Genomic DNA, 576,716 nt, shown 5'->3' on the forward strand with positions numbered 1-576,716 from the left:
CATAAAAGTTATTTTAATTTCAGAAATTGCTTTGGTACACTGATCACAGGGCTCTCATTTAATGCAGTCTATTTGTAAAGAAAAGTCAAACCTGCTTTTTAAAATGATGCTATGGCTGCATCGCTTTATGAAGCTGAATAGCTGCTATCAGTGGTCTTAGCGATAATTCTGGAAGTAAAGCATCCAACATCCAATGTATTAGATCTACAATTTATTTATTTGCTGGTACAGTTTAGCAGAAGTGACCAGAATGATTCATAATATTTGGAAAGTGGCTTCTAACTTAAATCTAACAAACTTCATAAAATTTGTTGTGTTTCAGTTGATAGTGAAGAACTTGAACATTGTACAGCTCATGTTTTAAGCTTCCAAATTTCTTTAGAATTATTAGTGAGTTGCATTATAATTCTCAAGAAGCTCCTTGGGATTAAGGCAGCAAACACTTGGTTCTTTACTATTCTGCACATATTTACGTGCTTGCTAAGATTTGACTGCATTCGGACAGTAATCCACATTACGTACTGCAAATACATTCAATTACATCATCAATATAAAACTTCTTTTCATCCGAATAAACCAGGTTCTGTCCACAGTTTTGTATGAGCACTCAGAGAGAAATTCAGTACAATTAATTGTACAACTTATACCATCAACGTATCTCTCAGGCAAATTTCTGTCTTTACAGAACTACCTCAAAACTTATGTGCTACTTCAATCTTAATTAAATGATCAGAATAAAGCTTAGAAGGGATTTGCATGGTACATAGAACTTGAGTGCTTCGCAGCTGAAGAAATAGTGAAATTTCAACTATTTGTCATAATCACATAAGATTCAAAGATACAGCTTAGAATGAAAAGTAGTTTGACATAATAGTCTTTCAAGCATCAATGATAATTGAAAAAATTCTAATAATATGAAGCAATAAAAGCAGAGTTTAAAGCTACAAGAAAATTAGAACCTACTATTCAACAGGTTGCACATGTGTGCGTGTATACACATATTTACTTCTAAAATATTCATATGCATCTTTCAGTATTTTTTGTTTAAACTACTTTCCTGCACCTTCTAGAAATGTTTCTGTTTCTGTAATATAAATATTCCTAAAAAGAAAATATTTACCTAAAATTATTTAGAAAATGACTATTGAAGAGGATGATTTTTTTTTTTTCCCCTTCGACCTTTTAGTCACAGATCATGAAAAAAATAATAGGCAAATTTGTAATTTGGCCTTCAGCAACTTTGGAAAATAAACACAGAAAACACAGTCAAAAACCTATTCAGAATTTCACTGTACAATAATTAGCGAAAATTTTTAACATGTTTCACTAATGCTAGCCTAAAATCTAAATTAAAGCCCCAATCCTGTCTGCTTTTGAGAAAATATAAGTTTCACTTTTACTTTACTAGAAACAATATTAGAACCAAAATAAATTCAAAATTAATAAAAATCATGATACATTAGTAGTATGTTAACTAACAATAGAGGCTCAGTAAAAAGAATACAAGGCAAAGAATAGAATAGTGCACTGTGGTTTTATTGATGGCAGCAATGACAATTTGCCTCTTTCATATGTAAAAAGTATTCAGCTTCATATAACTAAGAACTTTAAAAAAGTCTTTTGTGGTGTCAGGTCCAAATTCCTTCTGCTCACACGAGCTTTCTTTGTTCCATCCTGTTGCTTGGAAAAAGCCAGAATTTCTTCTAGAAGTCTTCAGCAAGTTGGAGCTGCCAGTGAATTTACCCCCACCCCGAGAAGGTTTCTAAACGAAAAAAATAAAATACAATAGATAAGCATAAAAACTCTGCTCTGTGCAACATAAGCTTTGCTATTTCATAGAATGATAGAATGGTTTGGGTTGAAAGAGACCTCAAAGATCATCTAGTTCCAACCCCCCTGCTGCGGGCAGGGACACCCTCCACTAGACCACGTTGCCCAAAGCCCCATCCAACCTGGCCTTGAACACTTCTAGGGATGGGGCATCCACAACCTCTCTGGGCAACCTGTGCCAGTGCCTCACCACCCTCACAGTAAAGAATTTCTTTCTAACATCTAATCTAAGTCTACCCTCCTTCAGCTTGAACCCATTACCCCTTGTCCTGTCACTACACTCCCTGATAAACAGTCCCTCACCATCTTTCCTGTAAGCTCCCTTCAGAAACTGGTAAGCCGCAATTAGATGTCCCCGGAGCCGCCTTTTCTCCAGTCTGAACAACCCCAACTCTCTCAGCCTGTCCTCATAGGAGAGGTGCTCCAGCCCTCCAGTCAGCTTCATGGCCCTCCTCTGGACTCGCTCCAACATTTCATTTTCTTCCTCCAAGAGCGAGTATCTGCTTTTCAGTACTTACAAAGATTGAAGTCTTTTAAAGACTAAGTCAGAAGGTTGCACTTCAATGCAATAAATATGATTGGTATAATACAAGGAAAGAATGCTTTCTGGAAATGACTTCTCACAAAAATGCAGTTTCTCCATTGGTAAGGACTTCAATACAGACTTTCTAGCAAGTTTGACAAGGTGTAGATTAATTCTGTCATAGAGCAAAGGAAGAGCCAAGAAACAGATAATGACCAATCACTCATAGGTTCACACTCTTAGGTTCTTTCAAGCTCCTCCAAAAGATATAATCCTTCAAAACACTCATTTCTGATTACTTGTTCCCCTTTTTCATACCATCATGACATTCTATACAGGAAGTGTAAGCTCAGGATGTATTTTTATTATTGTTAGATTCCAATTCTTACATCTTGATTCTCTAGGAGGATTATCTTATGTTACAGACTTATTAAAGCTAGTATTTGACTTACACCCTAAACAACCAAGAACGGGTTCAAGGGTTCTGGAATACAGCACTCTGACAAAATTCCAAGTTAGTGTTCTCTGCCTCACATCGCTGGATATTAATAAATGATCATTTCTAGATCAACTGTAACCACAGTGAGGTACTGACTACCCTATACTTCTGTTACTTCACCTTAACATGACTAGTCTATCATTCTGTCTTCATAATAAACAGCAAATCAAGACTTCCGGCGAGTCTACAGCAATTGTTCTTAATATCCAAAGCACAGAACAGTGTGGCACGAATGCCTCCAGAAGGATAGAATCATAGAATGGTTTAGGTTGGAAGGTACCTTTAAGAGTCATCTAGTCCAAACTTTAAAAACTTAAGCCTCCTCACACTTAAGACCCCATTACACTGTAGCTATAGATTATGAACTGATATTTGTCAATACTAATTTCAGATTCGCAGTGGAAACTTCAACACCTAAATGAAAACTAATCCAGGAAGCAGTATAGCTTCATTTCTGCATTGTTGTTCTGTGAAATCCTCAGGGTCAAGTGATGCAACATTATGCAGGTAGGTCTAAAAGCTTTTGGGTCTGAGGTGACATGTCTACTGTATGGACCTAGTGTTTCATGTCTGATACATTCCTACCATATTCCATACAAATATGGCTAGCAAACTTTACTTCTAGGATTGTCTAAGTTGCCTTTGGAAAAAAAAGGCACCTTGGCATTTTCAATGTTAAATACAACAATATTAAAATTCTATAGAATTTACCAATTTATAATATAAAATAATCATCAACCAGGGCTCCGACATTCAATATTCCTGAATTTTTACATGTCAAGACATTAAAGCTACATAGTTGTACAAGTCTGTGTAAGCTGAAAACAATTTAGAAAAGGACTATGTTTGACTTTCTGCCTACATTTAAAATCAGAGAACTGGTTACATCTACCACTTATTTTTAGAAAGGCTTAACAGATTTTCATTACTGGTTTCTCTCTAATTCCACTGTCTTCAACCAGTACCTCATTAGGTCAAGTGTAATGCATTTCGAAATGCAACTTAACTGTAAGACATATGGTAGAATGAGATGTACTATGGGGAGCTATAAGCCATACCTGATATATACATCCACCACAGTACCACAATAAACACCACCTCACATCGCTTTACCTATCAAACAAGGCAAACAAAGGCATCTACACTGGACTCTACATAAGCTTCGGAAAGCAAATCTAGCAGGCGAAAGCTGGTCTGCACCACAGAGCAAAAGCTTCTGGATACAGCAGTACGGTATTTTTATCCTCAAAAAGATTGGCAATAGACTGATCTGAAACTGATGAAGATTTTCCAATTTTTGACACTATTCAGAGATCACCGCAAATGCCACACACTTGAAGAGGAAGGAAACAGGATTTTTTCCAAATATTCACTAGAACACAATGGTAGAGGAAAAAAATCCGTATTACAAAATCTAGACAAAAGAGAGTTCCTGTATTAGTTCCAGTCAAAACAGTCCTAACTATGCCTAAGTAGCATCACCCAACCTCTATATAGAAGGCATCTCTTGCCTATTTTCTTTTTCTACCTTAGTGATCCTAGTGTTCAAGAATCTAAGACAAATTTCATATCTTGACAACTTCTTATTGGTGTTAACATCCAATAGCTGTTACATTATTTTGTACTGAAATGTAGTTAAGCTTAATACTGGAAATTTTCCAAATACAAACCTAAATCTGATAAAGCAGCTTATTAAAATAGCTAGATTTAGCAAATCATTTTATATTAAAAATACACAAATATTCTAATTGACTACATTTTAGCCATTTAGAGAAAGTTTCCACTTGATTAAATTTCAAGTCAATTCAGTTAGGGCAGCCAAAGAAGATGGCATTGAATGTTTTGATCTAGAAGGAATGAATCTTCCTATCAACCGTAAGTCGTATTTTCTCATAATGAATTGCTGTTTACAGTGATGACTATTTATAACTGTATGTATAACTCCTACAATATTGGCTATTTGTATGTAGAAAATAAAGTGGATAATATTTCAACAGAGTTAGACTTACAAAAGTAGCCAAAATTTACCAGGTTTAAGTTGCCACTGACTGTACATTGCACTAGGTTAATAAGTCCAGTTTGGGATGACAAATTGGCATTATCTAACTTGAGCAGATAGTGAAGTAAACAATCCTAGGTCAAAAGAGGACACGGGAAATACCTCATTTCATCAACTTAGGAAGAGAGTTTTAAAGTACGATGAAGGAAAAGAAGGATATATCTGGAAATTTTGTCAATAAAAGATGTACTTTTTAAAGCAAAGTAAGTAGTTGCTGAAAAATTATATACAGCTTCATGACACATTTTTCCAAGATATATCTTGATTTTTCTTTTCCTGGATGAGAAGAGTCCATTGCTACTTGTTGACAAATGCTTTTAGGTTTATTTAACTGACACTATTTACCACCTGAATCTAATCCCTTTATTTAGAGATATCTAACAAAAACCAACAGTGTTTGAACTGGGGCAGGGGAAGGGCTGTAACTGTTTATTTTTTATGGCAGGTAGGTTTTGATACTGAGTCTGCTGTCCATTTCACTTAGGATCCTGCTAGAATCTTCAAAGTAAGGTATACGAAAACCTGCAAGGAACAACCACCTGTGCCTTAAAAAGGTTGTTCCTTACTTGCCAACAATTCATTCGCTCTTCTTGAAATACAAGAGTTACTATCGTGCTCTCTGAATGTCTCTTTCCTCCCACTCTCTCAGCTGACTAAAGCCAAACAGTTTTCCAGCTTTACGCTGTAAAATTAAGTACCAAAAAAGTATTACCTAAAGACACAAAAAAACCTCCCTGGTTTTGACTGCTGCCTACACCGAGCACATTTCATTCGGCTTATCACACCGACACTCCTCTGAGCCAACTGAGCTGGTTTTGAACTCAGCTTGGTGCATATGCCAGAATTATTTCTGCATAAATTTTCTCATGACATGTTTATTGATAGTGATTGATACACTTACTTAAAATAGAAAATCAAATTATATGGGCAAAAATAGAATAATTATCACCTTGGCAAGAGTCAGGAATAAATTTTGCTCTTATACTGCCAGTACTCCCCCAAATGAAAAAGGTATTTTAGCATATGATCACAACAGTAAAATCATATTTTATTGCATCAAAAACTGCAGAGATCAGCAGCACCTACTAAGCCAAGTGAAGGTGAAGGACTGGAGCAAGGAAAGGAACAAAAAGAGCTTGGTAAAAATAAACTGGCTAGTACGGAAAATAAAAAAAATCAGATTCATGACAAAGACACACTGTAGATGTACACCAAATAGCATGTGGCTTTACAAAGATTTCTTTATTCAGGACAGACTTTTAATCAACATTTGAAAATTAAGAATTTGCAAGATCCGCAAGTAAAATGAAAGTAGTACAGCATACTTGATTTGTTTAGTAAAAGAATTATAATTACTTTATCTGGCTGGCCTTTTTAGATTTCTGAATGTATATATCAGGTGTATTTTCTGAGGATGATATATAAAACTTTAATTTCTGCTAATTAATAAAGTACGGGTGCAAGCATATCCTCAAGACTCAAATATTCTTAGGCCTTGTACCTCCCCATTCGACGGTGGTCTCATAGATTTTAAGATTTTAGTGTTGCAGATTCTCCTTCGCATGCTAAGCAAAACAATAGAAAAAGTATTTATTCACATAAATGGCTCATAAAAAGCAGAATACGGGATCTTGGCCAGAGACAGACAATACTGAGTTCAGCAGGGACTGCAGCTGCTTGCTTCAGAGAAGCTGGTCCAATGTGTCTGAATGAAGGAAACTTGCTGCTGCTCTCAGGTGAAAAACTATCAAGTAAAAGCTCTCTCAGATGACATGAATCCTTATATAAAGCAAAGTTAAAAAGCTACTTGGCAAAATGTTTTTATTGCCTTCCGTCTTCCTACAGGTATATTAAGTGTCTTCCTACAGCCACAAAAATCCAGAGAAACAGATATCCAAATTCCATCATAAATATACCAATATCCCTAAAAAAATTTAGAAGTAATATGCCAAACATATATTCCATGTAGGTGATCGCAACAAGTGGTTTCTAAACTAAAAAGACACAACCATAAAACTTTCACTTAAATCATAAGACACTGCTTTAATATTAATAGTTCTCTGTAGGTGTAGCAATCACTGCCCTGTGCTTGCTCCTTATAAACATATTACCACTATTAAACAAAGGAGGTCATACACAGGCTGTTGCTTAATCCTTTTTTTAATAAAAAACAAGGTTTTTCTAGGAATTTTAAGTTGTTTATTTGCTTGTAAAATGGTGATTACAATAATCTATTTGTTCAAAATATTCACCATCTGCAACCCAATACTGAGGGCTCTTATACAACCAATTACTGGTGAAGTTTTAGAAAGTTCTCTCAAAAACTTCACAAAGACTGAAGAACACTGAAGAACAGAACAATCCAGATCTACTTTTCTTGAAATCTACACCCATAAATAAAATGTCAACATCATATATTTACCTTTTATTTCTTATTAATCAATTTCTAGCTCTTGGGGGTTGATAAAATTGTTGAGTAGGTCGTGTGGACCGTCTTGGCTGACCATCACCTCCTCTGCGGAATTCTAGAGTTTGCTCATATGTTTCTTCCTCCTCCTCCTGCAGGTAAATAGCATTGTTTTAAATGGAAGAGTAGGTAAATGCATTATATATGAGTAGGTGTATGCATACCTACATACACAACACATATACACACTTACATGTATGAATGAATTCAGGCACACATAGCAACTGGCGTTTATGTGTTGATGACCACTTAATAAAGTGAGATAATGGGAGTGAGTTTTTCAAACCTGGGAAAGCTAACAAAAACAAGATGGAGAATCTCTAAACTCAATTCCCAGGGCAGCAGCAGAAGTTATCACATATTTGTGGGGAAAAAAAGTATATCTATTAAAGCAAAATTATTTTCCAAGAACCATATAGAAAACAAACTGAAGAAGTAAGATAACCTCAACAACCTGTCAGAGCAAGAGAAATATCAGCTTTTGGGAGTTTAGAAGTGTTTGTGGAATGAAAAAGAAGAATCAGGAAATGGAAATGCAAGGAACAGCATCTGATAATATGCATACTAGTAACACAGACAGATAAAAATCTGTGACGAAGTAATAATGAAAAAAGCCTATAAGTATAGTGGACAGCAATTTAGATATGAATTTGCTATGCACAGCAATAATAAATATAACCTCTGAATAATGAGAGGAGAGGCAATTACATATTTGCAATATTGCATTCACTCCTAGACATCTCAATACCAGAAAGATATTGACAAATAATATGGAATTGGGGGGGGGAGGGGAACAACCAAAACCAACAAAAATAATCAAGAGGCTGGAGAATGATTTAGAAAGGAAGATTAAAATAGCTACATATTTACTTTGGTCAAGAAATACTGAAAGGAAAAACATTCATCTGATAGCATATTTGAAGGTGGTACACATTAAAGTTAAAGAAGAATTTTAAAAGCATTAGAGTTGATAACAGACAAATAGAAGAAAAAATTATAGGCTGAAAAATATTTAAAAGTTTCTGAACATGAGTATGATTGAAAAATGGTGTCTCAGGGAAACAGTTATAATTTTGTTTCTTTAATATCTAACACTACACTGTAACACACACCAGGTCTAGAGGGAACATGCTGTAAGAAATCCACTTTTGGGAAAAAGTAGTAAGTATGTAACTCTTAATTCCCTTTCATTCACAACATAGGAACACACAGGAACACAGACCAAGAACACTGAATGATTCATTAAAAGTTCGTCAACAATTCCAACACCCAGGAACTGTCTTGCATACAACAAAGAGTAAGCAAGTCACAGCAGTAAAATATTTCGCTATAGGAGACAGAGAGGAAAATCTACAGCCTAAGTTTCTTTCCTTGGGAAAAGTCAGATCTTACTCAAGAAAATGTCTCTTTCTGAATCAGCCTGAATATCAATAAACTTGCATTTTTAAAATAACAGTTACAGACAACCACATTGCTCATGGTAAGGTCTTCTATTTACAGGGCACATCTGTGGTTATAGCTGTATTTCCAGAACAACAGATTAAGCCCTACCACAGAGAGTCTGCAATAACTCTAAAAGAAAACAGATTTTCAACACAATTGAATACAGCATAACTGATTTATATGTTGTAGTTTCACTGTAGCCAAAGGCTGAGAACCATGATATTCTGCCATAAAACTTACTTTTCTTAGTGTACCTTTTTTACTGCTTGCAGCACTATTGATTCCCCCATATAAAGAGGTTCAGAGACACTGACTATCCAAAAGAAAAAAAAAAAGAAAAAAGCAGATATCTAACCAAAAAAAATCCACACAGTTTGCCCTAGTACAAAGCCTCAACTTAGGATATGAAGTAATCTCCTATCCCTGCAACGCAAGCTGCATTAGCATCACAACGTTTAAGATAAGCTATATGCCCGAAGTGGTCTAAATACCTTTAGCTCTTTCAGTATACTGCAAGAAACCTGAATAGCTGAAAATAGTTCCATGTTATTTGCCAAAAGAGTAAAGACAGACACAATTGCAAGTTTTCTTAAAATTCTTTGCCAAAGCTTCAATCTAACAGAAAGAGCTCACTCTTCAAGAACTGGTGAGCTTTCACGTGCTTGATACTTGGATTTCTCCCAAACTGGAAAACTAAACGGCATATATGCATGACTGAAAATTTAGTCATGCATACTGGTGTTTTCCAGAGACTGTAGTGAATTAGACATGAATATTTTCTTTGTAACCTTGGTAGACTTTGCTCAAAAAGAACAGATATTGAACAGTTCAGTGTATCGCATCTCACCTGTAATAGCCAACCTCTTTCTGAGGGTAAGTATATCAGTAAATTTCTAGAGCAGCAAATCTTCATCAAATCTCAAAGCTAATGTTGTTGATACATTAAATTCAGTAAAATCAAATTAAAACTAGAATTTGTCCTACACATTTCTATTTTGGCATAATTGTATTTACACATAGAATGAAAAGCTTCAGATGCATGCACTTCAAGTATTTTTATTACAATAGGCAAGAATGAAATGTGAAATCACATTCATTTTGAGGCTCTAAATGAAAGCAAGCAATGCAGCAAATGATAACAAGAATGAATGAGCATCAAAACACCTTTCAACTGGTCCCTCATTCTTCTCTATGCGCAGTGGCTCTCCACAGTTACTGATTGTCTTGTTGAAGTCTGCCATCTTCATGTCAGATGACTCATTGTCATTTGTTTCTTGGGTCTTACCTATTCACATTTAATCCCAATTGGACCTAACATTCTCGAAAATAACAATTTGCCAAGCCATATCTTTATTAAACATTGTTTCTTGTTTTGCAAGTAATTGCAATTATTTTTTTCCACCATTTCTTGATCACTGACCTGCAATCCACCCTGCTGATCTTTCACCCTTTTTCTATTGCCATTTTATTTCCATCTTTTTTTTTTTCCTGCGTTCATTTTTAGCTCAATTTAAAATCTCTCCAACCTATGCTCAAAACTGCTTCTGGAACAGCATCCACCCTTTGTAGGCAAAACTTAATATATCTCTAATGTTCACTACCTTGTTTTTTCTGTTCTTCAGCAGAAGTTTTTAGCTTCAGCTGTCTACACTTGTTCCATTGTAACTCTGCAGTCAATTAGGTCACATATCTTGCCACCAACTCTATTTTCCAGTCTTTCTCGCTGCTTGCTTTCAATTTACCAGTTGCTTGTGACCCATTCTAAACCATTCCATTTCCTACTTCCTTATCTAGGATCTAGATTACATTTTATAAAGTGAAGGCGGCCACAAATCTCTGTCAGAGCATCTTCATTCTCCTCCTGTTACCAGTAGAGGTTTCATATTACTATACTACTCCAAAAACTTATGTATTTTATTATCTCCATCTTATTATTCATTATTTATCTAATATTTCAGGATCCAGGATTGAGTTTTATAGTACTTGCACAATGCCTACCTAGGGCTATGTACCCCGAGATTAAATGATACTACTCAGCACAACTGAAAAGATTGCAAAAAACCTGACAGATGCATAGGAAAAAGCAAGGAAAGGTTTACAATGCAAAAAATGAAACGCACAAAGAAACTATTGCAGCAACAGGTTTGAACGACATGAGAGACTGTGGAGGATGTCAGCATTCTTTAGGTATTTAAAACAAGGTGGTGAACAGGGAAGCATAAACCATTGGGAATTTCAGCTTCTATTCAACACGTTGCCATCAAAATCTGCTGTTACTTTTGATATTTTTGTTCCATCGCATAAGACAGACAAGATTGAAACAAGTGTAAAATGGGAATATATGCACACTCAGTGTTTTTATTTTGGACCCATATATTCTGAAGAGCTTTTATCACCACCATACTATACCAGCTGAGTGCAGTGAATTGGCAAGTAACTTCAGGCCAGCCAGTGACTACCAGCATGCTTTTACATAAAAAATTCAATGGATTTCATAGCTGCAGAATAAAGTTATAAATCCAGCATTTAAACTACTTTAACAACCAATTTACTCTTAAAATTAACAATATTAGAGTAAATTTGTATTTCATTAAAAGCTTTCTCATTGAACTTCAATTGCAAGACTTCTTTCAGTGCATTCAAAAGAACTGTTCAGAAACCAGGGGAGGTTTAGATTGGATATTAGGAAAAATGTCTTCACTGAAAGGCTTGTTAATCATTGGAACAGGCTGCCCAGGGAAGTGGTTGAGTCACCATCCCTGGAGGTATTTAAAAGACGTGTAGATGTGGTGCTTAGGGACATGGTTTAGTGGTGGACTTGGCAGTGTTAGGTTAACAGTTGGACTTGATGGTCTTAAAGGTCTTTTCCAACCAAAACAATTCTATGAAAGGTTGTTTTTGTTTTTTTTAAATAGAGTCCTTCAAGTGTATACTTACTGTGTAACTTCTGAAAAAAATGAATAGGTGGATAACAGTAAAGAGCAGGACACATGTTACGAATTACACAAAAGCTTTGCTGAATGTTCTGCTCACATATATTTAAGATGCAGGTGCAAGTCACAGCTGAGCAGCTCCAACAGTTCACCACCTATTAAGTAGTTACCTCTATCCCTGCTTATGAACAGAAAATTCTGCTCTATTCACTGAGCCCCTCAGCTATACCTTGTATCAATCAAAAATACTGTAAGATTTTCCAGATGTATTTTAAAAACAAAACAAAACAAAAAACCAAAATCACCAAACAGAAAACCCAACCATGTTATGGCCATAATGAAAAAATTCACAAGTTTCCTAGAAAAAGCTAAACTTAAATAATTAAATTGCAATATGGAACACATCCTCTATTTGTAAAGATAAGAATCATTGGCTAAAGTGTCTACAGTATTCACTTAAACTTTTACGTTATCTGAATACTTAAATGGATTCTTAGAACTCCATAAAACTAAGAATGAAAACAGTATTTTATGAAAAAATAGGTTTTGTCATTTAATAAAAGCACAAGTTATGCAATCTTAGACCGGCTTTAGGGCATAATTTCAAAAATTACTATCAAATTAGGTGTGAAAACTCCAAGTAAAAGTTACCACTAATGTAGAGTTTTCAAGGATCTTAACGAAGGCTTTGTGACAAGAGCAGTTTTTAAAGCGTCTACTACAGAATAATTCAACATATTTGCTCTTGATCAATTTTCTTTGCAAGTTATGCTTGTTACTTAAAATATCAGTTCCTCTCACAAAGTAATCTTTGTGTGCTTGTAGATGCTCACAATTGTTTCCACAGTACACAACACATGTATATTAGACTGGGCCTACGGCCATATGAATTTCTGAGCTAAAGTGAGAAGGACAAGTGAGATTCAAGGTAGAATCTAGACCTGCTAGACCTGCATAGAGCTGACCCCTCACTCCTGTCAGGTAATTAATATAAACTCTTAGACCTAGTAATGTGCCTTCAAAGGAGTCAGGATAGCATTATGTTTTTAGAAAAATATACTTTTAGTATGCTCACACATATCATGTAAGACATTGCAGTAATGTATCACTGATGACTATATATATTTAAACACATATGGCTGGGTTTAAATAAAAAATGTTATTTTTAAAAAAAGTTATCATGTAGCAAATACATGCTAAAGTTTTTTAAATTAACTTTTTAATATACCATTTAGAATGTTAATGATAAGATCTACAATTATTATTGTTACTTAGCTCTTGCCTGGATATTTTTAAGTGTATCATCACACTACAATTAAATCTTTTATAAGCAAAATAACTAAGTCAAGGAATCAACTATAAGACATCCTTAAATTTACAACCTAATTCTGATGTGTAGACTGTAGTGCCAAGGACAGTTGCACCTGAGTAAGTTCTGGCTACTGCTGAAATTGTTTTCCTCTCCCTTCTCCTGCACATTTTTCATCACTCTGCTTTCCACTTCTCCTTTCTTGCTCAGGTGTACAGTTGCAACCTTTAACTAATGCAGATTCAAAAGGTAGGATGGTCATGATTAAGGAGGAAGAACTGCTTCCTTCCTTCAGAGCTGATAGCTGGTCATCAGCCCAGTCCATGAAATCACACTCCTAGCCACTCTTCATAAATCCTTTTTCCATTAAAATAATCTTATGGAATGTGCAATTAGCCTGCCCTTATTCAGATGTTATGGGGGTGTGAAGCAGATTTTGACATAAGAAGCAATTAATTAAGAACAATTAAAAGTATCTCTGAGGAGGATAATGACTTAGGAGCTGAAGTGGAACTTCTATCAGCTCACCTTCTATCAGTGTGTGTGAGCATTTGTGTGCACGCATGTCAGAGAGAACCATCAAGTTACTATTTAAACACAAAGAATTGAAACAAAACCTACACAGGACTTTTTAAAGTTAATCCTCAGTATCATCCGTGTCCTTCCAATGCAGAATCATTTTTATAGTACAGTTCATCGGTTCTATGTTTTACGGTTTTACTTCCCTTAGTAAACATGAGCTGCTCCAATTTGTTAAACAGCAAGACAGTTTTCAAAATTTAAAATAGTTGCAATGGATGGTAAGCAAATTCAGAACTTAAAACAGATTGTCCAGATGTCTAATTAACTTTAAATTATCCTAAAGACCAAATCCATTAACTTCTAATAAAACTGGCAACTTTACATGGCACTTGTGAAAATAAAATGAAAGGCAAAGACAATTCAAAAATAAAGAATCACATATTTCTTCATTCTTGAATCACGAATGAAGGAAAAAAATTCACAAGACATACGAAAGGCTATATGAATTTTCTAATTTGCAAAAACAGAACAATAACATTCAAGCTACATTGTTTCTTTCATTGTTCCCCAGTGTCTCTATCTTTCTCCATGCACATATTTCTAGGTATCCAGATAAATTTTATTCAGGTAACAAAAAAAGAGCTAAAATAAGCACTTTATCTTCTGTATCAAATGAGAAAATGTTTGCTATTTAGACTGGTTTTAGAAAAGCGTATAGAAAACCTACACAACACTAAGACTACATCTTTATTCAAATAAAGGCAAAACAAAAATCCCAAAATATAAAGAAAATGTTTACATGTGCTTTTTCAAATTTTTCTCTTTCACATTGAGAGTTGTGTTAGTGTTGACTTCTGGATACAACCATCAAGTTGGTGAACTACAGGATATTTAATCAATAGACTAACCAGGATCTACTGTAGTATATGGAATCAGTTGCATTGTTCTGAAATAACAACAAACAAAACAGGAAGAAAATGAAAGGATCACATGCACTGGAAATGTTTGGCTTTATTGACTAAATGTATTTGTATTATCTAAATGGATTTTTAAAAGCAATAGACTTTTATCCCATATTGGCAAGAATCTGTAAGGTCTGCTCAGAAAGAAAATATTTTCAAGTAAATTTTATCAAGAACTTTGAATTCAATCTAATTTTAAATTTCTTCTAATACTACATGCCTGAGGAAATTTGACTTCGGCCACTTCCATTAAGGAAGCTCATCTCCATCAGCAGTAGGGACTACATAGGACTTCAAAGATATTTCTTATCAACTCCATTGATACACTGACATTATTTTCTGTCTGTAAAGGATATGCAGGATAAACAACTGTAAAGGATTTATAGAGTATACATGTTCTCCCTCTTCAAAGTCATGACCCCATAAGCATCAAGCTACATGAGACATTATAAGCATTAGATAATTAGTACAAATGACATACAAGCGTATAACTGAGCACACACTACAGGTATAGTACTCCATATGTAATTCTGATTTGACTTTTACATCAAAACCATCAATAGCTTTGTTGAAGCGTTTAGCTCTGGCTTCAGTACAGTAAAATATTGTATTTTACTATGCAAGACAGTGATGACAGAAATAGCAATGTTACAGAAACTACTGAGAGATTTACTGCAAAATCTTAACATCATTTTAATTGTCATTAAAGGAATAATTGACTTGCTGTATGGTATTGTACGATTTACTAAAAACCTCCTGAGACTTTGAACTGCAACTACACAATTATTGTTTGTTGCCATTCTATATATAGCCAGAATAATTCCTACCCACTTATATAATGTTTTAACCTACTATACTAGTGCCAGCTTTCTCTCTTCTCCTGTTTCTCAAATTGTATGAGATTTTGATGTACTATACAAACAAAACACCATATTCTAACTTCAAGCTCTGTACAAAGCCTTTTATGCAACAGAGAAATTCAGTTAATGGTTTCCCTAATGCAGGAATACTCAAATTCAAACATTACTGACAGTTCATTAAAACAAACTTGCTGTAATGTCATTAAACAAAAAACAACAATAAAATCCCCTTCACCAATAAAACAACCTTGTTTCCATTATTTACACTTAGAAAAATAAATTGATCTTATGAGGGTATGGCTTTGTCTCCACTGAACACACATGGGCCATAAGTAAGAATGTTCCTACTCACGGTAGGGAAAACTAGGTGGCATGGAGCTACACCATAAAATCTGTTGCTTTTTCTGTCTTAAAAAAAAAAAAAAATTCAAAATGACCCTTCCCTGAACAGTCTTTTCTTTAGCATCAGAAATAAATTAATGATAATAAATCTTTTCTGTTGACTTTCACTAACCAAACATCAGAAGTCAAATAATTTTATATTTTCTTGGCCAGGTTTTGTAAAATTCTACAGATCATTCTTCAGGGCCAGTAGTTTATCAACTAAAGCCTTAATACACATTAATTTAAGATACTAAATTTACAATAAATGATTCAGTAATCCTGAAAAAAATGGATACACACTATTAATATTTTTAATTAGATTTATCTCATTTTTCCTCTGCAGAAAATATAAGCTGTGACAAAAGCAGCTGAGCTTTAAACACAGCTAATTTTAAAATGATTCTGTTAAGACAATATACATCTTAAGTTTTGAGCGAAGCGTTAACCATTAAATACCAAGTATTTGGTATTTAATTTAAAAAAAAATTGTAGATTCTTCAGAAAAATCCAGAAATGGAAAATTGGATGGATGGACAAGAATGACAGAGTTAAATGTGAGACCGTTAAAAGCGGCACAACAGTTAACATGGAATCAGACATTCATTGCTTTTTTTCAACTCTGAAAACAAAGCACTCATTTGTTTTCTAAACAGACTATATTCCAATTACCTTTCCATAAAACTAGGATAATGTAAGTCTGGGGCATGATTATCCCACAGACATTTTGCTAGCTTATCTGTTCCCCTTAAGGGTATTGCACAGGTTATTCATACTTCCAGTTGTTCCCTCTAGCATGTATCAAAATAAATGTGCAACTCCTCTTGTGAGGTTTGTGCATGAAACAAACATTCCCTCCTGCAAGTTGTCACCATGTTCTTAGTACAGAAAAAAGTAATGAATTTCAAAAGTTCCTTAGAAACACATATTTAAGCCATTCACAGCACATTCCCAAAACAAAATAGAAATGCCAACTATTGCTAAAAGCTTCTTCACATTGAGTAGTGTCAATATCAAACTACGAATATCTAAAGGTTTATCTTTAATAATTTCTACAAGAAAAGTAGATATATTTAAGTGAGATCTGCTATACAAATAACAGGCAACAAGCAGACATTGAGTTTTCTCAATTCAGCAAGAAGAAAGCCACAAACTGAAAGCAGAAATGTTTTCAATAAAACACATAGATTTAACAACATGAAATCATTAACAGTAACCACTACAAGGATTCATGCGCCATAAGGAGTAATGCTACTGTAACAAGTAATTGTGCCAGTTTGTGGAAAACAGCATGGAATTAAGGGTCCACCACCATCCCTCCCCTCCATATATAACTCTTAGCCCTCCCCTCTCCCCAACCTCCCCTCCACTTTTTTTTTTTTTTTTTACATAAAGTATTCATACAGTTTTTCAGAACAGCAAGTTGAATGAAGACCTCTGGAAAGGTCTGGTTTTTGTTGGTAATACATATATAGTCCTAAACATAGGCAAAAGGAATACTTGCATAGTGTTGCAGAAAAATTTGAGCATTCCATTTCCTTGCACTAAGTGTACCTGTAAGCAAAACCATAAACGTGCATATAGGGGGAAAAAAAGTATTTGCTGTATTATTTTAGTATGTAATCAGAAAATTCTGCCAACAAAAAAATTCAAAAAGAAAACACTAAGTGATAGTATGAAAAATTACTTAATGCTTTGCTGTTAGGGCACAAAACCATTATCAAAACCTAAACAGGGAAGCAGTGAGTTTTGGTGACATTTTAGGTGAAACAGAATGCTGTGTGCATACGCTCACCCACGATAAAATCTGGCATACAAATCACCGTCAAACACACGTGTATATCCAGTAAACAAGCACCTATGTGATTTTACTTGTGAATGACCAACTGCACAAAAAAATTTAGAAAGTAAACCATGGGAAAAAAGTAAACAAATACATCCCAACTCCTAATTACAGAAAAACAAACCAAAACTGCTTACAGGTGGTGCAGAGACACAGCAATTTAAGAAAGTCTTAAAAGTAAAACTGCCCATGAAGCTACTCAGAATAGCCCCATTAAAAAAGAGTATCTTAACTTGAAAGTCAGGACCTCTACACTACATACATGCTGTATGCTTACATTGTAAAATAAAATATGCTGAATTGGACCAATTTTTAAATTGTTAACCACTACTTTAAAAAACTTAATACACCATGTCATCCCACAAGTTCTACAAAAGGATCAAAAAATTATGACGGGCAAAATATGCCTATAAAAATTCAGAACTGTTTAAACTGCTACAGGCTAGAATAAAGCTCTAAAATCTAATCTTCAACAAATTTTTACATCTATACATAATTAGTCAATAAGTTAGGACCAAAGTAAAAAAAAAAAAAAAATCAAAACCAAAAAACCTTTTCCATGTGTAAGAAAAGCAAAAGCACTACATAATAACACACACACCCACACACACCCCCAGTTCACTCATGTTCGCAGTACTTCCCTTCCCTCCTTGACATGGAGGGAAGTCCTTTTCCAGGCTGAGAGATCAACCTTTGTTGAGTAGATACCCCCTTTAACTGGCCTAGAACTCGTGGGAGACTCAACTCTCTCACTGGGGACTCAACTTCTCTCCTCTCCCTGGACAGCGGTGATGAAACTCTATGACTTATGATGCAATTTCCAATGGCTAGGCCTCACAACGCCCAGCAATAAGGATTGCTGATGTAAGCTAATGGGTGTCAGACATCAAAAGGAGGTTGATTACATGAACAGGGAAAACAAGCAAGACTGGAATGGGCCAAGGAAACCAAGCAAGAAGAGAAACCCTATCAAGTCTGCATCCAGTATCTTGTAAAATTTTACTTTCAGCTTTAGCACTAAAGACCATCACTGGTCTAGAGTGAAAAGGTACACTGAAGGAGCTCCGTCAGGAAAGGAACAAAAATTACTGCAATAGCTAAACACTACTGTTCTAATTTTCTCCTACATGCCATTTAACCCACAGTGGAAGTCCTATATGAGCAAATCTAATGTAGAGGAAGAACAAAAATGCCCAGGAGATCAGAAAACTGATCAACACAAGGCACAAATTAAAAAAGGAAACAAAATACTATGGCATAACTACATAACTCTTTTCAGTAAAATAAATAGTATGTACTGAAATGAACCTACATGAAATAAGCTCTCAAGATTTCCACTAAGAAGTCAGAAATAACATTTCCAACTAGGTACTAGGGTAATGAAAGAACAAAACCAAAAAAAATACCACCGATAAATATGCTTCCCAAGCATAGGAGAATCTGAAACAATCTTTCTGAGCAATGAAGATATTTCCTGATATCGTCCTGCATGATAGCATGCCAAGTTAGAAGACCCTATGATGTTTGATGTTCAGTGTGTGGGATGTACAAAACAAATGTGCAAAATATGGAAAAAAACCCTCTATATAGCCCTCACATATTTATTGCTTTGTTGTTAACCAACTCTTGCTATCATTAGACAAACAGGTATTCTACTTTGGCAAAGAGCTCTTCAACACCACACTTATTTTTTAAAAGGAGTATGTAATTAATTTCAAATTCTTTGACATTCTACCCCTCCCAGTAACTTAGAACAATTAATCAGTTTTATATTTAGAAAAAATGCATCTTGACTAACTTAGCAAAGATATTAAATGCTTTGTGTAAGGTTGAAGCAAATACTACTTCTCCAAAACTCTGAAAATCTAGATATACCAACCAAGTACTGAGAAGGCAAGCAAATCTTGTAGGAAAGATGTCAAACCAAAATATTTCCTCTTCTGTTTATGGTCTCTAAAGATATTCTGAGAAGATCTGATTAATTGATGCTATTTCTTTGACAATGTGAACAATTATGTCTGGCTCAGACATCCACACGCACTCAAAAATAGTCTGTAAATGTCTCTCTTGGGACATGAAAGAAACCTGCAAATGACATTATTAATATGAAGAAAATAAAACATGAGTAGAGCCCTTGTCATTGTTACAAACCTTATAAAACTTACTCTAAGTAAGCCAACAGAAGTAGAAAAACACATCTCACCCTCCTCAACCCAAAAAACCCCAACCAATCAACAAAAAAAACCTCCAAAAGGATTAATTTCATGTGCTTTAACATTTATCGCCTTTCTGCAAAAAATTGTTTTCACAGCCAACTTTTTTTTAGTTCTTACATTATGGAAAATTTCTTGTTTACAGATATTCCTACCGATAACACTTGCAAGTCATCAAACAAGGAAAAAAAAACCCCAAGCATTCCTGACATTAACCATGCCTGTACAAGGAAACTTCAGTACGTTAAATAATGTGTCTATTCAACATGTACTATATACACTAAGAGGGAGTAAGGTCTAGAATCACATACCCCACTACAAATTAGGTTTGTCATAGCTTCTCTTTTGTGATACCAAGCCAACAGTATCATGTGTCTCTTCCCTAGAAAGCAATCAGTCAGGAATACTACATCTATTCCTCCAGTTTCCTCTTTAATTAAAATAGTTTGAATTAATCTATTAAACATAGACAAACTCAGAACATTGAAATAAGAAGAGAAATGGTGATGCCAGTAATAGTCCAGACATTTTTATCCATCTAACTTCTTTTACATGCTCAACATGTTCAATTTCTTCACACGCCATACAGAGAAATCCAAGCATAAAATCTGTCAGAAGTCTCACAACAAGAATATGAAAAACTTTCATCACATGACAACGGGATCAAACATAATACATAAAACAGGTTAAGCTATGCGATCTCAAAACAAAATTGCAAGTCACTTTAGAAGAAGGTGTTTAGTGAGGAACAGTCGCTCTCAAAATTAACAAGTTAAGGAGCCCATATGCAGTCTCCAAATAATAAATTGTCATCGTATGCAATTACATGTACTAACAAGGCGCAGGGGGGAAGGAGGAGGGGAAGAAAAAGAACAGTGTAATACTCCAAGTATCCTACTTTAACTGTCACAAGTTTTTTCATCACTACAAACTCTGAGAAGAACATGTCCTTAATCTGATTTGTACAGCTGGCAATACTTTGCAATGATATTTCATAGTCTGATAAATATGAAATGCTCAAGTGGAAGACTCAAACATATTTTGCAATGCCTAATGCAGCAGACAGAAAATTGAAAGCCATTGTTTTATGCCCATTTAGTATAAATTACCTCCTCTCAACTGAAATTTGCCTGCTTTTAGTTTATTAAAAAGTAAAATGCAGTTCCTTAAGCACCCTTAAATGTCAGTTATTACATTTCAAATAAGGGCCAGTAACTTTCAGAGGAATAGTTAAGTTGTGATCATCTGTCTATATTCCAACATGGATACACCAAGCTGAAGTCTGAAAAACCATGTAGTTTCTCAGAGGATAGAGGTGCTAAAGAAAAATACTTAGTAGTAGTTCATCAGGATAAATGCTTTCCACAAACTTGTCTCTAAACACTGCCTCTTAAAAGAAGGCTAGGGAAATAAGTGAATTAAATAATTATCCTGACAGAACCTGAAGGTTAATTCCATGTAAAGGCATGTATGACGACATTCTGCTAAAGACATGATGGAATTTAAGGCAACATTTCCAGTAAGTAAGAAAGTCTCTGGTAAGAAAATTTAAAAAAAAAAAGTTTCAGATAGACTGTGAAAAGTAATTTTTCAGCCTGGCAGGACAGAGGCAACTGAAATCACTGCATACTGGTGAGATGGAAAATGAGGCATATCCCAACAACATAACTGCCTAAATCTAAAGTGTTTTAATAAAAAAGAAATCCAGACTAGTAACTTTTTAGATTAAAATTAATTAATAAATATGCACTACCACTCAGGAAGAAGGGTAGTCCAAAATACTCAGCCTTCATTTAATTCATTTAGTCAATGGGTAATTATGAACTGTAAAATTATTGTAGGAATTTTCCTAACAGTACAGAAGCCAAAGAACAAAAGACATCAAAATCTTGTCTGATGCAACTATTTAGGGACATTTTTTCTACAGTAATCTTAGAACTGGTTGACTGCATAATTCTCTTAACAGCCTTGTTTTAGCATAGTCAATGAGGACAGAAGCTATGTAAGAAATCCAACCAAGACATATTTATCTACTGCACCTACTCAATTATTCAATAGGAAAGACTTCCTGCTTGGCACACAACACAAGAAGATGATAGTGTGATGCCAAGGCCGTCCAGGCCAAAGAGCCATAAAGAAATGGTACCCTATCCTTCAAGTAAGTATTTGCCTGTCATAAATCAAGGCACTGGAATGGGCTCAAAATCTCCCTAAAACAGATTGGCAAAAGCCTTCTCTAGCTTAAAGAAGCAGCTGTAAGCCTTTACCATTTAGTGGTTTTCAGTGTTGCTCTTCACATTGCTGAAGAGAGGTTCGAACGACTTCAGAAAACTCACAGTTTACTACCTTACTTACCTGAAATAGAGGACAGGTATAAGAAAGCCTTGAATGATAGTTTCATTTAAGATAATTCAACACCTGTAGAAGCTCTTAGAGTTCTGTGAGGTACAAGACACAACATTACCAAATTTCAACTCCCAAATGTCTGTTGGCATAAATTAACTGTAGTCCACGACCCTTTGCTATTTTCTTTCCTCAGCTCATTCCTTACTGGAGGAATGAATTGAGGAAAGCTGCAAAGTGGTTTTTCAGTTGCCACAGAACAAAAAAGATTACAGAAGAACTACGATTATACATACCTTAACAATAATTTTTGTCTTCTTACCTCTTTAGGCAGAAATACAGTGCAAGATACAGGAAAGGGAAACTAAGCTAAACTACAGACTTCACTTCATAATTAGTATTTTTAAGTGAATTACTGTAGGCAAAGTTCATAGGAATTCTAGCTTGTTTTAAAAGCAATCAGAACAAGGCCATAACATATATAGGTGGGAAAACTACAATCTTTATTTCCTTCATATAATAACAGAAAACTAAAAAGAAGGGTAATTGTAGTGTAAATGGTGGAACGCCTGTCACGTGACTAAGGAAACGCAAGATGGAAAAGGGAAAGCAAGGACTTGGCTTTGGGGAAAAATGCCACAAGATAAGCACTTAACCTACACATTTTCATAATTTATTAAGGAAAAAAAAAAATCCTACAAGTTAGAAAATAAAATTAAGACTTAAAGTTTAAAGTATTATCTTGACTTTATTTAATTTTTTTTCCACAGAACAAACTACTAAGTGAGTCAGGAAAGCCCTTAATGTTCCATGCTTTTCAGTTGTTAGTATAATCTTACATGTTTTACAAGAAAAACAAGCAGTTTTATTTCTAACAATGGCTTTGCAATTAATTTTTTCATTGGGATAATGATATTTTCATTAAGTGATCCCTGCTACATTGAGGGAAATAGAAGGATACAGTATTGTAGTGTTACATACAAGATACTCAGAAGCACTCTAAAACAGTGGAATCCAAATATAATTTTATTATTAAAAATATTTATTAATTGCATACTTAAGACATATTTTGCAAGCACTAAGAAAAAAACAGTTTTAGTGTTCTTACATATATTTATATGGGTATTGTACGTGATTATGAAAAAAACCCCACTAGCTTTTTGATTTATCTTATTTAAAACACAGGTTTATCTTCTATCCTTCTAGCCATCAGAAAGATAAATAGCAGCATGTTAGGTGTCAGAGGGACTGAAAACAAACTCAGGGCAAACTGGGTGATGGACAATATACAATCAATTATCAAGAAGTCTATAGATCATCTAGTAACACTTTTTCCACTGAAGTGGAAAGCACAATGTACCCTGAGAATATCAGGCATATTCCATCTACAGTCAAGGGAAAAAAAAAAAAAACACAAGAAAACAAACAAACAAACAAAAAATCCAAAAAACCCCCAAACAAAAAACACCAAACCCACAAAACTTGTACCAATGCAGTGCAGTTCGGTATTAAAGAGTCAGCAGGAATAGAGAGCAGAATGTTAAACAGCAGGGGGCAAAGAGAAAATGGAATTACATTAAACCTATTAATAATGTAAAGAATTTTCATTAATTTACTATTTTTGATAATTATAAAGGTTGCCAAAAGTAGACCAGAAGCTCAGGTGCTTCAACAATAGGTCATGTCATCAATATAAGTTACTGTGATAATTTTGGCTGTTTTTTCAAGTGACTAGTTGAACAACTTTTTGGGTTTTTTTTCTTCCTTTCCTCCCAGTGGTATACTGTCACCAGTTTATATTTGTTGGGAAAAAAAGTTAAATTCAACACACGAGTACCAAAAAGTGTGCTGGAGAAAACAGTACAGAATAATCAATTCTAACATATAGACTCAATTTCTGCCTTTAAGTCAATTCATTAAATCTTTTTTAAATAGCAACAACTCTTTCAAAAAGGAGTTTGAAAAACTAGCAATATTAGGACAACAGAACTCACATACAGTGTATTTCCACATTAGTAACAAGTCTTCAGTACAGACAGCTAAGAAAGACTTTGCTATCTGGAAGTTACCTGGAAGGACTGAAATAAATCTCAGCATAACACTTCTAATAAAACAAATTCATAGTTGCTGATAACATCAATCAGTTAAAGGAAAGTAATTATTAAAGTCGGTTTAAAATCTGTTTTGTTCTCTTGTAAAGAGGAAATATCACAAAGTTACTTAAATCTTATGACAAAGAATTAAGTATTAAGCAGCATGAGAACTTCATTTTGCATTTGCATGTGGTATCTAGATTTATATATTAATATGAACACTGAGACAAAGAAAAGCGTCCAACAGTGTTCAGCTTAAAAGACAAACCTGAGTATCAGAGCACGACTCCAGTGGGTGATTAAGAACTACAAATACAGAGAGAACTAAAGTTCGCATCCAAACACAAAAAAGTCAAGAGCAAGATGCTAATCAACGTTCTCCTGCAAAAATCCTATAGCTGCAAGGACCTTTCAGCAACAAAACAGTAAATCCTCAGAAAGAAACCATAAAAAAATTGTTTACTGTGGAGATGTTGGTTGGCATTTATCTTATATAACCATAACGATCTAAACTTAGTTTGAATTTACACTATTCACCTAGGCTCCTTTAAGAGGAAAAAACAAGCTTGTGAAAGATACCTTTCATTTCTGAATGGACTGAAAGGTTCTTGGAAAATCCTTATTTCTCCATAGTAACATCTAAGGAAGCCTCAATGACTATCAGGATCCAGCATGCTGTTAGGACTATGCTACTTGAGCTACAGAATTGCCTCTCCATCTTTGTTTAACAAACTAATTCTGAAATAAAACAAATGAAATTGGGTGGGGGAAAAAGCGGTCCATCTCATTCGACTCATCTTGTGGCTACATGACTGATGATCCAACATAGGAGGAGAGGGAACGGGAGAAACACGTGGTCGGAGATAGGCAGAAGAGGCAGGAAGAAGAACCGCTGCTTCAGGTTGGCACCTCACTACTAGATCAACTTCATCTTAACACCAGCCCAGGTTCTTAGACTGCGAAAGCTAACTTTCAGAGGGTTAAAGTAAAATAAAAGCCACTCCTCAAGACTGTAATCAAAAGTGTGAAGAAAAGGCTGATTATTAACCCACAAAAAAGGGTTAAAGTACATTCATACAGTAAGAAACTAGCACCTTACAGCTCAGCTATTGGGATAAAAAGAAAAAAATTAAAAAGGTAAATTTTCATAGAAACATCAATGCATCAGCTGGGAAGAGCTTCAGATATCTGTTTAAGTACAAAAAGGCCATCTCAGAGGCTGTAAGGGCATCTGAGAGCTACAGCAAGAACACAAGTTAAAAGACCACTGGCAGGAAACAGTAGTTGACTGTTCAGCCTCTGCAGCAGTAGTAATATGGCTAAATGACCCAGAGGTAAGAAACAAAAATAAGCACAGTCAACTAACCATTAAAGAATCAATATACAAATACTTTTTGTGTAGCTTTTTATATTAAGAGTAAACAGCAAAGAATTGTGCACTCCTGATTAAAAAAAAAAAAAAAAAAAAAAACCAAACCAAAATGCACTTCTATTTCCATGACATTCACAAAAAAAGCCTTTTGAAGTTTCCAACTTCCATAAGGTTAATACATTCTAAACCTCATAAAACAGATTTCGAGGCATACACCTCCACCACAATATTTGGCAAAGAAGAAACCACTAAAACAAGAATAAAATCATGATACAAAATCAAGTGATACAGATGTCTATTTTTAGCCATACATACACATGTAGTAAAAACCTTCAGAATATATATTTTAAAAGGCTGTTTCCTAACCTTTACAGAACAACATACAATGTACACAAAATGAAACAGAAAACTGTGTTTAATAGAGTAAGCAACAAGTCTTAGAGATAAAATATGCATAAAACTGTTTGGCTGACAGGTCAATTATTCATTTTCAAACAATACAATTAAAATTTATTATACAGGAAGAATACTACACAATAATACACTTTTATGAAGTTTCATATAGACAACTAAAAGTTGAGATTTTGTTAGTGCATTCGTTTAACTATTTTCCTACACATGCAATTAGCACTCTTTGCATGGGTGGGCACTAATTTCTGAAGGGTTACATATTTTGTACAGGCTATGTAGTTTATATTTTTAATACAATTTTTTATCACGTACCCATGTGTCTGCATGAACAGGTCTGATGTTGCTGAGAAGCACCTCTTCGTAATTTCCATAATCACAGAATTTAACAACTGCAGTTGTCCCAGAAGAATGGAGAGCTTCAATTTCTGCCCGGTAGAACTTAAAAAAGAAATTTTCAAAGGTCATAAAATACTACCTGAAATACCCCAAACAGCTTAACAACTACCTTTTTGCATAAATATATATATATATATATTTTATATATATATACTTTTTTAGTCTTACTCGGTATTAAATTTTGAATAAGATTTGTACCAGATATTAAACCAGATGTATTAAACTTCCACATGGTAGACTGAAAGGATGCAGTAGAAAGTGTTCAGAATACTCATTGAGAAAATATGCAGCTTACAAAATTAGACTGAACATTGAAAAGACTTGTTTTCACTTCACTGAAAGCAGAACAAATTCATCACTAACACAAATGCTGTTGTATACAGAGAAGTGTTACTGTAAGACTTTTTCTGAAAATACATGTATCGGTAATTGCCTCAGCCATACACACTGTACATACTTTAACACATAATAAAATATGATAAAAACATGTTAAAATTTCCACTTCAAAGAGTCCTTTCTCTAAACAAAAAAACTGGATTTTTTGACACATATGTAAACACAGATCATCTTTCTTGAAGATATGAAATCACTTCCATCTTACTGAATGCAAAGAAATCACTGCCTCCTAACATGGTTAAGCTCAGTACTGTATTTTATCATCACATTTCAAAGTTGTCCTAGATGTGAGCAGCAGCATTTATTATAACTATCAAAAAACCAACAACCCTCAAAATGTGAGGAATACTTTTCAAATAACAGTCTGCGATTACATCGTATCTACTTGTTTTGCAAGTTTCATACTTTCCAGAATTTCAAAACCTCATCTCATAGTAATGCAACTATGCTTCTCAAAAATAGGAAAGAATTTCATAATATGCCATATATTTCACACTAATCCATCCATTCAAGCTACATATTCCTATTTCCAAGAGTCAAATTACTGTATGTTGCCACTACCAAAAATTTTGCATGCCTTAACATACTTTAGTCATACATACAAAAGAGAGAAAAATAAAGTCATGCTGCTGAGCTAATACTACCCGTTTCCTGTAAAAAATAAGAAAAAGTAGTAAAAAACCCTAAATAATTAACATAAAATAAACAACAAAAAAGACAGAAACTGGTGGGAATAAAATCTGTTCAAAGAACAGTAATATTTAAGGTAGTTCTAAGATTACCAGAAAGGGTCAAAACCTGAAGAAATTAGCCAAGAAGAGTGACAGAGAACTCCTGAACAGATAATAACAAATCAAAGAAAATGACCTACAACTTTCCTAGCAAAGGAGGAGAAGATGAAAGTATCTTGCCGCAAGAAAAATATTATTAATAGAAAAAACAGCTGAAAAGGAAGTATTTAAACTTTTAAAAATCAGTAAACCAAAACTATAATGCGGCATAACTCATTTGTTCCACAAGTTCTTCAGCTAACAGTCTACTAGTGATAATAAAAAAAAACCCACTTTTTGCTTTTTTCTTTCTGTGATGATTTAAAAAAAAATAAAACCTCGCTTTTTATTTTAACAGCCCTGTTCCTGCAGACTATGATCTTCCCTTGTGCTACTCAAGGTTGTACACCGACTTCTTCTAGAATAAGGCATTACACGTCTACCATGACAGACTATTCTAGATAGCACAGCATCCTGTTTCTTGATCCTTGGAAAACAATATGGGCATCTAGATCCGTATTCATCCCGTCAAATTTTTGGCATTAAAATGAGGGAGCTGGCATACTGAGGGATCTGGTGGAAGTGCTCACCAAACCACTTTCCATCATTTATCAACAGTCTTGGATGACTGGGGAGGTCCCAGTTGACTGGAGGGTAGCTGGTATGATGTTCATGTACTAGAAGGGCCAGAAGGAGGATCCAGAGAACCACAGGCTTGTCAGTCTGACCTCGGTGCCGGAGAAGGTTATGGAGCAAATCATCTTAAGCGCCATCATACGGCACATACAGGACAACTAGGTGGATCGGGCCCAGTCAGCATGGGTTTATGAAAGGCAAGGTCTGCTTGACTAACCTGAACTCCTTCTATGACAAGATGATCCAGTTAGTGGATGAGGGAAAGGCTGTGGATGTTGTCTACCTAGACTTTAGTAAAGCCTTTGACACCATTTCCCACAGCATTCTCCTAGAGAAACTGGCTGCTCATGGCTTTGGAAGAATGTACTCTTTGCTGGGTAAAGAACTGGCTGGATGGCTGGGCCCAAAGAGTTGTGGTGAGTGGAGTTAAATCTGGTTGGTGGCCAGTCACAAGTGGTGTTCCCCAGGGCTCAGCAGTGGGGCCAGCTCTCTTTAATATCTTTATCAGTGATCTGGAAGAGGGGATCAAGTGCGCCCTCAGTAAGTTTGCAGATGACACCAAGTTGTGTGGGAGTGTTGATCTGCTTGAGGGTAGGAAGGCTCTACTGAGGGATCTGGACAGGCTGGAGGGATGGGCCAAGGCCAACTGTATGAGGTTCAACAAGGCTCAGTGCAGGTCCTGCACTTGGGTCACATGCAATGCTGCAGGCTTGGGGATGAGTGGCTGGAAAGTTGCCAAGGGTTGAAGGAGTAGTTTGAAAAGGGCCTGGGGGTGTTGGTTGACATCCTGCACTTCGGTCACAACAACCCCATGCAATGCTACAGGCTTGGGGAAGAGTGGCTGGAAAGCTGCCTGGCAGAAAAGGACCTGGGGGTGTTGGTTGACAATCGGCTGAATATGAGCCAGCAGTGTGCCCAGGTGGCCAAGAAGGCCAACAGCATCCTGGCTTGTATCAGCAATAGTGTGGCCAGCAGGATTAGGGAAGTGATTGTCCCCCTGTACTCGGCACTGGTGAGGCTGCACCTCAAGTCCTGTGTTCAGTTTTGGGCCCCTCACTACAAGAAAGACATTGAGGTGCTGGAGCATGTCCAGAGAAGGGTAATGAGGCTGGTGAAGGGTCTAGAGCACAAGTCTTATGAGGAGTGGCGGAGGGAACTGGGGTTGTTTAGCCTGGAGAAAAGGAGGCTGAGGGGAGACCTTATTGCTCTCTACAGCTACCTGAAAAGGAGGTTGTAGTCAGGTGAGTGTTGGTCTCTTCTCCAAGTAACTAGTGATAGGACAAGAGGAAATGGTCTCAAGTTGTGCCAGGGGAGGTCTGAATTGCATATTAGGAAAAGTGTCTTCCCTGAAAGGGTTGTCAGTCATTAGAACAGGCTGCCCAGGGAAGTGGTTGAGTCACCATCCCTGGAGGTATGTGTAGAGGTGATGCTTAGGGAAATGGTTTAGTGGTGGACTTGGCAGTGTTAGGCTTACAGTTGGACTTGATGGTCTTAAAGGTCTTTTCCAGCCAAAATGATTCTATGGTTCTATGATTCTGTAAGTCAAATGCTTCAGTTAGGAGCTTAGTCATCCTAAACCCCACCTAAATAAGAGAAACAATCACCTTCAAGATGACTGAATTTAAGTGCTTAAAGTTTCATGCAATGAACACAAGCAACATAGCTCATAAATAAAATAAAAAAATAGAACAAGTAGCTAGACAAGTGGCACACTACACACCTATGAACAAAGCTCCGTGACTGTGCTGGCATGGCTAAATCTCCCAACATGTACATAAGAAAACATTAAATGTACAATTTGTGGTACTTCTCATTTAGCAAAGGCATACCTTGTTGTCCTCCCAATAAAGAGCAAAACATTCATCCCCTGGTCTCCAACTTTTCCCATACTCCACGTGAATCGATGGTTCTAATATTTTCTCTGGTTTGATGGGCCCAGATCTCCTTTTGGGACCAGTGTTGTAATATAACATTTTATCATCAAAAGATGGAATCGTAGTGGGTCCTGATGATTTGATAGGTCCTATTCGTCTTCCTTTCTGATGATGTTCAGTATCTCCATTTGGTACAGCATTAAAATTATCAGTTCTACCAGGATTTTGGTAATCACTATTAACATCAAAATGTCGCTCACTTTTTACCATAAAGGCTTCACTACTTATTGTCCGTGCCTTCCTATCACAAAAATTTTCAGAATTATGTATTTGGTTTTCCCTTTTCCCGCGTTTCTGGTTATTGTTGTCTGTAGTATCTTGAGCAGAGTTCTCCTTGAATTCTGTGAAAGACACCCCTTTTCCTACTCTGTTTTGCATATTGTTATCCCTTTTTTTGAAAGTAATATCACTCTGGTGAGTAGCTACGGGATAACCCATATCCTTTGGTCTGTCATTCCTAGGATAATGTCTGTCACTCTTATTTTTTTCATCTGTCCAATGTTCTAAAGAGTTGTGCCTTTCAGGACCTCTGTTTCTTGGTAACCCACCACTTTCCAAAGCCTGCCTTGAATTTTGAATATCCCTTTGAAAACGAGGGGGTTTCTCATTCCTTGGTTGTCTCATGTCATTGCGAGAAACATGTCTTGAATGATTCTCTTTGACGCCATTCTGTTCTGTATTCATAACTTTGTGCTGTACTTGATGTGGTGGCTGAAATTGCAATTTTGGTTCTACAAAGGAAAAAATTATTTCAATTACTAACATATTTCACACAAACATATTTTAGAAATACTGTTTCAGATCCTAACTGATAAAGCAACATTACTATTTAGACAAGTATGCAGTATTTACCTTTGTGATGCAGAAATGGAGTGGTACACGGAAAATTTAGCAAAAGACATTTGAACTGTAATTCCTAGTTACTGGAAAACATATGTTACTCTGGGCTGTACTTAGAAACAAACCACCTACCAGTATGAGGAAAGCTGGGTATAAATTTCCAAGAGGTTACTCATTTCTCCCTATGGACATCAATAACTCATTTGAGTCACAGCAATTTAAGACAGAAAAATAGAATTCCAACATGGAGAAAGGAAGAGGGAGAAAAATGAGGAGAAAAAAGGAATACTTTTAATCTGAATTGAAACTTTCTGTAAAAATAACCTGTTAATAACTATTCAGCATAAAAGACAAAGGCAAGAAATAGAAGTGATAAAATAAACACAGCTGACAAACTGTAGATAACGAGAATAGTAACAAAGCCCAGAACTCTGGAGACTCTGATCAATGAGCCATAACAGGAGCCGCTCAAGCACTACCTTCCAGAGATTCAACCAGAACTCTAACTGATGCAAAGAAAAACAAGATTATCATGGATCTCATGAGAAAGAGCAAACTTGCTATGGGATGCTGGGGAGGAGGGGAATTGTGAGGATCTGTGAAACTTTTTATGGAATTTTATTTTTTTAGGCAAACATAGAATTTTTAATGGGATGTTTAGATGAAGAGCCAAAGGACAGGAAAGATCAAGATGAATCCAGGAGGAATAAGCATGAGAAAATAAAGAAGGAATGAGATTAAACAGGATAGTTGCAGGTAAGCAGGCTCCTGGTCAATACACTTGCTGGGCCAACTCCTGCACATGATCACTGCAGCCTGTCATCTCCTTATTAAACTTTTAAGTTTAAATGCACCTCTTCATATCTCCTTTACAAACGGAACATGAAAACACTGGTTTTCTTTGGTTTATATCTGTAGCTTTTCTGTAAGTATCTTCATTACACTTTTCTTCTTCTATATAATACATACCTGTCTTCTAAATTTCCTTTCATCTAGAAAGGTTTATCTTCCTAATTAAGTCTTCCTTCATTACATTCTTAATTTATACCTCTACTCCTCTGGCAGTAAAATCCTTGGACTTCCACTCTTCCTATTCCCAAACTAAACTCTCATGTGTATTCCTAATGTTAACTACACATGAAATGATTGAATTGTTTGATGACCTCTCAATGTTTACTGCCTTGTATACACCACTGAACAAATATGTGTATAATATGTATAAAATTGTAAAATACTTCATTGTAAATCATCTTATTTAATATTTTGTAACATGAAATTCATTAAACAAAGTCACTCACACCGGGGTAAAAGTAGAAATGGGGTAAAGACTAGATTGGGCATATTAATATTTTGCTAGTTGGCAGGATTTTGGGATTGACTTAGAATTTAAATGTTTCCTCTCACTGGCTGTCGTTTGACCTTTTTCTAAATGAAGAAATATTTTCTGAGCTGAGATAGGGAATCACCTCAGACAGCGTATAGTACATACGAGGATTCTGTACAACTGCAAGACTTATCTCCAAAGCATGCAAAGCAGTTAGAATACTTTAGTTAAAGCCTTGAGGAAAAAAATGGAAATATATACATATTCTTCTATAATTGGAAAAAAATTTACTGAAATCTCTACTCGATTTCATAGCATGTAATAAGTAATTTTAGCTATTGTCTAGGCGCCTTACTGAAAATAGCTAGTTTTACTAGACACCAAAAAATGCAGGTGTAATAGATCTCTGAGCAACCTACTCCTGTCACACAGCTAAAGAGATCTTCTCTTTCTACTCTTCTTCCACCTCTGTGACCTGCCTTCCAATAAAAAGTTACAAGCATTCTCACGTGAGAGAATATTTTCTGTCTTTAGAAAGGCAGGATTGTCTTGTCTTCCCCTCTCCCTTTGCAATCCAAAACGTATCCCCACACTAGCTACTATGAAGAAAAAACAATCCTCTCAGCTGAAACCAGGACACAATATTAATCTTCAAAATTTAGAAAGAAAGAAAGAATTCAGAACTCAAATGCTATTCATCTACTTCATAAGAATTATCTGTAAAATAGGACTTTAAGAAATCTCATTTAGGGTTATAACCCACTATTCCACAAAGAAGCATGAAGACTTAAAAGAATGTAACTGCTAACAATAAATGTGTTGCTGTTTTTAACACTGGCATGACTAGCTCCACCTAGAACTAAGCAGGTAGGAAGAACTTCTATTAGCTCCTTTTTTTTCAAGCAACAGAAATTTTAATAGTAAGTTAATAAAAAAAGTCATCTGCTACAGATCGATTAAACAACAAATTTATAATATATCAGCTGCAGAAGTAGGACTATTGGATGATCAAATAAGTTATTTCTACCCAACATAATGTGATCATGATACAAAAGCAACAAGCTTGACTTTAAAGTGCATTGGAACTTCTGGTTACAGAATTTTTTTAAATAGTATGGGAAAATTAAAATAATCATAGAATGGGTTGGGTTGGAAGGGACCTCAAAGATCACCTCATTCCAACCCCCCTGCCATGGGCAGTGACACCGTCCACTAGACCAGGTTGCCCAAAGCCTAAACTAAATGTTAGCATGGAAAGAGACTAGAGAATTTCAAAACAGTGAACAAGCACCTTTTTTTTCTAGGTCTATTTACTGTGACATGCAAAAGCTGCTCACAACACACCTGAAATTTTCCCACTCTAACCTTAAGATACGTAAAATCTGGCAAAGTGATGTCTTCTACGAAGATGTAGTTATTGTGCTAAAAGCTTCCCAGGGGACTACATCATACACAGCAGCCTTGAACGAGCAGGACTTGTTAACCAATTGTTTAACATTCAAGCATAATCCATTCACAAATGGGAACTGTCAAATAACAGAAAGTGTTATTTTGTCAACAGTAGCCAAAGAAAAAAGCCTAGAGATGAGCATATTACAGGTTCTTCATGAATTTGTGCTGTCTGGCCTAATCAATAAAAAAAATGAAGGGAATCTAAAGCTTCTTTAATAGAAAAAGTTAAGCGATGAAGGACATTACTCAGAGATTGCCTATTGCAGCTGCTGTTCCTTACTTCTGCTTCTTCTTGCCCCATCTCCAACGAACCATTAGCTAATGTTCCCAAAAAGTAATAGCTCCAACAGGGCAGTAACAAACAAATATTAATTTGGCATTTAACAAGAAGATTTGGAACACTATTCTGTCAAGTAGCGAGATACATCAGCCCATCATCATCATTGTAACCAGACATTTGGGAATGTGATCTGGAAAAAGTCCATTACAAAATTAATGACAAGGCTTTTGTCACCTGCTAGGTAGTTTTAAGATGACAACTAGTATTTCTCAGTTTGAAACCATCGGTTAGTTATTTTACTCATTTTATTTTTTGTATGTGATGACCCAAGATGACTGTACAGAACCAATCACATTCCCTTGCTTAGAAGAAACCAGCAGGACCTGCTGCAGTTGGAAATCCCGGCCAAGGCAATTTAGAAAGCACTGCTCCATGCACAATGGAATTTAAGTAGTATGTTTTCTGCAGCTCTCTCCCATGGATTTTATCATGTTTAATAATGTGGTTAAACTCAAAAGACAGCGGCCCTTCCCATACCAGTGGCAATGAGTTGGCTTTCTCCTTCCAACCCGAATTATATTTTTCTCTAACTTTATGAAAGCATGCCTTTGAGACAGCTACGCCCAGGGCATGTTCTATCTCATACCGGCCAAAAGATTAAAAAATTAGAAGGAAATTAATAATACATTTGCACATACTTCATGTCATGGAGTAAAATTCCAGTTACTCAAAAGCTTTGTCAAGTTACTTAAATATCAATATAATTCTTTCTAAAAAGTAGTAACACTGAGGAACTGGAACCTGAGTTCATGTTTCTGTTCAAATACAGTAAATACAAGCTGAGGATGATGATAATAATAAAGAAGTGACAAAAAAACAAAAACATTCTGCCATTGTGTTCACTACAAATTTGAATTTACAGGATTAAAGGACTGAAACAATTTTTTTTTTATTACTCCTTAAATGTATGAAATTTGCTATATTTTTCTCTCATGCATCTAAAGAGATGTTACTGACAAAATAAAAATACAAGTCTCCTAAGATATGTGACCAATGCCAACATAATACCACAACAAAAATAAGTTTGATTTTCTTGATATTCACAATCAATAGTGAATTAAGTTCAATTTTTAGAAGTAAAGCTGCATAATAAACATGACTATTTCGCAATTTGGATCTCTTACTGTCAATAGGGCATCATGTTTGTTGAAAATACAGTTACTAAATGGTAAACTTGAAATGCTACAAATTCCCTTTAACTCCAAAAGACAGACTCTTCTTTCCTCTCAAGTTCCCTCTCCCCAGATATTCAAATAAATTCTGCGAGAAAGAAAGGAAACAGTTTTTAATTAGATTCTAGTCTATTGCCATCTTATTTCAAACCTTTAACTTATTTTGGCAATATATAAAGCATAATGGACTAAAACAAGAAAAAGACTGTTAAAATTAGACAAGATATACTAGCCTCAAATTGTCCAAACAAGATGTTACCACATAAAACCAAAACAAAAAACTCTACACATCACACATCCCATATATCTGAAGCATAAACAGTTAAGTAACCGAAGGACAGAAATTCAAATCTGAAAGCCTTGTCCTTTTGGAGATCTCTGGGGCTGGACGCCTAAAAATTTCAGTGTGTGCCCTGCTTGCAATAAATGCTCACTCTCCACTAAAGTCCTATTTCTTCTGAGGGAAATTTGGGTGAAGAATTAATATGAGATAGTAAGAAAACCCCTGCCAAAGGCAATTGTTTGCAAACCCTCCTACAAGGTCAGTACCTTTTTTGTCATTTATCTGCTGCAGACAACACTGGCGGTGGAGAACATATGAGTAACCACAGCCAAATTAGGTGGGATGCTCAAGATGCAGAGTGAGCTGAGGCAAGAGTCAACATGATACTGGTGTTATACAGCATCATTCAAACCAATACAAGAATATGGTCTGTACTTATGGGATGCATATTTGATGAGTTTGGTGAGAAAAGAGAGAAAGCAGTCTGGAAAAAAGTCTTTGACAAGAGGCTAGAAAAGCTCAATCCACACAGCTAACACAGCTGATGGATAAAATAGAGGTCAATTATATCTTACAAATAGCTACAAGGAAAGCCAATTTTGATAGCTCTCTGTATGACAAGAAAGGCATAATATTATACAGCAATTAGAAGCTGAGTATGGAAAATTCAGATTAGAAGTGACGGTTGGACTTGATCTTAGAGGTCTTTTCCAACCTTAAGTTTCTATGATTCTATGAAATGAAAAACTTAAACGCTGATCTTTAATTACTGAAACAATTAACCTTGGCATAGAATTAATTCATCACATTTAAATCATAACTGCATGTCTAAATTTGTATTTCAGTCAAAGTCTAATTGTTGGAGCAAGAAACAGAGACTATAGCCCATGACTTTCTCCCTTCTCCTGAAGTGACCCCTGTTAACACACTAGACAGACATGCTACCTCTCACTTGCTTTTTCTGTGATCCCATTAATGTTGCAGTTTGTTCCACAGGAGGTTCATTTTAACAGGAAGATCATGAAATGTCCACCCCAAGCACAGCCTGTCTCTTGGGAGAACTGAAGAGGCAATTCTGCACAATCTGAAACTGAAATGGTTGTGGCCGCCTACGTCCTGCGTTAATGCTCTAACCAAAACCACTATTATGTTTCTCACTGCCTACCCCATTTAATAACAAATAAATAAATTATTATTAAAAAGTTGATCTTTGCTTGAGTCTCTCAAAGACGCAGATGTCTGCCAAAAGCTTTTATGGTTTTGGATCCTGAGCAGATGGAAGCACCAGCCTGTTCTCAGTCCCTAAGAACCAAAGAGAGAGAAAGTATCTGAAACACGTCTGGTTCTCAGCATTTTGTCCATGATTCCTTAATTCTATAGTCAGAGCTCTTGGCACTGTTTTCTTCTCCCTGATAATCCTTGTGTTTACTTATTTAAGCTGGCAAAGATGGAGGAATTGTTCCTCATAACAAAAGAAAAATAAGAAGATTAATGGCAAAAATCTTTTGTGTTTAGTAGCAGAAATAATCCAAGTGCAAGTAAAGGCAGATAGCTGACAGCAATTTTGCCTACTATTTTTGTTATCTCTCTCAGTCAGTAGCTTTCTCTCTGCAACCAGAATTCAAACTACTTAATTTAAACACAGAAATATTTTCATAGGTGTCACCAACCACAAACAGTTAAAATAAATAAAGCTGCAGTATAAAACTATGGGTTTGTTTTAATTCTTTGCATTTCATTTAATTATGTTTACTGTATGCTATGTTTTACAATTAAAGAACTAGCAGATCATGGAGTAAGGCACTGAATACTTTCAACAGCTGTAATTACTTAAAACCAGTATTTCATTAACTCTGAAATAAAGAGACTACATGTAAAAAAAACCTCACAAGACACCACATACAGGGCAAAGGACTAACACCTTACTTTCTTATAACCAATTCACACTTCTTTAAAAAGAATAAACAACAAAGAGCTTAATGTGCTGTCTTATCTCTAAAAAGGAATACAAGTACCTCCTAAACAAAATACAAAGCTATTTTAATTCATAAATATTCTTCTACTTGGTCTAAATCCAACTATGAAAAGGTACTAAATCAAAGACAACAAATAAAACAACTGGTCTGCAGTTCCTGTTCACAAATGGAACCACATAGCCTGATTACCGCAAATCCAGAAATGAATTTAGAAATTCTCAACAGTACTGAGGTTTCAGGTGCAATTGGAATCACTAGATAAGAAAAACAAGGAGGGATGCACAGAGAAAAGCAAATTTATCCTCTACATGCTTGAAAGAAACAATTCTTTTCAGACACTTTCTCCCCAAATCACATAAACAGTTTTTGAAGAAAATGTGGCACAACACAGAATTAAAAAAGATTTATCTCAGTTAAGCAAAACTGTCTTTTGTTTTTGCTTCTACATAGACTCTCAGTCATTTAGAAGAAATTAGAATCTGTCTGAAGGGTACAGAAGCCTAATGCTTGAGATAATGATAAATATGACGATTTCAGGTAATCATATGCGCCTGATCATATGCATTAGTGCAGTATTAGGGGTATGCTCATTTATTCAAAACCACTATCCCTATACAAAGGCCATCTCTAAATATCTGAAAAACAAACTTGGATTTTACACACCATACAGGACAGCAAGGGGCCAGAAATACTGCAGAACAATCAATCTTCTTTTATATTCAGTGGAGGCTATACTATGCTACATACAAAAGCAGAAAAACTTGCCTGCCTGGGCCCTCCTTAGTACAGTTACTATGCAGAAAAATAAATGAAGAGACCTTATTCTTGGCTATCTAACATTACATATTTGAGTGGTTTCCAGAAGGTTCCCCGATAAGCCTTTCATTTCTGATCACTATTTTTTTAATACTAAGAGAGAACTACATGTCTCTACTGCTAACAACTGACAGAATCAAATGAAATAAAAAAGGTGCTAGTAATATGTATCCTGTTTTCTGCAAACACTTGGATGCAGACTTCATGACAAAAAAGCTCGCTGTGGTAAGTATAATCACTGCGGATACATCATCACTGTGCAAATACTGTTAACATTCACATCATCTCAGTTTGCACAGAACTTAACTAATAATTAAGAATTTGAATGAGATTATTTTCAACCGCAGAGGCATACAAATGGTGGAAAAATAACACTTTGAATAATTTATTTTTAAGATGTGTTTGAATTCATAACACTGCACAAGTTTTCTCAAACTTGGCAAGGAAAAAAAAGCACTTTTACGAGACAAAACCCCTGCAATTCAGCATATACCTGTGTATTTCTTGAAGAATCCATTTGAAGTAGACTGCAGGATAAAAATAAAACCTGGCACAGAAACAGAGGCACAATCCTATGGGCTAGACACATTCCATAAGGAAAATAAGAACTAACAAATTGAAACTGAGCAAACACTGTAAAGCCCATTGACTTCCAAATAACAGGAAGTACAAGAACATGAACTATTATTTCTTCAGAAAGATAAAAGGCAGAAATATGTTTTAAAAATCTCAAAAAATAATCAGAACACTGTCTGAACTCAAGACTGCTAACAAGTGGGGGTTTTGTTTGGTTGCTTTGGTGGGTTTTTTGTGGGGTGGTTTTTTTTTCCAGAAAAGCATGACTTAGGAATAGTACACCAGATTGTATAGTGGTCATTCAAAGAATGCTAAAACACCCCACCATAGTGATAAAAAAAAAAAATTACAAAACCAAAAACCCGGTGTGTCATGTAGGAAATATGTCAGAACTTTTGGCAACTGAAGGAGTACAGGGCCTTTACAAAGCTTTCATAGAATTATCTTTTTCTTATGACATTTATGGAATCTTTTTCTTTTTATTTAAGAGGAAAAAAATACACAAAAGCAAAGTTTATTTCTCTTTAAAACACAATACTGAAGATTATAAACTGAAATATATATGCTAATATAATCATTATTTTTACTCACATAACACTATGCTTTATTACACTAAAGTATGTTGGCTACATACATGTACTAAATCCAAAGAATCATAAAACTTCCCCTAAGCAAACACTATCAGCCATCAATATCATTTTAAAAGAAGCAATTCACTCATATCACAATTCTCAGTAAATTACTATTACTTACTTACTCTAAAATTACTGACAATAAGAAAGGCATATAATCCCATAGGGATTACTTCTATTTTTCCTTTGAATGTCTTTCAGTCACACATAAAAGTGTTCTCTAATCTGGCAATATAAGCACAAAAATTATCCAAATAAAAATAATTTTTAAAAACCCCACATTTGTAATGCAAGAGAAAAACACTACCAATGTTTTCATTTCTGTTCACTGTAAAAATCTAACTCATCTTTGGTGCACAAAATGAGTTGCCAAAAGATACATCTGAAGCATAATTGCCTATGCATGCTTTTTAAAATGTGATTATATTAATTCTCTAAACAGTTTACAAAATTGTATCAGCTAGTGCAGAATGCTTGTGTATTTGAAAGGTATTTTAAATATTTTTAATTATTTTAAATTTTTGACAAAACCAGTGAAGACTCAATATAAACGTTCGATCTACAACTAGGTGTGCTTCATAAAGCAAGCCATAAATTTGTGACTACTCCCCACAAACAAACTACAAATAACTTTCATAAGAAAAGGAACTCCATTATGTTTTTTACGTCCTACAAACTGTTTAGTAAGACCTAGATCCAACTAAAATATAAAACAATATTTACCTCTTTGAAATCGCTTGTTTTGCAAGCCAAAAATACACTGTTGCAATGAAACTCAACCCAGGTATAGCAACAATATAGTATTTGCTATCAAAAGAACTATGAGCTATAATATTTATAAGCAAATGCCTTTCTGTTCATAGTTAAACCTTAGCACGTCATAAAAATGTTCAGTGAACCCTAAAATGGCTCTCAGTACATCTAATTCTACCAGCAGCAGCAAGAGATGCCTGGGTTTGCTAGCAGGTTCACTAATTCCTGGGCCCATCTGCTGAGGCAAGTTTTCTATGACGTAACACATGTCTTGTCTTTGCTACCACTTCCTCTTTTTTTGGATAATATCATCCTCTGTACAGCTCCAAGAACTGAATTTCTAGACTGCTGTGTCTCCTTCCCCCTGAATATGCTTTTAGTTGTTAGAGGCTGCAAAAAATATTCAAACACGTTAATGCAAAACGCTACACTGCTTATGCAAGTAACAACTGTACATGTGCAGCTTCAAAGCTCCAAAAGATCTAAAAAAATAACTCTTGAAAAAAATATGCCATACATTTAATGGAAAGCAGATAGTCCTAATAATTCTCACACAAAACTGGGGTTTTGATGCGCTGACAGAGTCAGCATGGCTTCCTGTTTTCATTTCTAATTCAATAACGACTCTCAAACACAACTAAACCTAAATTTACTGCTGTAGCAAAAAGACAAGTATTGGCACATTTTTAATACATGTAAGCTACAAACAAAAATAATACATTCAACAAAAAAATCTCTCGACTAACCACAGCGATGGGGATGTTCTACTTGTATTTTTAGATGCCAGTGCCTACTGACATTATAGCCATTCGTACCTTTCTCACCAAGGCAACCTGTTGACTTTCATTTACTACAAGCTCGTTTTCTACTTTTTCCATATTACTTTCTTCTTTTTAAATCCTAAATCCAGTGAAAATACACAAAGCAAGAGTCCATTATTAACAGTCAACAAAGACTATTTCGGAACTTAAGTTAAAAAAATAATTACATATCAATGCAGTGACTCCTTAAATGCACTCGTTCCTTAGGAAACTCCAAAATATCAAATAGTTCATATAAACTAGTATAACCTTTTTTCCATCCTTTATGAAAAGTGTCATTTTATAGGGAGAAAGAAAATCAGAACTCCATCTCAAAGCAATGTTAAATAATGGAAGCAAATACTTTCATTTCATGTTGGCTGCTGAAACACCTCCAAGGCCGTACCCAAAACAAAAAACCACCTCCATTTATTACTCAGCTTACCACAAGATTTGCTTTAATATTACAACAGCCTCTAGAGACCTCAGGAGGTATGGAGTTTTCTCTTCTTTCTTTTAATGCATCTGTCAAAGTTTACAAAGTACTGAATGACTTAGACCTAAACAGACATCCTGATTTATATATTACACTGAGAAAGAAAAGTAACTAAAAGGACATTAAATAAAAAGCCCAGATCTTTTGCATTAAATCTGAGGGATTATTTGGCTTCCCTTTTTCTAAAATCCTACCTTTCCCTCAGTCCTTACAGATATTAAACAGGAAAATCAGAAGAAAATAGTTGTTTAATATTTTACAGCAGTCAAAAAGATTCCCCCCCACACATAGAGGGAATACACAAACAATTAAGCTTGCCTCAATTACTAAACTCTTAACTGGGCAGCACACAAAACATGCTGTTTATAAACTGAGGCAGGAGGACTGCAGTTATGGCGTTTTTATTTACTTACTTCTGAACAACATGGAAGTGCATTAAAGTTGCAAGAGCCTTCATCAAATTAGATTAACAAAGTGGGATTTATGTTACTTTGTTTCAAAATTACTGAGTTTTAGACATCTAAGCCTGAAACAAACACCTTAAGCTCTTCTATAATCAAAACAGAAGTACAAGCCACCACAGTGCAATTTATTTGACCTTTCTTCAAAGCAGAGGAATAGCTCTCTAGCACTCCTTGGTTTTTTTACGGCTGACTGTGGAGGAAGTTCTGGGAACCACCTTTTAGATTACGAAGTTAGGAAAAAGAATTCTACCAACCATATTCTGTCCAATATTGGTTCCAGATACATTAATTTCAGTAACTTACCCTCTACTGTTAGAGTACCCATTTTGGATTCCAAGAAATCAAACAGCGTGCTTGGTGCAGACGGTCTGGCGTTTCCTAGCTCTTCTTCATCTTCAGCTCTTATTCGGCCTCGGCCCTTCCCTTTACCTGTAAACATCAAGAGTTATTTTTAAGTGGAAATAAATAAAAAAAAGTGTACACACTTTTTGTTTTAAAGTTATATTTGATTTATAAAATGTTTGTATTTTCTATATTTAAAAAATTCTATCACAGACAATATAGATCCATTTACGGATATTCAAATCTGAGTTCAAATTCAAAAATTTTTACAAAAATACATAGAGGTCTTTTCTAAGTATTTGCTTTCAAGTTTGCAATGCATTCTAACTTACAGGAAAAAAACACATGTAGATATGCTCTTCTATAACTACATTAGTAATCCACCATACACAAAGTCTTGTAAACACTGTTTTAAAGCATTTCTTTGCAAGTTATACCTCTCGGTGGTGGTCCCTGAATGGGTTTCTGTTTACTGCTGTTCAGAAGAAAATTTAATGCCGCCTCTAGGCTGTTGTTATCCATAAGTGCCTGTCTTGCTGCTTCTTTGCTGAAACCCATCTCTGTTATGTGTTTTAGAGCCTTTTCATCAACCTGAAATAAAAGGTACACACAGAACTAATTGTAAGATACAACAGAGACCCTACAAAAATACGAGATTTTACTTTATTTTTTCATTAATTTTCAACTGAAACACCATTTCATATTTCATTGATGGTAAGTATTTCAGTTTTATATAATATCTTCACAAAGAAACTCTCTTAGGTCTGAACAATTGGCTAGTAGAGGGGTTTTTTAATATAATTATGATGATTTTTAATTCATCAAATTTCAGTTCTAATATTATGCAGTTTCAAGTACAAATTCCTGTAGTCTACCTCTTCCTTCGCCATACACTGGAATAGGATGACAGACTGTAATATACTTTCTCTGAGATGAAAACTAAAAGGAATTTCTCAAAGTAATAACTGGTATAAAACCTAGCCATTTGTTCCTGTTTGAATCCTTTCACAACTTTTACAGACAACACAAAACCTAGTTATACACTTATTAAAACACAGAGAAAATATAACTGCTAAACATTCTGTAGAAGAAAACAAAGACATACAAACAATTTACTTACAAAGAAATACAAGCTTTCTTATTCTAAACTGTATTGAGCACGATGACAAAAAGGCAAAGCAGAAATCACAGAGCATTAAATACAGAATATAACCTTTAACATTGTGCATTAAAGCACTCAAGTGAGAACTGACTCTTCCAGTGCGGACAGACCTACATGCATTAAACATGAAGTGGGACTAGACCCTCTGGCCTTTCTCATCCCATACCCAATCAAAATGACACCTCTTATCCATCTACTGCAACAGCTGTAACCAAATATATTCTTAACCCGAGTCCCATGACTACAACATTTTGTCTACAGCTTCCAAAATAGTCATACCATGACCCTCAAAAAAACCAAACCAAACAAAACAACCCAAAACCAAAACCCCCAAACCCAACCAAACCTAACCTCTTAGATACATACAATCCTTCTTTCTCATTCTGCTTAAAAGAACATGAACTTTTATTACTAGAATGATTTAAATTGCAACTGTATGAGAGTTGTATGAAAGGTAACATTTAACCCTCCCCCCTCCCCTATTTTCCACAGTCTTATGATGCAATTTCTCCACTCCTCATTTCTCCTCATGTTTTAATGCATTCACTTTGTATCTTAATTCCAGCTACACACTGTGCTCTGGGACAACAGATATAAGCAGGTCTCCTTTTTAGGGGCAGAGACACGAAATCAGTGTTCGTGGTTGCTATCTCAATATAGAGATTTCTCAATATGGCAAGCCTGAAGATGCAACAACTCAAATAACTTTCATAACTATGCTTAGCTATGCAAAAGTTACTGTAACGAGCAAGACATGACTTTGCAGTGCTTGGCTACAACTCCCACATGCTCAGCAATGTTAACTCAAATGCCTTCATGTAGTTTTCTTCATTCCCAAACTCAACAATACTCTTTAAATTAACTGTCCAAAGACTGACCGAGTAAAGGAATAGCAATTTCAAAGGTCTCTGAAGACCAATGGGGCAGTAACATGACCTCAGTGTCTACAGGGAACCATCATCCCACCTGAGTTTGACTTCCAGTTGCCTAAATAATGTCTTATTTTTAATGAAAGAATACAATAGTTCCTCCTCTGGGCCATTCTCATAGATTCTTCTGCATGGCAACAAGGGTACAACAGAGATAAATGCTTCCTCAGCAAATCTGCTTTACTCTTCTCCCCTTTATAGCTAAGTAGCTAGTTTGGATGAGAAGAGAACTTCTAGCCATTACTGCTGCATCATCTCCTTTCAACGGTGGAAATTCTGTGCACGACAGCTATGTTCAAAGACCAGCAGGAAATGAAGACTCATATATACATTACCCATTCTCTCAGCTATGGATTAAAAAAAAAAAAAAAAAAAAAAAAAATCTTGCATGGGTCAGAATTTGAGACTCAAGGGAAAGGGAATTTCCCAGATACAAAGACTGTTTGAGAGAGGAGGCAGCATGTTAAGTATCTTCAGATGTCAAAAAAACTCCCTTCAACTTCATTTAAACAGCACAAATCTTGCTTCTCGTATACAAAACTGGAAAGACAAGTAGAATTGTAGGACATATCCTATAAGGACTATTAAGAGAGGAGGATGATTGACCTCCACAATCTATTGTCTGTCTAAAAAGAAACAGAAAAAACTACCTCTTTGTTTCTTGTTTTGTAGGTAAAGATACAATGCTCCAGGTTTCTTGGAAGGTAACACACCAGATGGACTAAAACCCTTTAGTTGTTTCTAAATATACATACAAGTCAACAATATACATGAAAGTCAACAATCAAACCTACTTGAAATCACAAATTCATTATCCATTGCTTTAAGATCTAAACCCCATTATTTATAATCAAATAAGGCTTTCTATATAATCTTAGTGGGTTCATATTTCCTTCTTAACAGCACCTAGATATCTTAAATGACATATTAGGTTTTGGTAAGTTCGAAGTACTGCCATTTTACAGTGCAATGTAAGATAAGTTTCTTGCAGTTCATAGAAAAAAACCCAGAAAACAGAATATTTTAAACAGCTACCCAATTTAAAATTTGTGGCCTTTTTTTTTTTCTGTCAGGGTTTTCGTCTGTCTGGGATTTTTTTACGTCTATTTAGGTCAACACACAATTGTCAAGAATGACAAGGTGCACCACCTACACTGGACAAAGGGATGACTAAAAGACGTCTTGAGGTGCATTCAGCCCATGTTTCTACAACTCTATATTGACATTTCTGAGCACAGTGCTGAACACAGCACTGCCAGAGGTTCTCCTTGCTGCAAGATGATGACACATACTAAACAAACAAAATTTTAACAGGCAGTTACTGTTCCTAAACGTCTTTTCTTCTGATTGCTAAACCTTTGGTAAAAGTAAATAAGGTGGAAAATATTCAACAATAAATAAGTTATAATCAATATTGTAATACTGGTTTACTGAGCTACTATGTTGTTGCAATGCCTTTTTCAGTCTGCTTTCATCACTCAAACCAGAATCATTAAATTCCTTTCCATAGTCGTTCTTGATGACAAATACTTCCTCTATCAGAAACTTTTAGATTTCTAAGGTAATCAACACAGAAACTTCAATGACTGCTCATCTTATATCCACTTAATTCAATGCAGTGATCCCAAAGGACACTTATCAGTAAGTATAAAGTTATGAAATATATTGGAAGGTGATATTTTGGATTAAGTGGCACAGTTCAGATTCTCCAATGGTAACCCCCCCGTACTCAAAATGTAACATTACTTATGACTAAGCATATTTCCATGTCACAATAAAAGTACTTCTACTTCGTTATCTTAAATATCAGAATAATAATAGTCTTCTCAATGTCAAGTAAATGGATTAAAACAGATTCTTAAAATAAATATTAAATTAATTCAGAAAAATGCTACATTAAAATATTATTTGATATGTTGAAATTGAAGGATGAAAGTCTTCCTGCCTAAAATGAATTAAGAAATGTTAATATGCAAAACTGTTAGGCTTACTTAAACAAGAAAATAAAACCATAGTGTCCTATACCACATATACTACTATTATTGTTTTCTGAGGACTTGGGTTTAAATTTTACTGGATAAAGCAACTTTTTTTTTTTTTTTTTTTTTTAACAAAAATCACATTGAAACTCATAACTATCCCAGTAAGGTACAAAAGCAACTTAAGTATTCTAAACAGACTTCAAAATAAATTGGAAAAGAAAGCCCCTATTCCTCAGGGTATTTTGGGTTAAATTTTGTTATATTTGTTTTTTATTTTTTAGTAGTACACAGTTAAGGTTCCATTTAAGTCTTCCACCTTACCAGTTCTCGGTAGACACCTTCATTTTTTCCCTCAGGTTTTGTTATCTTCTCTTTCTGGAACAGTTCCCTGTTTCGATTCCCTCCAGCACTCACACTGAGATTACTTCTGCTACTACCACCACCTCCTCCAAACGTCTTGGTCTTTAGATAAGCACAAAAATAACATTTCAGTAAACAAAACTTATGAAAATAAGCCTTCATATTTAGCTAGTGCAGAAAAGTGCAGTAGACTTTTTAGAAAAAGTGCAGTAAATTTGATGCAGCTGTATTTTTTAGGATTGTGCTTTGCATCAACAAATAAAGTACTAATTTACACACAGAAAAAAAGATGAATTTATTAGGTAGGACTTCTATTTTTTTCCCCTATGCCCTAATGAGGCTGTAAAAAGTGTATATAATTCTAGTTTTTATGAATTACCAAGCAAATTGGAAAAATAAACTAAAAAGGAAAACCAAAGGAGGACATAAAAACTTGACACGTTAGAACTAAACTTCCTAGCTATTCTTTCAGACTGAATCATGGGGTTTTAAGAATTGAAAAAAAGCAGATGACAATTGATAACTGGTATTTATTACTTAAATCTCATTAGCTAAATTGTAAATCCCACATTTTTTAACAGAGGTATCAAATCAAAATCATATCTACAATAAAACATTATGATACATTTATTAGCTTTATTAAAATAAGAACACTCTCATCAATCCAAAAGGAGATTCTATTTTGCATTCATCCTTTTAAAGATACATGAGTAGAATTATAAGGAGGCAAGCATCAGGAAGCATTTGTCATTTTAGCGAAAAATACTTAAAATAACAAGAAAAGATCAATCACAGTAAGTAAAACGCTACAACACATGCATTCTAACCTCCTTGCTCTTTGCTACTTCTGCGATAGCAGCTGTTCTCTGCTTTTCAAATTCATCATTATCCGCAACAGTTTTTACAATATTTGTCATTTGCAGAGTCTTTCTGCGATCAAGCTCTCTGCTATCCACTTGCACGTGAGATGCACATTTCTGAAAATGCAAAAGAAAGTTTTAGTTAACTGCCTATGCTCATTTGAAAAGAAAAAACGAAAAGTATTATACTATTACAGTAGCACAACTTTAAATAAAGAATATAATTGCAAAAATGTACACCTAGGACATCTAGATAAGTTTGCTGTGAGCACACTTCTTTGGTCCACTAGAAAGGCCAAAAAGAAGGAGTTTTACATTTTAAGCTTAGTTCATGATGTAGCCAATGTGATTATTGTAAATACCTTTGTTGTTTAAGAAGGGAGTATGTTACGTCTACAAGATCTGAGAGGAAGAATCAAAGGCTCAAAAACTAAGTAAAATCTTAACTTTGAAATTGAAAGGAAAAGTGCTAAATATAAATTGGCACAACAAAGTGACAGGATAACTTTTTTTAAACTGGGCAAATTTTTTAGATCCAAGTCATCATGATCTAAAGTGTTTTGATAGCTTTTATCTAATTGGAACCAGGTCCCCTAGATATCATGATATAGGGTCTTTTTAATGAACTGACAAAGAGAAGTATACTATACCTGCCCAAAAGGTACAAAAGGGGGAGGGCCACCTTCTGTTCCAATGTTACTCCTATTGTGTTTTGCTAAACTCTGTAAAAGAAAATTGTTGATTAATAAATTGCAAACAAAACCCAGATTATATGATAAACGTCTCTATTTCAGAGAGTACATGAAACTTGCAAGATAAACATTTTAAGTATAAAAAAATAAAATCTATGATATAGTTAAAATTCTGGGGCACTTAAGTAAGGAGAAGGCTGGATGAGGGGCAGGGAGACTAAGAAAATTATGAAAATTTGCAGAATCACGAAGGCAACACATACAGCAAATGGAAAAAATTCAGTTATACACCAAAATCTACAGTAACAGAACAAAGCAGCACACAAATAGGCAGATGTTTCTTTACATAGCACCCAGAGACCTTGCTGCCACTAGAGATTGTAAAGGCGTACAGTTTCAGCACATCTAAGAAAAGATCAGACAAATTCAGCCTAGAGAAGGTAAGGTTCAGGGGGATCTGATCAATTTATACAAATACCTGAGGGAAGACTGTAAAGAAGATGGAGTCAGGCTCTTTTCAGTGGTGCCCAGTGACAGGACCAGAAGCAATGGGCACAAACTGAAACACTGGAGGTTCCCTCTGAACATCAGAAAACACTTTTTTACTGAGAGGGTGACCAAGCACTGGCACGGCTTGTCCAGAGAGCATGTGGAGTCTCCACGCTTGGAGATATTCAAAAGCTGCCTGGACATGGTCCTGGGCAACTGGCTCTAGGTGGCCCTGCTTGAGCAGGGAGGCTGGACCAGATGACCTCTAGAGGTCCCTTCCAGCCTCAACCACTCTGTTAAATTCATGAACCCATGTGTAAGCAAATACTGAAAGGATTATTCAGGATTGTATTTTCTGATAAAGATAAATCAACAATTCTGGATGCCAAGGCTGTATAAGAGCTCAGGTTGTGTGCTCTTCCTAAAAACCATCTCTTTGCCACTGTTGGAAACAAAATACTGTGCCACTAGAACATTTCCTCTATGGCTTTATGAAAAATACAGTACATATGCTAAATTCATCAGCAGATCTTTGGATCACAAAGACCATAACAATAAACATAACAATTATTGATAATTAATATTTATAGAAGCACTCTGAACTCTTAGCCACAATCAGGCAATCAGTGGCCTAGGCCTGAAGACAAAGCATTCTCAAATAATACAAATTACTAGTGGCCATGAACAGTAAAAAGATGGATTGTTAAACATCGCATTAAAATATCTGTTCATAGCTGATATACTTTTTCTCTTTCTTTACAAATTGTGACAACAGCAGCAATCTGCAAGAGAATGAAATTCTCTGGAATCGACATTTGGTTATGTGTTAATTATTTTGTACTACACAGAAATATTTGACTTTAGAAGTAGAAAAAGGAAGAACAGGTCCTTAATACTGTTAAAATTATTCAAAATTCCATTTCCTATAATGCATCTGTTTTATCATCTTCATTTGTTACAGTCCCTTTATTCCCACTGGGACAGTCATGCATGATTACATACATCATTTACTACTACTCATTGGCAGAGAAAGTTTTAATTACTTAAGGCTATATAGGAAATTTACCTATATATTTATTACCCTGATATAAGTTGATTTAATTTCATCATGTGAGAACTGTAGTATAAACATGAACATGCTTTAAGCCATTATACTATCAAATAATTTCTTAAAATATTAATGTGGCTAGTAACCAAATCAAAACTTTTGGTCCACTCTTTTAAAGTTAACTGCTTTTATTCAGGAACCAAAGACCATTTTCTAAATCATTTATGATTATTAATTCCTTTCAAGGGTGAGAAAAAAAATGTAAAAATCCTTTTCCTCATGCCTTAAGAGCAAAAAACACTGATAAAGGATTCAATAAATTATTCAAAACAAAGCACTTCGAAGTTCAGAAATCATAAAATTTTTCTGCTTTAGTTTCAATCAGTTCACTTAAAGCACTGCCTTAGAATTACAAGCTAGCCAGGGGCTGATTGCTGTAGCGTGCTCATACCTTCCCATGTCTATTAACTGAAGCAGCACAGTACAAGTCATTTCATGGCCAAGTCACTTCACTTCCCCAGGGTAGGCACTCTAGGTCCAATAAACCCTACACATTATTTTTTTTTGTTTGTACCTAGAGAGATGTAGGCAATTCTGGAATGAACTTCAGCACTGAATCAAATTATAATAAAAATATTTATATGATAGCCTAAGAACTCGAGTATTTGATCATAGTTAATTCCTCATGTCCTATAATCAGGAAGATTAAAGTTAAGGTCACACTTTTTTTTTTCTTTCCCAAACTAGAACCAAGGAAAAACATACAAGAAAAAGACTACTCCAAACTATTGCTCAAACATGTAATCTGGTAAATAGCAAAAAAGCACTTAAAAATTGACTTCATATTTACTAACATTTAGCTACATGAAATTTGAATCTTAACAATTTATTGCATAAAATTGTTATCCAGAATGAAAGAACTCTGTCTAATGGTAAGTAACGGCCTTGACACTTTCTTTTCAGGTAGCACTGTCTGCTGAGAACAACTGCTTTGGAAATTAAGTTTCACTTTGCACCGAATAAAAAGCAAACTGGCAACAAGAACACTATTTTTAAACTTAGAATTAAATTTGCTTGTAGCACAGCAGTAACTATCACTTACCATAAACTTTGTGATAAATACATTTAGTATGCCTCTTTTACCCTTTCTGCTATATTTGGATTGTGACATTAAAAAATATTTCCTAGGGAATCTCTTCAGAAACAAAGGCTTACAATACAAGACTGGATTATCCTCTCACACTTCTTTCTAATACCAATTTTGAACTATACATAAAACTACTCCCTTTTGCTATCAGGTAACCTCAATACTTAACCTCACCTTCACCAAAAATGTAAGAATCATCAAGTATACTACATAACTTTACTTTTAGATAACCCATAATTTGTCAGATTCTATGTTTTAAAAATATAAGGGCCTACCACACAGTCTCACCAATCATCTCAGCAAAGTTTGCTTCAGCCTTCACTTACAGATTGTCTGATATTTTGATTAATAACAGCAGACGGTACTCCCCCTTCATAAGAAGTGTACCAACAATATCGTGCAGATACTGATCCTCACTGATTGAAACACTAGTCACCACCAGAACACTGGGAACACTATCAAGCAATAATTATTTGGAATTGTATTCTCCGCTGAGTCCATGACACACTACTTTATATTTCCAAATAGTCTAGAAAAAGATCACATAGTAACATTCTCATTTACTCCTTATTTATTTTCTGTCACTTAAACAGTGACACTTTAAAAAAAATATTGAAATTTCTAGGCAAGAATTACCTTACAATAAAATTGAATGCTACAACAAATACCACGTTTATTCCGCATGAACTATATTTGCAGTGTGATAATATTGCATTCATTCCACATGCACTATATTTCTAGTGTGAGTCTTTCATTACTAAAACTTGATTCCTTCTGAAAGCAATTTCAAACATCATTCTGAATGGAACAAAACAGTAATGCAACTATGCAACTAGAAGCTGACAGGTGCAAGGGCAATAATTTCAGACTGGATAAACAACTTAAATTCTAAAGTTTTATAATATTATTTGACTTAATAGCACTTTTTAAATAAGTGTAAGAGAAACTTATTTCATCATCTATGCAAGAAGCTCAATTAACACCTCAGACATTGCAGTAGACAGAAAAAAACTGGCTTCAAAACAAGTAATTTCAAATAGTCACACAAATAAAAATTTTCTGTCTTTTTATGCAAACACAATGCAGCATTTCATTTAAGCTTCAGCTGCAAGATTAGACAAGGAATGGCAATGTCCTCGCTCAGATATCTTTGAGTTGACAATCTCGCTTATTTGTCAACTGTTCTGTTCTGTAAAGATTTCTGAACAGGACAGACACATCGAGTTCATGCAGGAACTGCTATCAAAGTAGCATCTGGCTTCTATAGACTTGTTTGAGCCCTATCCGTCTAGCTGTCATTCCAGATATAGAACTGGAACTACGATTTCCAGTGATCACTGTTCACCTGTCCAAACTGATTTCTTGTCACCCACAGCTCTTCTGACATGGCCACATTCATGCTGGGAACCCAATCATATACTGTGAGCTAGTCAATGAGAAAAAGAAAATTATAATCTGGCAAACTGCAAGATGGAGCCAGAGAATTGAGGACACAGCAATACGCAATAGTTAACTTTCTACACTTTAGCTTATCAGAGTGTATCAGTGAAAACTTAGTTACCTCTCTTTTAAACATATCACATGTTTTTTTTATAACAAAAACTGTTTAAACAGAACTGGCTAACAAGAAGTGCTGAAAGTTGCAGTCAGCAGCACACCTATGGTTATTAAACGGTTTGCTTTCTTGTAAACAGAATGTGTCCCAAGTTATTTCTTGACACTTACCTCAAGAACAAATTAATATTTATAAAGCAACATGTATTTGTTAAAAGTCCACATAGAAGAAACACGAAAACAAACTGTACAAAATATCACCAATAAAGCTAACCAATTCTATTGACCCTTCTGTTACCAATTAGATAGCATCCTTAAGAATGCATTAGATCTATGTGTGTCTCTCCCATCCCCAACAATCTTAAAACTTTTTGAACTGGAGAGAACTCACAAGACTTTATACTAAATATGAATAAAAATGATAAAAATGAGATGTTTCTGCTGTTGGCCCCAGAACCTTCTTTTTAATCAAAAGGCAGCTTCATTTAAAAACAGGAACATTTTTAAAAAACTATTTTCAACTATAAAAGCAAAAAAAGGATGCCAAACTGAATCTACTAGTGTGGACACTGTGTAACTCAAATGTTCAAATAAATTTTGGCCCAGTTTGCTCAAAGAAATAAAAAGCAAACCAACATCAAAAAAGGCTACCCATAACAAAAACGGCTATGCCAAACTTAGCATCAGTAACAATAAAAGAAGTACTTTACACAGAAATGACCACCATGTTCATAAGCCACTACTCTGTTTCAGAGATGTAGATGTAAAAGTAGAGAGATGTATGCGTAGTAGTAGTAGTGATAGTTGATCTGGAAAGTATTTGGGACTGTTTGTAACAGGGTCACAACTTCCTGCCCTGGGAAGTTCCACTGGTTTGTGAGAAAATGAATGAAAAAAGTCTTTCTGTGGCAGCTTTTGCTCTATTGGGACAGAAACCAGGCTAAAATGGAGGAAAGGGGCTTACAAGCAATTATGGTTTGTTGAAAGATTTTAAAACCTCCAATTTGTTTTTCTAATCACAAATTTACCTAAGCACTGATGAAATCTGCAATATAGAATTCATACTTAAGGTTACCAAACTCAATGCTTTCTATGCACTTACTGTATTTTTTTTGCCTCAAAAATATAGTCTGCAGATGGTAATTGTAAAAGGCATAATTCTATAATATTTTGGTACTAAACACACTGTTTAGGAAAGCAACCACCCATAACTGCAGTGAAATAAACTTAACACATTTGATTAACATTTTCAAACACTGCAGACTAAAAAAGGAATCAGTTCCCATGCAAAGATCACTTATGATATCTTCATTTGCACCAGGGTGGGTACCCTGGTGACGGAGGATACACAGAAGGCGGAGTTACTGAATGCCTACTTTGCTTCAGTCTTTAATAGTAAGGCCAGCCCTCAGGAATCCCAGACCCTGGAGGTAGGAGAGAGTCTGGAGAAAGACTACCTTCCCTCAGTCGAGGAGAATTCGGTTAGAGATCATTCAGGCAAACTCAACATCCACAAACCCATGGGCGCTGATGGGATGCACCCATGAGTGCTGAGGGAGCTGGCAAATGTTATTGCCACAATCCATCATTTTTGAAAGGTCATGGAGAACAGGAGAGGTGCCTACGGACTGCAGGAAAGCCAGTGTCACTCCAGTCTTCAAAAAGGGCAAGAAGGAGGATGCAGGAAACTACAGGCCAGTCAGCCGCACCTCCTTCCCTGGAAAGGTGATGGAACAGCTCATTCCATGGGTCATCAATAAGCATGCGGAAGAGAACAAGGTTATTGGGAGTGGTCAACATGGATTCACCAAGGGGAAATCATGCCTGACCAGTCTGATAGCCTTCTATGATGGCATGACTGGCTGGGTGGATGAGGGGAGAGCAGTGGATGTTGTCTACCTTGACTTCAGTAAGGCTTTTGACACCATCTCTCATAACATCCTCACAGGTAAGCTTAGGAAGTGTGGTTGGATGAGTGGACAGTGAGGTGGGTTGAGAACTGGCTGAATGGCAGGGCCCAGAGCGTTGTGATAAGCGGTGCGGAGTCTAGTTGGAGGCTTGTATCTAGTGGCGTGCCCCAAGGGTCAGTACTGGGTCCAGTCTTATTCAACATATTCATCAATGACTTGGACGAGGGGACAGAGTGCACCCCAAAACAAGTTTGCTGACGATACAAAACTGGGAGGAGTGACCGACACACCAGAAGGCTGCACTGCCATTCAGCGAGACCTGGACAGGCTAGAGAGTTGAGCTGAGAGAAATCAAATGAAATTCAATAAGGGCAAGTGTAAGGTCCTGCACCTAGGGAGAAATAACCCCACACACCAGTATAGGTTAGGGGTTGAGCTGCTGGGAAGCAGCACTGTGGAGAAGGACCTAGGAGTCCTGGTGGACAACAAGCTCTCCACGAGCCAACAACACGCCCTTGTGTCCAAGAAGGCCAACGGTATCCTAGGATGTATTAAGAAGAGTGTGGCCAGCAGGTCGAGGGAGGTTATCCTCCCCCTCTAACTCTGCCCTGGTGAGGCCACACCTGGAGAGTATATTGTGTCCAGTTCTGGGCTCCCCAGTTCAAGAAAGACAGGGAACTACTCGAGAGTGTCCAGTGGAGGGCTACAAAGATGATGAGAGGACTTGAGCATCTCTCATATGAGGAAAGGCTGAGAGAGCTGGGTCTGTTTAGCCTGGAGAAGAGAAGACTGAGAGGGGATCTCATCAATGCTTATAAATATCTAAAGGGTGGATGTCAAGAGGATGGGGCCAGACTCTTTTCAGTGGTGCCCAGTGGCAGGACAAGGGGTAAAGGTCACACACTAGAACATAGGTAGTTCCATCTCAATATAAGGAAAAACTTCTTCACTGTGAGGGTGACCGAGCACTGGAACAGGTTGCCCAAAGAGGTTGTGGAGTCTCCTTCTCTGGAGGTATTCAAAACCCACCTGGACCCCATCCTGTGCAACCTGTTCTAGGTGATCCTGCTTTAGCAGGGGGGTTGGACTAGACAACCTCCAGAAGTCCCTTCCAACCCCTACCATTCTGTGATTAGATGTAATATTTACATATATCCGGCTGCATGCCTGAAAATATTGGGACAGTAAAGTTCTAAAAGCTTATCATAGGAAAGTTTACTTTCAACATATTAAACTTGATGTCATTAAATGTAATATGCATCCTTTAAGACAAGTATTTCAAGTGGTGTTACCTCACCCTTTGTAATTCCCACTTTTCTATAAGATGCTCCACTTCACCTCCAAGAACTGCTGTGTTACTGTCATCCAACAGCAAGAATCCATTTCTCACTTCAACAATTCCTGAAAGCTTAATTTTTGTTCCAGGTGGAGTGTTCAGGCTAGAAATAGAAACAAAGCCAAATATTTCAAATACCTTTATTAATATTCTGCCACCAAAACCATATAAAATTCTACTCTTATTATACTTTTACTATTGTCATATTTCAAAATAAAAATTAGCATCAAAAACCTCTGCAATAATTCCTTCAGTATGCACAGAACTTTTCAATAGTTTTATTGGAATGCTTCCCATTCATTACACAAAAATGCCATATTGCAAATTAGATTCTAACAGAGATGAATGTTTGCAAATTGTCTGTTTGGTTAAAATCCAATTTAACAATACCAAACTAAGGATATGATTTGTTTAGACTAACAGAAGATGTCTCAAAGTCAGTTATCTAACTTCCTCATCCTAGGATGCATTTACAGTTAATAGAGGATCTCCAGATGGTTAATCATCTGTTTTAGACATTTAACTTAGGAAAAAACAAAGAGCTGTTAAAAAAGAAGCTTTCTATACATTACTAACAGCCAGGACTGTACCAGAATAAATACAAAAACCATACATCTTGTACTGCTTTTTCTCTCATTACTCTACCATTTAAAAACACATGGATGCTCTCTGCGGTCAACTCCCACAAGCAGGTACCTCACCTTCTTTTCATGTGAATCTACTCTATGAAAAACAACAGATGCATAAAAGAATCATGCATCTTCAAGCCGTAACTGAAAGATATGACAAGCAGCACAATCTGGAAACTATGATTTTTCTTGTGAGAAACAGGACACAGTCAGTTATAACCTTTCAAATGAGTGACAATAATCTCTTTAAAATATGCTGAAGTTATTGTTGCAATCATAGGACCATACCACACAGTGAGGGACATTCACAGTGGAGTCAGCAAATTTCAGCACTAGTGGCATTAACCTTAGTAATATTAATGGATTTTCAGTATTGTTCTGATAAAAGCAAAAAAAATGACATCAGAAAAAAATCAAGACATGAAAGAAATATGGCAAAAAATTAAAGTTATGAAAAAGGGGGGAGGGGTAAATGGAAATCCAAGTCATGAAGAACTTAGAATTTAAAAGAAAACTGTGGAGGGGGGTCATTTATTAAAGAAATGGTATGTACTGAAATAGCATGTTATTCCAGGTTAATAATCCAACTTCAAACCTGAAACAACTACATACAACACAAATTAAATTTTCATACAATGTTACTTGAACGGAAGAGCTCACTTCATTACTACAGAGTGATGAGTTCACTGACAGTTTTGAGATTTTATCATCTAAAAGTTTCAAATTATGTTGTCTGTTGGGTGTTGTTCTTCAAGTATTTTGTGATCTAGAAACTACTTACGCAGGAGCCTGTTTGCCTTCCTTTTCTGTTCTCTTTATATTCATGTTGGAATATGATATTCCAAGTTCTGCTGGCTCAAGCTAAAATTAAAATATCATTAAGTGTTCTACCTTTTAAGACAGCATCACTTTAATCTGCAAGGTGGCTCCTGCTCAGAAGGAGCAGTTTAACGGTAAAATATGACATTTAAAAATGGAAGTATATATCTATATTTAACTGTTGCAACTAACAGAGAAAGAGAGAGGAAGATTTTTTTAAAATCAAAGTACTCTGAACTGGAGTGAAGAGCAAAGCATAGCATGACTCCAGATACTGAACACTAGAGATGATTTTCAGTATCTTCATAACCAAACACACAAAAAATCACCACATTCCACAGTAATTAGCTCTCCTACCCTTCATTTTTAACTGAAGAAACATTTACTAATTCAATCCAAGTTAAAGCCTTGCCCGTGGTAAAGCAGCACTAGTTGCGTCAGACCTGTGACATTCCTGCTACCAAAGTCAAGTGAAAGATCTGCTACTATTAAAAATCGGGAATTTGACTCTAGATTGCACACACCTGAAGTGCTGTGTGCCATGTCAACTCCAACTAAGCAGATGGCTGCAAAATTCCATAAATGGTATTGTAAATTACATTCATATATCCCTTTGCGTACTGAATTTAAGGTTCTCTTTTATGTACAAAATCTGAGAGGGAAACCTGTTTTGTCAAGACATTTTTTCCATATATTACTAAAGATACTTCCATTATTTTAAGGACATTTAAGTATCAAAGCAAAACTTTGAAAAGAAAGTTGTTCACCTTATTTTTGACATGTTACTGTATTCTATAGCTGTGCAGCTTGTGTGTCCATCAGTCATCTGTAAACGTAACATTCTAGGAGCAGCCTGAGATTCTTCATTATCCTTTGGTGCAGCAACATTGCGTATTTTCTGTATTTGCAGAACACATGGCCCTTCCAGCTATATATGCAAAACAGAAAAAGACAAAACTGTTAACACCATGAAGCAAACACATTGCAATATACAGACACACTAACAGATGCCTCCAGGCAAAGGAAAGTGTAATTTGATCAGGCAATCATGTTCAATTTCTATCACTCATGTACTATACCTTCTAAAGCACACTAAAAATGGCTTTTTCAGAGAAACAGTTGTGATGCTTCATACATCTCTGCAATACCAATTATGCAAAAGAAATTAATTAAAAGAGTTGGTGGGGGCGGTGTCAAACAAAACCACAAATATTTGTCACTGCCAACATACTATGAAGTCCAGATAAGATTTCACATGCTGTATCGCAGGGTCTCATTGACAAAGTGTTCTAAAGAAACAAACAACCAGCTTTGAAGACTATCTAGTTGTATCAAGAGTACATTTCAAGTACAACCACTTCATAAACTAGAAACTTCGTAACTAGAAACCCAGCTTCTTCAAACAGAGGTGCAATTGGAACCTAACGACCTCAAGGGACACTACTGTTTGTTGGTTACTGTGTCGGGTTTGCGTGGCAAGGTTTTGGTAGCGGGGTGGGGGGGGTGGGCTACAAGGGTGGCTTCTGTGAGAAGCTGCTAGAAGCTTCCCCTGTGTCTGATAGAGCCAATGCCAGCCGGCTACAAGACGGACCCGCCGCTGGCCAAGGCCAAGCCAATCAGCGCCTCTGTGATAACATATTTAAGAAAGAGAAAAACAGTTAGAGAGAGCTTTTGCAGCCAGAGAGAGGAGTGAGAAGATGTAAGAACATCTGCAGACACCAAGGTCAGTGAAGAAGGAGGGGGAGGAGGTGCTCCAGGCGCCGGAGCAAGATTCCCCTGCAGCCCGTGGTGAAGACCATGGTGAAGCAGGCTGTCCTCCTGCAGCCCATGGAGGAAGGATGAGGGGGTGTAGAGATTCCACCTGCAGCCCGTGGAGGACCCCACGCCGGAGCAGGTGGAGACACCTGAAGGAGGCTGTGACCCCGTGGGAAGCCCACGCTGGAGCAAGCTCCTGGCAGGACCTGTGGCCCTGTGGAGAGAGGAGCCCACGCCAGAGCAGGTTTGCTGACAGGACTTGTGACCCCGTGGGGGACCCAACGCTGGAGCAGTTTGCTCCTGAAGGTCTGCACCCCGTGGGAGACACTCACGTTGGAGAAGTTGGTGAAGGACTGTCTCCCGTGAGAGGGACTCCATGCTGGAGCAGGGGAACGATGAGAGGAGTCCTCCCCCTGAGGAGGAAGAAGCGGCAGAAACACCGCGTGATGAAAATGTAACCCCCATTCCCCATCCCCCTGTGCCGCTGAGGGGGAAGGAGGTTGAAGCCAGGAGTGAAGTTGAGCCTGGGAAGATGGGAGGGGTGGGGGGAGGTGTTTTCAGAGTTGATTTTATTTCTCATTGCTCTACTCTGTTTTGCTTAGTAATAAATTAGATTAATTCCCTCTGTAAGTTTGGTCTGTTTTTACTTGTGACGATAATTAGTGAGTGATCTCTCCCTGTCCTTATCTCGACCCACAAGCTTTTCGTTGCACCTTTTCTCCCATCTAGTGAATGAGGGGAGTGATACAGCGGCTCTGGCGGGCATCTGGCCCCCAGCCAGGGTCAATCCACCACAGTTACCTAAAAATGCAACATATCCTGCTATACACATCACAGTTCATGTTAAAAAAAAACCACCACACAAAAAACCCAAAACCAACCAACCAAACCACTTCATCACATTTCAGTGATGAAGTACACAGTCATCCTGATCCCTCTGAGAAATAAAAATTAATAATCTGTTGCTGCTCAACTGATCTCTAGCACCTAAGAGACAGCAGAAAGCATGAAAAAGTGCACATTTCATCAGCTTCTTCCTTTTGAGAAACAGAACGGGTAGCCCAGAAGAACACAAAATGAGAGCAGATAACAGGAGGTAAATTTTATATATATATATATATATAAAAAAAGAAAAGATAAATGAATAAACAAAAGAATAGAAGCAGTGAAACTAGATAAATTAGAAAATTAATAAACAGGAACTTTATTTAGGGTGAAAACAAAAAAAGAAAGGAAAATTCTTTGGAATACCAAAAAAGCACAAAATTGTATTAAGAGAAAGAAAACAGTCACTAAAAGAAGCAAAAGCAGCACCCTACAGATTTCACTTCTTCAACGGTTTTGTGATCAGAGAATCATAGAATGGTTTGGGTTGGAAGGGACCTCAAAGATCATCTAGCTCCAACCCCTCTGCCACGGTAGGGACACCCTCCACTAGACCACGTTGCCCAAAGCTCCATCCAACCTGGCCTTGAACACTTCCAGGGAGGGGGCATTCACAACTTCTCTGGGCAACCTGTTCCAGTGCCTCACCACCCTCACAGTAAAGAATTTCTTCCTAGTATCTAATCTAAATCTACCCTCTTTTAGTTTAAAACCATTACCCTTTGTCCTATCACTAGATGCTCTTGTAAAAAGTCTCTCTCCAGCTTTCAATCTTGAGACAATAGCAAGTAATATAAATTTTCTATGTAATTTTCCTATTATTGACACTTTCAAATAAGTTTTACATTTGAAGGCACCTGCATTGTTCGTGACTTCAAATCAAACCATGGAAAAATACAGTATTTAGGATGGAGGATTTCTCAAAAGCTCAAGTTGTTTTCTATTTGGAATCTACTGAAACTTAAAGCTTTCTATCTTTTTTTCTTCAATACTGAATATTTGAATAAAAGAGCATAAATAAGAACCACAGTATTTTTATTAAATGCTGACTGAACCTTGTTTCTTTCAGTAACAATTAAAAGACCAATTCTGTTTCTCATACAAATGGAAATTTTTTTCCCTTTATATCCAGTTTTGCTTCTGTTGAAAATCTAATGTATAGTATGAAAACAAGTTCCCCTCCTCTATCTGTTAACTACAGCAAAACACAAACAAAAAAAGATTCCTTCTATAGTAGTCAATGAATCACAGTGCCACATTCATGGGTTACTTCAACACAAGTCTATACCTGTCATAAATTAACACTAACAGTTTTTAACATTATACAATGTTTTTGAAGTAAAGATGAAGAATCACTAGGCAACTGAGAAGCATTTCTAGTTAACCACAACTGGGTTTGTCACTCAGCTGAACAGTAGCTTTACTATGATGGCAATTTCTTTCACAAATGAACAAATTCTAGTTCTAGGTAGTTGCCTTTGGTTTTAAACAACTGTTCAGTCGATACCTTAAAAATCTGGAGTGCAAAGAAACGAGGGCTAGACTAACTATGAATATATATGCCAATATGCTCAGGGTTTTGTATCTCAGTGTCAAGCATGCACTACAATAAAGCAAAGCTGTTCATCTGTTGAGCTAGGACAATAGCGTCTGCTTCTTTAACAAACTTAGTTACATGTCACTTCAAAAACAGGTGCAAACAAGGAATGGAAGTGTGTAGTTTTCTCAACTATACACCACATTAACACCACAAATTACTTTCATTGACTTCATCAGGACCTTAGAGCATCCACGCCTCCCAGTCTCAGTTCAGCTCATTTCCCCTCTCATCACATACAACAAGCACATAGTGACAGGAGAAAATAAAGTCTTCCCATAGAACAAGGACAACCATCACAGGATTCCAGGTGAATCCAGAAGACCTACACCAGTACTCGAGTGGACTATTTTAAAGTGCCATCGTGAGAACCAAGACAGGAAAAAAATACTACAATAAATAAATAAAAATCAAATCAATTTGGGTCAACAGGTACACTTACATACTTAATCAAAGAGTCAGCCAATCTGAAACCTCTTCAGCACTCAGGTGCTGAATGTCACATACCAAAAGGTGAGACAATTTTTGTCTCAGCAAAAATTTCTAGTAAATTATCAAGTATCCTAAGTAGTAGGACTGGTTATATCCCCACTGTTAACGTTGCGAGTTGCTCTCCATTATAAAAACACAGCTTTCAGTTCCCTTACTAATGCACTTCATACAGTAATGTTGAGTGTATCAGACAATTTCTACATCACACAGGAGTCCCCCCCCAGGAAGAGGAAGAAAGAGAAAACATTTCAAAACCTCAGCTAGATCAATTTGTTTCTAAAAATGGACAATACGTTTGGCTTGTGATTAAAGCAAGTTCGTTCTTTCAAGACTTCTACAACCTACACCCTTTGAAAAAAAGGGACTGCAATTTGACAAAACTGTAACAATATCTGGAATGAAAGGATATGTATTTTGTAAAGACATCTGGTAAATGGCTATTGAGCATACAAGACAGACGAGAGGAGGAAAAAGTAATAACTTAAATATACAGATACAGAAACCCTAAAAACAGCCCATAATGGAGACAGTAGCCAAGTCCAGAACTCTTCAAACACTGACTGATGGGCCACTGTAGTGTAACTCAATGGCCCATCAAGTCTAACCTTTCCATAGATCTCATGGAAAAGACCAAACTTATTACAGGATAAACACCAAGAGTGGGCAGAAACGGCCACAGAGGTGATTAAGAGACTGCAACATCTCTCCTATAAGGAATGGCTGAGAGAACTCTTGACTGTTCAGCCTGGAGAATGACAGTGGGTACAAAGTGAAACATAGGAGGCTCTATCTGAACATCAGGAAACACTTTTCTACTTTGCGGGTGACTGAGCACTGGAACAGGCCACCCAGGGAGGTTGTAGAATCTCCATCTTATAAGACACTGAAAAGAGATCTGGACATGGTCCTGGGCACCCGGCTCTAGGTGGTCTTGCTTGAGTACGGGCATTGAACTGGATGACCTCATCAGGACTCTTCCAATCACATCCACTCTGTGATCCTGTGACTATTTTCTTGTATAAAATCCCATATTATTATTTAGGTACTGCCTTCATTCTAAAGTTTCAAACAGCACAGTTGTAGCTTGCTCTCTCCAGAAGTACTTACAAACTGGACAAGCAACTGCACACATGTTAAGGCTAGAATGCTATGAAAAGCAGCTCAGATGACATTAATTAAAAAAAAAACTAAAAGAAGAGAAACAAGTAGAAAAATAAAGAAATTGCATTTTATGTGCCGTAGTAGTAGTATAAACAGCTTTCAGTAATTACGTTAAGGATGCAAATAAAAGTACTAGACTAAATGAGTCGTGGAATGAAGACAAGCTTAATCACATAATTAATGGTCTGTTTACTTTTTCAAGGTAAAAAATATAATAATAATATCTTATATAATGGCATATAATATCTAGACTGTAGGTTTTGCATTAACTTATGATAAAACTACTGGATAAGTCAGCATCTGAAATTTGTAACAGCAGAGAGGAGTAAGAGGACTGACTGGAAATGTAAGCTTAATAAAAAGTCATTCATACACACCACATCCACTCCTTCCTCTTACAAAAACATATCAGTGCTAATTCAAGAACACACATGACTCTTGGAAAGGAAAAAAAAAACAAACACACAAAAAAAAAAACCCAAAGTAAACAAATATCCACACTATCCTATGATATATATACTCGGGTCTTTCCAAACACAGTTTAAATTAATTAAAATGTCATTCAATCGTGTAGTTAGCTTATAGGCTTCTTCAATATGAAGAAGTGAATCTAAGTACTTACATCACACCATGTTGAGAAAAAAAAAAAAAATAGTTCTGAAATATTTACACCCACTGACTGGAGGGGAATAACAGGTCAACAGTTGGAAATACTATCTCCATCTCCAACAAATAAGAGCCTTTCCAGCAAATCCCGAAAGTCAGTAAAAATATTTTGTATCAGTGCACTTCAAACAGCGCTTATACCTGCCTCGATGTCTGCCAATTAAGACATTACTGCTCACAAATAGGGATTAAACCATCACTGCCATCCTTAGAATGAAAGGAGATGCTCCAGATCAAGCTAGGGTGACAAAATATCTAGAAGCATACCTACCAATATGATCAAGACAGAAAATGTTGTAATACATTAATCTCTTCAGATCCTTAAGTTTCAGAGATAAAATTTCAAACACTGAACAACAGCTGGCTAATAACCATAGAACGATACAATGTTTGGGTCAGAAGGGATCTTAAAGATCATCTAGTTCCAACCCCCCTGCTGTGGGCAGGGACACCCTCCACTAGACCAGATTGCCCAAAGCCCCATCCAACCTGGTCTTGAACACTTCCAGGGAGGGGGCATCCACAACCTCTCTGGGCAACCTGTTCCAGTGCCTCACCACCCTCGTAGTGAAGAATTTATTCCTTATATCTAATTTAAATCTACCCTCCTTCAGTTTATAATGGTCATCCCCTGTCCTGTCACTCCATGCCCTTGTAAACAGTCCCTCTCCAGATTTCTTGCAGGCCCCCTTCAGGTACTGAAAGGCTGCAATAAGGTCTCCACGGAGCCTTCTCCTCTCCAGGCTGAACAATCCCAACTCTCTCAGCCTGTCCTCACAGGAGAGGTGCTCCAGCCCTCCAGTCAGCTTCGTGGCCCTCCTCTGGACTTGCTCCAGCAGGTCCATGTCCTTCTTATGTTGGGGGCCCCAGAGCTGGACACAGTACTCCAGGTGGGGTCTCACAAGAGTAGAGGGGCAGGATCACCTCCCTGGACCTGCTGGTCACACCTCTTTTGATGCAGCCCAGGACAGGGTTGGCTTTCTGGGCTGCAAGCGCACACTGCCGGCTCATGTGGAGCTTTTCATCAATCAATACCCCCAAGTCCTTCTCCTCAGGGCTGCTCTCAAACCGTTCCTCACCCAGCCTATAGTCGTGCTTGGGATTGTGCTGACCCACGTGCAGGACCTTGCACTTGGCCTTGTTGAACTTCATGCGGTTTGCCTACCTCTCCCTCCTGTCAAGGTCCCTCTGGATGGCATCCCTTCCCTCCAGCGTGTTGACTGCACCACACAGCTTGGTTTTGTTGGTAAATGTGCTGTGGGTGCACTTGATCCCGCTGTCCATGTCGCTGACAAAGATGTTAAACAGCGCTGGTCAGAGTACCGACCCCTGAGGAATGCTACTCGTCCCTGTTCTTCACTTGGACATTGAGCCGTTGACGGCAACTCTTTAAGTGCGACCATCCAGACAATTCCTTATCCAGCGAGTAGTCCATCCGTCAAACCCATGTCTCTCCAATTTAGAGACAAGGATGTCGTACGGGACAGCGTCAAATGTTTTGCACAAGTCCCGCTTGATGACATCAGTTGTTCTTCCCTTATCCACCAATAATTTTCAAGAAGTTTTAGCAACTAGACTATATTTTACTCTTTTCCAAACTGTTACTGCACTGTCTTCCTAGAGGCATTGCATGGACACAAACTGGTCTGAAATCAAAAACTAGTCAGCCTCTCACAAAGTTTTAGCTTATCATATCTACCGTTATATACTTTTTCTTAAAAATATGGAAGTAACCATGTCTTTTTAAGAGCTCCTGAAATAGGCATTAGGAACTAAGAACACAATCAAACCACTGATCAAGGTGAAGAGCTCAAGGCCCACAGCTTACCTAAGGCTGCCAAAGAGTTATTTCTAAAAACACCAGGATGCAGTTTGATTTGCCAGCATTACCGCACACATAGTCTCATCCAAATCATCTCAATTGGAAAAAACAAACAAACAAACAACTAAAAATGTGTGGGATTACTTTTGACACATACAGTTTCAAATGCCGTAACATCAGGAGATCTGATGTAGCAATCCCTCTCACTGGACAGTAAAGACAAGCACCTCAGGACTGAAGGAGGTTTTTTTAAAATGCAGATTAGTTGTAACTGGAAGAGCAAATCTGAACATCTCTTTTTTTAAGGAGAAAAAAAACCAAAGAAAAACCTGTAGGAAACCAAAATCCACAATCAAAGAGACATTAAAAGGCAACAAAGCACAGTTAGTTGTATTAACCTAATGAGAGAGAAATTGAGATGCATATGAGTAACCTTAACCAGGAATTAGAATCACTGGCCACTTATGTTTTAACTGCTTACCATAAATCTGTTGGTATTCAGAAAGCATCTCAGCTCAGAAGTGAAATCCTGAAATCCTTTCTGAATGCTTCTTCTGGACTGAATGTTTCCATTGCAATGGAACATAAATACTCAAAACCAGTTATGCCTTAAACATTACTACATTATACATTATAAAACTTCATAGTCATCCTTGCATTTTTACTCTATTAAAAATACTTAACAGATATTTATGGTGTAGAGTCATGTAGATGGAAATGGGAGGGTTCAGCTTTTTCAAATCCTATGCAAATATGGCCATCTTGTGGTGAATGCTGGTAATATTATTTTTTTTTTAAATCCATAGAAAACACAGATATAAATGAGTGAATAAAACATTTTTATGTATTAATGACTGACGTTGATAACCACCTATAATAGCTGAATACCCGTGCTTCACACCAGGACTCTGACAGCTTTTATGCAAATATTTGCCTGTTGCACTAATAATACAAAATAAAGTTATTTTCTATGCAAGATGGAAATACATCATATGCTCTCAAGATACAGATAAATAATACTGATCCTACTCTTGGATGAGAGGAACAATAGTAGCATATAATTTGTTTTCTGAAGCACGTGACTTCATGCTTCAGAAAACAAATGACTACTTTCTACTGAGAGATTATATTAAGAAGTCACACCTGTCTCAACTGTATCCTTTACTTGCATAAAGCAAATACTCTCCTTTATAAGCATATAGTTCTGTAACATAAAATATCTGTATACAATGCAAGCTAAACAGCAGCACTTATTAAGTAGTCAGATTTGCTTTATGTCACTCAAAAAAAAGGGAACACTACAGTTAAAGCAGAGTATACTAACTAATAGTCTGGGCTAAAAACTATGAATAGAAGTCATTTCTCAAACACAGACTTCTGTGCAATCATGACTTCTTTTCAAAACCTGAAGGATTATCTTCCTCCAGCAAACAGTTTGCAGGTGTTTGGTTTAGGCTTTTTTAGAAGAATTTTCTAAGATCTATGATCCAAATAAAAGAGAGTTGATTAAAGTAAGATCAAACTAAATTTTACTCTAAGTTCACATGTAAAAACTCTTGGCTCCTTAACAATACTACTATCAGTATCTAAGTCCCTGATATTTAACAAATTTAACCATTTGTTAAACAAACATTTGTCTTTAACAAAGACCATTAGGGGCCATAGTTTTCTTCTGTCTTGCCTGTTTCCTCCAGCTTCTCGAAATTCCTGCTGCTGTTGTCAAGAGTCATTACCTAAGACAAAAAATACCATTTTGCTCGGTATTTTCACTCTTTAACCATTAAAAATTGAAGGAGTCTGTAAGCACAGATCTCTCTCAACTATCTGACAATCTGGGAAACATAAATACCTTGAATCAAACAAACTTTCATAAAGAAAGTTTTGATTTTACTGAATTCCTGCAGCATTCAATCCTATTACCCAGTCACCCATCTTCGTCAACTGTAAGACAATCCCATGCAGAACTTTATCAAGATCCATTCAGTAACAGTTTCTTTTTTTTTTTTTTTTTTAATTTAGGATCCTATATGTATACTGGTTTGTACAGCCAGTAACAAAAATGAGAACCCTCAAAATGACACAGTAACACAAAGCAGAACGTACATTGAGGGGAGAGCAGCAAGTTTAACAGGGATCCTTGAAAATTAAACTAGATTTCTCTCACCTTTTCCACCTTTTCATTTTCTGAGATGTTCAGTTTTACAAAATATAGATGTATTTGTGTGTGCAGAAGGTTTTTCCTGTGAAAGGGAAGCTGTTATCTCACAGGTATTCCACAGCACCAACCACTGCAGTTTTCAAACACATATCCCTCGTTTTTGTGCAGAGGTTTTGTATTTTGTGGAAACAAATGGCACAATTGCACCTTCTCTAGTTTCAGCTCAGAAACAAGAAAAAGCCAAATGGTGACTTGAGCAGCTAAACTGGAAGCAAATATTTTAAAGCATGTAAGTAGATTCTCATATTTAACATCCATCAAATTGACAAAATTAATGACAATTTTACCTTAAATTGACCATTTGAACTATGTAATGACAACGGAAATTTAGAAGACATTCTCTCTAAAGGAAATGGACAAGTTACTAGGTATAGCCTTACTGATGAATGAAAACTGAACAACTACCTCTAAATAAATCCTACCATAAAGCCACAAAACTCTGAAAAAACAGTACTACTAAAGTCAGTTTGAACTGAAATCATGTTTCAACAGAAAAACTAAGTAAGGCAAGCATTACCACACATACAACCTTAATACTCTGGAGAATTATATTTAACCAAATACATTTGGACCTTGTGAATATTACTCCAATTAAGCAACCGAGAAATGAACAGTGCAAAAACAGATGCCATAAAAAGCAATTATTTTGCTTGTTTTCAATATTTTAAAAACAGGATACTGAAGAGGAAGAAAAATATTAAATTCATAGACATAAGAAAGAGCTAGATCAAATTCTTTTAGGTGGTGAAGAGTTATTTAAGCACTGAAGTGTCTTGAAGAGCATGTTATCCAGAAACCTAAACAGGTAAACAATCAGTTTCATAAAATATCATCTTGATTTTTTTAAGTAATACCTGCAAAAAACATAGCTCCACATAATAAGAAATAAAGTTAATACTTTTCCTAGAAAGTTAGTTTAATAAGTAACATATTGCATTCACAGACTGCTGCCTGGTTAAAAACTATGATCCTGCAATACACTCTCTCTCTCAAGTGGGCTTTTCCTATCTGACAAAAATGCTCCTGCTGTTGTTCTAGTAGAAACCAGTGTTTGCAGCAGTCACCAGTCCATTTAGACAATGGCATCAGCAGAAAAAAAACAATCTGAACAGCTCTTAACAGCCTCTCTCATCAATCTTGCTTTCTTACAATAAAGCACCTTGATTTATCACTATTTGAATTTCAACAGTAATGAAAAATGTTTCTTAGAACTTTCACATCAGTGATATAGACTGTCACTACTTGGAAGTGAGGGATAATGATCTGAATTGAGAACTACTACTAGGTTTAAAATAAAATTCCTTCATTTATCCACTCAACTGCATGTAAGGAAGAAAACAGGAAGGGAGGACTGAAGGGGCAAAATTTAACTTTTATCTAAACATACAACACGTGTTAAAAATCTAGCACATCCAAGTTTTGAATGTAATACTATTCTGTAGCATATATAGTGTTATACCATCTAACATGGTTTATCCACATAACCTACAGGATACAAAGTAACAGGAAAATTACATAAAGTGTATAGCTATAATCACATGTACCAGTAAGTCAAGTAATACAGCATCAACATGTATCACTATGTATCGTAATCATACAGCTGCTTTGCTTTATTCCTAACCTGCTTTGTTGCCCTAGTAAGAATAGAGGGGGAAAAATGAACTTCTGATACAATGTCAAGATCAAACAAGTTAAATGATTTTTGAGTAATAAATTAAGTTGCCAGGATAGTTCATATTCATTTAAGCATTTTGAGGTTGAGAAATAAAAGACTCCTCTCTTTATGAAATCTAGTGGATTAACTAATATGTTCATATATTTATCCTATAATATACTCAAATATTGGGTTATTTTGTATGTGAAATAATGACACAACCACGGTAATGCAGCATAGAAGGCTGTCATCACACAGAAGTCACAAAACACAGAAAAAGTGAAGTAAAAATATTGTATACCTTTTCCACTTTTCCACCATTGATGTCACTGGGGAGGAATTTCTTGCCAATCGTTCTTAAATCTGTCTGAAATGAATACAGAAGACAGGAGAATATTAACCTAAAATATCCTGTATTGAAAAAAAAAATAATCATAAAATAGGAAAAAGGGTATTTCTTCCATAATGCCAATTATTTATAAACTATTAAAAAGAAATCCTCTGCCTGCATATGATAAAAAAATTCAACAACTACAAGAGTTTACAAAAGAAATCCTTTTGTTTATTAAGTTATAGTCTTGTTTTACGTACATTTTCAAAGATGATTAAAATGCTTTTAATACTCAAAACAAAATGACTAAGTAATGTTTAATTATTAGACATAACTGAGGCTTAATAGAGGTAAACTTCTTTCTTCGCTCTCCATCTGGCACTTAGAGAAAAGCAGTTTTAGTTTGTGTGTTTTTACACGCATAAATCCTTCATAAAAGGCTGGGATCTTTTTTGCAATTATACCTGGAGTAAAAGCTTACATCGTATTTCCATTCAATGCTTTTTAACTTAAATGTCTGATTACTTCTTTTGAAAGTGAAGTAGACAACTGCATAACGTTATTCAGCAACTCTGCAACATGGCCACTGACAACATTAAACTAAGGAATTCCTATGATCAAAGGAACAAATCTCCACAAAAGCACTTTCCTCACTCACCTAACGCTGTTCAGACAAGCATATCAGTCAGGGTGATGCATGACAAAAGGATGCACCAGATGGCTAAAAGGTGCAGCACGTGAAAATAGGAAATGAAATAAAAACTCATTAAACTTCACACATTAGGTTTTTAGTACATTTACCTGTGTTAAGGAAGAAGAAGAAAAAAAAAAAAAGCACAGCAGTGCAGCCTGAAACACCTGTTTTCTCAACTGCACTGCTTGAAATAAGCCTGTTGTTTTAAACAGAACATGCTGGTGCAGATTACTGTACTGAAGCTGAAAACCCTCCTTATTTCTTGTGTTCATTAACACTTCCAAAAGAAGAAGGGCTAAATGTAATTACTACTAGAACTTGTACACTAACTTGCCATTAATATATGCCAAGGGACTATTGTTTCAGCATCCTAATCTAGAACTGAGCAGCACTATATTTTAGTATCTACAACACTGAAAACAAGTGGTTTATTCCGGGTTTCAGTGAGAAACATTAGTACCCTACAAAGAAAACTAATTGTAGGGATGCTCTTTTAGTGTATTTACTCTGAGTATCTATAAATGCTCAACCCACTTTCTGTTACACAAGATATCCATAGACAGTGATAAGAAAGCACATTTGGTTTTCAATCTGAGCCCACTTGAGGGAACTGATCTGTCATCTGTCAGTTATTTATCTCTGAATAGCACACAGGCTCCTATAAACTGTTCCCGCATGTTCTATATCCATATAATTGACAAGTCCCCAGCAAGGTGCTTTGCAATCACACCAGCAGGAAGGGGACACAACTTTTACAAACTCTTATCCAAAACAAAAACATTTGAAGGACTGAAGGTACATTTATGTCTATTTCATACTTATTTTAGTAATTCACAAAAAAAGAAAAGGTCGGTTGACTTTTTAAGTTTCTTTTGCCTGAAACGTGTCTCTAGCAGTCAAGAAAAGAATTTGTGAATTTGTAAGAAGGGGAATCTAAATTCACTGTTTTCCTGTCATTCAAGCCACGCTGCTATGCCCTACTTACTCAACAGGCAGCTTAATCTTCTGGGCAACCAAACAACTGATTTCATGACAAAAATATCAATAAGCAATTAAAACTAGATTTGCAGTACTTGCATAACATTTCTGGTTTATTTTATTTTTTATTATCTATCAAACAAACTGCAAATACAACACATACATGTACAAATGATCGTGCTAGTATTTGCTCTAGCATATAATTACGTGCAGGGTAATACCTAGCAACTCGGAAGTATTTAAATTGTTTTCTAATAAAGCAGTTATGCATTCTCAAATATATATAGGCATGCTACTAAAGTCCCAGAAACCAAATGCTTACACTCTGCACGTTTTGCATTACGTTCTTTGCATTTTTGTATTATAATTTTGCTTTACTACTTTTCACATTCATTCTATGAATTGGTGCATGCATACATACAAGTGATCGAACACATACTTCAAAGAATAAATGAAAGGAGCACAGGTGATACTCTTTTCAGAGTATTATCCTAAAACAACAGTGGTTGAATCTACAAAGATGCAAAAAATAATCCCTAACAATTGTCACTTACAATTTCATTAAGAAAGAATACTTTTCTGTTAAGCACTCTATTACATTGTTTTTCCCCTTGGAACTACATATAGTTATTACAAAGGACAAAGTTTACATAAATCCCTATGCTGTGCATACAAGCTATAAAACTGTTCAGTATAGATGACTGAGAAGTTTTAAACAATACATAAAATTCTCAAAACTCTCCCTCGTGATTTTGACAGAATAACTTAAAAACAAGTAAAAAAATACATGGATTAAATAGCTGCCCTATTGTCATTGTTACTGAACGCAGACCTACTAATGTTTACCGACAATGTATATACTAGAATTCTGAAAAACAGGAATTCACAGGCACACTTTTCTCAAGTCCCTAAAAGTATTAAGGTTTATTGCTTCCATGTTGTTTCCCTATCTTGTATATTTTTGTATTTATTGTTGGCAGGAATAACGACTACTAATCCAGATTTCTACAGTAAATCAAAAAACCCGTTTGTAGTTACATAAATATGTACACATCACAGGAAAATTCACCATTAGTTTGAATAGAATCATAGAATGGTTTGGGTTGGAAGGGACCTCAAAGATCATCTAGTTCCAACCCCCCTGCTGTGGGCAGGGACACCCTCCACTAGACCACGTTGCCCAAAGCCCCATCCAACCTGGTCTTAAACACTTCCAGGGAGGGGGCATCCACAACCTCTCTGGGCAACCTGTTCCAGTGCCTCACCACCCTCACAGTAAAGAATTTATTCCTTGTATCTAATTTAAATCTACCCTCCTTCAGTTTATAATGGTCATCCCCTGTCCTGTCACTCCATGCCCTTGTAAACAGTCCCTCTCCAGATTTCCTGTAGGCCCCCTTCAGAAACTGGAAGGATGCAATTAGATCTCCCAGGAGCCTTTTCTTCTCCAGGCTGAACAATCCCAACTCTCTCAGCCTGTCCTCACAGGAGAGGTGCTCCATCCTTCCAGTCAGCTTCGTGGCCCTCCTCTGGACTCACTCCAACAGCTCCATGTCCTTCTTATGTTGGGGGCCCCAGAGCTGGACGCAGTACTCCAGGTGAGGTCTCACAAGAGTGGAGTAGAGGGGCAGGATCACCTACCTCGACCTGCTGGTCACACCTCTTTTGATGCAGCCCAGGACACGGTTGGCTTTCTGGGATGCAGGCACACACTGCCAGCTCATGTGGAGCTTCTCATCAATCAATACCCCCAAGTCCTTCTCCTCAGGGCTGCTTTCAATCCATTCTCCGCCCAGCCTATAGTCGTGCTTGGGATTGTGCTGACCCACGTGCAGGACCTTGCACTTGGCCTTAATGAACTTCATGTGGTTCACACGGGCCCACCTCTCCAGCCTGTCAAGGTCCCTCTGGATGGCATCCCTTACCTCCAGCGTGTTGACACCACCACAGAGTTTGGTGTCATTGGCAACTTGCTGAGGGTGCACTCAATCCCGCTGTCCATGTCGCTGAGAAAGACGTTAAACAGCACCGGTCTGAATACCGACCCCTGAGGAATGCTTTCCCTGAGGAATATGCTTTAAGGAGCCTGATGTCCAGAAGTCAAACTAAGTAAGGGTGTTTTATTCATCCCAACAAACTAATATTTTGTTCTACAATTTCATACCCATGTCAGTATACAGCACTGACTGATTTTATTACTGTTTGTACTTTGACTTTAGATTTACATTTCATAAAGAATATTTTCCGACTACAAATTATGCCCTTTTATCTCCTCCAGGTTTCACAGGTTGGAATAAGTGTTATTTCCAAATAAAATTCACAACTCATACAAAAGGAGAGAGACAGATACTCTGTCCTTTATGTAAATCCGACAAACAACGGTACACTTAGCCACACAAACCTCCACTTGAGCCATGAGGTATATCATTTTTAGCATGATTTGTCAGAAAAAAGTTTTCACAATCATAACTTACATTAAGAGCAACTAGGATAATGTCATTTGTATTAACTTTTTCAGAGGAACTTATGCAAGCTTCAATTCCTTCATCTGAAAGATACCTGTTAAAGAAAAAAAATAATATTAGAATATCACATGATGTATCTATTAGGAAAACATTTTTTCTGTATATAAGATTATTGTATTTAGTTTGTATCTTTTGCCCTGGTGAAGCATAGATTTAAAAATACTTGGAAAATTACTTCAGGTAATCAGTTTCCTTACACTGATATGAGATTGAGTAAAAGATTTCTTCTTCCATAATTTCTAAACAAAACAAAAAAACCCTCTACTTATTAAGCGACAGCCATCATCCCAATTATGTCAAATAGGCTAATACTACAGTCCTCACACCTGCTCCCTCAAACGACAGGAACCTGGTTTCAAAATCAACCATGTGGGCTTTACTTGATGGAAGTGGCATACTTTCACTCATGCACTTGCAAGGAAAAAACAGGAAACACCAAAACAAACAAAACAAGCCCCATCCCACACACAACACAAACCAACCACATCTGTTTCTAAAGAGTAAGACTGTAAGCCCTCAAAGGCTGGGGCACATAACACTGCCATCCTATAAAACGTATTCTTGCTTGCCTGAGCTACAAAGAAACTGATAATAATGGAAGCACATTACAGTGTATCAATAGTGAAACATGGTGGAAAAAGTTTAAGTAAGAATAGAAAACCTTCTCCACAACCACATTTGGAAACAGCATTTGTTACCTTCATGGTGGTAGTCCAAGATCACTATCTTTCCACAAAAATTCTGTGAACATACAATAAATCTGTTCATCTGAAAACTAAGTTTTAAATGGATTCAGGTAATCAATTCAAAAGGGCTGATCTATTCTAACCTTCAAAGACACTTTAAAGATAGATAATTTTAACTTAAGTGGTCAGAAATTGTGACATTTGGCATTCTTTTTGCCTAATATTTCCTATTCAAAACCCCAGTTTTCATTTTTACGTAGCTGGCAATCTGTCTTCTCTGCACAGCTCTTCACTTTGTTTAAATACATCACAGCAACCATTAAATAATTGATATTTTCTAGATACTCAGTCTGAAACACAGTACTCACACAAATAACTTAAATAACTACCTACCAAGAAATCACCATCCCCCAAGGTATAAAGAATGATTTAGGAAAAAAAGCTTAATATACATTAAGAAATATTAAAAATAAATATTCCCGAGTGCTTAAAAAATTACTTCTTTTTAAAGAGAATAACATCCACAACATAACATATAAAGAAGGCAAAGCATTTGAAGGAAAGTAGACATGATAAGCCTCTTTGATTCGAGCTCAGGTAACACGAACATCACCCTTTCCAGCCCTGACAGTGCTGCCAGACTAATTAATGATCCCACATGTGCTCTAACCCAAGCACTTGATGGGATCTAACTGTTCAAGTTGGATACTGACATTTAGAAAATCCTGAGGGACCAGAAAAAAAAAAAAATACCCAAACCTGGATGCACTGAATGGGAAAAAATGCACATATAACAACACAAGGAAAAAAAAGCAAACTATTTTTTATACAGAAGGCACACACTTGAGGAGAATAATGTGGCAGGATTTGGTGGCCTGCATGGGAATGCACGATTTCCCAGCTGAGTGACTCTGAGCTCCAGTACTACAACCTGTGAAGATTCAGGTAACTACTGTGAATTAGCAGATGGATCTCATTAGCTGGAGTCAGAAGGTAAAGTAGAACAGCATTCCAGTCTGTGCCAGAGGAAACCAGAACACATACATCCTACACACACTATCGTACTCTCGAGGCTTCAGCTGTGGTTTAATTACACCAATAGACTTCCTAGAAAGAGCAGTATCATAAACTCTACAAACATACCTTCTGTTACCTTCAGTGTAAAATTGAACATAAATTCAATACCAGGGGTTGGGGGGGGAGCACAAAATCCATAAGCTGAGTTTTAGACTGTTCGGCAAGTCTTGGAAAGATTCCTCCTCTTCTGCTCCTGACGTAAATGAAGTCATTCTTCAATTCTACTGAAGCTAGCCAGACTGTAATTCTTTTATGGAGTTTCTAAGCCTAGTAATTAGATGTAAGCACTACTTTTTCCCAGCAAGAAAAAAAATATTTTTAGAGAATGAACAAATAAGAATCTGACCTAGAATTAAATCTTCCCTAGATAGGATAAAATTGATTAATTCTGCTATCATGAAATTCACTGTTGAGTCATGTTTTACTTTCTTACGTCAAAGTGAAGATTGAATCATAGCTGTCAAAATCCCACTCTGCTTTACTCAAAAATTTCAGTTTATAACTTTTTGTATATCAATTTATATACAAATTTTCGGCTTGTCTCATTACCTTGGAGGTTTTTTGAGACAGAAGGATAAAGAGAAACCTACTGGAAAAGACTATTCATTTTTGACTTGTGCTAATTTAAGCAATGGCACTTAGCAGAAACATTGCCCACCTGATTGAAATCTCTGCCAATGTAACAGAGGCACCAATCATGAAATGCCATTGGGGACATCTGTTAGCTTGATTTAAGCAAACACTAAAGCTTTTCAGCAAAAGATTAATTCAAAAAAGCATAATCTGTGCACATCAAAGTGGGGAGGATATTTTATTGTTTGGAGTTGGTTGGTTTGGTTTTTATAGATATTTATTACATGAAAGCATAAATTAATTATGAATTTAAGAACAATTAAAAAACAATTCTCAGGGTCAAAATTACTTTCAAGAAGATAGATCAAATCAGCAACTCAATCTTAGCAAAACTACGCTGAAGAACTTCAACAGAGGAAAAAAAAATAGCAGAATGTGTCAGGTGTTGCTTCTGTGCAACAGGATGTAAAAGTGCAGATTTCATCAGAAATGGTGAGGAATTGGTCAGGGAACAAACCACAACCAGGAAACACTGTACACCAGAAGTAGACAAAACACAGATTTCTCCTTCTTTAATAGAAGTCTGGAACTAGCATCTATCAAGTCAGTCTTTTCTATTTTGCCCTAACACAGACTATACAGCAACAAGTACTCCAAATACATGTTCAGATTTTCTTTATAATCTTACAGAAAGTTCTTATTTAAAATAACTGTTTTATTTTAAAATAAATGCATTTATATTGAAAAGCATACATCATCTCTCAAGTATGAAAAAGGAGTTACAATAGGCAAAATTAACTATTCAACTGGCATAGTGTTTCCCCTCACAATATACAGATTATAAAGTCTGAAATTCTTTTTCCAAGCTCCGAACAGTCCCCTTTTCTATCCACTCTTCGTAAGGGTATGTGATATGCTGATGGTAGGACCTTTAGAACATAAGGCGACTCAATCATTTTGTTCTCCGTATTAAATGAAGGAAAAGAAAATCTGACCCCAAACGAAACCAAAGACAGCAAAAAGCTCCTCTAGGGTCAAAAAGAACAGCCCTGAAGCTCTGTGTCTCTCTTATATTCAAGTGCCTCACAACATCTACAGTAGCTATTCTGCACATTTTGTAAAATACTACAACCTATCACAACCTGAGATAATGAAAGGTGAACTACAGTGTGATCCTATTACATTAACGCAACATATTTCCTATTGCCAAGGTGTAGGAAGCAATCCTAAACCACCCAAGAACCAGACCACACTGCTGGAAGCAGCTCATGAGCTCCCCATCCACAAGAGGTACCTGACATTGCCATACAAGCTCACTAATTCTTCTGCTCCATACCATCTAATCGTTAAAAGGCAAGGGGGCACAGGGAATAGCCTGGCATAGAAACACTGCTGCCACAATGAACAAACTTCATGGAATAGTTTGGGTTGGAAGGGACCTTTAAGAGTCATCTAGTCCAACCTCTCTGCAATGACCAGGGACATTTCTACTAGATCAAGTTGCTCAGAGCCCCATCCAATCTGACCTTGAGTGTTTGCAGGGATGGGGCATCCACCACCTTTCTGGGCAACCTGTTCCAGTGTTTCACCACTGTCATTGTAAAAAATGTCTTCCTTCTCTCTAGTCTGAATCTCTCGTCTTTTACTTTAAAACCATTACCCCTTGTCCTATCCCTACAGGCCCTACAAAAAAGCCTCTCCCCATCTTTCTTACAAGCCCCCTTTCAATATTGAAAGTCTGCTACAAAGTCTCCCTGAAGCCTTCTTTTCTCCAGGCTGAATAACCCCAACTCTCTCAGACTTTCTTCAAAGGACAAGTGTTCCATCCCTCTGATCATTTTTGTGGCCCTCTTCTAACTCGCTCCAACAGCTCCATGTCTTTCCTGTGCTGGGGACCCCAGAGTCGGATGCAGTACTCCAGGTGGGGTCTCATGAAGAGCAGAGTAGAGGGGCAGGATCACCTCCCTCAACCTGCTGGTCACACCTCTTTTGATGCAGCCCAGGGTACGGTTGGCTTTCTTGGTTGCAAGTGCACACTACCAGCTCATGTCGAGCTTTTCATCCACCAGTACTCCCAAGTCCTTCCCTGCAGGGCTACTCTCAGTCCCTTCATCCCCCAGCCTGTACTGTTACCAGGGGTTGCCCTAACCCTGCACTTGGCCTTGTTGAACCTCATGAGGTTCACATGGGCCCACTTCTCAAGCTTGTCCAGGATGGCATCCCATCCCTCAGGCATGTTAACCGTACCACTCAGCTTGGTATCACTGGCAAACTTGCTGAGGATTCACTCAATCCCACAATCTATACCCTTGATGAAGATACTAAACAGTACTGGTCCCAATACAGACCCATGAGGGCCACAACAACAAACATTTCCCAATTACACACTTTTGCTTAAGGTGAAGGAGCAAATAAATAAATAATAAAATAAATGGGTGAGAAGCAGCCCAGCTGCACAAAGATCTCTAAGAAGTCAAAGGCTAGCCGGTAGCTGACCACTGACATCATCTTACACTGACAGCAACGAGACAAATTATTTCCTTAACACACAATGCAGATAACACTACCCTGGAAGATGAGCCTGAAAGACTTCAAAGGAGGCAACTATGTTTCAAATGGCAGCTTAATTTTTGCTTTATCCATCAAAGTCTTACGCATCCTAAAGAGATACTTATATTTTCAAGGAAATTTAAAAAAAAATAAATAAATAAAACAGCAGAAAAAAATCAAACACAACACACACAAAACCACACTGAAGTTTTCTCTATGAGGATTGGTAACCAGCATAACATACATTGCATCTACCTTTGGTTTCCAAGAAAAAAAAAGTACTCACTAGTCTTCTTTCTTGCACATTTTAAAACAATCTCAGAAAGTTATAAATTGAAGTAATGCAGACAATTCAATTTATTTCAAAGGAATTACAGCACATAATGCTGCATGAGTCACACAGGGATTTTGTGGCCTTGGAACATTAATATAAATTAAAAAAAAAAAAAGAAATAAAAACTGTTTACAAACAAATGGGCACAAAGCTGCCGCAAATGGTTGAGATGGTTATTTGTGGAGCATTCTCTTGGGAGAGGAGACCAGAAGAGAGAGGAAAATAAATGCTTCTGCTGCAATTCTTCCACATTATGCTTGCTAAAATCTGAGGGATATGTAGTACCTATTCCTCCCCGTGCCCCAGCTCCGCTCACCTGAGACGTGTAGCAGTACAATTCTCTTAGCAACAGCTTTTGTCAGAAGAACATGTCCTAGAAAGTACCTAGATTCTTACCTTACCTTCAAATGAAACATTAAAACAAAGCCATTAGTAATGAATCAGCTTTTTCTATGTGAACCATTCACATATAAATCCAAATCTGCAATTTTTCTGTCAAAATGTTCTCAATAAGCTTCTATGAAAAACAGATTTTGGTAATTCTTCCTTTGTAATACACAGAAAAACATATTACATCAGTGACAGGCAGAGCTGTTTTCCCACTGTTCCTTCATATCAAGTATGATGTCAATTTAATAACCCACTTTTGCACATTATAGGCGTGCACATTCTCCTTTTCACTATTTCCCATTGCTAAAGGCTGTAACTCTGTAGTACCAATCTCACCTGCGCCTCTACTTATCTCATTTTATCTTCCGCTTTACTTCATCAAGAACAGATTAAACCTGACGTGGCCTAAATAGACAGATTTCTGTACTGCTACACTATTACCACTTATGTCTGAAACACTGAAGAAATCAGCACTATCAAAGGAAGATGCATCTTTGCTTGTCTACTCTATACTGCTGGATCAAATACTTGATCTGTAGACAAACATGCATGTGTATACACACACTTTAAAACATTTAAAGAGCTTTATTCTAGAATTAAATCCACCAGGTAAACAACTTTCCTGATGACAATTTTTTTCACAGGCAGCTGTCTTGAAAAGCATGTTTTCTCCATTTGTAAGTAACAGGTCATGCACAAACACAAATCTTCAATCTTTAATCCTTTTCCTATCCCATATTACATTTTTCTAGAATTCCTCTAATTTTCTCCTATCATCTCTACAATTAACATTTTATTAAGGAGAAGCTTTAAGTAAAGAAGTAAATAAAGGAAATTAATATTAATAAACATGCTCTATAAAAATTACATATTTCAGACCCACAACTCTTCACAGGATCACTGTGATATTAGCAGACAACATGAACTGCGCAAACATTATTTCTTTTAATTCAGTGCTAGCCACATGAAACAATGTTGAAGTTTCATAGTAGATTTTCTATAGCTATTTTTAATGTGTATGCAGAAATCAGAACGTTCCTTCCATTGCTTTGCTAAGAAAGCAGATTTATACAATCGTGACAGAAAAGATAAAGTTTTAAAGGGGAAAAAATAAATAAATTTGCAGAAATCTTTCAAATTTCTCATACTTGGTAACACCACAAAAGAGGAGAGAACAATTTTAACAGTGCAGCAAAGTGCAACTTCAAAGAATGCACTAGTACGAAACCACCACTGGGTGCCAGTATTGTTCCATAACAGAAGAACCATTTCTGCTATATTAGCTATTTAAAAAACTTGGGAGTCCTCTTAATAGGGTTTCAAAACATTCTGCTGAATTTCAGTAGTATAAAGGAATTATACTGCAATGTTACAAATTTTATTGAGGGGCTATCATTAGACTTCTTAAAAAAAACCCCCCAACACTACACATTTTAAAACATTATTTTGCTAAACATGAAAATCAGATTTTAAAGAAGGTTTCTTCATACCCTACAACCTGCCTAAAAATGCTGGGAAGGCAACTGACACTGTTCTTCCCTTCAACTTCCGAGCTTTACATTTAAAGAATAATATAGAATTATACAAACTACCACACAAAATAAAATGGAACTTAACGGTGAAAAAGAATAGAGAAGATTTTAGAAAGATTCAAAAGTCTCGCTAAAATTAGGGTCAATTGCTCCTTTATCCACATCACAAACGTCTGTAAGGAATGACAAATGTAGATTCAGTGGCATTCTTGGCAATTTTACTATTAATATTCCCACATCCAGAAAAGTAATGTTTTTCCTAACGTCTAACCTCGCTGCATTGCTTTTTGTTGCCTCTTGTTTTCTGCACATCTACGGAGAAGAGACCATGCGCCTTTCCTTTTTGCAGTCACATTGAAAGACTTATTTCCTACATCTTGTAGATCTTGCTCTGTATCTTGTACATCTGGTATATCTTCCTCTATATCTTGTACTTACACTGATGATTATTGCTATCCAAGTGTGGTTTTGTTCTTCTATCACTTTTCCAATTTGTTAACATCACTTTGAACTCTGACCCTGAGCACTCACAGCTTCGCATTCCTAAGGAGCTTTATCTTGTGTTTAAGCTTAGAACTTCATGCTCCATAATCCAGGTGTTTAATGACAGTAACAAATAAAACTTGACCTAGAAGATGCCTTAATGCAGCCTCAGATTTTGACAGCAAACCATCCGTAGCCATTCTTTTTAGTACAGTCAAACCAGTTTTATAACTGCCTTATAGGAACTTAATCTAAACTGTTTCCCTATTTCACTCCTTAAAGATGCAAAGCCAAAATGTTAAAATAACAGAATGTACTGTATTATATCACTATTAAGAATTCACTAAGTTTGAAGTGGAATTACACTAGCAAAAAATTTGCACCATCCAGAAAGCACACTGAGAATTACAGAATTTTGGTTGCAACTAGGTAAGCATTTAGATATCTTTAAAATATTACTGACATTCTAAAACTGGTGCACAGCCACTACAGCACCTCAGTTACTCGGGCAGTTAAACTTGCATCCCAGCTACCTAACTTTTCACTCCTGGGAATACACCACTTCCTTAAGTGCAGTCTCCAACCCAGGTCAAGCTGAAACCCCAGAAAGAAGTTCATAAAATATGCATTCCCAAGCTCAAGTTCTCGCACATTTAGCTGACAAAAATTAAGGCCTAAACCTCTCTCAGATGTCTATGACACTTGACTTTCAGTAAAAAAAAAAAACAGCTAACAAAGCCCATGTATTTTTAGAACAAAACAAATAAAAAAGGGAGACTTTTTTTTACATGACATAGTAAAAGCAAAATGCCTGTCATTACTGCCTCCCCACACCTTTTTTTAAATGTGGAGAAGCAAACACAAGGTAATTATCTAGCAGTAAAATCTATTTTGTCAGTGAAATCATGACCTAAGGAAAGCACAGCAAACTCAGAGCCAGTAAAAATTATAAAGAAAAAAAAAAAAAAAAAGGAAAAAGGAGAAAGAAAAAAAAAAAAAGGAAAAATAAAGAAGTGCAGTGCTTTAAGCAAAACCAATGCATTAGATTCTACCTAGGTTACTTCTATCTGAAGCTTTCAGTCGGAATGGGATAAAGACCACTCAGTCCTAAACATATGCAACAGCAAACACTACAAAAATTATCTCATGGCATAAGCAATACCAGCCTGGCATCTGACAGTGAGGCCCAAGGCAAGCACTCATTGTGCTGCTCCTTCAGGCACCTCCTGCTCCCCACCCAGCCTCTCTGATCTTGCTGCACAGCCAGTCCCTTCCCCTCCTACGAACACCAGAGAGGCAAAGGGTTTGGATCAAACTGCTCTCCCGAGCTAGCAGCATTTTTTCCCCTTTCCTACAACGACACAGGACAGAAGAAGAGAACTACCTTATACCTGGGTCAGTGGGTCCTAAGACGGGACTTGGCAGTAAGGAGGTTTCTGCTAGGGGTCATCAAAGGCAGAGGGCACTCCAGCACTCCCTGCAATACTTCAAGTGCTTCAAAGTCTGTATTTATGGCATGATTTTTAGTCACCTTTACTAACCCAGCTTCTCATCCATTTCCAAAAGACAAGGACTATTTTTATAGGAAAGCTTGAGTAACCAGTGATAGTTTTAGAATTATTCTTTAATACATTTGACATGCAAACAGAAGTACTAGTCTATTATTAGGTTAGCCTGACAGTCCATCATTCTCTCTCACACCTCCCCAGACCCACACACCACTCTTCTCTTTTTAATTACTGGCACCATGTATTGTGCAGGATTTTCTTCCCCTCCAGCCTCCCTGAAATTACTTTGTTCCAAAAAATGAGTATCAAAAGCAAGTTTTCAGTATACTCTTTATCAAGTTCTTACACAGAGAACATGCATTTTAAGATATTTTAACACTTGCATTAGTGAGGTGTTCATAGTAGTACCTCCCACCATGTGATATGTAGCGTGACGTATGCTTTTTGCAAGTCTATTTTCTGCTATAAAATTCCTACTGCTGGAAACACAAACAAGTTTAAAACTATGTTATGAGACTGGCAGCACATCTTTCACAAGCATTTCACAATACAAAAGTTAAGAAAAACTTTATGCTTGAACCAAACACAAAACTTAACACCTTTACAGCCACATCACCCATGTCCAACAATGCAACCATCAAAAACCTCAGACTCTATGCTTGCTCTTTCCCAAATGTAATATATTTCACTCATCAAATGCTTTATCTAAGCTATGTAAGCAAACTGAAAAACCAGAATCAACTTGTCTTTATAATCTCGGTTCCCAACAGAAGAACATAAAATAATCACTTGTAAAGCCCTGAACAAGAGTCAGAAATCCTAGAAAGTAGATAATGTCTCATTACACAGTTCTACAAGAGGCTGGTTTTGGGACACCCACCGTTCTTCTCCAGGCAAGCGACTGGGAAAAAGAGAAATGCATGTGGAAAAGCCTCACTTGAATAGAGAAGAAACTATTAAGCAGGGTACTCTGTGAAAGGGCTGCGCAGCTGTTGGATTTACTTCCTTATGCTTTCAAAAGCCTCAAATTAGATGGCCTTCACTGCATGCTGTAATGCTCATCTCTTTTCATGGGCATCTGTAAACAGGGTAAGAAATCACTGAAGGACAAGATAAAAGCTACAAATTAAGTTGTCAGATCTGCATGTGGTAGGTTTTAATAAATTGTACAGCTGCACTTTTAGGGTGTTATTTGTGATATACTTTTAAATTGCATTAACAGCACTGTCAGTATATGCAAAGGTAACTACCCTCAAGGCTTATATAAAAAAAAGTAAACAGCCATTTTATTTTCAGCTTTAAAACAATTGCAAAAGCTGCTGATAAATACTTGGACAGGTGGTTTGCATTCAAAAAATTATCTAACATAATTTTTTATATTAAAGATGTCAAAAACTGAAGCACTTGTTAGGAAGTATGGAATTAAGTGGATTGAAAGGATGAAAGAGAACAGAATTTTCCCCAAATATAAGATTGCAATCACCAGCTGCTTAGCATCAGTCTAGAAGGAACTTTTGCCCATCTCACCCATGACTGTATTTCCACTTCTTCGGTCCTTCACGAACACAGGAGACAGAGCATAACTTTGTCTACCGAAGTAACTAACCCAGTTCCACAACCCAGAGGTAATCATCGATAACATCAAAATGCAGACACAGAAATCACTTACATACTCCTAGTCTTATTTCACCACCACATATCTGAGTCAACCTAGGAACTATATTTTGCTTCAGTGGCTGCTTACTATCTTTTTGTTGTGAAGATTATAAACGTATATAGCTCTCACTTCACCATGTATTTAGTTACATACAGAATCTTATAGAGAGAGAAAGCGAGTTGCCATCAAATCCAAGAAAACAGCCAAAAGCTCAGGAAAAAATTAGATACTTAAGATACTATAAAATTATTTAAACTGTGAGGAATTATTATTTAATGATTAAAGAAATAAAAAATGTTTTGTGTTCTTGTGATTTCCCAGAGAACCTTATTCCAAGGCCCTTATTACTGATGGCTTAGACAAAATGGTAAAGGGGTAGTGAATTTTGTATTTTAAACCCCAAAACTACGGGACACGCTTCAAAGGAAAAAAAAGAAGTTGAATTATACCAACCACACAAACAAGAAGTCAAAAGAAAGACTAATCAAAAATATTCCGGAGGATTAATTTGATAAAAGCTAATAATAAAGAATTTTCAAAGCAGATGCGAGAAACTTGGCAGATAACAAGGCTGATAAATGACTGAGATGCAAAAGCACTGATAAAGAAAGAAAAAGCTGTAATATGCAAGCTTTTTTATTTTAAAATTTATTTCTAAACAACATCTCTACAACAGAGATTTGGAAGGTTTCCAAACTAAAGTTATTGTTGAAATATGTATCTAAGCAATTTTCTCAAACTGATATTATAATATAAAATGTCTTAGAATAAATACAGCAATAACAACAAAACCCACGAGGATCAGCAAGTATTCACCCAAGAGCTCTACAAGAGCCAAAATACAAAACTGCTGACATGCTTTAAATCAACACCTGTACCAGAAGAATGAGAAACAGTAAAACATCACACAGTATTTTTAAAAGGAGCAATCACATGAAATCCTAGGAGCTATATAGAGCCTTATGAGCAAAGTCATATAAGCTATAACACTGACTAGAATTTGTAGGCTTGTGAGAACCCTGTGAACTTTCAGGTGAAGACTATAGTTCTGTCAGATAGAAGATGTCCCACCCACAGCTTTAAGACTTCTCTGAAAGATGAAGAAAAAGAGTGGGGGGAAAGGGGCAGGGAGGAGGGGATGGAAAGACTGTTGTTGAAATAGGTCTGGTAAGATCATTCACCAAAGTTTCTTAAAGAAACTGAATTGTTAAGGCACAAGAGGAAAGAAGAATCCTTTCTCGCATACTAAAAGACAGGAAAGGAAGGGTATGGATACAACGGGCCTTCTTCTAGGGGATTAGTTAACAGTGGAAATATTCCAGGTCTGCACTGTGTACTACAAATGTTAAGAGAAAGGACTGGATAGCAAGGTGACAAGTGGTGATGCTTATACATAGTTCTAGATTACACTAAAATCTAAAGCTCCCTGCCCTCTGTGACCATAGGGTAAGACAGGAGGTGAATTGCAACATTAATAATACACGAAGTACTGCACAAGGAGAGGAAAACAACAGTAATGCAACATGCACAGTACTAAGCTCTTAGTTATCATTCATGAAAAACATACAGGCACACGGTTATTTTCCTGACACTAACTCACAGCTCAGTAGCAGTCCAAAATACACAAAGAATACTAGGACCTGTTTACAAAACAACATAAGACACATTGCAAAACCATGCAAATCAAATCAGAATTACTAAACAACAGAGCTGCTGTACGTAACTTTCAGTTATAAAAGCTGAAAATTACAAGTTATTTAATTCTCAACATGGACTTCCACCACAGGTCAGAGTGCAGCAGAAGAACACGTTCCTCTGAGCAGTTGCAGAACCTCCATTCTTGGACTTCTTCACATCACAGCTAGGCAAAGCTACAGCTGACCTGATCTACAGTCCTTCTGGGAGAAAAAGCATGAATTAAGATGACTTTCAGAAATGTCTTCCAATCAACCTTTGTGTTATTTCAAGAACTCAATCCTATTTGCGTCTGTATCTGAGCATTATATTTTAATATGCAAGCATATAGGCTTAAATAACCTAAAATTATGCTGCCTTCAGTTAAGGCATTTTACTCATATTTCCATGTTAGTTTTACATACATATTGACTTTTATATCCATGATTTTAAATTCAACTGGAATTATGGCACAATTTCACAGATGTTATATATAGTCAGCCATTTAGGTCAATGTTTTGTTTGTTTTTTTGTTTCCTTTCATATCTTGGAGCAAAAGCTATTTAGCATCTATAGATTGATTTGGTAATCCTTTAGCAAATAATTTAATTAACATGTACATTTTATGTTTAAGTACAACAGAAATTTAAAGCCAATTGCTGATATTGGTAAAGAGAGATAAAGATACCAAATCCCAGTTCAGAATACATCTAATATTTCTACGTGGTAGGTTTTCCATCTTTCTGAGAGCATGAAGTGCTCTACTTGGTACTGCTGCTTCAGCATAGGTTCAGGGCATATGCCTTCAAAAATTACAAGAGAATTGTACCATAATGTCCTAATTTACTAACATTTATAAGACATACAGCAAATAGTTGATACATATATGTGACCTCTGCGTAACCAAGCTGATTACATGACAGATTACAGAGCTCAGCTTTCTAAAAGCCAGACAGGAATTAACAGAGACCAGCTCTGAGTGTATACAACACAACTAATGAAGCGGTAATTTACTGTACAGGAACTTAGCACGTATTTTCATCAACTAATGACTTGGGAAGGAGTTGAGAATCAATAATGCCTCCAATACTGAAAGAGATCTGTAAGAAACTATCACATAGATAAATGTAGGCAATTGAGTCTTTGTGTTACTGATATTGATTTGGTTTCCCCCACACACCCCACCCCAAATCAATCACAAGTTCTAAGTGTATATAACCACTTTTAAGAATCTGAATGCAATTTTGCAATTGCTATTTAGAGATTTTATTTGGCTGGGGTTTTTTTAAGGTCACTTTGCTCAATACCCGGCAGCTACACAGCAATTCACTCCAGTTTACCAACACCATCAGTCATCCAAAAGTTAAGATACCACCACTTCTTAGTTGACTAAATGATAGAAGTCTGCAGTTTGGTGACACAGAGCACCCCCAAAAATCGCCATCTCTGATGGCTCTCATTGGAAGTCAGCACTGACAAACTTGACCAGACACAAACGCTTCATCCACAGAACTGAGTCTTTTATTCAAAATAGGCACAAAAGAAAGGTAAGATTAGACTAGGATGTGGATAAAGATGATAGTAAGGCTCTCGAGTAACTATTACCAGCAGTGACCTGATGAAATAAAAATTACAGAAAAAAGACTTGATTTCGGTGTAAAATAGTATGAATTTTAAATCATTATCTTGCTGTCAAATTTTGTGTTGCATTTTCATATGCATTTGTCAATATGCAGTTCCAGAACCACCTTGGTTATTTTATTTTTTAATCAATTTAGTATTGTTCCTCTTTTCCTCCTGCACTTAAACTGATGTTACTGCCTTCTGAATTTATGTAATTTATAACTATGTTTTTCCAGATTTTAAAATGAAGGTAAATACAGCAATTATAGTGTTTATGCTAAATTATTATTGCAAGGTACAAAGTGAGGCTGCGAAGCTTCTGGCATTCCACTGCATAGAAAAGCAAAGTCTATCATCAGACAACCACTAGTTCTCTGCCAAAACAAAAGGAAACATTTAAAAACTTGAAACATGAAGCATGGCAACAAGAAGTAAATTCCATTAAACATACCAAAATTCAGACAAAGGAAAAGTAGCTCCAACAAATACAAACATGAGTTAATCATCAATTTTCCTCATAAAATAATCATTAAAGCATTTGTTATTCCTGAAGTCCATGAATTGTTTTCAGAAATACTTCCTAATCATCAAAATCGAAATTTTTACTTCAGTCTTCTGAAACTCAGAACTAATACTGGGAAAGTGATTGAGTTGAACACCAACACTGGAAAAAAGCTTCTGCAAAACTTTATTATATGTTTTGAGATTTCACCTTACCAATGACAGCTACAAAGGCAAGGATCTCCGTAAATGCTCTCCTTTCTAGCCTGCCTCTCCATTTTGTTCATTTGTCTTCAAATAGTGTTGTTATAAGTATAGCCGATATTTGTTGACATTTTTAATTAACCCAGAAGGATGACGTGTTTCCTCATTTATCTAAAATACCTGAAGCCATAAACTAAGCATACATATCACTTTTAATGGGGGAAGGGTTCATTTCTATTTCTTCCCCTTCCCTCTCTTCCTCCTCCCCACGGATCTAAACAGTTCTTACTCTCAAACTGAAGGACTGCAGAAAAAAATAAGGTGATCTCACACAATAATATGCGAGAAGGCATGTAAGGTAACAGGGCTTTACGACCGAGATATGACAAGATAGCTTTCAAATGGGCAGTTCACAATATTCTCAGAGAAAAGATCCACAATATAAATACACTTCCTTGAAAGCACACCATTCTCCATGTTACTGCAGTTATTATTACACTTGCATATACAGGATTTATGTGCTAGCCTATAAATCACGGAGTGATTTAGGTAGTCAGCGCTAGTTTTATTTTCAGTATTGGTCACACATTAATCCTACAAGCAAAATAAATTAACCTAAATATACTTTGTAGAGGTAAGTGCAGAAGTAGGTATAGAAGTCAGGTGTACGTTCCTTGACCATACCTTGATCATTACTGCCCTTAAAGTATTATAGGCAGCTATGAGAGAAGAGCATAGTTTTAAAATATTTGAAGACTTGAATTTCCTAGGCTTCTCTTTGTAAACTAAAACCCCCCAACTCTTTTAGCCTTTCCCTACAAGGTCATACTGTTTTCTAGTTCTCTACTTAAGACTTCTTTTTCTCTCATCCCTTCTCCCCACCCACAGACCTTTCATACAGTGCTGTACCCAAACTGGACACTAACTCCAGCTAATGCCTTACAGTGCTGACCAAAGTGAAGGAACATTGTCATGTATCTTACAAACACCATACCTGATTAACAACCAGAACAGTTGCTTTCTATACTCTATTCAACAGCATGATACTGCATCATACTCTGTATAGTCTATAAAAAAAACAGAAAAAAAACCTTAAAATATTTTTCTGCAGAACTGGTGCTTATAAACCCTATGATATGCAGGTGACTAATCCTACCTACACCCACAAAATAATCTGCATTAAACTTATTGAAATACATTGCCTTCGTTTCCCTTCCATTCCACACCCTTTTCAAAGTTCATTTTAAATTCTAAAGACTTGCTACTGAAGTGCTTGCAACCCTTCATGTTTGATATTGTCTCATATTGTAATTCCCCATCTTACAAGCAACTCTGTCTGCTGTATATAAACTACATTTTCCCTTAAATATCTAAAAAACCCCACAAGCTTCATTAAAGATACAAGACAGTACTGCTTTTTCCTTGTCAAAACCTGTCATGCCTTGTTTCTTAAATTTCTGTTTGTGGTTGCTTGTCATCCTATTATGTTAGTTTATAAAAACACTGGAAAAATTATCAAACTGTTTACAGAACATAATGTTAGCTTGAGTGTTTTAAGATTCTCACTTTTACATGAAAAAAAAAAATCTAAAGAAGCAGTAACAATGGCTAAAGCCCATAAATATTTTCTACCAGCGTTCTTCTGCTGCCACATTTACAAAAGTGTGAAGTGTGAATCATTCGATTTTACAAATAGCGAAACGCAGACATTTTGGAGGTAATCTTGTTACTCAACTATAGGTCAAGAATTTTAATCTAATCCTGGATGAAGATAATCCAGATGACTAGACCGAAGACATAAAATGAGAAAGAAGTACTTCATACAATACCACTACTTTAGCCTGTTTCTTGTGATACTTCTTTATTATAGGAGGAGATAAAGAACTATCTTCTGGAAAGAAAAGTCTACTTCTCATTTCTAATTTAAAGTGAGTTTAGAGAAAGAAACAAAAAAACCATAAAAAACCCCACAAAACATTTACCAACCTTTCTCTCAAAAGACTGGTCCTACTGTTCAGATTTTGGAGAAGACCTGGTCATTTAAACTTTCCCTCTATGCTAATTGCTAGGGGTTGGACCATTACACTAAGTGGTAGCATTCAAGTATGGCATCAGAAATTTAACTGATGTCAGCTTACAGCATGCTTTGCAGTGTTTGTCCTCACATGACAACCCGGATCACAGGTCACAACAGCTTTCACTTCAATATTGCTAGTTACCACTCATGTCATATGCCAGATGAAAGTGAACAGACATGAACAGTAACTTGTTCCTGCACATGACACTATTTCAGCAATAGACACCTTACTGATACTTCCATATTCAATGACTCAGTCATGTGGAATCTTAAGGTGAAAAGAGGATTTACTTTCTGCAGGGTAGTTTCTCACAGACATTGCCTCACAGTAGGGAAGCTTCTCAGCAACAACTGCTAGAGGCATTAATTGCATAGTTTGCATGCAAGCTATCCAATACAGGCAGAGTATTCCTATAAATAGGCCAGATTCGTTCCCCAGAGACAGCGCGCACTGATTTGAGATGGGTTACAAAGGTTAACCTACACATGCTTTGACTTCAGAACTTGGGTGTGGGCTATTCTTCTTGCAAGATGGCAGCCAAGTAGTTGCTGGCAGCATCTTACAGCAGATTTTTTGCTATGACGAATTCAGGTGGCTGCATCAGTACAATAGAGAAGAATTAATATATCTTCCCGGGGGAAGGAAGCTATGCATATCTGTAGTAGGGAAAGATTATCTGGAACCTCTCAGTGGCAGTCCCAATCCTTTTTATGGATATATGGCATGCTTTGCCATCAAAAGAGTAGCTTGCAGTTGGTTGAAGCAGCTACAACGACCTGTAGCTAAAAAAGGTAAATCTATTCCCTTCCTTCATTTAACAAAGCAGTGTATTTGTGCCATAAAATATCTTAGCTTGTAAAAAACACTTTTGTAAGCTTGTTAGGCAACTTAGCACATTACACCAATTGCAGTCCCTACAAAATTCCAGGAGGTGACCGTTTTCTACCAGAAGTACAGGGGCTTCACAACCTTCTTAAAGTACATTTGTCAAGCTTTTTATCAAGATGTATGAAATATGCTGGTTCTAACCTGCCCTTTTACAGCCCATCAAGAAAAATGCTCGCTTGTTAGCCCAAGCTGTGGTAGAACAGAGAGCTATTCCTATTCTCATCCTACTAAAACAGGAAGGGAATAAACTAAAAGCAAGTTAATTTTCAGCACACTGCAACAGTTTTGCATTGCTTGAGATATGCACCTGTATACTGATGTTTACCTCCTCCTGCTAAGTACAAGATAACATCATGCCATACCAAACGTCTCAGAGCACAACTTCCCAATTTTACACACAGATGCAGCATTCATGAAGATTTATCCAATTCCTAAAGCCAAGACACAATAAGCAGAGGAGTATTCAAATTGGAGAGGCTCAACGTATAGAGAAAAACTTCTCAGACAAAACTAAGCTACTGCACCACAGAAGGAATTCAAATAATCAATAAGAAAAACTCCCAGACCCCAAGGAAAACCTTTTATCAAGAATCAAATAATCCTCCACAAAGACTCAGGCATGATCTTCAAGGATAGAGTGTCCCTGTTCTCATCTTTTCCTCCATCTACTGGGTACTCAATTCCCTTTTTTCCTCCCAAGAGATCTGAAGTATAAAAGTTTAGCTTCTGATACAGAAAAACTGTATCTACTTTATGTTTACCTTACATTTTACTCATTGTTAAAAACACAAAGGATTCTGAGCCCAAAATGTTGTTCACTTTTTACAAATTTATTACCTCTTCCCATAAACCTTGCTTCCTTTATCCTTGGCCCAACGGCTACAGTAACATCACCACTGTAGATTTAAAAAAAATAATTTAAAAAAAAAAATCACTTTCAAAGAGTCCACTTGACAGTGATGCATACAGCATAGCATTTGTTTTTACACAGATCACCTGTTTCCAAAAAAGATTCTCACAGTACTGTTAAAGGTATCTTACCTTTATCCTCCTATAATGTTTCGCATATACTAGATGCAGACTACAAATGACCAATGAAACAACAGTTAATGGCTACTGCAAATAAAGTCACTATGAGCAATGAAACTAAGCAGCTACTAGGTTCCTTCATAATTTGCAAGAACATCTTTGGGTTGACAGTAACATGCTGATCCCTGAACTGGAAGCCAACACTACGAACAGCTGATCCCCTCTAACCATTTACAGGTTACTGTAACTGTCGTTGAAAAAAATTTCATTTCTCTCTACAGTTCATTCCTTTTGACGAGAAAACACATGCATGATGGCTACCATTATTACAGATAAAATAGTAAAATTAAAAAAAAATATGTAGATTATAATAAAATATAAGGTTTCAGAGCATTAAAAAAAGTAAAAAATTATACAGGATGAAAAACAAAAAAAAACAGAGCTCCTTTCTTCTCAGAACTTGCACTGGAATGGATCCCAAATCAGGAGAAACGATTAGATAGCAAAACGCCCTTACTGCTACTGACAGCCAGGAATAAGAGTTTTTAATGACAGTACATAAGAAATTGTCTTCTCTTTAGGAAGGGATGTATAGTATACAACAAACCTGAATCCTCAAAATGCAGATACTGTAAAACCTTAGATATTTCTTTGCAAGAAAACAAATTTTTTTTGGAAATTTAATTACAGTAAACTCTTATCTTCACCTGTGTTACCCTGGAAATATTCTAGGGTACGGGGAGAAGAAACAAACAGGTATCCCAGCACCACAGCAGTTTTCAAAAGCCCCTGACAACTATATTTCTTACATTCTAATGCTTCTCTGATATTTTAATACAGCTAACTAGAACTTTTAGCTTCACATCCAGTATTCAGTATGAAATCCAATTCATTTTTATACAATTACAGCTGAGATAATTCAGAGCACTGGTTGAAAAGTATTACATAATTGACAAAAAACCATCTTTGCTGGTTGTTGTGACCCTGCTCCTACCTGTCCCCCCAGTTCAGGTAACAACCCTAAGTTCTGGAATTGCTGTTTTATATTTCCCGATATAGAGGTTAAAGTAGGAACTACACTGTCAAAGTATTTGCCACGATATAATACAGATGACTTACAATTCCTCAGGATTTATGAATTTAAAGTTTTATAGCATCATTCCTGGCATCATTAGCATTTTCTGAGGTAGTCACAACCACAGCATACCTTTCCTCTACAAATTCTGAGAGTGTAAAACACATCCAGAAGGTTTACCAATACAATTATGCATGCTTAATTAGAAGTGAAACTTTTGCAGTTTATCTTACATTGTTTTCTGAAATTACAAGAGAGCAACAAAAAATATGAAAATCTAAGCAGTGAAAATGAATTGCAATACACTAACACAAGTACTTATTTAATTTACAATTAAATATTCCTACATATTTGGTAATATATTAACAGCATAACACCACTCATGACAACCCATAGCATAGTGAGCTACAAAAACTGTGTCACCAAGCTGTCATACTTTAAGTAGAAATACACAAGAATTGTAACAGGGCATGATGTGTGGTTTTTACAAATGACAAAAGCCTATGTTTGCAAAAAAAAAAAAAAAAAAAAAGTTGTATTTTCTTTCTATAAATAGCTTTAGTTTTAGAAGTTTCTTACTTTAAAAAGAAATTCATTTACCAGCTAATGATAATGAAGAAATCATGCAAAAATTTTCAGTTCAAACTGAAGAATTTATTTTCCCCCAGGAACTGAAACATTCAAATGCTACAAGAATATGCCATTAAGGTATTCCAGCAGAGATCCTGAGATCTTCATATGGTCAATTTAGAGCTCTCTATTAAGATACCTCCTAGTACTGAGACACCACCAGCTTCCAGCTCTGACCCATACCCGACTCCTGTAAGTTGTGTCGTACGTGCCAGCCCTCAGTCTCACCCAGCATTAGACACCTGCCTGTTGGGGTAACGTAACGGAGCCCTTGCGCCTACAGCACCTGGCACCTGGCTTGCACAGGCACGCTGCCCTCTTCGCTTACAATGAAAAAGCAGAGCCCCTGCCACAGCTGCCACCCATAAAAGACCAATAACAACATTTCTCTACCTCACAAAAGCACTGAAGGGAAAATTGAATTTGAGGTAGGAAGCATTCAGAGGCAAAAAGTGGGTATTTTGATGAGCAAATTTGGAGTCTCTTTAATCAACAACTAAACATTTGAAGCGACACCGTTATTATACCTCATGTTCAGAAATACTGCAAAGATCACACACATAAAAACACACTCCTTCCTCTGCTATCTTCCTCCACATTCTCCAAGAAAAAGGCACAAGAAAAAGCACATTTATTTTATATACAGTGATTTATTACATCTGTTGCTATAATTAAAAACATAATTAAAAAGCAAAACCAATTAATATTGTCTACCATGGTAAAACAAATAAAAAATAAAAATCACTGGACTGTATTACACATCCATCTTAACTATGGCTAAACAACCCAGAAAACAAATACTCCTTTAAAAATGGCTCAAGTGAAAAGGAACTTTTTATGAACTACCACTGACCCTCTGAACCAAAAAGTGAAGCAAACAGCAGTATCTCGTCCAAACCTCCAGAGCCTCAAAAGCATGCAGGAGGGCCAGCTTGCATTTTATGTAAATATATCTCTCTCCACAGCTAGAAACAGGAAGAAGGAATCTGCAACTGAACTAGTGCTATCTGAGCAGTTCTGATGAGATGCAGTGACCCTCACTGCAGAGGGTAAGCTAAATACTTGAATCTGAATGAGTCACTCTCTGCTCCATTTGTAATCACCACAGCAATTTATCTTTCTTATCTTGGACACCTAGCTTAGAAAGAGATGAATGGCCTTCTGGAGGTAATTATTTCTGTAAATTTAATGGAGACTTAAGAGTAAACTAGCACAACACAAGCATCTAAATTTTAGACAACTAAATTTGGAGAGAGAATTAAATGTGTGTCTACTGTTGGAGCATACCTCCTAGACTACAGATTCTTGACACCAGGCATCAAGACAAGAGCTATAATTTCCAAAACACTGGCTAAGATTTACCTAACATTTGAATGCAACTGCAAGATAGCCTTTCAGTATGTCAGAAAACAAGATAAAGCCTCCACAAAATAGGCAGAATCATAACACTAGGACAAAGGAAATTCTCTCCTCAGAAATAACAATTAAAAATATGTGTGTACATAATCAAAGTCTCCTGAGAATCCCAAGCAATGCCCTGGTTTCCTGAACACTGAAGACAAAGTCCTTCTTAGGAGGAACTACACTTGTGCTTCCCACTTTTTTCTGTAATAGGAAGAAAGAAATAGCTACTACACAGACAATCTTGTAGAGGACTTGCCCAAGAAGTTAACTGATCATTTTACCGCCCTCCACTGATGACTGAACTTGTCTCACAAAAATTAGATTGATCCGGCTGATTTCAAGGAAACTGCTGCTTCAAACACTAAGTTACTTTTAGACCTACAGCACCAATGGCTGCAACAGATTCCAGAAGCACGCAGAAGGGAGACAGCATTAAGTCAGGATGACTGAATAACGTCCCTTCTGGAAATCACCGTCTCCAAGCACACACAGCACTGCAACTCTCACAGCCACCAGCACAGCTATAGCCATAAACTGTTTGCATAGTCCCATCTAGAATGTTTTACCATCAGGAAGTATATGGCTGCTTCAACATTAAAGAAAGAAACCCATGACAAGCAAATAAGGCGCACAATCGTAATGCCTCTGAAGGTCTTTTAATGCAGGTGTCAGTTTTCAGAAAAAATTGCTTTTTTTTTTTCTTCACTGAAGAGACCTCAGCCTAAATTTCTACTTTGCGTAACTCAAATTTGTAGCAAGTGGTATGCAGCCAGTTAACAGTAGCAATAATGCAAAAATCTTACAATCTCTACTCTGTTTCATCCCATCAGCACCACAAAAAAAATTCTTCCATCTTGCCTCTCACAATGTTCTCAAGTTGATCTTATGCTCATACTTTCACATGTAGGTAGAAAATTCATGAATAGAAAAATAAAGCTTTTGATAATTTATCCAACAGGATATATAGAAAATCTACAAGTTGCTTTCAAAACCTATGTATTACTACACAAAAATTATATTAAAGACACACTAAGGTTTCAAAGACAGTAACAGGAGAGAGAGAAAATACAAACATTAAAGGTCAAACTGAGGTTTCATAAACAGTCTTTTTATGTGTATTTACACACACTGCTTCAGGCATAGGCAAGACCATAATAGGCAGTCACTCTTACTTTCAATAGCTACTATTTGCAGTCCACGCTAAATACAAAATTATGCCACTCTTTTTTGTTATTGCTGTTAGGATATTGTCATCAGAGAGTCCCAATGAACAATACAAAATAATTAAACCTGCCCTCAAGGGCTTCTGTAAGGTGAAATAACATTATCTTCCTTTCACAATAGGGAATTAAGCACAGCTAGATTTTAGTTAAAAGCACCAGCAAGACAAGCATTAACTTGCCCTGCTTGAAACTACACTTTCTATTGCCCAAGCAGTTAGCATTTTCATATGCATCTAGAAGTATGCACTGAAAGTACAATAGTCAAACTCTGCACTTCTGAAAAACTTGACTCCAGCTTTCCTCATCACTCTGCTTCCATCCCTAGTCAGAATTCCCACCCTTTCATTTTTCAGCCTTCTGTAACTGATGCAAAGCAGTCTTCTCTCAATCACCATCCAAAAATAAGGAGACAGCAAAGAATTACAGGGAGACTTAGTAGTATCTACAGGGAGGCAAGTGAAAAGTATTTTGGTAAGTGTGCTCAGACAAAGCAACTCGGCACCTGGCTTGCCATTTTTCTATTCTGGCAATACGTATTTTATTAATGTCATGATGTCAGATACACATACTACAAAATTTCCTCATGACCTGAAAGGTTCAGAAATATTTTTTGATGCACCAGAGCTCTTTAATTCACACTGAACACAGGAAGATATTTTTGGTATAATCAACTAAGAGATTAAACAGAAGGCATTTCCCTTTTCCCCCTCTCTGTATTCCACTGGCAAGCTGTAAATGCCTACCTAAACAACTCAGCAAGGGCTTCTGTCTTCCTGTACACTCAGACTGTGCTTACCCTTTATGGCCAACTATTTATTTTGTCTTTACAGATTTAAGGATCTAGCCAATGTCTGCTCAAAAATAAAATAAAATAAATATGTTCCTCATGAGACCATTTTCACATCCCTCTCCACAAACATGACTGCCCTCATCTCTCTGACATTACTGATAACCCTCTGAAAGACCAAGAGTCACTGCCTGCACTTGGCAAGACTATTATGCTATTTACTACCTAGAAGTTAAGAGAAGTTAGTGGTTTGACAACAGAAAATTTGGCTTTCAGGAAGACTGGTCAAATAGCCCTATGACTGTCAGTGCTGATCTCATAAAGTTGCTTTGTCCGTATAAAATTTGTTGAGAGAACTCCCTTTTTACTCACAGACTTTTCCCTGAACCAGCCATCATCTCATTCTTCCACAGCCAGCACAAACCCTTTACTACGTGTTTTGCCTAACGTTACATGTGTCATCATACACGCATACCTGCTCTGAAGTTTGATTGATGGATATATATCAATTCCTTATCTCCATGCTAACAGCTGCAGTCACAAACTTCAGTGTGAGGTCTCACCTCACAATAAACTGTATAGTAACACACACAGCACAAAATATTCTTGATATGAATTAAATTGATGCACACTGCTCATAAGCCTGAAAATTTTAAAGTATCTGACATAACTGAACGCCAGCTCCATCTTCTAGAGGCAACATGACAATATAACATCAAAATTCACACAACACTAATACAAGTGTATTCAACAGCTCCACCTACGGTTACTGGTGAGCTGCTCTAATTTGCGAGCAAGCCACAGGGTGGTAGAGTGCTGTAAGGGGACTAAGACTTGAGGTGTTCAGCTCCAGCCATCAGCAGCATTTATGTACGTTAGCTTTCCCTTGACTAAAAAAAATAAAAAAGTCTTTCAACTGCTTATATGACTGAAAACTGCAAGCTTCAGTGCAAAGAAATGCAAAGGACTTAGACCAAAAAAACCAGTGACAGAAGGGATATATAAGGATGAAGAACAAAGCTAGAAAAAACAAAAAAAAAAACCCACTCCCGAAATAAACTTGTATCTGCTTTTTTTTTTGTATTGCTCCAACCAAGACCACTCAGTTTTGTGCAGTCTGATAGTCCTTCAGCAGTGTTCAGAAAGGATATCCAGAAAGAATGGAGCAACATGAAGTCTGTCTTTATTGTTGTAAACATTACGACAGTCATTTTGTCAGATAACTTGTTGCTTTCTTTAAATGCTTTTCTCTCCTTTTTCTCTTCTTGCTTTAGTTATTTTACTGGAGTTAATATGTTAGCAAATATGGGAGCATGGGTCCATGTTCTTGTTATCTTTTCAGTGTATTGCAGATTAATTGAAACTTAGAATTAACCGCAATTCTGTCATCCTTCATTAATCCCTCCCTCCCCAGCCACTTCAGGTTCTGCTTTCCTTACAAGTTTCACAGACAGTTAAATTCAAGTCTACTTCCAACTCAAGTATTAAAAGCTGAACACCTTAGTGTGCACCTGCTCTTGATCTCTGCCAGGAGGTGGCAGTGACCAAAACTAATGTGTCAGGATAAGTAGAGAAGTTAAATTCACAATTTCTGCTTTCTGATTCCCAGGGAGAAGAGAACAACATGACTAACTTCAGAGTTAGGAGAAGTCCTGGTGCCTCATCATAGAGTGGGGAAAAATTAAAATTTGCAAAGCAATGTTTACTACCATCACCTTCCTTATTTTGAACACATTGCCTCAAATCAAGACAAGACACACTGAAACTTCCATTTTCTATGAAGAGAATCACCTTCAAAAATTATTCTCTAACGCTTTGCAGGATAATTATCTGTCAATAACTGCATAAGCCCTATAAAATAAATTCTAAGACAAGAACATCCCTCTCAACCATTTTTGTTTTGGACAAATTCTGATAAAATCCTTTCTGCACCTGTTGAAATTTTATCTACCTCAAGTCTTTCAGGAAATGGTTGCTTCCAACCTGCCTTGAATGATGAGCTTAGTTTCTGCTTTTGAAAACATGGAGGGATTAAAAACACTTTACCACAGCTGCACATTTTTCTAGCAAAGAATAACTGCACTGGATAATTGTACAACAAATAACATTGTGCACAAAAATTAGAATTCAAATCATAGTACTGCATTAACATTAGCATCTCTCCACAGTTTCAGTGCTACGTATCTGAGCCTTTGTCAATTCCTTCTGTTGAAGTTGCCCCAAATGTTAAAATAAACAAAAAAAGGGGGGGGGGGGGGAAGACTGATTCACTAAGCCTAAGGGGTAATTTGCCTGAGATGCTGAGGCGACTCTAAAGGAAGTTTGACTATTTATGAAGTGTGGAATGGCATCAAAGAAGAAAGAACACTTCACCCCAGCACATTTTACGGATTCACGGGCAAAATACATGGTTCAAATCCCCAGGACCTAAGCTGGTATCCACTTCACCTACGCTGAAATTCTCGCTGCTGAACTAAAAAGCATAAGGAAGAGAGACATTTTTGCCAAATCTCCCCTCCCTCCTTTTGTATTCAATACTTCGAAAAAACCAAACACTTCACGTGAAATGGCTTATCTATTTAATCTGTGAAGTCTAGTTTCTTCATTTTTGTTTTAGTGAACAAATCCAAAAGTTTTTAAAATGCAGTTGAATTCAATTACCCTCAGAAAACAATTATTATATATTATGCAGTCTGTCCAGCAGCTCTGTCACACCAATGAATCCTAATCATGCAGGCCAATTTCAGCCCAATTTGACAGAGAAACAGAGGTCTCAAAGACACTGAGTTCCCCTAAGTTTCACAGAAATCAGCTGCTAAGTAGAAGCAAGACATACAAATTAGCAGTTGCATTGTGGAAGAGGGAAACAGAACTTGGCTCTCATCCATTTCAAGCAGCAGCAATCAACTGGTCAATTGAAGCACTCTCCTAGCTGCAAACCAGCCATAACACATGCTGGTGCTTGCCAAACAGAGAGGGATGTGAGAGGAAGCCAAATGTGTTTGGGGTAGGAGAGACCACAAGAAGAAAATGATGGCGTAAGAGTACACAGGCGCTACAGAGCACCAACGGCACTGCAGAAGGCAGTCGTGGGAGTCAAAGGAGAAAGTTTACAACGAGTTTAGTTTTAGGAACAATGGGCAAAAGTCAGAAGACAACTACACTTACAGACTTCCGTATCTCTCAAAAGCTTATTTTCAGCTTGTTTTTCATTCCATAAATAGAGTCAAGTAATCATACAATGCTATGACTCAAAACCAGACTACTTACTTACTTTAATGCAAGTTACTTAAAGTTTATGCCCTGATATTCCAATTAAGAAATAGTGAAATCAAGTGTGTGTCACAACATTTAGGAAGTAATATTAAGCTAAACAGTATACAGGGAAATACACATCAGCATTCTGTAGAAAAATATAATTCACAGTATATGATGGGGTCAGGACTCCAGTGGATGCAGGCAGACAAGCAAGACATCTCAAGAAATAACCACCTCTCAGCTGAGAAGTAGCAGCTGATGGCACTCTTCATCTGCCAACTATGTCATCAACAGGTATATCATCTTCACAGAGAGAGATGGCATGATAAAGCTAAACGTTTTTGTTCTGCATGTTTAACGACATACGAACACCCCCACATCCAGTCACCAAGTCTCAGAGAAGCCCATGCAAGCCAAGCCCTACCTCCTCTAACTGCAAATGACTGTTCACACTCTTACAGTCAGTCACTCTTGTGTCCAAACTCACAGCTACACAACAGGCTAAAAGGCACCATCCAAAGGCCACACACTTGCAATTTTGAAACTTGCATGTAATTTATCATGCATTATATTTAGCTTAATAAGCTGTTAATTAACTTTTTTGGGTAGTAGGGGGTTGAATACTACTACATTGCACCACAAGACATTTTCTCAGTCATTTGGTACATTCCTCTATAATGACAAAGACTGAATGACAACATATCCGCAAGGTATCTCCCTTCGTTTTCCTCCTCCTCCCTGTCTTTGTCAGATCACTTCTTTTCCTGAAGTCTCCCTCCTTTTAGGATCCTCTGTCTTCTGTCTGCCCTTCTTTATTTGACAGTAACAAAGCGGATCAAACACACAGAACACCTTTCTTTTGAAGATTAACTACACAGAATAGGCTTCTTCACCATGAAAAAGACTGAAGTTGGATTTAACATATCTATATGGTTGCAAGTGACATTAAAAAGACAAAAAGGGCTTGGTTATTCACTGTCTTTAAATTAGCAAATGGGAAATTCAGCAAACAGGAAAAGGGTGCTTCATACAGCATACAAAGTTGTTATTCACTAGTCTGCGGCTGCTAAAATTTTACATAGGTTCAAAAAACAACCGCACAGATCCACGCAGAAGAAATTCATCAAAACTCTAATGGAAAAGAATCATCCAGCTGAGGAAATTGCTGAAAAAACAATAGTTAAAAGCTGGACGACCATTCTGAGACATCATCTCTGCATATGTCTCACGCTTTCAGGCTTCTCTACAGATACCACTAATTGGCCTTGATTAGAGACACAGTACTGGGACATAAACTTTGATCCACACAGCAAAGGACAGGGCAGCATCATCCACCATAGAGACTGAGCAAGGAAAGATGTGTATGGGGAACGGAACGATTTAAGTTTCTTGGATCTGTAGCAAAGTTAACTCAAAGTACCACTTCCACATAAAATGAAGAGATCTTTCGTCTTTCATGTTAGTCTCCAGTTCATAAATTTGAGAAATCAGAAGTTTAAGTAGCTGCCAGATGAAAAAAGGCATTCTAGTAATAGTTCTTATTAAGTACTTACTTGCTATGTATCCCATTTTCTGTAATCAAGTAGTACATTACAGTTTTTTCACTACACATCAGCATAGTTTGTGCTAGCATAAGCACATCAAAATTATATTGACGTAACCACTTTACTGTTTGAAAGAGATGCACAACTTTTCATCAAGAAAAATGTAACAGAACTAATTTTCTTTTTTTTTTTTTTTTGGGGGGGGGGCGCTGCAGGGGATGACATGCTAGTAAAAAACTGAACTAAGTAAGAAGCACCACCATAGCAGTTCCTTGGCCAAAAGGAACATCAGAGCTCAAAAGATAAGCACCAAGCCATACCCCTTGCAACCGCTGAGGTTGGGAAGCGGCCAGACAGAAAGCAGCTCTGTGGGTTCATGGTGAAGAACAACTTGAACACAAACCATTGTGCCCGTACAGTGGTAGAGACTAACGACATACTGGGCTGCATTAGCAAGACTGTAGCCAGCTCCCCTTTGGAGTTAGCCCTGCTTTCAGCAAGGGACGGGACTAGGATGGCCTCTCCAGAGGTTGTCCAAGCTAATTATTTTTTTAAATAAATTATATTTTGCGTATCTCAAAGCAAAACCTGGCATCTTTCTAAGAAGTAATTCCCAAAAATGCTTTCTCAAAAGAACAATTTGTGGGGTTTTTTCCCCAGTAAGGATACTTACAAGTTGGCTTATTGAGACTGGAATACATAACATACAATATTCACATATAAGTAACAAAAGGCTATATTTTTAGTAGATCAAGTATAATTTTGATCATTTTTGATCACCCTAATTTAGCTTATCAACTCTACTCATGAGAGACTATTAATAGTTCTCAATTCAAGCTGTAAAATCTCACTTTATTACCACAAAGAAACAGCACTGAACCATAAAACTACCAAATGAAACTTGGAAACATTATTAATTGGTATTTTGTTATTAAAGCATGTCTTCCATATCAGTGTCAAAGACCTGGACTACTACTGCTTCAAGACACTTTGTATTAATTTCGGAAATAATAGAAGCTTAACATCCACAGTGTCTGCTGACTCACAAAGCAAGATGCTAAGCAAATGCCTTCATTTTTATTTTTAATATTCAAACCAGAATTTTATCATCAACACAACATCCGCAAGAATAGCTGCTGTAGTTGGTACTCTTCTTACAGAATTGGTTCTAGTGCTCTAACTGAAAAAAAGCATAACTTTTGGACACCCCACGCACATCCCTCCCTCCTACATCTCAACATTGACAAAAACAAACAAGTTACAACCTGCTCAGAAGACAAGGGTGAAAGATGAGTAGTCATTACTGAAACAAATAAGTATAACCGCAAATGCCAAGCAGAAAATAATTTCTTTTACAGCTGTTGTCATCAATGCTTAAAATACACACATCCCTATTACTATGATTGCGTAATTTTAAATCAGCATAGCAATTTTTTCTGCGTAGGGATGTTATTTTCAAACCTGCAGAAGTGGAAGGTTTCTTTTTATTCCACTTTATGCTAAAAACAGCCATTTCTACAGACCTTTAGAACTAGATTTATAGCATATTTACAAAGAAAAAAAAAACAACTCAAAATAAGAAGCGTAAAGGCATGCATACTCGTGCAATCTAAGAGACGACACACTAAGACATGTTTACTATTAATTATTTGGAAAGCTCTACAGCTACAAAGATTCCTGTATTTCTAAAACTGAAAAATACTACTGCATCTGTTGAAGGGCTTCCAAGAATTATTTCCAAGCTGCAGTTCATCAGCTGCACATGAGCTACAGAAGCCTTATTCAACCACTGACCTACAGACAAGTATAGGTCTGTAAAAAGTATGAAGGTGATCAGCCAAATTACTGCAAATCTGAGTCAGATATCCACAAGTGCAGTTTGAACATGAAATCAAGAGCATACTTTTCCTAACTGGTACCAATTTTCATTAAAATGCTTGCAGCTATAGCAGCAAAGTTTTACTAGAGCAAACACTTTTTCAAAGTTTGTAAGAATTAAAAGACAAGTTCGCACAAGAGGAAACCTGTGTTGCACTTCACTGCTACTGCTATAAACAAAGCACAAAAAAATAACACGGTAAAACACCAAATGATGTTCCCTTTCATATGGTTTACTTAAACATTCTTTGAAATAATAGGTAAAAATCAGGTGCTCTAGTGGTTCCTTCACTACTAGGCTTTATTTTCATATTCTCTGGTGTAATTAATAATAACTAATATTTTAGCATTTATCATTGCAGGCTCAGAAAAGGGAAGGATTTAAATTAAGGGCTCTAACACTCAAGAGATTCATCTAACTTCCCAGCCAGCCGATGCGTAACAGGAGACCAACACCTACGGTCTTTACTCTCCCTGCTTTCTTTGAATGATGCTGTAAGTCAAGCTTTCATTTCCTCTCCTTCCTAAGTCAGTCACAGAAACATTTCATCTGACAGAAAAATTACTTTTTTCTGGTCAGCCAATAACTGGGGGGAACTCAGTTATTACTAACTGCTATTGGAAGATAAAATTATGATATTAGTTTAAGAAGCAAACAACAATGGAACATAGTAATAATTATGCACAGAAGAGCAAAAAAACCCCTACAAACTCAAACTAAAGAAGAAACTGGAAAACATTTAAGAGTGGAATTCTGCAGTTACAAAGAACTAAGTTAATCTCTCTAGTGCAACAGCATGAAGAAAATATGTTCATAGCTAGAACATAACGATTACTATTCTAGACTAAATTAAGCCTTTTCCATTTCTGCTTTATTATTGTAAAGCAACATGGTTAGGTTAGGAACTGAAATGTAAACTAAGAAAACAGAAGAGACAGTGAGTAATGAAATGATTAGAAAGATGTTTCCTCTTCCCTTCTCTACCCCATTCTCAAATTTAGAGAAAATTACATGCTAGTAAACCCTTAGCAGCATTGTCTGACGAAATCTTTTTCCATCTCAAAAATAATGCAATAGAGAAACTTTTTGCCTAAGCGTCCAAGATGATAACAAGCATCAATCATGAATTTCTGTAAGAGGTATCAATCAAGGTTGAAAACTTGGTGGAGTAACAAAATTCAATGTCTCAAGCATAAAAAACCCCACTTCAAATTCTTGTTTCCTCGTTTGCTTATTCCCCAGGAACTTTCTCCCGTTTAGAAAATCCTTCAAAAGGAAATTCCAAAATGTATGCAAGAAAAGTTTCAGGCCAATCTGACAGTGAGAGACAGCATTAGCCATTAAAAAATAATAAATTAAAAATTGTTACATACTTTACTTAATGACACAAAAATTGTTTGAAATCATTACACGCTACATATTCAAAACCAATTGTAACTATTAAACAACCCAAACTGGTTTAGCTTAAGCTTAGCTAAGCTTTAGCTTAGCTAAGTATACACTGATGCATCCACTTCCTTAATTTATTCTGATTTTCATAGTTACAAATTTGATATTATTTTTTATGAAAACTAGATAAAACATTGCAGATAGCACTCAAGTGAAAAGTTGCAGAGGAATTTGGCAAGTACTTGCCACAAGGCAGAACTCCAAGATGTTTCTTAGACCAGCTGAAAGGCAACTCTCAAGTCTATCAATAATTACGTGTATTACACAGATGCATATGTACGATACATATGTTAGATCTGAATGAAAAAAAACAACCCCGAATAAGCTTTTAAAACCAAGACTCATGACTGCGCTCATTATACATTCCATTTTGAAAGAAAAGCAGCTTGATGGATCATATTTTTTATATAAGGATCCTCAGCATTCCTGAGTAGCTCATTGCTTCAACACAAAATATGCCTGATTCAGAAATCACTACTCTGCAGTCAGAACCAGACCCTTGAAAATCACCCACCTTCTCTTCAGATCCTTCACTGACTTTTTTCCCCTTGCACTCTCCTCCAAGTAACAGTTAAATGAAAACCTTCGCACTTGCAAGTACTTTCAACTGTAAAACAGAACTGTTCTAAGAAGTTGAAAAATTTAATGCTTCATTAGTGTTACCATTCTAAAAAGTAATTTAGAATTCAACATCACTGCTTTGTATTTAAAACTGCCTTGGATACAGGACCACAGTTTTACAAATAAAAGAAATATGTACTTGGAATCTCCTAGTAAACTTAAGTGCCCTGATGCCTTTTAAAGTCTCCTCCATTCCTACTGTACAATGACCCTAACAGTAATTACAGTAACATCAACCAAAAGAAAGAAGTGTACATGTGCTTCCATAATAAATGGTAATTTCTAATTCTATTGTTCTATCAAGCTATACTACATAACAAGATGATCTTGCTGTTGAAAGTTGTATCTACCCCATTCAGTACACTGCCATCAATATCAGAGTTAAATAAGTGATTTCACGTCTTCATAGAATGGGAAAATAATGTTATTAATGCACCCGGTAAAGGTCTTGTATAGCATGTACTTCTAGCCTGTGTTTTAGTGGTATATCCTGATTTACATCTATGTAAGTATTTACATATTGAGATAACAACAAACTGTATTTTACAACAGTAAAAGAATATAACAGAGCAAAACTTCAGCAGATTGCAAGAAAATGTTAACATGAGTCTCTACAACTACTTAATGGAAGAGATTCAGTGATAAGTACACACACTGTTATCCAGCAGAAATAGCTGCAATGCAAAAATGTCAAACTTTTCCAAGTAACACACAGAGAGATGTGCCCAAGATAACCTCACTAACTCCAAACTTTGACAAGATAAGCTTTCAGCAAGGGGCACTGCTATAATACAGCAGATGCTAGGAACAGCCCCTGCAGTCAGAAAGCACCGGACAAGAGCTCCTGCGTGCTCTGTGCCCTGAGAAGATTTGCTGCTCCAGGATTCATAACAGGCCACAGCAATTCAACATACAAAAGTCACAACAATGAGGACGGTTTTCTTTCTTCATCTAATGAAATTCTTTGGTTTTTTTGCTCAGATACAAGCTGTGAATACTGTTTCTCACTCACATTTCCCCAGGAAAACGTTGGCAGCCACCCTAAAGCATTAAACCAAACACAAATATTCTAAGGCTGGGGCCGTGCCAAAGACACAGCTGCCACACCACTGAGAGTATCTTGAACCTGTCCGAACAGACATGGCTTTTTCTCCTCTGGCCTTCCTCAACAGCTTTTTTAGACATGACACAGCACAAGAAGCTCCTAGCCGTTCCTGGAGCACTGAGACAAACAGGAAAGAAAAAGCCAGTCTTGAACACGCTCCCCAGAGAGCGTGCTCTGACAAAGAAGTGATTTCGGCAGTCTGTTCTCTAACTCAAAGTAAGCCCTCGCTTGCTGTCAGTTAATACCATCACTCCCATTTCTAGTACCTATGTTACATGAAGGTGAAGGACTCAAAATGATGCCAATGTAAGAATGCCCATCATGCTTCAATTACTTACCAGTGTTACAAAGATTATTTAAATCAGTAGCTTTCTTTTGTCTTAAACCTGCAAAGCAGCTCAAAGGTTCCATCAGTCCTAGAGCTGTCCAATCTTCCTAAACTGACACCTCACAACTACGCATTACATTAAGTACATAAAATGTGATTAGAAACATTCACATATCATTCATCCCCAAAGAGCCTTTCCTTCTTTCTGTCAGCTGTATTAGAATTATTGTTATTGGAATTAAGTATCCTCCTTTTGCTCTAAAAAAAGTAAAAAATTTATTACTCCTGAAAATATGAATATGCATAGCTTGGAGAATCAGTCTTACGTTTATTTTAATTATATTGTTATGACTATCACAGAATAAACAATCTATAAAAAATTAACCACTGTATAGGATGTTTAAAATCCAATGTTTCCAAGTGTAATTCTGTCTTAAGTTAAGGTTCAGGACAGCATCATACTTCTACATACTCCTACGTGTATTATTAACATTAAGCTGTATTTTATCCATCAGTAACATTTATGTAAAATATGCACATAACAAACTGATATTCAGTAGGTTTTTATATGAGTATGAATGACAAGAGCACCTCACTCCAAAATCACCAGCTCATTGCTCAAGGATTCAGGGTCCGGGGAGCGTGGGCATGCAGAGACTGAAGCGAGAAAAAAAAAAAAAAAAAAATCATCTGTCTCAAGAGTCTCATAACATGATTTCAGAATGTAAAATCTTTGCAAAGGGCTTTCTGCTGAGACCTGGTTCCTCTATATCCAACATCTACTCCAAATGCCTCAAATTTCCACTTTCTAGAAGGTACGGTCTTTCTGACTAATAATTTAAATTTCCAGGATCACACAAGTTTAGAACACACCTACTTTTACTTTTGCTCAAATTGTAAGAGATGCTGAACATAAGGAAAAAGCAGACTTCCTAAACACACTGCTGCTTTTAACTCACTCTTCCATTGGGAAGTTCATTTGGATTTGTTAGAAAAGACAAATAACAATCAAGCATGCTGCTATTCCATCCAGCCCAAGTCCTTCTCTCAAATCCCTACCAAAATCACCTTTTTACATGCTCTGCTTACAGTACACTTAGAAGTAAAATTTGGGGGAGGGAAGAGGTAAATCACCTCAAAACAAGCAATCACAACGATGTAATAAGCTTCACCCAATCGCCTTGTTTAGGTGATGATATCAATTAGTTTAACAATAGACAAATTGATAGAAAATATTATGAAACTCAGTAGACATCTCCATCTCAGAGATAATGTGCACAGTTCAATATGAGGTCAAAGAACATGGGGAAAAGAGGCAGAAAGGAGGACCTACATCACTGAGTCAAACTCATCAACTGACACTTGTCCTAATAAAGTATTTGCATCTCAAAGAGACAGCAAAGCCTATCAATTATGAGGCTAAGTAAAAAACTTCTGAAACAAGACTCAATACACTCAAAATCTCCAAGGACCCAAAAAGAAGACTAGCTATTGAAAGTCTACACTCTCCTACAGAACTCATTGATTGAAGAGAATCAACCTGAGACAGACTGTAACAAGAAAAGTAAGGCCACTTAAAAGGTGGGCGTTAAAAAAAGGTCTGTAACAATTTAAAGGACTTTCAGCTTTAGATGTGTTGCAAGTACACTAAGCTTTTTTTCTTTCCTCTTTTTATTTTTTCTTTTGTTAAATAAAGTGTTCATAGTAGCAACATCTTCACTCTAAGTTGGAACAATTCTATAAATCACAGACATCTTGTGCTTCACCTTCCTAGCAGATTATTCAGAGAAAACAGCAGGTCAAGTCTGTGTCCCAAAGATGATGCATAAATCAATTTGAGATCTAGCATAACAAGATGAGAGAAGGAGTCTCTCCCAGAGACTACTGGAGGCTGAGTTGCAGTAAGGCAGTGGAAATCAGAGCTGAGACTTAGTGCACAGGGAACTGTCACACTTGGTTTGTCTTTTCTCTCTGTCCTGTTTGTTTCTCTCAATTCCCACACTCTCTTCCCTCACCTCCAGTCAAGAAGAGAAAATCCTGGCAGCCTGTTCCAATGACTGACAACCCTTTTGGTGAAGAAATTTCTCCTAATCTCCAATCTAAACCTCCCCTGGCACAACTTGAGGCCATTTCCTCTTGTCCTATCGCTTGTTACTTGGGAGAAGAGACTGATCTTCATCTTCCCAGCACAGAGGATCTTCCACACCTCTCACCCACTGTTTCTATGAAACATTTTAAAGTACAGTGTTAATGATTTGGACACACCATTGATACACATAATGACCTAACAATTATTTAATTCTTTAAAAACAATTCCCAAGAGCTTTCTGACCACTGCCCTTCTCTGAGTACGTAACATTAGCGAATTTAGAGTTCACCACTGTGTAGATAGGTTTCCATTACATTCCCCTGCACGATCATCATTTGGCATTCACCAAAACCGAACTAAACATTTGTATGTGAAAGCACCAGGCAATGATATCATAAGATATTGCTGCAACTACCCAATCAGTTTAGATTTTACTAGTCCCCGTATATCAAAAAACTGCTATGGTGCCACAGCACTCTCACTCCTTAAAACTATTTTTTAATATGAGGAATCCCTAGATCCCAGCAGAAATCTACTGGGTTTTTCCATCATGAAGCAATCATTTATTTATCTAGTTTCTCATCTTTTAACCAACTATATTAATCCACAGGATAACCTTTGTGGTGCATTCACCCTGGCTGGAGGCCAGATGCCCACCAAAGCTGCTCTATCACTCCCCCTCCTCAGCTAGACGGAGGAGAGAAAATATAACAAAAGGCCCGTGGGTCGAGATAAGGACATGGAGAGATCACTCACCAGTTACCCTCCTGGGCAAAACAGACTCGACACAGGAAAAGTAATCTAATTTATTACAAAACAGAGTAATGCGAAATAAAACTAAGTCTTAAAACACCTCCCTTCTTCCTGGGCTTCACTTGGCCCCCAGTTTTCTCTCCCTCCTACCCCCGCAGCAGCACGGGGGACAGGGAACGGAGGCTGTAGTCAGTTCATCACACCTTGTCTCTGCAGTTCCTTCCTCCTCAAGGGGAGGACTCCTCACACCCTTCTTCTGCTCCAGTGTGGGGTCCCTCTCATGGGAGACAGTCCTCCACAAACTTCTCCAATGTGAGTCCTTCCCACGGGCTGCAGTTCTTCACAAACTTCCACAGGGCACAGACCTTCAGGAGCAAACTGCTCCAGCATGGGTCCCCCACGGGGTCACAAGTCCTGCCAGCAAACCTGCTCTGGCGTGGGCTCCTCTCTCCACGGGGCCACAGGTCCTGTCAGGAGCCTGCTCCAGCGCAGGCTTCCCACAGGGTCACAGCCCTCTTTGGGCACATCCACCTGCTCTGGTGGGGGGTCTTCCATGGGCTGCAGGTGGAATCTCTGCTACCCCATCATCCACCATGGGCTGCAGAGGGACAGCCTGCCTCACCATGGTCTTCTCCATGGGCTGCAGGGGAATCTCTGCTCTGGTGCCTGGAGCATCTCCTCCCTCTCCTTCTTCACTGACCTGAGTTTCTGCAGAGCTGTTTCTTCTCACTCCTCTCTCTGGTGGTAAAAACTGCTGAGTTTGGGGTTTTTTTCTCCTTCTTAACTCTGTTATCCCAGAGGCACTACCACCATGGCTGATCAGCTCGGCCTCGGCCAGCAGTGGCTCCATCTTGGAGCCGGCTGGAATTGGCTCGTCAGACACAGGGGAAGCTTCTAGCAGCTTCTTGCAGAAGCCACCCCTGTAGCCTCTCCACTACCAAAACCTTGCGATGCAAACCCAATGCAATTTTTATCCTTGGCAAATAAGGATTTGTTTGGAGATCTAACATTTTACTCATTCTCAAACCAGTCTGCTACTAGCTTTGGTCAGTGCTCTCTAATTCTAGTGTTGCAGCATTGAGTGAGCAGTAATCTTACAGGATTTGGTGAGTAAGAGTTCTACTTTCATCTTATGAGCTGCCTGCAGATTACATAAACCTCACTAAATTCTCCCCTTCAGTTTCCTCTTCTGCAAATTGAGGGGTTTCAGACATGTTAGTCCCCTACGGCCTTCCATCTCCTTATTTTAGCTATCCTTCTTTGCACCATTTTAACTATTAATTATAGCCCTAAATTAGTTTCTTGTAAAAGTTGGAACAATTCCATTTGATACGAGGTTTTTGTTACCACCTATCTTCTTTACAAAAAGTAAAAAAACCCCTGTAAAAAATAGTATCTGTGTTAGTTTCCTGAGCTTGTTTCCCTTCACAGAAGGTAAAACACTGGACCTTTTCTGCTCCTTCAGAGTGAAAAATGACATAAAGAATTCAGGTTCTAACTACCCATTATTTGTGATTCAACAAGAATGCAAACCAATCAGACCAGCCAGTAAGAGGTACACCTGAAAACACAAAAAATGGAATTATAGGGCATTTTGTTTTGTACTGGCACTTTGAGATTTCACAGTACCAACCAAACTTTGCACAATGTATATGTACATCACAGAAGGACTGTCAAGAAGCCCAAAACAGATGCATCTCTCCTGTGAATCACTGTGTTATCCCGGTGTCTAAGAACATCTTGTATCCAGCCTGGGCTTGCTTGGTATGCAGGGACCAATTTCAGCTGAGCTTTTCAAAGACGTTTCAGTGGAACAGCAAATGAACACATAGGAAAAGCAGATCGTCTTGCAAGATCCTGGAACTGACTACTTTGCCAAATTACTGCTGCACTCTGAGAAAGAGGTGTTAGATTCACCCCTGTAAGCACTTCCCTGAGATTCCAGGCATGCACCTGCTTTTGCTTTAGATCTTGAATCACAACACATGATCCTCCTACAAAGAACAAGTTTGAACAGACCAATCTTACATCTAAAGTTATCCAGTATGCAGCACATTACTTGCTGAAATACCAAAAATTCAGTTTGAAACAGTTTGGTATACACCAACTATATAGTTTTCACTTATAAATTACATAAGACAAAAATTACATTGATATAAGGGTTTTCTCATGTATTACTAAGCACTATTCTTTTGTTTCCAAACAACCAGTACAACTGCAATTCCTCTTCATCTCTGGGAAGAACTTTTCACAGTTGAAACACTGTTCACATAATCTTCAAAATATGTGAAGTTTTATAATACTATGTACTTTTGCCCATAGACTTACAAATTTTTATGGCATCACACACTCCAATTAAAAAATCTGTACTACTTGACAAGGAATTCACACGTACATTTAGTTGTACTAAAAAATTCTTTACTTATCCAGTTTGCCTATCTTGCTTTCCCACATTCAGATATCAATCAGTCACCAGACCCCAGATCTGTGGACAGACAGGTTAAACCTGCTGTAGGACATGGCATGTTGTTCGTTTTTGACAACGTGTAGGCATTTCCATGTAACAAATTCCCAAGTTCTGCAGAGATCTAGGACACTGAAGAGGTCCTGGCTTGTCATATTCTCTTGTGAAATGCCACCTGGGAGACTTAAAAAAAATTTTAAAAAAAAAATCTGTCGCAAGCCAGTGAGAAGTGTTCTGCGATTCATTCTTTACATAAGGATATATTCTGCAGTCCTTCTGGACTTTAAGAAAACTAGATTTAATAACTCAGGTTCCGTTAAGGTCTATATTTTAATGGGAACACTAGAGAATTGGTTCCAAAATTCATGACTGTAAGTATAACAATACAAAAAGGTAATTCTCTCTGACCCTTAGCCTTCCTCCTCATAAGTGTCTGGTAATTAAATAAAAAGTTAACACAGAACTTCTGTTCCAAGACAGAATATCTTTTTCACCACAGCATAATACAAACATACCTTATCTCATCTCTACAGTCGGAGCCAATATCTCATTCCAAGGTACAGCACAGTGCATAATGAAAAGAACTAGCTTTAAAAAATTGCATACTTTTGAAGACAGCTGCAAGGACATCTCTTCAGAAAAACGACAATTCTGCACACAAACTACAAGGATCTATCATCTATATTCATGAAACACAACCATCAAATCAAAAAATAAAAAGTTCTCAGCTTAGCTACTACTACTGTATTTACTAGGTAGGGCTACTTCATCTTTCAAAAACTAATAAAAAAGTAACTGATATACTGAAACAAGCTTAAAAGGCAAACATTACAAATTTACAATTTTACAATGGATGACTCTCTTATAATACCTAGTTGGAAAAGAAATATATATATTATTATTATACTATATTAACTACACAGTGCTACTGCTTTACTTGAAAAATAACGTTACTGTGTATTCAGAATCATAAAAAGTAAAAACTAATTGCAGAAATTCACGTAAACAAGTGTCTACATTAACTATTATTTTTTAAATATTTAAGAAAGTTATAGTAAATTCCAATAAGTACAGGCAGTATCTTACAAGCTAGCAGATTTGCAACTATGGAAGAACAATAGTTTCTTACTTGGTCTGAAACACCAGTACTTCTGCAGTTTAAGAGGGGACAGACTGTAACATATAAGTTGAGCTTAGTTTCTATACTAGAAAACATACTATTTCACAGAATCATAGTGGTTTGGGTCGGAAGGGACCTCAAAGACCATCTAGTTCCAACCCCCCTGCCCAGGCAGGGACACCCTCCACTAGACCACGTTGCCCAAAGCCCCATCCAACCTGGTCCTGAACACTTCCAGGGATGGGGCATTCACAACTTCTCCGCGCAACCTGTTCCAGTGTCTCACCACTGGTGAAGAATTTCTTCCTAATATCTAATCTAAATCTACCTTTCTTCAGTTTAAAGTCATCACCCCTTGTCCAGTCACTACATGCCCCTTTATACAGTTCCTCTCCAGCCTTCTTGTGGGTCCCCTTTAGGTACTGGAAGGCTGCTATAAGGTCTCCTCAGAGCCTTCTCCTCTCCAGGCTGCACAATCCCAACTCTCTCAGCCTGTCCTCATACGAGAAGTGCTCCATCCCTCCAGTCAGCTTCGTGGCCCTCCTCTGGACCCACTCGAGCAGGTCCATGCCTTTCTTGTAATGGGCCCCCCGAGCTGGACGCAGTACTCCAGGTGGGGTCTCACCAAAGTGGAGTAGAGGGGCAGGATCACCTCCCTCGACCTGCTGGTCACACCTCTTTTGATGCAGCCCAGGACACGGTTGGCTTTCTGGGCTGCAAGCGCGCACACTGCTGGCTCATGTGGAGCTTCTCATCCACCAACACCCCCAAGTCCTTTTCCTCATGGCTGCTCTCAATCTATTCTCCGCTCAGCCTGTAGTTGTGCTTGGGATTGCACTGACCCATGTGCAGGACCTTGCACTTGGCTTTGTTGAACTTCATGTGGTTTGCACGGGCCCACCTCTCCAGCCTGTCAAGGTGCTTCTGAACAGCATCCCTTACCTCCAGCGTGTCGACAACACCACAGAGCTCGGTGTCGTTGGCAAACTTGCTGAGGGTGCACTCAATCGCACTGTCCATGTCACTGACGAAGATGTTGAACAGCACCAGTCTGAATACTGACCCCTGAGGAATTCCATTCGTCACTGGTCTCTACCTGGACATCAAGCCACTGATAGCAACTCTTTAAGTGCGACCATCCAGCCAATTCCTGATCCACCGAGTCGTCCGTCCATCAAATCCACATCTCTCCAATTTAGAGACAAGGATGTCGTGTGGGACAGTGTCAAATGCTTTGCACAAGTCCAGGTAGGTGACGTCAGTTGCTCTTCCCTTATCTACCAACACTGTAACCCTGTCGTTGTAGGCCACCAGATTTGTCAGGCACGATTTGCCCATGTTGGCTGTCACCAGTCACCTCCTTATTTCCCATGTGCCTCAGCATAGTTTCCAGAAGGATTTGCTCCATGATCTTACCGGGCACAGAGATGAGACTGACTTGCCTGTAGTTCCCCGGGTCTTCCTTTTTTCCCTTTTTAAAAGCAGGGGTCATGCTTCCCCTTTTCCAGTCAGTGGGAACTTGACTGAACTGCCACGACTTCTCAAATATGATGGAGAGTGGCTTAGCAACTTCATCCGCCAGTTCCCTCAGTACCTGTGGATGCATCTCATCAAGTCCCATGGACTTGTGCACCTTCAGGTTCCTTAGATGGTTTGAACCTGATCTTCTCCTACAGTGGGTGGTTCTACATTCTCCCAGTCCCTGCCTTTGCCTTCTGTGACCTGGGCAGTGAGGCTGAGGACTTGCCTGTGAAGACTGAGGCAAAGAAGTCATTGAGTACCTCAGCCTTCTCCATATCCTGGGTAACCAGGTATCTTGTTTCCTTCCAGAGAGGATCCACATTTCCCCTAGTCTTCCTTTTATCACTAAAATTCTTCTATAGAGAAGCTTTTCTTGCTGCCCTTGACATCCCTGGCCAGATTTAATTCCATCAGGGCTTTAGTTTTCCTAATCTGATCCCTGGTTGCTTGGACAATTTCTCTGTATTCCTCCCAGGCTCCCTGCCCTTGCTTCGACTCTCGGTAGGCTCCCTTTTTGTGTTTCACTTTGCCCAGGAGCTCCTTGTTCATCCATGCAGGCCTCCGGGCATTTTTGCCTGACTTCCCCTTTGCTGGGATGCAGCGCTCCAGACCCTGGAGGAGGTGATCCTTGAATGCTAACCAGCTTTCTTGGGCCCCTCTTCCTTCCAGGGCTTTGTCTCATGGTATTCCACCATGCAGATCCCTGAGGAGCCCAAAGTCTGCTCTCCTGAAGTCCGGGTGGTGAGCTTGTTGCGCACCCTCCTCGCTGCCCTGAGGATCCTGAATTCCACCGTTTCATGGTCACTGCAGCCAAGGCTGCCCTTGAGCTTGACATCCCCTCCCAGGCCCTCCTTGTTGGTGAGAACAAGGTCCAGCATGACACATCTCCTCGTTGGCTCCTCTATCACTTGGAGAAGGAAGTTATCATCAATGCATTCCAGGAACCTCCTGGATTGGTTATGCCCTGCTGTGTTGTCCCTCCAACAGATATTGGGGTGGTCGAAGTCTCCCATAAGGACCAGGGCTTGTGAACGTGAGGCTACTCCTATCTATCTATAGAGGGCCTCATCCACTTGGTCTTCCTGGTGGAGTGACCCGTACCAGACCTCAACTATAGTGTCCTCTGTCCCTGCCCTCCCTTTAATCCTGACCCATAAGCTCTTGCTTGGCTTCTCATCCAACCCCAGGCGGAGCTCCATGCACTCCAGCTGGTCATTGACATAGAGGGTGACACTGCCTACTTGTCTCCCCTGCCTGTCCTTCCATCCCAACGCTCCAGTCATAGGAGCCATGCCACCACATCTCCGTGATGCCAAGAAGATCACAGCCCTGCAGGCATGCCCACATCTCTAACTCCTCTTGTTTATTCCCCATGGTACGTATGTTTGCATAGAGGCATGTCAGTTGGGCTCCCAATGAAGATGACTTACTGGCTGGAATTCCTTTGTGCTGCACTTCACGTGCTCTCCTGCTGACCTGTGATCCTTCTCCTGACTCTGGGCATCTATTGCTGGCACTGGCATCAAACTGGTAGGAGTGGCATGGATTGAGGTTCCCTTCCCCCAGCAACGTTAGTTTAAAGCCCTCTTCACCAGCTTGGCAAGCCTATGACAAAAAATGCTCTTTCCCTTCTCTGACAGATGCACCCCATCAGCGCCCAGCAGACCAGGTTTCTCAAAGCCAGTCCCATGGTCTAAGTACCCAAACCCCTGGCTGTGGCACCAGTCCATTTGTTGACTCAGCAGATTCAACTGGCCCTTTCATATCCCTTCCCTTTGACTGGGAGGATTGATGAAAAAAACACCTCTCCTCCAGAGTCCCCTACTGCTGGTCCCAGGGCTCTGTAATGCTTCTTGATGCTCCTCAGCCCGCTCCTGGCTGTATCACTGGTGCCCATGCGAAACAGCAGCAGCAGATAATAGTGGACTGTACGAGGCTTAGTAATCTCTCCGTGACATCCCTGATCCAAGCCCCCAGTAAGCAGCACGTCTCTCTAGAGAGTGCATTAAGGTCAGCAAATGGATGCCTCAGTACCTCTCAGAAAAGAGTCACTTACTACTGTCACCCATCACCTTTTCTTAGTTGTGCTGGCTGTTATACAGGGAGCAGGTTGGGCTACCCTGCTCAGCTCCAGCATCTCCTAATGTGGCGGGGCTTTCCTCTTCAGTCTGCAGAGCAGCAACATGAAATGACAGCAACAGTGGCAACCAATTTGGTACAGAACACAATTTAACCACCAGTGTAGTCAAGCATAGTCAGAAGTATACTACATTAAATACCACTAAAGGCTTACTCATAAATGCATTAAATAAAGTCAAGATCTACTAATAATATGAAAAAAGTCATAAGCAAAAGAGCAACAGTAGAACAGTTAGAAGTATGGAAGTCTAGGTTATTAGATTTTAAAAGTGCATGAACACTTAGCGAAGGAAGATTTCTGAAGCATTATTTCTTTTTCCACTCCACCTCACACTCCTCAGAAGTATATGCATTCATTCCCCCCCTTCCATACTACCCTTCCCAAATGCAACTAGGTCAAGGCATAATTCCAGTGGACCTGATAATCAGCATTACTTGCCTGATCATCTTTCAGTCTTTGTCTCTGGCTCACACCCTGCAGTATTGCAAGAATAAGAAGTGTTTATAGCCATTCAAGAGTATATGCCCCCAAGGAGAGAGGCAAACACTGCAGAATAACAGATCGTTTCAGAGGCACCTCGTATTTGTACTGCCAAAACCTGAAAGTCATTTACCAATGGTGCTCATTCAACTGACAAAGTAGTAAAACAACTAAGAAGTGAAAACTGTGTGATAAAATTTTGAATATTCAATAGAAAGCAATAAAAATATGAAAACAAAAATCACTTCTATGGAAAGCTTTCTCCTTTTAGAGAAGAACAAGTACGGAAGAGATGGGGGGGTCGGTTTCAAGTTACAGTTAAAAATTCCATTTAAATAAGCTAATGTTATGAAAATTAGCACAAGTAGTTATGATTCTTTTAATTTACAAATAGCCAGGAATCACAGGACAGTGCACTCTAGAACCACTTAGAACAGTATTTTTAAAACACGATACGCTTATCTAAGAAGCAGCCCTAAAGACACTAATTTTCTTAATTTGGTTAGTATTATCACAAAGAAATGCTGTAAAAGCTAGGTAAACAAAGATAACATAACCAGCCAGTCAAAAGAGGTGATTATCCCAGTGTATTTAGCATTGGTGCAGCTTCACCTTGAACACTGTGGGCAGTTCTGGGCCCCACAATTTAAGAAGGATGTGAAGGTTTCTGAATGCATCCAGACAAGGGAAACAAAGCTGGTGAAAGGGCTGGAATGTCCTGTGAGGAGCAGCCAAGCACTTTGGGCTTGTCTGGTTTGGAGAGAAGGAGGCTGAGGGGCAACCTCATGGCTCTCTGCAGCTTCCTGAGGAGGGGAAGTGGAGAGGGATGCGCTGAGCTCTTCTACCTGGGATCCAGTGATAGGACGCATGGGAATGGTTCAAAGCTGGGCCAGGGGAGGTTTAGACTGGACATTAGGAAGCATTTCTTTACCGAGAGGGTGGTCAAACACTGGAACAGACTTCCTAGAAAGATGGTCGATGTCCCAGGCCTGTCAGTGTTTAAGGGACAATACCCTTAATAACAGGCTTTAGCTTTTGGTCAGCCCTGAATTGGTCAGACAGTTGGACTAGATGATCCTTGTAGGTCCCTTCCAATCAAAATATTCAAATTTATTCCAAACCATATAACTCCTGTTTTAATGTTTTACAACTTAGCCATACATGAAATCACAATCCAGGAGAACCACTAAGGTAAACAGCAGAATAGAAATATTCCTAAAATGTCATTGGAAATAACAATGCTTCTCATAATTTGAGCAGTTTTTTCTCAATTACAGCCAAAGTAAGTTGCTTTGTGTTTTGCCAGGAGGCAGTGAGTTTTGGTGAAAGACTGGTAAGGTGTCAATGAAAAAAGACAAAGTGTTGACTAATAAGAAAATTACTTTGATCAATAAAAGTAAATAAATAAATAAATAAATCAACTTCAAACAGTGCCAAAACACCTCTAGGCTAGCAAATAAGAGTTTGTTCTAGGTATTGAAAAGCACAACTCATGGAAACATATTGTTCCAAAACAGACATGGTGTGCCCAATAGCTAGGACTGACTAGAAAATACAAATACCGGGGTTCAAGCCTCACGTGTGTATCTACCCTACTTTAACTCCACTTCTTCCATCTTACCTCTCTTGCTGAAAGGCAGCACAATGTAATTAAAACCAATAAAACTATCGCCAAGCACCAGCCCTCCTGGCATTTGCTATCGCCGACACCCAGCCGAGGCAGGCCTCGGGGAAAGGCAGCCACTCCGTCAGTCAGCAGAGGGGGAGCCAGGCCGCAGCCGGCCCCGCCGCCCCTCAGGCCCACGGGACCCGCAGGCCCCTGGCCAGGCTCACGGCCCCGCCGGCGGGCGACTTGCCCGGGAAGAGGCCGGGGGGCGCCTCTCTCCGCAGGGCCACCAAGGGGGGCCGACAGCTGCTCCCCGCAACGAGCACAAGCGGCTCCAGCGACAGGCCCCAAGCGCTCGTAGGGCGGGGGCAGCACCCCCTTCCCATGGACACCGCGACTGGCTCCAAGCTCAGGCGGGGATGTCCCCTCGCCGCTTCACGGCCAGGAGAATTCCCAAAACCCCACGCCGCTGCTCGGAGTTACCCGCAAAAAACGCACTTGCCCCCGGCCGTGGCCCGCTCCTCAGTAGGGGGACGGTTACGCTACGGCGAGGACTGGCGGCCCGGCCCCGGGGACAGGGAAGGCCGCGGTGCAGCCGAGGACGCCCCCACTTACCAGCCCGACTCGGAGAGCGCCGCCCTCGTCCTGTCGGCCATGGCGCCTCCTGCCGCCGCTCACCCCCAGAACTTGGGACCGGCGGGGCCGGGCCGAAGCGGGGCCGCCGGGCGCTGCGGGGAGCCCCGGCACTCGGAGGAGGGACGCGAGGGCTTCTTGTTCCCCCGCCCCTCGGCCCTCTCCGGGCGCTCGGCCCGGCCAGCTCTCCGGCGGGGGAGGGAGAGGAACGGAGCGCAGGGAAGGAAGGGGCGGAGGCGGCGCAGGGAGAGACGAACAAAGCCCGCGACCGGCTGCTACGGAGATGAGGGAGGTGGCGGCGGAGGAGGCGGGCGTCCAGCTGCCTCCCTGGAAGCCGCAGCCGCCATGGTGGAGAAGGGAAGGAGTGAGGGCAAAGGAGGAGGCGAAGGCGCCGCGGGGCTGGGAGGCGGGGGAGAGCGGGCCCCACCGGCCCCCACCGGCCCCCCGCACGTCTCCGGGCTCTGCAGGTCGGGCTCGCCCCGCAGGGCCTCACACAGCCCGCCGATGGGCCTCTGCCGTCCGGGAGCGTTGGCCAGTGGCCTGCCTCCTTGTAGTAGCGAGAAAAGTCTATCTTAAGCGCATTTCATCTACAGATAATATTATTGCTGATAACATCATGTAGGAAAAGAGTCTCCTCCAGGAGTCCCTGTTTTTTCTTCTGCTGTGCTGATCACCACTAGCCACTTCTTTCTTTTTTTTTTACTTTTTTTTTTTTTTTTTTTTACTATGTCCTGTTCATTCATCACATTCTCTTTTGTATAGTATGGGTTATATACTCTAGGACTCTAGGATAAAGGTTTTGTCACCAGTGTGTATGGTGTCCTGCATGGCTGTTGTTTTTCAAGAAGTTACTTTTTTTTTTTTTTTTTAAATCAGTAATTATAAAAAGCTTGACACTGAAGAAGGAAACAAACCCTATATTGTTCAGATTAATCTGAGCAATCTCTTACATTGCACATACAATAATCCTTGAAACTTTTCTGATCTGGAGTCTTAACAGAAAGAATAAGCTCTAGCCTTAAAATAATAAATTTTCATTTAAAATAGAAGACTGACATATGCAATCTTTGCCAGCAAAATCTCAAAACAATGAGTGTCGCACTCAGGGAAGTTTTAATCCCTGTGCTGGTCGTTAATAAAAAAAAATAGTAGCAGAGGGAGCATTATTAACTGGGAAAGTGCAACCGCATTTTTGATGCAAGCTCATAGAGAGCAATCACCAGAGCCAGCTACACAGAGTTCAGTAAACTGAGCCAGCCGTATCGTTCATGGATTGAATAACCATATCACTTGTTTGGATTTTCGAAGGTGGTGCAGTCCCCATATCATGAAAAGACTCCAGATGAATATGAGCTTCCAAAGGAATAATTGCAAGGAGAACTAACATAAAAGCCCTGAAATAGGCGTACTTTGTACTTTCTTAAATTAGTGCTGAGGAATACCCTAAAGGGAAGCAGAAGAGCCATGCTGAAATGATAGTGGCCGAGTCGCATCCTTGTTGCACATTTAACATGCTGACATGGAAAAGCACCAGCAGATAGCTGGAAGTGTAGCACCAGTTCAGCCACTTATGCAAAAGAAATGGGAATAAAAGCACTTTGCATTTGGAGTCTGACCTGGCTGCACATTAGATTATCAAGAAAAGGTTGTAAATGTTATTATAATTCAAAAAGAGGTATTCGTAGCACCAATTAGTAAGGGATGGAATATGACCTAGGAGAAGATAATGAGAATTACAGACTTTATGCATTACCTCATGTTAGTTTAGACATGGAAACTTTTGCTCACCTAAATCTTCATCGAAATCACCAGGCAATTACACCAGCAATTTACCTCAGCATATGGCTAGCTGTTGCACCTCATGGCACAAAACACCATCTATAAAGAAAATGTAGTACCCAGCGCTGTCCTTAAAGGTCTTCAGGCATCTGTTCTAACAAAGTCATTACATGCAAGCTGAGAGATAGATAGATAGATAGATAATAGATAGATAGATAGATAGATAGATAGATAGATAGATATGCGCACACATAAGTGCATGTTTCTCTGCTCAAAGAGGGTACTGCCCGATCTTTGCTGTTTCTAGCTGCTGTGAGCTGTGCTGCAGTGAGGTAAATCATTAGCTCCTCTGTAAAACTGAAGGTGATAACAATGTCTGCCAAGCAGTCAGAAAACTGCAGATTGGAGGGATAAGACCCTCTGTACCAACTGTTGATATCATAGAATCACAGAATGGTTTGGGTTGGAAGGGACCTTAAAGATCATCTAGTTCCAAGCCCCCTGCCCAGGTGGGGACACCCTCCACTAGACCAGGTTGCCCAAAGCCCCATCCAACCTGGCCTTGAACACTTCCAGGGAGGGGGCACCCACAACCGCTCTGGGCAACCTGTTCCAATGCCTCACCACCCTCGCAGTGAAGAATTTCTTCGTAATACCTAATCTAAATCGACCCTCCTTCAGCTTAAGGCCATTACCCCTTGTCCTATCACTCCATGCCCTTGTAAACAGTCCCTCTCCAGACTTCTTGTAGGCCTCTTCAGTTACTGTAAGGCTGCTAAAGGGAGCCTCGTGATAAAACATTCTTAGAGCATATCTCCATATCCATTGCCTTTAGAATAAATGACATTGCTGAAGCTAATGATCATCAGAGTACCTGGGGTTATACAGGGACCAAGCCCAGGCTCCAGGACACCTGTAAGGGGCTCTGTGTGTCCATAGCTTTCTCTGAAAAATGCTTGTTACTCAAGATGAATCAGTGCATCACTGTTCACAAAATTCACGTGGACTCCTTCTGTCCAGACCATAATATACTTTGATATACTTCACTGAAGTTGAAAGGCTCATTCCAACTTCTCTTTCCAAGCGTCTGTTACAAAGTCTTAGCCATGGAAAAGTGTGAGGTTAAAAAACAAGGTCTGTGAGGGACAACTAACACAGCTAAGTTTCATATATAGCTTCAGGATAATTTGTGATATAAAATAAATTTTTGTAGTACCTTTGAAAGATGTCAATACCAGAAAAAAAAAAAAAAAAAGAGCAGTAATTTTTAGTCATTGTGATAGTTTGCACAAATGCATCTCCATGTGTGACTAGTTGATGGTCCTACTTAAAAATGCTAAATTATTAAATCAGCTATGTTAAATTTAAGGAATGCCTCAACCAGTTATTCCACAAATGGCACAGAGAAGTGTCACGGAGCAGCGAGGGCCGGCTGCATCGCCAGGAGTGGGGCGCAGCAACGTGGCAGGCAGGAGCAGTAACCTCATCACAAGGAGCCAGGGTGTGGAGCGGCAAGTCCAGGGCAGGATCAGGGCCAGAGATGGTGGCCAGGGTCAGACACAGCCCGGTGATCACTCAGCAGAGCCCCCGGGACAGGACAGGTCCAAGCACAGCCAGGAAGCCAGGTCTGAGTCCAGGTCAGGGTGGAGGAGGTACAAGCCCGAGCAGACGTAGCTGTGACATAGCCCAGGTGGGGGCTGGCGCTACGGCCACAGCTTAAAAGTAAGTCCCATGGGAAAGGAGAGGCAGGGTCTTGCTTTTACCTTCTTCACAACAGCTCTTGCTGGCGACAATATTAACCATGAACTCGGCCACAATTTTTCTCTGGAGATGGGTTTCTCAGTGTTTTAAGCAGAACAGGCGTAATAATAGTAACATCAGTCCGAATCATCCAAAACCAGGTCATGAGACTTAACAGCTTACTCTGGTACATCTTTTACAAAGGATTTCAGCTTTCAAGGAAAACCGGAGAATTACCTGTATTGATTTTCTCCTTCAAAGAAATAAAATGCATCTAGTACTTTATATCTTCAAAGTGCTATGCATAAAGCTATTTACATTTTAATAAGATCTTCTTAAATCAATGTGATTGTTTCATTAAGTTTTAGATCTATTAAATTTACCTTTTAGATATTATACATATTCAAAGTATGACATGGCTATTTAACAAGGTAGAGGGGGTTAATGGGGAAAGATTGCTTAATATGTCATCTTAAACATGCTAACTGCAAGTATGCAACAATGTCCCATAATGTAATGTAAGACCAAGGTAAGTAGTAAGGACCCCTTATGTGTGCTGTGCTCTGCTTCTAAGCTGTATTTAATTATGCAGTACATCTTGTTTTTCTATTACATTCAGATTATTAACCAATAAAGTTTCAAGTATTACTATTCAATGCTGTATGACTATCACTTTGCTTGCATATCCTATATTTATCTGCCTTATTTATTGGAAATGCAAGAGGCTAAAAGCAGAAATTGAATTTAGGCAGCAGCTAGCTCCTGTTTTTTATTTTAGCAAAGAATAACTAGATCCTGTGATTTCTTCACAAAATCCAAACCATGTACACTATGTCATCCAGTGACTGAGAGAGGCAGCCCCTCCTCTGGAGTATCAGGTAATGACAGGCATGTAAAGATGTGCCTAAACCATAGTTGTTCTTAACCGCCCTGGGACAATTTAATCTACAACAAAGAATATTTCCACAATGCTCTGTAACTGTAAGTACCTAAAATGTTTGGTCTACTTGAGCACCTCCGTTAGGGCACTGGTGAGTCAGAGAACAGACAGAACTAGCACACGGGGCAAGGCAGCCAAAGCCAGTTCTTGCAGCAGCCCTAAAGGTTCCTACCTGTGGCTTGATTTGTCCTTGTTGCCTTGATCTCCTGCCAACTCCAGCCCCGATCATCTTGGTTCAGCAGTGGGCTCACAGAACTGGGGAGCTGAAACTGATGACTGCACCTGCCAGAAACGGGCAAGAGCAGAAACCCATAATGCTCATTGTGAGTTATGGCATCATGCATCTCCACACGGTCCCCACAATGACAAGAATGCTGCTTTTGTCTCAATTTTTATTTAATCTTCTGTAGAATACACTTCATTACATTATCTGAAGGTAACGGGTCCTCTTACTGGATGCAAGAGCAGATGATCCTCACCGTGGATCTGTAGCCAAAAGTAACCAGGCACTGAAGGTAAAGGGCCTTCACTTCTGGTCACTGTACTTCTAGCAGAGTGCTGTGCTTTCAACAAAAGTGGGTATCTCTCGGTGTCCTCTGATGAGCCAGGTCCTGATCTGATTTACTGCATGTCGTGTTGCACTTCAACTAAAATACTGTGAATGTTTTCTCTGTTTCATCTGAAGGGGGAGGACAGTAGTCAGCACTTTGTCTTCCTCCTTGTCCTTCTTCTATCATAAACTTCCCTAAATTGTAGACAAAGAGCAAAGAGGGCTGGCTGCTACAAGTGTTTCACACTGGGGAGGTGTTTGCTGGGGGTGAGGGACCAAGCCTGACCTGTTGTGTCTCAAGGCAATCAAACATCTGTCATCTGTTATGGCAGCTGGAGAAGGAATTGACTTTTCACAGAGTAAAAAAAAGAAGGGAAAATTACAGAAGTAATGATTTTTTTTTTTTTTAATGGGGGAAAGAAGGAGAGCGGCTTGAAAAAGAGCAGGATGAAGAAAAGAGACAAACGGGAAGCCTGGAAATTGTTAAGAATTATGAAGCCTTGGACGTAATATCACCACCTATAGCCACGGAATGTAGTTAAGCTGCTGTTTCAAGGAGAGAGAACTTGCGCTAAGGCCAAGGCTAACATTTTTGTTAGGCTGCTCTAATTGATTTTGTCATCTGACTTTCCACATCTGGAACCCTTCAGTTTGAACACGCTCCCCACTTTCTCCTGTGGATCACTAAGTGCACGGCAGGCCACGGTGATCTTGAAGATATAGTCCACACTGGCGTTACGTCAGTCACAAAGACAGCATTGCTGCTGTTAAGACAGTAGTGGGTGGCAGGATAAGACCATATTTAGATGGCATGATGATGCTATTGCCAGGCCTGTGCATGGCTCCTTATCAAAATGTGGACAGTTCAGATCTGAAAGTTAACGCAGATGAGCCACTGCAATGATCACTAGGGTACGATGGATCACAAACTACAGCGGAATGTAATCTCGTATAATTATGACTCTGGTGGGCCCCCGCGAGGGCCAGCAGAAGGGCTTGTGTTTGTCAGTGATTTTGGCACAGCTCAACATACTGGTCCTCTGGACACTGAATTGGTAAATAGCCAGGGAGCAGAGGATCAAACGGCATATGGCTTTGCAGACTTTCACCAGGCTGCAGTAAACATCCCAGCCCTGAACAGCTGTGCCTTGTCTCTAATAAGATTACTTTTAAGAGACTGATACTTTCTCGACTGGATGGAAATCTGGAAATAAGCATGCTGCTGTCAGGGCTCTGAGTATACCAAGAGGCTCTGCAGCCTTTTCCTCCCTCCTTGGCGTTTGGCTGCCTGTGCTCCAGTCCAGCTCGGATACCGTGCAGCTGTAGCCTTGGATCAGGCTGCTGGAGTAGGAGCTGTGTGAGAAGGAGCTGTGAGAAGCCTCATGGGGGCCTCTTGCCCTTTGCTTGGGAACTGCGCTGAAGCTCGGTCCTCCATCCTTGACACTTGCCTGAGGTATGCCTGTGCCTGGCCTTGTGCCTTGCTGATCCTGAACCACTGATTTGACATGCTGGCTTGACCTTGCACCTGTTTCATCATTGCAAACATGTCTAGTAATCTTGAATATTGGCTGACCCAGCTCACCAGCATGGTACCTGCTCAGGTACTGCGGGATTGAGACCGCCTGGGTGGGATCGTTGCCCTACCTGCCTTGCTGTTGCCCTCAGCTCCTGGCTTGCATCCCTTGTGGGGCAGCCGGTGCTTGCTGCTTCCTGAGAGCTCCTTCCCCAGAGCTACGAGCATGGTCTGTTACGTCGAGAAATTAGTGTCCCACTGGCAGTCAGTTCATGTCCAAGATTGATACACATGATGTAACTGAGCAAAACTCGGTAACAGTGGAGACACTGCTGAAGGCCAACAGCTATCCATCATATCAATGTATGAGACAGCATCAGTGCCCTCAAATAGAAGGAGAGCAGGTGAGGAATGTCTGGTGCTCTCTGCAGACTTCTGCTTCCCTTATGCTTCCCCTGCCTTTCAAGTTGAATTTGTCATAGTTTGTCTCAGTGAAATTAAGGTGGATACTAATGGGCACTGGAGCAAATAAATTAGGGAAAGCACTTGGAGGATCTTCCCAGACATGCTGAAGGCCTTGTGGAATAGGTGTCATGCAAGAGGGTGCCTCACACAGTGTCAGGTAGCACTCAGGGTGACATAAAATACCTGCCATGTGGGCATGGATAGAACACCTTTGAGTTGCCTGTGCAGCCCCACAGATGTCCCTGTGAAAGCTGAGCCCATACCTCTAGAGCAGGGCAGCAACATCCAAAACACTGCAGATGATGGAAGCCTGTAGATCAACCCATCAGAGCAATACAGGCATAGACACCGTCATCGTGCATGGTACACAAGCAGAATATGACCTTAACTATAAACATAGATTAGATTGGAGACCACAGCTGCACAACAAAACAGTGACTACCTATTATGCAGCAATATACATGGCTGTGTATTAACTCTGTATATTGGTTTCACTATTATTACTATTAAAAGCCATAAAGTTTTAATTTTGTATATCCACAATACCAGAAAACATCATGTCTATATAAGCAGTTTGAGCATAAATGATCCAGCAATCTGTGTCAGCATTTGACTTAACTGCAAGGTGGGAGAAAAAGACCAAATAATTAAATACTGTTTTCTCATGGAAATCTAAAAAGATTATTTTGAGATCGTAAAAGATTCACTCTGTGGTTTTCTTCAAGTGCTGTCATATGTTTGCGCTTGAGGAAAAACAAGTTATTGGAAATCTATGCCAGGCTCCAGCTAAGCAGTTGACTTTCTGTCCATGATTGAATACACACTAAACAGGCAAGAATGTTTCTGTGTTATCTCCTGGCAGTGAAAATATACTGTGTCATGCATCTTTCCTATTCAGAGGTGGAAGCTTTTGCCTGCCGCTGCTTTTCCCCTGTAGTCTGCAGGCCCAAACCAGTGCAGCTTGGAAAAATAGCTAAAAATGCTAAGAACTTTCAGGAAGCAGCAAAATCAACACTGCTAACAATCAAACGCAATAACTGGGTGTGCTATTTACTCACTTTCACTTATGAATGATTCAATTCCTTTCTCTTCTGATTCTGCTTTTATTTATGTATCTTTTCTGTCTTTGCTGATTTTAGTTATCATTCTGTCCTCAGTGCTCCTTGTTTCCTGCCTGTTAGCAAGAAACCAAAAGAATGTGAAAGAATCAGCTTATCTTCATAGTAGGTTTTTAATCTCCTTTCAATAGAGAATCAGGCCCTATATTCTGAATAACTGCAGAATTATGAAGGTAATTATAGAATTATAGGATCATCCTTAAAGCAGTCCTACATATTTTAAGTTATTAAAAGCAAAATATTCTTTTTCCAACTGTATGTTTCAGCTAACTTCCACGTTAAATTCTGCTGTTCTCAAAGATGAAGAATGAAAAGAAACAGAAATGCTAGAGCCCTGAGCAACCTCTCGTTAGTCGCAAGTATACATTTTGAACTTCCTTGGCTTGGATATTTATCCTGAGTGCCTAAGATATTTCCAATGGAGTCAATACAACATATGGCATAAGAGCGAAGGGAAGAGCTTCAGAGACCGAAAAAGCTGTATAGCCCCAAATCCACAAGTGGGTTCCTGTTGCTGCAGATGTTTTAAAAGCTGTAACTCCCTTAATTCAGTACAAAAGCATAAGCCTACTTTTTCCACAGCCTACAAAAAAATCCTGATTCAGTTCAGAAGCAAATACATGTGCTAATTCAGCAACTACTCTACGCAGAATCCAACAGTTGACAGCCTGGGGGACACAAATACGCTCCAGAAAGCACAGTGCTGTCTGGCAAATTAGTGAACCATTGAGAACTGGCACTGACCATGAAAAATGAGCAAAAGGGGAAAAAAAGATAAATGAGAGTTCAGAAGAAAAAGTTCTAGAGGAAGACAACAAAAAATTGAGAGACAAAAGTTGGCAACAACTGGGGCACAGCCTAGAGCAACAGTTTGGGCTACCTGTGTCAGACCAGTAAAATAAGATGCAATGAATAAAAATAATTTCTTAATATGAAACAATAATATGTCAAGTAACACTGCTAGTAAGCAAAACAAAGTAGACATGACATATAAATGTACAGAGAGGTCATTAAGGACTCCCTTTTTTCTTCTCAAACAAATTGCCTTTTGGCACGGAAGGTGAAAACAGACTTTATAAGTTTATATTTTTCCCTTGTCTGGCCACAAAATCAGAAATAATCATGACTCTGTTCTACCCTCTATAAAATTCACTAAGGCATTCCTTTAATTATGCTTACATATGCTTAAGCTTGTGGGGCTACCATGTGAACCAAGCGAAACAGGGAAGCTGAGGATTTTACTTTAAAGTGGATCTCTTTTCTGATCTGAGTCACACTACGGTCCTGCACCACTTGTGTTGGCACAGGGGTAGAAATTAATTAAGTCAGCACTGATGCTAGAGACAGTATATCATCAGATCATTGCCTCTTTGGAAAAAAACAAACCCATTATTTGTGGAGCAGTGTAGCTGCAAATTAGAGGTGTGAGGAGAACACATAACTGAGGGGCGTATGAAAGGCAAATGTGAGAGGGACAGGAAATGCGTGTGTGGGAAAAGCATATGGAAAACAAAAGAGGGATGGGGAGAAGGAGGATAAAATATGGTCACAACACCTTGACCAACTCGCTGACCATTTTTATAGACCCTAATTAAAGCTTCCAAGTTTTGCTGGGTTTGTCTGTTTTCAGATTTTCTGCGATTACTGCTGTAAGTCTCAAGTTTACATCAGCAGATACACAGGCATGGGCTAACACACTTTTATTGCTGAAAATGAAACAGTTGTTTCCCATCAAAGCACAAAAAGCAAAGCAGCAGAACAGAATCTACCAGCAGTTTGTTATCTATTTCAGTGCTCGCAACCACATTCGCATAGCCCTATAAACAGGGTGGCCTGCTGTTAACAAATATTGCCCAAAGCAAAACACTAAACAATCTAAAAGAACCTTTTATACCTATTTTACATATGCATTTCCAAACATTTCCTAACAGCTCCAGTTAATGCATTAAGGTGCCCAATCCTTACAGGCTGCACAAATCAGTCTTTCACGCTGACGCCAGCGGTATTACCATGGTTACGTTATTAGAGTGGCTTAACCTGGCAGGTGGCTTAGCAAAATGCCTGGTGCCAAAACAATCCTAGCACACAATCTATACTTTTCCATCAAACAAATTAGTATATCACATGTTTTGGTGTCCAGATCATGGTGGGGTTTTTATTTGCTGGTTTGTTGTTTTTTTTTTTCCCCTGGGTAAAAATGCTATGCTTGTAATTTTGCCACTTATCAACTGCAAAACTGCTAAAAAACCAGTTCCCTCTACCCACATTTGTTTTAGATTTAAAAATCTCAGTTAAGATAACAACAACAAAGCTTTCCATAAACCACAAAAAGACTATGTAAGGTTTATATTTATAACTGCGTTTAAGGCTGAACTTTAAATCTGGAGAGAACCCATAGCAGCTGGAGGCTGGCCAGCTTTTACTTGTTTGAGAGGTTTCTTTGGAAGATGCAAAGCCCTGTATTTTTTAACTGATGGTTTCAAAGCTAAGATCCTGAAGCTTTGCAGATAGTGTCAGCTGTAAATAGTTGTGATTGACAATCCCAGAATTACTCCATCATGGAATGATAATCTTTGGCTACTAGGTATCCAGACCAAGTCATTCACATACAAATAGCGGAATGTTCCATAGGACTTAAAGCAACGTGCCTTCATGGGAGGACAAAGAATGGGAGGACAAAGAATAGGAGGAATATAGAAATAAAAGTGAAAACATAATGGACAGATCAAACTTTGGCATTTGAGCAAGTACTGCTAGCAGGTTTTTGGATGGAAGGTACCAGCCATTGCAAATCACAAACTAATACAAAGCCTCAGTACCTCAGCTGGTATTATTTTAGCTTTAATTCTAAAGATATTGTAATTGTTATATATGTGCTACATGCAAAACCCCTTTTTTGTTCCCTCCTGTTTAGTGGGGTACAATGCTAAAGAGCAAAGAGGGAATTTTCATTCTTAACGCTTTCACATTGCTTGCCAAGATGCATTTTCTGACCTCAATATACAACAAAGTAGTAGCTTAGATATTAAATACTTAAGGTATAAAAACACCCAGGAGTGTGTAGAAGTTTCGTAGATGTTTTGTAGATTCATTTATACGCTTGCCCCGTACATTTTCTGTTTCACTTCCAAAAACACTGATGTGTTGTTCTTCTCGGCTTGCATGCGTCTCTCCTTTCTCATGCTGATTCCACTGCTACATCGATGAAGCTCCAGTCCTCCGGGCTTTATACTGGAGCACTCAAGTTTAGAGACTCTGCAGCCTTGCTTAGAAGTGACTCGGATAACTTTTCGCAATGGAGGAGAAAGCGGAAAAGCCTTCAATATTTAAATAGAAACATAAGTTTAGTTTCAAGTGTAGTATAAAGTCTTCAGATCTCTTAACCTTATTCAACGATTAACATATTTGCAACAGCTGGGTTTTGATCCATATTTTCAGAGAACAGTAATGCTGCTGATACAGCATTTCCAGTTCAGTCACAGGAATACTGAAGTGGTTTTCAGAAGATAATTTAAAAAGTACTCAGTTGACAGGATGTTTCTTCAGGGAACCATTGATCGCATTCTCAAATTGCACCAGAACCAGAGATAGTCTTCATTTTAATTTCAATATCAGGAATGCCTTAAGTGACGATCACAGCTAACCCATTTTAATGACAACCCTGAACATTTAGAAACTCTATCTATTCAATATACTTCTGTGCAGAGAAACAAGAACAGATGGATACTTCCTTAACACCTGCTGCTGTGGGAGTCTTTTGAAACACTTGCAAGTAAGAAATTATTACTGCTATAAAATGTCTCTCAGTTTTATTTGTTTAGAGAATTTCTATAGAACACGCATACAATTTATTTTAGGTTTCTCAAGTTAGGTTGTGCTTTCGGAAAGCTGAGAAAGTATCACTTACTGAAGGAAAGCTTATTTCTATGCCTCATAAAAAAGGGGTTTAGGATATTAAATTGAAGATTTACTGCAATCTGTTGTGTAAGGAGGCTGAGGGATGCACACAGTATGCTACTACAGAAGTGCTGGAATAGCTCCAGGGATGAAGAACCCAGGCCTGCAAAGCAGGAGGAGTCCAGGTGAAAAAGAGAGGGCTTTCTAGAGGAAATCACAGAAAATTGAAGCCTAATGCTTTTCTGACTAGGAACATCATAGAAAGATGAAGTGCAGAGATTTAAGCTCATAATTATCTTAATAGCGTTCCTTAGGTGATTTAAATGTTTCTCTGCTTCCACATGTAGGCAAAAGGAGAGAGAGAAATTATTTCCTAGGTTTGGAACGCTCTTCTCTGTTTTCTTCTGAAGTTATATGCCTTGGTTTTGTTTTGGTTTTGTTTGTTTTATAGAATTTCATACGCACTAGATTCAAGAAATAAAATGTAAGTTCAAGGGATCTGAAAGTGAAATGTTATTAGGGATTTTAATCCACCTAGATTATTTTATGGGTTTCATTTACATTATGCTGAGTAGTCAGAAATTACCCTATAGAATCGAGTTATTTGCAATAGGAAATACCACCTGAGTTACTTTAAAAATCGAAAGAAAACAATCTAATTTATGTCAAAAAAAAAAAGAGAACATATTTTCCTCCTCCCATATTTTGGCACAAGTGTTGCAAAAATAAATGCAGGTGAATAGAAATTTGGAAAATGGAGAGCATGGTAGTATCTGACAGAGAAGTAAGGTATTTCTTCCAGTCCAGGCAGCCATGTATCACATCATTCTGGTTCTACTTTATAGATCCAGAGAGTTCAAACCTGAAATAACTATGCAGACAATTTACTCTGAACTTTTGCATAATAGAGGTCACAGTTAGTTCCTGACCTATAATTTCTGACTGGGCTGGAGGACATCTCTTAGAAAGACACACAATCGTAATGTAAAGCCTTCACATAGTCATAAATTCATTAATTCCCGAGGTAAGTTGTTTTGATTGTAAATTGCCATCATGCTAAAATGATGTACACTATTTTAGCTTGAATTGATAAGTTTGTCTTCCAACTACAGAACTTGTGTATGTTGTCTTACTGATTCCATGAGTTCTCTGATCTAAGTCTCTATCCCAGTGTACATACTGATAGATCTTGATCAAATAACCACTGGCTTTCCTGTTGGCTAAACTTATTAAATGAAAGTCATTAACTTATCTTCTGGCTTTAAGGTATGATTTCCAAACTTCATCAAATTAAGAAAGATTCGGAAGAAAGCTACAAGTATTTGCTGTATATTTTTAAAGACTAGACAGAAGAAAATAACATTTCTACATGCACTAATGCCATGTATAAGCATACAAATAGACCTTTCAGATTTCTTGTTAATTTATCTAAGGATCACAGCAATTAATTCAGACACTTTAGATATTAGGTTATCCTGCCAATTTACATGCATCTAGGATAAATCTTGTAATTTGTTTTGGCTCCTCTGTCTCCTGAAAACAAAGATAAGTTTGCTGCATGTCTAGGACTTGAATTCCAAGAGCTGAACACTATTCGGTGTTTGATGTACAAGTTTAGATAAACTGTTTATCTGCTCTGGGTGATTAGGACCCGAAGCACATGACTTATGAGAAGCTTAAAAGAACTGAGTTTGTTTAGCCTTGAGAAGGCTGAGGGGAGTTGTTGTGTACAAATGCCTGTTGAGGGGTGTAGGGAAGATGAAGCTGGACCCTCCTTGAGGGTGCGGAGTGAAATCGTGAGATGCAGTGAGCACAAACTGCTACAAAGGAAATTCTGATAAAATATTAAGAGAAAGAAAAGGACTCCTCTTGAGGGTAGGCAGCCATAGGTTGCCCAAGGAGACTGAGGAATCTCCACCCTTAGAAATATTCACAACTCAACCGGACGACCTGAGCAACCTGCCAGACCTACTCTGAATGGTGTATTGGACCAGATTCCTTCCAGAGAGAGGTTCCCTCCAGTCTAAATGACTCTGGCTCTGACTAATGAATTAGTTCTGCTGGCCTTATTCAGTGGTGGAACTGAAGGGATGCTGTAATTGAGGCTCGAAATGCAGACCTTTCCCCATAGACCTGACAGTAGGAACAGGGATTTTTGTCAGGGTGCTAATTCATACAAACAAAAGGTTATTCCGGGGACAAGAGCTGAATGTCCATCTCATCCATCCATCCATCGTACTTCTCATGGGCCTCCCTGTCTTTCCTGTATGAACCAAACCACTTTACAGCACAACCTGGTACGGTAAACTAGCATCAATTTCAGTTCTTCACAACAGACCAGTTTCAGTTCCTCATACTAGGCCATGCTGTAATTTCCAGCAGTGTAGTAGTGGCTGCTGCGTAGAACGCTGACTTCTCCCCACAGCAGGTGGAGGGCAGATGGTTGAGAGGAAAGGAAGCACGGACAAAACTGATTTCTGAATCAAAAGCCTTCTTTTTTGCTTTCATTGCCACTAAAAAATGGTATGAAAAGTTATGTTCTTGACACAACTACAAGATGTGTCAAAGCTAAATGTTATTGAGCTTGCTTATCAGACATGATAAGCAATGCAATGTATATAATACAGTTAACAACTTAATTTGTACCTGTTGTGTTCAAACGAATCATCTTATTATCTTTTCTTAACATTCTTTTACACCTAGTTAAACTAATCCAGTGAAATACACGTACATAAGAATTAGGCCTTTGATATGATCAGTAAATTAAATTAACTTGACTCCAGGAAGAAAAAGATAAGAAAATGCCTGTCCTTACAAGAAAGGTCACAAACAAAGAATGGGAAGAGTGCACATTTAAAAATTCCAGAGCATAAGGAAATAATGGCTAGAGGGATAAGGGACCTGCATATTCTATAAATTTCTGTCTTTCTGACAGATCTTTTTATTTCATACTTTACTGTATTACAGATTAAGGTCACTTTCCGGTTATATATTCTGACTTGATATACCTAAAATGCTGCACTTTTATTGCAGATAGATAAACCAAATGCACTGTATTGCAGCAAAAAGTCAGAAATAAACACGTTAATGGATTAAACCCCAGCACCATTGGCCACTGTGTTGTAAATATACACATCTTCCTCCTCCTCATTTTCCTCTCTAGTTTGAGGCTCACATCAAAGTCACGTCCCTATATTGACAGGAGAAAAAGACTTTAGAAGTCAATAGGTAAAACATTGGGAGAAACAGAAGATGAAACCACGAAGGTATGAGCACTGTGGGTTACTCAGCTGAGGCTGTGGATATGGAAGAAGTGTCTTGCACTGGGGTGACAGCCTGGGAAGCGGTTGTTTTCTGTAATATACCTTTTGCCTTAAAGAGTACATCTCCTGCTAATTACTCCAAGTCAAATAGAATTGAGGAGATGGATGTGCAAAATTCATCTCAGAGCTTTTTACACCTTCTCTTTCCAAAAGCAAGTGTTTTAGCTTAGCTTTCAAAAATTCCAGTCTGTAACATGATATGCTCACGCAACCAGGGAGATTTAAATGGTGTGGATATGTCCTGGAAAGGATACGGTTAAGTCAAAGTCAGGCAACTCGACTGGAAAAACAAACATTTTCTGCAGAGGAAGAAATATCCACTAACCTTAAAGACTGTCAGCAGTAACTACAATGAGGTTTGTCAAGTTAATTCCTTTGAAATATATCTGCTTCAAAAATAAAACAAACAAAGAAATCTTTCTTCCACTTTTTGAGTGGATGTGTGATTCACCTGCCAGCATCCAGCTTGAGCAAAAGAAGACATAAACTTACTTAAACTCCATCTTTTCAAGTGTTTCTGTAGACTGTCTCAAGTGTTTCAGATTGCAAGCTTGTTTTTCTTTAACTGCATACAATAATTTGTTTTTCAGTCGCAGCAGATAATAAAGTGATCACGCCCAAACAGCATTACCAGAAACCTTCTTTTGCTACCACACCTCACTCACACCTTCTAACTGCCTCGTTCAGTGACTCACTCGCCGTATTGCCACACAAATTTCTCCTGTGCTCCTGAGAGCAGGAAACAGCCGTAGTTTCATCTTTGGTTATTCATCAGAGAGCCCTTTGCAAGTCTATTGCTACTTGTCTCGTTCATCTCCATCTTCTTAATCGAAAACCGAGAGGTTTGTTCATACAATGCGTAACAGTCTATGGGCTTGCCTTTCAACTGTATTTGTCTGATAAAAAAAGTATTTGCAAGTAGCTATATCAAAAATTCTGCAGTCATAAAAAGATTTGTAACTGCAGCAGTACTGAAGGTGTGAAATGTGTGTGTGTGTGAATACTTGTCCCTGTCTTCTCACACAATAATTTAATGTAAAACTTTGAGTGTTATTTATATATCTATTTAAAGCTCTAGAGTAATTACTGTAGAGTAAAAGAAGAAAAAAAAAAAAGACGCAAATGTTATAAATCTTGCTTAATGTTTGGGGGCTGTACTAAGCATAATTTGCCAGAAAGCTGCATCTTGTGTTTGCATAGTGTTTATCAGCCTTCACTATTTATAACAGATGGAACTAGGGCATTCTGAATGTTTCTATTAAACAGTAAATGACACTGCAACATAAACACAATATTGCAGAAGTTTGGTCTTGCAAATTAAATTCTACAACCTGGCAGATAGCTTACAAATTTAAAATCATCTTATCTTCTGTTCTGTAGAGTATAGCTATAGCAGATATCCATTGCCACATGTTAAGTGAGGGCAACATTATTGCTGCGTACTCTGAAACACGGGAAAGCGAGGATAATGCTGATAATTCTGCAAGGGCCAATGTATGGATTTCATGAGGCACTATCACTTAAGAAATGAATGATCAACCACAAAGAAGCAACAAAGACAATCTGTCCTGACAGGTAAAGAAACCGGTCTGATTCTGACTGTTAGTCCCTTGTGCACCACCACATTTCTGGTTAAAATAATTTTCCAGACTGATTTTGTTTTAAGTCAATAGACAAAATAACAGTGTGATCGCAACCATCCCATATTGAGCAAGTGGCCATTGGTGATCTGACAGAAATATCCTCTTCCAATGAACAACATACACTTCCAAACCTCTGACTTTGGCCATCTTCGAAGGCCATCAATAATTGTTTACTCATGGCCATTTATGCAAGTTCTTCAGCTGGTAATCATGTCCTTATCCAATTTCCAACATCATCATTTTTTTCTCACAGGCTGAGGTGTCTTTCCTCCTGGGTCTTCACAGTACCCATCCTTGTAACAAGTCCACTCAAGACTAGAGGCAGACACTCGCTCATTGTCTATAATTTCTGTCTTCATTTATTTTTAAAAAAATCAGCAACCAAACCTCACGTGTGTGAATAAAACCATAGTACCATAGTATAAGAAGTGCCAACTACCAGTGAGTCAAAGTGTTCAAATCCCCCCACCCCCGTTAGTTTATACCCTTTTTGACAACTGGAACCACACAGATGGCCACAAAATGGCACTATCATCTCGTAGCTTCACTCGCATAAAAAGTTATATCAGAGTTTTCATATTAAACTGAGATCCTATTCCCTATAGAGTCCAGGCTTTTAATTACTGGGTTTACATAGGATTATGCTTTATCTTCTCTAGCCCATGTGTGTAGAATGGTGACCCACGTGGACCAGGTGGTATTTGGTGCAGGTGTCAAGGTTTTGGTAGACAGAAGATGCAGGGGTGGCCTCACCTCCATGAAAGCGTATTCAAGAAAGGCCAGAAAGTGCCAGACAAGGAGAGAAGGAGGGTACAAAAGAGAGAAACAGCCTTGCAGACACCAAGGTAAGAGAAGGAGTGAGAAAAGGTGCTCTAGGTGCTGGAGCAGAGATTCCCCTGCAGCTCCTGGAGGAGACCATGGTGGAGCAGGCTCCTGACAGGAACTGCAGCCCCTGGAGAGCCCATGCAGAAGCAGGTTTGCCCTGAAGGACTGCAGGCTGTGGAAGGATCCACACTGGAGCAAGGAGAAAGCAAGGAGGAAGGAGCAGCAGAGTGGGGCTGTTACGGACTGACCACAACCTCCATTCTTCCTGCACCACTCAGGTGTAGGGGCAGGAGGTAGAGGAATTCGGAATGAAAGAATGATGTAGAGCCTAGGAAAAAGGAGGGTGAGGGTGGGGGAAGGTGGTTTAGTTTTTGTCTGTTTTCTTATCATCCAACTCTATTTTAATTGTCAATATTAATTAATTTTCCCCAAGTCAAGTCTGTTTTGCCCATGACAGTCACTGGTGAGTGATCTCCATGTCCTCATCTTGACCCATGAGGTTTTTTATCTTATTTTTTCTTCTTGTCCTACTGGGGAGGGGCAGTGAGAGGGCAGCTGGGTGGGAGTTTGACTGTTAGCCACAGCTAACCCACCATACCAGTGTATCATCTCTGTATCGTCTCTAATTTGGTCTCTATCACATGAGTCTATTCAAAAAGTCACAATTATAAAAAAATATGTGCATGCAACTTTGTGTTCTCTAGCTAAGCCCATGAAAGATTTCACTTGCCATTTTGTGGGACACTCCAGCAAGACACATCTATAACCTTTATAATTTTTTAATTTCTCAAAGGTTATCCTCAGTGGTTTTCCTCATTTCTCATATTTCATTATAGGGATGAGGTGGAAATGAATCCCATTACCCTGAATAACTTTTGCAAAATAGTTCTTGTTCTTCGTATATGTTCAATCCATAAGATGTATGCATGAGGTAGTATTTATCAAGATGTGAATACATAACCACAATGACATTAATATCTTGTCCACGAGTCCCTGAAACATTGCTGGAGCTTCACATTTGCCAAGCAGAGCTAAGGCAGCCTTCTGTACCTTCCTGTAGCTTTCTGCAGCTCAGGCTCTCTGCCATTATCTCCTCCAGTCGAGCATGATTACATACACGGCTTCACCTGGCATCCTGACAATTCAAGACATCAGATAGTGATAAATTTAAACAGTGCTCTTAGATTCGGAAATCAAAATGTAAAAGGTAATATGGTTGAACTTTGGAGCTAATATAAGCTATACCACTATAAGATAACACAAGGAATACCACAAGTGGTATTAGACATTTCAACAACATCTAGCTTAAGTATCTTTAAACCTTCCAAAAATACTTACAGTATCTGGAAGTGATTCTAATGGATCTGAGGCACTTGCAGTGTTCAGTCAAGTGGATTGCCCACATAGTAGTTCTGAATGCATCTGATCCATAAAACTCAGATTCCTAACTGACCTTATATGTAACCTGTGTTTTGCCTAGTGACACATAATTATTTCGGCTATAAGATCTATAAAGCAGCTTAATAGATTTTTAATTTTATTTTGAGTGAAGAATCAGCTCCATCAAACTTTTATCCAATTTCAGAATAGCATTAAACAAATCTGGCAACTGAAAATCTGCCAAGATGTTTTTATTGAAACAGTTGGGGTTTATACTTTTGAAATTGCCTGTGGCTGTTGATAAGATTTTTTTGAAAAATAGTTCTTCTGTATTTATGATAGTGGCTCATCTATTGATATCAACCAAAGCCAAAAGGTTCAACAAGATGCTAAAAATGAAGTTACGGTTTGTAGCTGATCTTCTTCAAAAAGGTTCTGATTTTTGGATTAGAACACTCCCCATGTCTTTATATTTCAGCTTTAAGAATTCATTTTTGCCTGTGAGTCCTTTATGAAACTTGGCATGACATAACTATGATATTATTATTAATCTGCATTGTACACGCTCAAGTCTCTATCTTTTACATTGCCACAAGTACCATAAAAACATAGGGGAGGTAAAGATCTCAACTGAAAAGCTAAAATTTAATGTTTTGTTCACAATTCAGCTATTGTGCAGGAAGCTGAATAGCTTATAGCTGTTTGGTCTTTAACTGATATAGGATCACAGATTTTCAAAAGCTGATGTGGTTAGAAAGGCCAGCTATTTCATTCAAGCCAAACAAGAAAACAGTTAAATTTCTGATTTTTTTTTTTTATTTTTTTTAATTTTATTTTTTTTATTATGGCAGGCAGCAATGGAAACTTAGAATAGACTACTTCAGTTGGGAGGGACCTACAAGGATCATCTAGTCCAACTGTCTGACCAATTCAGGGCTGACCAAAAGCTGAAGCCTGTTAAGGGCATTGTCCAAATGCCTCTTAAACACTGACAGGCTTGGGGCATCAACCACCTCTCTAGGAAGCCTATTCCAGTGTTTGACCACCCTCTTGGTAAAGAAATGCTTCCTAATGTCCAGTCTAAACCTTCCCTGATGCAGCTTTGAACCATTCCCAGGCATCCTGGCACTGGATCCCAGGGAGAAGAGCTCAGCGCGTCCCTCTCCACTTCCCCTCCTCAGGAAGCTGCAGAGAGCCATGAGGTCGCCCCTCAGCCTCCTTCTCTCCAAATCAGACAAGCCCAAAGCCCTCAGCCGCTCCTCACAGGGCATGTGTTCAAAGTTTAGATTAAGTGGCAATAGATGACCTGAGTTGAAATTACTGTATATGCATGTGCGTATATCAGAAGGAAAACACAGGAAACAGCAAGAGAATTAATTGTTGTATATGTCAGAGAGCAATCCAAACCAGTGAACTCAAAGTAAAATGTTATCAAGTGAAAGATATGTCTCCTGTTTCTTGTTTTCCACTGTATTCAGGAAAACAGGATTTCATGTACATTTTTCTAAAATAAACAAGATTACAGCAAAGACATACCTGATTGCAAAATCAATTTCAGGGGAAAATAAAGCAATCTGAAAAGTATCAAACTGCTTAACTTCTCAAGCTATATGGAATTGTGTCTTGCTATTTTTCTTGTTATAGACCCGTAAGAAAAAAAGAGTGTCATTTCCAAAATGTTATAGTTTGTGTGTTACAAACTGAAGGGAAAAATATATACATATGTGAGGGATTATTTCACATTTCATTCAAAGCCAAAACATACATTTTATAACTTAAGAGTAAATTGTTCTATACTTAAATGTTATATTTTTCTTATGGAGTAATTTACCCCAAGCAAAACAGCAATGCTGATTTTTCATAAGGAAGCCATTTTGCTATGCAGAAAAGGAATATTTTTCATTTAGTATTATCTTGATTATTCTATGATATAAGTATTCCTTCTTACATGATTAATTTTTAATTGTTAAAATTACTCCTGTCAGAGGTAAAGGAATAGAATAACTTTTCAAAGTTTTACATGTCCCTTTGTTTCGAGTGAACACGTTAAAAAAGAAAAAACCACAAACTGCCCAAGCTCCTAATGATAAAGCATGAAGTGCCCAGGGCACTCTGCTAAAATATGGAGGGGAAGCCTTGGTCCTTGCTTTCAAGGTTGCTGGTATTTTTAATCAAAGATGGTGTAATATAAAGTGCAGGTGTTTGATAAGCCTGGTCTGGAAATCAGAGATTGCAATGAAAATAAAACCCAGGGATCTTCTTTCTGAAGATAGACAAATTTCAAAGAATGCAAAATACAAACATTCCAAACATGCAATTACATAAACTATTTCATTTTGCAATAAAACTCAGTAAAATATTAAATTTTTAATGCTACTTTACCGTAGAATATGCAAATTAACATTTATGAGTCTACATTTTCCAACAATAGATGGCACTAGTAATTCCTGCATTCACCACAGCATTAAATAATGTTATAGTGTTTTAACATATGCAAAACTAATCATAACTGCCTAAGTAATATATGATGATCAACTCTGCTCTAAAACATTTATACAGATTTTTTTTTTCTCATAGCAAAACAGACAGTTATGATAGCAGGAGCAACATCTCAAAAATATTTTACTACTTACAATGATTTATCTGAACTGGGAAGTAGGAAAATATTCTGCTCTGAATTACATTGGTGTAAATCACAGTGTTCAATGACAAAGAATAAGAAGAGGATTCTGTTTATTAGCACCCACAAAGCCTGTTGTGTACTTACATAGGAGCAGCAGGATTATTTTTATCTTTCATTTAAAAATTAGCGAAGTAATTTTAGAGATAGATATCCCTTAGAACAGTGCAAAAGTCACTTTTAGATAGAGACAAAGCTTGCTGATTTCTTTTTTTTTTTTTTTTTTTTTTTTTGTGCAACAGGAACATGCCTGCTCCTTCAGGAGAATCCAGCCTCAAGAGCTAGCTAGCATGAGGAGTACTGCAAAAACACCACACTGTCTAAGTATGCTGCTATAGCGGATGAGGGATCTGGGCTAAGACATGCACACCTTAACAAAGCCCTGGGTTAGACAACCAGGCTGTTATTTAGCAACCACGGAAGGCTATTAATCTTTGTATAAGATGATATATACACTACATTCCCTACGTTCTTCAGCAAGGTGAAGGTAGGATTGAAATCAGCTGACTAGCAGCTGGTGAGAGAAGAGTAGGCACAAGATTTATAGGTCTGAAGTAGTGAACAGAGCACAGAGGACAATTTACTTATGGCATATAAGGATTCATGTATTAGCAAATCAGTCTTCTTGTGTCTGTGGTTTCCACGACAGAACAATTCTTTATTAGCATGTGGGTTGTTGCAGTGTCTTCGGCAGACAGAAAGAAAAGGAGTAGTAGTACAGGAATGTGGACCTCACATCAGAGTGGGTATTCATGCTGATATAACAGAGGTGTAAGAACAACATGGGGATGACTGACCTCTGTCTAAACTGGAATAGCCCACTCCACAGTCTACTTGCCATCAAATGTCTTACATACTACAGACCACCATGAACTTAGATCTTCACAGTCATTACAGGGCATTGTAATGAAAACTGGTTTCTAAGTCTTCAGGTGATGAAAAACATGACTTCAGAAATGGGAAAAGGTGCGAGGTAGCAGTGTCTGCTTTGGCATTTGCGGTAACTACAGTTTCAAGTCACTTTTGCCATTATCCCCCCCACTCACCCATTATCAGAATACACTGTTGTGCATCACTACTTAATAATTGTTGAATCTCAGTGACAGTCCCTGGGAGGGAAGCATCATCAGGTGAGTCAGGGAGTCCTGCATGCACCTCTGGAATATAGTCTTCCTTCTCCAAATAATATGGAGAGTTCATTGCATGTGCTATGGCAAATATCCAAGCGTCACGCAGGGTTGAACTTTAGATGAAGTAGGCATGTTTGTAACAGCCAGGCTTAATCAGTCCCATTGTTTGGAAAAATCAGCTCTAAATAGACCTTAGAAATAACCATTCAATTTCTCATTTAATATCTTCATTTTTAATTGGCTTGTTGTGTTCTTTATATGCATTGAAATCCTAGTACGCTAGCTCCTGTGGGAAAACAGTACTCAGCAATTTGAAGTTGTTAGCTGCTCTGAACATAGGGGATCTGATTCTCATTTATGTTACAGTCGCTTTATATTGCTCAGGCAGTAAATTGCATTTACACCCAGTAAATGAGCAACCGGAGTAGTGTAAAGTAACTTTAGCATGAATGAGAATTAGGCCCAAAGCCTTCCTAAGTTTTTATAGCAACGCTGTTATTCATCTCAATTGGTGAGACAGGGATTGATTGACAAGCAAATAGCAACACGGTATTACCTAGTTTGGAAGGAGAATTGAGCCAGGGATTAGAAAACCCCAATTCAGTGAAGGAAATCAGACTGGCTATTAAAAGTCTGAAGTCCAACAAAACACTAAGGCCAGATGGTTTCAGCATACATTTTTACAATCGGCTAAGTATAAAAGATGAAATAGCTCCCCTGCTAGTTAAAGTATTTCAAAATTATTTACAGATGGGAATTAATGTTAATGAGTCGTGTAGCTAACTCCCTACATACCATACTGAAAATTTACCGCCCTTGAGTTTAGTCCCAGCCAACGCACCAGAAAGTTTCATCTTTTGGAAATGGAAATAGATTTTCCTTGTTTTACCATGTACAACTAACCATTTCAATTTTACATCTAAGAGGCTTAAACAGAAGTAGGATAATAAGGGACAGAGCTAATACCAGAAATGTCATCAACGTGAAGGTTATTTTAATTGTAAATTCCCATGGCTGGAAGATTTACTCATAAAACATAACATACAATGGAAGTGTATTATAGAAAGGAATGATATTAAAGATATATGCAAGAGTGATTCAGGGGAATACAGAGCTCTCTCTCTAGGTGAGTGGCTCAAAGCCATGTTAGGTCAAAATACAGATTTCACCATTTGATGATTGTTCATTTACTTTGATTAAATGAGTTGGGTTAATCCATTCAGTACCCATGAGGCAGCCACCCACATGACAAAAGTACTAATGGGCCACCTAGCTGCATGTATATGCAAAAGGCTGAGAATATTCTATTCTTTCTATCTGAAAATATTAATCGTTCATTTGCCCAGATGTAATGGAGTAGATCTAACCCAATCAGGAATGTATAATAAACAATAAAGCAAACAGAAAATTGCCCCACTGTGGACTTTTAGCTAGCTTAGCCAACACAGTTGCTAGAACCATGATCTTATAAGGATATTTTCTTGCCTATGTCTCCTAAAGGTATATTGTGCCTGACCTTTCCATTGCATGCATGCAAAGGAAGGAAAAATACAATGCATTCTGTCGCTATTTATTGAAGAATGGATAATATTCCTGACCCTTCAAAAAACCTATTGATTTGGAGTTGGAGGTGGCAGAAGATTAATAATTTTTCCGACAGTCAATGAAAACAAGAAACTTGACTAACCAATCAGTAATTTTGGTGTTCTATCACACAAAGAAAAGGTGAGATAATTAATTTTAAAAGCATATGTAGAGTGGGATATCTGATGAGTTAAATGAACAGCCTTGAGTGAAACGGTTCTTGACACATATCCTAACCCAGATCCAGGTTATAAGCAAGTGATGGTATTTCAAGACTTTCCATTTGTTTCCATGGTACAGGAGAAATATTCACCCCAATCCTGGACTTCTCTCCAGATACTCAAATAGTGCAGTGACCTAAGTCAATGGAAGGGGGTTTTGGAGTGGAATAGTCACCATAACTGCCTTATCTCAACTTTCTCCACATGGCCCATAGAAGAGTTGGGTTTGGAATTAAGGTTTTGGATACAAGGCATATTGAATATGTCACATCCTCTCACCCAACACATTTGGATCAAATGACCAAATCCCTTTATTTCATCCTGGAAAGCTAAGTCAGTAAACTGCAGTTTCAAAGTAAACAGTATTTTTCTCCCATTTCACTGTTCCAGCTGCTTTTTAGCTACTGCTGCTTATTTGTTTCAGTCAACAGAGGCTCAGAAACCCAAATTTTTACTTAAGTTTGAGCTATAGATACCTGGTGGAAAAGGACCTGGGGGTGTTGGTCAATAGCCGTCTGAATATGAGCCAGCAGTGTGCCCAGGTGGCCAAGAAGGCCAACAGCATCCTGGCTTGTATCAGAAATAGTGTGGCCAGCAGGACTAGGGAAGTGATTGTCCCCCTGTACTCGGCACTAGTGAGGCCGCACCTCAAGTCCTGTGTTCAGTTTTGGGCTCCTGACTACAAGAAAGACATTGCGGTGCTGAGGCGCGTCCAGAGAAGGGCAACAAAGCTGGTGAAGGGTCTAGAGAATAGGTCTGAGGCTGAGGGAACTGGGGTTGTTTAGCCTGGAGAAAAGGAGGCTGAGGGGAGACCTTATTGATCTCTACAACTACCTGAAAGGAGGTTGTAGCCAGGTGGGTGTTGGTCTCTTCTCCAAAGTAACAAACGATAGGATGAGAGGAAATGCCCTCAAGTTGCACCAGGGGAGGTTTACATTGGATGTTAGGAAAAATGTCTTCCCTGAAAGGGTTGTCAATCATTGGAACAGGCTGCCCGGGGAAATGGTTGAGTCACCATCCCTGGAGGTATTCAAAAGATGTGTAGATGTGGTGCTTTAGGCACATGGTTTAGTAGTTGGACGTGGCAGTGCTAGGTTAATGGTTGGACTTGGTGATCTTAAAGGTCTTTTCCAACCAAATTGGTTCTATGGTTCTATGATTCTAAATGAGTAAGACTGTTTGGCACACACAATGTGGCCTCAAAATGCCACATTGACTTGATTAATTTTTCAAATGTAACAGCAATGAACTTACCACCAGTCTGAGTATTTTTGAGAGTTTTTGATGTTCGTTTGGTTTGGTTCTACTACTACCTTCTAAATCACTACAGTGCCTTTATTGGAAAAAATAAACTATGGTTATTGGAGTGAATTCGAGCAAGTGGCAAAGGGTATCTACAAAACCAATTGTGTTGAAATGTCATCAGGTGCAACAGGCGAATGCAGGAATGCGACATGTTTATTCTTGTCATCACAGAAGTGTTTAAATGTAAATACAAACTGTGTGTGTATAAACTTATATCTTTTTTTATATATATGTATGGAAAAACTTTACACTAACTTTGCTTCCAAGCTGGTTTGTTCAAAAAAATGTTGAACAAGTCTTACTGGTTTGTTCAGAAAAAATATTGAACAAATAATACATTCAGGATTTTTTCTGCTGTCACTCACAAGGAGGTTATTACTTCTGTGAATGTACTAGCCCTGCCATTCCCATCTCCAGCTAAAGATTGCTGTGAACATGCTGCCCAATAGAGGGACTTGGGTTTGCATTTGGAAATGTGGCCTGTGCTAAATTAATGCAGATTTTTCTCCCATATACAAATTTAAAATTAAGCTTTTGTCTCACTAAGTGGTACAGGTAAAGTAAAGTAGACTGGAATCTGAATGAACAGGTTTAGATTTCTCTCCTGTCCACAGATAAAAATCTCACTAATCATTGCACTCCCTTAACTGATTCATTTCTCTTAGGTACAACTGGTTTATCATTTGATCTCTGTTCTCTCTTCCATTAAACAGCAAACAATTTAAATATATTCCTTGACCAAGGTCCTTCCAATTGCTAATCTTACAAATAGGGATAATCCAAAATGAATGAGACCTAGAATAAATTTCTGCTATTAGTCATATATAATTACAGCCAGACAAATGCTTTTTTTAATTTTTTTTTTAAATTTTTTTTTAAGATTGAATAGTGGATCTGGGCTAGCAAGGCAGGTTAATGTATCACTCTCAACTTTCTGCTTTTCCTTTGTTTCAACTTGACTTTAATTACAATTCTTTGGTGTATAATAAACAACTGGCCAAACCACTTATATATACATAGAAATTATTATCAGATACATCATTTTAATAGTCTGGGTTTAGCAGAAAGTGAAGGCAGATAAAGCTTCAGCAGAGATCATTGAATGATTGACCTTTAGCCTAGATGAGAGAAAACAAACAAAAAACTTCAGTTGTACAGAGAAACAGGTTTTTAAAATACATCTTCAGAAAAGTTAAGAGATTTCCTTCTGGTCATTTCTTGAACAACGCTCTCCTAACTTTCCCTTCATTCAGTTATTTTCCCTGGCTTTTCAAACCCTTCTTCAACCTACTCAGATCTCCAATTTTGAAATAAGTCTGATGTTCTCTAATATCAGACGCTGTGGATTTTATTTCTTTTAGCACCAGCAGTGCCTAAAGTTAAAAAAAAAAAAACAAAAACAAAACCAAACAAAACTAAAAGGCCATTGCTGAAGGAAACTGAAGTTATTTTTGGAGGGGACTCCTCATCATGAAAACTGATGGCAGCTATGCTCAGTAATAGGTTTCTACCATTTCCATGACTTATGCATGGGCTGCTAAATGACCGAAGGCAGAACTGCAGGAGGTGCCAGTAAGTACTGAGCAGCACTGTTGTACCAATTATCGGTCCAAATTAGCAAAGCTCGGCTACCAGCTGATTCACTTGTGTTAGTAATAAGGAGAGTCACTGAAAAGCCTGGGGGTAATTCTCTAAAACCCAGTTTATAATCCAAAACATGAGATGTAATTCCTGACAGCAGCAGCGTGCACAGAGCTGGCAATCAGCTGGCACTAACTGCAAGGAACCATGCATGTGCAATTCTTTGCAAACAATAAATAAAGGTGCATTCCTCGGAGATATCCACCAAGAACTGTCATTAATACTTACTGCCCAAGCTAATGAAAACAAACTCTTGCTAACTATTAGGGAAAGTCTGTTTCCACTTCAATGTTTTCAGTGCACCTCAGCTTAAATCTCTTAACTGCACGCAGCATTGAAACCTGTCAGATGCTGGTACATCTTCTGAGACCTGGTTAATCAGAATCTTCCTTTGTATAAAACCACAGTAAACTGGAAAGCAGCTGTTCAAGAAAATGAAAGATTCAGTATAGGTTGCTTCCTGAATCATGGAGAAGAGGAAGAGGGGAGGAAAAGGCAGTAATAGTCTTGACTGCTGGAGCAGTCACACTGAGGGCTGTGAGTGATCGGGGGCTGATTCTGTTCATGGCAATATTTCAGGGTCTGCAGAGATAGAAGAATGAAGCCACCAGAGCAGTAGCATTTCAAAACTAAGACCTGAGAGTTGTGTGGTGAATTCACTCTTCATTCTGCACCGTGGCAAATCACGTACTGTCATCCCACCAGCCCCTTTTCCATGAGAGGGAATTTCCCCCAAAGCCATCTGTATTAACTATTTCTCTCTGCTGATCTCTTAATTTTCACTGCAAACTTTTTCTTAACAGACAGAGGTTTTCTTCCTCTCAGTTCCTTTCTTTTTGAACATTTTCATTGGAAAGATGAGAAATAACTGGTACACAAATACTGTAGCTGATTACTTTCACTCTTGACATGCTGAAACATATACAGTTTGAAAGAACAAATTAGTCTGTCCAGTTTTCCTTATTGCATATTCAAATGAATTTAGTTGGCAAGTATAAAGATTTAATGAACACATTAAGACTGAAAGACCATTACTTATAAAAATAAAACTGAGATAATGCAACAATCAAATTAAAAATACTGTTTCAAATAAAATCAGCAAGTCGATGGTGGTATGATTTAGATTATCAAATTAATCCAACTAGGAGCCAAACACAGTTATGAGGCTGAGACAAGAAAAAACTTTTTTCTTGTCCTGTATTGTGAAAGAATTTGTTGTTGTATCTCAGTTTAACACAACTGTTTTGTTCCTATTTTTTTCCATGGCAATAGGGATTTTCTGACAGTGATTCAACTGTCATGACTGCTTTCACAGAGTTATGCATAGGCTGGATATTCTCAAGGAAGTACAGAGACCAAATAGGCTTCCTTAACTACAGTTGTTTCACTGCTGTTTTCCTTTTTCCTTAAATGTCATAATTGTTCTAGTAGCTATTCTTTTGCTATTCTTATTACCTTCCCTATTGCACATAACAACATAAAAGCTAAGCAACAGAAGTAAAACAGAAGAGTGTTTACTGCAACAGGTTTCTACACACAATAGTTCCTCCAAAAAGCACTTCTGTAACTTTGGCAGCACTTACAAACATAAAAGACCAATTTGGGAACTCATTTTAAGGTTTCAGGAACTATTATCAGAACTGTTTTTTCACAAGCATATAAATTCATTCTTTGCGCTTTCATGCACTGGCAGAACAAGAAAGCAGTATTCCTTAACACGAAGCAGGAAAAAAAGAAATAGAAGGATACACTTTCACTTCTTGGTCTTGAGATCTTTGATTTATGCAGGTGCTGCATAGAATAGCTGATACGGTAGCTTGCTTAAATTTTTTGACACCTGCATGCATGTAATAGAAAGCAGCAGATTTGTCTTGCTGGCATAGCCAGGTCAGCCAGTTCTCACCTCCTCTTGCAGAGGATACAAGAGCCAAGAGGAGAGAGGGACACTTCTTTTATCTGTTTCAGTTAACCAGCTACATATCCATCTGATGTGTGCCTTTGATCGCTTCTGGAAGTGGTTCTCTTGTATGCAGTCTTTGATAAAAGCGCTGGGCTTCTTAAATATTGGATTAAATATCTCAACCTTAATACTGGGTTGTATGCCCTACATACAGTTAACATAATCCAGTCGTTTCCCAGTTGATAGGCTTTAGGGCTGAGATCACTGTGGGGTCACTAAGCCACGGAGGAACCACCCTTGGAAAAATTCACTCTTCCTTCTGCCAATGAGGTAAGCTCCAAAAATGCTACAGATAAATTCTCCATTATCTGGGGTATTACAAGCCAAACTAATGTCGATCCCTAAAACAGGACTAGCAGGGAATACAGGGCAGAGGTACTGAAGAGCACCAGGAGTCAGCCAGCCTTCGGCGTGAGGTGGAGCCGAGAACAGAACAGATTCAGTCTCCTCACGGTGCTCTCTAGCACCCTCTGATCAACGGTTTCTGGCACGCAGCCCCAGATCCGAGCTGGCTCTGTCTGCTCCCGAAGTGCTGCTGGGGAAGTTAATAAACCTCCTGGAATTCACGGCCCTGGGAGGAATAATGCGAAGCCGTGAGGGTAGCTCTGTGGTGCTCAGCGGGGCGCTGGGACCGAGCCAGAGCAAATGAGCCCAGCTGATTCTGCTGAGGGACAGTTAATTGCCTCTGAAACATGCACCCCAGGACTCACGGTTCACTGTAAGGAGCAGGCTCAGGCTTGTAGGAGTCATTAATTGATCAATCAGCCATGGAGAAGTAGCTAAAACTGCTTCTGACTTACTAGTGCTGACCCTGGAAGCAGTGCCGTTGTGATCATGCAAAGCTGTGCCTGACCCAATGGGCTCTGCGGATCTGACTGAGCCCTGCACAGAATCAGCTACCGTGCCCCTCTGTCCCTCCCAGGGTAACCCACCAGCTGGATGCTCACCCATAATAATCAAGGGTTAAATATATGGGTTGCATGCAAACCGCAGGCAGAAGAGGTGGCATAAGTCTTTCTACCTTCTTTTTACAAATAAGCTATATTTGAATCATTCTTTAAAAATGACTAATGACCTTGTGAACACCCTACACTCACACTCATTCATCTTTTTACCAGCAGATGCCAGGTCATATATCCTTGCATGAAGGGAAATTAGGGAAATGTGTTGTAAGATCTTATCAAGGGGTATTTTCATGATCTGCTCAGTAATTTTTAATCTAAGCAGAAATTGTTTCTACACCTTCTTACACTAAATTCTATTTAACATCAAATAATTCTACTTAAATATGTAAGGTATTTCTTTAACATACAGATTTTCCCTCATTCCTTGTGGTGTCTCTAGCACTTGCATTTACTGCAACTACTCGTAGCAAGTTTAACAGAAATGCTGGCAGCAGTTTTTCAACAGAAAAATACTTGCTTGCATGATACCTTTTCCCCATTTCCTTTCTTTTTTTTCTTATTTAAGAGGATGGGAATTTAGTAGCTTCCTCCATGCCTTGCAGTTCCTTCTCTAGACCACCTGCTGGAGGTTATTACCACTCCACCATTACATTTAAGACATTTATTTCTGATGAATCTTCCTTAAAAACTGTGACTACAGTTCTATTAGATGGGAGTTGTTCCATATTTGCACTTACTGACATGAAATTCCATTAATTTTGTATTGTGATCAGAAACATGGAATAGATTTGATTTTGCAGCAAGTTGACACTTCAGCCAAGAGAGATGTCTGTTATACTGATTTATCTGATTAGAGCAAAATACTGTGAAACATTTTTCTATTATGGTACTCATCTGCAAGAGAGAGATTCCTTATTTATGTATGAGCAGAGGGAAAGTGCTTTGACCTAAGAACAAAGAAACTTGATTGTCCTCTCATCACACTGCCATGTTGTATGTCTGTGTATCTCGGCAAGCTTATTGCGTAGCAAGACCTCAGACTTTTCCTTAGAAAGCTGGCAACTACCACTCCCCCCCAATTCATCATGACGTGGCACCGCACACTAACTCTTAGCTAACATTTTGACAGAGCTGGACAAAGTTCCTTTATCTCTTATGGCAAACTGGAGCTTCACCTGCTCAGGCAGAGTCCTCCTGGAATGAACATGGCAAACAGGAACTTGGATATTCACTAGGAGGGCTGAAGAGAATGCAAACTCTGCAAATTCAAACTCTGCTGATGGCCTGAGAAAATTAACACTGTGGTCGTATTTTTTCCCCCTCTAGTTTTCTTTTAGAAAATGTGTTGTTTAATTTATATATGTCTTGGTATATGACTTCTAATTTAAAAAGTATAATCTGTCAATGATGGCATCACATACTAAGCATAGACACTTTTCTGTCATTGGGGGCCATATTTTCGGATCTCATTTCTAAAATCTCTCCCTTTTATCATTTTAGTAGCATTTCACACTTTATTGATAAGTCTTATCACATAGTGGCAATATCAGAAGTTGAGGAACATGTATAGTGTATTGGTATTTGAATAACAAAGCAAACATTGTGAATGTCTGCCTTTTATGCCACCTTCCATTCAAAGATTATCTGATTTTGTTACGACACTTCCGCGAGTTTCCATGGGAATACATGAGTATCACAGGGAAACGTGATCTTTCATTATTTTCTGTTTTGGTTTGGTCAGTTTGGTCATTCGGGGTCAGCTGTCCCAGCTGTGTCCCCTCCCAGCCCTTTGCCCACCCTCAGCCTACTGGCCTTTGGGGGAATGGGGAGGAGGTGAGACTCAAGGGACAAGAGACAACCTTGATGCTGTGGGAGCAATTTTTCCCCAAGCCAGGATTGTTTGCAAAGATCATAGAAGGATACTTTGGATCTAGAGCTCTTCGTGCATTTTAGGAATTCAGTTTTTACAATCACCTGCCAAAGACAACCATTAAAAACTATAACATATTAAAAAAGAAAACTTTGGAGACAAATTTCTGTGATATGGCAAATAGTTAATGGCAGTGAAAGAAAGAAGCTGTGATGTGAGGAGTCCTCTTATTTTGCTTGTTATAATAAATGCCATCCTACAGATGGAATTCAAGCAGTAATTCCGAAAGTATTAAATGATCTACTTTAAAAAATGAGTCAAGTGAGTCCTCCCTTTTTAAAGGCTGTGAAAAAGAAATCGTCTTTTTTCAGGCTTGCCTGTAGAGAAGGGGATAAGCAGGAAGTACAATTGATCTCATCTAAAATCTTACAGTCAAGAACATTTATTATGGCATAAGGCAGAAAGTGAGAAATGCTTATAAATGAGATCCAACTGTCTCTCCAGATGCATTTTGCTGAAATACTATTCAGAGTGAACCTTTAAAACCTGAGTTTGGAAAGCATAAGCCATGCTAAAATAAATCTAAGCTGATATATTCATTTGTAACAAAATGAATGTGACACATCATGGCTATGAAGATATGTAATTTCACCCTAGGAATTCAGTTTTCAAAGGTGATTTAATTTTCTTTAAAACATTATTGAAAACCACAAGGCACAGAGTAGAATAAATATCCTTGTCTCATATGGATATTAATTTTGACAATGTTCACCCTACAACTGAAATACAATAGTCAAATCCACTATTTGCTAAGTCATCTATGATGGAAGGGGTTGATACATAATTATTTAAATGCTCAGTAGGATTATCACTCTAATGTTTAAAGACTCTAAGCAGGAGATAGGATAAAGGGTAGGAAAATTAGATGATTTATACATGCTTCATTAAATATTTTTTCAGGCATTAACACAATCCAGAAGAAGGACGCTAACTCAACCTATTGCTCTCTGTAAAGTTTGTACCTAAGGTATAAGATATGATAAAGTTGAACTGCAGTGAGAGATGTGTCCATGGTATGGAGCTGTTTGATAAATGCTGTTGCAGTATTTGTCTTAGTCCCCAAACCGCGCCTGTTAAAGTCAATGAGAATTTCTTATTGCATCTACTGGCAACGAATAAGGTGTAGATTCTTTACATTTGCTTTTACAATCTGCTGGATATTCTCAAATATTGTGCTGTCCTCCCTACAATTGTGTGTGTGTATGCAAATGCACGCAGACACACACGCTATTAAGACCTAGATGTGGGATTGAATTCTCTGCCTTCACACTTGAATGTCTACCAGAATGAGTTACTGTGCACCTTTCATATCACAGGGATGTATAGTCTTCATTAACCAAGCTGCATTAAAATCACAGCTCTGGTATTTTGATTTAGCAAAGCGTTTAATCCTGTGCCAACTTTAAGCATGTAAGTAGTCCTGTTGAGTTAACGGTGCTCCTCACATGATTGAACTTAAGCATGTACTTAATTGCTTGATTTGGGGCCAGAGCGCTGAGAACGCTGCGGGAAGGAGCTGCGGGTGGGGGAATGTACTCTGCTAAGCCAGACATCGTTCAGGTCGTAATGGCTTAGTTCAAAACTCTCTCTTTCCGACAGGCCAAAACTTTGAAGAAGCCAAAAGTTTTTGCGGTTGTTTGAAAGGATCATCATGGCTCAAAATTCGAGACAATAGCGGGGAGCGAGGTAGTAGTACGGACTGGATATAAACCAGAAAAAATAGGATCAGAAAGAACAAGAAGATTATGAGATATAGCAAAATGTCAAAACTAATAAGAGAAGATTTCAGCAACCCAGACACACAGGAACAGGGACACAATGAGAGAAATAAATCAAGCAACAGTCATGTACTATATCCTCAATGTATTAAAAGGTGGCAAGAAAGATGAAGTTCTGACTTTCGGTGCAGCTGTTAGGAGATAGAGGTGGAGGATTCACTAATGACCATAATCCAGTTGGATTCATTACTGCAGTCTGAACCTGCGAGAGGAATAAAAAAACCCCAAGGACTCTGAACTTTAGAAGAATGGGGAAGTGCTGGAGAAGATCCAGTGGGTTAAGCGTCTAATGGGAGGAGTGGGAGGAGGGAAGGAAACAGAGGAAATGGAAACTGTTCAGAAAGCAATTACTGTATATCCAAGGGTGATGCGTATTATCCAACAATATGTACTCTAGGAGGAGAAAAAGAGCATAGCAAATAAACACAGAATTGAAAAAGACATTAAGAGATAAATAAAAAAGATACCTAAAAGTAGGGTAAAATTTCAGGTGCAGAGGAAGAACAGAAAATGCATACAATTAATTTAAGATAAAAGAAAGCAAAGATATAAAAAGTGCAAGCAGATAACGAAATTAAGATGGCAGAAGATGACAGAAATAGACTAATATCAGAGTATATCCCTAGCATATGTAAGAAAAACTCTGAAAAGAAAGCAGCAGGTTTTCAAGGTGAAAGCACGGCAGCATGATATTATGAGCGGGTTCAAGCCTGATTTTACTATTAGTGAAAGGTTTAAAACAATAACGCAATTAGCAATGCTTCTTTTTAGACAAAGTTTTCTCCAGGTGACCCAGGTGAATGAAAAATAACTACATATCATCCTTAGAAATAACTACATATCATTCTTAGCAGACACTGCAAGATGCTCAGGCAGCTGCCTCTTCCACTGCCATTCTACCTCCATTTTGCACAAGCTGGAAATTGGAAAATGTAGGAAGTAATGGATTTGAAGAAGTATTTACAGTTCTAGACAGGATACATTTGCACTTTCAGGCCAGTTCAGGCATTACAATCATCAGTAAGAAGGGAAACATACTTTGGGTGTAATTATGCTTAGTTTGTTGTGGATCTCAAGTCATTGCATTGGTGCCATTGAAATTGTATTTCCACTGGGTTTGTTTCTTTACTATGGCTGACATTTTACTACCTTACTTCCATTGGTGGATCTGTCCTATCAACTTACAGCCTTCATCACTCCTAAAATTCACATTGTTGGCTTCTACTCATGAGCTCTCAAACAACTTGACAGAAATCCTGGGATGAAAGCGACTCTAGACACTTGTTCTTGCCCTGTGCCACCATCACCATAGTTAAGCAGTATTATTTATGTGATTTAACACTTCTGCTTTCAGATGCCTTTTATTTTGTCCAGGAGGCAACTTAGGCAACATCTATGGGAATATATAACTTACCCTTGGGAACACTTTTTGACACTGAGACCTAGTGCAGAAGGGCCTACCTCCATGCTGTTAAACTCTTTGACCCTCAAAAACAGGACAGCTGCATGCAAACTCTCTATTTAAAATGGTCTCATAGCTTCTGAACTGTGCCTGGGAATTTTTGGAGAGACAGACAGTTTGCCTAAAACATTCCAAGAAGCATCCTGAAAAATGATAAATATTTAGAGTTAAGCTGCCATGCCAGGAAGTGGTCCTCAATATTACTTGAGACTGTTGACATGAGCCCTTGTGAAGAACTTCCTTCTAAAGACACTTCTTTTTCTGCCTTTCCACTAACAACTGAGGAAATCTATGGAGACCTTCCTCCCCAAACCAGTCTTTGGCCTCTTCCCTTTTCCACCTCCCAGCTAACAATCTAAGCTCATACTACCAAAACAAGGCAAGGCAGGATGGTTCAGGTCAGAGGACCTGTCATTTCTTGAAAGTATTACAGCTTACAGCATTAGGATCTACAGTCTTGCACATCCACTTGGTAGAGTCTTATAGGACTTTATTAACTCACTTCCTAGGAGCAGAGCAATTGGCTTTTGAGCTGCCCAAAGTGATGTTCCTAGAGCCAACCTTTCATATGTAAACATGTTTTCTCCATGGCAACATATTTCTGCCCCAAAACTGCAGCTGTAATTTAAAAACAATGGGAAGAAGCATCAAAACAATAGACAAATAGCCAGCGAAATCACACTACCCCTATCTTAATCAGTGAAGTCAACAAGAGAAAATCTTTGGCTAAGAGCAGAAGGCTACATCTCCTAATTTGCTCCTGTATTTGAACCACAGTAATAAACTGCGTAGGACAGTGTTGTTACTTTAATGACTTCTGTTTAGATGTCTCATTTTGGTGAGCAGATTTTCTCTGAGCTTTTTTCATTCAAGATTCTGTACTGATTTGGAAAGCAAAATACAACATAGCCAAAGCCATAGCAACAACAATGTTAAATTACAGGTGGCAAAAGCAGCAAGGTTGGATAATTTGAGAAACTGTTCCACTCAATCAAATGCTGCATTTGGAAACAACAGATAGGAGGGCAGGTACCTGCTTATCACCATTCGTAACGGAAGTACAACTGCAGCACCAGTTCTGTTTGAGATGGTGCAGCACACAGTGGGAGACAGAAAAATTATAGTCAGAGATGCCGCTTAAAGCCACAAGAGAAATCATGGATTGATTTAACAAACAAAGAGACAAAAAGCCCTTGATATTCATGAGATTCAGTAAGCGCTGATAAAAAAACCCTTCTTCTGATGCTTAACCCTTTATAACTTAGAGTGGTTTTTATTCTTGTTGTAGTATATGCACACACTCATGTGGAACAGAGCTAGTGGAAACATCCACTGGGGGAAAAGATGAGAACCATATACACCAGCTATTATAATGTAACACTTCCCCTGTACAGCATAATGCAATTAATTCCCTCATGACAGTTTCTGAAATGAGGAAATATGTAAAATATGTATAAAATATTTGGATATATTTTATTAGCTTTGTTTAGTATTTGTCACACCGGTCAAAGTTGCAACAACAGAATTCCTGTGCTTAGACATCTCCAAGTTCACCCTGTTCTTTCAGAAAAATGTTTGTCTCAGATTGCAGTTTTCTTTAAGACAAAACAAAACCTGAAAACCACCCAAATATCTTCCTTTCAAATTGCAATGTTAAGAAGAAATCCAAACTTGTACTTTTTTGATAGTTACACTAAATGACTTTATTAATTTGCTTACACATAAAACATGTTCACTGCAGTTTAACACGAGGGCTATCTAATGTACAGAGAAGCTGTTGCCCTGTATACTACTCCAACCTGAAAAAATATAGATTTAAAAGTATAACTTAAATCTATTGCTCTCACTTAATCAGCACAAGATACACTTGACTAAAGATATCTCTGTCCCTTCTGATGTCAGGCTATAAACCAATGTATGTATGTATGGTCCTTTATAATTCCAGTCAGCAGCACACATATTGTATATAAATGTGTCTTGATTTTATTTGCTGTTTTTTCAAGTTCTGCATCAGTAAGAATCTTCAATAACAGAAGTAAAGCACTTAAAGCCTTCTGGTCCCCTCTGCACCTTTCAGCAATATATAAATAAGACCCCAATCGTGAAGGTAAGGCTAAACCTTTGCTCTTGCAAGGAGATCCTCTGATAAATCAAGTTAAAGGATAAAGGTTTAAATCTCTAATTGCGATAACTTGTCCATTTTATTTGCATAACTCTCTTTTTTTCTACAAAGTATGCTGAATTTCAGGATACGGAAACCCAAGATATTTTGCATAAACTTTTCATTTGAGTTTTTTTTAACAGCTGAAAATATACTTTATTTCTTGAGAACAAAGTTAAATGCATTTGAAAAAAACAAAACCAAAACCAACTTTGCTAAAAATGTAATTAAAAAAAAAAAAATCTTTTTCCTGAAAGGTTTTTTTAGGTGAACTAAATTATACTGGACATATATAAATAAAAAAGAAAAGAGCAAAGAAGAACATGAACATATATTACTAGTGTAATTCATCAAAAACAGTTGACACTTCAATCTAATCCAGAAAATGAAAACACAGAACTTTATAGAGTTATAGGAAGTAGGCAATTTAAACGTACCGTGGCACAAGGTCATCTAACAATGAAGCCAGGAAGATGTTCTCTTCTTATTCGCTCTCCTTCACTCCTTTAATCCTTCTGAATCTATCAAGTACAGATTAATATAAATCTTTTTAACAGCCAGAGGTGATCTTCAAATAAGATAATTAATAGTAGTGGTCCAAGTGTTCTATAACAGGCCCATCTTTCCATTTTAATATAAAATGAAAGGGCACTTTATGTAGCTAAGTTACCACTCTGGGAAAGGTTTCTTTTACATAATAAAGTAATATATGTCTTAACTAATTAGTTCATTATTTTAAAATGCAATTTTTTTGTAAAAGTCACTGAGATACTTCATCTTCCTTAAAAGGGTGCTGATGTGGAAAAAAACAATTCTCAGAGTATACTCACTGCTGCTCATTCAAAACACTCACTTGCCGAATCATTCCCCACGTAGTCAGAGCTAAATGTATGAGGCAGAGGAAATATACTCAATTTGTTTTGAAAGTAAATCTCCAAGGCCATTTCATAAGCAAAAATCATATTCATGTCATACAGATACTGTGGTTAAGTTTATGATTCCAATTAGGCCTGGAGAGCTTTCAATACTCTAGAAAAAATTACTTCACTAATCTATATGTAAATACTTCAGTAAAACCACTGAACAGTGATCAAGTTCAGTATTAATATCACAAATTAAAGATGGCATCTGAAAACGTACTCTCTAGAAGAATGATCAGAATTCATGCAGAAGAATAATCTGTGATTTCAGCAGCCTATAAGCACCATGGAGACGACTGCAAAGTTATATTCATTAAATCGCAGTGTTATATATAAGAAAACCACTAAATATTGAAATACAGCTAGTGGTCTGGCAGCAGCAGGGTGGGTAGTAGACAGTCACCTGGAAACGGCAGCCTGAAGAAACTCATGGTAGGACTAGAAGGCGCTGTATTGTACAGTTCAAATTGGCAATTAAAGATACTATCTATACTTGCATTTCCATTATACACTGTTAAACAAGAAGAAAAAAACCAACCCAAACAACCCTTCTATTTCTAATTATTTCTTACTGAAAGTGTGTTTATTTAAGTAGGTGCAACAGCACATTTGCTTGCTCCGGTGGAGAGTGGGAAGAATTAGCCAAATATAGCATTGAAATCCTATCAAGAGGCAAAAATAGTTGGATAGGAGAAAGGCACAACCATCCTCACACTTTCCAAAGTGTTTTTGTAGCTCCAGGACACATGGACTGTCACCTGTTTACACCCCTGCCTGCCTCTATGTAGACCAGCATTGCTCTGCCCCGGGACTCAGGTTTTGCACAGCAGCATGGAGACAAGCCGCCTGGAATGGGCATGTCCGTAGTAAGACCTCATGACTTGTTTTGCTCCTGCTTCTCTCCCTTCTGGATGTGCAACAGAGATTTAGACAGTATAATTTTTAAAGGCAATCACTCAATTGACATGTAAGTTAGCTACGAGACGTATGGGGCAGGATTCAGGTCCGGACCATAGATACTTAAATACAGGTGACTACCTATGCACTAGATACACAGTCTCACTTCAGCCAACAAAGTTTAACTTGGTGCCCACACATAGATACTTAATTTCATTTTAGATGGATGCCCTAAGGTCTCAAAGACACCAGCCGAAAGTTAGCAGATGTAATAACTTACAGAAGATCTTCAGCTGCAACTGGTATTAGGAATGGCAACTGGTATTAGAGCAGTACCCTATAGTGTCTCAAATGACTCGGTATGCCTACGTGTAAGCAAATGAATGAATCGATCCAGTCAGTGATGGCTGATCTATTTAACTCATCCTGTGGCAGGCACCTAAGCTTGACAACCTCCCATCTACTTGCTCCTACTGCAAATTAATTAGAATATATTTTTGATGCTGTCTTATGTGCAGCTAACATGGGAATATTACTGCCTCTTCCACTGCTGATTTCCAGCAGATGAACATTGTTTAAAGCCTCCTCAGCTTAAAATAAAGTTAATTCTGGTAGCAGGTCCATAGTAATGTCACATTTCCCTGCTGCTCATAAACCTTGTCACTTTACAACCTATTACCTAAACTCTACTGCAGAAATAGCGTAAACACAAAAAGAAGTGGCTCACCCACCCACAATTCATGATTGTTGGACCTTGTTGGACCATGCACAGCATAAAGAGCAGGAAGCACCCAAGTTCAATAAGTGTACTGCCTGACAAGGCAATTTTCACATAGAGACCTAGAAGGGAAAGGAGGATGCTCCACTGCTCAGTGCAAGCTAATTCTAAACCAGCTTTAAATTGCAAGGTACTAAGAGCCAGGGACACTCTACCCAAGAGCTGAGCTGCCACATCTCTTACGCTGTGTCAGTGTGGAGGTAGGCACGCAGGGAAGAACTCCGGGCAGCTCTGCCATTTGGATGGTCACAAGAGATCTCAACGTGCAGTAGGCACCAAACAGAGGCCAGGCCATATCTCTGCAGTGAAGATGAAGAACCAAAAATTAACAGACAAAAGTGAGCGGTGGGAAAAGAATATTCCCTGTCACTTTTCTTAGCTTAAATAAATGAATAAGGTATTTGTCTTAACTGCTGTTGTGTCTAGGTGTTAGATATCTGCTAATTTTTGCTATGACTCGTGAGAGAACTGAGCAGGAGGAAGAGAAGGTCATCATAGCCTTCTGACACATTTCCAAAAAGGGTTATTCTGTATACTGTGAATGACATGGGATTTGGTGTGAAGTTAGGCTGAGGGAAGTAAGAAAATGGATACCGCAAGTAGCAAAGCCAGAGGGGAAAAAAGTAACGTAAGAGCCAATAAATATATGCATAGAAAGGTATGAAGGTCCCTGAATGTGTAGAAGGGAAATCTAAACTTGATGCCAAAGTCTAGTGCAGTCAAGTGTCAGTTATCATGATAATTAAGCAAACCCTAAGAGACTGGAGATCAGCAAGAGCCAATTTACCTCGGTTAAATACTAACACTATATATATATGACGATCCCATTTGGAGGAGGACCAATCAGCTGCAATCTCTTCTGTTTTCTCCCCGTTTCCCAAGAGGCACAGGAAAGGTAACAAAACACAGCTCTGAAGGTAAAACAATTTTCACCCACAGAAACAAGGAGACAGGAAGACCTATCCTGTGATGTGGGAAAAGAGGTCTCTGTCTTCCCATAATTTGTATCTGATAAACAGAGACAGGAGAGATGGCAGCCAGAGAGCACACAAAAAATATTTACCACAAAGTAAAAATTCTATTTGCAATTATATTGTAACTGCTTTCAGCTGACTTCAGTCTTTTCCAACTGGAATTCACCCAAACAATACATTACAGTGCAAAGTATTTTATAGACATCATCTAGAAGTGGAAATTGTGGCACCTACCCATGGCCAGTATGAAAGGGTCTCCCTCACATGTGTTATGGGGATGACCATTCATCTTCATGAAAACCATTTGACCTTAACATGTTACAACAGGCTATGAAACTGCAGGTTTTTAACACTTTACATAATTGCCCAGATTTGCTTGTGATTCCAGATCTTCATTTTGAACTCACTATTTTATAACAGCACAAAGGGAATTTAACTTCTCAAGTGGCTGGTAAAGCTGAAAATGAAATATCATAAGAAAAAATATCTGGGGTAGACCTTTCTGACCCAAACGTCTCTTTTGCCAGTAGAACAATTTGTTTCACCAGTCACTGTATGGGCTCCATCAATTCTACAGCTGATGTTTTTTTCTGGACTTGCATCAAACAACCTCAACACATTGATCAGGACGTTCTTAAACCTTTGTCCTTTGACGCTAAATCCAAAAGTTCCCTTTTCATGTGCACTCAACAAATAAACCTTGATAACCTCAGAACATAACAATATGATGGATTTTATCTTGAAGGACCTAGAATAATTAAATGTGACCATCTTGTTTCTGAAAGGTTTCCTTCAGCTCTGCCTCAAGGATGTGACATATTTGCTAGGTTTTTTCTCAGTTTTCGATTTCTTTTGCTTTGTCATAGAAAGCAATGCTGTTATATATCACACAAAATAGTGATGCAGTGAGGAGTGATGAGTGACAGAATCCAGCAGAGGAATACAGTTCAAATAAAAATGTTTTATATCTTAAGCCATACAGCATTTTACCAATAATGTAAAAACTTTAAGACTTGGCAGATGCCATTAACCAGGATTTGCTTTCCTAAGAGACTAGAAAGAAATTTTCTTTCCTCAGAAAAGCAGGAACAGTCAACAAACTCCCTCATAAATCGCCAGGAATGCAAATACAGGGTACATTTATCCAATGACCTTACTGAAGAAAAACTGTGAAAGTTGAAGTCTGGAACCAAAAGACCCAAAAATTCATACAGTTGTCCATTGCCCATTTTTTAAATTAGTTTTGCCTTGCGCATCTGTATAATTATGTGGCTTCTGCCATCACTGTATCCAACAATGTCCTAAACACTTAAATTTTTTTTTTTTTATTTCCCAGCTTGCAGATATAGCTTGACTCTCATACGCCTACATGTAAAAAAGATTGTGACAGAAAAATTATGTAAAGGACTTTTTAAAAAAATGTTCTGCTCTAAATGCAGTAATCTCCATGGTCAGTCTCAGCCTAGGCATGCATCCCATTGATGATCACATAAATGTTTTGCCTCCTCACGTATCTTGAAGTCTCATTGCACTGGATGCAAGCTGTCATGGAAAGCATTGTTCCAAGGAAAGAAATAATTTCTTAGGTAGATAAGGGGACTTTGGGGGCTTGTGGGGAGAGGAGCAGCTCAGGGCACGGCTGTGGGAAAGGCAGGGCTGGGCAGTGGTGCTGGGCACAGCTGAAGGCTGAAGGGCTGAGGAGGGATGGAGAGGACAGGCGGGGGTGGGCAGCTCACACAGCAATGTAAGGTTGGCTGAGAGCAGCTGGTGAGGAAAAAGTGGCACGTACAGGGTGCTAGCAGCTAGCCTTGGCAGCACCAGGCAAGTGTGGCTAGCAAGCGCCTGGCAGCATGAGGCACAGCTTGCAGAGAGGAGGCTAGCTAACACAAACAGCATGTGCCACCGTATCGGCTCATTCTGAATCAGTGCTACCCGGTAATCCCTAATAATTTCAAACTGTGAATGCAAATAATTGTAGGAGGGGGAGCATTTTACCCCCTCTTGCCGCCAGGGAAAAAGACTACAAATTGTTATTGTTGTTCTCCAGGAATTAATTACGGCTACTCTGTTTTTCTTATCTCCCTCAAATAGGAATATTATTTCTTATGTCATTTGATTCATGTTTGTGCTTGTCAAGTCCAGGCAGATGTCAAAGCTAGTAAAAAGTCTGAATAACAAGTAGAATATATGCAATATCAGTTTCTAAAAGCTAAACTCCCTTTTTTCATAATAATTGCTCTATTCATCATCTCATTTTGATACACTATAATAGCTGAATAAACTAAATAGATTAAAATTTGATCGTGCAGACACCACTAGATCATGAGCACATTGTTTTGCAAAGAAAGGACTATTTTAAAGAAAAATATGAAGACTTATCAGATACAAAACCTCGAAGTCCATACTAAGTAAACACTATCTGTAAATACAAAGTAAATATTTTTACAAAACAGCAGAGAGATCCATTTAATCATTGGCATATAGTGGCCTCTGTAAATCCTGGGTAAATTAAGATCATAAAATCAATTAAATTATATTACCACTAATCTCCCAATTCACATAGTTATTTCTGATATTCCAATTTCTAACTGTCAGCGACACTGAAATTCAGAGGATATATAGATGGCACCCACACTTAGTTCTTATCGTTGAATGGTGGCATTTGAAGCCAGGTCTTTTTTGTTACCGAAGATGGAAAAGTCTATGGAGACCAAAGATAAAGAGATACTGCTAAGAAGATGGAGCCTCCAGATGGCAGAATGACAGGACAAAAGCAGTGTTAGGATTATGCTGATAATAGATCCCAACCAGAGGTTCACTGATTTTTTCCACCTTTTCAAAACAGTGAAGCTTGCCTAAGTGAGACACTTTCAACAGTGCTACTGTACCTTAAGGACTCTGAATAAAATTGCTGCTTGCAAATGTTGTGTACTTGATTTTTTTTTTTTTTTTTGTAAGAATGACAAATTTATTAGTTAGTTACTTTTATTTCTAGCCTGCATTTCATGTTTGGTTAGGTTTCTTATAGCTACCTTCCATCTACTACAGCACTCTCCATGTGCAACAAGCTCTCCCTGACCAGGAGGCAAATGAAGTATTTCCTACCCTAGTAGGAGTCACTGGAATTTAGAGAGACTATCATTACTCAAACTCAAGAAGTGGGCCCATGTGAACTTCATTAGGTTCAACAAGGCCAAGTGCAGGGTCCTGCAAATGGGTCAGAGCAACTCCCGGCATCAATACAGGCTGGGGGATGAAGGGATAGAGAACAGCGCTGCAGAGAAGGATTTGGGGGTACTGGTGGATGAGAAGCTCAACATGAGCCGGCAGTGTGCGCTTGCAGCCCAGAAAGCCAACCGTGTCCTGGGCTGCATCAAAAGAGGTGTGACCAGCAGGTCGAGGGAGGTGATCCTGCCCCTCTACTCCACTCTCGTGAGACCCCACCTGCAGTACTGCGTCCAGCTCGGGGGGCCCCAGTAAAGGAGAGACATCGAGCTGTCCCATGGAGATGACAAAAGGGCTTGGAGCACCTCTCCTATGAGGACAGGCTGAGAGAGTTGGGGTTGTTCAGCCTGGAGAAAAGAAGGCTCCAGGGAGACTTTGTAGCAGACTTTCAATATTGAAAGGGGGCTTATAAGAAAGATGGAGAGAGGCTTTTTTGTAGGGCCTGTAGGGATAGGACAAGGGGTAATGGTTTTAAAGTAAAAGACGAGAGATTCAGACTAGAGAGAAGGAAGACATTTTTTACAATGACAGTGGTGAAACACTGGAACAGTGTTGCCCAGAAAGGTGGTAGATGCCCCATCCCTGCAAACATTCAAGGCCAGGTTGGATGGGGCTCTGAGCAACCTGATCTAGTTGAAGATGTCCCTGCTCACTGCAGGGGGGTTGGACTAGATGACTTTTAAAGGTCCCTTCCAACCCAAACAATTCTGTGATTCTATGATTCTATGACTCCATGCAGCTATCCTGATGGAAAGCACTGAGTTGACCTTCAAGAGAAGGTCTCAAAATTATAAAGAACATCTGTGGGATTTTTTAATGTTAACAAGGCACATATAGAAAAAATAATTTAGGTAGAATGCAATGTTCACAGAGCTCTGAGTGGGGAATGGAGCAGAAACCATGCTATTGAAAGAACAGACTGTCTTCTACAGTGTCAATGCTTACCTGAAGATACATGCTGTGGCACATCACACATCCTGTTTTTACTGATCAGCTAGACTGACAAAATTTCTTTCTTTGTGTGGAAGCCAGGGCATGGAAGCAGGAAGACCTCCACAGAATCTTTGTTTGCCACTCATTTCCCTCCCTTGTGTGGTCATGTTCAGCCTGTTTTGTTCCATTGGTTTTTTGATGTGTGCTGCTTCTACTTCTTCAAAGCAGGAACTTTCTTCTCCCAAAGCAAGAGCTTTTACAGTGCATATGCTTCCATAGTTCCGATTCCTCCTCTTCCTCTCCTCCGCCTGCCAGAAGTTAGTTTGTTTCCCATTGTGCCACTTATATCCACCACTGAGTTTGTGTGTTGGCCCTTCAGTCCTTCCTCCCTCCTCTCAGTATCAGTGTCTTTTTCCATTGCACAATGCCTCTGACAGTTTTATGGTGCAGTTCTTTAGCAACTCCATGCTCCCTCATTATTAACCTTTTTATCATCTTGGAAACAAATATCTGAAGGCATCAAGATATTAAACACTTTGGGGAGAATGAACAACAGATAGGTTGGAAGGCATCAGTGAAAGTCATTAACCACTTCCTTCCTTTACAGACAGTTACAGAATACACATTTTAAAGAAATGTATCATTCTTTTCCTTTCAGTATTCAGATTTCCTCTCAAATCAAGGATGTTGTCCCCAGTTATCTGCAACCTCTCTGAATTCCTGAGATGAATCTGCTGTACCTGCTACACAACAGTGGTGAGGCCACATCTGGAGTATTGAGTCCTCCTCTGGTATCCCCAGTGCAAGATAAGGATTTGCTGGAGCAAGTCCAGCAAAGGTCCACAAATATGATTAAGGGACTGGAGCATCTTTTGTGTGAGAGGATGCTAGGAGAGGTGGGACTGTTCAGCCCAGAGAAGAGAAGGATCAGAGGGGTCTTATCAATATATATAAATACTTAATGGGAGGGAATGAAAAAGAGACAGATTCTTCTCAGTAGTGACCAGGACAAGAGGCAATGGGCACAAATTGAAACACATGAAATTCCATCTGGACACAAGACAACACTTTTTTTACTGTGAGGGTGATCAAACACAGGCACAGGTGGCCCAGAGAAGTTGTGATGTCTCCATCTATGGAGATATTTACACTGTGACTGGACATGGACCTGGGCCACCTGCTGTAGCTGCCCCTGCCCAGAGCCAAGGGTTGGACTAGATGATCTCCAGAGGTCCTGTCCTACCCAAACAACCCTGTGACTCTGTGAATCATAACAGAAGTGTAACTTTTGTAGGTAAAGGTCTCTCACAGAACCATAGAATGACAGATAAAACCAACTAAACTTATGGTGAGAACCCTTTTCTTATGCAGGAGTCAATTTTTTGCCAGATATCCTAAATCTTTTTTTAAAAAAATTGGCTATTATCAAATAGAAGCAACTTATCTCTTTTGTAAGGTTAGGCAAATATTCCATTCAGAATTAACATGCAGCTTCTATCCCCAAGAATATTTTGTAGGAAATTATTTTAAAATAAGATTCAAATCTTTATAATTAAGAAGGGCAAATATATTAATAAGGATAAAGGGATACATTTCTAATCTCCAAGTTATGCAAATTACTCTGTGATTTTTGTCACTTACTTCAGAACCAGCAGAACAATGGAGTTTTTCACATGCACGACAATCCTTCTCATTTATGTGCTTGACACATTGCAACTGAATATTTATTCTTACATGGCAATCTTTAATGGCATTGAGACTATAAGTGCATATATTTAAATAAATTCATACTTTTAAAACCACAATGTTTATAAATATTTTTCTGTACAAATAACCTTTACACAGCTCTCAGATCTCAGCCTATTATTGTTTGAATTATTTGCTAGGTACATAATTACAGGTGATTGAGAGGACAACTTTGCTTCAAACAAAATTTCATGTTTTCTTTTTGCCTTTGCTTTTTTTGTCCACATGCCAAATACTGGACTAGCTAAATATCAAATAGGTTTGAACCCTGTTGTTAATGGACACGTCAACTACCTTTTATGCCTAGAAGAGAGCTATACAAATTCAAACACTCTGCTGTTGCCTCTCTTTCTTTTCCCTCAGCTAACTATAACAAGGAAGAACCACTTGATAATACCAGGTTTGGGCTAATCATCACTGCTGCACAGCGTGTATACGGCACACCGAGACTCTCCCTGTGCTCAGCTGAGGGATCAGAGTATGCCTAGATAATACAGTGCAGCAGCACAGGGAGATTCTCAAGCTAGCTCTAAACAAGATGAGGGCAAGTAACTTGCTAATACAACTGCACTGCTTTAAATAAGCAGCTCCTTTATAGTAGATCAGGGAGCTCTGTATGCTCCCTGTTTTACGACTCAGAGTATGTTCTGGCACCTCTCATGCCACCTACCTGGTAGTTCTCATGCTGAGAAGCACATCCTGGAAAATGCTTCATGGGTTAAAAGACAGGGAAAGGGTGCTCTGTCAGGGAGCTGCAAGCGTCAGAGCAAGGACTTCTGTAGGGCTGTGCATGGTGGAATGGGGCAGCAGTAAGGAGGGCTAAGTTGTGCAAGCGGGTGATGCAGAAGAAACACACGGGTGCTAGGAATCCTTGTAGCCTTTCTGGAGAACCCTTAGATATTAAACTGTCACGGTGGTGAGCCACGGGCTGCTTCTGCATTTTCTTCTCATGCCATGTAGTTAAACTATTTGCTACTAGACACTGTAGTCTTCTCCTTACCTTCAACCACTGTCTTCTCAGCACCACATTAGTCCCCATCCTTGTCTTTTGCGTTTTGGGTGCTGTCAGTGTGCTGCTTTTACAGGCTCCCCAATAACATGTCCTCCTAAGATGTATTCTATATTTCCAGAAAAAAGGGAGTACATTTCCTATGCTGGTATTTCCTGTACTTACCAAAACCCCACATCAATAAGCTCATATCCATTTCCATATTTGATGTCCAAAATTCCTTTGGCTTTAATAAGTCTCCATTTTACATACCCAAACCCACACCTATGTCCTGGAGCAGCTGACAAGTTTACACTGTTCTAGGGAAACATGATGGCTCTTCGAATGTAATTGATCTTGTGTAAAGATCAATTTAAAGAAATATTGGAAAGCTTGATCCCAGGAGGACTCCCAAATTTGAAGACTGCATTCTGTCAGCAATACCACTTTCATGTAGTCAGAGTCAGAAACCTTCATTACAGTCATGCTTAATAGGCAATATTTCTTCGCACTGAAGGAGTACACAGTTCTGCTTGTGAAGGTATAGGGTGCAAGGGATGGTGGAAAGACAGAAAGAATCCCAAGTAAAGGAATATTTTCTATTCTTTGTCACAGAACTTCAAAGAATTACAGACAGATATTGAAAAAAGGTCTCACACAAGAAACTTTGCTCTTAGTCATTTATTGCCCTTTGGTTTAAATCTCAGTAAAAGAAAAAAATTCTCGAGTATTTGTACAGAAGAATGAAGGCAGGTTTGTAACAAAGGTACTCTTAATGATTGTTCTGTTAGTGCTGCTGGTGTTAGTGCCAGTGTCCCAAGTTTCAAGATAGACTAGCAAACTTAGTAGGTCATCAAGGCACACACTTCTACGTACGGCACACTAAAATTGTATAGTTCAACCGATGTTGTCTTCGGAGCAGATGCTCCTTTGTGAAAGAGAGTTAATGAAGCAAAAACATATTATTGTCTTAAAGGGAGACATTTTCCTTTGTCATGTATTCAGCCACCTGAAAGCCCTTCAGGGTGGAACCTTTGACTATTCTGCATGAAGATACAGACAAGATCATAAGGCCCTAGTTGTATAAAAAGTTCACATAAATAACTGTAATGATATGAACAGGCCCCCTGAAATATATGGGAATTTTTCATGTGCAAACCCCCTTACTTTTATAAGTAAATAAATACTTGATGTGCAAATAATGTAACTATGTACTTAGATCAAATGATGAGAAGCATTTGACAAACAGATCTGAAAGCTTTCCTTTTTTTTTCCACAGGTTTTCTGGAGAACAGAGGAGTTCTTTACTTAAGGTAAATCACCCTAGTCAGCAATTTCCAGTAAAATCATGAAATCCATCGTTTCAGGCATAACCACCTACCTAGATTGCCATATTCATCAGAACTTGGCTAACTAGCTGACACAACTTTAAAAAGCTACAGGGATTTCTGGATGGCTTGCTTCTCAGCTCCCTTTTGCAGATCTGTTTGGGTCCATGCAGTTAACAAATTTCAAGATGTAAGCAGAGCTGCTGAATAACTGACTTGAAACCAGGAGGTTTTCTATGTATCTGGGAGAAAAAAGACTCTCAGGTGTTGAACAAGAGTTTACAGGAGACACAGAAATCACAGCACCACATGCAGAACCATAAAGCTACATGTAATATCCTCTGCAAACTTGCAACACATTTGAATTCAAAAGTCAGAAAATGAAAAAATCAAGTATTTGTTACTTAAAGAAGAGAGAAAGTCAGAACTCATTGTACATGAAAAAATATTCCAAATTATTTTTTTTGTACCAGGATATTTTGAGATAGATGTCTTCAGAAAAAAATATTAAAAAATTAAGTAATTTTGAAAATATATAATTTATTATTCTTTTTAATTTTTAATCTATTGTGGGGGTTTTTTAGAAGTATAACTTGGAGGAATTTTACAGTTGAGCAAGCCTCAGAGTAAAAAAGAAAGAAAAAAATCTATCAATTGTGCAGACGCATTGGTTCCATGTAGTACATCATACATATTAGTGACTATGTAAGAGTGGCTTTTACCCTGGGGACAAGGATCCATCTCCATTAGAACACTAAAACCTGTAAAATCTGAGGCTTATTTCCTTGCTGCACTAAGTGCAGATAGCACATGTACCAGAACCAAGACCCACATCAGAACAGGGCGCACTGTATATACCAAGACCAGAAATACATACTGGAAGAGGAAATACGTTGCCCTGGCATAGCAGCCCTCATCTGCCTATGCTTTTTTTCCAATGGCATGAATAAAAAGGACTAAAGCAGCTGCTGACTCCATTATTAAGCTATGCCCACTCTTTTTTTTTTCAGAAAACGTCAATCAAAAAGGTTAACCTGATACTGATCAAGTAGTGGGTTAGTACTGTGTTCAAAGTAGACTGAGCTTTCCCCTTTCGTTTCACAGAGGCTAATAACAGAACACTGGCTGGTAACTGCCTGTGTCTAATTCTGACTGCATAAAGCAAAGTAGCAAAGGTGAAGATATTTACGTCCCTCAAGATATCGCTGTTTGTGGACTTTACTCATCTTCTCCAAATCCCCATTGATCTCATGCCATCATCTCAAAAAGTCAATAGGCCATTACTACCCAGAACAAACAGGCAATTGCACCTAAACACAATTAATCTTGTGTCTTAAAATGCTTTGGAAATAATGGCTCAGCTGATCATTAAAAAGGAAGTGGGATGGTCAGAATTGTATTGGCTTCATTAATTAGTATTAATATCTGGTATTAATCCTTATTAATAAAATAATCATTCTGCTCTTAAGTGACTGATAATTTTGTCAATATTAAAATAAAAGATACTAACCAAGGGACACATCCCAGCACATTTTTACTTGAAATATTTTCTTCATGAAGTCTGTATTTGTCATATTCCTGATTGTTTAACAAAATACATTAAACTCACTATTATATTCACTACACACTATTTACTCACTGCATAATTATTAAGAGTAACAAGGAAGTATCACTTTATAAGCAATAGCTAATTAATGCCTGTGGTCCTACTGCAAAAGAAGTATCATTGTGTCCCTTTTACTCAGAGGAAAAAGTAACAGACAGTCAGTCAGTGACAGAACTAGAGACCACGTATAGTTCTGTGTTGTGGGTTTGGTTAACAGCCAAACTCCCAGCCAGCTGCTCACTCATGCCCCCTCTTCAGTGGGATGGGACAGTGAGATTGCTCACCAATACCATCATGGGCAAGACAGACTCGACTTGGGGAAAATTAATTTAATTTATTGACAATTAAAACAGAGTAAGATGGTGAAATACAAAAACAAAAAGTAAAACCTCCTGCCCCCCCTCCACCCCCACTTTTTCCCAGGCTCCACATCACTCCTTCATTCCCAACTCCTTACCTCCTCCCGCCACGAGTGGTGCAGGGGGATGGGGAATAGAGGCTGGGGTCAGTCCATAATAGCTCCTTTCTGTTGCTCCTTCCTCCTCACACCTTTCCCCTGTCCCACCACAGTCTTCACCACCGGCTGCAGTGGAACGTCTGCTCTGGCGCCTGGAGCACCTCCTCCCCCTCTTCCTTCTCTCACCTTGGTGTCCATAGGGATGTTTCTCACAGTTGTACTCCTCGCTGCCTATGCGGGGCTTTTTGTGCTTTCTTAAACACGTTTTCCCCGAGATGCCCCCACCTTGGCTGGGGGCTGAGCCGTGCCCTGTGGTGGGTGGGTTGGAGTCGGCTGGAACCAGCTGTGTCCGGCACGGGGCAGCCCCGGCCTCTCCTCACAGAGGGCCCTGCAGCCCCCACTGCTGCCAGCGCCGGGGCACCTGCACGACATTTCTCCCGTGTGTACACCCTCTTCCAGTGTGATGCTTTGCCAGGGCTGGTGCTAGCCTGCTTGCTGTCACGCTTACTGTGGGAGAAAAGTAAGACTAAGAAAGTTTTTCCTAGTAGTTATAAAGTTCCGGTGAAGATGGACCCTAGTACCCCGAAGGTAAGATGGAGACAACCTTACCAAAAAGCCCACCTCAGCTACTGAATCTGAAACACTTCTATACCCTGGGGCTACAAGAAATAGTTTTTTAATCTGTGTGGCTCAGGTCTTTCTTCAGGTTCCTCTTCCTTCAAGTAATTCTCCACATTCAGAATTTCCCGATCTCCATTCTGCCCCACGCCTGATGCTTGCCAACTATTCTATTAGCGAACTGCTGTAATTAATTTTACAGAGAGAAAAACTGCAGAAAACACTTCAGAATTAGGAGATCTGCAGCAACTGTCTATGCTTATTACCTATGGAAATATAAATGCCCAAAGAAGATAAAATGCTCATCATAATAATGAAAAAATGTGAGAGAACATGAATTTAAAATTCCAGTACTTATTAACTAAACAATGCAAGTGGGGGAATCAAAATTCACATGAAATAATTAGAGATAATAAGTATTCTTGAAACTCTCAAAATACATTTTAAGAGTGAAAAGTTCATGCTTTCCCATACACTATTATGAAAAATTGATTTCAATATTAAAATCCTATCAGTGCAATGCATATGTCATTTTTTTGTTGCTGTAATACAGCTTTTTACAATGATCATTTCCCAATTATTAGCCTGAAAAGCATCTCAACAGACAGAAATAGAGATGAATACCTCATTGCTATACAGCCAACATCAAGTACTTTCATCATTTTTTCCTTTTTCTTTCAAAGGAGGAAATTAAACCTCTGCTTATAAGATTTAGTGGTCCTTCAAAAAACAAAGCCATTAGAATGAGTGGCACATGATCAGAAAAAGTGTATTCTGAGTGTCTGAGCAGTTAATAAGCTGTTGGACTTTGAGATATTAAAACAATAAATTTAAGATACAAATTCATGAACAAGAAAAGTTGTAAAGTGTGTAGGCAAGTGCTCTACAGGATTCCATTTATTTGCTTCATGACAGTGAGTCCCTGTATATTATAGTTCAAATCAAAATCCATAATGGAGACAGAGAGAAAAAGAAGCTGGGGGAGCAGGACACTGCTTTAGAGGACAGGCTGTAAGAGGGACCAGAAAAAAGAAACAAATGGAATTAAGGTGTTGGGCTTCACCTTGGTCATTTTGCTTGTATGTCTCCCCTCATCCTATTGACTTGTATATAGCTGTTGGATAAGGATGAATCTTTGAACTATACATAAAATCCACCAATTATTTTTATTATGTATCCTTGCATGCAAAAAGCATATATACGAAGCAAGACTAGTCAATCATGTTGCTTACATTATAATAAGTCAGCTACCTGGCATTGTGTTTTTCTAATTTACTATTATTACACAGAGTCACATATTATAATGGTATCATACTGGGAAAGGCACTAATATTTAATTGATATTAAACAAACAAACAAAAAAACCTGAAGAAAATGTCATCGAAAGCTTTAAAAAAATAGACATGGGTGGATATGGACAGTCTGTTGCATTCCAACTTTGTCACTAATGAAACAACATTTGTCAACCAAACCAGTGGGGTTCTAAAATACAAGCTGTCCAACAATTTTCAAAAATGTGTAGACTTCACAGTAAAAGAAATGTGTCTTTGGAGGAATTAAGGAATGATAATTAGCTGAATTTGCAAGTGCTACTCAGAAGATATCCCTAGATGAAATGAGAGCATGAGGAAAAACACAAACGAGATTGTTTGAAAACTTTTAAAGTAAATAATGAATACAGATATAACTAAAGATTAGAACGAAACTCTGAGGATAACCAAGGTGATGGAAAAAAAGATGCAATAACAAGTTAAATACATTTTATGAAAAAGAAAAAAAAAAAAAAGAGTAGTCAATTCCAAACTCGTGCTTTTTTATGCAGCTACATCCTTAATGCCAGAAATCCTTCCAGCAACACAGTAAGGGGAAGGAGGCTCCAAGATCTATATTTACCATGTGAAGTTACCACTGCTTTAAAACTTGGGCTAGGAGGATGATTAACGAATTGGTGACAACTGTGCCTCAGCAATGCACATCAGAGTACTCAACTGCACAACATTGCCTCAGAAAAGGGCTTTGAATTTTCTTCTTCATCCATGGGAATACAATTGCAGACTACGAACAGTCCTTACTCTCTAATGAACAGAACACAGTGAAAAATAAATGGGGCAATTGCTGTGTGAGGTCAAAAAACCTGCTTTACCCTTTGACTTTAATAGTATTGCACTGGGTGCAAATTAGGATTAGTATTTGAATAATTCTGTACCAGACAGTCAATTTGTATGATGAAAATAGAACTTGCCTACTCAATACTCTATTTACAATTGCAAATGAAGGACGAGATTGATAAATCATCCAATTTCTGCCAACTTCTACACAAATAAGTTACCTATAGGCCAGAATTAATTTGTTGCAATGACATCGCAAGGTCAGGTGTTCTGAGGAAGCATTATGCTAACCCCTCCATAAAGGAATGATGGCAGAGTCATCTATTTGTCCTCTTTGGGTTTAGAACTGATGTCTTTAGCAACATTTTTTGACATGAAAAGGTGATGGCAGGCCAGAGGAGGAGCTTCTGAACCAGCAACATTGCAGTGACCTGCATACCGAATGGGGAAGAGCAGTAGTTGCATTCCCAGTATTACTACTGGTTCAAAGACTGTGAAAATGGAATTTAGTGAACAAATTTGCATCCCCACATAATCTCACATGCCAGGCTGTTGTGGGGAATAGGTGAATAAAAAATTCCTATCTGCATTCTTCATATGTAATTTTAACATAAACTTTTCACCTGGGAAGTCTGGCCCACTGAATCACTTGTCTTACCTAGACTCTTCTGCCTTAAAGGTTTGATGAAGAAGTATGAAAAACTACAAAATCTCTCTGCATGAAGAAGAAAAACAAAACAAAATAAAAAGTTAAAGAAGAAAGAAATTTTTCCTTAGCTACTGCCAAGTATCAAATTAGTTTCTGTTCATTTGAAGACTCATTTTGTATTAACTTTTCTTCTGCCATTACAAGAAACAGAACTTGCCTGAGGCTTCATCCTTTAAAGACTATTTCTGAGATGTTTTGCCTGTAATTGTTAGTTGTCATGAGGTCGCCTTGCTCTTGGATCACATTTTGAGAAAAGAGAAATCTGAACAAACATATTATTTTTAAAACCATGATGATACACGATAGCAAAATGTCACTCATGTTCCATTTCTGCGTAGTGATCTTTTCTCTGCATACATGAGATATATACATAATGCTATGCTTAAAGGGAAAAATATGTATTTGAAAGAAAAAAAACCCTGTTCAACAGTGTAAAATGCAAAACAAATCTTATTTACCCAAAAAAGAAATCCATATCAATCCCTATGATTCTCCTCGCTCCAGATTGTGATGGAAAAATGAAGCAATTAAAACAAAACCAGGAAGTCTTTTAAGCTTGCTTGGAGCACTGCGACCGAAGGGCACTGGGGAGGTAAGACTTACCAATTAATCCTGATTCTGTTCATTACTGGACACACTGGCAAGTCAGTGAGGATCTGTACACACAGCTCTTAACTGAATTTATGACTAGGTAATGAAATTGTTGACCCTGAATGCAGCTTCTAAATACCGCTGAGGTGCAACTGTTAGTAACCATGAATAGTAATTTTAGAAAACCATAGATCACATTGTGAAAAAACCTTAAGTATGAGATTTACTTTGCACCAGTCATAACCTTAAAGTTAGAAGGAAACAATCCTAAAGCGCATGCTCAGTTTCCTTCTACATTCAGTGGAGAGAAGTGTGGGCTTCAGAACACCTCTGAAGGGAAATTTCAGGCACCTAATTTTGGTGTCTAAAACTAAGTGCTTAGGCGTATTTCCTTACTACGTGTGGATCACATTATTATTGAAGGTAGGACTTTGCAACTCATTTTGCATAGTTTGAGAGATGGAAGGCTGGCTTTCTTTCATGTCTTTTTCTGCAGAAGGACATCCCAAGGCAAACTGACTCATACGCAACTCACCATCCTTCTAGGAACATTTTCTCCAGAAACACATTCTCTGGTCAGCACCTATGGAACTGAATGAAAGAACATTAATACAAACACAACCAAATAGTTGTAGTTGCAAATACACTCTCGAATGAAACCTTTATCTTCTTCCCACTGGAACAATCAACTAACCAGTCGTGCAGGTACCAGATGAGCCATGTCACTCTCCGGGCTTCAAACCACAGCAAATCACAGCTGTGTTATTGTTTAGGCAATTAACGAACAATACTCATTAGTTTCTGACAAGTGCCAGAGATTCCTCTCTTAGAAGATGGGTATAATATTATGCTTTCTTATCTGACGTAACTGATGAAATATTTAGCTATGGCTTTAGTTATGCTGCACAATTAAAGGAATTACTTTCAGCTATTGGTCTTATGAAGGCTGTTAGGCCAGTGAAGATTATTAAATATACGATTTGTTTCTATAAAAAGCAGACCTCTATGAGTGGAAAAAATAGCTCTAAGTCTTGTATTTTTAAATCTTAAATAAGGTATCTGGGAAAGAACACTTGAAAATGCTAGGACTTGTGAAATATCATGTAACTTTTCAAATTACAAGTTATGAATTTATACTGCAAGGTTAAACATTTTTTGTAGCTTTTCAGCCTGACAGTACAAAGTGCTAGTTATACATGACATAATGAAGTCATACAAGACAGAAATGAATTATTCATGAAACTGGTCATACTTATTCTGAAAAATTTTGCATGTATTATTTTTCACATATTATTCTACATAACTGGAGAGAAAAACTGGGAACAAAATGGGTGGGAGATCTTCACAGACAAATAACCCAAACCACATGAACTTTTCTAACTGTCACCGTTTCTCAAATTGGTGCGGCTCAGTCTCACCCTGTCAAATTCAGGATGAATAATGTGCTGTTGTGTGAGATGGATATAATGACAAAGTAGTCTTTTAGCATGTTTGAGATGGATATAATAGCAAAATAAACTCTTAGCATGCTGCAAGAACTTGAAGGGACACAACAGATCTTTTTCTCAGAGCTACTGTATTGTAGAATATAGAGCATCTACTGAATCTAATCTACACACTTGAATCTTATCATGACACTTTCTTCCCCTTACAATGCTACCTTAATTAGGTGTGTCTCTATTTTTAAATTATTATAGAAGAAAAAGAATATGAAATAAAATATTCCTAAATTACTTTGCTTGGTGAAACTTGGTGTTTTTAAGGTGAGCAAACAATAAATTTATCTTTTTCATTTAATGTCATCATTTATTAAATCTACATATTTCAATATTGACAGTAAGAGGGGTATTTTTCCAATAGAGGTGACTCTTCAGTGATTTCTGTGCACATGTTCTTGCTCTGTTCCTGAAGAATGTTCCATTTATGAGACAAAAAAAACCCCAAAAAAACCCTGTTCTATGAATTCAATTATAACAATGGAGAAAAGAATGAGCAAAGCAGAACGTTAGAGTAGAAAAATTTCCTTGCAATGGGCAAGGCACTACAAATACACCTAGTGCACTTGAAAGTATGTTTTTTGTTCTCTGTGACGAACAAAAAATGCATAAGGCAATTCAGTCCTTTAGAGGTCTGAATTTTGTCTGCTTTGATATGAATACTGAGACAACTGTTTGGAGTGCTGTTCCTGATAAGAAATAAAGTGAAGTAGAAGGCATTTGAACAGTATAGGGATAGTCACACTTGTAACGATTAAACATAGTTTCATGCAGAGTAATTTCAAAAGCAAAATTGTTACAAAGGAAACAAAATGTACTTTTACAAGAGCTTTATCTGACATGACATTCTAATGTAAGTAACATATGCTAGTTTCATAGTCTCTGTTTGGATTGTTTATACAATCTACTATCTGTGCCACAATCCTAATAATTGCAAAACACAATATTGCATATTTCTGCATTATTATCCTTTTCCTTTCTCGTCTATATTCTTAATTTTTAAAGGGTTTGCTGTTAACTATGTTTACTCTTAAGTTTCGAAGAAAAGGTTCACGGATGGGTAGAAAGCAAGGGTGGGAAGGTGAACCTTAGTAGACTGAGAGGGAGGAATGGAAAGATGATAAACTGCAGATTTCCAAGGACCCTAAAAGGCTAAGAAACCACTCTGGGAAATAGTTTCAACATGGGCTTGTTTCAAAGTGTTCTGAATCACTTTGCTGTTTCATCTCACACAATCACACGCCAGTGATCTGCAAGGTAGGAGGAAAAAAATCCATGCAACAGTACAGGCAGGGCTAGAAGACAGCTTTGCTGAAACAGACCAGCGAGGAAGCTTTCTTGATGGCCCAGAAGTTCAACATGAGTCAGCAATGTATCCTGTTGTGATAAAGGTTAACCACATACCGGGCTGCATTAGCAAAAGCTTAGCCAGCAGGTCAAAAAAGTCGATTATTTTCCTTTATTCAGCATTATGGAGGCTGCATTTAAAATACAGTGGTCAGGTCAGGGCTCCCCAAGATGAGAGCTGTTGTCAAGCTGGACAGAGGACAGCAGAGAGCCACTCAGATGCTCAGGGAGCTGGAGCACAAGACATAGGAATAGAGGCTGAGAGGAGCTGGATTTGTTCAGCCTGCAGAAGGCTGTTGGGAGGTTTACGTTATGTCTTTCACTTTAGTCTTTTTATTTCATTATTTAAAGAGGGGTTATAGAGAAGACAGAGACAGTTTCTTAGACCTGCACAGGAAAAAAGACAAGAGACAACTGTCACTAGCTTCAACAAAATAAACTCCAGTTGGACATAAGGAAAAAATTATTTCCCAAGAGGGGTTAAGAGCAGGCTGCCCAAAGGGGTTGTGTCATCTCCACGATGGAAACATTCAAAACCCAACTGAGAAAGGCCCTGAGCAACGTCAACTATGGTTAAAGCAAGCTCTGTTCTGACCAGGAGTTGGGACTACGTAAACTTCAGAGGTCTTTTCCAACCTGAATTATGATATGAACTATAAGGAAATCCATTTTCCTACTTATCCACAGAGCAATTACAATGCCATAATTCTGCAGTCATTTTTATGCAGCATAGACCAGCTGAATAAAGAGATCCCTTCCTATTCCCTTGCTCAGCCATTCATTCCCATCCTTATATTAACTCCTCACTTGTGCCAACACAAAAGCTTGTGCTTCCAGGTGGTAAACTAGGCAGAGAAACTGGTCCAAGTTAAAAATGGAATATTTATTTTGCCTGCCCCTCTGCTGTCACCTCCCATTGTCCAGCACAACTGTGCTGTGAGCACAACAGCAGGAAAAGTAATCTGGGGAAGGCTGAAATGCCTCTTTTGGCAGCTTCAGGAGTTTAAAGTGATGGTTAAACTACAGCATAAATTTCTCTAGCTTATTCACAGCCAATGCCCTTCAGCTCTCTTGTAATAAACTGTTTCTGTTCTAAACTGTATAATCTCTCCTTGTGATTTCTGCTCAGTTAGCTCACCTCAGCTGGTGAGCTGTGGCCTCTGTGGCATGTTACATCTGCTGTGTGATATTAACCATGTCACAAGCCAAATTTCCAAAAATGTCAAACAATTTTTCATCCCTCATTTTTTTTAATTCCTTATTTACAGGGTGCTAAGGGCCTCATGTGCCCTAGAGGGGCTCTGGCTTTATTATCTACAACATTATGACAAGATTCAAACCCACTGAAAGTGATTTAAGGTGAACTTTTTTTTCCATGAAGTGGAGGAACCTAAAAGGACTCATCACTGAAAGTACTGCTCTTAATCACTGTGGTCCATGTCTCCATAACCATAATACCTTTGTAACTTTAAAAGTATGAGAAAAAAAATATTGCTAGTTTTGGGAAGTACCCAGATGACACAGTCATACAAAACCAGAATGTTAAGAGCTGTTGCAAGCACCTGCCACTGCCAGCAGTTCCAGGCCTGGGGATTTCTCCTGCCCGGCTGCTGGAGCCCACCCTGGTGCCTGGGGACTCAGGGTCTCTGCCCAGGCTGAGGGATGCGGCTGCTGCTGTCCCCTTTGCAGGTTCAACCAGCAGCAAAGCTGAGCACATATCCCAGACACATACAGACAAACATGGGGGGCACAGACACACATGGGGGGCACAGACACAGCTGGTCACACAGATGGCCACAGACAAGGCGCTGCCCCAGCAGCTCCCACACCCAGGACTCAGACCAGACACAGGCACAGACAGCCACGTCCCCTCCTCCTCTCGGGCTGGCAGAGGCAGAAGGTCACTAGTGCAGCACGCACACCACACTCTCCAGGTTCACAAGCACATGTACATTCCACATCTCCCGAGCATCAGCATGGCCCTTCCACCCAGCCGGCACCCCTGCCTGGATCCTGGCCCCCCTTACCTACCTCCATGGGTCCCCAACTCACTGGTCCAGCTGGGTGCTCACTGCAAACATGCAGCACTCACACACTCATCCCACAGGGACCTCACACTCATGGGTCCCCCAGAATACGAGCACAGACCCTCTGCCTGCCTGATGCCTCTGCCCGGACCCAGGGCCTCCTGCTCACCAGCTGGTCCAGCTTGCAGATTGCCAGCGAATCCACCCCCCCTGCCCCCAAGCACACCTGGTCTGGGGAACGTGTGGCATTTAGGAACGGAGCTTTTGCTCAGCCACAGATTCAGTGTGCAGCAGCCAAGAAGCCATTGAACCACTCTAGTCCTCAGTTCCTTTTTCTCTGAGATGGCGGTGAGCCTGCCCACTTCACAGCACTGTTCTAAAGATCAGCACACTCGAGTTTTGAGGAGGTAAGACATTCGAGTCGTAAGGCCTAAAAAAAGAAAAAAAAAGAGAATACCTTGATGAAGACACTAAATAAAAGCTCCCTTCAAAGCAAAAGGAAGGCATAGGGAAGATTAAAAAAGGCACCTCGCCTAAGAGGTTGAAACACAAAAGAGAAGGCGGGAATTCCTTTTACCCAGCCTCAGTCAGGGGCCCACATTAGCAGACTACCACAGAGGTAAAAGAGAATCAACCTACATAACGTTCAGAAAGCAATTTATGTTACATGTCATTACTCGTTAGAGGCACTTCTTTTGCCACATCTGTGATAAGAAGCCTTCCCTGGCCCAAGCATACACTGACTATCAGGGCTAGACCTAACGCACATACCAAGCGCTCATCTACTCCTGGGCACTCACAGAAAAGGAATGTACATCTAGGGAGGACAGCCACAGAGCATTTCAGTCGTTCCCTTATCTAGAAGGCTGGGAATTATATTAAAATGAACCACATTAGAGAAATGTAAACGCAGTCTTCATGACTGGTTTTTACAGCCTCCATTTGCTTTTTTGTAGTCACCATGGATCTGTATCTGAGCAAAAATTGAACTTGGGTCATAAATCCCATTCCAGTAATATATTCGTATCCTTCACACCATGAAAAACTAAGAAACCTAGAAACTTCTAAGAACTTCTGTGCTTAGCGTAGGTTGCCTTGGTCTGTGCACAAAAATAAGCCTAAGTTAGGATCAGCAAGAAAAGCATGCAGGCTACCCGCTTCTGAAGAATGAGAAACTCTATTATCACCCCCCCCCCCCCCCCCGGCTCCTAACCCTTCTCTAGTTCCCTTCTCACATGATTGCTGTTGGGTGACTGTTCAGTCTGGTCTGTTTTTCAGTTTGTGAGTCGTCTAGGATTCCTCTACCTCTTGAAAGAGATTTAAGGACTGCCTCAGGAGGAAATGGGGCCTTGGTGATTAGCCTCCTAACCTAGGCAGTATGAAACTCCAAGTAGAAAGACAACTGACAAGATGTATAACACTATAGGACTTCCTACTGTGGCTGCTACATAATAACTACCTGTCATAGCTTTTAATAACACAGAGAAAATTGTTTGCATTGGTTGGTGCCTCAGAAGGCACAATCAGTTTTGTAAAGAATTTTTGCAGACATTGGACACCTTGGTGTTCATACAACACTCAGATATATTCTCATTGATTTTGGTTAATTTCCATTAAATCTACCCCTTTACTAAGAAAAAAAAAACACAACTATTTTTTATTTGAGGAATAAAATATACAGAAACTTCACATTCCCTTACCACACAAGATAATTAGATACTCTTTGTTTCTTTATTAAGATTGTTAAGGTTGGACAAGTGCTCCCAGTAGGTATCTCTATTAAGATTATTTACCTACACCCAACACTTATCAGCTCCACAGACTTTTAAAATGTGTCACTTGGCTAAAATTGAAGGTTTTAAAGAACATAACAACTCAAAGAAACATTTTATATTCTCAACCACTTAGTAATGCATAGGTGTAAAGTCAGGTTTGAACTTTTAAAGAATTTTTTTAGACTTTTTAAACTGCATTGCTAGTCTTCAGTTCCTCTTTTATTGCTTTCAGTTAATTTTCTGGTGAACGCTAAGTGTAAGCGGGTGCAATGAGAAGAAACAGAAGAGGGCTCATAAAACATATGGACTACATTTTTCAAAATTAGGTATAATCTAGTGTGTATTTCTAAATTACACATATAGAAAATAATAGTAGGTAACTGACCATGTGCAACACCAATACCTGATTTGTACTGCACAGCAGTATTGGATCCATGAATTAACTGCATATTTCAAGTTGTGAGTATCTAGTTTTTAAATTCTAGCCCATATATCCATTTACTACAACAAGTAACAGTAACAAGTAAACCACTTTTGCTCTTGTTTATTGAAATGGTACTTACCCAAGGAAAATGGACAGACATTTTTAAATGGCTGTTTTAGCTCCTTTCCTCTCCATCTACAGACATGTATTCCATAAATGCAAGAACAGAGGCTACAAAAAACAGTTAACATACTGAGTATGAAATGTTCTCTGTAGGAAAAAAAAAAAAGAAAACTCACAGACAGCTTGTTTATGACTGGAAGAGTGTAAACACGCATCTATTTTATTTAACTCAGTAATCCTCTGACACAACTTGTGATGTGTTTGATCAGCAGGCTTCTTGTTCCTCTTCCATCATAGAAGTCTCTCTGCTTTCCTCAGGGGTATTGACAGCTGGCAGCAATCAAAGCCATCTAGCTGCCAGTACCTCATTTAAAGGGAATGACATTCAGCTACAAAACTCCAAAATGCCTTTAATTCACTGTACTGTACTGTGCATCTCAATGAAAAAATACATCCTCACTCAGAAAAAGAGACATTTAGACCCTTTTTTCTAGGAAGAGTTTTGTTCATTAATCAGTAGCACATGGCATCACTTGTTCTTGAGCAGACCTCAGGCATAAGGCAGCCTTGTCTATCATAATCCACTTTGGATGTGTTGTCTTTGAGTTAAACAATATGAAGTCATCTCCTTTGGAATTAGTGTAATTGGTTTATCTATCTGTGGCCTTTCAAAAAGATGAAGCCTATCTCAGGAAATCACACTTTAAAAACAAATCACTCCACCTGTCTGGCTTTTCAGCCTGTTTATGGCAAGTCAAATGCAAGTTATCCCCTAATGTGCTGGAGTAGAGTCCCGTGTAATTTTCCTTCTTCTATCTCGTTTTGTAGGATTCTCAAATCCTACAAAAAAAAGTCAAGAAAGTCAAACCAACAAAGTTTTTAATGACAGAGATAGAAGGTGGAAGAACTTTTTCTGAAAATTGCAAACAGTATCAAGCCCTGTCAGCATCGTGTCCCAACTTTGGAAAATGTGAGAGTTTAGTCTCCTAACTTGGTTAAATGGGCTGGAACCACAAAGTGGCTTTCCAGCAACTCCCAGCCTGTCCCAGTGTCAGGTTTTGATATAATGCGACTCTCTGGAAAAGCAAAAAGGCCAACCTGAATGTCCCAGTACTCTAGAAAATTTTATATATTGCTGTACCGAGGGACTAACCAGGATCAGTGATGGAGCTGGCACAACCTTTTTCTGTGATGTACACCCACTGTTACCACTTGTAACTTCTGCATAGTAGTGGGGTCAGTTTTGTTTTCTACTTAACATGCTGAAAATTGCCTTGGTTACCAGAGCATGAACAGATCTGTACCCAAATTTGAACCCACGTGTCTCTCAATCATGTGCCTATCATCTTTTTTGTCCTTCAAGTCTGTCATGTCAGAGCACTGTCGACCCTCCTTAAGCCTATTTTGGTCCTCCTGAAGTCAGTTCCCAGGCAACTGCTAGCTACATCATGCTTTTATGTGTTAATTCTGTATCTTCAGTTGTGTACTTCAGTTTGCAATTTCAATCTGGACTTTTATCAGATGTCATTTCTTTCCTGGCATATACATTTGGCTCCTGAATCACTTACAGACTCATGTATTTTCAGATCTTTTTTTTTAAAGCATCCTTCCTGCATTTCAAAATTGTGTGGAAGGCCCCATTCTCAGTCAGGCTTCATAGTGTAGTATTGTGACAAAGTTATTTAACAATTAGCTTGACTTAATTAAACATAAACATGAAACATAACAAGTGACACAGAACGAGATATAGTTAGAAATAAGTGACCTTCTGATTGTCTTCCTGCTCATATGGTGCTTAGATGGCAAATGTAAGTGTTCCTTATTTTTTTTGTTTTCCTTTCACAATCCAGGTGAAAGTTCTAGTGATCTTTTACACGTCCTATTTTTCAACTCAGAGTATTTCCTCTACTATTTACTCATTGTACTTGTGTTCAGCAGTTACAGTAGGGCAAAGTGCTTAAATGAGATCTTGTTTATTCAGTGACCAGTTCTAAATGCTTCTGCATAATGGAATACAAGTTATTATAGTTCCTTCTTTGGCTCCTCAATTCAAAACCACCCATTTATAACAACAGCTCCTAATTCCTCACATTTTTCTCTCTCTTTTAACATGACATATTTGATATACTCTGAAACAATTGATAAAAAAAAACCCCAACAAACAAAAATGAAAAAAACAACCTGAATTTACAGGTCAGTTCAAAAAGCTGAATATGTTCTCTATTTCATATTCATTGTATAACCTACTGGTCAGACTCACTCAGCTGATGAAGTGTAAATTATGGGGTTTTTTTGTGCTAAAAGTCCACACACAACACCATGAAACATCTGAAGCTATGAGTTGTCCAATATCAAAATGTACAGAAGACCAGTTCCAGGGACTGTGATCGAGGGCTACAGAAGTCCCATTGACTCAAGTTGTTTCCAAGGAATATGTTATGAAAGAATTTATCCAGCAAAGCCTTGGAGTACGGGGGTGCTGGTACCGCTATCTACTCACTCCTAGAATAACTAACTCCATTGATCCAGAGAACTGACTACATTTCTTGCAGCTACAAAAATTAATCAAAATCTTATCTGTACACTTTTACAATTCTCATTTTAAAATTAGGATTCCTTTGCCATTTTTTTCTTATATCTGTATGCTTTTCCAAACCTATTTTGCAACAAGTCAAATTTTGCACATAGGATTAGAAGGTATGCATAAGGAAGTTAAATAATAGTGACTCATTTTTTTCCAGTTCCATTTCTGATCACCTTGTGCATTTTTGTATGTTGGTATTGTAGAAGGTCTGTGCCTTTCTACAGTTACCCTAAGCTGACTATTGCATCAGTCAAAGCCTAGGTAAATCAAAAGTAGAGAGATTAAAAAATGTCATTAGTGCAGCTGTTTATTATTTTTCCCTTGAGGTCACATCAGATATCAAACCCTTGCAGCTTAAAACTGAGCCAAGGTATATACTGCAGCAGATTGCCCATCTGGTGTGATTTCAGAATATTAAAATCTCCTGCAGGCTATCAGCACAAGGACCAGTCAAAATCTTTACAATCATCCAGACATCTTATTTCACACTACATAGAGTTCTGTGATCTCCAATTAAGATGTTCAAAATCATCATTATTAGCTTGTGATGAATGTTGATCGTACCACCCAACCACAACAATTCTGCATTTCATCTGTAACTGTCCAGCTAATGTGTAGTTACTGAAACAAGGTTTTGTCTGTGGTCCAAAATATTACAGGAAATCAAGAACTGCCATTTACAAAGTGTAAAATCAAACAACTTCCTAGACTCTGTTGAACACTGTCACTGTAGATTAATGTGATACAACTCCTAACTGATTGCAAAGCCATGATTTACATAAGACTGAATCTGAATGAGTATAGCTTGCATAATCTCCCAATTTAAAAGAAAGGGTTGTACAATGACAAGCTTCAGTTCTAGATACAGAGGCCAAGTTTTCCTCTGTTTCCACTTAAAACATAGATGGGTAATTATATCCATCCCCAACTCCTCTCACAAGCCATACTAATAGGCATGGAGATAAACCAGTCAATTCTGAGATTGTGCACATGTATAGTTCAGAGCTATAAAACACCACAAGTCTGAAAGCTTTATTGAACCATGCCAACTGTAAAATACAGAATATTTAGTAAATATGGTGAACATTGACAAATTACAATGAGTACTTACTGACTTTTTGTCTTATTTGAAAAGTGGAACATTAAGTTTGGAAAGCAAGTATTTTTTATTCTGATCTATCTGTTCCGGTGAATTTTCCCACATAAATGCAGGCAGAAACTCAAAGTTTAGAAATCAAATGCAGTTTAAGTGTTCTAGTTTTTGCATGTAACCCAAATATCATGCTCTGTGCATTAATCAAGAAGTTTACTATTGCAAAATGCCAGGGTCCTAGAGCTGTGTTTTGAAGGAAAACAAGGCAATGCCTGAAAAGCTTGCTGTCTGTTTGTAGAAGAGACAGGAGATAGAGACCAAATCAGAAGCAACACCCAACAGTGAGAGAGGCCATAATTAAAATCTGCATTTCTGTGGGCATACTGGCAAAGGAGAATTTTAAAGAAAGATTCAAAAAGGAATAATTAAGTTGCTTGTGCATGCTTACAGATGAATTCTTCATAGAGTGAATGCCATCTGGGGCAAATGCACAAAGGTACCTGTTTAGAAATGTAACAAATTTGTGAAGGGACTGATGTCATGCACTGATTAGAGATGAGAGTTAATTTATTCATATTCTGAAAGGTCCCAAGGTTGAAGGGGAAGTTTTGAAAGTGAGAAAAAACAATGTATTGTAACAGAAAAGGCGGGGGGGGGGGGGGGGGAGAACGAAAGATGAAACAGAAAGATGGAATAGATTTTGTCAAGAAAATATGCTAGAACATTTAGGTTGGTAGCAGCATCAATTCTTTTAATCACCATCCGAGTAAGTCCATACAACAGGAGAGTATATTTGCAACTTAATGCTTCCCACATCTTTTGAAGTAGTTTAATATCCATAATGATAATAGACTGCAGTAAAAGGAGTAAGGGAAGTAGTCATTAATCCTTTTGGGGGAAAAAAATCTGTCTTCAATTTTCAGACTATCAAAAACTATTGTTAGAGATGTGCAGTTTATCTTGGAAGTATGATTATTCAAAGTTTTATTCTCTGAGGATCACAAGAGAATCTTCTTGTTAATTCCAAGGAGTTATTAACATTTCTATTTAAATATTTCTATGTTTTCTGAATTAATATGAATATGTCTAATAAAATCTAGTGAAAGGGAGTGAATTTATTGAGTGCAAATTGCTGAAATCCCCAGAATAGTTTGAGAAAATGAGATTTACCTCACTTACCTTCAGCACATAAAAGGTACTCATCTGGTCTAAGCCAGGTATTGAAGCATCTTCTGTAGACAGTCAGGACGGAGAAGAATCTCTAGGGGTTCTTCTTTCCATTGGTTTTAGATTCATATTTTAAGAGTGGATGAAATGCCTTTTGTAGGTGCTAGCTAAAGTGAGAGCTTCAGTTCAGTGTTACTTCATTAATCACAGAAAGAGCTTAGCTTAGTTCTTTACCTTTTAGATTGCCCTAAGCTTAAGAATATGAATCTCCCCTATGTATAAATGCTACAAACCCCATACATAGTTTATGTTTTATGGAACCATAGTACTTTCTCATTTCAGGTATATCAACACTCATCCCCAGTATCATTACTGATTTGTGACGTGCAGGGCCACAGACCTTCACTCTGCCAGATGTGAATCCTGTTGATCCAAATCTGCAGTGTGACTTCCAAGATTCACCTCTCTCATCACTGTGGACATATCAACTCATCACTAGACTGTGTCTGACCCTCGTTACCTTTAGTGGACCTGATCCTGACCCTGACCTTTGGCCTGACTTTCTGGCTTGACCTCAGATGTGACTCATTACCACCTATTTGCCTGATGGTCTGGACTATTGTTTGAACCCGGCTATCATCCCTGTGCTGGTCTTGTCTTGCTTGGGAGTGGTGGGATGGGCCCTGGCTAGTGAGGCCCCTTCACCTGTTGGCCATGGCATCTTGTAGAATCATAGAATTGTTTGGGTTGGAAGGGACCTTTAAAAGTCATCTAGTCCAACCCCCCTGCAGTGAGCAGGGACATCTTCAACTAGATCAGGTTGCTCAGAGCCCCATCCAACCTGGCCTTGAATGTTTGCAGGGATGGGGCATCTACCACCTTTCTGGGCAACCTGTTCCAGTGTTTCACCACTGTCATTGTAAAAAATGTCTTCCTTCTCTCTAGTCTGAATCTCTCGTCTTTTACTTTAAAACCATTACCCCTTGTCCTATCCCTACAGGCCCTACAAAAAAGCCTCTCCCCATCTTTCTTACAAGCCCCCTTTCAATATTGAAAGTCTGCTACAAAGTCTCCCTGGAGCCTTCTCTTCTCCAGGCTGAATAACCCCAACTCTCTCAGACTTTCTTCAAAGGACAAGTGTTCCATCCCTCTGATCATTTTTGTGGCCCTCTTCTGACTCGCTCCAACAGCTCCATGTCTTTCCTGTGCTGGGGACCCCAGAGTCGGATGCAGTACTCCAGATGAGGTCTCATGAAGAGCAGAGTAGAGGGGCAGGATCACCTCCCTCGACCTGCTGGTCATCCTTCTTTTGATGCAGCCCAGGATACGGTTGGCTTTCTTGGTTGCAAGTGCACACTGCCAGCTCACGTTGAGCTTCTCATCCACCAACACTTGCAAGTCCTTCTCCTCAGGGCTGCTCTCAATTCCTTTGTTCCCCAGGTGTACTGATACCAGAGGTTGCTCCAACCCATTAGCAGGACCCTGCCCTTGGCCTTGCTGAACCTCATGAGGTTCACATGGGCCCACTTCTCAAGCTTGTCCTGGTCCTGCTGGATGGCATCCTGTCCCTCTGGTGTGTTGACTGCACCACTCAGCTTGGTGTTGTCTACAAACTTGCTGAGTGTGCACTCAATCCCACGATGTCACTGATGATGATATTAAACAGTACTGGTCCTGATATGGAGCCCTGAGGGACACCACTTGTCACTTATCTCCATCCAGACACTGAGCCAATGGCCACTACTCTCTGGATGCAATCATCCAGCCAATTGTTCATCCACCAAACAGTCCATCCATCAAATCCATATCTCTCCAATTTAGAGAGAAGGATCTCCCTCAGGTCCCCATCCCTTAGGGAGAGCTGTCTCTCACCATGCCCTGACACTTACACAGAGGTTGACATTTTGGTCTCTCTAAATTTTCCATTTATAGAGTAACAGAAACCTTGTAAACTGGCTTGTTTTCTTCCTGGAAAATATATTTTGGTTTCAAAAGTCTTCATGCTGTCAGGTTGTGGTACAATAAACCAAAAACATACTGAGAAGCCATTGTCAACTACTGCCAGCTGAAAGGCACTCCTGTAATGATTACAATACATATTCTCTTGTCTGCTGTTCCCCGTAAATACCTGAGAGTTAGTTGTATCTCTAGGTCCTATAGGATAACCTCTATATCACAATTCAACAAAATTGTCTCCCTCATTTCTGCAGAAATATTTTGTAAAAATAAGTGAAAGCATTCATTTTTCTTAACCAACAGCTTTCATTTATTATAACATAGGTGAAGGAAAATGGAAACTTGTGAAGTTTATTCTGATTCACACCTGCCATAAAACTGCCACTTAAGAAACTTCATAGAAGAAACTTAGCTTAGTAGCTATGCTGTACTGGAGGAGTACTTGTGATATAAAATACACCCTCCAAGTACCTTCTTCATCTTCCTATGACAAGAGAGGAAGTGTCTATATACATAAACGCAAGAAAGGTAACACATTGCACTCTGTAGAAGCACAGGATTACGTGTGCTAAAGAGCCATTAAAAATCAGGTTGTTCACTGAAACATGCCAAGGAGCAGAGGATCAAAAAGTAATACACAGATTGGATAGCAACAGAGTGATTTGCTCTGATTGCTGATTACATTTCATATAGAATATATTTCAGGAATTTCCCCAAATGATTTTTTTTTTTTCTTTAAATGAGAGGAAGCATTTTTCTTAATGTACATGTACAGTACTTACCGTAGCTGAACATTAAGTTGCAGTAACCATGATATGATTATATCCATTATTCTTGTGAGAGGAAAAACTAGAATGAGAGACTTAAAGATGGATTAGACCAAGAAAATCAAAGAGAAATAAAAGCTATATAAACAAATTATAGTCAATTTTGAGACTTCCTCAATACATAACTATCTCATAAAAAGCATTATATATGCACATACATATATGTGTTTCTCTCTCAAAATGATACATCTGTCAAAAGAAAATAAGGGATTTTTGAAAGCAGACAGTATCACGCCCTAGTAGAAAGTAATATAAATTATCACAAGTAAAAATGAAAGACAGACTCTTAGAAAGAAATTTGGGAAGTGAATCATAAAAAAAGACAGAAGTATATTAAAAAAGGAAAGCTATGAGGAATTCAGAGAGTTATCAAGAAGTAATGGAAGATAATTACATCCCAGCATTCTGAAATAAGCCTTAAAAACTTTATAGTAAATGCCCTGAAAAATCTCTATGCTAGATCACACTACTACAGACCCTTACATTCACAAAAAACTTCATTAGAATTTTCTCCTCTGGAAACATATTTATTTTCTTCTGGGAAAAAATTAACTATTTGCAATAATTTTACTAGGAACATTTAATAGCATAATGGTAGAATAGACAAGGTTTGAGCAGCTCATTTAATTCTTTAGGTGGCTCTGAAAATCCCACACGAAGTATAAAATTATGTAACACAGCCTTTATTGCGGCCCGTGACTCTTGGACCACTTACAGTTTATAATTTATACCAGCTGTCAGGCTTGGCCTAGTCACTTTGACTGGAGTTAGAACTGAAGATAATTTGGCCCATGATTAAATTACAAACCTGAACTTTATAATAATGTAGTATGCAATGTATCCTAAATAGTGCCACAAATCACATCTCCAATATCCTCATAAAGATCCATTTGATGAACTGTATAATAGACTTCTTTACTGATTTTTTCCCATCTAGGCAGTATCTTGAAGGAGGTATATTAAATTTCCTCAGCTGAATGAGAGGCTAGCCTAAAATATTTTGTGAGAAATTATTAGCAACATGTAATCCACAATAAATTGACGAAGCAAACTACTTCCCTACTTCTTATATCCTCATCTTTAAACAGGGTGACTTTGAAAGCTTCAAAAAGGAGAATGGTGCTATTGAGACTACAACTACTTCTGAAAGTCCTTAATTTAAATTCTAGCTAGAAAAGAGAGAGAATAAATCCATTGCATATAAAATTTTGTTTGACATTTCAAAAAGCTATGACTGATATAAAATCAATAACAGGATTGTGACATATCCTGTCTTCAGGGATGCCTTTCTCATCTGTACGTTCTTGAGTAAAGACAGCTATACAGATATACCTTTACAATCTGCTAAAACCATTTGCTTGTTATTTTCTTCAGTAGCAACTCCAATGTAATATTTACAAATGTACAAAAATATTTTAAAGACAAATCTCAGTGGAAGCTTCATTTCCTTTAATTACATTCTAGTGCCTGGAAAAAGAGCCCTCATATCCTTTGTGTTGCTCCAAAACTTGAATATTTTTTATAACTGGTGCAAGACAGATATTGCATTGCTACTTCACACTGATACTTACCATTGTGCAGGTGTGACTGACCAAGACGCCTAGCAATAAAGAATCGGGATCAAAGTTAACAAGCTTCTGGTTTCCAAAAGATTTCTGTTAGTAGCAGAAATGAATTGCAATAAATACGACCATGATATTCTCTTTGGTTTTAATGAGAAAGGGAAGAAAACAACTGTTTTCAGAATATATTAGTTCAGAGATTTTTAAGACACAAGAAATGCATGTGCCAAGAGGTCTGACTAGTTCAACTTTACCATGTCTGTGATCCAAATGGCGCAAAGCTGCTTGTCTCTACAGGCAATTCAACATACCAGATAAGACAGCATTTTCTTTAATTATCTGTCCTGTCATAAAGCCCTACTTCCACCTAAAATATTCAAAAGTATTAGACAAAGAGTAACTAGCACACACATACTTGTCTGCCAGGGTGCCAGTGAATGATGGTAAACAAGCGTTTTGAGTACTTCCAAGTGTACGTAGCAGACTGGGCAGTCAGACAGATGAGACTAAGAGCAGGATTTTAAAAAAGCATCATCATAAGACAAGTAACTCCATACATTATTAAGCATCGCATGAGTAAAACAATCTTGTTACCAAAAAAGAACCCAAGGAATCTCAAAGAAAATTACTTGTTTTTTTAGGGTTTAGCCTAAACTCAGTCCTCAGATTCCCTTTAAGCAGATTCATAACAAACAGAAGTTTTCTTGATGATAAGCTTAAGCAAAGGAAAACTTCAATCCTTTATGAAAAGACTATTAAACCCCAAAATCATTTTTGTCACATTTTAGTAGACTCATAACTAGGTAGCTGTTCATAACTAAGTTCATAACTATAACTGTATATCAGGAAATGTCTAATAGCTTTTTCCCTTGTAAGAATTTCAGGCTAGTGTCTTATTAGGCTGCAACTTTCTATTTGCTTCCTTTTTCTGATTGATAACCATGATCTTCCAGCATAGAGTTCTAGCTATGGATTCTCATTTTTCTATGGATTCTCATTTGGAGCAGTCTATGCTCCAAACAGAGAGCAGAGATGACATATAGTAATACAGTGGCAGTGACACTGACTAAATGACAATCAAATGATGTCCAAAAAGCTGCAAGAATTCTAGCTGTTTGTTTTACAGGAAAAAACATAGTCAATTTTCTTCAATAAAACTTTATTATTTGAAGAAAGTATGAATTTTCTCATAACTGTAACATAAATTTGTTCATTTATTAATGTGATAAACTTGTTAACAGCCAGGTTCCTTAGTAAATTTAATAGACTAGGCTAGATGAACAATTTGAGGTTTTACCTACCCATTGTCTTAACAATGGAATAAAATAGGCTTCGTGAACCACCCAAGCTGTGAAAATTAACTAACATCTTATCCATAGGTTACATTTAAGAATATCATATTGTAATAAATTTAAATGATTAATGATTGCTGTTGCAGTATGAAAATGTAACTGTTAAAGAGTTCCTTAGATAACAAACAGCATCTCTATAAGACATGTGTTTTTCCAACGTAATTTATAACTTGGTGTAACTACCTTATTAACTGAGTAAGATGTTAGGAAGGGTATAAGATATATATTCAGTTGGTTTGACTTACAAATAGCTATGCAAGTTTAGGGGATTTGGGATAGAATGGCCTGTTTGGTGTTTTTCATGATAGAAAGAAGAAACCATTTTCCTGAAAAGACACATCTATCTGCTTGTTAGAACACTTAAACAGTGTTAGTAATAAAGACAGTTAAACTAGCATGCTTGCTGTATAAAAACAACAACACTGCTCACAAAATCCTTCATAATTTTTATGTGACAGTTTGAGAGGATGAACCTAATTAAAGAACAGTTAATTAACTGTTTTATCTTCTCATAGGCAAGAACTAGGCATCTCCAAATGAAATATGGAGAATTACCTAAACTCAGTCAAAAGCCAGCTTGCAAATGCTGTGTATGGGGATTTATTTGAAAAACTGCCTCCCTGGAACAATGAATATTAGGAAGGTATTATTTTTTTTTGTTTGTTTGTTTGTTTAAGACCTGAGTCACAGTATATTAAAAGACCAGAGATGGAACAGAATATGAATAGTCTAATTAAATCCATCAATCCAAAAGACCAGTTTTGCAAATATCTGTATGTTTAACTTTACGTACTTGCTTTGTCTCCCAGTTTTATAATTGAAAAATTCTCATTCTAGAACAAAAATAATGCAAAATTGCCTAGCTATATGCATGTCCCAGACAATATGCATGCTAAGTATAATCTCTGCACAATTACAGTATTACTGATTAACTTCTTTCTCACAATTTTTTCCTCAGTCATGATTAATCTTGGCCAACTAAGCTGTTGGAAGAGTGTATTTGTTCTGTGAAGCACCTAACAAGCACAAGAGGGGTAGTATAAAATAATAATAATTGATCAAAAGTACTAACATTTACTTTTGGCTTAGTAAAACTGCCTGATAAATTATTCCCTTTAGTGTTTCTCTATTATTGCAACACAGTACCTTGAAAGTGATATATTGGTACAAGCCATTGTGTTCTATCCTAGTGCAATTAGGAGGTCCATTTAAACAGCTTTATCATATGCATACATAGGCTGATTAATTTTCTAATCAAATGTTCCAGGAAATCATTAAGCATGACATTAAACAGTGTTGTGCTAATTATACTCTCCACAAAGAATTCCAATATAAATTTACAAAACATCTATAGAAATATGCCAAAGGACAAACAGTTTAATGTATATAAATAATTCTAGTATCTACTCTTCATAGCCCCACAGCTCCCTAGTGTTAAAGCCAAGTCCTGCAAAGGTCCAGTTTGGGGCTGAATTCTGCTGCATTTCACCAGAGCTCCATGGCTAGTGGTAGTCATTACGTTTTGTAGGTCACTGGCTGTGTAAATCATGCTGAAAGATTGAGATCCTTATTCTTTTGATGTCATTGCATTGGAATGAGAGCCCCTCGAATTATGTGGAAGAAGTGAATGCAACTGTTGGAGGGAGCGTTTTATTTTCACCACATTCAAGACAACACAAACTGATAAAAACAATAAGGAAACCTGAGCAGCTTCCTTACTGAATGACAGAAGAAAAAGGAAACTTGTTCTGTTTTAGAAAATGTTCTAGAAATATGAATGCTGAGTGTTAGCCTTCTTTTTCTTAATGATATCTGAGTTTTGGAAATAGATTTTCCCCTATATAAGTCTCCAGTTTGCATCATTATTCTAACTACTAGTAATTTAAGATAAAGATAAATGCAAGGTATTGATTGTAGTAATGAGAATTCAATTCCTTTCTAAAGCATATACAACTTGCTAGTCTAAAGAGTAATGAAATCTCTATTTATTTGTGTATTTCCCCATAAACCACAGTGTCTTGGAGGTCTTTGTTAAAAAAAAAAAAAACAACACCACAAGAAACCCAGAATGCATTAAACAAATAGAGAATGTAGGTGTGCCTGTTCTTTTGGCCTTCCTAGTATAGCTAACAGCTCCTCCACAAAGACCATGTCAGTCACAAAACAAAATCCTGGCCTGAAGAGGTCGATAGAAATACTGCCATGGTTTTGAATAGGGCCTCTGTCTCACCTGTTATTCTGCTGTCTTAAGCTGCTCACATATTATAAAAATACTAAAGATATAAAAATATAAACTGTATGTTTATATATATTTTTAAAAATCAGGTCTCTAAATATATTAAAAAGTTACATAGACATAGACGAACCAGTTTTCACCTATCCAATAGTGGCTCTACATAGGAAATTGGAATTTTTAACAAAACCAGGCTTTGCCAATCGACATCCTAGGCCAAATCAGTGAGGGGCCCATCCTGTCCTTCAGCTGCGGGTTATCAGACCCTTTAGAAGGCAAGGCAGGACCTGGGAAGCAACACAATAAAACCTTCCTGAGAGGGTGGAGGTGTATCATAACCCCTTAGATGGAGGCACTCGTGCCTCAGAACATGGGGATTTACCCCCTCTTCTGCTGGTGTTTCCACAGAACCTTTCTACCTCAGCAGAGCTGGTTGGGGGGGGACAGGACAGTTCACTCTCTGTGACAGGGGACTGACATCCACCTCCCCAACGGACGTTAATTTGGTTGCGCACCCGCTGGTCTCTGAGGGGAACCGCCCTGTGAGGGCGGACCGTGGCCGCCGCGGTTACGTGGCAGCAGAAAACTTGCTGAAGTCCGAAACAAACCAAGACAAGACGCCCCAAACCCTGCAGAACGCCTGTGTGCGCCCACAAACCCCGCGCACAGACTGACCCCAGCCGCCCCCGTCACCCCATCCGCTCGGGACTACAACTCCCTCCGCCCAAATGACCGCGCCGCTCCGTGTCTCTCTGCGGGCGCGGGCCGCGTTGCCCTCTGGGACATGTAGTCCGGGAGGGATGGGGGGGCGAGCGAATAGGTGGGGTCACTGGGGCACCTCGCCGGCGCTTAGCTGGGAACAGCTGATTCACCGGAGATTGGCAGAAGGCCAGCCAACCGGAAAACGACATTTCTAAACTGCCGGCGTGGATTGGCCAGCGCAGGGAGGCCGGGGGGCGGGATCGGCAGTGGCGGGACGATTCGGACGGCGGGACATTCCTGTGCTCTGACAGGCGCTGGGGAGCGGCCGTTGGGAGCGCGCGCCCCTGCCCCTCGTTCCGGCGTGGCGGTGCCGCGGCTGGGGGCAGTCGCCGGGCGCGCACGTTGGCCGCCGCTGCCGGGATTAGAGGCTCCTCGTTAATCCTTTGCCGCATTGAGGCGGCGGCTTTAGCCCTGAGCCCCCCTCCCTCCCCCGCGGCGCCCTGCCCGGCCGAGCCGAGCTAAGTCGCGCTAATCGCAGGCGCCCAGCTCGGCCAGGGCCGCCGGGCCTGGGCCCGATCACGGGCAGCGGTCTCCTCTCATCTCCCCTCCGCTCCTCTCTCCGGCGCGGCCATGGAGCCGCGGCGGCCGCGACCGCGTTACTGCGCCCCCTCCTCGCCGCCGGGTCGCGGCGGGCAGGAGAACAAGGGGCTCCGTCGAAAAGGCCCGGCGGGGGCCGGGAGCGCCGGGGGCCCCGAGGAGACGGCGGACGGCAGGAAGCCCAAGTTCGTAAGTACGAGTCGATCCTTAGCTGCCCTCTATCCCCGCTGGGGCTGGCCGCGGCGGGGCTGCCCGAGGCGTGGGCCTGTCTGCGGCCCTGCTTGTCCCAGCGCGGCGCCTGCCTGCCGGGCCTGGTGCCGAGGGTGCCCGACCGTGCGGCGGCCCTGTTCTGCCCCCGCGGGGGGGGGGGTCAGTGACCTGGAGCCCCCTGAGAAACCCTGGGGGGGGGCGGGGGGGCTGGTAGGAACAGACGGGCCACGAAACGGCACCGTCGACTTCCACAGGGCTTCAAATCGTGATCCTGCCCGCTCCAGCTTTCCTCTTCCTTGCCAGCCTCAAAGGACCTGGCTTTATTTTGCCAGCATGTTTTCAGGTTGCCCCTCTTCATCATAAAGCTTTATTTTCTTTCTTGCTGTTTGACAGCTATAGGTGTAAGGGGAACAGAACAGACTTTCAGGTCTTAAATGATACTGCTTTTATTAGAACTTGATTTATTTATTTATTTGCTTTAGTGATGTAAACTGTATAGTGAAAATCTGAGTCTTTAAGGGACATACTAAAATTCTCCCTAGCCTGCTTTTACAACATTTTGGCTACCACACCAAGAAATGGGGAAATTTGAAAGGGCTAATAACTGTCCAGAAGATAATGTGTCTGTAAGATGTGTCCTAACTGAAAAGCATCCAGGAATAGCCAGTTTTTTGACTGGATGCTATGAGATTTGCAAGTATTAAAGCTGTGACAAACGTATATTCTACAGGTCTTGTATCTACCGCATGCAGAGCAGATGCATACCATGCTCATATTTAGGTGATACATATGTATTAGTCTTTGTTTAGCTGGCTCTGAGCGCACCTGCTCCAAGTTGTATTATATGCTTACAGAATAGATACTATAATAAATAACATACTGTAGATCTTGATTCTAAGGCTTCTTTGTGCTATATTCAGTAGTTGAGCGTCTGGCACTTGAGCACAGGTTCAAAAAGGTGTACCATACTTAATATGCAGCTAGTTGAAGTCAGCCAATAAGCGATATCAAACTGGAAGTGGCCAAACCTGTTCTGGAAGGTCACAACTTGTTCCTGGCATTCCTGTTTCCTGGAATCCTTTGCATATTGTAGTTGTACAGATTGTTGTCTGAACCAAGTCCTTGTGCCTAGTTTTGCATGTTAGAATGGGCGTGTATGAAACAGTTTGACCAAGAGCTGTTTGCTTGTTTTCATAATTGGCTATGTATCTCCTGAAGGTGCATGCGTGTTAGTCACGGAGGTGACATGACTGGATATGCTTTAGCATAGGATGTCTAAGTAAAAACCTATACAATCTGCTAAGTCTAAAAGGTTATATACGGTTGCTGGTATATGACTTGATGGCTGGATTATTCCTGCGGTGAGTGGGAGATGTGGATTTGTGTGCGTTTGAGACTGACAAGAGCATTGAGTCAACAGTTTTTACTTCTGATTGATACTTTAACGGCAATGTACTTATGCAATATTGCAATCATTTTCCACTTTTTTCCCTAACCATTTGTTAAAACAGGAATCGGGTGTTGCCATGATATTCACTTTTTTTCTAGCCATGTGTTAAAATAGAATTAATAATTTATAGGGAGCATAACCCTGCCACATATGTGATACAAGTAATAGATTTTTTTTCTTAGATGAAGTCTGATTGGCTTTCTAGTGAAAGAAGGCCTTCTCTTTGCTGCAGATGAGCTTGTTTGATACATGTCTAGACTTCCTAGGCTAGGCAAGGGTGGTTTTGAGTATGTGCAGATATGGGCATCAGCTGACTGGCTTTTTGAGGTCACAGTGTTGACTTTTGATCCAGCTACAGAAGATAAACGGGGTTGAATTTGAGTGTCTGACTTAACTTGGTAGGGTATATGACTGTCATGTGGATGGTTTTTTATTTTGTCCTGTCCCTGTTCCCCTGCCTCATTTCTGAAACTTTTAAGGATATTCTCAGTCATCCCTGCTTAAATTTATGAGAATGTCTTGTCAAACTGCAACTTTCAGGAACATTTGAAAATTTGTCAAAAGATGTGATCATCCAGCTGTATTTAGTTTTGGTGAGACTTCACCGTGAGCACTGTGGGCAGTTCTGGGCCCCACAATTTAAGAAGGATGTGAAGGTTCTTGAATGCCTCCAGAGGAGGGAAACAAAGCTGGTGAAAGGGCTGGAAGGAATGTCCTGTGAGGAGTGGTTGAGGACTTTGGGCTTGGCTACCTTGGAGAGCAGGAGGCTGAGGGGCGACCTCATGGCTCTCTGCAGCTTCCTGAGGAGGGGAAGTGGAGAGGGACGCGCTGAGCTCTTCTGCCTGGGATCCAGTGACAGAACGCATGGGAATGGTTCAAAGCTGGGCCAGGGGAGGTTTAGACTGGACATTAGGAAGCATTTCTTTACCGAGAGGGTGGTCAAACACTGGAACAGACTTCCTAGAGAGGTGGTCGATGTCCCAGGCCTGTCAGTGTTTAAGGGACAATGCCCTTAATAACAGGCTTTAGCTTTTGGTCAGCCCTGAATTGGTCAGACAGTTGGACTAGATGATCATTGTAGGTTCCTTCCAACTGAAATATTCTATTCTACCCTGAGGTGTTGATAGGGGACTGAAGAATGATAGTTCTCTGAACCAGGATTGTGGTCTAGGTATGCCATTAGCTCACTGGGTCAGCTTCAGAAGACCCTCTAGTCCCTGGCTTGTCCTGGCTAATAATTTCTGGTGAAGAAACATATACAGTGGCACAGTTAGAATTACTGTAATACTGTCATAGTTGTAGACATCAACCAGGTTCTTTAATTGGGATAGTTCACTTAAAAGGTACTATGATATGCTTTTCTTTCTACTGCTTCATAAATTTCTGCCCTGAGATATTGCAATACACGATATTTATCACTCTCCTTCCTATCTACCTCCTGTTGTCTTACAAGACTGGTTTGTTTTTTTTGGGGTGGGAGATGGTATATCTATGTTTACATCTACCTTGTTCTGTAATACATCTTCAATATACTTTTGTTAGTTAAATTAGTTTTGTGTCAGAATACATAATACTTCTCTCACCCCTTTGAATTCTCTGTAATCCAGCCTTAGATATAGGCTGTAGCCTTTTCTGTGTTTGGGATATTTACAGTGCCATACTTCTTTATGTCACCTGAATTATGTTTCTGATCTCTTATATGTTTGTCAAATGTGGATGAAATTGGCTGATAGATTCAGTGAACTGAAGTAATCCAAATTGTATTAGTCTAATTTTCCTCACTGCAAAAGGCTTGAAAATAAGTTCCAGGTTGGACCCTTCCAATCAATGCAACATATTGATCTGTCACAGCAGATATGCTAATCTGAAAAAGAATTTGATTCCTGACAAACCTTGAGGTGAAATTAGATTGCTGGTTGACAAAGCTGACATCGTTAACATATACCTCCAAGAATTTTCTTGTTTAGCAGGAGGAAAATCCCTCTTATTAAAAAACAATTCATTTGGAGGGGAGAAGAGAGAGTTTTTGGGCTAAACAGTTATAGTGGTTGATTCTAATCAAATGTCTTCTTGAGGTACTGCATTTCTGAATAAACTAGCTTCTCAGAAGCGAGTAAGTTAAGTCCTCAATTCTCTGTTCTTTTACAGAATTGTTTAAAAGATAATCTACAGTACTGTGATGCTTGATATTGAAAGCTGTTACTTTCACCTTTGAGGTCTAGGGCTTGGTAAAAAGAGGAAAGTAATTAAAAGATGACAGAGATTATATCCATTTTCTTTGTATACATTGACTGAGCTGGAAACTTTTGCAATCTGTTGTAGGGATAGGGTAAAAAAGCAGTTGCTTGTCACTTCCTCTCTTTGACTTTTTTTTTTCCTTTGAAATGTTTGGAAATCATAAAAGCGAGTGCTAGATTATGTGACTTCCAATTGCAGTTTACTGGGGCTACATCTCATCTTGTAGACACTAGTCCTCAAAAGATCAAGTTCAATTTCTAGCTCTGGTTAGAGGTATTACTATTAATTTCAGTATACCATTGAACGATCTTCAGTGACTTTAAGGTTATGTTTTTGATTAAGTTCTTTATGAAATATATACGAGTCAAGAAGGCTTTCTTTTCTTGTTTGCACCAATCTGTTAAAAATGTCAAATTAACACTTGCATTTAACAGTGTCTGTAAATCAAAGAAAGATGTAGTTTAGAGCAAAAGCACTTCCATTTCTCTGGCATAGTGAAGAAAGGTAAGACCGATCTGTGTCAATATCTTTAATTACGAAGTGACTGAATTATTGCTGCAGTTATGCTGCAGTGTAAGACCTTGAATCTAAATTAGTCTGTTAAAGAAATGATTGCTGAACAGATGTTACCTAAAGCACTTTATTGCAGCTTTGTAAAATTGTAAATTCCTCATGCTGTTATTTTTGTTGGCATGAATTAACACTGTGGGTTATGATATTAAATTTTAGTGCTGTGTTCTAGCACTTTGTTATATAATCTTACCTGTAAGCACCAATTTTGAGTTTAACTCCTCAATGTCTAAAGAATATCACTGTGTAGAAACTGTCATGTTAAGATAATTTTGCCCCTGATTGCTTTTCAGACTTCTTTCCAAGCAACAGGGAGAGAGCGTGATAAAGCCATTAAATAAATGCTGAAGTAGTATATTGGAAATTAGAAGTAGGAAGTGCTGTGGGGTTATACAGCAGTTTCTAAATTGTGCTTACAGACTGAGGTATCAAAATTACTGAGGGAATATTGTGACAAAGGAGATCCTAAAGTAATAGCATCCACTGTAATCATCCAATTTACATCTCTCTAACTGAATCTACAGGTTTCCATGCAATCCATGCTTCAGTCTTCTGCTGTTTCTGCTGGAGAATAGCCTTTGGGGAAAAAACAGCTAGTGTTCAATCTTTTTGGTGATAGAATTAATGGCAATATGTGAAGAGTTCTTTCTCACTTTCTGATTTAAAAAGGTACAGAGGAGATTGTGCAATTTATATGTACATCCTTAGTCTTCATTTATCTAGTTTCAGCATTCAGGCTTAAGTTGGCCAGTTCATAGAATCACAGAATGGTTTGGGTTGGAAGGGACCTCAAAGATCATCTAGTTCCAACCCCCCTGCCATGGGCAGAGACACCCACCACTAGACCAGGTAACCCAAAGCCTCATCCAACCTGGCCTTAAACACCTCCAGGGAGGGGGGCATCCACAACCTCCCTGGGCAACCTGTTCCAGTGCCTCACCACCCTCACAGGGAAGAATTTCTTCCTAACATCTAATCTAAATCAACCCTCCTTCAGCTTAAGGCCATTACCCCTTGTCCTGTCACTACACTCCCTGATAAACAGTCCCTCACCATCTTTCCTGTAGGCCCCTTCAGGTACTGGAAGGCCGCAATTAGATCTCCCCGGAGCCTTCTCTTCTCCAGGCTGAACAATCCCAACTCTCTCAGCATGTCCTCATAGGAGAGGTGCTCCATCAGTCAGCTTTGTGGCCCTCCTCTGGACTCTCTCCAACAGCTCCATGTCTCTCCTGTACTGGGACCCCCACAGCTGGATGCAGTACTCCAGGTGGGGTGTCACAAGAGCAGAGTTAGAGGGGCAGGATCACCTCCCTCGACCTGCTGGCCACACTTCGTTTGATGCAGCCCAGGACACGGTTGGCTTTCTGGGCTGCAAGCGCACACTGCCGGCTCACGTTGAGCTTCTCATCAATCAACACCCCCAAGTCCTTCTCCTCAGGGCTGCTCTCAATCCTTTCTCCGCTCAGCCTGTAGTTGTGCTTGGGATTGCCCTGACCCATGTGCAGGACCTTGCACTTGGCCTTGTTGAACTTCATGCGGTTCACACGGGCCCACCTCTCTCTCCTGTCAAGGTACCTCTGGATGGCATCCCTTCCCTCCAGCGTGTCGACCACACTACACAGCTTGGTTTTGTTGTTAAACATGCTGAGGGTGCACTCGATCCCATTGTCCATGTCACTGACAAAGATGTTAAACAGTGCTGGTCAGAGTACCAGCCCTTGAGGAACATCACTCGTCACTGTTCTTCACTTGGATGTTGAGCAGTTCTTCTAAAACTCATCGTATCTTCCTTAAATCCTCCTTTTTTTTTCCTCCTGTTTTTTTTTCCCCTCCCCCTTATAGCTACATATAGGCTCTAAGTTCTTGAACTGTAGGTGTGTGGTGGTTTGAGGGGGTTTTCTGGGTTGGTTCGTTTGTCGTCTTCTTCAAGGAAGGAAGAATCCAAATGAAGATCCAGAAATGATTTTGATATCAGGCTGTGGGTTTTTTTTTTATTTTTTGTAAACTGAAAATTTACAAATTTTTACCACATTGTGTGGTGGAAGGCATACATGTTGAAATTCTTGTTTAGCTGCCTGAGATTCTGTTACTTTGCATGCATACTCCTCTCATAATGGCAGGGATGTATAGCTTGGTGCTTGTCTATCTTCTAATTCCATTTATGATCAACAAATTGGACTTTGCCTCTCCGATGGCATACTAACAATGTCCATCCCTGCCAGGCATGATCTGACTTCAGGTACCAACATACTGCTTTTAAACATGCTGCTTTCTTTCAGAAAGTCAGATCAGCAATGTCACTCTGCACTAATGTGATGGTGAAAAGAGCACTTGTGGAGAATGGAGATGCTACCCCTTTTGGTGGAGTGCCAAAACTTTTAGATGATACAGACTATACCCTATATTGTACTAGGATCTTCTTCATTGTTTCCAGGCCATACTGAGCTGTAGAGCTGGTAGAAAAAATGCTACCGGCATGAGACTGGAGTCTTGTGTGAGAAGATGGCATTCTCCTGCATTCTGGTCCTGTTTGCCTGGACTGGTTGTACCACATTTAGATAGAATTTTGTTTAAAAATATGCATGTGCAAAGATAGAGAAATGAATCTAATGACAGAAAAGATCAAACTAGTACTTCTAATCCAATTAAGTGGCATTTCTCATTTCTTTGTTTCACTTCATTGCCTACCCGGAGTTGACTGGGGTAATTACATAGACAATGGCTCAACTTGTTAAATTGTGTCTTGCAGATTAACTTTCAGTATGTGCTACTGTTTGGATATGCAACATAAGATCATCCTCTTCTGTATGACAATAAGATTCTTTACTGTGAATATATATGAAGCCAAATAGTATTTGGCTTACTTTCCTTAGCTGGGTGGTACAGAAGTTGCATCACAAATGGCTTTATCATGTATGACCTTTTCAAGCGACACAGTGCTCTTTCTGTTCTGTGAGTAGTTGTCTTGTTGCTATGCATGTGTTGTGAACCTCAGCAGCTGTGTCCTATTGTACCTTTTGGTTTCTGCCTAAGGCTCTCACTGTCCTCGATGTTTTTGAGATTGGGCCTTGTGACAGCTTATCAAGACCACTGTACCATACACTGAATGTATGTGTATATCCAGTGTCCAATGAAATCAGTTATTTACCAGTACGCCTGAGGGACATAATCTTCAATAAGGGGTAATTCTGTGTCACATTGTTTGCTTGCTTCAAAAATGATACATCTATATGCTTCTTTTTAACTATGACTTAGCTTTAACTAAACTGCTTCTGCTCAATTGCAAACCAAAATGACCTCTTCTTCCATGTCTCAGACTAAAAACCAGGTTACCATGGAAAATGTAATTTCAAAATGTTAGTTGTTTATAAATGTGTTTGTATAGATGAAGACTAAGCAATTGTGATACTTCTGCTTTTCCAACTGTAGGTGCTACTGATAAATCTGGACTTCTAAAGTATCCTAATTAACTCCTTAATCTTTTCATGGTTTTGTATCTCTTCGTCTAGAAAACAGGATGTCAAGGCACTTAAAATACCATTAATTTGTTTTTCAATTTTGCATATCTATTTTCTACATGATAAATAGACTAGAAGAGTACTCGTACATAGCTCCTATGTTCTCAAAGGCAATAATTTTGTTATTCTGGAGTAGTTCATGGAAGACATAAAATAGCATATTAGTATTTTCATCCATTGCAAAGCAGTATTCTGCAATCTTATATCATGTTTTTAGCAGTAACTGAATATTATAGAAATATTATCTAAGTCAGATTTATTTGCTTGTAGGCCTATGTTTAAGGCAACCTGTTTCACTTGAGCAGAATATGTTTTACTTCTGTGAACTGACATATCCAGGCCTGAAAATAAAAATATGTTCCTGTGGTAGTAAAGCACTCCAACCTCTACCTCAGTAGTTATTTTTTTCCCTTATTATAAATGTGTTTGTTTTGTTTGTTTGGCTTGGCAAGAATAAAAATATACTTCTGTTCTTGAGTCATAGCACTCCTCTAAGCTTAATGCCATTAAAAGATTTGGTGTGGTAAGATTTTGTCGTTAAGAGCACATGTAGTGTACCACATCTCTGTACCCTTGAATGCTACAGAAGACCAATAAAGTTGGCAAATGCTTTTACTTTGTACAGCCTTGCCAGAAGAGAATTACTTGATGAGGGAGAAAGGAAGAATATCACCTGAGTTCCCGTGTTTTAACCAGCTCCTCTGACTGAGAAGTGCTATAACATAAAATTCACAGAATAAGCCTTTTGAGATGTCTTACTGCAAGTTGTTCAGCCGTTTAATATTAGAGTGCTAAAAGATTTGAACATTAGGTTGTAGTTCATATGGGTTTTCTCCTACTTTATAAAGAAATCTCCAAATACAATGTCATCAATGTTGATAAATGAGTGCTGGTTAAGTAGGTTCACTTCCTTGTAGCAGTTACTTTTGAACCAGACCCCACAACATTGTCTGAAAGAGGTCTTGTGCTGGTATTTTTAGGCTCAGGTACTTTAGGCAGCCAGTAAACTGAAGAGTTAGGAGACTCAGATTTGTATATTGAGTTTCTTATACCATTATGGTGTCCTTAATTGGTTGCACAGTAGTCTTTTTTCACTGATTATTCAGATGACCTGGGTCATTCAGGTGTGCTGATGTATAAAATGGGGAACTTTTCACCCTTTACTACAGTAAATTCCATTGCTGAATTTCACAGCTTAATTGAAAGGTACAACTCTGGCTTGAATCCCATTAACTGTTTCTTTTTCAAAGAACAAAAACCGAATCTGAAAAATATTGCCTTGATTCCATGGATGATGATGGTGTCTGTACAGAGCGGTTGCAGAACATCCAACATCTGATCCTAAGTGGAAATGAAGTTGATCATGTACTTACTGTGTCTGTTTAGTGGAATACACGTGTTCGATGTGAATTTCAAAATTCCACCTCAAACCATATCATAGAATGGTTTGGGTTGAAAGAGACCTCAAAGATCATCTAGTTCCACTCCCCCTGCCACGGGCAGTGACACTCTCCACTAGACCATGTTGCCCAAAGCCCCATCCAACCTGGCCTTGAACATTTCCAGGGAAGGGGCAGCCGCAGCTTCTCTGGGCAACCTGTTCCAGTGCCTCACCACCCTCACAGTAAAGAATTTCCTTCTAACATCTAATCTAAATCGACCCTCCTTCAGCTTAAACCCATTACCCCTTGTCCTGTCACTACACTCCCTCATAAACAGTCCCTCACCAGCTTTCCTATAGACCCCTTCAGGTACTGGTAAGCCACAATTAGATCTCCCTGGAGCCTTCTCTTCTCCAGGCTGAACAATCCCAACTCTCTCAGCATGTCCTCATAGGAGAGGTGCTCCAGCCCTCTGATCAACTTCGTGGCCCTCCTCTGGACTCTCTCCAACAGCTCCATGTCTCTCCTGTACTGGGGCCCCCAGAGCTGGACGCAGTACTCCAGGTGGGGTCTCACAAGAGCCAAGTAGAGGGGCAGGATCACCTCCCTTGACCTGCTGGTCACGCCTCTTTTGATGCAGCCCAGGACACGGTTGGCTTTCTGGGCTGCAAGCGCACACTGCCGGCTCATGTGGAGCTTCTCATCCACCAACCCCCCCAAGTCCTTCTCCTCAGGGCTGCTCTCAATCCATTCTCTGCTCAGCCTGTAGTTGTGTTTGGGATTGCCCTGACCCATGTGCAGGACCTTGCACTTGGCCTTGTTGAACTTCATGTGGTTCACATGGGCCCACCTCTCTCTCCTGTCAAGGTCCCTCTGGATGGCATCCCTTCCCTCCAGCGTGTCGACCACACCACACAGCTTGGTTTTGTTAAACTTGCTGAGGGTGCACTCGATCACATTGTCCATGTCGCCGACAAAGATGTTAAACAGTGCCAGTCCCAGTACCGCCCACTGAGAAATGCCACTTGTCATTGTTCTCCACTTGGACATTGAGCTGTTGACCACAACTCTTTGAGTGTGACCATCCAGGCAATTCCTTATCCACTGAGTGGTCCATCCATTGAATCCATGTCTCTCCAATTTAGAGACAAGGATGTCATGCAGGACAGCATGAAGTGTTTTGCACAAGTCCAGCTTGATGACATCAGTTGCTCTTCCCTTGTCTAGTGCCAGAACCCCATCATACAAGGCCACCAGATTTGTCAGGCATGATAATATAATGCACCATAATATCATGCAGAAGGCTTTCTTTCTAAGCAGATTACTCAGTCTCCTACCATGTTAGAGGAGCTTCATAATGGTATTTGTGCATTGCTTAAGGCTTAGTTATTTAAGTTGTGTGTATGAAAAAGGAATACATTTTATGTTCTTTGCCACCAAGTTGCAATGTAAGACCATATGTTAGTGTTTTCTCCTGCAGCTTTGATAACTTAAGGATAGGGGTAATATACCAGCAACTTGCTAATGTCGTGAGCTTTTGCAAATGACAGAAATTAACGCTCATGCTGTCTTTGTAGCTATTTAGCAGAATGGGAAGAACAAGTCATAACCCCCAGCTACATAGTAGTGTGTGTGGCAATAGTCTGATCTACCCCTGCAGTATGAGAACACCTATGGGATACGGATCTTCAGTCTCTTGACTGGATTAAAATACTTTGTTGTTGTTTTCATTTATTAAAAATCCTCGTCCCTTAGAACACAGAAAGGGATTGCCATAGAAGTTCAGTAATGACCTAGCTCCATTTTTTATAATGGTAGAACTTAGGTTATGTTACTGAGTACTGAGTGTTTCCTCACACTTCATTGCTTTTTAACTTCATAGCCATTCATCAGATGCTTCTTCCTCAGTATCTTGACAATACTCAGAGTAGAGCTATCATAGGATAATATTTGACTTAACACAAATTCTTCTTCAATTCTGAGGGAGGAGCCAGAGAAGACGTCATAACTAATGATGCCTAAGTATTGTTGACTTGGTGAAGACAAAGCATGAGTTTCCAAATTTGATTAATTTGGATATAGCCATTGACAATTGCTGTAGCTGCTGCCAAGCTTTGTACACCAGGCAGTGAGAGGAGTGTAAGAATACAGTAAGAGTCTATCTCACTAAGTATGCAACTTCACATTCTTCCCATTTCCCTGCCAAGTCTGTTCTCAGTCTCTTCATAAAACCTGTAAATGGAATCCCTGCAACACTGACTCATCAGTCACTGGTGTTCTTCAATGCTGCTCTTCAGTCTTGCGCTAGAGCGATGTGTCCTAGCACTTGCTGTGTTAGTCAGTGTGCAGTGGAGAGCAAAAGAGTTGATTCAGGAACTGTTGTCTGACACAGCAGCAAGTAATTTTGTATACATTTTTGGATGTTACTACTAATAAATATGTATGTCAGTTTGTACTCGTAACTTCATGCTCCGCTTAGCCACATAGACCTCACTTGAGCGTGGTCAAGAGTCTTAGTTTGAGTGTTGCAGCTTAGCAGATAGTTTTGAACTGTTAGGGAACTCCATGTTCTTCTGTTGAGTTTAAAATCTTAGAACTGATTCCTTGGTGGTGTCCCCACAGCTGTTTTGAGAAGACACAAGTCTAGTAGCTGAAGTATAAGTAAGTCTTCTGTTCTAGTATATTTAGGTATAAAATATAATAAAACACAACTTGTTTCAAGCTGTGCTTGGTTTATATTCTTTTGGTATTATCTGTTATCAGATTACAGATTTTTTTTTTAATCTACATTGTATTTCTTGTATAACTTCCTATGCACTGTAAGCCACCAAAGTACAACTTGCCAAGAAATTATTACTTCAAGTGCTATGATTCAGTACTGTTTAACTTGCATCTTATTTTGAATAACAGTAACTGTAACAGACACTTGCTTTTTTATTTGAGGTTTTTTTGTTGTGGGGTGTTTTTTTTTTTTTACTGCACAATTGTGACATGACTGGTTTCCTATTTGATTTACAGCACTTAAATATCAAGACACTGACAGATGATGTGGTAAGACAACTTAAGTTTTGTTTTGGCTTTGCCAAGCTAATAACCTTATTGCTAATGCAATAACAATAACCTTATTGATACAAGAACTTGTCCTAATTGTGAAGTTAATTTAGTTAATTGGCAAAGTCTCACTAAGCTGTTAATTATCTGTAACATACTCAGTGCAAGTAGCAAAAATCTATGCATGGCTTTGAAGTATGCTCTAATCATGGCTAAATGAGCTTGACACAAGTAATTGTTCCAGTTTATATGTGGTATAGTTAAGAAATCTGTGATTGCATATTTTAATATTAAAGTTACTTAGGCTGCATGGCTAGTTTAAAATACCATGTTTAACAAACTAACAGTTGCTTGTAAAACTCATTAGCGCTTGCTTCAAACAATGTTAAGTATATTCAGCGTCATGCTAACACTTGTTTCTCAAAATTCATCTGTCTCTTCAATGGCTGATGAGGTTCTGTATCACAAAGCAGATTTTTTTTTTTCTTGCTATTGAAGTTACCTATTTCATTAACTGTACTATTCTTCTGTAGGTAAGAATAGCTTTTCTTAAAGTGGATCATTCTACAAAGTCTTTGAATTTACCTAGGAAGTAATGTTCTGTGGGCATCTACAGATCAACTGTTGGGACTTCGGTGTTAGAGTTCTTGCTGAAGTATTCCTGTGCATACCTGAGAGCTTAAGCGTAGAGAATTTTGTGCTGGAGAACGTGCTACACACTGAGAAGCTGAGAAGCACTGCTGTTTCCTAGCTTAGGAAGCTAGTCTAGTTATTGTTGATTAGGTGTGCAAAGTTAGTAGTGTTGAGCATATTGCCTCCACCTAGACTTAAATCACCTGTTGCTATTTCTTTAGCAGACTTTTGTAGACTGGAAATGGTTATTAAGAAATTTGAGCTGTCTGGGTTGATAATACAACCTTGTTTCTAGAACTGATGAACTGTTCACAATTCTCTCAAAGCAACTTTTTTGGGTGTTTTGTTTTTTTTTTTTTTTTTGTAACCAGAACTTAATTTTGTGTCATGTAGGGGTTATAATCTGGATGCACAAGATCTTGCTGTTTGTTTTTGTGGTTGTGTTGGGGCTTTTTGAGTGTTTTTTGTTGTTGTTGTTTAGGTTTTTTTTATGAAGAGGCTAGCTTGCTGCCTTATGGTACTTGTCCTTTCCTTAGCCTATTGCACTTGTCTAACTTGTAATGGTAGCCAGCATAAGTCATCAAGTTTATTGTGTTTTTTGGAGTAAGGACAAAGAGCCTGATAGCTCTGTAGTAAGCAGTCTTCTCCCCCACTCCTTAAATTTCTCAGAGCATACTGAACTGGCCTCTGTGTGTGACTCTTCACAGACTAAAGAAAAATCACTTGCAAAGTAATATCAAATTGTCCATATATATATATATATTTAAAGGGGAAGGACAGCTGTTTAATAAAAGGCTAACATTAAAAAACTATAATCTCAAATGTTACAGTGGTGTATGCTTTTAAAGGTATTTTGTGCAACTTCATCTTGGAACAAGGGTATGCTTTCCAACTGACACTTTCTGTGCCTCTGTCTGAGTTTTCTGTTGGTTTAGTCTTTCTGTGTCTGATTTTGGGAAATAGCTAATAATGCTAAGTATCTGAGTCCTAGGCAACTTAAACATGGCTCAGAGCAGAGTGGTTTTGGTATTTCATACCAAGCACAAAAACTGACAAAGGTATTTTCTCCAAATTCCTTTTGCCACAAGGTGGGAAATTGTAGTCAGAGAAGATTAAGAAACTGAAGGTTTAAGATTACTTGATTGTGTAGCTCTCAATGAAATAATATATTTGCTTTCTGCTCACGGGGAATTATTTGCATGTTAACTTGCTCTCTGCTGCATTATGCTTCATAAAATATTTATGTTTTATTACTCCCAGTCTGTTTCTTACAAATACAGTGTTGTATAATGGTGACCAGGAACTTTTTTTTTTAATTGAGGGAAGTTAACAACATTTTGAGAGTCTAAAATACAGACTACTTTTCAATATTTGAATTGTCTACTTGCAGTTACAAATCCCGGCTAAGTTCAGAAACACCTTGGTTTTTAGACAATCAACAAATGCTTCTTCTAGCTGATTTGTTTACAAAGACAGGAATTTTACTCTTATTCCACAGAGGAGTGGCAAGTAGGTATCTGAGACATTATCCACCTGCAAGGTCACTGTGGAAGAAGCAAGCCTGTTTTCTATCTCAAGTGCTCCACATTCCAACAAATGGTTTGTAAGGCTCATAAAGAGTAAAAATCCCTGCATATTAACAGAATTCTATTAAAAAGATATCTTACACGGACAAAAATGAAATGTATACTAAAATTCCTTGTAACATAGATTTGTTGACTGATTTCATAGCAACTGCTGTACAGGTAAGAAAGGCTGTATAATTTCCAGTAGATAAATAAGTTTGAGAGTGAAATGTTATACGCATTTGACGTGGTTTAGGCCCAGCTGGCAGCTGAGCGCCATGTGCCGCTCGCTCACCCCTCCCCCGGCAGGCTGGGGAGGAGAACGGAAAAACAACGGCAAAGCCTCGAGGGTTGGGATAAGGGCAGTTTACTGGGACAGCAAGGGAGAGGGAAACAATCAACAACAGTGCTGATAACAGATAGTAACAATGGGTGATAACAGAGAATGATTTACTGATCCGACGACCGACTGACCGACCAACGCTCGACCCGTCCCGGAGCCACGCCAACACGCCGAACCCGCCCCTGCCCGACTGGCCCCCTTTTATGGTGAGCATGATGTCACATGGTATGGAATAGCCCCCGGCCAGCTTGGCTCACCTGTCCTGGCTCCTTGGGAAATTAACTCTGTCCTTGCCAGAACCAGGACAGCATTCAAGGTATGCATGTGCACAGGCCTAAACTCTGTAACTTTTAATTTTCCACCATTAGTTAAATGATTTTCTCTCAAGAAAGGTAAAAACATCTCTGGGAGATCGAGTGTATTGGGAGTAAGAAGTCATCTAGTGAAAGGGATTCTTGGTTTATGCAAGTCTTTCTCTTACTAAAAGCTCTACTGCTACCAGTGGAATTTCTCATACAGTAAGAAGTTAATCTTGTAGAGCAATTTGACTGTCAAAGAAAGAATACACTTTTTTTTTTTTTTTAATCTTCTGGAGCTTTGAGGAGGAAAAAGATGTTAAGAGGTCTTTGATTCACCATCATTGGAAATAACTTATTTGATCTTATGTGAAGTATTTTTGCTGGTAAGGGAAAATAGTGGCTTGCTTTTACTTCCAAAGATACTGAAACAAATTGATGCAACCCATATTCTCCTGTGTGTTCCCCATCCACTAAGAATAACAATTATTTTCAATGAAGACATAGGATTTGTTCAACTTTGTCTCCTTCTTTCCTATGTTGTTAATGTTCTACTAATTCTTTGTCATGTGTCTACATCAGGGTGTTATAGCAGACTTCCATGATTCAGCTGTTGGCTTCTGTGACTAAAATGACTGGCAAAATGTCTGGCAGATTGAGCTATTCTGTAGTACTTGAGCAGATTTTATAGTATAGAAATTGGCAGTCAAAAACAAAAATGTGAACTTGAAAATTGAGGGTGGCAGTATTTTTTTGTCCTAGAGATCTGTAAGGCAGAGTGTGAAGGACACCTAGAGAAAGAGCAAAGCTATAAGCAATATTCTTGTCTTCATGTCTTCGGCTAGGCAATGAAGATTTCATACCTGCGTATCTCATGTCAGAACTCTCCTAATAAATTGTGCTTAGTGATTGTCATCAGTGTCTTGATGGTCCGTATGTGTGTTTCTTCATGAGAGTGGGAGTACGTAGTGGAAGAAAGAAGATTGTTCAGTACTTCTAGTAACACAGTTTAGGCTGAAACAGAACAATTTTGTAATCCTTTCTCTTCATAATGAGGTATCAGAAGTAGTGATACCTCATTTGTGGCAAACAACGCATTTCACGTAGTCAGGGCTCTTCTTTGATACTGGGTTGCCTACTCTCTTAGAATAAAGATTTTTCCAATAGTCTAGTGACACCCTGTACCCTACAAGCTTGTCTTGGGTGGAAGGTTTGCTGTTCATGTGGTGAAGAAAACAAAGATCCAAGCTGATTGTAACTCTATAGCGTTTTGGCCTAGACCCTTTAGGTTAATTTTCTTCTCCAGGAACATCCCAGGCTTTGCACAGGCATTTGGGATGGTAACAGAGGATTATATTTTACTAGTTCTGTCTTGCAAAATCTGTGTAGATTGATTTGCTTTCTATAGCTGGAGAAATGGAATGTGAAGAGATACGGTAGTGGTTCTTATTTTTGTTTCAAGGGCATCAAATCTGTTGTCCTCAACCTTAATGTGAGAGGATTTTGCATGACTTTGTTTACATGCTTTACCTGTTCCAGGCATCACTGTTCTTTGCTAAACCAAAGTGCAGATATCACAGAGCCAGTGCCAGAAACCTCAAATCCACATGGTGCTGTGCAGCTGTTGAGTCAGTATGTTAGCTTGCATCCAGACCGACGCACTTCATGTCTAAGCTCATAAACCCTGTCTCCAAGAACGAAAAAGAAATGAAAAGTCAAGGAATCAAAGGCTTAGGTGGACGAAGGAACTCCAGTCCTTTATTTCTTTTTCAGTATATTATGAGGTGTATGTTCCAGGACAAAGCTACTGTACTGTGCTACTTCTTACCTTGAAAAAGGATTGCTTTTTTGTGAATTCTTCTAATATTTTTTTTCATTACTTCAGATAATGTTTCAGCTGTTAACTCCTTTTGCTGTCAGTTATGACAGGCCCACTTTTCATAACTTTAATATCCTGCATAAACCTAACTAATTCTTCCATCTGCTACCTGCTAATTTGGTACAGCTGCTTTTTTTCCTAAATGCTGGGAACCAATCACTGCAGTAAATACAGTCTAAACAGTGTTTATAAAGAAATATAGCTTATGTTCATAGTGTTTGTGTATTTAACAAAATCTAGGTTGCTCAGCTAGTAATGAGATACTGGATTAAGTCTACCACTTTAAGTATGGCTAGCATCCCTTTTTAGATAAAATCCTTCTTGCTAGATATGTAGACAGTGTATAAGGTAACTTTTAACTTTGGAGACCTACAAGATGTTGCTGCAAATATGAGCAATAGGAAACGCACTTTATATGCAAAGTCAAAAATAAATTTTTAGTCTCATTTTCTGAATCTAATCTGTGTACAATAAACAGCTGTTGTTAGTTAAGTTGCATTGATACCAGCATTCATAGTCCAAATTATCTCAGTAAAAATCTCATTAAACACTGTTGGAAGTTGTTCTACAAAACCTCCCTAGTATTTATTATTTGTTTCTGGCATCGTGTTTATTGTGCCTGTTTGGGACTGAGGGCTTCAGTCTGGATATGGAGAAGAAAGGTTAGACCCAGATGATGTAATGTTCTGTTCTTGATGTAGGTAACCTCTGCTGCTAAATCATTTCCCTTATTCCCTACCCACTTCTCTGTGATCGTAAATAAGACCAGCCATGCCAGTTAACTCAGCTTCATTTGTTCGTTCCCAGAACATTCACAGCAGAGGTGTTAGTAGCATTCCTCACAAAATATCAGTTTTCTCGTGTTTGGGTTATTCTAGGAGTTATTGTCTGCAAATGGTTAATCCCTTTCAACCTAAATTGTTCAGTTAACTGGAAACTGCATGTAAGCACCACAGTTTGAGAGTTACAACAATAACTTGAAGTAAAATATGATTGATAATCTGCTGTGGTGAATTTAATTTAAATTCAACAATATAAAGGCATTAAAACTCTGCTTTTAAGTAGAGCATTTGTGTTTATAAGAATGATACTGAATTTATTGGCTGACAAGACATCCTACATTAGTCAGTTTTGTGTTAAGCGTGACCTCCAGTTGTTAACCTCAAAGATGGATAGTCTTATGAGAATTCCCTTAGTAAGTCTTATTCCCTCAATAGTAGCTGATACCGTCGGGTTTTTTCCACAGATGCCCCATTTTCATCTCACTGGTTGTCCTCTGTTCCTGAGAAAGGCATCGAATCAAGGCTGGAGTCAAGCATTGGCAGAACTAGGGAATTCTTTCAGTGATCATGAATGTGGCTACACATGCACGTGTTGGACTTTATTTTTGAGGAATTTCTTAATATAGCAATAGATAAGCTGATGTGTTAATTAAGGGTGGGGGGAGGAAGATGAGGGAGGCAGGATGGCAGGGAAGTAATAGTTTTCATTCCTGTATGCGTAGCAGCTCTATTAGTAGGTGATGGCTTGACAAGGCCCCACAAATCAACACAAACAGCACCATGGGTGTTGTCCTGTTACCCTCTTTGGCTGATGAGGCTGAAGATCTGTTAGTAGGAAACCTGTACACTGTGCGTCCCTCCAGTAGCTGGGCTCACAAGCTCAATACCTGGTTGCTGGCCCCCAGATCCCTGATTTCCTGTGGCTGGCACCTGGGTCGTGTGAGCCTGAGGCTGCAGACGCTCCAATTGCTGATACAGACCTCCTCGTTCACGGGGAGACACACAAGTGTGAGAGGCGCATGCACAAACACACACACACACATGTACATCTTTGGCAGCTGGTGGGGCTCCCCTGGTCCCTCTGATAGGCAACTCCCCATGTGGCTTTGTCTTTAGAAACACAGAGGTGCATACAGTTCCTCCTGTCCTCCTGCCCTTACAGATACACATTCCTCTGCTCCCAGGTCACTTCACCTTCTCACTGGCTAGTCCAGCTTGATAGTTGCTAATGATCATTCACTCACCACCCTCACTCATTCTGATTGCTGGCACTGTGGACACAACTGAGGTCTTACTCAAGTTTTTGGTACTTGAGTTCATGCACTCTGGTCTCTCCAGTTACTGGTCTGTGGTCCCTTTGACTCATGGTCTGATCCTGTTGCTGACATGTGGGCCTCCATACGCACATGTGCACACAAAGTAGAGCATCTCTCCCAGGAAAATAATTGAAAATAGAGTTTAGTAAGGTAAGACAGACTGTGCTGGTTGGGTACAGAGCGTGGCCAGACAAATGTACCAACGAGCAAACTGTTTACATACAATTGGCCCTATTATCTTATCTATGCTTGTTTCACTCCAAATCACTGAGATCCATCCTTTTCCCTGCATTTGGTTCTTCCCTTAAACATAAGGAAGAATCTTACACAACCCCAAAATGTTTTTCCCTTTCATCCCATAATGTGTCTTACACCCCTAAGCAGTATTACTCCTCAGTCTGAAAGGTGCTAGGGAGAGCTGATCATGTTGACTCATGGGGTGGGTGTCAGACCTGGACAATAGGGCAGAGGCTTTGCTGGGATAGCCTTGGGAGGAGCCTGGACAGCATGTCCTTTCCTCTGAATCAATAATTTGGGTTCCTCCCACCTGCTATGGTGCCTCTGTGTTCACCTGGGCTTGTGGAGGTAAGTCTTTGGTGGGCTAATGGTTCCTATGATGAGTTTGGGAAGAGACAGATGAGAGTATTATTTAGGTTCCACTACCCACCATTGTGCTGTTTTGTTTGTGTGCAGAGGGGCTTTTTAAGGGACAGCCCTTTCCTTTGTTCTTGATCCTACTGTATGCATCTCCTTTTCTCCTGCCCATACAGATTATGGGCACTGAGGAAAACTTTTGCTATGTTCTACTGTGTCAGTTGCTCGCTTTCAAATAATTTCTGTAATGTGGGTGTGTTTAAAAATATTCATTAGAAATTAAATCCCTATGGGATTTGAATATTGCTCTGACAATGCCACCTTTGAAATAAGTGATCACGTTTTCTTGTACTACTGGTAATAAAAAAGCGCAGCTCAGACCTTTTTGGCACTGTGTGCACAATTTTTTATGTTTAAAGTCATGTGAAAACTTCATCATTCACTCAGATATCTTGTCTACCGAGTGATTATTGAGACAACTTTTCCTTGTACAGATGCTGTCAGCACTGTTACTGTGTACATAGAGTAACTTGCTCTCATATACTGCTAGAGCTTGTCAGTAGGGTTTGGCTGCTGTACTTCTGAAGCTGTAGTTTTGCAGAGCTTTGTGATGGAGTGGAGCTGTGGAAGAAACACTACTGTAAGACAGTTTTAAACTCTATTATAGTATAAAGGGGGCATAGTAGAGTTTCTACCAAAAATCTTCAGGCTGGTAGATGTGAAGTGCTACTGAAAAGCAGTCTCATGGTAACTCATGTTTGCATGTTGACCATGGTTTACTTTTCACTGTGTTCTGATGCTAAGATTTTGTTTCATTTGCCTTGCCACTTTTGTCTTGCGGAGAATGTGAACTGGCAGAATAAAGTACATGGCTTTATAGATGTTCCAGCCTCTGGCGGTAGGAGGCTTAAAAGCATAAAAGCTAAAATATATGCAAACAACTCATTGCTTCAAATTCAAGTTTATGAGAAAAGACTCCTCATGCCTTTCATGTTGGGGAAAGTCTAGTTTTAGCAATGAGAACTGTGTGAATGGTATCTTTAATACTTTCTCTGCTGTCCTAGTTTAAATTTTGTTTATCTTTTCCCTCCTTTTCTCTCCCACCTTAAAAAAAAACCCAACCAACCAACCAAAAAAAAGCCAACAACCCCCCCCCAAAAAAAAAAACCAAACCCAAACAAAAAACCACAACAAACCCAACCAGACCAAACCCCCTGCCTTTTGACCAAAAAAGACTTAGGACTATCTGGGTTAGTTTTTGCTAACAAAATAGTTATGTATCTGTGTTATTTCTAGAATTATGCTTACCTTTGGATAGGAAACTCTTCCTACCTTTAATATTTTTTTTCTTTCCTTTCCAGAGTTAACTTTTCTTTTTAGTTACCTTCACTTCTCCTTTCAACATCACATGATTTTTAAACATAAGACCACTATGCAACCTATATTGTGGTTACATGGGCAGGGTTTATTTTTTTTTTTTTTATAATTTAGAAGATAATAGTTTTTAATTAATATTTCTGCAGTATTTTTGTACTCAGTATTTAATTATTTTACTATTGATTCTTTTTAGATTATGTATCTGAAATACAGTTTTCTTCATCTCCAGTAACACTGTGCTATGATGATAGGAATGGATTGTCATTTGAATTAACGAGCTGGTTAGAGATTCCCTGTTATGTTTTTGTGTAGTGTATTAAAAAAAAAATCTAGCTTTCTCCTTTGAGTGCCCAGAAGTATTTAATTGCATTCTTATTTTCTTCTCGCTCCCTGTTGCCTTTGAACTCTTAACTCTGGATAATCTACTCTGAGTTCCATCAGTGCATCAAAACAGATATTAGTGTTGAGAATTTTGAAGAGATTTTACTGTGGAAGTCCTTTGTATCAAGACCATATGAAGCACTGTTTATTCTTTGGTTAATTTTAATGTTGGCCCTACGAAGACCCTAAGGGAAAAGTTTGTCCCTTTCAGAAACTTACTGTCCTACAGCACTGTTCCTGTATGGGTCTGTATGTATTTATTGGTAAAATAAATACAAAAAGAGGGCAGACATCCTCAGAAAAGATAGAAGGCCAAACCTGCTTTAAACTGTAGTGATGCTTTGTATCAAAGCTAGCTTTAGCTATTCCCTATTGGTTAGCCTGACTTAAAATGTGTTTGATGTAACATGGAAGATTATTGAACTATATTTTCGCTGTTTCCTCCTCTATGCACTTGGATCGCCAGCAGCATCAGCGGTAGATTTCATTGCAACTAAGCAATAAAATTTCTATTCTTTCTGTATAGTGCTTTCCATGGACCATGAAATTATTCACATGTATGGAATATTGAGAGGTATTAACTTTTTTGAAGCACTGTCAATGTATAATTCAGAAGAGAAGTATACGTGGAATATCCACACTGTATTGCTGTGCAGGGCTTGTTGTGAATTTCCTTTTTTTTAATCTATGGGAATCTTATTTTTACGCTGCATTGTTCTAAATTATTTAAAGTAATTTGTTTGACACATATTTAAATGTGCTTATAATCCTAGTATATCACTTTGTCTTACATGTTCTGCCTGATCAAATGTATTCCAAGAGCATGCTTCCCTCCTCTATGACAAGTGATACAGGATTTTGTGAATATGGGGAGTAGGAGTGTTATGGCCTTAACCTGTAATGTTGCAAAACATCTACTATACACATTCAAGAGGAACTTAAACAAGGCATAAACTAAAAATGTGAACAAGTGAAAGGAAGTGAAATACCCATTTTCAAGGATGAACTGGCTCTGATCCCTGAACAGGTACTGGCTGTTCCTAGAGGAGCAAGAGTAGCTCCGGGACTGCATGGGGTATTTTGTGGCAGAGACTAGGGTGGTTCAGCCTGGCCAGAACTGCTATTACTGCTGCTGTGTGGAGCAGGGGAAGGAAGAGGGGACACTTGGGGAGCTTGGACTATAAGGAAGGGGCTGAGATATTTTTCAGGAGAGATGGGTAAGGGTGTAGGTCACACCTCTCTTAAACCTAATATAGTCAATTGTCTGCTGACTGAACCATGGGCTGAAATCTGTTATTTCAGGCAAAGTGTCTTCCCTCTACTGGTGTGTGAAGAATCTTGAAATATCATGATTTGTTTCTTAGGTTACATGCTTGATAGTGAACAGTGGGGCACGGAGAAGCTACTGGCTAACTCGTTTTTTGGAGCAGGCGTGCTGTCTTTCATCAGTGTTCTGTGAAAGCCATTGTTTGAGGAGAAAAATCTCATGTCATATAATTTTTTTAAGATTCCAGTCTAGTCATTGCAGTTTGCAATCTGGCTTCATTTCCCCATGCTTGCCATAGGCTTCTGATTTTAAAGACGCGAAGGGAAATTGCTGTCTGGTCAAGATTCAAGATGGTTTTTGCTACTTATTCTTCTACACTTCACTTCCAATGATGTTAACCCTCGCTTTTGTTGCATTCTCTTTCTTCCTGGGTCTTGCCTATATAATTATGCCTGTGGAGTGTGCTTTCCTCATTGCCTGCTGGTTTGATGTGACACTGAAGGGCCCCATCATCCATGCTGAGCTCTTTTGTGTTTATGCTATATTAATTTTCTGCTTTTGCATGTACTACAACCATCTGTATGTGAGTGGCTTACAATTTATTTCTATGTTCCAAAACCTGTTCCTTTTCAATTTTGAGCAGGAAGAATTAAAGTCCTTTTGTTTTTCCTCCAAGCCTCTCTTCATGGATGTCTAATAGTCAATTCTTGCTCTGACTAGAGTGGAACACTTGTATCCAATTTTTGCTACTAATTTTCTTTGCTCTCTCCGATCTTAATTGCACAGATATTATAATAACTTTACTTGTCATTTAGTTTGGTAACTTTGATGTACTTATTGAGTAATATCTCAAGATACTTATCTTCAAGATATATTAAAGCTTCAGAATATTTTTGCGTAGCATTTCAAAGATGTAAGTCTATTGATATGGTTGAAATCTTGTCCAAAATCTCTTATGCATCAAATGCTACCGTAACTTTCTTCTGTGTTGACAAGTGTAATATTGCTGTTCACATCTGTTCAAAAGGCTGCTACAAAGATGATTAAGATTTAGCGCATCTCACTGAGTATGTCAACTGCTTTTGTGTTGTTGGTCCTTGCCCATATGTATTAAAACACACAAGCTCTAACAATGAAATGTTTAAAATTTCACTTACTAAGTCTTTATTGAAAAGTTGATAAATAGCTAACCAGTAAAAAAACCCACAACCCAAACCACTTTTCCAAAGAAGTTTTTTTTTGCTTTTGAAAAGTTAAAGTCAGAGCGATTGTCTTGTGTTGGTGGTAAGTCCTAAGAATTATTCATGAAACGATTAATGTATCCCACTTGCCTTTAATAAAGGAGCTGAAGGTTTTTATGCTTCTCCTAAATGAATTTCTAAATAATTGGAGCATAGAAAGGCACGAAGTTTTGGATAAGATAATCCAAATAAAAAATAAATAGAACAATGTCTTAGTTATGCTAACTTGTCTTTTAATTAAGAGTAGTTTCTTTGCGTATCCGTGTATTCTATTACAATGTTAGGAGTACAGATGTTTCAGAGTAGCAAAAAACATTTTAAAACTATGCTTTCGGTAAATTAGCCTGCTTTTTCCTACTCTATATGTAATAATTGGGAAAAACTCTTCATAAATTGGTTTAGTAGTTAGCTTTTGCTCCAAACTTTCCATAAAATTGTCATGTTCTGCATGACTTCTGCATAACATAGTGGGATTCTGGTCTGTTAACTCAAGAGCTAAGGCAACTGACCGCTATATATATTTTGAGGAAAATGTTTTAAAATAAGATGGTTAAATAACAGGCAAGTTACCAGAGAAAAAAATAAGGATGTTTAGCTTCCAAGAACACCCATCGTAATTAGGGTTACATAGAATGAAAACAGTATGTAATAAGTTATACCTTTTCTGTTTTCAGTTGGATAGATTTGCCAGTATAAGAATTCCAGGAAGTAAAAAGGAAAGACCTCCTCTGCCACATATGAAGCAGTCACATTCTACAGACTGGTCATCCACACCTATGGATGCGGAGGATTTTGCTCCAAAACCCCTGTCAGAAAGAGAAATCATAGCACTATTTGAAAAAATGATGGTAAGATGCTGATTTCTTTTATAGAATGACAACATGGCTACCTGATAAGTGGAGCTTTCTTATGTGCATATGTTCTGATCATTACGTGAATTATTAATATTTTTGTTGTTGTGAGTTGCAATTACGTGTTTTTAGGGTGTTTCTCAGAGAATGAGGTCTTTGAATTATTTTGACAAGATTTTGCTCCAAATACATTTAAAATGGAAGCTAATGGTTTCTGATTATTACAAGTATGGTTATGCAACGGATTTTGAGGAAGAACCAGAAGTGGGGAATCCTGCTTGCTTTCAAGATGACATGAAACTTTTACAAAGGGATTTTATGCCTTTGAATGTCACGGCAGGGTTTTGTTCTGAGCTTATATTCCATGTCACGTGCACAAAAAAGACTTTAAGTTCTTGCTTCTAAAACATTTGTCTGCACGTGCAGTCTCAAATTTGCTTCCTTCCTTAGCTGTCATCGTTACTGTGCTACAAAAGAGAGGTCACTTGCTGGAAAGATCATGTGGCATTGGTACCATCTCAATAGGTTGAGGATTTTTTGTCGTGATGATGATGACAACATTTTGGGCTATTGAAAACTAAACATGGAATGGCCATAAGAGAACAGTGTGACTGCAGTCTGAAGAGAACAAGAGAACATTAGCAAGGAGAGTGATGCCAAGGTTGTTATTTCTTCCTCTGCCTCTCAGCAAGTATCCCTTGAAACACAAAGGGTCTACCAGGGGCTGGGATGTGGAGGAAATTAAAGAACCACCTTTTATGGAATTTGTAATTACTGGTATTCAATAATGTTAGTTTAGTTTTGAAGATGCTTTTGTAGAACTGTTGAGAGCTATGTCTGAGAGACAAGGCTCAGGATTTTCACAGTTAAGCTGATGAAGGGGAGGACTAATTTATTGTATTATCAACTTTTGTCTTTGTACTTGTTCTCCCATGGTACATCTTTTTTTTTTTTAATAGCCCAATGGTGAGGATATTTTACTTCTGTTAAGAAATTTTACTGTGAATGGTAGTTGTTCCAATGTTAGGAAACGGGAGACTTTTTTTAATAAAACTTTACGGTATGCCTCCCTGTGCACACCCCTTGCTACATAAGTGTAGGTTCTATTTTTCTACCATCCCACAGAAATTCTGGCATAGGATATGTGTGATGTTGAGACTATGCCATAAAAAAAGGAAACTTTCAATAAATCCTCAGAAACCTACTACTGTGTGTCTAGGTAAACAGAAATGCTTATATCCATGGATCCTGAAGCAATTAATTCCAATTTTATAACCACTTTGCAAAAATATTTTAAAGTAATGATGACATTCTGGATGATTTGAATGCTTTCCTAGTTTCATTGAATAACAAAGCACTTAAAGCAGTTTTATCAAAGACAGTTTATCAGTGTTATGTTAGCTATAACATGTAATACAGAAAGGGTTCTTCAGATTATCCATACTTGAATGGACTGGAATAAAGCTAGTTTAGTCACAGTAGATTACATAGCTAATTATATATTGTAGCCTCTAGTTTACTGTACTGATCAAATTAAGTGATTTGGGGAAGTGGAGTGGTGAATAATTTGAATGTTGTAGCCAGGCTTTTAGAGCTAATTTTGCACAAAACAAAAATAGTCAATTGGTTAGTGCTGAAGGGAGCAGTTTCTAAATTCTGAGGTTTCACTGAATGGGTTACATGATACTTTGGGTTCTTCTGGATGCATACTGCTTCCTTCTCCCAATCTTTTATGCAGAGGTGTCGTGTGGTTTTGATAGCAAGAATTATGAAAGAGCTCATAAAACCAGACAGTTAAAGCTAATAATTAACTGTCATTTAACTCCTTTCATTTCTGTTAGTGCTATTAGGAAAATATTCATGTGAAATAACTTATTCTTATTTTCCAAAGAGGTATTGCTCACCTGTAGGATAAGTTTAAATGGGTTAAGAAGAAATTAAAGAATGGAGTTGAAGTATTTTATAAACTGTCACATCTGATGTTCCCCTCGTATCACTGAATACTTCTAATCTGTATGAATAATTTGCTTTAATGATGTTTCATTTGTTAAAAACAACAAATAAATTACTTTTTACTGCACACACAGATGGAGTATTTCCTATAAATAAATCTACTGTTACATCTAGGATTATGGAATATAGTTTTTACTGGCAGGTTTCTTACTTCAGCCTCCCCCCCTTCTTCCCCAGAAAAAACAAGCCCTTTGTTTTCTCTTTGTTATTTAAGTTTAGAAGTTATTTTTCAGAAAACTTAAAAGAGCATGTCTGAAAGAACTGCGAAACTGCTTTAAACAGAAGAATGAACTACGGGCTAATGTGAAAAGCTTTGTTTGTTTTCCTTACCCCTTAGCTAGGATATACATGCATTTCAATGTTGTTATGAGAAAAAACAAACCTGTGGCATGTTGCAGGCAAGGTACTGAAGATGTGATAACTCTCAGAAAACACTGAGAAAGACCTAGCCATACATTTTTGTGAAACTTAAAATGGAATACTTTGGTTTTAGTGTTCTTACATTTCTGTTTATATAGGTTTTAAAAATACAATTTAAGTATTAAATAAAATACAGCTACCCTTATTAAATATACATGTAAAATGTATTTTCATTTGAAGCCAGTATTGCTGTACAATTGTATCCCTGTGGAAAGGAATCCTGAGGCACAGCATTCCAAAGACACTTATTGGAGCTTGCAGAAAAAAACAAATTTATCTGGTAATGTCAAGCTGGACTTGATTTTTAGTAATTTCTAGTAAAGATTATCATGTGTGTATCTCAGCAGATATGTTGCCTGGTAATAAGAGTAGTCATAAATATGGTGTTGTGCATTAGATAAGTCTTAAAGATTTTTGAGCAGTTGTTGAGAATTTAAAGTTGTAGTATTTTTCTGGCTTTGAAAGAATTTGTTATTGAAAAAATATTTCAAGAAGTAACTTGAAAAGAACTTTCTTATCTGTTCTTGTTTTAAATGCCTTTTAGCAGTCCCCAAATCTTTATGTCCAAAACTATATATCAATGTCGGAATTCATTGATGAATTGTAAAAGTTAATTACTTAACTGCAAAATGCTTGACCAGTAAATTAAAATATTTAGATTGATTTGTTATGTAACTGGTTTAAATTTTTAGGCTTCCACTTGACTCTTTAACAGCATGCTTAACAGCCTTCATGTACCCTTCTTTTAAGCAGATGATTACTCCAAGTTCTTGATTTTGAAATACTAAAGATGCTATTTTTTTGTGGTTGATTGTGTTCTTTCTCATCTCAAAAAAGATGACTTTTGTAAGCTTTGATAGAGGCAGGTAACTTTGAATATCTTTCACATTTTTCCCCAACGGTGTATACACACAAAAAAGATTTCCACTTTTTTGTGTGTCTTGGAAGAAAATTATCTCTTTCCATACAATATATGATCCCAACAGTGTTTTTAATGTATGTGTATTTAAAACTGATGATTTTATTTTTTTTATTTTAGTATGGATATTTGAGTCTGTACACCATTTTTGGATCACATCATTAAGTAAATCATAGTAGTTTCTTGTTTTGCTCTCATCCAAGAAAGCTAGAAAATGCAGCATGCTCTTTCAAGATAATGTCCTCAACATTTGAGTTAGTATGAGGCAACTTGCAAGATATTCAGGAATATGTATGTCCTTATGCACTGTTAGAATTTTGGTTTGAGCATAAGCTAATAGTTTATGAATTTTTGGATCAAAGGAATGCAAAATTTTGAAGAACAGAACTATGAGAAAAGGTTGAACTATGTGTGGCCTCCTTTCTTCCAGCTTGTTTAGACAAAGTTGTTTTGCATTTACTTTCAGATGCAGGAAGTAACACCAATATACAAGCTAGGTGCCAAGGAGGCAAAACATTATATTATTATTGCTGGGATGAAACAACTTTTTACAATATGCACCTTCTACTTATTTGATACTAAAAGAATCAAATAATAATGTAGTGTATATATAGTATCAAATCTACAAATCTGATACTATAAATATGCTATATAGTATCAAAACAATAACAATACTAATGTAATAAATAATAAGTAATAATTTAAATGCATGCTAGACTGAAGTGAGGGAACTTCTTCTAGCCCTTAAGGAAAGAAAACAAAAATATTTGTGGGATGAAAAATCCAGAATCTACACAGAATTGCCCTAATTGTACTTTGAAGAGGTTCAACTTCATGGGTCAAGCATTTTCTGCAATGTCTTCTCACAGCTTGGAGTTAAACAAAACTCTAGATGTTTCTAGGAACTGTGCTTGATTCTGTCCTGTTCAATATGAAAACTAGCAAAAGACAAGAAAACTTAAGTTTCAATGTAGTATAAAATTTTGGTCTTTTGATTTTTTTTTTTTTTTTTTTTTTTTTTTTTAAATATAAGGTTATGAGTTTGCTTGCTGTTTGTCTTTGATTTCTGACTAGGTGAAATAGCTTTGATATCAAGATGGTTACCCACTGATTGTATAGCATTGTTCCTGCCAAAACTGATGGGGATTCACCTTGTGAGTCTCAGCTGAAAATAACTGCAGTAATTCTTGCTAAGCTTGGGTGACCATAGTAATGATGTATGTGCTCGTATGTGTGTGTGCCTCAATTCTTTCATACAGCTTTTTTTTTGTTTGGCATGGGTGGTTTGTTTTTTTGTTTGTGGTTGGTTGGGGGGGTGTGTTTGTGTGTGGGGTTTTTTTTGTTTGTTTGTTTTTTGTTTTTTTTTTTCCTCCAGCATGATAGGAAATGTCATTTCTCACAGATGTGGAACTGATTACAATGATCAGAGCTTTGCTAGGCTGGAACAGTAGAAGTTGTGTCAGAAGCGTTAATGAATGGCTGCTGTGTGGCTTTGAATATGTTTCTGCATCTGCTCTTTTTGACCTCCGGGTTTATGTTGGAAGGAATGAAGAGTGATAGGGATTTTGATAACAGTTGAAGTTGTTGATTTAAGGATCAAATCATCAAGAATTTGGGCCTTACCTATTGCGAAGGTGAATATTATTTTGTGAACTACTCTCACGACAAAGCAGATTTCGCTGTGCAGGATTAAGTATTTGGGAACTGAAGGACAGAATTACAGAACAAACAGATACATCACTAAAAGATCTTTCTAAGAGACTGGTTTGAATAAATTTATAATTGTTTTAGGAAGCATTAAATAATGCTTTTCTGTAGTTTAGTGTGTGTGAAACAGTAGGTGTTTGCTAAGAAAAGATTATGCTAGTAACAGTTGCAATGAACGTGTTTATCCTGGCATAGTTGACTTTTTTTTTAGTCTGAGTTGTTAGGGAAGACGGATAAAGATTTTTATGGTTTTGAGTAACATCTAACTTATGAAAAGCTGTTTATATAACAGCTTTCAGTTGCTCAAGTTCTTTTTTTTTTGTCTATTTTTTTTAAAATCAGTCTCTTGTAATTCAACAACTGTGTTGTTGGATGACATTTAAAACTTTTTTTTTCCCCTCCCATTGTAGGAAGATATGAATTTAAATGAAGACAAGAAGATGCCATTGAGAGAAAAGGATTTTAATACCAAAAAAGAAATGGTGATGCAATATATTAGCACTGCTTCAAAGTCTGTAAGTACCTGTGTACCAAAAATTACTTAATGTGTACATTATTTCCTATTGCAGAGAAACAGTGATGCATGCATGTTACATTCTTTTGACTAACTTTTGTTTCTTATAAACACAAACATTTTTAAAGGACACTATCTTATTATTTTACAAACTGCAATGAAATATATTCACTTGTACTTATATTCACTTCTGTACACAGAACAGCATTTCTTTTTGGTAAAGATATGGCTATTAGTGGAGATGGAAAGATTCTGCAGAAAACTTCTTGGAAAAGTTTCATGTGAACTTTTTTTCTTTTTTTAGCACTGTTTAAAAACAATTCCTTAACTGATTAGCCTTTTTCATACTTGACTTCAGTACAGAATTCAGTACAGAATTGCAATGCTATGTAATAGTTGATAATGAAAGTGTTGCACATGAACAGTGCTTGTTTTTTACTTATTGTGATAATTACTGATTGTTTTAGAGAAGTGCAAGAAGTTGTTTACTAGGCAGTTTAAGCATTAAGTTGATAAAGAAAAACTCTCTGGTTTTTGCAAAGTGGGGACTGACTCAAGTGCTAAATGCTGCAGTGCTAATATTGTCCTCAGACTTTTGATTGTTTTAGAATTCATATATTTGATTCTTTGACTCTCACTGCTCTATCCATGTAGCGATATCAGTAAAAATAGCCCATATGTAATTGTAACTAAATACTGAGAAAAGAAGATATTAAATATAGTAATTTATCTTATCGTGTAATTTAAATTATGTACCTTATTAGTGTATTGCTGTAGCACTTTTAAGAAGGTAGATGCCTAGTGCAGAACTGAACTGTCTGGAGGTTGTTTTATTCAAGAGGAGCTTGTCAAAGCTACTAGTCCTTCTATAGCATAAAAGTTCCTTAGTAGAAGATGAAGAGGTCTAGCCTGTTCTTCTTTCTTAGAGATATTTAATGGGAAATAAGGAAACATTAGGCTAGTAAATCTCACAACATTCTTGAAGTTTCTCAGCCCAAAACAGCATGTTGAGGTTTACATGTCACTGACACCCCTAACCTCCACACATTCTAAGATTTCAGTTGGTTGATCTAAAAAATAATGTGATAATAGGACATGGCTGGCTGTGTGGAGTTGCTGCATTCGCATTTGTTGCTGGAATCTTAGCATCACGATGATGAGGGTGTTAAGACTTGCAACAGAAAAATTTTTCATGTTAGCTTTTAACTTCCTGAAACATAATATTTGCAAAGAATTGAAGCTTATAGTGGGGTTGGTTTCATTGATCCTTCTTTGAGTGCCATTTGCAATATTTTTTTTTTTTCCTTTGGTTGTCGTTACACTTGCTTTTTGGCAATGGAGCTTCTTGCACTATGCCCAAAGCAGCCATACAAGGTACTCAGTTGAAAAGGAGAGATCTGTTTCCTCCTTCAAGGTAGTGATTAGTTCCCACACGCTGTTCTCTTCTCTAGGCTGAACAGCCTCAACTCTCTCAGCCTGTCTTCATAGGAGAGGTGCTCCAGCCTTCTGATCATCTTCGTGGCCCTCCTCTGGACTCACTCCAACAGCTCAATCTCTCCTGTACTGGGGCCCCCAGAGATGGAAGCAGTACTCCGGGTGGGGTCTCATGTGAGTGGAGTTAGAGGGGCAGGATCACCTCCCTCGACCTGCTGGTCACACTGCTTTTGATGCAGCCCAGGACACGGTTGGCTTTCTGGGCTGCAGGCACACACTGCCGGCTCATGTGGAGCTTTTCATCAGTCAATACCCCCAAGTCCTTCTCCTCGGGGCTGCTCTCCATCCATTCTTCACCCAGCCTGTAGCTGTGCTTGGGATTGCCCTGACCCACGTGCAGGACCTTGCACTTGGCCTTGATGAACTTCATGCGGTTCACACGGGCCCACCTCTCCAGCCTGTCAAGGTCCCTCTGGACAGCCTCCCTTCCCTCAGGTATGTTGATCACACTACATAACTTGCTGAGGGTGCACTTGATCCCGCTGTCCATGCCGCCGACAAAGACCTTAAACAGTGCCAGTCCCAGTACCGACCCCTGAGGAGCGCCACTCGTCACTGTTCTCCACTTGGACATCGAGCCATTGACCACAGCTCTCTGAGTGCGACCTTCCAGCCAGTTCCTTATCCACTGAGTGGTCCATCCATTGAATCCACGTCTCTCCAATTTAGACACAAGGATGTCATGCAGGACAGTGTCAAATGCTTTGCGCAAATCCAGGTAGATGACATCAGTTAGTCTTCCCTTATCTACCAACGCTGTAACCCCGTTGTTGAAGGAGACACCAAATTTGTCAGGCACGATTTGCCCTTAGTGAAGCCATGTTGGCTGTCACCAGTCACCTCCTTATTTCCCATGTGCCTGAGCATAGTCTCCAGGAGGATTTGCTCCACAGTCTTGCCAGGCAGAGAGATGAGACTGACTGGCCTCTAGTTCCCCAGGTCTTTCTTTTTTTCCCTTTTTAAAAATGGGGGTTATGTTTTCCCTTTTCCAGTCAGTGGGAACTTGACTGAACTACCACTTGACTGAACTCAAATATGATGGAGAGTGCCTTAGCAACTTCATCTGCCAGTTCCCTTGGGACCCATGAATGCACCTCATCAAGTCCCATGGACCTGTGCATCTTCATGTTCCTTAGATGATCTCGAATCTGATCTTCTACAGTGGACGGTTCTTCATTCTCAAAGTCCCTGCCTTTGCCTTCTGTGACTTGGGCGGTGTGGCTTGAGCACTTTCTGGTGAAGACTGAAGCAAAAACGTCATTGAGTACCTCAGCTTTCTCCATATCCCGGGTAACCAGGTCTCTTGTTTCCTTCCAGAGAGGGCCCACATATTCACTAGTCTTCCTTTTATCACTGACATACCTACCTGTAGAAGCTTGTCTTGTTGCCCTTGATGTCCTTGGCCAGATGTAATTCTGTCAGGGCCTTAGCTTTCCTAACTTGCTTGAATGGTTTCTCTGTATTCCTCCCAGGCTCCCTGCCCTTGCTTCCACCCTCTGTAGGCTTCCTTTTTTTTGTTTGGGTTTGTCCAGGAGCTCCTTGTTCATCCATGCAGGCCTCCGGGCGTTTTTGCCTGACTTCCTCTTTGTTGGGATGCAGCGCTCCAGAGCTTGGAGGAGGTGATCCTTGTATACTGGCCAGTTTTCATCGATACAGAGAGCCACACCCTCTCCTTGTCTCCCCTACCTGTCCTTCCTGCAGAGCCTGTATCCTTCCATTCCAACATTCGAGTCATAGGAGCCATCCCACCACATCTCCGTGATGCCAAGAAGTTCATAGCCCTGCAGGCATGCCCACGTCTCTAACTCCTCTTGTTTATTCCCCATGCTACTTGCGTTTGCATAAAGGCATGTCAGTTGGGCCCCTGATGAAGCTGACTTACTGGCTGGAGTGGTTGGAATTCCTTTGAGGTACTTCACCATCGTTTCCCTGTTGGTTCCTATTACCTCAGGAGCCCCTGGCTCATTTCTGCTAGTCTTCCAAGTGCGCTGCAGTGTAGCCAGCGCATTTGTGAGCAACAGGCTGAGGGCCCTCACTGGCACTCTGTCCCTCTAATCTTGGTATATCATCCTACAGCTTGTTGCAGGCAAGCCTGATATTATCCCCCTCCCCCTTCAAGCCTAGTTCAAAGCTCTGTCAATGAGCTCTGCAAGCTCCTGGGCAAAGACCCTCTTCCCCCTTTGAGAAAGATGAATCCCATCTGATGCCAGCAAGCCTGATGCTGTGTAGGCCATCCCATTATCAAAAACCACAAAACTGTGATGATGACACCAGCCATGGAGCCGTGTATTGATATATTTCCTCCAATGTCACTACCTGCAACTGGAGGGAGAGAGGAAAAAATAACCTGTTCACCAGATTCCCTCAGCAACCATTCCAAGGCCCTGAAGTCTCTTTTGATTGCTCTTGGACTACACGTTGTGCCTTCATCACCACCCACATGGAAAAGTAGTAGTGGGTAATAGTTGAGGGCTGTACCAGGCTAGGAAGTTTCTTAGTAATGTCCTTAACCCAGGCCCCAGGGAGGCAGCAGACTTCCCTAAAAGGAGGGTCTGTCCAGCATTTCAGACCCTCTGTACCCCTTAGAAGGGAGTCGCCTACAACTATAACCCTCCTTTTCTTCCTCGTGGAAGCAGCCGTGATAGGAGGAGACACTGATACTGACAGAGCACTGGAACAGGTTGCCCAGAGAGGTTGTGGAGTTGTCTTCTCTGGAGATATACTCAAAACCTGCCTGGACGTGATCCTGTGCAACCTGCTGTAGGTGATCCTGCTTTAGCAGAGGGGTTGGACTAGATGATCTCCAGAGGTCCCTTCCAACCCCTACCGTTCTGTGATTCTGTGAGGGGTGGGCCTTTCTGACCTTGGTGACACCTCTGGTGTAGATGGACCATCATCCACATTATCTGTTGACTGGCCTTCCTCATCCAGACCCTCATACCTGTTGTACAGAGGCACCTGGGGAGGGTGAGGTGGGCAAGGAGGAGGTTCGCCTGCTGCACTAAGTGTGGACTTGCCTCCATTCACTCCTTTCCTTTAAGCTACTGTCTTCAGCCTGGTGGGGGGAGGATACAGGATCCCCTTGATCTTGTGTTTTTTTTTTTTTTCTGGCGGCCGTTCCTGTTTCTGTTTCAGGGAGGGCAGAGCATGGTCTGTCTGGTCTGTCTCTTTCTCAGCCTCCCTGATGCTCCTTAACCTTTCTACTTTCCTCTCTTAGCTCTGCCACCAGGCTGAGCAGATTGTTCACCTGGTCACACCTCACACAGCTGTTCTCACTACTGCCAAAATCAATTTCCATGTTAGGGAGTTATACCCAAGTGGAAATAAAAGCAACATTGCTATAATGTTACTCTACCATAAGTTTTACTGTTCTGTATGTTGAACACACACAAACTGTTTTTTAAAGTGAGTTTTCTTCACAAGATTTTGTTTTTGTTGTGCAGTTTACTCCGTTGTAATGTTTTAACTGAATTAATTAATGCTGACTTCATACTGCATCTGCTCACAGACCAGTTGTTCTTCAGTTGAGCAATTAAATTTCTAGAGGCACTGATGCCTCAAGATATTTCCTGTTTCTCGGTTAACTCGAGCATTTTGAACTTAAGCAGCTTTTCCCATGCAGAAATATAGCTAATATAGTCAGTTTCACAATTGATACCTAATGCAGCTCTCATTTTATTTAAGGACTGGCAGATGTATCATATTCTTATTATGTTGCAGAACCTTTGTGTAATGACAAATAAGTGGCACTTGGTACTGTGGGTATGTTGTACAGACGTTCGCAGTTCATTGGCATCTTTTGCAAAATGTAACGTTCAGGTGGGGAACTGAGTCTGCAACGGGATGGCTGGTTACTGTCTGGATGTTGATTTGAGTCTCCATTGCTTGTGAGACTGTCTTCGGATATGTCAGATGAAACACCGAAATACCATTCTAGTGGATTCTTATAGTCTGGCTGGGCTCTTATCCCATGTGACCTTTCACACTGCACACATTGCTATTGTTTATGTTAAATTATTTTCAAAATATCTTCTAACCATCTTAACTGTATGGCCTGTCCATATGACTTTCTTATATGACTGTTTCTGCATCAAAAGCAAGCAATTTTACTAACTGCTTATAAGTATCTTAGTTATATACAGCTTGGTCAATTTTGCAGCAGGAGCTGCTGGGGGAAGTCACTGGAAATGACAGATTTTCCACACAGGATATTAATCCATATGCTTAGGCATACAAGTAGTGCTTATCAACTAGTCTATGCACAGCAGGAGCTGCCAGGAGAATTTCTGGGACTTTTTGAAATTTCCGACTAGAGATCTTCTGTAACTTTTAGTTAAATACTTTGTCGTGAAGGCTGCTAGGTATTAGTTTGGTCATCTTGTCTCTAGTCAGTCCCTTATCTCATCTATAGAGATACTAGCTGGCAAGATCCAGGATCACATGGGAATTGTATGTGCTGCACATGCATATAGGCATGGCTCTGATTATCTGTTAAACCACAGTTGTAACAATTTTCTCCTTATATCACAGCCATAACTCAAATTCCCCTGATTGTCTAGTCTTAAAATGTTTGGGAGTTATTGTGACAGGATGGATGTGCTCAGTATATAAGCTCTTGAACAACCATACAGAAACCTTTGTCACCAGTTAGCCTTATCCAGTGAATTTGTAGTGTTTTGGGCAGCTCACGGTATACTAGCTTTCATGTTTTATCAAGCCTGATATTTAGTTCTTAATGCTATATATGCTTTTTTTGTTTTGCTTAGGATCTTCTGCATTTGGCTTGGAGATTGTCTCCAGTTGTGTTTTTCATTCCTTTTTAGGTACAGCTGTGTCAAAGCTGTAGGGGGGGCTGAGCTTTCTTGCCTTATGGAAGTGCAAGCAAATACCATCTTGGTCAAGAGTGTAAATTGTTTATGGAATAAGTTTGCCAACTAGATGTTTTTTGAGGTGGAGCCCAGAACTGGACACAGTACTACAGATGTGTCTCACCACTGCTGAGCTGAGGGGAGGGAGCATCCCTTTAACCAGCTGGTGATGCACTTCCTTTTGGTCAACTTGTCATCAACCAGAACCCCCATTTTTTTACCTACAAACCTACTTTCCAGCTCGGTGGCCCCAACACGTGTCGGTGCATGGGATTATTCCTCCCCAGGCTCAGGATTTAGTGTTTCCTGTTCTGGACCTCCCTGCAATTCCTCTGCCCATTTCTGTTGTCTGTGGAGGTCCCTCTGAATGGCAACACAACAGTCTGGTTTGTCAGCCACTCTTCCTGGTTTTTAACTTCACCTCTCTGCTAGAAACTATTTCATCATCTACTTCAGGAGGAGAAAAGTTTATTTTTCAACACTTCCTGAGAATCTAACAAAGTGAGAAAACATCTTCTGTATGAAGCTCTGTATAATAACATAATGAGACTGCCTCACCATTTACAGTGGATAATTTCAAGTTGTTATTGCACTGCAAGTCTAATACTCTTCAACTCCTGACTTAAGCCACTAGATAAGCAAGTATTAGTTACTAACTCTCCTTAGTGCTACATGACAGAATAGTTGTGCTTCTGCTCTCAAAAAGAGTCTTTCCAGTGAATTGTCACATATAGGGTGTATACTCCATTGTATGCCTCTCTTTTTAAATTTAGATATTTTTGTAGAAATATATCTATACTTCTTCATGTCATAAATGGATATTAGATGGAATAGACTTAGTTTCCACCATCTACAAATTTTGTCTTTGCCCCTACTTAAAAAAAAAAAAAAAAAAAGACCCTTAAGAATAGGGTCAACGCCTTAGATTTGCCATTTTAATTGCAAATTGTAGAGCTTCGTTAGTTCAGTATAACCATTGCTTTGTTTAAAACAATGGATACTATATATCCTTGAGAAGAGTCATTAATATCTTGAATTTATTTTAAGCGACATTTGACACCACAGATACAATGATGAGTCACATTCAGTGTCTTTCAACCTATATTAGTTGGAACAGAAAATATTTTGTTTGCACAGAACTACTTTTGCAGTGTTGCATTTTGCATTCTATCTCCCTGTTCTCCATGTCCCCATTTGCTTCCCCACCTGCCAAAAAGAGCAAAACCCAGAAAGCAGGGCAAAGTCCAAACCCAAAGGTTGAGTAAGTGTCCTTATGTTACTGCATGTATAGTCATATGTGTGTTGCACTGGATTCTTACAGATGGCAAATACAACAAATGAGGAGCCGGGATTTATCTTTAGAACTTCAATGGTTTTAAAGAAGTCTTTTTCTTTTTCCTCTCTTTTCCCTCCTCTTTTTCTCTTTTCGTCTTTCTCTACGTTTTTCGTATTTTTAGTTCTTTTGCTTTAGCCCTTAAAGCCAAAGCTAGTCTATTTTTATAATCCCAGTTTCATTTATTCATCATCTGAAGAATCTTTAAGGGAAAAATGTTTTACAACATTATCTGCAAGAATTCAAGTTACTGAAATAACATCTTGGGTACTCTTCTGGTGCACTGGTTCTTCCCTCTGTATTCTCATATGACTGCAGTCACCCTTCTGGACATGTGCCCTGTGATCTCTTCAGAGCACCCCACAATTGGTTCTTTCCTTCTGTTGAGTATTGAAAATTAAGACTTTTCAGTGAATAAACAGTATCCATTCATTACATCAATTGTATTTCACTGAGTGTGCGTGATACATTTCTACATTTGATGCTTGCTGCTTTTGACTATTGATTATAAATTTGTTCATAAATTGACAAAAAATATAGTAAACATTTAGCATATATAATAGATGAACAACAAACAGTTACAAGTTTAGGACTAAATTGTGGGGTTTTTTTTTCCCCCTCTTTTTTCGAGGAACAGAAATGAAGGTTAGTCATTAATAATCTATCCAAGTCCTATATGTGTCAAATAAAAAATGAATGTATTTTCTGTATTTCAGGGAAGTCTCAAGAACAGACGGAAGATTTCACCCCAAGAGTTTATTCAGGAATTAAAATCTGGGTCAACAGATGAAAGACTAGTCACTTGCTTAGAATCTCTCCGTGTGTCCTTGACTAGTAATCCTGTCAGGTAACATCATTAACACATATTGCAAAGATTAATCATATTCTTATTTCTTAATGGATTAAAATTAATGGATCTGTAGATGTGCATGTTTCAAGGTTTTCCATTTAATGAATGTGCATGCATTAGTGAATGATTGTACCTTTTTTCTTCTTTTTTTTTTCATTGATTATGTATCTTATGTAGTTCTGTTTTTCAGTAGAGTTCACTGATCTGTACAAGATAATGCTAAGAGAATGCAGAACAACTGTAGTGCGGAACAGTTTGCTTTATTTTCTAGTGCTAAATTGTCAAAAGAGATTTTTTTAGTAGTATTTTTTAAATGTTCTCTTAACTCTTTAATCTTTTAACTTTGTGAGGATGCTCTGTAATGGGAGATAGACACCCTGGTGTAAGTTTGTTAGCCAGAAGATGTATGTATTTTTAATTGTTTGCACCTCCTTCTGTCCAGTGTGCTTTAGGCTTTCTTCCTTGCTGCCTTCTAGTAATTTTTGCTGTATCAATGGAGTTTATCTGTACAGAAAAGAGCATGTTAGTTTACCTGTGCTTTTTTAAAAAAAGGCTAACTCTTCAGGAATTCTAACTGTAACATTGATATCAATCTTTATGTTTAATTTTGATTTGATCCATGCAGCTTGATTTGTGGATGCTGGCTTTAAGTTTTTAAATTATCTTTTTTTTCTATTCTACTCTATTTACAACCTTTTGTTTTAGAGTTCCTATGGTTGAACATATGATTTTGGGAAACTGTTTTAGGTTTCATTCAAAATAATGGAAGTGAAATGTTGGGGATGCTTGTGATGGAATGTGATTAAAAAAGGATTAGACAACTTTCTGCATCTAGCTTGGCATGTTGTTGATGTGGTTCTTCTCAATGGGTGTTTCCTTCTTCTATTAATTTGTTTTTGAATTGGATTGTCTTACTTAGAATATGTAATGGTTCACATGGGAAGAAACATTCTGTATATTAACTTGAGTTCTTCTGATGAGGGGTTTTACGGAAGATATGCTTCCTCCATAAATGTGAAGCTACTTTTTGATACAGTATTGCTTCCCCTTCTTTATTTAAAAAAACCAACAAAACAAAACCAGCAACCCACAACCCCAGAGATTTTTTAAATTTACACTTATGTTGATTTAACAAAGAAAACTTTCCTTGTTATTATGTGTCTGGAAATAGAAGCACAAATGTATGACTACCTAAGTTGAGAGCAATCTCTCCTCTTTGTTCTTGGTATGACTAGATAGTTTCGTCTTTTTGTATGTGATCCTCTTTCCTGCCCCTTTCCCACACACCAAGAGAAAAGTTAATCCCTCTCACCCCCCCAAAAAAACCCCCCCAAACCATACCAAACCCCATGATCTTGGTGAGGTGTTAGTTCTGCCTGACAGCACCGTGCAATGTGATAGGACATGAAGGGCTGAGGAAGATGGAGAAATGGTATCAGAATAAGGAATGTGGAGGCCAGCTATGAGAGAAGGCCATTGGTCTATACTTGGGACATTTGATAAAGAATGCAAATTGAATTGGACTGTGATGTTCTAATGGAGCATCTGATCAGTACCAAAAGTCTGGTGATGAATATTATCTGGAAGAACAAAGTACAGAAACTTAAAAGTTTTACAGCAACTAAATATTACGAAATTTTGGACTAAGCAGGATTTCCACAAATGTTTCACTTTTGAGTAAGGAAAGGATTAGAAATCTGTAGATATGAGGGGAAAAAAGCAAGTGCTTTTTTTCATGGAGAAATGGAAAAATGAATTTCATTTTCATAAGCTTAGTGTATTTTATGTCAATCCTTCAAAGCATGCTAGAAGGGTATGAAGCAGTGTTGATATCGAAGTATTGCACTGATATTTTTGAGAGATTAGTTTCTTTAACTTATTGGTACAAGTAGTTCTAGATTGCAACTTTAACTTTGGTCAAATATAAACTATGGTAGGTAGAAAATTAGACAGTTGAATGTAAGTCCTAACTTGACTGTAATTTATTAAAATTTAACTTCAATTTGAAACTTTAGGCAGAGTGTAAGAGACAACATAAAAGAACTGTAATGCTTGGATTGGAGCGAAACTCATTATTAAGTTAATGAATGTGTGGCTTAAAAATAGGTCTGGATTTGAGAGGTTTGAATTAGAAGGAGAGTGACTGTGGCTTGCAAAAACACAAGAGAAGATGTATTTAAGTAGGCAGCAGTTTGATAAATCTCTACTACTTGTCCATGAATGCATTTTAGTCTACAAATCAAAAGAAGAATCACAACCAATAGAACGTATGGATTCTGAAACAGTCTTCTGATGTATTGAGTGGTGCTGAAAAAGACTGTTAAGATACACTTCACTAGACTTAAACAGAACATTTTAAAATAGCCTTAGTAAAAAACTAAGTTCTTCCATAGGGCTTATATACAATACCAGCAAAAATGTGACAGCCTCATACTGTTCTTCATACTAAAAAATTTGCAGAGTAAACATTTTTAAACCACATCCCCTTCTTTCTAATGAGTAAGGACAGTTGATATTCATTGGATGCAGGTATTGATGACCTTGATTTTCATATCTGCAGCCAGATCTTTGAGTAAGAACTTGCTTTGACATGTAAATACTGAACTCCAGTCCAGCTGCTATAAATCCATGGTTATTTTTAACTTCAGCTTCATATGATATGGACAATGAGAGATAACTGATAAAACTTTGGGATTTTATTTTTGTGCATGTATAATAACAAAGAATAAATTTATGCTTTTTTAACAGGATGAGAATTAAATTTAGATTGGATCTAGCCTGACAATCTTCACATTTGTGGGATGTGATCTTTCTGACAATATATAATTTAGAGTTTTTTGCTGTTTTTCCCATTACTATACTTTAATCAACTTAACTTTTTAATCTTGTTGACGTTTTATTTTCTAATGCAAGAAGTGGTTCTACAACATTGTTTTCAGTTAGTCATTTTTGTAAAATGTATTTTCAGTTCACAGAGGAAAAATCAAGTAATATAGAGTAGTTTGATCCTGGTACTTAAAAAATTGTATTGAAATCTATGGCTTACTGTAAAAAGTAGTATTTATTTTCCATCAGTATAAAAAGAAAGCTTCAAAAGGAAAATGTATCCACTGATCTTGGTCACTATTCTTCAGGTAAATAAATGGGGTGTTATACCTCACAGTTACCAACACAATTCATCAAAAGTGGTTCCGTGATCTAGTTGTACGTAGTATTACAGATAACTAATTATCTACAACTATTTCTTCTCCTTTTGTATAATAGTTGCAGCAGATTTAGGTCTTTTCATTAAGAGGATATTTTTAATAAATTTCAGTTAGGGACACTAATAGCTTGAAATTGTGTCAGACTGACAAAAAGCTGTTTGCTCTGGATACTGTAAGTAATCTTTGTTCTTTTGTGGAAGCAGAAAGGTCAGTAATAATGCAACAGTATTTTAGGCACTTGGTCATTCACAGCATCCTCAGCTGCTGGATGTAGGACAAAGTGGCTGCGCACAACTCTGTCTAATACAAAATGTGCTAAAAAATGTCTAGAAGGATCATCTTTAGGTCAGATATGGGCAGTTATACCAAAACCAATTGACAGTTATTTGCGTAACCTGTTTCAGAACGAAACACCCATTCAGGAAGGAGAAAATCTATTTTCATATATATTTACTTTTATGGGAAAAACATATAGAAGCATCTGATCCGGTTCTCTCTCCGTATGATTTTAAGTCCATTACAGTTCTGTATCTAGCAGATACAAAGAACGGTTTAATCCCATCCTATGATGCGATTGGAAGTATTATGTATTTCAAAAGAGTTATTGTGTCTCCCTTGGGTTATTTCTAACAGAATCGCTTGTTATTTGTCACTGGTAAGGTCCCACCATTACAGGAACCAATATTCTGGTTACTAGTCAAAAGTGGTGATAAATAAATTTTACCCAATGTGTACAAAGGCATGTAAATAGACAAAATGGAGAAAACAGTGGAGAGGCTATGATGCAAATAAAGTGAACGCTGTAATTATTTTACTAATTCTGGTCAGTGTCTTGATGTTGAATTTCTGATCTTGCAGAATGGATGCTTCCTTTTCACATAAGAGACTTTATTTTGTTAATACATGGTCCTGGTTTTCAGCTGGGATAGAGTTAATTTTCAAAAGAAGCTTGGAGGGGACACAGCCAGGATAGTTGACCTGAACTAGCCAAAGGGATATTTGCTATCATATGACATCATGCTCAGTATATAAGGGGGAAGGGGCTGGCTAGGGAAAAGGAGTCAGTGCTCAGCGACAGGCTGGGCATTGGGTTCCAGGTGGTGAGGAAATTTCATTGTGTATCACCTGTTTTGTATATTCTTTTATTAGTATTATTCTCATTATTTTCCTCTTCCTTTGCTGTCCTAGTAAACTGTCTTTATCCCAACCCATCAGTTTTACCCCCCCCCCCCCCCCCAATTCTCCTCCCTATCCCACAAGGGGGATGGGGATGAGTGAGTGAGCAGCTGCATGGTGCTCAGCTGCCAGTTGGGGCTAAACCATGACATACATGACAAGAGATTTCTTCAGCTTAAGCTTTTTTTAAACTAATAATTCAAAGAGTGCACAGAAAGTATTTGATGATGAAGATGATGAAAGTATTACATGTTCATCATGCTAAGTATATTTGTTCTAAATAGAGATGATTTCTAATCAGTTAATACATAAAAGCAATGTGCTAATTTAAAAGGGGAAAAAGTTTGGAAGAGATACCCATTCTGAAATAATTTTCTGTTTATTTGGCCAAGGACGATAATCATAGAATAATAAGAGATCCAAGGACTTGTCTTATGGTAGTACTATGGAAAGTTGACTAAAGGTGTCAGGAAATATTCCTGCCTCTTATGGAAAGAGAAGAGTATTCAAGTACTTGAAAATTCAGTTATGGGATGAATTTACATAACTTCACCCTTTATGAAAGGAATTTCGTGACGAAATAAACTCTACAGTCTCTTTGCTTGTATATGGATATTTGTTGCCTTTGCAGCCAACTTCTCCTTCCTCCAGTGGTATTTTTTTAGAAGTTTGAAGTTTAAAATATCTGTGCCTTACACAGATGATGAAGTTAAAGAGCAAAAGAATGTCATTAGGCTATGCAGGGAGAAAATTAGAAAGGCCAAAGCCCAGCTAGAACTTAATCTGACTACTGCAGTTAAAGATAATAAAAAATGGTTCTATAAATACATTAACAACAAAGGAGAGCTATGGAGAATCTCCATCCTTTATTGGATGTGGGGGGAAACATAGTGACAAAGGATGAGGAAAAGACTGAGGTACTTAATGCCTTCTTTGCCTCAGTCTTTAATGGTGAGACCAGTTGTTCTCTGGGTACCCAGCCCCTGAGCTGGAAGACAGGGACCGGAATGAAACCCCCATAATCCAAGAGGAAATGGTTAGCAACCTGCAGCGCCACTTGGACAGACACAGGCCTATAGGGCCAGATGGGATCCCCCTAAGGGTACTGAGGGAGCTGGCAGAAGTGCTCACCAAGCCATTTTCCATCATTTATCAAGTAGTCCTGGCTAAGCGGGGAGGTCCCAGTTGACTGGAGGGTAGCTGGTATGATGTTCATGTACTAGAAGGGCCAGAAGGAGGATCTGGGGAGCTAGAGGCCTATCAGTCTGACCTCAGTGCCAGGGAAGGTTATGGAGCAAATCATCTTGTATGTGCCATGTGATGGCACTCAGGACAACCAGGTGATCAGGCCCAGTCAGCGTGGGTTTATGAAAGGCAGGTCCAGCTTGATGAACTGATCTCCTCCTATGACGAGGTGACCCACTTAGTGGATGAGGGAGAGGCTGTGGATGTTGCCTACCTAAACTTTAGTAAAGCCTTTGACACAGTTTCCCACAGCGTTCTCCTGAAGAAACTGGCTGCCCATGGCTTGGAAGAATGTAGTCTTTGCTGGGTAAAAAACTGGCTGGATGGCTGGGCCCAAAGAGTTGTGGTGAGTGGAGTTACATCTGGTTGGTGGCCAGTCACAAGTGGTGTTCCCCAGGGCTCAGCAGTGGTGCCAGTTCTCTTTAATATCTTTATCAGTGATCTGGAAGAGGGGATCAAGTGCGCCCTCAATAAGTTTGCAGATGACACCAAGTTGTGTGGGAGTGTTGATCTGCTTGAGGGTAGGAAGGCTCTGCAGAGGGGTCTGGACAGGCTGGAGGGATGGGGCAAGGCCAACTGTATGAGGTTCAACAGGGCTCAGTACCATGTCCTGTACTTGGGTCACTGCAACCCCATGCAATGCTACAGGCTTGGGGAAGAGGGGCTGGAAAGCTGCCTGGCAGAAAAGGACCTGGGGGTGTTGGTCAACAGCTGTCTGAATAGGAGCCAGCAGTGTGCCCAGGTGGCCAAGAAGGCCAACAGCATCCTGGCTTGTATCAGCAATAGTGTGGCCAGCAGGACTAGGGAAGTGATTGTCCCCCATGTACTTGGCACTGGTGAGGCCACACCTCGAGTCCTGTGTTCAGTTTTGGGCCCCTCACTACAAGAAAGACATTGAGGTGCTGGAGCATGTCCAAAGAAGGGCAATGAAGCTGGTGAAGGGTCTAGAGCACAAGTCTTATGAGGAATGGCTGAGGGAACTGGGGTTGTTTAGCCTGGAGAAAAGGAGGCTGAGGAGAGACCTTATTGCTCTCTACAGCTACCTGAAAGGAGGTTGTAGCCAGGTGGGTGTTGGTCTCTTCTCCCAAGTAACAAGTGATAGGACAAGAGCAAATGTCCTCACGTTGCTCCAGGAGAGGTTTAGGAAAAAAGTCTTTGCTGAAAGGCTTGTCAAGCTGCCCGTGGAAGTGGTTGAGTCACTATCCCTGGAGGTACGTGTAGACGTGGTGCTTAGGGACATGGTTTAGTGGTGGACTTGGCAGTGCTAGGTTAATGGTTACGCTTGATGATCTTGAAGGTCTTTTCTAACCAAAATGATTCTATGACTCTATGAAAATATTCTTTCTGTTATGACTATGAATGATAGTGTTGTCCATCAACTTTAGGGTTAGGCAATTGATCAAACATCATAGTTTCAGCAAGACCAACAGCTATAATGAAGGGATTGGCTGCAGTACTGCTGTCAGTCACACAGTTACTTTTATTTGATATCAAGGGGTTTTGAGCAATAGTTAACAGGACTGTGAAGGAGCTGTCTCATTTAGAAAGAGGTGTCCAGGTTTAACCTCACCAAAAGATTTGCTTTGGCAATAGCTGAAACTTGAAATTTTTGTCGTGTGCACTTGGAGGTATTCCTATGGATTAATATCTCAAGCAGCCCCTTCTGCAATTCCTTTAGGCTTTTCCTTCTTTTTTTGCCATTTATGGTTGGATCCTGACCTTTTCAGGAGAGCCTAGAACAGTAGAAATTTGTTGGTTTTCTTCTCTTCCTTTGCAAGGGTTTTTCTATGACAGTTCTGTGCTAAAGAATGTGTAGTTGCTAATTTTTAAAATAAAATTACTAAATTTAATGACTATTTAAATTTTTTAATCTTTTTTAATTTAAGGTTATCTAATTGCGTCAATGAGTGAATGCGATCTTCTGTTGAGTAAAGAGTTAATTTTGGGTGATGATCCAGTTATGCTCCTTGTATTTATGCTGACAAATTTCATTCATTGTAATTAGTCTTTGAAATGTCTGGGTTTTTTTTTTAATGTGTGTTTTTTTGTTTGTTTTTTTTTTTTTTTTTTTTTTGTCCCTAGCTGGGTTGAGAACTTTGGCCGAGAAGGTCTGGGGCTGCTGTTGGATGTTTTGGAAAGATTGGTTGAGACAAAACAGTAAGGATGATTTACTATAAAATTGCCAGCTTTTCTTCATATATAAACAGTGTTTAATTACAGTAAATTTTTTATTTATTCAGCCAGGACAAAGTTGTGAAGAGGAGTCAGCATAAGGTTATACAGTGTTTGAGAGCCTTCATGAATAATAAGGTATGGGATTTTATTTGATCTGGAAATCTAAATTACTGTAGTTCAGTCAGATAATGTACATCAGTGGGTATAAGCCTGTGTAGTTTGGAGAAGTGGTATGTTGGTCAGCTGTGGTTTAAAGATATTTCTGCTGCCACTTCCTCTCTGCAGAAATATACGCAAAGAATAGTGTAAACTTTTGATGCTGATATATAGTCTTATTACAGAGTAAGTGACCTGTTTTGGACTTTTTTCTCATTTATCTTTTTTATTAAGTATTTGATGGACCTAAATTTCATTTCATAGAATGATAGAATGGTTTGGGTTGGAAGGGACTTAAAGATGATCTAGTTCCAACCCACTGTCATGGGCAGGGACACCCTCCACTAGATCAGGCTGCCCAAAGCCCCATCCAGCCTGGCCTTGAACATTTCCAGGGAGGGGCCATCCACTTCTCCTCTGGGCAATGTGTTTCAGTGCCTCGCCACCCTCATACAGAGGAATTTCTTCCTTAAATCTAATCTAAATCTACCCTTCTTTAGCTTAAGGTCATTGCCACTTCTCCTATCACTCCATGCCCTTGTAAACAGTCCCTCTCCAGATTTTTTGTAGGCCCCTTCAGGTACTGGAAGGCTGCTATAAGATCTCCTCACAGCCTTCTCCTCTCCAGGCTGAACAACCCCAACTCTCTCACCCTGTCTTCATAGGAGAGGTGCTCCAGCCCTCTGATCAGCTTCATGGCCCTCCTCTGGACCCACTCGAGCAGGTCCATGCCTTTCTTGTAATGGGCCCCCAGAGCTGGATGCAGTACTCCAGGTGGGGTCTCATGAGAGCAGAGTAGAGGGGCAGGATCACCTCCCTCGACCTGCTGGTCACACCTCTTTTGATGCAGCCCAGGACATGGTTGGCTTTCTGGGCTGCAAGCGCACACTGCTGGCTCATGTGGAGCTTCTTGTCCCCCAACACCCCTAAGTCCTCCTCGGCAGGGCTGTTCTCAATCCGTTCTCTGCCCAGCTTGTGGTTTTGCTGGGGATTGCGCCAACCCATGTGCAGGACCCTGCACTTGGCTTTGTTGAACATCATGTGGTTCACATGGGCCCACCTCTCAAGCCGTCAGCTGCATCCCTTCCCTCCAGCATGTTGACCACACAACACAGCATTTGAAATACGGGAACTGTTGCTGTCTTTTACTAGGTATTTGATACAGTCACTTGGATTCCCTCCAACTCTCCTTACAACTGTTTTTCTGTTGTTTAGTATGGATTGGAAAGAATTTTGGGAGAAGAGAGAAGCCTTTTGTTGCTGATCAAAGCAATTGATCCCAAGCAAACTAACATGATGACGGATATAGTTAAACTCCTTTCTGCAATGTGCATTGTTGGAGAAGAAAACATGTAAGTGCTGTGTTTAGCCAGAAATAGTTAGGTAATTTTACATTATACAAAATTATAGTTATACCTGAATGAAATGCTTAAATTTTAAATTTCATTTTAAAGTAATATCTGTACTAAATTGTCACTTTTCAGAATACCTTTGTCTAAGATTTTTATTATGGTCATATGAATAAGACTTTTCTTTTTGACATGTGGACATACTGGTTAGATGGAAGTAGTTATGTAGCCATTCTTTTGCTTAAATTTTTTTGGCATTACTTTACATTATCTTGACCATTGTAATCCAGTAAGTCTGTCTTTGGCTACAAAAGTCTCTAAAAGCAAGAAGTTGTGCTTAAACCTCCTGAACTTGTACACAAGAAATTGAGGCAGGTGAATACTTTGGCAGCATGGCTCTTCAGATAACAAATGAACAGCAAGGTTAAATATCTGTCCTAAGTGAAATATTTTTCCTTTCTTACAGCCTTGAAAAAATTTTGGAAGCTGTAACAGCAGCAGCAGAGGAAAGGAATGTTGATAGATTCTCTCCTATTGTAGAAGGTCTTCAGGATAACTCAGTTCAGCTGCAAGTAAGCAATTTTTTTTCATAAGCCTCTACAACAAGTAAAAATAAAATTACTTATTTTTCTGTATTGAACAAATCATTTCAATAAAAAGGGAGTGGGCTACTGTTTCATATAAGGGTCAAATTTTGGAATGTTGTTTATAATGTTATCTTTTAAACTGTATCATGGGAAGATTTGGTGTTGAGAAACACAAGGATGTTGTAGGTTAATTTGATTTCTATTCACCCAAATCTTGCAGACTTTAGGAGTTAAATTTATACTGCCTTTTAAAATAAAGCACGAGTCATATATTCAGATGAAAAATATTATCTCACTTCTGGTGATATTTGCTGAAACTTAAAGATTAATAATAGTAAAAAAACCAAGGTTTTAGGCAACTGCTTTTTGTAATTAATGTTTAAATCAGCAGGAAATCTGTCCCTCATGCTCACTTTATTATTTCATAAAATTGCAGCCAGAAAGTCTGAGGAAAGAAATCTTTCACCTTATTTTCAATTTGCTTCAGTTGGATATAGAGTTTATCACAGAAAGACACAGTGTTGTAGTGCATTTGAATGATCATTATAAATCATTGGGCTAAGAGTGTAAATATTAACTCATATTGATTTTTATGTAATTCAGTGTAACTGAACACTTCGTAATTGTCATTCTTTATGAATATTACAAAAATGGTAAAAGATGAATCTCAAGTTCGAAAGAAATTATTGTGTTATTCCATTGTCACCTTTTGTATTAAATAGTCCATGTGTGACAGTAAAGATTGCTGTTTGTTTCGTCTCTCACAGAAAAGCTAACCATAAAGGTTATCATTAGTTATCATTAGACTATCATTAGTAGTTGAATTATGCCAGTAACAACAGGATTCTCTTTTGAAAAAATGTCCTTCCTTTCTTACTCTTTCTAGCTTATAGTCATAAAAAGATTTGGATTGGAAGTGACCTTAAAGGTCATCTCGTTCCAACCCTCCTGCCATGGAGCGGCATCTTTCACTAGACCAGGCTGCTCAAAGCCCCATCCAGCCTGGCCTTGAACACTTCTGGGGTGGGGGGGGCCATCCACAACTTCTGAGGATATGATTGGCTCTCTGGGCTGTAAGCGCACATTTCTGGCTCATCTAATTTTTCATCTATGAATATCCTGAAATCCTTCTCTGAAGGGCTGTTCTCAATCCATCCATCACTCAGCCTACACTGATACTGGTGATTGCCCCGGCCAGATGCAGGATATTGCCCGTGGCCTTGTTGAACTTGTGGGCCCATGTGAACCTCATTTTCTCCAGCTTGTCAAGGTTCCTCTGGATAGCATCCCTTGATGCCCCCATCTTTGACTTCCTATTATGTGTTTTTTTGTCTCTTCATTCTAGAATAGAGCTTTTTACAGTTACAATTACATATTTGACTTTTTTTATTTGTAGTCTCTAAGTTGCTTTCTAACCCTTTTTAGTAATCTATATGTTAATTTGTTGTATAACTTGTTGAGTAAACAAACTGTATTTCTTTTTTACCCAGTATTGTGAAAAACCTACCAAAATATTTTGTTTTCTGAAGAGTATTCTGGAATACACAGTCTAAGAGTGCTAATCATATAAAAGATGGAGACAGAAAATTACTATCCAGCATAAAGTCCGTTAATCTGTTACTTTGCTTTGACAAAGAAATGGTTGCTTGCCTTTTGTTTTGTTTGTTTGTTTTATGTGGTAGGTATCACCCTGTTCTCTGTCCTGAGCAAGAGATCTGATAGCAAGATTAATTTTTTTATTTTCTTTAAATCTTCCTATTATAGCCATAGTGGGGTCAGTTACTGATAGGAGTACTGTGATAGGAGAAATTCAGCTTTTAATTATTGCTCAGTTTTCTGTCAGTATGAATACATGGTGTAATTTGCCAGGCAGGGTGATAACTGAGGGAAGGATGATCCTTTAATTTGAACCTTTTTTTTAATCTTGTAATTGTTTGTTTATCTCAGTATGCATTTATTACAGTGAATTCAAATGTTTTGAATGAAAACTAAATTTATGGATTCTGTAGTTCCTTCCTTTGCTTCGACCTTAAAGATTTCGAAATGCCTGTAATGCATATTGCACTCCATTACTAATGATGATAGTCAAAGTTGCTTAGTAACCTCAGTCAGTCAACTTCAGGGTCAAGAAGTGTCTACCCCCCCAGCACTAACTTTTATTGGCTGGAAATGTAGGATATTTTGTTTGTTCTTATATTTCATTTGTTGTTTGTTTTTAAAAGTGTATCGAGTTGATACTGGTTTCCTATAGAAGAGGTTGATTCTGGCTTAGTGCAGTAAGATTTGTCTTTTTTCCTTCCCCCTGCCCGCCCCCCGCCCCCCCCCCCCCCCCCCCCCCCCATTTGTCTGTTTTGTTCATGTATTGAAAATAGTAGTAATTGCCTTTAAGGGTCAAAAAGGAGACCTTATATTGGCAAGGCTGGAGTGATGCTGGAAAGGGGCTGTAAGGAGAACTGTAGAATAACAAATTTTTTCTTCGAGCAGTAGCTGGGAGGCTTTGTGTAAGGCTCAGCCTACAGTTAAGATTAGCAGGGAGAGGGAGAAAAAGGCTTTGAGCTCCAGTTGTAGTGGGACTGGAAAGGGATCGCAGAAGGAAAGTATAGACTGCAAGACAACAAATTTCCTGTTTTCCAAGGCTTTTGTGTCTGCATTTTCCATATTAGACATAGATTTCTTGTAGTAGCAGATCCTTACCTTAGGTATTTTTGCAAGAATCATTGCAATCCTCAGTTATAAATTTAAATATATGATCTCATATATTTCTATTCTCCTCTGGGGTCTCTGTTTCATTTAGATTTCAAGATGAATGATGTTTGGTTAACAAGTTCCTATTCAATATGATTTTTTTTGCTCCATATTTTGGTATCCTTGAGTCAGTATGAATTTGGGCCAGGCGTGCAAGCTTGGGCATGTAAGACTTTCAGGACAATATAACATTTGGCTTACTTCATCTGGGGCTTTTTTTGTTTGTATGTTTTCTAGTCCTTCTTGGTTTGCTTGTTTTACTTGCTTGGTTTATTTTGATATTGGGTCATGATATAAGTAAAAAATTTTGTTCTTATTTCATCAACCTGAAAAGCAAAAATATGAAAAGTTTGATGATTTTGTTATGCTTATTTCTATTTTTTATTATAATCAGTAAGGTATAAATGTATAGATAATATATATTAAGAAAATCTTATTCATAAATATAATAAGTCAAATAGTAATAATAAAAAAAAGTCCAAATGCAGAAATTACTTTCAATATTGAATAATGGTAGTTCAGTGTCTCTCTGTATTGTTTAAGCAGGTTTCTTCTTTCTTTGGCTTGAAAATGGATATAAATAAAAATTTAAAAAATATTTTTATTAGAGAGAAATGCTTTAGATAATGGAAATAATATTTTCCAATTTCAGAATATTATATCTAACTTAAGAGAACTTAAAAGCTTCTATTCTCTATAGAGCATATAAGGGTTTGAGAACTTCTAGGTCCATCACAGCACTTATGAGATGCCTAAAATTTAATAGTGTGAAGAGCAGCACTTCTCTGACTATTGTTTACTATCTTACAGGGATTCAGAATCCTGAGATTAACAGCATTTTGTTTTGAGTGTTAGGCTTCCAAATGTGATCCTGAATTTTTAGGAGTTGCATATATTTACATGTGTGTAGATTTAATAAGGGGGAAAAAAAAAATCTATGTATAACTCCCTTTTCTATACAGTTCAAAAATCACATGAAAACTGCGTTAAAAGTACCCCCTTTATTTGAAGCAGCAGATAAATTAAATTAATCCTATATACTTTTCACTTTACCCATGCTGGATACCTAAATGGGCGTTTCACCCATTTTCCCGTTTTTAAAAATTAAATAAATTTATAAGGGCCTCTCTAAATCTATAAATATGCATAGCAGATTAAACTGAAGCTGAACAGATAGTGGCTCTTTTAGATCAACATTTGGGAATTGGCTTCAGAAATTATAATCCCTTATGAACATTTGTTGGTAAGTTGATATGCAGCGAAAAAAGGTCATAGCTGATTATCTCTCACTAGTTATATCTTTCTCATAAACCTAAGTACTTTAATACTCACTGTTTCCATTGATGCTCAACTCTAGTGAGACACCACAGATGAGATAGCTGAAGTTTTCTGCACTGATTCGATTGAGTTGTTAACTGTGCAGTAACAACTCTTATTTTTCTAGGACTGCTCTTCAGATATTAAACAAGTACTTTTCTACTAGTGATACCTTCTCATGACTGTGCTATACCTCTATTTGGTATTTTGTTATCCTCTCATGTAGAATAGGAGCATTTTTAAAACTGAGAATTTACTCTAAATGTTGCAATTGCAGTACTTAAGCTAGAGGTATTAATTTGGCTTTACTGAGAGTGTTACTCTGAAGTTTCTGAAAATAGGTAACATTTTCCTATTATTTCATTTGCTGTATCTTATGTAGACATGGAAACTTTTATTGAAAGTTCTTTTTTTTTTTTTTTTTTTGAGTTAAACTTCCATTTGAACACGTTCTTTCCACTAAAAGGCTTTTTTCCTTTTTCAGGCTCCAGAAATGGTTGCTAGATTTTATCTATTTTTTTCAAGACCAGAAAAATCAAGGCTCCTCATATGAATCAATTTTAAACTTCTATAACAATGACAGTGACCTGGTGGTTAATTTGACAGTGTTTTAATGAGACAAAAGTTTACAGTTGTCAGTTACTTGGCATACTTGCCTTGATTATCTGCTTGATATATGTAGGCTTGTTTTGTGGCAGTTCAATTTGACACTAACAACTGACCTTTTCAATTTTGAATTGATTAATGTTTCTGTTACTTGAAGGCTGAATATATAAAGCGCCTCAGTATGCTGATTTTTGTATTTTTAGTGAAAGCTCTATGTATCTACTTTTTGTGTTTGTCAAAAGAAAGGATATTCTCCTTTTTATCTTTCATAAAATCCAAAATTAAGGAAAGCATATTTAAATAGTTTTTGGTTCAAGTCGAGATTGGTGATCTTAGTTTGAGAATATAAGTACAGCCAGGAGTAATATTGAATTTCTGGTTTTGTTAAAGTACATGTAGTTTAAAATTTTAAGCCTGTGCTGAAGAAAATGTATACAAGGCAATCTGGTACCTTGCAGACTTGTGACGACAGCTGAAAAAGTCTAATAGTTTGGTTGTTTAAGTCATGGAGACAGGAAATACAGGTCTTCTGACACAACCCATTCTGATGTACGTAAGACAATGATAACAACAAATTGTGTGTTGCCCATTTCTTCTCATTTTTCTTGTAGAGTCAAATGAATGCTTCTACTCTCTAGTTATCATTTTTCATCACTGTCAAGCAGGCATTTTAACCAATGGAAGAGTGCTTTTCTTCTGTACAGTTCTAGTTGGAAATGCCACCTGCTTCTAATTTTTCAGTTAGAACTGAAAAGAGGTACAATGTTGAAGCAAAGGTACAATTCTTCCTTTTCCAATTAAGTTCCTGAAAAATGAGCACTGATCATCCCTGTGGAAACCTGCAGGTGCTTCATGCCTGTCCTAGGAGAAGTGTTTTTGTGACAAAGTAAAAGGTCTTATTAATTCATGAGTAGCATTACCCTCTCAATATTTTTAGTTGTCAGGGAATACCATTTCATCTTTATTTTTCATCTAATAATATGAGAATGTCAGATGGTATGGTCTGTGATATTTTGGTTAGCCGAATCACTTGGTGGTACTTGGTTGTTCTGTGCTAATGAGATCCTTTCCATAACTGTGTATGAAGTAGGGTGAATCAGAGCAAAGCTCACTTTATCTAAATGTAGAGACTGATAATATTTATTTAATACTTATGGAAATGCACATGCATGTAGATGGTACATCTCAAAGTCATTACTAAGAATTTTTTGTCTTTAGCAAGGGTAAATAATTATTGAACATCAATATAGAATTTGTGCCAAAGTTGAATCTACAGCCAGCTTAATACTGGCAAGCAGATTTTAACTAAATTTGCATCATCCTTACAGACTTTTCTACAAATGCATACTTGCAGTAAGAGTGAGAAAAGTGAAGCAGAACATCTTACTTCAGTTCCCCTTATTCAAATGGGCAAGATATAAGATAATAGTTACCACACAGTTAGTATTGATTGCCTTGTCTATGCAAGGAAAAATCTGCTCTGAGCTACTGAGATGTACCTGACATTTTCCATCAGACAGAATATACCTGGTCCTTTTCTGGTCTTCAGCTGGGGAAAATGCAAGTTCAAAGTACAGACTGTGGAACTGTCAGAAAATGCACCCTGTAACTTGATAGACATCACCAGTTAGAATTGCAGAGGATTAGAATTTCAAGCTGTAACATTTCACTTTAGCAGGATATATCTGATCTCATTGGTCTAGTTTCTCATGGAGGAAAGCATTCAAAATTTTGACATTCCAGGTGAACTGTATCATCATCCATGCAGAGTTCTTCCCTACCAAAAATAATGTGTGTGTATCCATCAATATATGTCCATCTCTTAGTTAAACATGCAGAGTCGAGTACTGTAGATTTCCCTACCACGTGGCAGCTCAGCATTAAAAACATTCCAGAAGGATTATACTCGCAGACCCAAAAGCTCTCTGAAAGCTAACGTGGTGGACTATACTTAGCTGCAGTTCTTTAGAGATGAGGAAGGGAAGGAAGCATCTAACCAGACTGCCAGGTGAAGTGAAAAATTTGCTCTTGGCTTTTCACTGAAGAATGTGCCTCTACACGCTTTCACTGCATGCCTGTTATAAACAGCAGGATACTCTCAAGAAGTAATTACTGTTTGGGTTAGAGGTGCCTTTCAGGAAAGAGTGCTTAGAAATTGCAGTCCTCAGCACCACAACAAAATTTTAGAAGGTACACCAGAGAGCTGTATATTGCCATATGCCTTTCGCTGTTAGAGCCTAAAATAATTTAACTTCTTCAGGCATCTTCTCAAGGGCAGACTGACAAACTACCTCCAGCTACAGAATCTACAGCTGTTCATGAGTTGATTTTAGATATAGACCATTTGCCCAGAATGTTTTGCTCACAATGATTTCTGCCTTCCTGGGAAGCTAATTTACATATCTTCACTAAACCTTATACCACCTCAGCAGAAATACCTCTTCATTTATTGAAGATGAAACATCTTTTTTGATATGGACGTGGCTTTCCCACATTGTGTCCATGGCCAAAAATTCAAAAGGCTGTCAGTCTGTTTACAGAATCTTATCCAAGGTAACTGACTGGGCCCTAACTGCATTCTTTGACACTCATCTGGAGTGCAGGCAGTGACCAATTGTTCTAATGACATTTATAGAGCTGTTGACTGGAGCATCACAGGCGTTTTCCTTAAGTGTTACGTACTTTGAGAATTGTCAAGGAATGATGTTACGTTTGAGAAAAATTTTCTTTGATATTTTTTTTTCTCTTAATTCACAACATTGGAGACATAATTGAGTGGATATTCCTTGGAATTGTGTGTAGTATGAAAGCACATAGAAACGAGCACTTGAAGAAAAGAATAATCTGTAGTTTCCTTTGTGCCTTAAAAAGTTCTTTCAACTCTTTGGACTCTGTTTTCTCTTTGGTCTGACCTTTTATTAGCAGCATTAGTGACTGGATGGTCTCCTTTGGTGGAAGAAATTACCAATTATTTGTTATTACTACTGCATTTCTTTGATTAGTAGCCACACTCTAGAAGTAGGAAACAAACTCATTGTTTGACTGTTGGTAGATCCGAAGTTAGTAGTGTATTCTTGTAATTGAATAATTCCAAATACCAAACCATATTTGAATATTCAGAATTTTTTAAACATGTTGTTCTTGCTGTTGTTTTTATTAGTAATTTAACTTCTTAAATTTTTTTTTAATTTTTCATGAAGCAAATTACTGAAAGGTAAATGTCTAAGCAATGCCTCACTTAGACTTGTGTTTACTTCCTCTTGTATAATCTTTTCTCATTCTGGTTTTTTGTAGACTTCTTTTTGGAACTTTCACTATTACTTTGTCTTCATATTCCTATAGAAATAGTTTGCTAACATTAATCCAGCAGATTTTTCTCTTGTTTATTCCAGGAAAGCTGAAGTATGTTCTGGTTAGGAACTGCAATCAAATTTCCACTAGATCAAATTTGACTAATGTCCTAGAATAACAGTACTTTTTACTGATGTTTCTTACTTTTCATTGTCGTATCTTGTCTCTGCTCTATTTGAGTAGCACATATGCACATGTATGTTGTTGATTTGGCAAATTTGAAGAAAATACTTTTTTTTTTTTGGGGAGCAATTACATCTGTAGACATCCTTTCATCTAAATTGCATTGCTATCTCAAAGATAAAATTGTAGTTTAGTCTTCATCAGGATTTTCACAGTAGCATACTTTGTTCAGTCTTTGATTGCCTCTTCATTGATAGTTTAAATCAAGTGTGATAAATGCTGATTCCTTGCTTAGCAGTTCATTCACATAAAGTCATGAAAATATACTGTGTTTTAAACTGCTGATAGTAATGACAAAGGTTCCAATTCTGATGTAATCAAACAACATGGAGTTTGACTCTATTTGAAATGTAAATGCAACCTTGCAGTATTGTACTTTATTACTGACTGTGTGATGGTGTTGTCCAATGAAGTCTACAGTCACTGAAACGCCTCACTGATGTTAACAGGAGTACAGGTGTTGCTGGCGTCTGTCAATGTACTGAATTACTGGTTTTGAATGGCAGAGCTAATTGAATCAAGAAAATGCAATTGAATGAAAGGCTGAGTACTTCAGAGAGATAAGTCAGTGATGGTATAACAGGTTTCAACTACATAAGCTCAAAATTAGAGGAAGTAAAAATTTTCATCACGGCTACTGAAGAAAAATACAAATGCTGATGAAGTGGATGATTTGGTAAAATGGACCTACACCAAAACAAATAGAAAACAGTTTAAGAATAAAGAATACAGCCCATACAGAATACATTCTCTTATTATGTAAGTAAGGTATTGTTGCACTAAATTTTAACTGGTTTGGTTGCCTGCATTTTCTACCATTTGTTGTGTCCAAGTTACAGATCAGGCTGATGAGATTCTCCACCACATTTTGACACTGCAACTTGTGCAGTTTGTGGGCTTAAGGAATACACTTTACATTCAAAGCCAAGAACTTGTTGTTAGTTTAAATGGTATAATGAAATTACTCTCAGTAGTGCTAACACACGTCTCTGATCACATCTCATGCCTCTACTTTTCTATGCTGCATTTTATTTACTGTAATATTGCTATCTGCTAGTTGCAGAAATGTATTTAACAGTAAACTCTGTGCCATAGACTTGTACAAGGCTAAGCAAAATCTAAAACTAGTGGGGTGGTAGTCAATTCATTACTACATGATTCCTTTTGCAGCTAAATAAGCCAAAAGAGAGCTCCAGGCAGGGCTGCCAAGTCTCGATAAAAGCCTGGCAAGTCTTGGAAGCATGTGGTGTTAGCTTAATAGAAAGCCTGTAGCCTGTTACTAGCAAAAATAACTAGGCTACAAGGCCACATGTTCTGAACAAGATTTTAAAGGATATGACAGACAAATATTGTATATTAGCTTTTTCAATGTCCAGAAATACTTGGTTGTGCAACAGGAGAGTCCTAATTTCTACTCTGTTCGGTGCTGCTAAGACAATTACTGGAAGGTTTTATTCAGTCCACCTTTGAAAAGTGAACAGGGCACCTTAGGTGGCTTTTTTTTATTGTTGTTGTGTGGGATTTGGATGCAGGTAAGTCTAAGGATTTTATTTATCTTTTGGTATTTGTAGTTTCCTTTTGGGGGGTTAACACCATTTTTTGCTACCTAGTGTAGAGTGATACTTTGACAGTAACAAACAAAGATACTAGAAATACTAGAATAACTCTTAGAAACAGTACATGCACAGAAGCAGGCTTCAGGAGTAATACAAAGGTTTTGTTTGGATTTATTTGAAGAAAATAAATAAGTTAACTATCTTTTCATTTAGGTTTCTAAAATACTGTAAACATGCGTACAGAATCGAATTGTATAAAATTAGGGAAATTACATATTTCAGGGAAAAGTGTTGTAAGAATAGGTCTCAGGCACTACAAAGATGAAGAATCCACTGTGACAGTTAAAGCCCCAAATTGTTACCAATTTAACAGCTTTCCAAGTGGATTGTCCAGAGACTAATAACTGAGGATTGTTTCTTATTTATCATTTCAAAGAAGCCCCAAATCTGAAAGATATTTCTCAAGGGAACATATTATATTTAAGAAAAAATGATCAAGGTTATGGTCCTGTCACCTATATTCCTATTTAACTGAGTTCTTTTAGAATTGACTGCTAGTAATATATTGCCAGTACCTTTCTGCAAGAAAACACACTGTAGGTATATTCCTCTGTAATATGTGTAGGTTTTTTATTGTTACTCATTAGGTGATGCTGTAATTGATCTCTTTGTAAAGCATATGGAGAAAAGACATGAACAAGCTTTCATTACCTTGCAGTTTCTAGCCTTATATATGTCTTATTTTTAATTTTATTAATATTTTCAATAATTTTTTGTGTTACATGCTTTATTAGCGTAAAGTAAAAAATGGACTTACAGCGAGGAGAAAAAGTAGCAAGGAAACATTGCTTCAATAAACCATAATACAGCCAAATACATTTTTTTTGTTTTTAAAGAAACTTCTACACATAAAATTTAGTGCTATTTTGTAGTATTTTGGAATATGGCTGCTTAACATACTGTTGTCTAAATTTTTCTAGATGGTTTTGACATTTTAAAAAGTTTTTTTTACTTTTTTGAAGTCCAGACTTAGGCCAATCAGAGCATTCTTGCGTGCTCCTTGAGCCTTTCAAACAGCTTTCATGGGTTTGTGAAATAGGACTTTGCTTTACAAAGCCATGTTGCATTTATTCATGCTGTTCATTTATTCATGTTGCATTTTTCTCATGTTACTCATTAATTTTGTTCTCTATTATACTTTCAGTATATTTGCTCTATAGAAAAGTCAAGCTTTATCAGTCTGTAGTTGTCCAGATCTCCCAAAAATGTCCAATTACAATTATATTGTAAATATCAATATAATTTCTGCTGTCTTCCTTTTCTTGAGTGTCAACATGCTTTTCAGTAAGAACTTAAATGCAATAGCAAGTACTTAAGTTATTTTGTCTTCAATTTTCTTCAAAATTTTGGGCAAATGCTCACGCTTTTGGGTGACTTCTCATTGTTGGCTTTCTTTTGTAAGTTCTTCTGCCAACACCTGCACCTGTTTGTGTGTCTGTTCTACTTTGGGAACTCCTTTCACACTCCAGTAGAACATTTGATGAAGTGTTGATGTGGCCTTCCTTTTCTTTGGGTACTTCTTTTTATCGTTATCTTTTACTGACCATACAGGTTCTCTGGTTGCCTGCCTTCTTTTGTTATCTTCAAAGAAAAAGATGTGTTAATGATCGTTGCTTTTTGCAAGTTATCCGTCAAGCTGGGTTTTTTTTTGTCTGCTTTAATACAGCTTCCTGTTCAATCACTAAAATTTTGATTTTTTTTCCTTGTGTTTTTTTTTTAGTTTGGTTAGATGTCATAACTTGAATAATTATTGTCTAAGACTGGAATAAGTTAGGCAAGTCTATCTTAACATTTTTATATGGTTGATATAAATAATTGAATTTAGTGTGCTTTTTTCTTTGTTGATGTCAATAAAGTAAAAGCAATAGTTTTCTTTTTATTAGTATGCAAATCTAGGTATTTGCATGTACTGGGTTTCATAGAAGTTCTGAGGGAATAGAACTTAATTTCAGTTCTTCATTCAAGTAAGGGGAAGGAGCAAAGCTTATTCCCTCCTCCTATTACTGTTCTGAAGTTGTTATTGATGCAAAGTATGTTGTATGATGGAGCAATATAACAATAGATGCTGTCATGGTAGCTTTTCTCCGGAAGACGTGTCAGATGGGTTAGTCCAGTGGTTGCAACCATCTTTCCTTGAGCGTCCTTGTTCTCTCCAGGACACTTGGTCCCTATCCACCTGCTGGAGCTCATTCTGCTTAACTCGATTTTTTTTCAACAGCTTCATAGTTCTCATGCTGATTAACAGGTTGTTTATACTTGCTACATCTCTGTTCTTAGAGCTAAGCTACTCCTTTCTCCTGTAGTATTAACTAAAGTTCATCTATGTATGCTAACACTGCTGTCAAGTAGGCCTAGGTTATGCTGGCTGCCGTGCACCTTCATAACAGTTTAGTTACAGTAATATATGAAACTACTTTCATGCTTATAATCCTTGCAGTAGGATAAATATCTGATCATGGGTGTAGACTGTTTTATCATTTAATCTTACCATGTTCCTCTTGTAAACCTAATGAGTACTGTTGTGTTTTGGCCATTCAGTTCTTCTGGTGACCATATGTAAAGTCATTATTTGGCATTATATGTACTTTGAAGAGGATTGATACGGTATGTTCCCAATATCACCTTTTGCCTGACCATGGCATAATACATCATCATTTTCTAGATGAGAAAAGGCTTTAAAACAGAGAAAGTATATAAACTGGTTTGCTTTACTTGTTTACATAGTATATTAGGCCAGAAGACATAGTCTAATTGACTTGTGATTTAAGAAAAACCCTTAAAATGCTGGAAACACCTTTCCTGTGCATTGAAGCAAGATGTGCAAACAATAATAACTGGGGGGAAGAGAGGGGAAAAAAAAGGAAATAATGACTTTTGTTACCTTTATTTATGATTAATAATAACTTGCCATTGTTCTAAAGGCTTGTGAATCTGGACGGTGAATTCCTGCTGTTCCTGGCTATGGGTTTTCCAGATAAACCTCTAGACTGATACTGGCATCTTAGTTGACCTGATGTTTGCTTTTGAGCTGAAGTACTGATCCCCATCAAGTATTCTGTGACACTCAGTGTATTGAAAAAGGGAAGATTTTTAAAAGAAGGGGGAAAAGCCCATTCTGTTCTTCAGGCTCAGTTTAGTTTAATCCACATTTTGTCTTATATTTTCTACTGTTCACACAGTCTTTACCATTTCTATTATGTCACTAACTTTTTTATATATGTATTGTAAATATATATTTACATTGATTTTTATATGTTAAGAATTATGCTGATTAAGGTATTTACTCTGTGCTAAAGTTAATTTACTAAAGGAACTTGCTATTTATATAAAACATCAAAATTCAATGGTGTGAGAAAATACTTCATTTTTATGGACATTTGTGAAGTAGTGTTTGGTGTCTGTAGCTTATGTGGTTGATAAGAAATTTCAGTGTCTTAATTGTCAGATTACAGTAGATTGATTAGATATGATGTAAAGTCTAATTCATAGTTTGTCATGTCTTTTTGACTGTGATGCATATTGAAATCTAAGAAATAAAATAGTTTAATATTTCCTCTATTATAGGTAGCTTGCATGCAGCTCATCAATGCTCTTGTTACATCTCCTGATGACTTGGATTTTAGGCTTCACATCAGAAACGAATTTATGCGCAGTGGATTGAAAGAGATATTGCCAGTAAGCATCTTGTAGTCTCTCTTTGCATTACTATTTAAATTATTGGATTATTTGAGCTTCAGAGGGGGAATGGGAGAACAAGTTCTAATAAAATATTCTCACAGGCATTGTATTAAGTCTGGGCATGAGCAGTTTGATATGAGAATCAGTCTTAAAATAAGAATAAAAAAGCGTGCTCTCTGAACTTTATGCTGATTCTTCAGCATTTTAGGACTTGGATTTAGAACATGTGACAGACTGTTGTGCGCACACTTTGTGAAGCCAGGCTGAAGTCATGTTTGTTTTGAATATTTAACATATGTGTTCTTGCAATTTTAAACTTGAAAATAACGTAGATTTATGGCAGTTATTAAAAAGATAATGTTTATCTACATATGGAAATCGTAATTTTGCAAGCCTTTCTACTGTTTCTTCTTTGCAGCAATTGAAATGTATAAAGAATGAAGCACTAGACATTCAGCTGAAAGTGTTCAATGAGCATAAGGAAGAAGACATGATCGAGTTCTCTCATCGTTTAGAAGACATTAGATCTGAACTAGAATATCCTTTTGATACCAGCAAGAGAAATGCAAACAAATTAAAGTGTATAATGGACATTTTTCTGGTATAACTTCTGTTTAAAAAAAGTTATCAGTCAACATTTGACTGAAATATTTTTTCCCTGCTATTATTCTCCTTAAGTCTTTTACTGAAGTAAATGATGTTTACAACATGGTGTGGAATACAGTTAAGGACACTAGTGCTGAAGGATATTTTCTTTCTATTCTCCAACATCTTCTGTTGATAAGAAACGATTATTTTATACGGTATGTTTAATGCTATGTTAAACGATAATTATGGATTTTTGTTGTCATTTAGTCATTAATAGGCTATTTCTTCCATAAATTTAATGATAAATACAGTTTAGTATTTTTCTGTGTGAATTGCAGTTCATAAGTATTCCTTTGTGAACTCATGTTTAAAAGTATCAGCTTTGAATAAGAATGCTGTCCACATGTTTTTTGTCTCTTCTGCTTAGGATACAATTTTCTATATAAAAATAGAAAATTATTTTTGTTAAGATCTGAATCTCACTGACTGCAAGTATAAGTGATCAGGTCTCTTTTTTTTGCTATAAATCATGGTAGTAGCATTGTAATTTTGTGGTGTGTTTGAGGTAAAGGACAAAACTAAGTACACCAGAAGTGCACTTTATACAGAAATCTGAACATGTGCTTAATTTAGAGTAACTTTTGGTTGTGAATTTAGTATTCTCAATATACATTATAGGTCATTGTGAACACGTTAGTATCTCTTGGAAAATTTGTCTGATAAATTACAGGGAAATAGTTAATAAAATCCTAGATGTTTGAAGCTGCCAAATCCTCTCCTTTCTAAAATCTGCTTGTGGTGTTGTTGAGGAAGCACTTGAGGAACCAGATGTGAACTGAACAGGGATGCAAAGCCGTCTGTTTTCTGCATAGTGTTCTGCATAACTTTGCATTTCAGGCAAGGTCTAGCATAAATGTACCCTTAAAGGTTAAAAATGTTTGTCTGACATGGGTACACCTGTGCCTAGACCTCTTCCACCGGAAGGGGCTTGAATTCACAGCTTGCATGTTCTGGGCAAGTGACCCAGCTGTCATAGCCCCTGGCATTTTAGAACAATGTGCTTTTCATTCCTCTTATTGAAGCAGGGCTGCAATGTATCCATAGTTACAGAAGTCACAAAACCAGGAGGGATCAAGTTGATCCTCCTTACTAGGAGGAAATAGGAAGGAGTCCTTCCTTCCTGTATGTCCACAGGGGGAGAGATGCAGAGTTTATAATACAAGAATGGTTTACCTTTAGGTCCTCTGTTTTTTCAGGCTTTATGTAAACCATTCTTGTGTAATAAGCTGCCAGGTATATTTGTCCTTTGAGACTTCTGGGCTTTGCACCTATCCTTCTATGGAAATAAGTCAGTCCAAATCTTACTGTGTTCATAGACATGATTTTAAGTATACAGTAATAAATAAATATGCTGCAAAAGAACTCATCTCTATCTTTAGTCCACAGTATTTCAAATTAATTGAAGAGTGTGTGTCCCAAATAGTGTTACATCGAAATGGAACAGACCCAGATTTCACGTACCGTAAAAGATTAGATATAAACTTCAGCCACTTAGTAGGTAAGTACTATGCTTAGAAATGAACACAGTATCATACTTCTTTGTATGTTCCAAAACCCAGGTTAAAGTTGTATATCTGATTGAGAATCTTGTGTTCCCTCTATATGTGTAATTGTGTTTGTTAATTTTTTCAAGATATTTGTGTAGATAAAGCAAGATTAGAAGAATGTGAAGAGAGAGCTTCTGAACTTTCCAGAAAAGTAAGTTATTTTTAAGTTATGTGATCGTAAGATGGACACAAGGGATTGCATAATAGCTTTGTGAATAGTGTAACTGAAAGTTGCAAGGTTTTTAACTTCAAATTACTTTTTGTTCTTATGTTTAAGCAGGAATTTAGATGTTTCTTATGGACTGAGAAGCAGAGCAAAGTGGTATAAAGTAGTTAACCTTAACGGAGAGTCATTCTGCTATTTATTTTAATGTTTCATTTACAAAAGTCCCCAAAATCAACTGGATATTTTATTTGAACAGCTATCAGTTTCTTCAACAAGATAAACAGTGGGAGAATAAGAACTGACTCACTCCTATCTACGGACTCTGTATTACTGTACATAATTTTTTCAAGCTTCTCTGCCTAAGTCCAACTTAAAACACATTAAGTACTTTATGCTATTTCATATAGTAAAGGCTTGTAGTGGTAACAGAGATGGTACTTCCACTCAGTGCATACACGGAGGTTAGAACAGCAGATATGTTGTACGTGTCCTTAGTATTGTTAACACAAGAGTTTTAAGAAACACAAAAAGAAAAAATTGGAATCTAGGGAAACTATGCAGAGTGACTTGTATCAACAATTTTATTTTTTTTACTTTTTTTCTTAGTTTGAAAAAGATTTTGTAGTTCATCAGGAGACCCAGGCCCTGCTGCAAAAAAAAGAAGAAAGAATCAATGAACTTGAAGCAGAATTACAAGCTTTTAAATCACAGGTATAGGACAGCTTAAATGAATGTATGAAGTATTGCTTTTGAAATGGACTTCATTTTGCATCTTTTGCAGACTCAGTGCAGTTGAGGGTTTTCTCAAAGAATCCTGTTATTGATTATTATTGACTGTTAGTTTCCCTTATATCTATTTTATACAAAGAATTGTAGTGTGACATTAATTAGGTATTTCAGTTCCCACATCATCCTTTTTGTGCCCGAGCTCTGTTAATTAAACTAGTTTCTTATGTTTCATTTGGGTTTTACTTTCAGTATCATATATTTCTGAAGTAATTAACCACATAGGGTAATAAGTCTTATGCTTTTAGATTAGCATTCATCACTGTGATCTGTATCCCTCCTCAGGAAATTATTCATTACTCAGTTTGCTTTGCTGAAGCCTTACCATGGATATCCAGCAGTGGAAGAAATAACCTGTGGCTGGATAAGAACATTTCCTGATAATTTTTCAATTTTCAAGCATAAATAGATATTTTAAAAAGTGATGGAGAGGAGTAGTTGAGATTTTTGAGAGTAATACTTGAGTTAACTTGTAACTGCTTCAGCTCTAAAATCTGTATAAGGAGGCTGTGTGACCAAGCGATTTTTCCTGTGTCTTACTTCCTGGAATAAGAGGCACAATCTAAAAATGGCTAATGAAAGACAGAACTGGGAAGACATGCATATAGGAAGGTGATAAAATATATGTTTCGATCATAGAGGAATTTTTTCTAATTTTGAGCTTGTTTAATTTTCTTAGTGAAGAAAATTTAGCACTGCTTTCGTCTGTTTGAAAATGTCATTCTAATTCAGGTTTCTAGTCAGAATTAACTGTTAATGTCAAAGTCAAACAGGCTTTATAAAAAAGCAATTACAAAAATTGTTGCTTTTTAAAAACATAATTTTAGTGAGACCTGTATCTCATCCATTAAGAAAGTAATTTTATGTGTGTATCTTGAAAACATGCTTAAGTACTTTTTTTTTGTGAGCAAAATAGGTTTTCTCTTAGATATTTTTTTTCTCTTGTTTGCTGTATTAAATATAGCTTTTTTAATGTGCAGTGAGCATAACATATGATTATACTCACGAATTATCATACTATGAATTATCCCACTGTTAATGTTACTTGAAATGTTTTGTAAATATCAAGTAATTAATTACTGCAAATTATTACTCTTGGTCTTAAATCCATCTTAAGAGGAGTCTTTGGTTTCCATATGGCATCAGTTGCTACTTAGCATGGCTACTTCTGCCTGTTACGACTATCTTTCTCCTGGTCTGGTTCCTTTATTCTTTTATTGTAGTTGGTATTTGTTCTTGTATTTCTTTTGTTATTAGATCCTAGTTGTTCAGTGTCTACTTGTTAGTGTAAACAATACATATGTTCAGAAGTTCAAAACAATAATACTCTTGTGCATTTATTTATTTGTATGTATTGATATTCAGCTATTTCCTTTTAAAAAATGAAATCCTTTGCTTACTGTATTCCCTTCTGTTTTTTAAAAATAAAATGGACTGTTTCAGCTCATAATTATCAGTTGCAAAGTTGATTAATACTATCAGCAGTATTAATCAGTATCACCAGTAGGCAAATATTGCTTTATTCTTTTGGTTTTTTTGTCAGGTACATATTTATTAACGTTTGAAGACCTATGACAGAAGTTCTTCAAATAGTAGAAATAAATGTATTTCTTTAGACTTAATGAAGTGCTAATAAGCCCATCTCAATACAATATAGATGTCCTTAATATATATAATAAGAAATCAGTGCGGTATCTTATGAATTGTTAATATAGTTTTCAAAACCGCTTAAGTACTATAAAATATTGTGTTACTACTTTTCCTATCCACGTAGTTATAATAGGGTAATGTTTCCTATTTTAACAAATACAATGGCCACTAGTTTTATATGTCTGCATTTTTAATGAAGCACTGTAAGAGACCTGTATCTTTTGGAAGGTTTTTTTAATAATGACTTTGTGCATTCAGTTCTGTAGAACGACAATGCTTCTATATTGGAAAATGTGTATTTTTCAACAGAATTATTAGTGTTGTCAGATTCTGCTGTTATGTTCCTTGGAATATTTCTCTGTAATCTCTAGGATAAGAAAGAACACTAGGGACTTGGATGTTATTTTTTTTTTAATTTGAGCTAAACTGTGGTAGTCTAGATAAAATTGCATCAAGGTACCTATCAGACACTTCTTAGATCATGATCAGTGAAATAGAAGAAATGGGATATAGTATTTCAGTTTTTCATTTCTGGTGTGCGCCCCCTAGTCTGAACGTTCGCTTCAAATATTGAGGCTTCTAATTATGAAATCAGAAGAACGTTATATTATAATATATTATAATACATATTTGATTGTCCTGTACAAGAAAAATAACACGTTCAGTTGGCTTGCTGGATTTAATCTATAAACTATGATGCTCTGGAATTTTGTCAATAAAAAAATGTAAAACTGACTAAGAATGTTTTCCTTATCAGTATGGCTCCTTGCCACCTGGTTTTCTACCATCAACACATGGAGATGCATCTGTTGTTCCACTGGAAGCTGCAGGACCACATCAAGTGCTGCCGCCTCCTCCTCCTCCACCACTGCCTTCTAACGGAGCAATCCCACCACCACCGCCTCCCCCTCCTCCTCCACCACTTCTGAATGGCTTGGGAATTCCTCTGGCTTTTGGTGGTGCTCCTCCACCACCACCTCTACCAGGCTTGCTTGGAGCACAGTGGTCTCCACCTTCGTGTACTTTGCCGTTTGGAATGAAACCTAAAAAAGAATTCAGACCTGAGGTTACCATGAAAAGACTCAACTGGTCCAAGGTAGTAGTGATTAATGGCAAACAATTGATGTAAAATCTTACATAGAGCTTAGAGTAAATAGCATTGTCAGGAGTAAGACTATATAGAGCAATTATAACATTAGTTAAAATTATGTAAGATATAAATACTTTCTGCCTTTAGTTTTCATTGTTTTCCGAAAATTACGTTTCACTGACTCATGAATCATCTGGGCAAGTATCTCTTTGCTTTCTGAGATGCCTGGAAAAGTCAGTTCTGGTTTACAATAATACACCCTTGATACTGGCATGCTTCCTGGGTCTTACTGTGCCTTATCTTTTAGCAAAGTGTTTACATTGGATCAGTCACTGCACTATACTGGTAACTGTACAGTTTCCAAACAAATGCCTTGCATCTATCTAGCCTGGACTGTGAGAAGAAGCGTTGCGGGTCTCTCCATTTGTCCTTAGGGTAAAGGTGCTTATGTAAATTTATTCGTTAAAAAAAACCCCAGAGGTTTTTTGTTTTTTTTTTTCTTCTACATTGTGACAAGATCAAGTATACCAGGACTATCAATCTACTGAGTTTTGGAAGCACTTAATTATTTAGACCAAAATAAGTCAGTAAACAGATTTTCAGAGTTTTATGAAGCAATCAAAGCTACAATCTAAAAAGTAAAGTACTTAATATCTAGTTAAACCAGCTGTGTTCAGAGAGTATTCAAAGTTTACCCAAGTTTTAAATGTAGACCAAAGATAATTTGCTACATTTAGACCTTGGATAACAGACTTTGTTGTCTGTATTGCTTTGTATTTTTAAAATAAGTTTGTCCAAAAGCACTTACTGTAAGCATTATTATCTTCAATCAGAAATATATTAACAATTCTAAAGATGAGTTACATACCAAAAGTTCAAGTATTTTACAGAGCTCTTAAGTATTTAATTTGCTTTAGACTCTACAGAACACCATCTCTACATAGTATCAGAATAATTTAATTAATAAAATTTTATTTTGTCTCTTGCTTATAGATCAGACCTCAGGAAATGACAGAATCCTGTTTTTGGGTTAAGGCAGAAGAGGACAAGTATGAGAATGCTGACATGCTTTGCAAATTGGAACTTACATTTTGTTGTCAAAAAAGGGGTAAGTAATTGATTGCTTGAACTTTCAGCTTTTAGAGAGATCTTTAAAATTCTTGAGGCTTAAATACTATATGAAAAATTTCAGAATATAACATTATTGTTCTGGTTTTTAAGAGGCAGGTGTGAAGAAAAAAAGTTTGAAAATCCTAGACTGCTTAAAAGAGTAATATTGAACTATTTTACTTAAAGGGTGACAAAAATTGTGTGACCTATAAGGAAAACCTTACCAAAAAAACCCAAGAAATGCTTCCAGATAATACAGGCTTTTATTCAGTCACATTTGAAAAAAATATTTATAAAATTTTGTCAGAATACTTTAATAAATTACTGGGACCTAATCTAGAGTCCAGAAGATGATGTGTTTACTCTCAGAATGCATATGATAATTGATGTGTTTTGATTCCATGAAGGAGGAGAGTCTTTTAATGAAACGTTCTACTTTCTGATAAACATGTGGGAACACTGATCTCCTTTGGTATTTTGCTTAGCTTCTTCAGCTTTTAAAGCCTTGTGGAAGAACAAAAGTATTTGACAATATTCCTGGCTTTAAACCTTTTCTTCCTTTCTGGAAGTCGTCTCACTAGTAGTTTAGGTTATTCTGCCCCATATGTAAAATGTCGATATTTCCACTGTTATTTCTTGAGACTTCCCCTCACCTTCCCCCTTGACTGGTATCAGAGACTTAGTACTTTGGGGCAGCCAAAGGGGTGCAATGATTAATTCCTTTTCAAATTGAAAAGGCATTATATTTTTAGTTTGTTTTACAAATTTCACTTTGATATTTTTATTTAATATAGTGGATGGCATTCTCAAGATTCTGCATTTTATTTGGTTTTATATGCTTTAGTGTGCATTATGCAATATTTTTTTTTATAACCAAGAACTTTATTCTACTTTTGTCAAAGCAGACTTCTATGCTCTAGCAGTATTTCTACTGAGTTGATTATTACAGTTTGTTACTGTTGATGCTTAATAACAATAAGAATATTGTACAATGATAAAAAGGCAAGACAACCTTACATACCGTAGACTTTTTTGCTTGAATCTATTAGAATAAGTCAAAGACATAATTGTGGTGCCTTTATAATGTTAGGAGAATTCCCAAGAATGTTCCCTGAATTAATAAGTTGGAAAGTTTAAAAGCCACTGGAGGATGTACTGTTTCCTATGTGTAATTAAACAGTAAAATTTGGGAGACAAGATGATCTTCAGGCCAAACATGTTAATGGCTCAGAAGAGGATTGTGAATCTCCACAGACAGCAAGAACATTACAGTTAACAAGATTAACATCCCTTCAAAGTTTAACTGAATGAACTGAATACATTGTTTTGACAAAACCTAATAGAGGAGAGTTGTTTGATCTACAGTTGAAAAACCAGTCAAGTATACTCTTAGACTGATGGAGGGGGGGATGGGACAACACGGACATGAACACGAAAGACACAATTAAAAGACTGTAGCCTGCAGGGGCAATTTTTTTTTTCATAGTTGGAACTTACTGCTTAATCTTTTTTTTTAAGCTTTGAAATCTCTTCCATCTCACATGGGTGATGTAAGTGTGCTATCATCTTAATTTTTCAAAGGAAGTGGAGACACTAAAGATTTTTAGAACAGCAAGTGAGTGTCTAAGGGGTAACGTGGAACTAAATTTCATCTTTGTTCAAGTGAGTGTTTTACTGAAATTTGCATGAATGCTTAAACACATAAGTAGGCATCTCAGTGTCTCTTGTTAACAGCACGAATTCTAGTACAAAGGTCAGCAGAGTAACTGCTTTTTTTCTTATGACATTCTTCTTTGTAGCTTACACGTAACATTGATTATAACAAAACTTGCCGAAGAAATTGGAGACATCCAGTTTTCTTCACTTCTCAGTCTTGAAGAGATTTAACACCATGCTTTTTAAAGTAGAATCAGCAAGCTATTCACTAGACTCAATTTGGGAACAGTCCTTGACTATTTGTAAAGCTTTGTCTCTAAAACCAGAAAGACAAGAAGCTGAAAATGATTCTATAGCCAAATGACGGCATGCAAAGAATGAGCTGGTTTCCACTCTGTTGAAGGGTCTGCTTATGCACTCTTTTCATTGAAGTCATTGTGTGAGAAGAGGTATCTAGTTGTGGAAGCAGGGACCAGAATGTTCAATGATGCTTTAAGTGAATTTTATTCTGATTAAGTAAAATCAGATTGAAGTACTCAAATGTTCAGTTGCTGCCTTTTGCCAGCTGATGTGCCAAAAGTATTTCAGTGTTGATCCAGAAGAGGAAGTCTTATGTGTATGTAAATAATCCATAGAGGAGTTTCTACTAGAAAAAGGAATACAGAACAGTATAGAATAGATTTGAAGCTTTAGCAGATGTTTGTACAGAAGTTATAAATTATGTTGATTCTGAATGGGTATTGAATCAATTGAAATAACTGAAGATGTTATGGAGGTATGAAAGAAACATTACTGCAAGAATACAAAAGTAAAAGAGGGTCTAGCTTCAGAGTGTAGGAAAAATAGTGAGTAGTAACATGGAGCAAAGACTATACATGGAAGAAAAAAAAGAATCACTCTTGTTGAGGATATCTGGAGATGTCAGAGATATGTTCTTGAATCATGGAATTATTTAGTTTGGAAGGGACTTCTGGAGGTCATTCGGTCAAATCACCTTTGTAAAAGGAGCGTCAGCCTAGTTCATGTTGCTTGAGGCTTTGTCCAGCTGAGTTTGAGTTATCCCTAAAGATTGATATGTATGGATGGACAACCTGTTCCTGTGTTTGTGAGCATTGTGGTGAAATTTTTTTCATAACATTTTCTTGGAATATCTCCTGTCTCAACTTGTGTCTGTTGCCTGTTCCTCATTGTGCACCTCCAGGAAGAATCTAATTCCCTCTTATTTGTAGCCGTCTGTTAGGTAGTTTGAGACGGCAGTAAGAGTTCCCTTGCCCTTTATTCTTCTCAGGACTGAGAGCTCTCCAGCCTTTCTGTCTGTGTCTTCTGTTTCAGCCCTCTAATGATCTTGATGGTTTTCCATTGTAGTCATTCTAGTATATCTATATTTTTTTTTTTTGAAGTGGGGAGCCCCAATCTGAAAAAGTACTCCAGTACTCCAGTAAATTTTTTTAATTCCTATATAGCTGTTTTGTCACTTCTCAGAAATTGAACCGTTTTGTGAAAGCAACATTTTTTAATAAAAATTAAAACTTTGAGCTGAAACAATAAGAAGTATCAAACCATGAAATGCTGATGGTATTCTTGTAGCAACTTACTGAAAATGAAATGTAATTTATTTATTGACTCAGAATTTATTCTTATCTCAGAATAAATTTGTAATCTTGAAATGTAAGATTACATATATATATATATATGAAAGAAGTAGGCATGGGCATAATGGAAAACCAACTCCTTTGTCATAAAACCATATTATTTTACTGCTTCACAGGGAATGTGGGAGGAGAATATTAGTACAGAATCTGGAAATACAAATCAATGTGTGGATGGAATATTTTCAGTGTGAATACTTGAGAAAAGGTTTGATTGTGACTGAAAAGTGTACATACATTTAAAATACTTGCAAGAAAACATGAGAGTTTATTGTGAGATGCCCCAAGACAAACAAACAGAAGATTCTGGAACCCTCAAATCATTAGCTTTGTGACAGCAGCAGAAAGAATAAAAGTGAGGAGTGAAATCACTATCTTAGACATCAGTGTAGAAGTAAGGTATGCTCCACAGTGTTCTCCCTGGCTGGGAAGGGGAGGAGGGAATTAAAAAAAAAAAAAAAAAGTTATTGAGAAGTTCTGAAAAAAAGATGATGATTGTAAATGGTTTGCATGAATGATCTTTGGTTTTCTGATAACTTTTTAAAGGCAAAAAGAAGGATTGGTATAAAGGATAGTTAGAGCCTTGAAAGAGAATGAAATAATAAGTATTAAGTGTTTAAAATTTATCAGGATTATACTCATGGGTGCTGATCAGTGAAGAAAATCTGTGAAAAGCCTTTTTGGCAACAATGGTATCAAAGGAATCTCTTACTGTAGTTCTTTGAAAACATTAAACTGAACATATGACAAAGTTAACTGGTATGTGAAATACTGAGCAGCAGAGCTGGAGCAAACCTTTTATGTTCTTTTATACTATCTTAAGCCTAAAAGATAAAATGAACAAACAAAAATGCTTGTTATCAAATGATCAATGCTTTATGATAGGTGTGTTGGAAGCCTGATGGAAGGAGAATAATCACTGGTGTATGATGTTAATATGCTGCCAACTTTGCCGGAATGATTAGACATACAGGCAGAGGAGTGTCACTTTGCATAAAAGACAGCATGAAGTGTAGCAGCATGAAAATCTCGTGGCGGGAAAAGAAGCCTACCGTGCGAAACTTTGTGAATGGAAATTCCTTCTAATAATATAATATTGTACTGTATTAATAGCTCTCTGATCAGTTGATGTTGGTGATGAGAAAATGTTAAGTGAGATTAGAGAAGCTGCAAATTTTGTGGCAATGAAGTGGGAGATTCAACTACCCGCATATCGGTTGAATCGATTCCTTATCAGGATGTTATGAGAAGATAAAAGCTTTGCATGTAACAAATGACTGTCTACGATATTCTTGTAACCAATGTGAAAAGAAACTGTTCTGGAAATGGGCTTGAGTCATGCACAAGACCTAGGAGGTCAGAGGAGGAGAGAATGATCACTGTCTTAATGTTGTACTAGGAGAGAACAATCCAAGTAAATCTATTATACAGGTGTTCAACTTCAGGACAGGGAACTGAATGAGAGAGACAGATGGTCAAGCAAGCAAGATACCCATGCCTACTAGCAACCCGGAGGCTATTCTGAAAATGCCATCTTAAAGATTTGAGTAGACTTTGTATTGTAATTCAGAAAAGGCCCAACTAAAGCCGTGGGGTAAAAAATGTGTGTTACTCGATAGGAAAGTTAAAGACGGTATCACAAGGAAAAGGGTAGTATTAAAAATGTGGAAGGCCTGCCCAAATGAAGATAACAGGAAAACTCATTAAATGTAGCTGGATAAATGTAAACAGGACATTCTTCACATACTCTTTCAGAATTCTGAATTTCCTGCAAAGGATCCTCCAGCTGATATTGAGAAGTGTACTTAATTTTTTGAAAATGAAGTTAGCTAGGGACCACTTGGTGATGACTTCAAAAGTTCAGCAGGTTCAAAGAACATTAGACAAATTCAGGGGTAATAGGTCCAAAAGAAATAGGAAAGGATCTATTGGTAGGAAGAGGAGCTTCCTCTTTTGGGAAGTGAGGAGAATGGATTATAAATAGTGATAGGGCTGGCATAGTGTCTTCTTAAGTAACATCTCCTACTGTAGCTCTTAGAGAGAGTGCTTGGCTAGAGGGATCACTGTTCAGACCCAGTAGGACATTTATTAGGTTCTTAATCACGGATGTAAGAGTGCCTGTTTGCTTGGAGTAGCTTCAAGCTACTATGTTTAAGACTTACACTGCTGAAATACGTTAAGTTTTTATATTCAAATGCTTGGTCTTGTCACTTATAGAAGGGAGAAAAGTAATGAAACTCCTATAAGAAATGTACTTAGTTTGTGGGGATACTTTGAAGAGTGCTGGTGTGGAGAAGATAAATCAATAGGTTGGTGGAAGTCTGAAAATAAGTGTAATGTAGAGAGACTGTAGTAGTTACATCTTAATGTGGGCTATGCGTTCAGGATAACTCGAGACAACCAGCTCCGTGTTGCTTAAAATCATTCTTCAAGTACTTGAAGTCGTTTACCAAAGGTGATTCCAAGACTTAGGAGGTTGTATGGAATGTACTAAGAAAGCAACCTCTAACAAAAAAGAAATCTTTCAAAGCATTTAAATGCAAAATGATAATTTGTTTCATGTTTGCAAAATATAAGAAAGGTAGTAGTTTTCTGAAATACATGCTTTATAATTAGTGTGCTGGGTTTATAAATATCCTGTTAATAAGTTGATTTAGCTTGATCCAACTGTCCACTGAATGTTTGGTGAGGTTTTTTTGGGTTTTTTTGTTGGGTTTTTTAACATAACTGTTATGTTTAAAGTGTTAAAGTCCAAATGAGGATTAGAAATTGCAAATCAAATAGATGAGAAACCACTCCTAAATTCTTCATTATTTTAACAATATGCAGATAACTGCAGTTAATGGGAAATGGCATGGAAAATTAGAAATTTACTCTTCGTTCTTTTCTAGATATCAAAGGGAACAGATCTAGTAAAGTCAAGAGAGAAAGATTGCATGATCTCTCTCTCTTTTAATATCAACTGGGACAGATTTTCATCCTAATCTTATTGGAGATGGCAGTGCCTGATCCCATCACACCAGAGCTCCTGCCAGACTTGATTATTCAGAAATAAATCGCTTCTGTGGGAATGCTATCTCTGTTGGCACTTGTCTTGAAAAGGTCAATATAGTTTCCTCTATTTTTTTTTTTTTCTTTTTTTCCTCTCCTGTAAGAAAAACCATCAAGGCCTAAACTGTTATGGTGCCACCCAAGTCTCAAACATTTTAAACCAGAAAAGAGAGTAAATGCGAACAAGAAGGTCAAATCAGCAATATAAATTAGTTTAGTGCTGTATTTGATGTGCCACAGCCTACCCAGCATAAGGAACAGAACTTGTGGTTGGCTACCTGAAGGATTAGGTGGAGCCCAGTGTCCTCATACTTTCCTCCTCTAGAGGAGGATTTACACAGAAGTTGCTACAAACTGTGCTGCTTATAGAATCTTATTATTACAAACCTGTTAAGACTACCAATAATACAGTCTAGTGTCTTCTGCTAATAATATAGCACTGAGTAACTCAACTTACCTTTTAATGTTATCATTATGGGCTGTGTACTAATGGAAGTAAAGCCTGCTATATAAGTTTGGCTGCCTTTCAGTATCACCGTAACTACCCTTTAAACTAAAATTATTCTGAAAGTTTTTTGTGTATAAAATAGGGGGAAAAAAGTTTCTTTCTGAAGAGCGCAGGAGTAAGTTATAGGCATTTACGAGGGACAGAAACTAATCACTCTTATAAAGCACTGAAATGTCAATGGTATCTTGCAATTTTAATATGTCATCTTTCCATCGAGCAAAGAGATGGTATATTCACTCTTGCATCACTGGTAACTTTATCAGTTGTTTCTGTTCTAAACAGATAGAATGATCTCTGCTCTTATTTAGATATCTGTATCAAATATATTTGTTATGTACAGATTGATATATAAGAATCCATGAATTAATATATACTTGTGATGAGTTGACATTGGCTGGCAGCCAGATGCCCACCCAGCCACTCTCTTATAAAATGGAAAAGCCTGTGCATCAAGTCAAAGACAGGGAGATCACTTACCTGTTATTGGCACAGGCAAAGCTGACTCAATTTGGGAAAATTAATTAAATTTCATTTATTTTAATTTTTTTTAATGTCCTACCACGAATAGGAGAAACCTTCAGTTGTTAAGACTGTTAAATGTACGTAAGGAAGTGAGCTGTGAAAACTCCTAAAACATGAATTTCATACTGAGATAACCCCAGAAATATGTGGCAAACAAAAAATGGAAAACCTGAAGAGGACATTAACATACTAATGGTTGGAATAATCTAACAATAGCATTTATTTTGTAGTTTGTTTCTTTTTTGGAGCTATAAATTGTGGCTTCTTTTTCCCTTTAATCTCTTTCTATGACAATTTCTTAGGATGAATTCTTCTTTCATCAGTACCCTAATCTGAGTGCATCAGAATCATCAGTAACATCAGATCAGTATTCTGGCAGGACTGTAGAAAACAGGCAATCTGTCAGTAGATGTTACAAATAATTTTAGAAAAACTTTTGTTGCTAGAAAGGTTACTTTGACTTATATTTGCAGTTAGGAAATGCTTTGTCAGACAGTGAAAGGATACTTTTGAAGAGTTTGTTACAGCACTTGTGAGTAACTACCTAAGCAAAGTATAAATTTTACCTTAATTTTAATTTATTTTAACTTAGGGTTTTTTTTTTTTTTTGCTTTATGGCAGGGTTGCAGTATGTGTTATTATTAAGTGATTGGTTCTTACCTTCTACACACAGAGTATTTATTATTTCCTGTCAGCTTCAAAACAGATCAAGTGTTTTTCTTTCTCCTCAGTGAAGTGCCTTGAAGGAGTAGTTCCTGTAATTCACCTTTACCTTTTTTTTTCATAGCTGATTTCTACCCAAAATGCAATATTAGTCTGCAGTCAACTCATGTTTGATGAAAATATGATGGTATATTCAGGCTAACAAAAGCACTCCACTCCCATTTCACAACACTGTGGTAGGAAAAGCCTTCGAGGGCTTAATGTTTTAGAAGCAACAGGAGTGTTCCTTTATTGATTTCTAGTAGAGAATGTTTTTACAATGTGAGTAAGTAAAATCTTAGAGAAGATACATGAAGATAATATCTATCCAGAGAGAGGAAACAAGTCAGCTCAGTATCCCAAGTCCTAAACCATAAATACCAATGGAATGGAAAAACAGGTTTGGAATGCAAGTTAGAGCAGATCATCACAGTGCCCCTCCTGAATCTAACAATTTTGTTTATTTAATAGAAAATATTCACTTTAACAACTTGTATATTTGTCCCTATATTAGCAAGGGTCTTGTAAGAATTAATTTGCTAGTGTTTGTATCACACACAAGGTATAAAACACTGTACACCTACTTCACACCTATTTTCATGGGTTTTATCTCCTTTTTAGTTTTGTTACGTGTTTATGCACTAGATGCTTTTGATGAATTTCTAATCTGATGTTACAAGTGTTTATATCTGACTGAAAGTAACACTATATTTGAGTTCAAGAAAATCTTCATTACAACAGTGCTTTTATTGTAGTGTTTTTTCATTGTGAGCTGAGAAAAATAATTTAATTGCAAGAAAAGAAATGTTTAACAAATCTTATTTGGCAAGCCTTCAAAGTCACTGTTGATGAAAATTATTAGCATTTAAATATACATGAGCATTACTTTTCGTCCTTTAGAAAATCTACCATTTAGTTTTTCAGTGAATGGCTTGATTCAGAGAAAATTCATTTCAAGGACAATTCATTTTTTAAAAACAAAACAAAAAATCAAACAAGGAGATTATATGTTAATGGAGCAGTGACTTACAATTAGGCAGCTGTTAGACAGTACTTGGGTAGACACTGGTATGCTGTGCAGAATATGGTAGTATATTTGGCAGAGCCTTTGGTTCTGTTTGTATTTGATCTGGTTCTGCTGGAACAATATTTTAATTTATTCATATGCAAAAAGTGGTTATAGTCATCTTCTTTCCTTACCCACCGAGATTACGTATTTCTCTTTACCTACCAGCTTCGTGTAAATATGATCTGACGTTATCTGATACAAAACTTCTTTTCTTAATTAAAGTGGGGTCTTGTGTTGGGTTTGCGTGGCAAGGTTTTGGTAGCGGGGGGGGGGCTACAGAGGCAGCTTCTGTGAGAAGCTGCTAGAAGCTTCCCCTAGGTCCGATAGAGCTAATGCCAACCGGCTCCAAGATGGATAAATCGCTGTCTAATGCCAAGCCCATCAGCGACACTGGTATTGCCAATGGGATAACAGAGTTAAGACGGGGCGGGGGAAACACCTGTGCAACACCAGGAGCAATTGCAGCCCAAGAGAGAAGTGAGAACATGTGAGAGGAACAACTCTGCAGACACCCAGGTCAGTGAAGAAGGAGGGGGAGGAGGTGCTACAGGCACTGGAGCAGAGATTCCCCTGCAGCCTGTGGAGAAGGCAGGCTGCCCCTCTGCTGGCTATGGAGGTTAACGGTGGAGTAGATATCCACCTGCAGCCTGTGGAGGACCCCATGTCAGAGCAGGTGGATGTGTCTGAAGGAGGCTGTGACCCCATGGGAAGCCCATGCTGGAGCAGGTTTGCTGTCAGGACTTGTGACCCTTGGGGGACCCAGACTGGAGCAGTCTGTTCCTGAAGGACTGCACCCTGTGGAGAGAGAACCCATGCTGGACCAGTTCATGAAGAACTGCAGCCCGTGGGAAGGACTCACGTTGGAGAAGTTGGTGGAGGACTGTCTCCCATGGGAGGGACCCCATGCTGGAGCAAGGGAAGAGTGTGAGGAGTCCTCCCCCTGAGGAGGAAGGAGCAGCAGAGATAACATGTGATGAACTGACCTCAAACTCCATTCCCCATCCCCCTGTGCCACTGAGGGGGAGGAGGTAAGGAATTTGGGAGTAAAGTTGAGCCCGGGAAGATGGGAGGGGTGGGAGGAGGTGTTTTAAGATTTGTTTTATTTCTCATTACTCTGATTTGATTGGTAACAAATTAAATTCATGTTCCCCAGTCAAGTCTGTTTTGCCTGTGATGGTAATTGGTGAGTGATCTCTCCCTGTCCCACGAGCCTTTTGTTATATTTTCTCTCCCCTGTCTAGTTGAGGAGGGCAGTGATAGAGTGGCTTTGGGGGCACCTGGCCTCCAGCCAGGGTCAACTCACCACAGTTCTTATATAAAAACCAGTAAGTTGATTACTTCGTGTGAACAGTTGAGAAAGACTTCAATTGTAGGCTGCTGTTCTCCTCTGTATGATCTCTACATGAGAAATTTCTCATGTAGTTTCTTCTTTCTAAAGATATTCTTCTGGCCTTAAATATCTTGCCTTGATAGTTTCCTAACAGACTTTTTAACAGGGATTTTTCAATATGTTTTATGAAACAAGCATCACCATAAAGCCGTAAAGGATGTGTATTTTGTACATGTCCTGTAGATTTCCCCCCACCCCCAGCAATCAGGTTCTGAAGGTTATGTAACAATGGAGAGAACTTAATTGACCTGAAATGGTAGAATTTGGTGGGGGGGGATTAAATCAGTGTTTCATCAAAACATTCTTTTGCACAGGATAATCTAGTTCAGCATTCTGAAAACTTTCCTAATAGGAAGGACGTGTTTGTGTGATGATGAAGAACATTATTATTACTACTTTTTTTTGTGTGTGTTAAACCTCCCATACTATTTACTATGATAGAATGCTTCATTCATGTGATTTGTCACACAGAAGCAAAAGATTATGAAAAGAAAACACTCAGAGTTATAAAAGTTTGAGGAACTTGGCCCAATGATCTAGTCACATGAAAGATCCAGTAAAATATATATATGTGTGTGTGTGTGTCTTCAGGAAGATGACCTCATCAGCAACAGTTTTTGTGTTCTGCCTGTTGCAAATCAGTGTTACTACTGGATGGTGAGAAAACAAATTACATGAAAAAAAACCAGACCGTGCTTCTATCTTTTGTTAATGAAGTTCTTGTACTAATGTCCCCAAACTAGCCTTCCTCCTGAATGAACAAGTGAAAAGCCAAAAACCAGTCCCTGTCTGGCACGGTAGTTAAATATTTATCGTGAAACAGTAGTTGTGTTTTTAGATATGTTCTTCTAGATCAGTTTGTTGCTTTCAATTTCATTTAAATTAAGAGAAGGAAGACACTGGATGACATATTCTGTAGCTTTCAACAACTCTGTATTTCGATTTTATGGCTTCCCCACTCTTCCTATTTTTACAAGTTAGTGGGGCTTTACTTTTCTTTTTAACTCAGAAGATAGTTCTTCTGCAACCTTACTCACCTCTAGCAGCACCTGAGTGATGAAACTTAGAAACCTTATCTGCTCTGTTACTCAGCTTAACTGTTGTAAAGTCTAAATGTTTCCTGCTGTGCAATCTGACTTGTCCTTTGATATAGAAATGCCTCTTGCTAAAATTGTAAATGAGTACGTATGGCTGGCAAGGGTAACAAGTTAGAGACAACTTAAGGTGACTGCTTATCTTTGCAGTTCCTTGATCACGTGGAGTAATGCCCTGTAGCACTTAAAATCTGGCTGCAATGTAATGTACTTCATGTAAGTGCAGCAGAATGTTGTTTGTTGTTGTTGGCATTTGAGTGTACGGTATCAAAGTATTGGGTCATCTATTTGAAACAGTGGGAAGATGGAAAAAGCAACTAAATGTTCAGCAAGATAGTTTGAATGAAAGATGCTATCAAAACTGAGAAAATGGAGAGTAGATGTAACTGGAATGCATGAAGAAAAACTGGGATTCAAGGCTCAGGTGCACATTGCAGGAGAAATCTTAGCCTGTGGAGTTCAACAGATCTATAATGCTGCTGTGAAAAGAAACAAACCTGGATAGATATAGCTAAAACCAACTAACTGCAAAAAGCCAAGAGAGAAAGTTTATTGTCAGTAATAATCTAGTATTAAGAACTACTTTGCTCTTTTAATGCTCTATAGAAGAGAAACAGTAATGATAAATGAAGGATTGGACTCGCTCAAACTTGAAAAAGGGCAAGGTAGAATCCATTTGCTGCTACTAGTCAACTCTCAGAATGCACCCATGAGTCTTCCTTATTCATCAAAATAAGGGAAGAGGTAGTGAGCAAGTGGGAACAAATGACGAGTTAAGCTGTGCTGTGCAGATGCATGCCTTATAATAAATATAAAGGATCTGAAGCACTTGAACAAAGTTTTTCTGAGAACAGAATACCTGTATGCACTGGAAGCAGATAGTTCTGATCTTCAGCTTACTGCTGTTGAGAGAACCTGGGCGTATGGACCAAAATTGAAATTATGAAGCATATTAGGGACTAAATAAAAGCCTTCCTGAAACAACAGTGGCAAAAAAAGGTCAGTGTGAAAAGAGTAAGAGAAATTAAGGACATGTCTTGTGTCAAGGGGCTATTGTGCCTCTGATTTATTAAGAAAATACTGTGATTCATTTACCTAGAATTTGTGCCTACCTTTATGGTGATATGGAAATTGTATTATGCTTAACTGCTATAAAAATGACAACAAAAAATTGTTCATTCATACTATCAGTATTTGTTCTGGACTGTCTATATAGCACTTGGTACTTATGAGACTCCAGTCTCTGAAGATAAGGCTTATTCTTTGGTCACTAGTTGGATTTTTCTATTTATTCAGGGAAATATTTGTATTCAGTCTTTAGTGGGGGGAGAAGGGGAAGCCATATAAATTTAATGAAAGTACAATTCAGCAGCAAGAACCACATTCACTGATAATGATGCTTCCGATAGTTGTATATTCAGGTCAATTAGAACAAATACTTCGTTACTATTTACAAGTAGAACAAATAACTTTGATGCATATGAGATTACACTAATTCCTGAAAAGTCAGAGAGATCTAGTGACTAGGTAGTCAACCGTTATGCATATATAAATATAATAGGAAGAGAGGGATAAAATGCTCCTCTACACCATTTAGAGATGTTAATGTAATCAGAGCATAGAAAGGACTAAAACTGATGCAAAGCAGACTTATTTTTCCCTTCTTATCTTTCTCCAGCATTTAAAAATCTGAAGCTAATATGCAAATGTGTGACCAGATAGTAAAGAAATACTATTATGATTGTTCATAAAATCACAGAATGTTAGAGTGGTTTGGGTTGGAAGGAATCTTAAGGACCATCTAGTTCTAACTGCCCTGCCATGGGCAGGGACACCCTCCATGAGACCAGGTTGCCCGAAGCCCCACCCAACCTGGCCTTGAACACTTCCAGGGATGGGGCATCCACAACCTCTCTGGGCAACCTGTTCCAGTGCCTCACCACCCTCACACAGAGGAATTTCTTCCTGATATCTAATCTAAATCGACCCTCCTTTAGCTTAAGACCATTGCCCCTTCTCCTATCACTACACTCCCTGATAAACAGTCCCCCTTCAGCTTTCTTACAGGTTCCCTTCAGGTACTGGTAAGCCGCAATTAGATCTCCCTGGAGCCTTCTTTTCGCCAGGCTGAACAATCCCAACTCTCTCAGCCTGTCCTCACAGGAGAGGTGCTCCAGCCCTCTGATCAGCTTCATGGCCCTCCTCTGGACTCGCTCCGACAGGTACATGTCCTTATGTTGGGGACCCCAGAGATTGACGCGGTACTCCAGGTGGGGTCTCACAAGAGTGGAGTAGAGGGGCAGAATCATCTCCCTCGACCTGCTGGTCACACCTCTTTTGATGCAGCCCGGGACATGGTTGGCTTTCTGGGCTGCAAGCCCACACTGCTGGCTCATGTTGAGCTTCTCATCCACCAACACCCCAAGTCCTTTTTCTCGGGGCTGCTTTCAATCCATTCCTTGCCCAGCCTGTAGCTGTGCTTTGGATTGCGCCAACCCATGTGCAGGACCTTGCACTTAACCTTGTTGAACTTTGTGCAGTTCATGCACGCCCACCTCTCCAGCCTGTCAAGGTCCCTCTGGATGCCATCATTTACCTCCAGTGTGTCAACTGTACCACACAGCTTGGTGTTGTCAGCAAACCTGCTGAGGGTGCACTCAATCCCACTGTCCATGTCACCAACTAATATGTTAATCGGCGCTGGTCCCAGTACCGATCCCTAAGGAATGCCACTCATCACTGGTCTCCACTTGGACATGAAGTTGCTGACCGCAATTCTTTGACTGTGACCATCCAGCCAATTCTTTATCCACCAAGTGGTCCATCCATCAAATCCATGTCTCTCCAATTTAGACACAAGGATGTTGTATGGGATAGTGTCAAATGCTTTGCACAAGTCCAGGTAGGTGACGTCAGTTGCTCTTCCCTTATCTACCAACACTGTAACCCTGTCATTGAAGGGGACACCAAATTTGTCAGGCACGATTTGCCCTTAGTGAAGCCATGTTGGCTGTCACCAGTCACCTCCTTATTTCCCATGTGCCTCAGCATAGTTTCCAGAAGGATTTGCTCCATGATCTTACCGGGCACAGAGATGAGACTGACTTGCCTGTAGTTCCCCGGGTCTTCCTTTTTTCCCTTTTTAAAAGCAGGGGTCATGCTTCCCCTGTTCCAGTCAGTGGGAACTTGACTGAACTGCCACGACTTCTCAAATATGATGGAGAGTGGCTTAGCAACTTCATCCGCCAGTTCCCTCAGTACCCGTGGATGCATCTCATCAGGTCCCATGGACTTGTGCACCTTCAGGTTCCTTAGATGGTTTGAACCTGATCCTCTCTTATAATGGGCGGTTCTGCATTCTCCCAGTCCCTGCCTTTGCTTTTTGAGGCTTGGGCAGTGTGGCTCGAGCACTTTCTGGTGAAGACTGAGGCCAAAAAGTTGTTGAGCACCTCAGCTTTCTCCATATCCCAGGTAACCAGGTCTCTTGTTTCCTTCCAGAGAGGGTCCACATATTCGCTAGTCTTCCTTTTCTCACTGACATACCTATAGAAGCTTTTCTTGTTGTCCTTGATGTCCTTGGCCAGATTTAATTCTGTCAGGGCTTTAGCTTTTCTTACCTGATCCCTGGCTGCTGGGATAGTTTCTCTGTATTCCTTCAAGGCTCCCTGCCCTTGCTTCCACTCTCGGTAGGCTCCCTTTTTGTGTTTCACTTTGCCCAGGAGCTCCTTGTTCATCCATGCAGGCCTCTGGGCATTTTTGCCTGACTTCCCCTTTGCTGGGATGCAGCGCTCCAGACCCTGGAGGAGGTGATCCTTGAATACTAACCAGCTTTCTTGGGCCCCTCTTCCCTCCAGGGCTTTGTCCCGTGGTACTCTACCAAGCAGGTCCCTGAAGAGGCCAAAATTAGCTCTCCTGAAGTCCAGGGTAGTGAGCTTGTTGCGCACCCTCCTCGCTGCCCTGAGGATCCTGAATTCCACTGTTTCATGGTCACTGCAGCCAAGGCTGCCCTTGAGCTTGACATCCCCTCCCAGGCCCTCCTTGTTGGTGAGAACAAGGTCCAGCATGACACATCTCCTCGTTGGCTCCTCTATCACTTGGAGAAGGAAGTTATCATCAATGCATTCCAGGAACCTCCTGGATTGGTTATGCCCTGCTGTGTTGTCCCTCCAACAGATATTGGGGTGGTCGAAGTCTCCCATAAGGACCAGGGCTTGTGAACGTGAGGCTACTCCTATCTATCTATAGAGGGCCTCATGCACTTGGTCTTCCTGGTGGAGTGACCCGTACCAGACCTCAACTATAGTGTCCTCTGTCCCTGCCCTCCTGTGGTGGGTTGACCCTGGCTGAGGGCCAGGTGCCCACCAGAGCCGCTCTATCACTCCCCTCTTTCATTAGACGGGAGAAAAGGTACAATGAAAAAAACCTTACGGGTCGAGATAAGGACAGGGAGAGATCATTCTCTAATTATCATCACGAGCAAAACAGACCGAACTTAGAGAGGGAATTCATCTTATTTATTACTAAGCAAAGCAGAGTAGAGGAATGAGAAATAAAACCAAATCTTAAAACACCTCCCCCCACCCCTCCCATCTTCCCGGGCTCAACTTCACTCCTGGCTTCAACCTCCGCCCCCCTCAGCGGCACAAGGGGACGGGGAATGGGGGTTACGGTCAGTTCCTCACGTGGTGTTTCTGCTGCTTCTTCATCCTCAGGGGAAGGACTCATCGTTCCCCCGCTCCAGCGTGGGGTCCCTCTCACGGGAGACAGTCCTTCACCAACTTCTCCAGCGTGAGTCTCCTCCACGGGGTGCAGACCTTCAGGAGCAAACTGCTCCAGCGTGGGTCCCCCACGGGGTCACAAGTCCTGTCAGCAAACCTGCTCTGGCGTGGGCTCCTCTCTCCACGGGGCCACAGGTCCTGCCAGGAGCTTGCTCCAGCGCGGGCTTCCCACGGGGTCACAGCCTCCTTCAGGTGTCTCCACCTGCTCCGGCGTGGGGTCCTCCACGGGCTGCAGGTGGAATTGCTACACCCCCTCATCCTCCCTCCATGGGCTGCAGGGGGACAGCCTGCTTCACCATGGTCTTCACCACGGGCTGCAGTGGAATCTTGCTCCGGCGCCTGGAGCACCTCCTCCCCCTCCTTCTGCACTGACCTTGGTGTCTGCAGATGTTCTTACACCTTCTCACTCCTCTCTCTGGCTGCAAAAGCGCTCTCTAACTGTTTTTGTCTTTCTTAAATATGTTATCACAGAGGCGCTGATTGGCTTGGCCTTGGGCAGCAGCGGGTCCGTCTTGTAGCCGGCTGGCATTGGCTCTATCAGACACAGGGGAAGCTTCTAGCAGCTTCTCACAGAAGCCACCCCTGTAGCCCCCCCACTACCAAAACCTTGCCACGCAAAACCAACACACCTCCCTTTAATTTTGACCCATAAGCTCTTGCTTGGCTTCTCATCCATCCCCAGGCGGAGCTCCATGCACTCCAGCTGGTCATTGACATAGAGGGTGACACTGCCTACTTGTCTCCCCTGCCTGTCCTTCCATCCCAACGCTCCAGTCATAGGAGCCATGCCACCACATCTCCATGATGCCAAGAAGATCACAGCCCTGCAGGCATGCCCACATCTCTAACTCCTCTTGTTTATTCCCCATGGTACGTATGTTTGCATAGAGGCATGTCAGTTGGGCTCCCAATGAAGATGACTTACTGGCTGGAATTCCTTTGTGCTGCACTTCACGTGCTCTCCTGCTGACCTGTGATCCTTCTTCTGGCTCTGGGCATCTATTGGTGGCAACTGGCATCAAACTGGTAGGAGTGGGATGGATTGAGGTTCCCTTCCCCCAGCAACTTTAGTTTAAAGCCCTCTTCACCAGCTTGGCAAGCCTATGACAAAAAATGCTCTTTCCCTTCTCTGACAGATGCACCCCATCAGGTCCCAGCAGACCAGGTTTCTTAAAGCGAGTTGTTGTATGGTAAATTATATTTTTCTTTTAAAAGATGTGTGAAATAACTGAATCTGTATTCTAGACTCACTGTTCAGAATCTGTATAATAGAATCCACATCATCTTCAGTGTCACAAAACTATAGCACAGAGCAGGAATTCAGGAAGGTTTGATGATATGAATTTTGTTTGCCTGATTTGCTGAAGGAATGAGAATTTGTCTGGACAGTTTTAAATACATGCTAATTAGAAAGTCTTAATATTTAGCCTAAATGTATGTTCACAGTATTTGTCTTATATGCCGGCTTTGGTAGCTATTGTTCTATTATCTGTTTTTAATGTAGAAATATGTATCATTTTTTAACATAAGAGAAGATAATTTGCAGTGAAGGTACACTCAGCTTTATAGTAATGGTGTGGTATTTATGTGTTCTCTAGCCAATAAAGACGAGAATTCGCTTGGAATTCCATCATCACCATCGTTTAGTCTGTGTCAATTATTCTGTAAGATACACCAGAGTTTTAGTGAGAATGAGTGCTACAGTTCTCTCCCACTTTCTTTTTAAGATACTATTCTGAAATGCTGTATCTTAAAGCTCGTTTGCAACGGATGCTTTCTTGGTTTGAATCTCTTTCTCCGGTTATGATTGGGTGATCACTTCATTCCTTAATGTGCCACAAGAGTGTGTCATAGTACAGTAAATGATCTGTATTACTGAATATCTATTACAGATTTGGTGAAGGATGAGAGAAAGCTCTAAGAAATACCAATTGTGGAAGTAACATCAGTTGTACTTTTGTAATAATGCTGAAGAAACTTTGTTGTGTAATTGGAAGATACATAGGCATACTTTCAAGTAGAAGACTTTTTTGCACTTTTTTTGAAAAAGTGAGGTCAATGTTATTTCTTACAAGTTTGTACTTTTGGTTAAATTAGCAAGTGGCATCTTGTAATCCAGAACCTAGTTTCCTTGTTGATTCCTGTTTGTGTCTAGTTTTTATATTTGTCTTTTATATTAGGGCAAGCTTTTAACAGAATAGTTTTATCTAAAGAAAATCGTACTATTTGGTTAGCTATTTAAGTGGAATAGTACACTGAATGTTAAATCTTTGAGTATATTTAAATATTTCCAAGTACTCAGGCTGTGAATTAATGGAAGAGGTTCTTTTGTGGGTTAGAAATCATGTACCTAAATTAAATTTATTTCACTCTTTTCTTTTTTTTTTTATGCTAGTGATTAAAAGCTTTTAATGTGCAAATTGTGAATACTGTTCAAAGATCAGAACACTTATGTGTTCTTGGAAAATTGTACTGCGGATTTTAATATAGTCTTCAGTTGTTATACTCTGTAGTTCTGGGGAAAAAAGGTGATTTAGATATGTTTAATGTGCATCCTGTTTATTGGCTTATAGAAGTTGGAAGTTTTTGTCTTTTTTTTTTTTAATAGTTATGTTTTGTATTAACTAAACAAATGAGTTTTGTTTCAGATTAGGGTTTCAGGATTTATTTCAAATTTCAGACTTGGGAACTACAATCCTCATTACATTTTATTTTACTGAACATCTCATGCCACTGAGTGCATGCAAATATGTAAATATCATGTACCTTTTTGTGGGGTTTATGGTGCTCTAATTGTTTTTTAATAAGGTAAGGAAATTTATTTGTTATTTTGAAAGGCTGTTGTTAAGACAGTGTTTCATTAAGGTATCTCTGGCATTTTAGTGTTATTAGTTCCTTAATTTACTTTCAGTTTTCCCAGAAAACTTACTCTTGGCTCCAGCTGTTGCTCATACCTTTGATGTTATGAGCAATCATGAAAAATATGCTCTAAAATATGGGGAAACTGATGCAAAGGGAATGTACAGTACAAATGCGAATTTGGAAAACAGTGAAATTTCTTGGAAATTGTTTTATGAGGTGGTTTTGTATTTCTGAATACACCAAGTGAAGATAAGCAGTAGTTAGAAGAATCACATGAAGATATTAGAGGAGGCAAGGACTGTGTGCACAAAATCAGCCTGTGGATATATGACAGCAGTGCTAGGCTAAGCTTCCTCTGAGAATGAAATATATGCTTTTTCTTTCAATATCTTAGTTCTGGGCCTACAGTATATCAGACTTGTAGCAATCGAGGAAGTTCTACTGCTTTTAATATATAACCAGTTTTTCACATTGATTTCATTGGAGAAAAAAGATCTAAGCTGTTTGCATCTTTCAAAAAGTTGGAAAGGTGCACTACTGTCAGAAGGAGCACTGAGAACACTATATGTTACTCTTTCCTTTTTTATTTCATTTTTTTCTTAAATCTTGAAAGAAGAGATGTTGACTTTTTCTATAGTTAACCATGTCAACCTAAGCCCTTCTCTCTGTGTTACATTCAGATAAACATTGATAAATATATTAACATCAGTCAATCAGGAGACTTCTATTGGCTTGCTTCCCTTATTGAAAAATAGAAAAATACTGTTTTCTGGTATTTAATAAATCTTTAACAATAAGAAACTATAGCTCTTATTTACTGAGCATTGTATGTGGGAGTCTCTTTATCACAAAGAAAACAATTTGGTACCTGAATAATCTGGTGCCTAGAGGTATGTGATGCAATTTCCTCATACTGTAGACACCATCATGAGTATATTATGAATACAGAAATTTTACCTGTTAGTTTGTAGTTTAATGATTTTCTGATAAATGAACTTGTGGGCTACAGTTACTAGATGGTACTTAGTTTCTTTTTTCGCATTGTTAGTTTTCCTTTCTTTCAAGACTTTCTTCAAGAGAAGCAGAACCTTAATAGACGTTTTGTAAGGTCATAAAATTAAATAATGATCATTGACTCAGTTTGTATGTTTTTCTCAGTACTTTTTATTAGATTTTTTCTGTATTAGACCTGTCCAAAATCAATAGTTAAAATGGGCACTCTTCTGAACAGCCTTGAATAATTGGCTTATTACAGGGTATATTAAAGCATATAATCTAAATGAAGGTATGCTCCATTTACCTTTACTTGCAGTCTTGTTATGGCTTGAGACTATGAGAGTTTAGTGTTTAATATGATGAGCACATGGATTCTTAACAGTATAACTCACGTGCTTAGACAGTATACCCTATAATAGTGTAATCTTTTGCTTGACACACAATGCATTGAAACTTCTAAAAGCTCATTAAGTATTCCTAATGCCCTATTTCAACCAATGTTAATGGTCTAGGCAACCTTTAAATGTGTCTAAAGTGATCTTACAATTTGATGTAAGGTGCAGTGTGTTAAGTAGAAACTTCCTAAACTGGAATATGTTGGTAAATCCAGTTGTTTCCAGCTTGAGTGTATGAGGTCAGTCAGATCTCTTAGCCTATAGAGGCTCATAGTAATACCTACCTTTTCTGAGGTGTTTAACACCCCCAACCCCCCAAGGAAAGCAAAACAAACATCATCTCTCCCCCTTCCCAGCAAAACAACCTGCTTTCGCTTGCCCTCTGGAATATTTCATCTCTTTTACTAATTAATTTTAAAAGTTATTTAAAGACATGCTTTGGAAGTCAGTTGAAATTATTTATCAGACATTCTAGCAAAAATTAAAACAGAAGTCCTTAAGATTATTTTTTAATGTTTACGAGCTTAAGCTGATCTAAATTGTATGGACTGGCATCTAATTTAAAACCATGTGGTTATTTAAATGTTTTTGGCAATATTCTTCAACATACCAGGAAGGTATGTTGAGGAGGTCAAGGTGGAAATCAGGTTTGGATGACTGAATTACCTTCTTGTCATTTTTCTACCAAGATTCAACATACTTTTCAAGTCTTTCAGACAATTTTGGTCACGCAAAACTGATGAATTAAATCTGTACTTGTTCACAAAACTGAATTAAGAGTATAATACTAATGACTATGCTAGACTTAAAAGTTGTGACACATTTTTGGTATGTGAAACATCAAATCTGGTATTCATTCTGTATGTCAGATCATGGACTTGTTCTCAAATTTGAAGTACAGGGCCTTCTGGAGTCAATATCTGTCTTAACGTCTTTTGCCGAATGCTGTAATATACTTTAATTAAAAGTAAAGCAATACTGCCAGTCCCCCTCCCCCAATAACTACCTGAATAGTTATTAAAGTGCTAATTATTATTTTAAGTTAGTAAATGGTTTTAAATAGCCAAATAAGTATTTGGTATACTTAAATGCTACTATATAAATAACTGCTAGATTAGGAAGAGGTTTTGTGGTAGCCACTACTAAGAATTTTCTTGCCCTTTTTTTCTGAACATCTTCTGCATAGTGATCAGTGATTGACCTTTACATCTAAATAAAATAGTCTAAATTTTTACTCTTCATTTATTACTTTTGTGTTGTTCCCTTTTAGCTTTTGTTTTTGTGTATGAATTTTTATGGGAATTGCTTTAATTTTTGCTACTGGATACTATTTTAATGTCAAGACACTATGGTTTGAGAGCAACTTGAGTCCCCTCTTCTTTTCAACAGTATCTTGCTTCTCTCTTTATTTGATTTGGTTTTTGGTGTCGATGTAATGTTATGCTGTTTAAGAGAGTAGAGATTCTAGTTCCCATAAAGGCACCAAAATGTAATTTCAAAAGGGAGTACTGAAACTTGGGAGAAAAAATATAGCTTCCTACTAAAAAAAAAAAAAAAAAAAAAAAAAGGTAGGATGAGTGACCTCTTCCATTTAAAGAACATTTCAGGAACTAGTTGTTAGTGTTTGTTCTGAAGTCCTCAAGCTGTTGTCAGAAAGTTACTTTTGATATTCAGTGTATGAGTGAAAGCTTAGTATTCGTGGTAGTTAATACATTTCCATTGCAAAATATGTAAAGCTATTAATCTAGCTTATTGAGGAGTTACAGTACAGGCTTGTGCAAGATGATAGTTCTTTATTCTTAATTAACTTTTTTCTCCAGAACGTGGACTGTGTTGTTTATATTAACCTATCAACAAGTTAATGCTGTTGATAATACCTGGATTTAGTTATTAAATATGTCAGCTCTACCCACATGGGGATTTTGTGTGACCTCGATTGACACTGGTTTTAGTTGTAGAGCTGTATAACTTGTTTATCCTACAAGTGCTCCATTGTGCTCTATAGTATCAATGTTCATTAGTAGGAACACTTAAAATGAATTAGTTTGTTATTTATTGGTTTCTAGTTAGTTTGAAAGGTATATTAATGCTGTTTTAAGTAAGTAAATATTCTGGTTTGTTCAACTTTTTCTCAGAAACTGTTTTGCCAGATTTTTATCAAGTGTAATGTTCCCTTGTGCAACTGGGAGCTCATCTGTAATGTGATTGATATATATCTATATCCATATCTATCTATCTATATATCTTCATATGTCAGATGAAGTTCCTTCACAGAGATTTTTCCTCAGAAAACTGTATACACATGCAAATATAATCCTGGTTTCAGAGAGATTACCTCTTTCTTGGACATTCAAGACTAAATCTATAAGCTGTTCATGGTACAAAAGCTATGCACTTAGTGCATTCCTATTGCAAACTGTCTGCTTTCTCCAGTTTGTATGGTATCTACTTCCACAGTGCTAAGTAGTGTAGTTTAATTTTTTATATTGGAGTAAGGCGGGGAATTTCCTGAAGCAAAGTTCATGCTTTATGAAACCACGTTCTGTGTGCTAGAATAAATACTCGGTACATAGTAATTGAATTTGAACTATTATAATTGTAACTTCTATTTTTCATCTCTGTATTCGTAATTCTAGTTTATTTTAAAACTCAGCCTCTTACTATGAGGAGATTATATATACTTGTAAGAATAGGTAGATCAAAATTATAACTTTTGCTATTACTGTTGCTGTTTGATCTGAAACTAATATGTAAATATGATAGTTCAGTTATTCAAGTCTAACATGATAAATTTTCTGGCTTTTAGCATTTGTTTAAATCTGCCTGATCATTTAATGTCTGAGAACATTTAAGTTAAATCCTAAAATAAAACCGTAAAACACTTTTGTCACCTTAGATCTTCAGGGGTTCAAAGTAAATGAAATGTTAATAATTGATTAATGATTATGTCATATCAATGTAATATGATTTTGTAAATTTTATGTAAGCAGTCCTTTTGTAATCAGCAAGATTTACTCTCCTAACAGGAACTTAATGAAGATCAGGAATTATAGTTTGCATTGTTATTTGCATTGAAATAGTAATGGTCAGTTAAATGTCTCTGTCTCTGCACTACTTTAGATTTCTCAGTAAGTTTTCGATATCTATTTCTGTCTTTGTATACATTATTCTTTAATTTCATATATATCGTGTGAAATCAGTTTAATGTCTCGTGTTGCATTCTTGCATCACATCTTTTTGTTCTGTATCCAAATACTTTTTTTAAACTATTTATGCATGCTGTTTTGACTTTCTGCTTCCTCCTGTCTTCACCATAGCAACCAGATTCTTGGATCTTTTTTCAGCCTGTTTTATGTCTTGTATTACTTTGACCTTTGTATATTTAAAAAAAGATTCCAAACTTTACTCATCTTACATTCTTACTAGAAACAGATCTTAACGACATCTTGAATAACTTACTAATTCGTGCTTCTTTGTAAACCTTGGAACCTCTGCTTTTTGATATATAGATATGTATGCTTTGGTTTTAGAGACTATGAAGCTAAGAATCTTTTTTTTTTTCCCCCCTCTTTGTGTTGCAGTTTAGAACTGTGACTTCAGACTGGTTATAAATATTTGATTAAACATCTAATTTTTAGTATGTGTTGAAAGTAATGGTTATGCAGGTTTAGGTATAGATTTTTTTTTTTCCCCAATAGTAACAGTTTTTAAAAATGTATTTTCTGTTATAGCTAACTTGTGGTTTTGAATATACCTGTAGAGAATTACAGAAATACTACCTTTATACTTTCTAATGAAGTAATGTTACCTTAAACCAAAGTATCAGTTCTTCTCAGAAAAGGCTTTTATTGTGGTAGTTCTCAGAATAAAATTATAAGGTAATATTTTGTAGATTTCTCTAATGCATAAAAAAGGGGTTTTTTTCTACCAACCTTCAGATAAAATACAACTAGTAGTTTAGAAATAATTACACTGCTATCTAAGTACAGTATTTTGTTGTTTACATTTACACTAATAGCTTTGAATATCCATTGACAAAAGCATGAATTATGTCTGTGAGTGCCATGTATAGTCAGTCTAGATCCATGTGTCAATTTAAAGTTAACTGGACAAAAAAAAATTAATATTTTAAACATTGAATGGCCATGTTATTTATTCTTTGTAGCTTATGTTGCAAGAAGGCATCTCTGTGGATCATCTTTATGGTGAGATAGCTTTAATAAGTAGAATTATCATGTGAAATCTCAGGGTATTCTAGATCTCGTTCAAACTGAAACAGTAGATTAATAGGCAAATTCTAGATGTAAAGTGCATGTCCCAGCCACTTACTAATGAATGAATTATGTTTGTACTGATGATCAACAGCAACAAAAAGATCAAAATTATAGAGCTAGAATAAGATTATGAATTTCTAGTCTCAATGTCCTGTTTTTGCAAGTGGATAGTGTAGAAAAACATCCCTTCTCCATGTTTAGTTTGAGATGGTACTGAAAATAGTTTATTCTGGAAATTGCAATGGCACAAACTCTCCAATATTTGGGGACCTAACTTTTGAAACATTAGGCTACCTTTTTGAATTATAACCTAGTGGCTGTTTCAAATACTTGAAGCTTTATGGAAAGAAATACAGCTAAAAGAACGAGAAAGCTTTGGAAGTAGAATTTTACTTTTCTTCAGCTTCTATTACAGTACAGTCCTGGTTCTCTACTACATTAGTATGAACTGTTTCATAGTAGTCATAAAAAATTGAAGGCCCTGCTTTGAAGTGGGAAACTGCTGTATAGCCTCCTGTTATAGGGCAGTGTAAACACAGCTGTGTTTCTGTTCAGGTTGACTGGCCGAAAGGCATTTTGGATCCAACTGCTGAATAAATTTGAAAAGGCAGCAGCTCCCTATTTTCTTTCTGAGAAACAAAGGCTTAATTTTTTTAAGTGGATAGAAAAGATGCAAGTTGTAATTCAGCGTTTTGTACCTCTGTGCTAGTGGAAAAGAGGGAGGGAAGGACAAGAGAAGAGCTGACAAAGAACTTTCAATAATGATTGCATAATGTTTAGAAGTCTTGATTTCTGAAGGCAGAAACCAGAAAATTCTCCAAATGAATACATGATATTCTCCCATTCTTCTTGAACTTGAGTTTGATTAACATTGAGCCACCATATAGATGCTGCTATGACACTTGTTTTTATTTTCCCATGTGCCCAAGTTTTTCTTTCTTAGCGAGAAGTTCATCCATCCATAATGTACAGATACTATATATAAATTTTTTTTTGGCAATGTTTTTTTTGTGGTGTACTTTCTTGCAGAAATTTCCTCCCCAAAGTCTGTCCCGGTAAAATTGTGTCTTTGCATCTTTAGATGCACTTGAAGTTCGGTGGAGCCCTAAAAGAGAAAATAATTTACAAAGGGTGGATGGAATTGCATCTACCTTCTCTTTACCATAACACCCTGTTAGCATTGACCTGTTCACAGTACCATTTTCCAGAGTAAGTATGGGAAGTACAAGAACCTTGAAAACTTACTCTTTCCAGAGTAAGCATTGGAAGAACTATTGATAAACAATGCTTAAGTAGACAGTAACATTTTATAAAGTACAAATTTGGAAAAAAACAAAACACAAGAAAAACCACCAACAACAACCAAAATAGAGATTTCTAAATACCTCTCAATTCTTGCCTTAGGTTGGTCAGGTTAGACCAAAACAAAACAGCATGCTTGCAACCCATCCATCGTGAGTGTGTCAAATTCTGGATTGTAGAGGCCCCAGAGAGCTTTATTTGCAGATGCATCAGGCAGCGTTATAATGGAAATGGGTGGGATTGAGGATGAATAAGCATTGATTGCCATATGGAGAGATCTTTATGATAATAATGTGGTTGTTGGTTGCTTCAAGTACATTTATGCTTTTATCAGCTACTCTGTTGCTGATATCTCTAAGCATCATATTGCTTTTGAAAGAGCAATATTTATTCTGTTAGATGCTATTCCAGGTAAATGATGGTGTATGAGTAGAGCATCTCACTGCCCACAGTATGAACGCCTATATAAACAGCTATTTGAGAGAGAGAGAGATTACTTGTCAGTAATTGGAATTCATTGAGACATGTTATCTATGTGTACACTAGTAACCTTTCTATTTCTGAATTTGTGAGGATGAAAGTAAAGATCATGCACCGTATTTGTATGGCAACATGCCTGGCTTTGGGGAAGGACATGTGGGAGGAACATGGTGACTTACTATGTACCTTGAGAAATGGCAGTGGCAAGAATACTAGGGTACACTTGTGCTTATGCTAGAAACTGTAACTGGACATGTATGCCTGGATAACAAATCTCCAAGAACTTCAGTTACTGACAAATAACTTTTTTTTTTTTTCCCCCCCCTCAAAGTAATACTGGCATCACAGTATTGATGTGCTTTTTTACTCAGTGCTGCCTTTGGGAGGTGGATGCTACAGAAAACAATGCATTGATAAACAACTTGTTTTAAACTGTACCTGAAATCTTTCCTGCCTCCTGAAAGATGCTTACAACTGGTTGTTTGATGCAGAAAAGAAAACTAGGTCTTGTACTTTCTCGTTTTATTTTTGTTTATTTTTAATGATACTGTCCAACATTCTGTTTGGGATAGACACATTGCTCTGTCTCCCATACTGTCATTATGTATGGTCTTTCCTATGGCAGTGGGAAATCTTAATTTAAATCTTGATGGGTTTTTTCCTAATTAAAAAATGTAATTTTTTTCTTAAATAATTACCTCCTGTATAAATGGACATCACTATCTGTTGGTGTAGTTCCCATGTATTAACTTACTCCAAAGTGAAGAATTTGGGCAGGTTATAGGTTTCTAATGGACCTTCAGCTGCAATTTTTTTCTGTATCTGAAACCAGACTTGCTATTGAAAAACTGCTTTCCTTTTTATAGCTCTTCCTTCATCACCAAACCTCTTTATTTTTTTTATCATAGTAAAAAAAAACAACTAGTAATTTCTGCAGATATCTGTCACTTAACAATAATAAAAAGAAAACACACATTTTTATCATGAAGGCAGCCCTCTAACTGTGAATAATTTTTAAGAAATAATGTTTCTCTAGATAAGGAGATTATTCTGTTGCTGAAATGGAGCACTTCCATTTCAACAACTTCCTCAGAAACTAGAGATAAATGTAGAGAAAGTTATCCTCTGACTTTCAAAAGGTTGAGTTTTGGGGCAGGAAAAGCAATAGATAATGCAGCACTGAAGTGATTCTTGTAGAAGAGACAGGGAACATTATCAGCACTCAACAGTTTGTTAGCAGGGATAGACATCTGCAAGATTTTTTTCTACATTCTTTTATAAGTAATCTTGTTGTGGTGGTTTTTCTTCCTTTACTATCAGGACATTATAATAACCATAATCTGGACTAGGTAGTTATATTATTTTGTCACAGAAAGGCAGATAAATGTTGGATTTTCCACTTATATTTCCTTTTTTTCAATTACAGCAAATTATATTTGAAGTTTTGGGGGAGACTGGAAGATTGGGGGATAGCTTTTTCCTTACCCCAGAGAAAGAACAATATTAAGAAAACCAAGAGCTCTATCTTCCTTGAGCTTGTTATGGAATGTAACTATCCAACTATATATACAGTTGCTTTCCTTTGTGGTTTGTTTTAGCATTGTGTACTTGATCTGAATTCTTTTCATATATTCCTAAATATGACACTGATTTTGTTTCAAAGGACTACAGTAAAGTTACCATCAGAGAGTTTTGTAAAGATGGTTTGTGATTTGGGAGTTGTGTAAATTATTCTTGTTTTTTTATTAGCATTTAAATTAGATAATAATGAATGGCAAGCTAAGCTTCAATTTATGTCACGTGACAATTTCATAAATATTACATCTACTGAGCTGTGAGCTCACACATTTCAATATGTCATGTGATCTGGAGAAATCCTCTTAGAAAATAAAATGCAATTGGGTCATTAAAGCCTAAAATATGTTAGGATTTCTTTAGTTACTAATGAAATGTCTTCTTTTCAAAGCTGCTGAACAGGACAGATGACTTTTTAAACTAATTGTAATTCACTGAGGCACCCTATAATCTATAAGAAAATTCACCTCTGCACTGTTCCTGTCCAGCTGTTGTCTCAAACAATTACCAGCAAGTTATTGTTCTGGTATGAGCCATGTCATGCTTGAAAGCGAGATGAAAAAAATTAATGAGGGTTCATGAATGCTGGTTGATGAAGGTTAAGTAGATACAGTTATGCTCTCTGCATTCTTTACTATGACTGTTGAGATTGAGGCAATGTACTCTAATGAGACCACACAAACAAATGTGCTGATAGACAGCTCTTGATTTCGCAGTGAAAAATGTTGGCTGAAGACGTATTTTGTTTCAGCCTAATACACGAGTTGCTTGTTCACATAAGGACCTTGAATTTAACTTATACTATGAAGCATTATTTTTTTTTCTTTATTCAATTATATAAATCCATTTCACTGCTTTTATTAGGAACAGTGTATATAAATTCTAGTGATGATTGCAAGAGAATCATGCATCATTTAGTGGTTGTAGCAAGGGAATACTGAAGGGGTTTTATATTTATTTTGGTTGGGGAAAAAAGGCTTAGTACCTTTTCTATAAGCTAATTTCAAGAAATCACAGAGGACTTTGTGTTGTAGATTCGTTAGTCCAATTACAATGATATGCAGAAATACTGAACAGTATTTCTACAAAATTATAATCAAAGATACAGAGGTAGATTTTTTCTTTTTTTAAAAAAGATATGTGTGTCAGATTTAGCATATGAAAAGTAAATTATGCCAGACAGTTGATAAAATTTGAGTTCTTTTGAGAAGATGGTAATTTTTCTAAGCAAAGGAAATGTGATAGATTTAACCTCTGGACTGCAGTAGGATTGCCACTGTGCCAATGTAAATGGAAAGTGGAATTAGCTGCAGACTTGTAAACCAGGTAAGTTCAAGAGGAGGTGCGGAATATCTAAAAAGGATGCATTGGACTATGAGGCTATTAGTAGAGTTTCTGAAGGATCAATTTTAGGAATAATTATTTATTAAATAGTCTCAATTATTTGATGCATATGTTAAGAGAAGGCTGAATTTTGTGATGGCAGAGTTTGGAGGCATTTGCAAGTTGGAGGAGGTTAGGATGTCACAGGTAACAAGCTGGGTGAGTAGTAGAAACACAATTAAATTAGATTTGGGAACATAGCCAAATACTTAAGTATGATTGGCAAATTTTGCTGTTACTGTTAAGTCCATCAATTCTGAAAGAACTTATTCTAGTTAAGTGCATTTCAAGCCATCTCAAGATATTTACACAATATATAGGATCTACAAAGTAAGAACTGTAGGCCTTTTTTGTACAAACCTTAATCTATAACTTCATTTGTTTGTATTCAAACAGAACTTTTGGCACATAACAAAGAAATTTCAGTATGTTCAATTCCTTGTTCACGTTGCTAAATGCTACTGTATTTGGCTAAATGGTATTTAACAGTTTGTTACTTAGTCCACAATGTCTGTGTCTGATGTTGGGAGGAAATAGTGGGGCTGGGGGAGGGAATACAGACAGTGAGATAGGAAAAGCAACTACTAGCCTTTATGTTAAAGGTTGGTAGCAGTCATTAAAATGCTTCTTACTATCTTTGTGTAGCCTTGCTAGCATTCATCTACTAATACTTTGTTATGGAGACCTATAGGAGCTGACTGACTACTTAGAAGTGGCAGACTACCGGTGATGTTAGAGAATGCGGAGTGTGAGTGCAAGTATACCTGTGTCACAAGAAGTAAAAAACCTGATAATAAATCATCTGAGAAAGAAGCTGTCTGAAATAAACTAGCACTTCTCCAGTCCATTCAAATGCGTTTTATATTGTATAAGAGCATAGCACCGGGTATCAGAGCCTAAATTAAGAAGTTGTTATGCCCAAAATGTAACAGTGTGAACACAAACTTTAGGTTAGTGCTAAAATCTGTGATTTTTTACTTGGCTTTATGTACATCTATGTATGTATACGTATGTATCAGTTGTTTACAAAAAAAAAAAAAAAAAGAAAAAAACGTAAGAGAAGAAGAGCAGAACAAATCCTGGATTTCACAGAAGTGTTTCCAGTAGGGAAGCATTGTCGTTAATATGTTTACAAGTCACGCTTTGTAGTGTGACTTTCAGTTCTACTGTCCCAGACTCAAGACAGATTAAATCACAGATGCATAGAAGCTGCTGGTATCATCAGGTGAAGAGATTAAATGGATTTGAAATTTTTAATTAAGAAAAAAGCAAAGATCATGTTGTAGCGCTAAGATGTTTTCTTATTCTTTTAGAAGAGCATTAGGAATGGAAAAGAACTGTTTAAACCAAGAGAAATAGGTATAAACTAGTCATGAATAAATTTAAACTGCAGATTGGTTCCAATCAACTAGATCAGAGAGGAGCAGGCACACTTATCCTGTGAATGCATCTTTGGGAAAGAGAGCTGAATATTTTGAAGGTAGACTTAATCAAAATACGAAAAATGTATATGTTGTGCTCTCATATAGCAGTGACCTGGTCTTTGGACCATGAGAGTTCCTATTTTACGTTTATTAGATGACACTGTAGTTAGTATTACTGTTGCAGAAATTTACGAGTAAGGGATAGACTTGCTTTCCTTCATCCTCTCTCCCCTGTCCCCATGCACCACATAAGGTAAATGTTTATGAGCAGTGGGTACAGCAGAAGTGTGTGAGGAAGAGGTTGGGCTGAAGACTGCAGGATGGGGTATCCCCAGTGACTCGGCTGTTTCTTGGCTTGCCTCCCTGGTTTCCCAGCTTCCAGGGGCTGTGACAATGAGTAAGCAGTCTTGCTCTGAAGGCTGAAACCCGTGTTTGACCTGAAAGTCCACTGCTACTTTCAGGTTGCCATTTGGCATAGTGTCATCATCTTGGAGGTCTAAAGATACTGCACTGCCTGCTTGTGTACTGGTGTCTGATATCTTAGGTTGGTAGAAGTGACCCATCCAGATGTCCAGGCATACTTCAGGGTACTTCAGGTGTTTTGAGGTACTTCAGGGACTGGGGTGAGGAAGTGCTTTTTATTATTTCTGATGTCCTTGGCCTCCTACTGCCTGTGTAACTTGGCAGTCCACTGCTGGCCGTGGCTTCCTCATTCGCTTTCATTCAGGATATACCAGCTCCTCCCCAGTAATCCCAGTTTGCTGTTTTCTCCCCTCTTCCCTTTCAAATTGGAGTCCCGTGTGCTGCTGTTTCTTCCCACAGATTAATGATCAGTCCTCTGTCAGGTTAGTACTGCTCCCTCCTTTTTGGTATGTGACGCACTGACCAGTGCTATGAGGTGACAGTGATAGCTTAGTAAGTTGGTTTTTTTTTGTCCCTCTTATGTCAGATCATTCAATCCTGCCCTTGCACTCCCTTGTCTCTTTTGCTGCCATGTCCTTCCTTTTGTGCAGTCACTTGATGAATTAGATTGAAAGCTTGATCCAGTGTTTCCCTGCTGGAAAGATCTTGAATTGTTTTAAGTTGAGATCAGAGGTTAATAAAAGAATTAAAAATAACATCAGAACACATAGAGTACCCTTTGAAAATCTGTGTTCAGCGAAAGTACTTACAAAAGCATACTGTATAGTGCAATACGTGTTCTGCGATTAAATGACTTTTACATAATAACCAGTATAAATCGTCTTTTTTTGTGAGTACCTTGAGGTATTGTTCATCTATAAGGATATGTAGTAAAACAGCGATTTTGAGAGCTGAGTGCTGGTAATACTATACAGCTCTGCATGAATTTATGAAGTGAAATTAAAACCATAGTTTAAAGGAAGGAGATGAGATTTTAATGGAATCATTTTTCTGTCAGAAGTATGTCTTCAACTTAGCTGTAGATATAGAAAGTGCATGTTAAGTTTAAATCTTACAATAGCAAAGATCAAATCAATTATGAAAAAAGTTTATCTTGTTAAGGTGCTACAGTATAGCGTTCTGAGAGAAACAATCCTTAAGTAAAAAGAAATGTTTAACTGAAAATGTGTGAACTTTTGTTTATAATTTAATGTGGTTGCCAATTTAATTTGTTTTACGACATATTTCAGTGACAGGTGAATCTGGTGCTGCTAGATGGGGAGGTCCAATTCTCTTTCTTGTTTGACACGAGTGTTTACATGGCTGTGCAGTGAACTGGGGCAGGGAACTGGTACAACTGAAAACTAGCTCCTGGCATTCACAATACAGATAAAAGTATACTGGTCAGTATAAAGTATCAGGAAAAAAGGTGGAATAGCCTCTTTCAGATGCTGTGCCAGCTTCTGCTCAGCTGGGACTGTTGCCAAGAAGTGAGACTCCCGAAACTTATTTCAGTTTAGAGAGGAGATATTGCTTTATTTGGCGCCGGGTGCTAGGTGACAGCCCACAAATCTAGAACACCTAACCCTGGTGCTCTTGTCATATTTATATACAAATGTACAAAGCTTGTTACACTCCCAGTTAGAATGATCGGTTCATATTTCTTTGCCTAGTATGCAGACCAGAACGCATGCTCAGTTCTTTTCTCCGTCTTTATCTTTTGGGTTGGTGGTATAATTTGGGTAATGAGCTCATGGGTCTGTGGTTGCGGGGCCCATGGCCCAAGTTACTTTTCCCCTAGTTTCTCAATACTTCGGTCCTGGTAATTGTTTGCTAAGTGCCTTAAGAAGATAAGGATGCTCCTGGAGGCAATTAGTGTCCTCCCTTTCTGATAGGTACATACATAAAGACCTTGAAGTGTCTTGTAGCTCTTCCTTTTTATCATGATGTGTAACGTGCTCATCCTAAGAATCGTTAGTCTTCTACTTGATGAATAGTTTCTCATCACGTATAATACAAGCAGGCCTTTGTTCCAGGCCTGTCTTTTTGGCTACAGGACCAGAGGACAGTGCTCTGTGAACAGCCGAGCCAATGCATCAGTTCGTTGATGCTGAAGGGAAGAGGCCTGGCTGATGTCTTCTGCCCTGCTCCTGGTTACATGGCGTGCCCCACTCTGGCGCTCGTTAGATTAGTCCACAAGCTGATCAAACTTGGTCCTTCGGTAGAAAACTAGCCACTAGTTTGGGGTTTTTTACTTGAGATTTTTTTTTTTGCCATTTTAGTGAGTTGAAGTTTTTGAAGCAGCCTGATTATTGTGCTGACTTTTCAGAAATGGTAGGAATATGTAGCCAAGAGAAAAGCTGAATGTGTGAGGAGAGGAATGGACTCCCATCTATTACCAACAGTGCTCTGCTATGTCTGCATGCTGTGATTAGAGGAGTGATATGATATACTACAGCTTAAGTGTTTCATTTGGTGATCTGTGTAGTTTTCTCAGTACAAACTAATGCTCAAAAATATTTTTTTCTGATACGTAGACACTTATACATTTGGTGTAAATACTTATTTTAACTAAATGGGGGGGAATTGCACAAGTCAATAATTTAGAACAAAGAAATTTGTGGTTAAGATAGCATATTTTTTTTCCTGATGTCTGACAGTCCAAGTGTTTGGATTTAAAGTGAGATATGCCTAACATGGCTTAGGAATGAAAACAGTCTGTCTTTCTCAGTGTAAAACCTGGATTTGTGTATTTTAACCAAAGGACTTTTTAGTTGATGTACACTGAACAGAGTATTTAGCTTATGTTATATAAAATACGCTCTTTGCTCCTGACTCTCAAAATAGGTGCTGTCTTTCAGCTTTGTCAGAGATTGCTACCTGAACAATAAATGCATCCCATATTTATAAAAAGGTATTTCAACTGTAAATATATAGTGAACTTCTTGAGTTCCTTGCTGGAACTCACTCTAGAACTGTAATGCTCCAAATTTCTTTCATCTTTTAGGGTGGAATAGCATATGACTTTAAAGACTGGCAGTAGTACAAAGAAATGAATTAATTTATGTCCTGTATATACTGCATAAAAAAAGACAAAAAAGAAATTGATACATCTGTGGACATAAAAATGTACATATTATGTCTTATTTGATAAGCATGCAGTGCTTACCAATTATGTGCAATAGTAGAAATAATCAGACAAGCTCTATATAAACCTCTGAGGGCTGTTAGGTCATTTGAAAGTAATGGAATCAGTGGTCATTGCATACTCTCATTATTTATATCTGAAACCAGTCTTTTTTTTTTTTCAGTTTTGAAAAGTATTCTGACTTGTCTTTCCTTTGTACTTCACAGTATATCTGTGAAGCGTGATTACAACTTTTCTTGCTATTTAAATCAATTTAGTGAATAATTAAGATTTTTTTCAGTGATGATTTTGCAGGCTAGTATAGTTTTTGATGTGTGATTTTGGTTCGTTGGTTTTTGATTTTTTTTTAAGAATTGCAAATTTTGGGGAGGGGGTAGCTTTAAACGGGAAATATAGGACAATTCCCCTAACGCTTTAGTTGCCATACTCTTCATTCTACAAAGTTGAGTTTTGGGTTTTGTTTTTATTTTGTTTGTTTTCCCCTCCTTTACTTTGTTTCGCATGGTCCACAGATGAAAACTTGTAAAATTGCAAACTTTAGGCACTTGAATTCTTGTATTATTTGAAATGTTTATAGTGGAAAACTTGACACTGACTTTGAGGGGAATAAACAAAAGATGCTATGGCAAGAGTTAATTGCTCTAACAAGACCATTAAGCAGAATAGAGAAGGGTTTTGCAGAACTCAGGAAGAGAAACTAGAGCTTTAAAATATATTTCACTGTATATATTTTTTGTATGGGGAATTGTTTTCTGGCCATAGGAAATGCCCTGGAGATTCTCTGTTTTCAGTCTTGTTTGACTGGAGAAAATGACTTCAAGTATCTTACTGATCTGGCAGCGATTAAGTAATAATGATAACCATAAAGTAATAATTTGCAAGTAACTTAGGAAGTAAGTTTGTCCAATGAGTCTGTAAGTGTGCCCTTGCTTTCCTCTCATGAAATTACTTGTTACAGCCTGTTTTCTATTGGAGTGTTAACAGAACAGGGTAATAACAGGGGTGTTTGTTTGAAAAAAATGCCCTAGTTTTTATAAGCTTCTGTGTTTTTAGGTATCTACAATGCATAAGCTTATAATTCAGTCTGTAAGACACTGGAAGTTGTTTTAAGTGCAATTCCTAAGGTCTGCTTAAAGGGAACTGTAGTCATCAATTCAACCTTGTTTAAGTGTGTGCTTTTGAATTAAAAACCTAACTTGAACGAAGGTAGTTGCTGTATGAGAAACAGAAGACAAAAAAACCTTGAATTGCTCTATGTTCGATCCAGACTTTCAGTCTTTGAAACTCAAGGGCTGGAAACATATTTATTAAATTGAAAGTAAAGATTATGATGAAACAATTTTGATGGTGTAGTGAATTAAGATATAAGTGGGAAAAAGATATTTTTACTTATTCTTGTAAATAAATAATGATAAATACTAACAGTTTGAAAAAATGCACAGTAAGATCTAAAATTAGCTTGTACCTTGGACTTTCATCTAGCAACAAGTAATTGTCCAACTTTTACAAGCTATTTAGTGAAGCTGAAAGAGTTTTGCTATCAAGCAAAGTAATGAATTGTTCATTAGAACGTATACTACATAAAATCTATGAGCAGCAGAAGCCACATCTTGGAAGTGTCTCTTTTTATTCAGATTTTACTTAAGAGTATATGTATATGCTTTTATTTAAATTCCAGGGACTTCAGTATGTTTCAAATGCTGTTCTAATTCTTACTGCTTTGCTGAGTTAGAGCTAAGGTGTTAAAATTTTCATACTAGTGAATTTTGAGCATGGATAAAGGCTTAATGTAATACAAAAGTACAATTTACTGCTGTTTATCTGTCTTTCCAAGAAAAAAAAAAAAAGCTTGAGTAACACCCTTCTTTCTTACTTACAAAGGCTGAAGCTTAGAACAATTTCTGCTTGTCCAGTAGTGGAGTTGCCTCCAGACTAGCCTTTGCGGGGCGCACTGCATTGGAGGATGAATCGCAACTTGCATGATCGGTAGAGGAAGTTTTAGAATAGGTCAATAAAGTGGACAGTAACAGATTGCTAAGACCAGCTGGTACTCACCCCAGACTTCTAAGGGAACTGAAGGATGAAACAGCTGAGCTATGAACTGTGCAGTGTAAACTATTATTTGAACCTATGCCAGCATCAGAGGAAAGGAAGCAAGGTGACAAATGTGATGACAGTTTTTAAAAAGGTTTCTGGGGTTTGAAGATCTATGATTAGCAAAGTTGATACCATGGTGGACTTATTGTAGGTAATCATTAATAGAGGGTAGAATTGGTTAGTTAACAATTTAATAAATTACTGATATACAGGCAAAATCTTCTCCATCTCAGTAATGTTTGAAATCAAGTAGGATTTTGGGAGCTGTTCAAAAAGAAAAGCAAAATAATAATAATAAAAGTGTCACTGTACAAGTTCAAGCTGTGCCCACATCCTGCGTATTTGTGTGTTTTTTTTTTGTGTCGCTAATAAAAGGTATGGTAGAGGTACAGCAAAAGTGATCAAGATTATTCAAACAAATAAAAGGAAGTCTTTCTTTGTACAATGCATAATTAAGAATGGGAACTCTGTGCTGAAGGACTTCATCAATGTTTAATATTTACTAGGTGTAAAAAGCAATTACACAAATGCATGGAAGAACAATCTGTTGAGGATTATTAAATGAAAAGATTTTACTCTGGAATTGGACAACCTCTGAAAGGCAAATATATGGAGACTTCCAAAGAAGCGTATGGTTGACTCGTTCGTGTACTTTTTCCTATTCATCTTATTGATCTCTGGAAGAGGTTGACTTTTGATCCAACAGGGCATAGTTATTCTTATGAAGAGGTTTCTGGAGGCAGCAGCGTAGTTATGATTCTGCCTGCTTTTTTAACTGGATCTTGCGCATTCTGTTGCCTTGTCCCACTTAATCTGACACTTGCTGGCTCCTTTTGTGTCATTCTCTATCTCCTTTCAGATATTGGACCCAAAAATGTGGAGTTGAACAGCTGTCCAATTTCACAGGGTAATAAGTAACAGTACGGTGCTTCTTGAATCAGCTATGCTCACCTCACTTGCAACTGCACTTGGGTCCTGTTATTCTGCTTTTGATAGCTTCTGTCAAGTGATGAATCAGCCTTGTAAGCCCAAGTAGCTAAGCCTTGATGGTAGAAATATATCTTAAAATTGGGAGGTCTGAAAACCGCAGAATTATGTGTTTCCTGGAACTAGACTGTACTGCTGGGAACACCAGTATGTTTTGCTTTTCCCTGTTCAGCAAACTCCATTGTAGCAGAAAACTCATCTCTATCCCCCCTTTTTCTGTTCCTCTCCCAGGAAAATTAGTGAAGTTTTAAATCCTTCCAGGAGTTGAACCAGTCGTGGTTAAAACTTTCAGTTGTAGTGTTGGAGCCAAGCAGATGTTCAGATTGTAACTAAGAAAAAGATTCTTCTGATTTATATATGCCATATTTCTAAGAGTGTTTCAGATGGTTACTTCTTAAGAAATAGGATTTCAGAGTTGATTTTTTTTTCTTTCAGAATTTCATCAGCTGCCATTAAAAAATGTAAGAGTTTAATGTCTTTGGTATATGAATGAACTAACATTATTTAGAAATTATTTAGTCAGTATGATAACACTTAGGTTTTCAAAATAAAATGAACATGGTGTTTCTACTTTAAAAAGCTTAGTGATTTAGTTTAACTACTTGGCTAATTTTCCAAAAGCTGTACTTTTTAACTGTAGACTCCTGTGTTCATTGTTATAAAAGAGGAGGAAAAGGCTGAAAGCACATACACAAGTCCATTTGGTTGCCAGTGTACTAGTTCCTGATACATGATCAGTCCGCCTGTGCTTGTTTTCGCTGTGTCTTCTTGCAAGTAAGGACCTTATATGTCCATCTTAATTACCTGTTGTTTTTTTTTTTAATCTTGGTCCACCTATTCATGCATGATTGTACAGTATTGAATGGGCAGGATGTGTGTGCTGGCTACTGTAAAGATTCTAAGATGAAATACTTATTTTTATGCATTTAATGTGATGCACACACAGAAAATTAAAGACTACATTAAGTAATATAAAAGGTGCTACGTACTAAAACCATCTGAAAAGATGTTCCGAATTGTTGCTTTTTAAAATTTTTTTTTCTAGAACTATAAGAAAAGGTATCAGTATATTACACTTATAAATATAATTACTCTTCAACTCATGTACATATTATATATGCTTCAGTTGTTTTCTCATGCAGATTATATAATTATACAAGTTTAATAGGATGGGTATTTTGTGGTAAATTAAAATAGTGAAAAAATAGGGTGATTCATAGAGAAGCTTATATTGTTGGCCATGCAATAACCTCTCAGGGATAAAATGCCTGATTACATTTCTACCTTTGTGCTATCAATGATGCCAATTCTTATGTACCTTTGAGTAATTATTTGTAATAAAATCCTCTATTTTGGATGAGGATTATCATGATGCATGAGTTTAAGTTATCATGAAGCATGACTGAGTTATCACAGTATATGCATGAATTGAGCCACTTCAACAGCAGCATTATCAATATAGGAACATCAGTGCATGTGTGTGTGACTGAGGGAGGTAAGAAGTGACAATCTCTTCAAAACTGCTCAGAAAACAAACATTAAAACTTAAGAAATATTCACTATTGCAGCAACTACCATTCCAAAGGTATGAGTTACCTATGAATAGGAATTGTCAAAAAGGACAGAGGCCTGAATAAACAGGGACTTGGAATACATCGACACCTTTGCATTATATTTTCTACATATCTGTTGTAGTGAATATGAAGAAGTGCCCATACTTTCTAGGAGTTTGCAATCCAATTTGATGTAAAGTAATGGAAAAGTTTTCTGTTCAAAACTGACAGGTAAAACTGTGAAACATTATTTATATTCCTACCATAGTTAATAGCTTCATACTGATTTTTTTTATGTTTTAGATATATGTGCATATAGCATAAGATGGAGCGTGAAAGCTTTTTCATAGTACTTGAAACATAGTCTGTACCCCATAGAAGAACTGGATTAGATTATTAGGAGTGATGAACAGTCCCTGAGGCTAACAGTTGTGTTGATACGACCTTAAAGTTGGTTACTCTGTTTGGAAAGAAGAATGTTTACCAGCTTCTCAGCATTCAGGCATTCCTCCTACTGCTGTGGGCTGTGCCTAGTATCCACATTTTATCCTTGTTTTTAATAAAAAAAGCAAATAGATGTCTTCAATAATATTGCAGAATGATTTAGATCTAGTTCATAATTTATTTGCTATTTTGAGGCAGATTGTCAGAAATAACTGCTGGTGAACCCTGGAACTCAGTATGGAATGTGCAAATGGAGCTGATGACACCTGTGTAGCGTCACAGTCTAGGAAACAGGCTTGTGGTGTCCTTTTTTGGAGACATGCTTTGTCACATGTCATGTTGTGGAGCTGTTGAAACAATCCACGTCTTTAAAAGCCTGTGTTCTGTCAACCAAAAGACTTGTAATCCTTGTCAGGCCTGTGATATCAAGACTAATGAGGTCACTCCTGGAGTACTGTGGCCAGCTTGAGGCCCCCCAGTAGCAGAGACATGGACATACTGGAGAGAGTCCAATAAAGGGCCACGAAGATGAGGAAGGAACTGGAGCATCTCTCCTATGAGGAAAAGCTGAGAGAGCTGGGACCGTTCAGCCTCAAGAAGAGAAGACTCAGAGGGCTCTTATCAATCTATATAAATACCTGAAGGGAGGATGCAAAGAAGATGGAGCCAGGCTCTTTTCAGCAGAGCCAGTGACAGGACCAGAGGCAATGGGCACAAACTGAAACACAGGAGATATTGTCTGAACATTACAAAACACTTTTCTTACTGTGAGGGTGGCTGAGCACTGTCACAGGTTGCCCACAGAGGTTGTGGACTCTTCTTCCATCCTTGGAGATAGTCAAAAGCTGCCTGAACACAGTCTTGTGCACCTGGCTGTAGGTGGCCCTGCCTGAGTGGGGGGGTTGGACCAGATGACCTCCAGAGGTCCCTTCCAACCTCAGTTGTTCTGTGATTTCTAACAAGTTATTCCACATTTTTGCTTTGAATAACCAGGAAGTTTTGTAGCATTTGTTATTTAGCTACAACGTCATCTTCTATTAAAGATCTATTCCTTTGATTCCAGATAACTTTTTGGAGATAAAGAATGCAGCTCTTTCATTTGACTATCCTACTATATGGTGCACAAGTTATCATTTACTTTTAAGAGTCAGACTTCTAAACAGGTGAGGTAGACATCTGCTTTCATAATGAGACTCGATATGGGTATGTCCTTTGAGCCTGTGACCCCAGGCTTGTTCTTTCATTTTTCAGTGAAAACAGACTACGAGATGACTGTTGTCTTAGCTAAGAGGGTAGGAAAGGTGCAAGGTCTTGTATAATTTCCTGTACGCTGTATTACTTAGTGACAAAATAACTCCATTGAGTGTTCTGTAGATTTCTGTGTAATGCAGTTTTCAAGTTTCATCTGAACTAGAAATTCAGACTTTCTAAAATAAATGTTAACATCTACATGTTCCTTTTGAAGCCTGTATTTCAAGGGTATTTTGTTTTTACTCAGTGGGATGATGTATTTTAGCAGATTTTTTTTTTCTTTAGCATACAGATGCACAGACATGATTTTTCTTTCACAAGGATTGTGGGCAGCAGATTATATGAAGACCGGTGTCAGAAATGGAAATGTGGACAGCGATTCGTGAATGTACAAATTATTTCAGTGGCACCTACCAAGAATGTTATTGTTTCAGAGATCTGTGGAGTAGCTGTGTAGGATTCAATCCATGTTTTTATGAAATGGTATTCTGTAGGCTTCCAACTGTGATGTTACATTTGTAAAACAGTTCTATCACCACTCCCTTCAGGACTCTGATTTCAGTCAGATCATTGCCACAGGTGGAGGTACAGTTGAATTTGTATATGGACGCGTGTTTGCAGGACGTGGTAAAAACAATCCTTCCAATAGCTAAAATTCGTTGGAGGTATTTGTCTGTCTGTACACTGGCAACCACATCTGTTAATTTTGGAGTCATGTTAATAAGGATGTAGGATTGTGGAGATAAGAGGAACTGTGAAGAGTGTGAGATGAATTCTCTGTGTTTCAAAGTGCTCTAGCGCTTTGTTTCCCAGCTGGTGAGGGCAGAGCTGTTGGAGCATCGGATGAGGTACTACTGACTAAAAATCACCCAGTTCAGATGCTGGAGCCATGCGTATGCCCCCAGTGTGAGAGGTGTAGCATATAGACCCCATAAAAGGTTGTGCAGTTCTTGGTATGTAACGTTCCTCTTTAGGTATATAATACCTGAAATAAGCCATGTGATTTTGAAAAAGTTAATGGTTTAATATGATGATCCAACTTCTGGAGCCATGAGAGCTGTCTGTGTATTTTGAGATCCCCTGGTTTGATTCTTCTCTCGTTAGCACGACAACATCTTACATCTATTTCCCTTGATAGTTACCTCCTTTCTGCAGCAGATGCCCACTCTCACTGGGCTGCTTTCTCTTTTTCCAGTGTAAGCAAATGTTTCCCATTTTCTATCTTCTGTATGCTTTCCTCCTTGCATAAAGTGTCCTCCCCAAATAAAAATCTAATTTCTTATTTTCTTTGATTTCTTGTTCATCTAGATACTTAGTTCACCTATTCAGATCTTTCTCTTAATTTTTTCTTCTTTTCCCCCAGTGGACTTTTTCCCTTTTTTCTCATTGGAAATATATAATAATTTTGTCTCTTGGGGTTTTTTTTTGCTCCCTCATAAGTTAATAAGCAAATGAAGTAAAAATTTCTAGAGGCAGTACGAGGTATCAGAGTTTTCATTGGAAAGTGCAACATTTCCAATAGGAAAGACAAGTAATGCATATCCTCTGCTTCTTATTGCTGCCAACTACACAAGGATGTGAACTGAATTCTCCTGAAGAATTATCACGTAAGTTTGCAGTAATGTAGTCTGTTGCATAATTGTATAACTCTGCATACAATTCCTGCATGAGTTCCTAGAGTAAATATCTTCTATGCGTATAGATTTCTCTGTAGGGTTGATATGCCTTAAGTATTCCTGTAACATTGTGGATAACCCCATCCTGGGTGAAAATTTCAGAGAGAATTTGTAGCATTGTTTCTTGATTTGAAAGTTGGCAGTTAAAATAGTGCGTGTTTAACTGCTGGTTTTTTTGGTATGTTTGTTATCTGTGTGTTATCTTTGTTACAGGACTTGTAATGCATAAATACTGCTTTCTAGTGCTGGAAGAGGCAAACATTTGTATTTTTTCTGTTTTAGCTTCTATTAGTAACTAGTTCAAGGCTGTCAGGGCAAGTTTAAGTAAATTAGTAAGTTCAGATAATTTCACTTTTTTATTGCAACTATTGAGGAAATTATTTTGTTTCCTGTAAAATGATGATGCAAAGTTCCAAGGTAGCCATTAAGCATTACTGTATTTTCATTATGATTCAGATGAGTAAGTCATGAAGATGGCATGGAACCTGTGCTACAGAGGTAGCCAGGTCTTCCAGTGGAATTTACAATTCTTGCATTGATAAGCAACTCAAAACGATGCATTTAAGAATGACTCTTTTCAGCATGTAGCCGACAAGAAATCTGAGATGTCTGTTAAGATGTGTAACTGCAGGAGAAAACAGTTGCATGATCCTGCGATCCATAGCTCCTGACGTGCCCTTCAGGGCTCAGTAAGGGCTCTTCTTAAAGCATAATCAGAAAAAAGTGAAGCTTTAGTGGTAACCTCTTTTTTTATCCAGTAGCTCAAATGTCATTCTGTTCCTTTTGAACATGAGATAGTGAATTCTCACATTGGTGGTTAAAACCTACTACTTTGCTTACCACAGATGTGAAAGTAAAAGCGTGTCATTTTTCCTGGGAGAGCAGAATGCTAGCTAACCTTTGTGTCAAATCTGTGTGAAAAGAAATACAAGGCCAACTGGTTGTTGTGGGTAGGGTGGGAAGAAAGACAAAAGAGGAGAATTGTGGATTTGTAACCCATTTGCTGGGACCCTGGATACCTGTCCTTCTTCCAAGGACTGCTTTATCTCTCAGCTCAGTAATTTCATTTTTTTTAAAATACCGGGGTCTTTTCTGCACTGTGGCATGTCCTCAAGAGGAGCATCATGCTGCCTAGCAGGTGTAGAGTATTAAAAGTGATTTGGGAGATGATTCAGATTTGTATCTCCACCAACTCAGAAGGGACTAGAATCCAGTTCCTTCAATCCCTATGTGAGATCTTTAAGTTCTTCTCTCTTTGGTAGTATCCTAGACAACAAAGCTCGAAGACCTGAAGATGTCAGTTAGTCTGTGTCCTAATCCTAGGCAAGATTTATTGTGCTTAGAAAAACATTTTTTTAAGAATGACATAGCTTTCAAAAATCACTTTTAAAATTTACAGAAGGAATTTCAATTTAGGGAAATCCTCCTGATAATTCATGTTACATCTCGTTTTGTCAAGAATCATCAGTGAACGAGAAATTTTAATCCTATATCTTCTTGACAAGACTTCTTATCTATATCCATCTCCTTCTGAAGTCAGTAGCATGTACTTTTTTTACAACGTATTTTCAACTCTCAAATATTTGAAGCATGCATAACTTAATTTGGAACAATCATGCTGTAAAAGCTTAAAAACTAATTTCATTTCTGAAATAGAATATTAGATAAAAAGTAGTAATATACTGGCTGAATAACATTTGGCAGTTAAGATTTGTGTGGGGGGGGAAGTAAGAAAATAAAAAAAGGACAACCAGATTGGATTTAAGGAAAGATTTCTGTGGTTTTGGTCTTTTTTATTTGTTTGCATAATAATTGGAATGGTTCCTACTAATACATTATCAAGCCTATGCTGTTATTTTAAGTGAAATTCTTACGACAATGTGTGAATAATGAGAAATAAATGCAGCTTACAGAATGCATTTGGGGGATCCTGTTTGTATGAATTATTTTCTGAAAAGAAAGAATAAGCCAAAATTTCCAGCAATGTTAATGTACATTTATAGAATCATTTTGTCTTTGTGGTATTTTATAATACAGTGATTACATCCTTTATTTAAAAATACAATTTTTTTGAGGAGATAAGGAAAACAGGTGTATGCTCATTTATGTTCTAAGGTAATGTTAATTTTTTTTAATGAGCCAGTGGCCTTTGATAATTTTGGTGCATATATTTAGACAAAAGCGGTCACAAAAATACTTACACTTTGGTTTGGTTCTTTAGTGCTCAATGCTGAGACATATTGACCTGTTGTTTTTAAGATTTGTTATTGATAAAATCCAGTTCAGAGTGTTAACCTCACCAGGCTGACTGAAGTATATTACCTGGTATTTTAAGTATGACTTTCATGACCTGAGACCATTCATACAATTAACATTAGCGTCTTTAATTCAGTTTCTATATATTAAAAAAAAATCTTGTTCTAGAAGACTAGCATGCTGACAAATTTGAAGAGTACAGATTTTGAGAATACAAGCAATAAATGCAAAACCTTTGTAGTTTTTGTCTGTATGTTCTATGATTTGTTCTTTTCTTTGTGAATTGACTATGCTTAATAGCAAATGTATTTTCTGAATTCATTTGTGTTTTCTCTAAATATTAAGATTTAACAATGCGTGTATTTGTGTTTACTTTGGCAGTAAAAAAAGAGGAGGAGGATTTTGAAGAAAAGAAATCCATTAAGAAACGAATCAAAGAATTAAAAGTTTTGGATCCAAAGATTGCACAGAATCTGTGTAAGTAGATTCTGTTTTTATGACAGAATGATGTTGTATAAATGTCTTTCTTATCTGACTGCCTCATAACCAGTTTTTGTTTAAAGCGTGTGAGAATATGTGCATATGTGCAGTAATTGGTGTTAAGCCCAAATATGAGTTGATACAACTGAAACACCTTTAGAAAGACCCATAAAACAGTTAAAGGTTATCCCTTGTTTAAGACTGAAACTATTCTCTTCTATTTGTATTGAAGTACAAGCATATAGCTATATAACTAATCATCTATCTATATTTTCAACATATTCATCAAGGAATACTGCTTGGCCGTTCTCCCCCCCCCCCCCCCCCCCCCCCCCCCCCGTCAAAAAAGACAATAACAATAATAACAATAATAATAATGCAATACTCAATATTATGCAATAGTATGCAAATAAAGATGATAAAGTTTTGGCAGAGAGGAGTGGTATAAAAAATAGGTTCCTAAATGCTGGCAGAGATAAAATAGGAAATGATTGGATTATGGTGAACAAATAAACAGGTTTTTATAAGAGTATTTTTGGGTTTTAACTGTTCAGGTGGTTTTGGTTTCTCATGGTGCTTTTTAATGAGAAAGCTCAGAGAAGACCATTGAAGAAAAAAGTGTCACTTCAGCACAAAATACTAGAACAGCAATGATTATCATGCATAGTGGACTTTTCACTGGCTGCTTATGGAGGTCTTCTGTGATGCTGGATGTTGTGCATAACAAATGGATGGAGAAGGATGGAATTCTAGGAGAACAGGAATTAAATATGTTTAAAATTGTTATTGCTTATCTATATTACTTTGCATAATGTTTGTTAACCTGTAGGTGCTATAGCCTGTTTAACTGGTGTTTTGTAAGTAGAGAAAAGATTGTTGTTGTATTGCTTTCTTCATTATGTGTTGAATCTTCATTTTAGCAATTTTCCTTGGCTCTTTCCGAGTGCCTTATGAGGAAATCAAAACGATGATATTGGAAGTAGATGAAACACAGCTGTCAGAGTCCATGATTCAGGTAAGGAAATTGACACTTTAAATCCCAATATTTCAGGGTAAGTTTCTCATTAAATAGAAACCTGTAGTTAAAAAGCCTCTTAACATAAACTTTTGGCTAGGAAATCACTGCAAGAATCTCTTTTTTTTTTTTTTCTTTTTTTTTCTGCGAGCTGTAGGTTTTTTTTATATTTGTAAATGTCATGGTTTAACCCCAGTCAGCAGCTAAGCACCACACAGCTGCTTACGCACTCCCCCTTGGTGGGATGGGGGCAGAACTGAGTAAAATGAGAAAACTTGTGGGTTGAGATAAAGACAGTTTAATAGGTAAAGCAAAAGCTGTGCACTCAAGCAAAGCAAAGCAAGGAATTCATTCACCACTTCCCATGGGCAGGCAGGTGTTCAGCCATCTCCAGGAAAGCAGGGCTCTGTCACAAGTTAACGGTTACTTGGGAAGACAAACACCACCACGCCAAACATTCCCCCTTTTCCTCCTTCTTTCCCTAGCTTTATATGCTAAGCATGACATCATATTGTATTGGGTCTGGCTGAGATGGAGTTAATTCTCCCCACAGCAGCCCTCATAGTGCTGTGCTGTGTATTGGTAGCTAGCAAACTGTTGATAACACACCAGTGTTTTGGCTACCAAAACCTTGCCACGCAAAACCAACACACATATGGAATGGACTATTCCTTTGGTCAGTTGGGGTCAGCTGTCCCAGCTGTGTCCCCTCCCAACTCCTTGTGCACCCCCAGCCCACTCGCTGGTGGGGTGGTGTGAGAAGCAGGAAAGGCCTTGGCTCTGTGTGAGCACTGCTCAGCAGTAACGAAAACATCCCTGTATTACCAACATTGTTTCCAACACAAATCCAAAACATAGCCCCGTACCAGCTATTATGAAGAAAATTAACTCTATCCCAGCCTGAACCAGCATAGTAAAGCATTTTTTTTCTTTTTTTAATGAAAGCAGCTGAATTTATATTCTCTGTTTTCTGCATTCACATTGTCCACATCTAAATTGAGATTTTTCTTTGGTATATATTCAAACAGCATATGATATTCTGTTTCTTCCCTCATTACTATTTTTTTCTTTAATTTTTTTCTATCTCTGTCTCCTCTGCACAAATGTGTTATTCTGATCAAAAACTAGATAGAAAAGGGTTTGGGGTTTTGTGTTGTTTTTTAGCCCCTGTCCTTTCAGAGCTGATACAATCTGGTATCTTGGGGCATCCACAGTGACCACTTTTCTTCCCTAGAGTTTTTGAAGAGTGTTTTCCCTTTCTGTATTATTTTATTCAAAGTACAAAATCAGTATGATTCTGGGTGGAGACAAGAGAAACTGTGGAAGTTCCTCACGTTCTTCTATGCGCAGTGTTATTTAAGGGTTTATAAATTAAAGAACTTCATAAAATAATTTAAATACAAATACTTCATTATAGAACCATGGGAAAAAACATTTGGAAAGGGTATCTGGAGGTCATTTGATCCAAGCCCCTGCTCAAAGCCAGGTCAGCTAGAGCAGGTTGCTCAGGGCCTTTTCCCGTTAAATTTTTAATATCTCCAAGGCTGGAGACTCCATAGCCTTTCTGGACACCTTTTCGAGTGTTGGACCACCCTTGTGGTAAAAAACCTTTTCTGGTTTGTCTAACTGGAATTTTCGTCATTGTAACTTGTGACCTTCTGCTGCATGCCTCCAAGAGGAACCTGATTGCATCTTCTCTGTACCCTCCAGCTGGGTAACGGAAGCCCTCATTAAGTTCCCCTGAGCTTTGTTTTCTTACAATTCAATAAACCCACTTCTCTCAACTTTTCCTTGCCTGTCGTGTGCCATGTTCCCCAATCATCTTGATGGGTATCCATTAGATTTGCAAAGATATGTCTTTTGACCAAGATTGTCTTAGACAGGACTCCTACATACTGTGATGAACTTGAAATTATTGCTATTATGGCTCATAAATGTCATAATTATTATCAATCTACTTGTAATGTGGCATAGATTTCAATTACAGAAGATTTAGATCTCTACAGCATACCTGAAAGTGTGTGAGAGACATGGGTACCAGTCCCTACTGAAATATCCAAGAAACATAAAGTTAGCTTTTTCTAGAAACATATGCTTTTTGCAGGAATGTTTATTAGGGAAGACATAAATACAGGTGACAGAGTCATAAAATGAGTTGTAACATTAAGGCTCTTTGAGATTCAAATGTGTGAATGGTATTGCAACATGTAGCAATTTCTGTTCAAAGGTCAAAACAAGTCAAATTTATACTTGTGCACTTTGCTTGCAAAATAAATTTGCACTATATTGGAGTGTCAAAATAAGGTCCTACTGACGAGGCTGTACTATGTTCAGCATGCTTTTTTTCTTCCCGCATGCAGTTTGGCCCTCACTTTTTGTCACCTTGATTCCAAAGGTCTTTAAACTCTGAGCTATTTGGACTTAACTTTCCTTTAAAAGGAGCTTGTCTACTGATTGATTTGAAGAATGAGATGTTTCTCTTCAGAAATATTTGAAGGAAGAAACATGAGCCATCACCTCCAGTGACAATATATATAATTATGGTATAATTCTGTTTATTTTGTTCGATGATGCAGTTAATATTGGCACAGAAACTATTACTTTAAGGTTATTAGGATGAACAGAGCAGTTTACACCTCTAAGCTTTTTATTGTAGATGCACTTACATCACTTTTTCAAGGTTGTTTTCATGCTCAAAAGAAGCATGATCTGTATCTTTATTTTATTTTATTTGGAATAATCATAGAAATTCTCTGAAATAGGATGAAAAGCTTAGAGATGGAATATGCTACAGAGTTACGTTCAGCTTGAACTCTGTCTCAGGTAGTCCATACTTGCTCTGAGACTCTCACTCATGCTGTTTGACCTTAGCACTGTTTTTCAATGGTGAAAATTTAGCTTGCTAACTAAATTATGTCCTCAACAATATCATTAACCAACCTGTATATACTAAATAAATATCATATATCAAAATTATGAAAAACTGGCATCTTGGTAATTTGTACTTATTATTTAAAGAAGGCAAAAAATTTTTCACATCAAAGCTCTGAGGAGAAAGATCATCAAACTATTACTAGATAGTTAATTAATGGCATACTTTTCTGTGAACATGTGGTAAATACTCCATCGGTTGTGATAAGCTAAGAAGAAAAACTTTACTTTCGTTGAGAATTATTCTTTTTTTCTTTTTAACTTCTTCTTCCATTTCCATGGTATGTACCTTGGGATAAAGAATACCTACATTTCTGTATATTTAAAACAGCTAACAACCTAGCCCCACTTTATTCTCTATACAATAGGCATGGTTAACAATAATAGGAGATAGTTTTTGTCATGCTGATAATCTTGTAGCTCTTTTAATTGGTATTAACAGTAGAGTATATTGAAAATCAGTGTATCCAGTAATGTCTCTGTGTAGTTTTTGGCATCAGAATTGAGTCTAAAGTATTTTTGAGTCTTTTTGTGTTTACTTTTGGAAGGGAAGAAACAATATTATTTAAGAAAAGAATAAGGGAAGTTGAAGAGCCAAACATGAGGTGAGGAATAACATCCTACAAGAGGACAGTGATGTTAGCAGCTGCTGTGATTGAATGAAAATCAGTGTAGTAGAATACAAATGATAATGCTTATAGTATAGTGTATGAACACAGTCATATATAACAAGGCATACTGTTAGAGGATGGCAGGTCCCACATATTGTTGGTTTTGGTTTGGTTGGTTGGTTGGTTTTTTTTAGGCATATAAATGATTCAAGAGTATAGATTGCAAAAAATTCAAAGTGATGAAACACTTGCAGGCCTAAATCAAATGGAAAAAATAATAGAACTTAGGCTCCAAATTTACTTTGCAAGTTTGGATGTAAAAATTTTTATCAAATGTTTAATACAGGTATCTTGTTTCTGGGTAAAACAACCCTGTAATAACTTTGAAAAGGGAACCATCTGAGTTTAAACTCAAAAACACTTAAGACACCTATCTTCCTTTGGATGTGGTAGAATAATGTCTCTCATGGCTTTAAAAATTTGGTATACACCTTCACATATGCTTATGCTACTAAATAAATTTAACTATCCAGCTGTATGTCTCTATTTCTGCCTTTAAAAACCTTCACAGGTATGAGCTATGGTCGTGCTATGAAAATGTAATCCTGTGTATTTCATGATTCTGAGAAGAGCAAAAGCATGCATAGGTTTGCAAGCATATGGCTATTTTTATTTATTTATATAAGATACCTTAGATATTATAGTACTGCTTTCTAGAAATTTCTTGCCTTCATAATTTTTTTTTTCCTAGCTTTAAATATTGTTCAGTGTCTCCTAATGTCACAGTTTCTGAAGCTGGAAAATTGTCCTTAATCCTACACTTATTACGCTTAAGAGCTAAAAGAGCTTCTTTCTCTCTCTCTCTTTCTCTCTCTCTCTCTCTCTCTCTCTTTCTTTCTCTCTCTCTCTTTCTTTCTTTCTCTTTCTCAGGTTAGAAATTTAGTTCTGAAAGATGTAAAAATTCCAAAAGACATGTTGTAATCCAAATAGTCATTGACTAATTATTGGAATGTTTCTTGTGACTTCTTTCTCCTGCTTATTTTCTGTTTGATATTCAAAATGTCTTTCATCTCTGGCAGTTCAAAAGCTTTATCTGAACACCATAAAGCTGCTTTGATATCAGCTGCTCCTTCAGCTTTTCTTTTTTTCTGACGCTCAGTGTTGAAAACATTCATACAACACTTTGTTTCTCTTTTTTGAAAGTTTTGTGGTCAGTTTTTCTACATGTGAAAATTATTTTACAATCAAACAATAACATTTTAATCTTAATAAGGATTAAGGAATTGTAGTATATTTATAGCTGATTATATGCATGTTGTATGTCAAGACAAGAAGTAAGTGGGTTATGAATTTGTAATTTAAAATGTTTCTTTTTACACTTTGTGCCTTTTCATTTTTGCTCAATGTTGCTGATTTAGTGCTGGACATCTTCATCCATAATTGATGTAGCCTTTGTAACAAAAATGTTTTCCAAATGTAATAATAGTAAGGATAGGTATGACTACTGTCATAAATTCTTCATGCTGAAAGTCAGTCTGACCATGTCCAAATCAATCTCCATAAAATTTAAGTTTACATTATTATTTTAAGCATCATCATTCATGCATTTTTAATAGTTCTCTTTTTTTTTTTTACCAAAATCTTTATTTGAGCATGGACACTGTGTTGAAGCAGTCTACTCTTTAACTATCATTTACTCTTCCTTTGGTTCATTTAGACTTTTGCTTGTAAATCTAGGTTTTCTTATTCGCTGACTTAATTTCTTGATAAACTATTTGATCCTTACTTTAGATATGACAAAATATTGCAAAGTAAATTACTTATTGTAGTCCTTAGAATCAAAGTAGGGTTTCAGTTCTTAAAATAGTAACTAATTTTACACTAAAACTAAACAGTGATAAAGGACTGTCTAGGTCTTTTTATCCATTAGAAAAAAAGGTTTGATAAATCCTAAACTACCATAAAATTACAGTTGTTACAAAAGCTATGAGATTGAGTTATAAAAAATTAAAAGAGGTAGTATTAAACAAAACCTTCAAGCTGCTTTTAAAGAAACTTTAACACTTTGGATATATCTGGTCTTTAGTTACAAATCTAGTATTTTCTCTCTTTAACAAGAGGAATATCTATACTACGATCCAAGGGTGCTATTACAACTCGAATAAATACCTGGGGCTAGGTTTGAACTAGCTAATACAGGTTCTGAAGATAGTATAGAGCCACTAAGTTGACTACCAGTTTAGGGATATTTTTGGGGTACTTGTTAAAGAGTTGAATACTTTCTTATTAAATTAGGGAAGTATGTTAAGCAAAGCATAGCTATGACTTTATATCTCTCTGGCCCCAGAAAGATACTTTATATATCCGAACTGGCTGAATTTCCTGTAGAAGAAGAAATTAGGATCTTTTGTGGATAAAATTAGGGTGGGTTTTTGTAAGACTTTCAGATGGAGATCCTGTTCACTAACTTAAATAAATTCTTTTTTTGTTGATTTTTATATCACCAAAGCTATTTACTTGCTGAGTAATAAAACAGATTTTGACTTAACCGAAATGTCTGCCTTTTCCATCGAGTAATGTGGGAATGCTAGAGTTAGTCTTTCTGGTCTTTTCTTGAAATATAGTAGTAGGTAGTGGGATAGCTGTGTTTGCTAGACTGAATCAATGTTAGAAGGATCGAATCTTTATTTCAGTTCAGAAGAGTGATCTTACTGGTAGACCAGGGAGTGTTTTAAGAAAGAACACAATCTCTCTCTTGTTTTCTTACTGTGATGGAAGCTTAGCCATTGTGTAACCAGGTACACAAGAGTCATAAACTGAGAAAGAAAGCAGACTAGAGGGACTCCTGACTATTGCCTAGTAGTTATAGTCATCTTGGAAAGGGACAGAACCGAGCTACTGACTCAAATGATATACCATAATTAAATGTTTTAGAAGCTCTCTACTTCCAGAACCTCAGAATAGCCCTTTTTAGTCCACTTAGCTGATTGTAATTAGAGTGGGATTCGGGTGCCTAAATGTAAATGTCTATATATAAATAAAAGTGTCTCAGTGTTCAGGAAGCTCCAGGAAGTCTGAGGATTCTTCAGATGGTCAGATGAAGGTGACATGTGTAGATTCCCTTACCTATGTTCACAAGACATTCACTTGTGTAAGTGTCCAGGCTCCCCATATGGACTCCTGAATTCACCTGAAGCTGAGTCGCGCTTCTGAATTCCTACTTCTGGCAAGTTTTCAGTCTAAGTAACGTGTAACGGGTTTAAGGTTTTGTTTTGAAATGCTAGAAAATAAATTATCCATTTTCAAAATATTTTTTGTCTAGCATTAATAATTCTTGCCATCCTTTAGATAGATGTGTTACACTTGAAATTCTTGTTCTGTTTGCTTCTTAGTGTTCTGTTTGCATAGTGCCTATCAAGCATATTCTTTCTCTAAAAACAGTGTTTAAAAAAGACTACAGAAGTGTTTGTAGAATCAGCGAAATATGCTAGCGAGCAGTATTGAGTCACTTTCTTTTTACACTCTCAGATTAATTTGTGTGTTGCCTATTTATGTTCTACTGTCTTCAGGGAGGAGACTTCTTTGGAGTGTGTGGTAATGATGCATACGTAATACCATTTGCCTACAATAATACAAGCAACATAGAATCTGAGGTTTTTAAGCCTATTTTGTTTTTCTTGATAGAATTTAATAAAACATCTTCCTGAACAAGAACAATTGAATGCATTATCCAAGTTCAAGAATGAGTATAATAATTTGTCTGAGCCGGAGCAGTTTGGAGTTGTGGTGAGTTCTGTTTTGTTATCACTTTTTTTTTTTTTTTTGTCCTTTCCTGAAATATAGTTTTAATATAGTGTTATAGAAACAATACCAGCTACTTCTTCCCAAATGTGAAGTGGTTCCAGACCATGAGAAGAGTATGAGTGCTGCCTTTTAATCGGACTTTTAGTGGACATATCCATGGTTGTGGAAGGCCTGATTGTTGGAATATTACTGTTGGAATGATTTGGGATTCTCTTTCTTTAAAAACCCCTAATTTAGTTTACAAAAATAAATAAATAAAAAAAAATCAGTGGTATTTTCTATGGCAAAGTTTAACTGGGAGATACAGAGCCATTTTTTAATTTCCATAGCTCAGATAGTTTGGCTTTACTTTTGGTTTACTTTTGTTTACTTTTTGTTTGCCAAATCTTAACTTTTTCAGTGAAGTTGTCTACACTTGTGTTTTTCTTTCTATTATCCATGTAAATGAGAAGAAAATACTGTAGTTATCACCACGTTAGCCTATTCTGCCTTCTTCTTTCTATGTTTTATAGTGTGTTCTGTCAGGAGTACTTGTAGTCACTTTTTCCATTCCCAGCAGGAAGATACATTTAGAATATCTCCCAGGTTGAATTAACAAAGGAAGACTGGAAGAGAGAAAAGAAACTGCTGCTATTTCAATGCTGACAGTTGATGCTTTCTGTGGAAATACCATTTGGATATAATTTATATAATTTCTATATAGCTCATAATTCATAATTGTTAATAACTTCATCTAGACAAACATGGAATAAGGCTATTTCTTTTCCTGGGTGCATATGTGCATTTGATTTTTCTTGTCCACTCCAAGTGTTTCAAGCTAACGTGATCATTGTTAGCTTCATCTGGGAGGATTTCCCTGGGAGGGAATAATTCTTTTTAGTTGTATCTGTGGGCTTCAGGAAAAGTAGTATCATGTCTTTGTAACAGTAGGTACTTTCTGTGTGGATATCAAATAAATGTACTTAAATATTGGAACAGCTGGAGTACAGGTATGGGAGCAGCAATCACTATTCTGAATCAACTGAAGAATGTTGGTATGGTCAGGAAACACCACTAAATTGAATTGGTGCCAGTTACAGACGTGACATAGGCAGTGTTCTTTGAGTAGAGGTACTTCTAAAACAAAACTAGATCTGAAGTGGTGCTTTTGCTGAAAGCTGTTGCCGCTGTTAGTTTTTGATCCATCTTTAACAAGAGTAACAGCTATTGTACATCTGCTGTAATGCTGATTTCTATATTCTTGGAAGTCTTCTAACTACATTCTGGGAACAAGAAAAAAAGAGGAAGAACACCAATGCTTTTAACACTTTTATTTATTTTTCTAAGATTTTCATATACAGTTTTCTGTTTGAAGCCAAATTATTGATTTCTCTTGGTCCAAATTTCTTAGTTACAAAAGCTATTAAATCTTTTGCTATTTATTTCTTGTTGAGGTTTTATCAGACATTCAAAGGATATATTTATAGTTCATTCCTATCTTAACGTTATTTTATTTGATTAAATTATCCCCACTTATCTCAAAAGGTCATTGAATATGTCTCTGCAATCCTTTAAAAGAAATACCGTCCCTCAACAAAAAAAAAATCCAGTCAAAACATATTTTGCTGTTTTATAAGATGTGAAACTAATGCCTTCAGCACCTTTGTTGCTTGCAAACAACACAAAAGGTCTAAAGTCAGAGAAATTACTACCTTTTCACTTGTTTTGTTATAATATTTGCTTATGCAATTCAGAAAATAGAAGTTGTTTCACAAAGGTAGGTTCACAATGGTAAATTTTAGGTTTGTTTTCAGCCTAGTTAATATTACAGAGGTTTAGAAAGAGAGAAATAGGTTAGCAGTTAAATGTACTATGACTAACAGAATTTAACCTTTTGGTGGTGAGAATTGGAAGGAGGCTGTGATAATTATGATTATGTTTGAATCAGTTCTCCAAGTGAAAATGTTGGTTTAAATTTGTAATTTTATAAATGAGAGTTCCTACATTTACTTACTCAGTTGTGATAATAACTGCATAAAGTTAAGATGCATCAGTATATTAATGTCTCTTTAAAATAATAAGCAAAACCACAACCAGAAAAAACCCAAACCACTGAAGAATCACGTTAATAATTTTAAAAAATAGTTTAGATTGACTTAAATTGTACCTTCTGACTTGTCGAATTCTCTTTCGATTTTCCATGGTTCTAAGCTTTGAACATTTTTATTTTCTCACTTGTATATTTTCTTTCTTATACATGGGTTAATACTGCACCTGATATACAGTAGATGCTAATTGGGCATCCTTGGAATATATAGCCAGATCTATGGTATAGGAGGCTTCTTATCTGATATAAGAATTGGGTCCTTCCTCTTACTTTCATCTTCCCTCCACAAATTTCTTCAAATCCTGTAGGGTGAAGCAGCTATGTTAGATCCTCCAGACTTCTTCCTTGTCTCAGAATGAGTCTTCATCTTAAATTCCAGTAAAGAATCTGATGAAACTAGAAATAGGATGTACTAGGTTTAGTTTGGAGTTACATGTTCAAAATTTAAGTAATATATTGTAATACATACATTTCCTAAGAATGTGTTTCTTCTTAGGCACGTATCTCAATCAGTATATAAGATGGGTGATGTCCTAGGAATGCAGTTTCTTTATATAATGAATAAAAACTCCTGGTAGAGTTCCTGGGTCATTTGGTCTAGAAGTTGAAGTGGTTGGAGAGGAGTTGATAAAGAACTGAAGTGGGGAGGAAAAAATGGTGAGGAGGAGCGAGTATGATAAAGAAAACAAAACAATCTCTCGCGTTTTTCTCTCTAGCATAGTCTTTTAGTATGAATCTGGCTGATCCAGACATTTAGATGACACTGTGATAAGCAATACAGGAAAAGAAGAGAAAGCTAGTAATGGAATATTTTACAAAGACTTTATTGAGCTCCATTTCCTGTTTTGTTTTTTTTTTTTTTTCTTGTGCTATTTGGTGCCACAAATGACCAGTCTTTCTCTGCTTGTCAGAATTGGACCCTCTTTATGTAAACATTTTTTGTTTTTATGTATAAGTTTTATGTTATGTTAACTTCAAACATTAGGGTTTTTTTAAAAAAATAAAAAAATAAAAAAAATGCAGTCTATTCTGGAATTGAGCTCTATAAATGCTGCACTGGTGTTGACACAGAAATGAATCTTCTCAGTATAGCTGATTTTGGTGGGATTTTTTCTTAAAATTGCTGGTTTATGCCTCATTTTTTGCTGTTCTTTTCAAATGAGGAGAAGCAAACTTAAACATACAATATAAGACTTTCAGGTTTATCTTGTGTCCTGTAGTTATGGTATTTCAAAGAATTCAGAGATCCCATGTTAATTTGCTCTAAAGTTATGATTAAAGGAATGACTAAACTATTTGACTCTCAAGGAAGAGCCTAGGTAGTGAATAAACTGATAATTACTACTTGTGTGATAAAAAAAAATAAATAATGGAAACCTTTTATCCTTTTGGCTTTGAATTCAAAGTCAAGATTGAGTACTCTGAAAGAAACAGCTGGACAGTTACTGAGATACTGGCATGTTGTGACTGTTACAGTATTGTATGTTCTACTTCAAACTAAGTTAATTAACTTTTGTTGTTGGCTTAAAGACATTGAGGGCATGAATCTAAACAGTTCAGGTTCCCTTCATGAGTATGGCATCTGTTTTTTTGCAGGTTTTCTTGGTTTGTGTGGGTTGGGTTTTTTTGGGTGTGGGGTTTTGGGTTTTTTTTTTGTTGTTGTTGCTGTTTATTTGTAGTGACTTTATAGGTTGCTTTTGTGGTTTCTGCAATTATCCTTTTTAAGTTATTTTGCACTTTTACACTTTCTCTTCATTCAGCAGTAATTATAAAATAAATCCTTTATTACCCTTATCTTCTCTTCCACATTTTAGGTTTTCTTTAGGTAAACTACTTTATTTTTCTGTATGTTTGTTCTTTCACGTGCTCCAGGAAGATGTCTCAGAACATAGATATTATCACCTATTAGTGTGGAGTTTGGGGTTTTTGTTGTGGTGGTGGTTTTTGGTTGGTTGGTTTTGTTGACTTGCATGCATCCATGAACTATTTCATGAAAATTATGTTAAATCTGTTCATCATATCAAGCACTTTAACTTAGCTTCATAGTATTATCTTAAGTTGATCTTGTCTTGAATGCTGTATTTTGTCGCTCAAATTCTTGACGAAGTATGCTTGCTGAAATTTAAATATTCAATTGCATTCTTTTTTACTGTAGTTCTTGTTTTTACTCAGTGAAATAAACTTCCTCCTAAAGTAATTTATCCTTATTATTTTCTTGGAGGTTTCATTGATCATGACTGATATTGGGTGATATAGACTATAAAACTTGTTAATGATGATCTTTGTGTTTAGAAATGAGTAGTCATATGACAGCACACTTGCAATGTGAGACCATCTGAGATGAAAGGTGTTTCACCTAGATGATCATCTTGGTAGGTGACCATTGACAGAAGGTTGATTTTTTTGGTTTCATTATACTTAAGGTATATAATATAGCCTATTTCTTTGAGTCTTTTGCATGAGAGAAGATAAAGACGCTGAAACACAGAACTATATTGTTAAAATTTAATGGGCAAAGAAGAAGTTGAGTTCTTGGAGTATACTGATTAAGTATCTTTCTACCACACAAACAAGATGTGAAAACACTGGAGAGCTGTTGCATTCCTTTTTGAATTTGTGATTCTTCTTTTTTTGGTCCTCACACTCAAGGAGTGAATTGGAAAGCACTGGTAAGGTTTTGAATATTGTAAGAATGTGTGATTATTAAACTCACATCATGTATCTTATAAGTTTTTTGGGTATTCTAGTGAAATAGCATAGAGTTGGAATCACAGAAATAATAAATTAGAAATAAATGTTGAGATGTCAAGCAAAATTTTAGAATTTTTTTAGAAGAAAAGTAAGAAGGATTAACTAAATGGTGATTTATCCCAGTTTAAGAAGATATTTTTACTAAATAATAATTGAGATTTCCGAAATAAATAACTTTGGAAATCATTGTTACAAATAAAGCCTTTTTTTAACCTCACATTTTTTGTTTCACATTTCTAAATGAGGCCTAGGCAATTGTATGTTAGCTACAAAACTAATTTTTACCTGGCTGCACTTTTTGTGCTGAACTATGCTATGTACATTTTTTTTGCAAAAGTTTTTGTAAAAGAGGATTAGGCATGTGTATAAAGAATTTCCCCCGCTGTTAAAGCAGTATAAGGCAATTAATTTTTTTTTTATGACAAAGATTGAGGAGGAAATTTTCTGTAGGATAAATCTTGTGCTTTCACCATCTGCAATATTTTTCTGTCTGAAACACCTAATATTCAACACTTATGCCCATTGATTCATATAGCAGTTGCTGTTCTTTTACTTTTTGTCATCTTCACTTTTTTGATGATCCCAGATTTTTAAGTCAGCCATTCTTAAAATTTTTAACTGTTATTTTCTTCTTAATGCAAAGAGTTTGGCCTTTAGTTTGTCTCTGCCAAATATTTATCTCCTCAATTTTTTGAACAAATAGAAACACTTGTCTGTATACTATTATCTCCATTCATGCTTGCAGTAACTTCTTTCTCTCTGAATTTTACTTTAAAACTGGGTCCATTGTATATTCTTTAGAATGCATCTCACCTGTCATTTAGACATTCACTCTGCTCTATCAATATATCCAATGATTCTTACCCAAATATAAATTTAGCTATGTTCTTACTTGCCTTCATCCATGTTACATCATTGATGGTTTATCTTTTCCTTGTATTCCTCTGTTGATGATAAGTTCATTGCCAGTTTTTGTCCTTCTGTCTTCCTCATGTAAACAAATTTTTTTACATTGTCCTTGTATTGGTCCTTGCGTGGTCCTGTCTGTGTATGAAATTCTCAGTCACTTCTTCCAAAGATGGAGGTCTACTAGCCTTGAGTATATTTATCAGCTCTGTTGTTGTGTCCTTTTACTGAAGCCCTGACAGCTTCACTGCCTGTTTTCTCTCATAATTCTGTGAAATACTGGACAATTTCATGTGAGAAGTTGAAGAGTTTCTCATATTTACTTGTACATAATTATATTGTCCTCTGTTCTAGCCATTATTTGGTCATCTCAAGTTTCAGCTTCCTTTTGACTTTAATGGTTTTGTCTGAGTGGCACAGCATGATGTCTGTCTTGAACATTGATGACCATGCAAGATGACCATGCATAGCTGTTTTAGCTGCGTGGTTGGTTGTTTTTTTGTTTGTTTAGGATAACTCTGAGTATTGTGTGGCTTTCCAGGAACAACAGGGCCTTTCTCTGGCTATGTGAGCTAAGCTAACATCTAACATTGCTTCTGTTCCACTACATTAGAGAATGTTTTCCCTTTGTACTCCAGGCACTGACGCTGTTCTGGCATGAGTCCACTGTTGACTCACCTGGGGACAGCCCTGCTTTTCTTATCTCTTGCTTAGGCTATCTAAAGCCTCCATTTGGCTGCCAAATGAACATGTTGATAACTTCAGAAAAATAATGTTCATTTAGATATTCTCTTGAGAGAAACTTAAAATGAGATCCACCACCATGAATAATCTTAAGTATAAAGAACAGGTGAAATAAAAGGATTTGGACCATGGAGGTGCAAGTCAACTTCACAAGAAAAGAACTTAGGGATGACAAAATAAAAGAAAAATATAAGTATGTTAAGAAAGCAGAAGTGAAAAGTTTCTAAATCAGCTGGTTTATTGGGAAACATGACTCACAGAGTAGTTTTTCAACAAGAACTCTTATGAACCCTTTTTAACAACAGATTATCTTGTAAATAAATAGGAAGTCCAAGTTAAATGCTACTCTGAGTTACGGTTAACAGTTGTGTAGGACTTTTTGAAAATAAGAGCAAAAAGAAGTAATGGAGATCACTTGCTCAAATACAGCATAATTAAGAATGTGATCTGATAATACAGTGGTATTAATTTCAGGCAAGCAAGGTTAGAGTTTTTTAAGAAATATAGTGTGAGGAAAGAAATAATATGTGCTTATTTGAGAGACTGCTGGAGAGTTGAAAAATAAGCCATTGTTCATTATAATTGTTTTTAATAAAGCTATAATAGATATGTGTGAGTCAACATTTGTTCAGTGCTTTTTGAATGTAAAATATTCAAGTACTAAAGATTATCTTCTATTGTTGTTCATTTGTATTAATTAGATCTGAGTCTGAGGGTTTTTTCTGAGATATTAAAATTGTAAGGGTCATGAAGCAACTGATAAGGGCATCTTATTTCTTGCTTGTTTGAATCAAACTTTCTGAACTTTCTTCTAAGTTGAGGAATAAATACAAAAGAGTAGTTTACAGTAACCTAAAGCTTTTAAGTTTCAGACTTGCATGGGAAAATGAGCAAAAAACCCTCTTGGTGTCAGATTTTATGGAGAGGGAAAAATGATTTTTACTTGAAACCTTGATTTTTACCTAGTCAATCTCTTATAGATTTAATTCACTTGTACCGTCATACCCACACTCTTCTGACTACCACCATGTGTGTGTCCAAGCAGTCTGGGCAGGATCACTGATGTGCAGCACGGAGGACAAGGGACTCTCTCAACACCTTTTTATGCTTCTGTGGTGGTTCTTGATTGGTGACAACAAGCTTTTTTGGACAGATCTTTTACACGATCAATTACCATGTATGTCTTTACGTCAGAATCTCCTAACTTCAACTTCTTGTAAATCTTGGCCAGGTTGCTGCCCACTGTTGTTTTTTTCCTTTTTTTTTTTTTGAATCTACTTTTCAAATAAATGCTTCAGTTTGCTAGTGGGCTAATAAGAAAAGGAATAATCATAGAATATCTTTAGTTGGAATGGATCCATAAGGTTCATTGAGTCCAACTCCCTGCTTCTCACAGGACTACCCAAAACTAAATCATATGACTAAGAGCAGTGTCCAGATGCTCTTTGAACTCTGACAGGCTTGGTGCCATGGCCGCTTCCCTGAGGACCTTGTTCCATTGACTGACCACCCTCTCAGAGAAGAGCCTTTTCTTAATGTCCAATCTGAACTTCACCTAATGCAGCTTCATTCCATTTCCTTGTGTCACCAGAGAAAGGAGATCAGCACCTCCCCCTCCACTGCTCCTCTTGAGGAAGTTGTAGACTGCAGTGAGGTTTCCCCCTCAGACTTCTCTTCTCCAAGCTTGAACAGACCAAGTGACCTCAGTCGCTCCTTTTGCCCATGAGACCTTTCACCATCTTGGTCGACCTGCTCTGGATACATTCTAGTAGTTTGATGTCCTTCTTATATTGAGGTGCCCCAAACTGCATGCAGTACTTAAGGTGAGGCTACACCTGTGCAGTGTAGAGTGGGACAACCACCTCCTTCAACCAGCTAGCTATGCTGTGCTTGATGCACCCCAGGACACGATTGGCCCTTTTGGCTGCCAAGCCACACTGTTGACTCATATTCAGCTTGCCATTGCAACCTGCTGGGACTGGTGTCCTGAGAAGAAATACAGCTCATTCTGTTGACCCTTGTGCTGCTGTGTCTTATGCTGCTTACGTGCACACATTTCTATATGTATCAACCTTAATATTTCTGTTAAAGAATGATACAGGAGGAAGAAATCACACTGACCTGATGACGTAACCAGAGTAAAAAGGGCTTTTGTGAATGTCTGTCCTGCAGACAGGAAGTGCCACCAAGAAAAAGATGATGTTGAACTCTTTTTACTCAGTTGTAAAAATCTGTTCAGCAAGAAACACACTTGAAAAAGAACTTGTTGACAGACAACTCTCCTTTTTATTTGTGGAATAAATATGGTCTTTGAAAGAATATGGGAATGATAAATATACATCCTAAGTATTTCAGATATGTTGACATAATTTACATTTCAAACAATACTTTTGGACATTTGACCTCGGGTGTAGGCATCTGTACTAGCAGTCTCACACCTGAGAATAGTGTCTCAAGAGCCATGTATGATAGCTCCTGCTTTATTTCTTTTCTTAAAACTTGAGGTATTTGGAAATATGTTCCCATATTGTCCAGGAGTGAAAAGAAAGAAACAGATTTTTCCTTGATCACTTTGATTTACTCAAAGATAAAATTGAGGGGATTATGAAATATTGTTTCAGAAATAATTAATGCCTAGACCTTGTGAAATACCCTGATAGCTAGCCCAAATAGAGTTTGGCAAGCAATCCTCACGTGGCTTCACAGCTTGTTCATTGATGGATGTGTTTTTAATGAGTTCATACCAAAGGAAAAGATTTCACTAGAGTAAATTGAAGATTAGAGTGAAGCCTGATGAAGGCTAGTTTGTCTTAAATAATTCAGGAGACACTTAAAATGATCAATTCCATATTCAGCTGAAGGTTTCACCTGTATGTCCTCATTGAGGATAACTCAGAACGTATTAATGTTTTTCACTGTTGTCTGGAAAATATCATACTCTCAGTATATCTGCGGAGGTGTACTCTGCCCTTCCTAATACTTGATGCTTGGGCACAGCCATAGCTAGGGACATTTTTTTATTTTTTCATTTTTTTTTAAGTCCTCAAGTGGTAAGGTGTGTCTGTGCTGTGAGATATGAAATAATTTCATTGTGTTAATTTCTGTCAACCTTACCTCCTCCTGTTGTCTTCTGTAAGTCATGTTTATCTGCTGCTCTGTCTTGTCAGTGTTCTCTATCAGTAATTCCAGCCTTTCCAGGAGTGTTACCAAAGATTAACTTTCTACTATATGCCATCTGTGTCAGTTTAAATATCTTTATAACAAATTGCAATCAAGTTACCTGTGTTGTTTAGAGGGAGAACATCCTTAACTCCTGTTGAGTTGGTGTCTTTCACACCTTGAAGCTGGATAGGGTGGAGAACCAGGCTCCAGAAATATCTTCTGAAAATGGTCTTCATGATCTGCACTGATCTGTTTGGTTGCCATTGGATTGTATTGGATTATGATACTTCATCTGTATCGCTGAAAGTTTGTGATGCTGAATCATAGAGGAATGTTCCTGTAAAAGATCCAGTACCGGCAGGTCTCACTCTTACCCCTGTTAAGTTATGGTAAAACTCTTTTGGGTAGCTAATCTAAAGAATAGATTGAAAGAATTTGTCTTATTTTTGTCTGATATTAATTCAGATGACAGGAGGTGGTTGGTTGTTGTTTCTTCTAGCACACACATAAGCTATCTCTTTCAGCTTTCTTCTTGGCAGATATCTTTACAACTTCAGATCAATATGATTGTTTGTCTGAAGAGTCCTCATCTTTTGCTTCCAGCCATTCACTTTGCAGATTCCCCTAAATGACTCAAGAATCACAGAATTGTAGGGGTTGGAAGGGACCTCTGGAGATCATCTAGTCCTACTCCCTGCTAAAGGAGGTTCACCTAGAGCTAGTTGCACAGGGTCACATCCAGGCGGGTTTTGAATGTCTCCAGAGAAGGAGATTCCACAACCTCTCTGGACAACCTGTTCCAGTGCCCTGTCACCCTCAAAGTGAGGAAGTTTTTCCTCATAATGAAATGGAACTTCCTGTGTTCCAGTTTGTGCCTGTTGCCCCTTGTCGTGTCACTGGGCAACATGGAAGAGTGCGGCCTCATCCTCCTCACATCCGCCTTTAGATGTTTTATAACTATCAATGAGATCCCCTCTCAGTCTTCTCCAGGCTAAACAGACCCAGCTCTCTCAGCCTTTCCTCATAAGAGAGATGCTTCAGTCCCCTAATCATCCTTGTAGCCCTCTGCTGGACTTTTTCCAGTATGTCCATGTCTGTCTTGTACTGGGGAGCCCAGAACTGGACACAATATTCCAGATGTGGCCTCACCAGGGCAGAGTAGAGGGGGAGGATAACCTCCCTTGGCCTGCTGGCCACACTCTTCTTAATGCACCTCATTGACCTTCTTGGCCACAAGGGCACATTGCTGGCTCATGGAGAGCTTGTTGTCCACCAGGATTCCCAGGTCCTGGGAATCTGTCCTGAACCTTTCCTGAATCTGATTTGATGTTTTTGCTTCACTAGAAATGTAAGCAATCCTCTAAAGTTCATGTTGTGATTTGAACATCTTAAGAAAAATGCTTCTGTTTTGACTAAGGACCATAATCAGTACATGATCCTGCCATTTTGACTCTCAGCAACTTCAAGGATTACTTGGAATTTAGCCACCTAAATTGAGCGAGGCATCCAAATGACTGGCTAATGTAGGGCAACTGTGCTGAAAGAATCTTGAGGCTAGCCAGTACCTGTTAGATCCCTGGAGCTTGAAATGACCATGCAGATATTCCACCCGTCCCAGCCTCAGACTTCAGAGATCAGTGGAGCTCCTGTGGAGCCCAAGTGCTTTAGGATTTACTTTCCCTCTGATCATTTTGTAGAACTTTCTCCAAGATACACAAGCTATCTTCCACAGCATTCACTTCTGTGACACTTCATGTTAGACTGGTTTTGCCACAGATTATATGTGGTTCCAAATACACTAAATAGGCATATGGATAAAAATTCCACAGTCATTGAATTTTCTATTGACAGGGCTACAGAAGATCTGTAGTGGAATGCTTTTTCCTTACCAGTACTGTCATCAACATAGACACATAAGTTCCTGCTTAGGAAATTAACTTGAACACCTTGTTAGGTCAATAGAGAAAACTATACTAAATGTGAATGTGCTAGAGATCTGAGCTGTTTTGAAATGGATTATGTCTATCACATCAAAAACATCATAATCAGGTGCTATTGTGGTCTGTTACCACTGTGTATTGCTTAAATAATTACATAGCACCAAATTTTGGAGTTGGAGTTGCAATGTGGATATGTTGGTGGTTCAACCTGAATGAGAGTACTAAGCCTGCTGTCATGGTTTTCAGACATTCCCATCAACACTTTGATCATCTGTCTGTACCTTCCTAGCTTGTACGTTGGGAGACTCAAAGTAATATTGTAGACTTACTTTTAATTAGGAGGTGTATTCCTGGTAGTAGCCAGACAGAAGATGAGGCATTTACTTTAGAGCTAAACGGATTTTTCCATCTGGAATACAGCTAGATCTGTTTTACTTTTAGAAACTTTTCTCCATTTGGCTTCAAATTGTTTTATTCTATTTTAAGTTCCTCAATGACTTCTGCCCTTGACTTCTGGTATAAATTTATTTATTTTTGCTATCTGGCTGAATTAGAGGTTTTACAGAGGATTTTTACATATATTAAACTCTTGACTTGGTTTCCTATGAGGAAAGCTTTTCAGTCTAGCAGCATCTGCTCCATATGTACCTTTTAATGAAAATAGTTTTTCCAACATTGTTAGGTCTGCTAAAAATAGAAGAATTTGGGAAATTCAGAGCTTCCCAATCTTGGATGATTCCTTTCTAGGAAAATACCATTGTCTAAATTCAACTTGGAGAAACAAAAGCTGTTTCTGCATTCTGTTCTGATCAAGATGTCAGTAAATACAATTGTATTTTTTGGATAAGACAAAAAAATCACTTCTTTCTTTTCATAGTAGTACATACCTATCTGTGAATTTCAGCATGAAGACTGTAAACTCAGCTTGTTTTGACGGCTGTGTTGTAGTCCCCATTGGCAATTTGGATGTATTTCATAAGACAGGTGACTTCTGGAGTATTCAAAAGGAATTCCCCCATTTCTGACATCTGCAGACTGGCCTTGCTGATCTATCTTTGTTGAACATAATGCCATCAAAAACAGTACCAGGGATTTTCTGCACTGTACATCAGTGCACTGTCATCCACAAGACAAGAGAAGGCTACCTGTGTGCAGCTAGGAGGTAATCGATAGGTGTTGTCCTTATGTCACTTACAGAACACTCCCTTCTGTCCTGAATATCCTTTATGAAAATTTTGGATTTGCAAGAATTTGAGTCAGTGGTGCAAATTCAAGCTATTTATAATTCAAGCTGGAGAAATAGAGTAGCAGGATGTGCCTTCTGTCAGTGCTAGTAAGGCTGAAAAGTCATCAGTTCAACTGTTTGCATGTACACATATCAACATTGCAAGTATAAAGACTTTCTGGTTTCTTGTAAGTAATTTGAATTTTGAGTTGGTAGTTCTTGCCTTTACTATAATCTGTTTGGGAAGAAGAGTGTTTCAAAGGTGAAGAAAGATGTACTATTTCCACAGAGCCATAAAAACATCTCTATTGTTGTTGACTATTCCATTGTCATGGACTGACTTCTCATACACTGAAATAATGTTTGGCCTTTCCAGAATGCTAGTGGCCTTCACTAAAATTTGGGCATGTTGACTGCCCATTTCAAATTGAGCAGAGTGTTCTTTTCCGTTCTTTAAACATGTGGTAAAAGGTCTGTTAAGGTTTCAGTTCTTCCTTACCTGAATTTTTTTTTCCTGCTTTTTAAGTGTCTGAGTCTAAAAATAAGTGTTAGAAATTCATGTTTTTTACCTATGCACTCTGTAGAGTTCACTGATGCTGCAGTGATGAAAACCATACGTTTTCCACAGGGGATGCCCTTCCAGTTTACTCTTTTAGTCAGCTTGGCTGTGACTGATATTTTACTTTTTGGATGGGAACACTTTCAGGTGGTCTGACAGCCTCAGCACTGTTGATACTTTAAGGTATATTGTGAAACTGGAACCCTTGCGGTGTTTTTCTCTATGAGCTTGTGGTAAGAATGAATCACATTCAGTGATCAAAATGTAATGTCAGTGTAACTTCTGAAACATGTTCCTTTACCTGACATCAACAAAGCAGACAGTGAAAGCACACATTTACCAGATGGCGCACTCTTGCAGGTGCTTTTTGATTTATGCTGTATTTGAGAGAAAAACCTCTCTTTGCTCTTGGATAAAGGGCTGTGAGAGCTACTACCAGACAGCTCAACTCAGTTGTCAATTCCCATTTGGACTTGCTCATAGTGAGAATATTCTTGTGGAACACTACTTGAAAAATAGAACAATTCGTTACTCATACACAGTTCTCTGACATGTGTAGTCCACTCACCCTTTAGCTTTCTACTTCAGCTTCCCTTTTTAGTTATTTGAATTGTCTGTTTTCAGGATTTCATTATAAGGACATAAGTAGACTTATGTACTTATATGCTGAATATAAAAAAGTATAGCCTCTCAACATTGCAACACTTAAATTCTTAGCATCTCTTGTGATAAGGTCTATGGATTTTACAGTTTGAATATATTTGTAGACAACATGTCACAAAGAAAGCTATATGTTGCTAAGTGAACTCTCAATCTCCTCCCTTCTCAGTGATTGACTTAGCAAACAGGTAAACAAATAGTACTGACAGCATACATTGTATATGAAGTATGGATTTCAGTGTTTAAAAAACAATAATACAAAATATTATTGCATAATGGCATTTCTGTTGTGTTTCTGACATGTACTTCTGTTTCTGATTTTTTTACATTACAGATTTCTGCATGCATTCTTAAGACTTACATACAGAACTTCTTAATTTGTTGTAGTTCAGCTGGTTCTGCTGAAAATTGTGCATCTTCCACGCATATGTGCTTGCTCATGTTTGTGCAACACATCTTTGTAATCTAAAGTACCTGATTATTTCAGTATCAAGAATCTGCCTGTCTGAGAAGCCAAGAGTCAATAAATGATGCATCATCTGATGATTCTGTAATGTCTTGAGTTTGGTACCATTTAAAATCAATGCAACTTACACTTTATTTTGTTAGTTCCCATAGTTTGATAAGTTTGATATCAATGATCTTCTGTATTGCACCCTGAATAGGGGCAAATACTAAAAAATCTGGATAATATCAATGGAGTTTTGTGTTTTGTCTAGTCTAGTCTCAATTTTTTTTCCTGAATGGAGAATAAAACTTAAAATTAAGAATACTCTTTTCAATGTGCTGAGTAGTAGTAGTACACTACTAGTAAGTGAATTGTTTGAAGAAAAGGAGTTAATACTGTTTCTTCCTGATGGAGATAAGAGAATGACTTTGTGATGCTTACCTCTGTTCAGTACCTTAATATTCTTTTAGAAATTTATTCCTAAATTAGGTATAAAGTTGACCATTTCTGTTTCACTGAAATGCTCTATTTAAATTAAATTCCCATTATCCTTGCTTACCCATTCTTAAGAATTTTACAACACTATTGGATACTGTTTAGTGTATGATGATTACAGAATATCTGCCTACAGTTGAAACTGAGCTAACATTCAAACTATAAACATTTTAGTATTTAACTTGATGACTAGGCTGGAGGCAGTCTGTGGACTAAAGCTCAGGAGTGGAGTTGATTTTCAACCTAGTTTCCTCTGAAAGACATCCTGTTTGTGTGCTCTGCTCTGTGATGCAAACTAAAGTGTGGTTAGTGGAAAAGATTGCTTATTTTACTTCAAAATTTCATATCTGAACTTAAATGCAAATGGTATGTTTACTTCAATGGGACATCATCAGGTGGTTGCACTGCCAGGCAGGCATTGCAGAAGTGGTTCAGTAGCATAAAATGTTAACTCTACCTGATTTTATTTTCTACTACTGTCACAGTAAAACCAATAAAATAGACTGTAAATTCCATCCTCTTCTGCCTCTATGTCAAACCCTTTGGATTAGACAGCCTTCAGTATCGGTTTGGGATAACTTGTTTGACTTTACACTGAAATGGATGAAGACTGTCACCATTATCCTTTTCACTGAGTCTATTGTGGGATAATCAGCACCAAAGGAGTTGTGAACGGTGCACTGTCAGAGCTATTTTCACATTGATAGACTAGATGTGGGTTGAGGAATATTCTTTAAAACCTCAGTCATCACTGTGGTTTGGAGGGGGATATTTCCAATTTAAAGGCAAACTTTTAAGGCCATTATATGAAACCTATTACTTTGTAGGAGATGTGCAAATATTCTTGCTTCTTTTCTTGCATTGAGAAGTACTGATAGTTAGAAACCATAACATGTTTTTATTTAAATGAAACAAAACCTAGTTTAGGATTTCAGGAATTGGCAAGGCATTATTGGCTTGAACTTTACCTTGAGAAGGAAAAATACAAGCATGGGGAGGAAAGTTTTACAGAACTCATAAAACTGGTGAGAAAACAGGGACAGGGAAAAATGAGGGAAGAAGCTCACGGATTAATTTGAGACTAGTGTTTCTCATGTGCAAACAGAACTGCAGAGCAGGAGGGAAAAAACATGCTTTCTACTGTGAAAGAAAGAAAAAGCAAGGAATGTATAATGCCTAATAGGGACAAAAGGAGCAACAGTGGAAAACAGAAAACTTCTGGGATTATATGTGATGCCAAACCTAAAAAATGTTTGAAGATTTCTGCGATAGAGTTGGAAGGATGAGTAGTACATTAGAAACTTGGGAGATGGAGGAATTTAATTTATTGAATGCATTCAGTGTTCCTTGATTTAAAGAAGCAATAAAATTTGGAGTCTCGTTGTTTGGGTATAGTAAATAATGCGCAAAGTAACTCTGGGGTGGGAATTCAGTGACCTAAATTATATGGGAAGATTGAAACTTCTGTTGAAAATCCCTGACCAGTAAACCGTAGAAAAAGCCAAGTCTTTTATGATCTACAGAAGCTACTGTTTTCGTGGGAGCATTCTGCTTTACCTAATGAACTGCATAAGATCCAGGAGTATAATGGGGTATGAATACTGGTGTATAGTAATATATGCTATATTTAGTGTTTCATAGCTGAAATTTTTCAAAACTGTTATTTTTCTGCAAGTTTATAGTAAGCTTTTATTGAAATCAGCTTTTAAATATTTTTTGCACCAGAAAATGAGATTTGCCTTGTTTTGGTACATCCTGAGTTATACAAAATTTGTGAACTACTTTTATTACTTTGCAACTACCGGGTCATAAACTTGGATTAGTTTTATAGGATTTGGTATATGAGTTGACAGATGTGATATATGATGACACGTTATCTTTTATTGCTTACACATACTAGTTATTGGGAAAGGATGGGGGCAGTTCGTATTAACCACAAGATGGGATTTCAGTTGCTTACCCAAGTGTCTCTCATTCATTCGTTCATTTGCTATCAGTTATAGCAGATATATTGCTTCTTCAAGCCTGTCACACCAATAAATCATTTCAGATTGTATGCATTTGTACAGTGCCAAAGTGTAGCATGAATTTTAAAGGAAATCTCCTATTTTCTTTTCAATCAGATGAGCAACGTGAAGAGACTGCGGCCACGGCTCAGTGCTATTCTTTTTAAACTTCAGTTTGAGGAGCAGGTGAACAACATCAAACCTGACATCATGGCTGTCAGTGCTGCCTGTGAAGAGATAAAGAAGAGTAAAAGCTTTAGCAAGCTGCTGGAACTAGTATTGTTAATGGGAAACTACATGAATGCAGGTTCTCGGAATGCACAGACCTTTGGATATAATCTCAGCTCCCTATGTAAAGTGAGTTTTGAAATGTCCATGTTGAGCATTACATTCACTTTCATTTGTTTTTATTATGCTACTTTAATACCTTGTTTTGATGTTTTTCCTGCAGTTAATTCTTTGCTTGCTTTCTTTTTTCCCCCCATAGTTCTTAGCATTAGTTGATGGTTTGAACAATACAGCTAATCTGTGTACAGTCATCTTGAGATTGACTTAGAAGATTCCCCATTGAGTGACTAATAAAAAACCCCCTCAAATTAAATAAGGTTATGGAAGGACCATATCACAGTAGTATTGTAGTCTTACATTTCTGAGCACTTCTAAGCCTGTCCCATTTTAATCTGTTTTAATACAGTTATGTTTTCTCTTTTACGTAATTTTTCTCCTTATCTGATTCTCTTTTGTTGCTCAGTTTCATCAGTTCCCTGTTTCTTCTAATCTTCCTTACATTTTCACTCTTTCAATTTTTATATAAGGTATATACTTTCCTGAATGTTAATTTATAATCAATTCTAATCCTAATTGCCTTCCCCTTATTTAGTGTTGTTATTTTTTTTCTGTACCCTCTGGGAAGTCACTGCAAAATCTGCACAGAGTACGCATGTATGTAATAGTCCCTATGGGAAAGGAATTATGTGGTAGTTTGTGTGTACTCTTTGTCTCCTCTCAGCTTCTTTATCTTTTTACACAATGGAGAAAATACAAAATGTTAACTTCTACATTCGTTAAAATAATCACCTTTAGTCTGCTGTGTTTCAGAATATTTCTTTCACTATGGTTCTCGAGTGTTAAATGTGATACCTATAACTTAAATATTCATAGAGAATAAGTTATATACCTTCGCTAGTCTAAAGTAAACATTTAAGCATGCATCAACCACCTAGAGAAATACAGCATGGATGAAATTATTGAGTTAAATGTACAATTTGTTGAGAAACGTATTCAGAAGGAAGATACCAATGGTTTTCTGTCCAATTGGGTGCATTGCCTTCCTAGGTATGATTTTACAATCTGTCATAGGTTTGGTTATATTCTCTGTATTTTTAATGCACAAGGCAATAAAAAAAAAAAGAAAAATGCTTATGAAAACAATATGAAGGTAATTGTTACAGGCACTTTGCAGAGCAGGATCAAAATTCAAACATTACCTTGGAGAAATAATTTAAGATCTAGAAGATGAAAATTTTGAAGACTACCTTGAAGTACTACACATAGGAAAGGAAACTGATGTGTGCAGATAATGAAAGGAAGGAGTGAATGGCTAGACAGAGTTCCAGAAAATGCGCTTTAAGTGCTGGCTAACTCTACAGTGCTCTGGCATTAAATGCATTTGATAATCTAGGATCTCATAGTTAATTAGATTTGCACACTTACAGGTTATTTACCTTTATAGGAGGTTACAACGTTCTGTTAGAGAGGAAAAATGTCTCTTTTAGTGGACCTTCTATGTATTATAAAGATGGTAATTATCTACTGCTTACTAGGTGCTGCTGAGGTTTTAAGAGAAGTCCTGTCTGAATTACTGCAGAAAATATATAGACTGATGAGAATCCAAATGATAATAACATGTAACACTTGTAAACTGAGAAAAAAAGTATTTAAGTGTATTTAGTTTAGAAAAGAAAGGAGAGGAACTGAGGAGGACATAACAGTGTCCTTGTGTTATTAATTTATGATAAAGAAGGCATTTGAACTTTTCTTTTTCTGTGTAGCTAAGGTAGGAGATGGAATAACTGACTTTGCTGGTAGCAAAAGGAAAAAAAAGCTTAAAAGTTAAGAAAGCTTTCTAACTGCAAAGGTAGTTAAGAACTTGATAGAGAAGATGATTGTGTAAAGCTTTTGAAATCCAGGTATACTAATAATTCTCAAACAGTCACTGTGAGGCCAAATTAAGAGGTAAACTAAATACTGTATTCAAAATATTATTTATTTAATTTGTTGGGAATAGTGTGCATGTTTCTTAGAATCACGAAATAGTTCATATGTGAAGGGAAGCCAATAGGCATCTAGTCCAATCTTCTGCTCCAGAGAAACTGATCGCTACCAATAGTCTGTAGGTGAAATTATAAGGAACAAAAAAGGTAATTTGCTCCCTGTGGTCAAAATGCTTAGTACAGTGTAATTTTGACATTGTATCTTGTTATATGATTAAAAGTGGTGATGCTGATTTACTCCTTTCAAGACTTCATTAGTTATGCATAAACATATGTCATAGTAGTCAATGTGTTTCATTTACATAAGAAATGTGCAAGTGAAAAAATGAAGTTCCAATGACCAAGATTTCATATATATTTGATTTGGCCTCACTTCAAATTGCTAGCTTGTAAATACCAGACCATGGTACTTAAAAACTTTTCTACAGAGAAGATAATGCAACTTTAATGGCTGCTGAATATGAGTGTATTGATGTCCCTGCCCATGACAGGGGAGTTGGACTAGGTGAGCTTTGAAGGTCCTTTCCAAGCCAAACCATTCTGTGATTAGGAAAGAAAGACCAAGTATTATAGATTTTGCTGGGAGGCAGAGCAACTGTGGCCACCTTAGAGACAGTCTGTAAAATTTTGGATTTCTCCCACTAGATATTCTAGGACAAGTGCAACCTATAGTTAAGTACTTGTTCTTTTGAAGGTTGACAGATTTTTCAGAGAGAGAATCACTGGGAGTTTTCATTTATGATCCTACCTTTGTAGTGAATTACTAATACCAGTATCATTTGAGAACGTTAAATTTTTATTTCATCCCAGACAAATACTGAAAAAGACCCAGGTATTCAGCACATCAGCCAGAGTTTTCTTCCTTCATGATACAAGGTGACATTCCAATCAGCAGATTTGATGGAGAATTGAGATCTGATTTCTATTACAATTTTTCTCGCTTCAGTATTGAACAGCTAGATTTTAGAGGTAACTCTGGACTATCCAGTCCAGTGTGTATCAGGGTACTAGTCACCAATTCCTAATTCACCTCATCCAATTGTGGCCTCATTTAGGAAGTCCGTGAGTGCCAAGCCTTCACTGGTTATGAAATTGTATCTTACACAGATCACTTTGTCAGGAAACACAGAGGTAAAACTATGTGTGTGTAATTTTTGGGATTTTCTACACTATGTGTACTGTGTTGGTTAATGCTTAATCTCCTCTGTTCTGAGAATAATAAACTGGTTCAACTATTAAAAATAGTAGTATTAAAGCAGGAAAGAAAACACTCAAACCAATATTCCTTTAAGGCCCCAAACCAGAAAGCTGCAAATTGCAGACTGCTTGGTGGTCTGCACAGCAGTTTTCAGTAGGGGTTCTAAGAAATTAAGAAATTTGTAGTGACTTCTGTCCTTAAAAAAAATCTTGGTTTCTGTAATATTTGAAGAATATACAATTTATCTGTTCTTCTTCATTGGTGCCCATCTATACATAGGGAACTATATGAACTATCTACTTTGCAGAAGACAATTCCATATCTTGCCTTCTCCCTGCACCATATAGAATTGAACTGTAATAGTTCTTTTGCATCAGAGAACATGCATGTATATTCTCAGAAGAGAGAGATTACATTGGTATGCTAATAATAATTTGTTAAATACTGATATATTAGAATTATATGCATGTTTATAACACTGGCTTATTTTTAAAACTAACTTTTTAACTACATGTATTTTAAGGAAGAAATCTTTTACAATGAGGGTGGTGAGACATTGGCACAGGTTGCCCAGAGAAGCTGTGGCTGCCCCCTCCCTGGAAGTGTTCAAGGCCAGGTTGGATGGGGCTTTGGGCAGCATGGTCTAGTGGAGGGTGTCCCTGCCCATGGCAGGGGGGTTGGAACTAGGTGATCTTTGAGGCCTCTTCCAACTCAAACCATTCTATCATTCTATGATTAAGCAGTGTCACATTGTAGAAATTTTGTGATGTTTCAATTATTGAGACATTTTTCACTGACATTCCCAGTACAGTAGAAGTAACTTATTTTGTAACGCTGCATACAGTAATGACCCTAGAATATATTTTTTGGTTTTGATGTATATGTGTTCCATTTTCTGTTTATTTTGAAAATTGTGTCTCACATTATTATTAATCCACTCATCTGAAGGAGAACATACCGATTCTGGAAGAGTATATCTCATCATATTTATTAAGATTGAATCATTTTGATCTTTGAAAATAATCACCAACTTTTTACAGTGAAGCATGTAACATCAACCTCAGTGATAACCAACATTCAAAACTCTCCATTTTAATTTACATACAGTATGGGAAAAGCAGACAATATACTCTAATTTAGTTTTTAAATTAAATTAATAAAATGCCCTTTAAATGATCTCTGAGGATATTGGGAAACACAAGAAGTCTGAAAAAAATCTCTTTATAAGAAATTTGCAAGCATGGGAAAACTGTGGTAATATATATTTTAAAAAAAAAAAGTATGTATATTTAAATTGGGATTGATCTTACTCTCAGTTCCTATTCAGAAGTAATCCCCATATAGTTCTGTGTCTGCTTTTGAACCCTCTTTGAAAAGGAAGGTAATTTTTACTTTTTGTTGTAGTTATTCTTATGCCATTAAGCATTGCTGATCACTTGTATTTTTCGTGGTAACCAAACTAAAGAACAGTCTTGAAGTTGAAACAAACTAACATGAGTTTTCTACTCATTTGGTGCTAGTTTTGATGCTGTGCTGAAGACTTTTCCCTCCCAATATTCAAATGTACAAGTCTGTGTGCAATTGTGGCAACCCTTTATCATGTGTGCATACTTTCTATGTGCCTGTGTACATGTATACTTTTTCTGTTAAATTGTTTTATGCAGAAATAGTTTTTAAGTAGTGAAGAAACACTTTCATATGAGATGCCATTTTCTATTTCTAAAAACCTCTCTGACAATTTAAAAGACTAGCTCCAACGGGAGACTACAACAGAGACGTATAACTGAATGTTTGCCAGTTGTCAATTGTTAGTGTTTTTACACAAGTAGCTCCGAGTTTTAAAATGGCTGGACTTAAAATAATTTTATATGTATAAACCGTTCAGAAAGAAAAGTTTTTGTTTAAGAATTTTTGAAGTCAAAGTAGTTAAACAGTGAAGCCTACAAGCTTTTGTTTACTCTACTGAGAATTGATAGCAACAAGAACTTGTGCAGGTTGAGGTTGTAGCTTCCACTGCATAAATATTGTTAGGCTAGAGTTAGCTTCACACATAAGGAAATCATGTCATGGAGTTGATATGTGCATCATGCATTGTTATATTTTGTTGATTTAGCTCTGATTATTATTATTTTTACACTTTCATGAGTCTATTCATGTTTTTGCAAATATTTTGCAAATATTGCTTAAATAATTTTTAAATAGAGATATGTGCACATTTTTGAGCACAGAACTCAAATAATGTATAGAATTAAAAAATATTTAATATGATCTTTCTAGGGATTTTTAGCAATGAAACAGGCCGTTACTTATGGTTTTCTTTAAAAGAGCTGAACCAGATCAACAGTTTGTCCTCACCTTACCTTACTTGGGTTCATAATTAGTAATATATATGAATTGTCAAAATCATCAGAAGTAATCTTTTTCTCAGTGTTTTCTCTCTAGCTGAAGGACATTTCTTTTCTTCTCTCTAGCTGAAGGACACAAAGTCAGCAGATCAAAAAACAACATTGCTCCACTTTCTTGTTGAAGTGTGTGAAGAAAGCTATCAAGATGTCCTGAATTTTGTTGAGGATTTTCAGCATTTAGATAAAGCTAGTAAAGGTTTGTATAGCTAACTAAAAGTTTTGATCCTGAGTGCATTGCGGTTTCTTTTATATGTGATGATGCTTATTTTTTACTAATGTTATTTTAAAAAAATACATTAATAGTCTATATCAGAGATCACTAATTTGAGCTACTGTGAGTGGTCTTGAAGAAATTTATTGTTTGGTCCTCTAATATTTACTTGAGGATTTCCCATTACGTTTCTTCTAACATATCTTCTAGAACTGTTGTCTAAAATACATTTCTTTAAAAAGTTCTTTTTTATTAACAGATCTTAAACTATTTCCAACTTTTCAATCTTTTATATGGTAAATGTAGTCAATCACTCAGTGTCTTTCAATTCAGAAATGCAAAAAAGCTATCATGCCACCACATAATTATTATTTTTTTTTCTAAATCAGAATAGTTTTGTCTTCCCTGCATGTATGTTTTTCATGCAACAATAGCATTGGAAATCTGGAAAAATAAATTCCTCTTTTTACTGCTTCATTGTGCAGCATAGAATATGGTAAATCTCAGCAGTAGATTTTTTTACAGTTAATTTCTTAATTAAGAGTGCCTTCTCCATATTTTATCACAGCTTAACTAATTTAAACCGACTAAGCATGGAGTTAGAAATTGATGCCACCTCAGCGCTGTCATACTCTTTCAGGAAAAGAAGATTGGATAGACTGTCTCAGTTAATCATTTTTTAGTTTATGTCAGTTTGGAGAATATCACTGTTTATCTGTATTGCTTTGTACTGTGTCACTCAGTCTCCCTGCCACAAACTAGAGCTTTGCAAAACCTGCTCCTGATAGAGAACTTGAGATAGCGGTCACTCACATAGAGTTCGCTTCCTGTTATCGCGGTTCTTAAAGTTTCCAATTTTAGTTAATGCATTATAACCACTTAGAAGTTCAAGTATTTTGAAATAACTGTCAAATGCTTCAAGCCCTTCAACCTAACTGTTTGTACTGGTAATAGAAGGAATTTCTGCTGTATATAAATTCAGTATTTTATGCATTATTTTCATAGAACCCAGTGTTAACTGGCCACTGATAATTTTTTTTTTTTTCATTACTAATATGTTATTGTCTGTAGTGTGGTTGAATTTTGTATATCAGCCAGAAAAACTAAAATATTCCTTATTAGAAGCCATTATTTCAATGTAGACAGTCATCTTACATGAAGCTTCTGATTGTCTTCTGGGGGGCTTCTGACATAGAAAACACTGATGATTTGAAGAGTAGCCAGTAATGATCACTTAGTCCAGGTTTTCTGTTCTTTCCTAGGTATCTGCTACTGACTAGATGAATCTTTGATGTCACTCAGTATGTTGGAGGATAGAAATCAATGGCCACGTTTTCATGTTTATATACTGAATTTACTTCAGTGTGTTATGAAATGTTTTGTGTTTCAGTTTTACTGTATGAAAAAGACAAAGTATTAGGATATCTTTAACAGATTAATGTATCAATATGTGTGTTTATATTTGTTTCCCTACCTGAAAAATTCCATTTTGTTTTGAAAGACTCCTCCTGCACTGGAATTTTGGAAAATCCAGTAGATCCCAAAGACTGCAGCTTATGGGGTTTTTAAAAAACCTTTTATTACTTTTGCAGAAGTATATTTTTATGAAGCAAGTTGATTTAATATGCACGAAGTTTTGCACAGTAAATTTTTAATGAAGTGTCTATTTTTGCTTGAGCTTACCAAAAGGTCAGTCAAAAAAAAAATATCTGTGAATCTGTGATAATGGATTCACCTGGTCTGATATAACTTACTGATACACTGATGAAGACTAACAAGTTGACCAGGCATTATGGTGAATAATTTGCATTGAGGCTTCTGCAGTGAGCTGGGAAACACAGCAGATGTTACAAGGCATCATTATGGTTGCTAAGGAGAGTGATAGAGGGGAAGTGATAAAAAATCTTTTATTTTGATGATCGTCTAGTCAAATATGCTTTTTCCAGAAGAAATACTGGTCATGCTAGAACAGAATTGGGGTATTGAGGGCTTAGATCATCTCCTCCATTCCAAGAAACTCTACTTAGTGCTTCAGAAGAATAATCCATCCTGGGTTCTATTTATCTAAGGCAGTTCAGAGTTCCAGTAAATTTGGAAAACCATTGGATCCAAAGGTTACAGCTAAGAGTTATAGATAGTACAAAGGAAAGGAAGTCAGTCTGAGTTTTCCCTTTCATCTGATAGCAAGGTTCTGTTTACATATATGCTGCTTTGTTGGTCAAATTTGTTGGGTGAGGAGATACATCAATGTTTTCTGGGTTTGTATTATACCGATATAATGTTCAATTTTTCTGTGAACCATATAGGCTGCATTTTGTTCCAGTATTTGTTTTTGAATCCGTTCTCTACCTTTAGTCCTAGCAAATATTAGGGTCTTGTAGAGGTGTTGGTATGACCTTGCTTTCATGGTTTCACTGGACTTTGTACTCTGAAGTAATTTTTAAAAGTAATTCCAAGGAATAAATCAGTGAAGTTTGATAGAATATTCTTTTCTTGCATACCTTTGTTACAACCGATTTTTTTATTTAGTTGTTTTTATTTCCTATCTACATATTCATTTCTGTAAATACAATAATTTCACATTTTATATGTGGCATAAAGGTATTATTTGCAAGTGCCCTTTAAATTATAAACCAAAATTCATGTGGCAGAAAAGTGTGTAAATGCCATTTAAACAATATTAACAGAAAACTTTATAAACACTGGACAAAAATTCTTGCTCCTTTCATTTCATTAAATATTTTCCGGTAAGTGTCATATAGTAAGCTGTTAACAGAGCTTGCGAGACTTTAGGAGCAGTGACAAAGTCTGTTAGTTGTGAAGCTAACATGTACTTTATGGTATTTTATAAATGATAAAAAATTCATAATATGTAAATTAGTTATTCGATAAGATATATATATATTTTTAAATATAACTGACAGGCAAGTAGCAAGGACATGTGACCTATGCAGTTGTAAGTTTACTTCAGGATATTTAATTTGGGGTTTTTTCTATGATGTGCTAAAGTTTTAGTTTCTACTTTTGTAATACTAGAAGTAGGCTTAATTCGCTGTTACAGTACATGAATTAAAGATACCTTTTTGCTTTGAAGTATAACAAATCCTGTTTTTTAACTACTCTTAGATCAGCAGGAGGAACTTTCATTGCAGCTAATGAGCTTACTGATATGACAGTTCCTGAAGATTCATATAATCAAAGCTGTCTTTTCTTCTAAACATAATGACTTTCCTGCTTTTCTAGTAGTATTCCAGAGAAGAAATATTTTGGTAATTTAGCACAGTTCTTATTTTATGGTATTCTAAAGATTTATATTGCATTTATCCAGGCTGCTGTTTTATTTGATTGACTCTAATTTACACAGACCTTACAGGTAATAGTGTATAAAGTCTTCCTTTCATACTGTAATAACAATATAAAACTGCAGGTTTTCCTTCCTCTAAAAGTCATTACTCATTGTTGCTTTACGAGTAACTTATCCATTTTCCCTTTTTTGAAACTTTATTCAGTTTTTTTAATAGATTATTTCACTTTTTTTTTTTTTTAAAGCTAGAAACCAAATTGTAAATGTGAAGTTTAATCTATATTCATTAAAAACAGAACACCCCCACCTACAATATTTAAAAACATTAGGACAACATGAGAGAACAATATTAATATATATGCTATAAGTAATCTATATGTCAAAAGGAAGGGATGTTTTTCCTATTACAGCATTTTTAAAAGCTTCTGGCAAATTTCTCAGTACTATTAAATAACATACTTTTTGCTATGCATTGTTTGGGCTTTTTGTTTTGTCTTAAGTAGCGAATTCACAGAGTGTGTTTTCAGGTATTGAAAACACAGGATTGTTGTGTTGATTTGGCTGGGGTTTTTTTTTCTGTGCTTTCAGAAAACATTACAAACTTCATGAGTTATTCAATTATACTCAATCAGTACCAAAATCAATAGATGGTTCCACTGTCTTGCAGATTATATAAGTTTCTAAGTTTTTATAGCAGATTCATAGTGTGGAATGGTAGGTTATTCAAAGATGTACTTTAAAACTGTTTGTAACTAACATGGTAACAATCTTAATTATGTATCTTTTTTTTTTTAGAATTTTTTTTTTTAAATGCAAAGTTTATTTTCCAGGGTTTTTTTTACATTCTGTATGGGATGTTTTTCTGCCTCAAAACATAGTTTTCAAGAATGATGGCTATGAAGAATAACCAGAACACTAGCTACCAACCAGAGGTCCATTTTTAGAAGTCCATTTTTTTATTCTATATCTGTTACCTCAATTTTCTTTTTTTGATGCCTCTTCAGGAAGAGAGTAAAAAGAGTTCTTCAGAATATTGAAAAGGGAACAGTATCCTTGTTCATTCTTAGATGTTAAATTATTTCAGCTATTAGGTAGGTAGCTTCACTTAAGATATACAGTTCGTCTTTGTTAGGTTTTTGAAAGGTTTTTGTTAGGTTTATGAAATAGAGTTGAAAGTAGCTATAGGGAGATTTCCATGAATGGCAAGAGAATAATGTGACAAATGGCTTATGTTGCAACTTTCTGGTACACACAGGGCTGTAACTCAAAATCTAGTAGTAACAGTCACAAAATCTCATGAATCACTCTTACAGTGAAAACACAGGGTTTATCCTGACCCCACCTGGAGTACTGTGTTCAGCTCTGGGACTCCCAACATAAGAAAGACATGGACCTGCTCGAGCAGGACCAGAGGAGGGCCATGAAGCTGATCAGAGGGCTGGAGCACCTCTCCTATGAGGACAGGCTGAGAGAGTTGGGGTTGTTCAGCCTGGAGAAGAGAAGGCTCCAGGGAGACCTAATTACGGCCTTCCAGTACATAAAGGGAGTGTACAGGAAAGATGAGGAGGGACTTTTTACAAGGGCATGTAGTGATAGGACAAGGGGTAATGGCCTTAAACTGAAGGAGGGTAGATTTAGATTAGATATAAGGAAGAAATTCTTCTGTATGAAGGTGATGAGGCAGTGGCAGAGGTTGCCCAGGGAGGCTGTAGATGCCCTCTCCCTGGAAGTGTTCAAGGCCAGGTTGGATGGGGCTTTGGGCAACCTGGTCTAGTGGTGGGTGTCCCTGCCCATGGTAGGGGGGTTGGAACTAGATGATCTTTGAGGTCCCTTCCAACCCAAACCATTCTATCATTCTATGATTTTCTGAATGAAAATCTCATAGTTTATCTATGAGAACTTCTAATTTCTTAGTCTGTGATCTTGTTGGTAGCATATCAAAACAGGACCTAAGGGAGGTATCAGCCATATTTTATGCCTTAGTTTACATGGAAAGAAGCCAATGTATGTTTTGCAAGAGCTATTGAATACTCTTGTAAGTTAGTCTAGAGACAGCTAAACAAACTAAGCATTCCTTACATCAAGTGAAAAAAAGAATCTTAAAAGAAATGTGGACTTAATTTCAGAGATTTTATCATAGATAGTAAAGAATTTGATTTTATACTCCATGCAAAATTGCTATCAAAATTGAAAAAAAAGAGAATTAGCGAAATAACTGCATGAACAAGAATGTAGTACTTAATTTTATAAAGGAACTTGCTTGTCTGGGGAACAGTTGTACCCATTGTGATTTCTAATGATTTACTGTTACTTCAGTAAAGATTTACTGTTACTAGGAGTAGAAATGTCCTAGTGAAATGAGGTGATTAGACAAAATTAAGAGCTGTTGTTAATGCAGAGGAGGGTTAGAATATCACAATCAGAAAGAGGACCAAAATGTGAGTATGGGAGTAATAAAGAAGAGAAAAATAATTCATTTAATTACATTACTACAAGTACAAATTAGTTTGGAATCAATATGCCTAACTATCAGAAGAGTAAGGTTGCAGAATTCCCTTCCTGAGACATATTTTCCTTTGTGGAAAATAAACAACCATATGCTTTAAGACGGAGGTAGATTGCTTGTAACAATGATTATATAAATGTGGCACTCAAAATAGCAAATACTAAATTTTATGCGTCAAGAAACAAACAGTAATAGGAATTGAAAATTTGGGTTGATTTGGCTTTCAATCTGTAAAGTAATGGTATTAACCTTAAAATAAATTCTGAACTGTAACAATGTAATGACAGACAAAGAATAAAAACAAAACGTAGTGGTTTTAGGGATTAATTTTACAGTATTATAGCACATTAAGCAATAGAGGAAGTTATAAAGTAAATATTTGTCCATGAATGCATTGGTTAGATTAGAAGTATTTCAAGCTCTAAATTGTGTGAAAGAGTTTCTTATAGAAGACTGAAAGAGCAAGTTACTTTGTGGCTATTGTTTTTTAAATTATTTGAAGAGGACTTTTTTTTTTTTAATCTAAACAATCTTAGGCTAAAAAAATATATCTGTTTACCAGAAATGCACCATGTAAGACACAAAAATGTGCTACTGCACCATTTAAGATTCCATACCAGGGACATTAAGTATTTGCAAAGGGAAATTCATGGGAAATTTGTGGGGGTGTGGCTTAAGTACACCTGTAAATATTTCTACAATTTTGTGTTTATTGATTTTTTTGCACCCCTGTCTATACCTCTAATGGATCAAAAACTCTTGCTCTATTGGGACACAAGTCCTACATTAGCGTAGTACAGACTTGCCATATTTCTGTCAGAACCATTTTATAATGAATTGAGCCTGGTTCAAAATAAGTAATTAAATATGCTTTCTAGGTTTTATGGTTTCTTTTTTGGTTTGTTTTTTCTTTTTTTTTTTGTCTGAGTGCATTTCACAATATAAAAATTTTGATTTTAAAAGCTGATGCAACGTATGCAATACTGTTGTGTATTTATTGCAAATGGTCTCATTTCTTTTAATGTTTGTGGCTTTAAGTTGCGCACAGTCCTGTTATTGGGCAGGTAATTTTAAGATATGATTATGCAATGAATACTAAAATGTAAGTGAAATATTCTGTTTCTTTAGGGCACAGAACTATATGCATGTCTTACAAGCATGAATTAGCAAGTCAAATATTAAGCAAGAGTTTCAGAATTTGCACATTTTTACCAAAACAGTGCTTCAGTTTCTAATATGATACTGAAGTATGTCAGTAGTCCATGAAAGTAGCTTTCTTTCTCTATTGTCTTCCAGTGATCCAGCAGTTAAGTATCATGGCCAATCCCTGGTGCAGTTCTTGAGCCCTCAGTTATTTAAATGTGTAGACAGATCAGGATTCAGATAAAGCTGTTCAGTACTTTTAATTTCATATTAATTCAACTGGGTATAAATATCTAGCTGTTACTGAGAGATTTCATTGCTGTATAGCATTTTAAGTGATAGTGAGATTAAGACAAATAGAATATTATTGATACTCTATAGGGGAAAAATGTAGGTATCTGCTAAAAGACAAAGAAAAAATCTCAAGTGGGTTATGCAGAAATCAGTTGCAAGAGGAAACTTAAAATGTCAGAAAGGGCAATGGAATAGAAAAGCTGGATACATCGTGCAGATGTATAGACTCTTGAAGGTAAGAAAGCTTAATTTTAATGAGTAGGGAAGTATTGCAAGTGCATATATGTATGTGTGGGCTTGTGTATCTCACTACCTATATATCTGTCTCGAGGTGTTAGTGATGGGATTGTTTAGAAGACTGATAAATCTGGCTAGTTTTAAACTTTACTAGACCACTATTCATGAGCATTTCATGCTAATGGTTCATTCTTAATCATTATTAAACACTATCACTGTGTATTCAAAGCAATTAGTTATTAACAGTCATATCCTAAATTAGCTGTGAATATACTGTACACTGCAGTCAGCACGGTACTTCATGGTCTGTGCCCCCAAGGGTCGAGGTGATGAGGCTCAAGAGCTCTTCAGTAAGGGAAGCCACAACTGATGTGAGGGTCTTCGTTCTCTTCCCTTCTCCAAATTTGATTTCTTCTTTTATAAGATGATTTTGTCTCTTGTTAGTCCACCATTGCACCGTATCACTGTGTATGGTAGAACACGGTGGGGGGGATATTACCTCCCCATGCTGGGGCAGGTGCAGTATTCTGTTGCTTGGCCATTTTTTACCCTTGCCTTAGTAGCTGCCTCTTTCTTTCACTAGCAATCCAGTGACGAATAACTGATTATCCTGGTTTCAGCAGGGATAGAGTTAATTTTTTTTCCTAGCAGCTGGTATAGTGCTGTGGTTTGGATTTAGGATGAGAATAATGTTGATAACACACTAATATTTCAGTTGTTGCTAAGCAGTTAGGGACTTTTCAACTTCAGGTATTGCCTTGCCACCAAGAAGGAGAGGGGTGCCCAAGAAGCTGGGAGGGGACATAGCCAGGGCAGCTCACCCAAACTGGCCAAAGGGATGTTCCATGCCATATGACATTATGGTCTGTATATAACTGGGGGGTTGGCCAGACATCTCAGGAACTTGCTGAGCTTTGGCTTTGAGTGGTGAGAAATTGTGCTGTTCATCACTTGTTTTGATGATGATGATGATGATCTTCCTTTTCTGTCCTATTAAACTGTCTTTATCTCAAGCCACAAGGGGTTTTTTTGTTGTTGGTTTGTTTGTTTGTTTTATTTTTTCATTTTCAATTCTCTCTCCCATCCCACTGGAGGGGGTGGTGTTGAGCAAACGGCTGTGTGATTGCTTTAGCTGCCAGCTGGGTTAAACCACAACCCTGATCATCAGTGAATTGTTTGTCATTTAGAGGTTTCTGTTTTCAACTTTTGCCTGGATTTTCAAGTTCTGAGCTTAAACTGTACATTGTAAAAAGAGACATGTTGTGTCAGGCTGCATTTCACCTGGGAGGTTCTCAAAAGAAGTTTATAACCACTCTAGTGCAACGGGGCTTTTGTGTAGGTAGCACAGGACACAGTTAGTATAAGGTCTGAGGCTTATTCCTACTGGTGATGGTATTAATATTACTAGGGAACGGGGTACAAAAATGCTTATGCATTTGTCATGGTTTAACCCTAACCAGCAGCTAAGCACCACGCAGCTGCTCACTTATTCCCCCACTCAGTGGGATGAGGAGGAGAATGGGAAAAAAGAAAAACTCGTGGGCTGAGATAAAGACAGTTTCATAGGATAACAAAGGAAGATAAAGATAATGTGTGAGTCTTGTTCATGGCAGAAACATTCTTTGCATTGTCTGTGCTCTCCATCCTGCTTTTGGAGTGAGCTTTTTGGGTGAGATGTGTGGAATCACTGATGGTTACTACTTTGAAACTTGTGGTTTAGCCCCAGCCGGCAGCTGAGCACCACACAGCCACTGGCTCACTCCTCCCTGCCCCAATGGGATGGGAACAAAATCGGAAGTAAAAGGTAAAACTCGTGGATTGGGATAAGGACAGTTTACTGGGACACCAAAGGTAGAGGAAAATAACACCCCTAGTACTTAGAATATACAAACCAGGTGATACACAATGCAGTTTTTCACCCAACGACCATACAGGACCTCACACAGAATCTCCCAGAGCCATACAACCCCTCCCCGGCTAGCGCGCTTTTATGCTGAGCATGACATCATATGGTATGGAATACCCTCTTTGGCTAGTATGGGTCAGCTGTCCTGGCTGTATCCCTTCCCAGCTTCTTGTGAAAATTAACTCTATCCCAGCCAAAATTCAGGACACAATTTCAGAGAATTAATCAGAAAATTCTGTCCATCAGTCCAGTATGAAGTTCAAATGGCAAAAGCAAGATATATATTCAGATTTTTTAATATAATATCGTGTATTTTTCTACATCAGGCATGTCACTGTCACACTCTGCCCTCAAAATGTAGTGGCCAGAATAGCACAAGGGAAGCAAAATATTTGTAGGCAAGAGGAAGTTTCTCTTCATATGGAGATTGCAACCATCCAAGACGACTGTCATACAGGGTGGCCTGCTCGTAGGTTTTCTGAAATACCAGCTGAAATATCTGGTGCAAAAAGTAACAGAAGGTTTACAGCAATATAAATGAGAGAGCACACAAGTAGTATTGCTTTGCGTTTTTATCTAGGATTTAAGATAAAATAGGTGTAATATCAAAACTAGATGAAATATTGCTTTAATTTTAAGCAAGAATTATGATCTGGGGATGAGGTAGGAGGGAGCAAAATATGTCCACAGAAATTTATTGAAATAAAAAAATCAGAGTACCATATTTTTATATTGTAAATACCACTTTCCATTTCTGTATTCTGAGATAACTGAGATATAGGACAAGAAGTTTAGTAAGCACATTTTTAACCAAGTTTTGCTGTGGCTACAGTAATGCTATGTGACTACAGAACATTTAAGAAACTGAGGGGAAAAGAATGATTTAGGCAATTACACATCTCTTTATCTGACCTTAATGATATGAAAGTTTATAGAGCAAAGAATAATCAAACATGTGGAGGTTAGTGAGCGTAGCATGAAATAGAAATTAATTTATTGGTAGCAGACTATTGACTCATTTTTCTTTTTTTTAACACATGAAATCTATGTTGACTTCAGGCAAGCATTTGATATTATGTAAAGTGGGAGAATATTCATTAGAATAAAAAGAGGAAGAAACGTACTGTATGAAAGGAATATGGCAAAAAAATTATTGTGGTATTGAACCAATAAGCATATCTGACAAAGGGTTAGACAGCTTTGCCAGCTGAGAGGGGAATTGGGTTGTCATCACTGAATGATCCTGAGGAAGCAGAATAAAAGAAATGAAAATAAATAGTATGAAGTACAAGATCATGCATCTTGATACTGTAATAAGAGTTTTGGTCAAGAAAAAAGGATATTTTGTCATGACATAAACAGATAAGGTATTTCCAGTAGAACTGTAGAAATAGTAATGCAAACATTAAAAGGGCTGGTGAGTCATGACCTGAAGTACTATGCAGAAAGGTTTTAAAACAGAAGCAGGTGAAGAGGCTTCTGGAATAATCATGGTATTAGAAAACCTGAACCATGAGAGGAAACTTAAAGGACAAAGATTTTTAACCATGAAAGGCAGAAGGTGAGGAAATCTAATTATTGCCTATGAAAATACCAAGAGTTTTTTTGAAAAAGAGGTATGAGAGTTCAGAGGGTGTAAGTGAGAGTGTTCCATCACACATGCATTGTATTCAAGGAACAACGTGGTTTTGTGGGCTCACTAACATTCCAAACCCCAGTCTTTGTTTCCAAACTATCAGATGAGTTGCTTACTTCAATTGGGCTTGGGTTTATATCTGAATCCTCCCAGGCTTCGAGGACAAAGTTAGGGATCTTTTTTTTCCTCTTCTGCCACTCTTCTTTTTCCCTTCAGATTTTATACCATATTTTCTAGAGGGGCTTGAGTGAAGGTTGGCGGGTATTTCATGTGATCTTGTTGTTGAAGAGCTGCTTATATTTATAGATTAGATTTTTTTTTCATCTGTTTTCACTAAATTGGAAGTTGCAAAGGCAATAGTACCAAACTAATACCAGCATATTGTGAGCTAGCCTCTGCTTGAGGCTGTTATCAGAAATATAGTCTTAAAGGAAAATATATCTGATAATTGTGCACTGCTGAAATCAAAGGAATGCTGAATTTTTGTGTTTTTTATATCTGTGACAGAGGAAAAATACCCTTCAGAACACAATAGAGATGTAAGGATTCTTGATCAAATATGTAACTGTTCAAGGTCAAAAGAACTGAAGTAACAGAAATACAAGATTGGCTTTGCTGGAAGCAAGAATTCGAAAATCTCTTGTATACAACCCGTTAATCAGCTCTAGCACTGAGTTGTGGGTGGTTGGATTTTTATTTTTTTATTTTTTTTTTTTTTTTAAAATCTAGGTAAAAGAATGTAGCTGTTATTCAGCTCCTTCCTGCAATTGATGTAGAGGTTTCTCTTTTTATGGGATGGGTTTTTTGGTTTGGTTTTTAGGTTTGTTTTTAAACTTGTGTACTTGCTGAGTCTCATCATTCTGACATTTTGTAAGTATGTCACTTTAATTTTATGCTGTGAACTCTTTTTTATGCAAGACTATATTATGAAGAGTCCTATTGACAGTTACATTAAGTACAAGGTATTATATTTTGTGTTTCTTAGCAGCTTTCTAAGTAAATCAGTGTCTTAAAATTGTGTGTGCCTACCCTCAAAGGCTTCTTATGACAGCAGAAGTATGCCCTATTAAAATCAGGTTTGTTTCTGGAACCTGTGAAGACTGAAAGATATATGTAGTCAACATTGTCAGCTTCTAATTTTAGCTCTGCTTCCCAAACAAGGCAGTTTCTTAACTACTGAAGCCAACTGACCTACCTGGTGATGATTTGGGCTTACCAATCACTGAGTGAAAATCTGCCAAGTCTAACATACACTTGGGAAGCAGTGTTTTGGAGTAAAGAGAGGGTTTTAAAAATTATGATTATAAACCAAATGATGAGTTATAAATTATAATGCCAACATATATTTGTATTACTTTATTCTTTTTTAGAAAAGTTGATTATCTCCAAATTGTTTGGTGGTTGGTTTGGGGTATTTTTTAGGTTACATTAGCATTTTAACAGGTTGCCTTTGATCATTTTATAGTTGTGTTAACCTTTCTGCTATGAATGGAATTGTAGTTGCTATGCAACATTTTACTCTCTCCGTTTGGGGATTGTCAGGCTTTTATGAGAGAAAGATGTATTCGGTCTGTGTATCTTATATTTTCCATCACATAATTCTCAGAGGATGAAATCATGGATCCACTACAGATCCTAATAAGGTTATAGGGCCTCAAACTTTCTCTGGGGACTTTTTAGATGAAGTTAAAGGTAGCTTTACCTTTATAGGTACAGTATATTATAAATAAATAATATTTTTTTAAAAAAAGAAAAAAGTCATTTGTCTAAAATTCAGAGTATGTTCTTATCTCTACATATTGTTTCTACAGAACATATTTACATGTTTAGTTTAATTCATAAACAATCAGGAAATAAACTAACTGATTCCAATAATATAAATCCAAGATAGAATACATGCTAACGGGAGTTATCCTCAGGTTACTCTTATGGTCTTGATATTTTAATCAACTGTTTACAGATCAAGTGTTCAGATTCTGTGCATTGCTTCAAATGGCTGAAAGTTGTATTTCTCTTTTTCTGATAAAGAAAATTTGCAGGTTTTCTGCATCCTTCTATAAATCCCTGATGTTTCCTGTCTACTCTTTTCTTTTTCCTAAGTCCCTGTTTTGCTCTGCTGCACTCTCTCAAGTGCTTGCACATCCCTCCAGCTTGGCGAGCACTTTTCGCTCTGACAAATTCTGTTGTGTTTTTTACCAGGCATCGAACTTTCAAACTAGGAAATAGAGTCTTAGGTTTTGTGCGTAGGTGTTTAATAGCCCCATTTTCTCTATGTTTTGAGGGTCTTATTTTCTTCCTGATCTTCCATGCAATTGTTCGTATTTTCTGTTTTAACAGAATGAGATTGAAGAAAGCTTTGTGGTTCTTGGAGTAGCTTCAGAACTTGTCCTTTAGTTAATCAGAAGAGGCAGACTGGCATACATATATCTCAGGTTATTTAAAACAGACTGTTAATTGCAGTGCAAAACCTTAGACATAAAAGTAAAACAAAATACAGTGTTGAAGCAGCATATATCTAATCAGAAAAAGGCAACTGCCTAAGTGAGGGGAACTGAATGTTGTAGAGTGACCCCCTCACCTTGTCTTGTAAATTGTTCAGTGTGCTTTTATTTCAGGATTAAAAACATAGAATGCTGATTTGGGTAAGGTTTTAAGTCATGTATTTTACAAAATTGTTTCTTGTTTAAGGTGTTAACAGAATGAATGTTCTGTATTTTAGTCTCAGCAGAAAACCTGGAGAAGAGCCTGAAGCATATGGAGAGGCAACTCCAACAGCTTGAGAAGGATTTGCAGACTTTTCCAGTTCCTGAAGATAAGCACGATAAGTTTGTAGCAAAAATGTCAATATCCTTTGGAGTATTCTTTAAAAAAAACACAAAAAAACCAGAAGTAATTTAACTTCATTACCTTAAACTTTAAATTTCTTTGCATAACTTCTGTCTAGTCTGTAGCATTTATTTTTGAAAAACATAACTCTCTGTCCCCTCGAAAACTAATACGTGAACAGTTCAATTAAATGATTCATGTGTAGTGGATAGAATCAGGAGAAAAATGCTTACTGTCAGGTTTTACGCTGTGTATAAGTTTCTTAGCTTGGTGGAAAGTAGTTTTAATAGCAATGTTAAGCACTTCACTTTAGCGTTAAATGATTATTCATGTGAGAGTATCTTAGAAAAATATGTCTGTGACCCTCTGTTTATTTGTTTTCTAGTGTATACATTACCACTGTGCATTACACTGTGAATGTTTTTGTACATGCAACCAGAGAATCAAAAAATTTCTCTTATTTAATGAGATTCATAGCATATGAAAACTGGTTTCTGGTCTTATTTTTGCCAGAATTCCTTTTTTCACTATTTATTCCAACCCCTGCAGTCAGCTGTACTGACTCTCTCATAAGAAAACTTTGTGATATGGTGGTACTTAATTAAAGCAGAAAAAACCCCATTTTTTCACTTAAACATCCCTACCAGATGATGGTCACATATGCTTGGCACTGATAGTAATCTGGAAGCAGAAATACCTGCAGATAGAGAAACATGTTGAAATTTCCTCTGCAGGCATGGTTGGGTTATTACCTAGCCGGAAGACTACTTTGCTATGTACAAATACAGGGGGGACTCAGGAGACAGTCCTCTTGATTAAACTCATACTATTAAATAAAAGATGGTAAGGAACCCTGAGGCCAAGTGGACATACTGGTTCTTGCTGCATGAGGGCCACTTTCCTCTTCAGTAGACTAGCTGCAACCAAAGTGTTTACAACTTAGCTTTAGGCCTTCTCTGGACTCTGTGGGTTATCTGTAAACTTTCAGTGTTGCTACTAATTTTTTATAAGGTGGTATTTTGTTGGTGAGGTTGTTCTGTTCGTTTCCCATGTAAAAACTGTCCAGCAGGTTATAACATAGTAACAGAAATGTTTTCTTACATAACAATTAAACTTTAGCATTTACTTTTAGGATGTTGTAGAGGCTGAAAATGTAAATGAATTGCATATAAGGCTTAGATGATGAGCTAAAGGTAGTACGTCTGGAACTCTGAAACACAATAGTCCAGAGGTAGTTTTAGCTCAGAAGAATCACTAGCATACAGACTGGAAACCAAATACTACATCAGTTGAATCATCATGCTGTACTTACCAAGTTTCCTTCTTGTTTTCCCTAATCATCTGGTATTGACTGATGTCAGAAACAGGTGAGATGAATATTTGGTCTTACTCAGAATAAATCAGTACCGGTAAAACTAGCCATACTATGTATTTCATTGTATTAGACTATTCAAATACAATGTTTGCAACAGTAAATATTATGAACAGGAATAGTTTGTCTTCACCTACTACCTCTCGCAGCAGACAGGCAGTAATTTCCGAACAGTAAAGTTGCACATGGATTCTAGTAATGTCTGTGAACACGCTAATTAAAGAAGCTCACTTTTAGAAAAACAGGAACTTTAATAAATTCCAAAGCAAAAAAGGTTTGATGTAAAGGTTAGATAATCCTGCACAGCGTGATGAAGCCTGGACCTGTCTTTACTTTTATTCCTATGACAAGGAAAGCTGAATGATGCTGATGTCTTGAAAGGCATGCAGCTCATAAAAAGAAACCAGCAGGAAATCTGAAAAAGGAAGGATGGTGCTTTGTTGGAAATAATTTTTCATCCTGAGTACAATTAGGCTCCACGGACAAGTAGGCTATTACATCCTGTTGCTAAATATCACAACCCAAAGGCCCCTAATGAACTGATTAGCATTCTTGTTTCTTTAGGAAGTCAGATATATGCACAGTTGGTGCACTCTTTTATTGACAAAGTCTATAATTATGAATATTTCTCCTATTTATTAGATTGTGCTAGTTTGTCAGTCATCTTATGTATACTAGCTGAAAAGAAATTATAGTTATTATTGCAGTTCTTTTGTTTGCTTTAATTAGGAAAGTGAAAGAATATTGAACTGATACTGATTTAGAGTATTAAATCCGTTGAGTGAAATGTTCAATAAAAAGCACAGTGAACAAAATACACTTGCATGCTCAAAATAAAAATTTAGTGGGTTTATGGAGAGTATTTAAATTGCATATTAAAAGCTTAATTAAGTAATTTAGTCAACATGCTCTTTATCAGTCCAGCTTGCATCTCATGATTTTCTAAGTACCAGCTGAGAAACTCTTGACAAGTTTCAGCCTACCACTGAATGTAGTGTTGATGGAGATGTTCACAGAAGCTTATAGAAACAATACTTGAGAGACAAGTTGGTTGCTGCCTTTCAGCTAGGAACAGAGTCCTTTCTTTTTGATCAGTTCTCTATTCTTCTTTTCTTGCTGTTTATTTATTGACATTGCAAAAAGGGAACGAATGGCACTTACCCCAGTCAAAGCCTGATTGGAGTGGGGTAGAAGAAACCCATTTCAACTATAAAGAGGAGACTACATGCTGCCTCTAAACTGTCGGTTACTTAATCTACCTCATAATTTGAATTTCCTTCTGTGCAACATAAACAAGCTGAAGTCTGTAAGATGTCCTAGCATCCTAAGGACTTTGAAAGATTACAGGACCTGAGCTTGTTAGGTGAAAAAAGATTTATGTTGCTCTTTGGGAGAGGGTCAAGACATTGACTGTGTCAACAGGTAATGAGATAGGACTTTGACAAACAATGTAAATTTAAGTATATAATTTCTTTATACAGGTCTTTAATATCTGGTCTTCAGGCATGTATTAAAGCTAGCACTGGTTTTGCTCATACTATATGGGGTATACAAACCGAATGCAGCAGCTCTGTGTGATACGAATACATGTTGATTTGTTTTAGTATTATAACATAGAGATAAGTAGGAATGAGTCAAGGAAAAGGTATTATGTGACAGAGACTCTTCAGAAGGTGCTAATTTAAAAATCTAAACATTTCTATGTGTTTCTTGAACTACAATATTCAGATATGGAATTTTACTGTTGAACCTGCTGTATGAATATAAAAGGAAGTCTCTATGACATGTATTTTTCAGACAATTGCAACTCTTCCCAAGAAATTGATGTGGGAAATCCTCAACAGACCTCTACAACATTCATACCCTTTGGCCTTAGAAGAAAATAATTTGTTGAAATTCTGGTTTGAAGTGACCTCAATGTCTTTTTGCACCAGCCTTTGAAAAGTTTGCCATGTTTTCACAGAGACTGTAGTGGCAGTCTCAGTTCCATTTTGAAGATTCTGCTAAAATATATGCAGCATCTATGCAGCTGTTATTCTTTTGTTCTTACGCGGAATCATATTCCTTTTTTGGATTGTCTACACTTAATACGTAGGTTAGTTTGTGAAAAAAATCACAACTAGTGAATATGGGGTCTTTTAAGGAAGTGTTTGGTACAGATTAAAATCGATTGTTATCTTCTCTAGGGTAACAGCTGCTTTTACTTGACTTGATGCCCTGCTCTATATTAGTATTTTATATAGCACAATATATTACAATCAGTATAATGTTCAGATAAGCAATTCACTATGAAAAGAGCTGCCATGAATATGCAAGACCAAACATACAGCAGTTAGAATTTTTGCCACAGATATTACTTGTCTCAGCCCTGCATTGCTTTCCTGTTCCATTAATGAGCAGAATGATAATCTGTAGTCCCATGAGTCCAAAAAGGCAGTCTGTGAAGTGAAGCCACTTCAGAAAAAGTTAACAAATACCTAACTTCTTGATTTCCTTTTCCTCCCACCTGTGTTGCGGTGCTTCTGTACTTCTGGCTTCATTCATCCAAAGCCAATGAATTGTGTAGCTGATAATGCATATATATCAACCTGTTCATAATAATTACAGTTGGGATTGCTGTACTCGGTAGTATTCCCTGTTGTCTCCAGTTTAGCTAGTGCTGGCTAACAAAAGCCGTATTTAAGCAAAAAAGGAAGAGGACTTATTAGAAATACCTAAATTGAAGCATAGTCTCAGTAGAATGCCAAGAGCTTAGGATATCCCATAATGCACCAGATGGAAAATAAAAATCTCAGGATTCATTGTGCCTGGCATTGCAATGTTGGATAGTAAACCATCTTTCTGGAATGCTGCATTTTGGGTTTAAAATTGTGCATCATGTATTCAAGGGGAGTCAATTTTAACAGGATAAACTAAACAGCCTATATGGACTCTAATATGGACTATATTTTTGGTAGTGATTGAGGGTGGTGAAACACTGGAACAGGTTGCCCAGTTCCCCACCCCCCCAAGTTTTCTTTTCAGTATATACTCTGGCATATCATTTATTTATAAGATGAAGTATACATTTTCTTGATAATTTTAACTATTTTTATCATGTTTTTTTTCCTTCGTAGAAAACTGAAAAAAGTTACTGAAATGTTATGATATATCTCATTTAGACATAGTGAGAACAAAACAAATTTATCTGATTTTCCTTTACCCTTGCACTCTGGAAATAAACAGCCTCATTATCACAAAAAATAGCGTAGTTTTCCCTAAGTTCTGTTAATGATCTAAGAATCACAAATAATAAGTATCCTAAATTGTAGGATCAAAAATAAAGCAGGATGTAGAAATGTTTGTTTCTAGTTTCATTTAGCATTAATTTTACTATTTTCCTTTGTTACAGTTTTTTGTTGTTTTGAGGTGGGTTTGTTTTGGTTTTTTTTTTGAACTACTGAGATTTCTTTTGATGGTCCTAACATATCTTTTGTCATGTCTTGTTTCTCATAATCCTTTTTTTTTTTTTTTTAATATTTGGGCAGCTGTTACATACTAATCTTTCATCAGCTTTCCTTGTTGTCCCTCCAATAGTTTTTTAACATCCTTAATAATTTTATATAAACTCAAGTCTGGAGGGTAGTTTCCTGTAAGCTATGTGCATCTTGGGAGCTATGTAGAGGAGAGAAATTCAAATTGGTGTGGAAGAAAAAGCGGGCCAGCAAAATCAATTCTCTTTGAGCTGTTGCTAGCCAGTCAGCACAGGCAGTTTGAAGCTGCTCACGAGCTGCATCATGTAAAGTCAATAGAGACATGGAAAGAAGCTCATACTGGCTAAGGAGACTTGTCAGAGAAAAAGAAAGTTTGAAATCAAGTGGTTGGGCATGATGGAAGATGTGTCACTTAAAATCATTGAAATCTAGGCTTTAGATAGTCCTTTTCTACAAGACTGTCATAGTGGAGACTATTCTGCCCTTACAGGCCCAGGTAATAGCCATTGTAGTGACTAACTTGAATGTTGTGAAAGTGCGTTACTTATCCTTTCCTGCATGTGTCTGAGAACGTTATTGTATGACCTTCTGGCATAGATTCTAAATCACAAAAAGAAAATCATTACCTACTTGGTATTTTAAAAGCAGTGTTAACAAACCAGAAGGACATTTAATAGAGAAATTCCAGTGGGATTCAGCCTCTAAACAAAACTAAAAGAAGGAATACATCACAAAAAACCTGAAAAGTGAAAGCAATCACCCAGCAGTAAATTGTTACTGTGTGTTTAAAACAGCACGGCGGACAAAAATTCTATTTGTCTAGATTTTAATGCACTTGTTTAAAAATCTTGTGCTTCATAAAATAAACTGACCATAGTGTATGTACCTGTAGTATGAAGTACACAAATACAGTAAATTCTCTTTTGCAATAGTTGGGGTAGGCAATTGGGAGTAAAGGTAAAATTTCCATTTCTTGTCTTTTATAGCCTTTCCTGTAGCAGGAAAACCATGGAACATGAATATTTGTTTAGCTACCATTCCATTAAAGTAAACACTTTATGAAGTTGTCCTACATAAGGAAATGACAACACACAATATTTCTTCTTTGAGCTTCTTGAACAAAATATATTATAAAAAAGTCTTGAATAAACATGATTTTTTTCATTTCATTTATGTTATGCAGTATTTTGGTGCAGTTTATAAATTGTCTATCTCTTGTAGAAGTAGTTCTATTGTTTTCACCTCCAATTTAATTAAGTTGTATTGACATTGCATGTAGCCTTACAAAAAGCATAAATACCTGATGCAGCCACCAGGAACAGAAATTAATGCATTGCTGTTGCTACAACAGCATTTAAAAAAAAAAAAAAAAAAAAAAAAGCTGTTAAGATGAAGTTTTTAATCTTTCACGGTTTTTACTTTTAATACTGTTGTTTATTAACATTTCTATTTTTAGTCTAATTTCTGTAGAAACTATACTATTTCTTGATATATTAAAATATTCAGGTTAGTTATTGGTATCTGTACCTAAATTCCATGTAAATTGTAATTTATATATCTAAACCTTTAGCTTAAATAAGGACACAGTGAAACTAAATAAACTACATAATAAACTACTTTAAGTTAGATTAGTCCCATACATTTCATTTCATACAAAATTATATGTAATAGCATAATCTTTAAAGTGGTTGAGAAAAATTGATGAAAGCACCCTGATTTATTCATAGGCCTAATATACACAGTAAATACTAGAGAGCATATATGAAATGGAAGGAATTATTTTGATACTTCATTTGATGCAAATGAAAAAATACGTATGAAATACAGATCAATGTTAAGTAAAACCTGTGGGTTTGACTGGATTCACTGAGTATTCTTGCAGCCTTAACAGCAATGTACAGCTTTCTAGTTCATGCCAAAGAAGATTTTCAGAAACTTTCAAGGATGCATGAGAACATGGAAAAACTCTATCAGAACGTGATGCGATATTATGCCATTGATCTGAAGAAAGTTTCAGTGGAGGAGTTTTTAACAGACTTAAATAACTTCAGGACAATGTTCATGGTACAGTCTGTTTATTTTATGCCTAATGTTTCTTAGAAATAGTTTTTGTAATCTTTCAGTTATTGAACAAACTAAAAATAATTTTCTTCCTCAAATGGTATCTGATACTCATATCAGAAATTTTACTTTGCACATCCTAAATTCTTAGGACATGCTAAGGATAATGGAGCTTTGAATTATTATCTGTGGTTTATTTCTTTCTGTTATTTCCTAATAACAATGAATGTAATTTAAAACTGAGCCTCTTTTATGCATGTATAACCTAAAGGGGAAAAACCTAAACTCTACCTTTTTTAAATACTACTGCGTTTTCTGCTTAAAGGATGCTTGTTGTTGACTTAAATATTCTAACAATTTTTCTATATTTATAATGCTCTTTCCATGCAAAATCCAGACCCAAGATTTTATTTTGTTTCATTTTTCATTTGCCTACTGCACTTGATCAGTGTCAAGATTTATGTCTGTAAGCAGATTCCCTGCTAAACTCAGAGCTCCTTATCCTGGCTTAAAAAAATAGCATATTTTCCTCAAACTCAGTCTGTTTCTAAGGATCTTTAAATTTTGTGACAATAGATTGTCTAGGATTTTACATTTTATGCATTTAAATGCTTGCTTTCTTCTTTTCCCTTTAAAAAGGATGATCTTTGAGGGGAGGGGCTAAGAATTACTATCTTATTATTGTAAATATATGAATTATATTTGACAAGCAAACAGTAGGCTGATTCAGGTTATTGTTGAGTAGCTCCTTTGGTATAAAGCTCAGAACACAGTTATAACCACAATTCAGACTCAATGTTAGTTAGCAGAGCTTTGCCTTAAAGTCATTTAAAATAGTCATAGATGTGTAGGTTAGCTCTGTCCTTGTATCATAGGGCAGCATCTGAATAATGTATACAAATGTTCACATATACTAGCTCATGATAAAAGCTCGAGCTATTTTGGAAATTAATTTTATTTTTCTTCAGGTATTTTTGGGGTCCAAATGCATTTTCATTATGCTTACAAATTTTAATAATAGGGGTTCTTGTTATTTTTTGGGGTTTTTTTTCTTTTTTTTTTTTCAATTCTACCAAAATGTGATTTAAGAGTTTTAACAAAAGATCTTTCTAAAAAGTGAGATAGAAATTTCTCACCAGGGTATTTCTTTATAAGCTTGGAGCTGATTATATATGACTATAAAGAGTCATCTTGGCAAACTTCAGGACATTCAGATGTTCTCCAAAGTACTACGGATTCTATTACCATTGTCAATGTAGTTCTTCTGGAAGAAGGACGAGTAACTTGATGATATGCTTCAGAACACATATTCAAGACTGGTATATCGCTCCATTTAAAATAACCAAACAACTTTGGGAAAGCTGATAACTATATAAGCTCAAAATATTTTTATAGAGCTCTTATTTAGGATTAGTGACGATTGCTATCTTGGTGATTTATAACTACGCTCAGATTGGTAAAGTTAGGGGGGCAGGGGGAGGTTGTTGATTTTGTGTGGAGGTTGCGGTTATTTTCCAATTTTGTTTTGGGTTTTTGTTTTGCTTTTTTATGTTTTCTTTGCAAAAATAGTTTTTTCTCTTGGATTCTGAACACTTGGCTGGTAAGCAACTCTTTTTCTCAATGAAGAAATGGAAGGATATGAAGGCATGTCCCCAGTTGTGTATGAATTTTTTAATTTGGATAACTTGGAAAAGGTGACTTGTGTCACATCTGGCTACCTATGACTACATAGCTTAACTTACTGGCTGCCCTCCTGCAGGGATGTTATCTGGGCATGAGTTTTGTGACAAAATCTGGAGCAGTGATCCAACTCATGCCTACTGATCTATAGAAAGATTCAAATAGTCATTTTACCATCTTCTACTCATGGCAGCCTGATGCTTAGCATTGCAACACACTTAAGTTGCTTGCATGTTTCCCAGTCTTGTTTGATTTTGCTTGGTTGGTTGGTTTTGGGGTTTTATTAATGATTTTAGACATATCTAAGGGTGTAGATAGGGGAAAATACTTTTGTAGGTATTGAGAAAGGGTTTGAAATACCTAACTCCATCTAGTTTGCGGAAAGGACTTAAAATGGAACCCATATTTAGCAAACATATTGGAACATGTAAATATTACCAAGCCCCTGCTACTTCAGAGTTTAACAGCTAAAAACCTAGAAGGCACAGTCTTCAGTCAGAATAATGTTGCTTGGCAAGTTACATATGCCAGATTTTTCAACACGAGCATTGATTATATTTTCCTAACTTGATCAGTGCCTAATTTGAAACTCAGGAGTCTGACTTTAAAATTGCTAAATATTATGAAATAGTTGTATTACTTTCATTTCTGATGTTTAAAGCACGTCTCCCATTTAAATGCTGTAGAATAAGAATTCTAAATGCATAGGTTCATCTTGAATTGGAGACTTAAAGAAGTGGTGGTGCTTTACCTTAATCTCCCCATATTTCTTTTCTGTGTCTGTAAAATTTGCACTGATACTAACCCCTGCTTCACAGCAGTGTTACAAAGATAGATTAATTAATGCTTCAAAACAGTTAGATATTATTGATGAGCATGATAGAAGAAACCTTGAGGAAAATTAATAATTCTGTCTTGCAGAGCACAGTTTGAAGGCTATATGAAAAAGGTGTATAGATAAGGCATGAAACCCCTTATCATTCAATGACACTAAACAAAATATTGAGTAGCTAGTCAGTTTTGAGACTTTCTGGAAAAGATTTTTGAGATACCTAGCATGAGACACCTGGGGTCTGATTTTCAGAATTGCTTAGCGTTGGTCTTGATTACTGACAGGAAATGAAGGTGGCTGGCATCCTAGGAAACTTAGCTCAAAAGACTTTTAAATTTAGTGCTGAAAAATCATTGGATTCTTAAAAAGTCAGAAACTAAAAGACTACTTAAGTCACCACTAGGTGTGGGAAAGTGTTCAATCATCCTTGCTGTCAAGAAAAGTTGATAATTACATACAGTACTCATCTACTTATAATGGGGTTTTTTTGTTTGTTTGTTCTCAATTAATGAAAATGTTTAAAATGTTTAAAAAACATGTTTAAATCTGGAGCTGTAGACTTCAGGTTCATAGCTAACTTGGGACTGCACTTTGTACTTCAGTGTTATTTGATGGCTGTAACAGCTATTAATCACGCACTCTGAGCACCAAATCTAGAGCCCAGTTAGTTGGCCAGATCCAAAAAATGGATGAAGCACCTTACTGTCAGTGCTTTAACTCCTGAAGCTAAATTCCTGGTACTGTCAGCAGAACATCTTAGATTTCCAACATCTCTGTTAACCTCCTTTAGTGCTTTCACAGCATCAGAGGTACTGCTAACAGGCTCATTCTTTTCCTCGGAAGCACAGCTTTCTGAAATAAGGTGAAGCAATTGAAGTCTTTTATCTTCCTGTGTTTGTCTAATGGTTAGAATTTTCCCGCAGTTGTAGGAGAGGGACGGAAGAGGCTTTCAGTCAACAACTCGTATGTCCAAGACAGAGCACTAATCATAGGACTATAGAAACCCCTTGCTCCTATTAACACTAGGTTGCTCTGCAACAGAAACATGACTTCAAGAACCAGAAAAGCAGCAACTAAGTAAGAGTTTGTTCCGTAAACTCTAGAGTATTTTCTTTTTTATTATGCAAATACTTGAATAAAAATCAGAAACGGTCCTGGAAAGCACAAGAGAGAACTCAAGAATGCCTCCATCTCGGAAACTCTAGCCATTGGCATGGTATACAAAAGGCATATAGTTTTATAATTTGTCTGAGACTTAACTTGGCATACTGTGCCCTATGCTGAATACAGTGCTGCTTGTATATAGCAGATGCGGTCAGACCATATCTAACTTTTCAGTCCTTTTGAGCAAAGAAGTGTTAAGACGTTCAATCTTTGAAATGCCAAGTGTGAAACACAAATACGTGTTTGTCTCAGTCAAGTTTGTGACAATTCTTGGTATAAACATTTTGCAGAACTTTGGACACCTATGGTTTGTGTTGAAAACACACAGAACGTAGGATAGGATTTGGCTGTAGGGCATAGACCTCTAATGTTGGCATCTTTATGTGAGTTTGAGTGTCTAATCTTGTGTTCTAGTCAAGGGACATGCATACTCAATACACTTAGTGGAATTTGGAGAGTTGTCTACCTGATATCTCAAAGGACACCTAACAACAGAAGTGCCTAGTATCCTGGAGGGGTTTCTTAAATGGTTTCCAGGACATCATCAGCCAGAAATTTTAAGTTATGACACAGAACTTAGGGAAGACCAGTGTCCTGCTAGAGAAAGGCTGGAGGCAAGCTGTGATACTCCAGAGCATCCAATTTGCACGGGATATGAGGTGTGAACTACTGAATCAAACCCAGTTGCTCAGCATGATTAGAAAGGAATAGACACCTACATTTGGATGACTGCAGGCTGAGGCTGAGTCCTAGTGGTATTACTTTGGGAGAAAAAGTAGATGCAAAGTAGAAATTTCCATGGTCACTCTGTACGGAAAGTGTGTAATTTCTGCCAAAATTGTACTTGTGCTTGAGTCCCATTTGAGTTTTGCCCAGCAGTTTATTTTACAGAATGCCCAATCTGAAAATCAGCAAATAATTTGTTAAAATTAATTCAGCCCAGAATTTTAGCATTATGTACTAAGCTTCTCCCCTCCTCCCCCAGTATCAAGAAAATTGACAAAGGTAACTGGAGAAGATACTGTGGACGTACAGTTTTGCTTTGTTTAAAAAGTCCATTTCATTGTCATTTTTCATGATTGAAAGCTTATTCTTCTTCAGTTATCAAAGACAGGTATTTCCTCACAAGATTTATGTATTTATTTTTTTTTCCCTTCCTTTGGTCACTATCTATTGCAGTGATGCTACAAACAGTGCCCTTGCAAATATTGCTGTAATCCACGTTCATCTGTGCTTTATAGTACTCTTCAATCCATTCTGACATTTTTTTCTGAGTCCAGGCTGGACATGTTTGCACGAAAAACAACATGACACATTAATTATCCCTGCAAATGTGCAGCCTCTGCCTCGGAACTTGTGAAGATATTAGACATTTTGTAGGAGGGACAGTTTGATCTATTGTGAAAGATCAGATTTTGTGTGTAACTGCGTTCTCAAAAGAGAAACTTTCCACAATGAAGAATAGGTGCACGGAACTTTACATTTAATGCAAGCCAGAGTTGAGTGCTGCGAATTTATCAGTGTACGTAACTAACACTAAAATAAGGAAAAGGTAATCCTAAAATAGCTGTGTTAAAAAATTATTGAATGCGACACAGGTTTTTTTGCTTAATGTCTGAATATGCAAAATAATGATCTAAAAACTCTGAAACTCATAATTCTGTTTTGGCTTCATTGGAAGCTTTGGAGTTTTTATTTATAATTCAAAATAAACAATGTTGTACTGGTATTAACCAGAAGACAAGAATTTATAAACCCAGTGAAGTAATGCATATGTGGATAAGAATAAGAAATATGCACAGCTAAATCACCTAAGAAGCCTTCTTTTGCTTGGTATAGTGGCAGCATGAGAAAGAATAAATGTTGAAACTATTCTTGAAATACAAATAGTAACATACATACAGTTTTGTAAAACCAGGTGGTTTAGATATTTTGAGTTCTTCCGACATTAATGTGTGTATTCTTAAGATGTATTTCTTGCTGAATTTATAATCCCCATTTGGGGGCAATTAGTATGCTTTTATTGTATTTATTCTGAAATTGCTTAGTCTTCTGAATAAAGTGTACTAAATATGGAATGTAAAATATTTATTTGGCTTGATAAATTAAGGTTAGTTAGGAGATGTGATTTTAAAGCTTTTTTCTTTGTTTTTAAGCTTCAGCTTTGTTTTCGCTGAGACTTCAGTTTTAATGGAACTCTATATTACTTTTTCATAGCAAGCAGTAAAGGAGAATATGAGAAGAAGGGAAGCAGAAGAAAAACAGAGACGTGCTAAAATAGCTAAGGAGAAAGCAGAAAAAGAAAAACAAGAGAGGCAACAAAAGAAAAAGCGCTTGTTAGAAATGAAAACAGGTAAGTATTTTGCCTAGCGTTTTACTGGAAGTAAAGCTGCTATTTTTTCATTATCTTAATGTGCTATGAGAAAAGACTGAATAAATGAATGATTTTCACCAATTAAACTTTACAGCAAAGAGGTTCTTAAATTTTGTTTTGTTAATGAGCTTCTCTAATTACCTGTTCTTGTCAAGCTATTTTAGAACTTGTAATGCTGCTTCATCTTTTTCCAATGGAATATATTGAACCTCGTGTGACCAAGTGTAAGTCCAGTTACGCTCAGAACTCCTTACATTACCTGAGAACTGACATTTTCCAAATCACAAAGCCATTTTATTTCTTTTAACGAAAGTTACATATTCAATTTTGTTCTTTCATGAGAATAAGCCCTTCCTGAAGTACTCTGGATTTTTCTTTGAGTAAGTCAATTGTTATTTCAATAGGTCCCTATTGAAACACCTTGAAAGAAACTTCAGCCATGCGTTTCGAAAGTTACTCATTTATGCTGTGTTGTCTTTTGTACCAAAAGAGACAGCAGACACTGTGAGTTCTCTGTTACTAAAAAAGATGTCTGATGATCCTCTATACTGCTATATTTTATCCCAGACTGAGCTTCTGGAATCCTTCAGAATGATACATGACTTACTGTGTAAATTATCATGAGCAACTCTCATTTTTTTTCTGAGCAGATCTTGTTAAACAGTTCCCCACTCAAACCCTGGTCGGCACCTTTGGCATAAATGATTATCTGTCTCTTCCACGTTTCACTAATAGCCAGAGTAGGTGTGTTTAGTTTCAGAGACTCTTCAGACCGCAAGTCTTTGATTTATTTTCATGAGAACATCCATGTCTTGAGGTGCGAGACTAAAGCTTTCTCTTAAGATGGGAAACCAGGCGACTGCCCTCTGAACACAGAATTTCTAATTCTTTAGAAGTAAATTCAAGACCTAATCAGAAAAGTACCAGTGACAATCTTTTTAAAGCTCACAGAAGACAGAGGAGGCTGCAGAAGACTAGGGGTAAAACTGGTATCTGTATTCATGTGTGGTTGGAAGTGTTTCAAAAGACATTAGGTATTCTTCTCTCAGACATGTTGTATGTATGTCTGATAGTGCTTTGGATAGAAAATTTATAGTCTTTCAGGGGAAATTAAAGCTCCTCTCAAGTCCTGTTATTCATAATGTCATGTTCAGGTTTTCCAGAATACAGGTGCCAATGTTGCAGACTTCTGACTAATACACCTGCATGTGTATGCAGGCCTCTGATAGTTAAACCTACTTCTTCAGCCAGCGTAGCGGGGAACTACTTACTGGTCACCTACAGATCAGCTAGGTCATTGAGTAAATAGCTGCTTTGTCTCTTAGTAGCTTGGTTTTTTTATTAAATCATGTAAGTGTACAGAAAGAGGTTTCTTGCTCTTGTTAGCAGCCACTTAAGGTTCAGTCTGGAATGAATGATCTAAACAGCAGCAGATGGGAAAAGATGATGTTAGGATCACCTGAAGCTATAAATATCTTCAGTCTGGTATTCACTAAATTGGCCACTGATGAGATTTTTTTGTTCTGGAGAGCTCCTTGTAAGGTTTCTTGTGCTTGTTTGCAACAAGATTTTAAAAGTCTTTTAGAAAACCCAGATTCTGGGAGTGGAAAGTACCTGTGGTAGATTTGTTTGTCAGGAAGGACAGGAACAACAATATGAAAGGTTTTTTTTTTAGCAGTCTGATTGTAAATGTATTTACTAATTGAAGAGGCATAATGTTACTCTGATTCTGATGGAAGAGTAACATGGATGTTCAAAAATTATTTTTTCCTTTTTTTCTCCTCTTTTTTTTTTCCCCTAGCTATAACTAGTTCATTGAAAAGCTGTCTTCTCATTAAGCATCTGTAAATCAGTCACAACATGTTTACATCTGATCTTCCTGACAAATTTCTAACAAGGTCCTCCCCCTGTCGAAATATCAAAACACTTTTACCTGAAGTGTGACGGTGGAGTAACTGATTTTTGCTGCATATCATTTCTTTATATGGTGACTTGATCAGATGTTGGATTTGTAGAAACATTATTTCAATTATTGCTTGAATGAAGTAGCTGAAAACTCATTGATGTCACCATCCCAGAAATTATTTTCTGGGATTCAAGCAGGTGCATACTTGAAGAAGAGAAAAGATTAGATTATATGTACTAACTGGTTCTTCAAGATTTTTTTTTCTTTTAACAGTGAACAGATCATAGTGTACTGTACATCTCCACTCTTCATTTTTCAGTAATATTGCTTTTTAACTGAAAATTACTTGAAGGTTAGGGATGCCTGTGTATCACTGTGCTTATATGGTACTTGAGACTTGTTTAACTATTTCTCTTAAACTTTTTTTAAACAGCCAAAACAACAGGAAAAGGAAAAAAAAAGAAAACAACCCTACTTTGCTGGACTGACAATCATTAACAGCACTGGTTGTGCTAATAATGTAGTCTTATGCATTATTTATCATTATTTAGGAAAAAATTCTTCACTGAAAGGGTTGTCAAGCATTGGAACAGGCTGCCCAGAGAAGTGATTGAGTCACCATGTCTGGAGATATTTATAAAACGTGTAGATGCGGTGCTTAGGGACATGGTTTAGTGGCTGCACTTGGAAGTGCTAGGGGAATCATAGAATCATCGAATGGTTAGGGTTGGAAGGGACCTCAAAGATCATCTAGTTCCAAACCCCCTGCTGTGGGCAGGGACACTCTCCACTAGACCACATTGCCCAAAGCCCCATCCAGCCTGGTCTTAAACACTTCCAGGGATGGGGCCTCCACAACCTGTCTGGGCAACCTGTTCTAGTGCCTCACCACCCTCACAATAAAGAATTTCTTTCTAACATCTAATCTAAATCGATCCTTCTTCAGCTTAAACCCATTATCCCTTGTCCTGTCGCTACACTCCCTCATAAACAGTCCCTCACCATCTTTCCTGTAGGCCCCTTCAGGTACTGGAAAGCCACAAGATGGTTGGACTTGATGATCTTAAAGGTCTTTTCCAACCTAAATGATTCTATGATTATCACTACAGATTAGTTCTTACTATTAATCACTACCACTACATATTCAAAGCAGTCAGTCCTTAACATCTGTGTCCTAAATTTGATGTGGATATGAAATCCCATGGAGCTGATACTGTAGAGTTGGCAATGATGACTACCAGTGATGGTAGTTGACAAGATGACATGTTGAAACTTTAGAGGTCTTCTGCAAGGGAAGTGGGTATTTTTTTACTTCTCTACCATCTTTTCTTCCCTTCCCCACACCCAGGTTGGGATCTTATCCTTTTATAAAATGGTTTAGTTTCTAGACAGTTCCCGACCCTCGTCTTGATTACACAATGCAAAATCCTTCAGGGGGTGTTAATTTCCCAGGCCACAGCAGTGCCTTCAACTGGACATTTTTCCCTTGCTTAACTGCTGCTTCTCTTCTTAATGTAAAAGCAGCCTTTTCCCAGTGCTTGAGGTTGTGGGGTTTTTTCAGTGACCGTTAGTTGACCATTAGTGACTAGTTCTGGAGATTCTGCTTTCTGCCTGTGCCCGTACCTTTCAAGGCCTGAGCTGCTATCCGATGCTTAAACAGGATTTATATCATCATCCTAAGCTTGTTTTGTTAACCATTGGTCTCATTTACAACACAGACATTTAACCTCTCCTAGATTCTCCTTTGTTCTTGAAGTCCTTTTTGTTTGGATTTCTTCAGCTTTCATCTGCTTTTGGAAGTTATTTGAAGAGAAGGGGTTTGTTACCTATGGTGCCACCTTCAGCTGCCTAAGGTGGAGGAAAGAGTGATTCATTTCTTCACATAAAAGTGACCTACATAATACTGCAAAAGTTTTTTTGCTATTTGGGTGGTATTGCTGACTTTTTTTACATTCACAAAAACTTAAGATCTTAAATATGTACCAAAATATAGATTTTATTAATATCTACCTAATATGTGAGCTGAGTCAATAAGTTGCATATAGCACATTTGGACTGTATTATACCAGGTTTGACTAGCAATACGTAGATCCTATTAATCCATAAGGAATATTAGTCTGGAATTATGGTAGCTCCTGATTTTTAGCTTTGGTGGGGGTGAAGGAATTCCTTCTGGGTGAAAACAATAATTTCATCACTAATAACTGACATTTACTGCAAACATGAGATCCAAGGTGATCCTAAAATATACCAGCCTTCTCACAAACTGTAATAGTCTTTCTTAGCTTATGTTGTGCCTTTGATATACAGGTGACAGCCATTTAGATTACAGTTTACACTGTCATCCATACCTCTGCATCAGACTACCTTTAAAATACTGTTACACCAAGTTCACTGTTGATGTGGTCATTTTCTAAAATTAGGTAAATATGTGTACTATGTGATAAAGCTTCATTAAGTTTTCAGTTTGATTTTTTTCTATTTCAGATATAAATATTTATATCAATGTTCTATAGATTGTGAAATGTGTAGTGGTTTATGAATATACAGTACAGCATCTTTCAGAAAAACTTAAAATTTTAGGTAGGCTTTATAATGCAAATTTGAACCTCTGCTAGTAAGACCATAGACTTTTGTTATTATATGGAATTGTTTGACTTAGTCTCTTGCAAGTGCTTTTTGGAGATTTGGACCTGAAGCCAATGTCAGATTTAGATCCTTCTAAATTGTAATTTGCTAAAATTCTCAGTCTCTACTTTACATCTTAGATAGCAACACTTATGTGTCCAAACGATTCACTGATACAAAAGGCTGAGAGTCTTAAGTTTACGTAAGAAAAATATCAGCTGCATATTTTCCTTTTAGCTCCATCCTAACTTGAAAAGTATGTGGAACTGAGTAAAAATTTTCAATGTCTAAGCGGTGAATGATATTTGGTATTTTCAAATTTATGATAATAAAATCTGTCCTCTAAATACTCTCTGGGATACATAGTGAGATGCATCATGAGATGCTTTGTCAATAAGATTGCTTTACTTGCTTCTGTGAAGTCAGTTCAAACTATCACATACTATCGTTCCAATGGTAAATAGCCAGTAGAAGGGGATCTTTATGTAAATGACACTTGTCTGCATGCTATTAACATTCAGATACATACTTTCTCATGCTGTTCAGATTCTCAGTAGAAAGCACACCAATCAATTATTTTGATCTTATCACAGTGTAAAGAGTTCTATAACTGTGATAACAACAGCTAAATTTATTGTAATATAATTGAGAACTCCATCATTGTGGCATCTTCATTGTGTCTTACTTTGAATACTATTTAAGTAACAAGCCACTTTAATCAGTGGTTATTTACGAAGGCTGCCCTTTCTTACGCAAAAGCAGTGAAGTGATGCCAAAATGATGTCTTAAACATCTTATTTCCAGTCTAGAATATTAGTTTGTTTTCAATTATGTTACTCAGTTTCACTTTTATCACAACTAACTAGTTTTAAATCCACGTTCGTCAGTTCATTTAGATGGTTACGACCATATTTGCAGTCAATTTTGCAGTACTTATTTTTGCAGAGGTTTTAGATTGTTTATCTGGTTTTGGAAAAAAACATTCATGTCTCACAAACTTGGTAAGAGTGTTTTAGGTTTTGGTTCTTCAAACATTTACTACTTTATTGCTGTCTGCTAAGTTGTGCAATATGAATATTTTCATTAGTTCTTTAGTCTTCTGCAAAATAAAAGGACACCATGGATCCCAGAACTGACAGTTTAAGCAACGACAATAGTAAACATAATTAGGAATAAAAATTCAGATTCCAACAGATAAAATGCTTACCTTTGAAATAACTTAAAAAATCCCCAAACCTACTTATATTAGTAGGTAGCCTCAAAGACCCTATTTTCCCTGTCTAGCTCAAGTTCGTAAGGCCTCCATTTTATTAATTTCTTCTCACTGGGAGGGGAAAATCAATGCTTCTTAGTAGTATTCCTTTCCTCTGAGGGGACTGAAGGACCAGAAATGTTGCAGATTATAAAAATCTGCTCATGTTCCATTACAACTCAGATGACATCAGTCATTTCTAACATATGTTAATAACTTGTTTTAAAATGTCTACTGGGCTACTTGCCTGAAAAACACAAGTTTTACACAATAGTAGGTTTATTGCTAGATTTTGGCAATAGATTTAGGTATATGTTTTGTACAACTAAATTTACTGTGATAAATAAACTTATAAAAGATCTGATGATGCTATATACAAAGAAATCCTGAGGGTATAATAGGAATATCCAACAATTCTTCTGTGTAGGGGCTCTCTTCTCTAGGGAGTTTCCCTTTTTAGAACTTCAAGTGCTCCGTTCATCTCTGTTCCTCCCTCGTGCTGATACTCTTTCCAGTTGTCCCATGACTGCCTCCACTTAACCTCAAATTGGACCTTCTTCACCCAGAGGACTCCTGAGGTCATTTTTTGTTTTTTAAACTTATTCTTAAGGATCACGTTTATTATGAGGCCAGTGGGGAGCAAATCTGTTCCGTAACTGTGAGGAGTGTAACTTCTTCCTCTTATGTTAAACAGCAATGAGCAGAAAGAACTGTGGGACCTTATAGAGTTGCCTACTCAGTACTTATTCATACTCAATACTTAGTGAACAGTTGACAGCCCATGACAAGCTCACAGAGTAGATCTAATTTTGCTTAATGCCCGTTAAAAAAAAAAAAAAAAAAGGAAAAAAAAGTGCTATATATGAGGAACAAGTTGTGACAGACATTGACCACAAATCCACCAGAAAGGAGATGTCACCTGATATGTCACTAAGTATGGAGGTTGTTTTTCAGCTGCAATTGTATTGTTTTTCACAGTAAAGTATAAATCTGGATAAATTACTGAGAACAGATGTTCCCTCAAGAATAATTGTCACATTTGTAATTGAAAATGATACGGAGAATGATAAAATGCAGGTATGTTCAGTTACAAAAAAAGTTTGGCCTGAGAAACAATGTGTGATACATCTGTAGAAGCCACAACAAAAGATGAGATACAGCAAAACCTGATCAAGTCTCACACTGTAGGATGTTCAGAGAATTGGATGTTTTTAGTGCAAAAAAACTAGAACTGATCTGAATGTATATTAATTGAAACCCAACAACTAATAGTCGCAAGTCATGTTCTAACAAGATCTCAAAGGTGCTAAATTTTCTGAAGCATGGAGGTATAGTTCATGCACTTGTTGGCAACCCATGGGCTCAGAATGCAGCAGCTGCTATTTGTTTGTACTAAGTAGTAGCTCCAAAAGAACAAGATGTTTAGAAGAAACAATTATTTTTCTTTCTGAAAACTTTACTTAGAAGTGGAACCTTTGGAGATAGTAGCTGAAAGGCATTTATGAAATTGAGGTTTACACAAAGCCCCTGAAAAAAATAAATAGCAGCTGTATTTGGGAGAGAGAAATAGTCAAAACAAACAGAACTGCTGAAAAAAATTAAGGGTCATTAAAGTGATGTCTGTAGATAAATATTCTCATAAGACTTGTCATTTATGTTGTAGCAGTAAAATTTCTAAACAAATGTTGGAAAGAATGCTGCAAACTTAAAATGGCATTACCAAGAAGAAAAAAATTACAATCTCTGGAACCTTCTTTGGGATTAAGAGCTCTAACATTTATGCAGATGGTAAGTTTTGGTTTGAGTAAGCATTGCCTACTCCAAATACTGCCTCACATCTCCTCCATAAAGAGGTAGACATCAGAGTCCTTTTTAAACTCTCACTCCTGCTATGTGTAAATGCTTTAATTCTTTCTGGTTTTTTTTCTGAATCATCAAAAGTTTCTTCTTTCAAGTTGCAGAGGAGGGGAGAAATAAATATCCTTACCAAAGCATTGGAGGGTATGCTTTATTTTTACTTTCCTTAGTCCAAGGTTGTAAAAGAGCCAAGAACCTCCTCTGTCATTGTTGCAAAGCTAGCAGAAGAGAAGGTCATGTCTTCGACTTTTCCTTCAACTGAGTCTGCTGCTGCTTCTATTTCTATGCTGTTCACTATGACGCTTATCTTCACTCGGCAATACCTCAGTGGTTGTACAGAAGTACAGTCTTGTTACTGCATACCAAAATATTCTTGCTCTGAAGCTTGCTGACAGAAGTTACTTGATTTCTCTGGCAGCTTCTATCCATTGAAAGCTACTAAATGCAAGTACAAAGTCTTTGAATCACAAACTGCTGGAGTCCAAGAGACCATTCTAGAAATGTCATTACATATTTATTCTGTCCTTTTTATAGATGGTTGCTATTGGCTACTCGTGCACAAAGGATGCAGGGCTAGGTGGACCTTTGATCTGACCCTCCTGGGTATTCTTGTGCACTTAAAGCCACCCAAACAAAAAAGGTCTCACCCACCCAAAGCTGTCCAGAAGCTTTCCTTTGATTAAGCTCAGTCATGTAATCCAGTCAGAACTTTATCACTCCACTAATGAGAAATTTTGTAACTTTTAAATTTCCTTCAGCCCCTCATCTCTGTAGCACAACTGTCAGTATGAGTGATCATTGTGTATGTTTTCTGATTTATTGGTTGTTTATAAATTTGAGTGGAAATAGTAATGTCTTTCCCTGTGCTCAATGAACTCCTTCAGAGGCACACGGTAACCAAGAGACAAGATGTTCATACACACCCACACACGTATATTATATTCAGCTCCATATATTCTTATAAGAAGCTATGTTCAGTTAAGAATGCTACTAGAGTGGTTCTAACTGCTTTCTAAATGAAATTGTAATAGATATGTCTCAATTACAGATTATTCCCCCCCCCCCCATCAAACAACACTGATGAAAATACTAGGTTTTCTGAAAAACAGAATGGTTGCATTCTTGTCAGTGTCTTTGGAGTTGGAGCTGTGATGTGTAAAGAAAACAACAAAAATATTCATTAACAGTAAAATTTATTGACTGATTTCTTGATATGTAGCTGATGGTTCTCACTATTAGCTGTCCTATCAAATCTTAATCTTAGATAACTGCATAAGGTTGGTCTGTTTTAGTTACGAGTGGTTAAATATATGTAACTAAAAATTAACATTCTGCTTAGTTTAGCAGGTTTATTTTTCCACTAAAAAGGCACAATATCCCTAGTGAATAGAAAAAAGGGCTACAAGAAGATTGTGTCTTTAAACTGGATTTTTAAAAATATTATCAGGTAATGCGATATATAATGCATTACTTAGAATATCCTGTATTTTTGAGTTGATGAGAGAGTAGCTGTGTATGCAGATAAATCATTTCATCTTCAGACTGTTAGTTACTGTTTCTGTGGACTTAGTGGAAAGGTAACCTCTCTTTCGTTGTAGCCATGTTTAGAGTTTCCATTGTAGATGGATAACCTGTTCTAGTGTTTGACCACTCTCAAGAGGAAAAAAAAAGTCTTCTGTTTAAATCCAGTTTTCTAGTATTCAATTTGTGTGCAGTGCCTCTTATCCTGTCTCTGGGCACCTCTGAGATGAGTCTGGCTCAGTTATCTTTACACCCCACCCAGTCCCCCATCAGGTATTTATATATATTGAAAAGATTCCCCTGAGCCTTATCTTCTCCAGGCTGAACAGTCCAGCTCTCTCAGCATGTTCTCATGTCAGAGATACTCCATTTCCTTTCATCATCTTGACTGACTTTGTTTGGATGTGTTTGTGTCTTCCTTGTACCAGGGAGCCTGGACCTGGACCCAGCACTGCAGATATGTCTCACCAGTGCTGAGCAGAGAGGAAGAATGACCTCTCTTGACCTACTAGCAATGCTTTTCTTTGGTAGTCTTTGCCACAAAGGCACAATACTGACTCATGGTCAACATTGTCCACCAGAATCCCCTCCTTTTTTTTGAAAAAGCTTCTTTCCAGCCAGTTGGCCACCACCTGTGCTGGTGTTTGGGGTTATGCCTCACCACATGCAGGTCTTTTGTTGAACTTCATTCAGTCTCCTGTCTACCCATTTCTTCAACTGGTCAAGGTCCTTCTGAATGGCAGCACAACCATCTGGTGTGTCAACCGATACTCTGAATTTTGCACCACATGCAAACTTGCTCAGGGTGCACTCTGTCCCATCATCCAAATCACGAAGGAAGATGTTACAAATATTGGCACCAGTATCAAGTCCTGGGGTACACCATTTCAGAGGCTTGGCATTTTGTTTATTCTATTATAAGTCAAATTTACCTCATGAAAACTTTTTTGGGATCTCTCTCAGAAAAGCTTGCTCTGGCAAACTCTTACAGGATCTGGAATCAATATAAATGATCCTGGATAATCTCTGTGGAAAGTGAGTTTACAGTGGCTTTCTTCTGTTGTTGCAGAAAGAATGCAATTTGTAGACTTACGATGGACATAAGAAATCTATACATTTTTATTATAAAGTTCAATATTAAGATGATTTCATTATCAGTCCCATTACTTAACTGGGAAATTCTAATCCAGCTGAGAGGCAGAAATAGGTAAGATAGGTACCTCACATCACCGAAGTATTTTTCTATCTCTGTGGTGCAGAACCACCTCTAAAACCACACTTTACCTTTTGGTTTTTGTGGTATGTGATCTTGTGCAAGTTAAATTGGTGTAGTTACCAATCTTAAATTCAACAACTGATTTGAAAGGGGCAGCTGTCTTTCAGAATTCATGAAGGATGCATTAGTTTACATTTCACTTGTTTTGAGCTCTTTGGAACTTGGGGCACACTTTCATTCATATGCTCAGAGTCAAAATCTATCTATTTCTGTACCATAAAAACAGTTTATGACAAATCACCAATGGAACAGTTTCAGCAAGAGCAAACAAAATGGCATAAAACCCACTCTCCTCAGCTAGAAGATTTATGGAATAGGTGCGTCAGTCACTATGGGGAATCATACGTTTTTATAGTACACTTGCCAAGGGCTCTGAAGCACTAGCAAAGGCTTACTACTTTGTGTTGGGCATCAGTAAGAAATGTAGCTCTTCTGATTCTAGACTAGACTGTTTATGTGATTCCTGTGAGATAAATACATGTATTTTGTTTTTGGGAAGGGCTGGTATGTCTCTCTCACCTGAAGTCGCTGCTGAGGAAAGACAAGTGAATGGTGATATTTCTGGCTGAAGTTGGATTTAACACTTTCTAAATCTAAAAGGAACTGTCTTTTTAGCCAATCCATCCAAGACATGCTTGGCGGCTATTTCTGCTTTGCATCTGCACATTGGAAATTTTCTTTTCGTCACTGTAATGTAACAAGGCTCTTGCAAGACTTGATCAGGGTCAAAGGAACCTGTGTTATGCTACAAGTCACAGCTCTAGTCCCTGTACCATTACTGAAACTCGAACTGATAGCCATGTATTTCTTCACTCACCTGTCAATGAAGATTATCTGATCGGTGCTATGGCTTTTACCAGAAAAAGCCTTAGAGCAAGTTCAAGTTGAAGTCTGTATATGATGCACATTTTCTAGACAAAGATACCCTTAACATCCACCCACAATTTCTTTGAAAGATTGTATCTGAATTTCACTGGAGTGAAAAGTCCCAGTTTAGGCAGTCACATTGTTAAACATTTTGAAACCTTCCCTTCTCTGGACTTTAAGATTGTTTTGTATTTTTATGTTGACAATATAAGAGCCTTCAAAAAGTTTCCTGACCTGTTTATATGTAAGGCTGAATCTGGCTGTCTGAGACTCTCAAACTGAAAAGATGGAACCACTTCCAAAACATTGGACCTCACTCCAGCACTGATGGCTTAAATTATTTCCCTCTGTGATCTGCTGTTCTGCTTCCTGGAGCTTAAGTCACTCAACACTATACTGTTGCTAAAGCTTTTCTCTTGTGACATTGTTCAGAGAATGGTCCTTCAATTTTTACTCAGATGGAGACCTTTAGTCAGCTGAGCATTGCTTTGTAGGCTGTACTAGTCAAAATCAATCAATGTACAAACAAATATACAGGACTTGTTATGATGTATGGAAAGTAGGGATACAACATTAACAAAATTAAAAGATGTGTCTGTCTTTTTCTCCTTTTTTGCCTTGAGTGAATAGTCTGGCAAAATCTCTGCTGTCATTATCCCAAGCCTGGTATTCACTTGCCTCAGAAATTTGTGTACATTATGGCACAAGACATGATGTAGCTAAACCTGGAGGAAGGCTGCAAAGGGATTAAATTTTACTCGATCAAAAACTGGGTACAGTATATCCAACCTGAATTATATCCTGACCTCAAGAGGAAAAAAAACTAGTTTGTATTCTAGTCAAACAAGAATAAAAAGATATTCATTCTGGTAATTATTGAATTGTGAGACCAGGACTTAATTCTTCAAACAAGAAAAACAAATCCAATAGCTTCAGCACTCCAAGTTTGTTTTTAAATTATATCAAAGCTTGAGTTACTTCGAAGATGATATAAAGATAATTAAAGTCTTTGCTAATTCAGATAACTTGATGAGTAGCCCTTGAGATTTTGCACCTTTTTCCTTCTTTTACAGCTATGAAATATTGAGGCCTATTTTTAATGTATACATTTGTCCAAATTCTGCAGTTTTTATTTCAGATGAGGCTTAGTATTCAGAGGTTGGCTTTAGGAGCTGATCCTTACCATTACCTACAGTGTAACAAAAACCTGTATGTAATTGCAAGGCATAAATAGATCCCAGTGGAAAATGACAGTCGATGTCCTTGTAGATAAATCTCTTAAGTGCACAGAGTAGGCAACATCAACAGAAACCATGCTAAAGAATTCTTGGTTGTTTTTTTTCTGAAGGTCTTTAGTATTTCCTTCATTAAAAAAAACCAAACTTTTTTTTTTTTTAGGGGAGTAGCTGAATAAAGCTTTGATTCCTTGAAAGACTGAAAGAGGAAATAGACATATTATTATTATATGTTTTTCTTCTGGTAAATTGAACTTCTGGAGTCCTAGTGTTGAGTGTGATATTTTAGTTTATATTGGACAGATGCAGGGGAACTGTAAAAATGAAATATTTTTTCATCCAGAGTGTGGTGGGTTGACCCTGGCTGGATGCCAGGTGCCTACCAAGCCGCTCTATCACTACCCTCCTCAGCAGGACAGGGGTAGGAGGAGAAAATAAGATGGAAAAAAACCCCTTCTGGGTCAAGATAAAGGCAGTTTAATAAAGCAAAAGCAAAAGGCCATGTGTGGAAGCAAAGGAAAACAAAAGATTAATTCTCTACTTCCCATTAGCAGGCGATGTCCAGCCACTTCCCGGGAAGCAGGGCTTCAGTACGCACAGTGGTTGCTCTGGAAGGCAAACATCATAAATAACGAATGCCCCCCACTTCCTCCCCCTATCTCTCAGCTCCTTATTGCTGAGCAGACGTCATACAGTATGGAACATCCCTTTGGTCAGTTTGGGTCAGCTGTCCTGGCTGTGTTTCGTCCCAAGATCTTGCCCCCCCCCAGCCTACTGGTGAGGGGGGGAGAAATGTCATAGAGACAGCCTTGGTGCTGTGCCAGCACTGCTCAGCAGCAGCCAAAACCCCGGTGTGTTACCAACACCTTGCTGGCTACCAATGCACAGCACAGCACTGTGAGGGCTGCTGGGGGGAAAACTAACTCCAGCTCAGCCGGAACCAGCACACAAAATGATTTTATTGCACTACTCCTTATTTTAAAACCATATTGCTAATGATATTTGTGATTCTATCATGTCAGTGGAGTACTGCTCCTGGAATTCTGGTATATATCATTTGTTCCTTAATAAGTACATAAAATGCAGGAGTCATTACGAACTGCAGTATCTGTTCCTATCATCATAAGACATGTTAAAGTTGTACTGTAAAGCTTGTGATACTCAGCGCACTAAAGGAGAAGGGTCTCTAATATTCTTAACATTTTTAAAGATGTAATTATGAAATTAGGTAGTTTATATCTGAATTGGTACTGAAATGTCAAGGGCAAAACTTACCAGCTATTTTGGCAAGTTTACTTCTGCTTTAGATGGTATTTAAAAGACAGTTGTATGAGTTTTAATTAGGTATGATATTAAAAAGTATTTAAATCTCCTATTCTGCAATTGAAGGAAAAGAGATCATTTAGATCATAAAAGGGTATATTTCTCAAAGGAATTATTGTGGGTTATGTATCTATCTGCAAGCCAACTGGAACTACTAGTTCTAGGATGTCAAAAGATTGATACACTTGACTAATTAGGAAGCCAGTTGGGACTGGTGACAGCAGTCTGCAGCAGCTTGTGAAAGCCGATTTAAAGGTCTCATAGGAAGTATTAATATTGAACAATATTTGCAACTCTTATACTATCACTGTAGCAATGTTGTATGCAGTTCTCCCAGAGCAATTCAAAAGATTTCTAAAATACTGTATGGTACACTTTCATTTCTTAAACTTTCCATCATGTAATCTTGGACAGTATTATAGGTATTACGGATTTTAATAGCTAGCTGTGTAACCTCATAGAAGATGTCACAGTCAACTCTTGACATAGGCATCAAAAACCAGAATTTGGAACCTTACAGAAGGTATAGGAATTTGAAAACCAGACTTTCTGCATGTTTTGAGTACATAGATTATTAACTATGAATATTTTTATTTGCAGTGGTTAACTTTTTCATTACATCCTAACTAATTGAGGATTTTTTTAATTGAAGTTTCTGTATACTCCATTTATTCTACTGTTAACTGTTTTGCATGTCAATGGAAGCACTAATCTATAATCCAGTTTATGACTACAGCATATTTCAGATAAGTATGAAAAACAGATACTACTCATAAATATGTTACAGCTATGCTACAAAAAGCTGTGGTTTTGCAGTATTTCTATTCCATTATTTAAAATCTTTTTTGTAATTTATTTGATGGGTCTTTTTATAGTATAGCAGATTATGCACCAGGATTTTTTTCTACTGAAAACTGTTTAAGTTTTTGAAATAACTATGAAATCCATAGTAGTCTTGAATAGGCTTAAAAGGAAAGAGATGACATGCTGAAACAGGATTGAAATTTTTCTTCTGTTATTCCTACTTCCTAAAACAAAGCTTATGAACATTTTTCCATAAATGTTTATGGTATCATTTTGGGGACTGTGATATTATTCAATCTTTTTTGAATTACTGTTACCTAAAATGCTTATAAACTGTACTCTGACATCCATGTACCATAATATAACTAATGGCTTGGCCTCAAAATTTCCTCAAGCATCACTTTGGTTTGAAACTATTGACTGAGTGTTTTCATTCCAGACATAAGTATTTTAAAGAATTGTATGACATCAGATGGAGAAAGGACAGTTAAAAAAATCAAACGAAGCAAACAAACAAAAAAAACCCAACCCAAAAACCTGCCCCACCACAAAACAAAAAAAACCCTAACACTCAGGAATCTGAATACATAACCTGATTAATTTTTTGTAAGGTATGTTCCAAACTGTATTAATAGCTCTTATAGTCCATTAGTCATGGGACCAAACTTCAGTATAATAAAGCATGTTATACCAAATGCAAAGCAAGAGAAAGAAAAATAAAATCTATATTTCAGTCTTTGTGTTTATTTTATATCTACCATGTGTTATACAGAAAATAAATGTACTTAAATGTTATGCAAAATTATAAACTATTTGTTAATTTTCCCTTATTTCTTTTATTGTATAGCTCTTTTGTGTAAGGTTGTTAAGTTGACTAGTCTGGTAGTACAGAGTATAGAGAAAAGCGAACTAAGGGTTACTGATCCCTGGGTAAAAAACTGCCTGGATGGCCGGGCCCAAAGAGTTGTGGTGAATGGAGTTAAATGCAGTTGGCGGCTGGTCACAAGTGGGATTCCCCAGGGCTCAGTATTGGGGCCAGTTCTGTTTAAGATCTTTATCACTGATGTGGACGAGGGGACCGAGTGCCCTCTTGGTAAGTTTGCAGATGACACTAAGTTGTGCAGGAGTGTTGATCTGCTGGAGCATGGGAAGGCTCTATAGAGGGATCTGGACAGGCTGGATCAATGGGCCAAGGCCAGCTGTATGGGGTTCAGCAAGGCTCAGTGCCAGGTCCCGCACTTGGGTCACTGCAACACCATGCAACACTATGGGCATGGGGAAGAGTGGCTGGAAAGATGCTGGGCTGAAAAGGGCCTGGGGGTGTTGGTCAACAGCTGTCTGAATATGAGCCAGCAGTGTGCCCAGGTGGCTAAGAAGGCCAACAGCATCCTGGCCTGTATCAGACATAGTGTGGCCAGCAGGACTAGGGAAGTGATTGTCCCCCTGTACTCGGCACTGGTGGGGCTGCACCTCAAGTGCTGTGTTCAGTTTTGGGCCCCTCACTACAAGAAAGACCAAAGAAAGGCAACAAAGCTGGTGAAGGTTCTAGAGTACAAGTCTTACGAGGAGCAGCTGAGGGAACTGGGGTTGTTTAGCCTGGAGAAAAGGAGGCTGAGGCAAGACCTTGTCCCTGTCTACAGCTACCTGAAGGAGGTTGCAGCCAGGTGGATGTTGGTCTCTTCTTGTTGGTAACAAGTGGAAGAAGAGGAAATGGCCTTGAGTTGTGCCAGGGGAGGTTTAGATTGGATATGAGGAAAAAATTCTTCCCTGAAAGGGCTCTCAGTCATTGGAACAGGCTGCCCAGGGAAGTGGTTGAGTCACCATCCCTGGAGGTATTTAAAAGACATGTAGATGTGGTGCTTAGGAACATAGTGTAGTGGTTGGACTTGGCAGTGCTAGGCTAATGGTTGGACTTGATGATCTTAAAGGTCTCTTCCAACCAAAATGATTCCATGATTCTAAGAGTTTTCTGAGATTATAGTTTTGTTGTTTCGAGGACCAGCATCTTGGGAGAGCAGGAAATCAAATGCTACAAGGAAGGAAGAGGGTTCTCCTTAGAGCATATTTTTTAGGAAATTCTAAAAATTAAAACAAAATCACTTTCTAAACACAAATATAAATGTAAAATTAGTAGAAATTAAAGAATGGGTAAAAATGCAAGCAAAAGGAACAGAAGTGCTAACTAAATGCAATTTATACTACAATTGCACAAAATCAGATTTTAAAATAACCTATTTTGGGCCTTCTGTAAATAATAAAGTAGTTGCTGGTGTAATAGAGAAAATGACAAAAAGGGTTATGAAAAGCTAATTTAAATTTGAGTCAATGTTAGGGAGCATCTGCTGTGAGGTTTACATATGTTTATATGTGTATTTCTGTAGCATTTTTGAATATATAAACTCATATTATTTCGTGAGGAGATTACCACTATGTGACTTTAAGTTATATTTGAAGGACATTTTTCTTTAATTTGTGGACAGGAAAGCTCAAATTATGAGACAAGAAATTATTTTAAAAGAAAATAATAAAATTATTTGCATATCTCTGTTCCCAAAATCTTGTGCCTCTTTTTGTTACGTTTTCCTCTTCTGCTTTTAAATATCCAGGTTTAAGGTTCTCAGAAGCCAAATTAGATTCAACTCTTGACTTAGCGGTAGAATAATGAAAGCTAAAATGTTGTTTGTAGAACATCATATTCATGATTCAGCGCAAGCTGATTTGACGGTGCTTTGCCAGACCTTCCTCTCTGCAACTTTGAGCTTTTTGTGTCTGAATTATTTGTGTTGTCCTTGAAACCACTTACTTTAGAAAGATACTAGAATTCTTTAAAGCTTTTTGAAAGGTGGAATTTATTTAAAAGAGGGAAACAAATAGAAATAGTATTGGAAGGTAACATTTCCCATAAGAATTTTCCCCCATATTGAGGTCTAGAAGGTTGTCTTGCCTCCTTACTTGTAGTCCAGCACTTTCAGAATTCCTTATATTAGTGTCATGGCATCTCATTATATCCATGAGCTAGTTTAGATCCTGATTTGACTACTCACTGTTGGCAACAACTGCAGAATCATATGATGTGTCTGACTGTATCCAAGATGTGTGTTGACCTACGGAGTTTTGCCCTGTGAGACATAATGAGATTTCTGTCATGTAATTCTTTATTCCTCTGCAGTGATTTTTCATCTCATAGTAAATCCCTGTCATTGTGTTCTTCGTCCTCCCAGGTATAGACACAAGGGGTTAACAAGGTTCAAAAATTTAACATTTTCTAATGTGTTTATTTGAGGAAATAAAAGTAGGGCATTTAATGCTTGTGTTTAATTATAATCTCACAGTAACATTCATAATTCTTTCAGGGGATATTATACATACATGTGTAATACAATGAGTAGAATTTTCCTGAACTACATCAATTATTTAATATTGGCCAGAGGTTGTTAAATATGAAGGGAAAATGGCTTTTGATTAAAGCTACCTATGGATATCACTCTGTATCCTATCCACTCCAGTATTGTTCACTCAGCTTCTTCCTGAGAAACAATTTCAACTTTTTATAACAATAACTGATGTCTTGTCTAATATAGCAAATCATTTAAGGGACATCTCTTGAAAGCTGACATGAAACTGATTATTTGCAGTTGCAAAAGGGTACTGAAATGAAAATATGAGTGAAATGACATTTCACTTAAAACTGTGCTGACTCTCAGTATAGAGAAAGAGGAATGTGAAATGAATGGAGTAAAATTTGGCCTAGTTCAATATACAGAAGACCAAATCTGTTGTGATTAATTGCAAGAGAGCAATTTGTGAATGTTAAAACCCTGGTCTAAGTTTGAAATAAATAGTTTTAATAATACCATTAATATCTTCTATTGTTGTTGTTTATTGTTACTATTATTTATGCTTTGATATTGCTATGGTAACCTAGAGGGTTCCTTTTCCCTCCTTTGCAGAAGGTGAGGAAACTGGAGTGATGGATAGCCTGTTGGAGGCCTTGCAATCAGGTGCAGCTTTTCGAGACCGAAGGAAAAGGACACCAAGGTCTAAAGGTGAATATTCTGTTTTAGTTTTATTTTCCAGAGAAAGTTAAAAGCATTATGGGTCCGGTACTCTAGAACTTAAACACTATTGGGTTTAATTCTTTCTTGCAATGACAGCTTTCAGAGATGTTCAGGCTGTTTTACTGATGTCAGAAGCACTTTGGAGATTAATCTACTGAATTTAGCATAGCCTGATTATTATGACAAGACTCTTCGATACAGCCACATATCCTTTAACTTTTTAGAGTTTATAGTTGAATGGGGGAAGTAAAAGTCATCTTGCCCCATAAGTCAGTCAAATTATTTCACTGGTATATAAGTGTCACTTTACTCCTAGAAATATCTAACTTCTAAATAATTCTTCTTAGTAATGTCACAACACTCCAATAACTTTCAAAGATTGGTTTATTGCCATTGTCTCTTTGTTTTTGCAGACATACCACAAAATCTCAGTCCAACCACACAGCGGCCTGTGCTGAAAGCTTGTAACCATGGTAATGAACCATATTCATGAATTGCATGCTCTTCTTAACTTAGCTTGAATAGTTGATCTGTGCTTTCAAAAGACTGCTGTGATTTTTTCAGTTTTCTACATTATGGAATACTAAAACCGTATGGGAACCTGCTATTTAAGAATCACCAGAATATTACATCTTGAAACTACTTATTGATTACTTTGAAAAGCTTTTCTTTCTTTTGTGGTTTTTCTATTTATTTAAAGTTTGGTTATGTTTTTAAATGTAGTCCTTTTATAATCCTTAAGAACAATTATGCAAGGATTTTTTAGTGGATTCTGGAACTATAATAGAAAGCAGAGATTGCAGAACATTTTAAATGTTACTAAGTGTTTATGATACCAGAGAACAAATCAGAGAACATTTTGTGCTCATTCTGTTTTTCTTTGTCTTGTTTTTTTTTTGATACTATAGCTGGAAAGGTTTAAGCTATCACTTACCAATATAAATCAAAAGTAGTGATGTATCAGCAAAGTAATAGTAAATTAATCAGTTCATGGCAAAATAGTTCACCAAATTTTGAGTATGAGTCTTATGTTTATTCATTAACATGAACTATCCTGAACTATCTCACTGTGATTGGTAGGACTTGCTCAATATGTGAAAAGTTACAGTGAGGGTGTGGGTACTTAATTGCTCTGTTTGTGTTAGACAATCCACAGAATATTATTATATTAGCTGTATTTTAATTAAGCTTGAGAAGTTCAGAGTTACTGGTTTCAGTGGCTCATAACTAGTCGTCTCAGGTAAAAGTTTATATATGTAATACCCCCATGAAAGAAATATTTTTATTGAAACTTAAAAGAAGAAAAAAAATCTCCTTTCTTAGTTTTTTAAGCAGAATGCATTATCCTTTGATATTTAAATGAACTGTGGAGTTTATAAAGCAGATGCCGTCAAATTGATGATATTAATTATACCTTGTGTTTATTTCTGAAGTGTCTACAGCAAAAAAAAAGTATATAGAATTTGGCATTATTAAACACAAAATTAAAGAAAGTAGATCTGGAAGGACAGTTTAAAGATAATTAATTCACTTATAGGAATTGACTCAAAGAAGACTCAAGTATATTTGACAGATGCTTGTCTAGCACAAAACATATTGATATTTGAATAATGACTACAGAGCACATCTGAATTTATCCTATGTGTTTCTGCTTGTAAGAGCAATTATGTTGAATGTTGTTTCTTTTCAACCCATTCTGTCTAGCTAGCTAGTTGTCTGTGGACAGACAGTTGAGTTTCCAGTTTTCAAACTAACTGCATTTGGACAAACATTAGGGCCATGTTTTGTATTTCAGGTTAAAAACAAAACACCAAAACCAATTAAAAAAAAAACAACAAGATTTTAATTCTGCAAAATTTTAGTCTAACCCAGGGACAGATTTGTACATCAGATGGATATAATTTGGTACTGACGTTTGAAGTTCAGACATTTGATTTGGAGAGAAGAGTAAAAATAAACTCTTGGATTTTTTATTTTTATCAAAGTGTTTTTCCATGGAGCATTTTGAGACAATCTGACTCTAAGACATTTTAAAATTAATTCAGCTTTTCTTTCACCTGTCTTGTTAGCTCAGGAACAGGGTAATACATCTCTGAGCTTTCTTTTAAGGAATTTATTAGTATGTTTTTCATTTGTTGACACTTGTCACTATATCTACATGTTACATCTTCCTATCTTGAGCCAACAGAGCGCTAAACTTGGTGTAGATTATGGTGAGTTCACTTATCAAAGCCTTTTTGGCTTTTTGATAGAAATATATGGTCATTGATTGAGGAAAATTGGTTTTGGGTTTTGGGTTTGGTTTTTTTTGCTATTCAGAGTCTGTGTAGGTACGTTGAGAATTTGCTTTCAATAATTTATTTTGTTATTGGGAAATCAGAAATTACTTACGTTCCATACTATCTAAAAGGAATGCTAGACATTGAGTATCAAAGTTTATTTTTAAATAATAATAACCTCACTGAAGTTAATGATGTGGCCAGTCAAAGCAAGTATTATAAAGTTTCTTTAATTTTCTGTTTCTGAGATCAACAATGTATGATGTCAGGGTTTTTCAGTATTATCCTCTGTATCATTTTTTTCTTGCACTTGAATATAGATACATATGCAATAACATTCTTTCGATGTATATGTGTATATTAAGTGATGAATACTGTATATAATGGTTTATTACTTAAACACAGTATAAACAAGAAGTCTGTGATTTCAGCCCACTTCAGAAAGATTAGGATATGTCATTAGACAAAAGTATTGGCTTGGTCTTTGATTTGCTATTTTTCCCAACCTAAAATTTCAAATGGATGCTAAATTTTGTATATCATGGCAAAAAAGCCACTGGCTTACTCTAAGCTTAAAATATGCAGAGATTGATAAAAGTTATCAAGCTGCAATTCAAGCACTTTCCTTGTTTGCTTCTGTCCTGGTTTTGGCTGTATGGGTTAACTGGTAACTGCTTATCCTGCTGAGACTAACAGATTCACTTACAGTAGATATACTTGATTAATACATGCTGCAGATTCATACCTAAGATGAACTTCCTTGACTCATCATGCAGTCAAAAAGAATTACAAGCCATGACATGAAATGTCCGCCCTCTGAATCATTCAGAGCGTAGCAATCTCTGTTGGGCAGATGCCATCAAGTTCTAGCTAGTCTCTTCCATTTCAAAACAAAACAAACCAAGAAAATGAATAAAAACTGGTTTAGTCTTTATGATTAAAGATATTTCTCTAAAAAATTGGAATACAAATCAGACCCAAGCATAGATGGGAACTAGAGAGTAGTTCCATGTCTCACAGGGGATCGCCAGGGAGAGAAATACAGCCAGAACGCACACTTCTTCCATAGCCATAATATAAATGGAAGCAGGAAGGAAATCTCTCTAGACATTGCCAGTGTCATCTTCAGTATGATACTGCTCAAGGTACTCACCTAGCACTTGCTCGTGAGGCTGAGCCAAGCCCTATAAAACAAAGTAATACAGAGGAGCATGCCAACGGTACTTAGCTCCAGAACTGAGAACTGATATTGTTTCCTCTTAACTAAATGGACTGCTTAAGAAAACAATGAAGAAATAGTAAATTTAGTGGAATCCTAACCATTAGTTGGCCATTTTTCCCTTCATGATCTGTTGAGCGTCCCAGAAAGCTCTGATAGTGTTCAGCTGGTATTTCTGATTAAAAAGGAGTACTGGTTCTCATGCTAGATCTCAGCATAGCCTCTTGGGTGTGTTATTTTATTTTCAGTCCTACTGCACTCTTCTTTTATTGAACAGATTGCCTCTTTCTAACATGGTATGTGGGTTTTGTCAAGTTTAAATCTACTCTATTTCTGTGAACAGAATTATCAATTGTATTTTTTCTGCTTGTGACAAGGCCCATCAAGTCAGATAATTTCTTGCTGAGGAAAAGCCCTGCTGCATACGTAATAGAAATAATATACATTTGGAATTGCTAGATCTTGGAAATGTTCTAACACCTTAAGAATACAAATAATTTTCACTAGATTTTTGTTGACGTAGATATGATTGATATACTTGTTTCTTTCATTTCCATTCATGGTGGTTTGTATTTTTAAATTAAACAACTGAATTACATGTATGTTCAAAACTACCTGTTGATGTTACAGTTTGCTTTAACTGCAAAGAGCCATAAACTGCAGTCAATATTGTGGTATATTCTTTTGCTGTAATTCCCATTCAGAGCACTGTATGACACAAGTAGAGTATTAGTATAGTTTTAGTGATGTACTTCGCTAAGGTTTTGATTCAGTAGCATCTGGCAGGGGAGCTTTTTTATTTTATTTAGGGAGCAGAAGAAAGCACTTAATTTTCAATGATCAGGATTTTGCACATTAGAAGATCATTTCAAGCAGCTAATAGCTATGGCTGATCTGAATTTATCAGTTATTTACAACAACAGTCAAGGCATATATGCAGCTTGCACATTTATTTCAAGGTAGTTAAGTTCAAATACACATGGCAGCATATCCAAGGCAGCGCAGAGCCCACAGCAGCACAGAAAGCTGCATTATTTACTAAGTTTTCGGTCAGGCTTTGCAGCCTGCATCAAGTTCTCTGCTGCTATGGCTATGCATTGATTTACAGTAACATTAGCCAAGGTAGTGTTATCTGAAATGCATGAATATGAATTTGAGATGCAGCTTTGATTGCATGCATATGTACCTCAAATGCAGCAGAAAGTGTTTTTCTTTACAAGTAGATGGTATTCAAAATGCTGAGTAAAGAAAAGCTGTAATAAAATGGAAGCAAAAAAATACAGATTGAGTTCTGTGACTGCAAAAGTTGAAAGAAATCTTTCTGTTGCAATTAGTAATTGGGTTGTGGACTATACTTCCAAAGGTAACGATGAGGTCTTGTTTCTATATTCAAATCAAACTTCCATGGTAAGAGATAATCGTAATTACTATGGCTGTTTGTTCAGTAAATCTATAAACAATAGAATAATTTTCATGCCACATTTAGTCTGAAGCATTTTGAACACCTCCGTTAAATACAATCCTTGTCAAGCAACATCATTCTGGTCCCAATTAAGCAGAAGAAACCCCTTTTTTCACGTTCGTTGGGTTTTTTCATCTCTTATTCGTAATAGAACTGTCATCTGAGGTTCATATTAGTGTCTCTGCTACCTTATTTTTGACAATCATAGCTGACAATGAGCTCAGGCTCATCTTAATTCTTGAAACTGACAGTGCAACCACTTAGAGGTCGCTATTTTATTTCATCATTGCTGTATATGACAGCAAACTATGATTGACAGGTCAACCTAATTTTTCCTTATTTTTTTCTTAAGTCTGGGTGTGTTGCTGTCTTTTCCACAGCTGTATGTAGTGAACATTAGAAAGTACCTAACATTGGAGAAACAATGAAACCTGTGAAGATAAATTTTTACCCAGCACATGTTAGTAGTAAAGATGCATTCTTGAGCACTCCCAGTTCTTCATGGTAGATACTGTGAAGGCACTGTGCATGTTAGCCTGTTCTTCTTTCTGTACGTGATATAAACCCATAAGTGTTTGTACCTCCGGTGGAGAAAATTTTTGTAAGGCTTTGTGAAGTTTTACTCAATAGACAGATTTCCTCAGCAGAAGACTTGGAGTATCTGTAGGCACTGTTATGAAATGAAATAATTTAATAGGATTTCTATTAAAAAAACCAAAACGTAGTTCTCGGTTGTTCCCATTTTAAGACCAAAGCTTGACTTCGATATTGACTTCATAGGTCAAGTAAAATTGCTGCTTATTCTAACAGAAATAATTCCCCTGAAACCATCTGCACTGTTTATAATAAAGATTTTTTTTTCCTAGAGCAGACAGCAGAGTTCAAAGAAACTGTGACCATAAGAGTCAATTTTGCATGTGTGGGGAAAAAAATATCCAGACAAGGAAAGTGAATTTACTCATTTTTATTTGTTTGTTTAGAACTATTTCTGCATTGCCATGGTTGCCTGCACATACAGTCTCTCACTGAGATGGCTCTGAAGAATTTACATTCCGAAATACCTAAGAATAAGATTAATTTGGAGTTTTTAGGATCTTTTTCTAGTGATCTCCCTCTCTTGTAATTTAAAGTTGGAGTGGAGAAAGTATTCGGGTCAGAAGGGATGACAGCCAGCAAGAAGAGTTTTGGATGAAAAATGACAAAGTTTAATTTATTTCTTTTTTTCAGAGCCTTTCCAGCAAAGTTAATAAAATCAACGTTTATAATAAAGACTGACATAGAGAGGTATAAAACACTTGTTTATTTGTTTATTTATTTTTAAACACCAAATGCTGCAAAAAGCTCTGTTAATAATGGAAAAAGGTGCTTCAAATTTGTACTAAATACATATTAGTACTGTGAAAATATTGGTATAGAAAGAAAAAAAAATCTTGTTAACTTGCCCTTAGTATAAGACAAACACACACTGCCAACTTAAGCACTACCTGTATTTAGAAAAGGCGATGAGGATTTTTAATCCTACAAAAAAATGTCTGTGTCTATTTTATTATTCCTCTTATAAAGTCTTGTGAGATTTCCTTTATCAACTCTTATGACTAAGGTGACACACATATCCTACCATTCCGTGTCTTATGATAAGGAATTATATATGAACATAATATAGACAAGAAAAAGAACCAAAGCTTTTTAAGAGTAAAAATTTTAGGTGCTATCTTGAGACAAGGTGGACCTTATAATGGAGCTTATTCTCCAGAGGATTCATGACTTCATTCCTAAAGTGAGACCCTTTGAAGGTGTGAAATTAGGCACTCGGAAGAGCTGATTGCTTTTGTAAATATCTTGCCAGTGTTCATTGGTACTAGTTGAATAAGACCGCTTCTCTCAAGGGAGGCAAGGACATTTTCTGCAAGATAAGAACTGTGGCAAAGAGGTGACATTTGAAAGCAGTGACACTCTATACTCCATAATTGCACATACAGTAAATGTCAGCTTCATAATCGTCTAGCTAGGTAACCAGATTTCCAAAAGCTACGGCAGGCAAGTTATATATTCAAAGCAGTCTTCTGAATATGCATCAGTGGACAATCTCAAATCTGCGAAGGGAGCTGTAAATTACCAACAATTTACCCACATTTGTCTTTCCATTGTTTAGTCACGCAGAACTTCCAATTTGAAGACAATTACTGAGTTGATCTGTATAGCAAAGAGGTTCTGTCACTTCCCAGAGTATTTTTTAAGTTTCTTCCATATTTGTTAAACAAGAGTTTAGGTATAAATATACCAGACTCTTTCACTTCTGTTTTCTGAATGTTAAGAACAAGTAGTATCTGAAATCCTGCTTCTTTCTTCAAAGGCTTTAAGAACTCTGATCCAAATAGAATAAATGATGTATCTGTCAACTGAACAACAACCATAATGCTCTTTATATTGTTAGAGGGGTTATCTTTTTTTTTTTTTTTTTTTTTTAAAAAAAAGGTGAAATATTGGGTAGGGAAATTTCATCAGCTGGACATTAGAACTTAGTTTTCTCTGGTTAAAAGACTCCACTAGGGACAAAAATCTGAGACAGAAGCAAACAGTGTGTCAGCCCTGACCTGAGTCTGTTTTGTGACTCAAGCAATGTCTGGTTAATGCAACAGTGTTTAGTCAGTAATTCAAAAGATGTAGAGAAAGCACAAAACATTACTCATGAAATTATTTAAGTGCACTTCTTAATTCATCTTTCTTTGCCATGTAAATGAATGCGTTCCTTTACAGTTCTGGGGTTTTTTTCCTCCTTTGGAGAAGTTAGTTTCATTTTTTTCTTAAGTGGTTGTTGCAACAGAGCAAAAATGTACGTTGTAAAGGAAATACTGGAGTTATGTTTCTGCCTGATTTTTTTCATTATAAGCCACTGCTCTGCAAAGGTACAAATAAAGGACATTAAATAGATGCAGGGAAAGCAAGGGTATCCTTCAGCTTCTTCCCTTTGTTGGGGTAAGAACACTTGGAAGCTTTACTTTCAAGTTTTGGAACACTGTAAAGGGAAATTGGCATTTAAGTTGAACCAGAACTGGTGGCTGTGTCTGTAAGTTGCTTGATAAATGCAATATCATCTTTGTTTCATTCCAAAAATAGATGAGTCTTGTGTATTTCCATCATGCATGCCTAAGGCAAAATCTACATCAATCACGCAGCAAAATAATCAGAAGCCTCAAGAGACTTTTTCTTGGTGGCTCAGACTTAGAGATCATGAGTGGTAGAGGAAGGAAATATAGGGGACAAATACAGCTTTCACATGAATGGCAGAAGGAAAGACGATAGCCAGACTTACACTGAATGATCTGGAGTAGTGTGAGGTCGTTGGACTGTAGTTCCTCTTTTCCTGTGTTGATGTAGCTTACAAATCCAAGATGAGAAGCTACAGTTTTAAGTAATTTCAGGAAAGTATATTTGGCTTTTGGAGGATATCGGGCTAATAAAGAATCCATTCGCTTTCAGCATACACTGTAAAATAGTTTGAATCTTGTTCTTGGCATAATAAAGTTTTTCTAAAAAAACCCCCAAACTTTTTAAAGCAAGATCATTTTAACCAAACAGAAAAATTATTTGAAGTCCATGCAATTTCCTAGCAGATTTTACTTCCTCAAGATTTGCAAAAAACAGGATTGCTAATATATACTCTTTTTTTCTTTGAAAGACTATAGCAATGCCTTGTTAGTAGGCATGCTCTTTCTGTTACAATATTTTGTCTTGATATCTTAAAAAGAAGACTTTTTTGTAATGGTGAAATTTTTTATTCTAGTGGGGGAAAGAGTTTTTCTCATGCTTTATTGTCTCATGATATTTATCTAGTTCCATATAACTGAATCAAAGAAAAACTGTTATCTGACCCTTCAAGTTTGAGTGTATTTGCCTTTGGTTTTCAAAAAATCTAAAAACTGAGGTTTAGAAAACTCAAAGTGAATTTATTCTACATTGTATTTAAACTTGCAGTCCTTGATTTTTCTCTTTCCTTCTGGCATAGCAAAATGATAAAATAAGAAATTGAAAAGATAACATCAAGAATACTTGGTGTCATAAACAGGGAAATGGAATGAAATCGCAGCAGATTTTCAGCATGGCAAATAATTATTCCAGAGTTTTTCCTTTTTATCTGTTTTCTTAGGCTTTAAGTCTGTTTCTTTGTATTTGAAAAGAGATGAGTGTATATGGTAGGTTACAGTACAGTGCACACACAGATAATTGAATTAGCTTTGGACAGACTACTTTGTCTACTTGAAGCAGGACAGCTTTTAGGCCAGGAACAAATTTAAGTATCACAATCCAGTTTTGGGGTTTCAAAACAAATTTGGGTATCTCTGTACAGCACCTAATCGAGCTGTGCAGAGGCAGTGTCAGGAGCACTGTCCAAAAAATTTGAAAGCCTTAAACCACAGGAAAGTAGAATGCACTGCCATAGTGAACAATCTTTCATAGGTTTCTTTTCTGAAATCTGAATTGCTAATTTAATAGGGTATATATTTTTATATCCAGAATAAATTTGTCACTTGGGTTCTTCCTTGCCATTTGGGAACCCATACCAGGCAAGAAACACAGCTTTTTTTTCTGGTAGTAGCTTATAATTTTTATAATTCTTATTTTTTAAAAAATAATTTCTTCATAAACAGAAAGAGGGAAAACATTTTAAATAATCTGAAAACAAGATATGCCCCCCATTTTGCTCGATTTACTGACAGTTTATTTTATTTAAAATATGAGATGAATTTCTACTTCACCAAAAAGGTGTAATAGTGGGAAATGGAGAAGATTGTATTAATATTATAGATAGTTATCCCATGGAATGGAATGAAATCATCACTGCTTCGATTTAAACATCTTGGATAAAAGAGCTTAATCAAACCACAGGTAAACTATTTGTTGGCAAATGCCTGCGTAATGCGACACAAGTTGATAGGCTGGTATTTTCATGGTTACAGCCTCCAGGTCATGGTATGCATTTTACTTCAGTCACTGGATTTTTGTGGCAGGAATCTTAATCAGCCTTCCCCATTCAATATGAATATTTGAATCACTAGGGTCAGTAATGTTTGGTATTTATAGCGGAAGTCTGTGAGCAGAGGGGCTAATGAACAGAAGGGCACTTTCCAGGGATATGGAAAACATGGTTTAAATCCTCTCCCTGATGGAATAATGGAATCTGGGTGAACCAGGGTTAAACACAGCTGAGTGAGGGTTTTCATTACCCAGGTTGAATTTGGCACGTAAATTTTACTGTTGTTTCAGTTTGGTAACCAAATTTATTAACAGTAGAAGAAATTAGGATCAGAATTGTGTACCTTAACTGAGAGGCAGCAGTTTGAGACGCTGCTAAACGTGCAACACTACAGATGCACGTGCAACACTACAGATGTGTTTGCCAGAGAAGTAAGTCTTCAAGGTGCAGACTGATGGGCTACATTGATCTTCCAATTGTTTTCTCTAGCCTCTGGAGAAGGGATCAGAATATACTCTATTAATAGAGATAGTATCCAAACTGCTGTGTAATAGAATGAAACATTTTACAAAAATGGTCTCCTACATAAAGGCTTCTGTTGTTTTTATAGCTTTGTAGAAGGTTGGAGTTTTGTTTGGGTTTTACTGTAGTCATAATTACATTTGGTGATTTATTTTTTTTATGTTTCCTTAGTTTCAAATATAGAGATTCCTCCCTGAATACTTCAGTTCCTCGCCAAAATTGCTTTCTCTGTCTCTTGAGAAATTTATCTGAGGACCTATTCTTATTTCAGTGGGTCCATTTTTTTGCTGTCATTACCAGAGAAGGGAGACTTAATATACTTTTTCTTCCTACGTTCTAAAATATAAATATTTTCTTCGATCCATCTTTTCCATGAGAAAGTAAACTTTATTACGTCTAATCTTCTGCTCCACCATCATTCACTCAAGAACTGGGTGAGTCAATCTGATGATTCCAAACCTGCTGATAACCCATATGAACACAATGCCAAATTAAGCCGATGGAGGAGCTTGGGGAGAATTTTGGTCTGTGTTTAAAAAATGAAATGAGATTAAATGAGAACTACATCAAAAGAAATGCTAGAAGCTGGTAGAGTACCCTGTCCTTTCCACTGGTCCTAAACCATTCCAGGAGGACCGGGGGGTGGTTTGGTTTTTTTCCTGGTTCACATTGTTTGATTCTTAAGCCGAGATCCACCGGGTCTGCTTTATAGATGTACCAAACATCTACAAGTGCAATGAAAACAGTAGGATCAAAGCACTATACACTATACACGTGAGTGTTTTGTAATGTTAATTGCTCTGAGATATCAGGTATTAAGCATTTTTAACTAATCTCCCAGAATTAATGTATGTCTTTAATCTCTTGAAGAGATAAAATACCTCATAAATATAGATACACAGTTTAGGGAGTTTAGGCTCCTTATACTAGCTAGAGAGAGGGACAATACCTGTCCTGCACAGGAAATAGCTTATATAAATTGTTAATAGTCAATGAGTTCAGGCCTCTAATTTAAAGTGCTTGAAGCCGAGAGACATGAAGAGGTTTCTCCATGTTTTAATTCTCTATCTATAATAAAGTTAATAAAATACGGCACAGCGCACTCAATACTGAAGATAAAACAAAAGCTTGAATAGCTGCTCTTTAAGTTAGTATATTCTGTCCTAGGCAATTAATGATAGAAGTTCTTGGGGGGCGGGAACCTAATTCTCTTGCAGTGCATATATATAACTATTTGCATTACATTTCACTAGCTAACTTTCTTGTGCTTCCAAATTCTAGTACTTTGATATTCAGCTCTTTCCTTTTACTATAGAGTGTGTTTGTGTAATTTATATTATACTGCTAGCTGCAATGATAATATTTTTAAGTGTACTAATGTTTCATTAGACTAGCTGGATTAAAAGTAAATGAATCAGTACCGTGGCTTTAAGTTATGTAGCCTTCCTGGTATGCAAGTTCATAACTTCAGCATAAAAGTGAATCAGGATTGATGCGTGAGTAGTTGCAAACTCCATTCTGGCTATTCAGCATGGCATAAAAAGTACTTTGCTATCAGGTAATCCCTAGTTTTATAATTGTACTGTAGATGGTAGTCTTCCCCTTTCCCTAAGAAATATAAAATCCTTTTAATTCTGTGTGATCCATCATCAGGCAACTACTCAAAAAAGTAACGTTCTTAAATGCTCTCAAATGTCCAGTAGCAAAAATAAATGAAGGGCAGAGTGCATTAAGGGATTTCCAGTTGTGTCTCGCAGGGCAGAGAAAACTGCTGTGAGAGAGCTCTTGGGATAGCTCCTACTCTTGCTGCCTTTAGCAATAGCTTCCTGACTAATCAGTCTCCAGGCTTACCCCAGTGCTTTACGTCTGTTCTTTCTCTGTTGCCAGCCGCTGACTGAAAACAGGACACAGCCAATTACTCTCCGCTGAGTTTACCCAGCCTCTGTTTATCCACCTAACAGCAGTTGCTCTGAGATCATTTTATTGAAAATTTGTTATGTAGTGAGATCTCCTATTATAACCTGTCGGGTTTGTTTCGGTGGGGTCAAAAGTATATGAATCTTATGGTCTAAGATTGAATATTATATTATTTGGAATAGTTGCTTTCTGTGGGATGGAGAACAAGAAATTCCATTTCCATGCTGAAATGGAATTATTTTCTTCCTTTTCCACGTTCCAATGATAGTCAATTAATAATGAAGACAAACATTTTTTTAAAAGTTAAAAAATAAACTGTTAATGACTGTGTCTTTATTTGAGGATACTAGTAGCTATATCCTCATTTCTTAGTTTGGGGTCTGATGTTCCTTCATGGATCTTTTTTCTTCCTTTTTAGTTATTTGTGAAGCTGTATGAGTGATACCTAATGATAGTTTTTTCTTGTTCCCAGCTACATTTTGTCACTTCCTTATTCTAAGCCCATCTTTCTTACTCATCTATCAGTGCTATAGTACATTGCAACATTCAACAGTACCACTTAACTGTAGTATATAAAACATTTTACTCCTACTTCAGTCTGTAACTGCAGATTTAGTCTAATAAAAAGGGCATTTTTGACCTGTACCAATAAACTATAAAATGCACTGTGGCCTAAATGAGAATATTCCTTATTATAGAAATCTTCTACACTGACATTAGTCATAAAGCTTTGGTGAAATTGTGCATGTTGAAGGAACTAAGCAACCAGAAAGCCTGCAAAGGGATCTCCAGCTAATCTTTTCTGGGAAAGCTATAGTAGCACAAAATAAAGTATACTTTTGATTTTGTTTTTCCAATAACTGAAAGTACAAAGGGATGCATTAAAAAATTATGGTTTAGCTTGCTTAAGAGAAAGCTAAATGAGAGGCAGCTCTGCAATAATTTAATGTACTATCCAAACTTTGTAAAATATTTTTAAATTAAGTAGCCATACTGTTTACGTCCTTTTAATGATCCGGGGGAAAGGTGGCATGGTGGGGTTCAAACATCCTACACTCAGCTCTCCCATCCAAAACTGTGTGTCACTCAGAATCTGGATTTGCTCAGAAATTGCTCTAAGATGCACTTTAAGAACTGCTAGGTCTGGTATTGCACCATACAGTGCAACAAGGTTTTCTTCATCTGTGCTTCTACAATGCTAGTACATTGAGTAGTTGCAGGGTATTTTCTCTTATACTCAGTACTTCTCTGCTTTTAAAAAGAAACAGGAATTACTTTGTATTTTTAGTTTGCAAATCTTTATTCCCTTAGCCTGCATTGACATAGTGAAAGTTATTTAAATGTTTGCAGTAAGTAATACATTTCTGCAAGTGATAAGAAAACTTATTTGGTCAAGAACACTTTTTAACAAGAATACTAACTGCATTTTATATGGAAATAAAGTTTGACTAAAATTAATCTTCCAAGGTCTAGTTTTGTCAAAGCTAAACTGAACAAGTTAGAGAGAACAATAGGAAAATATGAGAAATTGGAAAGCTCTTTTTAAGCTGCCAATGTGTGTGTTAGTACAGGGCACACTCCACTGCCTTATGCTCTTGCTTCAGTTGCAGATTTCAGCCTTAATTTTATTTCGGTTATTAATGCAGAACTCTCTTTACATCAAATTGTCCACCTTCAAAAACCACATTGAGTGCACTAAATTTTATAATCTGTTAGTTTTCTTGGAATATGATGAGGATGCTAGTGGAGAAGTCCACTTCAAGGTGCTTTATATTCAGAAAACACTGCAGCATTGCTGCCCTAAACAAGATTTTCAGATTTTGGAGCTAATGGTATTCTTGGTACATTTGCATGAGGCATACTGGCAAGAACTAGAAAAACTAATAAATAAATAAATAAATTGCCCTTGATTTGTTTTGTTCTGTTCAACCACAGTGCTTCTTTGTAGTATCAACTTCTGATACATCTCTTCGGGACAAAAAGTGTTTGGTGGTTCTCACACCACATAATATTAAAAGTATCATAATTGGTATTTCAAGTCCTTTTAACGTATTCTTGTTTGGTGTCAAAGAAATTAAAGTTGAGCTTTTGAACTTACGCCCTTTTCAGTACGTGTTGAAATTCTTCCTCCTTCTTTTAATAAAAGTAACATATACTTTAACAGAAGTTTTACCCGTCGCTTTTGAAGAGTTTCTTATCTTTGAGATATATGAGCCGAGTATAGTGCAGTGTTGGATTTAATATTAGTTCTTATACTCATATGGAAATGGTGTGTGGAAGTGAACAAATTCACCCAAAGAAAGTTGAAATATCTTTGGGTTTACTCAGTAAATCAGTCCAGGCTTATTAAGTCAACCTAAGAATAGAAGTTCTATCAGTTAAACTTTCCACTGGGATTTATGATTGGAGTGCATATAATATCTCATTACTGATCAATGCACGAGAGATGTTCTGTTGTTAATTTGTATTCATGGGAAGTATCTGTACTAGTTTTCATTTTACATTTTTGTAAATAAAATTCCATTAATTATTAAACGAAAATCGAGTGAACCTTGAAGCACACTGGATCGCACTGCAACAATCAAACAGAAGCTGTGATTTTTCTGGGATACTCTTTATTTCAAAGTTCGGTTTCCAATTAATACCACTTCTTTCTTGTTGACGAATTACATTTTCAGCAGTTTAAGGAAACAAGAAATATGATGGTCTGACCAATATTTTTTGTCAAACTAAATTAAAAATTAAAGCAAGTTTAATAAGACTATCTGCCAAAGCAGCAACAAGATAATATATAAATTATCCAAGTGCCATCACTGGCACTTATGATAAAAATTTGCATATTTCTTTACCAAAATCAGAGTTCACCTAAGAGTTTGATTTCTAACGCAATAGAAATAATTATCTTATAAGTAGAACTTGGGGCAGGGGGGCTATTAGCTTGAAGAAAAAGTGTTTATAGTTTTTTGCTTGTTGTTTTTTAGAAATTGATTGGTTTGTGCCCATTCCTTTGCTACTTTTGAATATGAAAGGAAATAGGGAAATAAATTATTTCACAGGAACAGTGGTGCTAGAAATGAAATTGTGTTTTATCTTTCGATAGTCACTTTTTTTAATCTACTCTGGTAATAGCCATTCTCTACATGTTAAAGAAAAAAAAAGAGCGAGAAAAGAAAACACTTATTTTGCAGAAGGAAATCAGTAGAGTATCTTTGGTTTTACTCTTTCCCTGCTTATAGGAAGCTGTCAAAAAATGTGGCAGCTGACATCATAGCCTAACTGACTCTTGGGGACTTCAAGTGTACTAGTTTCTTGTGGGGAGTATTTAATTACTAGCCAGTTCATTGGCCCAGCTGCATTAACATGAGTCAGCTGAAGGACCATTTATAGCCATTACTCAGAGTGGAGTTTGCATTTGATAAATTCAGAAGCATTATCAAAAAAGTAGTAAGTCTAAGAAGTTTTAAAAGGTTTAGAAATTCACAGCAGCTTCCTGACTTAAATGTGTGGCCCAACAGGAAAAAGCAGCGTGAAGTTATCTGTTTTGTTTGGGTTAAAAGTTTTGAAGAGTGCTTCTGAAACACTTTATTTACATGTTTTATTTTCTGGTACAATATTTTCAGTTAATTCAAATTCAGCTCAAATTAACAACTCCATGTGCTTTGGGATAATTAAATTACAGTCTCCTCTTATCTTGGCTCACCATGCAGACTATTGCCCACCCCTATAGCTGCCTTTACTCCATTGCCACAGCAGCTCCGTTATTTAGAAATAAATCTTTTCTTCTCCCCATCAGTTGTTGTGAATGTAAACCACCTGTGAAAAAAATTATCATATTTGGACGGACTTCTTGTGTTTGCTTCTCTGGCTGTATTCCAGATGTTTGTATGGCTGTGTAGGGGAAGGAGTAAGAAAGGTATTTCAGCTGTTCCTCGTTATTAAAATTGACCTGGGTGTACTGTGGGCTTGGAGGGGGGGCGGAAAAGGATAAAGAAACCCAGATTGTTACGAATTAAAATGGGAAATAAAGGGGGAGGGATGTGAAGCGCAGGCAAACGAGTGTATTACCCGAGCCGTGGGCACCATGTTGAGGAGCATCAGCCGTTTGATGCCCCCGCGTCGTCCGGGCAACCCAGGTTGCCATGGCAACCCATGGCCGCGGGGCGAGGACCAGTTGCCGCCGCCCAGGCCCTCCCGGCTCTGCAGATGCCAGCCGGCTCATAGCCACCCTCCAAAATTTGGCTGGCAAAACACTTCCATTCCTGGCTGAAGAGAGGCCCCGCCAAAGGCCGCTGCCGGGTTTCAAAAGCTGTTGCACGTTTAGCAAAACTTTCTAGTCGTGGGCATTTCTTTCCGCTGGTTGGCGAAAAGAAGTGATAACGCACAGCTTAAAAGGGAAGTTTGGAAAACAAACTCACATTGGTACTATTCCAGGGAAACTAGTGATGACTCAATTAGATTTTTATTTTTTTTTTTTATTATTTATGTAGGAATGCACATGATTGCTAGTAGCACAGACACTTTAATTGGCTTCCATGAAAATGGCATAAAAATGAAATTATCCCTCTTATTTGTTAATGTGTAGCAATGAGCTTTGATGGTAGTATCACACTTGCATCATAATGTTTCCTGCACAAGTGGGCATTTATCTGTAATTTCAAATGAGTATTTTACTTATTCAGCTTTAAATGGAGTTTTTAAACCATGTATCTTTACATACCAGAAAGAATCCTTAAAATAGCCAATTACGTTCAACCTTAAAAATTTCATCAAAGGAAGATATCATTTATGTTTCTTTCTGAAAGGTGAAAGTTGGTTCGCAGTTAAAACTGGTTACTGTATTTTCAGGTGTCTGAGATCTGCATTGCCTTTGTGCCACATAAACTGGCTTAAAAGGTAGAATGTTTGTCTTTCTGCTTTTCTTTCCTGTCTGTGCATGTATATCTATTTATAACATCCAATCCTCTCACTCAATTCTTTCCGTCCACGCCAGGAAAATGATTGAAACTGCCTGTACAATGCGATTTTTATTGTTTCAGTTTGAGGAGTTTGTTTGTTTGTGGTTTGGTTGGTTTTGGAGGGGGTTTTTGGTTGGTTTTGGTGGTTTGTTTGTTTGTTGTTTTTTTTTGGGGGGGGGAGATGTGTGTGTGTGGGAGGCATTGCTGTTAAAGTTATAATGGGATACCCAGAAAGATTTAGGAGAAATTCTAGGCTGAAGATAAATGTGGTAGCTCTTCCTTGAGTCAGTCTGTCATTGCACAGCAGACTGACTGCCATCAAGAAGAAGCACTTCTGTCACTGTAGATGTATTTTGGGAAAGGGGGGGGTTATGGAGTAGGTTACTCGGTGAGGAGTTTGTGAACTTATTACCTGAGAGAAATGTCTGGAGCATACATATTCTTCTTTTTCTGGTGGGAAGACAAAGAGAAAGAGAAAAAATAAATTTTACCAAAAAGTACATTTTTCTGCATTGTATTAAAAACTGAAATTTCTTTCTGTTTGGCATGAAATATTTGCTTTTCTGAAAGAAAGGAAGAAAAGCAATAGAAAAAGGAGATGGATGTTACTGCCTTTGCTCAACACCCAGATTACTTCATCATTTAGCCAGGATATGAGAAACACAGATTTGGTTTCTTTCCTTTGCTTGAGAATATTTGTGAATTTACTAGAAATAAACCAGTCACCTACCCACAAAGTTAGCTATTCTTTTCCAGTCGGTGCATGCTCTGAATATCTATGAGTAGTGGAACAATCCCGATGGGCTGAGAGTCTAACTTAAGTCTCAATGAGAAATGGGTTTGACAGAGTTAATCAGGACATCCAGCTACTGCATTGGATCATCAACTAACTTTTCAGGTGTAGTTGCAAGGTTTATGGCCTCGGTTATGACAATTTGGATAACCCTTAGGTCAGGACATAAAATGTAAGAAGATTTAGATCGATCTGGGGGTTTGTTTTGTGAGGTGCAGGATTTTCTGTGTGGATGATATGCTAGTAAAATCAAAAGAAAACATGCCTGCAGCCTTTCTTTTCACGACTTTCATACAGCCCTTCTTTTTGTAATAACCAATGAAAACACGCCACAATAAATGACAATTTTTTTTATCCATTTTTGGAGAAATACAATCCCAAGGCCCTTCCCTGAGTGCCTTGGGAATAAAAGACACTTTGACATAGTTCTGTAGATCATAGGACAAATACTACTACTTTATGCTTTTTTTTCTTTCTTTTCTTTTCTTTTGGAGGTTCATGTTTTGCTACAGGATTCGAATGAACATAGTAACTTCTGAGGAAAGTTACTGTTGTAATTTCACTTCATATTTTTCCAGATCATCTCCCTCATTGCCCTTTTCTGGGTCCTTTATGGGAGAAATTGTTTTAAAAAGATAATGCATCAGTTTAGGCAGAAGCAAGATAAATTCTTCTGCAGTTTCAGGAAAATGTCTCTTGTATTTTTCTTATTTTTCTTTATATTTATTCTTTTTTCTTATTATGATTATTTTCAAATAATCATCAATATGAATTAAGCTCTGGTGTGCAAGTACTAACCAGTAGTTTCCTGGATATTTTATTTATTTGTATTTTTTCCTTATCTTTTTTAGCCATTAGTTAAGGTAAACATTGAAGAGCACAGCATATGTTTCCAATGTCCCTACTATATTTTCCTACACTAAGAGAAGGATATAAGGTAGCATTTAGGTTAGGCTTTCATCCCATACATTTTATGAAAAAATGAATTCATTCTTTCTTGGGTTTTACACTGTAAAGCAAGCATCTTCCATCACCTCATCAGTCCACTCATTTCTCTAAATGAATTCCTAGGTTTTGATACGTCTATCACAGTGAAACATAAGAAAAAAACCAAACAAAACCTTACTCTTTTGTACAGGCTACCCATTAAAGATTCAAGTAATTGGTTGGCAGTAGTAAGAAATTAGGCACTTTAGGCATAAGTGTTCATTTGGATAGCAGGTGAAGTTTTCTGACTTTCCATGATGTAAGAGTGCAGCCTCTTGTTTAATTCACCTATGGCATTCTAAATTTGTACGTCATTTGTTCCTTTAAAACTCAGGGGTTCTTTGATGTCTTAGTCTGCGCATTAAATACAAAATACCTGAGAAGGCTGTTAGTCAATATCATTTGCCCCAAGTACCCGGGGACGGAAACTCAAAGAGACAGGTCATGTGGAAACTGGTTATAATCTCTTAGCCTTGCTATAAATACAAGTAGAAGATCCAAAAAGACATTCAGTAAAAAGAAGAAAAAAAAGTGGCAGCATTTGGGAACATCAGAAAGGGAGTTTCAGTCAGCCTGTGTGCACGGCTTGGTTTTGGTTGTTTTGATTTTTTGTTTTTGTAAAGTTGAGTGTCTCAAAACTGCCAGGAATCAGTTTGAGTTGTTACTCAGATTCATTCTGCTGTGTGTTTTCATGAATCCTTTAGAGCTTAGCGTAGGGAATCCCGTGAATCTCTGTGACGGCGGTGGTTTTTTTACAGAAGAACGAACAGAATTATCTGTTGATCAATCAGTACTCCCCTCTAGAAGAGTACATATTGTAGTGTTCTCTTATAGAAGAGTTAGGTCTTAATGGAACTATTTTCTGCTGATATAACTACCTAATATTAATATTATGGATCAGAAATAAATTTTGTAAGTGATTTAAATAAGGACTTGCTTTAGTCAGTGCAAGTATTACTAATTCAAATAGTAACATTATTATAAAGTACCACTATAGAAATATCATTCCAAATGGAAATATAACTTGGCTTGTGTCCCAAAAAGCAGATATAAACCATTAAAACAGCGTTTCCCCCCCCCCCCCCCAGCAACATCTGAACAGTGGTTTGCTGGAAAACCAAGTGTGAAAGACCTTTATTTCTTAAGCATACGCTACAACCTGATAAATACCATGGTTCAGAGCTTCACACGCAGCAGTAAAGTTGAAACATTCACCAACTGCTTTATGCAAATTAAGATTGCAATTCATTTAGTGATACAATTCTTTTCGGATCAGCCCTGGAAACTTTGATGTGAAGCAGATCCATGTGTTAAGATATGTAGCGTCTCTGTTGCCACATAATTCATTGTGCCACTTGGTAGATCAGTGCATTCTGTAATATAATACAAATTTATATTTGTAACTATTCATGATGTTCTAAAATATTGTAATTATTCTTTTTCATGTTTGTAGAATATTGAAGAGCTATTTCTTTCTTTTATAGTATTGACATCCTAGCTGAGCATGGTAGGAAGAATACAGAGCTTATCTATCACCTCATGCTTGAAAAGTCTGAGTTTCATTTAAATGATTCACTGTTCTAACTTGCTCATATAATTACTGTAAGGCCATAATAACAGGTCAGAAAAAGCAACTTCTTTTTGGATCAGATGGTAGTATTACCTAATAAAGAAAGAATTCCCAGCAAAGATAGGTGTAGATATATTGTTAAGATTACAGAGCATGATTTTCTTGGTTCCTCCTCCCGTCTTTAAAAATTGATGCTTATTATGCTGATTGATGCTTTATATTTTCTAAGTGTTGCTAGGTTGCCAATGTATAGGAAAGCCTAAAAGAAACCAGTTTTATACATTAACCTTCCTGAATAGTTTATGCGTTAAAAATTATAACGGTGAAGTGAAACCAGATGGACTGAGTAGAGTTGACAGCACCTTTCTGAGTGATGAAATTGCTATTGATTTATGACAAATACCAGTAAAAGCAGGCAGGGATTGTTTTGTTGTTGTCAGATGAGAACTGAAAGTAGGCAGGTTTTGTTATCAATCATTGGTTGTCTGTGTAAGACAGTGGCAGGTTGTTATAATTGATTTGATAGCTCCGTCTGACTTGAGCTCTAGTGACCACCGCAGATTGTGGCAATGCAGCAGAGCAGAGAATTGACATGAAAAGGAAGTGACATGACTCCTCAGAGGCAAAGTTGGATGATTTAAAGGGGTATGTTTGTCAAAACATTTTATAAATCAGAATATTCAGACTCAGATGCAATTTATTGATATCGTACAGTTTTGAGGTTAGTCTGGAACTGGTTTTATCATATATTGTGGCATTAATTTAATAGATGTTTTATGACCTAAAAGGATTTGCATGGGTAAAGAGACTTTCCTCTTTGCGTTGAACAGCAGCTTACATGACTTCATTCAGTTTAGTCTTTTGATAAAGCTGTTCCCCTGTTATAGTATCTGTCCCAGTTATGCCTACTGTGACTGTAGAGAATCATTATGATACTTTGATCCTCTGTAATAGGCTGGGTTTTATATTTAAAAAGGAAAAAAAATAGTGATGGCTATTGGAGACCTAATAGGACTATTGGATAAGGCCTTTGGGACTCAGTTCTGAGGTAACCCCAAATTATTCTGTAGTGTAATGTCCAGAAAATTTGTTTCTCTGTGAATTTTTGATACCTGACCAATTTTGAAGTATGAGGTTCCAGATGAGTTAATTAACAAAGATACATTATCTTCTTTACTGTTCCCTACAAGGGTAAGGATTATAGAATTAGAAAACACACCGCAGAGAATTATCCTAAGAAATATTCAGAACATATTTTGGTATAATTGCATGGAAGTCATGGATACATTCCCCCTCTTCCTCATTTATAAGTATGAAGTGTACTAATTAGATACAGACTTTATTACCAAACAGAACTATATTTCAAAAATTAGTTTATGTATGTGAGAATTTGAGAGATGAGAAAGCATCATATACTCTCTATAAACTGGGGATTCATGAGGACTCGGACAGGTAAGTAGGTGGAAAGATCAGACTTATTTTTTAATTCCACTGCAGTGTATCTGTAAGAAAAGTCAGCAGTTCTCTGACTGGAGCAAGGAAAATATTTCTGCAATAAAAGAAATTGAAGTATTGATGCCATTCACCGGTTTTCAAAAATAATTAATTCAACTAGAGTAAATGTAGAGCAGTGCTGCTAGGATAACACAGAAGGGAGTGTTTAAGTGATTGAAAGAGCCTGGTTCATTTATTCTAACAGAACAAAGGCAAGAAGAAAGTGTATGGGTACATATATGCATACGTGTGTGTATAAAATAGATATATATACACAATAAAACTATATACAGTTATAATATATACTATATATGTTGTATATGTTTGAGAGGGTAAATGTGGGAGAAGGAATGTTGAATTAACGTAAACACAGGAGCAAGGGGAGATTAGCAAGTAAAGTTTTGAAAAAGCATTCTAGTAGGATGGGTGGTTGGTCAAATGTTTTAAAAATTCATCCGCTAATCAAGAAGTAAAAGTATATTAGCATCATTGTTGAGTATAATAAGGAACTGGAATCTCTTAAGATTTATATCCTATATTTTTAACTGATTTTTCCATGCTCATTTGTAATCTTTCCCATTCTATACCTGTGTGCTTCCAGGGCTCATCTTTTTTGATAAAATACTCTCTCAAAAAAGAGGGGGTCATTTGTTGTGTTTGTATTACAGAAAATAAACATTGTGTGTAAGTTTTTGCACTCCAAATGCCAAACATAACTAGATCTTTTAAATATATATAACTTCCCTAAATTCTTTCAATTTTATTAACATCATGTTAAAAAAAATGTTCATTTTGTTTTATGCTGATGGATATTCATCTCAGAGTAACATTATAGCTAAGATGAAGAAAGAAAACACAACTGATGGAGGTAAAGAGGGATCATATTTCATACTGCTTCTAAAAAACCCAGTTTAAAGACGGTGTCAGGTGGATAAGAAGTGGAAATCTGCTTCAATTACATGGGTGTTTTGATAAAACATTTGAAGCTAAGATCTAAAGAAGACAGAAAAGGAGCATTGAAGTCTGCAAGGAACCTGGAGAGAGCAAGAAAATTGAAACAGCTAGGATTAAAGATGTAGGTAAAGGCAATATTATGGGTATAATCTTAAAGAATTTGAATTTCTACAACTGAAAAAACTTATCGTGAGATCACTGTTCCAGCACCTAAATATGTTACTCTAGGAACAGATACTCACAAAACTATTACCTGTAAGAAGAAAGGGTTCCTGAAGAATTGGGGTCTAAACTGGACTTCATAAAGTCTGTTCATCATCTTACGTCTTACCTAGACGCAACCACTGCAAGACATCAGAGCACAGGTGGAATACACTACTTGAGATTATTGAGCAACTGCAATAAATCTAGAAATACTGACTGAAAACCCTACACAACTCACTCATAGAAAATGATGCATTTGGTTTCTCTACTTTTATGCCACGTTTATATTAAAAGAGTAAGACTGTAAATCCCATCAGTTTAAGCTCTAAAAAAACCCTGGAAGATCTGTCCCACAAGAAACAGGTATGGAACTTGCAGAAGACAATCTGGGCTAATTAGCTGCAGCCTTTAAGACACAATTCCAACATGCTGAGGTTCATGGGTTTTGACATAAGTGGAGAACTGAAATATCAAAACTGCTTGTGTCAAAGGTGATTGGGCTTAATAATGTATCTAAACTAGTGGTGCTTCTGTATCCTTGTTTCACTATTTTATCTGCTACGCTTCATCATTAATGCTGATCTCTTTATGCTTGTTTCCACAAGCAATGTATTTTTATATCCTGTGATTTAATACACTAAGTTCCCCAGTTGAGTAGAATGCTTGCTCATTATGGAGCTGGCACTGCACTGAGGACTCTTACCGAGACTTAGAGCTAAAACTGACTGCTCTGCGCTGATGGTATGCTCATTATGCTATCAGTTTCTAACCTTTACGTCCCGCCTTCCCCCAGAAAAAATTCTAAAGAATCACTTCAGTTATTAAACTGGTATTTCTCTCCACTAATAATCCACAATTTTAGTTTTCTTCTTGCTGTATTACAGTCCTATGTCCTCTTAACAAAATTTGAAGCAAGTCACTGGAATGCAATATTGATACTCCAGCCTCTAACCTTAGGGGTGCAAATTCTAGAAATTCCTCATCTTTCCTTAGATATTGTGAGCCCTCTCTTCTTTGAGTAAAACTATTTAAGATAAGCCTCATAATATAATAGTAATTTCTGAACCCAAACAGACATTAAAACCATTAAAAGGTAAAATCTAAATTTACATATCCTGTAAGCTAAATAAGGTATAGCGTTTGAGCTTAGTTAGAGATGGATAAAATGAATCGCTTGTTTTCGTTAATGTAATTTCACAACTTTGGCAGTTTTTATGAAGCTAATATGTAGCTACCGATTTTTCTTAATGTATTTACTCAGAGACTCTCCTTCTCTCATGGGGGATGCAGACGCAGCCTGGGCCTGGCCAGAGCCACAGCGGCCACCCCACACCTACACAGGGCAGCCCAGGCAGCCTGAGCCACCAGGAGCACCGCAACCAGAGCGGGCACACAGGCCGTGGCGCGTCAGCGTCAACCAGGGCACGGTGCGGCAGTTCGTGCAGCAGTTCGGGTGGGAGAGTGCACAGGGAGGCGCCTCTTCGAAGGAGGGACATTCCACTAGCCGGGTGGGAGACTTGAAGTGCACATAACCCAGCAACTGGGCACCGTTCTGTGACAGGTCAAGGGCACCCATCCTACCTGACCCTCACGGCAGAATGGTGGGCACTCGTCTGAGAGCAAAGGCTGCAGCTCCGGCTGGGGGTCTGCACCATCTACCCCTGCAGTGGCCAATGCCTCCACCCAGACAGAGCTGCTGAAGGAGAGGCTGCAGTGCAGACCTCAGACTGCGGGAGTGCCTAGACCTTTCTCCTGGGGCTGGGATGGGTGGCAGACCTGCCTGCAAAAGGTGAGCCCAGCTGGAGGACCAAGATGTGCCCGGGTGGAGGACCTCCTGCAGTAGGTGGCTGAGCTGCAGAAGGCGGTCTGAAGGCTGTGTAACATCAGGAAGGCTGAGAAGGAGTTAGAGAGCTGGTTCCAAGCACAGTCTGCAGTGGACCCACAGCTGAACAGCCAGTAACTCCTCCACCGGCCTGCACAAGGGAGGGGGGCCAATAATGCAGAAGAATGGAAGCTTGCAACTGCAAAGATCAGCAGGAGGAAGAGACTTCCCCCAAAGTCTGAGGTGCCCTTGCAGAACCACCTCACCGCTCTGCAGACTGAAAAGGAAAGACCCACCACATCAGGAGATGCTGGAGCTGAGCAGGGCAGCCCGGCCTGTTCCCTGTATAACAACCAGCACAACTATGAAAAGGTGACGGGTGACAGTAGTAGGTGACTCTCTTCTGAGAGGTACCGAGGCATCCATTTGCCAACCTGATGCACTCTCTAGAGAGGTGTGCTGCTTACCAGGGTCTTGGATCAGTGATGTCATCAAGAGACTACCAAGCCTCGTACAGTCCACTATTATCTGCTGCTGCTGTTTCGCATGGGCACCAGTGATACAGCCAGGAGCAGGCTGAGGAGCATCAAGAAGGATTACAGAGCCCTGGGAGTGGTGTTAAGGGACTCTGGAGCACGGGTAGTAGTTTCATCATCCTCCCAATCAAAGGGAAGGGGTATGAAAAGGCCAGTTGAATCTGGCGAATCAACAAATGGTTACAGGACTGGTGCCACAGCCAGGGGTTCAGCTACTTAGACCATGGGACTGGCTTTGAGAAACCTGGTCTGCTGGGGGCTGATGGGGTGCATCTGTCAGAGAAGGGGAAGAGCATCTTCAGTCATACGTTTGCCAAACTGGTGAAGAGGGCTTTATACTAAAGGTGCCAGGGGAAGGGAACCTCAATCCATGCCACTCCTACCAGTTTGATGCCAGTGCCAGCAATAGATGCCCAGAGTCAGGAGAAGGATCACAGGTCAGCAGGAGAGCACCTGAGGTGCAGCACAAAGGAATTCCAGCCACTAAGTCAGCTTACTGAGGCTCAGGAGCAATGCATCCTAACCAAGAGGAAGTCAGGCAAAAATGCCAGGAGGTCTGCATGGATGAACAAGGAGCTCCTGGGCAAAGTCAAACACAAAAAGGAAGCCTACAAAGGCGGAAGCAAGAGCAGGGAGCCTGGGAGGAATACGAAGAAATTGTCCAAGCAGCCAGGGATCAGGTTAGGAAAGCTAAAGCCCTGAGAGAATTAAATCTGGCCAGGGATGTCAAGGGCAGCAAGAAAAGCTTCTGTAGGTATCTCAGTGGTAAAAGGAAGACTAGGGAAAATGTGGACTCTCTCTGGAAGGAAACAGGAGATGTGGTTACCTGGGTATATGGAGAAGGCTGAGCTACTCGATGACCTTTAGTCAGTATTGGGACCAGCACTGTTTAACATCTTTGTCGGTGACATGGACAGTGGAATTGAGTGCACCCTCAGCAAGTTTGCCGATGACACCAACCTGTGTGGTGTAGTCGACACGCTGGAGGGAAGGGATGCCAGCCACAGGGACATTAAGAGGTGGGCCGGCCAGTGTGAACCTCATGAAGTTCAACAAGGCCAAGTGCAAGGTCCTGCATGTGGTCAGGGCAATCTCAAGCACAACTACCGGCTGAGCAGAGAATGGATCGAGAGCAGCCCTGAGGAGAAGGACTTGGGTGAGTTGATTGACAAGAAGCTCAACATGAGCTGGCAATGTGTACCTGCAGCCCAGAAAGCCAAGCATATCCTGGGCTGCATCAAAAGAGGCATAACCAGCAGGTCAAGGGAGATGATTCTACCCCTCTACTGCACTCTCATGGTGCACCACCTGGAGTACTACATTCAGCTTTGGGGCCCCCAACATAAGAAGGACATGGACCTGTTGGAGCAAGTCCAGAGGAGGGCCACGAAGCTGATCAGAGGGCTGGAGCACCTCTCCTATGAGGACAGGCTGAGAGAGTTGGGATTGTTCAGCCTGGAGAAGAGAAGGCTCTGGGGAGATCTAATTGCACCTTACCAGTACCTGAAGGGAGCCTACAGGAAAGCTGGAGAGGGACTGTTTATGAGGGAGTGTAGTGACAGGACAAGGGGTAATGGCTTTAAGCTGAAGGAGGGTCGATTTAGATTAGATGTTAGAAAGAAATTCTTTATTGTGAGGGTGGTGAGGCACTGGAACAGGTTGCCCAGAGAAGCTGTGGCTGCCCCCTCCCTGGAAGTGTTCAAGGCCAGGTTGGATGGGGCTTTGGGCAGCCTGGTATAGTGGAGGGTGTCCCTGGCCACGGCAGGGGGGTTAGAGCTAGATGATCTTTGAGGTCCCTTCCAACCCAAACCATTCCATGACTCTATGGCCATCTGCATTAGACCATTAGCATTTCAGAGTGCATTTCATTAACATTTACATAGTATCTCATCAGACTGTTCTTTGACTTGATATAGCTTGAGCTGAAATCACCTTTAAACTTTCCCAAGGTACTTCTTGCCTCTGAAGCTAACATGTCAAAAAAACATAGGAGCTTGAATGTTTTTTGATTAGAATATAATGATGGGACTGCTACTCTGGCACAATTTTGAAAGAAGTGCACCACAAGACACCAAAGGCTCTCTATTTATTTTCCCAGTATATAAGAATATAAAAAAAATTAAAATGGTTACGTATTTAGTGAAAAATCAAAATTAGTGGGTTGGCCAGATGACCTTAAAAACTTCAGAACCCATTTGTACCCTGCCCTCAGTGTGATCTGAAAAAGTACATCTCTCGTCCATCCCCTTCCATCCTGCATTAAGAATCTTGGCTAAAGCTGAGCATGATTACTTCCTCAAGCTAGAAACAAATTGCCCCCTCTCCAGAAGGTTCAAATTCACTTGCTCTGCAATGGTCAGGAGATGGTAAACAGGCAGTCTTCCTCCCTGCTGGTACGGTCTTTTTGCAGAATGGATGTTACTGCACCCATGCAGCAAACTGTGAACAAACAAACTTTACAGCTATTTTCTGTATAATGCTGTTACCTAGCAGTAAGTTGAGATAAATTGAATCACTTTAAGGTGTTTAAGTTATCTAACGCCTCGGGGGGAGGGGAGGAAAGAAAGCTTTCAGTGTTTGCCTCTGTAACTTTGTCCATGAATCTTTAAGTTAAATTTTATTTCTTTCTTTAAAAAGATTTTTATTTTTAGCTGCTGCTTTATTTTTTAATTTTACTCCCTCTTCTCTTACCTTGAAGGGTAAGGCCATGCTATATTGCAGTAGATTATATATTTACAACTTAATACTTTGTGTTAGGAGTTTTCAGGGGACACATTTTAGCTTGAAATTTTAATTGTATGCATTTATACCTAATCTATATATTCCATTTCTACTTTCTGTGGCTTTATTATTACATTTTTCATGGTTTTCTGTCCATTATTGCTTTGTGAAAGACCAATGCAAAAGAGGAAATTGGTAGCTAGCCGAGGTAAATAATGCTGAATGTTCCCTTATAGAAGGGAAATTATTTCCTTTATTTTATTTCTTTGAATTGCAGTTGGGCAAATGTGATTTCTAAGTTGACTGTGTTCTTTTTCTAAAGCACTTGAAAACATTTAACCAGATACTGATGCCTAACTAAATCCTACCGAGGTACTGAATAATCTCCATCATTCTTTATCTTCCTAAAACCTTCCTATTTTCCCTTTCACCATATTTTTTCTGTTTTCTTGAACAGAGAGAATATAAACAATGCCTCTGTATTCTTAAAGTTTTATTTACAATTCAATTTGTTCTGGAACTTTGCAAACCTAAAAGTTACAACATGGTGTTTGCCAATTACAGTAGTTTTATATTAACACATTTTACAAGGACAGCCAATGGACTTTTACTCATCCACTCATCATTTGTATGCATGCACATGTATGTGTATATGCTTATAATATGTTAAGATCTGTAGCACTGCAAAATGTACATTATTGCATTATAGATATGTATATATTGTATATGTATATGTATATATATCAAAATCTGCCCTAGCCATTTTCTGTAGTTTGAGATGTCTCCGAATTAATACTTCAAGTATGTGACTTTAATATTCATTATCTGCTTCCACATCAGTTTCAGTATGGTAATATAATGCATGTTGTTTCTGTGTGAATATATATTCCAAATTAAAAGAATTAGCTTTAGAAAAGTATTGTAGGTTGTTGTACCTCATACTGCTGTAAGATTAATCTATATCTAATGTGTATTTGTGCATTGCTTGAAAAGGGTCTGAATGTACTGTATGGATAGTAAAAAGGAGAGAAGGACTGTTCCTTAGTAGGCTAGTATTCAGGCACCTGATCTATTGACAATTCAAAATTAAGAATCTTCTTAGGAAGGAAAGCTAAGGGAAAACCTACCAGACACGAACAATAATTATTCCCAGTCATCCTTTTGGGAACTTTGGGGAGTTAAGAAAATAATCTGTCATTTTAGTTTGAGACTGGTAATTCTAATCTAGGATGGATAATCCTGAACTATGGATCAGTCATAGAGGTTTAAAGAATAACTATTTGGGAAACTAAACATTAAAGTAAATAGTTGGGAATAGAAGTGAGTACGTGGCCTGATCTGTAGATCTAAACACATGGGTCTTTAACTACGGTTCTAATATTAAAGCCTTCACTTCTACCAAATGTTATGTGGATGTTTGCTTATTGTATAGCTCCCCAGCTCATTGTCTGACTGACTTCTTCATAATTTCCATATTTACCACTACAGCACTTTACATTTTAGAAATCTAATGAAACAGATTGTAAAATATAGTACTTGGAAGGAAAATCAGTAGCCAGGAAGAAAACTACAGGGGGAAAAAAGGGAGAAGAGTAATCATGAGCTCTGTCTGATAGAGCCTGACTGGCTCAATAGTACATTTTGTACTTCATTTTGTATATAAATACATTTTAATCTTGTTCTGATAAAAAATAAATCTTACAGTTCTAATTTGTTTCCTTGTTTTTAAGCTCTTTCAGACTTGTAATGTGACTATAGCAATCACTTCTGAATGAAATTAATATATTATGTTGTTCACGTGTAGCTCAAGTTAATTTGGAGTATTTATAAATTCTTAGAATATCACTGTGTATGTCTGTTTTACAATTTAAAAAAAAAACAAACCACACAAAAAACCCCAACCTTGACTCTGTAGGAAGCAATAGACAAATACAAATGCTTCAATGTAGACTGTGTTGACTATAAGGCTTAAGGAAAATTTGGTCATGCTTTCACTAGGGTGCTGCAGTGCAACTCTGTTCTTATGCCCTTGTTTTATATCTGTCCGACTTCCCAGAAAAATGAGTTCTAAGCAAGAGTTATTTGACTATTTTAGATACTTAAGCAATTAAAATTAGAGTTGTCTCTCTTAGGTCTATTTATTCTCACTGTGGAATTTCTGTTAATGAATGCCAGAAGGAAGTTTACTTTAAAATGCTGGTTCACAGGCGTAATTTAACTGGTAGCACATTGTCATCTTCTCATTGATGCATTAAGAAGAATTAAAAAGTTTCATGTTCTGTGTGACAGATAAGCCACAGGGTTGGTTTTTGGTTGTTGTTGGGGAATTTTTTTGTTGGGTTTCGTTGGTTTTTTTTCCCAACAAATCCATTTATACCTTAGTGATCCTGCTGTATTACTGTATTTTCCTTGATTTTGAGTAAAACAAAATATGATTATGTTACTCAGGACAAATAATGCATGTGTTTTCTTCCTGATGGTAGATAATAGCTCTTCTTCCTTTCACTATACTTAAGAGTCATAAAACTTATAGCTAGATAAGACTTTATTTAATCTATCTCCCTTTCACACAGTGAGTGTGAGGATACAGATACCATTCTTGATGGAGCTTTCTAAGAAAAAAAATAGACAAATACATCCACATTAGACAAAAAGAACAGCATATCTGTTTCTTTTTGGCATATATGTTCCCTTTTTTTACTTCTTTGTATATATTCAAAAATATATTACTGAATGGAATATCTTATTGTAGAATACAACAGTATTGGTCTTGGGAATGAGAAGGAGGCTTAGGTGGCCTTTTGAAGTCGCCTTATTGTCCTGGGTCCTTGGTATTTTATTGTGCTGTTTAGTCTACAGACAACATTTTTGTTCTTTTTTTGTAGATTAAGATTTTCGGATGTTGATGATTTTTATTAGTTTCTTGATATCTAAAAGGAAAAAGTCAACCTTCTTGTAGTTCAGTGTCTAAAACTGGACAAAGAGCTGAAGTTGATGAACAGCAGAACTAAAGCATGATTTCACATATCTTAAAAGATTATGCTTCTGTTCATACCTCCTAGGAACACCCTGACATTTTGACTTGTGTTGAGCGATTCTCTGACACTTTTCTCCTTTGTTATGATTAGAGTCATGACTTCTGCATTCTTTCAGTTTTCTTCAATCAAATCTCAAAAAGTTATCAAGAGTAGCTGCAATTTGCTTTGAGGTTACTTTAATGCCCTGGGTCTGATTTTATCTGACTCGGATTTTCAGGTGCATTTCTTAGAAAATACCAGAGCTAGCTGTGCATTAGTGCTCTGTCACTGGTATTAATTGTGTTCAAAATGTAATTTTTAGTGAACATTGAAGTAAAAAAACACTTTAAACATTTCAGCTTTGGTGGCCTCATCTACTCAAAGTTTTCCTTCCCTTCTAAGTAATAAACTAAGTCTTTATTTGGTCTCTTCCTCCTTATCAGTATACATATAGAATGATTTTTTTTTTCTTTCTTTGCTAGTTGTAAATCATTCTGCACACTGATATTATTATTTTGTCCTTACAGAATTGCATTATTCTTTGTAGATTCATCCTTACTAATTCTATCCAATTATCATGGTTTGTGCTTTTCCTTTCTGAATTTCAAGTCATAGAAGGCTTTGTGAATTAAGTTGATTAGCCTTTGACACCATTTTCCACAGCATTCTCCTGGAGAAACTAGCTGCTCGTGGCTTGGACGGGTGTATGCTTCGCTGGGTAAAAAACCAGTATGCTTTGGTAGCTGGCTGACGCAAAGAGTTGTGGTGAATGGAGTTAAATCCAGTTGGTGGCCAGACACAAGTGGTGTTCCCCAGGGCTCAGTACTGGGGCCTGTTCTCTTTAATATCTTTATCAATGATCTGGACATGGAGATCAAGCGCACACTTAGTAAGTTTGCAGAGGACACCAAGTTGTGTGGGAGTGTTGATCTGCTTAAGGGTAGGAAGGCTCTACAGAGGAATCTGCAACAAGGCTCAGCGCCAGGTCCTGCACTTGGGTCACAACAACCTCATGCAATGCTACAGGCTTTGGGAAGAGTGGCTGGAAAGCTGCCCAACAGAAAAGGACCTGGGGGTGTTGGTTGACCACTGGCTGAATATGAGCCAGCAGTGTGCCCAGGTGGCCAAGAAGGCCAACAGCATCCTGGCTTGTATCAGAAACAGCGTGGCCAGCAGGACTAGGGAAGTGATTGTCCCCCTGTACTCAGCACTGGTGAGGCTGCACCTCGAGTCCTGTGTTCGGTTTTGGGCCCCTCACTACAAGAAAGACATTGAGGTGCTGGAGCATGTCCAGAGAAGGGCAACAAAGCTGGTGAACGGTTTAGAGCACAAGTCTTATGAGGAATGGCTGAGGGAACTGGTGTTGTTTAGCCTGGAGAAAAGGAGGCTGAGGGGAGACCTTATTGCTCTCTACAGCTACCTGAAAGGAGGTTGTAGTGAGGTGAGTGTTGGTCTCTTCTCCAAAGTAACAAGCGATAGGATGAGAGGAAATGCCCTTAAGTTGCACCAGGGGAGGTTTACATTGGACATTAGGAAAAATGTCTTCCCTGAAAGGGTTGTCAATCATTGGAACAGGCTGCCCAGGGAAGTGGTTGAGTCACCATCCCTGGAGGTATTTAAAAGATATGTAGATGTGGTGCTTAGGGATATGGTTTAGTGGTGGACATGGCAGTTAATGGTTGGACTTGGTGATCTTAAAGGTCTTTTCCAACCAAAACCATTCTATGATTTCTGACTACCTTTTCTGTACTTTCTGTGTATTGAGATAATGGAATTTCATTACTTTTATATTGCATTCTTAAAAATATGCCAATATTTTTGAGCCCTCTTTTTCCTTGTATTTCTTGCTATGGGAACTTTGTTCTGTGCAAAAAATAATGTGGGCTGTGTTTACAATGAAGTCAATAAACCCCTTATTAATTTCTCCTTTTCTAAAGCATTTTTTTGAGAATACAAAATATTTCTGACCTTAATCTAAATTAAAGTGTCGGTGTTCCAACCTGCTTTTATTAATAAGTAGCACTGAGTAATAATTTCCCTTTTAAAGATTGAGTAAAGTGCTATATCCAATAACTTGAAAAGATTCTTTTTTTAAAAAGAAAAATACACTTTTCTGGTGAAAACCAGTTTTATTCCTGAATTACACCTAAGAAAACAGAATATATATATATATATATATATATATAAGTTGCCTGATACCAGTTCATATTATTGGAGTATTTCAAAATTTATTTTCTGGTAAGATTTCTGTTTGATAAAATTTACGATCTCCCACATCAAGCGCTTAAGATAGGTAGCTGTTCATACCAATCTGTTTAGTCTTCAGCTAGACCAGCATTGAAGATGGGTAGTATACTTTTAAATTTTTTAAAAAGATTTCAAATAGCAAAAGTGGAAAAAAGATACATTTTTAGTGGCATTTGGGAAATGCAGAACATTTTAGCTGACTTGAGTCTGAGACCACTTGATAATGAATGATTAATGTGCACACCTAAAGACACTAAGCTCTCCTTGATTTTGACATATTATAAACCTATCTTCAGCCTGCTCTTCAGCATATCAAATTCAACATGTTCATTGAATATAGAGAAGAACTTCCCCATCCATATGTTTTTTCTACCTTTCTACACGTATTGTCCCATTTATTCTAGAATATGTGCAGTATACTGATGGAAGGAGGTTGTTTGTCAGTGATTTTTTTTGAGTTATATTTAATCGTCTCATGCTAGAGAATAAGTATAGTGATGCCAAATTGGTCTTATTGTTAGTGCGAAGTGTTGGAATCTGTTATGCAATAGCTACCTAATAATTTCATTGGAGATGAAGATGTAATATTTTCCATTAAAGTTACTGTGTGAGAGTTTGATAAATGAGCAGTTAACTAGCTTCACAGCCGCAGCAGCTGACCAGCATTAACACTGTGTTCCTCTGCACTGGATAGCAAATAATTGTAGCACTCAAAAGAAAGTCTGTAGATGGTGTCTAGAAGTCTAATGTTAGAAAAACATTTCAATTATTTAAAAGAATATAAAAATAGTGCTGTGAAAAAGTTCTGCAATGAAATTAAGTAGTTATGTTCCCAAAGAGGTTACATAGATGTATTGTAGGTGCCACATTTGTGATGTATGGTTCATAATCAGTTATGAGGGGAAAGAAGTCCTTTCGAGGATTGTGTTGCCAACATGTAATTGGGACGAAAACCAGCCAGATGACAAACTAAGGATACCTAAAATCACATCCATCAAATTAAAATTGTTTTCTACTTGCTGAAAGTTTATACCCTGGAAAACCACAGTACAAGGTTTGTCTTCATCAGCAGCCACAGGTAAGGAGATGTTGAATACAGCCTGAATTTGAGGGGATTAATTTGTTTATCTGTTCATTGAAAAGATCTTAATATTTGAACAGAAGAAGTTTAATTCCTTATTTTAGGAAGGTTAAAAATGAATTTTAAAATTACCCTTGTTCCTCTTTCAAAGGACTCGATTATCTTTTATTTTTCCTTTTTTGTTGACTAAGCCTCATTTATAGATATCTTTTCACATCTTAGTACTTTTTCCCATTATATTATGTAAATATTACTTTGGAATCCTTGTAATGCACTTGATAAATCTTTCTTTGGAGGAATAAGTTAGTTAAAAGGCGAAATGCCTTTTTGTACCTGAGTTTACATTGCCAGCTGGGATTTTGTGAAGAGTCACTGTTTCAAAGTATTGATGTAGATCATTAATAAAACTTGTGTTGGCATTAATAGTTAAACTAGAGCCCGTTGAGTCAAAAAAGCTGAATATAATGTTTATGCACACATAATATCTGTGTCTGTGTAAAATGTATATAAACATCATTATTTTAACATATATGTACCTCTATATTCAGTGATCAGGCATTCATTTTTTAGTAGTACAAAAGTCATGCATTTGAAGAATAGTAGTAGTGTCAAATATTCTCTGTAAAAGCTATTGTTCGATGTAGGTTTGGCTACTTTTGTTTTTCAACTTTAATTTAAAAAAAAAAGGAAATGAAAAAAATTGTGAAAATTTTCACTTTTGGATGATAAACATACTGACTTTTGTACCTAAATCACTCACTAGAATTCAGAGCAGGTCAGTTATATCTGAAATTCATTGACTTTAGACTAACCTGGGTAAAAGAATGTACTTAATAAAAAACTATTTTACAAAGAATCTCTACCATCAAACAGTATTTTAGCTAACAATTGTTGTCCTCTTTTTTGACTTGCTAAAGTGTTAAGAAGAAAATTAAGCCTTTTAGTGAAATATTACTGAAAATATCTAGAAAATGTTTTTATATTATGAAAACCATCCTATTACTAATTAATATTTATTAGTGTTCATATTTGTGATTCAGATTTTTTCTAAGCTCATTTTTATGCGTATTTACAGTGCTAGTTCATTTTCAAGCAATAATCATATTTTAAGCTTTGAATATCAGTTTCCCCTTGTGACAGTTCTACCAGAAGAGAAGCCCAGTTTGCAAAGTCTAATTACAGTAAAATTCTGATTCTTCTAGCCTTGTTATTGGCAAGAATTTTGGCCATGGTGGAATTTTCCTGGTGTCAAAGTTGTATCAAAAACCCCACAAACCCAAAAACTTTAAAGATTTGGGTTTAAGGTTCTTTAAGGTAAAGTCATGTATTAGACATTACCAGTCTATTTTTCAGCAAGTGCAGAAATACCCTGAATTATTATAATGTGAGGTTCTAGCTATTTGCAATAAGAATGTAAATAACGTGGCACAAAGCCATATTTATAATGACTAATGAAAGCTGTTATACTGCAATCAGAGTGATGCAGAGCAACAGGGCAATTCATTAGGAGAAAAACAGTTAACAAACAGCTAAAGTATGCCAGTTTGGACCTTTTCCTGTCAACTTCAAAATATGTACTCTGGTTTTGGTTTATTACACTAAATAATTCTTTCTAAGGAAAAGTAGGTAGTGAGTAAGGTTATTGTTGCTTGCTGATTTCTGCTAACTCACAAAAATGCTTAGAGATGTCATTTTTCGCTTTGTTATGGAGAGATAAATATGCTTGCCATGTTACGCTTGTTAAACATACTGTACTTGCGATTTGCTGCAACGGGTTGTTGATTCAGCACAGCATATAAGCCTATACATAAGTCCCTCCTGACTTCAAGCACCTCTATTTAAATTCAGTCTTCAGCTAAACTAGATCTGGGATTCAGTAATGTAAATCAGGCAACCTAGACTTAAATTACGTGCTTCTAAACTACGGCTTCTGTAGTATTATCAATGTATATCTAAAAAAACAGTGCTGACATTTGTGATTGATTTTTCTTTCCATTTTCATATCTTTCAGAGACAATTACAAGAAATAGAAATTATAAAAGCTGTATTTAATTTCTTTTTCTCTTTTGTACAAGCAAGATATATAGGGAAAAAGACGATTGTCACAGAAGCTAAATGATAAGCTTTATACTTTTGAAGACAGGCTTCATCTGATGTTTTATTTTGGAAATAGTGAAACCAAAATAAAGAATAATACTTTGAGAAACCGAGTTGACTGGTATAAAATATTCTCTTGAGAAGGCCCCTTCCTACTAAAGAAGGTATTCAGAGAGATACAAGTACTTACAAAGCAACTTGTTTTATTTCTTTCTGAAACAGCATTTTCTACAAAATAATTTTACAGTTTTATCACTAGCATTGGGTAAATATCATTAATTTTAAACATTAAAAATACTACATACTGAAATCTTACTGTGATTTTAATTATATTTGCCCATACATCATAATTTCCTTTATGTTTTCATAGAATAGCATTTCAGGAAATATAATTTATGATAAGGTGAAACAGATTTAGCTATCAAAGCTATGCTACCAAAGCTCAGATTTTCACAAACACTAATAAGGTAACAGTTGCCGGTTTTGGCTACAAAACCTAGCAAAGGCGACCTGAGTGGTATGAAAACCAGGTATTTACAGGACGTTTCCTAGATCGCAGCAAAATTTCAATTAGGTACCTGAGTGACTGGTTGCATAAGTTTGCTAGTAGTGTATTTTATGTTCTTACTAACATTCTCATGTTAGAATAAAAATACAGGGAAGATGCACCCAAGTAAAAACAGTACATTAAAAGAAGAAATAGAATTGAGCTTCTGTAGTGAATTACAGGTGACAGCATAGGGAGAGATGGTAGAATTTTGGCCAGTGGTGCAATTTCAAGCAGCAGTTATTCATGCAGCTGAACAAAGATGTAGCATCAGAGTTGGGCTGTCACCATCCAAATGTTTTGTCATTCTCTAAAATCTGATTAGACTTTGCAAAAAATAACATTTTGTATCATGATACTGCTTGTGTAGATAGACTAAAATCAATATTAAAGTCTTAAAGAAAAGCTTTATGGAACCTTTACTGAGATTTCTTATCTGTTGCATGGTGTTTCCTACATGGAAACATTACTACATAAGAATGTCATTCCTCTGCTTTGTGGTACAGAGTAGACATGGTGCCATCTGCAGGCGCTTTCCCAAGTTTAGGATTCAGAAGATGCCTTCTCAATTTAGCTTTATTTTAAAATTCCTTAAAGAAGGGCATGTAATGTTACGACAAGGGATAATGCCTTTAAACTGAAAGAGGGTAGATTTAGATTACATATAAGGAAAAAACTCTTCATTGTGAGGGTGGTGAGGCACTGGCACAGGTTGCCCAGAGAGGTTGTGGAGGCCCCATCCCTGGAAGTGTTCAAGGCCAGGTTGGATGAGGCTTTGGGCAACGTGGTCTAGTGGAGGGTGTCCCTGCCCATGGCAGGGGGGTTGGAGCTAGATGGTCTTTAAGGTCCCTTCCAACCCAAACCATCCTATGATTGTAAGATTCCCTGTCCCTAATTAGCAAGCCTTTTTTCGGTGAATGCACCCATACAATCTCTTAAGAGGGATGGGAGATGATTGTCTACACCCATCTCCAGTTTCGTATTCTGTAGATTATTCTTAACTGAAACATATCTAAGGGTCAGGTAAGATTTAAGTGTTCATTTCTGTGAAAGTAAATCTTATCTGCTGCCTATTACAGAGGACTTTGGGAAATTACTTGCAGGGAATAATTATGGCAACAGACATGAAGCTGTCTTATCTTGTTCTTATTTGGAGCATAAACTTCTTTCTTAACTATGGTGCCTTCATATGAATGTCTAAAGACAAATCTCATTAGTATTTCAAATTTATTCAAGTATGGCTAGACAGCAAAACTATAGTTTGCTTATACAGAAAAAGGAATAAAAGAAGGATCAAATGTCGTGACTGCCGTACTTCCACCTCTTCTCCCAAACAAAGCAGGATCTTACAGTTACATGAAACTGCTGTTCAGGAAAAGGCCCTTTTCTTGTTTACATATTAACTGAAAATTCAAAACTTCTTGGCAGCTACAGTTCATGTATAATCTTATTCTATTTCTGTGATATACAAGTAGGTATATTTATGAAATATGTTGCCAAGCTTTTCTCTAATTGTCCGTAGCTATTTTTGTTACAAATGTTCAAATTCTACTCCGGATGAGTAAATCCTTTGCATTATACACATTATTCAAAGTAGGTCATTTTAATTTCCACAAATTGCAAGTCAGCCATTTCCACAAATTGCAAGACAGTCAGCAACTGTCTAGCGCTTAAGACAGTTTGCTAGTAAGTGCATGGTGAGGTAGAGCTTCTGTAAGTCCAGTTCTACAGAAGTATGTGTGGTCTGTCATATGCACATCAGCCTGGTAAGGCAGAGATGCCAATGCTTTTACAGAAGCAACATCTTCTACTAAGTCATCCTCGCTTTTGTACTTAAATAAGAAATCCCCCCTTCCAGAATCATGCTGCAAGTTGTGATGCATTAAATGACTAGCTAATCCTGACATCCCATATAGTTTTCCATACTATAGTCGTTTCCATCTTTAGTCGTTACAACTTTCATTATGTGTGCTACCCAAAATGTGTGTCATCTTTACAGGCATGTAGTTGTTCATTCTCCATCTCTTTTCCCTTAGGTTGTGCAGGATGTTGTTATTATTTAAGTTCTGCTTTTCTGCCATAAGTCAGCCTTCCAAAATGTTAGTATGTCTTTGTAACTGGCACTTTCATGGCCACTCTTTTATTGGAAACCTGTAATCTACTAGATTACATCTTAGCATGCCTGGAATTTTAATTGTTGAGTTTTCTCAAATACCTTTCTAAATTAGAAATCTGATTTCAATTTTAATTGTAGGGAGGAAAAAAAAGCCATGATTCTTGAAATGTCTAAAGGATGCGATATTAGCTTGGACTGACTTGCACATCATGAAGCATTTCAGTCATATTTAGGAATAGCTCATACAGCCATATTTTGAATTGTTATGTGTTAAATATAATACACCAAAGAGACACTTCCTAGATCAACTTTCTCAACTTTGTCACTAAACAAAGGAGATACTACTCTCTGTAGTCTAAGGAAGGCTACATTTAATCTGAGTTACTGTCCCAAATAATATGATTGCTGGTTTTCTGTAATTTTCACAAATTATAAAACTACCTTTTAAAATAAATTCTTTTTTTGTTCTAATATAAATTTAGAGGAATGTTTTACTTGTTTGAAAATTTGAAAGCAACATTGTATAATGCGGTGTTGCAGAGCAGAATCTCTGCTGAAATGCTAGACTTGAACAAAACAGCTTTTGTGGTATTATTGTGAAGAATGACAGTATTTGAAGTAAGCAGGGCTGCTAAACTAGATGGCTTCTTTGATTGTGTTTCACAAATAGCTACAAGTTGGGATTAAATGATACTTAACAGCGTTTAGAAGATGCCCACTGAAGAAATATTTTTGTTCCTAAGAGGTTGTATTATTAGCTGGTCTAATATAAGAAAGTAATATTGGAGAATGACAGGTGTGCGGCACATTTTCCTTTTTCTTAACCTTGCTCAAGCAAAATAGTCACTTTTCTATAGAAGAAGTCCTTTGTGTAATATTTTACTTAATTTAGTAGAGGAAGAAATTCCATTTGCAACTGCAATCAATACTGTAGTTTTAAACAATCACTGCTAGCTTATAAATTATGACCATTCCCAGTACATTTTAAAGCAACTCCAGAAGTACCTTCTTATGATTCTGTCATCTTCTGAAATCATTCAGTCTTTACATACCAAACTTCCATTTATTCTTTATGCTGCAGAATCCATAAGACTTATTCAGTAGCACTTAACTTTAATAGTTCTTCTTCAGCTGAGTCAGTAAGAATTACAGAATTTAGCTCTTAAGCCTTTTTTCTTTTGAAAATGGAGAGGAGAAAATGTGAGCATTCAAGAAAAGAAATAAGTCATATAGGGGAAAAACCACAAGAGAAATAAAGTGCTCTGTGAGCTTTATTTTTCATGAAGCCTAGTTACTACACAGTTGTGTCCCTTAGTTGATAGACTGTTGAAGTGAATTTTGCTTACTACTCTGCATAGACTAATCATACTATCTGGCACGAAATGCATAGGCATTTTTCGTGTTATGTTTGACTCCTGAATTCAGCTGATGTGATTAAATGTCACCAAGGTTTAATTATGAAGTTTGAATCTTTATATCTAACAGCCTATTTTGTGAAAAAATTTATGATCCAACTTAACAACTGTATCTCACTTTGAAGCTGGGTTTGAAGATGACCTCTAGAGAGGTCTTCTCTAACCTAAACTATTCTATTATCTGAGAGAACTATGCCTCTTTATTAAATCTTGTGGAATTAAAACACATAAGCAAAATTTAAAGTTACTAGACATGCAAATGTCTTGAATATAAAGGATTTCTTTCAGTTGGAAGCTATGTAAAAGTTCTGTTCATTAATTTTTAGTAATATTTTCATATTCATATAGAAAGTTAGCAGCACCTTGATTAACATAAAAAGACATTTGTCTTGCATTCCTCAGATTCAGGTTTTAATGAGACACCAGACATTTCAGAGAAGTGTGTCAGGAATTTTTTTAGGGCACCTATTCTACAGTACCAAAGTCTTCTCTACTTCTGTCTCATGTCAGCAGAAGCCTCGGTATTTCTTTGCGCCTTCTTTATCAGGGAAATCTGAAGCTTAACAGGCTTTGTTGTTTTTTCTGATTGACTTCCTTTTCAGGGTGATAAACTAAGTATACATTCTTTGGACTTCTTTATGACTGTGATTTCATTGGTCATGTAACTAAAACACTATTTTTACATGTGTCTCTAAAATCCCAGTGGAAGGTTATTTATTGGCAAATCATCTAATCCTAAATTTTATTTTATGACGTTTAGGCATAATCTGTTTACTTTCATGGCAAGCTGAGCGGTTCTGCAAGCTGTACTACTCTGTTTTACCTGCTGAGGATTTGCTTGCATAGCTTCAACAGATCACAAATTCGATCGCAAAATTTAGCGACTCTGACCCATGCTTTGGCCACCAAGAGATTTTCTCTAAAGTTGATATTGTGATAGTTGCAAGTTTTATCTCTAACTTTTCTTTTTTTTCTAGCAATAATAGGCATCTCAATTAATAAAGGTGGAAAAATGCTTTGCATTGATGGAATTAAGCTTACCATAAATTGAGTGGCCTACCTTGTCACATTCAAATTGGAAAAACAAAAAAAACCTACTGTCGAAAATTCAATTTAGCATTACAGAGATTACTGCAGTATAACAGCCCTTTATCTGTAGTAGTGTATAAAAGCACTTCTAACAGTGCATCAATTTTCACAGCCATTTAGTAGATTAGAAAGCAATTGTAAACAGAGTAAAACCCACATTAACTCCTGTCAACAGCCTGCCTTTTTCTCAGTTATGGATTTGTTTGAAATAACAGTGAAGTCTAAAGTGATTGCATCAACATCACAGATTGTATTATAAATATGAATGAACCCATTGTAATGGACTGCATAGTAATATATGGCAGGCATTTGTCCTCCCCATCAAAGTAACAGCTTTTGTAAAGGAAGAATAGCTGTGACATAAGGGAACATGTCACTCTACAAGAAATTATTCCTCCCATTGTGAAAGAGTAACCGCATCAAGTGACAGGTTTTTAAACTGCCCCTAATTTTATATTATAGTAATGCACCATTAATAAGTGTCTGATATTTCTTTTAACTGAAATCAACTGAAAGCCATATATATAAAATTATCAAGTATTTTTAAATGAGCAATTATTTAAGCAACATTATTGTTGTTTTGGGGGGAAAGAAAGCAAGCAGTTATGCATGGTTTTGTTTACTTTGGAAAATTATTTTTTATTACCACTGCTTAAAAGCAATAAATGCAGTGAGAATGAAGAGAATACTATTTTTTTTTTTTTTCTGAATAGGAAGTCATCAGGTAGCACAGTGATAATTACAGTTAACTGATTTATGGCCAGTGATGAAAGCTGATCTTCAAAGAATTGAAGATTCTTCATATTCAATATCATCCAGAGCAGGGTGGGTTTGGGGTTTTTTTTCCCTCTTCATTTCTTCAGGGGGTTATTTTACACAAGAATATATCTAATGTCCTTAACACTGGACACTAGACATTTCCCAGTGCCTGTTTCTAAAAGGTGTACTAGTGCATATCTTTTTAATTGCTTCTGTCTAATACAGTATTCCTTATAGTCTTAAATAAGGACATTTTCTCTCCTACTACTCAATTGCTTTTGTTAGAAAACTCTGGCTACCAATGAATTCTGATACTGCTATCACAGTCTTACTTGCAACGGTATGCATCCTATTATAAATCAGAATTTCTCTGAGGTATAAGGACAATACTGTAAATTTGAGTTCTGAATTATCACACACAGGATATTGAATGTTGAAGACCAAATTTTCAAATAAGGACAAATGTAATGTTTCCTATTCATGGGAGTAAAATCTGTTAGTAAAGTAGTTATGAAGATAAAAATATTATTTCCTTCAAATTGTAAGGATGAAATATGACAATATTTGTCTTCAATCAGCTGTTGCATTTCATTGTTATTTTTTAAAATATTATGACAATTATTCAATGGAATATTTTGTGTGAAGACTTTACTCAAAAAGACTGAATTTTGTCTGAGAAATCTAATGGTTTTCTCCACAGAGGTTGTATGTTTTCTTTGATAACCCATGTATAAGTGTAGCATCCAACCTTCAAATATTTATGTTTAAACAAAAACAGTTCCAGGAATGGTGATTTCACACTAGTGAACTTTCTGCTTACCCTGTAATAGCTATTTTTTTTTAATTTATATTTTAATAAATATAGCAAGAAGATATAATTAATGTATTTTTGAGAATAAAATACTTAACTGATGCTATATCTAGATTTATATTATTTCAACTCAATTAAATAAAAATCATGCTTTGGTAATAACAAAGGACATTTAATAAGACTTAAAGAGAAGCAATGTGAAGCATCAGTCAAAAAATGTACAACGTGAAAGAGATCTTTTCATAGTCGTGTCATTTCTTCTTTTCTAATTTTTTCTACCATGTTTTTTCAAATGTAGAAAATGCAGGTGATTGAGTGCTTTTTTAGATTGGACACAGCATCCTACTGTATTGTAATTTCCTATTGTTAAATACTCCTATTTAGTGGATTTCATGTGTCCCAGTCTGCACAAAATTTAAGTGCTGTTCTGAGACCTAGATTTATATAATCATAAATTTGGATATCTTGCCTTGCCCTATCCTTTCTTTCCCTATGTGCTATCAGGTGCAGCTGAAAATGATCTTTCAAAACTCTCTCATCCATTATGTGTTTACATTAATTATTTCCAAGGCACTTTATCATTTAATGCAGATTGGTATATAGTCAATGTTTTATATAAATTTATGTAATTAACTGCATCTCACAGTAATTTTATTACCATTAGCTATTTTACTAATCTTTATTTTTAAAAAAGTTTTAAATACCATTTAAAACCAAGTGAAACTACAAATGAAAACAGTTGGTTGAAACTGGAACTGATGAAGGTCCCAGGGTTTGAAGGCAAGCTATCTTCTCATTATGGCCTGTTTTAGAATTAAATCCTCCCAAAAGGAGCGCATTGCCGTTGAAACGAGCAAGAAGTAGTCTCCTCCTAAAAACATTTACGGCACCCTTAAAGCAGTGAAGAATTGCTATTTTTGGAATAGCAGAAATGTCTTCCCATGGCAGGTGAGGACTCCCAGTCTGAGATGTATCAGTCGTTCAGGCTGGGAAGTCATGCCAGTGCCCCCTCTACAGCCAGCCAGCTATCTGCAACACGACCCTCAACGGTCTCTGTCTGCCATATACTCCATCTAGCTACTTCAGCCCACTTCTCTATCTGACTTACACCACTTCTGTTTGAAAAAAACCGTTTTTTAAAGAATCTTGGTCAGAAATTGCCGTTCAAAGCCAGCAGTTCACAGGCAGGTTTAGACAAATGTACAGCAGGTAAATAAACTTCAGTCTGTTGTAGCTATATTCTGCTTAATTACATGGGATCTGATTTGCCTGCCCTCGCTGTCTATTTAAAACTTGTCTAAGCTAGGCTTTCTAATCCAAAGAAGGCAATAGATGTCTAAAGCATGTGCTTTTAATTGTGCTCTGAAGATTGCCTTTTTCTCTTGACTGGTCCCTTGACAGTGCAATCTCTTTGCCATTATTGTCCTATAGAGTCAGGCATAATGATTCTGCACTGGGGCTACCCCACTCTACAAAGATTTTATTTTAGCGAAATATAACACTACTGGGATCTGTAGACAACATCCCACACTTGATGTTACACTCAGAAATGATGTTATTTTTGTAGTTAGTACAGTTCAAAACAACCTCAGCCACCTACAAATAATTTATGTACTTGCCTATAAAAAAGGTGTCTCCTAAATTTGAAATACTTTTCAGCTGGATCTTTGTGTATCACCATCATTCCTACATGCATGAAAGAATGTGGATGTGCATAATCTGATGAGGGAAATGGCATTTCTATTTTAATTCTCATGGGCATAGGTCATTTGAATTTGTTTCTGAATGAAAGATGGAATATAGTGTTTAAGTCTATTAAACATAAGAAACAGACTAATCAAAATAGTCTTTTCAAAAGATTGAGTCCTAAGTAACTGCATATGTTTGTTTCATACCAAAAATACTTTTGTGTGTTGGTGATTTATTATTCTTGCTTTTCACATATTGGAACCTTAATGCTTTTCTTTACTAATTCTTTAGCTTTATGTTTTATGGAATAATTCGAATTTAACATCATATTTAGTATGTTTACAAGCAAGAGGCAAATCTTTAATATATGCATAAAGTATGACGATAAGATCCAGTGAAAATATTTTGTTTACTGCTTATTTTGAATGGCAATGAGACTATATGAATTAAAGTGATGTTGAATAACAGATGCTGTTATAGATTCTATCACTGCATACTATTTTTATCCTTTTTTATTTTACTTGCTGCATACTCTACATAAGCCCTGTTATGAGATTTTTTTTTTATTCTGTTTTGAGAGTTCCTAAAAATATTTTCACAGAACTCAAATCACTTTTCCTTTAATTCTTTCATCTCCTAAACTATCTTACTTAACAAAAATTCAAACACACAAGACTGAGTTGTATCTAAAAATCACAGAGTTGCCTTGCCATACAAAGCATCACATTTATATCTTCATCCCGAAAGACTAAACTTAAACACTTAGTCCTCCAGGGATGTGAGCTTCTTAAGTTTGACTGTACACCACTGGAGTTTATAAGTTTTGCATGGTGACGACTAAATCTAAGCCAACTTCTGTTTAAAGCAGTGATGATGATGTGAAGGGTAGGATTCCGTATATCAGTACAGAAGTAGGAATCATTTATGTTATAGGCTGATTTTAAATCCAGAATATGTTTCAAGCTTGTCAGAAGCTTACAAAGCTGCATAAAAGTACTGGTATCACAAATCTGTAAAAGATAGGAACCTAAACAACTATGACATCTATGCCTACTTAGGAAAAAGGTGAACATGAAGGATTTTTAAAAAGGAAAAAATTGTGATAGCTAATGGCTGAGCAGCATACTTAATAATGGCAACTTTCACATCTACAGTTCTTGTCAGTATAATACATACAAAACAGAGTTCCCCTATTTATATCCAAACTATTCACTGTAGCAACCAGAATGTAATTTATTTCAATTATATTCTTTATGCAGCCAGAAAAAGCTCTGAAATTCTATAGCTGTGTTAAATAGGTGGTGAGATTGATACTCGTAATGTTCTATGAGGTCTTAAAATCACCAAATCTGCACCCTGTCTACCCTCATAGAGAACAGATGATCTCTACAATCTCCTGTCACTGTCCGGACTAGCAAGTCCACCTTTTATGCAGACTTTGCTGCAGTCAAATGTCAGAAGCTTCCAGATACAGAAGTTACCTTTAGATGATTGGAGTGCAGGCATTCACATCTGAGTTAGTCACCCTAAGCTCTCTTTACCTGTTTAAAGTATCTACATTAGAGTGAAATGAAGCGCAATTTAGAAGTGCTTGTTTCTCCTCATTGACTGTGAAGGGAGCCTAAGGCAGCCAGCACAAATTCATTCAGTCCAGTGAATCTCACATTGGGATCAACGTCCTTTGGTCAGGCACAAGGACGCACAGGACTAAACATGCTCTTGTTTCAAATAATTTTATACAACACTGAAGAAAAAAGCTGGGTTTGTTTCCGTAGTTGCAATACATATGTATGCGTCAACAACAAATTATATGTATTTCATAGTTGTAGTTATAAGAAGCCCAGTTAGATTTGTGGTTTCTGGTTTGAAAATTAACTGAGAATATTTTAGAGTGTTCATTACCACCAAAATAAAAAAAAAAGTTTGTTAATTGAAAGAAAAGGGAAATGCACATACACAAATGTAATCAAACTTTTGGTTTAAGCTGTATACTCTTAGATAACAAAAGAGTTAAATTTATACATCCACTTCAGCTTGCTGAAACTGTCCTGATTTCAAGCTTAACTTATGGAAAAAATCTGTGTGATCAGTAAGCTCAGAAAAAGCAAGCAGTTTTAAGGCAAAATGTCAGATAAATTCTTGACTGTAATAGCTGAATTCTATGAGATGTAGAGGATATTCTCCCCCCCACTCCCTTCCCCATAGTCTTCCTCAGTTAAGATGTTTCTGGAGTAAAATTACATGAATATCTGTCCTACTATTTTTGCTCCAAAATTTTTACAACTGTCTTTGGAGTCTGCTGAATTGTTATTCTTAACACTGCTGGCTAATGTTGAGAATCTAGATTTGTAAGTGGTATTATTTTATTACACAAAACTGAAAATTATATTTCTTCTATAAGATGTTACTTTGAAATTAATACTAACATGCTTGAGATTTGCATTTTAATATATTTTACTTAGACCACAGTGAGCTGCTGAAGATTGGGAGATTTTTCAATAGCATTTGTTTTCCTTCTTAGCATTTAAAGCTATTTGGGTATAGCATTACTCTTTTGAAATGAGCACTAATGAAAATGCTAGAAAAGATTTGAGAATATAACTCTAGCATATTAAGTATGAGTGAGTAACTTAATTGATGTGCTAGCAATGTGTTTACAGAACATATTTGTTCTAGAAATAAGCGTCATTATGACAAGTATTATATGTAGTGTGTTTCTGGAAAGGTGGTTTTAGCTTCTCTTTAGAATATGGTGGGAGAAAAAAAAAATCTTTTTTTAGAATTGTGCAATGATCGTGCTTATGTACGACGTGAGACTAACCGATGGACATCCTGGTCTGTATGAATTTATGTACACATAAACTGTATGCTTACGTCGTGTTCCAAAACCTCTTTTCAGGTATTCTCAGTGGTCTTAAATTTTTGAAGAGTATCCATAGAACTTCTCCTAATAGGCTGTCTTCCAGTGTCTTCAGTTACATAGGCAATAACAGGGGGAAAAATGTGAGGAGATTTCTGAATTTATTCTTCTTCTGACCAATCAAGTGGTTTACATCACAGACTAGCTTGGTTCTGGAAATAGGTTGTCTTGTGGAGGGTGTTGCATACACTGAGTAGGCATATATAATCAGTATAGTTGTGTCCTGGTTTTCAGCTGGGATAGAGTTAATTTTCACAAGAAGCTAGGAGGTGACACAGCCAGAACAGCTGACCCAAACTAGCCAAAGCGATATTCGATACCATATGACATCATGCTCAGTATATATGAGGGGTAGCTGGCCGGGGAGGGGGCATCACTGCACTGGCATGGGCTGGACATCAGGTTCTGGGTGGTGAGCAAGTTGCATTGTGTATCACCTGCTTTGTATGTTCTGCATTGTTGTTATTTTCCTCTCCCTTTGCTGTGCTAGCGAACTGTCCTTATCTCAACCCACAATTTTTACTTTTTTCTACTGATTCTCCTCCCATCCCACTGAGGCAGGGAGAAGTGAGCCAGCGGCTGCGTGGTGCTCAGCTGCTGGCTGGGGCTAAACCATGACAAGTTAGTTTCAAAGTAATAACCATCAGTGATTCCACACAATTAGCAAAGCTCACCCAAAAAGCAGGATGAAGAACACAAACAATGCAAAGAATGTTTCTGCCATGAACAAGACTGACAATGGCTAGTTTAAAGGTGGTTCAAGCGTGTCTGCACATTTACATGTGAGAAGGAATACATGGCTGGAACGTGATCATGGGGTATGTGCTTGGAGCTAAAGTCTAGGGTTGTAGAGGGGTGTGGTGTGCTAATATGAACTGATACAATAAACAACTGAACAAAAGCTTAAAGGAATTGTGTTAGTCTGCCTTGAAAGTTTTAAAACTGTCATGTGGAAAGCTTTCATCAAATCTAGATGGCATCAAATCTACAATGGCAGCTGAATGAGTACAGAGTTGTCGCAATATCTACAGTTGTACTGGGTCTGCCTGGGGTGGAGTTAATGTTCTTCATGGCAGCCCATAGGGTGCTGTGCTTTATATTAGTGACCACAACAGTAGTGATACCACACCAATGTTTTGGCTGCTGGTAAGCAGTGCTTTCACAGCGTCAAGGCTTTCTCTCCCTCCATCCCCAAAACACACACAGCAAGGAGACTGGTGGTGGGCAAGAGGCTGGGAGGGGACACGGCCGGCACAGCTCACCCAAACTGATACTCCATACCATACGCCATCTTGAGCAGCAATAAAAACTCAGAGAAAGGAGGAAGAAGGGGGAACATTCAGGTTATGGTGTTTGTCTTCCCAAGCAACTGTTACACTTTCTGAGGCCCTGCTTTCCAGGAAGTGGCTGGACATCTGCCTGCCAATGGAAAACAGTGAATGAACACCTTATTTTGCTTTGGTAGCACGCAGCTTTTGCTATCTTACACTGTGAATATCTCTATCCATGAGTCTTAGAATCAGAATGGTTTGGGTTGGAAGGGACCTTAAAGATCATCTAGTTCCAACCCCCTTGTCATGGGCAAGGACACCCTCCACTAGACCAGGCTGCCCAAAGCCCCATCCAACCTGGCCTTGAACACTTCCAGGAAGGGGGAATCCACAACTTCTCTGGGCAACCTGTTCCAGTATCTCACCACCCTCACAGTAAATAATTTCTTCCTTATATCTGATCTAAATCGACCCTCCTTCAGCTTAAGGCCATTACCCCTCGTCCCATCACTCCATGCCCTTGTAAACAGTCCCTTTCCGACTTTCTTGTAGGCCCCCTTCAGGTACTGGAAGGCTGTAATTAGGTCTCCCTGGAGCCTTCTTTTCTTCAGGCTGAACAACCCCAACTCTCTCAGCCTGTCCTCACAGGAGAGGTGCTCCAGCCTCTGATCATATCTGATCAGCTTCATGGCCCTCCTGTGGACTCGCTCCAACAGCTCCACGTCCTTCCAGTACTGGGGACCCCAGAGCTGGACACAGTACTCCAGGTGGGGTCCCACAAGAGCAGAGTAGAGGGGCAGGATCACCACCCTCGACCTGCTGGTCACACCTCTTTTGATGCAGCCCAGGATACGGTTGGCTTTCTGGGCTGCAAGCATGCATTGATGGCTCATGTTGAGCTTTTCATCAATCAGTACCCCCAAGTCCTTCTCGGCAGGGCTGTTCTCAATCCATTCTCCGCCTAACCTGTGCTGGGGATTGCACTGACGCATGTGCAGGACCTTGCACTTGGCCTTGTTGAACTTCATGTGGTTTGCATGGGCCCACCTCTCCAGCCTGTCAAGGTCCCTCTGGATGGCATCCCTTCCCTCCAGCGTGTTGACCACACCACACAGCTTGGTGTCATCGGCAGACTTGTTGAGGGTGCACACGATCCCACACTCCGAGTCGCCAACAAAGATGTTAAACAGTGCCTGTACCAACCTCTGAGGAATGCCACTTGTCACTGGTCTCTACTTGGACATCGAGCCGCTGACAGCAAGTCTTTGAGTGTGACCATCCAGCCCATTCCTTATCCAGTAAGTTGTCCATCCGTCAAATCCATGCCTCTCCAATTTAGAGACAAGGATATCATGTGGGACAGTGTCATATGCTTTCCATAAGTCCAGGTAGAAGACATCAATTGCTTCTCTCACCTTCCTTCTATTTTCTCCTCTCCCCATGCAAAAGGGGAGTAAGCAAGAGGCCAGATGGATGTTTGGCTGTTGGCCAGGGTCAATCCACCACACTAATTTTTTTTTTTTAGCATATTACATTACAATCTTAAACACACTTTGAAAGAATTACACTTTTTTCCAACTTCCTTCAGAAAGTCAGTTCACAGGTTTTATGCTTTAATGTGTCATAGTATGAAAAATATTTAGTTGAATGCCCAGATTAACTGAAGAAAGAAAAACATTAATGCTAATTCAAATAAACTTCAGTGGTCTTTGCTTTAATCTGTTGTCCTCTGAATTCTTGCACTGTTCAAGCATTTACATTTAACATGAGAATGCGTTTGACTCTGCATGCTACAGAGAAGTAAGTAAAGCATATATTTTTCTCTTTGTGACTGACTGGACTTGTGTATTATTATTTTAATTACCCCTCAGGCAATTTTCTGATGTGTGATCGTGTGCAGGTCAATGTTCTGCGAGTCCTTCAACACGACAGCTCATAGAATAATTATCCTGTCATCCCACCTTGATTCATTGTTACGTCGTTTCTTGGGCTTTTTCTCGTACTCACATTTGCTTAGCAACCAGATCACACGTCTCTTATACTTATTATTCAAGTAATCACCCTCTGCAGCACATAGATGCATCAATTAAAGCTTTACAATGAAGTATATTGTTCTATGTAGAATCCTCAGGTGTCAGGAATTAAAAATTGATTTTAAATGGTGCAGGCCTTCTTGAAATGGCTAATCTGTGTTTATATTAAACAAACAAGTATGCTAAACAAAAAAAGTGATAGGTCACAATCAATAGGAAACAGATGATAAAATTATATTCTATTCTTAAAGTGCTTAGTCTTTTTTAGAGATATACCAATTTACATGCAGCTCTGAAATGTCTGAGTGCTGAATGTCTGTTTTAGATATGTTTTTTCAATGCAAATCTATTTGTATTTGCTTTATTTACTCTTACCTGTATTCTTCGTAAACATTTTCTGGCTAATTTTCAGATTTGGGTAAATTTCACAGCAAATTATTATTAGAATGAAACTTGAGTACCCAGAAGCTGTCAAGATGGTTCAGTGATTTAATGTTGGCGTCCTGCAGCTTTGACTGTAATCAGCAGATGCACTGGCATTACCATAAATGTTTTCTTAACCGTCTCTGTCAAAAAAAAAAAAAAAAAAAGAAAAAAAAAAGAAGATTTTTCCTGTTTGGAGTCTGCTGTTTTTGATTAAAATCGGTTTGGTTTCTTTTGCATAATTAATACACCATGATGATCTCTAACCATTTGTTTTTAATGTCACCTTTTGAGCTAGACACATTTGCAAGGCCGTTTCGTTAAGTCAGAACAGACAAAGGAAAACCAAGTCTATATGTAGGAATCATTTGTTTCAGTGTCTTGGGAGATCTTACTGCTTTCTGCCTTGATTTCTCAGTGAGTGCAAAGGATCCAGTTTTTCAGTCTCTCTCATTTTTATATATTCTGCATAAGATTTTCTCTCTAAGTTCCTCTGTAAGTGAGAGAAAGGCTTCTTCTGTAAGCCCAAAGATGTGTTGTGTCTTAAATTTCTTGAAATTAAAAAAATCCTCTCTTACATAGCAAGATTATCTTCTGTTAGCTGGTTATCTCTAAACAGTAATTGCGTGCAATTGATTAGGAAAAGAGGAAACTGGACATGCTACAGTTGGCTCCTGATGTTTTTTACATACCAAACTGGCTGCTAAGAGTCTGATTGTCAGAATATAGTGCAGTAAATATGGTCATCACGTGAAAAATTCATACCATTAATGATGTTAAACACGGCTTTTTGAATTCACAACTGGATTCATTACCCATGACAATGTGTCTCAAATTTGTCTCATATGATAATTCAGTGATATTTGGAAGAGTCAGTAAAAGCCATCTTTAAAAAATAATTCCTCCTTTAGACTCTTGAAATCCTGGTCCCTTTTCAAAGCAATTTGTCACACTTGCCAAGTACAGTTGTTGGTGTCAAATACACGTATGGCTGGATCATGTGCAGAGTAGAAACATTTTTTTATATCCCATCTCCCTCCACACATGAGCAAGGCCCAATTACAGTCCATACCAGAGAGAGGAAATAACTAAGTGAAAGCACTAGTACTAATTAGAGCTTCATATAAAGAGAGAGAGAGAATAATTGTCAAAGGAATGTATATGCAATCTTGCAGAGCAAGGGAGAGATGAATCACTTTTCATCTGCATTTATTTCCCAATATTTAGTCTTGTGTGAGGATCTTCTTTAAAATGTACTAGTTCCTGCTACACAGTTTCAGTCTCCTTGATAGTATGCTTTTGACTATTTTCTGCAGAGCTTTGTCAGAGGAAAGAAAGGATCATAATAATAATGCTTGAATGATGAAAGTTGCATGAACTAAGATGATTCAACTTCTTCCTATCTCCACGTGTATTCATGAAGGCAATCTTGGATGTTAGTTTACACAGGTTAAACTTCACAATCAGGTCTGTCCTGTTGCGAAGCACCCATACCATAAAGAAGCACAGATGTCTTTAAGCTGACATCAATGTTGTGTAAATCTTTTTTCGATCTACTTAGGATTTGGAGTTATCATAAATACTTTTCCAGGTTAGTAAATCACTACACTCTCACCTGTCATAGCAACAACAACATGCAGCTCTCTCTGTTACCCTACTTCCCTCCAGAAACTTGTTTTAAAAACGTGTTTTAAAATGAGAAGAGCCTGAGAGCTGTGTGCTATTCTTGCAGTCTTTTGGATAATGATGACTGTGACCTGTGTGGGCAAGAACTGCCCCAGGACATTGGTCTGGTACCTGTTACAGGAATGTGAGAAAATTACATTTCTACTCAAGTGTTAAAACTGATGCTTACCTAATTTACTTTCAGCCCTAGCCTTTCATCTTTGTGCTACTCCCAAAAACATTTGCAGGATTCTGTAGATCCTCCTTTGCCTTAGAAGCAGATTGATTCCTTCAGAGAGAACTGCAACAGGTGATAAGGGAAAGACAATTTTTCACATCGGTTTGATCTGACATTACAAAATATTTGTGCTCTACCTTCAGGCAATGCCACCTACCAATACTCCGATTGCCGATATAAACCTGGGAATGGAAGTTTGGGCTAAAAATAGGAAATACAAATTGTATGATTATGTAGCGGTTATTATAATAGTTAGGAAATAGCTTATAAACATTTAATATCACGAATAGTGAATAAAAAATAATTTAGTGCTGAACTCTTAAGGCAATTACTAGACATAGTTACATAGTTTTTTAAAAATGTTTTTGCTAAATAGTAAATACTTAACAGAAACAACAACATTATTTAGAACCACAGTGAGTGGAATATCACGTCAGTCTTTAAGACTTATTCTGTTGTTTGGATTTGTTGAGGTTTTTATTTTTCAGAGGTATGAGGCTTCCTACTGTGTTTTGTTCCACAACAACTGGTAAAAGACGACACAAAGTGTGTGTTTCTTTTTCATTTTGGTTATTTTCGTCAGCATATTACTTATCATTACCCATTGGAGCTGCCAGTGGCTTTCCTTTGATGGCAGCAGTCTTTATGCATATTCCTGAAATTCTTTGTCAAAGTGTACCTTGAAAGCAGTATTCAGCTATAGGTAGATGCTATGCAGATAGGTTTGAAGACTAAATGTGTCTACTGCTCAAAGGCATCAGCAGCAGTTTAGTATGTGGGATCTACATAAATTCTCATCAGCTGAGCAGAAGATAGCTTTAGACTATGGACCTCTATGTATCTTGTCACAGATCACTGACTTATACAGTCATCATTTTTGACTCTCTGTTAACTCTAAAGAGGTTTTGAAATAGCAAGCTACAATATACTTGTGGGGAAAAAAAAGGAAAAAAAACTAGTAATAAACCACATTTCAGGAATTTAAAATAATCTAAATACGTTAACTCTCAGTTTTACCATTGTAATTTCCTGATCACTTCCTGTCTCAAAGAAGATAAAAAGTTGATGTTTATCCTCTTCGTACCTTGGGAGAAATCCCTTAAACACCTAGTTCTGACCACTGCCTGAAGACCCAATGCCAATACGTATCCATGTAGATAGGATCAAGATTATCTTTTTACCCCTTCAACCCAACATAAATAAGATTAATTTATTATTAAAGTTATGCCAATTTTTTATCCATTTTGAAATCAAGAGACTTACCCATCTAGTTTGTTAAGAATGATTCAACACGCTCTAAAAATCAATTATGGACACAAAATAGGTTTCTAATTTGGAAGTTTCCATTTTGCAGTTTCCTAGGAACTCCCCAAAGTGCCTTCATTTGGGGAAAGATGCATTGAGAAGACATAGAAGATCCACTGTAATGCAGAGTAAAATAGGGAGGATGCCAAACTCCTAGGTCTGAGTTAGCCATCAGGCACCTCCAGAGGTTTCTTCTCTCACTTACGTAAAAACCTTGGGTGATTTCTGTCAGTAACCTGATCCACACTTCTGTTCTCTATTCATCTTGGCAGGCACTCAAGACTTTCATTTAAATCCTAGTAATTTAAAGTTGCATTTCTTGTAACAAAAGTCATTGCCATATATTAGAGATGAGAATATATTAGTTCAAACAGCAAAATTGGTCCCAACTCAATGCAAATGCAATCTACATTTGGAAAACATAGGAAAAAGGTTGAATGGAGTGATCAACAGGAGCTTAAAGTAGCCTTGATGTAGGTAGGTAAGGGATTAAAACAATTTTTAAAGGTTTTGCTTTAGGGCCAAGTAAAAGGGAGCTGGTCCAGCATAGTTCCTCTTGTCACCAATTAGTTTGCTCACAGTTTGTAATTGATTTTCTTTGAAATTTAGTTTTTATAAATCCTCTGTGCTAGCCTCATTTAGTGCTGACATGCTCTCTTCTTGCCTTTGAAATGAAAAAAAAAAATCAAACCCATATATTCACTGTTTCTGAAAACTTTGTCTCATCTAAATTGAACTTACTGATCAATGTTTATTCCTTGTATTTGACACCTTTTTAACACATCACTCAAGAACAGCAGTAACTATTGAATGAAAGGTGCATAATTTTTTTTTTCTTAATGTTCCAAAAATCAGTAACACTTTTCCATGCCTTATTCATTATTGTCTGCTTTAGATTAGTGAAGTTGTGAGCATTTAGCATGAAATACTAGGATATAAGAAATTACTTATCAAGCAAAGATCATTCGAGTCCAGCTACCACTCCTTTAGGTGTTAGAGCTGGGGCTGCAGGGTATAACTGAAATAAGTCGTAACAACTCACAGCACTCCTTTAAGGTTTCAGGGACATTCTCCAATCCTACCCTTGTCAGTCACAGAAATTGTGGAAAAAATATGAAACTAATAAAAAGTGGCAATAAAAAGTATTTTAAGTATTTTCCATTATACTATCCAGCAAAGAGCTATCCCATTTTTTATGAGTGATGTTATGTAATAGACATGGACCTTCTAGCTATAGCAATCTTTCATATTATGTCTAAATTCTGCTTGTGGGTGGTAAAGCAGGCTTTTGAGGAAGAAATTAGGTGTTGTGATGTTCTAACACCAATGCCAAGGTCTGGGAATGGATTTCAGAGTGCCAACTTTGGGCAGTATAAATGACATTAAGGAAAGATGGGGTGCCTGAAAAAAGAAATCAGGGCCCACAAGTATCCCATATCTTAAGCTCTAATAGGAAGGAAGGATCAGTGCAGGAAACAAGACCTTCATTTCCTTCTTGAGAGGAAAACAATAATTAATTATTTTCATGTTGACATTTCTGATAGTAAAAAGCCAAGAGTTTGGAATCTGGAAGTTCAAAATGACAATTTTCAGAATTAGTGGGGTTTTTTAATTGGAGAATTAAAATAGGGAATGCTAAAATACAGATGGAGTTCTAAGCTATTGCGGTGTCTAAGCTATTGCAGTGGGCTGGCCTCAAGTGGTGGCCAAACTCCCACCCAGCTGCTCATTCGATCCCCCCTTTGGTGGGGTGGGGCAGAGAGGAGAATAGGAAGCACAGGAGCAGCAAAGTTCATGGGTCAACACAAAGACAGGGAGATCACTTACTAATTACTGTCATGAGCATAACAGTCTTGACTTGGGGAAAATGAATTTATTGCCAATTTTTATATACATATATATATATATATATATAGCTACTGATTTGGGTATTGGGAAAAAAAAAACCAAAGAAATATATCAAAACACTTAGGAAAAACACACTCCTCCTACTGTCTCAAGCTCAGTGTCACTCCAGAGCCCTCTCCTACCCCCCTGTTATCACCACAGGTTACACTCAGTCCCTTCAGTGAGTGAACAAATGGCGCAAGGGGGTGATGGGCTCAGCCGTGCCCTGCAGTGGGTGGGTTGGAGCCGACTGGAATCATCTGTGTCTGCCATGGGTCAACCCCTGGCCTCTCCTCACAGAGGCCACCCCTGCAGCCCCCCTGCTACCCAAACCTTGCTACCTACACCCAATACAGCTATCCACTTTAGAGCTGAAGCAAGATGCAGCTGAAGTGGGAATTCCGAACCTCCACCTTGTCCTGAACTTAAAATCAGAGGTCCTCAAAATGTCTGCCAGCAACAGTCATATTCAAAACTAGAATCTATCTAAGTAAACCTCAACCAGCTGAAACATAAGCCAGTATTGCCCAGTTTACATCAGAAAAAGTAGTTCATGCTTAGAAACTGTTTTGCTGTTTTCCTTGTATCTTCAGCAAAGCACCAGCAATGCTTTATACTTTGATGTTGGCAAAAGAACCCTTTAGGAACATCTTCAGGCTAACTTCTCAAGGGCTTTTGTTTATTTAGGTGGAGCGTATGGGGGTATACACTGATATCCTCACAAAGCCCGTGATATGTGACTATTGTCTAAATACTTTTTCCAAGTCTCAGGAGTACGATGTAGCACGTGGAGCACAAGCCAGAGAGATCAGAAGTATTCCAGTGGGGTTTTGAGCATTTTTCCCTGTTAACTTGGTAAAAGATGTAATGAGGTTGTAACTGCAATTGTTCTTTCTTATGTTACGATTTTGTCATGCCCCACATTGAGATGTATGACTGTAATACAAGCATATAATGCCATATAATGCAGTTCTCTTTATTGTATTGCAACTTTATTTTTCAGTCGGTGTACAAATATTTACATAAAAGCTAAATAGGTCCTTAGTATAAAGACTTTTATTGCGAAACTATGCAATGAAATAAAGGTTTTCAAATTCCTTTTTTATTTTAAATATTTATTAGTTGTTTTTAAAAAATCAGTATCTCTACTTTAGTGAGCCTCTTGCAATCATTTTTGTTCTCTACTAAAGGTAATATATAACAGTATTATGCAGGATTTAAAAATCTCCAACTGATCATATTTTGCTTCCCGAGGTTCACAGCAGGCAGGTCTCATACTACTGATTTTTTTTGTTCACATGCTAGTGCACGATTTTGCTGAATTTTCTGAATATAAAGAATATAGCCTTTAATAGATTATAAGCTTATCATTATAAGTTACTCTATGCTAGGACACCGTTTAAACTATTGGAAAGCTATTAAGCACAATTTTCTGTCAACTGTACTTCCTGAGCGTTGCTGTTAATCAAAGTAATTTAAAAAGACTTGTATCTAGATGATAGTAGCTATTTGTCTCTAGGTTATGTGAATATGATTTTGAAATGTTTTTGATTAACAGCAATGTTCAGGAAATTCATATCTGTAAAAACTGAATTTTAATAGCTCTGAAGGACCCACAAGAGTTAGATATTGAACAAGGGAAAGAAAAATGATTAAATGTCATGGAATCTGGACACTGAGACTTTAGTAGTGTACAGTGTGATCTCTGCCTAACCCATGCCTGGAAGCGTTCAGTAGCAGTAAAGTCAAAACTATTATAGGTAAATGTCCTCTCACTCCAACGTTTGGAAAACTTAAGCTTGAATTCAAAGTTTTTGCTTTTTTTTTTCATCTGAATAGTGATTGTTATGATACAGGTGAACGACAGTTTTTGATTGCTAAAAGTGACCAAACATTAGAAACTTGTCTCATCTACTTCCAATATACACAGCAAATTAATAAGTTCTGTCTTTATCCAGTGATTTTTAATGTCTGATTTCTTTTTGTCTTGCTACTGCCGGAAGGTACACCTTGCTACAGTAGGTGGACAAATAGTGCATCTCCAGAAATGTAAGCTTTTTTTCTTAACAAGACTTTGTGTAGAAGTGCCTTTCGATGAGTAGTTTTCTTTTAACCTTCTATAACTTTATTATATTCAATTCTTTAAAAGTATATTTGAACGATGGTGTGTAAGTATGTAAATATGTTGATTTTATTCTGCAATTTGTTTCCAATATAGTTTACTGCCAAAAGCACAAAACAAATTTATGTATGTCTGTGATGTAATGGTTCAATAGTTTAGAAAAGGCTGTACATAGCTGCATGGTTTGTGGATTTTCCGTGGGCACCCTTGTTCTAGAAATGTCGGATTAAAACAGTGGCCCAATGTCACTAACCCACCTCCTTGCTGTTGCAGGCAGCCATATCAAATATTGTCTTCAGAAACATATGAGATTCCTCCTTTTAACTGGTTATGGTTTTTTGCTCTCACTTCTATATATGTTCATTTTAAAACTTCATTACTATGATAGTTCAAAAAGTTTTAACTTCTAATAGAACTATATTAATGGATGTTTATTCTTGTGCTTACTTTGTCAGTCAATCTCAACTTGGAGCTTTTCTTGAACATAAATAAATATATCCTTCATAGCCTTTATCGTTCAAAACTAAGGAAGTCCAGCTCTTCTACTGTCACGATCGAAGTTACATGCTAAACTGCAGCAGCTTGCAGCCCTGTAATTTTAAAATCATACGCAAGGTGCATTGGCTTTTTTTAAACCACCCACCTCAACAGTTACACATTGAAAATGCACTTCTTTAGTGGTTTTACCACTATAGCGTAGGACTCAAGAGAGGTGTGGTAACAATCCAAAATCATGACTGTGGAATGGATGGAGTACCAAATCACCAACGCATGCAAGCTTTGAATCTGTGTGAAGCAGTACAGGGTGTTAAAGAGTTTAGGGTTAACACAAATTAATTCCTGCTTGATTAAAATAAAAAAAAATAAAATTGGCAGGGTAGACATTAATATTTCTGAGGAATTAGTGAGATTTTTTACCTTGCTCGTACCTGATTCATTTTAAACTTTGACTTAAATGGAAGAAGAATGCCACCAGCAGCATATATACCTCAAGTATTACCGCATTCTTTAGATGGCATATTTACCAAAGTGAAATCTAGGACTGTAAGTAAATATGTATGCTTTCTGAGCCAGGCCTAGCGAAGTTCAGTGTTTCTGAATGAGATTCACAACAGCCAGTTTACTAAGCAGGGAACTGCCTACCTACACGTCTGCTAATTCTGGGCATGCGCTTAGGCATAGCAATGCTATATGGACAAGTTCCTCCTTGATTGAAAGAACATACATGGTAAAGATTCTACTTGATTTAGGAAGCGGCTGAAATAACAATTTTGAGATGATAAAACTGAATTTAGATAAAATATGTGTCGAAATTTTTTTTGTTGTTATTTTTTTTTAATTGACACTAGCTGCTCAGTATTTTTGTAGCATGGCTGAGACCAAAGTGTTCTCATTATTTAGGAAGTACTGCTAATCACTAGCATAAAGTGTCATGTATTAAGAACATGGCACTGTGATTTTTCCAGTAAATCGTGGCATCATCACTGGACAGGAGTTAGAATAGATGAAATGAGGACTACTCACATAAACTGACCAGTGATTAAGGCACTTTCCTAATCCCATTTCCGTTGTTGCAGGACCCCTCACACTGAAGGGAAAGGCACTGGTCCTTTCAAGTTAAATGCTCCACTCATTAGTCTATGCCTAGAAAGTCACAAGTATCAACACGATTGCTGCTGTTTTAAGGGCGGGGGGGGGGAAGACACAGCTTTACTCAGTCACTGTCCCCACCCAGCAATTCCGGATTGTAGGTGGCAAGTTACAGGACACACCTTTCTGCAAGGCTAAATCAGTTACCGAGTTTCAAAGCGGGACAAAAGTTGAGATAGATCCCAACATCTACAGCTTCTTAATAGCTAACTTGCAGCAGTTCTCTGCTTAGACCATTTGCTGTTCTAAATCTCATTCTAAGGCACCTTACTCTGCCCCTCACACACTATGAAAAACTGGGGAAAATATTGCTGGATTTTACTTTGAGGCCTCGATTCATAAGTGTTCACCACCTCCATTGTTCAGTCTAGTTCATCATACCTAACTGATCCTCATGCTTGAGTATTTTGAGGTGAAGACTCCACTGAACGGCAAAGTAGTTAAAATTTGGTTGTTGGTACGCTTGAGAAGCTTACTTTCAGTGCCTAATTTATTTTTGCCTTTTTTTAAAGACCGACACGTATTCTTAATCTCTGATTATATGACAATATGTTTTCTTCTACTTTTTTAAAGTGTATTGATTTTCAAAACACCAAGTATTTTTCCCGCTGCCACTAGATTGAATGTAAACAAAAAGGACTATGGTACAGGTCGTATTTTGTATATTGATACAGGTAGCATGCTTTTATCAACCCGCAGATATGAGTTCAGAATCAATAAATATAAACATTTAAGTAGAATGGGATATTTAAGAGTGTATATACCAGGGATATTTTATGATAGGTTTATTATATGTAATTATAAAGATGTGTTCATATCCAATCTTTGGCCTCCTGTGATTCAGGGAAACTGAAATGTGTGCTGCTTCATCTTCAGGGTCAAATTATTTTCCATAGCATAAAACAGAAATTACATTTTTCAGCTAAGTGCAAAATTCAGCTATTATCAAATTTTAATTAAGAATTGTGTATCTGATTTAGAAGATGGTAGAAGGAAGGTGTTTATTTTCCTCCACTTGCCAAAAGGTGATCGTACTTACAAAATTTGCTGAGATTGTCCAAGAAAGTGTGTAAAATCCTCATCCATCACCGAGAGCCCCTGGTCAGGGAATGACAGTGCAGTAAATATCTTCAGCAGCTGCCTTTTAATGTACAAGCTGTTTTCAGTAGGAATTTTCAGCACTCACATAAAACACACTGTCATGAGTGACTGCCTGTGCTCCAAAGTCATTACTATTGGGATGATGGAACATCTTTCAGCGAATAACCAAAAAACTTTAAATGTCATGTCAAGTTTGTTGAAGCCATTTTCGAGCCTTGCTCAAGGTTACATGAATATTGAGTATGCCTGTTTTTAAAAAGTTTGAGATCTATGAGAAGGACCATTCTTATGCTGGTTTTGAGAACAGTCACTTGATTCGGAGAGGAACAAAAAAAAGAAATCTATTAATACATGTCAATCCAGCAAAGCTCCTGAATATTAACTGAGTGCAAGTTCTTGTGACAGTCAATGCCAGTGGTGTTTAGCGGAAAGTAGCAAGTTTTATACAAATTCTTAAAATTACTTAGCTGCCTAAAAGATCACAAAGGAAAGAAAAAATATTACAATGGATAATTAAATTGAAATAGATTTTTTAATACATTTTAAAATTTGAACAATTAAAAAAATTATGTAGGAAATGTAATTAACCAGATAAAACTTTGGAAGACACTGAGAGGTGCTGAATACTCTGTTTTCTCTTTTACTCCAGTAAGAAAGGAGGATCCTATCAGGCTCTGTTTGTGATTTTGTAGGAAATATGGGTGCTAATCCAAGGAAGTCATGTAAGGTCTGTATCACTTCCAAGGGACCAAGCCCACTGGTTTTGAAGTGATAATATTTTTTGTCTTGCATATTTGGCAATCAGTCCTCCTACTATTGCATCATCTGCATGTAAAATTTTGTCGGAACCAGAGGTCTTTTCATATTACAAAATATTGAAACTGAGTACTTTAATAGTGAACCAAGGTTTGTTTGGTTTATCTTCTGCAGAGAACCAGAAAGGACAACTAGAGAAGTCATGTTCGCACCACAGTATCAGTTTAAACTTGACAAGAAGCCCAGTCACCAAAGAGGTTACTTATGATGCGGAAGCAAGTTCGACGGCGTGGAACAAGGCTGTTGGGAGAAAGGAAGCCTGTCATGGAGAAGGCAACAAAGAAAAGAAAATAGATCGTATTGTGTCTCCTTCTAAGGGAGAAGCCATTCCAGAAGTAGAAGCTCTCCTGGCAAGACTGCGAGCATTATAGAATAATCATATAAAGGATTAATTCAAAGCTTAAAAACAATCTATAATAGTCTACATCTTTAAAGAAACACTGCTTTTCTATTACTGACATTACATACTTCTGACTTCCTAACTTCTCTGTGGCTGAATGATCTACTTCTAAACTGTTTGTTTGCAAGACTGTACAAAATGATACTCTAGTTTTGCATAACTGCAAGATGATTTTTATTTTATGTTTTTACCTACTGAGCGTACAAAAAATATAGGAAGAAAATGATACTAAATTGTTCCAAGACACAATCCTTTTAGTGGACAAACTGCTGACCACATGTTTTGAGAGCTCAGAATAGGAATATCTTTTAAATATTGTTAAATCATCATGCCTAGGAATAAGGGTCAGTAAATGACAGAAAAGGTATTCTTATATTTTCTACTGCAATTTCTATACTTAACAGGTTTTAGCACCTAAAAAGTAGCATTATAGCATCCTTTGCAATTACAGTAATAGGAAATATGTATCATATAAATCAGCCATATTCCAGTTTGAGTTCATCAAAGAGCACCAAAGCTTGCTGAATTATATATATATTTATAAAATGGAGATCCATGGACAGTAAACAGAAATTCTATGCAAATAATATACATTATGTGTGATTAATATATCACTGCTATTAAGCTTAGTTATGATTATTATATCGAAATAATATATGCAATTTCTGTGGTTGCAAGGTTTTGCAATTGTGTCCATAGTGGGGGAAAATGTCTTCACAGTTATTTACCCGTGTAATGTTTTATCTTTTCACATGTGAGTTAATATGTTTCTATAAAAGGAACACGTAATGGAAAAGGTTTTTACAATTTTTTTTCACAAACTCATTTTCCAGTAGCCCGTAAAGTCTTATTTGCTGGCACAATAGGAATCTTGCACATAATTGCATCTCTTTTATCGCACTGTCATTGTACATTGTTACATGTTCGCTATCGTATTTATTAATTGCACATCATAAAGAACCGCTACCTATGTTACCAAGTAGGAAGCTACTATTAGTGTCTTTGGTCCATTATTTAAAGCTTCCTTATTATAAGAATGTATTAGGTATCTAATATCTTTCTTCTAACGTACTCTATTTTTCTTTACAAAATGCTGAAAAATATGTCTTTCAATAAGAGTCAGTTACATGAAACCAGTGTTTCAATGCTCCAGTGCTTTTTATATCCTTGTTTAAGTTGCCTTCATACTTCCTGCACTAAACATTAATAAAGTTAATTAGAACTTGGAAACTGGGCCTGTTTATACATACTGCATGGAGGGGTTTTCAGCCGTCAGAGAATCAATCTCATGTTTCTGAGGTTGTTGTAACTGTCGTTATACACTCTAATTACATTTCCTGCCTTAGCTGATAAAAATAAGAGGTATAAACAGAAGTCAAGGAAAGATACAGAGAAAGCGTATCAGGCAGTCATTTCTTCGGCTGTCCTTGCAAACAACGGGCAAAGCTGTCATGCAAGGCTGCCTTTGGTAACTTGAAATTGCATAGAGTAACCATAGAATTGGGGCTTAATGCATCTGTAGTGGATAACTTGAGATACAACTTCTAGTAGTTGTTCCACTAAGGTCTTCTGCACCTCCACTGTTAAAACTTACTACCCCTGTTGACAGGGTGCAGTACAAATTAGTGTCTGCAAACTACAATACGCTTGGCTAAATTAAATGGTGTCTCAAACACAAAGAAAATACACGTTGAAGAAAAAAAATATTAACCATTCTCTGGATATCTTCAATTGCTAAGGACATGCTAAAATAAAAGGACTAGGAGTAAAGAACTGTTTCTGAAGTATTAGCAGGATGACCTACCAAGTGACAGTGGAAGTACAAATTAATTTTCCTGAACACAGTAAAGTTGTTCATTTGAATTAGTGGGTAATAGTCCACAACAGAAAACTGACAGTTCAGGACACTACTGTGTAGTTTATCAAGAAAAGTTACAAAACTATCCACTGAAATTTTCAGTTAACGAAATGCTACTAGCAGCTTAGCATCTTCTGATTTTAAAATAAATATTTACATTTAAAATTATAGAACTTAAGCTACCTTTTCTTACAGTTTGAGAAGCTTTTAGAAATGTATTCCAGGGCTTTTAGTCCTTCTAAGATACCATGTTTCTGAATTAATCCTTTCAAGCAGCCATCAAGTTAATTCATAGTTTCTTTTGTATAACTCAGAGAATTAAAAAAGCTATACAACTTCTTAGAATCCATGCAAATACAGTATATAATTTTTCCCCTTCAGTATTTCTTTGTACCATCATAATTTGATGTATTCAGAGTTCAAGTACACAGTCCAGTTGGAATACACAGTAAGTTTTCTTTCTACATTTCATCTTTCTTTAACTTCCCTTAGAAGCAAATACACATGTCATTTTTACAGCAAAAAATGCTTGTATTGCCTAATGAGTTCAGGTAAAAATAACTTTGAAAGTATTATGTCTGTATTCTATTTCTATGCTTTTATGTTTTTATTAAAGTATAAAACTCAACTTCTATATTATATGGAGTAAATTGCTTTAATTAAATTTGCACGTTAATTCATTTATTCAATTTAAAATTTAAAGTTACTTCAATCTAAAAATACTTTGGGTAGACCTTTAATGGTGTGTGCTAGTTATTTTTAGTAAGCCGTTTTTTAGTAAGTATCAAGTCTGTTCCTTAAAATGAGGGATTGAGCTATATACCACTTGTGCTAGATATTGAAGAAGGTTTCACATACCATGCAAAACCCTCTCTTTCTGTAATTCACACCTGAAAATTAAATCCTTATAAAAAGAGCTTCCTGGTTTCTTCAAACATGACTGTTCAGATAAAAGCATTTGAAGTAATCTTGTGAGGTACGTTCCACTGCTCCTTCTCTACCTGAGCGGCAGACAGAAGGCACAAACACCCGTGGCTTTTCTTACCGGTAAAACTGTAAAGTTCTAACACATCTTTTTGGTTCTTTGCATTCATTTTGAATGACTTTTCATTTCAGTCACTCAGTAAAAGAATTTTGATTACTACATCGATTTTAACTTTATATATACCCCATGTGATTCATGCTGGTGGTCTAAATTCATATGTAATATTCTAATGTTTGGACCTTATCAAGATATGAATGTTTGTGATCAGCCTCTTCAAGCTGCATGCAACCAAGCTCGACACCCGTAGGTAATACACTAGTCCGTGTGAACCCAGAAGGAAAAATGACGGTAGCAACTTCATTACAAAACACTGCAGCAGCGTGAGAGGTGCTACTGCTCTGAATCGGGCACTTCCGTAAAGGAGCACGGGCCAGCAACCTGACAAAACTTACTTTTGGTTCCCCGTTAATTACGGCAACGCGACTGCTTAGGAGACTGAAAAGACCTCATATAGAAGAAAAAATCTTGGATACATTTGTTACAAACAGCTTTCCTCCAACACACGGTTTTCCTGTTTTACCTCATATGACCAGTCCTCAGCCTGGCCCATCCAAAGTCAGACTTTCCAGAACTGAACGAGTTAATGCTGAGCAGCTTGAGGTACTGCAGCCCCTTAGGCTTTTATAATAAAAGCTGAAAAAGACGACATTTACTGCTAACACTTTTTCCACATCCATTTCTAATGAACAGGACCAAATTATAATTTTTACACTAATCTTTCCAAGCCCTACAATACTCGGTAACTATAACACAAATGTGCAACAAACAGGGGTCGATAAACCCTAAGCAATGGCACCTAAAACATTATAATAAGCAACCAGGGTCAAGTGAAAGAGCCCAGAAAAAAAGCAATTACATGACAACATTGTTTTCTCCAGAAGAAAATAAAGCGTTACTATACCATTTTCTGGGTTTTTTTAATGATGTGAAGTGTGGGTTTTACACAACTGAACTGCAGCAGAAAAAATAACTTCACTTAAAAGTCTCAGGAACTGTTTGTCTAGTTTACGAAATAAAAATGGAAATAAAAAGAATTAGATGAATTGCAGATTTTATCAGTTTTCAGTCTGATTTTATGCCAACATTCCTAAATGTAAGAAATCCTAAAATTAGCGTCTGCTATTAAGTTAACTATGCCACCAACTAATTAATTTGATCTAAATTATTTTTTGGCACATGAAGCAAGCACATTTTCTTCTTTTCCAAATACACTTTCTACATTGCACTAGTGTGTGTTTTACCTGAAGTATAGTATTAAAATCGGGGCCATACATCTCGCCGTAAAACCATACTGATAAAGCATTCTGGTCACTCTGATGCCAGTGACGAATAAACAAGAGGTGGTCCAGATGATAGAGTTTTTCTCTCCCTCCCAGTTACAGAGATAACCATTAAGTTTCATACCTTAGCTGAGTACACTTTAAACCCCCTTGTACTTTTATTTCAGTAACGCAGCTTTTTCTTTTTGTGATCCATGCAACGGCGGACACTGAAGAATTATTAGGGGAAATATTTTCCGGCAACGTACCAAAAATACACTGAGCAGATGACTTGTATGCAGCAGCAGTCCTATATATCATAGGAGGCATAACACTTGCATGTAATCCAAACAGAGGCAGATAAGGTATTTCACTCCACCACAAGAAAATAGTTCCTTTCATCTAAATGAGCTTATTCCACTGCCTGATACCAGAATTGTATGTATTTTCAGAGGGTAATATACCCCTATTTTTAAATCTCTGTTATATTAGCCAGAAAAATAAACTATGGAAAGACAGAAGTGCAGAGACTGGGAAGCAGAGTTGATTAATGTGCTGCCTGATTTCACTTCTGGGACCTGAAATTGCATCTAGTGCAGAATGAAGCAACTGGGGGGGAAAAAAACCAGTCTCATCTGACATCTTTAAAGGTCATGAAGGAAATGATGGTGGGTGATCCAGAGTTGGTATGGCCACAGGTGTCTTGTCTATTCGAAGACATATATCAGAATATCCTCAGAATAGCAATGCTGTTGGTTCTCAAAGCCCTCGAATGAATAAAGGGAAGGAAAAGTCTGACAGAGATAAATACAAGCCCACATAAAACCTAAGAATATTTTCATCTTAAATCCAAGCGTCAGTCCTGCTCCCATTTACTTTGATAGCTAAATGAAGAGGATGAGGAGAAAGAGGAGTCCGTATAACGGTCATACCTCTCTACTGCCATGCTGGACAATACTGCTCTTGGTAGCGACAGTGGCTGACAGAGCGAAGGTAGCGCAGACGGCAGCCTGCCCTCATCGTGATTCAGACTGTGGAGAAAGCCACAAGGGCCATGGCCAGCAAATGTGGGCTCAAATCACGGGATCACAGTAAAACCCCCACACTTCTACAGCCACACATAAGGTATAATAAAAAAGACTGTCTTCTAAAATGTTCAGGTGTCAAAATGGCAGCAGAAAGTGTGCATACTCCTGATGTCTCCTAAAGACAGCTATTACATCAACGCTCCAAGTCTGATGACTACATGCAAGCTACACACTCAGAAGGAGTTTTAATTCTCAATTATTTAGGCTTCTTTGTTATATATAGTTCAACCTCTAATTGAAATTTTCAGTCCAAAGCAAGCCATGTAAACTTTGCAGTCTATAACTGTTAGTAAAAAAAATGGCTTTTGTAAAAGCTCTGCTTAATTTGTTGCATTTTAATGTGAAGGTTGTTGCACGTAGTTGAAAACATGCAGTGCAACAAGACTCTTTCCATTAAGCAAGACAGAAATGGCAATTACGCAGTCTGCTGATCGGATTTTTTTACTAATGAAGGGTACTTTCTGCTAATGGATAGGCAAGCAAAGCAGTGAAGTCAAACAAGTCACCTTGATAGTATAATGCAAGACCCATCAATTTTGCACACAACTTCTTCAGCAATGAATCTTGGAGCACAACCCATCAACGTTGCTCCTGAAAGACAACCACTGAGGCAGAGGAACCACAAAAAGTGGTTTGAAATGAAAAATGGTATAAGAGCATTCCACCCCTTTAAAAGTGGAATTAATTATGATGAATTTATCTCCCAGGTGCCCGGGCACTGCATTAAAATTGCTTAGACAGAAAAAATATGATCCCGCCTCGTAGTCGGTGGCACCTTGCCATTTCGTGCTGCAGCATCATGGTAAGATAACTAGAGTCCTATCTTCATATCTATCTTTGAATCCACTGACATTGTGGAAAATCAGAGGGAGGAGTAACTGAGGGAGTAAGAGAAATTTTTTTCACTTGAGGTGTAACAGGTTACAACCTGCAAACCCACGCTACAGATTTAACTCCTGAAGGCTCCGGATGAAAAGGGAGAAGAGCCAGCTTTCTCCCTATCCCCTCTGCAGGGAACGTAGGGCACTCTGGTCCACGAGGAACAGAATGAGCTCTCATTAACTTCAGCTCCAGAATACAATTTTCTACTCCTTGATTACCAAATCCCCAAAGAGGGATGAGAAGTTTTTATTTTTCTCAGAAGGACTGCACTACAGTAAATCTTTCCACAAACTAATAAACAGTTAAAATTCAATAGCACCTAGGTAGAGCATCAAAATCAGCAGGCAAGAACAAATTAAACCCTTCCTGAGACAGGCTGTGTGGGATCATTTCTTCCCTTTCCCTCTCCAATATCTGTAATACTAAATACACAAATCTATATTGAAATAAAATTAGAATTTCTTTTAATTAGATAAACCCAAGAAAATTCAGTGTTCATCCTCCACCTTTTACTAGGAAGCTTTGATTAGCACAGTTTCAGCACCTTGTCTCAAGGAATTAACCTGTCCCATTTTTCAACTCAGAACAGAAGTCCAACATATGAACACAGATGGCCAAAATAAGGCCCTAATCCTATGAGGTCCCCTGCACGTCCTTGCAAGTACTCATCATCCTCAGACTGCACAAAATCATTCCGAGCAGAGGGTTACTATAGCCTTTCAGGATCATGCCCTAATGAATAAAATATACAAAGGTGACTTGAGTAAAATCCTCTCCAATGTGCTGACAAAGGTAAAATAAAATATTCCTCTTAGGACATTTTCCTGGCAGAACAACCTGACCCCTGTGTGACTGGCCTTGAGAAAGGAATGGGTAATGCTCTAACTAACCAATTCATCCAACTGAACTTTGGGGGAGTTTTTTGCCAAAAGATTGGCATGTTGCACAGGTCACCAGTACAAAATAAAAATTGTCCATATATACAGCAGATATATCTCATACCACTGTAAAGTTCTAGATGAGTGTATAATACCTTTTTAACTTCAAGCACCTTGCATGCAAACTGCATTGTTCATTGTTATGTTTTTATTTCTAAACTAGGTCCATTTTCCAAGCATGGATTTGTTTTTTACAAATCTCTCCCATGCTGCACATCAAGCATTACCCCAGAATTTCAGCTTTGTCTTTGCTCGCTGATGAAATTTTACTATTATGTAGTAATTGCAGTGCCCTGAACTCTTATCCCCCTGCAGATTTAATGTTCCTCCAAAGGGAATGGTTCTCCTTAAGTGATATTATTTTATTCATACAATGTAGCTCACTAAACTTGCCTTTTGCTCCCTTGTTCTTAGTCTTTAAAAGGAGACTATAGCAATCTGATCCAGCACCTACTGAGGAGAAATCAAAGGTTCCTGTTGACTTCAGTGACTGTTGGAGATAGATAGCTCCTAAATGGGATGACTCAAAGTATGGCTCTAGCCTGGAGGCAGCTGTACAGCTGGTATTGTGGGGCTTTATTTTCTCATTTCTTCCAGCTCCAATCTGTGCAGTTTCTAAGTATAATTATTATTTTCTAGTTGTCAGCCCAATAAATATGATGCTGAATAGGAGAGTTGAATTCCTGCCTGAAATTTTAAGCAGCAAAAGTGATCCTGCAATCAGATTTCACATAGCAGTTATGTGTTGCCATCACACTGGTTTCTCAAAGAAAGAAAAGAAAGGATATCAAGCAAGAGTCAGGATGAGTCTTGTGTACAGTTCTCATTTTCCCTAAATGAGCCACAGCCGTTAAGTCCACTCAACGGAAGACTCATGGTCTACAAGGCAGCATTCCAGTCAGTGGCTGGACCAACTGAGGGACAAAGCAATGGAAAAGCAGTTTTGAAGGCCATGTCCCAGTACACGTGGTCTCCATGTTACCTGTCGCATCACCCCACAAACCCCATGGGCATGTTGGCACGGGTCAAACTTGTGTCGGGGACAGTTTAACAATTATATAGTATGGGTGATCATGGGCCAATGCCTCAGCCCATGCCATAACCCTTTGTAGAGTACTATTACGGTCAGATACTTTGAACTTGAAATCCACACTCTGACACAGTTCTAGCGTTCCTGTAAAAACACAGCACATCATTAGCATGTATCTTCTGTCCATCCAACCCTAACTCAGATGTACATTACCGACTAGGAGTAAGAAATCTCTGAGTGAAAATTTGTCTGTATCACTGAGATTAGTCATGCTGGACAGAACTAACTCCTACCTTTAATGTATGTCAAGTTGTTAGTGCACGGCGTGGTACACAACCTTACCAAGAAACTTGTCAAGTTTGTTTGCAAGCAATAGTCACCACCAGTAGTTTGTGCGTATGGTCACCGCTAACAAGTGGAAGAAAGTTAATCACTGTAAAGTTAAATTAACATGAAATGCCTGACTTGTCTCATTCACATTCATTTGACAGTGGCATATGCTCCTGCTTTACACATGAAAGCTTAATTACAACATTTCAGGTGGCAAACCAGTTAATTATATAAAAAGGAGGCCCAGAAGTCTGTGATATGACACCTCCCTATGCTTCCCTGGGAGATGTCATGCATGAAAGAAGATGCTTATTGTTAGCAACATCAGACTGAGGGCTGCAGGAGGGCACTGCCACCGAAATCTAGGGTCTGCACACAATCCAGCTATAATGGAGACCAAAATGCATTTGATACAAATTGCTCTTGCTAATAACAAAAGCAAAAGGAAGCTCTTTTTTTGCCTGGAACAATACACAATCTCTTGCAGGCTTCATCTCACCTAACTTCAGATGTTGCTGATGTAAAAATCCCCAACAGAGATTATCATTCATCCTGGCTTTTCTTTTTCACTCATCCTGCCTTTCCTCTTGTATAGAACAAGCCAATTTGAACTCTTTTGACTGCGTACGTTGGGAAGATAGAAATCAGTCTGCAGCCATGCCTATTCCCTCCTTTGACTAGAAAGAGAGCCTGAGGGGACCAGCTCAGATGTGGGCAGATGAATGTGAACATTTGCAAATGATTAGAGAAACCAGTGTGCTACCTAAATCTAGAATAAAGGGAAGATGGAACCCCTGCTCAGCATCGTGTCACGAACTTCACGTGCTTTGTTCTTTCTTGCTAAACTTGAAACGGCAGCTGTCTCTCCTGCTCTCAGAAGGAGGAGGTGAACCGAGTCCTCCTGCCAGAAAATTCTTTCCTTGAATGGTATCAGCACAACTTTGTTTCCTTCCAGAACCTAAAAAAAAAAAACCTTGACAATTCTCTTCCCCAGGGCCCTTCTGTCTGCCTTGCAGTTGACGATATGCTGCATATACAACCTGAAGCCTGAAGCCCTAACCACGATCCAATAGAGAGTACATTTTAATCTGGACCTTAGCACTATGGTGTTGCCTGTTGTCTCATGGATTTTCTGCTTGGTTTAGTCCTTAAAATTAAATGCCCACCTTTGACCCATCCACAAACATTCATTCGTTAAGCCTATGGCAAAACAACGATTCACTTAAAACCAATCCATCAACAAAGCAGCAGCGCTGCAGGTTGAAGAAAACAGCAGCGTAAAGTTTGAAGCCATCACATGGCAAGGAGATGTCTTCGTTTGCCCTTCCTCCTGTATGTTTCTGTGTCTTGAATCAGCCTTTGTCTGGTACAACAGCTATTCACGGCCCGGATTATATTTGTAATAAGCAACCTCTGCAAATGTCTCTGCTTTGCACCTGCGTGCAGCCACCTATAAAACCCGTTTGCCATCTCAGTTCTACAGCTATGAAAATTCTTTCTTAAAAATATATAAAATGTACAATGCAAGGCTGTATTTTCACCTCAGGCTTTTGATGACACGAACAGCTCCTTGAACTTCATCTTACAGGTTTGTAATCTGATGGTAGGTTCTTTATAAAAATAAAAAGATACAGCTTAAGTGTTACATAGCAAGGGACTTGCTATCTGTGGTTTTTAGTCTCAGAAAACACTGTGAACATAAAAGAATAGATTACTTCAGCTTGCAAAACAATCTCAGAATGCTGACCTCCTAGTTTCACCTTTCCCTCGCCTAATTATATCGACATGCAGAACTGCATAATCCCCTGCCACAGTATTCCAAGATGCTTCATAGATCATAGGTGCAGCAACACACCGAAAGCCTCTGGCTTTGCGGCAGATTTGCACAGTCTCGGGGAGAGCAAAGGGGGATTGTCTAGCGTCATGTTCCAAAAGGCTGAAGAGTGTCACTTTTGCACAGAGGGCTTCTGAAAGGCACAGCTGCTATCAGATGATAGCAAAATATCTAGTGTAGGTAAGTTTTGGTGGTTTTTTTTTTTTTTTTTTATTAATGAGAAAAGTAAAATGCACAGTCTAAGGTTGCTGCAGACACATGGCATCAAGAAAAAAAGCAATGAGATTTTATTCTAAAGCAAAGATCTTTGTATTAGTGAAGGCAGAGAAACCTTTATGCCAGCAGCTCACAAAAACCCACGAGATTTTCCAGCGATAACTGGAATATTAAGGGAACATAGCAACAACAACAAACCATCTCTAATCCCTGAAGGGGAATGCAAGGACTTACCTGTGTCTAGCAGGCTACATACTCCACTGCCGAAGTTACGTACTATGGGAACGATTCAGTTCTGTAAACATGTCTAGCACCCAGCTGATCTCTCTGTCTCTATTGTTTGACCAGTCATGTAAACATCTCTTGCACACAGCATCCTTTGGCAAGGAACTCACCCTTTTACTCCCCCTCTGCATCTACTTTTGTTTATTTTGAACCTGACTCCTACTGACACCATGTGCTGGCACTAATTCTGGTGTTGCAGGTATAGCACCAACCTCTCTGGCAGTTTAGGAAGAGCCGCACACTCCAAAGGCTCGGCACTTCATCATCATTTCCAGAAAGAAGCAAAAGAGCAGTGGTGGTGAGTGCTGCCTCTTTCCTAAGGGCAACAGAGGAACCTATCTGTCAACCAGACATGGCATCCAGTGAAAGCTAGCACCAACTGCTACCCTATGCTGCTCACCCGTATGGTATTAATAGTACTGACAGGAATGACCACGGCAGACCAAGAGTGACTACAAGGAACTAGAGCGTGGGTGGAAAAACTTGCATGTGCCAATTTCCCCTAATAAAAATCATGTTTCAGGTAAAAACAGAGTAGGCTTTTGGGGGTGACACTGGAGTACTGGCCTTCTCATCTGTGGGCTGTTGTTTAATGAGCAAATGGGAAAGAACTAAGTTAACTTTATGAGTGTATTTGCATTTAATACAGGATAGTGAGAGGAGGGAAACCCCACCTGGAGTACTGTATCCAGCTCTGGAGTCCTCAGTACAGTGACCTGTTGGAGCGAGTCCAGAGGAGGGCCAGGAAGCTGATCAGAGGGCTGGAGCACCTCTCCTATGAGGACAGGCTGAGAGAGTTGGGATTGTTCAGCCTGGAGAAAAGAAGGCTCCAGGGAGACCTAATTGTGCACTTTCAATGTGTAAAGGGGGCTTATAAGAAAGATGGGGACAAAGCTCTTAGCAGGGCCTGTTGTGATAGCACAAGGGGTAATGGCCTTAAGCTGAAGGAGGGTAGACTCAGACTAGACATAAGGAACACATTTTTTATGATGAGAGTGGTGAAACACTGGAACAGGTTGCCCAGAGAGGAGGTAGATGCCCCATCCTGGAAACAGTCAAGGTCTGGTTGGACAGGGCTCTGAGCAACCTGATCTAGTTGAAGATGTCCCTGCTCATTGCAAGGGGAGTGGCCTAGATGGCCTTCAAAGGTCCCTTCCAACCTAAACTATTCTGTGATTCTATAAACAGACTTCCCTAAAAATGAGGGAAGATCAGGATACTCCCATAGGGTCCGTAGAGGAGGATGCTAAATCAGTCCCCAGAACAATTCAGTTACTGTATCCTAATGCAAGTAAAAGGAGAAAATGGAAAGCTAGATACAGAATCAAGTTTGTAACTTAACTGGCATCACACAATTAGGTGGATAATGCTTACCAGCAGAAGAATAATAACAAAACAAAATGTTAGAGTTCTGAAAGGGATACTTCAATGAATTCAGAGATCTGCATGGTAAAATCATCTGTGGATCTGATCCAAAGAAAATAGGAGTTAAAGATGGCATTTCCTTAAAAAATACCCTACCAAAGCAAAACAAAACTAACACACTATGGGGATAGGTACAAATCTGTAGAGGAAAAGGTTTTCAGATACAAATATGAGTAAGTTGGATTTGAGATCCAGAAAGATTTCACAATGAGAGAAATCTATGTCAGGCTTCCAAGGACAAAAAGAAAAACACTGAAGACGCATGCTCACATACACAAAAGAAAATAAACAATGCAATATGAGATTCAACTAGCAAGAAACATGGAAGATGATAGCAAGAAATTGGTTTGTAAGAATACTGGAGTTAACACAAAGATTAAGAAAAATGTTGGTCTGATGTTCAATGGAGAAGGAAAGCTATCACGAGAAAGCTTCAGGAAAAGCTCTTTAATAACTTTATAAAAAAAAGAAACTGTGATCAAATCACTGTCACAGGTGCAGGTAAGGGACAATATCTCATTTTTGAATAGGGAAACATAGGCTAGGGAGCTTTAAAGGCATAAAGTAGTTAAAAAATTTCACATCAGCTGGGTCTCAGGAGTTTTATTCCAGTTCATTCAGTGACCGTCCTTGAGAACTCCTAAGGGTTCAGGAGGTGTGAAAAGGCTAGGGCACAGCAATCGTGGTGCTTAACGTAAAAGAGGGAGAAGCCACAGAGCAATACCTTATAATGTCATATGCACTGGCATCCACGTGGCATTTCATACTATCCTCCATAACTCTCTTGTAGGAAAACATGGACTACACAAAAACAGTCCCAAATGGTTATGAAGCTAGTTAGAAGAATGTATTCTGTTGTAGGCAGAAATAATCTATTGTGTAAATAGAAAGAAAAGAAACAACTGTAAGTAGCTATGTCAAAAAAAGTAGTGAGGCTTTTCGTAGAACTGAAGCAAGCACAAGTGACCAACAGCACACTGTTTCAAAAAAAGGTAATCATCTTGCTGGGGCTTATAGATACTTGTACAGCATGACACATTCTCAAAGTAATCAAGTCTTTTTATGCAGCCCTGGTAAAATATCCCTGGGAAAGCTGTGTCCAGTTTCGGAACTGCATTTCAATAACAAATCCAGGCACAAATCCTGAGAAGAGCAAGGACAATAATCAGAGATTTAGAAAACGTGACCTAGAAGGAAAGAGTGAAACATTTGGGGTTGTTTACCTGAAGAAAAATGAGGAGGGATACAAAATAAAGTAGGGAAAAGAATCACAAAGGGAAGGGGAATACTGTGTTCTTCATGCCTTTGATGGTCAGGATGAAAGTCACAGACAAACTGAAGTGACAGTGATTCAGACAGAAAATAAAGAAAACTTTCTAGCCCTATGGAGAAAGGCAGTGATTCCACTGTACGTCCTCCTTCCACTCTAGGCACCCCTTGTTGGCAGAGGATGTGCAGTCCCCACATTGCCATTGCACGTCTTTCATCTGCTTAGTCAAGTGTCTGTCAGGATTTCCATAATTAGAGTTGAACCTGCCTTAGGGCAGGGTGATGGATTAAGTAAGCAATCTCTTAAGATCCCTTCTTGCCCTCTAATTTTCTGTCCATCTGAGAAAACAGGACTTTTATCCTCCTCCTCCTTCATGATACAGTAGTTGGAGTAATCCTCTGACACCTAAGCCGATCTGCCAGTGCTAACACCGAGACGTGTGGCCCACATGCTATTCTTTCTCCAGAACCAAACCACGATATTTGACCACCCTGTGCTGAGCAGATGTAGTGCTAATGTAGAGCCCTGCCCATGGCATGTGAATACTGGGAGGGAAATGGGAACAGAGAGGTCTGATCGTGTCAAAAGAGGCAGCACGTGCTCCTGCACCCCAGCTATGGCAAAGGCTTTTACTGAATTCAGTTCAAATACCTGAAGGTGAGGGTGGAGATGTCAATTTCTGTACCTAATTTTTGCCTGGTAGTATTCCCTTCCTTTTCTTTCCAAAGCTCAGTATGAGCAGAAGGCTGCAAGAAAAAGGGTTTACGTGAAACAAAAGAGACAAAGGATAAGACAGCAATAGAGCTGTGAACACTACCTAATCCTTCTCAAACAAATCTGTTATTTTGGATATTTAAAGAAAAAAGCCTGTCTTCTTGACAATCCAGAGTGTTTCCAAAGAAACGATTACAACCTGTCGTATCAGGTCAGCCTGAAAAGAGTTTCCATACAGCCAATGATTCTATAAATTACATTTACAGTCACTTCATTTCCCAGTCTGAAGCAGTGCAGACCAGGGCAAAATGAACAGTGACAAAAATGTGCAGGTTTTGCACTGTGGGATTGTAAAGAATAATATGGAGATGGGAATGAATTTGATCGAATTGCAATGAAAGATTAATTGTGTGACGTGTGAGTAATTGGTTAATGGGACTGGGTCAGCACCTGGTGTCTGACGGTTTGAAAAGAGGATGAGAATGCAGCTTCAGCTATTTGAAAAAGGTTTTGCAGGCCAAAACGTTCCCAGCTCTGTAACTTGCAGAGTCTGAGAAATGAAATAAATCTAAATGTAAATTACAGAGTTGTCTGATAGGCAGAGATATTTTTTGCTTTGAGACTGATATTCATATTGTCAGTGTTTGAGGCACAGAGAGGCCATAATGGGCATCCAGAAGGGAAAAATGTGGCCTGGGCAAATGAACCTGAATGAAATGTGATGCATTAACCTGGAAGTAATTAAAAAGAAAGGGCAGGGGGTAGCCTTGTTAGCAACTACTCAGTGTATAACAGAGAGCCATTATGATAATATGGGACTGTAAAAAATGAGGCCTTGTCTGCTCTGCAAGGACATTAAAGAATGAGTGACATTTTTCTCATGAAAAGAAGGATTGCCCCATTGTCCTTCACCAACATTTTCTCTGCCTCGTCAACAGACTGCCTGGCTATTGCCCTTCACTGCAGAGTTGGCTGCATTTCAGTTGTGCTGTACTCATATGTGTTGGAAGGGTAATGTATAAACTCACAGCAACTCTAAGAAAATGATAATGTATAGATTATTCCATTTGATATTTAATAGCTGACTTTCCAAGATTACTCAAGAAGTTTTTTGGTTGTTGGGGTTTTTTTGTTTTGTTTTGTTTTGTTTTGTTTTTAACTACAGTATGGTAAGTCTGCATCGTATCTATGGGAAATAAAAAAAAATAATCCAGGTGATCCAAAACAATTTTCTTTAAGCATTAAAGATGACACTCGTCATGACATTTGATGTTGCCTGAGAACAGGCTGAGGCTGAAGACTTCTGTCTCAATATCTTGCGGAGATGGGATTTTAGATCTGGACTCCCACATTTGCCTACAGTAACAAGAAGTAACGCTGTAGTTCTAGTACTACAGGCAAGAGCCTACCACTTTATTTGATCACACCGGTATTAAGGAAGCAGTAAGGTATGCAGCAATAAAATCAGAAAAGGTCATTTCCAAAATGGTTTACAAGTAACAAAGGACATAAAAGGAAACTAGGAAAGGTTTTACAAATAAAATAGAAGTGTGAAAAAGACAAAGGAAAATATGGGCTGATTATTCAAATCAGAGGAGAGCTATAACTAATGGTACAGAGAAGTCTGAAACATTTAATCTCTTTTTTTGCATGAGTCTTCATAAAAATGATTATGTGTGATCAGCTACTTAGAGCAATGGTTTTACAAGGAGATAGAAACAGGCTAGGAGAGGGATAGAATAAAGAAATAATGCTTAAATAGTTCAAGTGAATTCTTGTCAGCATTCCTCAAATAAATGCCTCCTAAGGTACTGAAGAAATGAGTCAAAGCAGAGTCTGAACTAAAAGTTCTGAAGTCTTCATGGTCTTCAAGAACTTGTGGATATAAGGAAGGTTCAAATGATCAAGAGGAAGTTAAATATATCCTCTATCTGATTAAACAAAGAGAGCCTGGGGACCCAAGATTAATTGGTTTAATTTTTATGTATGGTAACACACAAGAACAAATTAGTACATAGCAATTTACGAGCACTGAAAATAGCATTACTGACCTTTGTTACCTCCTTAGACATACCCATGCAGCAGGCAGGTCTGATGTGACACTTGGCAGGCTGGATGGTGGGGAAGAGGACAACAAACTAAGGTGGCCGTTTTAGGACCAGGTGCCAACCACAGACCAGCTCCAGGCCACTTACAACAGCCTCCTGGACCATGAGCAGTTCAAGAGACACTGGTCTAAGGGTTGAGGCTGGGATGGACAGCCAACATAGAGCTGTGAAGAATAAACTGTGTAATTTCTCTGATGGGATCTGGTGAATCAGAAGGGGTAGCCAGATCTTTTGAGACACTCTGACTTTAATAGGGCTTCTGGCATTAATCCAGATTACTTTTTTTTTATCAAACCCCATGCTATTTTTTCTAAATGAAATTGCTATGTGGTAGCTACATAGCTGTTCAAAAAGGCTTCACCCAGTAATTCACTGATAAAATGAGGAGAATATTTAGCACCAGATCCTGAAGGATTGATCATGGATCCTGTTCTATGCCAGGTTTATTTTGAACTGGTTGGATTATAGAAGAGGTTACATTTGGAAAATGTAGGGATGATACCTGGCCATGAGGACTTGCAAGTAGTTGGGATAATAGTATTCAAGTCTTAAATTCCTCCGTAAATTGGAGACATAGTGTGAAATAAGCATGATGCTGTTCAATAAGAAACAAAAGGTAATACTTAAAAGGATTAATGTGACAATAAAAATGTGGAGAGCTTGATTAATCCAGCAATGTACTGTCAAGCAATCCTAATTTCAGACAACGAATTACCATTCTGATTTGCCTTTTTTTACATTTTGGGGTTGTCCTGGTTTTGACTGGGATAGAGTTAATTTTCTTCTTAGTAGCTGGTATAGTGCTGTGTTTTAGATTTAGTACAAGAATAATGTTGATAACACACCAATGTTTCAGTTGTTGCTAAGTAGTGCTTACACTAAGTCAAGGACTTTTCAGCTTCTCCTGCCCTGCCAGTGAGGAGGCTGGGAGAGCAAAAGAAGCTGGGAGGGGGCACAGTTGGGACATCTGACCCCAACTGACCAGAGGGATATTCCGTAACATATGATGTCATGCTCAGCATAAAAACTAGGGGAGTTGGCCAGGGGAGGAGGGCTGCTCGGGAACTGACTGGGCATCGCTTAGCAGGTGGTGAGCAATAGCATTGTGCATCACTTCTTTTGTATATATTAGTATTAATATTAGTATTAGTACTAACATTAGCATTAGTATTATTTTCCCTTTCTGTCCTATTAAACTGTCTTAATCCATGAGTTTTACTTTTTTTTCCTGATTCTCTTCCCCATCCCACTGGGGGAGAGTAGCGAAGGAAAGACAGGGTGTAATCCACTCTTCACAGCACAGAAAAAATGTATTTGAGTATAACCAAATCATTAGGTTATGGCAGAAGCAGTGGAGTTCCCACTATACTCCCATATGAGAGTAGGTGAGGGAACAGTCTGCCTTCAGAGACAAGTCCAGAGAGAATATCTGTTCCTGTGGTACCTATTTAATAATAAAATATAATAATAAAAATAATAAAGTAATAAAAACCTGAGAATATCCTGCAGGGCACTGACACAACCAAACATACGTACAACAAACACTTTGGTAATGCACCATGCATGGAGTGTTGTAAATCTAGAGAGTTTAATGACATTTATGACTCTCTGGAGCTGAGGACCAGCAGATCCTAAAACATAATGGTCTTGTGCTAAAAAGAGGGGAAATGGGAGGCCAGTAGCACAACAAGGGGCGTATCCCATTGTTAAGCTGAATTTTACTTCTCTTGTAATCTTTTTTTTTCCAGCCTTTGTATCTATTCCTCTGACATATGAGGCTTGGATAATTACACTTGTAATTTGTTTCATTAAAAAGACAGTCTAGTTTCATGGGAAGAGCTGAGTGTCATGGGACAAACCATGGTGGAGCTGATGAAGTGGGATGCATTGCCTCTGTGGAAAGGACAGATCAGTCTAAGGTAGTTTGCAGAGATGGGAGTCCTGAAGAGGTTCAGGGCCTGGCAAATACACTTTTCAGGGAGCCAGCACAGGAGATAAAAAATATCAAGCAATGAGTGGGCAACAGCTACACCTTCACCCCCAGGCATGACACCCATCATCAAGGATTTTCAAGGAAAAGGTTAGACAAACATCAGTGCAAGGTAGTCTAGGTATGGTAGACCCTTCCTCAGAGCAGGAGAATGACCACACGTCCTGACTTATATTTATCTCACTAATTTACCATGTGGCACTCCACAGCACTGACAAAAACACCTCCAGGAGTTTGTACCAGTCCAGTCCTTCCATTAGTCCCCCAGCTTCCTCTGTGGTCCTGCCTGGATGATTTATTACATTTGGTAGACTGAGAGGGCCCTTGTTAAATGAAGGAACTCATGGCCAATCAACTATATATACATTTTTACACCAAAGTGCCATCCATTCAACCACACTAGGGAAGCAATATCCTGCTTCCCAGCTGGTCTAAATTGATCTTCAGGTTGTTTTTACTCTGAGGCAAAAAATAATTGGTCTTGTGGCTGGATCTCCTTCTGGATATACACGCTACATTTTACACCCTGCGAGATCCATAACTCTGCTTGAACGAATGGATAAGGTGGCACTGACTGTTTCCAGACTGCGGGTGCAAACAAGATCCCAGTTCAACTCTCATTCTTGCAACCAATCTCTGCCTTTCCCCTTGTGGTAGCAAGATAAATATGTTTTTTCTTTTGCCTTTTTTTTATTACATGGGGGAAAGCACAGAACTTGGCATGTATCACCAGGTCTTCAGAGAGAGAGAGAGAGAGAGAGAGAAGAGTGCCTATTTACTAGAGTTTTCTGTCCTGCTTTGCACTGTTACAGTGCATCTTCACAGATCATAGCAGCTCACTTCTGCTGTGGAGATCATTCAGCTTGACTGGTACATGGTAATGCCTCACTACCATCTTCTCTGAGCAACACAACACAATACATGCATTTCATTTTCCTTAAAGTCATCTGATTTATTCCTCTTCCTACTTGGCTCCAGAAAGTGTTCAAAAAATATTTTCGTGCTCCCCACCCCCGCCCCAGGGTCCAGTTTTTAGGCATTTTGGCCATTAATTTTGGTTTGAAACTCTGTGGCAGATGATCTCCTCAGAAGCATTAATTCTTGTCAGCCAATCTTCCCATTTTGTCTATTTGCATCAGTTTGACATGCTGTGAACAGACATTGTAAAGCTTAAGTCTTCCAATGCTGTCTCTGTTCCAGTGTTGCTACCAAAGCAGAACTGCACAGATCACATTCCCTTCTAGCAGCTACTGTGTGAAAATACCCTCATTTCTGAATAGCACAGATGAATCTATTTTACAATATTTCCTTTATGCCAATGATTTTCATACTGCTTTTCCCTATCAACCACCATGTCACTGGTGAAGTCTCTTCAGTACAGCACAATACAGATCAACGTGGAGCCAGCGCATCTGCAGTGATAGCTTACATGCTGGAGGAGGATCCCACGTTTCATTTCACAGAAGAAATGATCTCGCTGAAATTCTCTGAATGCTGCAGCCAGCACAATGCAGCAATCTAGGCTATTAACGTTTCTGTATTTTCTGAGCCTCGCTGGATGTTCCTCTGCTGCCGCTGGTAGCACAGCCCCACCTCTCCTTCCTTTTAGTCCTCACAGCATCCTCCAGCCCATCAGCTCTGTTGCCTGGTGTGAGGTGTCAGGGATAGGAAAAGAGAGGACAGAGTGCTGTCACCCGCTGCTCAGTCCACAGCAACTACAGGAAAAAGTAGAGTAAAGGGATGGAAGAGAGAAGATGTGATGGGGTGAGAAACTGTGTCTGTGCAGACCAAGTTCTCATACCCTGCTTGGTCAGGATTCAGTGTCAGCAGCCCTCTCTGTAGGCAGGGGAGGAGGGCATCGTGACAGGAGTACAAAGCTTCTGCACAAAGGTCTCACTTCCAAGGAGATGGTGAGGCCCTCAGACTCTCAACTCAACATGAAGAAATGTATTTTCTCCCTACTGGTTTAGTCACTAGCAGGGTGTTCTCAGCACCTCTTGTAGCTGGACTTCCGTGCGGTCAGGATTGCAAAAGGCATTAGATCTGCTGGTGGACACGAAAAGACAATCCAGTGTTAACTTAGGGCACTCCACTAGACAGGGACATTTTGGGGTCTGCTCCTTGTTTGATTTTATCTGGCCATGGTCTAACATAACTGTAACACATAACCCCCTGAGATGATTTTTAACACTTCAGCTAGGTGCACAAGGCACAAGGCTAAAGAAGGGCTTCCCCATGTTTTGGAGTTTTGTGGCTTTTTTGTTTGATTTGGTTTTGTTGTTGTTGTTGTTTTGGGGGTTTGTTGCTTTGGTTGGTTGAGGTGGTGGGGGTGTTTTTTGCCAGCTATCCACAGGACTTTTGCATGCCTGGCTATACAGTTGCCCACACTCAAAGGAGTGATTTTAAGTCTTCTTACCCTAAATGCTCCCATGGTCTTGAAGTCAGAGCATTCTCATAGTTTATGAGAGATTGGTGTTCAAGATGTTTTAGGCTGAGTGAAGGTTAGAATGAGGTTTATCTATTTCCTGGATATGTCCTATTTGTTGATTTCTGAAGGCATAAATTTTGCACTGCCTCCTCAGATGAAGTTAGCTGTAATATCAACCATGCCTAACTTTTGGAGGGTTTTTTTTCAGGTGACTTAACTGAGGTGCTTATCCATCTTCCCCTGAATTCATGACCATAAACAAATGACAACTGCATACTCCTATTCCCAGAAAAGGTAATTCTGAGAATTTACATCACATAGGGTGGCATTTTATGACTCTGGTCTGTACAGGGCTACACAGTCCTGAATCACTCTTGGTGATTCTTCAGTGCTTCAGCCCTAACTTAAGTAGAGAGCAGGTGCACAGTCTGTGTGTGTGAAGAAAAGCTTGATTCATGTCCTAAAAAACTCCAAAGACTGAAAAAAAATTTGAAATACACAGAAGCACAATCATATCTTTATGTTAAAAATAATTTTACAATAAAATTGTATTTTGTTTATGTTTTATATAAATACAGCCACATAGTACTGTTTCAGTACTGTGGCTGTGCTAACACTTTTGTAAACCAGGTTAGCTCCAGCACAGCGTGAATACCTCCTCTAACTCCTTTAGTGACTGTGTTTGTGGCCAGTGAACTACAGTTTGCTTGTCATGGAACAGCTAGTTTACATAATCATTGTTAGTCATTTTGTGATTCCTGATCTTGTTCTTGAATCCTTCATTTTTTTGTGTGTGGACCAATCCTTAATGCAGAAGCCTATTAGTAGCAGCATTTTACTCCCTCAAGTGTGACCCATCTCCAAACAGTGGCCTCTGCAGCCAAGATCCACCTACCTTAAAACAGCTGCTCAACACACATGCTGCAAGAAAACTCATGGAAGAGTTTCCATCAGTTAACCTTTAGTAGCCTTTCAAACTACAGATGATCCATTCACACCTATTCCCTGGAGCACCTCTGGTGTTTGGAAGCAGACAGGCATCTTGTAAGTAAACCAAACTTAGCATTTTAATGAGATCAATGAAGATCCTGGGCAGACAGAGCCTAGGACCAGGTCTCTGGCAACAGTTGCAGCTTTGCTGTTTTCACAGATTCTTAACTGAGATGGAAGTTACCTGATTTTCCAAAGTTATAAGTTGTTGTGGTTTTACCCCAGCCAGCAGCTGAGCACCACGCCGCCACTCATTCACTCCCTCCCCCCATCGGGATGGGGAACAGAATTGGAAAAGTTAAAGTGAGAAAACTCATGGGTTGAGATAAAGACAGTTTAATAGGTAAAGCAAAAGCTGTGCATGCAAGCAAAGCAAAGCAAGGAATTCATTCACCACTTCCCATGGGCAGGCAGGTGTTCAGCCATCTCCAGGAAAGCAGGGCTCTGTCACGCGTAATGGTTACTTGGGAAGACAAACGCCATTGCTCCGAACGCCACCACCACCCCCCTCTCTCTTCCCCCAAGCTCCTTATAAACTGAGCATGACGTCATATAGTATGGAATACCTCTTTGGTCAGTTTGGGTCACCTGTCCTGTCTGTGTCTCCTCCCAACTTCTTGTGCACCCCCAGCCATCCCGCTGGCAGGGCAGTGCAAGAAGCAGAAAAGGCCTTGGCCCCGTGTAAACACTGCTCAACAATAAGTCCATAGAAAAAAAAATCTCTATATTATCAATGCTGTCCCCAGCACAAATCCAAAACATATCTGCACACTAGCTGCTATGAAGAAAATCAATCCTCTCAGCTGAAACCAGGACACAAGTATACCCAGCAGCTTGCCAGGACTCCTACTTTAATCCCAACCTTGCTCTCCAAATCTACATCTGCCAGGTTTCAGAGGGACAATTTGATGTACAACAGGTTTTTTTTGCTGTTCTAAATCTTGTCAACTGTTACAAAGCCAAACTTGGGGGCATTTTTGAAGGCGGATTCTATTCAAAAACACTGTAGTTTGGAAAGTTCAGATAAAAATTCAAATGAATTTTGATTTACTGAAGCTCCACTTTTCATTGCAGAAATACCACTCTTACAAAGAGTACTACAGGCAGAACTGAACTCTAGAATATACATATTTCTTAAAAGAAGAAAAGATATAGATTAAGTCCAAAACTAAGGTCTAAAGACTGCAGAAACAAGCACTTATTTCAATACTGAGTCAACCACAGTTCACACAAGTACAAATGTGCTCCCCCGTGTGAGTCTCATTAGGTGCCCAAATTGGAAATTACTATTTGGTGCAAAATAAGTCAAGGTAATATTTCAACAAGATTTCAACAAGGTTGTCATTTAAGATGAATTAATTCCCACCTTCCTTGTAAACAAGAAATGTGAGCACAATAAAGTAACTTGCCATCGTTATGAATCAGAGAATGCTATCCAGCAGCATCTGCAGGGGTATTCTCAACTACGTATTTTTAAAATTATGCAAAGAGGTATGGGACACTGCCATCAAACCTGCTGGCATTTTCTGTGGCACAGAAAGCCTTGGACAGAACCAGCACATGGGAGGTAAGTGTTGACAATTGTGGAAAGAAAATGAGGGAAGCGATGACTACTACCTACACTGGGGAAGCAAAATAACTGTCTGGACTGAAAGTAAATCTGAAATTTCTCCCTCCAACAGAACCCAGCATACAATGCCATGCTCTGCACAGTGAAGCTCACAGACTACTGATCTGAATTTGGCAGTAAAAACTAGGCTACGAATGATCTAATTTATCTCAATTCGTATCAGCTTAGCAAATTTGGAAGAGGTTATATGAAAATAGGTAACGAGGGAGTCACAAAAGCATGGATTTTAAAGTCTTTAAGCAATAATGACTTTTCATAATGCCTGATCTTTTAATTGATGTCCCTCTGGTAAACAGCAAGGAAATCACGAAGAGCAGAATGGGATTTTTGCTTAGGAAAGGTAAGAAATAAAAAAGCAGGCAAACAGGTTTTGTATTTCTTTAACAAAAGGAAAATCTCCCACAGTTTCACGGGCGAGGTAAAATATAAAGAGAGATACTTGTGTGCATGTTTACAGCAGAAAACAGTAATCAGTCAATCATCAGACATAAGTGATTATATACCTTGATATACAACCATTAAGCATAAAGCTAAAATGCCATAAAATGATTCTGCTGACATCATTTTCAAAAACAAAGCCCTTATGACAACAAGAATGATTCCCACATGAAAAAAATCTCAAAAAGAAAATAGGATTTTTCATGTAAAAGCATTTAAATCACAAGGGATGCAAGAAATAATAAAGAGTGTAAATAATGAATAGTGTAAAGAAAGATAATTGCTATCTTCTTTCTTCTTTTCTCAGCATAAGACGAAAATGACATCCAGATACACTGAAAGACAGCAAAACCGAATTTGAATAAAGAAGAACAGATTGATTGAGTAGGCAAAACAAAAAAGTGTGGCCAGCCTGTGGAATGGATTGTCACAGGATGCACTTGAGATTAATAAACCAGCAAAATTAAAGGAAATCTACACATAATCCTATTAATAAAATTGTCCAGCTATAATGCCAAGCAGCAAAATAAAACAAAAGTAAAAAGGTGGAATTTAAAGTTTCAGGGCTAACCTGTGAGGAGAAAACATATTAGGAAACATATGATATCCTACCAGCATTTGATACCCTACAAGAAATTGGGATTAGCTGCTATGTAATGCAGACTATCCTCCAAACACACACAGGTGTCCAAAATCAATCTGTGTCAATACTCTCAGTATGACAATTCCTAAGTTAACATTCTGTGTCTACATTCCATTACAGTTTACAGTTTATTATTCCTGATAGTTGGGGAAAAAAAAAAAAAAAGTAATTTTTCTTAAAGATCTGTCAAAGGAAAGGGTGGGGATTTTTTAAGTAACAAGGAAACCAAAGAAGGCCCTTGCGGCAAGAAGAGCACTGGCAGCAGATGGAGGGAGGTGATCCTTCCCTCTCTCCAGCCCTTGTGAGACTTATCGGGAGTGCTGGGTCCAGTGTTGGGCTCCTCAGTGCCAGACTGACATAGACCTGCTGGAGTGAGTCCAGCGAAGGGCCGTGGAGGTAATCAAGGGACTGGAGCATCTGTCATATGAGGAGAGGCTGAGAGAGCTGAGGATGATCAGCCTGGAGAAGAGAAGGCTCAGAGCAAAACTTTAAGCAAAATAAATTTCACAGAAATTATTGATATATACTGTTGAAATATGAGTAAGTCTTTTTATAAACTCCGTGTTGGTTAGGATACACAACTGCCACAAAGAACTTAACACATAACAATAGTTACAAATCACTGTCTGGGATACTGAAGATATTATTGTTTCAATAGTCTATATCAATCACACAATAATTTGTGTGAGATTTGTTTTGCTTACAGTCTCAACTGGCTTTGGATTTCCTACTATATGGTGGAATTTTAAGCAAGCTGTCCCATTTCATTACTTCTAATGGATACAAAAAGATTGCATGGACTTTCATTAATCTCCTAGGAAAAAAAGAGTTTAGAAATTACAAACTGCACATAGAGAGGTGTCTACTCAAACCCATATGTTTGAGTTATTCCCAAAGCAGAGCATCCCATGGACCTCATTCATTAACTGGTTCCTCTCATTCCACCAAAGTTTCTGCTGCAGCCTCGCTATTTCCACAGTATGAACCGCCAAGAGGTCCATAAAGATATTTCAAAATTAGAATCTGGTCCAGAACATAGAAAAAAAAAGGTTATGCTATTATTTATGTGCTCAATTGTAAGTCAGTCAGTTGAGTCTCTATCAAAAAGGGAAGAGGGTTGTTTGTTTGTTTTTTTTCCTCTGGTGTTTGGTGGTTGGTTTTTTTTGGGGGGGTGAGGTGTGCTTAATTTTTTTTTTTTTTTGTACACATGGTGAAATGCAGTGTGTGGCCTTGGGCTGCCAGTCACTGCTTTTTATTATCTTTGGATTTATTGCTTGTTTTGCACTTAGACACTTCTCTCATTTTTCTGTCTGAGTATGTTTGTAACATGGCTAAAGTTGTATGAAGAAATTCTCATCTTGTCCTTTTTTCTGAACACTTTCTCTCTAAATAGCAACTCATATCCTGCCTTTCACCATTCATTACTGTTAGATGGTAGATAACTGGCCTATGTGAACTGAGTTACTGATCTCGGTCCCATCCTAGCAAAGTGCAGAAATGCTGTCACAACTGTCATTGGTTGGCACCTTATTTATAGACTCAATAGCATATTAATCAGTATCTCATGGAAAACTGCACCACAACATTCCCCTTAAAAAATGTCAGTAGTTTTTCAGTAATGTGGTGGTACCACATAATATGTTGTCAAGGAGCCATCTGATATTGCTTCAGTGGTTTTATGTTGTACTTCTTATAATATAAAAGGTACATCCCAGGTCATTCCCCTACCCATGGATAAGGATAAGATTTTAATTACCTCTGAGCTAATCGGCTGTCTTATTCTGAGCTTTTCTGTAAATGAATGCTGATTTGTGGTATGCAAGCAAAAAATCAGGAGTATTATACGTATTCAGAAAATGAAAACTTGACAAAATCTAAGCTGTGTCCACATTGATCCCATGCTCATTTAACCGTATCTTCCCAAATCTATGACAAACCATCAACCAATGTATACTGTAACTTAGAAATACATGCAACAATTTGCTATACGTGGCCAGCCCCGGTGCACACTGTGAGCAATGTGAGCGTCACAGGGGTATCTAAACCACACTGGCTGAGCAGGCTGAAAGGGTGCCTGCCACGTTCCCCATCTGTAGCTCTTCCCTCAGAGCTTAACACTGCAGTCTGTCTCCCTCTTTGTAATGCCAAAGCATGTCTGAATGGCCATGCTAACGTGGCGGTCAGGAGACCACCAGCTGAGCTTTACAGAAGTTCCTAGTCCAGGTTGCTTGGTTTCTGTTCAGCATGATGGTTTTGCTGCTCCAGGTTACAGTGCAGCCCCAGTAAAAGTAATGTTTGCAAAACTGATGTGCTAGTAAGCTGCAGAACAAGTGCCTGGGGACTGAGATTTCTTCAGCTGTCTTTGTTACTGGCTAAAAATGGTCACCGAACAACACTGAACGTCATTGTGTTTGGGAAAGCTTCCCTTTGGACTGTTTCTATCTTTCTTCCATGTAGTCAGTGACCAGGACACTCTCTCAAAAGATGAAACTCGAAATGGATCACTGGCCAGACATTCCCATTTCTCCACTCTGGTAGCATGACAAGTGCATCTGGCATCTGCGAACCCTTCTTCCTTCAGGGATTTGTGACTACTGAGCTGACTGAAGCTTTTTCGGAATGGCTTTTTCAGAACAAAGCACTCCGTTTTTCAAAGATGCACACATGCAGAGCAGAGAGTTAAAAATAAAATAACCTTCTTTGGATATTGCCTTCCTCCCTCCAAGTAAATTTTCCTTGAAGCTTTGATATATTCCAGCCAGCCCGGTACAAGCAATCTGCTTCCTTCAGTTTATGCACCCCTTTGCCAGAGACTCTTATCCAGCTGCTGGTAACAACTTATTATTCATCTGCATTCTGTGTAAACCCTGCCATCTTTAAGGCTTCATTATCTCCTCTGAAACTAGGTCTAGCCTGGCAGACTAAAATTTCCCAGCCTAGCTAAACCACTCCTCAATAACCAACTTCTCCAGATAAAAACCTCATGGTGTAATACTGTATCTTTTCCTTCTCCTGTAGCTTTCTGTGTTCCCCTAGTTTTACCTTTTAAAACCTTTAACTCTGTCTAGGCAGGCAGGATAATCTCTAGCTGTAAATGATGGAGGTTTACGGGGTATTGATAAGCAATCAGATCAGTATCTTTTCATTCTCTGCCAATATAAAATGCTGTTCAGATACACTGTTGAAATAAATGGGAACAGAGCTCCAATTTACTAACAGGGCTGCAGTTACTACTAATTTAGCATCTGTGCTGTGTGAAAAGAAATCATAAGGAAGTATCCAGAAGAATGCAATTTCCTATGTTCTCAGGAGAGCTAGATGGCAATAAGTATGTGCATATAATCCCCTTTGACTTCATACGTCAGTGGGGAGTGCAATTATTTAGGGTGTGGGTATGCTTGGGTTAAATTCCTTCCTTTCTTTGAAGGAGTTTGAAGTCAGTGCCAGTACTTTACAAAAAATTGTCTGGTGAGGAAAAGCACAAGATTATGATAACAGAGAGTGGGACATCTCAGCACGTAAATACTTGTGTTTAAGTCTTTGTTACAGTTCATGTTCAATTAACAACAAATGTAAAATGGACCTCTTTGGGAAATGAGAGTTCAAGTCCCTTCAAGCAAAGGTAGAAACCAAGTCAGGTTTTCTGCATTTCAAGAATGTTCTTTAACCACTGCTTTACCAAGGAAAAGGCTGTTGGTTACTTTCAGCTTTATGAGTATCAGCTGCTGGAAAATCAATGCTGGTAATTGTAATATAGAGATCATGATGGGCCACTGTGCTGATATCTAGATTTTATTTTGCCAAAGTTCCCTGTGCATAAAGGAGGCAATTTCTCCATAGCAGGAATGCAAAGTTCAGTTTTCACTCAATAATAATGGATGTATTCCTGAACAGGACTGTGAGATTTGGCTTTATACATAGTGATCACTTTTGTCTTGCGATGCTGATAGTAAATCTGCTACTGTTGGTAATTTACAAATTCCGTGTGAATTCTATTAAAAAAAAAAATCTTCTAATCTAAAACTAAATGAGAATATTTGCCAAACTCACTGATAAATTTTCATTCAGAATCCTCATGCGAGTCACAAAATGTAAACAATGGCCTTTTGTAGGTAATATATTAATATATGGGAATTACATTTAGAAAGTGCATATCTTTTAACATGATCAAACACAGAGCTTAGTCACATTAATATAAATGAAAACCTGATTGTATTACTGTTTGCAGTCACATAGTGCACTGCACTGATAACAGACAGGCTAGTGCACGTGCTATAGGTTATGCAGGACAAGGAAGGATTTTTCTTTGTGAGTCTTTGTTGTTGAATGTGTTACGAAAAAAAGAGGCTTTGGTTTGTAATGCCATTTTTTCAGTGAAAAGTCTCAAAAAATTGTGGAAACTGTTGAGAAGTATACAGAGAAGAGGAAGAGACATATCTCTTCCCCATATTTATCCAGAGTAATTGAGTTAAAAGAAAAGAATAGAAAGAAATCTATTTTTTCCTTAAAAAAGTCCTTTCTGCAGAGGATGGTTAGTTGTTATTTCCATAGAACCTGGGTTGGCATCATTTCAATAACTGTAGCAAAAATACATACATCTAGCAGAAAAAGTGTTCAGAACTAATTGCTGATAATAATTTTCAGTAAGAGATGATTTTTTTCCATTTCAACATTTAAGGGTCCTAAGCATTGGTTATTCTTTACTTGCTAAATACATACTTTATGTTCTTTTTCAAAAAATGAAAGCATTTCCATAGACAGCTGTAAGAAAAACTGAAACGATTTTGGATATTTACCATACATATTTATCAATACATTTATCCTGTAGTTTTTAAAATCTGGTCTTTCACCAAAAATGTCTTGTACACTGTTCTGCCTGGTTTAGATTTCCAAAAAGTACCAGATTTAGAAGCTTAAGCCCATTTTCAAAAGAAGCAGACATTTTCAATCATAAGTCTCCTTGACAGTTAATGTCATTTTATTCCTAAATTACTTCCGAGAACAGGATTTAGAAGTGCAAATCAATGAGATTGTTATAAGAATTTTTTCCTATGACCTGCAGGAGCAAACTGAAAAGCTCGAAAAAAAAATGTAAATACTAACTAACCTACTCTGCTTGCTTGCCAGAAACTATGGATTTTATCAGTCAGCATGCCTGGTTCAAGACTTCTCAGGTCTGTAGGCAAAGCTGAATTTTTCCACCTTGGGGTTCTGAAAAAAATACTTTAAGAGTGTTTCCGGGAAAGGCCGCTACCCAAGATGCTACAGTCTGTACCCTCCCTTTCTTCTTCCCAGGAGCGCACACAAAAGTTCTGGCTAATGGACTCAAATAAAAATAGAGGAATAAAAAGAGATCCAAGGAGTAAGGCACAGCAGCGGGCCCCTTACCCTCCCACCATGCCATACTTCTGCCTTCCACTTCTCCAGCCAGTTCTCACCAAGACAACCCTGTGATGGAAAGGGCTAGAGACCCCACCAGCAGCACTTAACCTCGGGGTCAGCACTAGGTTCTATACTGAGAGAGCGAGCAAGAGGGAGCAAGAAAGCGAGAGCCAGTCTCTGCACATCTCAGCTCGTTTTGTCACGCTGCCTTGGTGGCACCTGACACCTTGGGGCTTGCAGGAGGCAGTGGGGAAGGTGGGCACAGGACTGAGCTTGGTACAAGAAAGTTCATGTGGTCCCACCATGAGGAAGGCAGGATAATGAGAGAGGGATGTGGTGACTCCCAGGTACATCAGGGTAATCCGTGTGATCTCCTTGGTTTGACAGACTGGACAACCACCTATGTAGCTATAGCCTGGCCTAATAAGTCTATAGGCAATGTGAGAGCCTGAACACCCTATCTGTCATGCTAAATCAGTGAATAGCAGCTTGAAAACTGAAGCTCTGTTGTCAAGTAGAAAATTAAACATTGTTTTCTGAAAAATACCTAAATTCTTGTGTTTGATAATACCCATTGAAATCTGCTCACATGCTGGAATGTAGGCAGCTTTGCCAGCCACTGTCAGGAAAAAAAAAAAAAAGCATCTTTTTTTTAAATTTATTCAAATTTGCAGCCTTCAGTCCAGCAATGCTCTAAACAGATAAACAATGATCTAAACATGATGGAGCCTGGCAAACTAATAACAGCAAACACAACTCCTTGGATACCAATCTCCATTTTTATTTCTAGATCATTTTTTTATCTTAGGATCACCTAAATCAGGGGATATTAATACATGAAAAATGAAAGATTAAAGGTAAACTTGGGTGTATTTTCTCACTCTTCTCTCTAAAGCAGGTAAACTGACCATTTCAGATCAGTGATTTTTACTTGTCAAGGCAGATACCAGGATGAAATACTGTTCAATATAAAAAAAACAACAACAACCCCCCCAAAAAAAACCCACAAACAAATGCTCTAGGTATTTAAGTAAATTAAAACTTCTACTTAAAAATGGAATTGGCTAAGAAAAAAACATTCAAAATATATAATTTGATGGATTCCCATATTGATGAGAATATGCTATGAGCTATGCTGCTCAGCACTTGTCAATAAATGAGAAGTTATGACTGCCCCTGCCTTTTTTCCTAAGAACTGGACTTGGATGTTTAACCAACAGAGGAATCTTTCCTGATTTCACTTACAGAAAGACTGCTTGTTTGAGGACTGTGTATCTTAGAACAGTACTTGTATCTGTCTGGAAGAAATGTCTAACAAAAGAGACAATATCTCAAGAATTATACACATTACAGGCTGATTTTGAGTAAACTAGCTGGAAATGAAATTTGAAATTTACCCTTTGCAGTCAGGATGCTTGACGTGACCCTGAGGATATATGGTGGTGCTTGGTACCAGTCACTGAGAGATTTGGTTCTGCCCTCAGGTTTTGGACTGGCAGAAGTAGCCTTATTCTCAACTTATCACAGAGACATACTGGACTGTGAATAGCATTAGGGTATTCACCTGGAAGGACATAATTGTATGATATGGATATATCAGGCAAATGTGGAAATGATACCCAGCTAGAGCTTTATAAATACAAAATTTGTCTCTGGTTACATCACTCGCATGCTCAGAAGCACATGGTGTTTTTAGTAGAGAATGTAAAAGCAAAATCAAGCTAACCCTTACAAGCTGAGCTAAATTCTCTTTTTGCAAGTAGGAATTTCCACATCCTGCAATCCTTGTAAGCTTTTGCTGGTGTACTGAAGGGAAATATGGTCATGTAACAGCTTGGTAAAAATAAAATCAGGTAACATTCTTTCTTAACACATTCAGAGGCTGGTAAGGAAACAGCGAAGAACTGTGTTTATTGCTTGAAGATAGAAGTCCTCAAGGAAATCCTTGTAGTTGAACAGTATAACTAAACATAAAATCCTACAGATCCCAGAAAGATATCAGAGTGCATCACTGAAATAAATACCTCACTGACTAAAAATAAAAAATCCATGTACTCACTAAGGTTACAAGAGTACCTGGGATCATTCTAAAGCAGGACATTAAAAAACCCTACAAACATTGTATAAAAATCATGGATGATTTAAATTTAGTATCTGTAAGCAACTCATTTACATGGAAAGAAGAAACAGGTTTTAGTAATCCTGAGACAGCTGGAGATATTTCTTAAAGCTAGACTGCAGATTACAATTTTTTTGATTAATCATTATTATTTGCTATGCTTTATCAGATATAAGACTGAATTGTTTGTTTAATTTCCAAAGATAAATACTACGGTGCTTTACAGACAAATGCAAAATGACAGGCACCCTGCTCTAAAGAACTTGCATCTGGTTTATTTAGATATAGTTAGAAACACGAAAGCACAAGAGAGCATATCACTGCATTTAAGTTATTCACAGGGTGGGGGGGGGAGAAAAAAATATGTTTCTCTTGTTAAGCCCAAGAGAGCTGTCAGCTGTTAGGACTCTGAGATATGTATTTGCTTTGAAGGTGTAGCAAATAGAGAAAGAAATCCAAACAAGGGACAATCTAAATAGCTAAAACAAATGAAACAACTGAAATAAACATCCCCTAGAGGACTCAACAGTTTCCACAGTTACTCCAGACACTCTGACACTTGTGATTATAATGAATTTCATAACAGTGCTGACTTTTCCTACTAGAGTTTGCAAAAGCAAAATAGAATAACACCAGACTCACACTTTTTGGCTCTGAACAAGACCTGTTAAAATGGGAGTACTTGACCAAATCTTCTATTCTGTGGTCTTGTATGGTCTCAAGGCAAGGAAGGACAACAGAGGGTGGGAACGCTTCCTATCTTCACACCAGCTTAAAGCTTTTCAGCAGAGATTGCAAGAAACATGATAGGCATATTCCCATCAAAACAATTTTATTGTTGCTTTAGAAGACTTTTTGTTAATGCTGCAGATTTAATTTTTAGCCTGGATTCCCTAGATTACAGAGTGTTTAGGATCAAAATTTGTGCAAGTGTAAGTATGCATGAACATCTTTCTGTCCTTCCCCTTACAATATTTAAATGTAGACAGGTATTTCAGCAAATCTTACAAAATTAAGTGCCTAATTAAAGAAGAATCTTCATTGCTGTCCCCTCTCCTCCAAGGGAAAAGCTGCAGGTATCACTCAACAATAACAAATTTCTGCAGTGAAAAAAAGCACGTTAGGTATGTTCCAAGTAGCAAAATGCTTCAGCTGAATCAGACCAAATAATTCAACAGGAAGACCAAATTCCTTTGGATATCAGCCTTCCTTATCTCTACTGCTGATAAAGGTACTTTCTTTCCTTGCTTGCTTAGAAATACAGTGGTCTTCAAGTGTTCTTGGACCCCTAGCCTGCCTCATTTTCAGAGGTTAAGGCAGATTCCTGAGAATTGAACATCTCCCTGTAAATTCTAGGGGTACAAAAGTAAAAGAGCTCAAGGTTTTATGTTAATTAATAGGAAAGCACTAGTTGCATTCCATGTGACATTGCTAACTGACAGTAATTATTCTAGACAGTGATATTCAATGAATAGTTTAGAGTGCTGTAAATCTTACTTATCACCTTTCGAATATGACAGTGAAAAGTCAATATGACCTGTGAACTTGAGGCATAGCCTACTGACTTATTCCTACAAGGTGCTGACCTCTATCTAGAAGACACATGAAGTCCACATAGTTGAACTCATCGCTGCAGAAGCTATAAGCCTGTTTGGTTTATAGCTAGAAGACTATGGGTACACACAAACCTGGGCACTTATACACTCATCACTGTGGATTGTTGGAAAGGATTTTGGTTAATAAATTATAACTATTTCTTCAAAGTAATGCACCTAAATCAAAGGTAATTTTTCAAAAATAGACATGGTACAGTGAAAAGAATGCAAGATTAATAGCTTCCCCCAGTTGCCAACCTCTCCCAACATCATGCATATCTGATGAAAAAGCCTCTGATAAAACAGACTAAGACTAATTTACATATCCTCTGCCCTGATGTGAAATCCCTTTTGGTTGATAAAGTCTTTTTTTCCCTCTAATGCTGCGTAAACTCTAAAAACGAAGAGTTCATTCATGAAGCCTAATGAAGACCTTCCCCTTAAAATATCTGCCTTTTTCAGTTTTCCAAGAGTTACTGTAGGTATGTTCATTTTCATTTGTGTTGGGGTAGCGCCAAAGGAATCTACCCATGAAACAGAAGCTAGTATGAGGGCAGAGGATAATGTGACCTGTCTAACTACCAAGTGCCCTGGCTCATTTCTGTTAGTCCTGCACAGTGAACAAGCTAAACTCCCAGTGGCTAAGGTGGAAAGAGGGAATCACTGAACAGCTTCCTCCTGAAACCTCTCTTGTGAAGGGAGAAAGAGGATCCTATCCAACAAAGGTGATAGCTGATGACCAGAGAAAGGGGATAGCCCAAGAGGGACAAAGACACCTTAACTGTGACATCTTGAGGTCACCTTTACAAACATTGACTTTTGACTGAAGTATAGCTAGGTATAGACTTTGCATACTTAGAGCTTTAAGCACTTGAGCTTAAACATTAACTAGTTGACCTTAATTAGCTGAAATTTACCTCCATGCAGCAAAGTTACCTCAATAAATATCAATACATTACCTAGACTACTCATATACAATATGTATTATATGTCCCATTTATAGAATTCCTTCAATAAGTTTCCTATGGGGTAAAGGAAACAAATCAATGGCTTCTGAGCAAAACAAAGCTCTCTCCCCATAAATGAAATGAAACAGAACATTAGCCAGTGCTGCCAGACAGGATTTCACAAAAAATCTGTTCAAAGACTGGCAGCTGCTGACACCAAAATAGGAATAGGGCACTTCCACCTCAGCCATGCTTACCTCTGTAATTTGCACTTCAAGAGACCCTTTTATCTAAACACCTCAAAGCATCTGACAAACATTAAATTTGTCAGTCAAAAGCTTCCAACATATTACCTTCCCGGTACCTGAAAGGAAACTGAGGCACAGTATGGTGAATCAAAGTTTTCACAGAAATAAAAATAAAAGACTTAACACCCCCCCCCCCCCCAAACTCTACAGAGATGGAAACACAATCTTAGGTAACTGACTTTTAGTCCTGTACTTTAATCATCAGCCAAAAAGTTCCTTTGTAAATGAGATATATTTGCCTTCCTAATGAGCTGACGAAGTGCAGCAATTCTGATTATCACAGCATAACAATTACATTTGAGTTATGTTGGCATTTCTGCATAGCTGCTCAGACTAAAAGATACACAGGAAGCCAAGCTAACACTGTAGCAACCTCTCTTGCACCCTGCTATCACGCATTTGAGACTAAGCAAGTTGTTGAGCTAATAGGACCTATGGAGATTAACATCAGTTTATCCTACTATTACTTTATTTTTGAACTCTGAAATTCCAACTGTGAGAATCATATATATCCATGAAGGAACAATAGAGGAGGCTGATGCTGTCAAAAGTCTCCCTACCCACTTTCCTCAGGGAACCTTCACAGAAAATATCTTCATGAGGATTTTGCAGTCCTGGACCAGTTGGGCCAGAATAGGAACAATAGCAGGTGTGAGCATCATGTGAGTGCTTCTACATTGTGGGCAAAACTTCTCTGTAACAAGCTGCTGCTGGAAAAACAGAATTAGTTAGCATGTTTCTGTGAACTGAGCGCTTGTATATTCTTGAAGAAAGCAAGGCATCTCTGACAGGTTCCCACATATATTTCCTGGATGCAATCCTCTATCGTTAAGTTGAGCTTGAAAAGGCTGAAATAAAATTTAATTACTTGGGCAAAAATGAAGGAGCTTGTCACTATACTACCAAGATCAGACAGTAGACAAAGATTCACATGAAGAGTTAAGGTCACTGATGCCCTGTGTATTTCCTTTACTCCTTTCAGAAAACTGTTTCAAAATGCAGGCATTTCAGGTTTTTGAAAAAATCCTAAACAGTCTGAAAAGAAGTGACTGCTGTGAAGTTGCATCACTGAGATAGTGTAATCCTCTATTACATTCTATCATTTTTAGATTAATTTAATCTCTGTTGAATCCTGAAATACTTCAGAAATTATCTTCCAGAGGAAAGGCACAGAAATCAACTTTGTTATTAGGAGACTGTAAATTCTTGATGGTAACATTGTGTCTCTGACTTCAAGGAGGTGTGCTCAGGATCTGTCCCCATTCCAGAAAAGATCATGGCAAATATATAATTTACATAGAAATATACTGGTATGGAGTGGCCTGAGAATATCTAACTTTATCTGAAAACTGAGTCAGGAATTTACATCGCTGTAAAGAGTTTTGATCTGTGCCTTTGAGTCACTAGTTTTGACATATACAGGGACAGGTAAGGGATAAAATATGGGGCTGGCAGAATGTGAATGGGTGTATAACAAATAACAACTAACATGCTCTGCAACCAAAAGCCTTACAAGCCCCTTTGCCTCCCCACCTACAGCAAAATTGGCCCTGAAGTAACACCCCTCCCTCAAAAAAGAAAAAAAAAAAAAAAAAAAAGAAGTGAGATTTGTGTATGCAGTCCTGACCCTACTTTTCAAACCTGGCCCTTAATCTCCTTCTTCCCAGACCCACTCAGATTTTCAGCAAAGCCTTTCCAACATAGAGCACTTGGAGTAAGTTTTCATACCCGGCTCCTTCCCCACCTCTCCATCCTGCACCAGTGTCTCTCCTTGCAGGGAGGTGGAGAGGGTCAGGGGTACTCACTCCTCTCCTATGTCAGAGGCCACATCAGGGAGACATAAGAGTTTCATGCCACGTTCCCCAGCTGCAGGAGTCTAAAGGGCAGTCTGGCTCTCAGTCACTGTCTTGGCAGAAGAGAAGAACATGTCGTACTTACTGTTTGAGAGAGGAGGGAGCTCTTTTTAGCCCTGGTCTGAAGTTTGATGATCTCAGGCTTTAAAAAAGTAAGACTAATCTGGAGGCTTTCCAAGCAAACATGTCTCAGGATTACTGCACCTCACTCAACATCTGTCATTCCCCACAACTTCGCCTGCCCAGAAGTCCTAGTGTGGGACAAAATAACCTTTCTCTGGCTTACAATGTCTGGTATAGCCCAAAAGAGAGAAAAATTACCTATCAATGTATTGTAGATTTCAACTATTGAGAAACTTTTATACTGTATCTCTCAGTACTTCAAAGGGAGGCAATTCCAGTAATAGCAGATGGTCATTTTACCAATAATCCTAGTAATATAAGAAAGCCCTATTTCATCCTAGTCAATAAAGCCATGCTTGTGATAACTGAACACTGGCAGAAAGGGACACTGGAGGTTTAGCTGTATCCAAATGTGAATGACATTTTTAATCTAAATAGTATCAGAATGCATTAAGAAAGATTTCAGAAGGGAATACAGAGAACCACAGTGTTAAAAAGTCAGGTGAAAATCTGAACTGAACCTTTCTTTTCCTTCATCTTGAAATTAGGAGATGACCTGCCTGTCAGTACACAATCTGTATTTGTCCACCGCTGTTCAGGCAAGAACAACTCTAATGCCTACTGATCAAATCAGCTCTGTTAACTCTTGCCCATCTTTGCCCTCATTAGGCTAATGAGATGATTTCAGACTGATGATGGGAGTACGAGAAAGAGCCTTCCTTGGTCAGAGCCAGTGTTTGTACAAGCAACAGTAAAAAGTCAGAATAGCAGTCTCACAAGGAGAATATTTTCATAGAATCATAGAATGGTTGGGTTGGAAGGGACCTTATAGATCATCCAGTACAAACCCTGCTGCCACCCTAAGGAAACTCTCCTCTAGACCATGTTGCCCAAAGCCCCATCCAGCTTGGTCTTGAACACTTCCAGGGATGGGGCATCCACAGCCTCCCTGGGCAACCTATTCCAGTGCCTCACCACCCTCACTGTAAATAATTTCTTCCTTATATCTAATCTAAATCTACCCTCCTTCAGTTTAAAGCCATCACCTCTTCTCTCACTACATGCCCTTGTAAACAGTCCCTCTCCAGATTTTTTTGTAGACCCCCTTCAGGTACTGGAAGGCTGCTCTAAGGTCTCCCCGGAGCCTTCTCTTCTCCAGGCTGAACAATCCCAACTCTCTCAGCCTGTCCTCATAGGAGAGGTGCTCCAACTCTCTGATCAGCTTCATGGCCCTCCTCTGGACTCGCTCCAACAGCTCCATGTCTCTCCTGTACTGGGGCCCCCAGAGCTGGATGCAGAGGGGCAGGATCGCCTCCCTCGACCTGCTGGTCACACCTCTTTTGATGCAGCCCAGGACATGGTTGGCTTTCTGGGCTGCAAGCGCACACTGCCGGCTCATGTTGAGCTCCTCATCCACCAACACCCCTAAGTCCTCCACTCAGGGCTGTTCTCAATCCATTCTCCACCCAGCCTGCAGTTGTACTTGGGATTGCCCTGACCAGTTCATTTTCCAGGGAGTATGTTGAAGTCAAAGCAATATTCTCTTCTTCTGTCACTGCTGTATGGATGTAGGCGCTTGCATAATACTACTTTCTTCCAAGAAAAGAGGCCAGAAAAGAAAGTCTTCTGAACAAGTATTTATCAGAAAAAAATAAATGTGCTGTTATACAGTTTGTGCAATGTTACTCTTTAATAATGGGAGAGCTGTCTGAGCAGATGTAAATAACTATGTGTTTAAAATACAGTTGTGCTAAATGAATGGGCCAAGCATTAGATTGATGTAGGCACAGACTATCTGCATTTGGGTTTCTTTTAAATTTGAGCAACTGAGTTGAGCAACTAGATTTCTTATGTGTAGCATAGATATACATTCAGTGTTGTAGATGAAGGAAAATATTGATACCTCATAAGGATAGTAGCTCTTCAGTATTTTCAATGAATTAATTACATTTTTCTTTCATTATCACAGTTGTCTCAGGATGTTTTTGCCTTTTTTTTATGTCTTTCATGTGAGCCCCTTCATTATATTACTACATTTTGTACTGTATTGTACTATGAACAAAAAAATGGCCTACAAAATGGCATTTGAGACACCAGAAGAGCAGAGTGGGATAAACTGACCTATTTAAAAAGCAACCATTTTACTTCACAGAACAGCTACAAGTGAGATTGCGGCAGCATTCTCATGTTGAAAAATGCTCTGCTCTCCCAGGTACTGTACGCAATGAAAATGCAGCACTGCTTCTGTCCCAAAGATCTTATGAGAGAGCTTAAACAACACATTAGAAACACATATTTTAAATTAAAGCATTTCAGCAATGAAATGGCAAAAAATTCATGCTATTTTCTATAGCAAAAAATCCAATTTGCTTTCTAATTCAACAGTTAAGCTTCCAAAGCCAACAGCATTATGTGACTGTATGAGTGCATGAGATTAGAATTTCAAGAACTTCGGACTTTGAAAGTTCTTGAATGTTTCTTGGTTTATACCAAGCCAAGTAACTTAACACAATACCATGAAAAAGTAAAAAACAAGTCTTCTGTAAATATCTGATATGTTTTTTCCATCAAGCGTGTCGAAGTCTCTTTTAATATACTTGAGCCAGATTAATACCCAAATGAATCCGGCTTTCCATTAGCAGGCATGAAATGCAAAAGACACCAGGTTTGCAGAATTACTCTATGGAAAATGAAATAAATCAGAAATTAACTTTAAGAAAAAGCATCATTTTGACAAAAGTGCATTACAATTAGCATTAACAGTATTGATTGGTCTATAACACTGCACCATTTACCAATGCAATCTAAAAACATCTGCTGTTCTCTAACTGCTTATTTAGGTGGAAGTTTATGAGTTTTCTATGCTAAGTGTCTCTCTTTAAATCACTTTTTCTTGCAAGTTATTGAATGAAGGAAGAATACTCTATCTTATAATTAGTGCCACAACCAGAAAGGGATCAACAAGACGGCAATAATAAGGCTTTAAAAGAAAGTATGTCACAATAAAAGGAGAAGGAAGTACTATTAAAATTGCTAATTGTAACCAAATAAGAAAACTATTTTAAGATATTTCAAAAACGCATCAGAAGTTGTTAAGTGGCTTATATTAGCTGTTATATTCAGGCCTGACTAGAAATTTTCATATGATATACACTGCTGTATATCATTCAACTTCATGAGGTGCAGGTCTGTACTTACAGGTAGATCCATTTTCTCTATTTGATGGTCTCTGCTTGAAAAAAAGATCATAGGTAAAAAAATATCATTATCTAAACAGAAGATAGCCTTTTTTTCTTCTGAAGAGAACAAACTACAGATAATAGGTGTGAGGAAATGATGGAGACTGCATTTTGCAGAGCCGTATCTGTCAAGGCGTATTTTCAAAGTAATCACTTGATTTCAGTTCTTGTAAAAGCATAAATTGAGCAATCACCCCCAAAAAAATCAGAGACTCCATCATAAAAATCAAATGGAATACAACATCCTTACATTCCTCTAATTTCTGTTCTTGCCCCTTGCTCTGGAGTAAGCCATTTATATTTCTTATCATTAAAGAGGAAATTCACTACAACTGAGTGGACAGACCAAGGGCAAGAAAAGAGGGCTATCTAAACGAACACAAAAAATTGCACAAGGTCAAAATGGGAAAGAAATGGGCAGAATAATTCTTTATTCAATGTGGAAGCAAATGAATTGCATTTTACAGCATTTGATTAACAATCAGTTTCTAAAGCAACAGTGGTTAGTGTCCAGCTCTGTCCAAGGTAACGGACAGTGACTGCCTGAAGGACCCTTGGGTAAAAATAACAAAGAAACACATTTATATCCAGAAATATCATAAAGAAATATTGATGAACGCAGATCTGAATGTCACCTTTTCCCAATATTTTTATATATATTATCCAGGAAAACCATCTACTTCATAAAGGACTGTGACCACCTAAATGTAAGCAGAGATGAATAACAAAATTAACGTACTTCTGCGTATATATGCTTACAAGTGAAAAGTGTCAAACTGGTCCCAATGTAATTTTAAACAACTAAAATAAATATATGAAATTGGAGACGCAATTTTGAAACATGGACATCAAATATAGTTCACATCTGAGTATAACTGAGCAAGTTTACCAAACAGTAGGTACAGTTTGAATAACAGGTTGATACTGTGGACATTAAGATAGCTGTATTTGTGTTTCAAAATCATTTGGACTACTGACATTTTGTAAACTGTATTTCTTCACAACTTGTGCTTCTAGTGACAGTACTTTTAAAAAACTCACTATTTTCCCACTTTTTTTTTTGATATTTTTATTCTTTAATTTAATTTTTTAATTGCCGTATCTTTGGAATTTTCTTAATTCTGATTCAACATCATATAAAGTGATCTATACCTTTTAAATACATATATAATCTGACCAGAGTAATGCTTGCATCTTTCCAATGTATCCAAATAGAAGCAGAAAAACAGTCATTCTCTTCCTGTAAGTGAGAAAAAGAAAAAAATTCCATCTGTATTTTAATGGGTATGGTTGTGTCCACAGTTCTTCCTACGACATTTTGCATTTCGACCTGAGTGGCAAAGCAATGGCCACTTCATCAAATCTTGCACTGATGTTTATACTTTAGAGTATGAACTCCTGCCAAAGATATCCCATTCCCATACCTGAAATGCATGAGCAATATCTACTGGGCAGTAACCTCAGGGCTCTGACAATACATGTGTTATCTAAGGGGACTTTACAGAAAGCTGCACACACCAGTCCACCAAAATGCAACCAGATTGTGTACTCAGACTTTGTATTGCTGGAGAGCAAGAATGCAACAAGAGCAGTGTTACATCCATGTTTATGGTAAATTGGCTTGCTAGGGAAAAGGGTGTTGGCATTAGCCATGGCAATTGAAGCTTTAATGAGGGCTATAGAAGTTGGGAGCTGTCTCGTGATGCACATATGGTCTAACAGAGAGATGTCTGTTAGGGGAAGACTCCCTTTTTTCTTTAGTCACTAAAAGAAGTGAACCTCAGTGGACATCAGGGACTAAGCAATTTGCAAATACTCCACATATGCAAGGCCTCTTAATCTGAGATTATACTCTTAAAAATAATGTACAACACTGAAAGATGCCACTGGGATCTTTTTCTTAATGTAACAAGAAGTCAAACTGGGCATCCATTTACTTCTAAAGCACACACAGCACAGGTACCCTCTTTTATGATCACATGCTGAAAGTGAAATAAAATTTTTGTTTCCTAGGCCTCTGGAGTTTGTAACCTAAAGAAGAATATGCAGACGATCACAACAGCAATCATCTCAGAGAAAGAACTTGAAGAATTTATATTTTTGTTTGCCTAATCTCAGAAACAAGGCAGTTTGGAAGCATGAAAACAAACAAGATGGGGGAAGAGGGGGGCAAATACCCAGAGAAAGAAAATAGGGCAAAAAAAACAGATCAGTGCAACTGAACATGTACAGAGAAGAGGTGTTGGTGTCCTCTGAATGTTCATGCGAAGAGGAGTTCTGGTAAAAAGAGAAGAGTAGGAAGGACAGGACTGAATTTGCTTGACGGTCTTTCATGAGGCAAGACTGGAAGGAAGGACCAGAAAATAAAAGTTCCAACACAATTTTGTAAAAGTCTGAATTCAATCTCTACTTTGTTTGCATGTAGAAGCAATTTTACTTCCATTATTCTTAGTTCCACAGGATCGAATCTTACTTAACCCAATCTTTATCTACGCAAAACCATTAAAGACTTCAAAGAACAATTAGCCTCAGTAAAAACTGAGCAAGGGAATAACGATGTTGTCTTATGTTTGTTTACATCCTACGACTAGTTACTAGTTAGTAGTGTCTAACTGACAGAAGGAAGCAGAGATGTGTGGGGGTGTTTTCATGGTATCTATTTGCCCCATATCTGGCACAGAGAAGTATCAGTAGCTTTTCACATTTGTGAGGACTGAATTAACCCAAAAGGTAGAGGAAAAAGGAAAAGAACAATAGGTGAGAGGTTCTGGGATAATTAAGCAATAAAAAGTTTAACACAATGGAAAGATGGTTTCGCTGAGCAATGCACGCACAAAACTGACTAGTGGTGACAGGACAAGGCACTGTCTGATATTTCAGATCAAGCAGACAAAGGATGAGAATGTTTTCTCTCCAGATGAATGCTGAACCTGTTGAGACCACAATTAATAATTATTTCACTAAGCCCGGGTAGACTTCTACAACGGATTCCCTTTTATCCTTGAAAAATAAATGAACAGACAACATTTACAAAGCTAGCAAAGAAATAATTGGCATGTCCTCCCATTTCTTCTTCCAGCTGAAAGATCCTTCAGTATTACTGAACTCTTTTTCCATATAATATTGTATCTCTCTCTATACCTATAGGTCAGATATCAAGTGTCCACTACCCATTTTTAAAGTAAAATTTCCAGAGTTAAGAAATAAATTTAAATACTAAGATATCGGGCTTAGCTTTACTCCTGATTTCTCCACCTCCTCCCCCCAGCAGCACAGGGGGATGGGGAATGGGGGTTGTGGTCAGTTCATCACACGTTGTCTCTGCCACTCCTTCCTCCTCAAGGGGAGGACTCCTCACACTCTTCTTCTGCTCCAGTGTGGGGTCCCTCCCACAGGAGACAGTTCTCCATGGACTTCTCCAATGTGAGTCCTTCCCATGGGCTGCAGTTCTTCACAAACTGCTCCAGCGTGGGTGCCTTCCACGAGGTGCAGTCCTTCAGGACCAGACTGCTCCAGCACGGGTCCCCCACGGGGTCACAAGTCCTGCCAGCAAACCTGCTCTGGCGTGGGCTCCTCTCTCCATGGGTCCACAGGTCCTGCCAGGAGCTTGCTCCAGAGTGGACTTCCCATGGGGTCACAGCCTCCTTTGAGTGCATCCACCTGCTCCAGCATGAGGTCCTCCATGGACTACAGGTGGATATCTGCTCCACCACCATCCTCCAGAGGCTGCAGGGGGACAGCCTTCTTCACCATGGTTTTCTCCACAGGCTGCAGGGGAATCTCTGCTCCGGCGCCTGGAGCACCTCCTCCTTCTCCCTCTTCACTGATCTGAATGTCTGCAGAGCTGTTTCTCTCACATATTCTCACTCTTCTCTCCAGCTGCAATTGGTCCTGGTGTAGCGCAGGTTTCCCCACCTCCCCTTCTTAACTCTGTTACCCCAGAGGCACTACCACTGTGGCTGATGGGCTTGGCCTTGGCCAGTAATGGGTCCATCTTGGAGCCATCTGGCATTGGCTCTGTCAGACCTAGGGGAAGCTTCTGGCATCTTCTCACAGAAGTCACCCCTGTAGTCCCCTGCTGCCAAAACCCTGCCACATAAACCCAATACAAAAGTCATATCATTTTACAAATGTCCACCTTCTAAAAAACCTAATCTGTTATTAGTAGAAAAGAAACTGGAATATAAAAGCAGGAAAACTAATGTCACACCCAGCTGAGAAGCTTAGGGGTACTTTTACACATTTTTCTCTCTGTTTTAGAAATCTTTCTTCAAAAAAGAAAAAAAAGAAAGAAAAAAAAAAGGGGGTTATATGTTTTTTCCATGATTCATTTCTGTCCTGTCCTCACTCTGCTCTTTTCTTCTCACTCATTCTCCTGATACCATGCTAGAGATGGTATTTGTTTCCTGACAGAATATATGTGGAGAACAGTGACGAGTGGTATTCCTCAGGGGTTGGTACTGGAACCAGCACTGTTTAACATCTTTGTCGGTGACATGGACAGTGTGATCGAGTGCACCCTCAGCAAGTTTGCCAACGACACCAAGCTGTGTGGTGTGGTCGACATGCTGGAGGGAAGGGATGCCATCCAGAGGGACCTTGACAGGCTAGAGAGGTGGGCCCGTGCAAACCGCATGAAGTTCAACAAGACCAAATGTAAGGTCCTTCATGTGGGTCAGCACAATCCCAAGCACAACTACAGGCTGGGTGGGGAATGGATTGAAAGCAGCCCCAAGGAGAAGGACTTGGGGGTATTGATTGATGAGAAGCTCCACATGAGCCTGCAGTGTGCGCTTGCAGCCCAGAAAGCCAACCGTGTCCTGGGCTGCATCAAAAGAGGTGTGACCAGCAGGTCGAGGGAGGTGATCCTGCCCCTCTACTCTGCTCTCGTGAGACCCCACCTGGAGTACTGCATCCAGCTCTGGGGGCCCCAGTACAGGAGAGACATGGAGCTGTTGGAGAGAGTCCAGAGGAGGGCCACAAAGCTGATTGGAGGGATGGAGCACCTCTCCTGTGAGGACAGGCTGAGAGAGTTGGGGTTGTTCAGCCTGGAGAAAAGAAGGCTCCAGGGAGATCTAATTGCAGCCTTCCAGTTTCTGAAGGGAGCCTACAGGAAAGATGGTGAGGGACTGTTTGTCAGGGAGTGTAGTGACAGGACAAGGGATAATGGGTTTAAGCTGAAGGAGGGTCGATTCAGATTAGGTATTAGGAAGAAATTCTTTATTGTGAGGGTGGTGAGGCACTGGCACAGGTTGCCCAGAGAGGTTGTGGATGCCCCCTCCCTGGAAGTGTTCAAGGCCAGGCTGGATGGGGCTTTGGGCAGCCTCGTCTAGTGGAGGGTGTCCCTGGCCATGGCAGGGGGGTGTTGGAACTAGATGATCTTTAAGGTCCCTGCCAACCCAAACCATTCCATGATTCTGTGATTCTATGATTCTGTATTGGAAACCTGTAGGAAGACACCATTTGCCAGGAGGGTCTGTGACATTTCTCGTAGTGCACCTTCCCATTTCAGAGTGTGTTTTCCTAAAGCACTTGAATGGGCTAAAATTTCTCAGATGCTCAAGTCCCACTGACTGATACTGAAACAATGCAGCCTTGTGGATCATGGAGGTACAACACAGCAGAAGGCAATGCTAATAGGAAATCCTATATTTTTATTGGTCAAATACCTGGGTTTCCTTCTTATCCTTCAAATCCTTTGAAGGAATTCACTCTTTAAAGTACAAGTCCATGCTTTACCTATTAGATTGATCAGTAGAAAAAATGTAACTGAAGAAAAGCCTAAGGTTCTACTAACAATTGGGAAAATGGAGAAAAAGAACATCTTCAGGTATCTGTGTACCTAGAATCTTTATAAAGTAGTATCAGGTTATAAAGTGGGGAAAGCAGGTAGAAATCTCCAAAGTTAAAAAGGATTATGACATTTTTAATGACTCAATTTATGAAAACAAACAAAAAATCAAATTTGAAATAGAACATCTGAACATAAAAAAAATATTCACTGTGACATCTTCAGACGCAAAAACACCTAAAAAAGACATATTAACACTCTATGAAATGTGAATTGGATGTAACCTGCTGGGCCACTGATCCTTGTGATGTTGCTGGCAATTACATCATATAGCTCCCTCTGTGAAATGATTGTATCATCTCTGTTGGAAGCTTATGAAATATGACATCATCCTCGGCAAATATATCATGCATAACCCTGGTTATCAGACCATTACAATAACATTATATGCAAACGATAATCTGCAAAAAAACACCTTCTTCACTTCTTCTATTCATCTTCACCCAAAATATACTAGGACCAGAAATAAACATGTGCTTCAAGTGACTGAAAGAAAGCAAACCTGGATCGTACTCAGCTTCTATGCAAATTGTTCTAAATCACCCTAAAACTTGTCAAGCTTGTCTTTTTTTTTTTCTTTTTTTTTTTCCCCCAAGCTATATCAGTAAGTTTAATCAAACTTGCCACATCTCCCTGCAAAACTTACCTCATTTATAACCCTTGAATCATCACAGCTATAATGTTATTTCTACATGCAAGCCAGGCATTTTTTCTCCTCCTGGATAAAAGATAGCAGACAGCTGGTATGTCCTTCGTACTACAGCTCTAATTTGTTTTGAAGTTCTGTTTGATGAAGTAAAAAGCCCAGTTCCAATACTTTAAATTAAGTTAAATGACTCTGTGTTCAACTATGTTCGCGCTAGCAAGGAGTTCTATGATCTTTATTGAGGCTTGATTGAGATTATGCTTAGGCCTGAATTGGTATGCACAGTACCTGTAGAAAATTACTTTCGTTCTGATATAGCCATTACATAATTATTTAGATTTCTTACTTGCTAGAGCGGGCAAAAAGCACAGCACATAGCACAACTGGCATTCATTAAAGAATATTCAAGGCCCAAATTCTCCACTGATATAAATGCCGTTGAACCATCCAGTCCAAACGAAGCTTAGATTAGAGCACTTGAAGAGATGGTATCCAGGATTTTGACCTATTAACAATAAATTGGACTGTATACTAGTGTGCCAAATAGTTCTAACCCATCTCTCTCTGACTGTATAAGGCTAAAGTCCTTCTGACCCAAGTCATTAATTCATTTGGTTCTGGAAGCATCAGCTTGCCAAACTCTGTCGAATGAGAGACTGAATAAATCAGTTGGAGAAAGGAAAGAGTGAAAGACAGAGAAGAGAAAACAATCAAACAGAAAAGAGTCAATAAATACATTAAAACATATTATTTAAAGACATAGAAGAGGGGAAATGAGGACAAAAGAATTAAACAACTAAAAAAATAATTAAATGGTAAGAGGAAAATAAGCAGATGAAAGATGAAAGAATGCACAGTAGGGCAGCGGATGGAAACATTTTGGATTTGCCAATTCAACCTCAGTAAGCAGAGCTCAAAGAAAGAGTTGATAAGCAACTGATTAAATTCACTGCATAGTTATGTTGCAAATTCCATGTACTGTGAAGGCTCATAAGAGCACAGAGTTAACTAGTCAGGGGACACAAACAGAATTAGGTATGAGAAGCTGGAGGGCTAACACTCACAAAGTTGATGTTAAGCAACAGAAATCCTTTTCAAACATTAACAGTTCACTCCTAGCATATGTCACATATCTAATGTATGTGTCTCAAGACTCCAAGACAGCAAGAGTGACACACAGCAACCAACATATGCCTGGCACTTTTCAAGTACTGACATACTGACTGAAACAGCAAGTACAAGGTGAAGAACAGCATGAGTGTATTAACATCTTCCATTCTCCCGGAAGCTGAGAGTGAGAGACATTCTGTAGTTGCCAAAGGCAATATCAGCTTTACACAGAGACTCTAAGGCAAGCAGGGTGCGCTGTGCGTGTTACTGGAGAAACATGCTGTATATGCAAAGCTGGATGTCTAGCCAGGTACCAAAATACTTAATCGACTCTCAACTGGTTCGTATTTTATTTATTCAAATGTGAAATTGTAGAGATGCTGGCCAAGTCGTGAATCTTATTTTTGCAAACAGTCATTGTGCCAGTGTACAAGTGGATGAACAATGTAAACCCCACCTACAGAAATGGCACTAGAGGAGATCCTGAGAGCTACAGACTGGCGATTCTGGCTTCTATTGCTGTTAAGGAGGTAATGTTTATAACAGAGAGTAAGATCACTGAGAGCCCAAATGAACATGGACTGCGGCAAAAAGAGCACAGCTTCTGTAAAGTGTAGCGTTGCCTTGCTAATCTGCTGCTACTTGAACAGAGTGTCGCAAGGTATCTGGACAAAAGGAATCTGTCTACATAATATATTTGTTTTTTCAAAAGTCTTTGGTAAGGTTCTACATCAAAGATTATGAAAGAAACTAAGTTGCCTCTGGAAGTGGTGGAAAGACTCTTTTATGGCCTGCAATCTGGTTAAAGAATACATGCTATACAGAGGGGTTAATGGTCACATTTCTAAATTAAGAAGAAAAATCGGTGGAATCTCCCAGAACTCAGCATGGGAACTATTTTTGCCAGTATCTCCAGCAGTGTCCTGAAGAAGGGAACAAACAGTGACATTTCCTAGTGTGCAGAAAGCAAGGCCACCTAAGGCAAAAAGGTTGTCAGGTGAGCTTCAGTATAGACATGAAGTAATGCATCTAGGAAAAAAATAATCTAAACCCTGTCTACATGGTGCTGACTTCAGAACTGATATTAAAACCAATGAAAGAGATTTTAAAGTAACAGAGTTGGCAGTTGTCTGAATCATGGGCTTAGTGTGCAGTGACAGCCAAAAAAGCCTGCAAAATTTTGGTCATCACCAGGTCGGATGCTGCAGACAAGACAGAAAGGATGTCACTTTGCTGCTATACAAAAGCTCTGTTGTGCACACATTGAGTCCTGTGTGTCATTCTCTCCTCTGCATCTCACAAAAGGGTGTAGTGGAGTTGGAGACAGTACAGAAAAGGACAGTTAAAATGGCCTAAGGTGAGGAGCAGCTGCTTTATAAGGAGTAGAGGCTGAGACTCTTCAGGCTGGAGAGGATAAGCAGGAGAAGGGTTATGACCAAGGTTTGCAAAATAATGAAGGCAATAGATAAGTTGAATGCAGAACTGTTATTTACCAAATCTCACATGCTAAACCGGGATTGGACTGTAGGAGTTAAGTTTAAACTGAATAAAAGAAGGTATTTTTTTTTTTTAGGCAGCAGATAGTGTTCTGACCACAGAGGCTGTGGAAACAGTCAGTATCAGCAGGATTTAAAAGAGATTAGATAAATTCATAGACAGCACATCTGTTAAGGGGCACTAAAAGGACTAGACAGGGATGCACTCTTTAACAACGCTAATATAACAGTCGTAGATGCCAGGGGAGTATAAGGGGAAGGATCATAGAAAGAAGCCAGGCCCCTGTGCTTTCCCTAGAAAGCATCCTCTTTTGCCACTATCAGAAACAGAATACTGGTCCTTCTATGCATTCTGTTGGCACCTAAAAGTGCTCAGAGGTACTCTGCCCTGGGAGACAGGTACCCATCTCTTGCCAAAGTCCCAAAGCCCTAGGCAGAGATGGTTAGGTTTCATATACATTCATAGATGCCCAAGCTCTAAAAAACATATAACAGATGCTGACAGAATTGAGTTAATTAAAACCAAATACAGCTAATACTGGTGATGTTGAGTGGTATCAGCACAGAACTGAGTTAAAGCACAGCATGGCATTTATATTGACATTGGCCCATGCTTGTCTGACTCAGACTACAAGTTAAACCATATTGCATCTGTCTACAAATGATCACAGAAGGACTGTCTTGGAGACGACTAATAGGAGCAGTCCAATGCACAGAAAAGGACAAAACTAATAATTACACAATGACAATCAAGGTCCAGTGCTCAAGCTTGCTCCTTGGCCCACTTTTGTATAGCAACAGACTTGCATCCACTGGTGCTGGATTTTTTTCATCAGACCCACTGAAATGGGGCCAGACCAAGAATTACTTTTCCCTAGTCACTATACTCTTAATGACAAAATTATGAGTGGCTCAAACTGATGTATCAGATACTGCTTTAACATGAGGTAAACTGGGTTCTGATAGCAGTGTCATGAAGGCAGATGGGAGCTCAGCATGGTTGTATCTCCTAGTTATATACCTGAGGTGCACTGGTTTCTTCTGCAAGCTCTAACCTCTGTGTTGTTTTTACTACATTTTGTTGTAGCAGAGCTGGCACCCTACAGGAGTTGCAGTGCAATTTTGGCTACAGCGTAGACACATCTGAAACAGAAAAGGAGGTAAAACCCACTGAGATCATTCACTATATCTGAAATTTATTGTGTACAAGTCCCCTTTCCCCTGCACACATTTTAAAATGTAGATAGGAAGGGGAAAATATCACTTTTTAATTTCAGCAAGGAGAGAAACTTTTCCGTTAAGTTCTTTGTTGGTGCTTTTCCTGGCACAAATTTGTGTCACGTTTGCTGGCAACTGATTTGCCAACAACTAGGAGCAGTCACATTTAGAAGAAATAGACTCACTCCATCTCAAGACTAGTAGTCCTTGATTCCCAGCTTCATTAAAAACAATTCTTATCCTACAGAAATCTAGCAATGAACACTAACTGGCTTAAATTCATGTCAGTGCCAAATTATTCAGAAGGACCTGTTATGTTTCTATATATTTTAAGTTCCCTCCCCTGACATGGCAATTGCATCAACTTACAAACTACTGAGTTCTATAGTGTTCAAAGAAAACCTTTCATTTTATAGCAAAACAAAGAAAACTTAACAAGGTACTGTATATGGAAGACAAAGCATTGTTTTCTGGCAAGGAAAATCTCACTATGTGCGGGGAAATCAAGAATTTACAAGACATCCCCAAATTAATCAAGTTGCACAGAATAAGCCCATAGATAGGGGGCTCTGCAGGACAGGAGATAGAAGAGTTTAATTTTCTAACAGAGACTTTCATAAATCTAACTCGATCTTTTTGCGCTCATGTGACAAGTACAGTAGACCTTGTCCCCCTGCTCAGATGATAAATGGTGATAGATATCCTCCTTAATGCATTTATGGATATTTTTTCTTTAAAATACAGAATAATTTACCTGTAGGTAGTGCAAATAAGACTACAGCTTAACTGACTAACAGACTAACTATATCACATAACGGATAATCCTGTTATTACCATAGTTTATAGCAGAATAGCCCCTCAGTCTGCTTATAATACTTTTTTTTTTTTTTAATTGCAAACTTTGCAACCTCTTGTACATGCAGTTCTACTGTTCTGTATTTTACAGTGTGATGTCACAAACCTTAATGACACTCTGTACTATTGCAGAGGATAACTGCAAATCTAGGACACTAAATGTTTAAAAACACTTTACTTCTCAGACTGCAGCAAATGCTCTTTAAACTTGTTTAGCAAAGGGTGGTATGGCATAATAAAGAAAAGTACAGCAGACAGGATCTCCCTGTTTGGGTCTTGCTAGTGAACCTCCTTCTCTAACATTCAGAGGTTAAGCGTGCTGGCAGAGAGCCTCTCAGTGTCCATAAGACACAGCAGCATCAAGTCTACCTCAGTTGAGTACACACACACTCCATGCACCCCACTCAATACCATCATTTTGTCTTGCAAGTCATCAGGTACCTGAATTAGATAATTACATAAATCCTTCACCTATTTCTGTGCCAGCTACCACCTCACCCCGGTTTTCCAGATTTGTAACTGTCCTATGTCATTTCTGACCCCCCAAAAGCATCATGTCCTCATCCTCCACCAATATGTGTCTCCTTCCTGCCTCTCCCCTTTCCTCCTTATCCAACGTCACTGCACCTATCTTTCTGCAGCCATTCTAACAGCCTGGCTTCTTCCTGCCCACCGAATGAACTACCTTTTTGATTATTTACAACCCCTCCCCTATCTCATTCTCCTTTGTGATGAATATTTGGTATTGCCCTCACCCAATGGTCTCCTTAGTATATTAGCCTTTCTTATGTACTCAAAGCATTCTCCTCTGCCATGGCTCCCCTCACTGATGGCCATCCACACATTTCCTACGCCTACTGTTCCTCTATGGCTCCCATCATGTCTCATCAAATTCTTAAGACCATGCTGTCTTTCTGTCCTTTCATTAGTATTTCCTCTCCAGCATTCCTTCCTGCTAATGTTTAAGCTCCCTGTTAATCTGCCTGATGGGCATCTCCTTCCCTCTCTGCTCTGAAAACATAACAAATCTTCTCAACTCCATAGGGTCCGGGACAATTCAAAATATCCAGCAGGGTTGCTTGAATGGCTCATCAGGTGGGACTGTGCCACACACCTACCTGAGCTGCAACCTGATATTCTCTGTAGCTGCCAAACTCTCACTCATGTCATGCACAAGCAGGGTTTCTGGGCAACAGACCAAGCTTCCCCATCTGGATATCCTTCCCACTAGTACTGACTTCTGATGAAGGAGCAAGAAATTCCTTCATTCCCTAACCCAAGTACTTGATTCTGCCTCGCTCCTCCCGCTGAAGAAATAAACTGCACCAGAAAGGCACAGAAGGATCTGAGGAGAAACATGTCGACTCTGATGGTAAAAAAATCAGTTCATGATACAAGACTTTTTTTTTGTAATTGATCTTAAAATAATCTATTGGTATGCTTTTTACTTATAATGTGTACCTTAAAAAGGACAAATGACTTGTGTGGCAAATTTATTTAAATATATATAATCTAGTGTGATCCTTTTTCCTCCCTCTGTGTAGTGTGTGTCTTATAACATTCCATAGTAATTCTTCTGTTTTTATCTTGAAATCTGATTGCTTTATCACATAGAGATTAATCTGTCGTGTTTGCCTGCTGGTAATAGCTTTCTTATCCCTTTGTCTTTTAGGAAAAATGTACTTTAAATAACACAAGTAAGACGTCAGAAAGACAAGACAACAAAGAGCATCCATTGGAGGAAGGGAAAAAAAACAACCCAAAACATGAGACACAAACAATCAAACAGTCAAACAGGAAAGAAAGCATTTAAAACCTGGAATACTGAGAAGAACCAGGTCCACTTCACTACCTACAGCTTGGAGGTGATTGCTTATATATTGCTCTATCCAGCAATTTATTTGTTAAATGGCTGGGTTGCAGAGTGGGGAGACGTCTTAGTAAGAACTTAATGAAGTAGAAAGATTGCTTAATACATTCAAATAAATGTTTATTCAAAGGAAAAAGACAAGAGAAAATACCTTTCCTGGCTAAGAAGTTATTGGCCACTTAGAGACAGGAAACAGACAGTTTAGAAGGGGATGAATTTTGCTACTACTTTCTCCCTAAAATGCACAACAGTTGCAATGACATGTTTTGATGGCCTGCTATGTTTGTAAAAACTTTAGACTGCAACATTGCCTTTATAGAGAGATTTGTCCAACCACCGATTAGTTGCCAGTTATTTTTCGGTCTATCAAGCATTACCTTGAAATATGTCCTTTTTGTTTGATGAAAAATCCAATTTCCCACCAATATAAAAACAGTGCTCCTTTAAAACCACTTCACATTTAAACCTGTCCTTTTAAAGTATGACTTGAACAGCCAGCTACTGTTTTTTTGAGGTGTATAACACATATAAGTTTGAGAAAATCCATTCATTTGTTCAACAGACTTCTGAAAACTGTCCTTGATCACAGATTACTGAGCTGATGGCCTAAAATGTGAACTGTTTTAGAATTTGCTGTAAGATGTTGTAGTTACAATTGTTTTTGCCATCTAGTGTAACAACGTGCTTTCTGTTAAAAAAAAATAAATCTCAGTGAACTGCTGCATTTCTGTTACTGTCGCAAATAGATAGTGCAGGGAGAATTCTGGATAGGATTACATATGCTAGTAAGACCTGTACTGTTCCCTGTACAAATGTGCCTCATCTCAAAATAAAGGGAGAAGGAGCTTTTCAGGGGCAAATTAATTAAGCCCTGTTATCAGTCAAGCAGACTATACTACCTGGAAAGTAGAAGCTGATTTGCAACTCATGATACAGTTCAACACAAATCAAATATCTATTCGGATGAGTTGATACGCACATTCACTGTAGTGGAAAGACCTCTCTCCTCTACCTTACTATGGATGTGACTTACATATGCTTAGGAATCAGCTTTTTTATATCTACTTGCTGTACAACACAGGCAAGCACAGCTATGAAAAGCACCGTGAAACTTTATTTCTGATTACATTGTCTCCCTTCCCTATAGTCTTGGGTAATACAAAATTGATCTGAAGAACAGATCAGACAGCAGTGTCTGGATAAGCAGTAGGAAGAGGAGGCGTATACAATTTCTATTATGTTTCTGATCTCTATTATACCTTTTTGACCTCATATAAGAAGACTCGGATTAGTTAATTACAGAAATTTCCTAGGAAACACTAATGGCAAAAATAGTAGGGAACTATTGCTTTCTCATTTCTGGCTGCTCCAAATTTGTACATGAGAGCAGATATCACTGGTGTGTGTCAAAGGTTATACCAGCCTACCTGTCACTGGCATCTTTCAACCTTCACCTCAATTATGCAGGAGACAAATAAAATTAACTTATTTTCAAGTCTGTAAGAAAAGATTATATATATGACAAAATTGGAGTAATTGGATTACAAGGTAAAACTGCACACATATCAATAGATTTGAGACTTGGGCATTCTTTGGGAGACTGTGCAGTCAAGTCAGTAATCCATGTTAACATCTCATCTCTGAAATGTTGACCCTGGTTTGAATCAAAGTTTCTAGAAAAAGGATTCACTCCTCCTTGGTTTCAATCTGATTATTTGGCTTAGAAAATAACTGCTTTAAACAGGAGACTTTATACTTGTCTGGGTAAATTTTGTTCCAATTTTTATTTTGGCCACAAGTCAAAGATAACAGCTGTATGCTTGTGGGTTCACTGAACTTTACGTGCTTGTTGGCTGCATCACCAACTAGAGGGAATAACCAATAATTAGAACATTTCAGGTCATCTTGAGATGAACAGAGCCTCCCCGTGTTTGGAAAGTTCATGTGACCTCTTTTTCACATGTTCCCGAATGTGGAACTGTCAACCATAGAGCACAGAGCTGCATAAACAAATAAAACAGTCATTATTGTTGTGAGACCAAGAAAAAACAACACAAGGACCTACATCTGATGATGAATATTGTGCAGAGATTTTTAACTACATATAACAATTTCAATTTTTTAACTTCCTAGGTCCATAGTAGACCTAAGCAATATCAGCAGAACTCATTCATGTATTCTTTGCACATAGGCAGCCCTGGTCATAATGATTTGCAGCACAGAGTTGAAAGCCTTAGTTTCTTTTTCCTTTATTTTTTTTAAAGTTGAATCAATACCAGTTTACATAAATATATGTTCCTGTTTTCCAATTGTTCCTGCAACAGCATTTATGTCTAGCCACTGACAAGAAAAACAACAATAAATGTAGTAGGATGAAAGCAGAAAGGAGAAGAAAATAGAGATGATTCAGATTAAATGGCTTTAGGTGTGTGCAAATTTTTTTTTCTCTTAGAAGTGTAAATCTTTTTCATCACTTTGAGATTATTATAGAGAAAAATAAAAGGTACTAATCTTTGGAAAACCTAACTGACAAAACTATGCTTTTCTTGTTACTACTAGCATAGACCCCTCCTGATACAGAAAAGAATGAAAATCGGTTTTATGTTACATCTTATAATCCCCAGGTTTCCTAAAGCTGTTTGTAAAAGTTGTATCTAGTAGCTCATGCTCTAGATAGGTAATTTATTTGACAATATTGGAGAACTTATGGATATTAGAGAGCATATGTATGTCTGAAGGATTGAATAAGAGGTGAATTCTTGCAAGGCTACTACTGTTATCTCTTTATCACTACAAAATATGCCATGGGAGCTGTCAGTTATAATTGGTGTACCATTAGAGAAAGGGAATTGCTTGGCCATCACCTGATGAAGCCAAATGATGGCACCACTTAGAAGAAACCCTTTCTCCCCCGATATTGGTATGTACTGTGGGTTGAAACGCAAGAATGAGGATTTGCAAAATGAAGAATGTTGTGGGTTCCTTATGCTCCATGAAATTTCATGGTATGAAATTTCATAGTTTCATATTCCAGAAACTATGGAGACCCTCACATATATTTGTGTGTTCACCTAAGATAAGAAAGACTAAAATTCAAATGCTTATTCTAAGTGATCCAGTCCAGCAATTGAAACTTCAGTCTCTGACATCCGAGATGAATGTCTAATCCACTAGGCTACTAAGCAGTTGAGGAAATTGAAGGGTTTTCTAGTATCTCTTGTTGGAGCTGCTACTTGCTGTATAAATAAATATCCTTGAGAACAGATATCTGATCTTCCATCTCCTGTACCCAAGTGCAATGCTGAAACTAGTCTCTTTCATTCTCCCTCAATGCATTATTAATACAAAGCTGAACATCTCCAAAAGGAAAGATACATCCAGAGTAGTTGAAATGTGTGACGATCAGGCCACTCATCTAAGAATGGAAAGTCTGCAGATTAAATCCTTCTTCTGAATCACACAGAACAGCATCTTCATACTGATCTCCCACCTCATGCTCAACAGCTCAGGGCTATCAGCTGTTCTGGTGGATAAAGGTCTTTCCTATTTTGATCATAAATTCCACCACTGTTGAAATTAACATAAGTATTCCTACATTTTAAAAATTATTACCTGAAAATAACTTTTTTCATCAAATAAAACTTCCTGTTGGAAAAATCCTAGCCAGTTCTATTTACAACAACTATAACCTCACTGCTTTAAACAGGCTACCACTGTGCTGACAAATTATACATATACTGCACACAAGTGGAGAGTTAAGTCCATTGCTTTACAAAATGCTACTAAAATGCGCTGATGAGGCTATTGGATATGCATTCTACTCTCATATTATTCCAGAGATGCCTTCTGCATTTCTTTGTATTCCTATAGATAATACTCGAAAGTCCCATTGAGTATATCCTTGTGGTATAACACAATTGTTCTAGCCTTTTAAAAATTTCAGTGCATGAAGGCCCTGCAAATGCTGTAAAATATATGGAATTGTGATAACAATTGCCTGAGAAGCACACTCCTAGTCTGCCCTGGGGACAGTTAAATCTCAGATTAACACTTGCAAGACACTGTCCATCTCCTGATGTCTTTTTGAGGGACGAGTCTCCAACACAGTGAAGAACTGGCCTGGTAGTCTACAGAAAACTTGAGCAATGCAATTTCTCCTAATGTCTCTGAGATGAGGTTTCATCTTCTCTGCTGGTTTATTTTTCAACCAATTGAAAGTGAATAACTATTCATTAAGACTCCAGGGGAAGAGAGGAGGGAGAATGAATCTAGGAATAGGCAAAATAACAAATAAATATACCTAAGGCAGCCAATTCCATTTAGAAGCATTAGCCTGCACTCTCCAACTTTTAAACAGCAGTTTCTAGGTGTCTGCTTGTCTACAAATCCTTGATAAGAGGATGGGAAAATTAGTTTTGCAGAAGTCTGTCAGTCTTTCAATAATATTTATGCCTAAGATTACAGCTCTTTTGAAAGCCCACTTGAACAGCAAGGAGGGGGGACAGTTGTTCACTAACCTCTGCACAGAGCAAAATGAGGAGAGCATGAGATTTATGGGAATTAATTTTATATCCTGAGACAAGTCTAAAAAGCTCAACCTACATAATTAAATTTGATATTGAGGTTACTGAAGAAAAGACATACAACAGGATGCCATCAGGATATAATGCTAATTTTTATCAGATCCTGGAGTCTGTGTCTCAGGATAATTCTTTATTACTCATGCCAGCAGCCTGTTAGTAAAAGAAGTAAGAGAAAGCTTGCCACTGTGCTGGAGGTACAACAGCTCTGTTGATATCATACAGACTGGTACTTACACTGCAACAGTTGAAAATACTGGAATGGATGCAAAGATGAGCTGGATCTTGCTATACAGCACATAAAAGTCACCTTTGATTCAGTCTAGATCAAGACTATAAGCCACTAATGATTACCTGAGCCACGTGTCTAGTCATACGCAGCCTTTCTTAGTCCAAACTACATGCTTAAAGGATGCATGCACCGACCAAAGAAACAACTGTCATCAAAACCAGAGCTCCCCCAGTTGCTGGAGGTAGTGGAAAGGAAGAACTATAAATGTAACTCCACTATCACCTTTATCAAGAGAGCAATATTATTCCCCAGTCCATTTCTTCTTCAGGTTTGTGTTGGTGTTTTTTTTTTTTTTTCTGAGCATTGACTCATTTCCTAGTAGTGTAATATCCATAGAACATTTGTGGACCTTAACATTTTGTTATAATTAAAGGAATTTATTTTACTCACAAAATGTTGAGATGTCTCCGTGACTCCTAAATCTACTGAAAAGAATGGCTGAAATACTGAACTCACTGAAGTCAGCACCCAAACTACCATGACGAGGACCATGTTTCCACCTAATGACAGTGCAGCACTTTCTGCATCTTCTAAATGGGCAAGGTACTACATTACCAAAGCAGAATATACTTCATGAGCAATTTATATTTTCTTATGATCTGTAAGTTATTGTCTAGAATATAGTAAATTATTCTGGGTATTTGTAATGAAGAAAAACTGCAGCTGGTTTAGACATAAGGTTTTAAGATAAGGACTGAAAATGCAAACCCTTCCAATAAAGACTGGCTTGCTTTAGCCCAGCAAGATGAAAGCTATGAGGCAACATCACCTGTTTCTAAAAGTGCATTGCAAAAATGGGAAGGAAAAACTTTAAATTAAAGGATGAGTCTGGCACAAAAACTAACTGTGTAAACATAATTAAGCTGTGAATTAGGCAAGGGTTTCTAACCTTTACAGAAATGAGCTTTTGAACAGCCATCCAGTAGTAATAATGAGATTAAAATCCCAGTCTCTAATATGGCACTTGATAAATATAAAGTCATGTATGTGGCTGCTTGCAAAAGGACAACTCTTGATTTATGACCTAGGATATTCTTTTCAGACCTATGTAAAACACTAGCATCTCATGGCTATAAAAATATGTCCCTGAGGGACAGATTTCTCTGGATCTTTGTATTTTTGTGTATTTGTGTGTATATTTATCAATTCAGGAAGTCAGACACATTTAATATTCTAGTAAGTATCAAAAAAGGTATAGCAGTTCTGAAACTAGTATTTTTATGGCAACATAATAATAATAAAAAAAACCCACCAAAAACCCCAAGACAGACGCAAGATGCATGATTGTTCTGTGAGCAGAGAAAAACATTTCATGTTTTAGCCACCAAGCAAGCATTCAGTATAGTAAAGGTGCCACTCCAGTTCAAATCCAGTATGTCCCCTCTTATCATACTCAGGTGCATGTAATGAATTTTAAACATGTCTTTTGGTTTTGACCAAATAAAGGCTTTTCTCAGTCAAATGACAAACCTCTGCAAACCAGGAGGGCTTCATTTCAGTGATCTTACTAGCGAACACTTGTTAGACCATGGAAAATCTCCCCATAGAAGTCATGGAAACATGCACTAGATTACTTAAAACTGGAGACTGATCAACTCCTAACAAATTCAAGAATTCAGCTCTTTACGCCTCAGGTTCTTGAAATCAGGGGTGCAGCAAGGGCCTGTGGCTTGCTAAAAGACAGGGAGAGGCAGACACTCCCCATGGGCCCATCCCACTGGCCCAGCCAGAGCAGGGCAGCCCCAGCCCCAGGCATCGGGCACCTCCATGGGGACAGGGACAGGCCGAGGCTGGGCTGGGACATGGGCCCACAGATGGGCCTAGCTTGGGGGGAGTCCACAGCTGGGCAGGGCAGGGCTGTGGGGAGCTGGAGACCGGCCCTGCTGCAGTGTCACTGGGGCAGGGGCTGATGGCCTGGGGGGCTGACATGGGGTCCTGGGCCATGGCAGGGTGGGGGGAGCCCCATGGGGTGGACAAGGACAGGCAGGCCCCCAGGGCCCTGGCATTGTGGAATTCCCAGTGCTTTTTCTGCCCACACATGTATGAATGCAAAAGAATGAACAGAAGAACAGAAAACTATTGCTCAAATTCTTTTTGTGCACTGGTGTAAGTAATCAACACAAAGCAATTACTGGAAAAAGCCTTTTTTTCCTCTTTTGTTTACATACAGCAGCACTGAATGCCAGTGTGGGGCAGTGTTTGTCCCTTGTTGCATCCCAGCTTCTAGTTCCATCTCCGTGCACTCACTAGCAATTGTATTTTTATCCATAACCTTCATGGTCTGTACTGCTAGGACCTTCCCAATTAGATAAAATATTCAGATTCTCCTGATCACCATAAGACCAATGCTTGCTTAGCTTGAACGAGACAGGCATTTCCTATTTGTTTCTTGGAGAAAAAGAAGAATCTCACTAGTGTCTGCTCTCCAATTATGAAGCATTCCTTTTCTAAAATTCCCCACTATTTTTTATTCAAAAAGAGTCTTCAGAAACTGGTGATGAAAACTTCAGCATGGATCCTGATTAAAGGTTTTGAATTTGAGCTGTTAGAGCGAGTCCAGAGGAGGGCCATGAAGATGATCAGAGGGCTGGAGCACCTCTCCTAGGAGGACAGGCTGAGAGAGTTGGGGTTGTTCAGCCTGGAGAAGAGGTGGCTTCTGGCCCATGGGGAGACCTTATAGCAGCCTTCCAGTACCTAAAGGGTGCTTACAAGAAAGCTGGAGAGGGACTGTTTACAAGGGCATGTAGTGATAGGACAAGGGGTAATGGCTTTAAACTGACAGAGGGTAGATTTAGATTAGATATAGAATCATAGAATCATAGAATGGTTAGGGTTGGCAGGGACCTCAAAGATCATCTAGTTCCAACAGCCCTGCCATGGGCAGGGACACCCTCCACTAGACCACGTTGCCCAAAGCCCCATCCAACCTGGTCTTAAACACTTCCAGGGAGGGGGCATCCACAACCTCTCTGGGCAACCTGTGCCAGTGCCTCACCACCCTCACAGTAAAGAATTTCTTTCTAATATCTAATCTAAATCGACCCTCCTTCGGCTTGAACCCATTACACCTAGTCCTGTCACTACACTCCCTGATAAACAGTCCCTCACCAGCTTTCCTGTAGGCTCCCTTCAGGTACTGGTAAGCCGCAGTTAGATCTCCCTGGAGCCTTCTTTTCTCCAGGCTGAACAACCCCAACTCTCTCAGCCTGTCCTCACAGGAGAGGTGCTCCATCCCTCCAATCAGCTTTGTGGCCCTCCTCTGGACTCACTCCAACAGCTCAATGTCTCTCCTGTACTGGGGCCCCCAGAGCTGGATGCAGTACTCCAGGTGGGGTCTCACAAGAGCAGAGTAGAGGGGCAGGATCACCTCCCTCAACCTGCTGGTCACGCCTCTTTTGATGCTGCCCAGGACAGGGTTGGCTTTCTGGGCTGCAAGCGCACACTGCCAGCTCATGTTGAGCTTCTCATCAATCAATACCCCCAAGTCCTTCTCCTTGGGGCTGCTTTCAATCCATTCCTCACCCAGCCTATAGACTTCCTATATAAGGAAGAAATTCTTTAGTGTGAGAGTGGTCAGGCACTGGAACAGGTTGCTCAGCGCAGTTGTGGGTAACCCCTCCCTGGAAGTGTTCAAGGCCAGGTTGGATGGGGCTTTGAGCAACCTCGTCTAGTGGAGGGTGTCCCTGCCCATGGCAGGGGGGTTGGAACTAGATGATCTTTGAGGTCCCTTTCAACCCAAACCATTCTATAAGTCTATGATTCTATGAGTCCATGAGTCTATGATCCTCTTATATGCACTGTTTACCTGCTCCTCTTGTACTGTCAGATTCCCTATCCTGTCTTCATATGCAGGACATTAAGCACCAGATCACATTTAATGGATTTTGACAGGCCTCAGTAGCTGGTACCTCCTATACTGACATCCCCAGAGACAAACACAAGGCTATGACAAGGTTTAACATCCCTGTGTTTAATCACTAGAGCTCACATAATTCCTCACTCTATTTGACATGAAACCACTTGTGTGATAAATAATATACTTAGTTAAAAATTGAAAAGAAAAATAGATACCCCTTTCACAGTAACTTGGGAAAATGCTTTCGCATATTATATCCTGTACATTTTACTTGTTCATCAAATATGTAAACTTTTGTCCACACTTTACTTGAACTTTAGCATTAGAAGTCTCTGGATTCAAAGAAGCTAGCCAAGGATTTCTGCATCTGTTAAGTCAAGCTTCCACCTCACATCAGTGCTGTACAGCAGTGCAACAGGAGTAAAAGTAAACCTTTCTGAGATGCTTTATGCAGAAGAATTTGAAAACCAACTGTAAAACTTAAAATTTAGAATTAATTTCCATTTTCTGAGGAGCTTCTTTGGGGAAGAGCCAATTTTTCTGCCATTGTCAAGACCTTGTGCCAACCAGTGGCATTGGTCAGTAGGTCCAGAAGTGACACACTACATTATCACTTATCAGAGCAGAGGCACAGAGGTCAGTTCCTAAAGAGCTGATTACATGTCAATAAAGAAAAAGAAAGACTGTAGGCATTTTGTTTCTTTAATTAAAAAAAAAAAAATTTCCCATTCATTCGGGATATAACCTCAAAGTATGACATTTACTTTTACATAGCTCAAAGTGTCCTTCAGTGTCAGTACTGAGCATCTCCCCGCTACTATCTTTAAGTCAGCAGTAAAATATTTGTCTTTTGAAAGGGACTAAAAATCCTGCTATTAGAATTTATGGTTTCCAGTTGTTTAAAATGCATTATTTATCACTAACACTCTTCTGGAAGTGAGATGTAGTAGTAAAAAAAAATCATACATCTAGATATATATGATAGCTGGAAAAAACTATTTATAAGTTTGGCACTTTTATGAAGCCATAGCCACCTATATAGGCAATTATAATGTCCAGTGCAAAGAAATGCACTTCTTTTCACATAAGAGAGGAGAATTAAAGTCCCTCAGGTTGGGGACTGTACAGTAAAAGAAATCAGTGCAGCCATACAAGTAACATCATGATTCTTCAAAGATTTTATTAATGTATTTGTCATTAACATAATGGTTTTTGCTCAGGTGAAAACTAAATTTCCAAGCAAGTTACAACACTATTTAAAAAGAGACAGGGAGATATGCAAAGTTTCAGGAGCAAAAAGTCCACCCGAGCTAGCTGCAAATACAAGCCTTCTGCAGATCATTAATAAAAGTAATAGTTGTTAATACATGATTGCCTCATTATAATGGTGACATTCCAATTAATTGTTTCAGCACCTTTCAAATTGAACAAATTTCCTTTTGACATTCTTTATTGTGCCCTTCATATCCTCTTGTAAAAGAGAAAAGCCACTAATCTGCTCAAAAACCAAACAAGTAGGAACTTTTCAGGTCCTATTTTTTCAAGCAAGTTAGTGGATTTCCTCTTTTAGAAGAAACCATAAGCAGTATAAATCATATCTTCACTCAACTGAGTGCAGCCATGTATTTTGCAGCATCCAGATTTCTGCACTTCCCTTATCATGTGCAGTTCTTTATTAACCGTTAAGTATCTGCACGCTAGAGGAAAATCATAAGCTATGCAGCATGTATCAGAGCCATATCATTAAAGGGCTGTATTTTTACACCTATGCATTATGATTTGCTGTTCCTTTTCAGCTAGGATTTGAAAATAGTTGATAAATAAAACAATAATTAAGAACAATAAAATACAAGTAGAAATAATTAATTTGCCTTCCAGTTTCAGCCCAGTACTTGAGTACACACATTTGCGTTTGCCGGACACTAACACAACTAACAGTGTTTGAAAAGAAAATTTTTAATGTATCTATCTTAAACAAGAATTTCTTTGCACCACTCCCCTTGGCAGACAGTGCAAATATTTGAATTGGTGTGTGATATCAGCAGCCCATTTCAACATCTAGATATTTATACAATAACTAAAGGTACATTTGGTATTGATTTCAGTAAGAGCTACTGATTAAAGACAGATGTGGGTTTGAAATTTGGTCCAAATTCCCGGACAGCTAATGTGCAAAATGAAGAACACACAAACAGTAGCAGCAGTATACACACCTTGCAAGAGAATATGACTACATATTAATATATTTGCAGTAGCTTAATAAAGTGTAGCTCAATGTCTCAACAAAATAGGAAAACCAGCATATTTAGTTCTCTTCTGCCTTATTATTCCTCTTTCTCTTATTCCTCAGCTTCACCAAATCTCCTTCTCCTCTCACGATACCATACAAGTGATGAACTAAGATGAAGATTGTTCAGAGCAGTAGTTTCATGTAGAATACCAGTGGCAAGACCTGACCAAACTGCAGGAACAAGCCTTTCACTGGAGCTCTCTGCTCCAAGATACAGCCTTTTCATCCATCATGAGTACATACGTGCATGTCTTTGTCAAAATATTATTTTTCAGATTGCCATGATAAGCCTGCATAAATTAGGAAATATTGGATTCAGTCCCCTTGTGCACATAAGTAAATGACCACTGATTATTTTTCATTATCACGTGATTATAGGTTATTTTTTACTGAACCCCTGGCCCTTTCAGCACAAAACATAGATAATGCTCAAAGGGTGAGCAGATGCTAGTTTTTTCTTTTATCCTTAGTATTTGATGTGTGGCCTCAGGCCCTATTTGCTGCACACTATTCAAATGTCATTCTGACGACTCAATTGTTACTTTCCACATGGATATTCCCTATGGCATCTATTATTATTGTATCTGAATGCTTCAGAAATGAGCAGTTAACCATCCTCCACTTTACCTCTGTAAACTTTATACAGCTGAGCCACTAGCGACCTTCTCAATACTGTTTAATGTCTTCATCAATGACTTGGGCAATGGGACAGAAAGCAGCTTTGTCAAGTTCTCAGATGATGCGAGACAAGGTGAAGCAGTTGATGTGCTGGAGGCCAGGGCTGCCATTCAGTGATACCTCCACAGCCTGGAGGAATGACCAAACAGAAAACTCAGGAAATGCAGCAAAGGCAAATTAAAAGTTCTTCACTTGGGATGAAATAAGGCCATGTAGGGGCCGGGCCTGAGTGGGCAGGCAGCAGCTGTGCAGAATAGCACTGGTTGAGGACGTGCAATCCTCATGAACAAATGGAACATAGACTAGCAGCAAGACCTCCATGAGATGAAGGCTAACCACATACTAGGATGCATTAACAATAGGATAGCCAGCAGGTCAAGGGAAGGGAAGCGACTATTTCCTTCTACTCTACCCTTCTGAGGTTTGGAGCACTATGTCCACCTTTGAGCTCCCCAGTACAAAAGAAGCATTGACAAACTGGAAAGGATCCAGTCAGAGTTACTAAGATGCCTGTCTAGGTCACCAGTGACTAGGTGTGTAGAGTACTTCATGTACAGAGAGCACCATGGGAAGCTGTGTTTGTTTAGCCTGAAGAAGTGAAGGCTAAGTATGAATCCAATTCCCGCTTTCAACTTCTAAAAGGGCAGTTATGGAGAACACAGAGCTAGACTCTTCTCAGAAGTGCACAGTCAAGGACAAGAGGCAATAGTCACAGGCTGCAGCAAGGGAAATTCTGGCTGGATAAGCTGGGTAAAATTCTTCACAGTGAGGCCTGTAGAGCACTGGAAAAGGTGCCCAGAAAAGCTGTTGGAAACTCTCTCCTGGAAGAATTTCGAAACTAATCTGGACAAGGTCTCAAGCGACCTGACCTTACTTTGAAGTTAACCCTGCTTTGAAGAGGAATGTGGACTAGATGACCTCCTGAGTCTCCTTCCAATCTGTATTATTTTATGATTCTGTGATTTCCAAATCATTTTCTATCACTACTGCATAAAAAGGAATGTCAACTTGTGCATTAGGGAGAGAAAAAGGAAGAAGCTTGACTTTGTAGCCCTGTAATGAGAGCACTTCTCTGGAGGGGAAGACATCTGGGTTTACCTCTCATGAAGAGTGCTCCACTATGACATTACTGGACATTACATAAACCTTAATATCCTCGGACAGAACTTACAGAAAATGAATGGGGATGGTATGTCCCAAAATGGTCCATAAATGGAAGTAAAGATCTATATTAAAACAGTTATTTTGAGTAGTTTTAATTTGGACAAGAGCTGTTACCTCTTGTAAGGCAAACAGGTTATTAGCAACTCCTCAAAAAAGTATTTTGCTTCTTTCTGTTACAGATAATTTCTCACTAGTTAGATTTTATTCATGTCAGTCTCAAAGTCATCTGTTCTGAGAAGTTCCCAAGTTAATAAAACATTTATTAGGGTTGCGCCAGAAAGATTTTTATTAATGCTAGCAGTATTTAGAGAGCAATCAGTGCAGAACTCTAAACAGTAATAAATTATTTTTTAAAGGTATGAAAGAGATGCTTTCATTAGAGCAAACACAGTCAATCTTTCAATCTTTGCCAACCTAATATGGTCTTTTAAAGTCTTGCAACAATGAAATAAGATTCATTTTCTAAGATAATTGTGAAGTGACCAAGACAAATTTAGAACGATTATATAGCAATATATAAAGAATGCTGAGAACCAAGCAGGGACCAAATTTTAATTCTATCATGGGGCCAGCAGTAGTCAAACATCACATTCTAGGCCTCCAGAGAAGATGTTCCTGCAGAAATTCCACTGTCAGGTTATCAATACCATCTTCCATAAGATTCTCAATAGCAAAAGTGCAAAGTCCTGCACCTGGAGAGTAACAACGCCAGGCACCAATATATGCTGGGGGCTGCTCAGCTGGAAAGCCACTTTGCAAAAAAGGACCTAGAGGTCCTGGGGAACACTAGGTTGAGCATGAGCCAGCAATGTGACCTTGCACTAAAGGCGGCTGTCAGTATCCTGGGCTGCATTAGAAGGAGTGTTGCCAGCAGGTGAAAGGAGGTGATCCTTTCACCCTGCTCAGCCCTGGTGAGGCCACACCTGGAGTACTGTGTCCCATTCTGGGCACCCCAGTGCAAGAGAGATATGGACATACTGGAGAGGGTTGAGCAAAGGGCCACAAGGATGATGAAGTGACTGGAGTATGTCTTCTATGAGGAAAGGCTGAGAGATTTGGGACTTTTTAGACTGGTGAAGAGAAGGCTCATATATTATTAATATATGCAAATACCTGAGGGAAGACTGTAGAGAAGATGGAGCCAAGCTCTTTCCAGTCATGTCCGATGATGAGGCCAGAGGCAATGAGTCCAAACTGAAACACAAGAGGCTCCATCTGAACATCAGGAAACATTTTTTTCCTGTGAGGGTGACTGAGCACTGACACAGGTTGCCCACAGAAGTTGTGGACGTGCTTGGACATATTCAAAAGCCACCTAGACGTGGTCCTGGGCAGTGTGATCTAAGTGGCCCTGCTTGAGTAGGGGGGCTGGACAAGATGACCTCCAGAGGTCCCTTCCATCCTCAACCATTCTGTGGTTCATTCTGTGCTTCTGTGACATCATTGTAATGTCCCTGACCTATAAGTAAAGTTAGAATTTATATCATGTGTGTTGTGGAAATCTTTATACCTTACACTGATAAACTTCCAGCCCCAGTAAAATAGTTCTGCTGCTTATCTGAAACACAAGAATATTAATAAAGGCATATGCAAGATTTGAGCTTGTGTATATATCTTGATGTGAGCAGTCATATGTAACTGCTAAGGCTCAACAAGGGTCAGGGTTAAGATCCGTGTACCATGATCAGGGTAAGCTGAGAGCAGAATCTGGAAAATCCAAAACCTCTGGGCAAGATCACACTGTAGCCAAAGGCCTGCTGAAGATCAGCAGCAAGGTCTTAATGCAGAATTCAGGAGGCAAGAAGAAAGAGCAAGATGAGGAAGTACAGCTTCTACCGAATGTCTTTGTCAGACAACATCAAAGAGCTGATAGGGGCGTGCCCACTACACAAGCTCACCAGCCTGTCAATCTGGAGTCTGTCTGAGCTTCACCACTAAAGCAAAGCCTTCCACTGTGAAAGCCAGTAGCTGGAACAGCTTCAGCGCTTCTTTTGAGTTCAAGAACAATGTAAGGTAGGCCTGGATGAACCAAGGTACCACAACATTCAAAAGCAATAAATTCATCTTTGAATTTATTGCAGTCAGTAGCTTCAGTCTCTCCAAATAAAAAATGAAACCCACCTTGAAATTGAGCTCAGCCATGTAATATCCAGATTGCTTTCTGGATATTTTTGGATTTTTTTTTTTTCTTTTTTCATTCTCCTAATTCACCACTTTTATCTAATTTATGTAATTTACCAAATTTGAAGCACGTCTCAACAAACATCTACACAGAAACTAAATTTCTATTTCTTGTGGCTGTAGTAATGGGAAATAATCTACTAGACAAACAGAAAAGTGGATCCATAATATCTACATTTTGTAATGTGTTTATGAATTATAGGAATGCATAAAATTTGCCTCCATCATAATGGAAAGGCAAATTTGTCCTCCAAGCTATGTGTGTTACCTAGTATATCCTGAAAATATAAAAAGAAAAATCACAAGGGAATTGGAGAAGCCCTGAATTTTTTTCCTGCTGGCATATTTTTAAATCACTTTTGAATTTCCTTAGCTTCAAAAGGACAGTCCAACCTGGCCTTTTATTCTGCTGAGTAACTAGACATATTAGCCTTCACAATCTGACCTTTTATCTCCAGAGACCTGTTTCTTGCAAGTATAAAGGCATTAATAGAAATCTTCAAAGAGTTCACAAATTTCTTTTGTTTTATGTTTCAGAGCTCCGATACAGTTCCTAATTGCTAAAATGGATCTTCTTCTTCTTTTTTTTTTTTTTTTTCCTGTCTGAGGCTGTAAGCTAGCAGCATACAAGCTTTATTGCTTGTTTCAAGAAAATGTTGCTTTAGCCATTCGAAGTCTGTCAGGTTCTGCCCACAGTCCTCTGAGATTAGTATTTAACTGCCCTCAAAAGGTAGCTCAATTTATGATTTTCAAAGCTGCTGTTTAAACAGGATTTTTCTAATTTTAGAAATCTCTCTAAAGTTTATGACCAGCAGTTCCTTTCTCTCCTCCCTTCCCTCAATCCACCCCAAAACTGTATTAGCAACTTTCATTAACGTAGTTTCAGATGTTTTCCAGGCAATATCTGATGTTCCACAATGTATCGTTTCTGCATTCTCTCTCTGTTTCTTCTCTCAAAAAATATTTTGCCTCATTAAGATGCTGTTTATTCTGTGGACAGGCAGATTTGAGTGCCATCCTGCCAGGTTCTCTAGACAGCGAGTGGGTTCAAGGGGAGACTTCAAGTGGAAGAGAAATCCACTGAGAGCCATGAAGCCTTTGGCCGCTGCGGGGGACTACATGAACCTTTGGTCTGCTCTAGTATGATGGCTTTTAGGATCACATCAAATTAAAGTCCCACATATTCAAAGTGTTTTATGTGGAGTACCATCAAAAGATGAAGAGTTCCATTGAATTTAGAGGGCTGAGGGGAGTTTAGGTTTCACCTTTGAAGATCACATAAGGAACTGAACCACAGTGATATCAGAACAAGTGTTTAATCATGGTATATGTGAAAAGCAGAATGGTCCTTCGCATAGGATAGGATGAGTAGCTTCCGTAGTTTCTTTTCCCTGTAGAAAAATAAAAGAAAATGTGTGTTTTTAAGTTTTAGCCCTCAGACAGCAATATCAGGAGCAAAGGCACAGATGCTGAAGGCACTTCTGGAGTAGGGCCAGGAGGGAGCAGCAGGGGCAGGCTGTAGCTGAGAGGCCTGTGCCGTACCAAGCTGGTAGTGCAGGGAAATGAAAGGTTGTTCCTGTCTGGCCTAGTCTCAACTCTGAGAAGAGACACTGGAAGATGAGAGAATGGAGCTTTACAGGCCAGGGACTCCTCAGCTGTAGTGCTAAGAGGAGGATGGGCATGGAGTGACTGGAGTGACATGGCTGCAGTCGTCTCTGGGTATGTCATCACCAGTTGTGTGATCACGTTACTATATGGTAGGGAGTGTGTGAAGAGGCCGAGTGGTGGTGGAAGCCAAGGTCGACGATGCTGTTGCTGTTTGGGCTACCCAGGCAGTTCTCTAAGACCAGTTGTGGGTCTAGGTGAGCTTGAGTGTCAGCTGTTCCACCATGTGGCGGGTCTCCAAGGAGACTCTCACTGAGAGGGGCTTGTGCCACGGCAGGCAACTCTGGTTTGGCCTTGAACAAAAGCAAGGTGTTGAGTTCAAGGGCAATCAGACAAGACAGCAAAAATGCAGTCCTTGAGGCCAATCAGCATTTAGGGTTTTATTATCGGTGGAGTTTTTTCTAGATTTTGAGAATCCAGTGAACTGGTTTCGGTTGCCGATGAACTGTTTCCTTCCTTTCACATGATGCAGTACTCTTGCCTTTGTCACAGACTGCTGAAAGCAATAGACTGGCGACACCAAGTAACAATGTTTGTCGATATTACCTTAGGAGGGATTAATTTAAGCTTCCTCCTATCACTAAATCTGCTTCTATCACATCTCAATTTAGCTATAATTGATCTCTTCTGTCTCTGAAGAGCATGCTGTAGAACAATCTATATCACATCTGTGTTAAAATATATGCCTCTTTTTAGCCCTAATACCCTCCCCATCACAGTTCTCAAAATGTCTTTGTTTACTTCACCAGAGCAGACGTCGGAAATCCTGCCTTTCAGTGCAGCTATGGGACTGCTCCCTTTACCTACAAAGGCCTCAGTCCTAGCATAAAACAAACCAGTGATTTGTCACATAATCAGTAACGGAGGATAAATAACAGCCCCTACCATCCTGCCCTATTAATTTCATGACTGCCGTGGGTCAAAGTCTTGAGAGGGTTTTTTTTTGTGCAACTCCATTAAAAGTAATAGAGGTATTCCTACTTGCACCAAGCTACATTTTACGTCTCTCAAGTTCTCTCTTGGCATGTACACACAGCAGAATTTATATAACAACACAGCTAAGAGAGCAAGCATTTTATCCTACAGAGTTATCTTCAGCACTAGTCCCTAATCAAGCATACTGTGTCAGCAACGCTGCAAATTAGAGACACATACTATATAGGAGGAGACATGAGTCCTGGAGCTCCTGCAATGAGTTCTGTTTCACTGTACAGTTGTACACATAACAGCAGTTGTAAATTGTCTGAACTACTGACATAAAATAGAGTTAGAAAGGTAAAGAATATTTCATAAATGTCTTCAGTATTATCCAGCGCTGGCCCACAAGACCACCAACAATAAATATAATAGTGGTAAATCATACAACACTTCCTGAAGACTTATTATAAAGCTGCTGCCAACCTTCAGTTCTAAGCAAAATATAATCCCGCACGTTGTGTTAATGTTTTGTTTGGTATGAGAGCCACTTTCAGGGTGTGCCACTTGGCCAGAGCTTTTCTCTCATTGCCAAGAACAGCAGCCATGCAAAGTCATTATCTGAAACTAGCATTTCTGTCATTGAAATTTGTATTTGAAAACATCACTACTGTGGTAATAGTGTTTTGGGTTTCTTTACAATCTGGATTATACTACCTGAAAATTCAGGAAATGTACCATTCACCCTGAAACTTGTAAGGATATTTACTCTTCTGAAAATGAAGTGGGACAGTGGGGCAGGCTTCTAAATTTAAATAGATGGGGAATGAGTATGTTGAATCTGGTAGGTTTAACTTGTGGCTGTATGAAGAACAAATTTACTGGTTTCAAAGATTCAATGGAATTTGCCTTCTTAAGCACATTACATTTTAAAACTAGTTTAATATTTCATGCCAGTACAAATAGGACTATTACTGCTATTTAACCCTCTCTCTGCAAATACTAAGCTCTTGTCCCCTAAAAAAGGCTTTGAATTTTCTCCTTATTTGCTAGGATTGACAAGAATCCCAGGCAGAATCTTACTGTTTTAAAAGAGTTGGTTAAGAGCCTAATAAACTTTGGGGTGTTTTAAAACACTCACTAAACATGTTTTAGTTTGCTTCTGTGGTGCTATTCTGAGTTACCATTTTTCATCTTGTTCTTAGTAGTGCTGGCAGTCATGTGTAGACAGACATATTTTGGATTCAGTCAATCTCTATCACTGCCTTGGAAAGAAACTTTTAATGATAGGCTGTTTCCGCTGATCTACTTTATCTCTAAACTTTTATTGTCTTTCTTGCTTATTTTTTTACTATTTCTTTCAGGAAAAAATATGATCAAAATTACATTAGGCTTAGTCCTAAAAGATTTTGAACACCTATCATTTTAATTTAATCTGGCAGGATCTGACAATGCTTGGCACCATTTATCATGCCCGTCAAAGAACAGACAGAGAAGTTTGGCAGAACAGTTGATTGAGTTCCCTTTTGTTAATGAAAACAATGCTGCCGACAATCCATTAAAAACATCCCATTTCTTTTTAATATTCCTGGAGTAGTAAGAATAAAGCCAGAGGGAAAGCTGTAATTGGAAGAATTGTTTTAGACTTCACTTGTCTCATTTGTGCTTAGACCTATATGGCACTGGGTCCTCCTGATAATTTTTTATTCTGATCTCTGTGGCAGAAGATAAAAGGAGGAATGGAAATGCCCCAGAAACTTGCTTTTGACATTCAAAAGCAGCTGCGCCAAATCCCTGCTGTCTAAACATGTAACCCCTATTAAAATAGATTTATTTTAGGTTTTGTTCCTATTGAAAATCAAATCTGGGTGTCCAGGCTTATCTACCACCCAAGTTTTCAAAAGTTACATTTTAATACCTTAAAAAAAAATGATTAAATCTGAATTTTTAAATGTATGTTTTAAAAAGTAGAATACATTTAGATTTTATTGATATGATGTACTGATTTTTGAGTCATCATGATACTTCATTTGTATTTTTAGGGGAATTCTGTAGCCACAAAAGATTGAACCATTTTTTCCCATTGAAAAACTATTACTAATATAGCCTGTGCATAAAACATGGTAAGATCAGGTCTGCATCTGAACTTTGCAGCAAAAGTATGTACCTAGATATTAGCTTGTTGAATCACATGTCTTCCATTGCCCTCACATCATTTTAGCAAAAATAGGAGAAGCAACAATAACTTGCTGCTCCATTTACCAATGATATATTTTCCTAAATTTAATCCAAAAAGAAATCATGTATGCATTTTGATTTGTCTCAGTGTTTAGCTTTTAACACAAAGAAATCTAATTAAAGGTATAATACGTATGCTACAGAAAAGCCTAAAGTATGCGAGCCCATTTTAAAAGAAAATTGTATTTATAGATGTAACTGTCCTATTTTGTCTCAGCTCTCCCACCTTTTGAATCCCAGAATACGCAGAGATGTTCTTCTGCTGTGTCACTCTCTCTCTGACAGTGTTTCTTGGGGTCATAATGCAGTCTTTCCATCTGTGGTGGGTACCCAAATCTAATCCGCAGCTGAGCTGTAACATTTGCTGAAAAGAAAACCTTGAACTCTGCTGACCTGCCAAACTACCCAACAAAACTATTCCAGATCCACTCCTTCAGTTTTTGTTGTCTTTGAATCTTTGCAGTTGTGTAATAATTGCACAAAATAGAGATAAATGAGAGGTTTTCATTAGCATAAACAAAATCTGTGTAAATTATTCATGGAGATTTACCATTTTTAGTTGCCAAAGCCTCACTCTTGATTCGTTTTTTTGTTGTTTTATTTTTTTTTTGTAGCAATAAGTTGCGTTAGATTTTAATGCAAATGAAGCCATTCTAAATTAAGGCTTGCTTCTCAAATACTTACTGCAAACAAGCAGCACACACCCTATCCTCTTACTCTGCAGAATAGTAATTTGAAAACAAAGGTAGAGCGGATAAATCAACTCAGATTTAATTTGTTCATTAAATATCACATATGTCCACATATGCTTCTTATTCGGGTTGCAAAGCATAAACCAACTAAGACACCATAAAAATAACACAATAGCAGCACATTACAAGAAATGAAAAGCAAACATATTTGGAATTGCTAAACAAGATAAGGGAAGGACACATAAATTTGAAAGGTAATTTATTATTTTTTTTTTTTTTTTTTTAATTTAGAAGGCAGTTTAAAACTTAGCAATTTCTCCTAGGCTTAGGAAAATTAAATAGTGGTTGTTTTGAGGTTTTTAGTTATTGTTGTTGGTTTTTTTTTTCCTTTTTTTTTTCCCACTCAGTGAGCAATTGTGTTAAAATCAGAGGATATAGAGCAATTATCTAGTGACTCAGCAAAACTGTTTTACTCAGTTTCCTTTGAGTTTATTTCTGTGGCAGGCATTACACTTTTTTTCCTCAGCCTTGAATTAATATCCTAATATGCAGACTATGAATCTGTTTTTTCAATTATTTGCAGGCCTGGAATCTCTCCTTTTGGGAGAGTCAGTGAAACTACTTGTAGGCACAGACACCTACACCAGAAGCCAGGGTGTTTTAATACTTGCAAATACACTTTTAAAAACCATTGAATACAGTATTAATGTAAATAAACAGACTATATCAAACAAAATTTCATACAGAGGCTGAGAAAAAAAAAAAACCCTAAAATGTTTTTCATTTTAAGATGGACTTGATTAGTTTACAAGCTATGACTGATAATATAGAAAATATCATTACAGCAGAAAAAAAGTGTACTGTACTGAAATGGGGAAATCTGTTCATGATAAATATTCACACTGAGATTTTGCCATCTCAGTGAGGAGTTGTGCAGGAAATCAGGACACATTCAGAGTGCAATGTCTAGGAAAAAAAATGTACTCTATTAAAATGCTGACACAAATTGTGTATTTGTTTTAAGGCTGTTCTTAAAATAATTCCTCAGGTCTATTAAATGGAAACAAAATGAAATATTTTTCATTTATACTAAATTTCGCTTTGCCCATATGTGAACCTAAAGGCAAAATCCAGCCTTTATGAAGGCTCTGGCTTCCCAGGACTTGTTTACAATTTATACCAATGTGAATTTCTCTGAAGTAAATATTTTAGGTAGGGAATGTATCCTCCATGAACACTAGCATTATTCTCTTCATATGTGTCTCAGCAAAGTGAACAACTAGCACTTAGCAGTAGAACTAGCTTCTGGTTTTCTTTACATATTTCATCCTTCAGGAATGATAATAATAAAAAGTACTGCTTTTCTTCTTACAGGAAGCCTTTTTTCTTTTTTCTTCTCTTTTTTTTTTTTCCCCCACAGAAGTGTACACAAAAACATACATGCACATGCTACTATAGAAGCTTATTGCTTGAAGAAAAATGTCTCATATAGACATGTTAGGTATTAGTCATGCTTATTAGTCTCTTGTAAGCAATTTTTCTTAAAATAGTTTTGGACTGCAGCTGGCAAGTCCAGGTCATTTTTTCCTCCCCTCTATTTTTTTAATTTCTTTCTTCTGACAATATTGAATTTGCTATCACCTAAGTCAAAAGCACCAATTTCTTCCAGTGTTTTGTTGTCATATATGTTAAAGAGAAGGTGAATTCAGTCATTCCCTTTCTGTTCTTGTTTTTTTTTTTTTGGTTTGGTTTGTTTTTTTTTTTTTTTTTTTAGTTTCCTTATCTTGTTTTGCTTGGTTTTTTCTCTTATTGTAGTTCTGGAGAATTCTGTACTAGTATATTTTAAATTTTAACTTTATTGTTATTTTTGATAGCTTAGCTGATTTTATTTTATTTTTTTAAATTTCTTTTCATTCCCTAGCATCTACAGCAATCAATTCTGTGTGGTTATGCTGTTAGCAGTACTCTGTTTTGCTGAATTAATGTGAATTTCTTGCAGTGTGTAAATTTTTAAGTATAAGAAATTTTAAAAGTACAGATTGAAACCATGTCATTTAACAACTTTTAAAACTATTTTTTAAAAATCATAAAGTATCTCAGAAATAATAAATTCTGTAGTCAGACTTTAAATTTCAATTTTTGAACTCAGCACAAGTTTAGGTGAACGCAGGTGAGTTTTGACGCTCAGTGACTCCATAATGGTCTTAACAAAAGTATTTTGTTTAGAAGTATTTACACAATACTCTTCCTCAAGGACAATTGTATAGTTGTCTTGGATTCACTCTAAATGAACAATAATTTGAAATGTAAAAAAAAAAAAGGGACACAGTGCTAGAAGGATGTATGTTTCACATATGCTCTGAGAAAGGAGGGGAATCTAGAGGTAAATTTATTGCAAGGTCACAGAAACTACTTTTTACTTATGGGTATAACAACAAATATGCCGAAATTATTGGAGACCAATTTGTGAAGAAACCAGCCATCTCTTGCAAAAGTGAGTGAGTATTATTAGAATCAGAGCTAACTTTACAGAAAGCTATTATTAATTGCTATCCAAATTGAATTTGATATGGCAGAGTCTGAAATATTTGCTCAAGAAACTACAGAGCATGTCCGTCTATTAATTCATTAAGAGTGCAATCTGCCAAACATTGGCAGAACACTGGCAGAAAAATTGTGGTTAACAGCACACAGTTCACTGGAGCTAGTAAGCACCAGTTTTACAGCACGTCCTTTACATTTATATAAATCAATGCTTCTGATACAGATGATCAGCTCTTCTGGATTCCTCACAAAATATTTTTAAGGACATAAGTTTAACAAAAATGGATATTTGGTGATGGCTATTTTGTTTCTTTTTACTACAATCAGATACAGAGGGTGTTGTTCATCTGTCTAAAGGCTGACCTCTACAGTGTTGGTGAACCTGTTGCCATAGACTGTCTTTATTATCAGTACGGAGACATAGGTGTACATAGGACACGCGCTCTCATCCTGATTAGGTCAAATGACTCTGATGTATACCTTGACATGTACATTTGTCTCCTGAATAAAAAAAACCTAACGTCATTGGTTCAGGGGTGGATTCCCCAAGCAGAATCACTTAATGTTATATGATCTAAATACACTTTACTGTTTATTTACCTTTTTTTATATAACCTTTGTCCTGTTTGACTATCATTTGCACCCCTATATTACAGTTACAATCTACTCAGATAAAACTGTGTACAAATCCAGTGGCCCCTGGCTTATCTATTTTCAATGTTTTCATACTTCTCAGGTTACAGAATGTGGAATATATTTATTGACTGGGATTACCTGATTTTAAAATATACAGAAGATACATATGAATATTTTTGATATGAACAAGACTTTAATAATGCAAGTGACAAATTGTTAGTGAATGAATTCTTTTATTCCTATCCAAATGTAATTATTTCCCAACACACACCTTGTACTGTCTTTCACTGACTGCAACACATTGGTCTTCATAAAGTCATTGTGTATGGAACAAAACACACAGGGAATTGTTACGTATTATTTATGTGTTTCTACATGCATGGCATTTTACCAAAACATAAGAAGGGAACGTTTCTGTCCTAATGACCTTGCAGTCAATATACATTTACAGATTAAACAAGTTTTTTACCTGCAACACAAAAATAATTCAAACATTTCACTTGCTGTGTAAGAGATGACATGCCTCATGTATTCTGGAAGGCTAAGTTAGGACTAAAATGGACTATACCGTGGCTGAATAGAATAAGATACTAGTGGTATAGAATAGGATATAGTGGTTCTATAACCATAAATACTAGAGTTCTAGCATAAGTTTTTTCAAGTCATTTTAACCCTTTCTCTGAATAAAACATAAAAATTACAATCTAAATCCAGTAGAAGATGATGGTACTACTACATATGAATTATCAAGTGGGAATTTGTGAAACAGTATAGCATTGCACTTTTATATTAGGAATGGAAATTTCATGTTTCTGGTTCTGTTGATGGACCCATGCCAAATTCGTGAAAGTGGGAGATTTTCCAAGGTGGCAGAGGAAGCATAACAGTTGAATGAATCTGAAATTACCCTTATAGAAAAAGATCTGGAGAATTAAATAGAGAATAATCACCTTTTTTTCCAGGAACTGTAAACCTCTCTATAGCAAGGATATAATTCTCTATTAAATTCTATTAAACCTTCAGCAGAAAGAACCTAATTTCTTGGTAAATTTCTTAACTTTCTAGAGGAATTTTTTTATAACTCTATTTCATTCTACAGAACCTATAGAAATGGATTTTCCACTTCAGTAGGTCTACTGCATACTTAAAAGATAGCGAACAAAGATCATCTTTTGTGAAAAGGAACATTTATGCTTCCACTGTCCAAGCCAGACTCTCTTCTTAGTGTCAAAGGGTGAAAGGAATAGCTGTCAAGGATGCCGAGATCTTTTGCGGAGGGATGAAAGAGCACAGTGGAACTAAAGCCCACTCCACAAAAGAGGGCACATAGTCATAAAGAGGACTAAAGCTTCTGCTGTTCTTATGTCCACCTGGGACACCTGGCTTAGGACCATGGTTGCCACTAATACCATATATAGCTGTGCTTCAATCTGATGGAGAATCAAGGTGAAAGACTTCAGTATGCAGCTAACACAAAAGTTTATCCTACACTAGTCATGTACATTTTGTCATCTGGATGGCTCTTCAGACTCCTCTGACTGTATTGACCAGAAGAAGGATAAATATCTCCATCTCTGAGGTGCCATGGGGTGTCTGAGATATCCACATGGGGCTGACAGATATGGTGTAAGACCTATGGTAGACCTGTGTCCTTCTGAAAGGCCAGGAAGGAAATCATAGAGAAGCTTAAATGGCACTGGAGCTTGTGTATGTATTGTTGAATCACGCCATAGACTACCACTGACTATAATGAAAACTTAGACAGCTAGTTCACATGTACCTCTCTACCTATAGACACCTACATTTGGTCTTCTGAACCTGTAAGCTAAATCCCACCCACTTTGTCTCATTAGTTTCTGTTCTGTTGCCTAAATATAATTGTTGAATTCCATTCAAAAATTTCTAGATTATCTGGGAGATACTTGAGGCTGGGAGATTTGGACCAGAAGAAAGAGAAGATCCATGGTCTTCTGAGCCAGCATCTACAAACCAGAGGGAATACCCCAGCGTCTGTGTTTAGCTCACTGTCAATGTTACAATGTTCTGTTGAAACTATATTTTAGAGTTAACTTTATTTTGGGTTGAGTTTTATTTATAGATGTGTGGAAACCTTTTATAGAATATGGTAAAAGAATATGTAAAAGAGATCTTTAGTAAAGTCTTGTGGAGTTACTGTTGCTTGCCTGAGAATAAATTCAGAGGGTCAAGGGTTCCTCTTCAGTCCTGTGCTCCTAATGAAAGAAATTGTTTATTATTAGTTTAAGTGTTTGTGTTTTTGAAGCTGACAATATAGATCAACCTGTGCTATCAATCCTTTGGCTAGCATGTGTACATGGCTAAGTTGAGTTTTACACTGTCCAACAAACTAAATCAGTCATTTTCAGATAGTTTTCTCAATATTTTTCTTATCTGATTATTGCGTGCCTTTTGAAGTGTCAGTTCTTCATGCCAAAAAATCTATACTAGGAATGGAAATTAATCCTATCTCAACTTTCTGCGTGTGCACATATGTTTGTAAATGTTGTGAATTGTCAGGCCAGTCCTGCAAAACAGCTTCAGAAAGCCCTGAGGAACCATTATAGTAGTGGGGTGCTGTGTCAGTCCAAAAGTGCTCTGGCCATGTTTCTTCAAGATGCCTGAGGAAGACAGCCAATGCAAGCAGGAGAATTTCTAAATAACGTGTTAAGCCAGCTGGTTTGAGGTTTGGTGATTGATACATTTTATTTCAGCATCAAGCATTATATAGACGTGATTAAAAATAATGACAGCCAACAGATGGTCACTCTTCATGGAATTATACTGAAGACATTTGTGGATTTTTTTTCTTTGAATGTATTGCAACAAAATAATATATTTAACAATCATGCAGTGTCTTAAAAAGTGAAGAAATTTTGACGATGTTCTAGTCAGCTTCTTTACTAAGAATTTTTCATCTAAAAAGATGATGGAACTGAAACACAAACATACTTAAGTATGCCTTAAGTTGTTTTCAGGGTGAATAACCTTTAAAAATACAAATATTTTTAATACTGATGAAGGACAAGCTGGTAACAAAGGGTTATTGAGAAAGACTAGTGAATAATCTCATCATATGCATCAATCTCACATACCCCATGAGAAGTCTCTTCACTTATTTCCCTACAATGTGGCGTTAAGGCCTCACCATGACTTTCTCTGTCAGGTTCAATCCTATTGACTTCAGTTGTGTCTGATTGAAGAATGTACGCTTGTTCTTTACTTGTATGAACAATTCATAAGTTTTTTTTTTTTTTTTAAAATCTCTCTGTGTATTTCAGTTGAATCTTGTCACTTTTCTGCTAGCTTTGGTTATAGCAGATGTTGCTGAGAATAAAAGACAGGACTACGAAATTGTGGTATCATACTGTCAGCCAATCTCTGTGAAACCCCACTGGGGTTGTGTGCAAGTACACAAAATATGTGCTTTTTCCCCTTTGGATATGTGTCCCAAGTGAAGGATGGCAGTGTGTGGCAGCTTCTGTGGTTATTCCGTTAGCTCAGGGACCTGGACTGCAGAGCTACAGATCCCACCTCTCCTGATGGCTCCTCTGAGTGGTCTGTGCAGTTTTCTGTAGTGGAAAATAGACCTTATTTTCAGTTTGATTCTGCTAGAAAATGGTAATTATGGATTTGAAAATCCTGATCTTACAGTGTTGCTTTTACAATTTTTGTATTATTAAAATACCAGAATATCAGAGCTGCGAAGTCAAGCACTGAAATTAATTGAATGTTTCCTTTTGATTTGGGTTCACATTATATTTTTCAGGTGGTTCCCTTGCTTCATTTGTTGCAAGGCTAGATATTGTTCGGACTACATGAAAGAATCAGACTGGTAAAATTCATGAGGTTTTGCCTGTAAGAACCCTTACCTTGTTTACTGCAGAGATTGGTATGTTTATAGTGAATTCAGCATGGAATTGAGGGCCGTAATAGTTTTTTTCTTTTGGTTAATGTAGTCAAATGTCACCCTGGACATACTTCTGCCACAGGTGACCTTAAATGAAAAATGATGCAATAAATTAATTGCCTATTCGGAGTACTTGGAATGGAATTCTAATTTACTTTGAATGACTGAACTCATCTTCCTTTATGGACAATGGAAATAAATAGACGTTACTAGACTGTCATCCCTCTGACCTCCCTTGTTCTCCATCTGGAAGATGACTGGAGAAATCCTAACACCTACAAATTGCAAGTGAAATCAAAAGAAATCGCAATCAGGTTCTAGATGTTTCATATGTGGCACAAAATATAAATGGACACTTGTGTTGTGCTGTGTGGATGTGTCAGCTTAGTTCTGGAAACAATTCATGCATGCAAAAGAAGGAGTTTTTCCAATTTCAAGCCTCCATACACTCTTCAATAAACATGACAGCTCACTGGCTTCAACTGGCATCAGCTCAAGAGTCTCTGCACCAGGTGACATTCCCAGTAGTGCAGTGTAGGATATATATAGGCAAATCTTAAATCTCATTTTAGCTTAGTGGTCCAGTTGGACAATGGCATAATCTGCATTTTGGAGATACATTATTTCAAATTTCTGAAACACAAGAACAATGTCCAAAAGAAAATTAAAAGGAATCATGCATGATAAATGTGATTTGGGGATACATACATAAAGAAAGACTCCAATATAAAATAACATTCAATAATTATGAGTTCAGAGCTAAATCCCATATCCAGTACAAGTCCCTTTGTGGATCTTTGTGAGTATTTAGTCAGCTTGCCAATTCCTTGTATCCTTCTGGTTAACTGAAGGAGGTATGAATTTAATAATAATAATAAAAGAATCAGAGCATATAAGCACATAACTAACTAATGTGACTTAATTGATGTATATCAGGGGGCTAGCATATCTAGACAGTTTTTATAGCTTGAATATCTAGGGGAAGCAGAAAAGAGAGAAAGAACCTGAACTGGTATGTATAGCTTGGCTACAATGGTTACAACTATTTTTATCGGCTGAGAATTTAGTTGCCCTTATTACTCCATTATCATATGCCACAAATCCTACAGACCACACTACACTATTATATATGTTGTTTATACTGTGCATTTGGAAAAAAAAAAAAAAAAGAAAAAAAGTTTTAGAAATATTTTAGTTCATTTTTTTTATTATTACTATTTTTCATGCCCTTCTATTTTGAGCCAGGTTGGCTTTTTTACCATGCCCTCCAGAGCATGGGATGCAGAGGGAGAGGAAAATGATAGCTAATAAATTTTTGAAGCCTCTAAAAATTACCTTCTGTAAAATAGCTTTTCTATACATAATAATGTCACTGTTTTACAGCCTGATGTTGCCTGACCTTCCATTATGAGAAGTTGAGGCCCCTTTTCAATGGTGTAAAACTCACATTTATAGCCTGTGTGGTTGTAAGATATTGGCCTTTAAACATGTTACTTATGGGATAGAGTGAATTGCCTATTCTGGGGCTCAGTGTTATTTGAATGCATAGGAAGGGAAACGGGGGAAACATGATTTTGATACCATGTGTCTGAAAAAATATACTTTAGAAATACATTTAAAACTAAATATAAAGTTTTGACGCTAAAAGCCCCAACATATCACTGACTACCAACATTTTGCTCCACTGCATTGATTCATTACCACAGCTCTGTGTGGGAACACAGTACTAGCTGGAGTAGAAGTCATTTGGAAACAACCCTAAAAAATTTATTCCAATCACCATTGAGTTAATAAAGCTATTAATGAGGGAGAGTAGGAGAAGTAGCAGACCTTAACTGGGTAGTTTTGCAAAGTGATACATGCTTAAGGTTACTCACAAATGAGTTTTATTTTAGAAAATCCAATCACCAGTTTTCCAAAATCCACAAAGCTATAATGTCACTGTTCATCAGCAGAGTGTGAGGTTCCCTGTGTTTGTATTGTAAGCCTAAAATTATATATTTGTGATATCTGAAAGATAAATTTCTGAGTAATCATCAATTTCTTAAAAATATTTCAGTAAGAGAACTGGAAATACTCAGTTTTGAATGTTTGTTTATTTGTTGGTTTTTTCAATATATTTACAACCTGTGGTTATTAACCCTCAGCATTAACAGATTCAGGATTGCAAACACCTGCTACTGCTTCCAGTTTAGTCCCTTACTAGGCTCAAACTTTACCTTGTTGGAAGGAGAATTTCATCTTTCACTGCAGAAATTATGCACATATTTTATTTGGTCAAAAATATAGGAATCCCATACCTTTATTGGAATTCTGCTTGTAGTTTGTAAACCTGATATGTGTGTTCACAGTTCAGAGCAGATGATGAATAAATATGAAGTGGGTAGGACGGAAAAAGGGTTAGAGACTTTAGCAATTTCTTTTATTGGGTACCTTATTTGTAACAATAAAAATTGTACTGTGCTTTTGAACCATATTAAGATGCAAGGAGTTCATGTTTACCATATCTGTGTAGGAGAGAGCTGATACTATATTTGAACACTCTCTGCATGTTGGATTTTTAGCATGCAGGTTTCCAAACTCAGTGACATTAGATTGAATCTTTTCATATGGTTACTTTAGCTTGAAAATCTTTTTCTACTTAGCAAAATCTTGTGTTTTAAAGTGCTGCTGGAGCTGCACAGGAGTTTCATCTGCAGTAAATCATCATGAAAGATCACAATATTGAGTCTCAGAGGTTTTAGATATATTAACATTCCAATAGAATGCGAAAGATCTTTTTTTTACTGGCAAGAACTTGATGTAACTTGACCTTATAATAGGAAAATAGGATTTTTCTATTCAGGATTTCTAAATGCAGTATCAGTGCAGATGTGGGGAGAGAGACATCATAGTGTTTTAAACACCTATTACAGTAACTAGATTTGCAGTGCTGGTAAAGAAGCTGTATTTAAGTTTTTCTTTAGGAAATCAAAATTAAGTACTCCTATTGTTGCCTCCTCTTCATCTCTCTCACATGTGCATTGTATTAGGCTCTTCTTTTGGAAATATTGCAGAGGAATGAACATTTTGTGAAAGAATCCCCGAATGCTTCAGTTCAGTTAATTTAAGGGAAGAGATTAATAGAAATTTCAGCTGAACACAAAAGCAGCCTGGAAATGTTGAGACAGTTCCTTAAAAATTGCTTGTTCATGATTACTGAAGACTACATTGCTATTCTGTATTTTTTGAAAAAATCCAATGCATTGCTGTAGTATGATCAATTCTCTTGTCTGGTATGAGTATTTTAATATTGTCTGGATATCTTCAAATTTAGATCTTAAGTTATTATTCAGATGCAGATTTTAATAAATATAAAAAAGGAACCTTAACAAACAGACAATAATGGATTAGGTGGACAGACTATAAACGCAGGAGGCAGGATAACTGCAGGAGTAATAGTGGTTCTCAGATTACAGTCTACCTAAAGAACAATCGTCATGTAAAGAAAAGCAGAGAAAAGTGACAGATACACTAGAAGGTTAATGCTATGTCAGACACTAAAAAATATTATAAGACAGTATAGATAAAAATTCAAAAGCTTGCTTTAAATGTTCTCCTAGCTCAAAAGCACTCCAGAGTCATTGGGAAGCAAAAGACTTTTATGTACTGCTTTAATTTGTTTCTTTTCTTTTTTTTTTCCTGCTGTCACAAGGGCAAGAATAGCTGGCTTTCAGGGTCATGGCAAATTGATTTTGTGTTGTACACTTAAAAGGAGATTTCTAAAGTTTTGTTTTACTATTACTTCTTCTGAAAGATTTCCATTTTTATTATTGATTTTAATTTTTTTTCTTTGCTGTGAGATGCTTTAGGAACAAATGACATAATTTCCATGGAGCACAAGTATACTTCTGAATGTAATACCTGTGAGCATTTTGGTGTTGTACACCACATTTAAAACAAACCAGACCAAAAATCCCAATGCATTAGAAAAGAACTGCAATGACTACTCTGTCTTCTTTCGTTAACTGTAACAGATCTGCTGCTTTAAAGGGCATAACCCTCAATATAGGAGATGGGGGTTGGAGGACAGAGAGCTAATCGTGGGATTAATGTAGATTTCATTTATAATCCCTCCTGTGTTTATATGCTTTTATCCACTGTTAGTGTGGAAACAGGACAAATCCCCTTTTAATTCTCGTTATTAAATGAAGATTTGTCCAAAGGCTTTATTGTGCCTTTAGTGGAAGCCTTGTGCTTGGGAAATGCATAAGCATATCATCTTATTTTTCTCCCCTCCCTGTCCTGCTGAGGAGGGGAGTGACAGAGTGGCTTGGTGGACACCTGGCATCCGGCCAAGGTCAACCCACCACACAACCATTCCAACTTGTACCTTCTTGGCTAAATCTTTTTTCAAATACTAAACAAAACAAACCCCAATCTCAGCTGAGTGTTGCACAAAAAGTCCTTTGCCATACTTTCTGGTTGGAAGCAACTCGTTCAAGGACCAACACACCACCTCTATATTTGAAACTTCTTAGAAGGTACTTCTGAGCAGTTTTTTGGTTACTGTACTTTTGGAACATGCCTTACTCTCTTTGCTGAGTATACAGATGCTGAGGTCTCTAGCTTGAAGGTGTGATATGAGGTGCCCAAATTTTAGTGCTGTGTAAGAAAGACAGCTAATATAAAGTGAACAACCTTTGCTTTTTGTTCTTTATTGACAGCCTTAGTACAGGATTGTCTGTCTGAAACTTCTGTCTCTGAATCCTAAACAGTTCATCTTGAAGGCAATGTTATAATCAAATGTTTTATTATCTTTGTTTCTGTTGATGTTCTATCAGATAATATGCTGTTAGAAGCCTGTGCCTGACCAGTATACAACACTAATAAATAGACTGTCTGCCCTTTCCTGTGATTTGAGTCAGCATTGGGGAGTGTGCAGGCTAAGCTACAAAAGGAAAGAAGGAAAGGAAAAAAAACCCACCTAAACATTCACAAGATTATAACAAGAGTGACTCAAATTATGAGGAAGAGAATTCTTACAAAGGTTTTATTGATGAAATTACTTTCTTCATTGCATGAAAATTAAAGAATCCTTGGACCCAAGCCCCTTTGATACCCCCAAACAAGGCTCTTGCCACCACAGGAAGTCATTTATCTCCATGGCAACAAAAACAAATAGTGAATATTGCCTTAGCAGTCACAAAGAATAAAAGGTGCATCTAAAATTAATTTATGTCTTGGGATCAGACATTTGAGATGAGAGAACTTCTCCATAAAATACCCCAGAGGAGCTAGTAAAAGGAAAACAAAGTCAGTCCCTTGTTGAGTTATCGAGGGAGCTGTGCTTGGAATGCATAAATTTGCTTTTCGTCATTTTTAAAAGAAGAATATTGTCAAAATGTCCATATTTACATGGGTACTCCCTTAACTCTGCCCTGTAAATCTAATTCTTGACAAAGAAGGTTTGGTAATAAGTGCCTGAAAAGGCACCTCTTAATCTCCCTCATTGTGCAGAAGGATCTCTTCTTTATTGTGTTAATTAATTTAGGATGAATGAATTTCTTCCTATTTCCTTTCCTGCCTAAAAAAAAAAACCCAGAATTTGTTTCATAAATATTCCAGTAGAATAAAGAAAAAAAAGGATTAGGATGTAGATCTGGAACTGTATAAAGCTTCCATTACATTTATAAAATAAGAAGACAAACTCATACTATGGTTACATGCAAAATAAATCCAAATAGGGATAAAGCCACCAAAACGATGTGATTTCTGTGTAGCAGTGCAGCTAATCTAGATATTTGTGCATTTGCAGCCAATACAAATACCATATTTCTCCTCAGAATCCTCCTTTTCTGGACAGCTTCTTACTGCTGGAGGATACACCGTTGTTGCTGTAGAAACAATTGCATTGTATATGTCTGATTGTATAAGTGAGCTTTGGTTCATGCTACAGGACCTATGGAATAGCACCCCTAGCAAGAATGACCTAAATCATTGACATTTAGGAAGACCTAGCTAAGAGGAGATCAATCATCATATATACCCTGTTGCTTATACTAGTCCCTAAGCAACTGCTGTTGGCCACAGTTAGAGTATTGGGTAAGGTGAGCCTGTGGTGTGTTAGGGTACCTCTCATGTCTTACAGTAAGCATAAATAATGCACAGAGTTTCAAAATACTTCAAACCTGGCATCTCCTACTACAACACCTAAATAAGTGAATTTTCAAAAAGCTTTTTCTCAGGTAAACCTGCTGTGTATTGAACCCTTTGAAAGTCTGGCTCTTTGCATGAATTTTTTATTGATTTTATTTTGTGTATTATGAAAAGTGAAATTTAGTTTTGTCTTAAAATATTTTTTTTTCCTCCTGCCCCCCTTGAAAATGTGGTATTGTGTTATTTGTATCAGCAAAGTGGTTAAAAAAAAAAAAAAAAAAAAAAATTCTGAGCCATTAGTAATACATAGTGAAAAGAGTCTGAAAAATTACACAGACAAGGTAGAATTGCTATTATTTAAATTCAATAATACTTTCTGTGCATTTCAGCTTTTGGTATGAGTTATCATCTTTCTATAGTAAAATACAAAGGAAAAAGCTAGTAAAGTATTTTGATCCATCTGCTTTCCACAGCTGATGACATTTTCTCAAATATAAGAAAATAAGAAAGTTAAAGAGGATTTCTTGCCATCTGAATATTATTACCAATTGTTAAATGATGAAAGGACATTACAGCCAACTCTAAGATGTCCCTAAAGAGAAGAGACTGTACTTGGTATATTTTTCCTTTTATTCAGTTATTAAAAATAGAAAACTACCATATTAGAAATATTTTGAAATGGTGGTCTATGGGCTAAAGTCGACTGCAGAGTGCAGGCACCAAAAATTATTCAGCACACCTTTTCCTGTTATCTGTAGAGACTCATCTCCTATCCTGGATGGCTCATTTAGTAGCTGAATCCAGACTTGGTGAATCTGAGCCTTGGTTGCAGGTACTTCTGTTTTCATTCATTAAATTTCATTAAAGAAAACACAAATGTTTAAAATAAAGTCCTGCTGTCACTTTAGCAATCACTTTCATGAAGGGGGGACTCTGTGTAATTGTAATGCCAACGAGATAATCTTTTTCTCAAGTAGAGTTTAGACATCTAGGCTATATTTGTCAGAAAGTTGATCAGAATTAAGGAAGTAGGGTAGGCTGGTACATAATGTCCTGCATCTTTGCTAGTAAACTGTTGTGGCCCCAAAACCATGTGTGGCCGTGTGTGACATACCTGTTGTGAATAGCCCCTAGTAAACTCTAGTTCCTGAGCTGTGCCTAAGAGCTATTTGGGAAAGTGGTAATTGGCATTGCCCAAAATTATGCCAGGCAAAGTCTGAGTAGGTTAATAACGCTGATGGTCTGATTCTAGTGCCCAGGAGGGATCCAGTGCATTGCTTATTTTATTAGCGTATACCTAGCCCCAACTTAGTCACCCCTCTTTGGACAGGAAGAATCCAGTCCCTGTGGGGAAACTCCTGCCTTTTCCCACTCATTAATGAAGGAGTATAAGGGACTAGTTAGGACCACCTGCCTATATTTTAGAGGGCTGAATCCAGAGGATCTGAATATAATTCTTGTAGATATTTAATGAGTTTAAAATATTTTCTTCAGACGTTATCTCATACATCTTTATCACAAAAGATCCACACAGGACCTCAAAAAGGAGAACAAGACTCTTTTAGATAAACTGATGTGAAAACCTATTCCTATATACTCTGTCTTGGGCCAGCCAGGAACCTAGAAAAGAATCAAAGAATATGTAGTAAAAGAAAACAAATGAAGGAAAACTTTTATATGAAAATTTTATTTGTTGAATAAGGACAGCATTTCAAAAAAAATGTGGAATATTATGGTTCTTGTTAGTAACTGTACTGTAAATATGATTTCAGTGCTTTAAAGGGGATATCTACTTAAATAATCAGACCTTGAACAATATTCTGTTCCAGAACTTCAGGTCTTTTAAAAGTCATTGGTAAGAAGTCTGCTCAAAATATCCCCTACATGATTAACATAATTAGCTCTTTTTGTAACACTGCAGCACTGTTGTTCAGTGTGATCTAATAAGCATTGGAAAATACTTGGATATAAAATACAAAACAGTGACAGGGAAATACAAAATTGTGAGTAGGGAAGAAAGGAATAATTCAGGACATGGACACATGTCTTTATGCTAAGAAGGGGTTAAAATCTAAAAGATATAACAAGACATAATAAACAAACCAGGAAAATTAAGGAACTTGGACAGAATTAATGTATTTCATAAAAAGATAAATGAACAAGTGGAATAAATTACCAGTAAAGGCAATTGAAACAAAGATTATAAATAAAATATGAAATATAAAGTATAAATGAGATTGGAGGACTTAGATTTATTTCCTCAGAAAAAAGAAAGTGAATGATCATAGAGGGAAAAATGGGAAGGTGAGACTAATATATTAAAAATGGAAGATTGCAATTGCATTCAATAAGTTATTTTTCATACTTCATTGAAGTAATTATTAAAGATAATGTATAATATACATTAATATTAATGAACAGTATTCAAGATGAACTTTTTTTTTTTTTTTTTTTACTTACAATTTTGGAAGACCCCTTGACAAAATGGAAAATGGTCAAGGAGGGCAGCAGCACAAATAATGAGCATTATGTGTAAGCTAAGCACCTGGTACTTTACCCAGAGAAGTTACAATGTAAATATTTAAAGAGAACAGATGAATGTGAGGACTCCCAACATAAAATAAAATAGGAATAATAAATACCCTGCAAGTTTGAAAGGTCAAAAGTCTCTCAGACACAGATTAAATTTTCATGGTGTTTTTGCTAGAAATATGACTGTGTTCTTCTAACAGAAACATGACCTCAATTAATTTGTGTTCTAAATAGAGGAAAAGCAATACAGAACAGGCTTTTTATTGTTTTAAAATAAAAATAAGTATGCTAAAAATCTTCCATATACAATAGGCAATTCATATAGCTTAATGAATATAAAGTTTTTCCTGAATTCCTCTTGCACATTCAATAACAGAATCTTTAATAGTCAAAAGATTCATTGCAAACCATCTGCAAATGCCATTAGATAACCACATTCATAGTTTTCTTAAAATTATTTTTGTAGTTAAAGAGAACAACAGCACTATGTAAGGATATGCAGCACCATTTCAAAAAGGAGAAAAGAGGGACCTAACCCAGAAATAACCTGACTTTAGCGGGACTATTCTTGTGTATAAAGATACTATTCTAAATCCTGGTAGCGTTAGTGCCTTGGGCAGTATGTTGCGGAAGACAAAGAATTTCACTTTTGCAGTCAGTGCCACAATACTAAGACATCAAGAACACTAACCTCAGCCAAATCTTTTAAGGCTGATGTTCTTTAGCTCAGTGTTTTGACAATGGCTTTCTCAAGGGCATATCCCTTTTAATGTTAATTCATTTGCAGTCTTTTATCTCTATAGGAAGAATCAATGCCATTTAATACTCAAACCTCTTGGAAGGGAAACAGCAGAAGCTGGGTTAGGTAAAGTCCAGAACGAACTTTCAATCAGTATAGCATGAAAGTGTACAAAGACCCTGAATTAATTTCTGCCTCCCCACAACTGGTAGCCCACAGCCTGAAGGTTACTTTTATCTGCTCACCTTTTTCTCAAAAGAAACATGTAACAGTCCAGTGTTTTCCCTGCTTCTGCATAGTCCTGTATTTACGACCCATGCCACTGTGACTGAGAGAAGTGCTAAGGTAGCTGGGAGGCATTTCTGTTGTAAATGTGAGTGACCCACTGGGCTAACTCACCAAGGAGGGACCACAACTGAGATTCCTTTACCTTAGCTATAGCATGTTCCTAGCCCTGTAGTTTAAATGGGAGCCCATCATATGCAACAGGGACCACAGCAGTGAAAGGTGGGACTAGAGCTTGCAGGAGACACTCCAGAACTGGAATCTGGTCTAGTGGCGCTGAGTTGCTAGTGTTTTGGCGTAGGCGTTCATTATCAATTATGTATAATGCTTCGAATCATCTGAGGGAAGATAAGTGGAACTATTTACAAAGGTTAGATTTAGCTGAGTGAGACTATTTTACCAAGGCTGCCTTTACAGACGGTGTAGTGGAGCAGTTTCGATGGGGCTAATTACAAGCATCTAAAATTAGGTTTTTGCTCTTAATCATTTACAGGAGAAACCTCTCCTTTTACTGACCATAGACAAAGCCTACACAAGCTACTCTTGATAATGCTAAAGACAGACTTTGTGAACACTTTGCACTGTCTCCTCTTTAAGAGTCATAATTTGGATGTCTTGGCTGTAGGTCTGGGTTTTATTTACTCTGTGCTGGTATATTATCTATTGCAGGAAAGTGCTCATTGTGCCGTTGAAGGCCTTGGAAATAATTTGCAATTTTAAACACTTTAAATACTTGATCTGTAAAGGCTTTTCAGGCCAGATGTTTCATAAATTTAAAATAAAAATAAGCAGAACACATTTGCATCAAGAAGGATTGTGGAATGAGCAAGACTAGAAAGATACTTATAAAAACATACAGCATTACCCTGGGCACTGTAACTTTCTGTGGAGTACACAGAAACTCCACTTTAACACAACATTATATTAGAATATTCCCATCACATAAAGGTAAAATATAAAATCAGTTAGAAAGCAAGTCAAGTGGGTATCGCAAAAGCTGTATTAAAATGAGACTTAACTGAGAAGTATTATATTAGTAGTATTTTATTTCACATACGTAAAGGCAAAGAAGGGAAGGAGAAACACTCTTGACCAGCACTTTTGTTGCCTAGAAGAAATCACCTATAGATTTCACAGATTACTTCACATAGCCAGCAACTGTCTGTTGAACTTGGCAGCCATGTGGAACTGTAGGAAAATATTCACACCTCTGAAACTGTCGTGTACTTTAGAAGTTGGCTGTTTTTTCCTCTAGATTTCCTTCACAGAGTTCACTGAACTCTACAAATAATAAGGAAGCCTTACTGCACACTGTATACTAGATACCATTCCTTGGGTGGACAAGAACAGTTTCATAGAATCACAGAAAGGTTTGGGTGGAAGGGACCTTCAAGGCCATCTAGTCCAATAAGCAGGGACGTCTTCAACTAGATCAGATAGCTCAGAGCCCTGTCCAACCTGAGCTTGAATGTTTTCAGGGATGGGGCATCTACCACCTCTCTGGACAACGTGTTCCAGTGTTTCATCACCCTCATCATAAAAATATTTTTCTTTATATCTAGTTTAAATCTACCTTGTTTTAGTTCAAAACCATTACCCCTTGTCCTACTGCTACAAGCCCTACTAAAAAGTTTGTCCCTGTCTTTCTTATAAGCCCCCTTCAGGCGTTCAAAGGCTGCAATAAGGTCTCCCTGGATCCTTCTCTTTTCCAGGCTGAACAACATTAACTCCCTCAGTCTTTCCTCACAGGAGAGGAGTTCCATTCCTCTGATCATTTTTGTGGCCCTCTTCTGGACCCACTCCAACAGGTCCATGTCTTTTCTATACTGAGGACCCTGGAGCTGGATGCTGGGGTCTCATGAAAGCAGAGTAGAGGGGTAGAATCACCTCCCTTGACCTGATGGTCACTCTTCTTTTGATACAGCCCAGCATATGGTTGGCTTTAAGAGCTTTAAAATGCATTTGAAGGAGAAGGGAATAAAAGCAGATTCACTAGAGACATACCTGGAGGCAGCACACCAATGTTTGTGGGATGGTGTGTTAGCGAGGTCCTTCAGTCTACCATCTCAGTGAAGGCAGGAGATGGAGAGCCATGCAACAGCAAAGACATGATGTTTATTGATGGGTTAGAAACCATGGAAGGTCAGGTAGGAATTAGGACTTCTTCCCTCAAAATGTGATGGGATCAGTAGCCCAACTGAAGTGCATCTACATCAATGGTCGCAGCATGGGTAACAAACAGGAAGAGCTGGAAGCCATCGTGCAGTGGGAACACTATGATATAGTTGCCATCACGCAAACATAGTGAGATGACTCGCACAGCTGGTCTGCTGCAGTGGATGGCTAAAAACTCTTCAGAAGGGATAGGCAAGGAAGGAGAGGCCATGGCGTGGCCCTGTATGTTAAGGAGTGTTTTGATTGTTTAGAGCTTAATGATGGTGACGATTGGGTTGAGTGTTTATGGATAAGAATTAGGAGGAGGGCCAATAAGGCAGATATCATGGTGGAAGTCTGTTATAGACCACCCAACCAGAATGAAGGGGAAGACAAAATATTCTATAAGCAGCAGAAGTCTTACAATCGCTAGCCCTTGTTCTGTTGGGGATTTCAACTTACCACACATCTGCTGGAAATACAATACAGCAGGGAAGAAACAGTCTAGGAGATTCCTGGAGTGTGTGGATAACTTCCTGACACAGATGGAGAGTGAGCCAACTAGGGAAGGCGCCCTGCTGGACGTGTGGTTTGTGAACAGAGAATGACTTGTGGGTTTTGCGACTGTTAGAGGCCGTCTTGGGCATAGTCGTCATGAAATGATAGAGTTTTCTATTCATAGAATAATAGAATCATAGAATCATAGAATCATAGAATCATATTCTTGGATAAGTAAGGAGAGGGGTCAGCAGAACTGCTACCTTAGACTTCCAGAGGGCAGAAAAGGTTGAGGTACTTAATGCCTTCTTTGCCTCAGTCTTTAGCAGTAAGACCAGTTGTTCTCTGGGTACTCATCCACCTGAGCTGGAAGACAGGGACAAGGAGCAGAATGAAGCCCCCATAATCCAAGGGGAAATGGTTAGCAACCTGTTACACCACTTAGAGACACACAAGTCTATGGGGCTGGATAGGATCCACCCAAGAGTACTGAGGAAGCTGGTGGAAGTGCTCACCAAGCCACTTTCCATCATTTATCAATAGTCCTGGTTAACCAGGGAAGTCCCAGTTGACTCGAGGTTAGCCAATGGACACCTATCCACAAGAAGGGCCTGAGGGAAGATCTGGGGAACTACATGTCATAGAATCATCAAATCATCAAATCATAGAATCGTAGAATGTCCTGAGTTGGAAGGGACCCATAAGGATCATCGAGTCCAACTCCAGGCTCCACACAGGACCAGCCGAATGAGAGCATATGACTGAGAATGTTGTCCAGATGCTTCTTGAACTCAGTCAAGCTTGGTGCTGTGACCACTTCCCTGGGGAGCCAGTTCCAGTGCCCAAACACCCTCTCGGTGAAGAACCTTTTCCTGAAATCCAACCTAAACCTCCCCCATTGTAGCTTCATTCCATTCCCTTGGGTTCTATCACTGGTCACCAGAGGGAGGAGATCAGCGCCTGCCCCTTCGCTCCCCCTCGTGAGGAAGCTGTAGGCAATGAGGTCTCCCCTCAGTCTCCTCTTCTCTAGGCTGAACAAATCAAGGGACTGCAGCATCTCTTCATATGTCTTCCCCTCTAGACCCTTCATCATCTTTGTTGCCCTCCTTTGGACACTGTCCAATAGTTTTATGTCCTTTTTGTACTGTGGCGCCCAAAACTGCACACAGTACTCAAGGTGAGGCTGCACCAGCGCAGTGTAGAGTGGGACAATCACTTCCCTAGACTGGCTAGCAATGCCTTGCTTGATGCATCCCAGGATACGGTTGGCCTTCCTGGCAGCCTGGGCACACTGTTGGCTCATATTCAACTTGCTGTCGACCAAGACCCCCAAGTCCCTTTCAGCATGTCTGATCTCCAGTGTCTCATCACCCAGTCCGTATGTATAACCAGGGTTGCCCCTTCCCAGCTGCAAAATCCGGCACTTGCCCTTGTTAAACCTCACGTGGCTGGTGATTGCCCGGTTCTCCATTCTGTCCAGATCTCTCTGCAAGGCCTCTTCACCCTCGACGGAATCAACAGCTCATCCCAATTTGGTGTCATCTGCAAACTTGCTCTCAACATCTTCTAGTCCTACATCTAAATCATTTATGAAAACATTAACGAGAACTGGCCCTAAAATTGAGCCCTGGGGAACCCCACTAGTGACTGGCCACCAGCCTGATGTAACCCTGTTTACCACAACTCTTTGGGCCCAACCCGTCAGCCATCGCACTATGTTTTTCTCAAGCTGTATGCTGGACATATAAGGATACTATGAGAGACAGTATCAAAAGCTTTACTGAAATCTAAAAAAATGACATCACCTGGCTTGCCTTGGTCAACTAGATGGGTGATCTTGTCATAAAAGGAAACTAATTTTGTTGAACAGGCCCTTCCTCTCATGAACCCGTGTTGGCTGTGACCAATGACTATGTTGTCCTTCAGGTGTTTTTCGATAACTCCCAGCATAATTTTCTCCATAATTTTACCAGGCACTGAAGTGAGACTGACAGGCCTGCAATTACCAGGGTCGTCTTTCTTGCCCTTCTTGAAGATTGGAACAATGTTTGCCAGCTTCCAGTCAACTGGGACCTCTCCAGATTCCTAAAGACCATTGAAAAATAATGTCTGTCAGTCTGACCTTGGTGCCAGGGAAGGTCATGGAGCAAATCATCTTGAGTGCCATAATGTGGCACGTACAAGACAACCAGGTGATCAGGCCCAGTCAGCATGGGTTTACAAAAGTCAGGTCCTGCTTGATGAAACTGATCTCCTTCTATGACAAGGTGACCTGCCTAGCGGATGAGGGAAAAGCTGAGGATGTTGCCTACCTAGACTTTAATAAAGCCTTTGACACCATTTCCCACAGCATTCTCCTGAAGAAACTGGCTGCTCATGGCTTGAAAGAGTGTAGTCTTTGCTGGGTACAGAACTGGCTGGATGGCCAGGCCCAAAGAGTTGTGGTGAATGGAGTTATATCCAGTTGGCGGCTGGTCACAAATGGTGTTCCCCCGGGCTCAGTATTGGGGTCAGTTCTGTTTAATATCTTTATCAATGATCTGGTTGAGGGGTTTGAGTGCACCCTCAGTAAGTTTGCAGAAGACACCAAGTTGTGTGGGAGTGTTGATCTGCTTGAGGGTAGGAAGGTTCTACAGAGGGACCTGGACAGGCTGGATCGATGGGCCAAGGCCAACTGTATGAGGTTCAACAAGGCTCAGTGCTGGGTCCTGCACTTGGGTCACAACAAACCCATGCAATGCTGCAGGCTTGGGGAAGAGTGGCTGGAAAGCTGCCCAGAGAAAAAGGACCTGGGGGTGTTGGTTGACCACTGGCTGAATATGAGCCAGCAGTGTGCCCAGGTGGCCAAGAAGGCCAACAGCATCCTGGCTTGTATCAGCGATAGTGTGGCCAGCAGGACTAGGGAAGTGATTGTCCCCATGTACTCGGCACTGGTAAGGCCGCACCTTGAGTACTGTGTTCAGCTTTGAGCCCCTCACTACAAGAAGGACATTGAGGTTCTGGAGCATGTCCAAAGGAGGGCAACAAAGCTGGTGAAGGGTGTAGCGTACAAGTCTTATGGGGAGCGGCTGAGGGAACTGGGGTTGTTTAGCCTGGAGAAGAGGAGGCTGAGGGGAGACCTTATTGCTCTCTACAACTACCTCAAAGGAAGTTGTAGCCAGGTGGGTGTTGGTCTCTTCTCCCAAGTAGGGAGATAGGACAAGAGCAAACGCCCTCAAGTTGCACCAGGGGAGGTTTAGATGGGATATTAGGAAAAAATTTTTCACCAAAAGGGTTATCAGTCACTGCAACAGTCTGCCCAGGGAAGTGGTTGGGCAACCATCCCTGGAGGTATTTTAAAGATGTGTAGATGTGGCACTTAGGGACATGGTTTAGTGGTTGGACTTGGCAGTGTTAGGTCAATGGTTGGACTTGACGATACTAAAGGTCTTTTACAACTGAAATAATTGTATGATTCTATGATTCTGGGCTGTGAGTGCATGTTGCAGGCTCATGTCCAGCTTTTCATCCACCAGTATCCCCAAGTCCTTCTCAGCAGGGCTGCTCTCAATCCCTTCATCCCCCCACCTGTATTGATTCTGGGGGCTGCCCCAACCCATGTGCAGGACCTTGCACTTGGCCTTGTTGAACCTAATGAACTTCACATGGGCCCACTTCCCGATGGCATCCTGTCCCTCAGGCGTGTTAACTGCACCACTCATGTTGGTGTCTGCAAACTTGCTGAGAATACACTTGATCCCACTGTCTGTCATTGATGAAGATATTAAACTGTACTGGTCCAAATACATACCCCTGAGGTTCACCACTTGTCACTAATCTCCATCTGGACATTGAGCTGTTGACCACTACCCTCTGGATGCAACCATCCAGCCAATTCTTCATCCACCAAACATTTTATCCATCATATCCACATCTCTGCAACTCTTAGAGAGATGGATGTTGTGGAGGACTGTGTCAAAAGCCTTACAGAAGTCCAGGTAGATGACATCCGTAGTTCTTCTGACGTCCACTGATGTAGTCCATCATAGAAGGTGACTAGGTTTGTCAGGGAAGACTTGCCCTTGGTGAAGCCATACTGGCTGTCCTGAATCACCTCCCTGTCCTACATGTGCCTTAGCATAGCTTCTAGGAAGATCTGTCAAGTTTTATTGCGGGTATCTACAACACAGGTGTTCAGGTTTGGACTGCAGGTACCTACAAGTAGCTCCCTTAGGGTGAATAGCCCAAAAGGCTCCAGTGACTGTGTTAATGAGTTCTGCATTGTTTATAATACAAGCTTAGGCAATTCATAGAATCATAGAATCATAGAATGGTTTGGGTTGGAAGGGACCTCAAAGATCATCTAGTTCCAAGCCCCCTGCCATGGCCAGGGACACCCTCCACTAGACCACGTTGCCCAAAGCCTCATCCAACCTGGCCTTGAACACTTCCAGGGATGGGGCCTCCACAACTTCTCTGGGCAACCTGTTCCAGTGCCTCACCACCCTCACAGTAAAGAATTTCTTCCTAACATCTAATCTAAATTGACCCTCCTTCAGCTTAAGGCCATTACGCCTTGTCCTGTCACTACACTCCCTGATAAACAGTCCCTCACCATCTTTCCTGTAGGCCCCTTCAGGTACTGGTAAGCCACAATTAGATCTCCCCGGAGCCTTCTCTTCTCCAGGCTGAACAACCCCAACTCTCTCAGCCTGTCCTCATAGGAGAGGTGCTCCAGCCCTCTGATCAGCTTCTTGGCCCTCCTCTGGACTCTCTCCAACAGCTCGATGTCTCTCCTGTACTGGAGCCCCCAGAGCTGGACGCAGTACTCCAGGTGGGGGTCTCTATGTTATATAATTGTTATATAATAATTTTGTAATTGTTTCTATAGTTGTTTTTTTTAATTAAAAAAAAAAACAACAAAACAAAAAACAAAAAACAAAACCAAAAATCACAGAAAAAAAAGTGAACAAAAATATGCAGTTATAGTGAGACAAAATTCTTCTGGTTATTTTAGAGGTCTGCCTTAGGATAAGTTCCTATTTCCATACACTGTCAATAAAAGGAAATCTAGCAGATTAGTTCAGATGTAAATGTTTACATCTTACGACTTGAAGCAAACGCGAAAGTCCATCTGAGTTTTGTGTAAGGAAGGCTTGTGCACAGGTCCTTGTCTCTGACTTTGCTTAGAGGCTTGCTCGGTGTTTACCACTTTACACTTGCTGCTCTTGAGACAAGACCTTTGTTTTGTTCCTGGCCAGGAAACCCACCACGATCTATGTATTCATGATAAATATATTTACATTGTTTGACTGGTGTGTTGTAGGAGAATCTGTATTCTCTATGCTAATAGCACTCTTGTCATGCTCACTAATCCTTTGTTTCAGTGCCCCAGAAGTCTTTCCTATGCAAATCAATTCACAGGGGCACTTTAACATGTAAATCGCAATCTGCCTCACATGTGAGGAATTGATGGATTTTAAATTCCTTGTCTGTGGGGAAGTAATGAATGGTACTTATTTAACATATACTACTATGCTAGGTGCATCGCCAGTACTTATTGGCAGTACTGTACCAAGTCTAACACAGCGTTCATAGTTTTAGAACAAGAGAGAATTTATCTATGATAAATATATTTCTTTTCCCTTTTTATGTACCAAAAGTAGTAATCCTGATAAAACGTTCAGTGGTCTAGGATCTTGACTGAGAATATAATCCTGTTCTTTCATTGTGGAGTGAATGCTAACTCCTGTGGGAAAACGTTACTGAATATTAAGTGAATCCAAGACATTTCACATTAAAAAAGAAAAAAATAGAAAATTTGTCAATTCAGAAGAGAACTGATTTACCAAATGAAAATATGATATTATAAAACCAGACATATAAAAACAGTTGGACAAGCTAAATAGGAGAAAAATAGGTATATGAATATTTGAGAAATTTAAACACATAGAAATTATTGATTCTGAATAATATGCATCCTGGTATATAAAAGGAATTAGCAAAATTGTATCACCCCAAATTTTTGTGAAAATTCAAGCAGACTGCAGGTGGGGGTTTGCAAGGCAAAAACCAACTGATATTCAAACTGATATCAAAAGGTAATAGAGTCCTGAGGACTGTATTTAACAGAGAAAGGTCACAGACAACTAATCCTATGCATGTGCCTGTATCAATATGAATGTGTTATTCTGGAAAGGATAGATTGTCTTCTTTACAATGAAAATAGAGGGTTTTGTTTTGTATTGATTTAGTTTAAGCTGAAAAATGAAACTTAACCTAAAGAAACACATAATAAAATGGTAGAATTCTGCACACTTGGTTCTAGCCATATTTTTTGTCTGCAGTGTAGTGTATTGACTGTATGGTCCTTTTAACAAAAAGTTCATCACGTTGGCTTCCTCCTAAATTTGTACTTTATTTAATATATGCTGGCTGCTTACACTGAAGGATGACACATGACAAAGAGCTTGGTTTATAGAAACTTGACAGTTCTGGTTGCTTTTGGTTGGTTGTAAAGAACATACTTAGGCATATAATGATCAGAGTACAATATAACTATCTAAGTATATTTTACAGTGCAAAAATGTAAGGTAAATTCTTTCAGCACTTAACCTGGAAGGACTTCCTTTAAAAATATGCCTATCAAAAATCAGCAACAGGCCTTTTCTGAAGTCTTCCTTTTTCTAAAGACAAAAATATGGTCGAGTGCTGTTTAGGAGATCAGAAAACAACTTATGAATGAAAAGAATCTGACCTGACGTGCTTGGCAGGCCAGAAAAATTAAAAATATATACCAGTTTCTGAGAATCTCTATGCTCAAACCATCTCAGAGGGAAGTTAAGTCCAGATAAAACTAAAATCCAAAACCTCTTGGGAATTATATATGTACACGTACGCACCATTCCGCTGCACCCCTCTGCCCCACACTGAAATATGTAAATAGTTCTTTTCATCTGTTAGTGATATATAACCAAAACCATGATACTTAATTTTCAGATCTCTAATTCTCCAAGTTAAGAAAACAACACTAAGTTTTGCAGAAACACTTCAAGGGATGGGAGCCAGCTCACTGAATGTAAGTACAGAATGTAAAGGACTACATCCAAGTTAGTCATCTTAGTCTCCCTTTATGAAGAGAAATAGGCATTTGTAGAGTATGAATCATCTCTTTCTAAAATAGGTCAAAAGATTTGTGCCTTCAAATGCCCATTTTTCTTCTTTGACTGAAAATGGAATTTCAGGTGAGTGATTCAGCTGTAGTTGTCTGCACCATATATGTCTAAAATGAGGTGAAAAGTACATTGCCCAAAATGATTTTAATGACATTACTCATTTGAAAAATACTTTTATGAAGCTGATGTTGCATTATCATCTCATACTTGTCATAAAAGTACATCCAAGTGTATTTAGCATCTTTCTAGTATGCTAAAACTATAACTTATTTTAAAATTATTATTTTAAATAACAACATTGTATATTATATTAATCATTCTCTAAAGGCTGCTGTGATACAAAGACTCTTTCCCACATTTGACTAAAGATGAACTTGGATGTATATATACCATAGTACTCCTTCTGAAATTGGTTGAACTTGTGCACAGGTTTGACAGGACATCCGTGTTTTTTCTTGACTTTTAGAAGAAACATGTTTGAAGTTTACTTCCTCCTTCTTTTCTTCATGCAGCAGCTTTGCCTATATGAATGGGAGCAAACAGAATCGTCAAAGAACCTTTTCTTCTAGTGTCCACGGAGGTGAGACTTACGTAACTTTAGGTGTCACCACTGCAATTTTCTGTAGCTCAACTAGTTGCTATAGCCTTCATTTGTAATCAGTAGTGAGAAATAGGTGTTTCAAGGCATGATTAACATTAAATATTAAATTCCTATTAGGTGAATCACTCCTGAGAAGTTCCTGCTGTCATTCATTGGAAAGAAACAATGTGCCAGTCTCAGTCACAATGCAACTCTACATTACTTACCAAAAGTCATCCAAGAAGCAAAACTTTGAGGAAACCTTTGAGCACCAGTTAGTTGCTATCTTAGATCTTGGCTCTGTTTTGTACTCTTCCAGCTAGCTCTCTCTTGCCAGAGAAGTAGTTAGCTCTATACAGCCAAATAGGAGTTAGACAGTGCCAATTAGTCTTGGGGGCTAGGTCATGGTTTCTTACCTTGACATGCCCATAAATGTTTACTTTCTAGATGTCTGCATTCAAACAAAACTTATCTAAGGTCCTTCCTTAGGAGAACAGGGCAATATCAAAATTACTTAGCTTCCCAGAGCAGGAAAAAAAAAAAAAATCAGTTCACTCAGTTCAGTCTGTAGGGAATTTTTTTGTGATACCTTTAATTCTTACAGCACAGTTGGCACTACTCACTTTCTAGATGGACCCTAACTTAAAATATGACATCCGTTAAGAAACAGACCTTTCTTCACCTCAATAATTGCAAGCATGGGAAAAAAAAAACAGAAAGAAATGCAAGACTGCAGTAAAGCAGAAGACATTTAGTGACATGGAGTGGCTGTTGTATGTGCAATGTGTGATTAGGAAATAACTTGGAAAAATGACTGTTAGGGTACAAATAAATTCACAGTTGCCAAGTTTTGGCTGCTCCTGGCATGATATTTTCCCCTCTCTTTAACATACCAGTTTATGTATAACTGCAATTAAACAATAAAATACATAACATTTTTAAATAAACAGCTTGAGGATAAGTGTGGCATTCAGTGGAAATTTAAGCTTTGGTGATGATGTAGTAGTTTGAAATATTTAAGAATCACTAGCTGCAGATAGTAATCTTAAATATGTAGTACTGTTTAATGTGCCGTACAACTCTTGTGATGTATGTTAATTTCTTCATTTAGCATTCGTACAGTATTATTCTGGTGATGACCAATTATGTTTTGCTAGATGCTGCTTAAAAGCACAATAAAATGATATTTTGTGCCCTTTTCCCTGATACTTATGACAAAGTCATAATGTTAGTAAACCACTATTTTTCCACAGTTTAGTGGTTTCCCTTCTGCTGTAAGACAAAGCTGCAAAAGATTTGATAATCCATCTGAGAATTATATTTTTGTGGCTTCCATTAGAGTTCTTCAGAGTTCGACTTTATTAAGATACCTGTTTCATGTTAAATCTATTACGGCTTTTTTAACTAGTGTGAAAAAGGTCTATGTATGTTTTCAATTTTCTTGCAGAAATATTCACACTCCTAAGTCCCCCCAATGAGGGTGAAAAATACAAAAGCAGTGGTGAATTATCATTCCATCAACTTCTAGGCAAATCCTAGTTGCCTGCAAAGGAACCTGAAAGAAATGCTGTGGCGTTTGAAACCATTTAAAGGTTCTTTTGTAGGTCAATTGTAGTGTCTGAAAGGGTGGTGAGGGTACAAAGAAGTGACCTTTATTCATGATCTTTAAATGTTCTTGATATTTCTAAAATACGTCTCACAGTTTCAGTGATCTGGTGAGAGGGTTTTGTTTTGTTGTGTTTTGTTTTGTTTTCTAGTGTTTGAAGGTTTAGACGATATAAGGTCAATAGAGACTTGTTCTGACTCTGTACCCCTTCATTTCTGCTGATACTAGCAGCATTGAGACTTCTGCCCTTTATAGAAAATAGAGTTGAGTTTTTAAGATCACAATATAACATGCACACAATTTTTGAGCCATGAGTGTTTTTCATGTTTACATCTTTAGAAAGAATATGCTGTATACTCTCCAAAAGACACAAGGAGGGAAAAGAAAATGCCATCCAAATAAATACATGCCAAAGTATATTTTCAGCATCTTTCAAAGAGATACTCCAGTTATTTTTAATCTCCTCTTTAGGTTCCTTCTGTTTGTGTTTGCTTATATATACCCAGGAGCTGTTAAGGGAGAGCAGCGTGTAAGAAGAGTTTGTTTCTATTGTCACAGCTTTGATACCTATTCATCAGTCCATAGAGCTTTGCCGGGTTTTGGTTTTATTTTCTCGGGCTTCTAGAAATCATTATACAATGAGAATGTATCTGTTTGTGCATATTTACTTATGTGTGTATATTTTAGTAAGGGGATTATTTTGCCTGGGCAGGCCAGAGGACACCTGCTTGCTCACATGAAAATGTCTCTTCACCTCTTTGCTGCCAGCATGGGGTTAGAGCATATTTCTATGGAAATGAGCTCCTTACTATTTATATTTGCCGGCTCTCAAATGATTCATTAATAGTATCACCTTATGTAGCTTGGCACAACTATACCTTCACGTGTGAAAAAAGTGCTATTGCATCAATAAAAACAGCAAAAATGCTGCTCATTATACTTTAACAAATGAGGAATTTAAAATCCATCAGATTGTCATGTGTGAGACAATAACGTGATATACATATTAAAATGCCCCTGTGGGTGGATTACCATAGAAAAGATCGTTACATCGTAGAGCTGTTTTTCTCCTTCATCAAAATCTCTTTTTAAATGTCTGTTAGAGAAACAAGTGAAGTGAAAACTGTCTTGATTATATATCTCATTTCATTTCTCTTGTCTTTAAAAATCAGGGAAGTTGAAGAGCCCAATAAAAAAAATATAAACCTTAAGAAATTGGAGAAAAAATCCTTGATAGACTGTAAACCATTATGGAAAGAGAAGGGAAAAGGTGGAGCAGAGGGTGAGAGAGGAATATATATATTCTGAGTCTACCAATACGTTAGGTGAGTTTGCACAAGCAGAATAGGCCTCGTGAAATTTATGTCAAAACTAAACCAGGAATGATTGTTTCAAGATAAACTGCTGTCACATATACAAGTACAACAAACAAGAACCAATTTATTCTACAAAATCTTTAATTCTACAAATACATTTTTCACATATATTAACAGTACAAGAACAATATGCTTGCATGGTTAGACAAAAGAGGACTACAGTATATACAAATTAAGACTATGACTGAAAGAATATTTCAGTGTAGCACTCACTTGTGCACGTAGAATTTTGTACTCTCATATTTCGAGAATGAGTATTTTTGCGTGATGGATGAATGCTAACACTGACAGTTGCTGGAGTCAGAATTTCCACATGTAAAACATATCTGCACATATGGGCACGCACGCGCAAATTTAGTCCTTGGACCTCTGCAGAACTGATACTGGAAAAGCATCCAGGCAGGTGTCTGTACATCCAAAGTCTTTTAAACACAAGCAGGGACCAATTTGAAAATTAGGCTATGAAGATCTAAATTTTCCCCCACATTCTTATTCAGTATTTTGTGGCAAAAATATACACACTGGTGATTTTTGATTCTCTGCATGGTCTACAACATCTTTTTTTTTTTTTTTTTTTTTTTTTTTTCCATAAAATGGACTGCATTGCTTTTCCTGTGTTTTACATCTGCTTCCTCTAATGGAGCAATGCAACCACACATTGTAGCACAGGATCAGCTTGAACCGATTCCTAAACTGCAGCTTGTGGACTGCCTATGATTTGCAAAAAACCCTTGCTTTGTCTATATAGATTGTTGCTGATCACGTAGTCCAGTCCTCCTATTTCTCCTATCTCCTTATAAGTCATATTAAAAAAAATAAAAAAATAAAAAAGATCATCAGATGATAGTTTCCTAATGATATGTTTTCATACAAATAGTTGCTACTGTGTGTAGTCATTAGTTTGTTATTAGTGGTCAATATGAGTAGAGGATGGTCTGTGAGACAGATTCTATGTTTAAACACATCCCATGAAGAAGTTTCTGGAAGCTTTATCTTTTCAAAATTAAATTGGAGCTGACAACATGTCTCTGCACTGGCTGCCACAAATTCCTAAAGCCTCTAGCTGCTGATTTAAAGATTTTTGTGAGATTGTATATTCTTGAGGCAAGTTTAATAAAAACATTCTGGTTTTGTATAATCAATCTTTTTGTCTGTGTGTTTGCTCTGATCCAAAACCTATTAAAGTCAATTAGAGTGACTGCGTAAATGAAGTGATGTAATGATAATGTAAGAGTCATTGTGCTGTGACTTGCATTAAGCTCTAAGCCAACTTCTTGTAACTCAGCTATTTCCATAAACCTCAGCAGATTTGGACTGACCGAGTGATTATTCAATTAATGAAAATGTCATACTCTATCTGTTGATAATCCTCCATGTGAAATCATTTCTAATGTTATTCGATGTCTTTGCCTCTAAAGTTCCTTTTGTTTGTGGATTGTTAGTGGTCTATATCAAACAACACTGACATTCTCTGACGTGTTATCAAGCAAAAATTCTACTGAACATAGAAAGTTATTATTAATACTGTATTGAAGACATAGGAAATTGAATCTTCATTATATTGCTTTGGTTTAGTATATATAATCTCTGTCTAGTATGTGCTTAGGGAAAAATGGTCTTTTTTGACACCCCACCCCACCTCCCCCCCCGCTTTGAAGAAAAGAATAGAGTTAATTTAAATTAGTTGTTGCTATGTTTTTTGGTTTGAAATCTGACATTTCCTTTTAGGAAAAAACAAGATATATACACAGATGGAGAGAGAAGAAAATAGGAGAAGATAAGAAGAAAGTGGATTCTGAAGATGTATGTAAATTAATTTGCTAAGAGACCGCAAGGATGTGTGACAAGACCATTGCTACCTTGCCAGGGCCCCTAGGCTTTACAAAATGTTCACTTTTTTTTGTTTGTTTGTTTTTATTTTTGCCAGTCTGTTGCAGACAAATATTTTTTCTGTAGGTTCAGCATTGATTTTAGCATGAAATCAAAGTGCAAAGAAGGTAGAAGAGTAAAAGGCAAAAATGGAACACAGATGATTGATAGAGCAATAAAAAATGGTAGGGAGTACTAGAAAGCAGGCTGGGTTTCCATTTAAGAGGACATACTGAAAGAACTTCTGTTATTTGGTTCCTCCTCTTAGTTTATTCTAAGCAGAGCATCTTTAGTGACCAAGGAAGGGTGGGAAAAAAAGGCAGACAATAGCATTGTTATCTTGTGGTGGTAATGTTGACTAAAGTTCTCTAAAAGGTAAGAGTGAGAAATAAGCTGCCAAATGGTATTTTTTAGAAATGCTTTTTTACAATAGCTACCAAACTTATCTCTCAGAACTATCCATTAGATCAATAATACAGTAGTATAAATGTGCACACTTGTCTCATTGTAACAGCATTGTGGTCTGGTTGCTCTAATAGTCCTGTAACCTTGCTGGGGCACGTGAGTATGTGGTCAACAGTCCTAATTCCTTCAGTATTTGTCCTTTTTTTTTTTTTTTTGATCCATTTTTTCTGTATTTTCTGTCAACAATAGTTTTATTCCTATCATGTAATTTTCCAAAGTGGATGTTGTCATGATCTTGCTTTTTTTTGAAAACAAAAGGGCTTTTATTGACTCCTATGAAAGTTAAGTTAGGCCCAAACTTCATATACCAGAAAATTGCAATTCATTACATCTTCAAATCTCTCTGTGATCTTCAACCTCATTACAGTTCACGTCAAGCTGTGTAGGACTTCTACTCCAATATCCTTTAGACACAAAGACAAAGATCAAAAGTCTTGCAAGCAGCTGTTACTCATCTCATATACTTCAGACAGGGAAAAGTTAAATATTTTGTCTGAGCTAGATGCCACCTTCTGTAGCCAACACACTTTATATCCAAAATATCTTCTTCTATCCTAACAGGTTTAGGCTAGTTGTTCTGAATTTCATTTTAAATGGTGAATTTCACCTCCATAGTAATGCTTATTCTTATTCTTTGACTCTGAAATCAAACTTCAGTTAGATGTGTAGTTACTAGACAGTTACAGCTAAGTGAAAAATCCTGTTCCTCAGGAAGAATTTGACTCCTCTTTGAGCGCGTATCCACCATAAACTATCAATAAACTCGAGGCTAAGACTCCTCATAATGTCTCAGTCAAGAGCTTTTCTCCCATGTTACAACTGGTGCAGGAAAAATTTCCTCAAATTTATCAACCAGAGGTAGAATGCTAAGGAGCATCTCACAGCACCTTAGAGTCCTATTACTTTTCAATGGAAATAGTGAGCTTCAGTCCCTTTAGATTTTTTTTTTTTTAATAAACTGCATTCAAGGGATTCTAAGGTACCATCGAAAGTACTGTAAAAAATATTAGAACAAGAAAGTAAGCTGAATATTACTTTCTTGAAACCAAAGTGCTTAAGGTGATAGAATGCCTGCTAGCAGAATTTGTGCCTTTCTAATGAATTACCATTTTCTGCTTGTCTAGTACCGCTGGTGTGCTGGTACTAAGGGCTCACTTATGCACTCCTTCAATAAGCATCCTGTCTGAGCATGAGGGACTAGGGCCACAATACACATTATATTATTATTTGAATTTGTCTTTATAATATTACTTACATTTGTCTGTTATCAAGAAAATAACATGAAAAGTAAGAAACAAGCAAAATATGCCAAAGCTTCAAAATTTGAGTCAGGACATTTTTTTTGGCAATGATGTAGCAAATTAGGGCTAATTATTGTATGGTGCCAAAGGCATTTTCTTCAGGAGCATGATGAAATTCTTTCCTCCCACTCACCCATTAATTCACTCTTACATCTGTGTAGTTTCTGCTAATGTCACTGTGACTGTTTTAACCGACTGAAAAAAACACTGACCCACACCACCTCAGGAGAAATGCTTGAAGGTTTTCTGCAAAAGCCTTCAAAATTTTTGGTGTGTGCATAGAATATGTGTTTGCAGCTGCAACATCTTTGAAAGTAACTATTGCTTTCACTCAGGTAAAGGATTCATTTTGTGGGGGCAGTTAGCTATATCCCCATCTTCTTCATATCTCTTCCTTTAGGAGCACTGGGGCTCCTGGAAGAGAAAAGAAGGGACAGTCCGTACACCTAACAATTCTGATGATTGGTTTTTACTTATCTGGGATCAGATAGATGAAAATATAATACTATCTTTTCTACTCTTTGACATGGAGACCAAGCCAAAATTGCCCCTATATAGTATCTGCCATGTATAGAAAACATATAACTACTAAGTTTGCATGCTGAAATACAGAAGACAGAAGAGAGGGGAAAAAAAGAAAAAAAACATGTACCTAAAAATATCTCCCTTGAGTTCATATATTTTTAAACATCACACTTAGTAATAAAACAAGGATTTTCATTTTACTTGTCTCCTAATCAGCTATCAGAAGCAACTCCCAGAAGCTTTTGTGTTGACATTCAAAGGCTTCGTAGACTGCTAAAGCTGCACATACTTCTAATAGAAGACAGGAATTATATGCCTTACAAGCCAAGATTTTGCTGGTGCCAAGTGGGGCTAGCTGTACAGTTGCTGTGCGAGATATCTGTAATAAAATTTTACTCACCTACAGGGACAGTTGAACCACAGGTTTCCATTCTTCTTCTGTTCCTGTTGCTCTGTGTGCGATCTCTAGTGCATCTTTTTTTGTTGACATGAGCATAGCTTACCAAAGAAGTATCTTCAGTAAGTATTTTAGAGCAGGCTAATACAGTTTCTATCTCAGTATTTCTTTAAAATTGAATTCTAGGCTTCTGAGTGACACCAAAGAAAACACATCCATTTTGTTTCAGTGAATCAAATAAGTGAAATACACTAATTCATATGAAACTAATTCATAGTAGCAACTGAGGTTTCCCCACACCTCAAACTTCCCTTAATTTGTTTTTGAGGGAAGATTTCACAGCAGCAATTTTAGAAGATGCACAGCTGAAATGCAAGAGTAATTTGATTTGACTGTTGAAATAAAACTGCACTGACACATATTTGGGTGGAAAAGCACAGAGGCAGATTCTAGCCATACCGAGGCTATCATCTGACTTAAAATCTGGAATTACTCTACCAAAAAAAAACCCCAAAAAACAAAAAATAAAATTTCTTGTTTGTGATTTGCTGCACTGTAATTAAAATCAAACTCCTGCTTGGATTTTATGGATTGAACCATTTGTGCCATTGGAAGCTAGTTTTAATTTACCAAAATGGCCCCAAAACTGTGTTGTGATGGAAGATAGGATGCAGTTTGTCACAGTTCTATTAAATAGCTTGTGCTATTTCTCAGCTTCACAAGAAAATCTATACAGCTAACATATTGCACATTATTTTTACTTTTAGGCATTCTAAAGATAGATGAAATGATAATGACTTACATGTATAAATATACTTTTCATCCAGAAAGATTAAAAATGCATTCACTAAAATGAACACATAAAATAGCTTGACAAACTGCAGACACATAGTCACATCTGTATTACAAATTCAGTAAATGCTTAACAACACACAGCACCACTACAAAAATGCATAGTGGGGAGTAGAGAAGATTATTGTATCTAATTGATAAACTGTAACAGGGAATCTGGTTTGAATGTAATTACTTAAATTGGAATTTTCTGCTGTCTTCTACCCAGGTTCTTATACAGCCCTCACCAGTGTAACATGTGAGTATATCCCAGAAGATCATTAACTGATGGTGACTGGCATTTGTCACATCTTATTCTCACTTCCTTCCTTCAAGTGGAAAATTATCTGAAGTTTTTTGATCTAGGAAGATGCACATACTTATATAATTCATGCCTGAGATATTACGGATATTTGTTATTGAAAGTAAGATCAAGTAAACTCACTGGATTTGAAATCACAGCTGCTGAAATTCATGTAATTATCATAGTATCTGGGAATATCTTCTGCACTTTGAGAGGGAACCACAGACAGCTTTACTCAAACGTATTCTCTTCCAGAGTAAAACTGATGTTTTGTTTGCTTGCTTGCTTGTTTTTTTGTTTTGTGTTCATTTGGTATTTTTTTGTGTGTGTATTGTTCTTAAGTACTGTTCCCTTATTTACAGTAGCATAGGAGTTTCACTGTGCAATAATGCAATAAGCTTCACTGGTATTTACTTCATAGGAATATAAGAACTATGGATAATCACAGTGGTTAGTAGAACTCAGCAATGCTGTCAATTTTTCTGTATAATAGAATAATAAAAAAGGAAATAGAATGACTGTATATTACTATATTTCTTATTTTAGGTTCATGTTAGGATGTCCTTCACACATCTAAGAGTTTTTGAGGAGACTTTCATATTCAACCATATTGACTTCCACTGCTTTTATGAGTAACGAAAACCCCCAAATTACTGGCATAGAATGATTAATTGTAAGAATTTCCTTGGCGTATGTGTCCAGCAGATTTTTTTTTACTTCATCTTTAGCCTGTTGTTAGATATTTGTGACTCCAGAATCTATCAGGAAACGTGAGATTAATTATTACCTTTTCTCTCATAACATGGTAATTTGAGAAGCTGCTGAAGAAGCACTGGAAAAGAAAATGAGAAATTGTAGAGGTGTGCTGAAGGATACAAAGAGATATCAGGCAAATCTTGAAAGAAAGACTCAAGAAATAGATTTTATGAGATAAACGGAGCAACATGCGAAGAAAAAGATCTCATTAATCTCTCATGTTTTTCTCGCTTTACAGATTGAGCACTAAAACAGAAATAATGCAGCTGGTTCGAGATCAGCAGTTTTGTTGTGAATAGAAGTCTGAGAAAACAGATCAGTGAGCACCAGAGTGTTATAGGAAAAAGGATGCAGATTCTCCCTTAGCTCAGCCTTTCAAACCATTCCAGCCTACTGTGATTGTTCTTGAAAGGATAAGAGAAGAAGGACTCCCAGCCCCATAAATCATTTAGGAAAGTCAGATATATTAAATTTAAAAAGGAGGAAAACCCACCCCCAATTCCTGTGATGCAGTTATTCTGCTCCATTGTTGATTTACTGTATTCTGGCTTTAGGATGAGGCCCTGTGCACTGTTTTTAATTTGGCCATTTGATGGAATGTATGGTAGGGAGGATTTTTTTGTTCTCTGCATTTAAAAAAAATGCACAGAAAATTTTCATTACTTTATAGATAAAAATAATAGTGGTAAACTTAAAATATATCATTTCTTTAAGATCACATTTGAAATTTACAAATTTATTTAGAAGTTTGTGTCTTTAATAGCAATTCAAAGGTCAAATACAAACTAAGGTTGGATATATACATTCTGATGATATGGTCTAAAACACGATATCTATTCTACCGTTATCTTGTAAAGTAGATCGTGATGTCCTTCAGAATTGGTCACCCCTCTTTTCCTCCCCTGCTCTGCAGTTAGCCTGGGAGTCATCCACACTTTACAGTTCTTTTCAAGGTTGAGGCTAATCACAAAACTGCCTTATCCCTCTTCACTACTTCAGTATCTATCTACACTGTCTGTTCCTGGCTTCAAAGACATATAACACTTCTGCAATAGAAATTCTCACTGACTGCTCTGCTCTGAACCCAAGTACCATGATGATGTTGACAGCCACAGGTATGTGTTGGTTAGCATGTTTAGAAGACGGCTGGTTACTATGGCACAGTCTGAACTGGCTTTAGCAGGCCAGATGAGAGATGTGATGTGCTCCTTGAGCCAGCTCCTCTCTCTCTGTGTTGCTGTTGTTGGAACATCTGTAGCTGCAATAGCCCTGGCACGTTCATTTTGAACAGCAAGCCTTCAATGGTCCTTCCTATTTGCCCTTTGACAGACTACATCCATGTTTCTCAAAGGAAGACTGATTTTGTGGAGGTGCTGCCGTCAATTTCAGTAACCTTCAAGAGTCTTTGTCCTTTTACTGTGCAAGTAAGCTCACACTTTATGCTAGTGAGATGTGTGATTCTGTATATTTTTCTCCTTCGTGCTCCTCAAAGTTGTGTTACGTCCATTTCTAGGTGAGGAGGCTCATCTACAGATTGTGACTGTGAAGAGGTTTGGATGTGAAATACAGTATGGACCTACCTTAGGCACAGAGTAAGGTCCCTTTTGGATGCACATTGCAAAGGGTCTGTACGGCCTCATGGAATGATGACAAGGAACAGAACAATGCTGTGTAGAAAATGTGTGAAGAAAAAAGTCCAAAAGCCAAGAAATTAATGAAATTCTATGAGATATGATAAAAGCAAATTACTTCTAAGAAATTTTAGATTTTCATACAGACTTTCAGGAAGAAATGCAAGGTTTCTCTAATAATCAAAATATGCTAATCTTTAAAATGAAGTTAGTTCAGTGAAAAATGGGCTTAATTTGTTGCTTCCTAGAAAAATGTTCTAAAAAGAGCTGTAGCAACTAGAAAACACTGAGCTGAATCAAGCTCTGAGGCTGAGCAGAAAAATGCATTCAGCCTGTGGCAGCCCCATTTTATCAAATTTAATTCACAGCATTTAATATGGTGGGGTTTTTTTGCTTGTCCTCAGTTTCATGTATCTTCTCTGTAGACATTTGAATGAATACAAAATATGTCATTCATTTCAATCTGAAAGACATGAGAGACGGTTGCTTCAGCAATGCTCTGTTTTATTTGTAAAAAGAACAACTGTCTGATGCAGGTTCTCATCTGACATGTATATAGTCATTCTTAAATGGATATGAAAGTTTTATCACAGTCATCCTCTCCTCTCCTCTTCATATTGATCTTTACAATAGACAGAAAATCTTAACCTTTGGAATTTATCACAATGGCTTTTCTTGCCTTATCAATTCTAGTGGGTTGAGCTCCCTGTATCGGCACTGAAATCTTTCCTATCTTCTTGCTTTTCTCACATTTAAAGAAGTCTGTCTAGTTCCAAAACTCTCATTAGAAGACATTATATAAATGCTTTTGGGTTTCCAATCTTGTTGAAGAAGTGACTACACTCTCCAGGAATTAAAATTATGTCTCAAAAGGAAATAGCTCTTCTTCAGAAAACCCTATGTCTAAAGCACGATGATTATCTCTGACCTGATCCCTTCTCTCCCATCCCATTTACTGCTTTTTCTTCTCTCTTCAGATTTCAGATTTGATCTCATTGCTGCCAAAACATTTAGTTTTATTTAAATGCAACAACACAAACATTGCTAATCTGGTTTCCCTTCATTCGTTTGCGCATTTGCTGTCAACAATGGTTTTATCAGCCATCAAAATCTAATTGAAATGGCAGTGCTGCATGTAGACGTCCAATAATTATGAAATAAATAGACTGAAAATTCAAATGCGTTTGAAAAAACAGCCCCTAAAGTAACATAAACAGGAAAAAGTAATTAAAGAGCTCCTTCTATGATTTTTTATTTTTTTAAAATGCATATTTATCTGAAGACATCACTTCTAAGCTCCAGAGGTAGATTACTATGCATTGTTCCTGTATTACAAAAAGGAGATTGCCTGGACGGAGTTAATATGGACAATTGTTCTAGTAAATAGTACAAAAAAGCACTTCATCATTGCACCACCAAAACATGCTTTGCTTTCTCTTTGGAGAACTCCTGCGGTAATACACACATGACAGTTAATAATAGATTATAAAAAGCAGTGCCCTTTATCATCTAAACACCAAATCTTTAGAGGCTTGCAAACAGAACAGTCTGTTCAGTGATTGTAGAAATGTGACGTCAAAAGGCTGTTCTGCTCCTTATTTGAAATCTCGTGTTATTCCATATACTCCGCACCCTACCACAAAAAAATCAGGGCTGCAAATTGGCCACAGACTACAGAGTTTTGCCTTAATGGAAACAATATAGCAGTAGTGTGTTTAAACTTTTGAAAGAAAGGGTAACAGAGCTCTCAAAATAAGCCCTGGTCATGAATGTATATATATATAGTCCTGTGATGGGTTGGCATAGCAACTATTTCTTAGAACTCTGTTGCTGCCTAAGTAAACAGCTAAAGCACTGAGCATGTCTCTGCTAAGCTGTGTCCATCTGTAGTACAAGCATGTATAAGAATTGAACATTTTCTTCCATAGATGGGGATATTTTAGTGGTGCTTGCTTACGCTGCCATTGTTGTCAGTGTTTTTATCATAAAACCTTATTTTCTTACCGCTTTTGTGATGTAATTGAACTGAAGGTTCTAATTTAAGTTTGTTGGGTTTGGGTTGTTTGGTTTTTTGTTTTGCTTGTTTGTTTTTTAATCCAGAACAAAAGTTGGCATAAATAGTCTCAGCCTAGACACTTTTTTGTGCCCTTGGTTTGTGTAATTTTTTAATAGCCTGTTTTTCAGAATGCCAACAAAAGCTAAATGTGAACATAAATTAGTCATGGCAATCGCTTAAATGAGCAGAATACCAGATTGCACATATCACAAAAGGCTATCCATAATTCAGTCTTTTTATGTGTATTTGTAGCAATTTTTTATTCAATGTGTTATACTAGTATATATTTTATATTGCTGTCGTTTAACCTGGAAGCCTTTCTTAACTGCAAAACATGCATTTAGATGTATAGCATCTGATCTTGAAAAACAAATGAAGCTTGTGAGTCTTTAAATAAAGATTCATTTATGAATAGTTTATAATGAGTTCACAAAATGATTCTTTTAAATGGTTAATCATTTATAATAAAGCCTAACTGAGTCATATGTGTCTTATAATCAGTTCAAACACCTATCAACATGGTTATAGCTATCTGCAACAGATGGTACTAATGTCCATAATATACTGGTAAACTATTAATAAATACTTTGTAGATGGCTATAATTTGTTCATTAGAAGTTATTATTGATAGATACAAGCTCTCTACAATTGTGTTAGATTCTTTAAAAAATGACTAACCATTTTACTTAATAAACCTTTGCAAACTACTTATCCATTTTTAATGAATGAAAGAATGTTGCAATTAGTAAATTCTAAGTGCCTAATTCCCGGAGTGGCATGTTAGATTCTCTTTGATGTGGTTTCCCTGAACATGTTGCTCTGCACCTCTTTCCCTGGTGAGCTTCACAATTCATGCCATCAAGGCTCAATTGCACACTCTCCTCTCCTTCTGCCCTCATTTGTTTCTTTCCCAGGAACCTTTTATGGGTCCTCTTTTTCTTCTTCTGCTTAGAAAAATGTAATCCACGGGGGAGAGCACCCACGTCCCACCTGAGCATGTGGGCACAGAGGATGGCACGTTACAAAAATTGCTCTGCTCCTGTTCTGATGTATTAGATATCATATAGGATGTTAAAATACTTCACTACAGTATTGATAGTGACTATAGTATTGTCTTGGGGTGGGATTTGTCTCACTTCCCATTAGTTGTCCCTAGTCTCCTTCTGAAGACCGCCTCTGTAGTCAGTGGAGATAAATGTCTCTTAATAGGCATATGATATCTTAAAAGAGGTGCCTTATTAGGTGTGATGAGTCATCCATCCTCTGGAAGTGCTTAGCGCTTAGCTCTCAAGCTTCTGATGAAAGAAGCTGACAACATGCTTTGGCTGAATACTAAATTCTAGATGACTGAAATTAAGTGACATGGATGATGTCACTAGTGTGGGATTCAGGTCAAGGTTAAAATATCTAAAATTAGTTGTATGTAATATATCTATATGTGCACCAGGTAACTAAAATTCCATCACAGTTGGTAGTTACCTGTCAGCACATCAGCCTGGAGAGTAGTAATTCCCTGTAAAGTAGGCATATATATTTGGCTGAACAGCCCTAAGCACTTCATTGGCTGTGTTGGCGATATTTCCAGTGACTGTAATAGGATCTTACTCTTCTAACTCACATGTAGATGCTTACATTTACAGACAACAGAATTTAGAGAATCTGAATTTTGTCACTGATGCCTGAATAGCACGCTGCAATGAAGAAATAATCTGTGTTGGCTTGCAAACAAAATGCCCAGTTATAATTATGACTGTGGGCTGTTCCAAAGCCTGCTGGGATTTTGTGTAATTTCACTGCCCTTTATCAACTATTGTTATTAGAATAAAAACCTTTGGCAGGCATGGTGTCCTGTAGCCTAGCTTCTGTTTCATCATAGGCATCACACAGTACTCCTGAGGTCTTAAATATCTTGTCTTAGTGTAGCACTGCTGCAGACTATGCGAAGTCACTGCCTTCTGGATGAACGGGACACAATTCCTATATGGCTTAGTATATACCTGAAAGAATTTATTTTTACCGACCTTGGGTTTATGATTCAATTGACTTTATATATGATGCTATCTTGGATTCTCAGCTCATCTGGGCAGTTCCAGTATTCTTGGGAAGCAGACAAGGCTTCTCCCACGGCGTCTGGCTGTCCTGACAGAGTGTGACAGAATGATAGATGCAAGCACTTGTAAATCTATGTCTTGTATCATTTGTTCTCATATATGTTGTAGCCCCTACCTTGAAACTGGCACATAACAGACCTAGCTGATGCTTCTGTCTCTCTGCATTTTCTGCATTAATATCAGGCTAGAGATTTCACGTTCTTGTTAAGTTGCTGTAGTTGTGCACTGCAAGGCAACTCTGGATAAGAAATCAGCAATGTATTTGTCAGTCTCTTTCATGCTTACACTTCGCAGTTTCAGTAGCATACACTAAAGGCTTTCTGTGACTGACAGTGTTTTTTAAAAAGCACTCCCAAGTGATTTGTGGGTACTTCCTACTGGGATAAATTTTCCTACCTCTGACCATATTATTCAAACTTTTTGCATGCGAACACTGTTATAAGAAATTGGTTTTCAATTTTTGAAGAGTACTGCCCTGTGTCCCATCTCACTAGCATCACTCTGACAGCAGTTTCTTTATCCACATCCTTGTATTGATACATATAATGGCTATGCTTTATTGAACTAATTGTCATATGACAGCTTCGTTCAGCAGTAGCTTCAAAGACTTGCACACACAGGTTGGTTTCCCCCTCCCCATAAATGTATTTTGTAAATTACTAGTAGCCTTTGAGTGATTAGTATCTCAAGTATGGACATTTCTCACTTTGTGTTTATTTTCTTAGATTTAAAGTGTTGGGAAAAAAAAAAAAAAGGAATACAGTTATACGTGACCTGTACAGCTGTGAGTATTGCTCATCATGAAGTCATCTTGTACTTACACAGTTTGTGACTGATTTCCCTGATTCCTGATATAGTTGGGCTGATTTTCATTCCAGGGAACATCCTCAGGCATTTCTGTTGTGCAGAATGTAGTGAGGTAGCCACCTTTGCTACTCAGGAATACTTGCTAATATCTATCTTTCGCATTTTGGAATTTGGCACTAGGCCTTTTTCCTGTAATTTTTAATTTTTGCTTTTGCCAAGTCAGGTAATATTTCATGACTGTAGACATTTGGCAGTGAGCACTTTCTGTGTTTTATTTAAATAGCTTGAGTCTATACAAATGAGCTTCTTGCCTGACATTTCATTATCTACCACACTACTTAGCCAACACGTATACTCTGTGACTTTCACAAAGATGTCTTTATCTGTCATGTGCTTATTTGCTCCTCTTCTTTATATATATATATTTTTTTTTTTTTCTCATGCACTGGACACTTTGAAAAGCAGATGCTGTTCCAGCCACATTGCTTCAGCCACCTTCATATGTAACACAGAAGCAGCCATTTCAGATTTTCAAAAACAACATGGCAACCTTTAGCAGACAGGTACCACAGTGGGTTTGCCTGTGGTGGGCTTTTTATTTTTGTGGGTTTTGGGTTTGTTTTGGGTTTTGGGTGGTTTGGGGTTTTTGGGGGGGGGTTTTGTTTGTTTGTTTGTTTGTTTAATTTTGATTAGAGTGTGAATCATTGCTCCTTGCCTGAACTCTACTAAATTTACAAATTCTTCTATCTGAAAACACTGTTCTAGGGTTAAACAAGATGCTTGAAATTACAACATTTATACATTTCTTTGGTTTTGTCCTTGCAGTTGTTAATGAAAATATCATCATATGATTTTAAAATAGGTTAGCCTGATTGCAGGGGGGTTTTGCTTATGTAATGTTAAGGAAATCTTCATGTAGTAAACTTGCTATCTGCCCTTAAATTTCCTATATATTCTGCTATCTTGACTTTGCATTTGATGATAGTCTAGACTATGCAAACCATTAATTTTTGCTAATTTCCAGTGCGTTAACATGATAGATGTGCAAAAAAATGATTGTTTGAATTGATACTTGCTTTTTTTTTTTTTTGATTTAGCAGACTGATTTCTCTTTACTACAACAGCTGTGTATGTCATCATATGCAAAGCATTTCCACACTGACCTTTCAAATCTTCCTTGCAGCCTTAATATTTCTTTGAGGTATATTTATTTGATTATTTTTGGAGGATTTTTCTGTTTCTTCCCTATTTCCATGCTTTCTTAATGCTGCTCAGTAAATTACTCATCCGTCCATTTCACTAAAGCTCTGCACTTGGTTGTGCCTAGTCTTTTGGATTGCATGTACCTATTGCTTTCTGTAGAGTTTCTTCGTGATTCCTGAGCATTTACATTTCAGCTGCTGTGTCTTTCATCTCTGAACAATGGCTACATTGGAAAAACTCCCTCCCTTCTCGGTTTTATTGCTGAGCACGACATTGTATGATATGCAGTATCTCCTTGGTCAGTTTGGGTCAGCTGTGTGCCCTCCCAACTTCTTGCCCACACCCCAGCTTACTTTCTGGGGAGTGTCAGAGTGAGAAACAGAGAAGACCTTGACATTGTGCAAGCACTTTTCAGCAACAGATAAAAACCTGGTGTTTCATCAACACCATTTTGGTCACAAATTCAAAATACAGCATCATATGGGCTGCTAGGAAGAAAATTAACTACATCCAAACAAGACCCAGGACGTTCCCTATTCAGACAATTTCTGAATCACACACCAGCCATCCTGTGAAGTTTAGCAATATACTTTTTTATTTCATCAGTCTTAATTTTAAATCATTGAGAAAATGCATATAAGATCTTTATGTCTACATAAAGCGTTTTGAGAGAATTTGTCTGATTGTTTAGTGTTTTCACAGAAAGATATAAATTCCATTAGAGCTTGGGGCATGCATTGCAATTTATAGAATATCTTCTCTGGCTTGTCTGTGCCAAGGAGTATAACAGTGCTTCTCAGATCTGGGCCCTGATGAATCCCTCTGCTGCACTGGCATTCCAGTTTGGGATGATATTGTCTCCTCCCCTTCTCCATGCCCTTGCTCCTGTATGAAAGAAATCTGAATTTGCAGGAGAGGCACGGTGTGTTTTAGTTTTGTCTGCCAGCTTGAGCAATCAAGGGAAAGGACAGTCTTGGCCTCCAATCTAGAGGCAGTTTTAGTTTGCATCCTTTTTAAAAGGATCACTTTGCAGTTTTCTCTGTATGGGCTAAAGATTGCTTACTTAGGGAAGTTCTTCTCATGCTCATCTCCTTATGTGGCTGAATTGTGACCTTTTCTTTCTCCTAGTTTCCTTCTTTTTCTTTTTTTTCTCTTGTTCTTTTTGTATCTGATTTTACATTTCTGTTGGAATTCATTTCTTGTACAAAATGATCAAGGAGGAGAGAGGAAGAGAGCGGGAGCGGGGGGGAGGGGGGACGGCAAAAGAGAGGAGAAGAGCAGAAAGCCAGTGATGCCTCCAGATCTTATTTCTTCTTTTACTTAAGCTGTTGTTACTACCAATAACTTCCTGGAACAAGAATTCTGTAAGGTCCTACTGATCACAGTATAGGGCCACCCTCTCATGAAGCTACTTGTCTCAGCAAAAAGAAACATGAATCCAAGATCTGAATTCAACAGTAATGATAATTCAATAATCTGGACCAATCTGGATTCAATGATAATTGAGTAATAATCTGGATCTGGATAATGCAGTAATACAGATCTGGATTCGATAATAATAATTCAAGATCTATTATGACTTGCTGGTCTTGCAGGTCACAGCTCCTGTCTGTGCATTAACAATAATTTATCTTGCTGTCTTACAGAGGTGATGAAAGTTTTCATTAGTGCTTGTAAATAGCATTAATATCTTTGTCTGAAAAGTGTACAGAAGCTGTACAGAAGTCAAACAATTTTTCATGTATTTTTACAGCTCAGATTTTTGTCTTAAGACAAATCATTCTCTGTACTAGACCCTACGATGAAAGTTTGAATATTTTTATTGGGAAAGTAAATGCATTGGATACTGAGACCAATCAAGCAGCTGCCTTGCATACAATGTGACTGCATTAATAAAAGCTTTAATATGCAGGTTTCTCGCCTGTACATGGTGTATGATACTGAGTGTAGATTATTTTGTGATGATAGACTGCAACTGCTCTGAAGGAGGTAGCTTGATGTATGATATTGATACACTGTAGATTAAAATTCCTGTAGTTTCTCCTTAATAATAACACATAAGAATTATTATGATCTATTGCTATCAACAATCTCAAGATTCATTTTTTGTTTCTTTTTAGCTACATACAGAACACAGAAGCATAGGCAAAAGAAAATGTGAAACCTGGGAAAAATCACAAACTAAGAAATTCACATTTTAAGTTTCAGTACTATTGCTTCAGAAAGTAGGTATTGATTTCGCAGTCCTGGGAAACAGCACCGAGGAAGAGCTTTGGTAATGACATACCTACGCAAGATTCTTTTAGTGCAAGTAACAGCAAGTTCAGAAGTGAAAGGTGAAATTCTGTCCCATTGCTACCGAAAGGTTTAGAGAGAGGAAAAAAAATGCCTACCAGATTTTTATTTTTGTGGCTTTACTGTTAATCATCTGTGATCTTTTCTCTTTCAATAGCACAAGAAGCAAGTCAAAAGGGTTTTGCAGAGTGAAGTGCAAAAGTCCTGTTGAATTCTTGCTGTCCGAGGTCAGGCAGTACTCTGTGTAGGGTTATGTGATGGGGTTACAGAATACGGATGCTGCAGGCAAGAAATAAAAGTGGTGGAGGGGAAGTGCTGTAAGGGCCTTGCTTGAGATGCTGCAATGGCTTATATGTTAGGTGTCAGTGCAGACTGAACATGCCTGGGGCTAGAAAGCTCAATCCAAAAAAAAAAAAAAAAAAAAAAAAAAAAAAAAAAAAAAAAAAAAGGTTGAGCTTTACAATGCCTAAAGTTTTATTCCTCAGAGCCTGGATTGCAATCCAGGATTCTCCAAGGCACCTGCACTTTGTGCGATGTGTAGGGAGAAACAAACACCTGAAGAATATATTCATATATACAGTAAGTAGCATAATGTGCAGATGCTGTCTAGAGGCAATCCATAAAGAAAAATGGTAGAAAGCGATGTTTCTGAATGCTTTCTTATTTCTAAAGTCCAGGCATGTAGATAGTGTGTTCTTCCCAGCTAAAGCTACTTTTGTGCTGAGAACTTAAAAAGCAAGCAAGAGAAAATCTAAGCATATATTTTTACCTTTGTTCTATATGCATTGTACCTTTCAGAGAAATCAGAAACTGTACTTTGTATAGAAAGGCTACCAGTTAAAGATATAGTCTGTCAAATGCTTACACTAAAGTGGTTTAGGGCTCATGTGTGGTGGTCTTAAGGAAAAAAACACAAGGAAACTCTTGCATGGAGCAGCACATGACAGTGACCAGAAAGCACACTCAAGGTTGCTCACAGAGTCAGGTATAAAACCAGCAAACATTTCCACATGATGTCTTTGGACACACCGCTTGGCTAGAGCTCATCTTGTTGGTGTGTCACATCCTGCAGAGCGGCATTGTGCCAAGGAACAAGATCAGACACCAAAACCAGTGCTGTAAGTGACATCTGTGATGGAGCTAGCGATCCCAGCTTCTCAGCAGAGCTAGTTAGTTTTAAAATACACTCTGCTGATAGGTCTATACTTCTTATAGCTCAGGAGATAACAGTGATGACGCTATTCCATGTTTTTTGTACCATACTCCATTGCTTGTTGGAGACATGCCTGAAATGTCCTGATTCCCTACTGGCTTCTTCATTAAACTAGTCTGTATTTTCATGCTGAGTTTATTGCAAGCTGTTTAATGCTTTAGGGAAATATATTACCTATGCTTTTTTGCTGTTTGTTGAGCTGATTGGTACCTTGAGAGTGCCTCAAACATACATACACATTGTATCTATGTAGACAGATGTGTGCAGTTCTGTCATAAATATATGACCACGTGTGTAATCTGTGTGAGGTATAGATTTACAGTCATGAAAGTGTACAGACACATGCTCGTTACAGTAATATTATCCCCCCAACCTGTTAAAGATATTGTTTGCAGTTTGACAAAATTAGAAATAAAAGTTGGTTGGGTAAATGAAAGCAGGCTTTCATTAAGGCTTTCACCAGTGGAAGGTGATAGAATAAGAAAGGTCTTGTGTGTTAACCCTACAGAATCCATTACAAAAACATAAACCCACAATCTTTAATCATAGCTGTAATAACAACAACAGCAGCAACAACAATAGCAATAATGTGTTGGGTTTTATTTTTGTGGAGAGGAACCTTTTCAATTTTCTGATCATTGTGCTATTGACCTGCCTTTCCTTTTGTTTAAATCCTGACGGAACCTTGGGGAGCAGTGTCTGTAGCACTGACGGCGAGCTGCAAATAGTGTTTCTGTGTATGGAGGCCTCGCCTTTCCTGCTATTTTTGAAAGATAGGCTCTTGATCGCACTAGCAGGGATCTATTGATTTATACCTTTATGCTCTGCTCCAGATAGCATCAGGCTACATTCTATAGGCTGTACTGAAAAAAACCCCAACCTGTTACATTCTCATGTGGTGATAAATTCTGTGAAGAAGGATACGTATTATTAAAAGAACTTCAAATTATATTGCTTCTAAAAACTCAGCATGTAGGCTGGGCATGACTTTTGTAATGCATATAGTTCCACCAATGATCCTGCCGTTAGTACTTACATTTTTACTTAATTTATCCAATGCATATTGCTGTTCACACACACACAAGCACTGTGCTAGTCGCTCAGTCTCTCCTATATTCTTGTAAAGCTATGAAATTCAGGGCGAAAGGTCCATACAAAATCAGCCTGTTTATTTTAGTACTGGAAGGGGATTTAGAAGGAACATCTTTCATTAGTTCACTCATACTCACAGTGTTGACCAATGACCTCTACATTTTCCTTCCATGATGAAACAGTTAATATTCTGCTAGTATTTCTGCTAGTGGTCAACAGAGATTTGCTTCACTCATGTTGTAGTTAAAATTACGTCTGTAGTAATTCAGCTCGAACCCTCACATTACACCATGTGAGCATCTGAAAAGTATAATGCCTACTTATTCCTTTCCCACATAAATAAAAGAAGGGTTAGTAGAAAAACTCAGAGACTGACTTTTTGTCTTTTAGTTATGTGGCTAAATTACAACATTGGAAAAATTGCTTTGAGTTTCATTCTAAGTAAAATGTTTCATTTTTTTTATCTGAGTGAAATCAAAAGAAATCTACAAATTTCTTTTCATGACAGAAAATAATTTATGTCCTGAAAATTAGAGTTCTTTTCCTTTGCCAGATACATAGGCTTTATAAAATCGGCTTAACTTTTTTTCAATGCAATTTTCTTTTCAAAATGGAAAAATACATTCAAGTATCTTCATTTTTCTAAAATCAACATATTCACTGAAGCAATACTTATGTGCAGTTTAAGTTTGCTCATAACTAAGTTCTTCATCTTAATTTTTTTGCCTCACAGGGATTGCACGGTCATAATTTGTACTTGCAAGTTTCTCTGAAGATATGAACATGCTGTTGGTAAAAACTGGTTAGCCTGTTCGTTTAGGTAGTGTGATCACTTATTTGCCTTATTCTGATGAAATTGTTGCCTTGCTGAAATCATCTGGGACAAAATGGTAGACTTAGCGTTCATTATTTCCTTCTCGGGAAAGTTGAAAAAATTTCACCCATTCTGTCATCCTGGCTGATGGACAGCAATTTATTGGAAAAATATTTAGGTGTAAGAGATGCTATGTGCAAGATTAATTAAACTTTTACATTAATTGTTGGCAACTTGCCATTCCTAACACTTGTTTATTTGAA

The 576,716-nt window shown here is 37.7% G+C and overlaps 2 protein-coding genes across 5 annotated transcripts; one reads left to right on the forward strand and one right to left on the reverse strand.

Moving 5' to 3' along the window:
* Positions 1-1,515: 1,515 nt before the first annotated feature.
* TDRD3 (tudor domain containing 3) lies at positions 1,516-121,308 on the reverse strand. 3 transcript variants are annotated; one of them, XM_075741735.1, is made up of 14 exons: positions 121,035-121,308; positions 74,106-74,190; positions 69,930-69,991; positions 58,146-58,306; positions 55,892-56,033; positions 48,405-48,476; positions 47,722-47,871; positions 46,856-46,996; positions 42,899-43,052; positions 42,423-42,548; positions 30,091-30,926; positions 26,376-26,501; positions 7,334-7,470; positions 1,516-1,762 (listed from the first exon to the last, which is right to left on the reverse strand). In XM_075741735.1, the coding sequence occupies exons 4-13, from the start codon at positions 58,217-58,219 to the stop codon at positions 7,351-7,353; spliced, it is 1,941 nt and encodes a 646-aa protein (XP_075597850.1). In that variant the 5' UTR covers positions 58,220-58,306; positions 69,930-69,991; positions 74,106-74,190; positions 121,035-121,308; the 3' UTR covers positions 1,516-1,762; positions 7,334-7,350. The 3 variants fall into 3 exon arrangements, with proteins under 3 accessions (XP_075597850.1, XP_075597848.1, XP_075597849.1); XM_075741733.1 differs by having other exon boundaries at positions 69,930-69,995; XM_075741734.1 differs by lacking the exon at positions 121,035-121,308 and adding an exon at positions 70,988-71,114 and having other exon boundaries at positions 69,930-69,995.
* A 76,517-nt stretch (positions 121,309-197,825) lies between these two features.
* DIAPH3 (diaphanous related formin 3) lies at positions 197,826-455,809 on the forward strand. Of its 2 annotated transcripts, XM_075741731.1 has the most exons (28): positions 197,827-198,314; positions 210,512-210,544; positions 222,893-223,066; positions 228,539-228,643; positions 237,054-237,184; positions 244,897-244,971; positions 245,055-245,124; positions 246,361-246,497; positions 246,961-247,066; positions 260,464-260,574; positions 260,996-261,114; positions 261,264-261,380; positions 262,605-262,723; positions 262,859-262,923; positions 263,545-263,649; positions 266,132-266,470; positions 267,458-267,572; positions 312,880-312,975; positions 313,899-313,993; positions 321,220-321,321; positions 338,439-338,678; positions 344,264-344,393; positions 358,154-358,278; positions 365,005-365,169; positions 371,060-371,195; positions 389,836-389,931; positions 390,357-390,416; positions 452,767-455,809. In XM_075741731.1, exons 1-28 carry the CDS (start codon positions 198,159-198,161, stop codon positions 453,021-453,023), a joined length of 3,579 nt encoding a protein of 1,192 aa, XP_075597846.1. In that variant the 5' UTR covers positions 197,827-198,158; the 3' UTR covers positions 453,024-455,809. The 2 variants fall into 2 exon arrangements, with proteins under 2 accessions (XP_075597847.1, XP_075597846.1); XM_075741732.1 differs by lacking the exon at positions 210,512-210,544 and having other exon boundaries at positions 197,826-198,314.
* The last annotated feature ends 120,907 nt before the right edge of the window (positions 455,810-576,716 follow it).

This window comes from Balearica regulorum, chromosome 1, assembly GCF_011004875.1.
Source record: "Balearica regulorum gibbericeps isolate bBalReg1 chromosome 1, bBalReg1.pri, whole genome shotgun sequence".
NCBI lineage: Eukaryota > Metazoa > Chordata > Aves > Gruiformes > Gruidae > Balearica > Balearica regulorum.

What these genes read in the sequence shown, in the direction of transcription:
- TDRD3 (XM_075741733.1), bottom strand. Translation starts at nt 121,075, where the DNA reads ATGGCCGACAGGACGAGGGCGGCGCTCTCCGAGTCGGGCTG. An exon ending in ATGGTGGAAAAGTGGAAAAG is followed by an intron (nt 58,307 to 69,929) that starts GTATACAATATT and finishes TTGCATATATAG; the next exon opens with CTGGAAGGGCCATGTGTTCT. An exon ending in GGGTACTCTAACAGTAGAGG is followed by an intron (nt 30,927 to 42,422) that starts GTAAGTTACTGA and finishes TTTCCTTTGTAG; the next exon opens with AACCAAAATTGCAATTTCAG.
- DIAPH3 (XM_075741731.1), top strand. Translation starts at nt 198,159, where the DNA reads ATGGAGCCGCGGCGGCCGCGACCGCGTTACTGCGCCCCCTCCTCGCCG. An exon ending in AGACACTGACAGATGATGTG is followed by an intron (nt 210,545 to 222,892) that starts GTAAGACAACTT and finishes TTCTGTTTTCAG; the next exon opens with TTGGATAGATTTGCCAGTAT. An exon ending in ACTTCAGGACAATGTTCATG is followed by an intron (nt 365,170 to 371,059) that starts GTACAGTCTGTT and finishes ACTTTTTCATAG; the next exon opens with CAAGCAGTAAAGGAGAATAT.